Source organism: Diabrotica virgifera, chromosome 1, assembly GCF_917563875.1.
Source record: "Diabrotica virgifera virgifera chromosome 1, PGI_DIABVI_V3a".
In the NCBI taxonomy this organism is placed as follows: Eukaryota; Metazoa; Arthropoda; class Insecta; order Coleoptera; family Chrysomelidae; genus Diabrotica; species Diabrotica virgifera.
This window is the reverse complement of record NC_065443.1, coordinates 25,141,534-25,703,482: the sequence shown is the minus strand read 5'-3', so window position 1 is coordinate 25,703,482 and position 561,949 is coordinate 25,141,534. Positions and strand designations below refer to the sequence as shown.

The window sequence follows — 561,949 nt, the reverse complement described above, 5'->3', positions numbered from 1 at the left end:
GGAAATTCTTGCAGAAAAGCGAAAAATTTCGGACCTAATTATGGGAGTCACTGAAGTTAAAGAAGTAGATTGTAAAGCCAAATACGAGTAATTTCTGTGGATACAGATGTATAATAAAATTTTTAGTGAAAATATCACGAAAACTACGATGACTCATTCATACCTTTTTTGGCAAATAATCTTCAAAATACATTTTTATTCAAAAGTTTATTGCGATCATCAGTTTTAATACGGTTAAAAACGGAAAAAAATCTTTCGAATTTTACATTACAAACGGGTAAATGCAGCATTTTTTGCAAAGTTGCATTGTTTAGATATTTTAGTTTTCCGTCGTTAGCTTTTAATAGCCTCGCCGAATGCCAGAACTCTTCAATATTACCCGAAATACTACTTGCACTGCTGCTTGAAACAAACAAGTTTTGTATGTACACCCAGACTCCAGTTTCATTTCTTTGGATTCATTATCTACGTACTACGTCCTAAATCTTATTTTCGGCAATGACAAAAGTCTGAAAATTAATGTAAAAATGTGGTAAATACTATTAAAAAGCTAATTCCATTTTAGTCATAACAAAATGTTGATATAGGTGTACCAAAAATCTACTAAAAAATAATCCCCCCCTGAATTTAAAACAAAATATCAAAAATCTATCCAAAAAGTAGAAATCTACTGAATGTGGCAACGCAGAGCTGTTACTTGGAGTAGAACACAAAATACCTTCTTTCTTTGTCACGTGGCGATTATGATAGAAAACGTACGTCTCGACACCTCGCTTTCTGGTGGACGCTTCAAGGCGAATAATTTGATGCACGGAATACCAGTCGTATAGAAACGAGCCGATTAATAGATTTCTACACGTCTTGGAATCCCAGTCCAGCTCTCACTTCTAGTTATATTCAAATAACCACTGCTCAAAATTGCTCATTTAACATTAATATAAATAATTGCCCAACCACAAATTAAACATATTTAGGACGCAATTATGAAAATACAGTTATACTGTACCTACTTGTTAGTTTTACTTCTCTAAAAAAGTTTTGTTAGTTAGTTATTTAAATAAATTATTTATTTATTTATTTTTATTTTCATTTCATTTCATTTCAAATATTAAATTATTTGAAAATGAAAAAAAATACTTGTTATTTGACAGAGGTGGAAAAATCATATGTATAACATAGAAGTAAAGTACCTTTTCCCCCCTTGAATGATTACTATTACTGCCCTTCGCTACGCGTCGGGCAGTAAACTTCATTATCGGGAGGAAAATTAGCACTTTGCTCCCTTGTTATACAAATAGTTATCAAACTATCAAACACGCCAAAAACAAAGAGGTTCTGAGAAACATAAATAAAGAAATGGAAGTCTTAAATACAATCAAAACCAGAAAATTGGAATATCTCGGACATTTTACACATGGAGAGAGATACAACTTGCTCCAAATCATTATGCAGGGAAAGATCCAAGGAAAAAGAAGGGAGGCGTAGAATATCATGGCTGCGCAAACTGAGAGAATAGTACGGATGTACAAGTAATTAATTTGATTAATTAATTTTAATTTTATTAATTAATAAAATTAATAAATTTTATTAATTAATAACCATTTTAGTACATCAAATGAAATTTTCAGAGCAGCCGTCTCTAAAATCCGAGTAACTATAATGATTGCCAACTTCCGTCGCGGAGATGGCACTTGAAGAAGAGAAGAAACTATCAAAGATATCTATCAAAAAATGTAATAAAAGAAGCATAAACAGAAGAAGCCAAAGAAAGTGTTTGTCTGCTTCATCAAAATATGATCACAGATGAAAATAAATAAATTTGTATATGGACCAAATACATAAAAGAACTCTTTGATGATACTAGTTTCTTAAAAATTTCGACATAATTTCAAAATTAAAGTCATTGAATTGTCTGCACAAAAAATGGAAGCTCCATTAAAGCTCTTTTCAAATGTGCAAACGGTTTTTGAAAATTTCAATATACAGGATGTTGTTTCAAGGTCACAATGGATTTTGTTTAATCCGGACCTGGATTTTTCTTGTGATTAGTAGTTTGGTGGTTTGGGTTCTAAATATGACATATGTGTACCAAGTATCAAAAAAATATACAAGGTGGTTCTAAAGTTATGTGTCCAGAGAGAAATGGGCAAAATCGATAAAACACCCTGTAACTCGGTTATAAAGTCGGTGGGAGTAATAAATTTAGTATGTCTAGAAACGCCTCATTTACCTCTATTCACCATTCAAGTATTTCCGTTTCCCATTGAAACACCCTGTTTACTACTTCATCTTCATCTTGATTGTGTCCCGCAAGCTGTGGCAATAGCTACTATGTGGCCCAGGAAAGAAAAAGGTTGAGTATCGCTGTACTAGAGTATCATCAGTAGAGTAAGTGGTAGTAATGACCACTTACCAATCACTTCAGATGAAGTGGAAAAATCAATATCACAACTAAAAGATGGCAAATCTCTTGGACCTGACAATGCATATATTATGGTGAACTCATAAAACTATTTAACAATGTCGGTACTCAACGCCTAACAGGAATATTTTTTAATGACATCATAATATTTAAGCGGAGTAATACCATGAACATGCCTGAAGTCGGCGTTTATTGCTTTACCAAAGAAAACAAAATCCGAATACTGCAGTGATTTTCGGGCTTCGGTCCATCTGCTTAATGAGCCATATTTTAAAATTATTTCTAAAATTATTCATCAAAGGATATACCTAATAGACTATGCGAAGCAGTGGCGGATCTAGAAATTTGCCTTGGGAGGGGAAATTTGCCTTAGGGGAGGAACTTCCAATGCAACAACAACCAAAAGACATAAAAAGATAAACCCACACTACATAAAAAAAAAATAATAACTTATATGCATTAAGTTCCTTAATTTTCCTAACTAGCGTGTTTATTGGGTTGAATTTGTCTGTCTCTGGTTTAAGTTTCATGTCTGCTAATACACTTTTATGTTTCAACAATAAATTTTTTTCTTTAATTTTGGATATTGTTAGGGGGAAATTTTCCCTTTTTCCCTCCCTGTAGATCCGCTACTAGTGCGAAGAAAAATCAGCCGTAAATAGTTTGTTTTCCGGAATGCAGGAGGTACGAGAGATCTCTTTATTATAAGTACAAGTGCTATTTCAACGGTGTAGAGACGTAAATTGCGATATTTATGCATGCTTCATTAATAACCATAAAACGTTCGATAAAGTAAAAAAAGCATAACCTGATGGAGATGTTAACCAATATTGGAATAAACACCTGTGATCTCAAAAATTATTTGCAATCTGTACTGTAATTAAACATCATCTATCCGGACAGAGGCAGAAGAATCCGATGATATCAAAATCAAACGTGAGATTGGGACCGTGCAAGTTCGGAAGAGCGACACCTGGTTTCATAGCTCAAACATTGCTCTAACATTTTTAGCACTTTTAATTATATTGGCCAATTATATTAGTCCTGGTTACTGGATAATTGTTAAGGTCATAGCCCAAAAGATAATAAGAAGAAAAAGTAATATTAGGTTTATGTTATTAAAAGGTAAACATTTTACTACAAGCAAAATACCATTAACTAAATTCACTTTAATACTTGCATATCATATCAATATTGTGGAGCAACATATAATTTTTACAATTAATAACACATCATTTGCGAAATCCCATTTTCTTCAATGACAGTAGGTACAAAATATACGTGAATTTGACAATTTCAATTAACAATATGAATTATTTAAGAAATATATGTTAAGAAAGTTGCAAGATTTGTCCGCTATACGTGCACGATTGTTTCTCGTATCCGCTCCAAGTACTTGCACACAGCGAATACTATCACCACTGTTGTTCAATATATATGCTGAGGAAATCTTTCAAGAAGCAGTGGATGATGTTGAAGCCGGATTAAGAATTAACGGAAAATGTATTAATAACATAAGACACGCAAATGATATGGTGGTATTCGCTGATAATTCTAAGCCCTCAAGAAGGAGTAAATGAACAGAATCACAGAAGTAGGTCAGACATATGGACTTTCACTAAAGATTAAGAAAACAAAATGTATGATGATCTCTAAAAAGGAACAGCAATTTGAACAAAGCAATGCGAACGGTCAACAAATAGAAAAAGTAAAGACATACCTTGGTACGAACGTCAATGAAAATTGGGACCATTACCTGGAAATGAAATGCGGGATAGAGAAAGCAAGATCTGCATTTCAAAAAATGACTAAGCTATTGAAATGTTACGATTTATTAATATCCATAAAAATCAGGTTACTACGATGTTATATCTTTCCTATACTCTTGTATGGAGTTGAGTCGTGGACCATCACAGACGCCACCTGCAGGAAAATTGACGCTTTCGAAATTTGGCTGTATCGTCGAATCCTGAAGATATCTTATACCGACCAAATTACTAATCTGAATTTTTTTTGATAATGCACAAAGAGAGCTGCTAATCACAATAAAAACAACCAAAATCGAATAACTCGGTCACATCATGAGGAATAGCGAGAGATATGGACTGTCGCAACTAATCTTAGAGGAAAAAGTAGAAGTAAAACGAGGACCAGGAAGGCGAAGGATTTTCTGGCTGAAAAATCTACGTAGGGACGTGGTTCAACACAATAACCACAAATATTTTCAGATCAGCAGTGTGCAAGGTACAGATTGCCAACAGATGGTCGCCAACATCCGAAACGGATAGGCACTATAAGAAGAAGAAGAAGAAGAAGAAGAAGAAGAAGAAGAAGAAGAAGAAGAAGAAGAAGAAGAATAAAGCCCTTATCTCTTGCCGTACTGCTCCACCACAAGCCGATGAGACACCAGCGTAATTCCAGTCTAAACTGCAGATTAATTTTTAGAATTTTAAACTGCTGTGTTAGCGTTTTTATTTTCATCACTGGGCCAGGGTTCGAACTCACATCCACTAGAGCACTCCAGCACAGAATCGAAGTGAGGTCGATGCTTGTTCCGCTTGGCTATCTGACCAATCACTAATAATAAATTCTGATGGCAAACTTATTACAGATATCAAAGATAAATTTAATGAGAAGAATATGAGGGATTGTGAAATCTCATAGAATTCGTTGACGTGTCCACTTGTAACGAATAAACAATGAAATAATCAAAAAATATCACCGAATGGAGACCATATTGCTATATCTTTTCAGTCCTGCTATATGGAATAGAAGCTTGGACTCTAAGCAAGGCTATGCTTAAACGCTTGGAAGCCTTTGAGATGTGAGTATACAGATGACTACTAAAAATAAGCTGAGTCCACAGAGACCCAGCGGAGAGCAGAGACTAGAAAAGAGGAGGTCCTTAGACGGCTAAACCAAACAACACAACTGGTCAATATAATAAAGAGACGCAATCTTCGTCATACAGACATGTCTTCGTCTACATTGTTTAGAAACATGCCCGAATCTCAGACATCTGTAACATTGTATAACCCTACCAACAAAATGTTCAATAGGAAAATAAACACGATTGAAAGCAACGAAACTGGGTAGAATATTTCCCTCAAAATTAATAACTACAGTTTTCTTGCCTACATATTCTGTTGTACTTTCTTTTTGAATCATACGTTTTGTTCTATATATATATATTTAAAACTTTTGACGTACACTCAATGTTCTCTAAAAGATAATTAACATCAAACTTCGTATCCACGTCCCTAACCAACCCTTTCACTTCTAATAAGTGATTTGGTATTTAAGCTCGTAAATTATGTTCTTTTAGTGACTTATTATTTACTAAGTTGTAAGCATCTAAACGAGAATTTAATAAGACTTTAATTCTATTTTTTCCAACGCTCTGTATTTGCTGTATGTTAGTTAGTTTCAATTTTTTAAATAATATGTTCCCTAAAACCATGGGGTGTAATCTTGATAAATTAGCTAAATCACCAATTTTTTCAATATATACCCAGATATTATTCAAATTGTACTTATCTGACTGCAAATTAAAATGTTTTATATTCATTTTCTTGGGCTGCAAATCATCTTTTTCCTGCGTTGTTTCATCACTAGTTTCCAATACACTATTTTCACTAGCCACATCCATATCAATTTCCTTCGTCAAAGAGGACGTCTTTAGATTTTTATCCCCCATTACGGGGTCTATTTATTTGAAAACACACAATTTATGTATATATTTTTAAACGATCACCAAAACACAAAGAAAAAACTAGCACTAATTAGCAAGCTATTAACCCAAATACGATTACTAGATACGACCGTATCGCTTTAACGTATAATTAAGACTGTACTAAAGTTCTTAAAATTTCTTTTATTTTAACAAAAAGTACATCAAATTAAAATTTTCCCTTGTCAATATTTAGTATATCAAAGGAAAATTGATATTTTTGCTAATTAAAAGCTGTTAAACATCACACGGACTTTTACTACAAGTGTCTTTAAAGAACCTACATTTATATAAAATATAGTAAATAAAATAAATACACTTAAAAAAGTTTTAAATCATTTATTTCTTCTTTAAAGTATTTGATACATTTCCAAAGGACGCCATACAAAGCTGCAAAATTTCCTGTGCCAACTGTGTTGATTTATGAGGTGGGATCGACACCCTGCAAATAAAATGTGAAGCAAATGTAAATGCATTTAATGAAAATATTGCATATTTTTGATATACCATTTAACAGAAGTTTTAGCCACATAGATACTTGTCCGTTACTTAAAAAGGAGCCTTAGGTTATATACAGGGTGTTTCATTGGGAAAGTAACATACGTTAACTGTAGAAAGAGGACACTTAGGCGGTCTCAAAAATACCATACTTAATGGGTCTTACTCCATTAATAACATAGATACTGGGTGTTTTATCTATTTTGCCATTTTCTTAATTGGTTCATAATTTTCTAACCACACTGTATATTTATTTTATATTTGGCACGCAAATATCATTTGCAAATATCATTAAAAAATATTTGAAAAATATTCCGACCCAAAAACAACACCCTGTACATTAAATTTTTTTAAAATCGATTTTTCAGTTGAAAAGAGGATGAAAAACCAAATTTAGTGGTATACTTTGAGTTTTCGGCAAAATGATTTTTCTGGTCAAATTTTGAACTTGAATTCTGAAATTATGTGAATTGCGAGAGCTCTAAGTAGAAAAAAATTGAAATACAGCTTACAACTTGTCAACCGCACTGTAAATTGATTTTATATTTAACACGCGAATATTCTTTTAGGTGCCCAATCAATTAATTTACTTACAATTATAAAAAATCCAGGTCCGTATTAAAAAATATTGTATAAATGTTCCGACCCAAAAAAATACCCTGTATATTAAATTTTTTTAAATGGATTCTGCATTTGAAAAGAGGATGAGAAACTAAATTTAGTGGTATACTTTGAATTTTCGGCAAAATGATTTTTCTGGTAAAATTTTGAATTTGAATTCTGAAATTTTGTCAATTGCGAGAGCTCTAAGCAGAAAAAATTCAAATGCGACTTAATTTTAATTAATACCATTATTGAATCTAAATTGTTAAAATGTTAACATATCAGTGTTTTTTAATTATGTGTGACAAATAGTTTATGTCGAATATTCATCTTTAAATAATGAATAAATAATAAAGGGTCAATAAAGAATACATCAATTTAATCAACAAAGTATCTAAAAATTATAACAAACAGCGAAAATTTGCAGTATAATAACTATTCAAAACTAAAGCACTTATTCAAAATTACCACCATAAAAAATTATTGTTATGTGTGCAAATGTTAATATTTTACCAATTTAGATTAAATAATAGTATTAATTAAAATTGTCATAATTTAATTTATTTTACTTGGAGCTTCGCAATGCACATAATTTCAGAATTCAAATTCAAAATTTTACCAGAAAAATCATTTTGCCGAAAAATCAAAGTATACCACTAAATTTAGTTTTTCATATTCTTTTTTATATTCTTTTCAAATGCAAAATCCATTTAAAAAAAAAATTAATATACAGGGTATTTTTTGGGTCGGAACATTTATCAATATTTTTTAATCCGGACCTGGATTACTTATAATTGTAAATAAGTTAATTGATTGGACACCTAAAAGAATATTCGCGTGTTAAATATAAAATCAATATGCAGTGCGGTTGACAAGTTGTAAGCTGTATTCCATTTTTTTTCTACTTAGAGCTCTCGCAATTCACATAATTTCAGAATTCAAATTCCAAATTTGACCAGAAAAATCATTTTGCCGAAAATTCAAAGTATACCACTAAGTTTAGTTTTTCATCCTCTTTTCAACTGAAAAATCTATTTTAAAAAAATTTAATGTACAGGGTGTTGTTTTTGGGTCGGAACATTTTTCCAATATTTTTTAATCCGGACCTGGATTTTTTACAATTGTAAATAAATTAGTTTATTGTACACCTTAAATGATATTTGCGTGCCAAATATAAAATCAATTTATAGTGTGGTTAAAAAGTTATGAAACAATTAAGAAAATGGCAAAATAGATAAAACACCCGGTATCTTTGTTATTAATGGAGTAAGACCCATTAAGTATGATATTTTTGAGACCGCCTAAGTGTCCTCTTTCTACAGTTAACGTATGTTACTTTCCCAATGAAACACCCTGTATAACTGAATTTTAGCCGCAGTCGCTTAATAATTTTGGTACTTATAAGGGATAAAATCAGTCACTTACTGGTATGTATGCCAAATTGAAGATATGACTACCGCACCTTTATTTATTTAATTCCGTAGTAATATGATCATTTAGTTGCGTGTAATGGGTGTATTTACTCACAACTTCACGTTTGATGTAAAAAACAGAGAATGAGTGTGAAAACTAGGAGATAACGGGGTATGTTGATTCGATTCATAATAGGCGTTATAGACATATCCAAATATAATAAAATAAAAAGGAACGGGAGCACGGAAGAAGCCTCCATGTAAGTGATATTATAAAAACAAAATAAAAATGTACTGTCGCTCCCTGGAAACGTCCTTTGAGCTGCTAAATGTCGACTCTCACTATAGACGTCGCGTTTACTTTACGCTGCCGCTTAATATTGTATGTTCCAGTTTGGTAACATTTTATCCTAAGTTTTGGATAGGAATACGCGTATTTTTTCCGGTTTGATAAAATGTGGACTGAAGAAACTTTAATATTATATTGGATGGAAACAATGATGAAAACTAAAACAATAGTAATCAGTAAAGAACCAAGCAGACATAAAATAGTCATTGATGGCATCAGTACATTGTCCAGCTACGGAAACCTGGACAAAGAATTGAAAAATCAAGTCCAAACAGCAAATGGACTAGCGGGATGCCTTAATAACATTCTATGGTGAAACCGACATATTAACACTGAGATGAAGTCAAGAATTTATAGTCATTGTAAGACCAATAATGACCTATGCATTAGAAACAAGACCTATACAGCCACAACACAAACACTACTAGAAACGATACTACTAGGGATGAGAGTTTGTAACAACTAGCTGATGATTTTCTGTTGGAGTGAATGAAAAGGGAGTGGTAAACTCCAACAGAAGTAGTAAAAAGAAGAAGATCTACTTAATGTAGCCAAAGGACAAAAATGTGTGGCTTCTCCGTTGAAGAAGCTGGAGTAACTAAAATACAACTTTGTAGTAGTATTTGTATGGAAGGATGCCAAGACAAAGAATATCGAATTGATACAGGACTAGAGATGAGAAATCATTAATAGATAGATATAACTTGAATGGCTAGCTAAATATGTATGAGAAGGGCCACTTGACACTCAAGGAAGGATTCGGCCAATTTGCACGGCTATTTTTGGCCAGACAATAGATTAAAGGAAGTGACAATGATGGCTCGAAAAGAAGATATGAAGATAATGTTCAGAAAATAGATAGAGTAAATATAATAATATACTGAAAATAGAATGAATTTTTGGGCGCCAGAAGAAGGATAACTAGGTTAACGCTCTTCCAGGTATTCTACGCTGCTATAGAGTATGTTAAATTTGTAGTACAAGTATGTGAAAAGTTATTAAAGATTATTAAATTATAAAATATACTACTAAAAATAAAGGAGTAATAAGAAAAAAAAAATCACAATAAATGTATATTTATTGAATGTAACTACTAGATCTTTTTAACAACCTCTGAGTTAGGACAAGTAACTAGTGTGTAACTCTAACATGACAGGAAAAAGTGATACTAGTGAAAGTCAATTACAAAATCATCATACAACTATGATCTAAGAATACTCTTTATAAGGTTAGAAAAACTGACTACGGGTACCTCTAATACAGGAAGTACAACTTACAACTAGGTTAGTAGAACCCTCACCAAATAATAATTGTACGTTTATAATACGTACACCTTAATTAAATACTACCTGATACTATATATAACATATAAATACCTCACTGTGAGTGGGACAGGCACAAGCCTTATTGAATAAATAAACCTACGAGTGGATACACAGATCCTTTTCCTAACTCGTGGTTTATAATAGTAATAATAACAAGTGAAACCAAAAACTAATCTGAGGGATTAGAATCCAGAAGTTCATATGAATTTAATAAATTAAAGTTAAAGTTAAATAAAGTTAATAAGTTAAAGTTAAGTAAAGTTAATAAGTTCAAGTTAAATAAAGTTAATAATTACAATTTTGACTAATATGTGAAGTTAATTTTTAAAAATTTAATTAAACATATACTAAAATAATGGAATGAGTTTAAATAATTATACAAAAGTGGAACACAGCCTAAAAATAATCAAGATAAGAGTACCGACTACTATTATCAGGGAAAATATCTGAGCTCAGAAATTTATACCTTTATAGATTGCAGAGTGTTGGGGAACGCTATCAATTAAATATTATGTTGTAAAGAAAAAAAAACCTATAAAAAATATAAAGCAGGAAAAATGTGTGTGCAATTGAACTATAAAAAAAAATGTACTAAATATCACAAAACCAGTCTGTCTTTAATAAGAGCACAGTAAATGTTCCCAAACAAACCACTCTTTCCTAATCTTGAAGTTGATGTAATGAGCACCCAAGGGTGCTAACTCTCGCTAGCAGCTGTCCTGCTGGAGGTACAGGAGAGGAAGACTGGTAGAAAGCAGCTGAAGGTACTCAAAACTGTTGGAAAGCAGCTGGAGGTACTCAAAAAAAAAGAAAATGTGGAAATAATCCAGGCTGGTCGCCTATTGATTGTTTCTCTCTGTGTGGTCTGGCCTTGGTGTTGTTGTAGGGTGGCTTTAAGATTTCATGGTAGGTGCTAAAAAAAACACAGTGTGGTGTTACTACCAATCTACCAATGTCAAAAAAAAGAAGCAAGAGATACGAGGAGGTGTTTTTATTCCTATGGGAATAAGAAGAAATAGGTCATTAAGTCCAAAAACTTGAATGACTAGACAGCTTGACCTTTTATCAGGTTGCTATCAGATGACCTTGGTCAAATAACACAAGTAATTTCCAATTGAAATACAAAATATAATTACTGTGAAAGAATATTTTATTATAATATATACACCGGTATATAGATATATTATACAAGGATGAAATATAGTAAGACTAAGCGATGGATACTTATTTGATCATCGTTCAAAAGATAGGAGTTCTGTAGACTTGAAAGGAATATAAAAAATGGAGTTTAAATTAGCTCTATTTTCCAACTGGAAGCACAAATTAACAACGAATATTGAATTATCTCTAGATGAGTTTGATCCATGAAAATAAAACATAAAAACCATGAAAATAGACTATGTGAAACTTAGTTAGCAAATGTCAAGGACTTCCAAAATGGCTGAATAAAATACTTAATAAAATGTGTATTTACCGGGGTAGAACTCATTGGATATAGTATGCTCTAAAATTCTTCAAATCCACTGCTGCTGGATAACTTCACTATACTTTTATTGTAATATTTAATCAATTTGGAACTGAGAATTAGAGGTGAATAATTGAGTCTAATGACCCCGCACACTACGATTCAGACCGAACACTCGAGAAACAATCGCAATCCAAGGCTCACGTTCACAGCTGAATCCTTCGTACCCCTCTACTAAGCATTGGCTGTCAAAGTGGGGAAACCAATGTTGCCACGTTTTAAATGTGACGTCATCAAGCATTTAAAAATTCTGAGATGGGTTTAAGTTCTATTTGAATAAACATTGAAAGAAAATAATTCTGAAAATAATTAAATAATATTTTGGATAGTTAAATAATATCTTCCCATCAATAATCGATTCTATAAGGGGCGGAACGTCACATTCCCTTTCAACCACCAGAAAAAAAAATTTTATTTAAAAAAAATTTTTTTTTTTTTTTTTCAAAATATTAAACTAGAGTAGTAGTGCTTAGTGTATCATTCCCCGTTGATTCGCAAGATTACAAATAATCACCACTAATAATCAAGGGAAAGTAGGATGGTCACTGCAGCAAATAACGGAAATTGCAAAATATGACCCGAAGTCCTAGTAAAAGTGCTAAAGATGAGACATAATTTATAATGCCAAATAAGTGTCGAATTGGCAGTAAATCCAAAGTTGAACTATCCATGGACATCAGATTTATAAGGAGTATATCCAAGGACGAACAACCAGGCAAAGGTGAGAGCCAATTCATACCATAACGCAAGTACATATACTAAAGTCACCAATGAAATCAATAACTATAATAAGTGAAGAATCAAACACTCAATCCTAAATTGGACTAGCAATGGACACCAGATTCGTAATAGCATATCCAGAGAAGAACAACTAGGAATATTTATAGAATAATTTTCACCAATACCAACTAATATAAATAGTGAACATACCAAAGGAATGCAAACACATTAACCAAAATAAATGTGGAATCAGACACTCAATCCAAAGTCAGACTATCAATGGACAACAGATTCACAAAAGCATATCCAATGAAGAACGACCAGGAAGATTTATGGACCAATTCACATCCATACTAAATCATATAAATAAATTAGGTCTACGTACACCCACATCCGGTAATACGAACCTATACAACCAAATAAACAAAATAAGTGAAGAATCGGACACTTAATCCAAAATCGGACTAGCAATGGACACCAGATTTATAGGAGCATATCCAAAGAAGAACGATCAGGAAGATTTATGGACCAATTCTCACTAATACTAAATAACTAACTAAATTAGCTCTAGATCTACCCTCATCCGGTAATATGAGCCTATCGAAACTAAATAGTAAAAATAAAGGATGAACTTATAAGTTCTATGACTCCATGGTAAATACAAAATATGACGGGAACGAGCTCCCAATCTTTCATAAGACTGTATATTCATGTGAACATACATAGGATTATCCAGGAGATATTCCTGAATCTAAGCAACAATTAATGCCTAAGGAAAGAAGAGGGAATCTACTAAAAAGAAAATCAATAATTTGTCCCAGTGGGTTAATCACTAACATTACGACTCTACGTCTATGGAAAGTCAAGCATCTATATACTATGAACTAAGAGACATAAAATAAGCAAACTAGACTTCCCTATTATCGTGTGAAAATGTGCCTGGAATATTTGGAACAATTGCACAAGAATGGTTAGGAAGTGTTGTACACCATTTCCCAACCAGAAATATTATCATGGATAAACATCTGCCTACTCTGACAAGAAAGACATGGATTACGAAATCGGATAGCAGTGATCAGTTGCTGAACTTCGAACCCACGTATTCACCAACTTTGAGCATTAACAGACTAGTTCATAAGAAGAAATATGAAGGACTCAAGAATTCATTTATAAATCAAAATTCCAAATTCATTCCAGAATCATCCTGTGGAGGAAGTAAGAATCCGAATTAATATAAAGTATTTAAGGTACCTGTGACAAATATCAATAAAGTAACCCAATAACAAATTAACAACCACAACTTCTTTCCAATATGGCAAATCCAATGACATGATATAAAAACAATAAGAAAAAAATAATAGGTATGTAATCAAATATCCAAGATATAACACATAATCTAAGATATGGTAGTGTAACATAGCTCCATCTATATTAAGCAAGAATACTTGTATGAGCCCACACATCCAAATATCTTAATATATAATAATCAACAGCCCTTTTATTCTGAGAGGTTGAGTACAAAACTAAGAGTACAAGTGGAGGTTATTAACTTGGTAATACTACTGGCTGGATTAGTATTTGAGAATATTTGTCGATAATGACTCAAATGCAATCTATAATACAAAAAAATAATAATAAACTCATACAAGCGGTATTACACAAGAATTCGGTACCTAATAACTAATACGTGAGAAATCATCAAGCCATGCCGAAGGATAAAAATTGCTATGGTCAGGCATTATCTGGTGATTAACAATTTAAACTAAAATACTATACCATAATAAAACTAATTAAAGGCAAACACAGGAAGATATTAGCTTAAACAACCCTGTTAAGCTAATCTTCTTCCGATGAAGTTGAAGAATCCACATCGTCCATGGTGTTGTCAGGCAGTAAATCCTTTACATGAAATTGACCAATTCGCTTATTAGTCGAATTGTCCTTTAATTCATAAATCAAAGGAGATATTACCCTTGAGACAGTACATGGGACATATTTCTGGCAAAACTTTGCAGAAATGGCATCACCCTTATTGGATTTGACAAAATTGCGCTTTAAGACTCGATCACCAACAAAGAATCGCAGATCTCGTTTCCTCAAATTATAGTGCTGCTGGTTCCTTAGGTAAGAAGTTTTTAACTTCTTCCTAATGTCTGCGAAAATATGAGGTAACGTCTGGAGATCATCTAAGCGATGAAGTTTCTCAGATATTTGAGGAAGATTTTCGGAATTGTCTGAAATTACACCAAAATAATCACCTGATAAAGCCACATTCCTACCAAAATTCAAATATGCTGGAGAGCACTGGGTAACTTCATGGACAGAAGTCCTTATGGCTTGAGCTATGGAATGAATATATTGATCCCAAGCTCTGTGATCAGGGTAAGTATAGGACCTTAGAGCTGTGACAATACTGCGATTTACTCTCTCAGTATGATTTGCTTGTGGATGGTAGGCAGCATTATAAAAGGTCTTTTGAACCTTATATTTAGCTAGAAGATCTTTAAAGGCCTTCGATACAAACTGAGGACCGTTGTCACATGACACAATTTGAGGAACACCATACACCAAAAAGACTTGTTCCTCCAAATATTTTAAAATTGCTGGAGTTGTGGCCTGGCGAAGGGGACAAACTAAAGGAAATTTAGTGAAATAATCCACAACTACCAGGCAATAGGTATTACCCTTGTAACTCCGAGGATAAGGTCCAATGAGATCCATTGAGATCATCTGCCAAGGAAAATTTATGTTCCTGAAGGAACCCATAAGTCCAGCCTGTGGTAGGTTACTTGGTTTACAAGTAGCACAAACCATGCATTTAGAAATGTACCTTTTTATAGACTTCCGCATACCAGGCCAATAATATAATTCGGCAATACGGTGATAAGTCTTATAAAAACCAAAATGACCCGCCGTAACTTCATCATGAAATATATGCAGAATATTTTCCCTATTTGGCGTAGGTACAACTATTTTCCACTCCGACATATTGGATAAGGACTCTATCGGACTTAAGATGTGTTTGTACAGAATATTATTCTCTACCTTAAAATCAGGATATTTTTGTGGGTCTTGAGTGACCCTATCAATCATATTCTGATACCACATATCAGGACTTAAAGAGGACAGATCTAGGACATTAATATCATGGACACGTGAAAGAGCATCTGCGACCACTACCCCGTTTGCCTTTCTATGGACAATCTTATATGAATAGGCAGCCAGTTTGCATATCCATCGAGAAAGCCTCTGTGAAGGGTTTTTCATACTATGAAGCCATACTAAGGAACTATGATCAGTAATTATAGTGAAATTACGACCTTCCAGATAATAACGAAAAGCTTCTAACCCATGGATGATAGCTAAGAGTTCTTTCTCCGTAGTTGAATAGTTTTTCTGGGCCTTGTTCAACTTCTTACTAGTGTACGCTATGGGGTGTTCGGAGCCATCTTTCAACTGAAATAATACGCCTCCAGAAGCTGTATTAGAGCAATCTGTCATTAGATAAAAATGCTCATCAAAATTAGGTGACATCATAACCGGAGCGCTCGTTAAAGCATCTTTAACGCGCCTAAAAGCTTCGTCAGCCTCAGGAGTCCAAGTAATGGTCTGTCCCTTTTTCCTGTTCTTCAAAAGATCAGTAAGAGGTGACAACAAAGTAGAGTAGGACGGTACAAATCGCCGATAATAGCCACACATTCCCAATATCCTACGGACTTGGGTGGTGGTCTTTGGTATAGGAAAATTTTTGATAGCAACTATTTTCTCAGGATCAGTCCTCAGCCCCTGGTTATCCACAACATAACCCAAGAACTTAAGACTAGGGCGACAAAACTGACATTTATCCAGATTGACCGTTAGATTAGCTTCCTTAAGACGTAAAAATAACTTATCTAAAATTTCCATATGAAGGGAAAAATCAGGAGTGACAACCAAAATATCGTCTAAATAATAGAAAACATAGGGCTCTAACGGTGGACCAATGACTAAATCCATCAGACGACACATTGTCTGAGGAGCAGAAACAAGACCGAAAGGCATGGTGACAAACTGGAATAATCCTTTACCACTGACAGCAAAAGCAGTATACTTCTTGCTCTCTTCACTCAGTGGGATCTGTAGGAAGGCCTTAGACAAATCAATAGAAGAGATGTATTTGGCATTCTGAAGTTTGCTCAAAATCACATCTATTCTGGGGATAGGATAAGCATCCCTGTTAGTTGTGATACTGTTTAGTTTTCGACCGTCAAAGCAGATCCTGAAGGATCCATCCTTCTTCTTCGTTAACCAGAGCGGAGAACAGTAGGACGATGTTGAAGGTTCTATGATATTTAAAGCAAGCATCGAATCTACTTCCTTTTCTAAATCTGCCTGCCAGGCTTGAGGTATGGGGTACTGATATAATCTGAAAGGAGTGGGATTTCCCACTTCGATAGTGTGAGAGATTAACGACGTACGACCTAGTTTGTCTTTTGAAGAAAGAGTAGTAAATTTAGAGATCATACTCTCTAATTGCCTTTGTTCAGAGCTTGATAAACTAGCAAAATCGTGAATAGCACTAAGGGTAGATAAATTAAATTCAGATATGGAAAAAGAAAAATCAGAACAACTTAAGGTACTATTGAAAGCATTGAAAAAGTCCATACCTAAAATTATAGAATTCTGCACGGAAGGAATAACATAAAATGTAATTTCCCTACATAAATCTGCCACTGTGATTTTAATTTGGAGTTTGCCCGTAATGGACTGAACTGTACCATCTGCAGTAGATACTTGCAAAGATGAAATGGGCATAATGGGAATACTAGAATTTTTCAATAAATTTAACGAATGTGCCCCTATCAATGAAATATTAGAGCCACTATCTAACAAAGCTAAACACGATTGTCCTAAAATTTGAATAGGAAGATATGGCCTATTATCATTTTGTTTCCTAACTAATAACGAATTAATATCTAGATCTAAAGTATTTGGTTGTCTACAACCGTTATATGGAACTAACCCAGACGTATCATCATCATTAACAAAACTAGAATCTAATATAGATAATGGAACCACATTACTATCACAATTATTATTGTTACGTTGAACACTACCAATCAAAGAAGCGTTTGTAAATGACCATCTGTGATCATTTGAATCAAGCGAATCTAACGTATTATCTATAGAAATAAATTTCTGGTTTAATTTTGTTTTGTGGTGTGTGCTGCTTTCTTGAACGACACCCCTTTCCCTTTTCGTGAAGATGGGTTTGGGTTGCTGGATGTGCTTGGTCCAGCAGTTTCGTTTGACGATGGGGTTTGATTCCCTGATTGGATGTTGGACGGAGAAACGTTCAGGGGACGGACCTCCGACGTGTCGTTTCCCGAACACTTAGAACAGTTTCTTTTAAGGGTGTTCTCTCGGCCACAACCATGGCAGAAAATACGATTTTGAGGAATCCCACAATTGTAAAATGGGTGACCAGGCTGATCACAATTCCAGCAGACAAGAGAACTAACAACCGAAACATTATGTTCATGACCCTTATTTAGCCAAGAACGTTGCCTAAAGGAAGTTGGCTGAGAAGAAGAGTTAGAAGAGGATCGAGATGTGGATGGAGGTTGAGAAGACCAGGATAACGTTTCCTCCAAACGTTTGCATTTTATAGTAAGGTCATCAATGTTCTGAATGTCCATAAGAGCTAATTGTTGATGATAAAAGGGCAATAGACATTTAAGGATGATTTTAATTTTAGCTAAATCTGACAAAGGAGTGTCTAAACGACTACACATACCTAATATAGTATTAATAAACATAGTAACAGATTCCCCAGGTTTCTGCTTATGATTCTTAATTTGATCTAATAAATCATCCTGGAATGAATACGGAAGAAAATCCGACTTCAACTTTTTAATCAGATCAGACCAACAAGAAAAATTACCCCTGTTATTCATAAACCATGTAAAAGCGGTCCCGGTGAACAACTCAGCAGAAGCAGCAAACAAATCCTCTTCAGAAACACCTCTAGATATTCGAAGACATTCAACCCTTTCTAAAAATGACATCACATCAGTGTGCTGTTTTTCACCTGAAAATGAAATACCCCATTTGTGTACTTGAACAGGTTTGGAGTACGTAAAGCTAGGTACATTGACTGAAGCATTAGGAGTAGAGGTAGCAATGGGGTTAACTCTAGAATCAAGTTCACCCTCTAGTGTTAATATTTTAAGAGAAACAGACCTCTTGAACGGTTCCTGTTCTTCAGAAGGACAGTGTAGCAAGTGTACACGGGCAGAAATATGGCCTAGACGAGATGTTAATCGCGCATACTCTGTATCCTTTACAGTTCCCCTAAACTTTTCGATTTTTTTAGACAAGCTGTCCAATGTTTCAGTGATTCCTTTTTGTTGTTCCTCAAAAGGAAGGGATACAGCTGAAATTTGGAGAAAACTTCTATTGCCAGCTTCTTGTTTCAAAGCACCTCTCAAAAGATTGCGTTTTTTATCGACAGTTGTCGACTCCTCTGGCATTATGTCCCGAATCTTTAATTCATAATCCAATTCATCCACCAGAAGATGTTCAGCTTTAAAAGCACACATGATGAGAGCAAAGTTATTGACAAATAGTCCAAAGAACAGAAATATGAAAAATATGAAAATATGAAAGTTTGCACGCAAAATATATATAATATAAACCGAGAAAATATCAGCAACACACCAACAAAATCAAAATAGCCAGCAAAAAAAAAATATATATATAATGCAGTATATAATCTAATAAATAAGATCAAATAAATATATAAGATCAAATAAATGGATAAATAATCCAATAAATATTGTATACTCAAGTAAACCTACTACCTAAATACTGGAAGTAAATTTTTTTATTTATATGTAACTTACCACCACTCTAGAAAAAATATATATCTATAATAATAATAATAATAATCAACACTTAGTTGTACCTCCAACTATACCACTATTGACTGAAGAAATAAAATTGTTATATGAATTATATTATTAATAGCAATATTAAATATAAGTTCCCAATAAAAATTCAAAATCTAACCCAGAATGTAAGCTGCACAAACATATACTATAATGAGGTCCCAAAATATAAACAAAAATCAAAACAGCGTTTAAGAATACCTGATATGTATCAGAAATTAAAAATAAAATAAATAAGTAACAATATGTGTATAGGATACCAAACGGAAATAACAAAGAGATTTCAGATAAAAGAGAAGAATTGACCTAAATGAATACTGTCTCAGACCAAAAATAAAGCCACCACGTTGGAAAGCCGATGTAACAACTAGCTGATGATTTTCTGTTGGAGTGAATGAAAAGGGAGTGGTAAACTCCAACAGAAGTAGTAAAAAGAAGAAGATCTACTTAATGTAGCCAAAGGACAAAAATGTGTGGCTTCTCCGTTGAAGAAGCTGGAGTAACTAAAATACAACTTTGTAGTAGTATTTGTATGGAAGGATGCCAAGACAAAGAATATCGAATTGATACAGGACTAGAGATGAGAAATCATTAATAGATAGATATAACTTGAATGGCTAGCTAAATATGTATGAGAAGGGCCACTTGACACTCAAGGAAGGATTCGGCCAATTTGCACGGCTATTTTTGGCCAGACAATAGATTAAAGGAAGTGACAATGATGGCTCGAAAAGAAGATATGAAGATAATGTTCAGAAAATAGATAGAGTAAATATAATAATATACTGAAAATAGAATGAATTTTTGGGCGCCAGAAGAAGGATAACTAGGTTAACGCTCTTCCAGGTATTCTACGCTGCTATAGAGTATGTTAAATTTGTAGTACAAGTATGTGAAAAGTTATTAAAGATTATTAAATTATAAAATATACTACTAAAAATAAAGGAGTAATAAGAAAAAAAAAATCACAATAAATGTATATTTATTGAATGTAACTACTAGATCTTTTTAACAACCTCTGAGTTAGGACAAGTAACTAGTGTGTAACTCTAACATGACAGGAAAAAGTGATACTAGTGAAAGTCAATTACAAAATCATCATACAACTATGATCTAAGAATACTCTTTATAAGGTTAGAAAAACTGACTACGGGTACCTCTAATACAGGAAGTACAACTTACAACTAGGTTAGTAGAACCCTCACCAAATAATAATTGTACGTTTATAATACGTACACCTTAATTAAATACTACCTGATACTATATATAACATATAAATACCTCACTGTGAGTGGGACAGGCACAAGCCTTATTGAATAAATAAACCTACGAGTGGATACACAGATCCTTTTCCTAACTCGTGGTTTATAATAGTAATAATAACAAGTGAAACCAAAAACTAATCTGAGGGATTAGAATCCAGAAGTTCATATGAATTTAATAAATTAAAGTTAAAGTTAAATAAAGTTAATAAGTTAAAGTTAAGTAAAGTTAATAAGTTCAAGTTAAATAAAGTTAATAATTACAATTTTGACTAATATGTGAAGTTAATTTTTAAAAATTTAATTAAACATATACTAAAATAATGGAATGAGTTTAAATAATTATACAAAAGTGGAACACAGCCTAAAAATAATCAAGATAAGAGTACCGACTACTATTATCAGGGAAAATATCTGAGCTCAGAAATTTATACCTTTATAGATTGCAGAGTGTTGGGGAACGCTATCAATTAAATATTATGTTGTAAAGAAAAAAAAACCTATAAAAAATATAAAGCAGGAAAAATGTGTGTGCAATTGAACTATAAAAAAAAATGTACTAAATATCACAAAACCAGTCTGTCTTTAATAAGAGCACAGTAAATGTTCCCAAACAAACCACTCTTTCCTAATCTTGAAGTTGATGTAATGAGCACCCAAGGGTGCTAACTCTCGCTAGCAGCTGTCCTGCTGGAGGTACAGGAGAGGAAGACTGGTAGAAAGCAGCTGAAGGTACTCAAAACTGTTGGAAAGCAGCTGGAGGTACTCAAAAAAAAAGAAAATGTGGAAATAATCCAGGCTGGTCGCCTATTGATTGTTTCTCTCTGTGTGGTCTGGCCTTGGTGTTGTTGTAGGGTGGCTTTAAGATTTCATGGTAGGTGCTAAAAAAAACACAGTGTGGTGTTACTACCAATCTACCAATGTCAAAAAAAAGAAGCAAGAGATACGAGGAGGTGTTTTTATTCCTATGGGAATAAGAAGAAATAGGTCATTAAGTCCAAAAACTTGAATGACTAGACAGCTTGACCTTTTATCAGGTTGCTATCAGATGACCTTGGTCAAATAACACAAGTAATTTCCAATTGAAATACAAAATATAATTACTGTGAAAGAATATTTTATTATAATATATACACCGGTATATAGATATATTATACAAGGATGAAATATAGTAAGACTAAGCGATGGATACTTATTTGATCATCGTTCAAAAGATAGGAGTTCTGTAGACTTGAAAGGAATATAAAAAATGGAGTTTAAATTAGCTCTATTTTCCAACTGGAAGCACAAATTAACAACGAATATTGAATTATCTCTAGATGAGTTTGATCCATGAAAATAAAACATAAAAACCATGAAAATAGACTATGTGAAACTTAGTTAGCAAATGTCAAGGACTTCCAAAATGGCTGAATAAAATACTTAATAAAATGTGTATTTACCGGGGTAGAACTCATTGGATATAGTATGCTCTAAAATTCTTCAAATCCACTGCTGCTGGATAACTTCACTATACTTTTATTGTAATATTTAATCAATTTGGAACTGAGAATTAGAGGTGAATAATTGAGTCTAATGACCCCGCACACTACGATTCAGACCGAACACTCGAGAAACAATCGCAATCCAAGGCTCACGTTCACAGCTGAATCCTTCGTACCCCTCTACTAAGCATTGGCTGTCAAAGTGGGGAAACCAATGTTGCCACGTTTTAAATGTGACGTCATCAAGCATTTAAAAATTCTGAGATGGGTTTAAGTTCTATTTGAATAAACATTGAAAGAAAATAATTCTGAAAATAATTAAATAATATTTTGGATAGTTAAATAATATCTTCCCATCAATAATCGATTCTATAAGGGGCGGAACGTCACAAGTTCTGAGAAGAATTGCAGCAAATATACTGAGAGATCGAAAGAGGAGTAAAGAGATTAGAAGAAAATGTAACGTACAATGTATAAACGAATGGACACTAAATAGAAAAAAAAAATAGAACCATAATAGAACAACCACACACCAGGATGGGGAGACACGTGTGGTCAAAATAACAAGAAAGAAATCACTAATCCGTAGAAGTATCGGCCGACCAAGCAAAAGATGGACTGACAATCTAAAGAGAAAGAAGATATTGGATGAAGAAAATATTTTAGTTCCTTACAGTCGGCCAAATTAATGTTGTCTTTAAATGTATTATCACTGTATTTTTTATTTTCAATATTATGTAAGGCATTATTAAAGATTTATAAATACAAATTCTATAAATTTTTTGTCGTTAATATTACATATCTCAACAACTTCGACTAAACCCGAGATATACATAGCGTACCCGAGACGTCCCGAAACAACGTGGTCGATATTGAACGCGAGGCTTCGGGAATGGTAGGTACCTAAACGGAACGGAAAGTGGGCATATACTATATGATTTGTATTTAATAATATTTTATGTAAACGCCATGGCACGGATATGGAAAGTAAACGGAACGTATGATAAGAACCTTAATCCTTCCACCATTTGATCCGAACAAAAAAAACGAGAATCAAGGACTCTTCTCAGAGCTTACATTGACAATGATGATCATTAACATCGAGGGTATCACCTATGATAAACGGTAAATTTTGTCTGAACTGTGTAAAATTCACAAATGTGATATATTGTGCATACACGAGACTCACCGTGACATATCAGCACATATACCTAGCGTTGAGGGAATGCAGCTTATCATTGAACATCCAATTGCGAAACATGAAAGCTTCTTCCTGGTGAGGAGAGATAGGTAATTAAAGAGTTTTTAAGCCCCTTATTTCAGCAACGTTAAACGTTATACGTTATTCTGTTCATGCGCATTAACTGAAAAATAACGTATTACTTTATTAGCGGATAAGGTATCCCCTCATTTAGGTAGAAATAAGGTTCACGTTATTAAGGGATTACGTACTTGTAAGATTGCCAAATGCCATAATATATCTAAATCATAAAAAACGAAAAAATAGAATAAAAAATATAGTAACGATGTATAAAATTGTAATTAAAATTTGTTTTTCTTAAAAACGAACAGGTAATAAACATATTATATAATTGAATATAATCTGCTTGGCAACCCTGGTAGAATAATTCTAAATTACACCATTTCTTGAGAAATCTGACACTTGACTGAATTGTCTTGTTAAACTTAGGATGGATGTTTTGTGTTCCTAAAGTAGTAAATTGTCTTTGGTGAACGTCTTAATACATTTTGTTCCATTATGGCAAATAATTCAATAAGATAAGTTATAGCACACAACTACCATTTTATAGGATAAGTTTGCCAAATGTCAATTAACATTAATCTGTGTGCGTATTTTTAGTCCTGTCGCCAGGGGGGGTACAACGGCCTCCTGTATTCAGATGGACTTACCCAAGTTTTTTTATGTATTTTGACCCGTAGAACACGAATTTTTTGGGTAACAGTTGATCCGGATGTCGATAAGATTGTTATAAACAAAGAAGTTGAGGAATTACATAACACCGATTTCTCGCAAAACAAAACATGTTTTTGTATTTTTTGGGCCATTCTAACCAAAAAATGTTCCTACAAGTTTTTTCGTAGGATGCATAGTTTTCGAGATAAACGCGGTGGAACTTTCAAAAAATCGAAAAATTGCAATTTTTGTACCCGAATAACTTTTGATTAAAAAATAAAATAGCAATTCTGCTTACCGCATTTGAAAGTTCAAGTCAAAGTATATCGGTTTTAGTTATTTGCATTGCTAAAAATTTATTATTTTATTGTTAAACAAAAGTATAAACACTTAGTGCTGGAGTGATGTTTTCAATGATTTCTCATTTAAAATCGAACGAGTAGGTAGAGTAGGTACAAGTGCAAGCGAGGCTATTTCTATGTAGCATGCATGTAAACGCATGTATTAGGCACGGGAAACACTATGTGTTTATAGCTTTTTTTAGCAATAAACACATAAATTTTTAGCAATGTATATATTCGAAACCGATAGAATTTGACTAGAACTTTCAAATGCGGTAAGCAGAATTGCTATTTTATTTTTTAATCAAAAGTTATTCGGGTTCAAAAATTGCAATTTTTCGATTTTTTTAAAGTTCAATCGCGTTTATCTCGAAAACTATGCATCCTACGAAAAAACTTGTAGGAACATTTTTTGGTTAGAATGGCCCAAAAAATACAAAAACATGTTTTGTTTTGCGAGAAATCGCTGTTATGTAATTCCTCAACTTCTTTGTGTATAACAATCTTATCGACATCCGGATCAACTGTTACCCAAAAAATTCGTGTTCTACGGGCCAAAATACATAATAAAAACTTGGGTAAGTCCATCTGAATATAGGAGGCCGTTGTACCCCCCCTGGCGACAGGACTATTTCTGAAAGGATTCAAAAACTATTTTAAGTAAACACGTTATCCCTTATATATTTACCACTCAATGCGCATGACAAGTATAACGTTTTACGTTTAACGTACGTCAAAAAGTAGTAGGGTCTAAAAACTCTTTATTGCTGTAACATCAGCTGAAAAAACATGCTACAATGGCATTGAAATTCTGACCGTCAAAATAGGACACAGCACAGTCACATCTCTATATAAACCACCCTGGATAGATTTTGTTTTCTCCCCTCCAAAAAATTTCGCTTCTCAAAAAGTAAGATTCATTCTCATGGATTTTAATAGCCATAATGTTCATTGGGACTATCCTTCAACGGACGAAAATGGAGATCTTGTGGAATCTTGGGCTAAACAAAACAACCTGGCACTGGCAACTGGAATAATATGGTAAAGATTAATTTAAGATATTACGGCAGAGATAGGGAAGAGATTACAACAGATGCTGATCGCCTCAAGACAAAAACGGTGGAGCGAGACATTAACTAGAATGGATATGGTACAGAGCAGTAATTATAACAGATTAACTGAGTAAATAGAGGAGTTATTTGAGCAGATAGAGATAAGGGGGAAGCCTTGATAGACTTCACATTGGCATACGATATAATAAACCACAGAAGCTTGCTGACTAAGATCTATAATACTGTGCTTGACTATGACCTGGTAAAGATCATTAGATCACTGTTATGTAAAAGACGCCTCTACGTTGTGCTAAATGGAAAGAAGAGCAGATGGAGAACTTAAAAAAATGACCTACCTAAATGAAGCATTCTGGCGTCATCCCTGTTTAACATATACACCAACGACTAGCCAATGCATCCCTAAACCGATAGATTTGTTAACGCTGTCCACCTTGGTATCGTTGTAAAAGGGAAAACTCTCACACAGATAGAGCTGACAATGGAAGAGGCTTTAAACATGATGTCAACTTACTAAAAACAAAATCCATTAAAACCAAACCCTAATAAAACCCAAGTATGTGCTTCCAAGTAGCAGATTATGCTTATAGCCAATATACTCATAGTCATATAAAGACTTCTAGTCACTTTCAGCGGAAGTCAAAATTTAAACACAATTTAAACTATGTATACCCTATTCCAGGAACATACGCCTGTTTTGGATTACTTCGACAACGAATGTTTTACTGTGCAAAATAAGAAGAACGAAAGTAAATTGCAAATTACATTGTTGTTTATTGGAATAATTATTAGCGCCATTTACTTTCGTACTTCTTATGTTGCAAAGTAAAATATTCGTTGTCGAAGTAATCCAAAACAGGCGTATGTTCGTGGAATGGCCCATAGCACAAAATGAATTACTTAATTTGCTAGAGAGTTATGCCCGGATTCAGTGAATAGAGTAGTACTTATAGCTTACCTATGAAATATATCCAACGCTCCACACAATACTTCCACTACTTTATCGGGTTTATTATTGTCTAGAAATTCCAAACCTTTTTGACATTCTTCTTCACACCAATTTAGTAGACGAATATTTTCATCCAAATTAATATTCTCTTTGCATTTTGTACAGCTCGTTAATGAATTTGAAACAGGTAAGGTGAACACATTGGGACAATTTGTTGTAGGACATCTGCAAAAATATTACATTGTATATGTTACGATTTCGTGAGAAAGTAAATTGTACTAATAAGAATGAAAGAAAAGAAAAGAAAAGTAGAGAAAAGAAAAGAAAAGAAAAGAAAAGAAAAGAAAAGAAAAGAAAAGAAAAGAAAAGAAAAGAAAAGAAAAGAAAAGAAAAGAAAAGAAAAGAAAAGAAAAGAAAAGAAAAGAAAAGAAAAGAAAAGAAAAGAAAAGAAAAGAAAAGAAAAGAAAAGAAGAGAAAAGAAAAGAAAAGAAAAGAAAAGAAAAGAAAAGAAAAGAAAAGAAAAGAAAAGAAGAGAAAAGAAAAGAAAAGAAAAGAAAAGAAAAGAAAAGAAAAGAAAAGAAAAGAAAAGAAAAGAAAAGAAAAGAAAAGAAAAGAAAAGAAAAGAAAAGAAAAGAAAAGAAAAGAAAAGAAAAGAAAAGAAAAGAAAAGAAAAGAAAAGAAAAGAAAAGAAAAGAAAAGAAAAGAAAAGAAAAGAAAAGAAAATAATGAGAAAAGTAAGAGGAAAGAAAAAAATAAGAATGAGAGGACCTAGATCTAGATAAAAATCATACTCTACCTTACTCTTTGTTGTATATTTTCCATTTCATCTTTAGTGGGCCAATTATGTATACAGGCTTCGCACTTACACTTAAACCAATATCGTGAAGATAAAATTTTTTGACGATCTTTTAATGGTTTTCTGTGAAATATTGGTCCATAGTTTTCTGCTACTATGTCATTTGTTTGGAGAAGTCTTACAGCTTTGACTACTACATCTTTTCCAACGAAATATCTAAAATAATTATACCAATATGTTGTTAGCTAATCGAAGATAGTAAATACTTAATATAAATGCAGGGCCCTCGTAAGGGTTACTGGCGCCTGTGTGCAAAAAGGATTTTGGCGCCCCTTAAGATATTTTGGGTTATGTTTTTTATTTATTTTTTAAATGTAGGTAGGTGCTTGAAATAAACCAAAAAACTGAACTTTAGAAATCATATTTATAGTCCGTTCACTCAAGGTAAAATATTGTAAAACCTCCGAGTTTTTAAGGACCGGTTGGATTGACATGACATTTGGCATACACATAGCTTAGCTAACGTGTCAAGGAAAAAAGTGATATTTTTTTTATCTTCACCCTTCTCGGATGTGAAAAAAGATACGCCCAAAAAGTCCGGAATTGGATAAAATGACTAATTTTGAACAACTTTTCACTCTTTTTCTACTTATAAAGTTTTTTCACTAAGTCAATAATAATTTTCTACTTATTTGCGAGTATGTTGAAAGTGAAAAAAAAAATGGTGTAAGTACAAAGTAATACAAAAATGGTTTACCTACAGTCGGAAAAATGAAAGAATACCCATGAACGATCACATCAATCACTTATTTTGTATCTGCTGTCTTTTTCTATAACAAGCGTTTGTTATTTATAGAAAAAGACAGCAAATACAAAACAAATTATTGATGTGATCGTTCATGGGTATTCTTTAATTTTTCCGACTGTATATTAATGAAGTCTGCAGACCCAGTAGAAGCAGAGTTAGTTGAAGCTAATGAAAAGGTGGTTCTTATTCGTCAAATTACAAATCGAATATTCCAATGTGAAATAAGTTTTTAAAAGAAGCTATATTTTTGATTTTTTTTAATATCAAAAGTAAGTAAGTTACGCTCAAAATAATGTTGGTCCCTTTTTTGGTAAAAAAATCGCGAAAATTACCACCTAATTAGCATCCAAATGAAATTAATCGTTACCGCTTCGCCACAAGTTACTTTACTTATGTATTGTTTATATGATCTGAAGTTTCATTGATTTAAAAGTGCTTATTTTTGAAAAGGCTGCAGTTAAAAGGGCTTGAACTATTCACTAATCACGAGTGTATGTAAATTTTGAAAAGCCATAATAAATTTTTGTCTTACAGCAAAACAAAATATCCAAAATATTCAGAAAACCAAAATAGTATGATAAAATTGATCCAAATAATGGCATAACCCAGACATCCAAAGTGAAAGTTATCCTCCAACACCAAATTGTTCTATATGGTCCACATAATGTTCAGAAATAAGTCACACCATTTTGAGCGTCGGGTTTGGGGGGGGGGAGAGGGGGAAGAAATCGGTAAATTCGTAGTTTTTAGGTTTTTCGTCAATATTTCTAAAACTATGCCGTTTAGCATGAACCAACTTCTATACAAAAATTTTCTTCATTAAATTTGAAATAAAAAAGGTCCTATGCATAATCCTTCTAAAATGAACGGTTCCAAAGTTACAGTGGTAGTATAATGTAATTGGTCCAAAAAAAAACGCCTAACCCAGGCATCCAAAGTAAAAGTTTTCCTCCAACACCAAATTGTTTTATATGGTCCATATATTGTTCAGTAAAAAGTTACATCATTTTGAGCGTCCGGTTTGGGGGGGCGATGGGAGAGAAGTCGAAAAATCAGTATTTTTTTAACGTTTTTCGTCAATAGTTCTAAAACTATGCTTTAGCGTAAACAATTTTCTATACTAAAATGTTCTACATAAAATTTAAAACAAAAAAGGTTCTATATATAATTGTTATAAAATCAACGGTTCCAAAGTTACGGAGGGTGAAAAATGGAGGTTTTCGATACTTTTTATATTATTTGGACAATTGATGATGATTTTGGGTGGTGAGGTTGACGTTTCTTCAAGGGCTTATCACTAACATACCATGGGCCACTTAAATAGCAAATGTTATTTACAAAAAAATTTCTTTCATCAGTAATAATATCATAAATTGCCCAGAAAATATATAAAGTATCGAAAACCTCCACTTTTCACCCTCCGTAACTCTGGAACCGTTGATTTTATAAGAATTATGTATTGGACCTTTTTTGTTTTAAATGTTATGTAGAAAATTTAAGTATAGAACATAATTTACGCCAAAGCATAGATTTAGAAATATTGACGAAAAATGTTAAACAACTACTAATTTACCGACTTCTCCCCCATCTACACCCAAACCGGACGCTCAAATTGGTGTAACTTTTTACTGAACAATGGGTGCGTTCGGACGACCATAGCGGCTGGCGGTCAGCAGAAATCGGCTGAGTGGTTGTATCCAGCCGTGATAGGGAAAGCTTAGTAAATCTCTCAGCGGCTGGCTTCCAGCGGTGACGTCTGACCGCACCCAATATGAGGACCATATAGAACAATTTTGTGTTGGAGGAAAACTTTTACTTTGGATGTCTGGGTTAGGCCTTTTTTTGGACCAATTATAATATACTATCTCCGTAACTTTGGAACCGTTCATTTTAGAAGGATTATGCATAGGGCCTTTTTTATTTCAAATTTTATGTAGAATATTTTTGTATAGAATGTTGTTCATGCTAAACTACATAGTTTTAGAAATATTGACGAAAAACGTAAAAAACTACAAATTTACCGCTTTCTCTCCCCTCTCCCCCCCCCCCCCAAACCCGACGCTCAAAATGGTGTGACTTTTTTCTGAACATTATGTGGACCATATAGAACAATTTGGTGTTGGAGGGTAACTTTCACTTTGGATGTCTGGGTTTGGGTCTAGTTATACCATACTAAAACCTTACTTTTTAATGCTTGAAAATTTTTACTACTTGAGATTTTTGGTATCGCTAATAATTTTTAAGTTATTTGGAAAAAAAGGAATTTATTCAAGATTAAGATCAAGATTAATAACTCGAAAAGTATTGAATAAGTGAAAATGTCTATAGAAAAAAAGTTGCTTATAATTAGTCAATTTATCCAATTTCGGACTTATTTTGAACGTATGTTTTTTACCCCCGAGAATCAGTGGCGGATCTAGACTTTTGCCTTGGGCGGGGAAATTTTCCTTAGGGGGGAACTTTCAATTAAACACCAATCGAAAGACGTAAAAAATATGTAAACTCAAACTACTAAAAGACATAAATAATAACTTAATGCATTAAGTCCCCTTAATTTTCCTAACTAGCATGTTTATTGGGTTGAATCTGTCTGTCTGTGATTTAACTTTCATGTCGGATAACATATTTTTATGTTTCAATATTTTTTTTAATTTTGGACTTTGTTAGGGGGGGGGGGAATTTCCCCATTTTCCCTCTCCGTATAGCGGTTCTTTAAAATTCATAGCATAAACCGTGAGTAAGCGGACTATTATTTGTAGACTAAAATACTAAAATACAAATATCAAAATGAAATAAGCAGAATTAAATCATAACAAAATAAATTAACTCTAAATAGCTTGACTTCTGATATGTTCTCGCAAATGGGAATCGGTAGTAACTGGTTAATATACTAGATAATAAAATTTCGGGTGTGTTTATCCTTAATCTTATTTAATTTATCCTATTTCCTATTTTATTTTATCCTAATCCTATTTTAAAATTAATTTTTGTTTTTTGTTTGTTTTTTTTTGCAATTTTTGACCCCGGTTTTGGCGCCCCTAAAGGATGGCGCCCGTGTGCATTGCATACTTTGCACGTATGGTAGCGGGGGCCCTCTATAAATGAAACAAATCTCAATAATAAATAGAAAATTTTTATATAAAAACCTCTACAATAGCATGATATAATATTTTATCGACCATTATTGTCGAAATGGGACACAAAATGAAAATACAATTTTTAAACACAAGGACATTCACAGGATAATGTGAAGTTCCCCGGATGTTATATAATGTGTGGATGGATATACATAACATGAAAGTGTTCAAAGCTGCAGTACCTAATGACGAAAAACTTTAAAATAGAAAGTACAACATTGGAAGAAAATTCTGATACAAAATATAGAAACCAAGTATAAGCAAATTGTAAAAGCCATCTCTTTAAAGTTAATAATGACATTGTCAAGTAATGTTTACATATCCATACCAGTGAGAATTTACTACACGTAATTTGCCGTGTAAAGACAGAAAAAGTAGGGATAGCCGTACAATATTTGCGCCTATACTCTTAAGAGGCTACAGTAGCGATCAACAGGTAGCCACAAACGCGTTCCAAGATTGCGGCTCTAATTTTAAATATTTTGTCGAGATATTTGGCACACATATTCGTAATATAATAAAGAATGGCGGTACAGAGCCCAATTTCAGAAGTATGTTAGTACGTGGAAATTACTCTGTAACTAAATAAAATATTGAAAAAAGGAGCCTGTACCGCCATTAAGAAGAAAAAAATAATAAACTTTCTTCAAATAAACTTTTTTATCCCATGCCTAGATTTTGTGTAATCTTGGAACTACTAAAATTTTTTATTTCTAATAAGAAATCGAACATATTATAACAAAATAACTAATTAGGCAACATAGAGAAATTATCACTGTCATTTTGACAAACCTGCGTTAGATTTTCTCTAATCTGTTCTGTCATCTTTAATCTATATCTGTTCAGTGCAGTAGTGTGTTAATTTAAGAATTCGTTATTGTTGTTTCAGAGGAAAGAAGTGTTTATTGATAGTTAATTTATTATTATATTTGTTGTTGTATAAGTTGTTGGCCTCTTTGAAAGAATAGATTGTTGTTAAGTGTGAGTTTTAGTTATATGTAGGTAGGTAAGTATATTTTACGTAAAAATATTTCGAATTCTAATGCGAGTATATAAAGTTTTAGGAGGATTTTTTATTCTTAAAATATTATCAATAGTTTAACAAAATGGAAAAAGTAAATCAAACAAAAAATAAAGTGAAACCTTCCAAGAAAAAGTCCATTAAAAACCGTGCCAAAATTATGCGAAAATCGAAATTTGTTTCGCTTCACAACAAAAAATGATTATTTATTATTGTTTTATTATTAGATATTTCATGCACATACCTTTCTAAATACTTATCTTAACATAAAATTTTCACCCATTTTGGGTTATTTTCATAAATATGTATTTATTAATAATAAAATCGTTTTCTATTACTTCCATTTAGCGCGACTATGATATTATCAAAATATTAATCTTAGAAAATGTCAAAGATTACCACTGTTGCCAAAGTTTATGATACTATATCCCGAAGTTATATTTTGTTGCCACCTGTTGATTGCTACTGTTTACTCTTAAAAGCCATGGTTATAAAAAGCAAACAATTGATGCAACAATAACCAGATAAGAACGTTAACAATATCTTACCTTGTAACGGCGGGGTAACAATCATGGTTAAAAAAAGCTACTGTAGGATAGATACCAATTCCAATATAAGACAATTTAGAACCTTTTATGCTATAATCCTGTACAGTTACTTGTTCAAATATTTCGTGTGCATTGAACTGTAACATTTGCAAACTAAATAATAAAAATTCTCCTATTTTAAATTCGTCTTCTGTTGGTAACTCTAAAACCAAATAAAGTATTATGTAAGAAACATAATTATTATATCTTCAGATTGAATAAGTAGGACATTTCTATTAATATATTTTGACAACTAATAAAAATGAACTGACATAACTATAAATAACATTACATAACAACTACCAGGGCCGGCGATAACGGGCCTGCAAGGGATGCACTGCAGGCGGGCGCCCCTGTTTGGGGGGCGCCAAATTAAGCTTTTTTCTGCTGGTGCTATACAAAATACTAATTTGAAAGAAACCGAAAGGCGCCTATGCTACTTTTGCAGGCGGGCGCCTTGTACCCTAGCGCCGGTACTGACAACTACTATAAATAGAGAAGGATACTATATTCTCCCACGCTATTTTGAACTTAAAAAAATACAAAAGAATTAAAAACCTAAATCTAAAATCTTGACTTGAAAAGTCGAATCCGTTCAGATCTTCTTAACTGTGGAAGATCATTGCTATGTTCTTCAACAACAGGTTCATTAATGGGTACCAGTTCATTATCAGGATGATCAGGTTGTATCATTGGATCTACATTTTCGTTGATAAGATTGGGATGTAAATGGACTGGAGGTTGGATAGATGGCAGGAGATGCAGGGGGATGCTTGATACTGTGACTGATAATGAATTACTTCTGGTTCGTTTACAAAGGTTACATTCTTTTTAGGTACCATGGTTTTACGAATTTGGTCAATGTGCCGTTTTAAACAATAGCCATCATCAAGTTGGACTTGGTAATGTAACAATCCATACTTTTTAACAATTGTTCCAAATTTCCAAAGTTCCTGGTTACCTTGGTAATACCGTACTTGTACTCTCTCCCCCACATTTAATTGTCTTGCGCCATTGGGTTGATTTTCTGATCTGTTAAGTTTTGGTGGACGTAGTGCGTCGAGTTTAATTCTTAAACATCTGTTCAGATACATTTCAGCTGGTGATTTTCCACAGGAAAGTGGTGTCGCTCTATATTTTAAAAGAATTTCTTGTACTTTCTTACTCATGGGTAAACGATCAGTAGACATAGCTTTTAGTCTCATTTTTAGGGTTTGAACGTTTCGTTCAGCTAAGCTGTTTGTAGCAGGATGACCAGGAGCAATAAACTTTTGAAAAATACGATGAGTTTTTGAAAAACTTTTAAATTGATCACTTACAAAAATTGTAGCGTTGTCTGACACCATAACTTGAGGATATTCGTGAGTAGAACATATCTCTAACAGAAGATCGATTGTTTTTTCTGATGTTGGCGCATCCCTAAGAACTTTGATTTCAGCCCATCGTGATTTGTCAACCACAACAAAAAAATAAAAACCTTGGAATGGACCCGCATAATTAATATGGATGCGGTCCCAATTTTCTGTTGGAGTATCCCAGTGGTGTAGTGGAGCTTTTGAAGGTGATTTTCGAATTTCAGCGCAAGGTTGACATGATTTGACCATAATTTCAATGTCTTTGTCTATGTTTTTCCAATATACTTTCTTGCAAGTTGTTTCATCTTTGTTATGCCTATGTGAGTTTTGTGGAGTTCTGATAGGATCAGCCGTTGGAGTTGAGTTGGAATAACAATTATCTGACCTTTAAAAAGGATCTCGTCTTCTAAAGTAAAATCATGTTCATTTTGATTTTGTGATTTTAAATCAGATTAAATTCTTGATCAAATGGAATCTTTGTCTGTGGCATCTTTGATATTTTGATAGGTTAAATCGTATGTTGAAATTTCTTTTATTGACTCATGACAGATAGATTTAATTTCTTCGTTGAGAATTTTTTCTAAAGAAGATGAAAATTTATTGATAGAAGCTCTAGAAAAACAGTCGACGTTAACGTGATCAGAAGATTTTCTGTATTCGACTTCGTAATCAAATCCTGATAAAAATGATGCATATCGAAGTAGTCTAGCAGAAGTCATTAAAGGTAATTTTGAATTTTGATGAAAAATTTTCGTTAGAGGGCTGTTATCAGTGATAAGTTTAAACTTAAGCTCAAAAAGATACATGAAGAAGTGATTTACTGAAAACATAATTGCAAGTGCTTCTCTGTCTAACTGAATATAATTTTGTTCACATTTGGTAAGAGATCTTGAAGCAAATGCGATAGACCTTTCAATTTCATCAATAACATGAGATAGTACCCTGCAACACCGGTTGGACTTGCATCACAAGCTAATACTACGGGCAAACTTGGATCATATGGAATTAAAACTTGATCACTCGCAATTTCCTCTTTTAATTTGTTGAAAGCTGTTTTACATGAATTATTCCAAATAAATTTTGCTCTTTTCTGTAAAAGTTTACGTAGAGGGTACGTTTTAGTTGAAGCATTAGGAATGAATCGGGTACAATACATTACCATACCAAGAAACCTTCGAACTCCATCCACATCTGTGGGTCGTGGCATGTCGAGAATAGCTTGAATCTTTTTTGGAGACTTTAAAATTTCTTTATGCTTGATAACATGACCAAGATATTCTATACTGGTTTCGAAAAAAAGCACACTTTTTGCGATTAAGGTGTAGATTGAACATTTTTAGTCGTTGAAGGCATGCGTCAAGATTTTGTCGACATTCTTGTTTACTGGATCCATGAACAATTATGTCATCAAAGTATGAGTGAGTTTTTGATAGACCAAATAGAATTTGATCAATAATTCGATTGAACTCTGAAGGGGCAGTTTTAATTCCAAAAGACAGTCGATGCATTCGATATGTTCCTCGATGTGCTGATATAGTTTGGATAATCGAATTTCATGGCTCAGAACCTGAGAGAATGGTTTGGATGCACCTCAAAACTTTTTAGAGCTACTGCCTCAAAAATTAAAATAGCTATGATGATTGCCAACCTCCGTAGCGGAGATGGCACCTGAAAAAGAAGAAGAAGAAGAAGAAGAAGAAGAAGAAGTAAAGACAAAAAATTAAGCAGCAGCGATTCCATTAAAATAAATTATCATTTTCTTTCCTACCTCAATCATGTATTTTAAAAAATTCTTAACAATACTGTTTAACTTACCACTATCATTTTGAGCACCAAAATACCCACATTTCTGAAGACATCTGAGTAAAAACGCAGCCATAAGAGTTCTCTGAAAAAAATCTTCGCTATCTCGTTTATCACTATTGGTACATAAATTGAAAATTTTCTCCTCTGATTTATTCTTATAAATTTCCAGGCACTTTTCCAACTTTTGTTGTGTTACCATTCGTAAAGCTGTATGTGCCAAAATACTCATACCTGAACCAATCAGAAGGTCTAAATATTTACATTCGTAGGAATGGTAGGAAGAAAGTGCTGCATCTCTACAGGCTGGCTTGCAAAAGGCCACGTTGGAGCAGTCTGAACAACCGATTGGAGCTTGTAATCTTTAAAAGTAATAAACAATTATAGTATTAATACTAATGATATATTTATTTGAAGTTGGGATTCTTAAATTTATATTGTAGATACACTACCTTGCATTTTCTGTACTTTTAAGTTTTTACAACTGTGCTAAAAAAAACTGTACTGTTCATTTCAGTCTTTCTCAAACACTTTGTTTTTTACTTCTGTCTGAATTTAAATATATAATTTAAATCACATCGAATCCTAGCATCTTAAAGCTACTGATTATGTTGAAAATAAAAGAGCTAAAAGGAAATACAACGTTAACGGGGTTTTATTGTTTCAGATGGTCAATGGGCCTTTAAATATGAAAAAACCGTGGAGTGCTACCATTTAAAGGGGTGCGTTTTTGAGAAAGGGGTGAATTAGTCCCTAGGCACAGGGCGCATTAGGGTGAGTTATATGCACTTTTGGTACAAACACGTCTACAGAAAAATTACTCCAGGTTAAATTTACTATCGAAATATCACCTTTTAAAGTCAAAAATATTTTTTTTTTACAAAAATATATTAAAAAAAACACGAAAGAAAGCAAATTTGTTTTTTGTCCGATAACTTTTTCCACGGTGAAATAAGTAAAGAAATTGCCATCCTTCCTCTTTAAAACGATGTTTGGTAGAAGTCTCTAGGTTTTATAGTTTTCGCAATATGATTTTTCAAAGTTTGCCACTCACAGCGATGTTGGGACATTTTCTTTGTTATGTCGCAAACATTGTTCTGTAACTACGCAGCTTTAGGTATATGCAATGGTCATGGTCATGTAATAAGAAGAAAAGTCAATTGCCTTTAAAATGGTCTACTGTATAACGCTGTACGACCATTTTAAAGCAAGACATGGTTTTTCAAAGTTTTATACTCTTAACAATTTTTATTACTCTTAACAAATTTACGATTATTTTTATACTTCTCTTTATAACTTTTTTTCTTGTACAGTTGTACAGTACAATACAGTTGTACAGTACAATAAAATTAAAGTGGTGTATTGTAAAAAATTTTTAAACAAGATATGCTTTTTCGAAATTTTACATAAATATGTCCCAAAAGTTGAACCATATAGAAAACTTTTTTATTGTTAATTTTAGGAAAAAAAAATATTCTTTACAAAATGTTCTGCATAGTTTAAAACCTAAAATGCAATCATCATATATCAAATGTTATCAATAGTGTACGAGTTATGTTAAAAAATATGAATTTCGCTCAAAAGTAAAGTACCTTTATATTTCACAATATAGAAAAGTGTTATTAAGAAAATTTATTTGGGATTAAAAATTATGTTCTAATATTTAATTATATTCTTCTAATTAAAAAATGTTTCAAAATTTTTCTCAAATTACGTATACCCTTGGATATTTTAAGGATATCTTGTTTAAAAATAATCCAAGAATTTTGTACAATACAACATTTCAAAGTAAATAAAATAAGATTTCTTTTTTATTTGACAATATATATGTTACGGTAAAAGTAGATAATCTGGTAATTGTACACAATTACCGGTAATTGCATACAATTACCAGAGTCGACGGTAAATGTAGGAAATATTCTTTAAAAATCCTTTATTTCCTACTTTTACCGGAAATTGTATACATTTTCCAGAGGACCTTGGTAAAAGTAAGAAATTCAAATTATAACGATCGACACGCAAGCGGAATGCCACAATACATAACTGTAGAAACCATAACGATCTATTTGGATATGTATGAAATTTGCCAGAAAAATCTAAAATTCACAAAAAAGGTTTAGTAGTAAAACCTATACTATCAAAAAGAAATGAATACTAGATGTCAAATAGATTTAAGATTAAACATACTAAACAAAATGTGTAAAATTACGGCCGTTGAAATCTAAACGTGCAGAAGCAGTTGCATTAGTTCTTCTTGACATATTTTGTGCATTGGAGCTCCTAGCATTCTTCAAAGCGACGATGGACGAGAATAGGTACTCCAACATAATTTTAGAAGAACTGTGCTCCATGCGGAAAGATTTGAAGATAGTCCACAGTACGCCAAAGGATTTGTTGAACGTGCGAATAAATACATTGAAAATATACTAAGTCCCTGGTTGGAAAGCAACAAAACAAACAAGTTGTCGGAGGGTCGTCGATATGTAAAATTCGCCAAGGACCGAGCTTACCCTTCTGGCATCGAGTGCAGTTATGTTAAAAAGTAAGCGCGAGTATGTTAAAAAAACGTCTTTGTTGGATGAGCAAGGCTATCAGCGATGTACATACTTGCAAAAGTAAACGTAAAACAGATAAGTGTGACTGTAAAAAATGAAAAGTTGTGTAATTTAAAGTTTCATGAGAGTTTGCAGGAAGCTCTTGAGGAATGCCAAAGCGGCATCAAAGTAAATGGTACCTGGGTCAATAATATACAATATGCGGAAGACCTCCAAAACCTTCTTTAAAATTGGAGAACATAGCGAGAACATGGGACTTAGCATCAGCATAAAAAAGACGAAGTTCCTTATAATCAGCCGTGAATTATGTCAACATCGAAATGCAAGACTAGCATATAGCAATCAAGATGTAGATCGCGTAAGAAAATTTAAGGACCTGGGAACCTGGCTATGTGAAGACTGGATGTCGGATATGGAAATTAAATGTTGGATAGAAAGGGCCAGAAGTGCATTCATGAAATTTGGAAACGACTTTACGAACTCTGACTTTGACCTGAACCTAAGACTAAGATTCACGAAATGCTATATTATATTTTGCTATATTATATGGTCGGTGCTCCTATATGGCATGGAAGTATGGACTTTAAACATAAACACAATGAATAAGCTAGAGGCATTTGAAATGTGGATTTATCGACGAATCCTGAAAATTCTCTGGACCGCACGAATAACAAATGAAGAAATCCTGAGAAGAATCGGTATCTACAGAACGACTACGCACAATTAAACAGAGAAAAACGGCATACCTGGGGCACCTAATTAGAAACGAAAGATACCAGTTTCTGCAAACCTTAATTGAAGAAAAGATCGAAGGAAGAAGGGGAGTGGGCAGGAAGAAAATGTCATGGCTCCGTAATGTCAAACAATGGACAGGGCTAAGAAACATAAGAGACCTAATGCATACTGCAAGGGATAGAGAAAAACGGTCAAACGTGATCGCGAACATCCATTAGTGGATTGTATAAGAAGAAGAAGAAGAAGAAGAAGAAGAAGAAGAAGAATAAGAAGAAGAAGAAGAAGAGAGTTTGCCATGTCACAAGAAATAGTAAGTAAAATAGTAGTATTAATTCAAGCAAAAAAGGTCAAATCCGGTTAAACAAAACGTCTCTTGTTTTTAATACAGTTTTTTTCAGAATTTATTGTTATCATTTCATCATTTTACTTACTTTTACCGCTGGTCCTTGGTACGGTAAAAGTAGATAATTGAAAATAATTTCCTACATTTACCATCGGCTCTGGTAATTGTATACAATTACCGGTAATTGTACACAATTACCAATTATCTACTCTTACCGTAACGTATTGTTAAATGTACAGGAAAAGGTTATAATGAGCTATTTACGAAGTATCCAAAATCGTTAAAAGTATAATAACTCACCTATAATTTTTTACAAAAAAGTTATTATCACCAAAATTGAAGCTAACAAAAAATGAAATAAACTCCTTACTCCTTAAAAACCTTTTAGTGTAAATTAAAAGTGAGTTATAGGTAATTGAATGTAAATTTTTTTCGGCGTGTACCCAAATCTAAGTAGTCAAGCTTAAATATCGAGAAAATGATACATTTTATAACATAAACTTATTAAACATTTGTCAAAGTACTTAGAAATATCTATCAAATGAGCCCCTGAACAAGTTGATAGCATTAAAATTTATGCTCCAAAAATTTTTCAAAATTTATCTTTTAAAAATTTTTGCAAAAAACGGTATTGTTTTTTTAAATAACTCCGTTAATTTTTACGATATCAGATTCAACTTGATAAACGACTTGAAAGCTAATTCTAAGGGCTATTAAACCACGTTGAATTTAATGTCTTAAACCCCTTAACTTTAAAAAAAAAAAGGTTAAATGGCCTCGGTTACATAGTTCTCGCAACAAAATTTAAGCTTTAAACGTTTCTATCTCGGTTATCTTTTACCCTACAGAAATAGTAACACAGGTAAAATATTTGATACAGAAAAAAATAAAATTTGGTTTATATCATTTTTTACTTATATTGAGTAGTTTTGGAGTTATTATCAAAAGAACATGAAAATTAAGATAATTTTAAAAATTGTGAATTTTATAAATTATATCTTTTTTTCAAAAATATTGTGAAATCATTACTTGTGCTTATATAAAGAATTATTGTAAGGATTACTATAAATTTTCATTTTTGTGGAAATGGCGTATGTTTTATTTTTCACATTTTCCTAAAAAATCGAAAGGGTTCTCTTATTTCGTCATAACTTATTGAGTTTTTATGCTATTAACTTCTTCTGGAGCTCATTGGATAGGTATTCCGAATTACTTTGATACGTGTTAGAAGGCATATTTTATAAAATGCATCGTTAGTTAAGCTTGAATACTTAGATTTGAGTACTCATCGAAAAAAATATATATTTATGCCCGGTTGCACCAACAGATCTTAAGCTTAAGTCAAGAATATCATAAGAATTAATATAATATAATTATAATATATTACAATAAGAATACCATAATATAATAAGAGATATAATTGATAATAAGGTAAGAATCTAAAATTATGGTGCAACGTAAGTGATACTCAAGGAGGCCCTATCTATAAGTAGAGCTTAGCTAAGCTGGAGCTTAAGATCTGTTGGTGCAACCAGGCATTAATTACCCATAACTCACTTCGAATTAACATTAGTTTAGTTTTTTAAGTAAGGAGTGTATTCAATTTTTTATTACATATCTTCAATTTTGAAAATAATAACTTTTTTGTAAAAGCTTATAGTTTTTGAATTATACGTGAGCTTTAAAACATGCATTTTTTACGAAAAAATAAAATCTTTGATCTTTAATAACTCAAAAAGTATTGATTTATATTAATAACTTTATATAACAAATTTTACTTAAAATTTGTCCCTCTATCGGTTTGTGGTATTATTTTTTATGCAATAATTTTCACCCCCGAGATGGGGTGGCATCCACCCCCAGAGTAAAAGCGCAAGTTGACATCATGTCACCTTTGTTCCTTGAGGTATCCTCTAACTAATCACCAATTTTCATGAAAATCGATGAAGGTTCAACGAAATCGGAGGTGAAAACCTTCAGTAACTGCTCTATATAGGGTGTCAATTTGAAAAGTTGCCACCCCCTATAATTTGGTCCCTATAGAAAATCTAAAAATATACAAAAACACGTCAAATTTATTTGTAAGGGGGACATTTTGTACACCAGTTATCAATTAAATTACATTAACCCTCTAACGAGGACACAACCCCCAAAATCTTTAATGGAAAGGGGGTTGAGTGATACCTCATTTTAAAGATCATTCGATTACCTTTTCAAAAATATCACATACATTATATTTCTTTTCAGTACTTTTGGAAAAATCAAGTGAAACCGTACCGTACAGATATTATGTATCGAGGTCAGAAGTCCAAAACTTTTTTTGGAGTATTGAACTCCAAATTAAATTTTTTATGGGGTATTGGAGTATGTAGAGTATTTTTTTGAAGTATATTTGGAAAAATCAAGTATAACCATAAAGATATTAAGTATCGAGTTCAGAACTCCAAAATTTTTTAGAGCATTGAGTCCAAGATTTTTCCAAAAGTACTAAAAAGAAATATAAGGTATGTGGTATTTTTGAAAAGGTAATTGAATGAGCTTCAAAATGAGGTATTAGTCAACCCTCCTTTTCATTAAAGATTTTGGGGGTTGTGCCCGCCTCCGCTAGAGGGTTGATGTAATTTCGTTGAAAACTGGTCTACAAAATGTCCCCCTCATAAATAAATTTGACATGTTTTTGCATATTTTTATTTTTTATAGGGACCAAATTGTATGGGGTGGCGACTTTTCAAATTGACACACGTATGTAGTATCGACGGATCTGTGAACATCGCGTTTGGATTAGGTACAACCAAATAAGTGTTTTGTTGTCACTTTTTACTGTTGTCAGCAAGCTTAATTTTTTAAGCAAAGCTTCTATACTGCCGTCATATTACTTTTTCTCTATAGTAAAATGCTGAGGCGAGCATCACGAAAGTAGCACCACGACATGGCTTCACAAAAGTAGCGTCAAGAAATTTATGATAACTTGACATATATGGCAACTTGATTGAATGAGTACTTTCATACAGTGCGGTGGAGTAAGTGTTACCCCCTGTTAACTTGTTTATTTTGAGAATATAAGCAAAACGCTCGGACAGGTCGATTTTTAAACAAACCATAGTATATTATAGCATCAACGTTTCGAACTTTACGCGATCCCTCTTCAGGGGATCGCATAAAAGGATTAAAGTATTATACATTTTTGTAATCAGTATTTCAAAAGCTGTTAAATGAGGTGTCACATGATTTACTTTATCATTTAAAAAAATCAAAGTTATGCCTGTAACCTGAAGAGGGATCGTGTAAAGTTCGAAACGTTGAGGCTATAATATACTATGATTAGTTTAAAAATAAACCTATCCGAGCGTTTTGCTTACATTCTTAAAATAAACAAGTTAACAGGGGGGTAACACTTATTCCACCGCACTGTATATTATTTATATTTTTAGTTTTTTTTTTATCGACAATTGTAAAAAAGTCGTAAAATAAGAAAATAATAAATAAACAATAAAATTACTGAAATCAATTTTAAGAATATTTAACTTTTAAAATCAGAAAACGTAATGTGAAGCTTCGCGCCACTCTATAGTCCTGTCGCCAGGGGGGGTACAACGGCCTCGTTAATTCAGATGGACTTACCCAAATTTTTTTTATGTATTTTGACCCGTAGAACACGAATTTTTTGGGTAACAGTTGATCCGGATGTCGATAAGATTGTTATAGACCAAGAACTTGAGGAATCAAATAACAGCGATTTTTGGCAAAACAAAACAATATTTTGTATTTTTTGGGTCATTTTAAGCAAAAAATATTTCTACAAGTTTTTTAGTAGGATGCACAGTTTTCGAGATAAACGCGGTTGAACTTTCAAAAAATCGAAAAACTGCAATTTTTAAACCCGAATAACTTTTGATTAAAAAATAAAATAGCAATTCTGCTTAGCGCCTTTGAAAGTTCAAGTCAAATTATGTCGGTTTTGATTATTTGCATTGCTAAAAATTTATTGTGTTATTGCTAAACAAAGCTACAAACAACTAGTGCGTGAGTGATGTTTCTATGATTTCTCATTTAAAATCGAACGAGTAGGTAGAATAGGTACTAGTGCAATCAAGACTATTTCTACGTTACATGCGTTAAAACGCATGTAAAAGCACGGGAAACCCTACGTGTTTATAGCTTTGTTAAACAATAAAAAAATAAATTTTTACCAATGCAAATAATCAAAACCGATATAATTTGACTTAAACTTTCAAATGCGGTAAGCAGACTTGCTATTTTATTTTTTAATCAAAAGTTATTCGGGTTCAAAAATTGCAATTTTTCGATTTTTTTAAAGTTCAACCGCGTTTATCTCGAAAACTGTGCATCCTACGAAAAAACTTGTAGAAATATTTTTTACTTAAAATGGCCCAAAAAATACAAAATATTGTTTTGTTTTGCCAAAAATCGCTGTTATTTGATTCCTCAAGTTCTTGGTCTATAACAATCTTATCGACATCCGGATCAACTGTTACCCAAAAAATTCGTGTTCTACGGGTCAAAATACATAAAAAAAACTTGAGTAAGTCCATCTGAATTAACGAGGCCGTTGTACCCCCCCTGGCGACAGGACTACTACATACGTCTACAGTACTGTCTACTATACCACTTGTTTATACATGTTAAATAAGTTTATTTATTAAACTTCTTTATGTTTTTATTTGTCATCTCTCTCTCTCTCTCTCTCTTTCTCTTTCTCTTTCTTTTCCATCTACTCCTGAATGTAGGTCTTTCCCAATTCTTATATTTTTCTCTATCTTGAGACAATCTAATCCACCGTTTGCCTGCCACTCCTATTATGTCATCTACTCACCTCTTTTGAGGTCTTCACATGCTTCTTGTCGTCTTCCTTGGTCTCTATTCTCAGTTTCTCCGTGTCCATCTATTATCATCATATTTGACTGTGTGACTGGCCCTGCGCCATTTCATTTTTGTAATTACTACCACGATATCCCTAATCTTCGTTCTTCTTATATTCGTCTTATCTCGGTGTATCTAATCTTGTCCCTTAATGATATTCCAAGTAAATATATTTACGTTTCGTTGCATTGCTCTTTACGTTGTTTCTAACGTCCGTCTCACCTTGACTTTACAGTATAAGGAACATAGGCAATGCAGTCCTTATGAGAGTTTTTAGCGAGGTGATGGCGATTTTATCAAAAAGAATTTGTAATCGAACATTAGAGATATTAAATTAAAACTGTTTTAGAAAGGCAATCTACAATTTTAGGATTTATATGCGTTTAATGCCCGGTTGCACCAACAGATCTTAGGCTAAGTCGAGAATATCATAAGAATTAATATAATATAATTATAATATATTACAATAAGAATACCATAATATAATAATATATATAATTGATAATAAGGTAAGAATCTAAAATTATGGTGCAACGTAAGTGATACTCAAGGAGGCCCTATCTATAAGTAGAGCTTAGCTAAGCTGGAGCTTAAGATCTGTTGGTGCAACCAGGCATAAGTATATTTGGGTTACTATGGTTATTACTGAGATAAATCCTAAAACTGTACATTTTTTTCTAAAACAGTTTTAATTTAAGATGATACAGTAGCGATCAACAGGTAGCCAAAACGCGTTCCAAGATTGCGGCTGTAATTTTAAATATATTTTCGAGATATTTGGCACACGTATTCGTAATATAATAAAGAATGGCGGTACAGAGCCCAATTTGAAAAATATACTAATATGTGGAAATTACTCTGTATTTAAATACAATATTAAGAAAACGAGCCTGTACCGCCATTAAGAAGAACAAAAAAATACACTTTCTTCAAATAAACTTTTTTATCCGATGCCTAGATTTTGTGTCATTTTGGAACTACTAATGAAATAAAAAATTTTAGTAGTTCCAAAATGACACAAAATCTAGGCATCGGATAAAAAAAAATTATTTGAAGAAAGTGTATTTTTTTGTTCTTCTTAATGGCGGTAGAGGTTCGTTTTTTTAATATTGTATTTAATTACATAGTAATTTCCACATATTAATATATTTTTCAAATTGGGCTCTGTACCGCCATTCCTTATTATATTACGAATACGTGTGCCAAATATCTCGAAAAAATATTCAAAATTACAGCCGCAATCTTGGAACGCGTTTTCGCTACCTGTTGATCGCTACTGTTTCCTCTTATCTCTCTAATGTTCGATTACAAATTCTTTTTAATAAAATCGTCATCACCGTGCTAAAAACTCTCATATGGACTGCATTCCCTGTGTTCCCTATACTGTAAAGTCAAGGTGGGACGAACTAGTATTTAACAGAATTCCTGGTAAAGGCTATCTACACTTTTTTTACAAAACTGTAGCCGTTTGTTTTCTTTTCTTTTTGAAAGAAAAGGTTTGTACACCTCTTTCTTTCAAAAAAATTTAACAGATAACACAAGAATAACAATCGTTTTTAATGACTGTATAATAAGCATGTTTTATGCGTTTTAAGTTTTCGTAAAAGATTAAAAGTTGTGATATTATCAGTGGCGTGCTGGAACTTTTCAAGCGGCCCGGTGATTTTATAGAAAAGCGGCCTCCCATCCTCATTTTACCAGGATGGTTTTACCATCCTCATACATCAGGCTGTTTTATTCGTTATTTAAAAAAAAAAACAAAAAAAAAACAAAAATATAAATTATTTTTAAATCAAATATAAAACTTCGAATTCAGTGATTTTTTAAATTTGCTATATTTTTTCATTTAAGAATAATAATCTTACAAATAATAAATGACATGTATGACAATATTATTGTATGCAGTAACGCAGAAACCATAATTTCCTGAATAAATATAATATGAATTTGATGTAATTAAGATAAAAGTAAAATGAAATTTTAAGAATTTTTCAATTATGTATTAAGCTCAATTTTAGTAAATTAATTATACAAGAGAGTACAAATGCAAGTAGAGTGCAAATACTTTCATTTAAAAATATTTAAAATGTTAATACAACGCAATAATCTAAATATTCTTTTGCGATTATTTTATAAAATAATTACTTAACTCTTGATCAATAATTTCCGCATTAAAGTAGATTGTTAAGCAAATACGTCGATTATTCCATCATTTTTAAACTCATACAAAGCTTCTTTTTCTATAGCCATTAGCATAAAAGTGATCTTTTGTTAAAGTACTTCTTAACCGATTTTTTATGCATTTCAATGTTGAAAAGTTTTTTTTGCAAGATACTGGTGTCACTGAAAGAGTTAATAAATGCTTTATATACTATTTAAATTTGGATAAGCACACAGCACACTGATATAAGTTGTACTTATGCAAAACAGCGTAACAGCAAGATATAAAATCTTTACACTTTTTAGTACCACACAGAGGTGAAGTTTTCACGATATCAATATTGTCATTTGTTACTTCATGTTCATTATCACTTAGATTAATAATATCATATTATCATCCTTCATATTTTCTGTAGACTGAACATATTCACCATTAACTCGATCTTCTATAATCTCAGTATGTATTTTGCAAAATCCTCTTTTTAATACAATCCATTTATCAGAAAAATCCACGAGTTCTTCTCTAATTGCAGTCGCAGAAATAGTAGGATAAAAATTTCTAAATTTTTCAGTATAAAGTCTTGATCAAATCGTTTTTCGATACTTCCAATAATTCGGTCAAAAATGTGCAAGACGTTTTTCCATTTTTATTCTGCAGAGTACATACATGTTTGAAGGAAATTGGAAAACCATAAATATACTTGTATGTATGAAAATAAATAATATTATCTGTAGCAATCTACTTATGTATATAGACTATAGAGTCTTATTCATTTACTCAAGCTGTATTTCACAATTTAAAAAAAAATAAATTTTTTTAAATGTTTTGTTAATATTATTAGCAAAATTAACATCCGATTAGAAATTAAAAAAATATTTTTATTACATCTAAAATTTTCTGTGAAAACCTATTTGACTGGCCTCAAGAGGCCGCGGCCTCTCGGTGATTGCACCGATTCATTTATATGGCCAGCACGCAACTGGATATTATCTCTAATACATAAGTTGCATTTTTATTACCTAAACGTTATTTAAATAAACGTAATTTACCTGTTAAAACAATGATGGCAGTGGGTCCCGAACATGCCTGGTAATAAGCAAGCTGCGTAGGGAGATTCAACAACTAAAGTTTCTCCAGTTTGAATTTCTTTATTTGCAACCACAAACCGTCCTAATTCCTTATCGCTTTTAACGGTGAGTTTATTTGACACACAGTGAGATATAGTATTACTAGAATTATCTAAAAAATAAATATGTAATAGGATATGATTATTCAATTTTTCACATGCAAAAATAATCTTATATTTTTTTCTCTATTAAACCCCTAACTACATGTCTTAATTTTAAATAATTTCTTAATCAAACTCTTATTAATATCCTATTACTTACTCCACCCCCCACTAAACTACAGACATTATGCTTAGACGATTGCAAGATTGCAACGCTCAATTCTCTCTCTTTCACTGTTGACCAGCAAAGGCAGCATACAAGCAAATTTACGTCTCTTGGGTTAGCTTTCGAATGCAACACGTCTACACTGCGAGGCATAAGTTAGGGATATAAAAAATGTATGCTCATTTTCAAACTTGATTTTTTCGTGAACAGATTAACGGATTTCGCCAATTTTTTTTTTTATTTTAGATATTTCTTTGGTATTTAGACAGTTGTGCAAAGATTTACTCAAACTTCATTTTTGTACTTATACCGGGTGAAAGAAAAGAAATATTTTTATTATGTTAAGTTTGAAACACCCTGCAGGGAGAACGAGGTATAAATCTGATTATACATTGGAATCATATTGTAGTCTTATGTTTTGTGAACATTTTGTTTTTTGAATCTCCCCGATATCTTTAGAAACAAAGAAAATAGGTCGTTTTACTCGTTAACATTTGTTTTAACTGAAATAAGACTAAATTAACAATAAAAATAACAGTTAACAAAGCTTTAAAAACAGAAAGGCACATAACGTAAACGTTCTTGTCGACACCTGTAAGAGTTATTTGTCGACCAGGTAAGCGGTATGGACAGCGCAACATAAGAGAGACGAGATTGTTTAATGGAGGCTCTGTGATGTTTTGGGTGGAATTCCCCTGAAAGTAATACGGATTTGGTGTCTACGTGGAGGCTCTTTAAATAGCCAGAGGTACATTACACATATTTTTTTCTTTGAACCCTCTTTTCCTTTCGCACTCTATATAGGAAATAATTTCATCTTAGTGGTATGATAAGACCCTCACGTATCGCAGTCGTCATAACACTAGCATAACACACATTAAAGAGTAAAACCGTCTTGTTTCTTTGTTATTCAAGATATCAGAGAAATTAAACAAATAAAATGTTCACAAAATACAAGACTACATAGTATCGATGCATTACCACCTTTTTACCTTTTCTTTCCTACAGGGTGCTCAAACTTTTGTTTCGGTTAAAACACATGACACATGTTAAAAAGTACAAAAATAATGTTTGAGTAAATCTTTGCACAACTGTGTAAATACTAAGGAAATATCTAAAATAATAAAAAAAATTAGCGGAATCCGTTAATCCTTTCACAAAAAATTCAACTATGAGAATATGCATACATTTTCTATATCCCTAAATTATGCCTCGCAGTATACAGTGCTAGTCAAAAGTCCGTATCCCCCTCGTATCTTCTGAACCACAAACCATACATACTCATAGACGTTTCACGTAAATTGTCAAGGTCAAGACCACAAACCATACATACTCATAGACGTTTCACGACCATGTTAATCTTTCGGATCGAATTAACGCCATCTCTTGATTGGAATGGGAACTAATTGACAAATTTTAGTTACGTGGGAATTTCAAATTATAAATTTTGCGGGATTTTTGATGAAATTTCGCAGGAAATTAAAACAACAGAAAGACAATTCAATATTTTATTCAATGTTTTACTGAAAACTTCAAATATTCCAATTTGTTTTCAAAATGCTACTGCCTACACTACTGCCATGTGTCACGTGAAAGCACTGATGTGTAATATTGAGTTGAAGGAAAATTTTTGAAAGAATCTTGTAGGATGATTGTTTAGATAAATACCTTATAATCTTTTACAAACTTCCAAAAATATATAGGCCCGAAATGTTGATGACACACTTGTCTACTGGAATAAACTGTTTCAGGATCTATTATATTGTTTTTTTAAATGTGGAGAAACACAACACGAGATGATCAATGTAAACTAAAAAACTCTACTCATAAAAACGGAGAGGAGGTTAATACAATTGATTAAAATTGTGATTAAATCTAATTAAACACGTAACACCACTATAATAAAATAATTAAGCCACAAACTGTAAAATAAAAAGTAAATAACAAATTAATTTAATTGTCAACTGTCATTTGTTAAATATGACAAGATAATTGACTGACAACGACATCTCTGGATTGGAATGGTAACTAATTTGCTGTCTTGACCTCGACAATTTACGTGAAACGTCTATGAGTATTTATGGTTTGTGGTCAAGACAGCAAATTAGTTACCATTCCAATCCAGAGATGTCGCTGTCAGTCAATTCTCTTGTCATATTTAACAACTGACAGATGACAATTAAATTAATTTGTTATTTACTTTTTATTTTACAGTTTGTTGCTTAATTATTTTATTATAGTGGTGTTACGTTTTTAATTAGATTTAATCACAATTTTAATCAATTGTAATAACCTTCTCTCCGTTTTTGTGAGTAGAATTTTTAGTTTACATTGACCATCCCGTGTTGTGTTTCTCCACATGTAAAAAAAAACAGTATAATAGATCCTGAAACAGTTTATTCCAATAGACAAGTGTGTCATCAACATTTCGGGCCTATATATTTTTGGAAGTTTGTAAAAGATTATAAGGTATTTATCTAAACAATCATCCTACAAGGTTCTTTCAAAAATTTTCATTCAACTCAATATTACACATCAGTGCTTTCACGTGACACATGGCAGTAGTGTTTAGCATTTTGAAAACAAATTGGAATATTTGAAGTTTTCAGTAAAACATTGAATAAAACATTGAATTGTCTATCTGTTGTTTTAATTTCCTGCGAAATTTCATAAAAAATCCCGCAAAATTTATAATTTGAAATTTCCACGTAACTAAAATTTGTCAATTTAGTTCCCATTCCAATCAAGAGATGGCGTTAATTCGATCCGAAAGATTAACATGGTCGTGAAACGTCTATGAGGTTTGTGGACGTAAGTTTTTTAACAATGCTTTTAACTAGTCATGGCAGGTGACGTAATAGTGACAGATGACGTTACAGAGCCACTGTGACCGATAATTTAAATGGACCTTATGGCAAGTGATACCTGGTTTAAAAGGTATTTAAAATACCTAAATAAATACCTTCAAAATAAATTAAATAAATATAATATTGTAGTTTTGCATTTCACTAATATAAATTCAAATATCCGTTTATGGTTTTTTTAAGTTGACGCTTTTCAATTCTCTAGTAGCGTTTACGTTAACGTCAACCTTTTTGACAAGTAATCATATGCGAAATTTTTAATTTATACAATGATTAAATGCGAAACTACGATTTTATATTTATTTCATTTATTCATCAAAATTAGCTTAAACTCAAACAAAATTAGTATGACTGAATAGGTATTTTCAATACCTTTCAAACGAGGTATAACTTGCCATAAGGTCCCATTTAAAATTATCTGTCACAGTGGCGCTGTAAAGCCATCTGTCACTATTACGTTACCTGTTAAGACTAGTTAAGAAGCTTACGTCCGTTTATTTCCTCCCTCCAAATTTCACTATTATAGGTATAACCGTTCAAAAGTTACGAGGGGGGGTAGGGACTTTTGACTAGCACTGTATATGAGTACGAGAGTCTTTCTCTGGGTTCAACTATCGCTGTACAAACGTTTTTCCGCCTACCTCTACCGAAAGGACCTATACTTTTCCGCACCTGATTGTAGGGAGAAAAGTCGTACTTTTCCTCCCTTGGCAGTAAAAGTAAAAGTGACGTCATGGTATGTCATTGATGAAATAACTTATTGACACCCTATACAATATTCTATTATCTATTACGTAAGTATCTATACATTTTAACATTTATTTATAGAACACCTTGTATTTTGCAGAATGGAAAAAACAGTAAATAAACTATTTAAAAATGACGCGTCGGGAAGTAAACTTCATTCTCGGGAGGAAAAGTAGCACTTTCCTCCCTTGTTATACAAATAGCTATTCCTCTCTATCCAATAGTATAAGACTCTAATCTGATATAGAGTGATGAGCACGCTAATAACCAACAAAATAGCTCAAAAGATGGAAAACATAATACATTGCGAAACAAAAAGAGATGAAACTAGTGGGGTGGAAATTATCGTTACAAACGTATTCATTAACATTACATTACATAGTTTCCTACCTTTAGACGTCTGTGACAGGAGTATTTTATAAAATTCTACTGTCACAGTGACAGTTGTCATACTCCTCTGATACGTCTAAAGGTGGGAAACTATGTTTATAACGATAATTTCCCCCTCGACTAGTTTCATCTCCTTTTGTTTCGCAACGTATTATGTTTTCCATCTTTTGGGCTATTTTGCCGGTTATTAACGCGCTCATCACTGTAGGTAAACCACTAAAAACAATTAACAATTAACTGTAAAACCGGCATATCTGTTTGATCGAGATGCGAATGAACAGGGACCAAACAGTGAGTTGGGTAAAATGTGTTGTAAACTTTTAGTATTGTCTGTATTGTCATATTCCCTCTCTAATCTAGCTTAAACCAGCAATCTAAAAACATACACTCCGCACACTTCTCCTCTTCTTCAGCCTTAAGTAATCCAACTTTAAACATAGTTCTCCCCCAATTTAATCCAGTGTTTTCTATTTTGCGCCACTTGCTTCCAGTTGTTTCCTCCAATCTTCTTAATGTCATCAGCCCATCTCATTTGTGAGTTTCCTCTGCTTCTCCTTCCTAACCATGCTCTCCATTGTTGTATTTCGTGGTTCCATATTTTATCCTTCAGTCGGACATTGTGTTTTGCAAAGCTCCATTTTAATTTGGAGCATGTTCTCCTACGTCTTTTACTTTGGTTTTGCTTCTAATCCATAATCTGTTTGTTTGCTTTTTTGTCTATAAGTCTCACCCCGAGCATTGATCTTTCCATTGCTCTTTGTGCCTTTACTATTTTATCCATATTGGACTTGGTGAGTGTCCACGTCTGTGAACCATACGTGAGTACAGGAAGGATATTACTGATCGTAAACTCTGGTTTTCAAATATTGTTCTATTTTAGCGTTTTTTAAGATCCAACTCAGTTTTCCAAATCCTGCCCATACTAACCTTATTTTTCTGGTAATTGCGGCAGTTTAATTTTCTTTGTTGGCTTTCATTATCTGTCCCAGTATTCGCTTACTGTTTCTAAATTTATGTCGTTCAACGTTATTTTACTAATTTTTGGTGTATTCGTCGTTATTTTGTTTTTCCAAGTTCATCTTAAGACCTACTTTTTCCGAAGCTGTACGAATTGATTGATGTGACGAATCAATACCAAGATAGTTGCGTCATCTTGGTCTGTAATTCTTCGAAACTTGTAGCGAATATTACAATGTCGTCAGCATATCTCAAATGACTCAGTTTTCTTCAATTCATATTTATTCCTTTATCTGCCCAGTAAATGTCTTTGATTGAATACGTCTTCCAGTCCCAGTGTGAATAGCTTTGGTGAAATAACGTCTTCCTGGCGAACTTCTCTGTTGATTGGTATAGTTTTGGTATTCTCATTTAATTCGCATTTTCATTGTAGCTTTCTTGTAAATATTATGTATGAGCATTCTGTATCGGAAATCCATCCTGCAGTTGTTCATAGCTCTCTCTATTGCCCAAAGTTCTATGGAGTCGAACGCCTTTTCATAATCAATGAAGCAAATGTATAAGTTCAAGTGATATTCATTGGCTTTCTCTATTAGCGTTCTGACTGTGAGAAGATGATCCTCTGTACTGTGACCCTTTCGGAATCCTGCCTGCTCTACCGGTTGATAGCTATCAAGCTTGGACGTTAACCTATTAGGTATTACTCTCATAAACAGTTTGTATATTTGGGACAGCAGGGATATTGGCCAATAGTTCTTAAGATCACCCCTGCCTCCTTTTTTGAAGAGAATTATTGTCAAACTTTCTTTCCAACAATCTGCGACTTCTGCTCTGTGAAAGCATTCGTTGAAAAGATTTTTCAATTCTTCGAGAATAATGTCACTCCCCTCCTTCAACATTTCGGCAAACATTTCATCTGGGCCCGGAGCCTTATTGTTCTTTAGTTGTGCCATAGTTTGTTTTATTTCGAAGGATTCTATATTAGGGAGTACTTCTGAAAGAACATAACTTTGGTTTTCCACTGTATAGAGAAGACCATTTCCCACTAATTATAAAATATGTACTTAAAGCTACATATTTTAACAACATAAATGTCATTGTACAATAGAGGCATGAGGAACTGAAATTATTAATACAATTTCAGAGTTGTGTGGAAAGTTACTCAACCATTTTACCGTGATTTATATTCCTCAAACATTATCTTTCTCTTAAGATTTTCTTTTGCAGTGTTATCTGGGTGTCTGGGTCCTTGTTTGAGGAATATAAATCACGGTAAAATGGTTGAGTAACTTTCCACACAACTCTGAAATTGTATTAATAATTTCAGTTCCTCATGCCTCTATTGTACAATGACATTTATGTTGTTAAAATATGTAGCTATAAGTACATATTTTATAATTAGTGGGAAATGGTCTTCTCTATACAGTGGAAAACCAAAGTTATGTTCTTTAATGGAACACCGTATACACATACTACTACTATCGGTTTACAGCGTTCTGCGACGCCTTCCGACTCCTAACCGCCATTCTTCTATGTTTATCCATAGACCTGGAGGGATTTCTCTTTCCCAGTGCTGGTTTATCCACTGGGCGCATGGAGCGGCCGCCCAGGGGCCCGGGCCCCAGAGGGGCCCAAAGGGCCCGTTCCTTTTAATTATAAAATAGTAAAGTCGCTAAATAATCTACATATTTTCCGAAAATAATCTCATACGCAGATACGCCAATGCAGTACAAACGCCTATGTTCTATTGTTACATCTCTTCACGCCTATACACATTGGCGTAGCCTAGCCTCACAGGGGCCCCGTGTCAATGTTTGTGGCGGGGCACTTTTCCAAAAACTCTAGAAAGTTGTCAGAAAGATGTCTCGAATTTTGCATGTGAATCCAGCTTGGAAGTAACTAGTTATTTCAGAACTGTTCAAAGTATCTACACGTTTTTTTTTCGGCTTCTCCTCAAAGTTGGAATTTACTGAGAGAAAGCGGCAAATGTTGTGTAAAAAGATTAATTGAAACTAGATGATCCGCCCGATTTGACGCTGTAAATGCATTATTTAAAAACTACGGATCAATCAAACATATTCCAGTTAAACAATAATAGAGATGAAAAATCAGCAGATAGAAGTGAAGCCAAGGCACTGTACAATAAAATGGATACCTTTGAGACAGCTCTATTGACACCAAGCAAAACGTTAGAAACTGTGGACTTAAACGTGTCAATTGGAGTAGAATTAATGACATCTCTTTTGAGCTTTGTTGGAGACGTAAGAAATAAGTTTAGCGAAATTGAACAAGAAGCGAAAACTTTCTTTTGCGAAGGCGAGGATATCTCAAACATCTACTATACAATTGACCTTCAAAGAATAAAGAAAATGAAAAGATTTTTCAAAGAAGCAGGTGAAAGTCAAATCATTTTAAAGGGGCAAGAGATATTCAGAATTAAAGTATTTAATGTTATATGCGACAATATTACTCAAGATCTTTTAAAGAGAATTGAATGTTACAAGCTACAAGAATGTAACATCAGCTTTTAGAAGATGTTCTTTTACGCTAGATAAAGAAGAAGTTAAGACGTCAATTAATACTTTATGCGAGGAATATAAACAAGATGTTGATGAAACCAAAGAGAACTTGCATAATGAAATTACCCATTTTGTAACGTTATGCCAAAATTTAAATAAACATACATTTTATGAAAAATTTGATGTCATCCAGGATGTAAAGGTAACTTTTCCCAATATTTTAACTGCAAATTTATTTGACGATACTAATATTTCTAATGCGTCAGCGTCAGGCGAGCGTATAATAGAACTCGTTAAATACGGGGTGTTGATTAACTGGAGGTGAGGGTTGGTTTGATAAAACACTACTTGTTAATACTTATTTATTGAACACTACTAAATATATTAGTAACGAGTTGGTGTGCTTACGGTATAACCATCTGATGATGTACTTGCTTTACGAATGATAATTGATAACAGATCGAATTAGAATGAATCGCGCTTCTTTTGCTGGATGTATAAATAAAGTGTAAGGTGCTGTTGTTTTGAATGCTGATACAGCGTGGCCGTGAATTACAATAATATTGACTAGCTGAAAAAGCGTTATTGCTGATTAGTGTACTCTTGTTGAGAAATCTGTGTCACCTACTTAATTGAAAACAAACGTGGTGTTTGTTTTTCTAGAACATTTAAAAATTAAAAGGTCTTGCTCTTATTTTTGGATGTTGACAATCCTTTACAAGCGGTCTTTTTCGGCTTTAAAAAGAATGAAAACATTTTTAAGGTCAAATTTAAGTCTAGAAAACCTTAGACGCATTATCACTATTGTATATAGAGAATGAAGAACTGGAGAAACTGAATTGTGATAATATTATATGGCAGTTTGCGAATGCCAAGTCAAGAAAAAAAAATGATCTAATTTTTGTCTTTATGTATTTTTTAGAATATGTTTTTGTTTGTCATGTGTTGTTTTGTGAAACTTTCTGTTTTCGATTTATGTTTTCAAATGTATTTTTTGGAATATTTTTTATAATAATAGTCTCCCGTTTTATACCGCTGACGCGCCTTTGGGATTATAGCAGGGTAGTCTGCTATATCTAGGGCCTACGGTATACAAGGAGGGTAACAGGGCCAGTGTTACGCTTCAACCTTCTATTAATACCCCTAGTTTTACCCAAGGTACTCATTTTATTCAGGCTGAGTCGACTTGGGGCCTATACGCTGTGAGCTCGTACGTAGAGGGGATATTTACAAATTCGCGAACGCCAGTAGTGACAAGTTTGTAAACGTTTACCGGAAATTTGACATAAATGTCAAAGTGATTAATTTAAAATTAAAATTAAAAACATTAATTATAAACAATATTAGTTGGCCAAAGCTGTGGTATATATTTTTACCTTAAATATACTTACGTTTTAAATACTGAATTTAAGTCTTTTTAATGTTCCGTAATATCTAATTATAAATAATCTATTATAATCTTAGCGCCATCTACACGATTATTGTCAAAGTATCCGAAGTAAGAAATTGATATTTTATCAATAAAACGTCAAAATGATTAGAAAAATCTTAAAAAAATCAATTACAATTTAATTACTTTTTTGCGTTGTAAATATTAAGCGATAACAATTAAATAATAAATTTAAAAATTACCGGTAAAAGTTGAATTAGTAACCGCTAGGAGCGACACCAGCGAAGCTCAGAGCGTATAGACATTTTAAAAATGTCTAGTTGTTCTTGCTGACGCTGGGATTTGAACCCCGGCCTACCAGCACGCGAGTCCAGCATACTACCGCCTGAGCTACGCCGGCCCGGGATTATTTTTTACATTGGCTATCCTTCTTGCTTGTTAAAAAAAATTATTTTATGGATTTTACAATAAACCTTTATAGTTAATGCATGTGTTTTCTTGTTAAAAAACTGACAACGAATAGCAATGAATGGGGCCCCTAAACCTCCAGCGCCCAGGGCCCGAAGTTAGGTTAAACCAGCACTGCTCTTTCCTCTAGTTCTTTTTCAATTCCCTCCCTCCAGCTTCTTCTCGGCCTTCCTCTTTTCCTTCTCCCTTGTGGTGTCCACGCCAAAATCTGTTTAGGGATCCTGTTTTACTCATTTACTCTTATCTATAATTTAAAAGAAAGTGTTCAGAGTTATTTGTTTATTGGCAATTTGTTTTAAGGAAAGTGCCTCCAAAACTTACTAAGGAAGTAAAACTTCACTTGTAGGTAGATGGTATATAAATTTATTAAAATTTTTATCTAAAAAGATCCAAATTGGATTGAAGTGGGTACATCTATAGGACAACAAACACAAACGTTTTCGAACCAATCAGTCCATCATCAGGTTGAAACCTAAAATAAGCAAACCACTGTATAAAAAGGCCAAGTTGAAATTTTGACTGTTAGAAAGTTAGGAAAAATTAAAACATATGGTTACTTACTTTAGATCCAAAGTAGTTGGAACTAGCTACATAGTTAGGTCAAAAGACCTTAGTATTACAATAATTAGGCCATTTCGGCTACAACAATATCGACAATAAGTCGATGTTAAAAGGTCGATATTAACCTAACGATGTTAAGGTTAAAAGTCGATGTTAACCTAACTATGTAGCTAGTTTCAACTACTTTGGATCTAAAGTAAGTAACCATATGTTTTAATTTTTCCTAACTTTCTAACAGTCAAAATTTCAACTTGGCCTTTTTATACAGTGGTTTGCTTATTTTAGGTTTCAACCTGATGATGGACTGATTGGTCCGAAAACGTTTGTGTTTTTTGTACTATAGATGTACCCACTTCAATCCAATTTGGATCTTTTTAGATAAAAATTTTAATAAATTTATATACCATCTACCTACAAGTGAAGTTTTACTTCCTTAGTAAGTTTTTTATTATGGTATACAGCCAATGAGAGGAATCTTTTCCTTTATATGCCTTCAAATTTAAATAAAGATTATTTTTTTACAGAATACTCGGAGTGCTGAAGCTAGAGAGACAAAGACAGACTAGAAAGACAAATATCCTTGGTATGAAATATCCTTTAAATAAGTATTTTGAAGGGGCTTTAGTTTATTTGAGAACATAAATATTTAATAGTTGTTAGAATATGCTGTAGTTTATGAAATTCTAAGAAAAAATGACTCATACCTTTTTTTCTTCCCTTATTACTGCTGCTAAATTCAGTTTCTTTATCTTGTTGCAGCTGTTCTTTTTTCTTTTCGCTGTCCATTAACTTTTCAGCTAATTCAAAAGCCACCTTAGCTTTTTGCCCCTCGTTTAATGCTTTATAACACACAGCCATCTTCCAGTAAGCCTCGGCTTTAAAAACGTTTGGAAGATGTTCCTTTACAGCTTGCTGAATATCATTTAAAGCTAATGAATATTCTTTCATTATCATTAATACTTTAGATCTTCCCCATAGGGCAAGAGATAAGGATAGACCTGAGTCGAAACTGTTACATTGGCCTAAAACAGTAGTATTTTTATCTATCAACAAAAAACAACATAATATAAGCAAGAATATTGAAAATTCAAGTATTCAACATTTATTTCGAAAAGCAAAATGTTGTAAACAAAGATGTAATTAACAATAAGATACAAAAAAATCAACATCATCTTAAAATCCATAATCAAATTGATAAACATTTTAAGTATTGTGGTATATTATGAACCCTCTGTATAAATCATAATTTAAATATGATGTTATTAACCTTTAGGGTATTGAACATACATAAAAACAATAGCTTATAGTTTGTATCACATGTTTATTACGAGTGAACTTGAACTATATTTGTTATGGTTCAGATAGGTATAAAAACACGCTGAGCAATCAGTATGGATATAGATATACAAATAATTATTAGAAGTGAGTATGTAGTAAGGCGAGGCGCTATGAATCATTAATGTTATTGTTTAGATATTGGATACCAGTGAATAAAATATAGTGTATAGTAAGACGTGTTTACTCTTTTTAATTAATTAGAACCAGAAGGCAGTAACAACACACTATTTAATACAGTATCATTGTTCAATAGTTAGGTTCAAATTTAGTGGACTTCAGACCAAGTAGCTTGTCGAAAATCCTGCTTCGATCTCTCCTCAGATTATTCTTCAATACCTCTGACATTTCTTGTTCTTTCCTGTTCAACCTTCGGAATCTTCTAAACAGTTATTCCAGCGTTTTTTTAAGTCGTCCAATGCTTCTTCGGCCTATTGGGGATTTATTTCGAGATTCCTATCATTCTGTTTTGCGCCATTATTCTTCTTTTTTACAAACATGTGTTAAGTAGATCTATGTTGCACTGTCTTCGAATCTGCTCACTTCTTTCTCAATCATATAAAGTTTTGCCAGTATCATTCTTATTACTTTCATCTATGTTGTTTCCATTATTCGTTGTGTTCTACTTATTTTAGGCCCTGTTTCTCTAGTGTATGTCATGATGGAGCGTATTGTTACGGAATAAAACATTTATTTACTCAAAAAAAAATGCAATTATTAAAAGCTCCGACTAAGAAACCTAAAATTTTATTGAGAACTCTTAAATCTCAAAAGAGAGTATTCTCCTAGGGAAATTTCTTCTTCCTTAGGAGGTTCAAAAGATGAGTCCATTCACCAATAAATATTTTATAAGGGTGCAGGTATTCACTTATTACAATGATTGTACCCTGGGAATACCAACAAGGTACTAAAAAAACTAAATAGCAAAACCTAAACAAAAAAAGAATATTTACGGTGTATGGACATTATTGAACAAAAATACGTCCTGGGGTGTACCAAATAAAACATGAAATAAAACAACATACCTTCATAGAAAACGAACAATATATTTATTGAAAAATAAAATTCCTTTTAACTATAAGTATATAAATGCCTGAAGGGAAAACGAAATTTATGAAAGATAATGGGGACATCCATAAATTACGTCGTAAAAATTTTTGAGTTTTTAATACCCTCCCCCCTTCCGTCGTAAAGCGTCGTTTATAGTTGACCCCCCCTCATACCGACGTCGCAATTGCAACTCATGACCCCCCTTTTTAGAGATTTTTTTAAAATTCAATGTTATATCTGGGATTTTTTAAAGTTAGCTCTGCAAGTTTATTTACGAATGTATCCAAATCAGTATTACTATGTAGCTCATTAATATCCGCGTACTTTTTTCTCTCAATTCACTGTACAACTAATAATTAGCTTTATTGGGACAAAAGACAACAGTTTTATCGGAGTTCCTATACTTTCTTAACTGCATCATATAAATCTTATTTATTTTGTTTTGATTTCAATGCCATTTCTTTTATTAAGTATAAATAGATACAATGTACTAACTATTATAGAATAGATAATATAGAATAGATTTCTAATAATTCTTGTAGAATTGTTTCACACAGAGTATTCAGTAAATAAGTGAACAGTTTAATATTTATTGCTTCCAGACGTTGTTCTGAAAAGAAGCGTTTGTTTAAAGACATAGAACAATGTTTTATTGTTTGTTATTCTGTATCAAACTGCTAGCAATATTATTAAGACTGTGAGTGATAAAAACAAAATGAAAAGTATGCGATAAGAAATAATATACCGATTTTTTTAATTCTAAAATAGGATATATTTTTTATATTTGTGAACTTCAAACGACGTCGGATGTGCACTCAGGGCCCCCTCCCCCTGTCGTATACCATCGTAATAAGCAAAGTCCACCCCTCCCCCTTTTCAACGACGTAGTTTATGGATGCTCCCAATTAGATAACGTAATGTGAAATTTACAAAACTAATGGCAAATAATTTAATTCAAAACGTAAAAATCTTTTGATGTATTAACATATTAACAAATATATTAAAAAATATATAACAAATATATTAACAAATGTATTAACAAATATATTAACAGATATATTAACAAATATATTTAATTATATTAATTAAGATAATTAAAAGGTTGTTCGAAAAAATCGACAAAAACTTACCTGGTACCTCGATAAAAAAATTAACTTAACAAAAAATGTACCAATATGCTTAATGCATCTCTGGCCCAGAACAGCTATAAATATGTTGAAAATGACTTGTAATTAAATTAAATCCAAACAGTCCTTAAAATTACCAAACTTAAGAATGTACTTAACTTGGTATTGCCATACTCCAAACATGAAAGGTGGACTCGCGCAACCAATAAAAAAACGGCAAAAAATCATAAAATCCAAAGCCGAACTCCTACCAACTCTCCTCAACCAAACTCGACGAAAAGATCCCGACACGGGAGTACCAAAGAAACTATAAGGACGTACTCGTCAATCCATCCAGAATATTATAGATATAATGCCGGCAATCCTCAAAATATATCTAGAAACTGGATTGGGCTACTTAACGGCCTTAACGAATACAGGGTTCACCCCTAACCTAATTGGCGATTACTCTAAAAGAAAACGAAAGGATAAAAAGTACCTCAATGAAAAAGAACGAAGCTAGAAATAGGTACTTACAATGCCTTCGAGCAGCTCACACAGACTGAAGCAGACTGGAGAACTAAGGGCCGATTTCTCATATCGAGTTCAACTCCAGTTTAACCTGAACTTTTAGGGTCGATTTCTCATACCTGCGTTAATCTATGGTTCAGTTGAACCAGGTTCACCCGTGATCTGTGGTTTTGTTTGAAATGCATTTCTCATTGTGGGTTCATGTCAGCGCTCGTTCTACAGCTTTCGAGAAATGCCAATAGATGGCAAAAGGTAAAAAACTTTCGCCATTTTGAACTACAATTTTTATGCTGTTTTTGAATAAAGTTAAATTTAAGTATTTATAGTCAAATAGTCATTTTAATAATTATAAATAAATATTATAAAAACAAAAATAATGTTATCATTTATCGTTGGGCTTAATATAATAAAATAGGATATATTTATTATATGACAGCGTTTCGTGTTAATACAACGCATGCGTAGTCCATGGAATCATCTGAACTGAGTTCTGAAATCTTTGAACGGCCGAATTCCACCGTTCAAGCATCGTTCAAGTTTAAACTGCAATCGGTTGAACGTGAATTGAGAAAGACGATTTTGACTTTAAACTGACGTTTACTAGAAGTTCAGGTTAAACTGGAGTTGAACTCGATATGAGAAATTGGCCCTTAGTGAACGTCAGTTTAAAGTCAAAATCGTCTTTCTCAATTCACGTTCAACCGATGGCAGTTTAAACTTGAACGATGCTTGAACGGTGGAATTCGGCCGTTCAAAGATTTCTGAACCAAGTTCAGATGATTTCATGGATTACGCATGCGTCGTATTAACACGAAACGCTGTCATAATATAAATATATCCTATTTTATTATATTAAGCCTAATGATAAACGATAACATTATTTTTGTTTTTATAACATTTATTTATAATTATTAAAATTACTATTTGACTATAAATACTTAAATTTAATTTTATTCAAAAACAGCATAAAAACGGTAGTTCAAAATGGCGACAGTTTTTTACCTTTTGCCATCTATTGGCATTTCTCGAAAGCAGTACAACGTGCACTGACATGAACGCGCAATGAGAAATGCATTTCAAACAAAACGGTAGTTCACCAGTGAACCGGGTTTTCACCCGTGATCTGTGGTTTTGTCTGAAATGCATTTCTCATTGCGCGTTCATATCAGCGCTCGTTCTACAGCTTTCGAGAAATGCCAATAGATGGCAAAAGGTAAAAAACTGTCGCCATTTTGAACTACCATTTTTATGCTGTTTTTGAATAAAGTTAAATTTAAGTATTTATAGTCAAATAGTCATTTTAATAATTATAAATAAATATTATAAAAACAAAAATAATGTTATCGTTTATCGTTAGGCTTAATGTAATAAAATAGGATATATTTATATTACGACAGCGTTTCGTGTTAATACAACGCATGCGTAGTCCATGGAATCATCTGAAGTGAGTTCTGAAATCTTTGAACGGCCGAATTCCACCGTTCAAGCATCGTTCAAGTTTAAACTGCCATTGGTTGAACGTGAATTGAGAAAGACGATTTTGACTTTAAACTGACGTTTACTAGAAGTTCAGGTTAAACTGCAGTTGAACTCGATATGAGAAATTGGCCCTAAACCTCCAAATCAAATTGTTTGAAACAATTTAATTTACCTATCAACAGAACCATTTGCGACGAAAATTGGCAGTGCCTACTATGACTCCAACGGGTAAATATAATTTGGAAATATGAGAAATATTTTAAAAACTTTGAAATTAAATGTTAAAGACAAATTAAGCATGTTACATTAATTGTAACAGTATTATCTTGTACAATCTAGTTATTATATCTTCAAGCGATCAAACTTGGTGGAAACCAAACCATCCATGCTATGAAGAAACTTTTTAACGAATGCATCTTCGAACGAAAAACCTCTTCTCGATGGAACAATGCAGTCATTGCTTTATTGCACAAGACAGGAAACATAGCAGAGCTAAAAAAACTACCATAATTAGTTTGTTATTGACCATTTTACCATTTACTATAGTGGCAAAGAACTATAAGCCAGAAGAAAATGGTAAAATCATTGACAGAATATCGAATAGACCATAGCTACACTAATATATTCCAATGTACCTACCGAAATACCACAGTTAGTGTAAGATTATCTGAACAAAAAACAAATAAAATCTGTATGTAGCGAGGACTACGAAACGAAGACACTGTCCCTCAAAGCTATTTATAACACTTTTAGAACATAAGAAGGCAGATTTGAGATTCGCAGATGACGTCGTCGTTATATCCGATGGTACGGAGGATGTAATGTTGAAAAAATTATATCAGGCTTTCTTCTAGACTACTTCCGAACTAAAAATCAACATGAGCTAGTACCAAATTACGACTAGTCTGGTGCTAAATCATAATATTCCTGTTGATGGAAAGTATATTGAGCAGACTGCGTCGTATCAATACCCAGCTAGGGCATCAAATTCAATTGGACAGGGAAAACCAGAAATGGCTTTTACGGCGCATAGGATTAATCTGAGCAGTGGTTGGTAAATGAAACTTTGTATTTAAGATATACCTACCCATATGCCTCAAAAGGAAGATTTTGGACCAGTTTCTCAAAATGATACCCGTGTTGAGCTGCCCCCCCCCCCACTTTCAAAAATTAAAAACCAAATAGCCCTGATTTATGAGCTATTTATGAGCTTTCATATTCCGCAAACTAAAAATTTTGAGCTCGTTCCACTGAGCAGGAATTTAATACTTTAGTGGGGGGCTGAGTCAGCCACCCCCCCACTACTTAAAAATAGGAATATTGAATCAGTTTTTGCGGCAGAATTACGAGCTATTTATGAGCTCTTGAAATTATATAGTTTCGATTTTTGAGCTCATCCCCTTCACCCCCAAACAACAATTTAATTGATTTAACTTAAGAGAAAAATGCTGAGAAAACTTAAAATATATCGTATTGCGGATATAATTCCTATAGCTTATATACTCTAAGAATAAACTATTAAATCACGTGTATTTCGATTATTGAGCTAGAACCCCTTCGCAAGAAAACCACCCTATCTTCCCGGCTTAAGAAAAAGTTGTACTTAAATGCATTAAATTAATTATTTGGCGACTACATATCATTTAATAATTTATAAGCTTCCAAATTACGCGCATTTAGATCAGTAAATTGCAATTTATTTTGTATAGTGCAGTCACTGAAGGTAAAAATCAACGATTACCTTCAATTTCGGTGAACCTTCATCGATTTTCACAAAAATTGGTCAGTGGTTAGAGGATACGTCAAGAAACAAAGGTGACATGGTACCACCTTGCACCTTTACCCTGAGGGTGGATACCGCCCCTTCTCGGAGGTGAAAATTATTTTATAAAAAATAACTGCACAAATCTATAAAAGAACAAATTATAAGCAAAATTTATTATATAAAGTTATTACAATAAGTCAATACTTTTTAAGTTATTAAAGATCAAAAATTTTAATTATTCGTGAAAAAATGCATGTTTTGAAGCGGTTTTTCGTAAATCACTGAAAAACTGTAAGTTTTTACAAAAAACTCTTAAATCACGCGCCTTTCGATTATTGAGGTACAACCCCTTCGCAAGAAAACCATCCCATATTCCCTGCTTAAGAGAGAGTAGTACTTAAAATAATTTAAATTAATTATTTGGCGACTAGATATCGTTTAATAATTTATGAGCTCGCAAAATATACGCATCTCAATTATTGAATTGCCAGTTTCTTTCTATAGTGCAGTCACTGAATCAACTATGACCTTCAATTTCGGTAAATCTCCATTCATTTTAACGAAAATTGGTGAGCGGATTTTGATACTATCAACTTTTTCTGGAGCTCATTTTTGATAGGTATTTCTAAGTACTTTGACAAGTATTTAGTACCTAAGTGTTATAAAATGCATCTCTTTCCCGTTATTTAAGCTTGAATCCTTAGATTTGAACAGTCGCAGAAAAAAATATAGATTTAATTACCAATAACTTACTTTAAATTAAAATTAAAGGGTTTTTCAAGTAAGCAATTTATTATATTTTTTATTAGCTTCAATTGTAGTGATGAAAACTTCTTTGTAAAAACTTACAGTTTTTGAGTTATTTATGAAAAATCGCTTTAAAGCATGCATTTTCTTTCACAAAAATTAAAATATTTGATCTTTAATAACTCAAAAAGTATTGATTTATTAATGACATTATATAACAAATTTTGCTTACAATTTGCCCCTCTCTCGATTTGTGGGGTTATTTTTAATAAAGTAATTTTCACCCCCGAGAAGGGGTGACATATACCCCAGGCTAAAACCGCAAGTTGTTATTGTCAATTCGTGAAAATGAATGGAGATTTACCGAAATCGAAGGTCATAGTTGATTTTTACCTTCAGTGACTGCACTATAGAAAGAAAATGGCAATTCAATAATTGAAATGCGTACTGTTCTTACGATGTCAGTTGGACCAGTATAAAAACAATATTCGACACCGATTGTCGGCACCGTTTGTAAAACATAGGCGGCGCAATAGAAATTAATGAGTAAACTTTTATTTTTAAATTATGGTTCAATATTTGTTAAACAGTAATAATGTTGTTAATTGTTCACATTTCTTTATGAAATTGACACCAAAGATAATTAAAAATACATAATACAAATGAAATTTAACGTGCTTACTAATTTGAGAACTAAAGAAATAAGACTACACTTTGAATATACACATAAAATACATGAAAACGAACAATTCGTCTTCCAGTCGAATTGTCTTAATTCATGACTAATGAAGAGATCACTTTTACTACTGTATAGTATTTTTACTACAAAAGCGATATTACGTAGGTCAAAATTTTTGACGTAAGAGAACTGTCAAAACATTAGAATGTGACTCTTCATTATATCCATGTTTATAATAAACATGGCAATAATGAAAATTCACAATCTAGTGTTTTGACAGTTCTCTTACGTCAAAAATTTTGACCTACGTAATATCGCTTTTGTAGTAAAAATACTATACATGGGACATATTTTTGACAAGTTGAAATATATCACTATCCGTGTGTTCAGAACTTGATTCGACACTTGTTGTGTTTATAACTACCACACCAATATTGGAAAAGAAGTGAAAGGCGCAATTTACACAACAGTTATCAGACCAATAATGACATAAATACGCGGCAGAAACACGACTTGATACAGAAAGGACAGAAAGAATGCAAGAAACAGCAGAGATGAAAATACTTTGAAAAATCGATGGGATATGAGAAGAGCTAGAAGTGCAGATATACGACAGATATGCAAGGTGGACAACATTAATAACTGGGTAAAAAGCAGAAGAGTATAATGGAACAACTACATGAGCCAAATGACAAAAAACAAAGTAGTAAGGACGGCGAGAGACGGTTCCCCAATAGGAAGACGATCAGTTAGGTCTGTATCCCGCGTATGAAAAAAAAGTTGATTAATAGTAAGCTGAAAATTTGTTAATAGCTTAAACGGTGTCTAGTCGGATAAACTGTGATATATGAGAACACTGTAACAGGGGCAGTTTTAATTTTGGAACAGGTTAAAAATTTGGAACGGTCAGACTTAAACTCTCCGAACAGAGATTAAACTCTCATGCAAAAATCAGACTGCTATTTATCACCTGTCATAATTCCTGTCAGTTGACATATTCTACATGTTCCACTCATTAAAACGCCCATTTGGTGATAAATAGTAGGCTGATTTTTGCATGAGAGTTTAATCTCTGTTCGGAGAGTTTAAGTCTGTTCTGTCGGACAAAATACATGTGCCGTTTTCGTGGTCTGGCCGTTCCAAATTTTTAACCTGTTCCACAATTAAAACTTCCCCTATTCCAGTGTTCCCATATATCAAAGTTTCTCCAACTAGACACCCTTAAGCTATTAAAAAATTTTCAGCTTGCTATTAATCAACTTTTTTTTCATACGCGGGATCCAAAACTAAGTGGGAAGACCACGAAAACGATGGAATGACAACTTACTGGAGGCACATTGAAAAACAGACAGTCATGTCTACACAAGAAGAAGAAGAAAGAAAAGAAGAAGAAGACATTAATATTGGTGGCAAAGCAAGATAATATTTTTATTTTACTTGAACATGAGCTACACAGTTTTTCCAAATGTCACTTTTGACTTGTGAGTATATATTATATTGTATTAAAACAGAAAATAGTGAAGAATTACCAAGAATGATGGAAGCACTAGATAGTGAATGGACAAAGATGGGACTGAACATCGCTTACAGTAAAACAAAAGCCATGACCAATCAACAAGGAGAACCAATAATTACAGTGGCACAAACAAGAATAAAGCAAGTAAAAGAGATATTCTAGGACAAATCACTAAATTAAATAAAAAAAAAATCAGACCGAAGAAATAAAAAAAAATAATAAGATTGTCCTGGCATCACTCGGAAAACTGTCTTTTATTCTAAAGAAAAAAAATACCCCCAATACCTAAAATCAAGAGTCTTCAATCAATGTACACTCCCTCTCCTCATATATGGCTCTTAGACATGGACACATACAAAGGAAAATATGGAAAAAATAAAAATATGAAACATGAAAAATTCCATTAATTACATTATCCAATCAGCGGACTGAGCAAATTGACGTCATTAAATCTCGCATAATATATGGGACATCCTGTATAAACAATACAGTTTCAGTATAATACAATACAATAAAATTTAAAATTGATCATTAAAAGTATATAATACTTACAAATGCAATTTAATGTGCTTATTCATTTTTTAAGTACTAAAGAAATGAGACAAAACATGTATTATAAAAATAAAATAATTGTAAGTTATGACGACGACACTGTTTATTTAGTGTTTATATTGCTTGCCGCCTTTGAAACATGAGAAGGTATTTTGACCAGATAACGATATGATTTGAGCCTAAGCACTTCCGAACAATTTGACCAATTACTCTTCAGTATTGCCCAATAAGATACGTTAGAAAGTAATAAGCCACACCCGCGTCCATGTGGACTAATACAAGGAGTGATCAATTTTGAAGCAAGCAAATGTTTATATGGTTTATCTTTATTTCTATGCTCTTCGTAGAATTATTGACCGGACCCCAAAAATGCCTCTGGTCCAACTGACATCGTAAGAACAGTATATTTTGCGAGCTCATAAATTATGAAACGATATGTAGTCGCCAAATAATTAATTTAAATTATTTTAAGTACAACTCTCTCTTAAGCCGGGAATATGGGATGGTTTTCTTGCGAAGGGGTTGTAGCTCTATAGTCGAATGCGCGTGATTTAAGAGTTTATTCTTAGAATATAAGCTATACGAATTAAACTACTGTTAACTTTTTTGTAAAAACTTACAGTTTTTCAGTGATTTACGAAAAACCGCTTCAAAACATGCATTTTTTTCACGAATAATTAAAATGCATTAAAAGAATTGATCTTTAATAACTTAAAGAGTATTGACTTATTTTAATAACTTTATATAATAAATTTTGCTTTTAATTTGTTCTTTTATTGATTTGTGCAGTTATTTTTTATAAAATAATTTTCACCCACGAGAAGGGGCGGTATCCACCCTCAGGGTAAAGGCGCAAGGTGGTACCATGTCACCTTTGTTTCTTGACGTATCCTCTAACCACTGACCAATTTTCGTGAAAATCGATGAAGGTTCACCGAAATTGAAGTTGATTTTTACCTTCAGTGACTGCACTATACAAATAAATTGCAATTTACTGATCTAAATGCGCGTAATTTGGAAGCTTATAAATTATTAAATGATATGTAGTCGCCAAATAATTAATTTAATGCATTTAAGTACAACTTTCTCTTAAGCCGGGAAGATAGGGTGGTTTTCATGCGAAGGGGTTGTAGCTCTATGATCGAAATGCACGTGATTTAATAGTTTATTCTTAGAGTATATAAGCTATAGGAATTATATCCACAATACGATATATTTTAAGTTTTCTCAGCATTTTTCTCTTAAGTTAAATCAATTAAAGGGTTGTTTGGGGGTGAAGGGGATGAGCTCAAAAATCGAAACTATATAATTTCAAGAGCTCATAAATAGCTCGTAATTCTGCCGCAAAAACCGATTCAATATTCCTATTTTTAAGTAGTGGGGGGGCTGAGTCAGCCCCCCCTCCCACTAAAGTATTAAATTCCTGCTCAGTGGAACGAGCTCAAAATTTTTAGTTTGCGGAATATGAAAGCTCATAAATAGCTCATAAATCAGGGCTATTTGTTTTTTGGTTTTTGCAAGTGGGGGGGCCAGCTCAACACGGGTCAAAATGATGACCTCAAAGACCTCAAAATGTTTTACCTTTACTCACTTATGGAGCAGAAACATTAACACTCACAAAATAGGTAGTAAATAAAATTCATGTGACTCATAGGGCTGTGGCGCGCTAGATGTTAGGTGTCTCTCTGACAGACAGAATCCTAAACGAGAAAATACGTCGTAGAACAAAACCACAGAAGCTCTTCTTCTGAAGCTATTTATTTGTGGCATTTTCGTAATTAGCTATTCTAATGGGAAATAAGCCACAAAACAAAAAAATTATTTTATTAACGTTTCGATGTCCAGATCGGATGTCATTGTCAAAATACAAAATATTAAATTTAATATTTTGTATTACATCGAAACGTCAATAAAATCATTTGTTTAAATTAAATTGTGGCTTATTTCCCATTTAGAATAGTTAATTACCACACAAGCTATCGAGAGAATCACGTCAGTAAAATGGAATTGGGTAGAACACGTCGCCTGATTATCTGACAATCGTAGACCCAGTGCCGGATTAACCATTAGGCAAAGTAGGCAGTTGCCTAGGGGCCTCGGTGCCAAAGGGGGCCTCGCAGGGCCCAAAAGAATAACTAGAATTAAATAAAAACTATAAATCATATTATGTTGAAAAATTCAAATATCGCGCAATACCGCAAGTGATGGTGCACGTATAAAACTACATTACAATGCATACTTTTGTTTACATAGAAAGTTATTTTGTGAGAATAAATCGCTAATGAATGCGATTTGGTAGAAAAAACAGTACTACAGAGGTAAATAGTAAAAACAGATTCGAGAGTGGAGCAGGAAACGCAAGAAAAAGCTATAGAGAGAAAAGATCCTTAAGCAAGATCTAAAACAGAATCAAAACGTATAACTTTTAAATATCATGTAATCATACGAAAATTCAGCAAATATGTCAGGCAAATACAATGGTTTTCAGGATCATTTATCTAAGATTAACAAACTTGTATTTTACATTCCTTGTGCCGCACACTCACTTAATTTAGTTGGAGTAAGTGCTGCTTTTTGGTTTGTTCAGTTCGCGTACAATTTTTTTCAGTCTCTACGCACCGTTGGGAAGTTATGACCAAATGCTTAAATGAAACTCCACTAAGCGATCCCATTCAAGCCGATCTAGTCCTTAAAAGCACAAGCAGCACTATATGCAACAAGAGCTAAAGGTAAAGGTAACAACGCTTTCAAATCTGCTCTTCATACTCTTGCTGAAGACACTAATCAGAAAGATGAAACAGTTCATGAGGCTAAGTGTTTGTTGAAAGAAATGTCAAAAAAAGAAACATTCAGAATGTTTTGGCCACAAGTTTGGGGCAACAATTTTAGAACGCATCAACGCTGTCAGTAATTTATCAGGATAGTAAAACTATCCTGATGATATTGAATCTGAAATTGAAGATGAACTAGAGCAGTTCAAATATTTTATATCCCGGCTTCTAGACTTGCAGAGAAAACAATTTATTTCTGCTTTACAGTCATTTCAAGTTATTTCGCAACAGGCGAACGGGCATTCTCAAAAATAAAAATTATTAAAAACGGAGAAAGCGGAGGTTTCTTAAGGAGTCTCATAGCTTGGGTTGCCTAGGGGCCTCAACATTCTTAATCCGGGACTGCGTAGACCCCACGTATTGTCATTTGGAGGCCACGACGGAAGTACGGAGCAGAGGCCGCCCACCAACTAGATGGATTGACAACCTAAACCTAAAGTAACTGGAAGAAAGCCGCACAACAGAAACATGGAAAGAGCTCAGAAAAACCTATATCATGCTCAACAATATGGACTCAACAAAAGCGACGCCGACGGCGACGGTCCGTATACAGAATGAATTTAATCAATGCTTTGAAATAGTCCAAGGTCTACAACAAGGCGATGGGCTGGCTCTAACAGTGTTAAATTAGGCCTTTGAATATGTCATAAGACACCTTAATATCAAAAGAGCCACTCTTTTAATACAAATTAATACAACTTGCCGCATGCTCGATGATCACATTAATCACGTCCGGTAAGGTGGAGGAGGCGACAGACACATTCACAATGGCAGCTACGTACGCCATTGCTCCCGCTTGGCGGCGCTAGTGTAGTTGGGGGTCAACGTTTTGACAGTTCTTTAAGTTTTTATGGTAGTTTTGTTTTAATTATTGCGATTTAATAAATTAGAACAGAAAAATACGGATCTTGAACTGTTTATGAGTTGAAAAACAAATTGAGAAGAAATGCGAGAATTACTGGAAGAAAGTTATTCACATGACAGAGAGGGAAACAATTTAATCCTTTGTAAATTTACTATTGAACTAAAACCTTTAAACTCCAGCGCTACAGATTGGGGTAAGAATTATGAAAAAATAAAAGACTGATGAGTCATCTCCTAAAATTGTTCCTAAAGATAATCCGTGAAAGAATTTCCAAGCTGTGTGAAAGTCAAATTTCAGTTCATAAATGCTGTTGGTACTAGAAATACTTTGTTTTCAATACAATTCTTATTCCAGAGCTGCAAAGACGTCAATTGGGACGTATACGCATGTCTGGTTGATTACGAGAAAGCGTTTGATCGAGTACAGCACGCCGAGATGATGCAAAAATACTAAAAGAAGCAGGAATTAACAACCAAGGTCTGAAAGTAATTAGAAATATTTACTAGAATCAGACTACAAACCTCGGAGTTGACGGTAAACACACCGAATATCTGAAAATCGTGCGTGGAGTGATTTAAGGCTGCATTTTGTCCTCCCTAATTTTCTTCAATCTTTACTCCACTGAAAGAACATTTATCGAAGCTTTGCACGAAACTGAAAAAGGTTTTCTACTAAACGGGTACCGGCTAAATAACATCAGGAATGCAGATCATACCATAGTGTTTGCGGTTAACCTAGAAGACCTACAAGTCCTCATGTACAAATCACGTATTACAGTCAACAATATAGACTCAATATAAACGTAAAGGAGACAAAGCTTATGATCACTAGCAAGAAAAAGATAACAGAAGGTCAACTCTACATCAACCAAACCCCTGTAGAAAGAGTGAGGCACTACAACTACTCCGGCACCATAATAAATGAAAAATGAGACCAAGAACCAAGAGATAAGAGCTCGCGCATCGGAAAAGCTAGATCAATCTTCAACCGTATGGGGGCCTTTTTCAAGAACCACCTTTCTCTTGGTATAAAAGTAAGAATGCTGAGAGGCTACGTCTTCTCTGTCCTTTTTTAGGGTGTTGAATCATGGACCTTCAACTAAGATACGCGCCGAAAATTGGAAGCATTTTAGATGTGGCTATATCGGAGAATTCTTAAAATCCCATGGACTGATCGGATCACAAATGAGGACGTCCTTAGAAGAATGGAGAAGAACCGAGAGGTACTAATCACCACCAAATCTCGAAAGTTGGAATACTTTGGACACATTATGCGAAATTAATCCAGATTTGCCCTCCTACAAGTCATCCTGCAAAGAAAAATATTTGGAAAGTGAGGTCCAGAAAGAAGAAGAACATCCTGGTTAAAGAACCTCAGAACCAGGTTCAACATAACATCTGTGCAGTTTTCCGCGTTGCTGCAGATAAAGTGAAGATTGCCATGATGATCGCCAACATTCGTCACGGATAGGCACATCAAGAAGAAGAAGATAACAAAATAACAGACAAATAAATAGTATTTAATGTTTTTGCAGTCGAATCCAGGGGCAATACCTAATCTGTTTCAACAAAATATTTATTGCAGATACGTGCATTTATTGTCGGCACATATTTATCTCTTCTTATTACTACAATCCACTTTTTTCTCATCAGATTATCTTTGGGAAATCTTTATTCTGATATTCTAAATGAGGACAAAGGTATAGGACAACCCTGAGGCATCTTATTTTCCCAAATTAAATTCACACAGCGAAATAAATGCAATGTTTACTTAGAAATATATAGATTTGGACAGTTGACGTGACCTCCAACTACACAAGCGCAATCTACGTTGAGCTTTTCAGATTAGCTGCCATTGAAAAGAGCGGTCAAGGTGACTGGACTATACTGGACTTAAAATAAACATACAATGGAAAAAATACTAACACAGACAAGAGAAAAGAAAACTGGAAATCAAATTAGAGTAAAGGACTCTGTTGAAGTAGTGAAGAGCTCTACATTTCTATATACAGCTCCCTGAGCGGACCATGGCCGGTGAGAGAAATCCTCGCGTAAAGTTTAGGTGGATGTACGACCGATGACAGCGTTTGTCGCCGACCATGGTTCGTTCCGGGAACTGTATCTACGAATCGAATTAATTCAAACGGAAGAAGAAGAAATTCACAAAATATATAAATTGAAGGGCAACAAAGCCTATCCATCTCGTTCCTTTTCAGTTGCATCGCTTACTTGGCAGCCCCAGTGATGTAATAGATTAATAGATTTTTGAAAATGTTAATGTTATTCACTCGAAAAATAATCGCAAAATTTCTTAAAAACAAACGAAGACAGGAGATTTCTCAGATAATTTTAATACATTTTAACCCAATTCATCTAGTCCGAAAATGCTTCCTAAAGGAGCTATTTGAAGATGACGTCTGGTAATTAGTTTTTCTTAAATATCCCCAGAACGCTTTTATTTAGAAAAACGAAACTTGGTACACATAATTATCTTCCAGAGTTAAATCGATTCCATCCATTGCAAATTTCTAGTACCAGTCATAGGCGTCCGTTTTGGGTAGGGCTACAGTTATATTATCGCATAACTTTTTTATTTTTAATTTCTAAGCATTCTTGAGTCTGGATTATTAAAATGTAAGGTATTATAGTACCAAAAGGTACTCCTACTTTAAGTCGATAGGATACACCGTTTTCTAGAAAAATCGATTTGAAAATTTTTCGTTTTTTGAATATCAAAAGAAAATTTCAAAAAAAAAACTATTTAGAAAAATGAAAACTGGTACGATTATTTATATTCCAGGGATGAATCGATTTCATTAATGGCGAATTTCTAGTACCGGTCATATGCGTCCGTTTTGGGTAGGTCAACGGTTATTTTATCGCATAACTTTTTTGTCTTTAATTGTTAAGAATTTTTGACACTAGATTATTAAATTATGAGGTATTCTAGTACTAAAAGGTACTCTTGCTTTAAGTTGGTAAAATACACCGTTTTATTTTTTTTATTTTTTCATTTTTTTTTTTTCAAATTCAGGAAACGAAAAATTTTCAAATCGATTTTTCTAGAAAACTGTGTGTCCTACCGACTTAAAACAAGAGTACCTTTTAGTACTAGAATACCTCACAATTTAATAATCCAGTATCAAAAATGCTTAAAACTTAAAGACAAAAAGTTATGCGATAAAATAACCGTTGCCCTACTCAAAAAGAACGCCTATGACTGGTACTAGGAATTCACAATGGATGAAATCGATTTATCTCTAGAAGATAAATATGTGTACCAATTTTCGTTTTTCTAACTAGAAGCTTTCTGGAGGTATTTAAGAAAAAACTATTTAAAAGACGCCATCTTCAAAGAGCTCTAGCTCCCTTAGGAAACATTTTCGGACTAGATGAATTTGGTTAAATTGTCTTAAAATTATCTGAGGAATCTCCTATCTTCGTTTGTCGGTAGAGTTTCTGGACACCCTGTATAATATACATACATACTTATAATATTATCGTACTTACTCACCAGTTCTAGGAGCTCTAAGAACACTTTGACTGTACAGCATCAATGATTTACTCATCTCTCCCTTTTCGAGGACGTTTTCTGCTTCTAATCGTTTCAATTGAGAAACTGTAGCATCTTTTTTTCTATAGATTTCTTGAACATTAGATAATATACTAACAACTGCATCTTTAGTCTAAAAATAATGAAATTATTATTATCTAACCATTGTAAGCAGAAACAAAATCAGAACTAGTAATCAAAGAATGTGATATGTCTCTGTTCTCTAGGTTGTGACTCCCTTTTTTTTTAGCATCTTAACCCTTCCGGCAGGGATTTATGAATGGTATCACCCAGACTCGAGATCCTACCTCTTACCATACTAGATACTCATCTATCGGAGAGTAAACAGGTCTTGAAAAATTTGTCTGGACTGGTGTGTGGCTCGAAACATGAATATACGAAATTATTGTATTTATGTAGAAGTGACTCTAACCCGTGCTCCCTTAAGCCATCAAGCCGACCGTTTGTTATATACAAATTTTAGTAGCCTAGGAAGAGACATAACAAAATGTCAACAAGGATCTAGCAAATTAAAACAAAAAATGTCATTGTTCAAGAACAGATGATACAAAGTAATAAATATAGTAGAACATGAGTAGAACGGTCAGATTTATAGGTTTTGTTAGTTCTGCTTTAAGGTATAGTACTGCGGCAGTTTTTTTCTGATAATTAAATATTTAATTAAAATATTTATTTTTTACGCTTGTGCCTATATGCCGTTAAAGCAGGACCTATCGTATGTGCTAAATTTAATTTTGATAATTTTTTTATTTACATTTAAACTTACAGGGACCGGTACTCTTACCACATGCTTGCATTGATAACTAATGTAGAACAGCTTTCGTAAAAACTATTGTTATTGTTAGAATTATTTATACCTACTATATAATAATAATATCGTATGGCATTTTTGCCGGGGAGATCCTTTCGGATAGTTCCGGCGCCATTTACATCTTTAACCCTGTTTTAAGTAACTAGTGTCGATGTACACTAGCCCAGGGGGACCGACGGCTTAACGTACTCTCCGAGGCACGGTGAGACGGCTCGTGTCATTATTGGAAATGAAAATGGTTTGTCTTTGGCAGGGATCGAACCCACGTACACTGGCGTATGAGGCCAGCGATTATGCCGTTACTCCACGGCCGCTCACGCTTTATACCTACTAAAATAACTTTATAAATACATAGTTAAATCTAAAATTAATTTAAGTATACAGTTCATTTTTTTTAATTCAGCAAGAGATGCAGGCATGTCCCCCTCTTTTTTATTTATTTTATAAATAAAAAACCGTAAAATATTTTATCTACTCTATGTCATATTATGTAGGTATAAGTTTTTAATTTGTGAAAACTGTCATTATAGATAGCAGTGCGTGAAGGATTTAAAGTGTGCGTGAAGTAACAATGTATTTTAATAAATTGGATTTACTTTTTCGCACTGTTCTTAACTTTCGAGTTGTCATGGTGACAATCCTTAACTTTCGCGTTGTCATGGTGATGACAATATGAGCAATGAAATACAACAAAAGTTTTGACAGTTTTGTGGTTTGGAAGTAGTTAGAATTTTTAAATGTCAAAGTTCTAAAAATTGTAGAATAGAAATGAATTCCAGTGGCGAAGAGTTACAGCTTTTTTTATTTGTTTATCGTAGATAAAATATTGTATGAAACTGTGCGTGAAGAACTTTTTGCGAACTTGCGCGATTTATAGCACTCTCTCCGTTGTCGCTCGTGCTCTAAAAATCGCGTGCGTTCGCAAAAAGCATACTTCACGAACTGTTTCATAAATAACTATTTTAAAACAAGAGCCTCGTTTTATTATTACACTTGTAATTGGTTGTACACTGTACATTTGTACATTGACACACTTAATTACACTCTAGTAAGGAAATACTCCCAACTAAACGATTCGCACTTCGTAGACTGAATTCAAACCGGTCGGTAAACACGTTCGGCTTTTAAAGGATTTCTATTATATTTTTTACTTACACTATACCTAAATATTAATAAGTAAAAGGTTGTCACTAGAAAGTATATCAGTTAACAATGGTAAAATAATAGGCGTCGAAAAAAAGATTTTGTAACTTATCCTATTTCGAGATTTCTAATAATCTTGTGGTATGATATAAAATGATGCCTTTATGGCATAGTCTTCAAGGTTTTTCGATCTAAGTAAATAATAATGAAACAAATTATTGAAATATGAAATAAATTATTTACCTCATCAGAAGTATATATACTCCTTATTCTTTCAGAGTCGGTTTTAAGCTTGCCAAAGGTGTTTTGAATCCATGTTTTACCGGCCCGATCTTTGACTAATTCCACAAAATCCATAAAAAATCCTTTAACCTCGGTTTGTAGAGTTCTTTCACTACATTTAGTTCTGTAAGCCATGTCTTCGAATTCAGCCATTTTTTCTTATTTTTTTGTGTACGTAATTAAACTTTAAAAACCTCTTTTTAACCTTATTTTATATAATCTTCGCAAAATACTAGTCGCTGGCATCATTTTATTTTTAGATTTCTGAAGCGACTTGTCTGGTAAGAGAGTATTTTTAGCAACCATAACTTAGTATCATAGCACGAGAAAAATATAATGGTATAATATGTATATTTACGTCGATCGTTTCGATTTACATATTGAAAGACAAAAAGACAAGAAACCGAAACGGCAAGGAATTTATAATATATCTTCAACGTAATATTCGACAAAACCAGATGCCATAAAAAACAATAATTTCAGTATATAGCCTGATCAAATAAAATAAAATCAAAATATATCAAAGTTTAGGTGAAAAAAAAATATTTTCAAGAAATTAGGTATATGGTATATGATTTGCCGGTGACCTGAATGGAAGAATAGGAAGAAAAGAAAGCGACAAAACAGTAGGTAGATTTGGAGAAGATGTAATAAATGATAACGTGGAGAGACTGATAAACGAAAAAACTTGAGTATATCTAGGCCACATAATAAGAGGAGAAAAGTACTCTCTCTTAAGACTCATAATCCAAGGAAACATCTCGGGAAAGAGAAATGTGGGACGTAGGAGGATTTCCTGGTTGCGAAATTTAAGGGAGTGGTATGGGTGCAGTTAGCTCAATACAGTTGTTCAGAGCTGCAGCCAACAAAGTTAAGATTGCTGTGATGGTAGCCAACCTCCGATAGGAGACGGTACTGCAAGAAGAAGAAGAAGGAGAGACTGATTGAACTATGCGAAATAAACCACTTAACACAAACGGCTTCTGTAAACATAAAGACATACACAAATACACATAGGTACACATAAACATAAAGACATACTCACAAATACAAGAAACAAGAAAATTGACATCTAGCGGCAAAATAAACAGTACTGAAATGAATATTTAAATGTTTATGGTTATTTATACAGTGCGGTGGAATAAGTGTTACCCCCCCCTGTTAACTTGTTAATTTTAAGAATATAAGCAAAACGCTTGGACAGGTCGATTTTTAAACTAACCATAGTATATTATAACATCAACGTTTCGAACTTTACGCGATCCCTCTTCAGGTGACAGCCATAACTTTGATTTTTTTTTTAAATGGGAAAGTACATCATGTGACACCTCACTTAAAAGCTCTTAAAATACTGATTTCAAAAATGTATAATACTTTAATCCTGTTAGACAGCGTAGGCGCAAAATTTCGGTCGATTTCTTTCTAAATGCAATCATTTTTTCGAATCCTGAAAAAACTAATAAATATTTTTAAAAAATTTAAACGCAGAATGAAATATTACATTATTCTAGATGGTCCAAAGTCCCTGAGAACTCCTATAATGTTTATTTTAATAAGTCACAGTGGTGAAAAAAATAGAAAATTTAGTGGGATTTTTAATTTCAAATATATCATTCAAAAGAAACTTTTTGTTTATTCTAAGGGACTGTCAGCCCTCGGTAATAATCTAATCTTTCATTCTGCATTTCAATTTTTCAAAAATACATATTAGTTTTCTCGGGATTTGAAAAAAATAAATGCGTTTAAAAAGAGTTCGACCGAAATTTTGCGCCTACGCTCTCAAAAGGATTAAAGTATACATTTTTCTAATCAGTATTTCAAATGCTGTTAAATGAGGTGTCACACGCACATGATGTACTTTACCATTTAAAAAAATCAAAGTTATGGCTGTCACCTGAAGAGGGATTGCGTAAAGTTTGAAACGTTGATGGTATAATATACTATGATTAGTTTAAAAATCGACCTGTCCGAGCGTTTTGCTTATATTCTTAAAATAAACAAGTTAACAGGGGGGTAACACTTATTCCAACGCACTGTATATTTAGTATACATGATATAGCCTTACAAACATTATTCACGACGACGCACGTTCCCGATAAAACAGATGTTAAAGATGCCCTCTACCAGTGGCGGATCTAAAGGGAGGGAAATGAGGAAAATTCCCCCCTAACAAGGTCCAAAATTAAAAAAGAAGAAATTGTTCAAACATAAAAATATATTAGCTGACATAAAACCGAAATCACAGGAAGACAAATTCAACTAAATAAACACGCTAGTTAAGAAAATTAAGGGAACTTAATGCCTATAAGTTATTAATTAGGTTTTTTATGTAACCTGAGTTTATATCTTTTTTATGTCTTGGTTGGTTTTCCATTGGAAGTTCCCCCTAAGGTAAATTTCTAGATTAGCCGCTGCCTCTGGCACGAAAAAATCTTTAATTCTAGTCCACAATTCCGAAATGGCAGACGGTGGATCTGTCCGCCTCCTTCAGTATTCCCCATATGTACGCATCTGGTGGCGTTAGTTCTGGTGAGTGGCAACTCCCAAAATGACCGCGCAGTATTTAAAGAGACTCCCTGGCAGTGTGACAGGTTGTTCCGTCCTGCTGAAACCATTGTTGATTTTAAGCTTGGACCGTTTTGGTGACCTTTTCCATATGACCGAAAATAGTGTACTCCACCAGAAAATTTTTTTCTGCAAAACTGAGAACCGTTCTGAAGCACCTAACATCATAAAGCCATTCACATACGTTATAACGACGTTCTGAAACGACCCAATACGTTTCATCGCCTGGCACATACAAATTTGAGGCATACGAATTTCAGTAGTTTATTTTGCCGCATACCGTAGTACCTATCTACAAAATATTTGCAATTTAGTCCACTTTGTATTTTCACTACTTTACTGTAAAAATATCTTTTTTATTGACATTTAAGTTTAAACCTCAAATTCGAAAACGTTCTTTTTTACTTTATCGTACGACATACGTAGTATAATAGATAAAGTTATAGGATCGTGCAAAAAAAAATTTTTCAGATTTCACTTTTTTTCGACGTTTTGAGTCCCCCTGAGTCTAAAAAGCAAATAAAAAAACATGTCGGAAGTATGTACGTACGTATGTACGTATTATATGTACGTATGTACGTATTATATGTACGTACGTACGTATGTCGCCACCGCCCAGCAAAAACTACTGGACCGATTTCGATGAAATTCGGTATGAGTAAGTTTAAGAGAATTTTGTCGAGAAACTAAGCTTTTAAAAAAACCTCTCAAAGGGGGGCCGAAATAGGGGGTTATTTAGGGCCCATTTTTGCAAATTTTGACCGAAACGAATGAAATTTAACTCAAAGTTAGCTCATCGATAGGTAACTAGAAATACGGAATTTGACATTTCCAAATTCAAAATGGCGGCCAAGATGGCCGACCACCCACCCGACACATTTCCCTACCTATCTAAAAACTTGTTTAAGATAAGTTTAATTTGAAAAAGTCGTTATATAGCCTAAAGATGGGGCTATAAGAAGAATATTATCGTTTTTCAGAAAAAGTTATGGGTTGCCTATATTTAAGGGATCAAAATTTGACATAACTTTGAACTAGATTTTCTCAAAAATGGCTTCAAGGAATTTGTTTATTTTTTGATATATTTTAATATCCTATCGGTAATTGAATGACATTAGTCAGATTTCTTAACTCCCCATAGGAGGGGAGTTATGAATTTTTTATAAAAAAATATTCGAGTACCGGTAACTTCCTTTGTAATAGAAACTAAAATTTGAAATTTTGCAAACGTATATGGTACCTTATTATCTATTATTATAATAAATTTTACCCAAAATATGGCTTCCGGTTGAACCGGAAATGAAAAAAAAACTCTTAATTTTTTTAGATACGAACTGTATATTTTTACACATTTTGAAAGAATGCAAAATTACCTTTCCAATGACGTAAAACTCGTTGCTGTAGCTCAAAAACACGAAAAGTTACAGTAAATAGAAATTTTGCTATAATCGTGTGTGTGTCCTCTCTCACGCGATAGTAGAGTAGAGCATTATTATAGGGCAGTCAATGAGGGTATTTGGCTCCGAATTCCATCCTACTACATCAATGTACTTGATATTTTCACAGCAAATAGGGAATAGCTCAAGAAACAAAATCTAATCTATATACTATGGCGCTTTTATCTTGGGGCGGTTCCCACCCCTTCAAGGGGGTGGAAAATTTGTTGGCCGAGTCAAAATAAGCACGGAAGTAGCTAGAGAACCTATTTCTAAGCAAAAAGTGGTCATACTTTTTTTTGAGAACTCAATACTTTTTGAGTTATGCGTAGTTGAAAATTGGCCATTTTCATTAAAAAATGACACCTTTTCGGACGATTTTTTGTGAAAGCCTTAAAAACTATGCATAGAACTAAAAACACTACATATATAAAACATTTTTTAGATTATAAATAACAAAGAGATTCGTTCCTTCGTAAATGTTCTATTTATAATACAAAAAGAGATATGGTAGGTGAAAAGAGTTTGTTTTTTGGTGCATGCTCAAATTGGTGTATTAAACTTGAAATAACAGAGGAACGGTAGGTTTTAGGTGTATAATGCTACTAACGCCTTTTGTAGTGTTTGAAAAGGCCTTTAAAGCGAGCGCCGTTAAATGTCGGTGACATTCAAACTAAGCGAGATATGGTGCAAAAAAATATATGACTAATGTACTTTAAGGAAAAATGAGAAGTACATACATTTAACCCCTCATCCACCACAATTTAAATGAATTATTTTTCTTCTGCAATACCTTTTAATATAGTGTTATTTCTACTTTCAAAAAGTTGAACGGGTTTAAAATGAATGGTTTTTGTAAAAAATGTGATAAAATTATAGAATGCATTTTTAAATTTTCTTAAAAATCTTCCTTTTTCTCCATGTAATTCGAAAATAAAAATGTTCCACCCCCGAGAAGTGGTGGGAACCGACCCCATGATAAAAGCGCCATAGTATATAGGATAGACTTTGAATTAGGAGATTGGGCTACTCCCAAAATTTCATTAAAATCCATGCAGTAGGATAGAATTAGGAGGTAATATCTTGTTCTTAATCTCGCACATTGACTGGCGTAATAGAAATAGAATGAAATGCAAATATTGTAAACTATTAATTTCTCAGGAAAAATGAACTTATTTGAAATGAAAGTAAGACTATAATCTTCTATTGAGTTATGCAATAATCTATATATAGTATTTTTACTACAAAAGCGATATTACGTAGGTCAAAATTTTTGACGTAAGAGAACTGTCAAAACATTAGAATGTGACTTTTCATTATTGCCATGTTTATTATAAACATGGTAGTATAAACGTAGGTCAAAATTTTTGACGTAAGAGTCAAAGGACGTAAGAGGTTTTACGTCAAAAATTTTGCCCTACGTAATATCGCTTTTGTAGTAAAAATACTATATCTATAGTGTGTCCCCGAAATATGGCATCGAACATTTTCTCAAATGCAGGAATTAATGATGCGTAGAACCATAAAATATTTTTAATTATACAAGGTGTTTCTAAAATACCTATCAAAATAACGAGTAACTTTGTTCTTTTTATAGAATGCCAGTATCTTGTACGATAACGATAAAATAGATCGGTACGATAAAGTTCTCGGGCGGCCCTTCCGTCCAGCGTTTTTATCTTTTAACCGTTGATTGATATATACCGAATCGCGAATCGTTTAAAAAAATTTTGTGACAAATTTTAGTAAGACACCATAGAGAAATAAGACACATATATATATATATATATATATATATATATATATATATATATATATTATATAATATATTATGTAGTATGCATGCACATGCACAATTATTTTGAAGTCTTTTTGACTTCGACGATTTTGTTTTAATTATGTAACACCGGGACAGCGCGTACGCAGTCCCGACTACCAAAAATTATACGCCCGAGTTATCCGCATTAGGGATAATCGCAGGATTCAGCCCAATCGTAGTGCAATGAATAGGCCTCGTCCTGGGGGAACCGCCTTAATGATCACGGTAGCCCCTACGCCAGGTAAGTATGCCAAACACAACGTTCCCGAAAAGCACCTGAAACTAAGTTACTACTTTCATAATAGACTGTAACTAGCTCCATCTAGGGGTTATAGTTAAAACTATAAAATTGATGTTTTTTGTTCGGAAATTTTCAAGTATGCGGTGTCCCAAAAAGATTAAATAATTAGATCATGGTTAGAGGAAAGGAACATTTTTACGCCTGTCAAAAATGTCAATGTATTTTAAAAATGTAATCATTTTTTTTCGAATGCCGAGAAAACTAATAAGTATTTTTGAAAAATTTAAACGCAGAATGAAAGATTACTTTATTACCGATGCCGAAAGTCCCTTAGAATGACTAAAAAGTTTCTTTTGAATGGGATATTTGAAATTAAAAATCACACTAAATTTTCTCTTAGTTTTTCACCCCTGTAACTTATTAAAATAGACATAATATAAGTTTCCAGGGACTTTCAGCCCTCGGTAATAACGTAATCTTTCATTCTGCGTTTAAATTTTTCAAAAATAGTTATTAGTTTTCTCAGGATTCGAAAAAAATGAATCCCATTTAAATAGCATTGAAGCCGAAACCCATCCCCTTAAAACGTTGATTGATAAATATACTGATCTTCTTCTTCTTAACTCAGGCGAGACTCGTTAGTCTCTGGCACTTGGTCATAAGACCTTTGTACCAAACCCTGTTCTTCTCCTTAAACTTTAATAAGTCCTGTGGCCTCAACGAAGGCCAACAGTTTTCTTATTGGTAGTTTTAAGATCTCTTCTGGTTCAAACCTCATTTGACCAGTGAAGTTCTGCCTTACATCACCTAGCACACTGCAATAGCATAGTATGTGTATGGCAGTTTCTTCTTCCATTTCGCACTTTCTGCACCATGGTTCATTCACCTTACCTAGTTTGTATAGGTGATTTCTTAAACGACAATGTCCAGTCACCATTTCAGTGACCGTTTTGATCTCTCGTTTATTGAGGTTCATCAAACTGTTCGAGAGTTTTTTATCAATATTCTTGATTATTTTTTTAGTCTGGATTTGCCCTTGAGTGGTTCTCCATTTATTTTGATGATTCTTTATCAGCCATTTCTGAACCTCGTTTTTCATAGCATCTTTAGTGATGCCACAGAAAGGTTCTGGGCCTTCAAAAGTTTTTCTCGAGCCTTGTTTCGCTAACATATCTGCTCGTTCGTTCCCATGCACCCCTTCATGACCCGGCACCCATATTAAAGACACTTTGTTGTCTTTTGCCAGGTTATTGAGGAGATCTTTGCAGTTTCTCACCAGTTTTGATTTGGTGAGAGGGTTCTTTACAGCCAGAATAGCCGATTGGCTATCTGTGTAAATGTTGATTCTCTTAGCTTTAGGGTCCTCATCAATTATTTCATCAATGCAGGCCACCAAAGCAAAAACTTCAGCCTGGAACACCGTTGTATGTTGACCTAGGCTGTAAGATTTATTATAGTTACATGTTTGCCCAAAGACTCCTGATCCAGTACCATGGGCAGTTTTAGATCCATCAGTGAACCATATTAAGTCTCCATTAATGTTTGGGACTTTTTGTTCTCTTAGATGGTATAATTGTGTTAATCTTCTCAGTGAAGATTAGTTCTGGTGTCATCATATCTAAGTTCATCATAAAGATGTATTCCTCAAGTATAGTCCCAGTAATGTTTGTGTGGCTATTCAATACATAATTTGGCCTCCAAGTATTGTTTGCTTTGAGCCTCAGGATGGTCATAAAGGCTACCGCCGAAATATACAATTCCAGCGGAGGGAGACCTGTGATAGCCTCTAATGAAGCCGTTCCTGTACTATTCAAGGCTCCTGTTATATTTAGAAGCGCTTGTCTTTGTAGGTTGGTGAGAGTGGTCACACAAGATTGCAAAGCCGTCTTTCTCCACCAGAGTACTGACCCATAAGTAACTGTCGGTCGTATCACTGATGTGTACAACCAACATATCACCTTTGGTTTCAATCCCCAGGTTTTACCTACAGCTCGCCTGCAGTTCCAGAAGAGTCGCTTAGCCCTATTGGTTATATTGGTAATATGAGTATTCCAATTGAGTTTCGAATCCAGGGTTACCCCTAGATACTTAACCTCATTGGTTCTTTCCAGTACCTCTCCAAATAATTTCAGCTCACTCAGTTCAGTAAGCTTCCTCTTATTTGTAAAGGCTACCAGTTTAGTTTTAGAAGGGTTCACGGAGAGGTTCTCTTTCAGACACCAGTTCTCTATGTAGTGAAGGGCATATCGCATCTGATACGCAACAGTACTGGGAAATTTTCCCCTAGTTACTATCACGATATCATCTGCGAAACCCTGGACCCAGATTCCTTGGGCGCTTAGCCCATGAATCAGATCATCGACAACTATGTTCCATAATGACGGTGACAATACACCGCCTTGAGGGCATCCCTTAGTTGCCCTCAGATTTATGGTATCTTCATGCGTATCTGTGGATATTATTCTGCTCTGAAGCATCTGAATAATCCACTTGCATGTTGTGTTGTTGATTTTCTTCCTCACCAGTGCGCTTTGTATAGACTCGATTGAGGTATTATCAAATGCACCTTCTATATCTAAAAATGCAGCAAGGGCGACTTCTTTCTGATGCAGACTCCTTTCGAGTTCCGACACTAGATTGTGCAGGGCGGCTTCACCTGATTTCCCTGCCTGATAGGCCCATTGCCGTTGGTGCAGTGGATTTTCATTTAAATTGTTTTTCTTGATGTGTTCGTTCAAGATTTTTTCCATGGTTTTTAACATGAATGAGGTCAGACTTATAGGCCTGTAGGATTTTGCTAAGGTGTAATCTGATTTTCCTGGTTTGGGAATAAACGCCACCCTTGCCCTTCTCCAAGCTTTGGGAATGTATCCCAGAGCATGGCTAGCTCTAAATATTGTGATCAGGGGACCCATGATTATTTCCAGACCCTCCTGGAGAAGCTTAGGAAATATACCATCCTGTCCCGCAGTTTTATAAGGTTCAAAAGTTTCAATAGCCCATCTGACCTTGTGAGAACCAAAGATCTCGTCAGAGGTCAGCCAGTCCCTTTTGGTTGGGCTATTGTTTGCTTGATGATTGTTATTAGCAGTCAATTGCGTCGACCCTGGAAAGTGAACACTTAAAAGATGCTCTACAGCCTCCTTCTCTGTGTCCGTATACTTCCCATTGGGCAATTTCATTGACTTGGGTTTGTTAATGTTATCTCTTTTGAGGATTCTGTTAACCCTGGCGCTTTCAGGTACACTTTCAATGATTTCACAGAATTCTCTCCAGGATCTTTCCTTAGCGGATTGGATTTTCTTATTATAGGTTTTCAGTTTAGCCTTATATGCTTCCCAATCACCTGATTTCTTCGCCCTATTGAAGAGCCGTCTTGTTTCTCTTTTGAGATCAGACAGCTCCTTATTCCACCAAGTTACTTGCCTGGGAGGGTGACTTTCTTTTAACGGGCAGTTTTCCTCATATGAGACGACTATTGCATGCTGCAACCAGTCTACTGCCATCTCAACCTTAACATTGTTTTTTGGCCTTTTAGGATAATCTCTTTTAGAATAATTATGTTCCCAATCCCCATAGAGCATAGGCTTAGGTCGAAATATACTGATATATGAATGATTAATATTCATTCATATATCAGTATATTTATCAATCAACGTTTTAACCATATATGATCTAATTATTTAATCTTTTTGGGACACTAGGGGAGTGCATATAGATTTTCACTTCGGAAAAAATCAAACAAGATAGAACTTTTTGTAATTTCATTAAGAACTGTTTAATAAACAACATATCAAAAAGTTCTACTCGAGAAGTGGGTGCTTCATTTTTTTATTAAACAAATGAACTGCGAAATTAGATGTTTTTTTTAAATAACTCCGAAAATATACATTTAGAAACAAACTGACTTGACCATTGAAAAATTCAGAAAATTTTACAAAAAAAACCTCATATATAGATTTTTCTAAAATTAAATCTGTAGCTTCTATAATTTTTTATTTATAACGCTAAAGACACCCTTCTCACAAACATTGGCGCACTGTAAACTAGCGTACGGCGAAGTGCACGGTTGAGTTATTTTAATGTAATTCTTTAACTGATCGATCAAATGAAATTTTAGAAATTGAACATGAAAGAAGAATAATTAAGCTATCTTATGGTTATAATAAAAGGAAATAAAATGTATGGGCATAAGTACGGTGTGGGCTAAAAGTGAGACTTACATGAATTTTGTTTAAAAATGATTTAAAAATGTGTAACTAATACAATTTTTCTTATAAAACTCTCAACTTTGCACAACTTACCTTTCAAACATCTTACTAAACGATGTTTCATTCAAAAAAAAATCTTAAAAATTTAATTCAAATGATACGACGTCTCAAAAAATGTAATTTTTGAAAACTTCATAGTTTTTACAGAATTAACACCACTCTAAGACGGTATTACCACAGATTAACCCAACATAGTTGGGTGGTATTGCTCAAGTTTGAACAGGTCTATTACAGTTTTATAGGTCTTTTTTAAAGCTTAGGATGTAGTCTTTAAAATGCACTAAATTATTTTATTTTCGAAATGAAATACACTATTTCTTTTTGAGAAAATTAAGAAAGATAACAAAAAAGTAATACAAAAACCGAAAATTACCAGCTAAAAAATGTTTATACAGGGTGTTTCATTGGGAAACGGAAATACTTTAATGGTGAATAGAGGTCACCGAGGCCTTTCTAGATGTACTAAATGTTTTGCCCTACCGACTTTTATATGCGAGTTACAGGGTGTTTTATCGATTTTGATCATTTCTTTCCCAAGCCATAACTTTAGAACAACTCTGTATATTTTTTTAATATTTGGTAGAATTAGACGAATTTTTTTTACTTAGCAACAACATTTTTGTTTATTTTAGTAGTATTTTGTATTTTGACAACGAAACCCGATTTGGGCTTCGAAACGTTAATAAAATCTTTTTTTGGTAAAATTGTGCCTTATTTCCCATTATAAATAGTTGATTATGTAATTGTATATTAAAATATAGTTTTTAAAATTTCAAACAAATTTTCATAATAGGATATTTTGATATGCTGGATGGAATATAAAGGTACTTTACTCTTTAAAAAAATTCATATTTTTGACATAACTCGTATACAATTGATAAAATTTCATATCTGATGGTTGAGTTTTAGATTTTTGACTATCCAGAGTATTTCATGAAGAATAACTTTTTTCCGTAAAATTGATAATAAAAAAAGTTTTCCATGTGGTTACTAGCTACGCAGACATACTGTATAAGAGCTTCTGTATAAGAATTTTCAAATTGTAATGCCATATTCGGATTCAGCATAACCAAAAACAAAATAGAAACATATTTGATCAAAGTAAAATGATGAATTCAACGATATTTTTAAAATTATTTATACAAAACAATTGTTATTGTTTAAACAATTAATAAACAATTAGCGGCGCCAAATCTGCGAGTAGAACTTTTTACTTTAACATGTATATAAACTAACAAAAAAAGTTTTATAAAAATATAAGCTTGTTTGAATTATTTCGAAACAATGCATGTTTTCGTTCTAATTGCACTCCCCTACACCGCATACTTGAAAATTTCCGAACAGAAAACATCAATTTTATAGTTTTAACTATAACCCCTAGATGGAGCTAGTTACAGTCTATTATGAAAGTAGTAACTTAGTTTCAGGTGCATTTCGGGAACGTTGTGTTTGGCATACTTACCTGGCGTAGGGGCTACCGTGATCATTAAGGCGGTTCCCCCAGGACGAGGCCTATTCATTGCACTACGATTGGGCTGAATCCTGCGATTATCCCTAATGCGGATAACTCGGGCGTATAATTTTTGGTAGTCGGGACTGCGTACGCGCTGTCCCGGTGTTACATAATCAAAACAAAATCGTCGAAGTCAAAAAGTCTTCAAAGTAATTGTGCTTGTACATGCATACTGCATAATAATATGTGTCGTGTCTTACCAAATACTATTGACTGTCTTGTGTCTTACTAAAATTTGTCACAAAATTTTCTTAAACGATTCGCGATTCGGTATATTTATCAATCAACGGTTAAAAGATAAAAAAGAACGTTTTCGAATTTGAGGTTTAATCTTATGTTAATAAAATAGTTATCTCTAAAAAATTACCAAATCTTAATCAATTAATTTAATTAATATGATTATTTCATTCATAGGAGACTCTGACCAATAGAAAGCTACAGAAATCTAAATTAAATCGATTATTTCATTCTTAGAAGATTCTGACCAATAGAAAGCTACAGACATGCAAATTAAGGTGATAATTTTTGGAGATCTCCCGTCGTTAAGCATATTACGTCAGATGCCCTTCGTTGCTACGAAAAAATACATTCAGTGACATTAATGACAAATGTTTTAAAAATTATAAAAGTGATGACTTTCAACCGTCAAATACATATTTATAACAACTGTGTGTTTAATTTCACTAATTGGTACTTACATTATATAAATTACAATAAAATTTTGGTTTTGAACAGTTTTATTCATGAAATAATCGCAACAAATTGCACTCGAACTCTAAAATTAATATAGAATTTTTGCCCTCGTGACACTTTGACATAATTAAAACTGCCAAAGTGACACTCGGGAAAAATTCAATAATATTAGAGCTCTTGTGCAATTACTACTGATAATTTCCCGTCGTCAAGTATATTACGTCAGATGCCCTTCGTTGCTACGAAAAAATACATTCAGTGACATTAATAACAATTAATGTTTTAAAAATTATAAAAGTGATCACTTTCAACCGTCAAATTAATATTTATAACAACTGTTTGTTTAATTGTACTAATTTGTACTTACATAAATAAATTACAATAAAATTTTGGTTTTGAACAGTTTTATTCATGAAATAATCGCAACAAATTGCACTCGATCTCTAAAATTAATATCGAATTTTTTAAGCTATTGTGCAATTACTACTGAAAATACATACACAAATTAATTCTTTGACAAGGTTGTCAAAACCAAACAATCTGTAGTAATTGCACAAGAGCTCTAAAATTATTGAATTTTTCCCGAGTGACACTTTGACAGTTTTAATTTCACGAGCCAAAGGCGAGTGAAATTATGTCAAAGTGTCACGAGGGCAAAAATTATATATTAATTTTAGAGTTCGAGTGCAATTTGTTGCGATTATTTCATGAATAAAACTGTTCAAAACCAAAATTTTATTGTAATTTATTTATGTAAGTACAAATTAGTACAATTAAACACAAAGTTTTTATAAATATTTGACGATTGAAAGTCATCACTTTTATAATTTTTAAAACATTAATTGTCATTAATGTCACTGAATGTATTTTTTTCGTAGCAACGAAGGTCATCTGACGTAATATACTTAACGACGGGCAATTATCAAAAATTATCGATTTAATTCAGATTTCTGTAGCTTTCTATTGGTCAGAATCTCCTATGAATGAAATAATCAATATAATTAGTTAGCATGTCGACGATCTTGGTTTCCATGACGATGATTCAAAACGACTGGTATTGTCTACCGATTTGACTTTCGAATATTATGTCAAAATAAGTAATTTTATTTCATCGAATTGTCGCGTTAATTTCATTAAAACAATAAACCTAAAGGCCCCGTCTCACCATCAAATAATTTGATCAAACTTGACAGTTATTGACACAAAGTGGCAGTTAGTGACGTCACATCCTGAGTGTTCATTGTGGATAATAATGAAAAATTTTAATTTTAAATAAAGTACAAACAAGTTATTAGACAACTCAATACAAAAAATTTGATCAAACTAGACTGATAATGAGAGCACAGATTTTTAGAATTTCAAAAAAACTGCAATTGTGACGTCACTTTGACGTACTTCCTCAAGTACGTCAAGTTTGCTCAAACTGTTTGATCAAATTATTTGATGGTGAGACGCGGCCTTTATTACACAATAAGATACATTTGAAATAAAATAGTAAATAATATCTTAATATTAGTTTATTGCATGTATTATAATTAGACTTAGACAAATATGCAAATTGCATATTTTGCATATAATGCATAAAAAATGCAAAAATGTAAAATTTTGCATATTTTTTATAAAAGTGAGCATAAAGTGCATATTAATTTGAAAATTTGGTGTTAACTATATATTTTTATATTCAAACTTACAGATAGCATGAAAATGCCAATATTTAATTTTGTTTGAAGGCCGCGTCTCACCATCAAATAATTTGATCAAACAGTTTGAGCAAACTTGACGTACTTAAGGAAGTACGTCAAAGTGACGTCACAATTGCAGTTTTTTTGAAATTCTAAAAATCTGTGCTCTCACTATCAGTCTAGTTTGATCCATAGAGTTAAATATTAGCATAGAGAGAGTGTCATTCAGAGCGAAGTGACGACACCATCTTTTTTATTTGGATTAGTGCTGTTTCACTCTTACGCATAGTAAAGCTGCTACAGTTGTCCTCCTCTTCCGTGCCTATATTCACACTGAATGTCATTATAGATTCTCGATACAATGTGTTAGAAGGAGATGCAGCAAACCAGTCTCTGAGATCTTGTCGTCAGGAAGCGCGGAAGGTAAGCTCCCTCTATGTTAATATCATAGAGGTATATATTAACATAGAGGGAGCCTACCTTCCGCGCTTCCTGACGACAAGATCTCATGGACTGGTTTGCTGCATCTCTTTCTAACACATTGTATCGAAAATCTATGATGACATTCAGTGTGAATATAGGCACGGAAGAGGAGGACAACTGTAGCAGCTTTACTATGCGTAAGAGTGAAATAGCACTAATCCAAATAAAAAAGATGGTGTCGTCACTTCGCTCTGAATGACACTCTCTCTATGCTAATATATAACTCTATGGTTAATATATACCTCTATGGTTTGATCAAATTTTTTGTATTGAGTTGTCTAACATGTTTGTACTTTATTTAAAATTAAAATTTTTCATTATTATCCACAATGAACACTCAGGATGTGACGTCACTAACTGTCACTTTCAGTTTGCTCAAACCAGTTTGATCAAATTATTTGATCGTGGGACGCGGTCTTTATAATCACTTGGTATTCAAATTCTTGTAACTAATAAAAGACAGCGGCTTATAGTTTTGTCCTGGAATTAAGGGTTTGTGTTTGCCAGTTTATGTCTCTAGGTAAAAATTTTTATTTTGACGGTCAGTTTCACTTGGTTTCACTTTTGTTGTAAAATTGGAGGCGTAAACAACGTGTATTTCTAATTGTGAATAATTATTGTGCTTTGAAAATGCCAAAAATAAGCAATGTTTCAACTTGGATAAAACCTTACAAAGAGCTATCTATGGATATGGATAAAGTGTATTGCTCATGTTGTGGCAAAACCGTAAGTACATACGTATTATTTTTTATTTTATTTTAAAAATTTACACAAACAAACAAAGATTTTAAAATTGGAGATTATGTTTAAGAAAAGTACCGACACAAGGCTAGTTCGCAATAAATCGATGTATTTTTCTTTTTTCAAGCATTTTTTAAACTCCTTGTGATAAAAAATAGGATACCTATTTAAAATTCAAATCATTTAACAGTCTACTGAAAGGTCGCTAACATTTTTTTCTCTAACATTAGCTTAGTTTGTTTTAATTTTGCTAAAAACAAAAACATATCATATATTGGACTTAATTAATTAAGTGCTTTTAATTTATGCTCACAGTATTTTTTCTTTAAATGTAAGCAGAAAAGATCAAGTGCCTCTTGTAAATATTTTGGGGTCTTGCACAGTCATTTCTTGACATTTTCAAGATTACTACACCGATTTTTATTTGATTTAATTGAAATATTTTAATTGTTATGCAAAAACGGTTCATTTTTAGTTCATTTCTACAATCTTAGATTTTAAAAATGGGTACAACTATAGAATATTTATATTCTTTTTTAGATTTCATCTGAAAACAAATTTCAAATAGATCAGCATGTCAGAACTGCGAAACATTTAGCTAAAAAAGTAAAAATCACACCCGGTGAAAAATATCAACCTTCAGTGTCCAAGTGCTTTCAGTCAAGTTCCAAAAAACAAACCGAACAAGAAACTTTTAACTGTGTCGTGTATTAGTATCTTCTAATATACCGCTTTCAAAATTATTTAATGAAAACTTTAGTTCTTTTTTAAAAAAATATTGCAAACAAAACATTCCCAGTGAACGAACTCTAAAGAGAAATAATGTCAATTTGTTATACTCCTCAGTTATCCACAACATAAAAGCCGAAATAGGTAATAATTACTTTTACATATGTTTATTTTAATATGCTTCTGAAGGCAGCTCTTTGAAGATGGCGTCTTTGAACTAGTTTTTCTTAAATACCTCCAGAACGCTTCTAGTTAGAAAAACGAAAATTGGTACACATATTTATCTTCCAGAGCTAAATCGATTCCATCTATTGCAAATTTCTAGTACTGGTCATAGGCGTCCGTTTTGGGTAGAGCAACGGGTTTTTTATCGTATAACTTTATTGTCCTTAACTTTTATGCATTTTTGACACCGGATTATTAAATTGTGAGGTATTCTAGTACTAAAAGGTACTCTTGCTTTAAGTCGGTAGGACACACCGTTTTCTAGGAAAATCGATTTGAAAGTTTTTCGTTCTTGGAATTTGAAAAAAAATTGAAAGAACTTTTCAACAAAAAACGAAGTATTTTACCAACATAAAGTAAGAGTAACTTTTAGTACTCGAATACCTCATAATTTCATAATCTAGTGTCAAAAATACTCAAAAATTCAAGACAAAAAAGTTATGCTATAAAATATATAACTGTTGACCTACCCAAAACGGACGCCTATGACCAGTACTAAAAATTCGCAATTAATGAACTCGATTTATCTCTGGAATATAAATAAATGTACCAGTTTTCGTCTTTCTAAACAGTTTTTTTTTTAATTATTTTTTTAATTCAAAAAGCGAAAAATTTTCAAATCGATTTTTCTAGAAAACGGTGTGTCCTACCGATTTAAAACAAGAGTACCTTTTAGTACTAGAATACTTTACAATTTCATAATCCAGTATCAGAAATGCATAAAAGTTAAAGCTAAAAAAGTTATGCGATAAAATAACTGTTGCCCTACCCAAAACGGACGCCTATGACTGGTACTAGAAATTGACACTGGATGGAATCGATTTATCTCTGGAAGGTTAATACGTGTACCAATTTTTGTTTTTCTAACTAGAAGCGTTCTGGAGGTATTTAAGAAAAACTAATTACAAGACGCCATCTTCAAAGCGCTCTAGCTCCCTTAGGAAGCATTTTCGGACTAAGTGAATTAGGTTAAATTATCTGAAGAATCTCCTGTCTTCGTTTGTCGGTAGAGTTTCTGGACACCCTGTATAGTGCGAAAGGAACAAAGTGTTCAAATAAAGAAAATCTGTGCAATGTACCTCTCGCTATTTAAAGAGCCTCCACGTAGTAACCAAATCCGTACTCACTCTCAAAGAAAGTCCACCCCAAAACATCACAGAGCCTCTATTAAACAATCTCGTCTCTCTTATGTTGCGCTGTGAATACCGCTTACTTGGTCGACAAATATATCTTAAGGTTTCGACCAGAATTGTTAACGTTATATGCCTCTCTGTTTTTAAAGGTTTGTTAGCTCTAATTTTTTATTGTTAATTTAGTTTTGTTTCAGCTAAAACATGTCATGCTAAAGAAATAAACCGTCCATTTTTAGTTTCTAAAGATATCAGGGACATTCAAAAAACAAAATGTTCACAAAATAAGACTACAATACGATTTCGATGTATATCAACATTTATACCTTGTCCTCCCTACAGGGTGTCTCAAACTCAACATAAGAAAAACATTTCTTTTCTTCCACCCGGTATAGGTACAAAAAAGAAGTTTGAGTAAATCTTTGCCCAACTGGGTAAATACCAAAGAAAAATCTAAAATAGTAAAAAAACATAACGGAATCCGCTAATCTGTTCACGAAAAAATCAACTATGAAAATGAGCATAATTTTAAGTAATGCATAACTTTTTAAACTATGTATATTTTATTATGTGATATGTGATGATAGGTGATAATATTTATTATTTGTAAGATTGCTAAATTTAAAAAAAATTTCATTGAATTCAAAGTCTTATGTTTGATTTAAAAATAATTTATATTTTTGTATTATAAATAACGAATAAAAAATCCTGATAATAGAAGGTAAGATGAGGATGGGAGGCCGCTTTTCTATAAAATCACCGGGCCGCTCGAAAAGTTCCAGCACGCCACTGGTTGTGGAGTAACAAAAATAGGTAATAACCCCAAAAAACGCACGGCATGGTGGACAAAAGACTTAGAAAAAATAGTACAAGAAAAGAAGCAACTGTGGAAAAAATACTTAACAGACAGAAAGCAAGAAAGCTATGACAAGTACAAAGAAAAAAGAACAGAAGTTAAACAGATAGTTAAAAATAACAGACAGAACGTGGGTAGAATTTGGAAATAAATTAACAGCATTCGGTGAAAACCAGAAATTGTTCTATAGCACATTTAAGAGCATGAGAAAACCAAAACCAAATACATTGAAAAACGTGAAGGATAAGAATGGAACCATACTTACAGAAGAGAATGAGATTATGGAGAGGTGGAGAGAATACTTTGAAGAACTCTTGGAAGTGGAACAAGTAGAAGGAGATAAGATAGAACAAAACAAAAATCAACACACTCCACAAGAGCAACAGGAAGAGATAGGAAATATAACAAAAAAAGAATTAACAAATGTAATCAACAAAATCAAGATGGGAAAAGCACCGGGACATGACGATATAACTACAGAAGTGGTGAAATACATGAATGAAGAAAGACAACAAGAATTACTAAACATCATGAACCAAGCTAAAAATGAAAAGAAAGTACCACTAGACTGGCAGATAGGCATTATAACACCATTGTATAAAAAAAGAGATATCAAAGAATGCTCAAACTATAGAGGAATAACACTTGGAAGCACAGTAGGAAAACTTTATGCTAGTATACTAGAAAACAGGCTAAGAGAAAAACTGGAAAACACCTTTGAGGAGAGCCAGAGGGACGAACGATCAGATTTTCATAATAAGACAAATAATAGAAAAAGCTCTTAAAACAGAAAAAGAAATACATGTATGTTTCATAGATATGGAAAAAGCTTTCGACAGAATTAAAAGAGAAGATATTTGGAAAATACTAGAGAAGAGAAAAATTGAAAAAGATCTAATAGGAGGCATCCAGAGTTTATATGAAAAAACGAAAAGCTATGTAAGGACAAGAAATAAAAATCAAAAGTATTCGACAGCAATATTGGATTAAAACAGGGTTGTGTCCTGAACCCACTACTCTTTAACCTAGTACTAGATGACGTAATAAAAGAATGCAAACACAAATGGAGAAAATATAATGTAGGATATTGGAAGTTGAGAATGATACAAATAACAGAACTATGCTACGCAGACGACCTGGTGATCATTGGGGAGTCAGAAAAACAATTACAAGAAAATATAAACATATTGTATGAAGAGCTTAAAATCAGAAATATGAAAATAAACAAAGAAAAATCAAAAACAATGATAATTGGAAGACAAAAAGGAAAACATGAAATAGATGTAGATGGCAAGCAACTTGAACAGGTAGACAGATATAAGTATTTGGGGGTAATCATAAGCCGGGATGGAAAATTAGAAAGGCTGGTAAGATGTAGAATATTATTACGAGTAACTTTTTAAAAAAGAAAGAAATACCTAAGAATATAAAAACGGAAATAGTAAAAAAGATTGTGAAACCCACTCTAACCTATGCCTGTGAATCTTGGGCATTAACAAAAAGGCAAAAGAATAGCAATAGACTAATAAGCACAGAAATGAGATTTTTGAGAACAATAGAGGGGAAAACAAGGAAAGATAAAATTAGAAATCAAACCTTTAGAGAAAATCTGAAAATACATCCAGTTACAACAACAATCGAACAAGGACAACTTAGATGGCTGGGACATGTACTGAGAAGAGAAAATAGTAAGACAAATATATGAAGCGAGAGATATGGGAAGAAAGAAGAAAGGAAGACCAAGAAATACGTGGACAGAAGAAGTGAGGGAAGCGGCAGACAAAAGAGGAATAAAATGGGAGGAAACAAAATCATTGGCCATGGATAGCAGTAAATGGAAGGAAATGTGGAAGAAAACGACGGAGAACCTAACTCCGTAATAACTCACACCGAAAGTTAGATGAGTTCTGGATTAAGTAAGTAAAAAAATATTTTGCCTCCTTGTCTAAAATTCCTTATTTCTTTTCTTGGTTTCGTTAGAACAGTAAGATCATCAGCGAAGGCCAGACATTGATGTTCATGAAGATCGATCAAGTCATTTTTACGCTGCTGTTTCTGATTATATTGTTTCCAATACCAAATTAAAAAGCACCGTGGATAACGGATCTCCTTGTCTAAGACCTCTGTTCACTTTAAATTCATCCGATGAGAATCCTTTCGATACTACAAGATTTTTTACTTGCACAAAAAAATTAAAACTGTGATTGTGGTTGTATGCAACAGTGGCAGGTAATGGGTTAAATAAAACAGGTTATTTCTATAAATTATATTAATACTTTCAGTGATTATAAGAACAAAGAAGCATTACGCAGATCAACTTATAAAAGTCATTATTAGTGAGAATTAGAAATTAACGCCGGTAGTACAAAAATAAGTGTCATTTTATCCCGATGCAGGTTGGCGTACATCGTCAATTTTCAATATCATTTTAACCAACTGGGTGGCCAACAAAAATTGTTGTCTTTTTGATCTGAGTGATTCGATAACATGTTGTTCTCTCATGTTGAGGTTTCCAGTATTCATACAATCGATACCGAGAGCTGGATCTCCTGTAGCTGCTTGTTTAGCCTGAAATCATAAAAAGCAGAGTTGAAACTACAAAGATAACATTAATATTGGTAATAGGTCTGTTCTAACAAGCCAAACAGTCAAACTAGTCAGAAATCGTCAGCAAACAGTGAGAAAACATTAATAAAGTCATCAGTTCTATCTCCTTTACTCGGGCTGGTTGACTATTCGCTGATAGTTTCTGACTGGATTGGCCGCTTGTTGGAACAAACCTAATAAATATATGTAGTAAGAAAATTAAAAATTTAAATAGTGACTTTGAGGTATTGATATAGTACCAAATTGCTTTATTGTAATATATGGTTGGTACAGTATAAATAACGTTGCACGTCATTATCCACGTCAGAGATCTAAGTTGACATTGTTGCCAAATTACAAAAAAATTCCTGAATTCATTTTAAATTAAATATGTATATCACATAATTACTGCAGTGGAGCATACAACAAAACAAATGAATATTTAATGTAAATAAATAAAAATATTGAAATAAAAAACAAGAATTAAGTAATAATCTTACATTAAATTTAAATAATGAAAACAATAAATATAATAAAACGAATACATATAGCAGGGGTGGCCAAGCTTCTTGATATTCCGAGCCACTTTTCCAAAGTTGAAATTTTTCGCGAGCCGCAATTAAATATCTACGTATTCAAAAATAAAACTTTTTTAACAGAACTACATTTATTGAAAACAGAAATAAAATTACGCAATATTATCTAAAACTTAATTACATTTGTTTTCCTTCTTTGGACAATTTTTTAAAATTTGGTAAAAAAATTGTGGCACCACTTCTCAGTAATTATTTTTGAAGTCGCGTAAAATGACTAAAATGTATAATCCAAATTACAAATTATATCCGTAGCAATAGTTAAGCCGGTCACTCACGATACTGCGGCGTCGTTCAATTTTGTAGAATTCGACTAAATTGACAACAATTTTGATCGTGTGTGACCGTTCATCCAACAAAATTGTTACACTTTTACCACAAAGAGACTGGCCTGTCTGCTGCAGTACTGCAGAATTGATATCATCGATGGTTTTATCGAACGACACCGCAGTACCGTGAGTGGTCGACTTCAAAATCGGTCTTGAGTCGGTTGATTACTGACTTTTATGTCGCGCCATTCTTAATGTTCGTTCGAGAAATTTTCGATGTGTCATATCATTTTTAGCTCGGAAGGAAATGGAATTTGTTATAAAGTAGCATTTAGTCTTTCATATTTGTTGTCAGTAATTTAAAAAACATTTTGAAACACATATGGAACGATAATAATTTTTTTAAATAATAACACAAAATTGAAAAGGAACTCGGGTACATTTATCGAGAGCCATAAGTAATCCTTCAAAGAGCCGCATGTGGCTCGCGAGCCGCAGTTTGGCCACCCCTGACATATAGTAAATGACAAAAACAAATCTTAAGTGTCAACCGCAACAGTCACGTAAGTGTTACCAATGTATGCCAAAATGACACCTTCGTTCAATCACTGTACGGATCAACTGTGATCCGTACAAATGTACTTCATAAAAATGCTATATAATCCATTTTCCACTCGACTCACTCTACTAGAGTGACCGGTCTATATAATCTATTTATACAAATACATAAAATGAAACGATTTATGGTGTATTTCTTTAAGTTTGCATTAATAGAAATCATCAAATATTATTTCTATGCGTATATAATAAAATTTGTCTAGTGGCTGTAATTCCAGTGTACTTGGCTAAACGATTCTAAAAAGGAACAGACCTACGACTTATATTTTGTGTTGGTATCATGTGACGTCACTTGCGAAGACCCGGATGACGTGCAAAGTATTTATACTGTAGGGACCATACATATAAAATAAAACAAAATATTTTATTTTAAACAAAATTCAGAGTATTAATATTCTTGGTCCCCATTTTGAGTATATAATTAATCGAAATTTTGACAGCAAATTCGCATTCAGTGAGTCTCAAGCATGTTTTTCTTTTTCTGTCTAAAGTATTCGCTCTGTGCGTGACCACAGTGGGGTACACTGAAACGATGTCAGCGTGAGTAGCGGCGAAATATGACAATATTGGAGGTATCTTTGCAATGTCATTGTCATCAACAAATTTGATAAAAAATGGCAAATAAATGTTGCGTAAGTATTTAATTCTGCTAATAATAGCCAAAATGGTAAGCGTAGTTAATTCGGTATGAAAAAATAATGAGTTTGCTTTATAAACGTATATCCGCAAATGCTTCGTTTCCGAGATACGGGGTGTTGAAATTTATCTGATGATTTATTTATTGATCTAAAACCGGTTGAGATATGTAACTCAAATTTGGTGGCTTTTAAGAGGTAGTTATTGCACATTTTTTGACATACAATTAAGAATTTTATATTCACCATATAGTGCAGTCACTGAAGGTGGATATGAGCTATTACCTCCGATTTCGTTGAACCTCCATCGATTTGCATGAAAATTGGCGAGTGGTTAGAGGATATCTCAAGGAACAAAGGTGACATGGTGCCAACTTGCGCTTTTACCCTGGGGGTGGATGCCACGCCTTCTCGGGGGAGAAAATTATTTTCTTAAAAATAAACCCATACTTCGATAGAAGGACAAATTCTAAGCAAAATTTGTTATATAAAGTTATTCAAATAAGTCAAAACTTTTTGAGTTATTAAAGATCAAAGTTTTTCGTGAGAAAAATGCATGTTTTTAATGGATTTTTGATAAATAACTCAAAACTATGCGTTTTAACAAAAAAGTTATTGTTGCCAAAATTGAAGCTAATAAAAAAATAAAATAAACACCTTAGTAGAAAAACCTTTTAGTGTTAACTAAAAGTGAGTTATAGATAATTAAATATACCTATATTTTTTCGGCGAGTACCTAAATCTAAGTATTCAAGCTTAAATAATGGGAAAATGATGCATTTTATAACATAAACTTTCATTTGTCAAAGCACTTAGAAATATCTATCAACTGAGCCCCCAAACAAGTTGATTACATTAAAATGTATGCTTTAAAACATGCATTTTTTTACTAAAAAATAAAATCTTTGATCTTCAATAACTCAAAAAGTATCGATTTATATTAATAACTTTATATAACAAATTTTGCTTATGACTTGTCCCTGTATCGATTAGTGGTATTATTTTTAACAAAATAATTTTCACCCCCGAGAAGGGGTGGCACCCACCCCAGGATAAAAGCGCAAGTTGGCACCATGTCACCTTTGTTCCTTAAGGTATCCTCTAACTACTCACCAATTTTTATGAAAATCGGAGGTGAAAACCTTCAGTTGCTGCACTAATAGGCGCCCGTGGTGTAAAATTACATAGGTCATGTTACCCATATGTGCGCCATTGGTGTAAAATTCCTCATCAGACAGATACATCATAATGATCCATTTTTAAGGTTCATTTTTTGGAAAAAATTAGCTTTTACTTATTTTGCAATAATTTCTGTTATATTTTTTTAAAACTTAGTATTCCCATACAGTTTTCCTACGTGTTTTCTAATTCAATAGTATTTTAGGCAACTTGAAATTATTATAACAGTTGTCCATGTGTATGCTGTGTCCATTCATCTTTTCCAGCAACAATGCATTGCTTTTTTCCAACTCTTTCTGAATATACAGTAACTATTCCGTTAGGAATTTCTATTTTTTTATTCACTTGAAAGAAATGTAGCTTATAAACACATACAGATCATCCCAAACCCTTTTTCAGTGCGTCACAGATTAACGAATTCTCTAAACGTACCTCTGTGATTATTATCGGTGCCGCCCAAAATCCCGACAGCCAAAATCCCGTCAGCCAAAATCCCGTCAGCCAAAATCCCGACGGCCAAAACACCGACACGCCAGAATCCCAACAGGCCAAAATCCCGACATGCAACAATCCTAGCATAAGTAAAAATTCCGACCACTACATTTTGAATATTTATTGATTACTTTTCATATGAAATACCAAATCATATTATAGAGTATTGACATTGAAAAATTATTACTTACTAATAAGTAAGGGTACTAATTATTATGTTTTTTTTTAAGAAAAAATTATTTAAACAATTCATTTTATAAAAGCTATACTTACTGAAATGGAAAAATTAGCAAAAAAAATAATTTAATTCATATACCCATGTCAGAAATTTTATTTTGAAAATTAGTTCATATTAAATGGTCAATACTTTTGTTTAGTAACAAAAAATAAAAAACAGATGCCCATAAACAAAAAACAAGAAATAAATGTAATTATGTTAAAAAGAAACTTATCAAACCTGTCGGGATATTGGGGTAGACCCGATTATTATGAACTTAGAAAATTATGTATTCCTTGACGTATATTTGTACAATTGTAATTTCTAGGTTCGTATTTTTCAGCGACGTAAATATAAATATTTTATGTCATTTGTATATCTGGATATTGTATAGTGAAATTTGATTTTATATTTATTTATTTTTGCATTAAAATATTTTAAATATTAATATTCTGGCAAATATTTGTAAAAATATTGATGTTTATATATAAATATTCTGACAACTGTCAGATGTAAGGTCGACTTTACATTACATGATTTATCATGTGATTTGATCATATGATTTGGTCATGGAGTGAAATTTACTTGTTTACACTGTGTGATTTGTCATATGATTTTGTCCTAAGCATTGTGTTTTATCACAAGCGTTGTCATGCGGCTCGTCGTGGGCCAAATCATATGATAAATCATGTAGTGTAAGTCAACGGCTAAAATGTCATGTAATGATTTGCAACCTTCTTAAAATCCTATATGACGTCAAAATGATTGATGCACTGAAAAAAGGGTTTGGGATCAACTGTACATGCACAGAATACGTGAACAGAGGTGTTACGCTTTTGTATATAATTAGTTACAGTATTCGTGATTTTGTAACAAGTAGATACCTCTTCAGCACCTCTAGAGAGTTTGAATGAATTGATCACGCATTTCATGTGTTGAAAATCTACATTTCTTTTAACTGAATATACTATATTGTGTAGAACTTAATGCCGTACTTATAAAGTTTGCTGGATATATTGTCTAAATATGAATCTGCTTATCCACAAAACCATTGACTCACCTAGTCATGTATAGCACTGAAATAGTCTACAGGGTGGGGCATTAGTGTGACAAAGTCCAATTACTCGTTTGTCGTAAGAGATACGAAAAAAGTTATTTAGGTAAAAGTTGGGGCACACCTAGTACCATAATTTAAAAATATTTTCAAATGTACAGAGGCGTGCGTATTGATAGGGTGGCACAAACTTATGTTTTTTTTTTAATTGAACACCCTGTATATTTTTACATTTTTGGATTATCCTCAATGTTTCCTTTCTTAAAATAACTAGTTTTGTAATATTATACGAGGTAGTTTAAAAGTTAATTACGTTTTTTTGTTAATTTCGTAGCAACATTTACACACTGTAGAATTGTAGTGATTTGACATCAAATTTTCTATTTATATTCAAACGATTTTCAATATAGTCTACTACTGTTAATCATTAACAGTATAGCGAAATGTTTAATTTTAGTATACAGAGTAGGTCGAAACTCGGAATGAGTATTTTCTGAGTTTTCTTAAATGGAACACCCTGTATTTTAGTATTGTAATGAAATTATATTTTATTGTACTTTTTTATTTCTTAAGCATTCCCTATACCTAAGTGCTTTAATTTGTAAGTTATTCGTGATTCTTTAAGCCAAACATTAATTGCAACAAAAATTACGTGAAATTTTATTAGGTGGCCGTGAAAATATCCAATCAAAAATAATTTTTCGAAAAAAAAAATACAGAATAATCTAGCCTGATCCTTAATTTATTAATATTGGATGAGATATCCAAATACATTCGTAGTTAAGGTTGTTGGCGCTTAAAATATTAATCAAACATACAAAATTCTCCCTAGTTGGCTATGACACAAAATTTGCTTAAACATTTGACATTATACTATTTATATACATAGTTCCAGTTGATTTGTTACCATTAATAATATTAATTTTTCTAATGAGGAACTGATTAAAATAGCTTTGTGCTAGGAGAGTATAAGAAAAATGAGCTACTTGCAATAAAAATTTATCATCAGCAATTCCCTGATAGAGGACAACCAAAAAGAGAAACTTTTGAAAGTATACTAAAACGGTTTCAACAGACCAGATACTTAGATTGTAAGAACGGTTGTACTAATATGCAGATCCTCAGTGACACTAAAGATTACATTTATTTCCTGTTTGCTTCACTTACAATAGTTTTTGTTCGATCAGATTTATCATAATCTAAGTGTCCAGTCCGTTGAAATCGTTATAGTATATTTTTAAACGTTTTTCTTCTTAGAGTCGTCTATCAGGGAATTTCTGATAAAAAATTCTTATTGCTAGTAGCACATTTTTGTTATACTCTATTAGCACAAAAATCTTATCAGTTCCTCATTAGAAAGATTCATATTAGTAATGGTAACAAAGCAACTGGAACTATAAAAATGGTATAATGTCAAATGTTTAAGGAAATTTAGTGTCATAGCCGACTAGGTAGAATATTTTATGTTCTTATTAATATTTTGCGCACCAACAATCTTAACTACGAATTTATTCGGATATCTCATCCCTTATTAATAAATTAAGGATCAGACTAGATTATGATGTATTTTTCTTCGAAAAATTATTTTTGATTGAATATTTTCACGGCTACCTAATAAAATTTCACGTAATTTTTCTTGCAATTAATGTTTGGCTTAAAGAATCACGAATAACTTACAAATTAAAGCACTTAGGGATAGGAAATGCTTAAGAAATAAAAAAGTACCATAAAATATCATTTCATTACAATACTAAAATACAGGGTGTTCCATTTAAGAAAACTAAGAAAACACTCATTCCAAGTTTCGACCAACCCTGTATACTAAAATTTAACATTTCGCTATACTGTTAATGTTTAACAATAGTAGACTATATTAAAAATAGATTGAACATAAAATAAAAATTTGATGTCAAATCACTACAATTCTACAGGGTGTAAATATTGCTACGAAATTAACAAAAAAACGTAATTATAAACTACCTTGTATAATAGTACAAAACTATATATTTTAAGAATGGAAACTTTGAGGAGAATCAAAAAATGTAAAAATATACAGGGTGTTCCATTAAAAAAAAAACATGTTTGTGTCACCCTGTAAATACGCACGCCCCTGTATATTTGAAAATATTTTTAGATTATGGTCCTATCAGTGCCCAAACTTTTATCTAAATAACTTTTTTTCGTATCTCTTACGACAAACGAGTAATTGGACTTTGTCATACTAATGCCCCACCCTGTATATCAGACCGAATTTTGTTTAGTCTATCTGCAGAACGTTGTTCTTAAAGACAGACGTTGAGAAAAATGAACAGCGCTGGTAGAATTAGTAGAAATCGATTTCTAGCGATGCATTGAAAAATAGCTTGCTGGTGAAAACAAAAGCTGGTAATCTTAAAGCCTACACATTTACCTTGACTTCTCCTAGCGTATGGATCGCAGATAGCCCACTGTTATCAGCCAAAGCAAGTGGTATACTTTCTAAGGCTTCAGCAAATGCACGATAGGCGTACTGTTCCAAGGAAGCTAGTTGATCTGCTTGAGCCGCGACTGCCAAACAGCAGGCAATTTCTGCTGCTCCACCACCATACACTACTCTTGGTTCCTAAAAGAACAACAGTCATATATGATAAAATTATCTGAAACAAAATGTGCACTGTACAATAAATGCACTACAAAATTATCTTTATAAAAGAGCAGTATCAAAAGGGATATCCACCACCATATGCTACCAGATTAAAGCAATGCTGGAAAATGGACTAATTCTATCAGATCTTCAAGGAGATGAAGTTATGATCAAAACAGCTAAGGGGTTCTCACAGAGGGGAGTACTTTCTCCCCTACTGTGGTCACTCCTGGTGGGTGAACTGATCTCACTCCTTGATGCACAGGAAGTAGTAGGATGATCTAGTAATTGTAGTAAGAGGAAAATACGGTAATCCCCATATCCAGTGCTCTTTCCATCACATTTCAAAGAACATTTAATACCCATACTATGTGGTATGATATGGAAAAATTTGTCAATCCTAGCAAAACAGTAAGTCAGTTTCACAATGAAACGGAATCTAGATAACATGTACAGTTGAGTCCCTGAATCTTTACCCATGCGTCATCATTTAAAGCATACGAAATAAGTCGATGATAAGTCGGAAATTGAAATTTACTAAACGCAACAGCAAGTGACAGTTGCTGTTGCGTTTAGTAAATTTCAATTTCCGACTTATCATCGACTTATTTCATATGCTTTAAATGATGACGCACGGGTAAAGATTCAGGGACTCAACTGTAGATGCCCGCTATGTATGGAGAAAACTGTCAAAGAGACGGATGTAAAGTATCTAGGAGTAATATTAGATAAGCAGCTTACATGGAACAATCACTTGTAAAGAATATCCAATAAAACGAAGCTTGGGCATGGAACCCAATGAAACTATGAACCCCCATGAAACTAGTCATGTACTGGCTATATATTATATAACTATAGTGACAACTATGATTACGCTAAGGATAATGCAGTACAAAACCTAAATGATTAACTCAGGTTGGATAAAATGAGTATATTGGTCAAAACCAGGGGTAATAAAAGGGAGACTATTATAATATAAAATCAATTTCTTACTTGAACTAAACTCCTGACAACACATAATGCATCATGGAGACTTCTCTTGGCTTCAGCTACTAACATTTGATTACCTCCTCTGACAAGAATCGTAACTGCCCGTGAATTTGAACATTCTTCAATAACCAACATTCTATCCTTAGTGGTGCCAAATGCAATTTCTCGTACCAAACCAGCATGACCAAGTTTTTCAGGAGTAAGCTCTTCAAAACGGGGAACTATCCTACCCCCAGTAGCTATTGCTATAAGTTCAATTTCTGGACCTCCAACCTATAACAAAATAAAACATAACAGACCTCGTTGGCCCAAGATGGTTGGTTAACACATTCACGGTCATGACTGCATATGAAGTCATTTACTCCATAAGAATACGTGTAAACAATGACAGTGTCTCCGTGAATGTGTTAAGATTCTCGTTTAGAGTTTCACCATGTTCCCCGGGGTTATCTTTTACATCGGCGTTTAGCTTTTTCAATATTACAATACTATAATGTAGATTGAATTATAATCACAACCATTTTTGGTTCTGGGGCTAGTTAGCAAGTATATATCAATTCAATGATGATGGACTGATAGGTCCGAAAACGTTATGAATGAACATATTTTATTCAATCCATTGGGATTTTTTTAAATATATGTAATTATACCTATTACATAGAAGTGGTTTTACTTCATGTTAGAGTTTGTTTAACTCTATGGTATACAGCCAACCGCCAACCCAGGGAACTACCCCATTTTAGTTTAAAATAAAACATGATTGTATTCATTTATGACATAATTAGGTCTTTAAAATTTGCAGTCAAAAGATATAAAATTTGCAGTCAAAAGTTATAAAATTTGCAAAAATACATGTCTGATATTATAGAACTGCATCAGGTACATAGCCTGTAAATTGCTAGTACTCTACAATTTAAAACAAGTTGGTTCTTATTTAATTGGCTGTGTTTGGTCAGTAGATAGACAACAGGGATCCTAGTGTAGTCCGAGGATTTTTTTTAATGTCAAATCGTAAGCCTATTCTCTTCCGCTCTGTGTTTTGTTTTTTTGTTTACATATGTCTGAACTGTCAACTATCTGTTAAGTTAAAATGTCACATTCTATGTCAAATGTCACATGTCAAGCTCTATGCCGAATACCTCATATTGTAACTAGAATACTAAATTTATTAGGCACTAATTTAAGGCCCCTTTAACATGGCGCCATGTTTGATTTTGCTATCATCATATTCTATTCCTTAATTCCTAACCTGAGGTATGTCACATGCCTTTATATGTTAAGCCATTTAGGTCAAATTTTTGGCTTCTCAGAAGTTCATCAGAGCAGTCGATGGCAAGGTCACAAGGCATCAAATAAATTATTATTTATTATTTATTTATACTGCACATTTACAGCAATGATGCCAATTATAAATACACAGTTGGTCAATACAAAGAAATAAGAACATCATACAATTTATACAATACAATAAAATAAATAGACTTTAAAATAATAAATAAGGGTATCACAGTTTATGTAACATAGTACTCTTTTTCGTATTATATAGGTCAAGGTCTTCACTCACGATAAAATCGACTCACGATAAAATCGTTAATTGCCATTAAGCAGTTTGCCATGTGGGAGTTTGCGTATTCTGGAGTTATTTTAAATAAAGTGTGTCTACATATAAGTCTTTGGTCTGGTACATTAAAATTTATAAATGAAAGAATCGTAGGAGAATCTGTGATTTGATAAACTATATTAAATAGGAAAATGATTTGGGCATTTCTACGTCTTTCGCTCAATAACACAGTGTCAAAAAGCATTCTCTGCAAGTTATAGAAAACCTTAAGAGGATAAATCCCAAATTTCTTTGGATATAAAGACCTTAAAATTTTTTTCTGAATCCTCTCATCATATCACTATGTGATATGGTGGAGGGACTCCATATGGTACAACAATATTCGAGTTTTGGCCTCACATATGCATTAAAAAGCTTAATTGTAGTGTCACAATAAAATTCTTTACTGGATCTTAGGATAAAGCCTAACTGTCTATAACAATCATTAGTTAGTTTGAGAATTTGCTCATTAAAGGAGAATGTGCTAGTGAATAACATCCCTAGATCTTTGATTTTTGTTAGCCTTTCCAAGTTTTACTTCGTTAATAAAATAATCTGTCATAATTTTTACAGAATGTGTACAACTTGAATATCTTGTTGAAAATTAATAGTCATGTTCGTTTTTTATTGTAAGAAATAATTTTAAATCGTCTGCAAATAGAAGAAACTTGGCAAATTTTATATAATCGGTGATGTCATTTATGAACATAACAAAAAGTAAAGGCCCAAGGATGAAACCTTGCGGTACACCTGTCCTGGTTATAAAACTGTCTGAGTAGCAGTTCCCAAATTTGACTACATTAGTACGGTTGGTAAGGTAAGATTCAAAGAATTTTATAAGTTTGTCAGAAAGTACATATGACCTCAGTTTTTTTAATAGTACTGAATGATTTACTCTATCAAAGGTTTTTGCTAAGTCAGTAAAGATAACATCAACTTGAGAATTATTTATGGATGAAGCAATATAGTGACTGAGAATGCACAGATTTGTTTGAGTTGATTTTTTGTTTATGAAACCATGTTGTTCTTCAATTATTTTGAAACATGAGTATACAGTCTATTGTACATAATTTTTTCCAAGATTTTTGAAAGAGAAGGCAATACTGTTATAGGTCGATGATTTGATATTAAACTCGTATTTCCAGATTTGTGGATAGGAGTTATCCTACCTGTCTTAAGCGCATCCGGAAACGTGTTTTCCCCAAACATTTATTAAATATCATTTGTATGGGATGTAACAGGACTTCTGAATATGCCTTAAATTATGTAAAAGAGGAAATAAATACATTTCTAGTAAATGCAGACAATCACTATTACAATACAAGAAGTGCTGAATCTTTACGAGTTCCTAAACACAAAACATCCAAATTTCAAAATAGCTTCAATATGGGACTGACCTTATACAACCATTTGCCAAAAACTGTGAAAGAAATACCACTTTCCACTGAATTTAAAAAAATGTTAAAGATTTACTCTTAAGAAAAGCATATTATTCTATAAATGAATATCTCGAGGACAAACTGCAGTAGCTTCATATTTTACTTGTAAAAATGTTATTTTAAATATTTTATGTTTTGTCAATTTTGTTACACTGTGAATATTGTATTATACACATTAATGTTTTTTTTATATACTGAATTCTGTAGTGACATATCCTATACATTTATTTTGAATGTCTTAAGTCTTAAAGGATCAATAAAGATGACTATGACTAAACAGGTAAGAAGGAATTCCATCCACACGTATAGCTGCACTACTTTTTAAAGACTTAATTGCAATATTGATTTCTTCTGAGTTACACAATCAACACATAATTGTTCAAGTCCATATTCCTTGTAGAAGTCTGTTATTATTCTATATATTATATGTCTAATTAAAATACATTACATAATAGATGTTCCTCTTATACCGGAAGGTGTTGAGATATTTAATTAGGTGCTCCGCTATTTTCTTCGAATCAATTAAAATAATAATTTTATTAATAGCAACGCCTTCAACAATATAATTGACTATTCAATAAAATTTACTTGCATTTTCACTAAAATAAAATAACCCCAGACTGTGCACCAGGGTCACTGTTCTATATTCGACTTTTTTTACAAGCAAGCCAAAGGGGTTCAAACAGTCGCGAAGAATCTGGAATCTGGATCACATTGAAGAGAGTAAGAATAAACTGTAGTAGGTGTCACCCTTCAGACGGGGAAAATACCTCCAAATTGCGAATGTAGTGCTTCACAACACAGTTAAACATCTAGTCCGATTTCTTAGTGTACATAGACCAAAGAGTCAATTAAATATATTTGTCAACTGAACTTTTGTTTGTTAAAATTGTAGCGTTTTTATTTTTCTCAGTGTAGATTTTAATTCAGTTTCCACCGCTCCACGGTTTTTACTCAATTCTCTGAAAAACATGTGTGCTATCGATAGTTGCTTTCTCACACATTCGTGGGGAATTTAATAGCTTTTGGGTAAAAGAGGTTGTCATAATTCATTTAAGAATTAGGGTTGCTAAATGGCCAAATAATCTGTTTTTAAATATTTCCCACAGTTTCTCATGATTTTGATTGGTTGATAAACCCACTCAACCCAAACCGACGCTAAATGTCCATAAAAAGGACAAATTCCAAAAAATCGGCGTCATTCTTGTGAGTTGAACTTTGATGCAGTAAGTGAGTTGTTTCAGTCATGTGATGAACTTTAGTTATTTTGAGATCTTAGACCAGCCTGGATTCGTCTGGTAAGTCTTTAAAAAACCATTTTCTTCATAGAACACTCACTGTGAATAATTAATTTTGTTTACAGGGCTCGTCCCAAGTTACTATTATGCGGCCTACCGCTAATATCTGAGTCCACGTTACGCTGTGGTCCAAATCCATTTGTTGTCGCTCCTTTTATTTCGACTTTGTCGCTGGGTATATGACCTGGCCGATAGGTATACCTGTGACACGGGCTACCCCCTTACATCTGTTTAACGTAAGTTACTCATTCCTTAGAGGTATTTAGAGATGTCTTCTCGCGTGTCCGAAGCAAGGACCTTATGTTTGTGTTTCTTTTGTGGAATACATTCATTGACTTAATTTTTTGGTCAGTTTGTGATAGTGACATTTCTGTATATGTAAGTCTCCTGTTTTTTTATTTTTAACTTTAAAATAAAAGACATTTTAATTATGTAATTTTTTGTGAGTCAGTAGACTCGCGATTATCCGAGTCTCGGTTATCCGAGCCCCTCGGTTAACCGAGGCAAAAGTCATAACTGGTGAGTTACAACTTTCAACCTTGGCGCAACATCGCCGCCTCAAAAACAGGTATAAAGCTTACGCAAAAATCAGTCAAATATGTTTTTAAACAGTAATATTGATAAGGTAAATGTTTTTATCTTTTATAGACAGTAAAAGTTATTAGTTTTGTGATTAAAATATCCACAGTTATGGTTATTTACTTGTTTTTCTATCAACATAACCAATCTCAGTGTTAACCGAGTTTTTCCATATCCGAGGAAGTCACGGTCCCAGATAACTCGGATAATCGCGAGTCTACTGTATTAGTAAGTATTAGATTAATAATTTAAACAAAGAGCTCTTTCTTTTTTATTGTTTGTAAGTGAACGTTAAGATTTTTAGATTTTATTTAGAGTATCAACTTTTTATTTTTTTGATTAACTATTCAGTTCATTTTTTTTGAGTTAATAATAATTATAGTCGTTCACTTACATTTCGATTAAGTTCTGATTATTTTTTGATTCGTATTTTTGTCATTGACAGTCTTACACTGCATATATGTATGTATTATGTAAATATTAAGATTTCATTGAGTATTTTAATAAATGTTCTATTAAAGTGTACGATGTCACATTTTATTTAATTATTATTTACAGCTCAAGACTGGAACATTTGTGTTTTGTCGTAGCAGTGTTGCTAATTTTTCTATTGTTGCGTTATGTATCGTTAATTGTTCCTGTGTAAATTTAAATCATTAAAAATGTAATGGCGCCCTTTCTCGTTGTTTTATGTATTCACTATTGACTATAATTATTCTCGTTTTCTTTGAGCCTAAGTGTCAAGCCATCAGTTAATTGTTATCTATCCATCTTTTGTCTATTGTCATTTTAATAGCCTATTTGCATATTATTTATCTATTAATTTAACATCTTCTATTGCAACAGAAGCCCAACCCCAATGAACCAAGCCCACATCTCTTCCGACTGAGCAACGTGGCCTTATGTTTCGTTAATATAAGCGATTGGACCTTTCAATCTTCGGTCATTCCTTATTCCATCCAAGGATAATATCGTTCTGATCCTTCTGGTTCAGCTTCCATGACTTCTTGTCCATCCTATCGTTATAAAATCAATTTTTGTTATTTACTGTTTGTAATGTATTGTTGCCTTTACTTATACAAAAAATCAACTGTGATATAGCTATACACTACATAAATAAATAAATCTATTTTGATCCTTCAATAATCCTTTGTATCAGTTTATTATATATTTTTAATAGTTTATAATTTGGAGAACTTACCCATCTTACAGCTGGTAATTCTTGTTGTAACAATAAGTGATTGGCTTCATCATCGAAGCCCCATTGACAAATTGCTAATGTAGCTCCAGCTTTCTTTACCAAACCAACCTAAACAAATATAACATGTTTTTAATTTAAATTTAATTTAGAATAGGAACTATGCAATTAATATACAGTGATAAGGGCGCTAATAACCGGTAAAATACCGCAAAAGATGGAAAACTAGTGGAGATGGAAATGATCGTTATAAACGTATAAATTAACATTACATTACACAGTTTCACACCTTTAGACGTATCATAGGAGTATGACAACTGTCACTGTGACAGTAGAATTTTATAAAATACTCCTGTCACAGACATCTAACGGTGGGACTGATTTAGACGTTTATAACGATCATTTCCACCTCCACCAGTTTCATCTCTTTTTGTTTCGCAATGTATTATGTTTTCCATCTTTTGCGCTATTTTGCTGGTTATTAGCGTGCTCATCACTGTATACAGCAAGAAAGAAATAATTAAAAATTAAATACGCTAGAATATGGATGGTGGGGAACTAATAGAGAGACTAGAGAGAACTACCTCAAAAACAGCATAAGCTAAGAGATCCTTAGTCCTATTAATAGGCTACATCAGCGCATCATCAATATTTTTTTTTTCGAAAATTCTGCGAACTTTTAACAGTGCGGCAACAATGCGTTGGCAGCACGACAACGACACTGACAGTGACACTATGCTATAAAAAACGAAGGCAAAATATTGTGACAACAATAATTATTATACTCATAGGCGCGAAACGTTGCCTAGTGCCTTGAAATGTCAGTCAAGTTCAATTACTTATTATAGGTTAGTTTACTATTAGATTACTTTACTATATTACGAATACATGTGCCAAATACCTCGACAAAATATTCAAATTAAAGCTGTAATCTTTGAATGCGTTTTCCGCATGCTGATATTGCCTTTTAACTCTTCCAGTAGTCCGGATAATCTTCCAGTAATAGAAATACAGTAGAGCGTCGATAATCCGAACCCTAGTAATCCAAATGTTCGCTAATCCGAATGCAAAAAAAATTATAAAGTTAAAAAATATGATCGTGGAACGAATTTTTGGATGTAATATGACAATATGGGCAAAATATGACCGGGGATTTTTGTTTTGTTTATGCAGAAATACATACAATATATTTGTTTATTATGCAGGTGTTTTATTCCTTGTAACTAAAACGTATGTACATTATGTACTATGTTTATGAGCTTTGTATGTATTTTGAACATATTTTCGATAATCCCAACAATTTGATAATCCGTACTACCCCTGTACCAATTAGTTCAGATTATCGAAGCTCTACTGTATATTCAAATGTTAACCATAAAAAAGAAAAAAGCCTACAATAACTAAGACGGATCAGAAGATCAAAAATGAGAATTGTTTTTAAGAATTGTGAGATCTTTAGTAAAAGGTGAATAATGCTATAATGTTAAAATCAAAATTAAATATCATATGTATTTGATTAACTTACGATTTCTTTGAACTTTTCTTGTTCATACTGTCTTAGTTCCTTATAATCTTCCACACTGCTGACATCCAACTTATGTTTGGTCTTTGGTTTTGGTGGTTCGAACGGGCAGGTGAGAATAGCCAATTTTACATCTTTTAGTTCTTTGGGCATTTGTGGATGGGACATTGTTTTGTCAATAACTACACCTTTAACTAATGTTGTGTCTTCCAATTTTCCACCAACCTAAAGACAATAAATACATTCTTAATTTAATATTTACATAATAAAACAGCAAAAACATAAAACAAAGAGAAATTAATTATATTCTGTATACAGTAACCACCATGCTACTGGGTACATTGAGGTAATAGTCCTGTACCCTGCACTTGCTGCACTGTTTACTTGTATGTCTAGTGACTTCTAGAATGTCAGAATATGTATAGAAACTAATATAAACATAGAAAGTTAACAGTTTATAGAACAGTTGTTGTATTTGAAGTTTACAGTTGTCATTGCGTTAAAGTTGTAAAGGTTACAAAGTATTGTAATATTGTTGGTGTTTGCATCAGTGGCGATGCGTGACTTTTTCTAAAGTGTTAGATGTAAAAAATCTTATTTAAAAAGAATTATTTTGTCCATAATTTTTTGTTTATTTTATTTGCAAAAATGTTAATAACAGAATCGTATAAAGAGGGTTTTGTCATTAATCTATTTAAAAAGGGATTCTCAATGGAAATGAAAGAATTCAATCTTGTAATTGGGTATTTCTTTGGCATGTTTTAATCCACTTCATTGTTGAAAAACGTCTTTCAACAGATGCACTTGTAGCTGGGATTGTTAAAAATAGGTTTATATAGGCCAATTTAAAAGCTTCCTGAAATGGATTATTAAGTCCTGAAGACTTTAATATTGATACAATTCTTGTACATTTTTTTTTAATATAATCTGGATTATTATAGAGAACTGTCAAGTCTATTTTTAACTTTACTGTGTCAAATTTTTGTCCATATAGCTTTACAAAAAATTGATGAAAGGCCCTATCTGGGATTTTTTGGTATAATTTTTAAACTTGTCAATATCATAAGTCATAAGTAGTGCCAAACACTCTAGATGCTTTAAATTATAAAACCTAGTTTTAAGTTGAATAATCATAGTGTCAAAAATTTCAAAAAAAAGATGACACCCATCCATGTTTAATTGCATGGGCACTGTTAGGTATGGTATTACTCGAGTAGTTACCAAAACAAAATACTAATCCACAGCACAACAGCTTGCCCACATCTTCGCCTTTCAAAATTTTCAGACACGAGCAGTCTCAGACCAATAGCCGATGGACCATCATGCTTATGTATCCACAAACGAAAGTGATAACAACATAGTAACCTTGACCTGCAGTATAGTCACATAAACTCCCTAATATTTTCGTGCTTCTAGTTGGCTTTTTACTGAATTACTATTAACACTCATATTTCTATTAAAAAAAAAATAAAATGGAATTATTTCACAGTAGTCATACCTAATATGTTTATTTGCAAGATTTTTAACTGTTAACAATGGTAACAGTGGTTACATGGATGCTTGGCCAGTGGTTTGCATGAAGTTTTTTTTTTCAACAGAGTAACAATAGTATTAATTATTGTATTTTTTGTACGGAAAACTAATACTTCTGAATAGTTTCATAACCGTCACATGACATGACAGATATGAAAGTCACAGGTGAGAACGGGTCAGATTAGCCTACCCCTATAAATATGGTACCCATGTGTCTACTAGCGTGACGCTTACTGTATACTCTGAGTATCAGTAAAAGTAAAAAAGCCATAATAACACAATGCAAAGAAAAATTGATTGTTTTCAGTTAAGGTACTACATAGTACACTTTAGAAGACCAAAAATAATCATTTTTTTCAAGAATTTTTTTCTCAGAACCTTTATTAAAAATGAACATAAAACTTTTTATATATATAATATCGGTTTACAACGTTCTTCGACGTCTTCCGATTTCCAATCTCCATCTCGTTCTGTCATTCCATAGATCATCCTCGAGTTCTCTGTCCATGATTTCTCTATCAACTCCTTCTCTCCAACTTCTTCTAGGCCTTCCTGGTCTGCGCCTTCCTCTTGGTTGCCATTCGAGGATTTGTCTTGGTATTCTATTCTCCGGCATTCTCCTTACGTGTCCGTACCTGCTGAGTTGTTTCGTCCTGATGTCGTCAACAATAGTATGTGTAACTCCCATGATTTCTCGGACTCTCTCATTTGTTATTCTGTCGCGTCTAGATATTCCCGCCGAACGGCGCCAGAAGTCCATTTCTGTTGCTCTAAGCATTTTCTCTGTTCTGTCTTTTAGGGGCCAAACTTCGCATCCATATGTTGTGATGCTTTTTACTATAGTGTTATATATTCTTTTTTTATATTCCTTAGAAATATTTTTATCCCACAGTACGCTGTTCAGTAAGGGTATGCCTTTCCTTCCCTGTATATTTCGTTCCTTAATAGCTACATAGAACTTTTTACATATTATTATCTAACTCTTAGAGAGTGCAAAAAATATATCTTTTTTCATTTATGCACATACACTAATATTGTAGAGGGCGCAAAAGTTGAAGCCTCAAAAAATGATGGCGGACAGTTAATCTCAGGATTGGGATATCTGAAACAAAAAAATCATACTGCATTTGAAAGTGGAAGGTTTCTTACGTGACAATTTACCACAATTTGACCCAAAAATAAAAAATAAATATTTTTTAACCATGAAAAACTGAAGAAAAACGGTCGATTTTTTCACAAAAATTTTTCAAATTTCCGTAAAATCTTTCTTTTGCAGAATTTTTCACTAATGGTGGAAAATTGTCACGTAAGAAACCTTCCATTTTCAAATGCCGTACAATTTTTTTGTTTTAGAGATCCCAATCCTGAGATTAACTGTCCGCCATCAGAACTACTTTTTTTCGAGGCCTCGACTTTGGCAGCCTGTACAATATTAGTGTAAAGTTGACACCATCTATCTATCGTCCATCGGCAAATTCAAACAAAAATATAACTCCAGACCATATTTTACCACCTTTAGTCCAGACAAATTAATATATGTATTTAATATATTTTTACCACCAAAAATGAGATGTTTTAATCAAATATTGCTTCAAATATAATCTGCAGAATAATCTTGAATCACGTTCCGCTAATGAACTTGCTTTTTTGTCCTTAAAAGTAGAAAAAACTTTCAATTCTATTGCTTAATATTTCATCTAAATATAATCATACATTTTCAAGTGTTAAACTGATTGATTTACGATGAGTAACCCCGTTGTAAAAATACTGGCATGTGCCTTATCAAAGGGACATCGGTTTACTCGAATTTCATAACATACAAATGTTATCTGTTTGAATTTGCGGACGGACGAAATATCTATGGACCCGACTTTACATGCATAAATGAAAAAAGATATATTTGTTGTATTCTCTAAGAGTTAGATATTAATATGTAAAAAGTTTTGTATTCATTTTTAATAAAGGTTCTGAGAAAAAAAAATCTCGAAAAAATGCTTATTTTTGGTCTTCTAAAGTGTACTAGTACCTTAAGTCTCCAAGCAGAGTCTGATAGAGTAGTATTTTTTGCCTTCTTTTATCCTGGTTCTGAAACTATTTCTTTATGGTTTTCCAGTATTTGGATAAAGAAACTAGGCTTTAGATTAAAAACATAAATAAACGTCGAGCAGTTATGGAAAGCCAACGAATGTTCAACAGATCTAAAATATACCTAGAACAAATTACTAAATATAGGCAAGAAAGTAGGTGAATTTACTATTTAGATGAAACTTGGTATGATGATTTTAAAAAAATTGATAAAAAATAATAGAAATCAACTGATTTTCATCTCCATTTTGAAATGAACTATTAAATTCAACTAAGCGTTAAATTCAATAGCTTTTTATCGATATTTTTAACGTACTAAAAAACTTAGTCAAAATTGACATTTTTTGAATTTTTTTTACTCATCACTACAGATGATATAAACAACACAAAAAATACAATAATCTTATTCTCAATGACAAATATCAGTTTGCCAAATTTAACATAACGACATAACATATGTCAGATTCTTTCCTTTCATACTGAAGAATCTAGGCAAATATGTGGAAATACTTAACTGTAATCGGGAGTAGTGGGAGTAAAAAATAAAATGTACTTTAAATAGAAAGCACATAAAAATTAATGTTGAGACAACCCATTAAAATGCATCATACATTAATTATTAACTAAAGCACAATCCATTGATATAAATTTCAGGTTTATAAAGCTTGTACATTTTTATTATATACTTACTATATCTCGTTTTTAAAGTAGGAGGAGTAATTTTTTACTGCGCTGTGATGCTTGTTTGTAATTGGTCCAAACTGAGGCAAGTTTATGCCACTAAATTTACAACTGATAAAAACAGTTGTTTAGCAGATAAAAACAAAAGACAGTTGTTTTTAGAACTCTTTAGCGACATATTAGTAATAATATAATATTTATGAATTACTGTAGACTGTAAAAGACCAACATAATAAAAGATGAATCTGGTTATTTTTCTTAGTGACATTATTGGGAGTGAATCTGTCTTTTGAGTTTAATCCTCCTATTTAAAAAATGAACCATAGTAGGTACTAAAAAACTGAAACATACCTTGCCTTCAACTTTAATAAGTTCAAAATTAACATCTTTCTGTTCTAAATCTGCAACAGCTAAGACTGCATTAACAGCTATTTCTGCCATCTGTTTATGACACTTGTTAATGATTTTAGATCCCAGAGTGGTCATTGCAACTTTTATTAATGGTTCAGTGTTTTCTGCTGATACTGGAAATAGTTCTGCAATTTTTTCCAAATGAGCTACAGCTGTTTGACAAGCTAGCTCAAAACCATCAGCAATCCTTATGGGATGAATACCTCTGTCTAATAAAGATCCTGCTTGCTCTAACAGGGCACCAGCCAAAACTACAACACCTGTGGTACCATCACCTAAAATGAATAATTATACATACATCAAATACCTGGATATTTAAATAAATCTATGTATAAACAGAAATAAAAAAAGGTTAAAACCAGAAAATGCAATCAATTATATTAACATATTAACTGCAGGTCTATTCTGCGTATAACATGCATGTATTACAGTAAAACCTCCGTTAACTGAAACCTTTTTAACCGAAACATCGTTTAACCGAAATGGCTGACAGTTTCAATAATTTCGTCAATAAACAGTAAATTTAAAAAAAAGCAATAAAATTAAGAAAAATGAACATGTTTGGAGTGTTTTTTTTAAGAAATCTTCTATTTTCTGTTGTATTTTCCTTTGACAATGATGTTTTGCAGCTATATCTCTTCAATACTATGTAATTTGATACAAGAAGAATACAAAAAACAATGTTATTTTTAACTGAAATTCTTGTTATCTGAAACGGTCTCACCCCCAATTATTTCGGTTAATGGAGGTTTTACTGTATTTACAAATTATTGTTAACCTCAGAAATGGTAGCTAAATTAGAGCCATTTTACATGACCGAGATTTAATTCGAAAATTATTTCAAGAATAATAACGAAAATTTATATGTAGTAAAATTATACCATTTTTCCATCGTTCCTTGTTTTACATCTACAGTTAAACCTTAACGTAATTGTTGTGAAATGCATGCCTAGTGGGTAATGCGACTGACATTAAATATAATTTTTTTATATAAAAGGCCACTGATGAAAGAAAACTAAGTTAGAGGTAACATAAAAAAAGAAGAAATGTGAAATGACATTTTAAGGTTATAAGTTACAACTTTCATTTTTGTTTATTTTTTAGTAATATATTTGAAGAAAGAAGTAAATTTTTGTGCAAAAATAATAAATTTGAACAAAAATACTTCACTGAATAAACAAATAAGCACGTATTGTAATTATAAAGGTGTTCTGCGCAGAAACTTGCGCAGTTTACTCTGAAAGCTTTCTAGAATATAGAACAGGTTCTAAATTTTTATATTGAAAATTATCATGAGAAATTTCAGAGTAAATCTTGTGTTTTACATCTAATATTTTTATTACATAATTTTTCATGGTATACTACATTCGCTCTAGCGAGATTTTTTTTGACACATTCAAGTAGGAAACATACAACACAAAAATTCCTACGTCACACTATTAACTGCTAAAATCAACTCAAATCAACTTAATCTTTCATTAAAAAAAGAAGAATTATTAGAAATAGTGGAGTGTACTAATCTCATAAAATTTTGTGAAGTTTATTTCTACAAAATATTTTTATTTTGTACAATAAATAATTTTCTCATTTGTTATCAATACATTATAATGGTGCAAATAAATAATTATTGATTGGCGTAAGGTTTATGTTATTTTTATGTCTGTTTACTATTAATAATATTGGATATGAGCAGGTGCATTGGTTTTGTAGTAATTTCCAGTCACTTCTGACAACTGAACTTTTCAAAAAAGAAATTACTAACGTCAGTGTCAAAGTGAATCTCGATAGAGCGAATTAAGTATAGTTATCAGCGTCAGTTTCGAAGTAAATCTCAGTCATGTAAAACGGCTCTTAGAAAGATTGGTGTTGTGAAATTTGTCTTTTACAGCTTTTTCTAAATAAATAACTTAATTTAACAATTTTTTAATAAAAAATAATAAGCAATACATTACCAATTTCATCATCTTGGGACTGTGATAGCTGTACTAGCAATTTAGCGACTTCATGTTCAACATCCATCATTTTCAAAATAGTAGCACCATCATTAGTGACTGTTACTTCACCTGGAAAGTAAATATTGTTAAACTAATTGTATCACGAGTATTATGGACATTTCCTACCGTCAGGTGACACCATCATCTTGTCTAAACCTTTGGGACCCAAAGAAGTGCTTATAGTTTGAGCGATTTGTCTCGCTGCCAAAATATGTGACTAAAAGAAATATTTATAATTATTGCAATTATAATAAATGGGTGTCTTTTGAAATATATGATGAATTAGGGAAAAAACTAGAAAATATAAAACAGTTTGCAAAATCAAAACATAACCTACCTTAAGTGCATCTATCCCGGTCAACCTCTTTTGCTTATCTTGGTCTCTAAGAATTATGAAGGGTCGTCCATATTCATCAAATGCAATACTTCCTGGTATAGCACTCATATTGAAAATGTAAGTTTTCTAAAAAATTGGGAGATGTTCCAGATTAATTAAAATTTTATTTTTGTTTCGAACTGGCTACTCCCATGAAAGTGACAGAAAACTGACATTTGATATTTTTGATTTTTGACTGAGTTGACCTTGACTGGAGTTGACGAAAGAAAACCACAGACCATAGAACATAGAATCACAGTTTTGAAATTTGTATGTGCCTAAAGGCGGCGCCAGATATGCGGTATTTGGCAAATACCGAGCAAATGCTTGCTAAATATCAAATATTTGAGTGCTCATGAAAGTGTTCGTTAAACGGCAGGCACTTTGCACCACATATTCGAGATTTTTCGTGTATCGAGCCCCTGTGGGAACAACAAATAAATTCTAAACGAACAAAAGAAGGTACAGAATGGATAGTGATAAAGAGCTGCTTCTTATAAATTCAGTTGCTTTTGTCATTATGTCTGGTGGAAGTTTATTATTAAATAGCAGAAAAAAAAAGCAATTTGCATACCATATTATGGGTTCATTTTCATATGCATCCAAAAATTGTAGAATACTTTCATTGGTCCACTCCATATTTACTATTTTCAATATTTTCTACAGTCTGTGACAATAACTAAACTACTTTAATAAACGTTATAAACTTTAACATAACCTAAAAAACTTGCTTATACTTGCAAGAATATGTGGATGACCATAAAAATATTCAAACGGCGAATATTTGTTTACTTTGAAGTGTTGAAAAGACCAACAACGTACGGGAACACGACATTATTCGACACGCACTAAAATGGGGAACTTGCACATTTTTTTTTATTACATAATAATGTTCAGTTTTGTATAAAAATGAGATTTCCAAAATTTCCCGCTTCAAAAACTCATAATAACTTAGAAATACAAATTTAAAGTCTTCTTTATTTTAAAGTAGTTCAGACGGCCCGTGACGTCACATAGTTTTACCACTTTTACATTAGTTTTTTATATGGTTATATCAGTGATGTGGGAGGGTTATATGCAAGGTTCATAAATAGACAGGTTGCATGGTAACTTTCCACCAATCAGCGTCGAGAATCTAATGGCGGGAGTGACGTCACCCAGAATGCTGCATACAAATTCATTCACTTCACTCATTGAAATGAACTCGGAAAGTAGGAATGTATTGAAAATGTGTATATTTAAAAAAATACGTTTGGATTTTTAATGACTATTTATTTCATATATTCTTTAAAAAATGTGGTAGATACCTGCAGAGTTACAAAAATCATAGAATATAATTGCAATTAAATATATGCAGTAGAATAGCATTACTACTTAATTAAAGCAGAAGGAGATTCTTTCTTGTGTATATATGGGACTAAATCATTCAAATATCCTAGGTATATTAATAATGGGTTCAATACAGTTTACTTTTTTAAATGATTTTGAGTAGGTATATAATAATTTTGAATTGGGGATAATGCATGTAGTACATTATTATAAATTCCTCCTAACATGTAAACCATGGTGAAAAAGAGATTAAACTAAAGATTTATGTATCAAAATTAGTAGTTTTTCCCTTAAGTTTAACATAAGAGCATCTGATTACGTTAGGTACTGGATTATAATATGTATCTAAAACTATTAAAACATTATGATTCCATTCAATAGGTACCTGTGAAGTTTTACATTAACAGTAAATTATAAAAAATACAATTTCAGTGCAATAAAGGCAATTTTCCCCATTTTATATATTCATTTAGTTTATAATTGTTTATTCAAACGATCTTCAGATGGCTGCAATATTGGTTATAATTTTATATGAAACAATTACATATAATAGTTCAATAAGTCTAAGCAGATTGCAACCTACACAGATGATGTAAACTTGATGTGAAGAACCGCAAGAGACATTACAGAACTGTAATGTCTCTATACAAGAATGTTCTTTACTATACAATACAGCAGAAAGAAATAGGTACTTAATACAACCACATTAAAATGTATCTTAACACTTGTAAAAGAGTTTTGGGTTTAAGTTATTATACTAAAAACACTTAATGATATCTATAGATACATTATATCTCAAGATATAAACACAAATTAAAACACTAACGATATTTAATAACAAAATATAGCCTCCAAACCACGTATCCTATTATTACAAACTATTATTACAAACAATTCGTAAAATTGATCGTCTGGGTGACGTCACGATGACAATATTTCATTTGTCAATGTCAAAGTTACCATACAACTATCATACAACCTATGGTATAGGGCTCTCTTTCATTGTCTAAGGTATAGGGACCTTGGGTTATATGTAAGTATATTCTTCTTCTTCTTCTTTAGTTTATTGGCCTCCACCTACTTGGGTATTTGGCCACAGCATCGTCGCGAAATATGGGAAAATATTTATATTGTAATGACATTTTTTTATCGTATGTCATTGTAATAATATAAAAAATATACCAGTTTGTTGGAATTGGAGTTTACAGTTTTTGAAGGAAAAAAGAGAAAGATTAATATGGAAAATAAAGAAAAACTTTATAAGTATTGTTTAGTGCCATTCTGTACAAGTACAAGCATTCAAAACCCCAATAAAATATTTATTAGATTACCAAGGGATAAAAAACGCCGTTTAAAGTGGTTATTTGCATGACGAAAATACAGGGTGCGCCAAACCTCTGGTCTTCTTTGATTACGGCTAAATTATGAGATATACAAAAAAATGTTTATAACAAAACTAATGTGTATCAAAGAGGTCTATAATTTAAAATTATTTTCAATTATACAGGGTGAGTCAGAACGACGGTATGAACCAAAGTTGTATTTTTTTAAATGGAACACCCTGTATATTAAATTATTTTTGAATATATTGTTTAAAAATATGAAAAATTTGTATAAGGTCTTATAGGCCTAAAGTTAATAATTTTCAAAATATTTACATTTTTATTGAGAAAAATTGTAATATTTATAGGGTTGTGGATTATGTTTCCAAGGAAATAAAAATTTAGGTGATAGGTCAAAGTTTTTAAAATATGGTGTTATTTTCAAATAATTTAATATTTTTTACTTTTAGCCATAAAATATACAGTGTATTCACTATTTGCAAATACAAAATTTTCTCATTTTTTTTTAAATGGGACACCCTGTATATTAGTTTTGCGTTTGGTAGTAAATATTACAACCTTTCTTTTGATATAAGGTTGTATGTACCTAGCATGTTTCGTTTTGTAGATATTTAAAAAAAACTATAGATTTTACGTTTTTGCGGATTTTTTATTTAAAAATTTTTTTGCAAAAAAAATAATTATAATCTGGTTTTAGAAACATACAGTAAAATATAAAATATAAAAATAAAAACGTAATTAAAGATTAAAATAAATCGTATGCTAGTACAATTCAATTGAATTTAATAACTTTAAATTATTTTACAAAAAATATTTTACCTTATTAATGAATACATAAATTAGTTACTAAATTAAAAAAACAACCAAATTTTAAATCAATCGTAGTAATTCTTCTACCGCAGCAACTTTCCTGTACCAAATTAATTGTTAGTTATATTGTATTTACGAGTAAGATCAGTTAATAACTTTTTAATGTACCTACATCTTGAGAACGTATAAAGTATGCTTTGAAACAAATGAACGTTATGGAAGTATATTAAGAAGTAAATAGTATCTATGTACCTACTCCGTGTCACAAAAGCTGGTAATAATTTCTAATGGTTTAGCCCAAAACAAATGTCATATCCAAAAAATTTTCGGTTAAAAAATTAAAATTTAAAATATAAAAAATTGTTACAAAAATTTCAACTATAGTATTTTTACTACAAAAACGTTATTACGTAGGTCAAAATTTTTGACGTAAGAGAACTGTCAAAACATTAGAATGTGACTTTTCGTTATTGCTATGTTTATTATAAACACGGCAATAATGAAAAGTCACATTCTAATGTTTTGACAGTTCTCTTACGTCAAAAATTTTGACCTACGTAATAACGTTTTTGTAGTAAAAATACTATACAAAAGTATTACCAGTTTTTGTGACACCAGTAAATACTATTTATATTAATAAATAATTTGGATGATACATTTAACATTCATTTGTTTCAAAGCATACTTTATAATAATTTTTATATTCTCAAGATGTATGTAAGTAAATTTAAAAGGTAAATTAAAAGTTTAACTAAATACAATTTAACTAACAATTAATTTGGTACTTACAGGAAAGTTGCTGTAGTAGAAAAATTACTACGGTTGATTTAAAATTTGGTTGTTTATTTAATTTAGTAACTAATTTATGCATTCATTAATATGGTAAAATATTTTTTGTAAAATAATTTAAAGTTATTAAATTCAATTGAATTGTACTAGCATACGATTTATTTTAATCTTTAATTACGTTTTTATTTTCATATTTTATATTTTAGTGTATGTTTCTAAAACCAGATTATAATTATTTTTTTTGCAAAAAAATTTTTAAATAAAAAATCCGCAAACACGTAAAATCTATAGTTTTTTTTAAAATATCTACAAAACGAAGCAAGCTAGGTACATACAACCTTATACCAAAAGAAAGGTTGTAATATTTACTACAAAACGCAAAACTAATATACAGGATGTCCCATTTAAAAAAAATGAGAAAATTTTGTATTTGCAAATAGTGATCACACTGTATATTTTATGGCTAAAAGTAAAAAATATTAAATTATTTAAAAATAACACTATATTTTAAAAACTTTGACCTATCACCTAAATTTTTATTTCCTTGGAAACATCATCCACAACCCTATAAATATTACAATTTTTCTCAATAAAAATGTAAATATTTTGAAAATTATTAACTTTAGGCCTATAAGACCTTATACAAATTTTTCATATTTTTAAATAATATATTCAAAAATGATTTAATATACAGGGTGTTCCATTTAAAAAAATACAACTTTGGTTCATACCGTCGTTCTGACTCACCCTGTATAATTGAAAATAATTTTAAATTATAGACCTCTTTGATACACATTAGTTTTGTTATTAACATTTTTTTGTATATCTCATAGTTTAGCCGTAATCAAAGAAGACCAGAGGTTTGGCGCACCCTGTATATATTTCAGATAATACACAAGGTCTTCATGTATGTCAAGATCATTTTATCGTAAGTAGTCTGTTGTCTGCTTAATAGTGTTAAATAAAACAAGTATATTTTTTCATATTTCTGGGTTTTATAATATTGCCACTATATACTTAATAGGAAGTGTGTACCTACTAACTTTTATCGTTAAATACTTATGAGAATAATAATCAGAATAAAATCACAGTATAAAATTAGTAGGTATAATGGGAGTATAATATACATAATATATGTACTTATACTTATCTGCTTTAACTCCCCGAACTTCTCCGACGGAAAATTTTTCACTTTTTTGAAAATATGTAGCCACCATACACATATCAACTGTAGGTAAGTTATCAGACTGCCCTTTACAAAAACCCTCTTCGGTCATTTTAAAAAATATATCTTAAAAACACTCAAATATATCAGAAATAGAAATTATCAAATATATTTATAAAACTTAGTGTCAGTGTCAAAACGAATGCCAAACCTATGAGGGAACTTACACATTTTTTTATTACGTAATATTATTCAGTTTTCTTTTAAAAATAATATTTCCAAACTTTCACGCGATAAAACTTCATAATAACTTAGAAGATAATTTAAAATCTATATATTTTTTCTGTTTTCTGGCCTTGGTTTAGAAGAACCCTTAGCCAATGTAAAATAGTTCAAACGATAAAAAACGCTTGTGACGTTACATAACCTGTATTTTCTACTGACGTTTATAATGTCTAATTTAAAATTTATATACAATTTTGTTTACTTTGTTGGTGCAGAATGTACATGCACAACTATATGACGTCACTATGCGTTTTGGACCACCTGTTTCAATTTGAATTTTTAATCGTCTTTAGGGGCCAAACGAAAGACAAACAAAACTTTTTTTATCTTTGATACATGTTTTAAATTATGTTCTGTTGTGATTTATAACATTTTTTTCGAATTTAAAAATTTATGCAAGTTCCCTATTGGTCAATGCCAAATAGCAAGCAACCCCTCCACACTAATAGGCAAATAGCAAGCATTTGTTCGGTATTTGCCAAATACCGCATATCTGGCGCCGCCTTAAGGCTTGTCACACACGGCGAACTATACTAAAGTCGACTTTGATTTCGACTACATGATTTATCACGTGATTTTTATGATTCGGCACATGACGAGCATATGACGAGCCGCATGACAATGCTTATGACAAAATGATATGACAAATCACACAGTGTAAACATGTAAAATTCACTCCATGACCAAATCCTATGACAATTCACATAAATCATGTAATGTAAAGGCTGTATGACACTATGCATTTTCTTGTATCATAGTGACCACGGCACAAGGTGCTCCGGGGGTCGGTTCTGATGGAGTATTCGTGTTCAGCAGCACCCAAACCCCCGTATCCATTTGCATTAATTATTAGTAGCAAAAATCCCTCGAAACTGCAGAAGATGACGTGCTACAGCAGTGACACTGGGCAATAGGGGCTACGGAGGTCGGTTCTGATGGCATATTCGTATTCAGCGACTCCACAAACCTCCAAGTAAACTGATTGCATCAATTTAGGGAGGTTAGCCCTCGAACTTCCAGATGACGTGCTCTAGCAGTGACCCTGGGCACTAGGTGCTCCGGGGGTAGGTTCTGATAGCGTAGTCATGTTCAGCGACCTCAAAAACCACGCGAGTAATAAAACTTGGCCCTTAATATGCTTATTATTAATTGGACATTTCAACCCATTTTTCTATTGTAGACTTTTTCCTGACATCATCCTGAACACAATGCAAAACTAGCAAGTCTCGCTAAGTGATGTATTTAAAAATCGATTTATTCCGGTGTTTTTAGTGCTAAATGCACTGGTTTAAATGAATAGTCGCAGTAAATGCCAATTATTTATACATTTCGTTTGACCGCCTCTGCAAGTATGTAGTTCACAAGACAAATATGTAGTTCACAAGTGCGCGAATAATCGTGATCCCTTTGACTCGGGTCATTTTAAGCCGTCCTCAAATGGCTCGTGTACTTCGCAAGTACAGAATTATTCGCCTACTTGGAAATTATACGAGTTTGCGATTCCAATGACAAACAGGGCACTCACACGACGTGTACAATTTAACAAATACGCGAGCCTAAACATTTGGCTTAACGACCTTGACAAATGAATCAGTGGTGTGATTACTAATAAATAGACCAGGGCATTAATGAAAAAATAAATCAAAGTGTGTAAATAATTTATTTCTTTAGCTAAAGAAGAAAATAATTTAACAGCTAAAGAAATAAATTATTTACACACTTTGACATACTACATTTTCATTTCCCTTATTCATTCAAGTGTGTACAAACTTATCAGTCTTTCAACTAAAAAATAAATCGGTATTTAAATACATCACATAGAAAGTTACAACTTTTTTCATTGTGTTCAGGATGACACCAGTAAAAAAGTGAACAATAGAAAAATGGCTGGAAATGCATAGTTGCATTTTAAAGTGCATGATATGCCAAAAGTGCATAAACGTGTCAAAATAAGTGTATTCGTCGCTGAGGACGAATACGCCATCAGAACTGACATTCGGGGCACCTGGTGTCCAGGTTCACTGCTAAGGCACGTCATATCTAGAGTTTAGAGGGTTTTCGGCACTAAATTTATGCAAACACATTACTCGGGAATTTTTGGGATAGCTAAACAAAAATACGCCATCAAAACCGACCTCCCGTTGCACCGGATGCCCAATAACCCTCCAAACTCCTGAAAATAACATGCCTTAGCATTGTGTACCAGGTGGTCGGGGTAGGTTCTGATGGCGTATTCGTATTCAGCGACCCCAAAAAACCGTCTACTTAATATATTTGCATGCATTCAGTGCCGAAAACCTTAAAAACCCCAGAAGATGACATGCCTTAGAAGTGACCACGGGCACTAAGGTGCTCCGGGGGTCGGTTCTGATGGAATATTCGTGTTCAGCAGCACCCAAACCCCCCGTATAATTAGTTTGCATTAATTTAGTAGCAAAATCCCTCGAAACTCCAGAAGATGACGTGCTACAGCAGTGACACTGGGCAATAGGGGCTACGAACGGGGTAGGTTCTGATGGCATATTCGTATTCAGCGACTCCACAAACCTCCAAGTAAACTGCTTGCATCAATTTAGGGACGTTAGCACTCGAACCTCCAGATGACGTGCCCTAGCAGTGACCTTGGGCACCAGCAGGTGCTTCGGGGGTAGGTTCTGATAGCGTAGTCATGTTCAGCGACCTCAAAAACCCCGCCGGTAACAAAACTTGGCCCTTAATATGCTTATTTTGACATGCTTATGCACTTTTTAATGCATGTTAAGAACTTTAATAAAAATCAATTGTTAATTAGGCATTTCCACCCATTTTTCTATTGTAGACTTTTTCCTGACACCATCCTGAACACAATGCAAAACTAGCAAGTCTCTAGGTGGTGTATTTAAAAATCGATTTATTACGGTGTTTTTAGTGCTAAATGCACTGGTCTAAAAAAAAGTCGCAGTAAATGCCAATTATTTATACATTCGCTGTGTCTAGGTACACGCTAACGTGTACGCAAATAAAAAAGTTAGGTACACGCGAATTAAACTTCATCAAGCCAGTGACGTCATTATTTAGCGTACGCAGTGACTTTATATTTTGGTACACGCTATTTTGATATGTTTATTGTTTGTTTGATAGAAAAATATTTGTTATTAAGGAGAGGGGTAGGGAAGCAGAACTATTCAGATGTTTTAAACTTAATAATGTAATAAATCAATGTGTATATACAATGTGTATTTTAAAAGTATTATATTCACGTTAGCGAAATAGATTTTAGTTTATGAAAAAACAAAAGATGTAGATCTTTGAAACACTCTCAGTGATCAAAAGATCCACAGGTACTGGTTTGGACGACCACTCGTACGAAAACAAACAAATGAAATAGAGAATGGATGTGTGAATTGTTCGTAAGGGGATTTTTCCGCATTCTCTATTTCATTTGTTTGTTAGATTTTAGTTGACATGAAATGTACAAAATATTGTTAAATATTTGTTTACTACGTAAGTTAATTATACCAGTTTATAAACTATAAACCAATGCTGTTGTGTTTATTTCTATTTATACAGGGAATTGAACTTGTTACGATTTTCATAGAAAATATGTTATTAAGTTTGTAAAATACCTTATATAAATAAACCTTTATATTTTTGTGATGGGGAAGTTAAGAACATTTTTCGAACATAAAATAAAATATAGGGTGTTCCATTTAAAAAAAAACATAAGTTTGGTCTGCCACTATATATGTTATCGAACGCCCTGTAACATTTTAACTAATTTTGTAATATGAAGCTCAAAGTTTGCTACAATTTTTGTTATTAACTTTTGTTGCTATCTATTACCATAGCGGGCTTTATCACACTAATCAATCGCCCTGTATCTTTTATCTTAATACTTCTGCTACCGTTAATCATGAATTTTTGTCTCTTATCTTTTTCATACTGTTTTAAAATAATGTAAAACTCATTAAAAGAACTAAATAATTGTCCACATTCCATAGTTAATTAAAAAAAAAACACTAAACAAATAAAAAATAAGAAACTCTCTACTAATCAATATTAAAATGTGAACACAATGCGATTAGACAAATTCCAACACTCTGACACTCGCGATACATTTCACATACATAAATTTTATCAGAAAAGTATAAGTTTCAAACCGCGAGATAGCGCTACCGTCGAAACTCACAGCCAATAGACAAGTATGTACTTCGCAAGTGTGCGAATAATCGTGATCCCTTTGACTCGGGTCATTTTTACCGACAACAGTTGGAAGACGAACGAGTGGCAACGAGTGACAAATAATTGTACGAGTAAAGGCGGCTGCACAATTGACCGGGAACGGGAACGAGAACGGAAACGGGAACGAGAACGGAAACTGAAAGCATCAGCAGATTCACAATTAAATGGTAAACAGCTGTTTTGTGTCACTGTCACTTGTGCTATTAATTATTTTTCTTCTCAAAATAAATTTTGTGGAACGATCTTTTTCTAATCTTATTAAAAGAACATGTCTGTGAACTCTAAAAATATGGATTTATTTGATGACGAGCTTTTATAATATTTTCGTTTTTTATAATCTTGGAACTAATTTACACAATATGTGTGCAATCGCAAAGGTTTGTCAGCATAAAGATAAAAAGCATATCATTCAAATATTTATATTATTATTGTATCTAGTTACCATATAAGTACACGTACTATGATCTACATCAATCATACGGATGAGGACATTTTTCCAATAAAGAAATCAATCGTTGTTTGTCATTTATTTTAATGCAAAATGTATAAAAATTGTCAATAAAACTTGATCACACACTTCTAATAACAAATTTTTATTGGGCATTTGACAGTATTTTTAATACTGCCTTCTGATTGGTTCCGGGAATACAACGGGAACGAGAAAGTTGAAACATGGTCAACTTTCCCGTTCCCGTTACCGGACAGCTTCTCGTTCTCGGTTATTGTGCATCTACAACATTAATTTACATAGAGGTTAACTTTTTTCCCGTTCCCGTTTCCGTTCTCGTTCCCGTTCCCGGGCAATTGTGCAGCCGCCTTAACCCACTCAGACGACATGGCAAGAATGGCTCCGTGGCTCCGTGCGTCTCCCCTCTACCAAAGAATACTCCATCCGTTGGATGGAGTATTCTTTGCCTCTACGTACAGTCACGTGATACGCTGTCAGATTTTGTAAGGACGTTTTTGTTGAGTCTTATGGGATTATTTTGTTAAACTTGAATATTTTATTTTGTAGTGATAATAACCGAATACAATTGTTAGAATTCATTAGTTATTAATTTATACTGTAATTTATAGTGCAACAAAATATTTTCTTTTTCGTTAATAAATATTTATTGCCATAAACTGCGATAGTGAGGTTATGCATACAAAATCAAACTGATAATCAATATTGGAAAGTGAAGAATTTATAGTGCGTTTTTATTTTCTGTTTATATTAATACATAATATCACTAGCGTGACACGACATTTTTTAAATGTCTCAACATACACAAAGCGTCCTTATAAAATTTCAAAAAACCGCCACCATGAGCAGGTCGGTCGATTTTGCTTTGACACTTTGTTAACGCTCGGAGCGAATACGCAAGTGACGATTATTCGCCAAGTACACGAGTCGTTTGAGTCCGGATTTACTGACAACAGTTGGAAAACGAACGAGTGGCAACGAGTGACAAATAATCGTGTATGAGTAACCCACTCACACGATATGGCAAGTGTACGCAAGTGACGATTATTCGCCAAGTACACGAGTCGTTTGAGTCCGGCTTTAGGAAACATAAAATTTTGACATTTCCCTCATTTCCCACATAACTTGTCATTTAAATTGACTTGATGACTTGTGACATTGACATTATTCCGGTGTGGCTTGTGGGTTTAGGACGTCCATTTTGTAGCATTCATCGAAACGTGAAATAAATTTCGAAAATAAATATAATAATCATATTGTGTAATTTTTTAGACAATAAAAGTGTGTACAAATATTGCTGTAGTGAAAATATACGATAAAACGTTATGTAATTGTGCTACTCATTAATTGCATTCGGGAACAATATTGTTTTTAATGTGCTATTTTTTGAAAGTGTTTTGCGCTCTTACTGAAATTATTTTAGTCGGTTTATAATAAAATATCCTTCAAAATGGATTTTGCCCAACCACCACCAAATATGGGGATGCCTCCCCCTAATTTAGCAGTTGGCCCACCTATGGCTCCGATGCAAGGTAATTTTTTTATGTAATGAGATATAGTTTATAGAATATACAAAGAAGTTCCAATTAATAAGTAAATTATTATTTTGTAGGTTACGGTAATAGACCGCCGTTTAGGCCCTTTGTGAATATTCACAAGCCTCTACCAGGTCCGTTAAGTAACATGACTTTGGAAGATTTTGATGGAAAAAGATTACGAAAGTCTGTCATGAGAAAAACTGTAGATTATAATTCATCTATAATAAAAGAGTTAGAAGTAAGTAAATATAATAAACAATTGTTAAATACCTTTTATGATCACAAGCTGCAGTTGTCACTATAATGTCCCTACCATTTCCAACTATGGAATGTGAAAAGTGGTACTTTTTAGGAGAGCAAAAAATTCTTTTTTAGAGCATCCTAAATCAGTGCCTTGACAAATATGGGAAAATGTTTATATTTTTTGTATGTGATGATGGATGAAGGGGAAGGAAGCGAGTGGTGTGTTGTGTGATTAACAAATTCCAATGAAGCTGAAGGGAAAATTCTATAAAACAGCTATTTACGGTGTGCAAGTACTTGAAAGGGAATTGAGAAAAGATCGTGCGCGAATAGCGGAGAAATATTACAATTTTCTTAAATAATTCATATTGTCAATTGAAATTGTCAAATTGACGTGCATTTCATATCTACTGTCATTGAATAAGACAAATTATATGTTGCTCCACAATATTGATATAATATGCAATTATTATATAAAGGTTAATTTAATTAAGTGTATTTTGCTTGCAGTACTGCATTTTAATAACTAATTTTATTTACTACATACAATTAGGGATTCCAATGAACTGTCAGTGGTGGCCGGTTGATGGCTAAACTGACATGGCCATAGACATAGTTAAGGGGGGTGGTCATGGCGTATCTAATGTTTACATTGAATATTGACAAATTTGTAAAGAATATTCTGTTTGGTTTTGTTTTTTTGTTAATTGTGTAGCGAAATTTGTGAAATTGTGATAGCAAATTAAATATGAAGTGGTTTAAACATTGGATACGCCTATGGATGACAGTTTCGCCATCCAGCAGCCATATTATATCACATGATTTGGAATGCCTAATTGTTTACGTTTTAATAACATAACCTAAATCTTATTTTTTCTTCTTATTATTTTTTTGGACTATGGCCTTGACAATTATCCAGTAACCAGGACTAATATAATTGGCCAATATAATTAAAAGTGCGAATAAAGTTGCAGAGCGTAGAAATAGGTGTCGCTTTGCTGAACTTGCACGGTCCCAATAAGACCCGCTATGATGTATGGAACTGAATGTTTAGATGGATGAGTGGAGTGACAAAAAAGGATAAAATTAAAAATGAGTATATTAGGGGAAGTCTAGGTGTGGCACCAATTGATGCCAAAATGAGAGAGTTAAGATGATTTTGTCGGTATACTACGAAAACCAGATAAATGTCGAAATACCGAAATCAAGAAAAAACGTTTTTAAAGTTTAGTGCTTTATTTTGAATTAAGCGTACCAGTTGTGTTTGATATTTGATATGCTAGTGAAAGGTGCATATATCAGAAATAATATTCTATCATTAGTTTGAAATAGTTAAGAGACCTAGCTGATTAAACCTAAATTTAAGGTCGAGGTGCAATCACTTACCTGGTTTTACCTGTAAATCAAAATAAATCACACTGTATTAACCCATTTAGCGCCAAAGGTGCGAAAACGCACCATTCTTTATAGAATTTTTTTTGACAATTCGTTAATTTTTTTTTAAATCTTTGTATTTTTTAAGCAACCACAAGATATAAGTGTAACTAAATTTAATTTTGTTTAATTTCCAAACTCGTTCTTTCATCACAAAAATATTTTCTAAATGTCCGACATTTTCAATCCTTCGATACAACTTTATTTTTACTGTAGTAATTTTATTGGCATAACACTTTTGTGGTCAAATAAATTAAACCATTATTTTTTTAACCTATTTGTATACCAGTTGTTATAAAAACACAAAAAAATAATTTCTGAGTCATCAAATCTCGTGTTTGAAATCCCGGACTGTGCAATTGTGCGCACTCTGCCTCGGCGCTCCAATCTGTGGACAATTTATATGTAAGGGAGCGCATACCGTATCGATTGGAGCAGTTGCAGGGAGCGCGGAGCGCAAGAAGTTCGTGAACATAGTGGATGGTTAACGCTCTCGAACCATGCAACAGCGTGCGCTCCTCAACGGTCCAATAGGTGGCGGTTTATATGTAGAGGAGCGCATGCATGTAGATGGGAGCAGTTGCAGGGAGCGCGGAGCGCAAGAAGTTTGTGAACATAGTGGATGGTTGGCGCTCCCGGACCGTGCAACAGTGCGCGCTCCGCCTCGGCCTTCCAATTGGTGTTGGTTTATATGTAGAGGAGCGCATACCGTATTGATTGGAGCAGTTGCAGGGAGCGCGGAGTGCAAGAGGTTCGTGAACATATTGGATAGTTGGCGCTCCCGGACCGTGCAACAGTGTGCCAACGACCGTGCGGCAGTGCCTCGGTGGTCCAATATTACGAATGTAGTGGATACGTACCTTTAGAAAGACGGGTATTCTGGTATTCACTTTTGTTATAATCTAGGGTGGGGTAGGGAGGTTGTGTAGTGTTGTAGACAATATGTCGATTTGTCGAATTTATGCAACTGGCACAGTGCAAGATACAGGATTGGAAAGTGTAAACTGAAAATATCTAAAATAATTTCTAAAAAGGATAGAGGGCCGTTCGACTTCGTTTTTGAGAAAGAAGGTGTAGGCAATGTTCTAACCATACTTTATTTTTTATTTAGCGTATGGCTTAAGTATATCACAGAATATATTTAGATTTATGCATTATACAATGCATCACAAACAGATGTCCAATTTTTTTATATATTCGATTGACCCTTCGGTTGCCATTACAAAGTCTATAGGGTCGCCTGTGTATGCTCTGCGTGGGCAGTCCTGAACAATGTGACTGATCGTCTGTCTTGCAGCGCCGCAGTCACAAGAAGGCGAGGGGAGTTTACCCCATCTGTGGAGGGAGTCGGCGCATCTTCCACAGTTTGTTCGAATTCGATTAAGGGCTGCCCAAATCTTACGGGGACGTTCAAATTCGCCAGGTTTCCCTATGATGTCCGGTAGACTATGGTAATGCGGATCTGTCCTACTTTCCCAATCTTCTCTCCATCGGGTATTTAAGTCAAAGTTGGATTGCTGCAGCGCTTGAGCAGATTGTAGAGGGGGTAACCTGGATCGGAGACGGTTTCCAAGAATATCGGGGATGTCGTTGTGGACTAGAAGCTGGCGACTGTCCATTATTTTGTTATATTCTTTAACCAATGCATGTTCGCGGCGTAGGTTGGGTGGTGCTATATTACTAAGGGTAGGTAGCCACATTGTAGGGGTGGGCTTAATTGTGCCTGTTATCATACGCATAGTACGGTTTAGTTGGGTGTCGACCAGGTGGGTATGCCTGCTATTTAGCCACACTGGAGCACAGTATTCTGCCACCGGATATATCAGGCCAAGAGCAGAGGATCTTAATGTTGATGCTGTGGACCCCCATGTAGTGCCGCAGAGTTTCTGTATTATATTGTTGCGTGTTTTCAATTTTGCTGCTGTTTTCGTCAGGTGTTCTCTGAATGTGAGCGTTCTGTCTAGAGTAACCCCAAGGTATTTCGGGTATTTATTGTGTTTTAACAGCTTGTTATTAAAATACACTCGCAATTCTCTGTTTGCCAACTTGTTGTTTAGATGAAAAGCTGATACTTCAGTTTTTGTAGTACTTGGCTGTAGTCTCCATTTCTTAAGGTATTCGCTGAGGATGGATAAGTCATTCGTGAGAGTGATTTCTGTAGTTTCTAAAGATTGGTGGCTTGTTGCAAGGGTCCAGTCGTCAGCATATCCAAACTTCCGAGATTCGGTTTCAGGCATGTCAGCAATATAGAGGCTGAAAAGTAAAGGGGCAAGGACAGAACCCTGTGGAAGACCATTGTTAAGTTTCATCTGTCTACTCGTCTCCTTTCCCATTATAACCTGGAAGGCTCTGTTGGTCAGCATGTTGTCAATGAGGTTAATTATCTTTCTGCAGGGGATAATGCGGGCCAGTTTATATATTAATCCCTGTCTCCAAACAGTATCATATGCTGCTGTTAGATCTATAAATACTGTTGCTGTCTTTTGTTTCTTTTGAAAACTAGCTTCTATAAAAGTTGTTAATGACAGCACTTGGTCCGTACAGCTTCGATGAGGGCGGAAGCCAGCTTGTTCAATGGGGACATTTTCTAGTATCCTGTGACTAATTCTGTTGAGGAGAAGCTTTTCTAATAGTTTATATACCATGCTGAGTAGAGCTATGGGGCGGTAGTTTTCTGGCTTATCGTTTGATTTGCCCGGTTTCGGAATTGCAATTATCTTTGTTCGCTTAAGTGAGAAAGGAATGTTACCTGACTGAAGTATATCATTAAAGAACATTGCAAGCCACTGTTTCGTGTATGCACCACTGTGTATCAAGAACTCTGGATGGATACCATCAAAGCCAGGTGCTTTACCTGATTTCATTTCTTTCAGCGCATGTGTGATTTCAGAAATAAGTATTCTTGCTGAATATTCGGAGTTCGTTCTGTTCATTTGTTTTAATGCCCTTAAGTCTCTTTTCACGTTGGTAGTATGTGTTCGATCTCGTGGAGCTCTGGATAGAGATACTATATGGGAGGCAACCTTGTTAGGAGACATTTTAGACTCTCTGGATTCCAGCTGGTTAGCTCCTCCAATTTTCCGCAACAAGGACCATGCCTGCCGGCTTGATTTTTTGAAGTCAAGGTTTTCGACAGTCTTTATCCATTTTTGGCGTCTAGCTGTATCGATGTTGTGTAAAAGCTCATCGGCTATTTCTCGGTCACCACTTTCGAGAAACTTCGTGTATAAGTCTTCGCATGTTTCAGTCCATCCAGGCACATATTCTTTGCGATACCCCCTAGGGATGGTTTTCTTGGCAGTGCTTATTACTGCGCCCACAAACCTCTCATAATGTTTGCTGGTTGGAGGGACCCAGCTCAAGGTTCGGTCTAGTTGTTCAGAGAACTTCTTCCAGTTTGCTTTTCTAAGATTCCACCTGGGTCGAGGATATGATTTAATTATTGGAATTGATATTCCGATGGTGATAAGCACCGGACGATGTTGAGTATGTGGGAAGTCTGCAAGGACACTTCTCGCAGTTGTTAGTGGTCTGTCATTGGTATCTTTTGAGACAAAACATAGGTCTGGGTTATATTCTTTTCTCCATGCAGCTGATTTAAATGTTCCTCTGTCTTTGGCATCAAAAACTAGGTATGTGTTTTGCTCTTCGGACCATTCTACTAGTGCCTCCCCATTTTCATCATTCGTGGTGTACTTCCACATTTCGTGGTGGCTGTTGAAGTCGCCGATGTATATAGTAGGATGTGGATGAGTCTTTAGCACTTCTGGGTTCCATGTAGTGGCTGGAGGTTTGTATATGTTAACTACGGTAATATCTCCAATCTTGGTGACTACTTCATGTATATTATTTTCATTGGAAGCAGAAAGTAGGAAACCATTTTCTATATTGCAGCGAATGTAGGTTGCGACGCCGTAATGTTTATCATAGGTGGCTCCCAGTAAATCGTAGCCAGGTATCTTTCCCCTTAAATCAAGCTGGACTTTGTCTTCAGTATGGGTCTCTTGTATGTCTCTAACCATACTATTTTTGTTTATCAAAACTTCCAGGTCCATTTACACTCTAAATGTTTTGAGACTTTTCACAAAAAAACAAAATTGTCTATTTCAATTTTTATATCTCATTTCCGCCAAAGGTTCGAAAACGAACCATTTTGTTGTTGTGACACCTGTCATTATCAAAGTGTAAAATAATTTTTTTACGACTGTTTAAGTTTATTTTACTCTAGTTAATCAAATATATTACATATTATTGCAGTATTTCTTTGCTTGGCGGTTAATGGGTTAAAGACACTTATCACCTTTTTACCGAATATGGTAGATATACAGCAGTAGAAATATATTGTTGTCCGGCAAATATATATGTGCGCTTAGTTGGTTTTACATGCAAAAGAACTTTGATTTTATGGAAGTAAGTAGCGATATATTGTTTTATTTGAAAATGAAAAGTTGGTTAGGTGTAACTTATTTGTTTATTACACAAATTATCTGCTGAATGGTAAGTCGTATCATTTATTAGGTTTTACCTATACGTAGAGCGTAAAAAGCTGAGAATTTTGGTAAACTTAACTCAATATTTTAAAATTTGTCATTTATCTGGTTTTCGCAGTATACCGACGATTTGGTCATGTTCAACGTTGAGAAATTAATCACCCAATACAAAGAATTGCTGAAGTGCAGATTCCTGGAAGGAGTAGGACAGACCAAAGAAGACCTGGGCGGAGACAATTAGGCAGGACATGTTGGTAAAGGGGATTAATATAGATATGACCCAAGGAGTTGTGTGGAGAAATGTAATTAGGGAAGCCGACCTCGCATAGGGATAAGGCAAAGAGAATGATGATGATGTAATGTTTAATCCTTGTTAGATTGCTAACAAAATTGAACTGCTCATTGTTTTTTCTTTTTAAAAAATCACATTCATCCCTTTGCTTTTTGCATTAATTAACGATTTGTTTTGGCCCAATGTTTCAAAATTGCCAATGTGATATTTTCGACAGTTCATATTGTTATAATTTTAACACATTCATATCCGTAATTGAAAAGGAGGAAAAGTAAAATAATTTTAATGTTCTTAAAACAGTTTATTACAAATCATTTAAGGGGTCATATATGTTTCTCGAGCTTAAAAAGTAGTCTAAATGTAATGATAAATTGTATGAAAACTATTGGGCTAATTGATTTCATTTTTTTTTTAATTTTAAAGGTGGACTCTTAAGGTGATACAGTAGCGATCAACAGGTAGCCAAAACGCGTTCCAAGATTGCGGCTGTAATTTTGAATATTTTTTCGAGATATTTGGCACGTATTCGTAATATAATAAAGAATGGCGGTACAGAGCCCGATTTGAAAAATATATTAATCTGTGGAAATTACTCTGTAATTAAATACAATATTAAAAAACTAGCCTGTACCGCCATTAAGAAGAACAAAAAAATACACTTTCTTCAAATAAACTTTTTTATCCGATGCCTAGATTTTGTGTCATTTTGGAACTACTAAGGAAATAAAAAATTTAGTTTTTTTAGTAAAAATTTTTTTAATATTGTATTTAATTACAGAGTAATTTCTACATACAGTGGAACCCCGATAAGTCGGCCCCCGATAACCCGGAAGTCCGGCTAACCCGGACCGATTTTCATCAGATAAACATTTTGATTTTCAATATTTTGTATTTTTCAATTTAATTGTGGCTTATTTCCAATCAAAATAGTTAATTATCAGACAAACCTTTCAACAATAAAAATGTGTAATATAATATTTGAGAGATAATGTGTACTTATGTGTGTAATTTGAACTATACGATATTAAAAATGACTCATAGCACACGCCGCAGAAACAACAGCCACCTGTCTGTAGTATCTATTCCTTTTTATTTCAAACTGTCAGCATTGTTTAGGAAAGACTATTTAAAAAATTCTTTTATAAACAATGGTCTTTAGTATTGTGTGTCTTGTATTGTTCGCTTCCATTTGCTTACGTTTGGGTTTGGTGTTTTTTTTAGTAATTTTAATGAGTAGGTACTATGTGCATATTTATAAATATATTTCATGTTATTTCAATTCTAACGGAGTTTATCTGTAAGTATACCGTATTTTATTAATTTTTACCATATTCTCCGGCTATCTCGGATTTTCGATAACCCGGATCGGTCGCGGTCCCGATTAATCCGAGTTATCGAGGTTCCACTGTATTAATATATTTTTCAAATTGGTCTCTGTACCGCCATTCTTTATTATATTATGAATACATGTCCCAAATATCTCGAAAAAATATTCAAAATTACAGCCGCAATCTTGGAACGCGTTTTCGCTACCTGTTGATCGCTACTGTTTTCTCTTAAGGAACATAAAACATATGTTAAAAGTTAAAAAATAATTAAAAACATGGCGGCTGTGTCCAGTGGTGTAGAAAGTGTTTTTTTTTTTCAGGTCAAACAGTGGGCATGATTCAGGTCGTAATATTTATCTGAAACAAAAATTGTTTATTTGTTATCATTTTTTAGTCATAGTTCTCGTGTGACGAGAGGAATTTAAGAAAAAAAATTACAGAAATAGTCGAAATTTAAAAAAAAGTCGTAATTTTCACCAAAAAAATTGTCTATTTTTATATTGCTATTCGAAAATGGTTAAGTTTAATCAAAAAAGCTCTCGTCACATGATAGTGAATCTAATTTAGAATATGTATGCCAAAAATTAAGTTAATCGCACGAACGGTTAAGCAGTTATCATGCCCACCGTTATGAAAAATGCTATTGATAAATAAAATAACTCTCCTGTCGATTAGTAAAAAGTTTATTAAACAATTAGCCTGAGAAAACTGAAAATATTAATTAAAACATGTGTAACATTTGTGTAACGGAACTTCCAATAATGAACATAACCATAAAACTTAATTCTTCTTTTTCTTTATATCTTGAATATTACATTAGTTCGGGAGCTTACATTAACACTCCCACTTATTCAAGATTTGACAACAAATGCTAAAACAAAGACCTAACACATTAACAAATACAAAGTTTAAATTGACAAATTTAACTTATTCAATAAATTGTTAAAAACTGTCTTTGACAATGCTTTAGTGAACAAGTCCGCTAACTGATTACTTGTATTGACATAGCTTACACATATGTTCTTGTTTTCACACTCATCTCGAACAAAGTGAACCTTAATATCAATATGCTTTGTTCTGCTATGAAATTGTTGTGCCTGTGTTAGCTTAATGGCAGATTGATTATCAACAAAGATGTTGACAGGTGAGACATCAATTCCAATCTCCTTTAAAAAATTTCTAAGCCATAAAGCTTCTCTAACACCAAAAGCCAAGGACACATATTCGGCCTCTGTCGTTGATTGTGCCACTACGTTCTGTTTTTGACTCTTCCAGGTAATAGGACCATTGCCTAGTATAAATACATATCCACTAGTAGATTTTCTTGTATCCAGACAGCCAGCATAGTCTGCATCAGTGTAGCCTATTACCTTGATTTGTGTAGTTTTTCTGTACACAATTTTATAATGAGCAGTATATTTCAGATATCTAAAAATTCGTTTTACTGCTTTCCAATGTTCATCACTCCAAGCATTAAAGAATCTGCTTACCTGATTAACTGCAAATGTAATATCTGGGCGACTGGTGGTTGCTAGAAATATTAGTGAACCAACAGCCTCACGATATGGCAAAGATTTATTACAATTTAAAATATTTCCTTTAGACAAAGGTACACTAGGCTCTGCAGGAATCTTTAATGGGTTAGCATTAGTCATATTAAATTTAACAAGAAGTTTTTCTATATAATTATGTTGATGAATAGCAATTGTACCTGCACTAAGATCTTGTTCAATCTCAAGTCCAACAAAATGTAATTTATTATTTAAATTTACAGTTATTTTAAATATTTGCTTTAAAGATTCTAGAAGTTCATTAATAGCACTTTCTGATTTTGACATGACAAGTCCATCATCAACATAAATTGCTAAATAAGTTTCAGAATTTGCAAAATTACCAACAAAAACACATTGATCACTTTTTAATTGTCTAAAGTCAAATTTATTAAGAAAAGATACAAACTTCTGGTTCCAGCATCGTGGTGATTGCTTAAGTCCATATAAGCTTTTATTCAATTTACACACTAAGTTGTGTGACTTCTTACTTTCAAAACCAGTTGGCTGCTTCATATACACACACTCTGGTAGATCACCATACAGGAATGCAGTCTGTACATCAAAGTTAGCAAGTCTAAGATCCTTTTCCACTGCTAACGATAACAAAATCCGCACTGAGTCATACCGCACAACCGGCGCGAAAGTGTCTTCATAGTCTATCCCACGTTCTTGCATAAAACCGCGTGCAACCAGACGTGCTTTATAACGAACAGGATTACCATCTGAGTCAGTCTTAACACGATAAACCCACTTATTGTCTATCACTTTTGCACCATCAGGCAATTTTACTAAGTCCCATGTGTTATTAAACTTGAGGGCGTCTATTTCTTCTTCCATTGCTTGTTGCCACTTGCTAGAGTCCTCACACTTTCTTGCACTTTCATAACTTATGGGTTCAAGTATGTCACAGTAGTTTGCTACACCATAATAGTCCGGCTTAGACAGTGTATTTCTGTTACGTAGCTGTCTATCATTTACATGATCATCATTCGCATCATAGAACAGATTACAATCAAAATCCTCATCATCATGATCTGTTGCTTGAGACCTACTACCTTGTGACATGTCTAAACTCTCTTCATTGTCACTTTCTTGAATATCGTACATATCATCATAGTCTCTTTCTTCATTATCATCTAGGAGTTCAAATTTTAATCTAAAGTTTTCCTTCTTATTTTTAATTGTTTCGTTTTCATCAAAATTTACATTGCAGCTCACTTCAATTCTTCTCTTCTCACAATCCCACAGTCTATAATTTGATGAATATCCATCATATCCAACGAACAATAATTTTCTTGATTTTGAATCAAACTTCTTACGAAACTGTGATGGTATCAACATGTAAGCTGTACTGCCAAAAACTCTGATGTGCTTTAGATCTGGTTTTCGCCCAAACCATTTTTCATATGGAGTCATGTTTTGTACTTGACTTGAAGCCGTTCGATTAAGAACATATACAGCAGTATTTACAGCTTCGGTCCACAATTCTTGTGACACATTTTTGTTGATAAGCATAGTCCTCGCACTTTCAACAATTGTCCTTAACTGCCTCTCACTGCGGCCATTTTGTTGAGGTGTATAAGGAGCTGAACATTCATGTAATATACCATTCTTCCTGATAAAATCCTGAAAGTCACTATTGATATATTCTCCTTTACCTTGGTCGCTTCTTAAAACCTTAATCTTATTGCCAGTTTGTTTTTCAATCAGTATTTTAAAATCTTTAAACTTGTTGAGAACATCTGACTTGTGCTTTAGAAAATAAACACTGCAGTAACCGCTACAATCATCTTTAAATAAAACAAAATATTTTGATCCACTTGGAGAAGAAATGTTTACTGGCCCGCATACATCCGTGTGAATAAATTCACCTGGTTTGTCTGATCTGCTTCTTGTAAGACTTTTATGGGATTTTCTTGACTGCTTCCCATACTGGCATGTCTCACAGAAAAATTCTTCTTTGTCGTCAACTCTCATGTTGTCTACCAAATTAGCTGTTTTCTTAATTGTGGTGAAGTTGATATGCCCTAGGCGATCATGCCATAACTTTATTGATGTTTTGCAAGCTAAATTACATTCTGCAATAGGCTTAACTCTAAATTGCATGACCCACAGATTATCTCTACGTACTCCAACACATGAAATGTTTCCATTTGGCTCTAGAAATTGACACCTGTTTTTATGAGAATGATAGGTAAAGTTTTTATCTGTCATAGCTCCCACTGAAAATAAGCTGTGACTAAGTTCAGGAATGTATAGGACATTATTTATAGTACGATCATACCACTCACCTTCTACAAATGCCTGTATCTCAATAACACCCTTACCTTCTGCAGGAATCAGCTTGTCGTTTGCTATTCTAACAAACGTAGGTTCGGATAGAGATTCTAATTTTGAAAACAACAATTTTTCACCAGTCATGTGTAGGCTTGCTCCTGAGTCACATATCCACTCACTTTTATTTGCGCTGGAGGTTGACAAGTACATGGAAGAAATATCGCATATATAAGCTGAACTTTGATTACTTTCTGATGACTTATTTTTATCTTGATTTTTAGAATCATGTATTCTCTTTCTACACTCTCTGACCCAGTGTCCCTTGCGTTTACAATAATTACAGGTGGTATTCTTCTTTAAGTCCTGTATATTTGTTTTCTTTTTACTGGTGACTTCCAGTTTACTTTGTAAAGCCTCTACTTGTAAAGCAAGACGGGATATTTCAGAGTCATCATTATTCATTCTAGTTTCTTCTTTAAGCAATCTTGCTGCTAAATTTTCAAACGTTTGCTGATTACTAGCTACAGAGTCCCAGGCTGTACGAAAGGCATTAAATCTAGGAGGTAAACTATTAATTACTTTGGAACAAACAGCACTATTACTAATAGTTTCTTTAACATCTTTTAACTGTCTAACTAATAGCTCAATTGTTGATATATGCTCTGCAACTTTTGCATTATCATGCATTTTATATTCATAAAATTTTTGCCATAGTAACTCTCTAGATATTTCTGTCTTTTGTTCATGTATTGTGATCAGTCTTGACCACATTTCAGAAGCATTTTCACAATTTATCAAATGTTGTATTTGATCTTGACATATAGTAGATAATAAAATTACCTGTGCCTTTGAATTTTTCTCATCCCATTCTTTCCACTCACTGCTAGTTTGGACTGCTGGTTCTGTAACTGTTCCATTCACAATTGAAAGCAGCTTCTCTGCTTTAAACAAAATGGTTACACTGAATTTCCATAGTTGAAAATTTGAGCCATCAAACTTGGTGATATTACCAGAATCAATTTTCACAGCTGAGGCCATTTTTGCACTTCACTAAATGTTTATTTTGTAATTGTACGACTTGAACGTAGCACAAAATAAACACGGGGGCCACTCACGACTTGAACGCGAAACAACTAATCTTTTTACCGGCGCGAAGAACAGGCTAGTTCTCAAATCTCACAATAACGTGTCTGGGCAGCCATAACCTGATAAATAAAATAACTCTCCTGTCGATTAGTAAAAAGTTTATTAAACAATTAGCCTGAGAAAACTGAAAATATTAATTAAAACATGTGTAACATTTGTGTAACGGAACTTCCAATAATGAACATAACCATAAAACTTAATTCTTCTTTTTCTTTATATCTTGAATATTACATTAGTTCGGGAGCTTACATTAACAGCTATTTCGAGAAAAACGCGTTTAAATTTTTGCAAGTGTTATATATAAGTGTATAAATTATATTTAAAGAAATTGTTAAAGGTGTTTTTTTTTTAGTTGGTATTGCTAGAAAATTAATGTATGCAGCTATAGTCTGTTTTTAAACCAAGAAGAGTAATTCAAATTTCCCGAGCCGTAAAGCTTGTTTGTAATTTGTCCAACTCGGGCAAGTTTACTCCACTGTTATCAAATTTTGACACTAATGACATTTATAAAATTTTGACATTTTTGGCATGTCATAGGTTAATTAGGTTATATCAGCGATTTTTTGTATTTTCTGTGTTATTCCTTTAATCTTTAGATTTTTAGTCTATTTTATTTATTTATTATTTATTTACGGACCGAAGTCCATTAGTACATGATACAATTAAAATTTTTTACAATTAAAATGTCACACAAATTAGAAAAATAAGATCTAGTAGATACAAAATTGGTAAATACATAACAAACAATAATAAAGAATAAACTTACTTGCTCTCATTCAACAATTGAGAGCTAGAACATTTTGAAATTGACAAATACAACTTATCCTAGAACAAAGACAATAACAGTAGTTGACAAATCAGTCTTGAAATTAGAACATTAAGTTAAGTATAAATATAATTGTGTGGAAAACGCAGTAAAGTCGTTCACAAAGAAATCAATTTGCGGAGATAATGTGTTTGCTAATTTAAGAGTTTTAGAGAGATAGGAACTTTAACTATAATTTGTGCGGTTAATGACCTCGTGGAAGGTGGTCACAGAACGGGTGGTTCTTGAAGGTACATGTAGACCAATTTTATTTAAAAGTGGGATACAGAATTTATGACCATGAATTAAGTTATATAAGAAGCAAAGATCTTTATGTTGACGACGACTCTGTAATGAGTCAAGTCGAATAATTTGCAGTAAAGACTCATAACTTTGACCAGTGAGATGCATCTTATAAGCATAATAACGTAAGAATTTACGCTGAACTTGTTCGATTTTATTAATATGACAGTTATATTGAGGTGACCAAACACATGATGCATAATCTAAATGTGGTCTAACCAAAGAACAATAAAGAAATTTTAAAGAACGACCAGTCGTAAAGTCATAGCTGCATCTTTTAACAAAGCCAAGCATCTTTAATGACTTAGAAACCATGCTATTAATGTGTAGGTTGAAATTTAAGTTAGTATCAAGAATAACACCCAGATCTATAACTGAGTCAACTAATTGTAACCTAGTGTCCCGTATAAAGTAAGAATTATTCTCAAAGTGTCTTAGTCGAGTAAAAGTTATAGCATGGCATTTGTTTGCATTTAAGTCCATACCATTAAGTGAGCACCATTCCACAAGACCATTAAGATCTGATTGCAAATTGTAGTGATCCAAATCAGAGGTAATTATGTGAAATAATTTAAGGTCATCAGCAAATAGAAGAAATTGAGCAAAATTGAAGCTTTTATTTATGTCATTTATAAATAAATTAAAAAGGATAGGTCCTAAGTGGGAGCCTTGAGGTACACCCGATGTAACTATAATTTCATTAGAGAAATAATTCTTAATACGAACTATCTGCCTTCTATCTAATAGATAATTTCGAATCCAACTAAGCAGAGGATCAGAGAAACCCAACTGTTCGATCTTATGTAACAATAACGTATGGTTGACTCTATCGAATGCCTTGGAAAAATCTGTATAAATCGCATCTACCTGTTGTTTACTTTCCAATGCTTCATTTAAGAAGGAGGTATAATTTAACAAGTTCATTTCAGTTGATCTCCCCATAACAAAACCATACTGTTGTTCAATGATTACATTTTGTATAGTAGGCTTAATTTTGTCACATATTAAACTCTCGAATAGTTTAGGTATAGTATTAACAGTTGTTTTTAAAACTCTTTTAGTATAATATAATATTTATGGATCAACCAAAAAAAAAGATGTATTTGGTGATATTTCTAGTGACTTTCTTGGGTGTGAATCTGTATTTTTAGTTTACTCCTCTTGGTTTAAAAATAAAGCTTAGAAACATAAAAGTTAAAAATAGTCACAATACAGTAACCACTTAATACACACATTAATTTCTAGGTTACTGTCAAAAAATGATCCATTTTTTTTATTTTATAATTCACTTCCCCATATAAAGTAAAATTAAAGAAATATTTTAAGGGGTGTAGTAAGTGTATTTTTCATGACAGGAGTGTAAAAAATAAATGTTGTTCTGAAGCTATTTTCTTGTGGCATTTTTACAATTTTAACTATTTATAATGAGAAATAAACCACAATATTATTAAAAAATGATTTTTATTAACACCAATAAGTACTCTCATTGTCAAAAAAAAAAACTAAATTTAAATTTAGCTAGTTCTTTAAAGGAGATCACTCACTGGAGTGATACTCTACATGTCAATCTCACATTTGTCAAAGCAAACGCTTATTGCCCTTCCGGCAGATTGCAGAATCCATTAGGGGTTATATATATATATATATATATATATATATATATATATATATAAAAAATAACGTTTCAACGCCCAAATCGGGTGCCGTTGTCAAAATACAAAATACTACTAACATAAACAAAAATGTTGTTGCTTAGTAAAAAAAATTCTTCTAATAATTTATTTAATTTGACTCATTTATATCGGCAATTCAGATACATAATATGATACATTTTAAAGTAGAAGACTTTAAAATGTATCAAATTGCAAATTCCTCGGTGGAATGCAGTAGGATGTGGATACCCATACTGAAAGAGGAAGTCAATAGAAAGAAAATACCACAATTAGTAAGTCAATAGTCAAGTTAGTACATATTTTATATTTTAGTATTACTTATATATCCATGTATTATTGATATTATTTATAATTTAAACAAAATTGTAGTTAAGTCAGAATTTGGTATTAATTTTGAGAGTAAATTAAATGTAAGACCAAATACTTACGATGTCGGGATAGTATCACGAGGTTTTTCCTGGTTTTCCCTCGTGATTTACTATGAGATCTCTAACGCGAGAATTTTAATGTCACCGTTGCATGTGATTGTCTTTTTAAAGACAGATCACATGCTATGATTTTTTTGTGAAGGATATTCTTGAGTTGGGGTTGATTTCATGTAATCGAATGAACTATCTTTCAGTAAAGTCGTCCCAGGAACGCAACTCATAAATATTGGCAATATCATTTTAAAGTCTTCTACTTTAAAATGTATCATATTATGTATCTGAATTGCCGATATAAATGAGTCAAATTAAATAAATTATTAGAAGAATTTTTTTACTAAGCAATAGGCTGGTGCGAAAAAAGTCAAGTTGATAATTCCGTATCGCTATAGTGCGGAAAAGTTGCGATTGGTAATTACAAGAAAAACAAAAAAAGAATTATTCAAATCGGACATTATCTTCCGATCCCGCAACAGGCCTAAAGATTATGAAAAAAATGAAATTTTACCTTTTTTCCAACAATGTTTATTTATCCTTCGTGTACGTTTTATTTATCGCTATAGTAAAATTTATTTACAGTTTGCATGGTAGAGTAATAAAAACAATATATTTACGCATTTAACGAATATCTTCCGATCCCGCAAGGTCAATCAAAATCTATAAAAATTTTAAATTTTTTTATGATTTTGATAAATTAAAAAACATTTTAGTTATCTCATTTTTCTGTTACATTGTGAAGCTCTTCGCTTGTTTAGATATTGTTTGATAATATTTAAACAACCCAGAACTCAAAACGAGGGGGTGGTTGCAGTTCTAGCTCCACACGCACCCCTCTCTCCAACCAACCAATGAGAGTGTGTTTTTTACATTATGTACATATGTTCATTTCTTTTTCATCTGTTTGTGTCCAGCTCTTAAACATTAACTTTGTATTGTGATTTCTTGGTAAAATCTGGCAGCATGGACCTTGATTTAAATGTTTTCCTGATGAAACCATCTGTTGATTGGGGCCCACATACATTAGCATTAGACGATGCTTCCGTGAGCAACCTTAGACACCGCTAGTCAGCTTGCATGTGGCAGGGATAGTTTTGTACATTTCAGTCTGGCATGTCTCCCGATGTAATGCAAGAAGTTGTATCTTCATTTGAAACTCTTCAAAGAACTGGTGGAGAAGAGAGTTTTGTAACATTCCAGTCTATTATTTTAGTGTAGTCCTGTGCTTGAAAATGTAAAATAGGAGGGATGAAATTTCTAATACTCTTGCCCTTGGCTTTAGTCTGTCCGGCTTTTAACACTCTCCTTGGCCCTAGCTCTCTAATGTGTTTCCTTTCTCCCTACTACTTGAAATTTTGATGCACAGGACTAAACTAAAATAATAGACTGGAATGTTGCAAAACTATCTTCTCCACCACTTCCTCTAAGAGTTTTAAATGAAGATATAACTCCTTGTACTACATCGGGCGACATGTCAGACTGGAATGTACAAAACTATCCCTGCCACAAGCCAGCTGATGAGCGGTGTCCAAAGTTGGCCACGGAAACATCGTCTAATGCTAATGTATGTGGGACTCAATCAAGAGATGGATGAATCAGGACAACACTTAAATCAAGGTCCATGCTGCCAGGTTTTACCAAGAAATCAAAATGCAAAGTTGGTGTTTGAGAGCTGGACACAAACAGATGAAAAAGAAATGCACATAATGTAAATAATGTAAAAAAACACACATTCATTGGTTGGTTGGAGAGAAAGGTGCGTGTGGAGCTGGAAGTGCCACCACCCCCTCGTTTTGAGATCTGGGTTGTTTAAATATTGTCATACAATATCTAAACAAGCAATGAGCTTTACAATGTAACAGAAAAATGAGATAACTAAATGTTTTTTAATTTTTCAAAATCATCAAAAATTTCAAATTTTTATAGATTTTGAGTGACCTTCCGGGATCGGAAACTATCCGTTAAATGCGTAAAACAATTTTTTTTAGTACTCAACCATGCAAAGTGTAAATAAATTTTACTATAGCGATAAATAAAACGTACACGAAGGATAAATAAAATTTTTTTTTAAAAGGTAAAATTTCATTTTTTTCATAATCTTTAGGTCCGCTGCGGGATCGGAAGATAAAGTCCGATTTGAATAATTCCTTTTTTGTTTTTCTTGTAATTACCAATCGCAACTTTTCCGCACTATAGCGATACGGAATTATCAACTTGACTTTTTTCGCACCACCCTACTAAGCAACAACATTTTTGTTTATGTTAGTAGTATTTTGTATTTTCACAACGGCACCCGATTTGGGCGTCGAAACGTTAATAAAAATCATTTTTTAATAATATTGTGGCTTATTTCCCATTATAAATAGTTAAAATTAAAAAATAAATATTTTTAATTTAGTCAATTAAAAGTCACAGTAAGTGACCATTTTGGAGTGTAATTTTCAGGGCCAACTCTGAATTGCATGAAAATTTGGATTTAGGTTCACTTACCCTCCACTTCAAAGTTGCATTTGTGCCCTTGGCAGCTTTTACTTGTGGTGGCAGTCACCCCATTTCAGGGGTGAGAGAACCCGTGTTTAAAATAAGTCCAGAAATAGATAAATTGACTAATCTAAGTAACTTGTACTTGTGGTGGCAGTCACCCCATTTCAGGGGTGAGAGAACCCGTGTTTAAAATAAGTCCAGAAATAGATAAATTGACTAATCTAAGTAACTTTCGTTCTATAGAGTTTTTAAAACTTGGAAACAGTCGTGCCGTGAGAAAAAATCTCACATTTTATCCTTTTCCGTGATAACTTGATGAAAAATTTTGCAACATTGCTTTCCACTTGTAAGTGCCTCGAGGGGGATCATAGTAATGTGTGGAAATTTTTTTGTAATTTTTTTTTATTTTATTTTTCTTATTTTTGTTTTTTTATATTTATTTATTTATTCACGGGCAAGCCCTATTCAGCTATAAATGTTACAGTGTTCTAAATTATCATAATACAGTGGAACCCCGATAAGTCGGCCCCCGATAACCCGGAAGTCCGGCTAACCCGGACCGATTTTCATCAGACAAAAATTTAACAAATAAACAATTTAACAATTTTATCAAATAAAAATGTATGTAGGCCAAATAATATTTCAGAGATAATGTGTATTTGTGTAATTTGAACACATAAGTACAATAGTAAAAATGATTCATGCACACGGCGGCAGCCAGAGCGACCGTCTCAGCTTATCGGAAAGAACAGACACCTGTCTGTATTCCTTTTTCTTTATTTATGTCAAACTGTCTTAGCATTGTTTAAAAAAGACGTGACTATTTAAAAATTCTTGTATTGTGTGTAGTACAGCCTATTAATCACTTCCGTTCTGTAATGTAATCGTGCTTCAGATTGTGTTTGCTTTGTCTACGTAATGGTAACAAAACGTAAAAATGTTGCAGTGACAATGGAAAAGAAACTAGAAACATTAGGTAGGATTGATAAAGACGAATCTTTAAAATAAATTTATTGCAGCATCATAATATGATATTATGCTACCATAGGTCTGGATCCCGCGTATGAAAAAAAAGTTGATTAATAGCAAGCTAAAAATTTATTAATAGCTTAAGGGTGTCTAGTCGGATAAACTTTGATATATGAGAACACTGGAACAGGGGCAGTTTTAATTGTGGAACAGGTCAAAAATTTGGAACGGTCAGAACACGAAAATGGCACATTTGTTTTGTCCGACAGAACGGACATAAACTCTCCGAACAGAGATTAAACTCTCATGCAAAAATCAGACTGCTATTTATCACCTGTCATAATTCCTGTCATTTGACATATTCTACATGTTCCACTCATTAAAACGCCAATTTGGTGATAAATAGCAGTCTGATTTTTGCATGAGAGTTTAATCTCTGTTCGGAGAGTTTAAGTCTGTTCTGTCGGAAAAAATACATGTGCCGTTTTCGTGGTCTGACCGTTCCAAATTTTTAACCTGTTCCACAGTTAAAACTTCCCCTGTTCCAGTGTTCCCATATATTAATGTTTGTCCGACTAGACACCCTTAAGCTAATAACAAATTTTCAGCTTGCTATTTATCAATTTTTTTTTGTACGCAGGATCCAGACCTACCATATTATGGTGTCGGTACATCTCTACAGTATGACTGAGTTTTTTACCAAGAAATGAACAAAACTCTACACTCTATACAACTATACGTAATTTAGATGTGTACTGTGCATATGTGTTTCATGTTTTTGTAATTGTAATGGAGGTTATTTATTAATTTTTACTATATTCTCCGGCTAACCCGGATTTTCGATAACCCGGATCGGCCGCGGTCCCGATTAATCCGAGTTATCGAGGTTCCACTGTATGTATAACATAAAGTGGTTTGAGAAAAAATAATTTTATGAGTAGTAAGTTAGAAATAAGAAAAAAAGAAGATAACATATAGGTCAGTACAATTACAAACAAAAGATAACAAATAAATCAATTCAGAAATCTTCCAAGGTACAGTAAAACCTCCCTTAACCGAAACCGTTTTAACCGAAACATCGTTTAACCGAAATGGCTGACAATTTCAATAATCTCGTCAATAAAGAGTCAATTTAAAAAAAGCAATAAAATTAAGGAAAATGAACATGTTTAAGAGTGTTTTTTTAAGAAATCTTCTATTTTCATTTGTGTTTTCCTTTGACAACAATGTTTTGCAGCTATATCTCGCCAATACTATGTCATTTGATAAAAGAAGAATATTAATTAAATGAAGAATAATAAAAAACAATGTTATTTTTAACCGAAATTCTTGTTATCCGAAGCAGTCTCCCCCCAATTGTTTCGGTTAACGGAGGTTTTACTGTATAACGGTTTTGAGTTATCTAATACATACAGGTCATGTAACACTAATCACAATACAAAAGCTCTGGCCTAAAGTATTAAAAAGTTAGGGAAGAAATATGATTTTTAAAGCGGGAAACTGATATATTAAAAATTTCGAGGTTATTTAATGAGTTAGCTAATCAAAGAGTTCTAGGAATAAATGTGTTGTAAGAATAATTGAATCTATGAAAAGAAACATAAAAGGTTTGCACCTGCCTAGTCGAACGACTGGGGACAAATAGAGATATTTAGGAGAGAAGCTCGGGGCAGTTACACAGCCCGTTGATAATTTTAAATAAAATTATTAAGTCTCTTTGTTTTCTGCGTACCTCAAGAGGAGGTAAGTTCAGTATGCGCTCTAATGCAGAATAGTCATACACATGCATCTTAGTGGAAGTATATCTCACAAAATTGTGTTGGACAGCCTCAAGTTTCAGTTTATGAGTAAAGTAATAGGGGGACCAAATTGTGGAACAGTAATCAAAATGAGATCTAACCAGTGAGAAATTAAGGGATTTAATAGCTGAGATGTTAGTAAAGTCTCTGGTAGTTCTCTTTTATAAAGCCAAGCATCTTCATAGACTTCTGTATTACTGTATTGTACTGGAAATGTGTGATTTGTAGCTAAGGGCGGAGTCAAGGATCACACCTAGATCCTTAGTTTCAGAGGCAGAATGTAAGATCAGATTATTTATACTATATTCGAAGATGATTGGATGATGAGTTCGATGAAAACGAAGAATACGGCATTTGGATGCATTCAAGCACATACCATTTTGCATATATTGTCCTTTTCATGATCATTTTTCAGTGCGTAACAAATGATAGGAAAAAGGGTAAGTCCGTGATAATACACATTTATGACATTTATTCTAACATGACATTTTAGTTAAATCTGACGGTTGTCACATTTTATTTTCAATTTGGAATAAAAACAAATCAAATGTGTTTCTTGCATTTATAAAATGGAATTTTCTTTGATTTGTATAGTCTTTTAAATTATACAGATTATATTTGTAATATTATTATCTAATTAAAAAAAAATTCTTTTATTATGGCGCCATGTATCGACAACTAGAATAACTAGAATAAATGTTATAAATGTCACCGACGAAATGTAATCACCGACGTGCCTTTTTTTCTGTCACATACAATTTAATGCGTTAGAAAGAAATCGAAAAACTGTGACGCACTGAAAGATGATCATGAGAAAAAGAATACCAGTTAGATAGGCGATCAATAGGGCTTTTCATCGATTGTCATTTGTTTCGAGCTTCTGTCATGTGTCACATAATATTATTATATCTACGTCATACGTCTTTGGTTTGTATCATTTTTATACCAATAACGTATGACGTAGATATATTAATATTATGTGACACATGACAGAAGCTCGAAACAAATAACTGGGAATGAAAAGCCCTATATCACCTTGTAGACTAAGTGAATCAGCCTCACATGTGATTATTTTAAAACATTTTAAATCATCAGCGAATAACAAAGTTTCACTTACTTGGAAACAGGGTATTAGATTATTGATAAATATCAGGGTTGAAATTTTATACAAAACAAACGTTTTTTTTTTGTTTTAAACGGTTTTTTTTTTGTTTTAAACATGTTTTGTTTTTCGTTTTTAAATTACGTGTTTTAAACAAATAAAACGTAGAAAAAAACATTGTTTAAATCATATTTCTTACAATAAGAAGGATCTGTTTGAGGAATTAGGCAGCACAGATACATATACAGTAGACTCGCGATTATCCGAGGTAACTGGGACCGTGACTACCTCAAATACGGAAAAACTCGGTTAACACTGACATTGGTTATATTGATAGAAAAACACGTGAATAATCATAACTGTGGATATTTTAATGACAAAATTAATACAGTACTGTCTATAAAAGATAAAAACATTTACCTTAATAATGTTACTGTTTAAAAAAGTATTTCATTTTGCATAAGCTTTGCTCCTCTTTTTGATTTTGAGGCGGCGATGTTGCGGCATGGTTGAAACTTGTAACTCACCTGTTCTGACTTTTGCCTCGGTTAACCGAGGGGCTCGGATGACCGAGACTCGGATAATCGCGAGTCTACTGTAATAACTTATGGCTGTTCAGCCCATATTATGAACTTACTTGCCCACGATATAGAAGTGCCAGGAATAAAGAACAGTGTCAAAAAATTGCAAATATTTCAGAAATTTACATTTTGCTAGCGCAAAATTCTGAGAAGCTGGTGATTCTGCTCTTGTATTGCATTAGGATGTTCGTTGGAATACTTTATCGGAATGCTTAGAAAGTTAGTTGAAAAACTGGCCAATATTATTTCACATTTGCTCTAAACAATAGAATAAGTATGTATTAAAAAAATTGGAAAAAAATCCTTTGTAAAAGGTATAAAATTTCTTTTTATTAAAATCCCTTAAAAGGGCTACATCACATGGCAACCAGGATAATGCCCCGAGGTAATGTATTAAAATTTCCCAACACGTGGGATCCAAATTGAGTTGTTTACATTTCAATGACTTAATGGCAACTGAATGCGAAATGAGTGATGTTTCTGAAAAAACCCCTTTTTTACTGGACTTATTATTGGACTGCACTCCGTATTCTAAGTGAAATAAGACGGTTTTGCCTTCGCATTGCAACTGAATAAAAATGGTATACGAGTACATTTTTATTTTTATTTTAAAATAAAATAAACTTATTGCAAATATGTATAATACAAGAAACATCTACCAGCTGACAGAAACAAAGATAAACTAAAGTACATATAGTAGTTACAGTTCAAAGTAACCTAATATATTCATTATAAACCAAAAATCGCCATAAAACGTTTCAAGTAGTTATGATTAAAAATAACATGTTATAAACCAAACACTGGCACAAAATGTTTGAATAGCGCTGTACTACGACAGCCCGTGTGAGACATGGGCATGTCCCAGAGCTGGGTAGTATCCGGATACAATATCCGGATACTTTTTATGTATCCGAAAGCTGTATCCGGATACTTTTTAAATTTTATATCCGGTATCCGTATCCGTGATCAAATTTTAAAGTATCCGGCATCAGGATACTTTTTTTGATATTCGGATACTTTTAAATATTTATCGCCCGCCGATAATGCACCTAACGTAGGCACAACACTGCCATTCCTTCAATCCAGATGTGTCTAATATGTTAAATCCCATTTTTCGTTCTCGTCACCGTTATAATATATTATTATATAGCTAATGGAGCTTTGTTTTTACCTAATCAGTTATAGATCTTCATTAAGTGGTACAATGTCGTAAAAAATCCCAAAAAAACTATAGAAGATATAAAAAAATGCATTATAAGTGTCGCCAAAACAAAAATGGAATTGGAAAGTTGCAATGAATCAGATGAAAGTAGAGATCAAAATTTGGATGACTTTTTTGATTTTAGCAATTTTCGAGACCAGCAAGTGGACAACAGCTGTACTATTAATTATACACAGAATGAACATGGTTCTAGCATCAACAATAAAACTTCAAAAGTACAGTTGGAGTTGCTAAAATATTTGGAGGACAAAACAACCAATTTGAACATCTTAAATGAATACCCAATCTTAAAAAGGGTGTCAATAAAGTACAACACATGCTTACCTTCGTCAGCACCAGTTGAAAGCCTTTTCTCTTTTGCAACTATGATTGATACGCCTAAAAGAAAAGCTTCAAGCGATGAACACTTTGACGTATTGGTACTTACAAAGGCAAATTCAAAGGCACTTGGCTTCTGACTTCGCCAGCAATTGGAATACTTTCTGTATTAGTACGTTTTTATTTTAATTTAATGTTTCCTTATAAGTTTATGTTCTAGTTTTATTATTCATAACCAATAAACAATTTTTTGAGTTCTTTCTGATTTCTTTCTCATCATTTAATGTATTTCTGTTATTATATATAACATTAAAAATACATGCACATCACGTAGTTCTAATACCAGTGGTGTCATGATGCGGGAACGCCGTTCCGGCACTGGTTAAGAAAAAAAAAATAAATAGAGAATTTAGGTTTTGTAAACAAAAATTAGCAGTGCGTTCCGGCACTGCTAATTTTGCCATGACACCACTGTCTAATACTAATAATTTATGTCCTTCTTAAAAAAAGTATCCTTCAAAGTATCCTAGGAAGTATCCGAAAAAAATATCCGGATACTTGTATCCGACTACATTTTTAAATGAAAGTATTCGTACTTTTTTAAAAAGTATCCGGATACATTTTGAGTATCCGTATCCGGTATCCAAATACTTTTTTTCAGTATCCGACCCAACTCTGGCATGTCCCAATCAGACACGGAATAATGCATTAACATATTCACGGACACGCTTCAAATGTAGACACGTCTTCCTATGGAGTAAGTGACTGCATATGCAGTCGTGTCTGTGAATGAGTTAAGTGGTTAATTATAACTTCACGTCATGTATATACCTCAGTCATTACCCTTGATTGTTATGAAATAATGGTAAATTAAAAGTTGTAAACGTTTTGAATTAAAAGTTATCAATATCTTCAGTTGCATCAGGTTTTGGAAGACAATCTCTGGCAGTACTAGATGGTCCAAGTATTAAATTTTGTTCACATAATGACAAGAGGTTTTTTTCCCATCAGTGATTGGGAGCATTTGCTCTTCATCTTTCACTTCATTTTGATTTTACTTACTTTTTGGTTTTATTTTATTTTCTATTGAAAATGTCACTTTTGTTGGTTAAAATCTAAGAAGTTATCATCAAATAGGTGTGTCACTTCAAACAGGTATGGCTTAGTGCGTGTCTTATAAGGGTGTACACATGGGAATTTTTTGACTTCAGGGGAATTCAATTTTTGAATGTACAGAAACGCATTCTGTCTCTGAGTGACCAGATACAAAAAACACATGGTCAATTGTTTTTAAATATGGATCACAATTAACAACATTGACACATGGCAGAAAAACCAAAGTTTTTCTGCTGTCCACCGCAATTATTGGACATAATTTTGACATGTTTAATTTAGGGGTAAGACACAATGTATTTAAATATACATGTTACAATTTCGGTACTACCCCGTTTTCCCTCGGTTTCATCCCATGTGAAACACTGGAAGCTCCCATCTCCTAAATTATAAGTGGTCAAATTTTAAATCGCAAGTTTTTTTATACAGTAGACTCTCTCTATAATGAACATGGACATTACGAGGTTTAGCTTATAACGAGGGACACTAGATGTCCCTTGAAATTCCTATTGAACTATAACACCTCTATAAGAAGGCATATTTGGTTTTAACGAGAAAAAATTAAATCAAAGAATGTGTTTCTTTACCTGTTTTTAGCGCAGTAATAGCTATAAAAAATACCCCAACTCCCTGTATATAGAAATGCCCAACATCTGTGTTATTATCGAGGCCAGTGCTGTAATAAACTCCACCGCCTGTAATAAACTTCCTTTTTATCTATCGACCTATATTGAATATTGTAGGAAATTTACATTTTATGATGGCGAAGTCTCATTGTTAAGGTCGACCATCGACACCTAATAAACTACGTAAGAGGCATTAAAACATTTCAGTGGTGAAGAACCTGATAACGAGATCCGCTTAGGGAGCGTTCAAGTATTACGTAACGCGATTTTTGAAGATTTTTGACCCCCTTCCACCCCCCTACGTAACGCACTCTAAGGGGCGTTTAACTATTGCGTAACGCAATTTTTGAAGATTTTTGACCCCCCCCCCCCCAACCTGCGTTGCGTAATACTTGAACGGTCCCTTATAACGAGGTAATAGTTCGCCATTTCAGTTCTCGTTGTAGAGGGAGTCTACTGTATAAAAAAAGGTATTTTCCTATTCTCCAAAGCCAACTGTTTCTCTTCATCCCTTTTTTCTCACTGCATCTTTTCTTTCAAGGTGTTTGTGATGGGCTTTGCAGTTTAAAACCTTTTCGTCATCTAGAATCTTGACTACAATCATAAGTGACACAAACTTTGTAAAGGTCATTTTTCTGTTTGTGAAATTTAAGTACTAAAGATTTTCGTGTAGGTTTCATAGCATTTTTCTTTTTTCTCTTTAACTATAATTTTTTCTTTATACAATTCATACATAGTTTTTATATTTAATTTCGAGTCTAAATATTAGTCGAGGAAATGAAGCTGAAAAAATGGCAAAACCTCGCAATTTTTTCGTCCAGCATCGATTTGTACAAAAATTTGGGATTAGGCTCATTACACCCTCTAGTTCATTTTCTATATTGAGCCGTTGTACGCTTTTGGTTTTGTAAGGGTGAAAACTACCCCTAGTTGTAAAAAATTATAAAATAACATTTTAAACTTTAATATTGTCAACCTTTGGTTCTTATTAGGTAAATAATGAATGTTTTATGCTTTAAGATATACTATCATAATATTTCAACCCTTAAAACCACCCTTGTTGGAGCTATATATAAAAAATTTACTTATCTTAAAAGAATAACTTCGGCTTGCATCGATTTACACAAAAATTTGGGATTAGGATCATCTCACCCTGTACTTTATATTCTATATCATGCTTAAGGGCGTTGATTATTTTTAGGGGTGTAAACAACCCCTTATTGTCAAAAATTATATAAAAACATTGTATACTTTAATATGGGTAGAATTTGGTTTTGATTGTGTAACAACTAGCTGATGATTTTCTGTTGGAGTGAATGAAAAGGGAGTGGTAAACTCCAACAGAAGTAGTAAAGAAGAAGATCTACTTAATGTAGCCAAAGGACAAAAATGTGTGGCTTCTCCGTTGAAGAAGCTGGAGTAACTAAAATACAACTTTGTAGTAGTATTTGTATGGAAGGATGCCAAGACAAAGAATATCGAATTGATACAGGACTAGAGATGAGAAATCATTAATAGATAGATATAACTTGAATGGCTAGCTAAATATGTATGAGAAGGGCCACTTGACACTCAAGGAAGGATTCGGCCAATTTGCACGGCTATTTTTGGCCAGACAATAGATTAAAGGAAGTGACAATGATGGCTCGAAAAGAAGATATGAAGATAATGTTCAGAAAATAGATAGAGTAAATATAATAATATACTGAAAATAGAATGAATTTTTGGGCGCCAGAAGAAGGATAACTAGGTTAACGCTCTTCCAGGTATTCTACGCTGCTATAGAGTATGTTAAATTTGTAGTACAAGTATGTGAAAAGTTATTAAAGATTATTAAATTATAAAATATACTACTAAAAATAAAGGAGTAATAAGAAAAAAAAATCACAATAAATGTATATTTATTGAATGTAACTACTAGATCTTTTTAACAATCTCTGAGTTAGGACAAGTAACTAGTGTGTAACTCTAACATGACAGGAAAAAGTGATACTAGTGAAAGTCAATTACAAAATCATCATACAACTATGATCTAAGAATACTCTTTATAAGGTTAGAAAAACTGACTACGGGTACCTCTAATACAGGAAGTACAACTTACAACTAGGTTAGTAGAACCCTCACCAAATAATAATTGTACGTTTATAATACGTACACCTTAATTAAATACTACCTGATACTATATATAACATATAAATACCTCACTGTGAGTGGGACAGGCACAAGCCTTATTGAATAAATAAACCTACGAGTGGATACACAGATCCTTTTCCTAACTCGTGGTTTATAATAGTAATAATAACAAGTGAAACCAAAAACTAATCTGAGGGATTAGAATCCAGAAGTTCATATGAATTTAATAAATTAAAGTTAAAGTTAAATAAAGTTAATAAGTTAAAGTTAAGTAAAGTTAATAAGTTCAAGTTAAATAAAGTTAATAATTACAATTTTGACTAATATGTGAAGTTAATTTTTAAAAATTTAATTAAACATATACTAAAATAATGGAATGAGTTTAAATAATTATACAAAAGTGGAACACAGCCTAAAAATAATCAAGATAAGAGTACCGACTACTATTATCAGGGAAAATATCTGAGCTCAGAAATTTATACCTTTATAGATTGCAGAGTGTTGGGGAACGCTATCAATTAAATATTATGTTGTAAAGAAAAAAAAACCTATAAAAAATATAAAGCAGGAAAAATGTGTGTGCAATTGAACTATAAAAAAAAATGTACTAAATATCACAAAACCAGTCTGTCTTTAATAAGAGCACAGTAAATGTTCCCAAACAAACCACTCTTTCCTAATCTTGAAGTTGATGTAATGAGCACCCAAGGGTGCTAACTCTCGCTAGCAGCTGTCCTGCTGGAGGTACAGGAGAGGAAGACTGGTAGAAAGCAGCTGAAGGTACTCAAAACTGTTGGAAAGCAGCTGGAGGTACTCAAAAAAAGAAAATGTGGAAATAATCCAGGCTGGTCGCCTATTGATTGTTTCTCTCTGTGTGGTCTGGCCTTGGTGTTGTTGTAGGGTGGCTTTAAGATTTCATGGTAGGTGCTAAAAAAAACACAGTGTGGTGTTACTACCAATCTACCAATGTCAAAAAAAAGAAGCAAGAGATACGAGGAGGTGTTTTTATTCCTATGGGAATAAGAAGAAATAGGTCATTAAGTCCAAAAACTTGAATGACTAGACAGCTTGACCTTTTATCAGGTTGCTATCAGATGACCTTGGTCAAATAACACAAGTAATTTCCAATTGAAATACAAAATATAATTACTGTGAAAGAATATTTTATTATAATATATACACCGGTATATAGATATATTATACAAGGATGAAATATAGTAAGACTAAGCGATGGATACTTATTTGTTCATCGTTCAAAAGATAGGAGTTCTGTAGACTTGAAAGGAATATAAAAAATGGAGTTTAAATTAGCTCTATTTTCCAACTGGAAGCACAAATTAACAACGAATATTGAATTATCTCTAGATGAGTTTGATCCATGAAAATAAAACATAAAAACCATGAAAATAGACTATGTGAAACTTAGTTAGCAAATGTCAAGGACTTCCAAAATGGCTGAATAAAATACTTAATAAAATGTGTATTTACCGGGGTAGAACTCATTGGATATAGTATGCTCTAAAATTCTTCAAATCCACTGCTGCTGGATAACTTCACTATACTTTTATTGTAATATTTAATCAATTTGGAACTGAGAATTAGAGGTGAATAATTGAGTCTAATGACCCCGCACACTACGATTCAGACCGAACACTCGAGAAACAATGGCAATCCAAGGCTCACGTTCACAGCTGAATCCTTCGTACCCCTCTACTAAGCATTGGCTGTCAAAGTGGGGAAACCAATGTTGCCACGTTTTAAATGTGACGTCATCAAGCATTTAAAAATTCTGAGATGGGTTTAAGTTCTATTTGAATAAACATTGAAAGAAAATAATTCTGAAAATAATTAAATAATATTTTGGATAGTTAAATAATATCTTCCCATCAATAATCGATTCTATAAGGGGCGGAACGTCACATTCCCTTTCAACCACCAGAAAAAAAAATTTTATTTAAAAAAAATTTTTTTTTTTTTTTTTTTTCAAAATATTAAACTAGAGTAGTAGTGCTTAGTGTATCATTCCCCGTTGATTCGCAAGATTACAAATAATCACCACTAATAATCAAGGGAAAGTAGGATGGTCACTGCAGCAAATAACGGAAATTGCAAAATATGACCCGAAGTCCTAGTAAAAGTGCTAAAGATGAGACATAATTTATAATGACAAATAAGTGTCGAATTGGCAGTAAATCCAAAGTTGAACTATCCATGGACATCAGATTTATAAGGAGTATATCCAAGGACGAACAACCAGGCAAAGGTGAGAGCCAATTCATACCATAACGCAAGTACATATACTAAAGTCACCAATGAAATCAATAACTATAATAAGTGAAGAATCAAACACTCAATCCTAAATTGGACTAGCAATGGACACCAGATTCGTAATAGCATATCCAGAGAAGAACAACTAGGAATATTTATAGAATAATTTTCACCAATACCAACTAATATAAATAGTGAACATACCAAAGGAATGCAAACACATTAACCAAAATAAATGTGGAATCAGACACTCAATCCAAAGTCAGACTATCAATGGACAACAGATTCACAAAAGCATATCCAATGAAGAACGACCAGGAAGATTTATGGACCAATTCACATCCATACTAAATCATATAAATAAATTAGGTCTACGTACACCCACATCCGGTAATACGAACCTATACAACCAAATAAACAAAATAAGTGAAGAATCGGACACTTAATCCAAAATCGGACGAGCAATGGACACCAGATTTATAGGAGCATATCCAAAGAAGAACGATCAGGAAGATTTATGGACCAATTCTCACTAATACTAAATAACTAACTAAATTAGCTCTAGATCTACCCTCATCCGGTAATATGAGCCTATCGAAACTAAATAGTAAAAATAAAGGATGAACTTATAAGTTCTATGACTCCATGGTAAATACAAAATATGACGGGAACGAGCTCCCAATCTTTCATAAGACTGTATATTCATGTGAACATACATAGGATTATCCAGGAGATATTCCTGAATCTAAGCAACAATTAATGCCTAAGGAAAGAAGAGGGAATCTACTAAAAAGAAAATCAATAATTTGTCCCAGTGGGTTAATCACTAACATTACGACTCTACGTCTATGGAAAGTCAAGCATCTATATACTATGAACTAAGAGACATAAAATAAGCAAACTAGACTTCCCTATTATCGTGTGAAAATGTGCCTGGAATATTTGGAACAATTGCACAAGAATGGTTAGGAAGTGTTGTACACCATTTCCCAACCAGAAATATTATCATGGATAAACATCTGCCTACTCTGACAAGAAAGACATGGATTACGAAATTGGATAGCAGTGATCAGTTGCTGAACTTCGAACCCACGTATTCACCAACTTTGAGCATTAACAGACTAGTTCATAAGAAGAAATATGAAGGACTCAAGAATTCATTTATAAATCAAAATTCCAAATTCATTCCAGAATCATCCTGTGGAGGAAGTAAGAATCCGAATTAATATAAAGTATTTAAGGTACCTGTGACAAATATCAATAAAGTAACCCAATAACAAATTAACAACCACAACTTCTTTCCAATATGGCAAATCCAATGACATGATATAAAAACAATAAAAAAAAATAATAGGTATGTAATCAAATATCCAAGATATAACACATAATCTAAGATATGGTAGTGTAACATAGCTCCATCTATATTAAGCAAGAATACTTGTATGAGCCCACACATCCAAATATCTTAATATATAATAATCAACAGCCCTTTTATTCTGAGAGGTTGAGTACAAACCTAAGAGTACAAGTGGAGGTTATTAACTTGGTAATACTACTGGCTGGATTAGTATTTGAGAATATTTGTCGATAATGACTCAAATGCAATCTATAATACAAAAAAATAATAATAAACTCATACAAGCGGTATTACACAAGAATTCGGTACCTAATAACTAATACGTGAGAAATCATCAAGCCATGCCGAAGGATAAAAATTGCTATGGTCAGGCATTATCTGGTGATTAACAATTTAAACTAAAATACTATACCATAATAAAACTAATTAAAGGCAAACACAGGAAGATATTAGCTTAAACAACCCTGTTAAGCTAATCTTCTTCCGATGAAGTTGAAGAATCCACATCGTCCATGGTGTTGTCAGGCAGTAAATCCTTTACATGAAATTGACCAATTCGCTTATTAGTCGAATTGTCCTTTAATTCATAAATCAAAGGAGATATTACCCTTGAGACAGTACATGGGACATATTTCTGGCAAAACTTTGCAGAAATGGCATCACCCTTATTGGATTTGACAAAATTGCGCTTTAAGACTCGATCACCAACAAAGAATCGCAGATCTCGTTTCCTCAAATTATAGTGCTGCTGGTTCCTTAGGTAAGAAGTTTTTAACTTCTTCCTAATGTCTGCGAAAATATGAGGTAACGTCTGGAGATCATCTAAGCGATGAAGTTTCTCAGATATTTGAGGAAGATTTTCGGAATTGTCTGAAATTACACCAAAATAATCACCTGATAAAGCCACATTCCTACCAAAATTCAAATATGCTGGAGAGCACTGGGTAACTTCATGGACAGAAGTCCTTATGGCTTGAGCTATGGAATGAATATATTGATCCCAAGCTCTGTGATCAGGGTAAGTATAGGACCTTAGAGCTGTGACAATACTGCGATTTACTCTCTCAGTATGATTTGCTTGTGGATGGTAGGCAGCATTATAAAAGGTCTTTTGAACCTTATATTTAGCTAGAAGATCTTTAAAGGCCTTCGATACAAACTGAGGACCGTTGTCACATGACACAATTTGAGGAACACCATACACCAAAAAGACTTGTTCCTCCAAATATTTTAAAATTGCTGGAGTTGTGGCCTGGCGAAGGGGACAAACTAAAGGAAATTTAGTGAAATAATCCACAACTACCAGGCAATAGGTATTACCCTTGTAACTCCGAGGATAAGGTCCAATGAGATCCATTGAGATCATCTGCCAAGGAAAATTTATGTTCCTGAAGGAACCCATAAGTCCAGCCTGTGGTAGGTTACTTGGTTTACAAGTAGCACAAACCATGCATTTAGAAATGTACCTTTTTATAGACTTCCGCATACCAGGCCAATAATATAATTCGGCAATACGGTGATAAGTCTTATAAAAACCAAAATGACCCGCCGTAACTTCATCATGAAACATATGCAGAATATTTTCCCTATTTGGCGTAGGTACAACTATTTTCCACTCCGACATATTGGATAAGGACTCTATCGGACTTAAGATGTGTTTGTACAGAATATTATTCTCTACCTTAAAATCAGGATATTTTTGTGGGTCTTGAGTGACCCTATCAATCATATTCTGATACCACATATCAGGACTTAAAGAGGACAGATCTAGGACATTAATATCATGGACACGTGAAAGAGCATCTGCGACCACTACCCCGTTTGCCTTTCTATGGACAATCTTATATGAATAGGCAGCCAGTTTGCATATCCATCGAGAAAGCCTCTGTGAAGGGTTTTTCATACTATGAAGCCATACTAAGGAACTATGATCAGTAATTATAGTGAAATTACGACCTTCCAGACAATAACGAAAAGCTTCTAACCCATGGATGATAGCTAAGAGTTCTTTCTCCGTAGTTGAATAGTTTTTCTGGGCCTTGTTCAACTTCTTACTAGTGTACGCTATGGGGTGTTCGGAGCCATCTTTCAACTGAAATAATACGCCTCCAGGAGCTGTATTAGAGCAATCTGTCATTAGATAAAAATGCTCATCAAAATTAGGTGACATCATAACCGGAGCGCTCGTTAAAGCATCTTTAACGCGCCTAAAAGCTTCGTCAGCCTCAGGAGTCCAAGTAATGGTCTGTCCCTTTTTCCTGTTCTTCAAAAGATCAGTAAGAGGTGACAACAAAGTAGAGTAGGACGGTACAAATCGCCGATAATAGCCACACATTCCCAATATCCTACGGACTTGGGTGGTGGTCTTTGGTATAGGAAAATTTTTGATAGCAACTATTTTCTCAGGATCAGTCCTCAGCCCCTGGTTATCCACAACATAACCCAAGAACTTAAGACTAGGGCGACAAAACTGACATTTATCCAGATTGACCGTTAGATTAGCTTCCTTAAGACGTAAAAATAACTTATCTAAAATTTCCATATGAAGGGAAAAATCAGGAGTGACAACCAAAATATCGTCTAAATAATAGAAAACATAGGGCTCTAACGGTGGACCAATGACTAAATCCATCAGACGACACATTGTCTGAGGAGCAGAAACAAGACCGAAAGGCATGGTGACAAACTGGAATAATCCTTTACCACTGACAGCAAAAGCAGTATACTTCTTGCTCTCTTCACTCAGTGGGATCTGTAGGAAGGCCTTAGACAAATCAATAGAAGAGATGTATTTGGCATTCTGAAGTTTGCTCAAAATCACATCTATTCTGGGGATAGGATAAGCATCCCTGTTAGTTGTGATACTGTTTAGTTTTCGACCGTCAAAGCAGATCCTGAAGGATCCATCCTTCTTCTTCGTTAACCAGAGCGGAGAACAGTAGGACGATGTTGAAGGTTCTATGATATTTAAAGCAAGCATCGAATCTACTTCCTTTTCTAAATCTGCCTGCCAGGCTTGAGGTATGGGGTACTGATATAATCTGAAAGGAGTGGGATTTCCCACTTCGATAGTGTGAGAGATTAACGACGTACGACCTAGTTTGTCTTTTGAAGAAAGAGTAGTAAATTTAGAGATCATACTCTCTAATTGCCTTTGTTCAGAGCTTGATAAACTAGCAAAATCGTGAATAGCACTAAGGGTAGATAAATTAAATTCAGATATGGAAAAAGAAAAATCAGAACAACTTAAGGTACTATTGAAAGCATTGAAAAAGTCCATACCTAAAATTATAGAATTCTGCACGGAAGGAATAACATAAAATGTAATTTCCCTACATAAATCTGCCACTGTGATTTTAATTTGGAGTTTGCCCGTAATGGACTGAACTGTACCATCTGCAGTAGATACTTGCAAAGATGAAATGGGCATAATGGGAATACTAGAATTTTTCAATAAATTTAACGAATGTGCCCCTATCAATGAAATATTAGAGCCACTATCTAACAAAGCTAAACACGATTGTCCTAAAATTTGAATAGGAAGATATGGCCTATTATCATTTTGTTTCCTAACTAATAACGAATTAATATCTAGATCTAAAGTATTTGGTTGTCTACAACCGTTATATGGAACTAACCCAGACGTATCATCATCATTAACAAAACTAGAATCTAATATAGATAATGGAACCACATTACTATCACAATTATTATTGTTACGTTGAACACTACCAATTAAAGAAGCGTTTGTAAATGACCATCTGTGATCATTTGAATCAAGCGAATCTAACGTATTATCTATAGAAATAAATTTCTGGTTTAATTTTGTTTTGTGGTGTGTGCTGCTTTCTTGAACGACACCCCTTTCCCTTTTCGTGAAGATGGGTTTGGGTTGCTGGATGTGCTTGGTCCAGCAGTTTCGTTTGACGATGGGGTTTGATTCCCTGATTGGATGTTGGACGGAGAAACGTTCAGGGGACGGACCTCCGACGTGTCGTTTCCCGAACACTTAGAACAGTTTCTTTTAAGGGTGTTCTCTCGGCCACAACCATGGCAGAAAATACGATTTTGAGGAATCCCACAATTGTAAAATGGGTGACCAGGCTGATCACAATTCCAGCAGACAAGAGAACTAACAACCGAAACATTATGTTCATGACCCTTATTTAGCCAAGAACGTTGCCTAAAGGAAGTTGGCTGAGAAGAAGAGTTAGAAGAGGATCGAGATGTGGATGGAGGTTGAGAAGACCAGGATAACGTTTCCTCCAAACGTTTGCATTTTATAGTAAGGTCATCAATGTTCTGAATGTCCATAAGAGCTAATTGTTGATGATAAAAGGGCAATAGACATTTAAGGATGATTTTAATTTTAGCTAAATCTGACAAAGGAGTGTCTAAACGACTACACATACCTAATATAGTATTAATAAACATAGTAACAGATTCCCCAGGTTTCTGCTTATGATTCTTAATTTGATCTAATAAATCATCCTGGAATGAATACGGAAGAAAATCCGACTTCAACTTTTTAATCAGATCAGACCAACAAGAAAAATTACCCCTGTTATTCATAAACCATGTAAAAGCGGTCCCGGTGAACAACTCAGCAGAAGCAGCAAACAAATCCTCTTCAGAAACACCTCTAGATATTCGAAGACATTCAACCCTTTCTAAAAATGACATCACATCAGTGTGCTGTTTTTCACCTGAAAATGAAATACCCCATTTGTGTACTTGAACAGGTTTGGAGTACGTAAAGCTAGGTACATTGACTGAAGCATTAGGAGTAGAGGTAGCAATGGGGTTAACTCTAGAATCAAGTTCACCCTCTAGTGTTAATATTTTAAGAGAAACAGACCTCTTGAACGGTTCCTGTTCTTCAGAAGGACAGTGTAGCAAGTGTACACGGGCAGAAATATGGCCTAGACGAGATGTTAATCGCGCATACTCTGTATCCTTTACAGTTCCCCTAAACTTTTCGATTTTTTTAGACAAGCTGTCCAATGTTTCAGTGATTCCTTTTTGTTGTTCCTCAAAAGGAAGGGATACAGCTGAAATTTGGAGAAAACTTCTATTGCCAGCTTCTTGTTTCAAAGCACCTCTCAAAAGATTGCGTTTTTTATCGACAGTTGTCGACTCCTCTGGCATTATGTCCCGAATCTTTAATTCATAATCCAATTCATCCACCAGAAGATGTTCAGCTTTAAAAGCACACATGATGAGAGCAAAGTTATTGACAAATAGTCCAAAGAACAGAAATATGAAAAATATGAAAATATGAAAGTTTGCACGCAAAATATATATAATATAAACCGAGAAAATATCAGCAACACACCAACAAAATCAAAATAGCCAGCAAAAAAAAAATATATATATAATGCAGTATATAATCTAATAAATAAGATCAAATAAATATATAAGATCAAATAAATGGATAGATAATCCAATAAATATTGTATACTCAAGTAAACCTACTACCTAAATACTGGAAGTAAATTTTTTTATTTATATGTAACTTACCACCACTCTAGAAAAAATATATATCTATAATAATAATAATAATAATCAACACTTAGTTGTACCTCCAACTATACCACTATTGACTGAAGAAATAAAATTGTTATATGAATTATATTATTAATAGCAATATTAAATATAAGTTCCCAATAAAAATTCAAAATCTAACCCAGAATGTAAGCTGCACAAACATATACTATAATGAGGTCCCAAAATATAAACAAAAATCAAAACAGCGTTTAAGAATACCTGATATGTATCAGAAATTAAAAATAAAATAAATAAGTAACAATATGTGTATAGGATACCAAACGGAAATAACAAAGAGATTTCAGATAAAAGAGAAGAATTGACCTAAATGAATACTGTCTCAGACCAAAAATAAAGGCCCCACGTTGGGCGCCAATGTAACAACTAGCTGATGATTTTCTGTTGGAGTGAATGAAAAGGGAGTGGTAAACTCCAACAGAAGTAGTAAAGAAGAAGATCTACTTAATGTAGCCAAAGGACAAAAATGTGTGGCTTCTCCGTTGAAGAAGCTGGAGTAACTAAAATACAACTTTGTAGTAGTATTTGTATGGAAGGATGCCAAGACAAAGAATATCGAATTGATACAGGACTAGAGATGAGAAATCATTAATAGATAGATATAACTTGAATGGCTAGCTAAATATGTATGAGAAGGGCCACTTGACACTCAAGGAAGGATTCGGCCAATTTGCACGGCTATTTTTGGCCAGACAATAGATTAAAGGAAGTGACAATGATGGCTCGAAAAGAAGATATGAAGATAATGTTCAGAAAATAGATAGAGTAAATATAATAATATACTGAAAATAGAATGAATTTTTGGGCGCCAGAAGAAGGATAACTAGGTTAACGCTCTTCCAGGTATTCTACGCTGCTATAGAGTATGTTAAATTTGTAGTACAAGTATGTGAAAAGTTATTAAAGATTATTAAATTATAAAATATACTACTAAAAATAAAGGAGTAATAAGAAAAAAAAATCACAATAAATGTATATTTATTGAATGTAACTACTAGATCTTTTTAACAATCTCTGAGTTAGGACAAGTAACTAGTGTGTAACTCTAACATGACAGGAAAAAGTGATACTAGTGAAAGTCAATTACAAAATCATCATACAACTATGATCTAAGAATACTCTTTATAAGGTTAGAAAAACTGACTACGGGTACCTCTAATACAGGAAGTACAACTTACAACTAGGTTAGTAGAACCCTCACCAAATAATAATTGTACGTTTATAATACGTACACCTTAATTAAATACTACCTGATACTATATATAACATATAAATACCTCACTGTGAGTGGGACAGGCACAAGCCTTATTGAATAAATAAACCTACGAGTGGATACACAGATCCTTTTCCTAACTCGTGGTTTATAATAGTAATAATAACAAGTGAAACCAAAAACTAATCTGAGGGATTAGAATCCAGAAGTTCATATGAATTTAATAAATTAAAGTTAAAGTTAAATAAAGTTAATAAGTTAAAGTTAAGTAAAGTTAATAAGTTCAAGTTAAATAAAGTTAATAATTACAATTTTGACTAATATGTGAAGTTAATTTTTAAAAATTTAATTAAACATATACTAAAATAATGGAATGAGTTTAAATAATTATACAAAAGTGGAACACAGCCTAAAAATAATCAAGATAAGAGTACCGACTACTATTATCAGGGAAAATATCTGAGCTCAGAAATTTATACCTTTATAGATTGCAGAGTGTTGGGGAACGCTATCAATTAAATATTATGTTGTAAAGAAAAAAAAACCTATAAAAAATATAAAGCAGGAAAAATGTGTGTGCAATTGAACTATAAAAAAAAATGTACTAAATATCACAAAACCAGTCTGTCTTTAATAAGAGCACAGTAAATGTTCCCAAACAAACCACTCTTTCCTAATCTTGAAGTTGATGTAATGAGCACCCAAGGGTGCTAACTCTCGCTAGCAGCTGTCCTGCTGGAGGTACAGGAGAGGAAGACTGGTAGAAAGCAGCTGAAGGTACTCAAAACTGTTGGAAAGCAGCTGGAGGTACTCAAAAAAAGAAAATGTGGAAATAATCCAGGCTGGTCGCCTATTGATTGTTTCTCTCTGTGTGGTCTGGCCTTGGTGTTGTTGTAGGGTGGCTTTAAGATTTCATGGTAGGTGCTAAAAAAAACACAGTGTGGTGTTACTACCAATCTACCAATGTCAAAAAAAAGAAGCAAGAGATACGAGGAGGTGTTTTTATTCCTATGGGAATAAGAAGAAATAGGTCATTAAGTCCAAAAACTTGAATGACTAGACAGCTTGACCTTTTATCAGGTTGCTATCAGATGACCTTGGTCAAATAACACAAGTAATTTCCAATTGAAATACAAAATATAATTACTGTGAAAGAATATTTTATTATAATATATACACCGGTATATAGATATATTATACAAGGATGAAATATAGTAAGACTAAGCGATGGATACTTATTTGTTCATCGTTCAAAAGATAGGAGTTCTGTAGACTTGAAAGGAATATAAAAAATGGAGTTTAAATTAGCTCTATTTTCCAACTGGAAGCACAAATTAACAACGAATATTGAATTATCTCTAGATGAGTTTGATCCATGAAAATAAAACATAAAAACCATGAAAATAGACTATGTGAAACTTAGTTAGCAAATGTCAAGGACTTCCAAAATGGCTGAATAAAATACTTAATAAAATGTGTATTTACCGGGGTAGAACTCATTGGATATAGTATGCTCTAAAATTCTTCAAATCCACTGCTGCTGGATAACTTCACTATACTTTTATTGTAATATTTAATCAATTTGGAACTGAGAATTAGAGGTGAATAATTGAGTCTAATGACCCCGCACACTACGATTCAGACCGAACACTCGAGAAACAATGGCAATCCAAGGCTCACGTTCACAGCTGAATCCTTCGTACCCCTCTACTAAGCATTGGCTGTCAAAGTGGGGAAACCAATGTTGCCACGTTTTAAATGTGACGTCATCAAGCATTTAAAAATTCTGAGATGGGTTTAAGTTCTATTTGAATAAACATTGAAAGAAAATAATTCTGAAAATAATTAAATAATATTTTGGATAGTTAAATAATATCTTCCCATCAATAATCGATTCTATAAGGGGCGGAACGTCACAATTGGTTAAATAATGATTGTTTTATACTTTAGGATATATCATAATATTTCAACCCTTAAAACCACCCTTAATAACTTACAGTTTTTATAAGTAGATATTTTAATAGGTCTGTACGGAAAAAAAGTAGAATTAAAGAATTACAAAAACATTTATTTACACAAAAATACGAATTTACAAATATGTACAATGTACAAATACAAATACAAATAGTTTTTTAGTCATCTTCCAGTATACGAACCGGTTCTGTGGTATTATACATACATTGAAAATTATCCATAAGCGGACTATCCGAATTTTTCGAAAAAAAAATTCGTTTTATAAACATAGCTCCTTCATTTTTGGCGGTGAAAAGATTTTTCAAAAATGACTTTGTAGGATTTTTAAAGAGTAATAAGAATGTGTATACTAAATTCCGTAAGATCCCTCAGTTTTTAATTAGGGTGGGTTTATAGGGCTCGAATAAGGGGGTGTTTGCTCGTAAATAGAGGTTTTAAACAGCTATATCTCGCTAACTGTTCACTGTAATGAAAATCTATGCACAAGGGAATTTTAGTTGTTAAAGAAGCTACAATTTGGTAAACTATCATTTTTTTCGTATCTCCAGTATTTTCGGAGATATTTTGAAGTAAAAGGTGAAAAATGGGAAATTCCAAAAAATTAATTTTTCTTTAAACTCCAATTTTTCTAAAATTAGGCCTTTTAAATAGGTCAAACTTCTTGGGTGCATTGATAATACAAACATAAAAGGAATTACAGAAAGGTGAAGACCAATTTTTAATCAGGAGGGGGTTGTTTTCACTGATTTTTTCATAGAGAAAAGCAGGTACCGACCGTTTTTTGATCATAAGTCGCTTACTTTACAGACTAGAAACTTTTTATTATTATTTTTTTTTTTTGAAAGACCTAACTGTATACTTGAAAAAATATTATTTAAGTTTTTCTCTAAAAATGTAAAGTTTTTCCGTTATTTTACTTTGAATATTTCAAATTATGCATTTGACGAAAAAAGCTAACTTTTAACATGCCGTATCTCGGTTTTTATTGGTCTTAGCGATATTACAGAAAAATAATTTGGTTTGTGTTACTAAAAGATACAATTTTGATATCTACAGTTTTTTTATTAAATGCATATTTTTCGAGGTATTCTCAAAAAACCCTCTAAAAAAGTCGATTTTTTCATCGAAAAACTGTTACTTTCAAGCGCGATTAACTCGAAAAATATTAGTTTTACGAAGAAAATGTAAAAAATATTTTTTTCTTATAATCACTTTTTACATCGATTTACATAGTTAAAATGTAATAAAAAATTCCCGCCCCCGAGATGGGGTGGCAACCACCCCCAAGGTTTTAGCGTACAGCCGCATAATATAGAAAATGATCCTTGGACTATTTCCTACCTTCTGTGAAAATTTCAAGTAAATCCATGCTGGACGAAAAAATTGCGAGCCAAAATGCTATCTAAAATCAGATTTTTTTTCAGACAATAATGTGACTCCAAAGCCGTAAATGAAAGGATGTGCTTTTTAACAAAATCATCGTAAACACATGCATTTTGTTCTTCCTAGAAGTCTTTAGTATTTTCGACAGTTTGTAGATTATAACTGTATAAATTACAAAATTGAAACTAGCAAATGTGATACATTCGAAATTTTGCATTGTATACCTTTAGTTATATTTATACAAGACAAAAGTATTAGGTCTGGATCCCGCGTATGAAAAAAAAGTTGATTAATAACAAGCTGAAAATTTGTAATATATTTAGGGTGTCTAGTCGGACAAACTTTAATATATGGGAACACTGGAACAGGGGAAGTTTTAATTGTGGAACAGGTTAAAAATTTGGAACGGTCAGACCACGAAAACGGCACATGTATTTTGTCCGACAGAACAGACTTAAACTCTCCGAACAGAGATTAAACTCCCATGCAAAAATCAGACTGCTATTTATCACCAAATAGGCGTTTTAATGAGTTTAACATGTAGAATATGTCAAATGACAGGAATTATGACAGGTGATAAATAGCAGTCTGATTTTTGCATGAGAGTTTAATCTCTGTTCGGAGAGTTTAAGTCTATTCTGTCGGACAAAATAAATGTGCCGTTTTTGGTGGTCTGACCGTTTCAAATTTTTAACCTGTTCCACAATTAAAACTGCCGCTGTTCCAGTGTTCCCATATATCAAAGTTTATCCGACTAGACACTCTTAAGCTATTAACAAATTTTCAGCTTGCTATTAATCAACTTTTTTTTCATACACGAGATCCAGACCTAGGTATATTGAATATTCCATTTTCCTCAGTTTGCAGTGGTCTTACCACTATGAGATCATTATGAGATTTAGAGCAAAAGGGCGAATAAACAAACATATTCAATATTTGACCGAAAACCAAAATGTTCATATTCGATAGTTTAGATCAGCGGTTTCCAACCTTTTTTAGCTTGAGGCACACTAACTTAAAAACTGGTTCATGCCACATTGTTTGATTTGCTTGTCTAGATAATGTTTAGAAGAAATGCGTTCAATGTGCTTCCCCGTTTAGGATTTTGTCCTCTTCAGGGTTTGAGGTGAATGTATTGTGTTGGCAGCAAAGCAAACAGTCCGAAAACCACACCGGGGCAAGCGCCGTGTCCTGGTGTTCTTGGATCCTGGGTTATGCCAGACGGTGTTGTCCAGAAGGCCAGAAGTCAACAGAGAAGAAAGTTTGATGGATTGTTGTTGGTTCCATAGACATTTACGTGTACTGTCCGTGCTTTGCTTTCGACCAAGCTCCCTAGAAACCATTGTACAACGACAGGCGAACCTGCGTCCCTCGTCGGCGGTCAGGAGGTGGCTTTGAGCGCAGCGTGGACAGTGAGCGTTCGAGTGGAGAAAATAGTTGCGGCTATTTTCTTGGGACGAACAGGTATAATTGTGCAATGAAGTTGGGAAACCGCAAAAAACCAACTTCTCCCTGTTCGGGGTAAGGAAGAGGAAATGTTAGAGGTGGGTACGGAAGGCTAACGGGGTAGCCTCAAGGATGTTTTCGTACTCTACCGGGAGTTCGTCAATGCATGTTTGCATTAGAGCGGACGGTACGTGAATCTTTTTGCGTTTGGGCTTTCGGTAGAGTACGTGGCCGGAAGATGAACAGGAACATTTGAGAGATTCTTGTGTGTCGGAAGGGGGGCCGTTGATTACTTTGATTGTGAAGTTCCTGTTCAGAGAGTTTATTCTCTCGGTGATTTTGGGGATGTTCGAGATGTTATGGATTTCGTTTGAGGGATATCGCCAGTGCTCATAGTTACATCTACGCAAGACTCTGCGCTCCGTCCTCAACAACCTCTCTTGTTTTTGTCTTGAGCAAAGAGAGTAGATACATGATTTGTACTCCATGACGGGTCGAATAAAGGTCTTGTAAGTGTGAATGAGAGTCTTCTTGTGTGTCTTGCCAATTTTTCCCGAGAGAGCGTTGAGAAGTCTGGCCCTGTTCCTTACCCTATCTAAAGTTGCCTTTAGATCTGCGTCCCAGTTGAGAGTCCTGGTAAACAGTACTCCCAAATAGTTCACAGTCGGGCTAACAACAAGCCTTTCTCCCAACAAACTCAGAGGATATTGGTCGTCTTCATTGCGAATGATTCTATTTGACACAGTAGGGGCGCGAAACACAATTGTTGTTGTTTTGTTCGCGTTGAGCGTGACTCTCCACTTACAACACCATTCGCCGACACCGTCCAACAGAGCCTGTGCTCTTCTGAAGAGGAGTCTTGGGTTGTATCGAGAGGTAGTTGAGAGCAGAGTCGTGTCGTCTGCATAGAGAAACAGCCGAGTACCTGGGATATTTTGGTTAGTGATGTCGCTGTTGTAGATGATGTACAACAGCGGCGCTAGGACTGAACCCTGGGGAACTCCAGCTTGTGGAGTGAAGGGGGTGGACTTTTGATCGCATATTTTCACTCTGACAGTACGGTTGTGGAGGTAGGAGTGTACAATTTTGGTAAATTGCAATGGAAGCCCGATGTCCAGAAGTTTCCGAACAAGCCCGTCGTGCCAGACCTGGTCGAAAGCCTTCTGCACATCCAGAAATGTGGCTATGGCGATAGAACCATCGTTGATGGTTTGAGTGACTTTGGTAGTGAAATCTATTAATGCATGTTTGGTAGATTTACCTGACTGGAATCCATATTGGAATTTTGGTATGATATTGTGGTTTTCGAGAAAGTTATTGAGCCTCTCCTTTAGGATTAGCTCAAGAACTTTACCCAGAGTATTGATTAATGAAATTGGTCTGTAGGATTCCACGTCGGTTGGGGGTTTGCCTTTTTTCAAAAGCATGATGGTGTTGGCCACTTTCCAAGGAGTAGGAAAATGGCTGTTTTTGAGACATGCATTGAATATTTTAGTTAGAAGAGGGATGATACTCTCTGGAAGTTTTTTGAGGCACCTTCGGTTGATGCCATCAGGTCCGGGAGCGCTGTTTTTGCCGATTTGGCAAAAGCTCTCCGTTTCCCTGTCTGTGAGGGGGTCCATGATAGGATCATAGACTGGAATGTGGTGGTTGAGAGTAACATTTACAATGTATTCTGTGTTGAATTTAAATATGCGATCAAAGTTCGGGTTATCTGGCGTTTGAAAATTGTTTTGAAGCGAATTTTTGAATGCTTCGGCTTTCCCTTCTGGGGAATTGACTATGTGATTGTTGACCAACAGATGAGATGGTTGAGATAATTTTTGTTTTGTTAGGACTTTGAATTTTTGCCAGAATTTACCTCCGTCTCTGTAGTCCAGTTTTGAGGTAGTCTCTTCCCACCGGCGAGCCGTTAGGACAGATATCTCCCTCTTTATCCTGGCACAGATTCGGTTGTACTCTGTTTTGATTAGTGGGTTTCTGTTGGCCTTGTATTGACGTAGAAGACGTCGTTTTTGTTGAATTTTGGCAATGATGTATTGTGGAAGTGCCGGTGATGTATAAGTTATTTGTTTGAGTGGAATTGCGTGCGTGATCGCCTCAGTGATGAGGTTCTCGATATTGGTTGCACTGGTGTCGATACTATCGTTAGTATCGAGTTCGCCTAACATTGGGAGATTTTGTGTGATGAAGTTTTGGAATTCAGTCCAGTTAGCGTGACGATAGTCTCTTATAGATCTTGGAGGGTTTGGTTGTTTTGGAGTGAGAATGTCGGTGTCGACAAGAAGAGGTACGTGGTCTGACGTTATCGAATCGCCTATGTGGCATCTATCCCCGAACCGATCCAGAATGTTACTAGTAACTAGGATGTGGTCGATAATAGAGGCCCCATTGGCGTTCAAAAACGTGAATTCAGTGTTGGTGATTCTTGAAATGGGAAGGTCTAGTAGATAATCCGTGAGGCGGATGCCTTCTGGGTTTTGATGGTGATCACCAAACTGTGTATGTCTACAATTTAGGTCACCCATCAACACAGCCTTGCCGAGCCTCGAAAAGTACTCTAGCAAATGCCTGTTGAGTGGTTGACCCGGGTGTTTGTAGTAAGAGACTATCGTGAGGGTTTCGTTGTTGGGGATGTGCACGTCAATTGCCAGGAAGTCCACATCAGGTGGACGAAAATTTTGTGGGAATGTGTGTGTGTTGTGCGGTATTCCGTGTTTCACGAGAATACCATTCCCACGTGAAACCTGACAGCGGCTTCGATGGATGATCGAATATCCTGCGAAGTGTGGATCGTTTTTCGACAGAGTATCTGTGAGTGCGAGGATCTGGATGTTATGCTTCGACAGGATATTCTTGATGAGGGGTCTCTTTTTGGAGAGACCCTGACAGTTGACTGTGCCTAGGGTGAAATCCATAAAGGGAGGGTGTTTAGTGGTTGGAGCGGAATGTCACCGTGACATTGCTCCCGTACCCGTGGACCACTGTCGAGTGGTCGTAGACTTGGCTAATCAGATTAGCCGTGATTGCAGCGATATGCTCACGAAGTTCAGGCAACAAGTTAAGCAACAGAGCGGTCTGAATAGACAAGATGTTTTTTGTTTCTGTAGGGAGTTCGAAAGGGGGGAATGATCTTTCGATCGTAAGTGGCTGAATTTCATGTTGGGCGGAGGGGATGGTGTGTCTTTGAGGACACTTGTTGGAATATGCGGGGTGGTCACCGCCGCAATTCGGGCATTTTGGTTCCTGCTGTTTGGTGCAGGCGCTGGATTTATGGTTGCCGCCGCAGTGGGGGCAGACGAATGCTTTTTGTGGGCATTCGTCGATGGAATGTCCGTTGATGCAGCATTTGCTGCAATATTTTGGAGTGGGTATTGTAGGGTCGGAGCCATGAGGGAGTTCGGCATTATAGATCTCGCCATCTAGAGTTATGCCTCGGCTCAGTGCTGACGTGAATTTTTCCAAGGATTTGGTCACCACCTTGATCACTTTGGAGTCCTTGCCTGTTTTATAGGATTTGACTCTCCACAGTCTTTCGACTGGGAATTGCTGTTCTGTGAGCAAGTCGGTGACCTCCTGCTCGGAGTAATCCACGTCGATTCCAGTTATGCAGAGGAGATAGGTGGGCTCTTTTGCGGAAGTGTTTGCATTTCTGCTACGGCTATGGACCGTAACCATGGTTTGGCCAGTTGCTGTGTGGATTGCTTTCTCGATATCCCCTGCATTTATAGGATTAAAAAGTCGAAGATGTGCGATTCCATGTGAGAGGACTTTGCAAGAGTGAATTTTGTTGGACAAAAGAGTGGTGGCATTTATTTGCCGAAAGAAGGTACGTTTGTTACAAAGATCTTTTGGGAGATCTTTGATTAGATATTCGGACAGTGTGGGATCGTTTATGGCGTTGATGACGTTTTGATTTCTGGCTTGGGTTTTGGGGCGTGGATTGGCTGCGGCATTGGCGTAAGACATTTGTCTTATTTGTCTTCTTTGGAAGACGAAATCGTTCGGTTCAGGGTTGTTTTCAGTGCTGATGGTTGCTTGTGGTTGAGAAGAGGGTTGCTGTTGAGAAGATTGTTGTTTCGGTTGTTTGGGTGCTTGCTTAGACGGTTGAGTTGGGACTTTGGGTATGGCACCGTGAATATTCCGAGCGCTCTGTCGCTGAGGACCAGCCTGTGCTGGTGTTCTTAGAGGCGGAAAATCATTAGCATATCGCTGCAGAAGGGGGTTGGAGGCGTCGTCCTGCTCGATGCGAAGGTAGGCCTCGCGATACTTGTTGCGGACGATTTCCATCTCCGCGCTAAGCGTCTCGAGGTCTAGCTCCGCCGTGAGCCGGTTGTAACCTCTGGCTGGGGGTACAGTGCCTTCCTGATGTAAGGAAGAGAACTGGTTGGCAGTAGTGGTGGCTGTAGTGGTGGTGGTGGTGGTGGCAACGCTTGTCGAGGTCGTCGTCCGAGGACGAAGCGACCGGGTGGAGCTGACTGACCTTACAGAAGAAGGCATTACAAATGGGTGAGGATGCAAGTCGAGCGATCGGAGGGCACCTCAGCCTCAAGGTGTTCTGGGGGGTAAACCCCAGGGATAAAGGTGGCTTGTCCACCCCTCCGTGCTTTTCCGGCGTAAGACAGTGACTATAATTACCTGATGGGTGCAGTTTACCCTGCTGCTGGTGGGTCCCTCGTTGAAAGCCTTTATCGCAGTTAGTTTGGCCCCCTTACTCGCACTTGTTCTTGTAACCGTATGTGAACACTAGGTAGAGTTCGGGGCGAGCGAACTCGCTCGAGCCCAGGGCCAGAGTATTCCTCTGAAACCCAGTAATCCGTCTACCTTTTTGGTTTACACGGCCAAGCGTCGTTGGTTTTTCACGCTGGTTCCAAACTAATAGCTTAGGGCTAACCGTGCGCCGCTTCTTCAGCACTTGGTGCTCTCAGGCTTCTCGCTGTTCGTCGGTAAGAGTGGGGTGTGCACGCAGTGACCTTACTCTTCGACGTCCGGGACGAGAATGATGAAACTGGTTCAGCCACGGCATACTTAAGTAAATAATCTCTATAATGATAGTGAATACAGGGTGTCCAGAAACTCTACCGACAAACGAAGACAGGAGATTCCTCAGATAATTTTAAGTCAATTTAACCCAATTTACCTAGTCCGAAAATGCTTCCTAAGGGAGCTAGAGCTCTTTGAATATGGCGTCTTTGAACTAGTTTTTCTTAAATACCTCCAGAACGCTTCTAGTTAGAAAAACGAAAATTGGTGCACATATTTATCTTCCAGAGTTAAATCTATTTCATCTATTGTGAATTTCTAGTACCAGTCATAGGCGTCCGTTTTGGGTGGGGCAACGGTTACTTTATCGCATAACTTTTTTGTCTTTAACTTTTAAGCATTTCTGATACTGGATTATTAAATTGTGAGGTATTCTAGTACTAAAAGGTACTCTTGCTTTAAGTCGGTAGGACACATCATTTTCTAGAAAAATCGATTTGAAAACTTTTTGTTTTGTGAATATCAAAAAAAAAAATTTTAAAAAAAACTATTTAGAAAAACGAAAACTGGTACGTTTATTTATATTCCAGAGATGAATCGATTTCATTAATTGCGAATTTCTAATACCGGTCATATGCGCCCGTTTTGGGTAGGCCAACGGTTATTTTATCGCATAACTTTTTGTCTTTAATATTTAAGAATTTTTGACACTAAATTATTAAATTATGAGGTATTCTAGCTCTCAAAGTTACTCTTGCTTTAAATTGGTAAAATACACCGTTATTTTTGGAAAAGATTTTTCAATTTTTTTATCAAATTCAGGAAACGAAAAATTTCAAATTGATTTTTCTAGAAAACGGTGTGTCCTACCGATTTAAAGCAAGAGTACCTTTTAGTACTAGAATACAACTAAAATATCACAACGGACATGGTGTTCATTTGTTTCGAGTCCTGCAAAACTAATAAATATTTTTGAAAAATTTTAACGCAGAATGAAAGATTACATCATTTACCGAGGATAGAAAGTCCCTTAGAATAAACAAAAAGTTTCTTTTGAATGAGATATTTGAAATTAAAAATTTTCAACCACACTCAATTTTCTCTCCTTTTTCATCATTGTAACTTAATCAAAATGTTGGTTTTCAAGTTCAAATGTTTCAAATATACCTATTTCCGCGGGATTGTTTTATAAGTCAACAACGCAGACTTCTCAACAATTATATTTCTAAACTAAGTCTAAACTATATTTTTAAACCAAGAGGAGTAATTCAAATTTCCCGCGCCGTAAAGCTTGTTTGTAAGTAAATGGTCCAACCTCGGGCAAGTTTACTCCACTGTTATCAAATTTTGACACTAATGACATTATAAAATTTTGACACTATTGGCATTTCATAGGTTAATTAAGTTATATCAGGGATTTTTTCTATTTTGCGTTGTTCCCTTAATTTTTAGATTTTTTGTCTGTTTTTATATAAAAAAACAGTTGTTTTTAGAACTCTTTAGCGACGTATTAGTATAATATAATATTTACGGATTACCGTCAAAGGCCCATATGATCAACCAAAAAAGAAGGGGTTCCATTTCAAATCACTCAATTTTGGATCAAAAAACTTTTGGATCTCCGATTTGTCTGAAAATTGATATATAGCATCTGCAGGATGTAGAAATAAAATATTTAAGGTCAAATTGTCTTTTTTTCTCTCAAAATGTTATTTTAAGCGATTTTACAGTGATTTGGTGAGTATTTAAATAAATTGGCATTTTCTATCGTTGAGTATCAATGTAAAAAATAATATTTTAATAGAAGGGGCTCAAAAATATCATTATATGGCATTATAACAAGTTATTTTGATTCAAAACAAGCTTTTGATCAAATTTTATAGTGTAGAAAACGTTAAAATACCGTTTTTTACATTTTCCTCCATTCCCAAAATACATCATAATCGATTTGGCTGAAAATTTGCCCACAGATAGCCAAAACAGGACTTTAAGTGGTTAGAAGTATTTGAATCATTTTACAATACTAAAAAAGTTACATGCAATCATAGTCAAAATTATAGGCGTCGACTGTAAGTACAATTAACTCTGAAAAATATCGACCTCACGACAAAAATTGTTAAAAAGAAATTGTAATAACTGTAAATACGATGTATTTGGAACAATTTCAGTTCCTACCATTTTTGTCGAAAAGTTCAAAATGGCGGAGATATTGAGTAAAAACGGTTCTCCTTTAAAATCAAGATGGCGGCTAATGTAACGGAGGAATTCATTCGCGGTTTTAAATTTAGGCTACTATTGCTATTGACTCACCTAAAGATTAGAAAAATAAAATTTTGGGCAGCGCGGCATGCAAGGTCAAATGCTATCCCGACTGGACTAATATGATATTATGATTGAGTCTGATATTATTGCATGTAAATTTTTTTGTATTGTAAAATAATTCAAATCCTTCTAACCACTTAAAAGTCCTGTTTTGGCTATCTGTGGGAAAAAATTTCAGCCAAATCGATTATGATTTATTTTGGGAATGGAGGAAAATGTAAAAAACGGTATTTTAACGTGTTCTACACTATAAAATTTGATCAAAAACTTGTTTTTAATCAAAATAATCTGTTATATTGCCATATAATGAAATTTTTTAGTCACTTCTCCATTGATACTTTACGATAGAAAATGCAAATTTGTTTAAATAAACACCAAATCACGCATAACATAACTTTTTGAGAAAAAAAAGAAGAAGACTTTTTGACCTTAAATATCTTATTTTTACGTCCCACAGAAGCTATACACCAAGTTTCAGAAAAATCGGAGATCCAAAAGTTTTTGCCTGAGTGATTTGACATGGAATGTACCGAAGATATATTTGATAATATTTCTAGTAACTTTCTTGGGTGTGAATCACGGTTCTCAGTTCTTAGACATTTACTAGTAAATGTCTAATAAACGTGGGTGTGATTCTGCCTTTTTAGTTTACTCCTCTTGGTTTAAAAACAAAGCTTAGTTACCAATTGAATGGTTTGGTGCAATAACCGGTCAAAGAGCACTTTTGTTGAAATTAAGTTTATGATATGTACATTTAGGCCTTAATAATTATTACAATTTATGAATAATTAACATATGTAATCACTTGTTTGCTTGTTTATTTTATTATTTGTCTGTCATAATAAATATAATATAATGTCAAACCAATCAAATACACTGCTCAAAATGATCAAATCTTACTAAGAGTCGTATCAGTTTTTTTAGGAACCAGCTGTACCTATGATAAATCTGGACCTCGGAGGTAAACTACATTATGTCAACATGGTGTTGTTTTGAATAAGTTCCTTTAATCCACTTATTTTATTAGGTGGATTATACAAATTTGGTTATATATATTATCCATAAATTGTTTTTCAAACAATTATGTGATATAACAGATTTTTATTCAAAGTGCTCTACTGCACAGTTGCCGAAATGACATAGTGTAGTTTACCGGCGAGGTCCAGATATATATAAAATACCTCTGCACAGTTTGGAGCAAAAACCTTACTCGTAGTGTGTAAGAAATTCAATGTAGAACAACGTGGACAGTTATTGCATCAAAACTGTTAATAGCGTAGTCCTTACGATCAATATATGCACATTTTCCTCAAAACAATGTGTATGTGGACGGTTATTGCACCAAGCCCTTCAATTGTATTCGTGTTGATATCCAAATTTTTTTTAGATAAAAATGTGGCATATTTCAAGCCCAATAGTTAATAAGAAGTAATAATTTTGCCAATGCTAATCAGCTTACGGAAAACAAGTCCCTAAGGGAACACTCATCCTCTTCTTACACATATAGTACTATCCGTTGCAAGATAATTCGGATAGTACCTCTACATAAAACTTTTAGAAATATCATCTAGCTAAACTAATAAAAATTATTCTGCCATATTAATTGGTTTTTAAATATGCCACAGCATTCAATCCAACTTATTAAGCGCCGGACTCCACTTGCGATTTGTAGTCGCGCAATTGTTTTGTCGCGAAGATTGAACCCATTGTTTCAAATACAAGCCAATCCATGATTATTTAATCGCAAATGGATTGACTTGTATTTGAAACAATGTGTTCAATCTTCGCGACTACAAATCGCAAGTGGAGTCCGGCGCTTAGTTTCAATTGTTACCAAGTTTTGCAAAATATAAAATATATCACCTATTATTATTTCTTCATTTAAAATGTCAGCATCTTTTAACAATTGATCCACTGGCACAATTGTACATATGTCTTTCTAGAGCCATTATTAATATAATAGTTTTAACAAAAAAATCGCTATCCACTTTAAGTAACAAAAACAGTTTATTTAAGTATATTTATAATTATAAAAATAAATTTTTTCTTTGTTCGCCCGGCCAGATATTATTTTAGATTTTTTGACTCATTGGAAACAAAAAAGATCTTTTGTAATTTTTCTCTTAAGTTGATCGTTTTTGCGTTATAAACAATTTAAAACTAAAAAGAAACACGAAAAATGACGATTTTCAAGGCTCAAAAACATAAGTAAAAAATATCAGTTTTGAAATTATGAAGTATCTAAAATCTAAGACAAATCTTATTCTATCAGTTCTTGATAAGTATTTTGGCCTTATCTCATTTTAAAACATTGTTCTTTAGTTGTTAATGCAGCTCGATCGCCCACCTTCCCATATAATATAATATAATATATTCATCATCATTCTCTTTGCCTTATCCCTATGCGGGGTCGGCTTCCCTAATTGCATTTCTCCACACAATTCTGTCTTGGGTCATATCAATGTTAATCCCCTTTACCAACATGTCCTGCCTTATCGCCTCCCCCCAGGTCTTCTTTGGTCTTCCTCTCCTACTCCTTCCAGGAATCTGCACTTCAGCTATTCTTCGTATTGGGTGATTAACGTCTCGACGTTGAACATGACCGAACCATCTTAACCTATGCTCTCTCATTTTGGCATCAATTGGTGCCACACCTAGACTTCCCCTAATATACTCATTTCTAATTTTATCCTTCTTTAATATAATATAATAAGCAATTAAAAAATATATTTTAGAATAAAACATGACAAAAATTCTTATTAGTATGGTATAACTAGATTTAATCCCAGACATCCAAAGTGAAAGTTATCCTCCAACATCAAATTGTTCTACATGGTCCACATAATGTTCAGAAAAAAGTCACACCATTCTGAGCGTCAGGTTTGGGGGGGAGAGGGGGGAGAAATCGGTAAATTCGTAGTTTTTTAAGTTTTTCGTCAATATTTCTAAAACTATGCGGTTTAGCATGAACAACCTTGTATACAAAAATGTTCTACATTAAATTTGAAACAAAAAAGGCCCTATGCATAATCCTTCTAAAATGAACGGTTCCAAAGTTACGGAGGTAGTATAGTATAATTGGTCCAAAAAAGGCCTAACCCAGACATTAAAAGTAAAAGTTTTCCTCCAACACCAAACTGTTCTATATGGTCCAGATATTATTCAGTAAAAAGTTACACCATTTTGAGCGTCCGGTTTGGGGGGGGGGGGAGATGGGGGAGAAATCGGTAAATTAGTAGTTTTTTTAAGTTTTTCGTCAATATTTCTAAAAATATCCTTTAGCGTATACAATGTTCTATACAAAAATGTTCTACATCAAATTTAAAACAAAAAAGGTCCTATACATAATTGTTAATCCGGTCCGGTGTCCGGTTAATTTTGCACCCCAGTGTATTTGCTGTGGGTGTCCTATGGGGAACTTTCCATACTTACATACCCAGGGATAAAGTGAGCAAACATCAACATATTTGATTTTCTCATCTTTTTGATAATACTCTACCTACGGTATTACCTGTTCGACCACCATACAATGCATCCCTAGGATTCAGGGGTAAAGTCATCATAAGATAATGGTTTTCGGTATATGATTTTATTTCTGGCGTTATCATTTTTCTAAAAGTGCATTCCCACATTTCTACACTTCATACCCTTGAGACTGTAAATATTGGTTTTTAGTATTTGTCTTATCATAACGATTCTCCATACAATCGGCAGGGTCGTGAAGAGGGGACGCTCTTTTTTCGGGGTAGCAGATAGGGTATCCGTGGTAATAACAGCCCTGAAATTCAAAAATGGTCTTATCGTGAAGACCATATATCTTAAGATTTCCTATGATAGCCTCTGATCCCCTTGCAGCGTGTTGTATTTTAATTCCACGCTGCTTCTCTTCCCACAACTGCAAAGCGATTTTGGAATGATTGTCTTTAAAACGATAGCCACCGTTTGGAATAAGACCGATAGTGTCAGGCTGTAAGAAATTACGTCTATATATTGTTGTGATCTTGATTATTGATATGAGATAATATTCTTATTTGTCATTTAATTTAATCAATGCATTAATAATAATTTAATTAATTAACCAGATCACATATCAATATGTTTTCAATCTCAGGGCGAATTATAAAATTAATTACTTACTCTCGTGGCTTCCAAGTATTTCTCAATGGTTCCTAATCGGGATAGGAAAGAAAAGAGTAAAATAATACACACATATGGGTTACAATTATAATCAAAATATTGTTTATTTTATTTAAATGGCAATCACTTCTTAATATTTGCTAGATCTTATTTTTCTTAAACATAACATTTACAAATGGGAATCTTATTTCCTTTTGGTTTCCAATTGAAAGTTTTTATTAACATTTAACTATTAGGATTTATTAGCAACAATTCTATTTAAGTTTGATGAAGCTTTTCTGATATTATTGATTATGTTCTTCAATTTATGATGTGGTATTTAATACGAAAAACCCATACATTCATGTCCAAACAAATGAGACTGACCTTTTTCTGGTGAACTGAGAATGTCTTCACACAAGACCCGTTTCCTGCTATCCTTGGCTGCGATCAAAACCTCGTCCTGGCTTTCAGTAATGTTCTCCTTTGAAAACTAGCTCGTATAGCTCTCGTTCCTGCTTCTGTCGTGATGCTGTATTCTACCTTTTTCGAAACTGCAATCAGCTACCGGGACACTCTTGGCTCAAGGAGGTTCTTTACTCTCAACCTGGCCTACCTCTCGTTCCACGATAGATACTCCACACTGACGGAACTACACCGGCTTTCTCACTCTCCGTACACTACCGTCTACTACTGGACTTCCCTTCTCGACAGCTCAAAACGTTCTGATCTCTATTTTTCATTCATTCCTCTACTTTCTAAATATCCCTTCCAGATTCACAAATCAACCTTCCACCACCAACTCTCATTCGCAGTATTCCTCAAAACCAATTTTTAATCTTTCTAAATATGCTTAATGGATTTCAAAAAAAAAATAGTTAATTCCCATTCTAAAATTACTTTCTACTATTTACAAAATTTAATGACCTATTATCTACTTCAACTGAGTCTTATTTAGCATAGGCTAATGATCGAACCTTCCGCGAACAACGATAATGACCTATTATCGATTTCAACTGAGTCTTATTTAGCATAGGCTAATGATCGAACCTTCCGCGAAAAACGATAATGGTACGCGCCATTCACTTTGTTTATTCTAAGCGCATTGTCCCGAGTTTCGTAAGCTTCTTCTAATCACTTCTTATAATTAAATATAACAATTTGTTGTATACAGGTTGTTCTAAATTTATATGCCCGTGGTTGAGAAAATTGAAAATATTTTATATTAAATTGAATTCTGCTTATAATTATCAAAATTTAATTTTCAGATCAAATAGAAATATAACAATATATACCTTATTGCAAGTCGAGGCTACAGTTGTAGCTTCCAGGAAAGGGCAAACATTTGACGTGTCAAGCAGATGTTTTCTAAAACTTAGACAAGCCTGTGCTAATATTTCAACATCGGATATACAGTACTCTTCGATTTCCTTCCTATAATCAAAGACGTATCCTTCATTAACCATTTTAGCATGCCAACTTATCAATTTTTCTCGTACATCCTCCTTCAAATTATCTGGATCGTAGTACTCTAGAGGAGGAATAACTCCGACATAATTTTGGTTTTCTACCTTATTGAACAGATGGGGAAAGTAGCCTTTCTTTAATTGTGTTAAACCAAAAGCTTTAGGTAAAGCTGACAAAGCCATAGGAAAGTAATTAATACTGTCGAGAAATCTCACATTCCCAACACTCATAGACACCAGCTTTGTACGACGCATAATCAAGTCAGGCATAAGATCAGTCTTTGTTAGAATATAATTTAACGCAAACTGGTGATCGTAGCCCCCACCAAAATGAGCTAACATCACTATTTTCTTGAAGAGCTTACGTTGATTCAATATAAACTCCATTAATCTTTCAATGGGGTTGTTTTTTAAAACTTGTAGACAAACACCACATTTTATACACATGTTGGTATCAGATTCCATACACATATAACAAACTTGTTTAAAAGCACACAGATTAGGTTCTTGAAGAAGTGAACCATCAGGTATTGCCGTCTCCTGAGTTGCCTCCAGATCGTAAAAAATGAAAAGAAAATCTTTTGGTGGATGAGTACGGCGTGGAGGAGAATCGGCCTGCATATAACAAAGATGATCACTTGGACAATTTTTTCCGCAAGTTTTGCAGAATATCTCCCCACACACATGGTTTTTAGTGTAGATCTTGAAACAATCCCCACATCTTTTAATTTTCCCACAGACAGATGCTATGTGAGCATTGAAACACGCTTCTCCGTAAAAGCTTCGCCCACATTTGACAGGGAATTTTCAAAGTATCTTTAGAACAAGCCGATGCACGACGACAAGCGAAGCATGTACCACCACACCTGTGCTCGTTTTTATTGTTATAAGGTTTGTGACACTCCTCACAATAATATCTACATGTAAAAGCAGCAGTTAGAGAAGTTATAACGTTATAATGACCTTCATGAAACAGATGATTCAATTTCGGTCATCGCCAGAACTCTCAAAAACTACATCACGGCCCTTACTAACTTCCATAGCCGTATAGAACGATCTTGTAATTAATAAGGTAAGATTGAAATTGTTGTAGTTCTGGTATGCCAGCGCCGTCAGTAAGAATAACAACACCCGCATCTTTTGTCAATTTTATCGCTTCTATCTCTTGCGATCTGCTTACGAATTTTCGAAAGTTTAGGATTTTTGCCTACGTAGGCTTTAGCTACAATCAAAACTCGAGGAAGGCAAAGGTTATCCTTATTGTTAATAACCAATAAACTTATGTCTTTTTGTACACTCCTCATCAAACGTATTAAACTTGCGTGGTCTTTCCCGACTCTTAGGCATCTTAACGATTGTAATCCCGAGACAAAATGTCTCGGTATTAAGACCTGCAGAATTGGACTGATAAATGGATGATATTTTGTTAAAAACATGATCCACAGTTACATCGACAGCCGGTTTAAATCGCATCCATCCCTGCCCTCTTGAAAAATCTTTGCTACAGAACGCGAAACCAACTTGATCATGCGGTTCAATGTTCTCTGTTCCCTTCATCACAATTTGTTCTATTGCCATTTTGGTTCGTTTAACTGGGTCTGACCCCTCAGGAACACTTTTTATTTTAAATTCCAGAGTTCTCCCCTGAACCCCGAATTTACGAATATTTTTAACTTGGTCTCTAACGATTCAAAAATTTTCCATTTCAAATTTTTTAGAAAATAGCACTCAAAATTAAATTTTTTACCAAACCTTAATCCACGACAATAAAAACTTCCAAATATTACAAAACTCACCAAAGCACGTCCGATCACTAGGAATACCTGAAACGGAATGAAGAAAAATAGTAATTATGCTACATATAAAATATAGTAAATTTTATTCGGACGGAAATCTAAACGGTTTTAAGACCCTAATCTTATAGTTTTATTCTTAAAAAAATACTACTACATCTTTAATGATTTTAATGTTTAAGTTCCCCGAGTCCTTTCCAACCTGTTCATGATTATGAGCACTAAAAAAGAACACCAATAGGAGAAGAACAACATAATCTTATGCAAACGATGCAATACTAATATACGTATACACCAATTTAATATAACTGCCAGAAAATTTAGCATGTTAATTCCCCCCCCCCCTAAAATGCGTATTTAACAAATCCAATAAGATGTAAATTGGGGCGGGGGGTCAGATGAGTAATAAAATATCACACTAGATATGGAAAGCTCGAAACAAAAGTCGAAGTGAATAAAGCGAACAGAGCTGCAAGTTGCCTGAATGACAATATGGAGAAATATCAGAAATGAAAGGAAGAAAACAGTCATCAACTGACATACGCGGCAGAAATACGTAATAGGGGACGAAAATATTGCTAACCCTTCGAAAAATCTATGACGGGGCAGAGCTAGAAGTACAGATATGCAATGGAGATGTAAGTTGGAGAATCGGGTAAAGTAGAATGGAATGACCACATAAGTCGCATGACATCTTACTGGAGGCACATTGAAAAACTGAGTCATGTCAATACAGAAGAAGAAGGAGACAAAGAGGAGTATGAATTATTATTTTCCTTCTTTTCATATAAAATACTGCTGGAAAATATAAAGGAATACCAAAATCGTATAAGCTGGTCAAACGCACTTCGATTTTGAAGTGACCTCAACCTTTTAAATATTCAACATTTACACTGAAAGTCGCACAAAGAAGAATGGAGTAGTTCATGTTAGCAATAACTTTTGTGAGACAAGATAAAAACGAAGATATTATAAGAAGGAATGACAGAACCCAACGCCCTAGAGTCTAGAGAGTACTAAGAATTATGAGGAAGATTTTATCAGATCAGATTTTGTATAAGACAACTCCATATAGCCTATATTAGAATATTTTGAGCTGGTTTGGTCACACGGAATGGAGCAAAAGAGGCTAAACGAAGTAACCAAAATCGGAAGACATGGTTATAAGATACATAAAAAGTCTAACCATCAAAGCGCATGGAAAAAAAGGCTCATCTCGACGCTCTAAAAAGTACTAGGGATTATGAGAAAGAAGATTTTATCACAATAATTTGAAACCGAGGAAGATATAAAAATAGAATCCAGATTTTGTTTAAGACAACTCCATATAGCCTATGTAGAATAGTTTGAGCTGGTTTGGTCAAATGGAATGGAGCAAATGAGGCTAATGAAGAAACCAAAATGGGAAGACATGAGTGTAAGAGATACGAAGAATCTAACCACCAAAGCGCATGGAAGAAATGGCGCATCCCGACGCCCTATAGTCTAACTAGAGAGTACTAAGGATTATGTGAAAGAAGATTTTATCACAATAATTTGAAACAGAAAAAGAGATAAAAATAGAATTCAGATTTTGCATATGACAACTCCATATAAATATATTAGAATATTTTGAGCTGATTTGGTCACATATATAATGTTAAATCACCCTATATAAATTTATATTATCGTGATTCTCGTGTCTCTGACCGCATTCTTTTAAGGTATGTTTCTCAGATGAATGAATCGAGTTGGTCGGAATACATTTTAAAGCTGATGGTCTGAAAGATGCAACGTTGTAATTGAGGGGATTAGATGCTAAAGGGTACAAGTGATAAAGTGGTTTAGTTGAGAAAAACGAAGCCAAAGTTAAATTTGCATAGTAAATTCTACAGCGAATTAATTACTTATAGACTTATTTTGAATTAATTTTATACATTTTATTTATCTAATAATTGTAAAAGCTTTTGTAAAGTTAGTATTTATTTTCATTTAAAATATTTGAAATTTGGAAAAAACGTCCGCACTTGTACCCCTCTGCTTCAAATTTTGCACTTGTTTCTCTTTGCCACTTAACGAATCTGCCATCTTACGAATTTCTTAAGGCTATGGGTACATAATTCGCAAATATGTTACGCGTATCCCTACTTTTTCTGTCTTTACACGGCAAATTACGTGTAGTAAAATTCACACTGGTGTGGATATGTAAACATTACTAGAATGTCATTCTACTTGAAAATGTCATAATTAATTTAAAGAGATGGCTTTTGAATGTTCTTGGATAACTGTTATTTTTATAATTGCAAATTATTAATTCAGTTAATAAATGTGATAATTTTTTCACTAACTATGTTTTCAGTGATTGTAATCATTTATTTGTACAACAAAAACTAATAATCAATCGAGAAAAGAGGAAAAGTGTTAAAGTGATTTTTTAATAATATGTTATTTTGGAACGCTTACAATTTTGAACATCTCTAACAACAAAATACTTGAATCACAGGATATATCTGATGTATTCTCTGCTTGGATCTTCCACAAATAATACACAATAAGTAACTTTTTATTAAGTTCACGTCTTAAATCAGTAATTTATTAAATACACTATACCGGGTGGTGAATTGGAACACGGGCCATAGGAAACTCAATGTAAAATTCTAAACTGTTGAATTCCTGCTTCCCTAATTATTTTACATCAAAAGACATTAGAAACTATTTGTAGAGGATTGAAATCTGTATTGAAAACGACTGTTAATATTGTTCTACAAACAATAATTATTCAAAATTTTGTAAAAATATAATACAATTTTCAGAGAAATACGCCAAAGTTACGCCACACACACTGCAATAATGTGTATAAGATTGCATTCGGTGACAATGAATTTATTATATTAACAATTTGAACTGTCAATTTCTTTATTTATTTTATCATTTATTCTTTAAAACACAATAAAGTTGATCAGATACCCTCAGTTAAGGAGAAAGTATTAATAATAAAGATATTTTCTTTAGTCAATAGTGTGCTCACTGTCAGTTAAATAGTAACGTGTGGCCTAACATGCCCACACATACCTACTGCGGTAATTACATTATATTTTTCAAAATTTTGGAATGTGTTTAAATCGTACAACAATTGTAACTTCTGTTTTTAATACAGATTTCAATCCTCTACAAATAACTTCTCATGACTTTTGATGTAACATAATTAGGGAAGCAGGAATTCAACAGTTTAAAATTCTACATTGAGTTTCCTATGGCCCGTTTTCCGATTCACCACCCTGTACCTATATCAATAATGTTTAATCAATTTCTCAAAATATTCCCGATGCAATGTCAAATATTTAAAATTGTCACTGATTGTCAGTGTATGACTGACAATATATGCTGACAATATTATATTCGGTTGAGTGCGTTGTAAGACAAAGACAGATTTGGAAAATATTACCACGGCATTGTGTTCATTTTTTTCAAATCCTGAAAAAACCAATAAATATTTTTGAAAAATTTAAACGCAGAATGAAAGACTAAATTATTACCGAGGGCCGAAAGTCCCTTAGAATAAATAAAAAGTTTATTTTGAATGAGATATTTGAAATTAAAAATCACACTAAATTTTCTCTTAGTTTTTTCACCCCTGTAACTTATTAAAATAAACATTATAGAAGTTCTCAGGGACTTTCGGCCCTCGCTAATAACGTAATCTTTCATTCTGCGTTTAATTTTTCAAAAATACTTATTATTTTTCTCAGGATTTGAAAAAAATGAATCCCCATTTGAATAGCATTGCAGCCGAAAATACGTACCGATCCTCTTAAAGTAAAATAAAAGAAAAATTACGTAAAAATTAAATGTTTTTCATTATGAAAAATTACTTGGGACATTTTGTGTTATTATTTCACTTATTTTGAATAATTTTTTAAGGGCTTGATTTGCAAAGATGCTAAACGATTCACCAAAAATAATATCCAACACCTTACAGGCAAACGGATACAAGTGTAGTTATACTTGTTTGCTACAAACCCTTTTTAAATATTTCGTAAGTAGTCAAACTAGAATCTGCGATATGTCGCCACCAGTAGTTTAGTTCACTTGTATCTCTTTCCCACTAAATTTTTAATACTATCTAGTATTATTTTGTGCACTTAACTCAGTTTACAATATTTTGTCACTTGTACCCCTTAGCATCTAATCCCCTCAATTCAAATCAATAACATTGATGAATTCATTTATCGCGTTTTTCCTATATGTTCGCTGGAGAAGCTTGCTTGACTATTTTTTAGAGGAATGATCGGAGCAACACATATTAAAATTGCACTAAATTTTTTGCCCGCCAGTCTAGGAAGAACAGAAACAGAAGTTTGAAATTTGGTATTTTTAAAATAACACTTAACAACATAAACAACCAATATAGTCCGTTCGCTAAACTCAGACTCAACTGGCTAGTGATTTAAGCTAGTAATTTTGCCAATTTGATAAAATTGCCAAAAAAATAATTACTAAATAGTTAATAATTACTAAATACTTAGTAATTTTGCAAATTTTGTCAAAATTGGCAAAAAACAAAAAAGTTACGTACTAAAATCTTTAGCCATTTGCGTCTGAGTTTAGCGAACCGACTATAATAATACCCCTGTCTTTAATTTGATGATATGTACTTAAAATCAAATTTACATCATTCTAACATATTTTTTTTATTCCAGAATAGAGTATGGCAAAGAGATTATAGAGATAGAAGAGCCCTACAGCCAGATGCCATGTATTATCCAGACTTAATGCCTCCCCCTAGTTATCCTGATAATCCTATTAATTGTGTTACTACTAGATTTGTAAAAACTGCTACAAATAAAATGAGGTGCCCAATTTTCTGTATGGCCTGGACACCCGAGGGCAGAAGGCTGGTAACTGGTGCTAGTTCAGGAGAATTCACATTATGGAATGGATTAACATTTAATTTCGAAACTATCTTACAGGTAAGCTTATATGCTTTTTAAAGAAATTTTAAAGTTTGTTGATCAAATTTTGTTCCGATTGCTGTAAATGTTGTTAACATTTAAAAAAGACAAAATCTACAGAAATTGTGCAACAGTATGACATGCATCATTAAGATTATTTATGGTTTAATAAATAGCAAGTGTATATCTTTGGTGAATTTTATATCTTTAAAAAATTAATAAAAACTTACCAATCATAAGATAAGTAGAATGTAGTAGATAAGCACTTAAGAAGAACAGTAATTAACGATTTTCATATATTCTTCATGTAAGACGTGGTACCCGCTAGGAGGGTTGACAAGGAGGGGATATGACATGTCGACAGTGCTTCTCGTGGTGGCATAACTGTTGTTATTGCGTGGCAAACATTGTAAGCCGTCCCCCACGGGCGATAAATTCAGTTCTTTTTCTTCACTATATTTTCTTACCTTAGTAATAAAATCCACCTCCTCTTTTCAACCAGATCCTTTGGAAACACAAAGAATCTGCATATCCCTTTTTTACTATTCGCGGTGTGCAAGTACTCGGAAGGGGTACGCGAAACGATCGTGCGCGAATAGCGGAGAAATATTGCAACTTTCTTAAATAATTCATATTGTCAATTGAAATTGTCAAATTGACGTACATTTCATACCTATTGTCATTTAAGAAGAAAAATTATATATTGCTTCACAATATTGATACGATATGCAATTATTATATAAAGGTAAATTTAATTAATTGTATTTTGCTTGCAGTACTGCATTTTAATAACTAATTTTATTTACTACATACAATTATTGTTTACGTTTTAATAACATAACCTAAATCTTATTTTTTCTTATTATTTTTTTTGGACTATGGCCTTGACAATTATCCAGTAATCAGGACCATATGATTGGCCAATATAATTAAAAGTGCGAATAAAAGTGCAGAGCGAAGAAACCAGGTGTCGCTTTTCCGAACTTGCACGATCCCAATAGTGTTTAAAATCCGAGTCAAAGCACATTACCATTTTTATCATACAAAATATAATGGTACACAAAAGGGTATTCTGGCTGACCAATCTTAGGAAGTGGACTGGTCTAACTGGTCTAATTTCGAGCTGCCGTAAATAGAATAAGACGGGTCAATGTGGTCGCCAACATCTCCAGAAGATAGGCACTTTTAGAAGAAGAAGAAAACACAATCGTTCCTAATCTTTGCTTGGAGAATATCACTAAAAAACTATAATACATAGAAATTCAAGACCGAATTATGGTAGTATTATCTTAAAACACTATACTTAAGCAGAAAAAGCAGCAGAGGAAGCAAAATTTTAACTATATAGGAATTAAAAAGGCTTGAGATTGAGCAAATCCTGGCTTCGTTTACAAAGTTTGTAAACTTTTGTTTACAAAGTGCTAACAATATGACAGTCGTGCCGTCACACTTCGGCTGTCCGCCTTAAAATCACTTCGTATTTTTCTATATTTAAACTATATTTATGTATTATATCAGACATTTTCTACCATATAGAGTATTTATCGCAAATTTGTAATAATGTATTGATACATTAACACAAAATAAATAGTAACATTTTAAATAATCTCTTGTTTTTGTAAATCACACATAAAGTATACACACAAGATCGTCCCCCGCGTCGACAGAGTGTACCACGTGACCTATAATCATGGTCAATGCTCCCAACGGATAAACAAAATATACAAAAAGATCAGAAAACATTTTTGGAACTGCTTACGAAGAGATGTTGAACAATTCATGACTATATTTTTTGTTGATTACCAAATCTACAAGCATTAAATAATAACTACTATTACTAGAGCAGTACAAAGTTCATTCCAAACTACTTTCATAAAGCGGGTTGATACGATCCAGTGCACTTAAAATCTTAACTTAAAAAGTGTTAACGTCTGCTTGGACGCTGCGTGCGCAACATTTCGAAGCTACTTTGATCGTGTCACCTATTCGTCCAAGTACACTTGTATCAACAGGTTATATTTAAGTTACTTTCTTGGATCCAAGTAGTGCCGAATTGTAAAATTAAAATGGCGTCGGTTTCGAAAAATGGAAGTAAACACAAAAATAAAATGGTCTTAATGAGAGAGCATTAGAGTCATTGAGTTATATGAAGTTGAGGAAGCATTATGGTCGAGTAATTATGAGTCAAAATTTTCCTTTTTTTATTTTTTATTTCTTTTTCTGGATTTCAAACTCATGTATCAACATATCAGCAACTACTCGAACACCTTCCACAATCACTTACGTCTGGTTATTTGACATCCAAGTCATTTCTTGTAGCAACCAACTTAGTTCAAGTACACTTGTACAAGTGCACGTGGTCCAAGTTGGAACCCAAACATTCTTGGATCGTGACAGGTGCTCCGACTCACTTTACAGATGGTGAGAAAAATACCTTCTCCAAATTGCGTTTGCGGTGCTGCAAGACAAATGGATAAATATTATTCATCCGATTTCTTAGTGGAGACCAAAGAGTCGATTGAATATATTTGCCAACTAAATTTTTGTTTGTAAAAATTATTATGGTTATTTATTGTTTGTAATATATTGTCCTCTTTACTTATACACAAAAACTCAACTGTGATGTTATGCTAAATAAAAATAAATACTTTCTTACATTGAGTACATCTGATAGAAACTGATAAAGAAGAAAACAACAAATATGTGCAATGCAAATTAATCAATAGTGATGTGCAATAAAGAGTAAAGAATAGCCAGCCAGTAGCCCAATGGCGGATCTAAAAATTGGCCTTGGGTGGGCGAGGGTTGGGAACTTTCAACACCAACCAAAAGACAAAAAAGATAAACCCAAACTACATAAAAGATATATATATATATATATATATATATATATATATATATATATATATATATATATATATATATATATATATATATATATATATATATTATAACCCAGAGAGGTTGAAGAGGGCGAAACACATTTCTAAGAACTGGTGTTTGGATCTTTGATTCTATTCGAAAAAATTTTCCCAGCCCGAAATGGTGGATGTGTGAATTGTTCGTAAGGGGATTTTTCCACATTCTCTATTTCATCTATTTTATATATATATACAACTTACACGCCTTAATTTTTCTTAATTTTCGCAAGTGGCTTATTTATTGGGTTGAATTGGTCTGTCTATGGTTTAAGTTTCATGTCAGCTAATATATTTTTCTTTAATTTTGGACCTTTAGGGGTAGGGGAATTTCCCCATATATCCGCCTTTGCAGTAGCCAAAGCATTGGTAGAACAATTTGTACTGAGATATGAAATACCAAAAAGCGTTTATTCACCAAGGTATATAATTCATAAGAAATAAAAAACAACATACACATTGCTGCAAAATGAGCAAATGACCTTGGCAGCCTACCATCATAAAAAAATAATTGGTTCACTAGAAAATAACACAAGCATTTGAACACAGACCTAAGAACATTATATTTTTAAGATATATATAATACATTTCTAAGAACAGGTGTTTGGATCTTTGATTCTATTAAAAAAAATTTTCCCACCCTGAAATGGTGGATGTGTGAATTGTTCGTAAGGGGATTTTTCCACATTCTCTATTTCATTTGTTTGATACAGACCTAAGAATACAACTATTCACTTTTCAACGGATTATGTCGGTAGATTCATCAATCCTTTGATTTCGTATTTCTTAAAACTTATAGATTACCAACAAATTCGGTAATAAAAGAATCAATTTTATCATATTGTTAAAAATCCATCCAAAACTTGTTTCATTAGATATTATTTCTCCTGAATTGCTTATTGTTGTATTTATTTTTTCTGTTATGTTTAGAATTTACTAAAGATTCTCTAGCTTCTTTTGTTGTCAGCTGTATAGGCCTGGATCCCGCTTACCAAAAAAAAAAGTTAATTAATAGCAAACTGAAAATTTGTTAATAGTTTAACGGTGTCTAGTCGGACAAATTTTGATGTACGGAAACACTGGAACAGGAGAAGTTTTAATTGTGGAACAGGTTATAGGTTTCGAACGTCAGACTATGAAAACTTCCCATGTATTTTGTCGGACAGATCTACCAATTGATTTGTTACCCTCTCATTAAACTCTCATGTAAATATCAGACTGCTATTTACCACCAACATAATTCCTGTCATTTTACATGTACTACGTGTCGGACTTATTAAAATGCCCAACATATTTGTCGGACAAACATTTTTTCATATATTATATGTATAAAGTTTGCTATTGAATAAATTTAAAAACAACCTGCTAGTTTTGACAATCATAAACTTGCTAGAATGACACGTTCCACAATTAAAACTTCCCCTGGTCCAGTGTTCCCATACATCAAAGTTTGTCCGACTAGACACTGTTAAGCTATTAACAAATTTTCAGCTTGCTATTAATCAACTTTTTTGATAACAAAAGAGGCTAGTGAATCTTTAGTAAATTCTAAACCTAACAGAAAAAATAAATACAATAATAAGCAATTCAGGAAAAATAATATCTAATGAAACAAGTTTAAAACTAAAGCCTTTTAGGTTCAAATTGTAATTTCTAAATTTATTTTCTTTCCAGGCACATGACAGTCCAGTCAGGACGATGGTATGGAGTCACAATGACAGCTGGATGATAACAGGTGACCATTCTGGTTATGTCAAATATTGGCAGTCGAACATGAACAATGTGAAGATGTTCCAAGCGCACAAAGAAGCACTTCGAGGCATAAGGTATCTACAACTTCTCTCCGTAATTATAAAACTTGTACACTTACTTATATTTTACTTTATCAATAAAAGATCCCTCCTTCTCCCTACATTAGTGCAAAATAAAGAAATCAATTTTAAATAACGCCATCAATATTTTCCAAACAATACATTGCATTTCAAATTGTCTAGTTGGAAACATTGTACTTAACTGACTCTATTAGAGTTTCTGAATAGACCATACAAAACTAATTCCCTTAAAGTAAGATGGTGAATGGACATTGATTCCGAAGGCAACAGTTCCCAAACAAAGACACACACAAAGTGATTTATTTTGATAGCAAATGAGTACGAATAGTACATTGTGATTTTTCAAATATTGGAATTAGTGCATTATATCAACAAGTATACATTTCATACATTTTAAACAAAAATGTGCTATAATGTACATTTGATTACTGCCGTCCAATGAAAATTGCACAAAAAATCATGTAGGTACACATTAAAATATGAAGATGTTAACTTTAGAATAGCTTTTTATATTTCTCAAAACAATCCGTAATGAACAGGATGTCGATTAGAAAAAAACTATATAAAGATATCAAATATCCACGCAATTAAGAAAATACCATCAATTTTAGGCCAATTATTGTTGGGGTCAAGAAAACGTTTGTACAATTCCAAGTTTTATTTCCGGGGGAATAAAACCTCTAATGGCACCAAGTGTCTGGTTGCGCCTATTCATGGTTTGTATTAAATACTTGCAAACCAAACGAATGATGAATGAAAGAAGACAAGGGAAGTTTAAAAGTTGCATCTCACTACCTGTCTATTCATCACGACCAAATTCCAACGAAAACGTAGTTGTGGTACTCAGGAGTAAAACTAATAAAATAATTCGCTATAAAACGAAATTAAGACAGAATTTAAGAGTTGCTTCAAACTGAAGTATAATAAAAGTTACATTGTTTTCCAACTGTATTTTGCAGTGCATTGTATTTTCCGTTCGGTATCATTTAAAAGTCTGTGATAAAAGAAATCTGTTGTGATAATTAATCGTGATGTAATTATTTTTTACATTGAATAAATTAGTTTAAAAAGAATAAAATGAGTCGATTCCAGGAATTTCTTCAAACTGAGTCCTTGTGGCTCGATTTGGGGAGATTTTTGGAATTGCGTTTTTATTTTTAAACCTCTTCAATCATTCGGTCATTGGGGATTATAGTAAATAAAAACGTTTATAAAAGTTTCCTTGTTTTATTTCATCAACAAGAAAGAAGGTGGTAATATTTTTAAAGTATTAATAAACTAATGCATTGGTGAATTTTTATTTTTAGCGATGTATTCCTGCAGCTGGGGTTTGTATCATGTTCAAGGTGTATCAAGGGTGATTAAAATTTTTATTTTAATATAAATTGGTGTGAAGAGACAAGTTTTGTCGTATATTTCATGTAGGAATTTTAAAAATACAATATGTTTTCTTGTTTACATCATCTAGAATTTTTCTGAGATTATGTCTAGATTTTGTTCCAAACAGATAGGTATGTCGGCTCTCATTATATCGATTTCCTTTTACTGTTTTGAAGTTCCATAAGATAACTAAACATACAAACAGTTTTGTCATTTGGTAACCTCCGGACAAGAAATCGACGTTTCCATTTCCATCGGGCAGCTTATCCATGTCCAGCATACAGCACGACCAAATTTACTTTGTATTTGATATTTGGATGCGCACTGTTGTTGATGTTCGATTTTCCACATTTTCTGAATTTTATTTTGGAACCCTGCAGGTATTTTACTTGGCGAGACGTTACCAAAATGCAATTCAAAAAATTTGGAAAAACCGAACGTCAACACCAGTATGCATCCAAATCTCAAATACAAAGTGAATTTGGTCGTGCTGTACAATATTTTTGGTCATCCAACTTATGAAGAACTTAAGGAAGGAGTAACTTGATATCAACAAAAAATATGTACTTGAAAGTTTTGAAATGTGAAAAAGTGTACTATGAAGTTTTGTTTATAATTTTGAAAGAGCATTAACTCCTACCAATATTAGGTTTGTTCCAACACGACGAAGAACCGTCATGTAACGATCACTTTACTAGATAATTAACATTCCATGGGAACGAAATAATACGTTCCATGGTACTGCGCAGGACTGTGATCGTTACATAGACGGTTTCTAGTTGTGTTGGAACAAACCTATATATTGTTTTATAGCCAACTTCAAATCAACATAAATAGGAATACAACTCCTACTTGAACCTACAAAAACTCTTCATTTAAATACACAATGTACCTATAAAAACTACTTTCTTGTATTATTATTTTCTCATTATGTGTTGATTTTATTCTCTTGTTTGGATTGATAGTAGATATTGTAAAACAATAAAGGATAAATAAATAAAAATTTGAAATATTTTTGCTAAAAACACGCGAGTGTTACAAGCTAGTGCCCTAATAACACCAAACATTCCATGTATGTTCCTAGAATGTACACACAGGTCATTGAAAACATTCCTGGAATGTCCTCAAAAGCACAAGAACGTCCAAGAAGGGAGCACACATACTTGTCACATACCATGGAGCATCTACAATATTTCTCAGTATTTTGTTTTGGAATCTTTGTATAATTTTTATATTACTTGGTCTAAAGTAATAACTTATTAGGCATCGACAATGTGGAGTTTCTTCCAACTAGCCAATACACTTTTTACATATACCTTTCTTTTGCCTTTCATAGCCACAAGGCTATACGTTTCCTTCCTGGTTTTTTTGTAGATCACTTTCAGCTGAGTCTAAAAAAAATTAAAATGGATGGTAATTTTTCTATTCTTTACAATTAAACATCAAAAGAAATAGGTACTATTTACAGGCAATAATAATAATATGCATAAATAATTCGTTTCATAAAGAATAAAGAAAATTGAAAACGGATTTTATAATACTTACATAATTTTTTAAACAAAAGAGATCCATCCAGAGCAAAACTAACGTACAGAACAGCAAAAAAGCCACTATATAATTATAATTTAAATTTTCCATCCAATCATAAATTTTTAGGTATTCATGAAATGTGAAAATGTGATGACCACGCGGCACGCGACCCTACTACATAGAACACGCGCGGCAAATTTGAAAATGAACGCAAATTTAATAGTAAATGGCCTCACTTAAAATATAGGACATAGGTAGTATGTTCATAGAATGTCTTGTGGTAACATTCCACCAATAATTTAATCAGATGTTCACCGAATGTTCCTTCAATGTCCAGGACATTCAAACATTAATAGAACTTTGATAGTACATTCCTGGAATGTTTTGTGTTGTTAGGGTGTAGTACTAATAAGAGGGAATAACTTGGAAATCTACAAATTGTAGTATAAAAGTAAATCCTGCTGAATATAAATGATCATAGAAGTGAAAAACAAGATTATTTACAACTTTAAACAACGTGACGTGGTAATCAACAACTATTTTGCAATCTGTATTTCATATTATGTTTTATGTTGTTAGTTGTTTTTTTAATCACGTCATATTTGTTGCAATCCTGCTTGTTAACCATCCAAAACTTCTCAGATAGGTATAGTATGTACTATTTCTTTATAATATGAATTCATCCATGTGATATACAGAAATACGTTTCTAAATGAGTGACATCGAGACGTAAGTTTTCATTTTTTAGCTTGATTTAGTAGTACGAGAGGTTTTCTTTTTAGTTGTGTATATAGCCATAAAAACAAAAAAATATATAGACTTACAGTACTTTATTGCTTTTCAAAATATGTCCCAACAAGATCGATACACTTTTGCATACGTTCAAACCAATTGGTAAAACAGTTATTCCAGTCTTCAGTTGACACCTTCAAAATCGCTGTTTTAAAGGCATCGATGGCTTTTTCTGGCGACTGCAATCGTCGCCCACGCATTGAATTCTTGATCTTTGGGAACGTGAAGCAGTCGGTGGGACTTGACAGTGGATGGTTTAACAATTCGATGTTTTAAAGTTCCAAAAACTCGTATTGTCTTCTGGGCAGTGTGAGCACTTGCATTGTCATGATGTAGGATGATTCGCCGTTGTGTGTTGCTTTGTCTGAGTTTCGCGATAATTTCTGGCAAACAAACGGTTATATACCATTCAGAAATAACCGTTCTTCGATCTTTTAAAGCAATTGTGCCACAGGACCAGATTTTGACACAAAAATTGCGACCGTTTTCTTTGACACACTTCGAGAACGGATCACTTTTATTTGTTTTTCCGTGAAACACTCACGCAGCGGATTGGCGTTTATTTTCCGGTTGGTAGAAGTAAATCCAAGATTTTGGATCGATGTTTTTGAAATGCCCAAATATGCCTATATCTCCGTTATGTTACACGGCGGTCATCCTTAATTAGCTGACGAACCATATCAATGCTTTACGGTGTGACTGATGTTTTGGGTGGACCTGGCCTGGATTCGTCGCTGAGACTGGAGCGACCACGTTGAAATTCGCAATACCATCGGGAAATAGTTGACTGGTGTGATGCTTCATTCCCAAACACAGAAACCATTTCAGCGTGATATTGCTGTTGGGATAATCCTCTCTGAAAATTGTAAAAAATTATTGCTGGAAAAATGTTCTCGGCTAAGATCCATTTTTCGGCCGACTTGCTAATTTCAAAAATTCACTGTATCTACACGACTTGTTGTATCGCAATGAAACTCTCGATTTATCTCAAGAGGTCACGTCAACAAAAAATTGAGGTTATGTTTGTGTCAGAATGTTTTATTGGTGGCGCCCTCTAACCGGCTCTATTCAAAACTAAAATGACAGGTCATGTATACTAAGTTAAACTATTTGTTTTTCTTGTCCGCGTCGAGAATTACATCGTGAAATTTCTAAATTACTCACATCGAAGTGAGTGCTCTGACCCTCACGGTTATCAGATCGACCACATGAAAATGGTCCCTTATTAAAATTTTGAATTTATTATCGATTATTCTCGTGCTTGTATTTTTACTCATATGACTATAATCATGCCAGCCAACAAGCTTACATGTTATCATCTCTTTTCAATTATTTAATCAATTGCCTTTATGTTGGTTTCTTCATCGGTCTTGCTTGAAAAGTGAACAGAATAACGCTAAAGCAGGTGTTTTAGGTCTATACACTATGGTGCAAAGGAATAAATTCGTTATTTCGTAAACCAGCGACGTTTTGGAAAAATCCCGAAACAGGTTGATTTTTATTTTTGAATTATGATTTTTTTGGCATATATAATATTATACTAGTGACGTCATTTATCTGGGAGTGATGGCGTAATAGATGATTTTTTCATGAGATTAGGAATCGTGTGCTAGTTCATTTGAAAGGTTATTCAATTATTTATTCAGTATATAAACATTAAAATAATTATTTGTAGGGTGTCCAGTGGTGTTGAATTAAATTAATTCACACAAGAAAGAAGAATGTATGTAATTTATTTAATTCAAAATACATTTTACTGCTGCCAGAAAACAGAAAAAAATGTTTATTTCACAAATTAACATTGCTTTTCGCTTAAATTCAATGTTCAAGCTGCCAGCCACCTACCTCTTGGCAGTTTGAATATTGAATTGAGACGAAAAGCAATGTTTATTTGTGAAATAAACATTTTTTTCTGTTTTCTGGCCGCAGTAAAATGTATTTGAAAATTAATTAAATTCTAAACAATTTTTTTGGACACCCTGTATAAATAATTATGTTGGTGTTTATATTACTGAATAAAGAATTGAATAACCTTTCAAATGAGCTAGCACACGACCCCTATTCTCATTAAAAAAGCACCTATTACGTCTTCATGCCCAGATGGATGACGTCACTATTATTATATATATGCCAAAAAAAGCATAATTTAAAATTAAAAATCAACCTGTTTCGTGATTTTTCCTTAAAGTCTCTGGCTTACGAAATAACGAATTTATTCCTTTCATTTGCACCATACTTTATATTAACAATTTCTATTCATTATTTGTGACCCTTAGTTTTTGGTCTTCAATTCTGAATTCCTTTTTCTTTAATACCTTCTTCCATTTTTTTTATTATTTGAGCCACTTTCCGTCATCCATCTTTGTTTACCAATATGTTAGCTTTTCTTAACTGCTAATTTTCTAACGATCTTTAAGGTATAAAGGATGTTGAGTAAGCGATTACAACTATAAACATAGAAAAGAAAAATCATTGGCAAAAAACTCCCGATGTGAATGTGAATACGATTTGAAATACGTATATAGTAATAGTATATACATAAATATGTATATAGGTTGCCTTCCACCATTTTATGTATTTTCTTTTGTATTCACATTGTGAGTTTTTTGCCAATGATTTTTCATTTCTATATTTATATTATGCGGTCGGAAAGGTCTCCGCGGTTAATACAATGAAACTTTGAGAAAGAGATCAAATCAATATTATTACAAGAATTAACATTATTATTAAACTCACCATGCTTCCAGGTTGAACCACGTCGACATTCTCTCTAAAGTCATCTTCAGGTCATCTGGGTGGGTTTCAGTCTCTCCTAAGCTCCCATACACTTCACTGGACACTGGAATACTGTTGTTTCCGATGGGGGCCCGTTCATTTATACTGTGGTTCGCTGAAGTGGGAGTTGGCGCGAAGATTTTTGACGGCGGGATTTAGATGGACCGGACGATGTGTTCTTTAGGAGAGGTCTCCATGTCGATGGCAACCGGGAGCCGGCATCTCTTTTGTTTAGACAATTGGGGCGATTTTCGATCTCTATGGCTTCTCAGATAATTCTTGGTTTATAGAAGCGAATGGGGGCTCTGGTTCTGGAGTGTTCAAAGTCAATTTTGTGACCTAGTATGACCGCCTGTATGAAGACGGTGTTGGCCTAGAGCTGAAATTGAATCGGAATTGCGGACAGATATGGGATGTTCAAAATCCACTTTTGAAATATATGATTAGTTTGTCCTATGTAAAATCGGGGGTTTGGGATGTTGTCTTTGACTGATTGGACAAGAGATAAAAGTTTTTGACCCATTTAACCCCCATCAAAAATTTCTCCCGGAGAACAAGGAGACATGCAGCAACCACGATTAAGTCGTCAAATGTAATTCCTCTCATATAGCTATAAACTTTTCTCGTATCATAAAATAAATAATTTGCCTGTACAGGAGTTATTTTGGTCTTCCCTGACTCTAGGACTAGTAAAAATAATACCAGTAAAACTAATCTTTTTGTTGGGCCGCGTAAATTTGCCGTATATATTTCTATTATGATAGTATTAGATCTAAATCAAGTTAACAGTGATGTTCCTCTAAGAAACAAAATTGTACTCATTGATGTATTTTTCCTATTCCGTTATTTTCAAGAGAGGGAGAGAGAGACTCCTGGCTCCTCCCATGTTTATGTTTATCAACCGCTGACGAAACGGGTCTAGTTTCTTGTTCCATTAACCCTTATTTTTATTTATAATAAGCTGAAATAACCGTCTTCTGTTTTGTAACAGTTTTAGTATTACACTTGGCGTTGGAAACTGCAGTTATCATGTTTCGCAACTAGCAGATCTGTTAATGATAAAGGAAAAGCGCAGTAAAAGGAATCATCATCTTTGGCTCGAGAATTCTTTTAGGATCCTGGCCTGCTTCAAGATTCGTCGCTATTCTTCGGATTCTCGTGACCTGTTGCCATCTTCCGATTTTGAGTACCCTTAAATCAGTCTCACCTCCATCTAACCACTTAATTTGCGGTCGGCCTTTGTTCCGTCCTACAGGTGTTCCTGTGGTTAGCTTTTTAGCGATTGTTGTCTAGCATTCGTATTATGTGTCCAGCCCATCTGAGTCGCTGTGTTTTAATGTACGTTACGTCTGGTTCATTAAAGAGTTGATATACTTCGAAGTTATTTATATCTCCTGCGTCACTGCCCTTGGTTGTTTATAGCTCCAAATATTTCGTCTTTCATCCTTCTGCATTCGGGTCCATATTTCTGTCCCATATGTGAGGACTGGCCTCGGCAGTGTTTTGTATATACCAAATTTTAGTTTTTATTCAGATGGTTCTTGAGCAGAATTGTTTTTGGAGTCTATAGTATCCAATATTTCTAAGGCTTATTCGCCTTTTAATTTTTTTACTTTTTTTGTTGGTACTAGTCACCAGCCAGCCATGGTATGTGAAGCTTCAAGAAACAATCTTTTCTCCTGTCTTTCAAAAAGTCAAAGCCTTTTTTTGATTTCCAAAGACTATTTCCCGTTCTTCATTTGCTACAGGATCCTTAGTAACAAACATGTATTTGGTTTTGTCTTCGTTGATTACTAGACCGACCCTGTCGCCGCCATTTCCAAGGCTACGAAATATTGAACATCTCACTTGCTACGCCATTAACAAAAAAAATCGTATGTACTTAAGAATGTAAAGAGAGGCAAGTATTTTCTATTATCCTCGTCACAAGACATAAACTCACATCACATAAACTTACTATAAGCAGATAAGGTCAATATACCTATATAAAGTAATTATTTTCAACGTTTTAACGAATATGTATGATAAAAAAATCTTTTTATACAATATGTTGATTGGAAATACATATTCTTAAGACTTTCATTGCACAAAACAAATTCATTTTTAATGTAAGTATATTAATCATTTCGACACTTAGAACATGGTACAAACGCCAGTTGCGCTTACAATTTGGGAATTAGGTAGTTTTTGGTGTCTTGCACTAATGGTGTTATAGTAAATGAGCTAAGGTGACTTAATTGATTATGTTTCAGGAATATATACACTATTTTCTAAATTCATTTTTTCAGTAGACAACTATTTCGGAAATCTTCCTTTGGTACCATACCTGTTAGGCATACTCCATGCTCCAGAGTTCAACTAGAGCTCTAGTACCATTGATGATGGTTACTATAATATATACATTTAGGGCTGGTTGTTCGAACGCTAATCAAAAATGATCATTATAAAATATTTAATTACTGTCACCAACTGTCAATGTCAACTTTGTTGGGCTGCTGAAAACATAATTATGGATTACAATTATGAAATTAGTTAATCAATTATGTTAATAATTGTTACCTATGTTAATTGATTAACTAATCTCATAATTATAATCAATTATGTTTTCAGCAACCCAATCAAAGTTGACATTGACAGTTGGTGACAGTAATTAAATATTTGATAGTGATCATTGTTGATTAGCGTTCGAACAACCGGCCCTTAATATTCAATATTTTGTTTAATATTAGTTATTTTCCGTGTATGGTATACACCAGACACGGAATCATATCCCATCAATTATAAAATTCATAATATAGTATGCTATTACACCAGAATTATACAACTGACTTGGCACGATCGCTCAAGTAAAATGATCTTCATAAGTACCAGTCACGATTCTCCAGTAGTCAGTCTCAGTACCTAGGTACTCTCAGTCTGTTAAAAAGTTCTTGGTTTGAGATGAGGCACAGTAAGTAATGTAATTATACATCGGGTGCCTAAGCTCTGTTGTCTGCTTCTTCCTTTATGTTCCAACTGCGACTATTCTTACCTGTGGTGATCACAAGCAAGCTAATGTGTACAGAGACCGGACCGGAGTAGGTTTCAAACAGCCAGTAACAATGTTCATTGTATTATTGAGGGCGACGTCAACACCTCACACTAAGCCTTCAATACTGAAGCAACTTCCTTAAAGCAAGTTGCAAATCAAATGTTCTCAATGCTGCGCTCTCCAGCTTGAGCAAGCCGTGTTCTTCAGCTCACAACAATGTTGTTTGAATGAAAGTCCTGTCTAGTTTAACACTAAGTATAGTCCGTCCGCTATAACTTTTCCCATGCGGTACGATTCATTTTCAATCAAATTAAGTCAAAACACAAAGTTAAACGTACGCCGATGTGTGTAGTATATGGTATACAGTATACAAAATGTATATACACATCGACGTTCGTTTCAATTTATGTTTTGACTTAATTTGATTGAAAATGAATCGTACCGCATGGGAAAAGTTATAGCGGACGGACTATATCTAGGATAGTTGCAATGCGCCTAATCTCATTCCACGCTACATTCAGCTATTTCCGAGCTCGATTGTTACGCAGCTGAAGTGTGTTTTATCAGGTTTGGCAGAGTCACCCACCAAGATGCTTAGTGTCATAATACTTGGACAACTGCTCTAGAGGCTGACGCGCTCGAGTAACGCGCAAAATCTCCGCTTGGGCTCCCATAAGAAGAAGACCAGTAGTGTTCCATGACTTTTGGTTTTATTTGGAATTATCGAGTATACTTTATACCTCCTTTTTAGTACCTACTATACTTATTAACACATATTATTTACTAACGTATTTCTATTATGTATTTAAACTTGTTTTCTCCTATCGTCTTAACTTGCCTGTTCTCGGTTTAATAAATTTTCGAAAACCCTTTTACATTCTTCCGTTGTGTTTCTTGGTTCACTAATTAATTCTTCATGTTTTAATAAATATGTGCTTTGTAGCTGTAGCCCTCTTATATTTTGTTTAGTTTTCTTAATTCTTTATACTATTGTTTCTTTATATAATTATGTCCCTTTTAAATTCTGTAACCTCGTTGTCTTTATCGATTACTTATTAAAATTTCTTCGTCAATGTTATTAGTCCCGATGGAAAAATTCTAGGACAAAGAACACAATAAAGAAGAGGAAAAAAGTCACGTGTTATTAAAATCTAAACAAATAATTAAAACAATTTACATTATAATCAAATTTTGAAATTTGTGGATTTTTTTTACAAATATTGGATCAGCTGTTTTACGGGTAAACAGATCTTTATAACAAATCAATGAAAGCTTTTGGGTCTTTCTAATTTTTTATAAAATTTATTATTTATAGGTTACTTATGGGTGATTATTAATTATAGTTATTTATATGTGCATGATTAAAATATTTAAAAAGCGGAAACTGTTTGTTTGTCTAACAACTTTTTAAAGTCGTTAAGAATTATGTCTGTGCTTTTAAATTTAAAAATTCCCAAGGAGTTTCCATTTCTATCGGAGATATCTTGAGGCACTAATTTTGGATTTATTTAATGTTAAAATTATTATTAAATTAATACTTGTTTTTCAGACAAATTTTCTTTTGTGTTCTAGTACGCGGTTTTAAAAGTTTTAAAATTATTATTAAATTAATACTTGTTTTTCAGACAAATTTTCTTTTGTGTTCTAGTACGCGGTTTTAAAAGTTTACCCTGTTTGTCCGATGTAAACGGGTATTTTTTTCTCTTTAAATTGTTGTTGATGTTACTCGTTTCAAATGTTGGCCATATGTCTGGTCGAAATGCCGAAATTATTCGAAGATTTTAAGATACAAAAAAAGTATGGATAAAAATTATGAAAAAGGGATATATGAGCCAACTATAGCAAAGGATGGAATCAGAAATAGAATAAATTTAACAAAATCCAGAAAAGCCACGGAGTATGACAGAATTTAGGAATTCTTTAGGCATATGTATGCTTCTTTATGCTAATTTAAAGATGTATGGAATACTAATTGATCTCTATTTTAATCAGAATGGAAGAAAATAATAGTGAAACAGACAAAGAAGAGTAAATCAAGGTTGCGTACTTTTCTCATTATTATTTAACATGAAGAGAATTATCAATATTTCACAAATGTGGTGTCGAGGTAACAAAGTACAAAAGACTCGAAGAAGTACCACAAAGTTTTTTTATTAAAAAGATCAATAAAATTGGACACGTTTCGGCTCAACAAGAGCCATCATTAAAACTTTTAAACTAGTTGATTCTTCCTCCTTCCTGTTCTGAACATTTTGGCTTTTGAATGTCCCTGATGATATCTTTAGAAACAAAGAAAATATACAGTTGTGTAGTTTAACATGTGTTTTAACCGAAACAAAAGTTTGGGAGACATCCTATAGGAAGGAAAAAGTACAAAGGTGAGTATACATCGATATTATGTTGTAGTCTCATATTTGGCTATCATTTTAATTTTTTAATTTCTCTGATTCTTTAATAACAAAGAAACAACCGGTTTTACTCTTTAATATGTGTTTTAACTGATGACATGCGATAAGTGAGGGGGCAATGTCTTATCATACCACTAAAATGAAATTATTTCTTATATATAGTGCGACAGAAACAGTGTTCAAAGAAAAAAAATCTGTGTAGTGCCTCTTGCTATTTAAAGAGCCTCCACCTAGACACCAAATCCGTACTTACTGTCAAGGAAATTCCATCCCAAAACATCACAGAACCTCCATTAAACAATCTAGTCTCTCTTATATTGCGCTGTGCTTACCGCTTACCTGGTCGACAAATAACTCTTATAGATGTCGAGAAGAACTGTTTACGTTATGTGCCTTTCTGTTTTTAAAGTTTTGTTAACTGTTATTTTTTTATTGTTAATTTAGTTTTGTTTCAGTTGAAACACATGTTAAAGAGTAAAACGACTTATTTTCTTTGTTTCTAAAGATATCAGGGAGATTCAAAAAACAAAATGTTCACAAAACATAAGACTACAATACGATTCCGATGTATACTCACATTTGTACCTCGTCCTCCCTACAGGATGTCTCAAACTTAACATAATAAAAACGTTTCATTTCTTCCACCCGGTATAAGTACAAAAAAGAAGTTTGAGTAAACATTTGCACAACGGCGTAAATACTAAAGAAAAATCTAAAATAATAAAAAAAAATTAGCGGTATCCGTTTTTAGCGTTGTTAAAAAGAAGTGCAGAAATACTGCATCAAACGTTTTCTATTAAAAGATTGAAATAGTATTTTCATTTTTTTTATTTCTCCTTGACTGATAACCTCAATTCCAGTGGAAAGTCTCAAATTCTTTATTTCCGAAGTGGAAATCAAAACGTCAAATAAATTTAATTTCAAACTTAAATTTTAAACTAAAATAGTAAATTGCATAAGATGCCACAAGAACATAGCTTCAGAACGACATTATTAGGACTCATTGGTGAGAACACCAACATTAACGCACAAATTACAATAAACGACACACCCTTAGAAAAAGTTGAGAAAATGTGCTATGTGGGCTGCAATATTAAGAATACCTAGGATTACAGGTACGGAATAAAAGCTCGTATTGAAATAGCCAGAAGCTCTTTTAACGGTTGGGAAGATTCTCTGCAACTTGAGATAGATGATGTTACTTACGTCTTAGTTACTCTCCTCTACCGAGTAGAAAGTTGGGGTCTTACAGAAGATGCTATCAAACGGTTAGAGGCATTTGAAATGTGGTCCTTCCGACCTATGTTAACTTATCATGTATACACTACACAACAAACATAGCTATTCTCCAGAGGCTAAGAAAAGAAAAATAAATTACACTAGTCAACAAATAAACAAAAAAAGTTGCGACTGGTGTTAAAATTGCTGTACCTTAAAATGGGGTGACTTTGACCGATTTTGTACTTTAATCGTATAAAAATCATATTTTAAATTTTGCTACATTTTTGTATATGCAAATATGTTATGGGTTTAGGCGTCTACTTTCAGTAGCTTAGCTTATAATTACAAGAAAATAATCATGACAGAAAAAAAATAAAAAATGCCTTTGGTCAAGTTCATCCCATTTGGGGGGAAGTTGACCGTATAATATGCTTTTTGCCTGTTAAACCTATTTTTCTTTTAGGAGGGGTTAATTTGACCGTTTTTTAAACCATTTTTTCTTAATTGGTTATATCGGTGGATTTAACAACCCTTGGAATATTAATTCTTTTTTTTTTAATTTAAAAATGAATTCTTAGATATTTATAAATTTAAATCGTTAAAAATAATTTTAAAAATTATACAGGGTGGCTGAAGTATATCACAATAGATGTTTTTCTATGTTTTTGGTCAAATTCACCCCAGCGGTCAAAGTAACCCCATTACATAAAGGAAGTTACTTATTTAAAATTATATGCAGCAAGTTCAAACCAAAACACAGCTCGCCTTTTTTTATGTTACTTACAGGAACATTGTCTTCGTCAAGAATATCAGGCCATATAAATTTTCCCAATTTTGAGAATTTTAGGAAATTAACATTAGCTTCATCATTTTTAATCGCTGAAATTTGTCCTACAAAATGTTTAATATTCTTCTTAGTTTGATATTCTATTACAACCAATGAATTTGCTTCTATATTATTAATGTGAAAGTATTCTGTTTCCTCAGCAATATTACTTTTAATGTCTGCAAGTTCATGGCCTTCTTATCCTTATGCTTATACACCCTCGGCATTTTACAAATTTATTGTCGATAAGTATCTTTAAAAATATTTTACGCGTCAGCTCCCGTCCACGTTTCAAACTACGAAACAATAAAGCAGCGTCGATTCAATGTAGGTCCTGCAAGTTTTGACCTGATGGACATCTTCACCCCGGCGGTCAACTTCGGCCCAAATTTAAGCGAAAAGTGCTTAAGTTGACAAATTTAAAGATTGTAACGAAACTTAAAAATTCATTCAAAATTAGTAACTGGTATTTTTATCTACAGTTAATGATTCGTTGAAATATTATCAACAGTTGCCAATAATATTTTTAGTATAATGATTTTTATAACAAAGTTTAAGAATATTGATTTTCTTACAAATTAAGTTAATAATTTCGAGACCGCGTTTTTGGTGTATACAAGAAAAAAACTTATTTTTACATAAAATATGTTCAACATACATTTACAATGAACCGAATTAGCATAAAATTTACTAATATTAACAACCAAAAAAATAAGCATGTTGGAATCATGTTCGAACTTTTCAGTCAAATTCCCCCCAGCGGTCAACTACACCCCATTTTACGGTACCGGGGAGTTAAAAGCGTCCTGAATGCGAATTCAAACACCAAAATGTTCCAGCGCGTGTATACTTTGAGTTATCTTCTTAAAGTGCCGCGCATTTCTGCATAGGCGTCCATCGTACATTGTCTGGTCAAGTGAAATGTTAGATTTGGAGTTATAGAATGCATCAAATATTGCTGTTTATTATAAAAATTCTTATTTACTATATACACGTAAGTTCAGAACTAGAAACAAAAACTATAGTAAGTCTTTGGTACAAAATTTTGTGCATATCCCAATTTTCCCATAACACTATTTGGATTAACACAAACACACATTTTATCCTGCATAGTAAAAAACGAGGATAGCTCCTGGTTACGGTTCGGCTAAATATTATAAGTTGTACTGGCTAGTAAATTCCATATAAAAAATCCATTATTGTAATCTAGAACCTAAGGGTTAATCATGTCCTTTGGACAAGTGAAAGTCTCGAACTAAATTCGGCTTGTTGGATGCAATACGGTGCTTTTTCGTCGCTTTCGGGAAAATAAGAATCATTATTTTCTGATACATCATCAGGTTCACTTTTATCACCATATATTTCCAAATCTTTCTCCCAATTTGCCGAGGTCCTGGAATTGGTAAATCTTTTCCATGAAAAACCGGTTTTATTGCTAAGGTGATATCTGGATATTCAATGTTATGCTTGATCTTCCTTGAAAACCCAGACACTTTTGTCATGCAGGAGTAACAGTCGTTAAAATGGTTTAGAACTAAGTACATAAGTTTAAATGGATTGGTTTACTGATTAAGTACTACCTTTGGTTTATTCTTTATTTACCTAAATGTTAATGTGTTATTCGTAAACATGAGATATCCCAGTGTTACCAAATTATGCACAATTTTAAGGAAAAACGTTAATTTGACTATTTCACTTATCTTAAAATTTTCGCATAATCTGACCAATCACAAACCAAAGACAGCTTGTGTTATCGCGAAAACACCAACTGTCTTTCAATTCTGATTGGTCTATCAGCTTCGTGTTTTCAACGACGTAACCATGGATACCGATCGCAAAGCAAAGTTTGACGTTTGCCAAAAAAATTATTGTAGCTGTATACGTCAAAATGAGTCGTTTCGGTGGTACTTCAAACGAAGTTATAAACCAAAACATTGAAGAAAATATACCGAGTAACACAAGAAAATCTAAATCTTATATATGGAGACAATTTATGATGTTCTGTGTGGATCGCAACTACAAATTAGATGCAGAAAATAACAACGAAAGACTAGCATTCATTCTAAAAGACTGGGCCTTTAACTATTTATTGTTATAGGTAAAAAATAATTACAACAAATTATTTATAGTTATAATAAATATTTCATGATTATGACTAATTGTGAATTATTCAAAAAATGGGTAGATTTGGGTTACCTAGATCAAAGGTAATATTAAATTCCTTCATCTCATTCTACTGAATTTTTGACCTATCACTTTGTTCGTGAAATAGTCTAATAAAATACCACTCGTGATTTAATTTATCTTATAAGTCTGTCTTTTATTTCTAAATTCAACTGAGTTGCTTAAAGAAAACACCACTCGTCCTACGGACTCGTGGTGTTTTCAAGCAACTCAGTTTCGTTTAGAAGTAAATCGACAGACTTATCGCGAAAATTGAATCACTAGTGGTATTACTATTGATAAGATCACGCCCCGAGATATTACAAATTACTGTTTAAAAAAAATGTTAGTAAAATAATCATAACTCAAATATCTTACGTGTTAGGAACTTTTTATTATCAATCATATTCAGAGAGCAAAAATTAACAAAAAATAGCATTTTGCATTCGAGTCTCAAATTGGTTGTAAACTAGTGTTATTAACATACATAAAGACCAAAGAATTGTGTTACTTCGGCCACATTATGCGTGATAATAAATTCCTGATTGATATATTATGTATAGCAGAGTGGGCCAGGCATCGTAAATAAACTATCTCTAGCTTGAGAAGTTCTCGCTTTAATTTCTTGTTCTGTATCAAGCTTGTAGTTAATCCAACAGCTACGGTATTTGTAATGGTTTACTTGTTCTAATATGAGTACCAGTATCTTAGTTTTTTCACGGTATTCAAGGAATTTTGGAAAGCAAAACCGCCAAACAACGGTTACAATAACAGCACACTATTTTAGAATAATCTTTTTTGAAAACGATTTCCGGAGTGGAAATTGAAACCTCAAAAATAATTATAAAATGTAATTTTCATTACAATAAATTGTAGCTGATGCCCGGTTTCATAATCAACTTAAAGTGAACATTAGCTACTAAATTTCACTTTAAAGTTGACATTTACCCATATGAATTGCATTGGTAAAGGTACCAATTTAAAATTTAAAGTCCACTTTAACTGATTATGAAACCGAGCGTTAATCCCATATAAACATAATATTTTCCTTCTACATATTATTATATATGTGCCAAAATGTAAATTCAACATATCTTGCCTTATCGAGATACCTCGAAAATATTAGTGATCTGCATACAAATTTCATTTTCTTTATACATATTGTTTGTTTTAATATATCTATCAATTATTTTATTTTGCGACTTAGCGATGAGCCTCAGTTAGGAAGAAAATGAATGGTAATTTTTTCAATGAACTATTTAAAGGAAACGGAAAGGGAAGTAATAAGGCCATTAAAAATCAACATCCAGTAAATCAAGATAGCCGTATTGGTGTTAATAATATTAAAATACTGCTATAGAATTTATTAAAATACAGAAACGAATCGATAATACAATATTAAAACCAAAAATAACATATGGGGCTGAAGTATGGCAATTATCCAAAAAAGGCAAACTATTAAACTACTTACTGGAATGAACTTGTGGAGGAGAGCCGCAAGAAGATTTCGATTAGAATACAAAAGAAATGACGATATTAAGAGAAAAATGAGAGTACAAACGAATATAATAGAAGACATAGAAAGACAGCAACTTGTATGGTACGGCCACAGACGAATGTAAGAAAGCAGAATCCCCAAAAAAATATTAGACTGGACACCCACAGGGAAGCGAAAACTACCGGCAACGACATGGATGAAGGCCATCGCTAAGATGATGTCTGAAAGAAATCTTATGGAAAAGAAGAATGCCCAAAGAAAGGAGTAGCTATTAGCTAGCCAAATTAATTAAAATATTACGTGTTAAATTATGATCTTGAACTAGAAGAAAAAGCATAATAATATAATAAAAGTCTCACTTTATACCGCTAGCGCGGATTTGGGTTTATATCATTTTCCTAAGGGCAACCCTATATCATTCACCCCCGTAGAAAGAATAACGCACTACAACTACCTTGGCACCATAACAAAATGAAGAATGGACCAACAACCAAGAAATAAGAGCGCGCATTACCTTACGCGCATTAAGAGCCATAACCTTACTCTAGGCATAAAAGTAAGAATGCTGCGATGCTACGTTTTCTCTGTCCTTTTTTATGGTGTTGAATCGTGGACTTTGAACGAAGATATATGTGCAGAAAATTGGAATTTTTGTGTACATTCCAATTAAATTATTATTGTGGTATCATTAGTTAAACTCAATGTTTTTAAGATTTTTTGCCTCTTAGTATTTTTTCGACAAGCCAGTTTTTATCGACATGCGACTTTTTTTTTAGTATGTTTCAAATTATACCTAAAAAATGTAAATTATGAATAAATTTTCATGTTATTACTACTAAGTCTCTATAACCTTACTTTACCATTTACAAATTAGTGGCGGATTTTACAAATGTTCAAAATATCTCGATAAAAACTGGCTTATCGAAAAAGTCTCTCTCTTGTCGTTTTCTCATTACTGAGGATAACATAACATTTTTTTTCAATTGGTCTCTATCTCCAGTTGCTCTAAGAGCTTCGCATAATAAGTTTCCAGCTGAATTCTTAATTTGGTAGAACCATCTAGTTGGTGATCGTCCTTTTGATCTTCTCCCCGGAACGTTTCCAGAAACAATTAATCTTTCCAAACTATCGTCACCTCTGAGAACAGGTCTCGGTGAATTCGTAACTATTTTAAGCCCCCATCCTAATTACAGGCCAACTCGTAACTCTGGCGCGCAGGTATTTCTTCGATAACCCACTAACTACCGGTGAATTAGTAACTTTCATTTTTAAGTAATGTTGATAATTTAATACCGGTATTCCAGGTATGTACCTGTAAAAACTACTTTAAAAAATTACTCTTTGAAGGTGGTGTAAAATGTATTCATCATTTATGTATTGTCTTTTGGAAGAGTTACTAGAGAAAATCCAAATAAATTTTGTGAAAATGACTGAAATTCTTGTAACAGATAACAGATTTCGTAATGAATGCACGTGGGTGTAAGTTATTGATGGTAAATAATTTTAAATTTCAATTAAAAGAAAGTGCTAAAAAGTGGAAAACATTTATGGTACTGTTCTGCATCTGGTTGCAAGGCAACCTGTTATACCGACGGAATCATACGGCCTGCTATCATACGGCCCCTATTCTCATTTACAAAAATCATCGATTGCGTCATCACGCCCAGATGGATGACGTCACTAATATGATATGTGTACCAAAAAATTGGAATTTAAAAATAAAAATCGACCTATTTCGGGATTTATCTCCAGAGACGCCCATTCTCGAGAAAATGAATTTATTCCAACTCAAACGTCCTCACTGTAATTGTTTATAAGCCGAAAAATTGTTTATAACTTTAAAACAGTGCTGAGGCCGCTTAGATAATCCGATTTTAATTCTGTAAAGTGTATTAGATAGGTAGAGAGCCTCTTTATATGTGAAAAAATTAGCAAACTTCTAAATGGTCTACTTTCTGTTCAGAAAGCTTTTAAAAAATTTAAACTTTTTAAAAAAAATTTAGATTGCAAAATGATTGTGCAAAATCTATCAGGTCGATTTTAATGAAATTTGGTGGACGATTTAAGTATGTTATAAGGATTTTCTATGCGAATTACGAAGGTTCTAACTGCAATCAAAGTTGTTGAAAAACACTGAATAAAAAGAGGCCTATTTTGCCCTCTTATTTTGTATTTATTGCTATTTTTCAGAAAGGGTAATAATTTAAGACATTTTTAATCAGTCGTATATCATAAAAAATTCAATTATCTTTATTTTAATTCTATACGACTTTGCTCCAAAATGAATCGTTTTAAAGTTATAAGCAAAGAATATAGAAAAAAATTAATGTTTTTCGAAATTTTTAAATATTTTAATTTTTTTATTAATGTTCCGGGCATATTTGAGAAGAAGCATAAGTCAATTATTATTATTGAAGTTGTCACCTAACTTTATCTACAAAAATCCGAATGCCACCTCGCACATCCACAAATAGACGTTTTTTTACAGATCCGTCCTGGTCTATACATATAATATTGTTTCAATCAAAAGAGATTTCAATTTTTGTTATTTTTTTTTATAGGTACATATAATACACAACATGTTTTTAAGCAAACCAAGAACCATTCGCTTACATAATAATCTATATGCCCCGTGTCCCCGTGTTGGCTTAATCCGTTACTGTTCAAATTTATTTCTTACCTTTTAACCCAGCAACTACCTGGCGTATTAGAATTAAACAATGGTTTCGAATTCACCTGTATAAAGTTGCGAGTTGGTCAGGTAGTTAAAGGTTACGAATTGGCCGGTGTACATTTTGATTTAAAAAAGTTTGTCATTAAGAGTTACGAGTTGGCGCGTGTCCCTGAGAACCACGTGGTTCGCAGAGGATCGAAAAAGAGGCAAAAAAGTTTTAAAAACATTGTGTTTAACTAATTATTTAATTATTTAACACAATAATTTAATTGGAACGTACACAAAAGTTTGGGGTTGGGGTTTAAGGAAACAAAACCCGCAAGTCAAGACACGTTATTTAAAGGGGGAAAAGGGGGCTAGTAGATGTGTTTTGGAATGGGGATCATATGACAGCTAAAGGGCAAACGCCAGTCACATCACTGCTACCACCCAGACGAGCTTTTTCTTAGGTTTTCTTCTCCTCAGCTTCAGTACCAAGCCTGAAACGAAGACAGAAGCTTGGGAAAAAACGATCCCTTTCAGATTTTGGGATTTTTTATTTTTGGAAAACGCGTAGAGGTTAGCTGTGGCTAGATCCTCTCCCATTAATAGGTATCATTGTGCAATGAAGGTAGGAAACCACAGAAAACTATCTTCCCCCGATGGGGTGCACAATGGAAGGAACTAACAAAATGGGTAGATTTAGAGGTAAATTAGGGTAGAACATATACGCAAATTTTAACAGCTCAAATACATGAAAAGGGCATGGCAACTTATGTACAAGCGTATGAAAATAATGATTGTAAAGGATCGTTTAAACACAGCGATAAATCAAACAACTTATCAAGGTCAATCGAGTTGTTGCAACTTATCATTGTGTGTAAACGGTGCATCGCACAACTTATCAAAGTTGGAGTTGGGTTGAAGGTGGTATCGCATTGAATCGCAGCGTCTAAACAGCGTTTCAACTTGTCATCACAACTAGTTGCTGTGACTTGTCGTTGTGTTTAAACGACGCTTAAGATGAAATACTCCTCGTTGAATAACTATATTTACGAAAAAATGAAGTAGCATTTTTTTTGTAGGTAAAATTTTTTTCTAGTAACAAGAAAAAACAAATCTGAATCTTACTGCTTTTTATTAAGAGGAAACAGTAGCGATCAACAGGTAGCGAAAACGCGTTCCAAGATTGCTTCGAGATATTTGGCACACGTATTCGTAATATAATAAAGAATGGCGGTACAGAGCCCAATTTGAAAAATATATTAATATGTGGAAATTACTCTGTAATTAAATACAATATTAAAAAACGAGCCTGTACCGCCATTAAGAAGAACCAAAAAATACACTTTCTTCAAATAAACTTTTTTATCCGATGCCTAGATTTTGTGTCATTTTGGAACTACTAAAATTTTTTATTTCATTGGTAGTTTCAAAATGACACAAAATCTAGGCATCGGATAAAAAAGTTTATTTGAAGAAAGTGTATTTTTTTGTTCTTCTTAATGGCGGTACAAGCTCGTTTTTTTAATATTGTATTTAATTACAGAGTAATTTCCACATATTAATATATTTTTCAAATTGGGCTCTGTACCGCCATTCTTTATTATATTACGAATACGTGTGCCAAATATCTCGAAAAAATATTCAAAATTACAGCCGCAATCTTGGAACGCGTTTTTGCTACCTGTTGATCGCTACTGTATCACCTTAAGTTAGTAGACCAGTAAGGATCTGTTTTTAGGTGGATGTGAGAGGTGGCATTCAGATTTTTGCGGATAAAGTTAGGTGATAACTTCGTTAATAATAATTGATTTATGCTCCTTCTCAAATATGCCCGGAACATTAATAAAAAAAATAAAATATTTAAAAATTTCAAAAAATTTCGTCTTTTATCTACTTTCTTTGCTTATAACTTTAAAACGATTCATTTTGGAACAAAGTCGTATATGAATAAAGCAAAGACAATTAAATTTTCTATCAGATGAGATTGGTTAAAAATGTATTAATTTATCACCCTTGCTGCAAAATAGCAATAAATATAAAATAAGGGGGCAAAACAAGCCTGTCCTTATTCAATAATTTTCCATCACTTAGGTTACACTTGGAACCTTCCTAATTCGCTTAGAAAATTTTTGTAATGTGCTAAAACCGTACACCAAATTTCATTAAAATTGACTTACTAGATTTTGAATAATAATTTTGCAATCTAAACTTTTTTTAAAAAATTAAAATTTTTTAAAATCTTGCACAACAAAAACTAGAACATACAAAGATTTGTCAATTTTTTTACATATAAAGAAGCACTCCACCTATCTAATGCACTTTACAGAATTGAAATCGGATTGTTTAAGCAGCCTCAGCAATGTTTTAAAGTTATAAACAATTTTTTGGCTTATAAACAAATTAGTCCTGTGGCCAGGAGGGGGTGCTACGGGCTCTTTTATTTAGATGGACTTACCCAAGATTTTTATGTATTTTTTGACCCGTAGAACACGATTTTTTTGGGTAACAGTTGATCCGGATGTCGATAAGATTGTTATAAACAAAGAACTTGAGGAATTACATAACATCGATTTTTCGCAAAATAAAACATTTTTTTGTATTTCTTGGGTAATTCTAAGCAAAAAATGTTCTTACAAGTTTTTTCGTAGGATGCATAGTTTTCGAGATAAACGCAGTGGAACTTTCAAAAATTCGAAAAATTGCAATTTTTGAAAGCGAATAACGTTTGATTAAAAATAAAATAGCAATTCTGCTGACAGCATTTGAAAGTTTAAGTCAAATTATACCGGTTTTAATTATTTGCATTGCTAAAAATTAATTTTTTTATTATTAAACTATTTATTTATAAACCAAAAAATTGTTTACAAGTTTAAAACATTGCTGAGGCCCCATAAATAATCCGATTTTAATTCTGTAAAGTGTATTAGATAGGTATTAGGAGCACCTCTTTATATGTAAAAAATTAGACAACTTCTAAATGGTCTACTTTTTGTTCAGAAAGATTTTAAAAAATTTGAACTTTTTTAAAAACATTCAGATTGCAAATTTATTATGCAAAATCTATTAGGTCGATTTTAATGAAATTTGGTACACGGTTTAAGTATATTACAAAGAATTTCCTAAGCGAATTACTAAGGTTCTAAGTGCCACCAAAGTGGTTAAAAACATTGAATAACAAGAGGCGTATTTTGCCCCCTTATTTTGTATTTATTGCTATATTGCAGAAAAGGTAATACGTTAAGACATTTTTGACCAGTCGTATATCATACAAAATTCAATTATCTTTATTTTATTTCTCTACGACTTTGTTCCAAAACGAATCGTTTTAAAATTATAAACAAAGAAAGCAGAAAAAAATCGACGTTTTTCGAAATTTTTAAATATTTTAATTTTTTTATTAATGTTCCGGGCATATTTGAGAAGGAGCATAAGTCAATTATTATTACTGAAGGTGTCACCTAACTTTATCTGCAAAAATCCGAATGCCACCTTTCACATCCAAAAATAGACGTTTTTTCACAGAGCCTTACTGGTCTATAGATAGAAAAAATAAATCTATTAGAAGCGCATCCACCAAATATTTAATTTTTTAAAACTTCGGTGAAAGCGCTACTGAAAATTCATTATTATGCAAATTTAAAACTTCAAGGAACTTAATACCCATACACATATCTTTTGATGGTTTAAATATTGTCTTAATCCCTATACCATATTATTTATGTCGGTTCACTTAGCGTTTTTACTTTAAGAGGATCGGTACGTATTTTCGGCTGCAATGCTATTCAAATGGGGATTCATTTTTTTCGAATCCTGAGAAAACTAATAAGTATTTTTGAAAAATTTAAACGCAGAATGAAAGATTACGTTATTAGCGAGGGCCGAAAGTCCCTGAGAACTTCTATAATGTTTATTTTAATAAGTTACAGGGGTGAAAAACTAAGAGAAAATTTAGTGTGATTTTTAATTTCAAATATCTCATTCAAAATAAACTTTTTATTTATTCTAAGGGACTTTCGGCCCTCGCTAATAATTTAGTCTTTCATTCTGCGTTTAAATTTTTCAAAAATATTTATTGATTTTTTCAGGATTCGAAAAAAATGAACACAATGCCGTGGTAATATTTTCCAAATCTATCTTTGTCTTACAACGCACTCAGCCGAATATAATCTTGTCAGCATATATTGTCAGTCATAGACACTGACAATCAGTGACAACTTTAAATATTTGACATGGCATCGGAAATATTTTGAGTTATTGATTAAATATTATTGATATATAGTGTATTTGATAAATGATTGATTTAAGACGTGAACTTAATAAAAAGTTATGTATTGTGTATTATTTGTGGAAGATCCAAGCAGAGAATACATCAGGATAATATATTCTGTGATCCAAGTAATTTGTTGTTAAAGATGTTCAAAATTGCAATCGTTCCGTAATAATATTATTAAAAAATCACTTTTCCTCTTTTCTCGATTGAGTATTAGTTTTTGTTGTACAAATAAATTATTACAATCACTGAATACATAGTTAGTGAAAAAATTATCACATTTATTAACTGAATTAATAATTTGCAATTATAAAAATAACAGTTATCCAAGAACATTCAAAAGCCATCTCTTTAAATTAATGATGACATTTTCAAGTAGAATGACATTCTAGTAATGTTTACATATCCATGCCAGTGTGAATTTTACTACACGTAATTTGCCGTGTAAAGACAGAAAAAGTAGGGATACACGTAAAATATTTGCGAATTATGTACCCATAGCCTTAATTAAATCAGTTGCTATGTTCCAGAATCATTTACAGCTTTTGTTTTTCCAACATTTTTTTTTATTATGAGTTTCCAGTAATAAAAAATACAAAAGTCTTCAAAACATTTAAAACATAAAATTTATTATAGTTGTTTAGAAAACGAATCACTAAGTACCTAAAGATAAAGCCCTAGGGAACTTCATTTAAAATCACGAAAACTAAATAAATTATCAAGGTGCTGATAATCAACCAACTTCTAGAATTGGGACCGTGCAAGTTCGGCAAAGCGACCCCTATTTCTACGCTCTATACTAAAATTCGCACTTTTAATTATATTGGCCAATTATATTAGTCCTGGTTACTGGATAATTGTCAAGGCCAAAGTCCAAAAAAATAATAAGAAGAAAAAATAAGATTCAGGTTATGTTATGAAAACGTCAACAATTGTATGTAGTAAATAAAATTAGTTATTAAAATGCAGTACTGCAAGCAAAATAAAATTAATTAAATTTACCTTTATATAATAATTGCATATCATATCAATATTGTGGAGCAATATATATTTTTTCTGCTTCATTGACAGAAGGTACAGTCGGAAAAATGAAAGAATACCCATGAACGAACATATAAAACACGCTGTATTTTCCTGTCACCGTGTCACACAAAAAATTGGCCAGCGCAAGTACATGTAACAATAATTATTACATGTACTTGCGCTGGGCAGTTTTTTGTGTGACACGGTGACAGGAAAATAGAGCGTGTTTTATATGTTCGTTCATGAGTATTCTTTCATTTTTCCGACTGTATGAAATATACGTCAATTTGACAATTTCAATTGACAATATGAATTATTTAAGATAGTTGCAATATTTCTCCGCGACTCGCGCACGGTCGTTTCTCGTTTCCCCTTCCAAGTACTTGCACACCGCGAATAGCAGCCAAGGTCAAAATGATAGCAAATGATCAGAATAATTCGAGATACAAGAAAGAACCAGAGTGAAGAACATATTGATTGCAAATTGAACAAGCAACAGCCGCATTCATACAAATGAAAAGACTACTATGTGACCCACAAAAAAAACTTAGGATTCTGATACGACTACTAAGTGGTATGCTTGGCCAACCATTCTATATGGAGCAGAATCATGGACCCTCGTAATTCCAACCAATGAACAAGGTAGAAGCATTTTCGATGTGGACTTATGTGGAGAATATTGAAAATTTCCTGGACTGACCATATAACAAATAGAAGGATTCTCGATCATTCAACCAAAGAAAGTCCACAGCTATTCCACAACATTAAAGTCCACAAAACACCATACCTTGGACACCTATTAAGGTATCAGAAATATTTCCTCCCTCAACTAGTGAGAACAGGCAAAATTGGATCCGAAATATACGACATTGGACAGGTTTAAATTATGAAGAACTAATCGTACAGTTAACTATTCTAAATGGGAAATAAGCCACAATTTAACTAAAAAAATAATTTTATTAACTTTTCGACGCTAAAATCGGATGTCGTTGTCAAAATACAAAATGTTACTGATTATTTGTGGCTTATTTCCCATTTAGATTAGTTGATTGCAAAAATGCCACAAGAAAATAGCTTCAAAACAACAATAATAGAACAGAAGAGAATAGAGAAAAATTTGCCGAAGTAATCACCAACATTGATTAATTGAATAGAGCACCATAAGATGACGAAAGAACGTGACATAGAAAGAGATATAACTACTGTAAATCCGAAAATCTTGTGAGTCATTAATATAAAATATTTATCCTGAATAGATTCTCCCTTAGTGCAAGTCTAAGAAATTCGAGTTGAATGCTATTGTGCTGGATATTTTAGAATTTAATGAATTAGCAAAATAGCGGAGGGATATACACTTGGAGCCCAACGTAATATTTTCACATCGTAATTAGAGCTGTTGTAAGTACCGACAAAAAGTACTGAAGTCTTAAGTACTAGTACTAATTCAAAGTGGAACTAAGTATAAGTACCAGTACCAAGAATAAATAGGTACTTAAGTATTTCGGTTAAGTAGTATTTGAAAACAATAAATTTAAGTACTAAGTATTAAGTAACCGTTTGTGTACTTAAATTTACCTACATTTAAAATATTTGGTGCTTAAATATCGAGTTCAAGTACAAGTACTGACACATTTGCTGTAATGGTTGAAGGTTTTAAGTACTTGTGTAAAAGTGAAGAAACTCATATATAACAGGAACATTTATTGAAATTAAGGCTTAGGGATTAAGGATTAAAACAGGAACATATAAATAAATTACAATAAGTTTGTCAAATGAAAAATAAATGAAGTTACTCAGAGTAATGGGAATATTTGATTATAATAATATTTATTTGTCAGATACGGGAAACCTGGCTGACGAGTTCTAAAGGACGAAACAACAATGTTTTTCAAAATTATTAGAAAATAAAATAAATGAATTATAAAATAGTGTGTAATAATAGTTATTTATGATATAAGTGTTAAAAGTACACGTTTAAGGCACGCATGTGAAAGTTTGCAGAATGAGTGATAGCAAGTTCTGCAATTCACATGAGTGCCTTAAAAATGTACTTTTTAACACGCAACTGCAGTGCCTTAAAAATATTTTAAAGCACTAGTGCCTTAAAGTAGCATTTTTAACACGGTTGTAGAAAAATGACATTTATTCTACAATAAAAATTTTATTATTCTTAATTAACTAGTAAACTTTGCAAATTATATATAGGGCATAAATAATACTACATTTATAATAATAAAAATGAACTTTATTCCAGAGAAACAAGAAATTATAATTTTAAAATTAAAAACCTAATAGAACTAACCGCATTGACTCTTCAAAACCAACTAAAAGATCTTTTCTGTTGTCGGTTGTCGCTTGTCGCTTCCCGTCTGTGCGGAGGATTTCAGGAATAATTCAAGAAAATACTTTTCGAAACATAATTAATAATTACCTTACACCACACTAAATCGAAAACATTGAAGAATATTTGCAGTAATCCTTAATACTTAAGAACTTTTCATGGAGGTTTTAAGTACATAATAATTACTTTTAGAGTACTTAAGTGTTTTTTATTTTTTTAAATTGCAAGTTAAAATATACTTAAAACAAAAAGTACAATTATTTGTCGGAATAAAAGTTCAAATACCAGTACACGTATTTTTTAAAGTAAGGAGTGGTATATCAAAGTTATTTTTTCTTATGGAACACCCTATATCTGATGACTTTTTGAATTTCCTATTACTGTTTGAAAAACAGCTCTTATTCTAGCTTTCATATCTTATGGAGTAGTCGGTAGTATGTTATAAACTATACTTTTTAGATATCGTCAGAGAAAAAGCTCAAATGCGTCAAGCCAGGAGATCTTGGACGCCATTTATGTGGATCACCTCTTCTAAATGTATTACCAAAACACCGGTTTAAATATTAGCGTACCCCAAGTTTAAAATGTGAGGGGGCTCCATCCAACTGCATCCACATTTTCTGCCTAATATTTAGCGGTACAAAATGAAGAAGACCAGATGATTTATCTTGCAAAAATTAAAAAAAAAATTAAGATGACCATCAAAAAAAATAAAGACCTATAACAGCGATCCTATTATTCCTCCCCATACGTGCACGGACCACCTGTACTGATGATCGAGAGTACGAAAGACGTGAGGACTTTGACAAAAAGACACAAAGATCCAAATAAAAAGTTGTGTTCTTAAGCGGAGTCCAGACTATGTAACAAAACATGTCCAGACCATGTAACAAATAACAAAGTTTTATAACTTGTTACAGAATTTTAAATAAAAAAGTTTTGAAACACGTTCATATACTTTTGATAAAATTGGATATCTGATGATTTCATCTTAGGTTTTAGACCATGCAGAACTTTTTATGGAGAATAACATTTTTTCGTAAAATTAATAATAAAAAAGTTTTCCATATGGTTCCAACTTACAGAGATATACTGTACCTATATGCCAAAAAAATCATAATTTAAAAATATAAATCGACCTGTTTCAGGATTTTTCCTTAAAGTCGCCGCCGCCTTCTTACGAAATAACGAATTTATTCCATACATTTGCATCATACTGTATATGTGTTTTGACGATAAGATTAAAGAATTGTGTATAAAATTGCACATTTTAGAGCATTATTTCGTCTGCTATCTTCCAAATTTAAGATTGTTAAAAGCCTACTCCACTTGAGTTTTGATTTGTTTTAAAATCATTTAAGACATATCTGTTTGAACATTTTTTCTGAATAATATTAAAAGATTAGAAAGAAAGAATATAATAACTACCCCCTTGTTTAGATTTAAATAACTACTTTAAATTTACGTTCTTTCTTGATAATACTATTTCTTTAAAAAATGGTTTTTGGTTATCATAATTTGTCTCCTATTTTAAAGGATTTCTTGTAATGAATAATACTGTAGGTATTTTTTGAAATGTTTATACTTACTATACTTATTTATGTTTGTTTCTTCTAGGCTTTCCGGTTTTCAACAATTTTTTATGTTCTGGCCTTTCTTATTTTACCCTCCTTTTTTATAAAGTGATTTGTTCTCGCTTCATTATTTCTAGGTTCTGTGTTTTACTTATTTCTCCCAACCACTTTATCATCGGGTCTATATCATCTGCACCCTATTTACCCAACTTTATTCTTGCTATTTCTTTTTCGATATTTTTAATGTTGATTTCTTCTATGTGTTATCATTCTCTTCTTTTGTTGCAGTATAGAGGTATATTAGGAGTCTCCAACTACTTCCACCTTTCTCTGTCCTGAGCCAATCTCATCAGCCCTTATGTTGTCTACTCATCTCTTTTTAGTTGAATTATCTTTAATTTAATTTTAAAATACACAGTACTGATTATATCCTTATCTTATTCTTTAGTTGTCGTCTCGAATGGAAATTGGCGATAACTTACGCAAATTCATCTTTATCCTATGCTTTTCTTATTAAGGTTTGGAGTTCTAGTCCTGTACCGGGTGTCCCAATAAGAATGGCTTTCACCTATATACCACGAACCGTTTATAGCAGCGGTTCTTAATCTGTGGTACATGTACCACTGGTGGTACATTTCATTTTTTGAGGTGGTACACAAAACGCAAAAACAGCCAAAATCAGCACCACTATTATAGTTAATTAGATCACCTAGTTAGCGCAAAAACAGCCAAAATCAGCACCACTATTATAGTTAATTAGATCACCTAGTTAGATATGTATTTCAGTTAGGTGGTACCAAAAATAATAAAAAGTATTTGGTGGTACATGACACAAAAATATTGAGAACCGCTGGTTTATAGTACAGCTTTGGGAAAAAAATGTATAACAAAAGTTGTCTCGGGAAAAGCCTGGAAATTATTTTCATAATTGTATGTCCACCACTAGAGGGCGTAGTTGAATATCAAAAATTAAAAAATCAAAATTTTACAAAATTTGCTAATGAAAGGGCACTAAAAATCCGAACATCGTATTCTGCATAAAATTCTGCGCATATTTGATTTCACAAGTTTAAGTATACCTTTGCAAGTAAGGGTGAGTGGAAAACTTGTTATGAAAAAATGGCTGTAAATCCGGTTCTGCTAAATCGATTTTTGCAAACTTGGTCTTGTTGAAAACAGCTCCCTTTCGTCAATGTAAGAGTTATAATTTTGAAACAGCCTAATAAGTAATATGCCAGCTAGGAGGCGCTATTTAATTTTTATCAGAAATCTAGTTTTCTTTGAAAAATATTAAATAAAAGTATGCATTTTTAATCCTGTATTACAAAATTAGACCAAATTAGCAACAGAATGGCGAAAACCGCATGTCGATACCTTTATTCTATATCGAGATGTTTTAAGAAACGTTTAAATTTTAAACATAACTGTTACTGTCACCGGTAAACGAAGTTAAGGAAGTCAGAGTGAAAACAAATAGTGTGCTATGGAAAAAAAATAGATCGTGGCACTTGCGGAGTGCCGACAGAAGTGAATACTTCTTATAGATTCGATTATATTCGGTTCGATTCCATTCGATTAGATTTAATCTTATTTAATAGGTATATATTATGAAGATAATTTAATATATAATAATATATTATACCCAATTTTATACATAATATATACTAGTGATTTTACCCGTTAATTCCAGGATTAACAAATTTTCAAAAGAATTTTTTTTCAAATTTTTAAAATAATAAACGTTTTACATCTAAACCAAGTAAATATAAAGTTACATATATTTTTGAATTATTTTCTTAAAATATTTTTTTCAATTTGGCGAAAAATTTAATTACTGATATAGTAAGTAAGTATAGTAAATATTTCGTGTAAATTTGAATCATCAACAATGCATGGAAGAGTCCATTTATGATTAGATACTCCCGTTAAAGAAAATGCCGTTATACAAATACAAAAGTGACCTTTTTAAAATTTCCACGTTTCTTAAGATATCTCGAAATAGAAAAAGAGTATCGACATGCGGTTTTCGCTATTCTGTTAATTTGGTCTAATTTTGTAATACAGGATTAAAAATGCATACTTGTATTTAATATTTTCCAAAGAAAACTAGATTTCTGAAAAACATTAAATAGCGCCTCCTAGCTGGCATATTACTTATTAGGCTGCTTCGAAATTATAACTCTTACATTGACGAAAAAGAGCTGTTTTCAACAAGACCAAGTTTGCAAAAATCCATTTAGCAGAACTTGACTTACAGCCATTTTTTCATAACAAGGTTCCCACTCACCCTCGCCTCTTATTTGCAAAGGTAGACTTAAACTTGTGAAATCAAATATGAGCAGAATTTTATGAAGAATAAGATGATCGGATTTCCAGTGCCCATTCATTAGGCAAGTTTCGTAAAATTTAGATTTAGATTTTGATATTCAACTACGCCCTCTAGCGGTGGACCTACAATTATGAAAATAATTTCCAGGCTTTTCCCGAGGCAACTTTTGTTATACTTTTTTTTCCCAAAGCTGTACTATAAACGGTTCCTGAGATATGGCCGAGAGCCATTCTTATTGGGACACCCGGTAAAATCCTTGATGTTAAGCAGCCAGATCATTTGTCTTCTGCAAGTTATATCCCTCGTATCTGAATATAATATATTCACTTTTACATTGAGATCTCCCAGTATTATTGATATAGTATTTTTACTACAAAAGCGATATTACGTAGGTCAAAATTTTTGACGTAAGAGAACTGTCAAAACATTAGAATGTGACTTTTCATATTGCCATGTTTATTATAAACATTAAAAAATTTTAAATATCCGACGTAGTGGAGTCACTGAAGGTTTTCACCTCCGATTTCGTTGAACCTCCATCGATTTTCATGAAAATTGGTGAGTAGTTAGAGGATACCTCAAGCAACAAAGATGACATGATGCAAACTTGCGCTTTTACCTTGGGGGTGGAAGCCACCGCTTCTCGGGGGCGAAAATTATTTTATCAAAAATAATACCATAAATCGATATAAGGACAAATTCTAAGCAAAATTTGTTATATAAAGTTATTAATATAAATCAATGCTTTTTGAGTTATTGAGGATCAAAGATTTTATTTTTTGTAAAAAAATGCATGCTTTAAAGCTATTTTTCACGTATAACTCAAAAACTATAAGCTTTTACAAAAAAGTTATTATCACCAAAATTGAAGATAATAAAAAGCTAAATACACCCATCACCTAAAGAACTAAACTAATGTTAATTCAAAGTGAGTTATGGGTAATTGAATGTAAATTTTTTTCGACGAGTACTCAAATCTAGGTATTCAAGCTCAAATAACGGGAAAGCGATGCATTTTATAAAATATACCTGTAAGCACTTGTCAAAGCACTTCGAATTGCGTATCTATTGAGCTTCATAAGAAGTTAATAGCATCAAAATTAAGCAAATTATGATGAAAATAAGAGAACCCTTTCGATTTTTTTTAGGAAAAAGTGAAAAATAAAACATACGCCATTTCCACAACAATTAAAATGTATAGTAATCATAACAAGAATTTCTTTATGTTAGCATAAGTAATAATTTTAAAAATGTTGACCGGTTTAGAATGCATATTTAAAAAAAAAGATGTAATTTAAAAAAATCAGAATTTTTAAAATTTTCATTTTTTTTGATAATAGCTCCAAAAGTACCCAATATACGTAAAAAGTGATATATAGCCAAATTTTTGTTTTTTCTGTATCAAATATTTTACCTGTTTTATTATTTCTGTAGGGTAAAAAATACTCGAGATAGAAACGTTTTAAGCTTAAATTTTGCTGCGATAACCATGTAACCGGGGCCATTTAACCTTTTATTTTTAAAAAAGTAAGGGGTTTAAAAGATTAAGTTCAACGTCGTTTAGTTGCCCTTGGAATTAACTTTCAAATGGTTTTTAGGTGCATCTGATATCCTAAAAATTAACGGTGTTATAAAAAAAAACAATAACACTTTTTGGAAAAGATTTTAAAAGATAAATTTTGAAAAAATTTTGGAGCATAAATTTTAATGCTATCAACTTGTTCGAGGACTTATTTGATAGATATTTTTAAGTACTTTGATAAATGTTTAATAAGTTTATGTTATAAAATGCATCATTTTCCCGTTATTTAAGCTTGAATACTTAGATTTGGGTCGCCGAAAAAAATATATATTCAATTACCTATAATTCACTTTCAGTTACCATTAAAAGGTTTTTTTAGTAAGGGGTTTATTTCATTTTTTATTATCTTCAATTTTGGTAATAATAACTCTTTTGTAAAAACTTACAGTTTTTGAGTTATTTATGAAAAATCGGTTAAAAACATGCATCTTTCTCACGAAAAATTAAAATCTTTGATCTTTAATAACTCAAAAAGTTTTGATTTATTTTAAAAAAGAATGTGTGTGTACTTTGTACGCACGTAAGAAGTTATACTTCTATTATATAATTATATGATTATAAACGAAATTATTATACTTTTTATTTATATTTTATTTAAATATTAAACTAATTTATACTTACTACTTCTCAAACATTTTTATTAAAACAGTGGCAAAAATTAAAATAATAAAAGAATAAAACACACACAAACACATTAAAAATGCCACAAATGATTTCTGAACATTAATTGTCGGAAAATTTTTTAACTAAATACGTATTTTCAGAAAATAAAATTATATAATAAATATACTTACAATCATAAAATGTATAAAAAAAAATTAAAAAATAAAACTTTATATTGGGATTCGAACCAACTTACCAGCGCGGCTGGTATTGGCGTTGTATTGTGGTTCACTCACATTAAACGCTTCGCCACGGAGACAGTGTGTCATTATGTGCAAAGATCGACTAACTAAACGGATTAAACTTTTGACATTTTTGAATTATGTAAATCAAATTATTTTGATTTAGAATTGAAAAAAAAAATACAACAAAACATAGAGTAAGAAAACAATATATTAGGTGAATATTGATAGAAATTTTGATGGTAATCAAATTATGTAAATAAAAGTATTACATAGGTACTATGTATTTTGGTAGGTTCAAATAGGTAGGTACCTATGATACATTTACAATTATTACGTACCTGTTGCTTTAAAAACTATTTAAAAATCACTACAATTATAAACTTTTTTGTTTCTGTCCTCACAACAATAAAACTAATATATAATACATTTGTTTATCTTCATATTGAACAATTATTTATTATTGACAGATCATTTCAACACCCAATCAGAGCCCGTATAACGACTAATAAATTTCGCAATCACTTGCATCGTGCAAAGTGGCTATGTTCAAATATCATAACAAAATTTGATCAACTATTTTTAAAACACTTACCAGTGTAAGATTCTTTAGCTTTGAATAAACGAGATCGTAGATCGTCCCGGTTGATTGTTGTTATCCACAGTTCTCTACGCCTTCGAGCTAATAGGTTTTTTATCAGTAATTTTGCGGCACTCATACTAGTCACAGTTTGATGGGCTTTCACATTGGCATGCAACAATCATCTCTTCTATGTTAATAAGTCCAAAAATATAATATCAAAACTATTTAAAAAGGCAGTATAACCGTTAACTAACTTTTTGTTTGTTGTTTCTCTTCCTACAAATTTTAAAACGCAACAACCATACATAACCAAACCACAATCCCACAGCTGCCATATTGGATAATTTTTGTTATGTCATTTGAACATCCAATCATAACAAAGTTGTAATGCGACTGCGCCGGGATCAAAGGTTTTAATCCTATCAAAATTCACCCTCATATCGCGCGTAAAGAAGTATAACTTCAATAATTTTATATAAAAAATTTTGCTTAGAATTTGTCCCTCTATCGAATTATGGGATTATTTTTAATAAAATAATTTTCACCCCCGAGAAGGGCTGGCACCCACCCCCAGGGTAAAAAACGTAAGTTGGCACCATGTCACCTTTGATCCTTAAGATATCCTCTAACCATTCACCAATTTTCATGCAAATCGATTGAGGTTCAACGAAATAGGAGGTAATAGCTCATATCCACCTTCAGTGACTGCACTAACGCCCTGAAGGGCACCAAGGATTATGAGAAAGAAGAAGAAGACTTTTCAAAGGAAGATATTTCTTAATATCTTTAAATTAAATACATGTTTTAGACTCATGCTTTATTTCTTTAATAATATGTTGAATTGTTTATATCACTCTGGTTCTCAATCGAAGTAACTTTATGCTCATATATTATAACATCACAGTACAAATCTATACAGTGTGTCAATTTGAAAAGTTGCCACCCCCTATAATTTGGTCCCTATAGAAAATCTGAAAATATGCTAAACACGTCAAATTTATTTGTGAGGGGGACATTTTGTAGACCAGTTTTCAACTAAATTACATCAACCCTATAGCGGGGGCGGACACAACCCCCAAAATCTTTAATGGAAAGAGGGGTTGAGTGATACCTAATTTTGAAGGTCATTAAATTACATTTTCAAAAATACCACATGCCTTATATTTCTTTTCTGTACTTTTGGAAAAATCTTGGACTCAATACTCTAAAAAATTTTAAAGTTCTGAACTCGATACTTAATATCTTTACGGTTTTACTTTATTTTTCCAAAAATATTTCAAAAAAATACTCCCCCAAAAATACTAAATACTTTAACACCCCAAAAAAAATTCAATTTGGAGTTCAATACTCCAAAAAAAGTTTTGGAGTTCTGAACTCGATATTTAATATCTGTACGGTTTCACTTGATTTTTCCAAAATTACTGAAGAGAAATATAATGTATGTGGTATTTTTGAAAAGGTAATCGAACGATCTTTAAAATGAGGTATCACTCAACCCCCCTTTCCATTAAAGATTTTGGGGGTTGTGTCCGCCCCCGCTAGAGGGTTAGTGTAATTTGGTTGAAAACTGGTCTATAAAATGTCCCCCTCACAAATAAATTTGACGTGTTTTTGTATATTTTTAGATTTTCTATAGGGACCAAATTATAGGGGGGGGGGCAACTTTTCAAATTGACACTCTATATATGTTTTTCTTAATTTGTATTTTCGGATATATACTTAAAATACGATTATTACGTGAATATTGTATTTAGCTTCAGCCCTTCGGACAACAAATTCGTTACGTGTTCAGACGATGGTACTTTGCGGATATGGGACTTTTTCCGGTATCAAGAGGAGAAGGTACTTCGAGGTAAGTACAATATTGTTATTGTTGTTTACATTACAAGAATAAAAAACCTCTAAACGCGGTAAAAATGAATGGCGCACATAATATTCCAGCTATAAAAGAGCTGAAATGAATATTTTTCCATAGCATTTGCTAAATTTGAAGTAAAACGCGCCACAAAAGAGTACCTTTTTTACCGCTTTTAGCGGTTTTTATTCTTTTATCAGGAGTTTTTCAAAGTTTTTTTTATAAAAATGTATGAACTTGAATGTAATGTTTCTTGATTACACATTAAGCGTCGCCTTAGCGCCCAAATGGTCTAGTAGTTACGGTACTAAACTTGTGATAGAGCACCAAGTTCATATCCCAGCCATCCCAATATTTATTTTTCAAATTTTTTTTGTGTCCATCGAATGTACGCTAGAATTTTCTATTCGGAATAGATTGCAAAAAAATATTGGGATGGCCTGCAAATGAACTCGGATTGCGCGATCATGTTTATCGTCGTAATCACTAGACCATTATTATTTACTTTTCGAGCTCCATCATATACTTTTGGAGCTCGATAACTTCTAAACGATTTAAGCGATTTTGATCACTAAACATGAGCGTGAAAGGTATTAACAAGTAGTGACTGATGTACCTAAGGTCAAAATTATTATAATAAAATATATCTCAAGATATTATACGATTTAGTGAGCTTGAAAAATCATTTTTCCCATAGGAAATGGATTTGATATACATACTTATGAGGCCTATAACTTAAAAATTCGAATTTTCCCAGATATAAGGTATATATCGTTAGAGGTGTCTGGACTCCTTCTACAGGGTGTTTCATTGGGAAACGGAAATACTTTAATGGTGAATAGAGGTCACCAAGCCGGTTCTAGATATAGTACATTTTTTGCCCTACCGACTTTTATAACCGAGTTACAGGGTGTTTTATCGATTTTGCCCATTTCTTTCCTAAGCCGTAACTTTATAGAACCACCCTGTATATTTTTTTGATATTTGGTACACATATGTCTCATTCAAAACCCAAACGACCGACATACTAACCATAAGAAAAGTCCAGGTCCGGATTAACAAAAATTATAAAGTAATTGTGACCTTAAAACAACACCCTGTATATTGAAATTTTGAAAATCTGTTTGCATATTTGAAAAGAGCACAAAAAAGTAAGTTTATTGGTTCGCTTCAATTTTTCGGCCAGACAATTTTATGACTTTCATTTTGAAATTATATTGAATTTTTTAAGAACTTTGACATTAAAAAGCAGATGTTATTAACTTTTAGTTATAAATTATTAAAGTTAATGAATAAATACTCATTTTAAAAATAATCAATACTTATTTACCACATTGGAACGACCCAATTACTAATGACAAGAAAAATCCAGGTCCGGATTAAGAAAAAAATATAAGTAATTGTGACCTTGAAACAACACCCTGTATATTGAAATTTTGAAAATTTGTTTATGTATTTTAAAAGAGCATAAAAAACTGCGTTAAAAGGTGCATGTCAAATTTTTGCGCAGATAATTTAATTACGGCAATTTTGAAATCATATTGATTAATTCTGTCAAGGTCACAAGAAGTTACCAGAAAAATGAAGAACAATCCCAATGTACTTAAAAAATCGATTCGAAATATTTTAAAACGAGCAAGGAAATGCATCGAATAAAAAGACGGACATTTTAAACAACTGTTATAGTTCAAATATTTTTAATTTATGTTAAATTGTTGAATTGTAACGAATTTTTGTTTTATTAGATATAGCAGTTTTTTTAATTCTTTACTAAATCATTAAAATATCCCAATTCTCGTAATTCTAATTTTTAATGATGTGCATATAGCTACAAATCTAGAGAATATATGAAGCCAGCGTAGTAAATAAGTATTAAGTATTTTTAAAATAAGTATTGATTCATTAACATTAAATTATTATTAAAAGTTAACAATACCTGGTTTTTAATCTCAGAGTTCTTTAAAATTTCAATATAATTTCAAATTGATGTAATTAAATCAACGGCGAAAAAATTAAAATATGTCTTAATCACAGTTATTTATGCTCTCTTAAAATGCGCAGAGCATTTTTTAAAATTTTAATATACAGGGTGTTGGTTCAAGGTCACAATTACTTTGTATTTTTTTCTTAATCCGGACCTGGATTTTTCTTGTCATTAGTAATTGGGTCGTTCCAATGTGGTAAATAGGTATTGATTATTTTTAAAATGAGTATTTATTCATTAACTTTAATAATTTATAACTAAAAGTTAATAATATCTGCTTTTTAATGTCAAAAGTTCTTAAAAAATTCAATATAATTTCAAAATTAAAGTCATAAAATTGTCTGGCCGAAAAATTGAAGCGAACCATTAAACTTACTTTTTTGTGCTCTTTTCAAATATGCAAACAGATATTCAAAATTTCAATATACAGGGTGTTGTTTTAAGGTCACAATTACTTTATAAGTTTTGTTAATCCGGACCTGGATTTTTCTTATGGTTAGTATGTCGGTCGTTTGGGTTTTGAATGAGACATATGTGTACCAAATATCAAAAAAATATACAGGGTGGTTCTATAAAGTTATGGCTTAGGAAAGAAATGGGCAAAATCGATAAAACACCCTGTAACTCGGTTATAAAAGTCGGTAGGGCAAAAAATGTACTATATCTAGAACCGGCTCGGTGACCTGTATTCACCATTAAAGTATTTCCGTTTCCCAATGAAACACCCTGTATAAACGCTATTCTATTGGACCAATTAATTCGTAGGTGAAAATTTTGACTAATGGACAAAATACCAAAATTTTCCAAGTTCAATTTTTCAGTTTCTTGGCTATTCTGAGCTGTGTGTATGTTCGATCTTGACCACTTCGGCACTATTTGAAAGCTGAACTCAAGCACTATTGGTTAGGTGTATTTGCGTTTTCCTGTCTATTCGAACCAAAAAATATGTCCTTTTGTTCCTACCCAGTCGCATGGGTAGTCAAAAGTCCTATGGCTTATGGGTGGTCAAAAGACCATCGGTTCCGAATCGGCCCCAACCTCCTCTTCAAATATAGAAAAAAATCAGATCGGTCTAACTTTTCCACACACATACAAACATTTTCCTTTTTTTAAATAGAAATTAAGTAAAATTTCTGAGCTCGGTAACTTTTTAATGGTATAACTGATTTCCAAAATTAGACATGCGTTGGAAAGGTAATCATTAATACTATCAGAAGCTACAGAGGTCGGAGTCAGACATACATTTTAGAAATTTTTGGGAGTTTTGGGGACGAGAACGAAAAACAGACCCCAAATGGGGAGGGCCGTAAAACCAAAACCCCTGGACCAAAATGAATGGTTGACATATGGATTGGCGTGTCTTCTGTGTCGAAAATGTTCTGTGATGTAGCCCTTACAGGGATTGTAATAATTTTTTCTACCTTTTTTAAAGGATTTTTCATTATACAGGGTGATTGATTAGTAGGGTAAAGCTCAATAGCTCCGCTGTAGTAATAGATAGCAATAAAAGTTAATAACAAAAATTTTAGCCACCTCTGAGCTACACTTTACAAAATTATTTAGAATGTTACAGGGTGTTCGATAACACAGTGGCAGACCTAACTTATGTTTTTTTTTAATGGAACACCCTATATTTTATTTTATATTCGAAATCCTGTTAACTTCTCCATCACAAAAATATAAAGGTTTGTAATGTTATACAGGGTATTTACAAAATTATAACCAATTTTGTATGAAAATCGTAACAAGTTCAACTCCCTGTATAAATAAAAATAAGCACACCAGCAATGGTTTATTAATGCCATATTTTTTTATTTATTGTCAAAATTTTTAAGGATTATTGATATTGCTAATTTTCTTTATATCAAATACAGGGTGAGTAAAACGCAAGTACATTATTTTCTCAGTAATGTTAAATGGAACACCCTGTATTTTATATCATTATTGAAAAGTAACATTAACGTACTTTAATTTTTATATAACATTCCCTATGCCCAAATTTATTAGTTTTCGGGATATTTTCATTTTTCAGATCAAATTATTTTAGGTGTTTAAATTTATCTAAATTTTAAGTAAGCCATGACTGAATTGACAATTGAAGATTACCTATTATCAATCCGGTAATCAATGTAACACTGTAGCAAATAAAGAAATAAAAATAATTTATTAGTAATACATTTTACAAACAAAAACACAACCACTACATGCAACATTTTTGAAACAATTAAAAACTATCTTTTTATGTAAATGCAACAAATAAACAAAGAAAATTAGTAATAAATTTTACAAAAAAAACACACAAACACAAAATACAATATTTTGGTAAGACAATTAAACACTACTTTTGTATGTAAATGTAACAATGTAACAAATAAAGAACGAAACATAATTTATCAGCAATACATTTTGCAAAAAAACATGTTTGAAAAAATTATAAGCTACTTTTAATAAAATATTTTTAATATTTAATTACATAAGGTGTTCAAAATTATCTCCTAACACATTTATGTACGCCTAAAAACGATAATTGAATGAGGTACTTACTCTACGGAGCATTTGTAAATTAACACATCGAAATACACTTTGTATTCTATTTTTCATCTCATCCCTTGTTGTTGGAGGTATTTTATAAGTCCAGTTTATTAAATTCTGGTAATTTGGGTGGCTACGCTACGGTCCATTGAAAAATGAAAATATCTCGAAAACTAATAAATTTAGACATAGGGAATGTTATCTAAAAATTAAAGTACGGTAATGGTACTTTTCAATAGTGATATAAAATACAGGGTGTTCCATTTAAAATTACTGAGAAAATAATGTACTTGCGTTTTGACTCACCCTGTATTTGATATAAAGAAAATTAGCAATATCGACCATTCTTGAAAATTTTGACAATACGTTTAAAAATATGGCATTAATAAACCATTGTTGTTTTGCTTATTTTTATTTATACTGGGAGTTGAACTTGTTACGATTTTCATATAAAATTGGTTATAACTTTGTAAATACCCTGTATAACATAACAAACCTTTATATTTTTGTGATGGAGAAGTTAACAGGATTTCGAATCTAAAATAAAATATAGGGTGTTCCATTTGAAAAACCATAAGTTTGGTCTGCCACTGTGTTATCGAACACCCTGTAACATTCTAACTAATTTTGTAATGTGAAGCTCAAAGGTGGCTAAAATTTTTGTTAATAACTTTTATTGCTATCTATTACAGCGGAGCTATTGAGCTTTACCCTACTAATCAATCACCCTGTAGTAGGGGATGCAAGGATGATAACTTTGCAATTACTAAAGCGTTATTGGGACCCATTGGGTTGTGAAGATTAGGTCCCCTAAAACCAAAAAAAGTTTAAGTTTTCCATTTTAGTGGGAGTTTTCCATTTTTTAATTTAATTTTCCATTTCCAACAATCGTTTTTTCAAATTATAGCTCAATCTATCCATAATTCGAAAAAATGTTTCGAATGAAAGTTACTTATTTTTACGTCCATCCATCCAATGGCACTACAGCCCAAATCGAGCCTTGGCCTCCTTCAATAAGCTTCCCCAATCATTTCGATTTACCGCTATTATTTTCCATGAACGCGTTCCCAGGAAGTTCCTGGCATCCTCATCGACTTCGTCTTCCCATCTCTTTTTAGGTCTTCCAACAGGTCTTCTTCCCTGCATTCTTGCATTCAGCAATTTTCTGGGGATTCTATTCTTATGCATGCGGACCACGTGCCCTGCCCACCGTAATCTCTGCAGTTTAGTGTGTTGTGCTAGAGTTGGTTCGCTATATTGCTCGTATATTTCTCTATTATACCTAATTCGTCAGTTGTTATTTTCACTTATTGGGCCCAGTATCCTACGTAATACTTTTCTTTCAAACACATCTAATGCATTGGCAGATTTCTGTGTCACCACCCATGTTTCGCAGCCATAACTTACTATGGGCCTGATTATTGTTTTATATACCCGGATGTATATAAATATATACCCTTATTTTACGCAAGGAATCCAAATCTGCAATAAAAAATGGGGGTTTCTATTTAGATTTTAAAGTAGCCCCCACCCCACCTCCGTGGGGGGTCGTGTTTGGTGTCATTCGATAGATTTTTCAAAAATATTGAATACGTTTATTTTTCAGTTTTTCGATCTGATGTTCATTTCGCAAAATATCGCGAGGTTCCTATTTGAAATTTAAAATTTATCCCCCACTCCTCTCCGTGGGGGTCGTGTTTGGGATCACTCGATAGATTTTTGAAATATATTGAACAAGTATTTTTTCAGTTTTCTATCTTACGTTCATTTCGTGAAATATTCGCTTTTTTGTGAAACTTTGTGACTCGCCCATTTCCTTACTCAACTCGTCAGATTTTTTAAATATACACTGTTCCGCATGTACCTACTTAACTTACCTTATCTTAATCTGACGATTTTGAGTTTTTCTAAGGATAGCTTTTTTTTCGGACCCCACTTAACGAATTCCACTTAACGTATTAAGAGTCCATATGTGATAGGGTTACAAGGTTTCTCCCCATGTGATTTTATGACGCGCTCGAGTAGCTGCAAAAATCCCCGCTTGGGCTCCCCTACCATTAGATTTGTTATAATTATTAACACTTGTTTTTCTTATAATTATGTACATACCTATTCTAAGTTACTTACTAAGAAGTATTAATGCGACTTTTTTTTCTGATATTGAGCGTTTTTTTTTATTTTTTTGTATTTCTCATCCTAATAGAAACATACATGGCAGTGGCGGCTCATCAGAGGAGGCAAGGGCGGCTTAGCCTTCCCATAAATTTTTTACACACGCTACACTGTTTTGTTTATCATGAATCGCAAAAACAACAAGCACTCTCACTATTATACAACGTGTAAATTCCATATTATCACTAAATATCCATAAGCACGGAGCATTAGCATTAGAACGCATGGTCGCGTCTCAGTTTTATTATTATTGTAGGCAGGACCCTGGGTTATCCCGAGATGCATGAACGGAGCCGAGAAGCGTAGCAGCCTCCGTAGCTGATGCACCGCGCAGCGCATTTAAGGAGACCCGGTCTCCTAACAGTGGCATCTACGGTGGCATCACCACAGTATATAGAGGTTCCACAGTAAAATCACTCCTCTGTCGGCGCTTTGATCTCAACGGAATGGGACGTTTCATCGCCGCCGGTTCATCGCCAGTCCATTTCATCGCCGGCCGTTTCATCGCCGGCCGTTTAATCGCCAGTTAGTCAGTTGATCTTGTATTATGGGAGATGACACGACACGACGTTAAATTCAGTTCAAAACTTATAACAAATAAATAGATAAAAAATATTATTATATTAATTTACTGTTCTATTTCTACTTCCCCTAAATTTGATACTAAACAGTAATAAATTTGTAGTGTTAAATTATATTTTATATTATAAAAGTTTAAAAGTATATTAAAAGATTAAGTATGGCAACGGGAATGGTCATATCTCGCATTTCCTAGAATTCCTAATTAATACTAAAAATAAATAATAAATGTAACTGTCGAAAATTGGTCGAAAACTCGGAAATATATCAGTTAGCGATTAACTGACTGGCGATGAACCGGCGGCATCGAAACGGCCGGCGATGAACTGGCGGCATCGAAACGGCGGCGATGAACTGGCGGCGATGAAACGTCCTAGACCCGATCTCAAGAAGTAATACCGGCAGTACGCAATTGGTAATTCACCAGTGGTGGATGCGGGTTTTCCCTGTTAAAATTACTACAGACTACAGACTTTACTTCCAATTTTTCGGAGAGTGGTTCTACTGTCCCTCTTTATACTGTGCCATCACACGCTGCAAGGAGATATGCCAAGGGAGGCAAAGTAGCTTCTCGGCTCCGTTGCGTAGTTGCGTGTGTCTCGGGACAACGAATTTTAGGATCCTGACTAAAAATAATGAAAAATCTAGAAGTGCTAATTTTGTTATGAAATTTGGTATGTGGGGCTAGAATAATATTTGGAACAACTTGTTCAAATAACTTTTTCCGACATCTGTAACTCAAAGCAAAATATCGGTAATTTATCGTGTTTTTGAATTCGCAGTAGGCCGCGTTTAGAATTAAAAAAATTCAGTTGAGTATCTTAAAAAATATGAAGCTTCATCCTGTATGGACTGCAAAACTTCAAATCTGTATTTATTTTGATATGCATAGGTATCTATTTACAGAGCTAGAATTGTTAACAAATAAACGACACAAACTTTGGTATTAAACTTTTACAATTAGACTAACTATTTTTAAAATGATATGATATCATGAAATTATGAATTATGATGATATTATGAAATGTAAATAAAAAATGGTCAAAAAATGGGGCCTTAAATTACATTTTTTGGCGCATTTTTTTTGCTAGTGCAAATTTGTCTAGATATTTTACAGTTAGGTATAGCCTCCCCTATTGTAAAAATCACGAGCCGCCACTGATACATAGTATCTAAAATCATTCAAGAATAGAGAGGAAACCACACTACCTTGATTTAAAATAGATTTTGGTATTAAAATATCTTCTTCTCTTATGCTTATATTCTTTCACTCGACATTTCTTTATTCAATTTTTTTCCGAGATTTTAATTATCTATTTAAAATCTTTTTAGCTTATACCCGGTTCCGTGCTTAAAATAGTTATTTTCCTAACTAGTACGGAAAGTGATACTTTCACGCACGAGACTGCCGTTGACCCGAACGACGCGATAGCGGAGTTCGGGCAAGCAGTCGAGTGCGGGGAAGACACTTTCCGCATGAGTTAGGAACAATATTTTTTCTAGGGCCGTACGTTTGGAAAAAAGCCACAATAGAGTTACATATATCAATTTTTATTTAGAAGTGAAAATACACAAATTATTTCTTTGACGAGGTTGTCAAAACCAAACTTTCAATATAATGGGTTACCACGACGACGATATTGGTTTCCATGACGACGATTCAAAACCATTGTAATTTTCTACTGATCTGACTTATAAATACTATGTCAAAATAATTTTATTTCATCGAATTATCGCGCTAATTTCATTAAAACATGAACACAACACAATAAGATAAATTTGAAATAAATTAGTAAATAATATCTAAATATTAGTTTATTGCATGTATTGCAATATATTATAATGCCATATTACAAGGTATTTTACTTTCCGGCACGCCGTGCGGGAAAATTTACTTTCACGCACGCCGTGCGGGAAAGTGCAACTTTCGGAAACAAAATCCGTGCGTGAAAGTGGCTCTTTTAGCACGGCCGTAGAAAAAAATATTGCACTTAATAATATCGGCGATCAATGTCCTTGGATTGGTGACCCAAAAATTGGATTCCCACCTTCAAATGATGTCGTTTTCATTGAAGGTGAAGACTAACCGGCCTGTAAAGGCTAGTTTATGTGTACACCCCCATAAATATCTATGAAGTTATTTTTTTATTTCTAGCATCAAAAGTAAGTATGTTAGGCTGCCTTTTGGTTGGTCCCTTTTTTGGGTAAAAAAAATCGTAAAAATCATCCCCTTATTAGCATTCCAAATGAAATTAATCATTACCGCTTCACAGGTTACTTTAGTTATGTATTGTTTATACGATCTGTAAATTTTATCGGTTCAAATTGTTTTTTTTTAATTTGGTTTTAAAGTAAAAATTTTATTTTAGTTTTGAAAAAAATCCTTTTTCGAAATATATTATATATTATTTTTATAAATTATTAGCGATTCCAAAAATCTCGACGAGTAAACAAATGTAGGTTTTGCTTTTCTAAATATTTTGGATTTTTTTTTGTTTTCCTTTAAGACAAAAATTAGTTAATATACAGTTGAGTCCGCGAGTATTTACCCGTGCGTCATTAATACCTGGCGAGATAAAACACATACTGTTTATCTAGCATCATTCTCTTCCACGCATGAATCTAATGACAAACCAGCTGCCGCATGTTATTAAGTAAAAACACATGTTATTTTTATGAACGATTTAGACTCAGTGCATTGAAAAGAGATAGCTACAAAGAAAGACGGCTGGGATGCTTTCACATATTTTAAGTACAATTTCTGACGTTTTGGTTTGTTGAATTTTGTTGAAGTTTGTTGAACTTTTTGCTGTTATTTTGTCGAATTTTTGCATTTTGAAGTTTTTTTTATAATATACAAACAGTTGTTTTCACAACTAATTTTATATTGGAGTTAGAAATTTTATGATAAATAAGTTTATGTTATTTTACGATAAATTTTGACAACGTACAAGAATTGCTTGTGTTTAATGTTCCGCCAAAGTGAATAAAATAACAAAAAGAAAATGTTATTGAATTTTTTTTATAAATTGTTTATTTATTTATTAATCAATGATAATAAAATAATTTATTAAGCTACTTCGAATGTAGCTGTAATTATGCACCAAAATTTTAAAGCAAAACTTAAATTTGACATTATATTTATTTGATAACGTCAAATTTCATACTATAACCCGTGATCGGAATAATACCTACTTTCTGTCACTTGCTATTGCGTTTAGTAAATTTCAGACTTATTTCGTATGCTTTAAATGATGACGCGCGGGTAAAGACCATAGAGGTATATATTGACATAGAGAGAGTGTCATTCAAAGCGAAGTGACGACACCATCTTTTTTCTTTGGATTAGTGCTGTTTCACTCTTACGCATATTAAGCTGAGACAGTTGTCCTCCTCTTCCGTGCCTATACTCACACCTTAATGTCATCTTAGTTTCTCGGTACGATGTGTTAGAAAGAGATAGCGCAAACCAGTCGAAGAGATCTTGTCGTCAGGACGCGCATAGTGAAGGCTCTCTCTATGCTAATATATAACTCTATGGTAAAGACTCGCGGACTCAACTGTATGGCTTTTCAAAATTTGCATACACTCGTGATTATTAACTCGGTCAAGCCCTTTTAACTACAGCCTTTTCAAAAATAAGCACTTTGAAATGATGAAACTTACAAATTATATAAACAATATATATAATGGTAGGGGAGGAAAGTATGCTAAATTTGCAGTTACTCGAGCGTTATGGGGACCTATTGGGTTTTGTGAAGAGTAGGTCCTAAAACCAAAAAAAAAAGTTAATTTAAGTTTACCATAAAGTGGGATACTTTCCAGTTTTTAATTTAGTTTTCCATTTCCAACAATCGTTTTTTTCGATTATAGCGCCATCTATCCATAATTCGAAAAAATGTCTTAAATAAAAGTTGCTTATTTTTACGCAAAGAATCCAAATCTGCAATAAAAATTGGAGGCTCCTGTTTAAGATTTTAAAGTAGGTAACCCCCCACCTCACGTCCGTGGAGAGTCATGTTTGGTGCCATTCGATAGATTTTTCAAAAATATTGAATACGTTTATTTTGCAGTTTTTCGATTTAATGTTCATTTTGCGAAATATTCGCTATTTTATGAAACTTTGTGACTCGCCCATTTCCTTATGCTCGGCTCAAATCGTCAGATTTTTGAAATATACACTCTTTTGCATGTACTTAACTTACCTTATTTTAATCTGACAATTTCGAGTTTTTCTAAGGATAGATTTTTTTTTCGGACCCCCCTTAACGAACTCTTCTGTATTAAGAGCTAATATATGGTAGAGGTACATTTACAGAGTACAAGGTTTCTCCCCATATGATAATCTGACGCGCTCGAGTAACTGCAAAAATCCCCACTTGGGCTCCCCTACCATAAGTAAAGTAACTTCTAAAGCGGTAACGATTAATTTCATTTGGGATGCTAATTAGTGAGTGATTTTCACGATTTTTTTAAATAAAAGCGACCGACATTTTTTTAGCGTAACTTACTTTTGATCTTAGAAACTTTTTTAAAAAACAAAAATAAAGCTTTTTTAAACACTTTAAAAATGTTTTAATAAATTTTCCCCGAAAAGTGCTTAATTTTTTTGTTACTTCACGTTCAAATATTCAATTTGGTATTTGACGAATAAGAACCTACTTTTCATTAGCTACAACTCTGCTTCCACTGGGTCTGCCGACTTCAGCTATACAGCTAGTCCGTTGAAATCATGTTATAAGCAGCTTTTAAAGCTTGTGGACTCTGCTAGACTTGCATGAATCACCCTGTACATTTAAATTTATGTTTAAAAAGTGCACATTTTTATATAAAAATAGACGGGTCTCAGCGTTTTTTATAGTTTTTTGAAACAAGGACAGAAATAATTTTATTCCATAAGTGCCTTCCACATCAAGCAATCAGCTCAAACAGGCCTTAGAGACCCAAGGTTACAGAGTATACATACATATATTATACTTATTTTTTAGCAACTTGAGAATGGCTGGACAGATTTGGCTAATTTTAATTTTAAAATATTTGTATAAAATAAATTAAAGAAAATTAAAAAAAAAGGTAATAAAATTATATAAAATTAAATACAATATTAAATAAAATTAAGTAAAATTAAATAAAATTACATAAAATTTTGATATCCTAACAGTAGCTACTAAAAAGTAAAATAGTTCGTAGGAAAGGCTAAAATGGGTTGTTTATTAATGTAAAATTTGCTTTTTAGGACATGGTGCTGACGTGAAATGCGTTCATTGGCATCCTCAGAAAAGTCTTATTATATCTGGAAGCAAAGACAATCAGCAACCGTTAAAATTATGGGACCCGAAAAGCGGACAATCGTTAGCCACTTTGTAAGTAATAAAGCATCTGAAGTAATAAAAATTCTTCTTCTTTTCAATTCTGTAAGCCTTCTCAGGTATCATATTATTGAAATTGTCCTTTCTTTTATCCCTGGTTTCTGTGTTTGATTGGCAGCTTAATTATTACTTTATTACTGTTTGCTTTAGGTTTTATTAAAACTTGAGGTTTCGTTCCTTTATGTGTTGGTATCAATTGAATGTGACTTAAGAATATTCACTACGAAAAATATATTTTATAACAAAAAGCTCCACTTAATCGAAAGAAAAGAAGAAAAAATACTAGATTCATTGAATCTAGATTATAGCGAATCTACTGAATATTACTTAGATCCGTTAGATAAGTAGGAAAGGAATGAGATCAGATCACTGCAATTACTACAAATCTAAGCAAGTTTGTATTAAGGGTACTAAATTTGTTTTTTTTTACATTTGTACCCAACCAACATATTAACATCAACGAAAAAGAAATAGAACTGGTGGATACATAATAAAGATATCTAAGTCATGAAATTAGGATTTGCAGAGATTAGAATAGACGAATATGTCTTAGATGGGCTGCATATGGAAAACTACGAGAAACATTTAAAACCGATCTACCCATATTAGGCCTGGGTCCAGCTTACCAAAAAAAGTTGATTAATAGCAAGCTGAAGATTTGTTAATAGCTTAACGGTGTCTAGTCGGACAAACTTTGATGTACGGGACACTGGAACAGGGGAAGTTTTAATTGTGGAACAGTTTAAAAATTTGGAACGTCAGATTACGAAAACGTCCCATGTATTTTGTCAGACAGAACTTCCAATTGATTTGTATAGTCCTGTCGTCAGGGGGTACAACGGCCTCCTTTATTCAGATGGACTTACCCAAGTTTTTTTTATGTATTTTGACCCGTAGAACACGATTTTTTTGGGTAACAGTTGATCCGGATGTCGATAAGATTGTTGTAAACAAAGAACATGAGGAATTACATAACAGCGATTTTTCGCAAAACAAAACATTTTTTTGTATTTTGTGGATCATTCTAAGCAAAAAAAAATGTTCTTACAAGTTTTTTCGTAGGATGCATAGTTTTCGAGATAAACGCGGTTGAACTTTCAAAAAATCGAAAAATTTCAATTTTTGAACCCGAATAACTTTTGATTAAGAAATAAAGTAGCAATTCTGCTTACCGCATTTGATAGTTCAAGTCAAATTCTATCGGTTTTGATTATTTGCATTGCTAAAAATTAATTTTTTTATTGTTAAACAAAGCTACAGACACATAGTGCTTGAGTGATGTTTTCAATGCATTTCTAATTTAAAATCGAACGAGTAGGCGCGCCTACAAACAGGCAATTTCTACGTAGCATACAATAAAACGCATGAATTGGGCACGGTAAACACTTTGTTTATAGCTTTGTTTAACAATAAAAAAAATAATTTTCAGCAATGCAAATAATCGAAACCGGTATAATTTGACTTGAACTTTCAAATGCAGTAATCAGAATTGCTATTTTATTTGTTAATCAAAAGTTATTCGGGTTCAAAAATAGCAATTTTTCGATTTTTTGTAAGTTCAACCACGTTTTTTGCTTAGAATGACCCAAAAATACAAAAAATGTTTTGTTTTGCGAAAAATCGCTGTTATGTAATTCCTCAAGTTCTTTGTTTATAACAATCTTAATCGAAATCCGGATCTGTTATCAAAGAAATTCGTGTTGTTCGGGTCAAAATACTTAAAAAAAAACTTGGGTAAGTCCATCTGAATAAAGAAGGCCGTTGTACCCCCCCCCCCTGGCGACAGGACTAATATGTCTGAAAAGAAAAGTGTATTTTCATTGCATTTTACCAGTACATACTAACAAAAGTAACGGAAACACGCACCCTAACAAAAGCTTCCGTCATTAAAATGAGATTGATACCGATGAAAATGCAGCGATCTATGCTGAGAATAACTCTACCAGACAATTAAAAAATGAGGATATAAGATAAAGAACTAGGGTGACTGACATCATTGAACAAATAGTCAGACTAAATTGGAGATAGACAGGACACATGGCAAGGATGATAGATGATCGATGGACAAAAAGGCTGTATAGCAAATGAATAAAAACTGTATGAGAGCAGCGCAGGATAGATTAGAATGCAAACAAGGGAAGAAGGTGTATATTCAGCAGTGGACGTTCGAGGCTGGATGATCTTGTAGCAAGGTTGTCCAATGATTTTTTTTAATGTGTTGTTTTATATTGTGATTAACCAAATTTTTTTCAGGCATGCCCATAAATCAACTGTGATGGATCTAAAATGGAACGAGAACGGCAACTGGTTGATAACCGCATCCAGAGATCATCTTCTTAAATTGTTCGACTTACGAAATTTGAGCCAAGAAGTGCAAACGTTCCGAGGACATAAGAAAGAAGCATCGAGTGTTGCTTGGCATCCAATCCACGAGGGTCTATTTTGTAGTGGTGGTTCAGATGGTGCTATTATGTTCTGGCATGTGGGGTGAGTCACTTTTTTTAGTTTACTTGTTCAATTTGTTTTTTCAAAAAGGTATAACTCTAAAGTAAAGCAAATGCTACCTATTCTTAAGTTAAATTTGTAACGATTTGTAATTTTGTATGAATCAATTGTTAATAGGGGAGTCAAGATAGAACGAAAACATGCATTATTTCGGAATAATTCAAACAAGCTTATATTTTTCTAAAACTTTTTTTGTTAGTTTATATACATGTTAAAGTAAAAAGTTCTACTCACAGATTTTGCAGCTAATTGTTTATTAATTGTTTAAACAATAACAATTGTTTCGTATAAATAATTTTAAAAATATCGTTGAATTCGTCATTTTATTTTGATCAAATATGTTTTTATTTTGTTTTTGAGTATGCTGAATCCGAATATGGCATTACAATCCGAAAATTCTTATACAGTAACTCTTATACAGTATGTCTGCGTATCTAGGAACCATATTATGGGAAACTTTTTTATTATCAATTCTACGAAAAAAAGTTATTCTCCATAAAATTCTCAGGATAGCCTTAAATCTAAAACTCAACCATCAGATATCAAATTTTATCAATTTTATGCAGGGTATGTCAAAAATATGAAACTTTAAAAGGGTAAACCCTGTAGTTGGCTGTATACCTTCGTTAAAACAACGTGGAATGAAGTAAACACTTCTGTTGTATGTAGGTATATGAATTTATTAAAATTCTTAAAACTTATCCACAAGGGAGTGGAAGTACAAAACGTTTTCGGTCAAACTGACCATCATCAGTGTAAACGTCCAGTGTACAAGTAATTGAAACTAGCCACTTCAATAGGTGTAAAAAACTTCTAAATAACATTATTGCTACATTATATGCTATATAGTAGTCGACATTAAGTCGATGTCTTAAGATTATAAATATCACATGTGGATGTATGTCATCCTTGCTCGGAAATTGCACAAGGTTGTTGTGATCAGGTGAGAGGTTTACAACCATGTCATCCTTGCTCGGAAATTGCAAGTTGGTTGTAAACCTCTCACCTGATCACAACAAGCTTGTGCAATAGGGCTTTTCATCGACTGTCACTTGTTTCGAGCTTCTGTCATGTGTCACATAATATTAATATATCTACGCCATACGTCTTTGGTTTGTATCATTGGTATATATCAATAACGTATGACGTAGATATATTAATATTATGTGACACATGACAGAAGCTCGAAACAAATGACTGTGAATGAAAAGCCCTATTTCCGAGCAAGGATGACATACATCCACATGTGATATTTATAATCTTAAGACATCGACTTAATGTCGACTACTATACAGGGTGAGGCAAATAAAGGGCCTATTAGAAATATCTCGAGAACTAAAGGCAACAGAATCATGAAAATTTGAATTAAGGGGTTTTGAAGAGTCATCTATTTAATGAAAATATTTTCATCTATTTGCTACTTCCGGTTATACCGGAAGTTGCTTATAACTTCGTTTTTTTAAATGGGACACCCTGTATATTTTTACATTTTTGGATTCTCTTCGATGTCTTCTTTTTTAAAATATGAGGTTTTGTAATGTTATACAGGGTATTTTACAAGATAATTACGTTTTTGTATTCATTTCGTAGCAACATTCACACCCTGTAGAAATGTAGTAGTTTGACATATAAAACTCTACTTACGTTCAAAAGATTTTTAATATAGTCTACTATTGCTAAGAATCAGTATAGCTAAATTTTTATTTTTAGTATACAGGGTTGGTCTAAACTCGGAATGAGTATTTTCTGAGTTTTCTTAAATGGAACACCCTCTATTTTAGTATTGTAATGAAATGATATTTTATGGTACTTTTTTATTTCTTAAGCATTCCCTATACCTAACTGCTTTAATTTGTGCTTAATTGTTAATCGCACCAACAATCTTAACTACGTAGGTATTTTGATAGCTAAACCATTATTGGTAAAGTCTGGATTAATATGTATTTATTTCTGAAAAATTATTTGTGATTGAATTTTTTCACGGCCAACCTAATAAAATTTTACGTATTTTTTGTTGCAATGAATGTTTAGCTTGAATCACCAATAACTCACACATTAAAGCAATTAGGTATAGGGAATACTTATAAAATAAAAAAGTACCATGAAATATCATTTCATTACAGTGCTAAAATACAGGGTGTTCCATTTAAGAAAACTCAGAAAATATTCATTCCGAGTTTCGACCAACCCTGTATACTAAAATTTTAAAATTAGCTATACTAATTATTCTTAACAATAGTAGACTATATTAAAAATCACTTGAACGTAAGTAGAGTTTTTAATGTCAACCTGTTACAATTCTACATGGTGTGAATGTTGCTACGAAATTAATAAAAAAACGTAAATATCTTTTAAAATACCCTGTATAATATTACAAAACCTCATATTTTAAGAAAGAAGATATTGAGGAGAATCCAAAAATGTTAAAATATACAGGGTGTCCTATTTAAAAAAACGAAGTTATAAGCAACTTCCGGTATAACCGGAAGTTGCAAAGAGATGAAAATATTCCAATACATTCCAATTTTCATGATTCTGTTGCCTTTAGTTCTCGAGATATTTCTAATAGGCCAGTTATCTGCCTCACCATATATAGCATACGTATAATGTAGCAATAATGTTATTTAGAAATTTTTTACACCTATTGAAGTGGCTAGTTTCAATTACTTGTACACTGGACGTTTACACTGATGATGGTCAGTTTGACCGAAAACGTTTTGTACTTCCACTCCCTTGTGGATAAATTTTAAGAATTTTAATAAATTCATATACCTACATACAACAGAAGTGTTTACTTCATTCCACGTTGTCAAAAATATGAATTTCGTTAAGGAGTAAAGTACCTTTATATTCCAGAATAATAAAAATTGTAATTATGAAAAGTTATTTGGAATAAAAAACTATGTTTTAATATACAATTACATCCTTCTAATTAAGAAAAAAAAAATTCAATTTTGTTCTCAAATTACGCGATACATCATCATTTTATTACATTTATGATAACTATTTTATTATCAATTTTACGAAAAAAAAATTATTCCTCATAAAATGCTCTACCTGGTTTAAAATCTAAGATACAACCATCATATTATATCAATTCTTTCAATTTTATACGAGGTATGTAAAAAAATATGAATTTCGCTTAACAGTTAAATGCCCTTATAGTGCATAATATTTCAATTAGAAGGACGTAATTGAACATAAAAACTTAGTTTTTAATCCCAAACAACTTTTCTTAACAAAAATTTTCAATATTGTGAACTTTAAAGGTGCTTTACTCTTGAGTGAAATTCATATTTTTTGACATACCTCGTATAAAATTAATAAAATTTGATATCTCATGGTTGAATCTCAGATTAAATATGATGTAGAGTATTTTATAAAGAATAAGTTTTTGTAGTAAAACTGATAATAAAATAGTTATCAATAGGTTCTAATTTACGCCGACATACTGTATAACAGCACAAAAAAAATTTTTGTTGAACATTTATTATTGTTGAAGGTTATTATTAAATTTATTTTAGATAAGTTTTACAGAAAAAAGTTTTGATCACTTTGTATAAACATTTTTTTAGCAGGAAATTTTCGGTTTTTTTATAACATTATTTTATCTTTCCTAATTGTCTCAAAAATAAATTGTTTATTTCATTTCTAAAGTAAAATAATTCAGTGCATTTTAAATATTGTATCCTAAGCTTTAAAAAAACACCTACAAAATTGTAATAAATCTGTTCAAACTTGAGTAATATCGTCTTAAAATGTTAGTAGTTCTGTAAAACTACAAAGTTTTCAAAAATTATATTTTTTGAGATGTCGTATCATTTGAGTAAAATTTTTGAGATTTTTTCTGAATAAAACATGGTTTAACAAGATGTTTGAGAGGTATGTTGTGCAAATTGGAGGGTTTTATAAGTAAAATTGTGTTAGTTACACATTTTTAAATCATTTTTAAACAAAATTCATGTAAGTCTCACTTTTCGCCCACACCTTTTCGCCCATACATTTTATTTCTTTTTATTATAACCATAAGATAGCTAATTGTTCTTCTTTCATTTCCAATTTGTAAAATTTCATTTGATCCATTAGTTAAAGAATTATATCGACATATCTCAACCATGTACTTCGCCGAACGCTAGTTTACAGTGCGCCAATGTTTGTGAGAAGGGTGACTTTAGCGTTATAGACTAAAAACAAAATGTGTCATTTTTACCTACAAACATAGACGACAATGTAGCCCCCGATCAATTATTTTAATCTGTTTGTCCGTTGTCTAGTGTGTCTTATTTGCATTATTATTATTTTTAAGTAAATTTCTACGACATTCCGGGATATGCTGGATAGCTTCCTTTTTTGACGAAATGTCCCTGATGAATATCTGAGAGCTAAAGTACTTGGACAAGATTTAATAAATAACTTCTTATCTTATTATATCCTATTATTTTTAATGTAATGAAATTAGACAAAATGTTTAAAACAATTATTTTAAACATAATGCTTACTTTCTAGGGGTAGTATTTTTTCCATCCATTGGTAATCAGAACTGTTTTTATGCACTCTTTTGATGAAAGGAACTCAATAGCTTCAACATTTTTGTCCTGTGTTACTTCACTTTTTCTACTACATCTAACTTTAGGAATAGTTTGTTAAGTCTATGGTCTGTGTATAGATGTAACTTCAAGATTTTCCACTCAATGATCGTATACCGTCTCTGAATGATACAACTTGTCGGATATATATTTGTTATGACATATTTATTTATTTGCGGTAAGCTTTCAACCTCCCAGAAATAATCTACACTTGCAAGCAAAAAAATCGACTCACTCGATGAATTGTAGTTTATGCTTAGAAATTTCATGTTGTCTTCTTTTAATTAAAACAACTAATGCATAAAAATATTGACTATTATAGAGCTTCCAAAAGATAATTGTTTTATGCAAATTTGCAACGTGTTGTAAAAGTTGCCTACTTCTGTATGGCATATGGAATGCAGGAAGCATTGTGACGGGCATATTCTACGCAATTTAGACCTCTATGAATTTATCGGTGGTCGTCTCAGTCGCTTTTCAAACGTTGACGTTTATGTACACTTCGAAGTGCAGTAAGTAAATATTTTATAAATGGATACTTCACCAGTGAAGGCGGCCCAGGTAATTACATAATTACGAGAGCGCTATACTCAGAGGACTGTCGCCCGTCGCCCCCTTATGACGCAGTCTCAAGGGCTTAGCGTCGATACCAGGAGACCGGTAGCTATAGTCGACGACTAAGTTCTAGTCGGCGACGTGTATGCCAGCGAGGGATGATCGATTCATTGTCATGAGTGCCTTGCGGAATCGGGACGCGACAGGAGTTGAGCTTCAACAATCCTTGAGGAATGTTCGAGGTGTCACCGTCACTCAGTGAATAGCTAAGAGAAGACTTAAGGCTGCCAGACTTTGACTCCCAGACAAGCTAATACGGGTCCCAAACTGAACGCACGTCAGAAACAAGCTCGACTTCAGTTTGTCCGATAACACGTCAATTGAGACCTTGGCCACTGGAGTAGAGTTTTATTCTCTGACGAGAGTCGAATGTGCTTGTAAAGCAATAACAGAAGACGACGCGTCTGTCGGAGGCTCGGAGAACCTTTTGCCCAGTGCTGTAGTGTCAAAACAGTGAGCTGTGGAGGTGGTTCTTGTATGTCTTGAGAGATCGTTACATTATGTATTATTGTTTATGATCGTTACATTCTTTACGCCGGCTACATAGGCGACTGCTTCATGCTAATGCATGATAACGGTCGATGTCACACAGTGCGGATTACGAATGATTGCCTGGCCAACACCAATATAACAACAATGGACTGGTCTCCATTGAGTCCGGATATGAATCCCATCGAGCGCCTATGGGATGAGCTCAAACGCAGGATTCGGGTCCGTAATCCATCACCAGCGACAGTGGCGGAGCTAAACACTGCATTAGATGAAGAGCGGGAAGCGATTCTTCAGGAATCAGAAACTTAATAAGGGCCTTAAGATTTCGCATGGAAAGTGTAATTCAACGCAGTGGAGGAAGTACTCAGTATTAATTTGGATTTTTTATGTTAATTTATTTTTATATTCATTACATAATGACTTTCATTCATAACATATTTTCTCACATACACTATTAGAGCTAACATTGTTCCTTAGTTGCGAACTTTACAAATTAATATTGGTATTATTGCAATAAAAATTACTTCTGTTCATAATATTTTACTTGTAAGTAATTATTTCACATAATATGTGGATATACTCTTGCCAAACAGCGTAGTCAAAAAATATAACGTATTTTACTTTTGAGTCGATTTTTTTTCTCGCAAGTGTATTATTATTTCTTCTTCTTCTTCTTCCTCTTTATAAGCAATTCTGCTTGTTCATTGGCGGATTGATACCTCTGTGGAAGTTGTCAGTCCATCTTTTGAATTAAAATTTCTTATAGATTGAAATAGTAGTTTTGGACTAGCTCAACTTATAAACTGCCAAATGTAAACAAATGTTGTGTAATCCCTTATTTTGTGTTTAACAAAGTACTGCATATAATATACTTTTTATAATGCAAAAATATACGTAACACTAATACAAAATATTTTTCAGAGCGGATAAAGAGGTGGGAGCTATAGAACAGGCACATGACAGTATCGTCTGGACCTTAGCGTGGCACCCTTTAGGCCATATCTTGTGCTCGGGCTCCAACGATCATACCAGTAAATTTTGGACAAGAAATCGACCGGGAGATCAGATGAGGGATAAGTATAACTTGAATACCCTACCAGCTGGAATTGCTGGCTTAGAAGACATTGATATGGGAGGTAAGGATTTATTTACATTGAGTATATAGCCATTACATTCAAATCTAAAATGAGTTAATAAATACAAAAGGTATACTTAGCCAGCTTTGCTCCAAACCATACTAACACATGTCCTTTATCTTTTCCTTAAGCATATTTTTTGTTGAAGCTATTAGAAAATAATCTTTTTGATATATGGCCATCTAATTTCTCCATTTCTCATTGGTTTTTAAAAAGAATTCTTGATCACTTGGAGATTATATTTTTGGGAACTTAATATGTACAGAAGATCCTGTTTTTTAACTTCCACTTTAGTAAGCTTTATGAATATTTTTTAAATGTTTGTAAATTAAAAAGTTCAAAGGCTTAAATTTTCTATTCTTGGATATTTTTTTTACTGTTCGCGTTCTAAGCCGTTTAGCAGGTGATGGCAAATATCTAGAATTTCCAGAAATTTTAATGTAAATTTTATATTTCGATTTCTATTCTGGTAAAACTTCTTATACCTTAAAAAATCTATAACTCAATCCTGATTATGCTTTCTTGCTCTAAATTTAATTCAGAGCTTTATGTTTACAAATGTTAATCAACTATTTTCAATGGGAAATAAGCCACAATTTTACCAAAAAGATTATTTTATTAACGTTTCGACGCCCTAGTGGGGTGTCGTTGCCAAATACAAAATAATACTAAATAAACAAAAATGTTGTTGCTTAGTAAAAAATTCTTCTAATAATTTATTTAATCTGACTCATTTATATCGACAATGCAGACATGTATTATACATTTTAAAGTAGAAGACTTTAAAATGATATTGCCAATATTGATGAGTTGCGTTCCTGGGACGACTTTACTAAAAGATAGTTCATTTGATTACATGAAATCAACCCAACTCAAGAATATCCGTCGCAAAAAATCATAGCATGTGATCAGTCTTTAAAAAGACAACCAAATGCAACGGTGGCAGTAAAATTCTCGCGCTAGAGATTCCATAGTAAATCACGAGGGAAAACCAGTAAAAACCTCGTGATACTATCCACTTAGACCCATTTGTAGTACCATCAATTCTCCTTGTAGTGAACTATCTAAATTTTTATTAAATATTATAAAACCATTTGCAAATAATAATGACACATTTATAAAAAATACACAACATTTTTTAAACAAATTATCAAATATTGAATTTAATCCAAATAATATTTTAGTAAGTTTTGACATAAACAGTTTATTTACAAATGTACCATTAGATAAAACTTTAAACATAATCAAAACGAAATTAGAGAATGATAATACATTGACAACTAGGACAAGACTAAATGTATCAGCTGTAATGGAGTTATTGACATTATGTACTAACAATACCTATTTTTAACTAAATAATGAATTCTATAAACAAAATTTTGGTCTAGCAATGGGCTCTTCTTTATCTCCATTATTAGCTAATATATTTATGGAGGATTTCGAAACTAATATCATTTCTAAACAAAATTTAAAACCTACAGTATGGTGGAGATATGTAGATGATGTGTTTTCAATATGGCCTCATAGATCAGAATTGTTGGATACATTCCTAAATATTATAAACGATCAAGAAGAGACAATAAAATTTACAATAGAAAAGGAATATAATAACACTCTGCCTTTCCTCGATGTTTTAGTTTCAAAGAAGGATACTGGATATGAGAATCAAATGTATAGAAAACCAACACACACCAACAGATATCTCAATTACAAATCAAATCACATCAACGTTAAAAAGGGAATCATTAAATCCTTATATGATAGAGCCAAAATTACTTGTTCTAACGAAAATTCATTATTAAAAGAAAAACAATTGTTAACATCTGTTTTATTAAAAAATGATTATCCTTTATCGTTTATAAATAAGGAATTGTCAAGATTGGATCGAATAGAACAGAACAACGTAGAACGGGATCCTATAACATCCACAAGAAATAATACGAGGAAAATATCAATACCATATATAAAAGGACTATCCGAGAAACTTAAAACAATAGGAAATAAATTCAACATTTCAACAACATTCAAAACAACAAACACATTGAGATCTATTCTATCTAAAACTAAACCTAACAATGAACAAGAAAGAACAAAGAATTGTATTTATAAAATACCTTGTGAATGCGAACAATTTTATTTAGTTGAAACATCAAGACCATTAAACGTTAGAATAAGTGAACATCAGTCTTATATTAAAAATAGAGAATTTGATAGATCTCAAATATCGTGGGTATACTGCAAAAACTGACCAAGTCAATTTTTATCGATTTTTAGTTTATGTGACCAAGTCACTCCAAAGAACTAACCGAATACCTGAAAAAATTCCCAAGGCAAAATTATAAGGTTTGATGTCGCAACACACATAACACACAAATGTCTATGTCTAGGTATGCGTATCAACAGACTGGAAGAAATGAACATGTTGACTTAGTCACTTTTGCATGAAATATGATTCATGTTTTATTCATGTCAACATTGAACTGCGACTATTGGATATTATGACTTGGTCACTATTCTATGTTTTAGTTTTATCTATACGTTGTATGTTTATTTGTTGAACGATCACGTGTTGGAAAAATAGATATTAAGTTTATCTTTCATTTTATCATATAAAACAGCAATTTAAATATTGTGCAGCATAATTTTTTAGAATCTGGGCATTCTTACATGGAAGTAGATTACATGCACAGTGCCATAGAAAATGCTAAAAATAATGTTCCAGTATACACTATGCATGATTAGTTACACATTTTTAGACTGGCCGAAACAAAAAAAGTGATGCATATAACGTACAGGAATTAAGGTATAATGCTTTTCTTGATATAAATACTCTAGCTGCTAATGTAGGTACTCTTAAAAATAGAACCATTGATGAAAACTGAAATTGTGTTAATTGGCTAAAAATTATATGTATGTGATATGAAGAAGACAAACCGCAATATATTTTTTAAGTACAACTATAGTGATCCAGACTTTCTTATGTTCAATGTAATCGGGCGTACTAAACGAGTTATAAATCTTATAAAAGAAATTCAACTGCTATTTTACTCCAAAGAAATTCCTATTTCTAAACTTAAAAAGCAGGATCTTCTAAAATTGTGTAGACAGGAACAACACCCTCTGAATTCCATGCTTGGGTATCAGCCAATACCATCAGAGTGGGAAGATGTTGGGATGTTGCTCCAGAGCCATCAGTATTGTCCGATTTGGATTCAGATTAGCTCTACTTCTCCTATTCAGATTCAGATTAATTCTAGTAGAGAAACGTTTACATTTTTGTTATCATTTTCCAATTTAAAAAATAAAGCAAATGTTTTTATTTGAAACTTCAGCCTTACACTGTAAATAAATAAAATTAGAAGTATTTTCTTTGTGATTTATTATTGATAAATAATCATCTTTTTGTGACCATGATTTAAATTTGAGTAAATTTCTACATCAAAAAGTGACCAAGTTATTTTTTTTTAGAAAAACATAAAGGTTAATGCGATTTTTAGAGCTACTTAGAATCACTAACTTCAACCATTTAATACCTGGAAAGAAAAAATACATATCCTTTTAAAATGATTTTAAAAAAAAATTGAAATAAAATTACAGAACATTCAACATCAATTATCTCGAAAGCACGATATTTGACTTGGTCAGTTTTTGCAGTATGCCCACGATATGTCAACACGCATGGGATAATGAACATAGAGTTTAGTGGAGAGATTCAAGTATAGTCCTGAAAGAAACGGATAGTAAAAAGAGAAAAATCAAAGAAGCGGCTCTAATTATCCTAAATGAAACCAATTGTGTCGCAAATTCCTCGGTAGAATGCAGTAGGATGTGGTTACCCATACTAAAAGAGGAAGTCAATAGAAATAAAATACCACGATTAGTAAGTCAGTAACATATCGAGTTAGTACATATTTTATATTTTAATATTATGTATATAATATCTATGTATTATTAATATTATTTATAATTTAAAATAGCATATATATATTAAAGTCGGAATTTGGTATTAGATTTGAGAGTAAACTCAAAGCCGAATACTTACGATGGCGGGATAGTATCACGAGGTTTTTCCTGGTTTTCCCTCGTGATTTACTATGGAATTTCTAGCTCGAGAATTTTACTGCCACCGTTGCATTTGGTTGTCTTTTTAAAGACTGATCACATGCTATGATTTTTTGTGACGGATATTCTTGAGTTGGGTTGATTTCATGTAATCAAATGAACTATCTTTTAGTAAAGTATTCCCAGGAACGCAACTCATCAATATTGGCAATATCATTTTAAAGTTTTTTACTTTAAAATGTATAATACATGTCTGCATTGCCGATATAAATGAGTCAGATTAAATAAATTATTAGAATTTTTTACTAAGCAACAAAATTTTTGTTTATTTAGTATTATTTTGTATTTTGACAACGACACCCGACTTGGGCGTCGAAACGTTAATAAAATCATTTTTTTGGTAAAATTGTGACTTATTTCCCATTGAAAATAGTTGATTATAAAAATGCCACAAGGAAATAGCTTCAAAACAACAAATGTTAATATTGTTTAAAATGCCATATAAGGCAGACATTTAATATCTAACAACTATTCATTAATATAAATATAGTCTAAACGTGATAGGGCCGTAGACTGTAGACCCTATAGTATATTATTCAACGAGCATGTAATGACGGCTATTACTCACGATGATAAAGTTTGCGACACGAGCCAAAGACGAGTGTCGTAATTCATCAGAGTGACTAATAGACATTACATTCGAGTAGAATACTATACTTTTTCTACGACTTTTTTTATTTTAATTAGTAAAAACATGTAATTATCAACTACTCGAGATTAAAATTATAAATTACAAAAATAAATGTTGGGTACCAATAGTACAGGGCTGAATAATTGGTTGATTACTATTAGCAAATTCTGTCTTATGTATTGTAAAAATAAATACAGCAAGAAATAGTTCAAGTTCTATTCGTTTCCGAAAAATTATAAGCACAAATTTGTAGCTGCTGTTAATGTAGGTAATAAATAGGAAATGGCTATTATCGGTGGACGTATTTTATAAAGATATTTATGTACATTTATATTTAACTATATCTATATAATATGTTATAATAGTATATTTAACACAATATAACAATAAAATAAACACAATAAATAAGTTATAAATACCAATTGTTACCACAATATTGTCTAGCAACAATATTGTTACACCGATATTCTTAAATAATAAGGCTATAACATACCTACTAAAATAATCGCTCAAATCGGACAACTGGTTTAGGAGATATGAGACATCACACTTGCCTCATTTTAAAAGTGTTCCTTTAATTTTGCCGGTGTGTGTATTTTAAGGTATCGATTTTATATTTCTTAAACACTATAAAAACAAAATCTAATACCTATTTCATAATTTTATTTTAGAAGAACCAATTTCAATTATTCCTGGAATGGGTCCGGAAGATAAAGTTGAAATAACATCAATTCTTACGGACGAAAATCAAGCCATTCCTGGTTTGGATTTGGACGGAGTAGTCAACGAAGAGAAAGCTAAACCCAAAAAGGTGCCTTTCAGTAAGCCCATACCTCGTAATTTCCAAGCTCAATGGAATGAAACAAACGGTAAGAGACATTTATTTATGCTATTATGTTACTACAAATATTCTTTGCATTTTTCATCTGAATATACACCAGTATTCATATACCTAAACAAAATATAAGTTGAACAATATAATGGTGAGTATATATTTTATCGACCAAATAACCAATTATACACTCACCGGCACAAAATTTCGTCACCCAAAATTTTTAACTAAGTTTGACAATTTATAACTTTATTATTTGTACTCCGATTTTCACGATTATTGCATCAGTTTATAGGTACTTGTTTTAGTGTCGTTTATTATGATTTCGGTACAAAAAATTTTTTGCTTAGATGGCATTATACGGGGGTGAATGGAAGCGTTGTATTTTCTCCTAACTTTAAAAAATTGTGTGAAAAAATTGGAGGGCTAATTTTGTTACATACTCCTTTTGTATTATTCTGAAGATATTCCTAAGATTCTGCTTTTTGAATTATGCGAATATCTCTTTTCTTGTAAGAGCTGTACAATGTTTTGCAAATAAAAACACTGATTGACTTATAAACATAAATATCTTTGAGATAAATATAGAGGTTGGATTGATAAGATTCGAATGGCCCGCATGCAGCCCAGAGCTCAATCCTATTGAACATTTATGTAATGAATTAAAAAGTCTCCTAGGCCTCCAGAAAATTTGGTACAGTTATGGCCCTAGTAAAGGAATATCGGGCTATTCCCCAGGCAAGGATAACACATTTGTATTCAAATAATTGATGGATTCGACCGTTACTTGATGGAAGTTCATTTTATCTAACAATAGAACACTGAAAACGTTTGTTTTCTATACTTCCACAAAATTTATTACAACTATGTGACTACAGCTGTTTCGGCAGAGTGCCTTTCTCAAGTGATTTAGTTTACAATGGTTTGCCTATTTAAAGTCTTTAACTGAAGAGGTTGAGGAGTGGGGAGCTGTTTGTCTCGAGTTGGTCATTCAGAATTATATCTGTATTTTTCAATTTATTAATTTCCATAGATTCTAATAAAGATAGCTTAAGGCCTTTATTCTGAATATGCAGAATTTGAAACTGTTCATTAAAATAATGATTATGATCTAGAAGGTGAAGTGCGTATGTAGAAGTGTCTGTTTTTCTATTGTTGAAAGCCCTTTTGTGTTCTGCTATCCGTTTGTCAAAAGTTCTGCCAGTTTGACCGATGTAAGTTTTCGTACAGTCACCACAAGTTAGTTTGTAAACACCACTCTGTAGTTGTTTTCTCTTTCGGCTCTTATTGTTCTTAATATATTTGCTTAAGTTGTTGTTCGTTCTGAAAGCTGGTGTTATTCCTTTTTTTTTATGTATCTGGCTATTTTTGTTGTTATCTTGCCAATATATGTGATAGAGCAGAAGGTACTGGGTTCTTTCTGTGGTGGTGGATAGACTAATTTCAGGGCTTTCTTATGGAGTTTTTGGTTTAAAATTTTGTTAATTGTTTTTTCGTTATAGCCATTGTTTACGGCTATTTGTTTAATGATGTTCAGTTCTATCTCGAAGTTACTTTTTGACATGGGAATTTCTGTCAGTCTATGGATCATGCCATGGTAGGCTGCTAGTTTGTGTTGTGTAGGATGGGATGATGAATTGTGTATAGTTGTGTCAGTATGGGTAGGTTTATGATATACGGAGAACTCATGTTTGTTGTGTAGTCTGGTAATTGTTACGTCTAGAAAGTTTATGGACTTATTCTGTTCTGTTTCTATTGGGACCGTGCAAGTTCGGCAAAGCGACCTCTATTTCTACGCTCTGTACTTTAATTCGCACTTTTAATTATATTGGCCAATTATATTAGTCCTGGTTGCTGGATAATTGTCAAGACCATAGTCCAAAAAAATAATAAGAAGAAAAAATAAGATGCAGGTTATGTTTAGTAAACGTAAACAATTGTATGTAGTAAATAAAATCAGTTATTAAAATGCAGTAATGCAAGCAAAATACAATTAATTACATTTACCTTTATATAATAATTGCATATCATATCAATATTGTGGAGCAATATATAATTTTTCTTCTTCATTGACAGTAAATATGAAATATACGTCAATTTGACAATTTCAATTGACAATGAATTATTTAAGATAGATGCAATATTTCTCCGCGACTCGCGCACGGTCGTTTCTCGTTTCCCTTTCCAAGTACTTGCACACCGCGAATTGTGAACTCAATGTTACTATGAAGTGAATTAATGTATGATAGAAATTGATCAAGTTGCCTCTTAGTTCCTGTTAGTTCCTTAAAAAAATACACTAGAACTAGTTAATAAAATACAACATTCTCAATTGCCCAACAACTCCAGACTAATTTTATTTGACGTAAAAAATCTTTTTCCTATTGTTCCTCCTACAGAAACTTTTGTTTTAGTTAAAAATCTTTTAGACCATAATAGTACAAATCCGATCATTGCATCTGAAATTTTACACCTACTTGAAATTTGCATAAATCAAGACTATTTTGAATTCAATAATCAAATATACACAAACAACAGTGCAGGACTTATTATGGGTAATCCTCTAAGCCCATTGCTATCAGATATATTTATGAACCAGCTTGAAACAACAATTTCTAAACATCCCGTATTTAAACAGTTCTTATATTGTGGATGATATACTAGTATGCTTTAAGGAACTAACAGGCAACTTGACCAATTTCTATCAAACATTAATTCACTTCATAGTCACATTGAGTTCACAATAGAAACAGAACAGAATAAGTCCATAAACTTTCTAGACGTAACAATTACCAGACTACACAACAATGAGTTCTCCGTATATCATAAACCTACCCATACTGACACAACTATACACAATTCATCATCCCATCCTACACAACACAAACTATCAGCCTACCATAGCATGATACATAGACTGACAGAAATTCCCATGTCAAAAAGTAACTTCGAGATAGAACTGAACATCATTAAACAAATAGCAGTAAACAATGGCTATAACGAAAAAACAATTAACAAAATTTTAAACCAAAAACTCCATAAGAAAGCCCTGAAATTAGTCTATCCACCACCACAGAAAGAACCCAGTACCTTCTGCTCTATCACATATACTGGCAAGATAACAACAAAAATAGCCAGATACATAAAAAAGAAAGGAATAACACCAGCTTTCAGAACTAACAACATCTTAAGCAAATATTGTAAGAACAATAAGAGCCGAAAGAGAAAACAACTACAGAGTGGTGTTTACAAACTAACTTGTGGTGACTGTCCGAAAACTTACATCGGTCAAACTGGCAGAACTTTTGACAAACGGATAGCAGAACACAAAAGGGCTTTCAACAATAGAAAAACAGACACTTCTACATACGCACTTCACCTTCTAGATCATAATCATTCTTTTAATGAACAGTTTAAAATTCTGCATATTCAGAACAAAGGCCTTAAGCTATCTTTATTAGAATCTATGGAAATTAATAAATTGAAAAATACAGATATAATTCTGAATGACCAACTCGAGACAAACAGCTCCCCACTCCTCAACCTCTTCAGTTAAAGACTTTAAATAGGCAAACCATTGTAAACTAAATCACTTGAGAAAGGTACTCTGCCGAAACAGCTGTAGTCACATAGTTGTAATAAATTTTGTGGAAGTATAGAAAACAAACATTTTTATTCGATGCCAAACATATTGAGGGCAGTCGTTGCTGCGAGCGGTGGACATACCAGCAATTAAATTATTTTATTTTGTTGTTAATTTTGTTTTGTTAATTTTAGTGCATTTAATATTTTCAATTAAGTAAACCTTCAAAGCAGTGTTTTTATTTACAGCTTTTAAAAGAAAAGAGATATTCGGATAATTCAAAAAGCAGAATCTTAGGAATATCTTCAGAATAATACAAAAGGAATATGTAACAAAATCAGCTCTCCAATTTTTTCCACAGAATTTTTTAAAGTTATGAGACAATACAACGCTTACATTCACTCTCGTATAATGCCATCTAAGCAAAAAGTTTTTGTTACCGTAATAATAACAAACAACATGAAAACATGTACCTACAAACTGATGTAAGAATCTTGAAAATCGGAGTACAAATAATAAAGTTATAAATTGTCAAACTTAATCAAAAATTTTGGGTGGCAGAATTTTGTGCCGGTGAGTGTATATATCGATACGACTATCGATTACCAATATAGACCATTTGGTCGATTACAAACGGTATTTAAATCAAATTTGCCAAACACTTTAAGAGGATCGGTACGTTTTTTCAGCTGCAATGCTATTCAAATGGGGATTCATTTTTTTCGAATCCTGAGAAAACTAATAAGTATTTTTAAAAAATTTAAACGCAGAATGAAAGATTACGTTATTAGCGAGGGCCGAAAGTCCCTGAGAACTTCTATAATGTTTATTTTAATAAGTTACAGGGGTGAAAAACTAAGAGAAAATTTAGTGTTATTTTTAATTTCAAATATCTCATTCAAAATAAACTTTTTATTTATTCTAAGGGACTTTCGGCCCTCGGTAATAATTTAGTCTTTCATTCTGCGTTTAGATTTTTCAAAAATATTTATTGGTTTTTTCGGGATTCGAAAACAATAAACACAATGTCCGTGGTAATTTTCCAAATCTATCTTTGTCATACAACGCACTTAGGGCCGGTTGTTCGAACGCTAATCAACAATTATCATTATCAAATATTTAATTACTGTCAATGTCAACTTTGTTTGGGTTGCTGAAAACATAATTAATTAAAATTATGAGATTTATTATCAATTATGTTAATAATTATTGTTATATTAATTGATTATAGTCTCAGAATTGTAATCAGTTATGTTTTTAGCAACCCAACCAAAGTTGACATTGACAGTTTTGACAGTAATTAAATATTTGATAGTGATCATTGTTGATTAGCGTTCGAACAACCGGCCTTAGGGCCGGTTGTTCGAAAGCTAATCAACAATGATCATTATCAAATATTTAATTACTGTAACCAACTGTCAATGTCAACTTTGTTTGGGTTGCTGAAAACATAATATGAAATTACTTAATCAATTATGTTAATAATTGTTATGTTAATTGATTAACTAATCTCATAATTTTAATCAATTATGTTTTCAGCAACTAAATAAAAGTTGACATTGACAGTTTTGGTGACAGTAATTAAATATTTGATAGTGATCATTGTTGATTAGCGTTCGAACAACCCGCCCTCGTCTAATAGAATATTGTCAGTCAGACACTGACAATCAGTGACAATTTTAAATAATTATTTGACATGAATCGGGAATATTTTTAGTTGTTGATTAAATAATATTGATATATAGTGTATTTGATAAATAATTGATTTAAGAGGTGAACTTTATACAAAGTTATTTATTGTGTATTATTTATGGAAGATAGAAGCAGAGAATACATCAAGATATATTCTGTGATCCAAGTATTTTGTTGTTAAAGATGTTCAAAATTGTAAGCGTTCGATAGTAACAATATATTATTAAAAAATCACTTTTCTTCTTTTCTCGATTAAGTATTATCTTTTATTGCATAGTATATACATTAGTATAATCACTGAATACATAGCTAGTGAAAAAATTATCACATTTATTAACTGAATTAATAATTTGCAATTATTCAACAAATAACAGTTATCCAAGAACATTCAAAAGCCATCTCTTTAAGCTAGTTATGACATTGTCAAGTAGAATGACATTCTAGTAATATGTACATATCCATACCAGTGTGAATTTTACTACACGTAATTTGCCCTGTAAAGACAGAAAAGGTAGGGATAGCCATAAAATATTTGCGAATTATGTACCCATAGCCTTAAAGGCAAAAACGTTCGATCTGTACTTGTTGCCATTTCTGACATACGGAACTGCGTAATCCACTAACAACAGCGTAATCCACTAACTTCAAGTGACTCAGAAAGATATGTAACGGAGAATGCTCAACATTAAGCTCAGTGATCGTAAGTCCAATGAAGAGATAAGAAGACGATCAAAAGTAACAGATGTGATCCAGAAGGTTGCAATGTTAAAATGGAACTGGGCAGGACACATAGGAAGAATGGAAGACAACCGTTGGACAAAAAGAATTCTCGAGTGGCGACCAACGGCAAGCAAAGGAAGTAGAGGCAGACCTCAAACAAAATGGACAGTTATGAATATAATGGACACACCTAAAGGAAGCTTACATCCGACGATGGATGGAATAGCTGTTGATGATGATGATGATGATATTGTTTTATATATTTGGTACACATTGGCTCCAATTAGTTAGATGTAAATTAGGCAATCTAGCATACAGGGTAGCGAGAAAGTATGGAAACACGATGATTTCTCGGAAACCGCTCAAACGATTTTTATAAATTTTGGTGGGTTGGGGTGTCCTAATGCGGTCGATAATATAGTGGTAATTACATTGTTGTCAAATCTTCCGTTTTTCTGGTAATCTAATGAACTTTCTTATTTTAAATCGAACACCCTGTGTATTTTTTACGTTTTGAAGTCCTTAAGAAATACTGATTATTTTTCATGTTATGTTCCCTTTACCTAAATGCCATAATTTCGGAGTTATTGCTACATTTATTAAAAAAAATTTAACAATTATTTATAAAAATCAATTTTTTCGGCCCAAGTAGACAGTATTTTAGGTTCTTTGGATCATTGGGAACAAAAAAGGTCTTTTGTAATTTTCCTCAGAAGTTATTCGTTTCCGAGTTATAAACAATTTAAAACTGAAAAAAAAATCGACAAATGGCGATTTTCAAGGTTCAAAAACACAAGTAAAAAATCATTTTTAAAATTACGAAGTACGTAAATTCAAGCTCAAACCTTTTTCTGTCAGATCCCTATAAGAATTTTTGGCATATTTTATTCTAAAACATTGTTTTTTTTAACTGTTAATAAAGCTCATATGAGAGGACGGGCTATCGCGCATCATTAACAACTAAAAAATAATGTTTTAGAATGAAGTAAGACCAAATCACTTATCGGCATCTGATAAAATAAGGTTTTAACTTGAATGTAGGCAATTCATAGTTTCAAAAATAATATTTTTTACTCATGTTTTTAAACCCAGAAAATCGTCATTTTTCGATTTTTTTCAGTTTTAAATTGTTTATAACTCGGAAAGAATTAACTTTTGAGGAAAATTACAAAAGACCTTTTTTGTTCCCAATAACTCAAAGAACCTACAATAATATCTACCCGGTTCAAAAAAATAAATTTGTATAATTTGTTAAAGTTTTTTTTTTTTAAATAATTGTAGCAATAACTCCGACATTATGGCATTTAGGTATAGGGAACATAACATAAAAAATAATCAGTATTTCTTAAGGACTTCAAAACGCAAAAAATATACAGGGTGTTCCATTTAAAATAAGAAAGTTCATTAGATTTACAAAAAAAAACGAAAGATTTGACAACAATGTAATTACCATTATTATATCGGCCGTATTAGAATACCCTTACCCACCAAAATTTATAACAATCGTTCAAGCGGTTTCCGAGAAATTACCGTGTTTCCATACTTTCTCGCTACCCTGTATAATAGATTCTATTGCTAAGGTCCGTTGTGCAATTCTATGAAATAACATCAAGTCAAATGACAGTAGTTTATGAAAACTTAAAAAGATAATAAACACAATGTAAAAGTTTAGTTATATCGTTGTACAGGGTGTCCCGAAAAGATTGGTCATAAATTATACCACACATTCTGGGGTCAAAAATAGTTTGATTGAACCTAACTTACCTTAGTACAAATGTGCTCATAAAAAGTTACAGCCCTTTGATGTTACAAAATGAAAATCGATTTTTTTCAATATATCGAAAACTATTAGGGATTTTTTATTGAAAATGGACATGTATCATTCTTATGGCAGGAACATCTTAAAACAAAATTATAGTGAAATTTGTCCACCCCATAAAAAATTTATGGGGATTTTGTTCCCTTAAACCTCCCCAAACTTTTTTGTACGTTCCAATGAATTCATTATTGTGGTACCATTAGTTAAACACAACGTTTTTAAAACTTTTTTGCCTCCTAGTATTTTTTCGATAAGGCAGTTTTTATCGAGATGCGGCTTCTTTTTCAATATATTTACGTAAAAATTTTATGGGGGTTTTGTTTCTTTAAACCCCCCAAATGTTTGTGTACGTTCCAATTAAACTATTATTGTGGTACCATTAGTTAAACATAGTGTTTTTAAAACTTGTACCTCTTTTTTCATAAGTCACCTTTTATCAAGATGTAGCTTCTTTTTGAAAATATGCCTAAAAATGTAAATTATAAATAAATTTTCAGATTATTAACAGGTCTCTATAATCGTACTTAACCATATATACAGCGTGTCTACTTAAGTTGGAAACATATGGGAAACTTTTTTATTATTAATTTTACGAAAAAAGTTATTCTTCATAAAAAGTTCTGCATGCTATAAAACCTAAGATTCAATTATTAGATATCAAATTTTATCAATATTATACGAGGTACGTCAAAAAATATGAATTTCGTTCAAGGGTAAAGTACCTTTATTTCTCTAAATATCGAAAATTCTTATTATGAAAAGTTGTTTGGAATTAAAAACTAAGATCAAATATGCAATTATATGCTTCTAATTGGAAAAAAATATTTTCCAAAATTTTCTCAAATTTATTGATACTAACTTCGTTTTTATTTTTTACACATACGATAACTCTTTTATTATTACTTTTACGAAAAAAAGGTATTCTTTATAAAAAGCTCTGTGTGTCCTAAGCAATAAGATGCAACCATCAGATATCACATTTTTCTAATTTTATACGAGGTATGTCAAAAAATATGAATTTCACTCAGGAGTAAAGTACCTTTATTTTTCACAATATTGAAAATAGTTATTACAAAAAGTTGTTTAGAATTAAAAACAATGTTTCAATATGCAATAATTACATCCTTCTAATTGAAATATTGTGAAATATAAAGGTACATACTATACTCATGAGCGAAATTCACAATTTTTGAGACCTCGTATAAAATTAAAAAAAGTTGATATATCATGGTTGTACCTTAGTTTTTAGACCATGCAGAGCTTTTTATGAAGAATAACTTTTTTTCGTAAAATGAATAATAAAAGAATTATCATATTTGCAATAAATAAAAACGATGTTGGATATTCATAAAGAGAAAAATTTGAAAAATATTTTTTTTTTCAATTAGAAGCATGTAATTGCATATTTGATCTTAGTTTGTAATTCCAAACAACTTTCCATAATAAGAATTTTCGATATTCAGAGAAATAAAGGTACTTTACCCTTGAACGAAATTCATATTTTTTGACATACCTCGTATAATATTGATAAAATTTACTATCTAATGATTGAATCTTAGGTTCTAGAGCATGCAGAACTTTTTATAAGGAATAACTTTTTTGCGTAAAATTAATAATAAAAAAGTTTCCCATATGTTTCCAACTTAAGTAGACACGCTGTATACAAAAATATGTGGTGGATTCGACAAATTATCAAAATATCTCGATAAACACTAGCTTATCGAAAAAGTACTAAGAGGCAAAAAAGTTTTAAAAACATTGTGTTTAACTAATCGTGCCACAATAATAATTTAATTGGAACGTACACAAAAGTTTGGGGGGTTTAAGGGAACAAAACCCCCATAAAATTTTTATGGGGTGCACAAATTTTACTTTAATTTTTTTTAAGATTTTTCTGCCATAAAAATGCCACATGTCCATTTTCAATAAAAAATCTCTGAGAGTTTTCGATATATGAAAAAAAAAATCGATTTTCATTTTGTAACTTCAAAGGGCTGTAACTTTTTTTGTGTGCACTATTGTATATAGGTAAGTGAGGTTCAATCAACCTATTTTTGACCCCAGAATCTGTGGTATAATTTATGACCAATCTTTTCGGGACACCCTGTATAAAAATACTAAAATACATAACAAATTCACTATACTAAAATCACAATAAAGATGCACTAAGCTTTGTTTTTAAACCAAGAGGAGTAAACTAAAAAGACAGATTCACACCCAAGAAAGTCACTAGAGATATCACCAAATACATTTTCTTTTTTGGTTAATCATATCGGCCTTTGACTGTAATCTATAAATATTATATTATACTAATACGTCGCTAAAGAGTTCTAAAAACAACTGTTTTTTTATACAGTACAGTGTGTCTTTTTTTACAGTGTGTGTTTTTTTGTACAGTGTGTCCACGGTTGGGGTGCCCAAAACGAAAAACTTTTTTATTTTCAATTTTAGCGAAAAATGTCATTCTTGATAAAAAGTTTTGCTTGTTCTAAAACCCCATAATACGAAATAAAATTCAAATTTTTCAAATCATGCTTAATTTTGTAGCCAATTTTATGTAAATCCCTATAAATTTTTGCACTAAGTTCGAAATTGTAACAATAATAACTTGGGAGAACAACCCTTTCGCTTCTTTGGATTATGAAACCAAACTTTGTCGTTCTCCCTGAAACATTCAATCACTTAATAATTAAATCATTATTAATCCAATAATTTAACAATAAAATTGATCACAAGATAAATTCTTTTTGAACGCTTAACATTGTCGAAAAAAAAATGACAATTCGAAAATTATTTATCGGAGTTGACAGTTACTAAGCTACAATGTGGCTTGGCAACACTGGATTATTGTTACGATTTCGAACTTAGTGCAAAAATTTATAGGGATTTACATAAAATTGACTACAAAATTAAGCAAAATTTGTAAAACTTGAATTTTATTTCGTTTTATGCGGTTTTAGAACAAGCAAAACTTTTTATCAAGAATGACATTTTTCGCTAAAATTGAAAATAAAAAAGTTTTTCCTCTTGGGCACCCCAATCGTGGACACACTGTATAAAAACAGACTAAAAATTCAAAAATTATAGTAATAACGCAGAATATACAAAAAATCCCCAAAGTGGAGTAAACTTGTCTGAGGTTGGACCAATTGCAAACAAGCTTTACGGCGCGGGAAATTTGAATTACTCCTCTTGGTTTAAGAACAGACTATAGAAGTAAACAAACCAAGACACGTTGAATATTACGAGGAGCACTTCCGAATCATGATTTACAATGTATCAACGTTGCAAATCATGATTTGGGATTGACAATGTATATACATTGTAAATTAGGATTTGGGAGTGCTCCTCGTAACATTCAACGTGTGTTAGTATGTTTATTTCTAGTGCATCTTTATTGTGATGGTAGTATAGTTTAGGCTAGAATTTAACAATCTGTGTCCAATATAACTGTTCCTGACGATATTGTTCGAGGAAAAATAGTACAGCCGCTTACACGTACTAACTTTTTGAAAACGATTTCCGAGGTAGAAATCGAAACTTCAAAATAAATATATTTTAAACTAAAATTGACTAAGACACTGAAGTTTAAACAAATGTGATGTTAGAAAGATCGTCAAAATTCTGTTAGCGACGCACAAGCGCATAAAAAGAAAATAATATAAACTCACTTTTGATATTCGAGTCACGATTTGAAAAGGATTTATTACCTAATAGAAGATTTACCAGATAGAACTAACCAACTACAGCTCTTGGCGCTGCAATACCGTGCAAGTTCGGCAAAGCGAGACCTGGTTTCTACGCTCAGCAACATTATTCGCACTTTTAATTATATTAGCCAATTATATTAGTCCTGGTTACTGGATAATTGTCAAGGCCATAGTCCAAAAAAATAATAAGAAGAAAAAATAAGATTCAGGTTATGTTATTAAAACGTAAACAATTGTATGTAGTAAATAAAATTAGTCATTAAAATGCAGTACTGCAAGCAAAATACAATTAATTAAATTTACCTTTATATAATAATTGCATATCATATCAATATTTTGGAGCAATATATAATTTTTCTTCTTCATTGACAGTAGATATGAAATATACGTCAATTTGACAATTTCAATTGACAGTGAATTATTTAAGAAAGTTACAATATTTCTCCGCTATTCTCGCACGATCGTTTCTCGTATCCCCTCTAAGTACTTGCACACCGCGAATACTGTGGACTTACGAAACAATACAAAATTGTAGTAGTACAAAATTAACAATCCGATTTGTGAAAGAAAGGTATTACCAAAGATATTTTGTATAGATATTTTGCAAGATACCTTCTTCATGTTCTTCCTCTTGATGTATGTTTAGTAAATTGTTGAAATATTCTTGCCATGTTTGGAGCAGTCCTCTTCGTTGATTATTAATTCACCATTTTACTGAGTACAGACACGCATTTTCTTAGACCTGTGATAAGTAAGATACTATAATATATTTTTTTAATGATTCTTTTATTTTAGATGACACTGCTGGAGCTCTTAATGAAGTAATCACCCAACTTGTAGTTGAAAATACTCCAGGAGCGGTTCCATTGAACGATATTGCACCAAATGCTCTTTATATTTATGATAAAGTAATACCAGTAGAACGTAAGTACTTAGTAGAACAATTTTTATCAAAAATAGTATAGTATAGCAAAATTTTTGTCTTTCAAATCTAACATTTGAAAGGGGTAAAGTTAACACTGACAATACACAGTCACTCAAATTAGTCAATAGATGATTACCGTCAAAATGCTTTATTTGACCCACTTTAAAATATAATTATCCAGATTTTGGAATTATATTTGAATATGTTGGTATTGTTGAAGTTTCCTCCAATCGTCATCGATCTTCTGCATGGTTAGTAGATTTTGCGGATTACAATTTCGAGGCAATTTTGACATTTGTGGTAAAAAAACTTTAACTAAGACAATCGGATAGTACAGCCCGGTATGGTATAGATTATTTGCTTGAGTTGCAAGTTGAACGAAAATAAATAAACTAACTTTTGCGTCCAAAAACGAAAGTATGCCTCATGTGGGGTTATAGAAATTACAACGAGGAAAGATTATTGGTCTTGTGGAGAAAGTAATGTTCTCAGATGGACATATGTAGCTGCAGAGCTCGGCGTAATACAGGGCGTTCTGTCCAAAACATATGCTAGGTAACAGGAACTAGGAAAGCTCAAAAATAAAGCAAGGGAAAGTCGCCAAAAGTAATAACGGCTCTCCACGATCGTTTAATTATCCAATCAGCTGGAAGACACCCAACCATTTCTCACCTGCAGCTCCAAAGGCAGCTTTTGAAAGATACAGGTGTAACTGTTTCAGTTGAAACGATAAGAAGAAGAGTTCGTACCAAGAAGTATACAGCAGGAGACAGTTATGGGTTCCTGAGTTATCCATGCAGCACAAAATTGATCGCCTAAATTGGTGTCTTCGCCATCAAAACTGGAACATTGGGAATTGACAAAATGTGCTATTTTCAAAAAAAAAAAAATCAGGATTTGTGTAAAATCAGATGACCCACGAAATCGTGTACTTAGAGGTCGAGGAACACAAGCAAGAACGAAAACTGTCAGATCTGTTCACAGATATACAAGGGGAAGTGTAATGTTCTGGAAAGGAATTGTGATCCGTAAAAAACTCCTTTAATTTTCATCCAATCAACTTTAACTGCTCACAGGTATGTTGATAACCTGTAGTCAGGCTCTGGAGAGGTGCAACAAGAGAAAATTTAATTTTATTGCATGATAATGGACCTCTACATACCCTTAGAGTGACTACAGACATCATTGAAGCAGAAGGTATCCCTTGTTTGGAGAGGCCTACTTGCTCATCCGAGCTTAATCCTATAGAGTATTTGTGGGATATGCTTAAAAGAAAAATTAGAGCTCGCCGGGATAATCCACAAAACACCGCATGGCTAGTACAAGCTGCTCTTAAAGGATGGAGCAACCTACCACAACAAAATGTTGATAATTTGATTAGGAGCGTGCCCACGCAAACTGAAGCTGCCCACGCAAACTGAAGCTTGCATAAGGACTAGAGGTGATAACACTGACTACTACAAAACGCAAAAAAAATAAAAACAATTTGAACATTATTCGTTTTACATTGAAATTTTGTATGCTACTTTAAAACAACTACTTTCAATTTGTTTGTTAAATACTTTATTGTTTTATTTAATTATGTATTTGTTACTTAATTGCTTTAAAATAAATACTATTTGACTTCGTGTGTTCGTTTTCTTAAATTCGCACGAAATAATAAGAAATATCAGATGATTCCACATAAGTTGGGGTGTGTGTATTAGTTTCAGTATATTAAATTTTTGTTTTCTGTACAATTTTATCTTTTCGTTTTATCTTCAGTGTATATGCATTTTATTGAATTATATATTATATATTTTTTATTTTAGCTGGTTCAAAATTACAACAGGCACTAGCCAGCGGTCTAGATGCTCTCAACAAACTTATAGCGTCAGGGGAAGTAGAGGAGTTATATGATGTAATGCCCATTAATGACGATGAAGACGGAGAAGATACCAAAAACCAAGAATTAGGTGATAGCGACATGCGCGATAAAAAAGACGTAGATTTCAGAAACGATAGAAGTTTCAAAGGTTCTCGATTTTCTGATTCCAACGATTTCGATGCGAGACGGTCACTGGGGGATGAAGATTTAAGGCTTAGAGACCGCGACGAAGACTTTAGGTTTCGAAAGGAGGATGATGATTTTCGAAAAGGATCCATGCATGAGGACAAATATAGACGTGATGGTGATTACAGACGTGACGACAATTACAGACGGAATGAAAGACGCGATGACTATAGGCGCGATGAAGACTACAGACGTAACGACGATTATAGGCGCGATGATGATTACTTTGAAGATAGCCCAGGTAAATCAGGTTAGTATACAATTATACATATCGATAATATAGACATAAGAGACATAATAAGATGGCATCCGAACATAATATGGAGTTATGGCACAAAACTTAAAGCTTTCGAGATGTGGCTATACACGCGAATCCTAAGTATATCATGGACGGACAACATAACCAACGAGACCGTACGACGAAGAATGGGGAAAAAAAGAGAAGTTATAAGTTCGTTCCAAGACGACACATTTGTACGATCCCTTGAACCGTCACGAAATCGATTGGACTGTTTTAATGCGCAAAATCGCCCTTGAACGGTTTTCTTTCGATCCCGAACCGATTACCGGTATGTAACCCTCTTGGAACGTATTTGTGTACCATTTCCAGTTGCGCCTGAGCCATTTTCAGTACCACAGTACCACTAGTAGTTTGCTAGATGGTTAAAAAATATCATTTCTAACATGTTCATTTCATTAAACATCACTTCAACTTCAAAATCTTCCTCAGAATCGATATCTGACATAAATCCCTGTCTTCTATGAAAAAAAAAAAATAATAAACTATCCATATTTTTAAGATTAATTTGAAAAAAAAAAGAATTAATAATTATTTAAACGAAAATCAGGATTCACAGGTACTAATAGCGTGGATTGTGGATTATTCTACAGGGTGTAACGAAAATACAGGTCATAAATGAAACCACATATTTTGGGACTAAAAATAGTTCGATTGAACCAACTTACCTTAGTCCAAATATGCACACAAAAAAAGTTATAGCCCTTTGAAGTTACAAAATAAAAATCGATTTTTTTTAATAAATCGAATACTGTTAGAGATTTTTTATTGAAAATGAACATGTAGCATTCTTATGGCAGGAACATCTTAAAGGAAAATTATAGTGTAATTTGTGCACCCCATAAAAATTTTATGGGGGTTTTGTTCCCTTAAACCCCCCCAATTTTTTTTGTACGTTCCAATTCAAATATTGTTGTGGTACCATTAGTTAAACACACTATTTTTAAAAATTTTTTGCCTCTTAGTACTTTTTCAAAAAGAGAGTTTTTATCGAGATATGGCTTCTTTTTTAAAATGCTGCAAAATTTATGTGTACCTAACAAAATGTAAATTATAAAAGATTTTCATATCATTACCACGTCTCTATGATCTTACTTAACTCGATTTTCTTGAATAAACCTTCTGCACCGTTTTAAAATAAATAACCACTAAATTTGTGCACCCAATAAAAAATTTATGGGGGTTTTGTTCCCTTATACCCCCCCAAATTTTTGTGTACGTCCCAAATAATTTATTATTGTGGACCATTAGTTAAACGCAGTGTTTTGAAAACTATTTGCCTCTTAATGATTTTTCAATAAGCCAGTTTTTATCGAGATGTGGCTTCTTCTTTAATATGTTTCAAAATTTCTGAGTAGGTATATACCTAACAAAATGTATTTTCATAAATAAATTAAAATTTAATATACAAATTGTCATATATCACCAGGTATGTACAATCTTAGTTAACCATGTGAATTGTACAAATGTTCAAAATGACCTCCATTTTCTTGAATACACATTCGGCACCGTTTTAAAAAGGAAAATCGAATGTTTTGAAAAATCATGGGCTTCTGTCGAAATCGATTCGCTGCTTCAATGATTCTATGCCTTAGTTGTTGTTCGTTACTGATTGGTACGGAATATACGTCCTCTTTCATAAAACCCCAGAAGCAAAAGTCAAGTGGGTTAATATCTGCACCTCTAGGTGGCCAAGAAATAGGCGCATCAGGGCCCCTTCCAATCCAACGTCCAGGATACTCACCGGAAAGATATTATCTAATTTGATTATGGAAATGCGCTGGGGCGCCATCTTGCAAAAACCACATGTTTCTCCTGACTTCAAGATTGACCTCTTCTAAATAATCCGGTAATACATTTTGTAAAAAGTGTAAATAATTTTCACCATTTAAATTGTTTGGGAGAAATACTGGCCCTATTAGGTTATTATCCACAATTCCAGCCCAAACATTGACTTTAAAAGTTCTTTGGTGACGAAAGACTTTTTTTGCGTGAGGGTTTTCTTCGGCCCAGATGTGCCTGTTGTGATGATTCGTAATGCCATTTCTATTAAAGGTAGCTTCATCGGTAAACAAAACACGATTAATGAAATTGACATTTCGAGTATTTTCCGTTAAGAACCAATCGCAAAATCCCATTCTTCTAGGATAGTCTTTTCATCCAGTAATTCTTGAACGGGAGTTAAATGATAAGGATGAATCAGCTGATTCTTAAATCTTCTCCAAACCATCATGTGAGAAACATCTACTTGAGCCGCCACTACCCTTGTACTGTTTCCAGGGATATCTCCAATTGCTTCCAAAATCGCCTCATCGTTTGTATCCACTTTTGGTCGACCAGCATTACCAACACGTTGCCGTTGCAATGTGCCTGTCTCTCGTAAACGGCGATCAATCGAAAGAAATAATCGTCTGCCTGGTGGATTACGATCAGGATATTTTTCAGCATATCGCCTTGCAGCTGCAGCACTATTCCCTTGACATTCACCTGTAATAATTACCAAATTACCAACAATTATCTAAAACCCTAATTTGGAATGCTCAGACTTACCCAGAATTAAATGCATATCTGCCATTTCTGTAAATGTGTATGCCATTACAATAGAAAATTTAGTTTTTATTTGTAATCCTAAATTCACAATAATTAATTGGAATATCAACAATACGGTCACACAATCGTTTGACATATTGTTGATCCGAAGTTTTATTCAGCCAACTACATAGTTTTTTATACATAAACAAATAAGCCCCATCGCAGTAAATACTGGTTTATCGAAAATGTATTAAGGGGCAAAAAAGTTTTAAAAACGCTGGGTTTAACTAATGGTGCTACAATAATAATTTAATTGGGACGTATATAAAAATTTGGGGGGGTTTAAGGGAACAAAACTCCCGTAACATTTTTATGGGTTGCACAAATTTCATTGTTGTTTATTTTAAAACGGTTCCGAATGTTTATTCAAGAAAATGGAGTTAAATAGAGATATGCCAGTCATAGAGACCTGGTAATAATATGAAAACTTTTGTATAATTTACAGTTTGTTAGGTACTCATAAATTTTGCAGCATTTTTAAAAAGAAGCCATATCTCGATAAAAACTCGCTTTTCGAAAAAGTACTAAGAGTCAAAAAAGTTTTAAAAACAGTGTATTTAACTAATGGTACCACAACAATAGTTGAATTGAAACGTACAAAAAAATGGGGGGGGGGGGGGGTTTAAGGGAACAAAATCCTCATAAATTTTTTATGGGGTGCACAAATTTCACTATTATTATTATTTTAATATGTTCATGCCATTAGAAAGCCACATGTCCATTTTCGATAAAAAATGTCTAACAGTTTTCGATTTATTCAAAAAAATCGATTTTTATTTTGTAACTTCAAAGGGCTATAACTTTTTTTGTGTGCATATTTGGACTAAGGTAAGTTGGTTCAATCGAACTATTTTTAGTCCCAAAATATGTGGTTTCATTTATGACCTGTATTTTCGTTACACCCTGTATTATTGAATCATCAGCTGTCAGCTGATCTCATAGCAGTGACCAGTAAAAATGAAAACAATCCTCACTAACTGCGCAAGTCAGTACAAATAGTTTCTGCTTAAAGGCATGTATCAAAAGGACCGTTCAGTTACCGATTTCGAAACGGTACATGGATCGCTCGGAACAACACAGTGTACGATACGAATCATCGTTCATGTTCGCTTGGAACGCATGTTTTATAATGCGCATGACGAGGCTAGTACGAAGGACGGTTTTCATGTCACTTGGAACGCGCCTTAAGTTTACGATTAAAAGGAGGGGACACATAATGAGAAACAGCACTAATTACAGATTCCTGAAAATAATCCTTGAAGGCAAAGTATTCGGAAAGCGAGGAATAGGAAGAAGAATAATATCATGGTTAAAGAACCCGAGGAAATGGTTCTCCACAACAACTAATATATTTAAATCGTCAGTTAATAAAATAATTATAGCCAGAATGATCGCCAATATTCGGAACGAATAGGCACCAAAAGAAGAAAAAGAAAGATATTGGCTTGGTGAATGTCAGAACAATGTCACAATCGAGTAGAAAGTTTTGATAAAGTAGGTCTAGTAAAAACGGCAAAATGAACAGAATACAAAAATCTGAAATGAAAGTTCCACGAAGAGATGATAAGAAAGATGAAAATAAGCTTAACTGGAATGAAATATTAAACAGAATATTTTTATAAATTTACATTTAGCCGTACTCAACACTCTTTCTAAAATCTTTGAAAATACACACATCGGAAAAGTATAGGGATATTTAAAAAAAATACGTAATTTCTTCTTTGTTTTGCATAAATAATGATCGATATATAGTGTTTAGTAGTATTCAATATGCAACAAAATTTGTTGAAATATCAAAAATAACGAGAATGCCTTTCAGAAATGTCAAAAATATCGAGAAGTACCTACAGTTAAAAAAAATAAAATTTAAATCACTCATGGGAGTGCCGACAGAAATAAAAACTTCTTATAGTATATAAATTACGAGCTCAATGCTTTTCCCATCCAAAAAGAAGTGCTATACCTATATTATATACGCGTTGCGTACGTTTTATGCCATTTATGTATACATACACATAATATTTATTATATACGTACGAAATTTAGTTCGGCAAAGTGATGACAGTCCCAAACTCAATACTTTTTATCTATCTAAAAAGTTCACAACGTCCCTAAAGAAGTTTTCACTTTAAAAATGTATTTCATCAAACAATGACGGTCGCTAATTTAATACTTTTTCTCCATCTAAAAACTGCACAACGTCAATAAAGAAATTTTCACTTAAAAAATTTATTTTGTCGAAGCAATAACGGTCACTAATTCAATACTTCTTCTCCATCCAAAAAGTGCACAACTTCCCTAAGCAAGTTTTCATTTCAAAAATTTATTTCGCCGAAGCGATGACGGTCGCAAATTCGACACTTTTTTCCCATCTAAAAAGTGTATAACTGAGGGTATCTTATCAATTTTATTGTGTTTTAAACAATAAATGATAAAAGAAATAAAAAATTGACAGTTCAAATTGTTAATATAGTATCTTCATTGTCACCAAATGCAACCTTATACACATTATTGCACTGTGTGTGGCATAATTTTAGCGTATTACTCTAAAAATTGTATTATATTTTTACAAAATTTTGAATAATTATTGTTCGTAGAACAATTTTAACAGTTGTTTTCAATACAGATTTCAATCCTCTACAAATAGTTTCTTATGACTTTTGATGTAAAATAAATAGGGAAGCAGGAATTCAGCAGTTTAGAATTTTACATTGAGTTTCCTATGGCCCGTTTTCCAATTCACCATCCGGTACATATATGCATATACATACACATAATAAATATACGTACAAAATTTATTTCGCCGAAGAGATGACGGTCGCGAAATCAATCCATTTTCCCCATCCTAAAATAGGTTTTACATTTATTTTAAATTTAAATACCTCTGCACAATTTATATATACATACACATTATCATAATATATAGCATAAGCGATGACGGTCGTGGTGACGGTCGCGATTACGGTTGCCAATTTAATGCTTTTCCCCTATGCAAAAATCGCACAACGCCCCTAAAGATGACGGTCGCGAATTCAATGCTTTTTCCCTATCCAAAAATCGCACAACGTCCCTAAAGAAGTTTTCACTTAAAAAAAAAATAGGTCATCAGAAAATATGGTCGGATAAGAAAAAAAAAACAAAATTAATACAAAGTATCGCGTTCATCCTGGTTTATTAAAGCTCTACATCTGTCGTTCATAGACAAAATGAGATTGTCGATAGCCTGTTGAGGTACGTTGGCCCATTCCTCTATTAGACGTTCTCGGAAATGAAACGGCTTGTGTTATAACAAGTAAATAACTCCATATATGTGTCTGTAACCCATATATGGAGTAATTCTTCGTTGAAACATCACTCATACATGCTCGATGGGATTCAGGTCGTGGGTTTTAAGCGTTCTACATTTCCAGATCGTTTCCACACTCTTACTCGACGAGAATCTGGATGAAATATAAATCTAGTTTCGTCGGAGAATAAAACTGTTGCCAAATCATTTGCATCCCAGTTTTAATATTTTTGACACCACTCATAATCTTGCAGCGCGATTGCCTCTGGAGATAGCTGGACATCTCAATGGCCTTCGATTGTGGAGATTGGTTTCATGGAGACGATTTCCTACAGTATTACAGCCGATGGTTACCTGGTGTGCCCTCTACAGGTGCTGATTGTTGGTCGTCTTCTAGCCGTGAACACTAAAAATCGGTCTTGAGCTGCAGTTATAGAGCATTAACGTCCTAGATGACGTTAGGCTGGCCTTTCAGTGTCACAAAAATACCGCCACAATTGACTTGGGACACTTTGGGAGACTCCCATGCGCTCAACTACATTAGTTAGTTGAAGAAGGCCTACGGTCCGATTTATCTCATCCAAAGTTAAATGACGTCGTTCCATGTTAAAAAACAATATTTTCAATGCACTAAACACTAAGTAAACAAGAACTTTATAGCATAATAGCCTGATTAAAACCGAAATTAGCAAAATATTTACTATAGTTTAACATCTATAGTTTGTTCCTCTCCTGCAAAAAGCTTTGTCAAATATTCGTTATCACTTTTGATATTATGTTTTACTCGCAAAAATCTACAGGATGAGCCACTGTATAAATTTAATTAAAATTAAATGTGCACGTGAATTTATTTTTATTAATTTTATTATGTTATAAAAATATCCCTAAACTTTTCCAATGTGTGTATTTGTTGATATACAGGGTGATTGATTAGTAGCTTAAAGCTCAATAGCTCCGCTATAGTAATAGATAGCAATAAAAGTTAATAACAAAAATTTTAGCCACCTTTGAGCTTCACATTACAAAATTAGTTAGAATGTTACAGGGTGTTCGATAACACAGTGGCAGACCAAACTTATGTTTTTTAAATGGAACACCCTATATTTTATTTTAAATTCGAAATCCTGTTAACTTCTCCATCACAAAAATATAAAGGTTTGTTATGTTATACAGGGTATTTACAAAGTTATAACCAATTTTATATGGAAATCGTAACAAGTTCAACTCCCTGTATAAATAAAAATAAGCAAAACAACAATGGTTTATTAATGCCATATTTTTTAACGTATTGTCAAAATTTTCAAGAATGGTCGATATTGCTAATTTTCTTTATATCAAATACAGGGTGAGTCAAAACGCAAGTACATTATTTTCTCAGTAATTTTAAATGGAACACCCTGTATTTTATATCACTATTGAAAAGTACCATTACCGTACTTTAATTTTTAGATAACATTCCCTATGTCTAAATTTATTAGTTTTCGAGATATTTTCATTTTTCAATGGACCAGTAGCGTGGCCACCCAAATCACCAGAATTTAATAAACTGGACTGATTTTTTTGGGGTTACGTTAATAATGAAGTTTATAAAATACCTCCAACGACAAGGGATGAGATGAAAAATAGAAAACAAAGTGTATTTCGATGTGTTAATTTACAAATGCTCCGTAGAGTAAGTAGCTCATTCAATGATCGTTTTTAGGCGTACATAAATCTGTTAGGAGATAATTTTGAACACCTTATGTAATTAAATATTAAAAATATTTTATTAAAAGTAGCTTCTAATTTTTTCAAACATGTTTTTTTGCAAAATGTATTACTGATAAATTGTTTCGTTCTTTATTTGTTACATTGTTACATTTACACACAAAAGTAGTGTTTAATTGTCTTCACAAAATATTGTATTTCGTGTTTGTGTATTTTTTTGTAAAATTTATTACTAATTTTCTTTGTTTATTTGTTGCATTTACATAAAAAGATAGTTTTAAATTGTTTCAAAAATGTTGCATGTAGTGTTTGTGTTTTTGTTTGTAAAATGTATTACTAATAAATTATTTTTATTTCTTTATTTGCTACAGTGTTACATTGATTACCGGATTGATAATCGGTAATCTTCAATTGTCAATTCAGTCATGGCTTACTTAAAATTTAGATAAATTTAAACACCTAAAATAATTTGCTCTGAAAAATGAAAATATCTCGAAAACTAATAAATTTGGGCATAGGGAATGTTATATAAAAATTAAAGTACGTTAATGTTACTTTTCAATAATGATATAAAATACAGGGTGTTCCATTTAACATTACTGAGAAAATAATGTACTTGCGTTTTGACTCACCCTGTATTTGATATAAAGAAAATTAGCAATATCAATAATTCTTAAAAATTTTGACAATAAATAAAAAAATATGGCATTAATAAACCATTGCTGTTGTGCTTATTTTTATTTATACAGGGAGTTGAACTGGTTACGATTTTCATACAAAATTGGTTATAACTTTGTAAATACCCTGTATAACATTACAAACCTTTATATTTTTGTGATGGAGAAGTTAACAGGATTTCGAATATAAAATAAAATATAGGGTGTTCCATTTAAAAAAACATAAGTTAGGTCTGCCACTGTGTTATCGAACACCCTGTAACATTGTAACTAATTTTGTAATGTGAAGCTCAAAGGTAGCTAAAATTTTTGTTATTAACTTTTATTGCTATCTATTACTATAGCGGAGCTATTGAGCTTTACCCTACTAATCAATCACTCTGTAGATAGAATATCGAAACGATTAGGTCTGGATCCCGCGTACCAAAAAAAGTTTACTAATAGCAAGCTGAAAATTTGTTAATATATTAACGGTGTCTAGTCGGACAAACTTTTGTGTATGGGAACACTGGAACAGGGGAAGTCTTAATTGTGGAACGTTATTTTAATTGTGGAACTTGTCATCCTGACAAGTTTATGATTGTGAAAACTATCAGGTTGTTTTTAAGTTCATTCAATAGCAATCTTTTAATATATGAAAACATATTTGTCCGAAAAATATGTTGGTCATTTTAATAAGTCCGACAGGTAAAACATGTCAAATGACAGAAATTATGTTGGTGATAAATAGAAGTCTGATTTTTGCATGAGAGTTTAATGAAAGGGTAACAAATCAATTGGAAGTTCTGTCCGACAAAATACATGGGACGTTTTCGTAGTCTGACGTTCGAAACCTGTAACCTGTTCCACAACTAAACGTCCCCTGTTCAGTTTGTCCAACTAGACACCGTTAAGCTATTAACAACTTTTCAGCTTGCTATTAATAAACTTCTTTTGGTACGCGGGATCCATGCCTAGATTATATACATCAATTCTTTTCAATTTTTATTTCTTAATAACTTAAATATCGTTAAATTTTAGGGAACTGGTCACGAAACGGCAAATTTGGAAATAGTTTCAGGGGTAAAAGATCCGACAAACCCCCTTATAATTCTAGCTTTAGCGGAAGAAAGTTTGGACCCTCAGATAGCCCAGAATGGGACGATACAGACCCTTTCGACGTCATAAGCCAAGAAAAATGGGATAATCGCAGCGATGATGACTTTAACGAAGATTGGGATCTCGATGATGAAGATTTGGATAGCGAAGACTTACTTGACGATGAAGACAATTGGTTAGATAGTCCAAGATTTAGTCGAGGCAGAGGTCGGAGGGATGAGAGAGGAAGAGGTCGAGGAGGAAGATCACGAGGTGGGCGAGGTAGAGGTGGTTTCGGGAGAGGAAGAGGTGATCGCGGGGGTCGAAGAGGCAGCAGAGGTGGAAGGAGAGGTGGAAGCAGGGGAAGATATTCTTAGTGAATTAGATTATAGTTTTCATACAACTGAATGTACATATATCTTGCTTTTCGTCTTGAGTTTTTTGTTTTTAAATGAAATTAGAAACATTTTTAAAAACTTGATATGATTTCAAGTTCCAAGGGATATTTAATGATTTTTATTTAATTTACTTTTAAAAACATAGCTGTGAAGTACTTAAACATTTATGAGATTCATATGAAAAGGGTCAAGCTCAGTTTCATAGGTAGCAATTAATAATCTTCATAGTGGAACTTACTTACTTATCCTCTTCGTTACCACTGGAACATAGGGCATCTACTATCACCCTCCATTTTTGCAAATCTTGTTCTTTTTCTTCTTGTGACTTCTTTCCAGGTTAGGCCGATGTTTTCTGCTTCTTTGATAATTGTTTTCTTCCATATGTACATATTTATCGGCCTCCCTTTTTCTTTTTTCCTGGAGGTTGGAATTCCAATGCTTATTTTGTTATATCTGTATCCGGTCTCCGCAGAGTATGGCCCAACTATTTCCATCTTCTCTTTCTTATTTCTTTATGTATTGGTTCTTATTTAGTTTTTTTTTCATAAGTTTGAGTTTGAATTTTTCATAAGCATTTATTAATGGAGGATTGAATCGTTCCAGTATTGTGTTTTGTTATTCTCCAAGTTCGTGATAAAACCTCACACTCCTAAAATATTGTTAAAAAACTTGCAGATTCTGGTTTTTAAAATTTTGAAATTATGAAAAGTATTGTATCATTTAAATATTCTTCAAACAAATTTTAATATTTTTTATATTATAGCTTTTTTAGTCGTCTTTGTCAATGTTTTCCATCTAGATGAACTTGTTTATAAGTATTCTAAACTTCATTCAATGAAAAAGAAATAAAAGAAATAATAGAGAAACTAAAGAAAAACAAGAGCCCAGGTAAGGAGGACGTAACAGCTGAAATGTTTAAATATGGAGGACCAGTACTAATTAAGCATTTGGAAAAGCTGATAAAAGAAATTTGGGAACAAGAAGACTTACCAAAAGAATGGACTGTAGCCACACTGTGTCCAATTCACAAAAAAGGCGACAAAAGTTTATGCCATAATTACAGGGGAATAGCCCTACTAAACGTTGCATATAAAATACTTGCAGTATATATAAAAGACAAGATAACACAAAAGATAGATAATGACATGGGAGAATATCAATGTGGATTCAGAAGAGGACGCAGCACTGTGGATCAAATTTTCCTGCTGCGTGAAATACAAGCGGAAAGCTACGAATACGGGAAATCTACAATGGCCCCATTCATTGACTTTAAACAAGCTTTTGACAGAGTTAAACGGACAGAAATATACAAAGCACTATGCGAAATTGGAATTAGTAAGAAATTAATAAAGATGGTAAAAGTTACACTCAGAGAAACAGAGAACAGGGTTAAAATAAATGGAAAGGAAACAGACAAGTTTAGGGTCGGTGAAGGGGTACGACAAGGAGACCCACTGTCATCACTGTTGTTCAGTATCCTTCTTGAAATGGTCATCAGAGAAGCCGAAATTAACAGGACAGGACTTGTATACCAACGAAAACACCAATGCTTGGCATTCGCTGATGACATAGTAATGATAGCCAGAAGTAAACAAGAATTAAAAGAAATACTAAAAAGACTAGAGGCGATAGGAAGAAAGAAAGGGATGTACATAAACGAAGAAAAGACTAAATTTATGGAATGGACAGAACGAGAATACACACAAGGACAATATCGGACAATAAACAAAGAGGCAAAAATATATGAATTCAAAGAAGTAGAGAGATTCCAATATCTAGGAGCGACATTCACTAGGAGACCAAATATAAAAGAAGAAATCCAAGCGAGAATTATGGCTGGTAATCGTTGTATCTTTGCTCTAAACAACTTATTAAGAAATAAGAACATATCTAGAGGGGCTAAGATAAGAATATACAAGACAGTGATAAGACCTATAGTCTTGTATGCCAGTGAAACATGGACGATGAACAAATCCGAGCAAGTCATGCTTAAAGTGTGGGAAAGAAAAGTCCTAAGAAAAATATTTGGCGGAAAGATATGGAATGGAATGTGGATAAGAAGACCAAATGTAGAATTGGAGAGGATGTATGGTGAACCAAACATAGTAGGGATCATAAAATCACAAAGACTGAGATGGTTGGGACATATCCAAAGGATGCCAAACACGAGACTTCCCAAAAAATACTAACGGGAGGAATAGGAGGAAAGAAGAAGAAAAGTAGACCGAAAACCAGATGGAAGAAAGATGTTGAAAAAGACATAGAAGAACTGAAAATCACAAATTGGAAAAATAAAGCAGCAAATAGGAGAGATTGGAAAGGAATAGTAAACCAAGCCATGGGCCTTCTAGGCCTGGAGAGCTAAGCTATATATATATATACTTTTCATTCGATAATTATCTATTGCAGTAGTATAAATTCGTCGGCTTAGTGACACAGAAATGTAACTACATTTTGTCTCGTTTTGGGATATGTACACTACTGAACTTACCTTAGTGAGTTCTTTTGAGTGACACCTCTTTCTGAACACCTAAAACCCCAGTGAGGAGTTACGAAAACTCCTCACTACGAAACTCACTAAGGTAAGTTCAGTTTCGTAGATTGAACTTCAAAACGTGAAATGTAGTTACATTTGTGTGTCTCTAAGCCGACGAATTGTAATTTGTAAACAACTTTACTATTTTGCTATTCAACACTGTTTTTACTTAATGTCTTCTATCTAGATGACCTTGTTTATAAGTATTATTGTGGTTTATTTTTCATTTTAATTTATGAGTTAAATTAGTCTCTTATCGAATATAATGAAACACAAACAACACATCAAACTTATTCTGAAAGTATTTCTTGTCATGTTATATTTCATTAGCTTTTGGTGTAATAAACCACAACCTATCAAATTCAATATCAAAATTGGAAATGATTGCGTAACTAAATTATTCCTCCCTTCAGCTAATTTTCAACCCCGTTGAAATTAAACGTAGTTTTTTTATCTAAATACCAACCTGCAATTTCCAAGTAACTCTTTACAATCTTTACCATCTACAAAAATTTAAGGTGGATTTTAGCGTGGAAATACAAGATTATATTGTCGAAATACAAGGCAATAATCAAATTTCTAACTTTGTAAGAAAGGTTAATTTATTGTCTGCTATTATCTTTGCTATTTCTATTGTTGACATTCAAATTTATTGCATTTCCATTTTTGTTGACATTAATTTTGATTTCTAAATAAGAAAAGGCTTCCTTGGCTAACCTTGCTATATGCAACCCGTCATTACATTCCGAATCCGAAAATTGTTCGCGGTGAATAAAATCCTGAACATGTCCAGGATTAGTTTACGTTGCGTCTGAGCCTTGGAAACTAATCTCTAACTTACTCTGAATACGTTTGTATTCGCATCACAGTATTATCTGTGAATTTTCGCATATAATACTGTGATGTTATGCTTTTTCTCATGAGGATCTTTCAGTGCGTCACAGTTTTTCGATTTCTTTCTAACGTGTTAAATTGCATGTGACAGAAAAAACGCACGTCGGTGATTACATTTCGTCGGTGACATTTATAACATTTATTCTAGTTGTCAATAGATGGCGCTATAATCGAAATAAAAATTATTTTCGAATTATATAATATATCTACGAATATAATCTGTACAATTTATAAGACTATACAAATCAAAGAAAATACCATTTTATAAATGCAATAAACAGAATTGATTTGTTTTTATGCCAAATTGCAAATAAAATTTGACAACTGTCAGATTTAACTAAAATGTCATGTCACTAAAATGTATATTATCACGGACTTACCTTTTTTTCTATCATTTGTGACGCACTGAAAAATGCTCATAAAAAGAAGCATATACAAAGTACTTGTGTTTCTTCGAATAAAATTTATTGTGATTTGGTATTCTACAGAATATACCGTACATAAGACAACAATCAAAATTTTATTCAAAGAAAAACAGGTGTTTATTACACTACTATACACGAATGTTCAAAGAGTCTATCGGAATTTTAAAACACATCATGATTGGACTGCCTTCTAGTATGGCATTGTTCTTCTAACTCTTTTCCCTGAAACGGCTTTAGTTTTGTCAGTTTCTGTTATATGTGCTGTGTTTCTTAGTCATAAGGATCTTAAATATAGGAGTGTTATAATTTCTTGTATCTGTTAGGATTGATTTACGTGTCTACTTCTTATCGACCATAATTTATAGAAATTTTGTAATGTTACATAGGTACTTGAAAGCATATTCTATATAATATGTTAGGTAGAGTTTACCACTAATGAGATATAATTGCTTTTTCCTTTGTTTTGTATATTAGAAATCATTAAATGTTTGAGTCAGTTACATCATAAAGTAAAATTTCGCATGTATTGTGATAAAGGTTATTAACCATAATTCCACTTATATATGTTAAAAAGTTCTTCTCTTTTTAATTCTGTTCTTTTTCTTTTTAGTCATTATCAACTGAAATATTATAAATTCAAATTTTTTTAATTGTATTTTGTTTTCGTAAATATAATTAAAATATATAAAGTTTTTTTATTAAACTTACATTTTTTTCCGATTATTTAACTATGCAAAAGTAACAGATATATTTGAATTAAGAATTTGATGATCGGAAAGCCAGAAATGAAGTTCCAACACGTTGCTACAACCGTTAGGTTGAGCTTCACTTTCACTTTGGAAATAACCCAGTAAGTCCTTCCAAATGTCTGTTGCATCTGCTATGGTGTAGGTATTTCTCTGGCATTTATCCAAAGCTGTTGCAAGAACTTTCAGCTTTGCGTTACACTGTATACACTGCAACTATCCACTAGAAATTAAAATAGAACCGAAGATACCAATATGAAATTATATTATAATAAAGCAGAACTTAAAGCTTTCGACCTATCCTGAAAAACTGAATAGCGAATGTAATTTACATAATATCACGTGGTATAAGGAAACGAAACAGTTAAACACTCGTTGCATGTGCGCGCAGGTCGCGTCTTCGCGGGAATCCCATAGGTGTGCCAGTTGAGGTTTATGGAAATCCCCGTTAGAAATCCAGTGAAGTACGTAATTATTTTAAAACGTTTTTTTGTTTTAAAACAGTGGTTTTTTTAGATGAAAAAAAAAACTGTTTTAAAACAAAAAACATTGTTTTTAAACAAAAAAAAAACATGTTTTTTGTTTTTTTCTTAAAAAACCAATTTTTGTCCAACCCTGCACGTGTCCAATATAACCGTAGCCTTAGGAGTATCTCTGTGGGAACGAACTGCGGTCGTGCGAAGCAGGACAAAGGTGGAAGATGTAATTGGAAGAATTCATCATCACGTAGCGCTACAACCCTGGGTGGGTCCTGGCTGACTGTACAACTTTCTTCCAATTTGTTCGGTCTTCCATCAATTCTAGGGTCAAATAGGATGTTCATTTTTCGGAGACCTGCTTGGATTTTATCTCTCCATCGCATTCTCGGACGTCCGAGTGGTCTTTTGCCTGTAGGAATCTCCTCCCATACCAGTCTTACAAGTCTCAATTGGAAGAATTGCGAAAATGAAATGGAACTGGGTAGGACACGTGGCACGACAAAACATCGAAAGGTGGACGAGAAACATTGTACATTGGAGACCACGCGAGCATAGTCGTAGTAGAGGAAGACCACATAAACGATGGCTAGACGACATCATTGCAAAAATGGGGAGAAACTGGCACCAAATAGCACAAAACAGAGAAGAATGGAGAACTCAATGGGGAGGGCTTTGTCCAGGAGTGGATGCAAACAGGCTGAAGAAGAAGAGAAAATTACGAATAAGACATTTTTTTTAAAACAAAATGGCGGGAAAAAATTGAAAATATTAATCAAAACGCAATTTTTATGTCAAATTTGGTAGTTTAAGATCGCTGATTACAAATCTAATATTATTTTGTTAAAAAACAAAATGGTGGATCCAATGTGGCCGAAAGAAATTCGGAAATATTATTTTAAATGCTTATTTAAAACAAGATGGTGTATGAGAATAACCCTTTTTTGGAAGCAACAATACAGGCTGGGGAGAACGTGCTTACATGCGCCAACAGAACGGACTGTGACTTGTCTGGAGATGAAACAAAACAACACCAGACGCGTCTGGAGGATGATTCGGAAGCATACTAAGACTTAAAGTCTCAGAAAAGCTTTCTAAAAAGATCAAAATCCCTCCCCGAAGCACCTGAAATGCGCCGATTGAATCCATGGCAAGCTACCGGAAGCATACTAAGACTTAAAGTCTCAGAAAAGCTTTCTAAAAAGATCAAAATCCCTCCCCGAAGCACCTGAAATGCGCCGATTGAATCCATGGCAAGCTACCCTAACACATCTGCCCCTTCAGATAAAATGGCCGCTGGACACAAATTGCCTTATCCGACATGGAGAACGATAAACAGACTAAGAACTGCATCTCACGTTATGCTAGTAACCTAAAAAAATTAGGAAACAGTGACTGTGGTGGTTCAGAGTAGTAACCACTTGCTAAAATGAGATAGACCTGCACAGATAAAGCGTGAGATAGACCTAGCGTAGTCGCCTGAAATTTTTGGCGAACACAATTTGACGTTAAACATATGATACACATGACATATTTGACCTTAATATAATAATTTTATTTACCATTTTCGATAAAATTTATTATACAAACAATAAGTTCGACTAGTTCGATTGTAAAATAAACGTCAAATTAAAAATCGGATATTTGAAAGTTCTCTGAAGAAAATATCAACTTTAAGGGTTTTCTTCACTTTTTCGTTATAGTTTAATTGTCGGTGTTAACATTAATTAAGTGTACATCGAAAGCAATTGTGCAGTGTGAATTATTATTACCAGTGTTGTTCTGAAGCTATTTCCTTGTGGCATTTTTATAATCAACTATTTTTAATGGGAAATAAGCCACAATTTTACCAAAAAAATGATTTTATTAACGTTTCGACGCCCAAGTCGGGTGTCCTTGTCAAAATACAACTTTATAAATAGTATTTTGTATTTTGACAACGACACCTGACTTGGGCGTCGAAACGTTAAGAAAATCATTTTTTTGGTAAAATTGTGGCTTATTTCCCATTAAAAATAGTTGATTATTATTACCAGATTTTAACATTAGCTGGGTCTATTGAACTATTAATTTTGTGGTGTTTGTGTGTGTGGTGTGTAATAGATGACGATAGGAATATACCACCAGATCGGAGAAGGAAAGAAAGTCAGTATGATAATATAAATAATAAAAATCAAAACGGCAATAATAAGGTAAGCGAAATATCTAAAGTTGTCATATTTCGCCGCTACGGGCGCTGGCGTAGGTTCGTGTACCTCCACCATGTTCACACACGGAGCGAATAGAACACATTAAGGTGTTTTTTGGAATATTTTCTTCAAAAGTTGAATAGCTACATCTTAACAATTGCAGATAATCGCAAAAAATCAAGTATACGGTTTGTTTGATCCAGCAGTTTATTAAACTACACAAAGTAAAATAAATTTTTACAAATATTCTGAGAATACAATGTTTTCATTTTGCATGATCAATATATCAAAACTGTTGGCAAAAATGTTTTCGCTAAGATTTAGTAAAAATGCAAAGAATTTATAAATGCGATGGAATACTTTTGTCATTCTACTATTATAACTATATAAAATGAGCGTTTAATGCCCACATTTCCCAATATTTTCTGGACCATAGGTACAACTTAATTGTTTTAAGTTTTGCAGTGAAGTCATTAAAAATGGCGAATTGGGGCTATTTTCTAAGAAAATTTTAAACGGAATCATATTTGAAAGCTCTTTTGTCATTCGCAGAGTGTTCCTCGATTTTTATTTAACGATTCTGTTGCACCGTTTCAAAATGGCAAAAGCAGGTCGATTATTTTTACAGTTTTCCTCATACTAATAGAATTGATGTGTATATTTACTGACGTCAGTAAAAACACATATGAAAAATGAGAAAAAAAAGTATGCCGTCACCAACATTTTTCCTAAATTGCAATATATGGTTGATAACACACTTGAAAGTTGATGTGTTATGCAATATATTCGTAGAAATAAGTTATCCCTTAAAGAGAGGGCCAATTTAATATAATTTTTACAATTGTCACCATTTTGAAACGGCGCTACAGAATTGCACAAAAACTAGTAACATACTAAGTGACATAAGACATTTCAAAATATGTATCTTATGCCATACTATATTGTCCTTTAAACGTTGGTCTTTTTGTCTAGCAGTGTGGGCTGCGAAGCTCCGTTTAAGTTTGGAAACTTTTGTTATTATGTCCTCGACTATTGTTTTTGATCTTACCTAGTCGTTCCTTTTTTATCTGACAGTCGTATACCTAAAATTGCTCTTTCCATTGCTATTTCTGTTGCGGCTAGTTTATTCATATTTACCTTGGTTAGTGTCCAGGTTTGACATCCATATGTCATGATGATAGGAAGGATGCACTGGTTGAACACTTTGCTCCTCAAGTATTGGGGTATTTTGCGGTTCTTAAGAATCCAACTAAGTTTTCCAAATCCTGCCCAGGCTAGTCTTGTTCTCCTAGGAATTTCCGCACTTTGGTTCTCTTTGTGAAGTTTCAGGATTTGGCCTACGTAGATATATTCCTGGACTTTTTCTATCTCACTGCCATTTATAGTTATACGTCTGGGGTCATCTGTGTTTGTCATTATTTTTATTTTTCTCATGTTCATTTTTAGACCGAAGTATTGGGAGCTGCCTGCGATTTCCTCAATCATAATTTGCAGTTCCTCGAATGAGCTCGCTATAATCACAATGTCGTCAGCGAATCTGAGGTGGTTTAGCTCGTTGCCATTAACGTTAATGCCATAGGTTGACCAATTTGTCGTTTTGAAGACGTCTTCTAGGGCTAGGTTGAAAAGCTTTGGCGATATTACGTCTCCTTGTCTCACGCCTCTCTTAATGGGGATGGGATTTGTATTTTCGTCCAGTTGTACTATCATAGTTGCATTTTCATATAAACCTACGTGCATAGAAATCGGCCCACTTAAAAATTTGGTCATTTTTGATGCCTCGTATTTTCTAAACCTGTTGGCCGATTTAAGTGATTTTTTGAACATGTTATAGCCCGATTCTTAAACAATACCACTGTAATAATATTGTTGCTAAACAGGTAAATTGTCATTGTATACCGGGTGCACCAATCAAACTGTGTTTTTTTCTCAAAGTTCGCATCACCCTGTGAAATATTGTAGCATTTATAAAATACTGAAATTAAAATCCAACTATAGCCTCAGGTTTTCTTAACATTCTGTTTTTTGATTCATTCGTTTATGTTGGATAATAAAAAAGTTAGGTACTTTAACAACTAGACCTGTTCTTCATCAATACACGGTGTTTCTAAATAAATGCGACAAACTTTAAGGGGTATGACCGATCATATTACCAGTATGTACGCCAATGGTGAATTTTAAATTCTTAATTTTGTGTAAAAAAATACGCAATAACTATCTCTTAAAACCTACCAAATTTCATTTTCATATCTCAACTGGTTTTAAAGCAATAAATAAATCGTCAGTTTGTAAGAAAAATTCAACATCCCGTATCTCGGAAACGAAACATTTGCGGACATACGTTTATAAAGCCAACTGTCATTATTTTTTCATGCAGAATTACCCCTTAAAGTTTGTCGCACTTATTTAGAAACACCGTGTATTGATGAAGAACATGTCTAGTTGTTAAAGTATCTAACTTTTTTATTATCCAACATAAACGAATGAATCAAAAAACAGAATGTTAAGAAAACCAGATGATATAGTTGGGCTTTAATTTCAGTATTTTATATATACTGTAGAGTATTCCACAGGGTGATGCGAACTTTGAGGAAAAAACACAGTTTGATTGGTACACCCGTTATACAATGAAAATTGTTATACAAACAATCCGTTGAGAAAAAGCAACAATATTACTACGGTGGTATTGTTAAAGAATCGGGCTATAACATGTTCAAGAAATCACTTAAATCGGCCAACAGGTTTAGGAAATATGAGTCATCAAAAATGACCAAATTTTTAAGTGGGCCGATTTCTATGCACGTAAGTTTATACTATGTATTAGTTGCCTATATCTCGAATCTATTTTACAATTATTAATAGTTTGTTCTCTGGTCCACATCTCGATGCTATCAAAAGTCTTTTCATAGTCTACAAAGGCAAGAAATACGGGTAGTTGGTATTCATTTGCCTTCTCCATCAGCGTTCTCATTGTCAGCAGATGGTCTGACGTACTATATCCTTTGCGGAAGCCAGCCTGTTCCACCGGTTGGTAATTGTCCATTTTGTAGGTCAACCGGTTGTTAATAATCCTCATATAGTTTGTATACTTTACTGAGTAACGATATAGGTCTACAATTCTGTAGGTCGAAAGGAGGCTATAATTAGCTAACCTTAGCTTGGTACCATCTTTTTATTTCAGTACTTAAATTACGTCTCAACAGCTACTGAACTAATTTTTCTTCGTTATTGATATTTTATGGACTTAGGTCTTTAAATATTTATTATTCTTGATATAGTAGTCATGTTGTGACTGGCTGATTGACATAAAGTCCATGCCATTAAAAAAATCTGTAGGTCACATTTGTCCCATTTTTTGTGTAAGAGTTAAGACTTTCGTTCCAGTTTTAGGGATCTTGCTATTATGGAGACATTTATTAAATGACTCTGTTTTATTATAGATATCGTAACTGTTTTGCTTGTTTTCAAGAGCTCGGCAATTATACCGTCGTGTCCTGGAGCTTTATTATTTTTTAGTTCTTTTAAAGCTCTTTCTATTTCGAATCCCTTTATATTTGGTAGTGCATACTTCTGATCTCACGTTTCTTATTTTTCTTTTGACGTTCTCCTTTGTTGATTCATTAGGCTAGCTTTGTGAGCTGTACAAGGTTTTGTAGAAGTCTTCGACTATTTTTCTTATTTTATATTTGTTCTTCTCTTCCTTGTTATTTACGTCTTAATTTGATGATTCTTTGAACACCCTGTGCGAGACTTAAGACATTTTAAGCCTTGGTTTTTTTCAATGACTCGCTCTATTGAGTTCTCATTTAATTTTTGTTTTTTCTAATTGTTTTATTAAGTTCTATGTATTCTTGAGTATGGCGTTTGTTTTGCGCTAGTAGTTGTCTTCTTTCCGTCATTAGTTCTTTAGTTTCGTTGCTTATTTTGTCTTCTTTGGTCCTTGTTTTCTTTGCGACCTGTAGTCCGGCTTCGAAAAGGTTCTTATAAGAACCTTCTCGAAAAATATCAATAAAAACTAAAAATTCAGAATACACAAAAAATAAACTGGCAAAAGTGGAAGTCTAATTGTTATGTGTAGCCCACCTGTTTTTCACTGTACCATTGAACACTGAACATGTACTCAACTGAACCATAATTTTGAAGTCACTCCATCTTTTGAGCAGTCGACTGATACTTCTACCGATTGGTGATTTATCTCTTGCCATTTTGACCACACGGGTCTCCCCCATTCTGCTTAGTTGGTTATTCCATTCTTTTTTTTTTCTATTTTTTGTTTAGTGTATTTGTTTATACACTGTAGTTACATTTTCTTTTAATGTCTTCACTCCTCTTGCGATCTCTCAGTGTATTTCCTGTAATTCTTCTCAGTGCTCTTATCTCTGCTGTTTCCAGTAGTCTTTATGTTGTGCCTGTATCGGGTCTTGTTTCTGATGCATACGACATTATTGGTCTTACACTGGCTTAATAAAATCTTAAATTCATCTCAGTGTTAATATGTCCGTTTTGCCATATGGTGTTATTAGGGCATCCTGCCAGTCTATTTGCTTTTTGCATTTGACCTTTCACTTCTTTATCCAGGTCTCCGTAGCTGGACAGTGTAATTCCAAGTTAATTTATTTCCAGTACTAATCACAGTTCAGTATTGATGCCAGGCACCACATTTCAAACACTTCAAGTTTGTTAATGGAGCTGGCCTTTAACGTCCATGCTTCCATTCCGTATAAGAGCACAGGCCAAACCTAACACTTTAGCATCTTGTATCGGAGGTTGAAATCCAACTTGCCATCATTCAGAAATTTTCTCTTTATTTCATTCTCAGAGTCTCGACCTTCGTTCAGAAGTGTTCTTTACTAATTACTATTGTTTTAGTTTTCTGAGATGAAATTGTCATATTGAATTCTTTTGCTCTTATATTAAATCTGTGCACTAATCTTTGCAGACTATCTTCATCTCAAGTTATCAATATTGCGTCGTCTGCGTAACAGAGTATTTTTACTTCGTTGTTTCCCGTTCTGTATCCTCTTCCTTTGTTGACGCGCTTGATGATTTCATCTATGATTAAATTAAAGAGCACAGGGCTCAATGAGTCTCCATGTCATATTCCGCTGTCTATGTTTATATGGTCTGTAAGTTGTCGATATATTCTGACTTTCATTTTATTGTTTTGGTAGATGATTTTAAGATATCTAGGGGAACTTCTATATAATAGAGAAGATGGATTACATCTTTTAGTTTTACTCTGTTAAATGCTTTCTTCAAGTCAATCAGATATAGAAATGCTGGTCCATTATACTCTTAATGATTTCTCAGTAATTTGCTTGATGACGAATATTGCATCTGTACACGATCTTCCAGTAACGAAAACCCTGTTATTCATCTCCTAAACTTATCCTCTGATTCATTAGTTATTGTAAAATTTTAGTTTAAGTTTTAGGGTAGTATTTAACAAGTTGATACATCTGTAGTTTTTGGCTATTCTTATCTCCTTTTTTGAATAGTAGACTTAGTTCGCTCGTTCTCCATTCTTTCCGGATTTTATAATTTTGTTAATTATTCTGTCATAGACCTGGATCCCGCTTACCAAAAAAAGTTGATTAATAGCAAGTTGAAAATTTGTTAATAGCTTAACGGTGTCTAGTCGGTCAAACTTTGATGCATGGGAACACTGGAACAGGGGAAGTTTTACTTGTGGAACAGGTTAAAAATTTGGAACGTCAGACTACCAAAACGTTCCATGTATTTTGTCGGACAGAATTTCCAATTGATTTGTTACCATTTCATTAAACTCTCATGCAAAAATCAGACTGGTGTTTATCACCAACTGGAAATTTTCATGAGTGGAACACGAAGAACATGTCAAATGACAGGAATCATGTTGGTTAGTAATAGCAGTCTGATTTTTGCTAAGAGTTTAATGAAAGGGTAATAAATCAATTGGATGTTCTGTCCGACAAAATACATGGGACGTTTTCGTAATCTGACGTTCCAAATTTTTAAACTGTTCCACAATAATTAAAATTTCCCTGTTCCAGTGTTTCCGTACATCAAAGTTTGTCCGACTAGGCACCGTTAAGCTATTAACAAATTTTCAGCTTGCTTAAAATCAACTTTTTTTTGGTACGCGGGATACAGGCCTATCATTGCTGTTCCACAATATTTCAGTAATTTGTTTGGTATTCTCCACAATATTCACCTGCAGCTTTTCTGTTCTTCAGCTTTTTAAGTGTTTCTCGAACTTCCTGTGTACTTATATTAACTTCTTCATTTGTGGTAATTTCTGGTTCTAACGTCATTTGTTCTTCCTCCGTCTAGAGGTTTTTGGATAGTCAATCCATGTATCTTTTTCTATGTGTTTTGGCTCGACTAGGTCCTTTACCTCCGTTATATGACAGCTTATAAAGCGCTTTATTTCCTTTTGCAGACCACAAAAATCATGTTCTATTTCTTTCGAAGAATGTTACCAGTGATCATTTTTTATTCTTCTTACAAGTGTTTTCTGTCTTATTGTCTTGTAATTATCGTACGTCTAATGTGTCTTGGTTGGCATGTATTTCAGATAAGTATTTTTCTTTTCTTTGCATTTTCCTTCACTTCTGTAGGACCATGTGTAAAACCATGGAAGTTTTTTCGCAAAGAACTTCCTCGGCTGAGGCCAAGATATTAGACTTGTTTGCCCAGCTTTCTTCGAGTCCATCACTTTCTGTGATATTATGTTTCTGCTTCTTTCTGTGATTCTTTTTTGGAATAGGGATCTTGTGAAGTCTTAAAATAAACTTTCGACTTTTATATTGGTGGTGTATTCTGGTGTTTTGTTTATCACATATATATATATATATATATATATATATATATATATATATATATATATATATATATATATATTGATGCACGTTAAGTTGTGACTTCCGGTATACAGAAGAGGCTGTCCGACTTCCACCTTTTCTACTAGGAATTATTTTTTAAAAATTGTGTATTTGGTAAAAGGGGGGCTTATAAAATGGGTCTACCTATTGAGGGGAAAGGATTTACCAAAATAAATTTTGTATATATATACGTATATACCGAAGCGTACAGCATACGTTATGGCTTCCATATATAGGGTAGTTCAAGGCGCGTTGTCACTTCCAGCGGTGTTGTCATATTTTGGAAGTCACAACGACTCGTCTGCTAGATTTACCTCCTATTTTGAGCGTAATGTGTGATCTTTTGAAACTTTTACTGTGAATACAGTTGTCTGTGTTTTAAAGTTGTCTATTTAAATTAAAATATTGATATTCTTTTGATTATACAGGTTTACAAAAAAATACATTTCGGACTATTTGACGAAACCATATGACTAGGGGGGTTTTTGGGGTCGCTGGTTACGAATCCGGGGTTCGCTAACCTCTATCACGTCAGGTAAAGGTTATTTCAAGGACAAATCAAGATAAATCGACAGTCGCTCTGAAAAAGTATATTAGGAGGTTTTTGGGGTCGCTTATAGCGAATCCAGGATCGGCTGACCTCTATCACGTCTAGCTGAAGGTCATTTCGAGGTCAAATCAAGATAAATCAAAACAATCGCTGTGAAAAAGTATATTAGGGTGTTTTTGGAGTCCCTGATCACAAAACTGGGGCCCGTTGAGCTCAACCACGTCAGGTAAAGGCCATTTCAAGGTCAAATAAATTTTGTTAACTCCTCCTGATTTGAACTTGAAATGACCTTTACATGACGTGGTAGAGCTCAACGGACCGCAGTTTTCATGATCAGCGACCCCAAAACTCCCTATACTTTCAGAGCAATTGTGTCAATTTATGTTGAATTGACTTTAAAATGACGTTGAACTAGACGAGATAGAGGTCAGCGGACTCCGGATTTGTCTTCAGCGACCCCAAGAACCCTCTAATAAACTTTTTCAGAGCGACTGTCGATTTATCTTGATTTGACCTTGAAATTACCTTTACCTGACGCGATAGAGGTGAGCAGACCCCGGATTTGTGATCAGCCACTCCAAAAACCCCCTTGTCATATGGTTTCGTCAAATTGTCCGAAATTTAGTTTTTTTTTTTTGTAAACCTGTGTTATTTATGATAATATGATTGATATTTATTTTACAAAAATACTAATATATTATTATTGCTGTAAAATGGATTTATTTTAATTAATTAAAAAAGTGTTAATAGTAAGTCATTTATTTATGAAAATTATATCAAAAATGTTAATAAATAAATTTGAACTTATAGAAAATTTTAATATTTTAGATTTTATTACAGGCACCGTCCTTTTAATTTTTGATGTACCAATAATAATATGTAATCAAAAATTAAATGGCTAAACCCTCCAGGTGGGGATTAGCCGCTAAAAAGCTATCTAGATCCATCTTTTTGGAGCAGATTTTTCCCAATCTGCTACTCGATACTATTGACTATGCTTCTCCATTTCTTTCTATCCTCTTTTGTTTTTCTGCTAGTCTCTAATTCCTGCCCTATATAAATCTTCCTTTAATTCTTGTAACCATTTATTCTAGTTCCTCCGCGTCTCCTTCTAACTCCGGGTCTCCATTGTAAAATTGAGTTTATAGTTGTTGCGCTACCTGCTCTACATATATGCCCCAACAATCCAACTCTGTGCCCAAATCTGAAAATCTGGAATAATATCTACCCGGGTCGAAACATTTTTTTTTAATATATGAAAATAGTTATTTATGAAACGGAGCGAGTGCTATACATCGCGAAGTTCGCAAAAAGTACTTCACGCACAATTTCATACAATATTTTATCTACGATAAACAAATAAAAATACTGTAACTCTTCGTCACTGGAATTCATTTCTATTCTACAATTGTTAGAACTTTGACATATAAAAATTCTAATTTCTTTCAAACCACAAAACTGTCAAATTTTTTTTTGTAATTTATTGCTCATTATGTCATCACCTCTCTTGTGCTCTGCACAAGAGGTCTAAGGTTAGAGCTAAGAATAAGGTTGGCTAGGTGCTACGTTTTCTCGACTCTGTTTTACGGAATGGAAGCTTGGACCTTGAATGCGGCATCAATGAAAAAACTGGAATCATTCGAGATGTGGGTATATAGAAGAATTCTAAAAATATCATGGACAGAACACGTCACAAACAAAGAGGTTCTGAGAAAGGTGAATAAAGAAATGGAAGTCTTAAATACAATTAAAACCAGAAAATTGGAATATCTCGGACATATTACACGTGGAGAGAGATACAACTTTCTCCAACTCATTATGCAGGGAAAGATTCAAGGAAAAAGAAGCATAGGGAGACGCAGAATATCGTGGTTGCGCAACCTGAGAGAATGGTACGGATGTACATCAAACGAACTTTTCAGAGCAGCCGTCTCCAAGGTCCGAATAGCTATGATGATTGCCGACCTCCTTCGCGGAGATGGCACTTGAAGAAAAAGAAGATGTCATCACCATGAAACGCGAAAGTTAAGAAAGAATATTTGATTATATGAAAGTGTGTCAAAAGCAGTGAGAAAAAGTAAATCCCATTTAAAATACATTGTTACTTCATGCTTACTTTAAAGCACTGCTATCTATAATGACAGTTTTCACAAACTAAAAATTTATATATAATATGACATAGAGTAGACAAAAGTCATTTATTAATTATTAATTGATTATAGTCAGAAGAAAATTAGATCATGCACCCCTTGTTCTTTATAATTGTTAACATACTAAATTACATATCCAATAATTATTGTTATCCATTAAATAGATCGATGCAGATCGGCCTTATATCGGATCCTCTTCTATTAGTCCGTTCTCTGACGGTAAAATATTGCAAAACCCGTAAATTTTAAAAAACGACTTAAGATTGACATGAAATTTGGCATACACATAGGTAACATATCAAAGAAGAAAATTGATATTGTGCCGATGTTTTCTTTTGCCATGGGGGTGACTTTCACCTCGTCTAGGGATGAAAAAATATACGTTTAAAATAAGTCCGGAAATGGATTAACTGACTAATTCTAAGGAACTATTGTTCTTTTTTCAACAAAAAAAAACACATTTTAACGGTTTTTTTGCAATTAACTCAAAAAGTAAGTACTTTATCGAAAAAAACATTCTTAAGAAAAATACAGCCCATAAAAAAATGGTGTACTTATGTATGAGATCCCTAGACCCAGTAAAAGAAGAGTTGTAACTAATGACAAATAGGTTCATACACGTCAAATTTCAAATTGAATATTCCAACGTGAAGTGTCAAAAACTAAAGCACTTTTTGGGGAACACTCATTACAACTTTTTTGTAGTGTTTAAAAAAAGGTTAAAAAGTTTTTAGCATTAAATTAAGGAAGTTAGCAAATAAAATTTATCGTCACCACTTCACAAGTTGATTTACTCGTGTATGTATTGTTTATAAATATGATCTGTAAGCTTCATTGGTTCAAAGTGCTTATTTTTGAAGGGTATGTAATTGAAAGGGATTGAACTAGTCACTAACCAACTGTGTATGCCAATTTTGAACAGCCATATCTTAACCAATATTTGTCTCAAAGGAAAAACATAATCCTAAATATTCAGAAAAGCAAAACCTACATTTTTTACACTTTGTAATTTTTGGTAGCACTAATAAATTTTATGTCATTTTGAAAAAAAATCATCTCTTTCAAAATTTAAACAATTTTACTTTAAAACCCAATGTTTTCAAAAATTAGCCCTTTACTTAGCCCGAATTAAGGGGTGATTTTCGGAGTTTTTTAAGAAAAATAGGACCTACTTTATTTTGAAAGTATCTTTCTTAATTTTAACGCTAGAAACTTTTTTAGAAAACATAAAAAAGATTTTTTTAAAACTTTAAAAAGTTGTAATAAGTTTTCTCAGAACAGTGTATCATTTTTTAGTTGCTATCATTTTTTGGTTATTTCACGTGAAATTATTCATTTTTAAATTTGACGAATATGAACCTGTTTCCTGTTTTACATTAGCTACAAAGCTACAACTTTGCTTCTACTGATTCTAAAAAGTTATACGTACATCAATTTTGTTACTTTATAAGCTATATTTTTAATGTTTTTCCCGATAACATACCTACTTACTTTTTGAGTTATTGGCAAAAAACCGTATAAAAGTGTTTTTTGTTGGAAAATTGACATATCGACTAGCCAATAACTCAAAAAGTATTAACTTAGTGAAAAATTCTATATAACAGAAGTTGCTTAGAATTAGTGTGTTCAGGGTCGGCGATAACGGGCCTGCAAGGGATGCACTGCAGGCGGGCGCCCCTGTTTGGGGGGCGCCAAAATGAGCTTGTTTCTGCTGGTGTTATGTAAAATACTAAGATAAAAAAATTCATTTTTTAAATGTGGTTTAAATTCGTCATAATACCCTAATCTGTGTTTGTTAATTTTGATTATCACACAACATGTAAAATATACAAAAATATGCAATGCGGCAAAGAATTCTTTCCGTGTAGTAATATAATTTATTGGTCAAAGATATTATATCTCAACCAAACAACCTTGCTCTTAATGGGAATGCTTTGTTTATTTTCTCCAAATTTCTTGCAAGTTGTAGTTTAGTCAGCAGTTATGAGAGGAAGTGAATCATTTCTAGTAAAATAAACAAGATTGTGATACTGCTTTCTTGCGGCTTGTCTAATTTAAGTATTGTATTTTACCTCTTAATTTAAGTATCGAGCTAAGGATTAATTCCATAAAAACATAATGTTTTGTATTTAAAATAAACATTTTAGTATTGTTTCATGTGATTATAATACAGAATAGTTTGTCAGTTGTATACTCTTCATCTGCAGTTAAAGAATCCAGTGTTGTATTCAATTAATATAAAATTATATTTGTTAAATACTCAGTACTATTATTAAAATATACTTTCACATTACTACAGAAGCATAATCTTGAGGTTTTAAAGTTATTATTTTTATGTAGGTAAATAAAAATGCATTCAAAAGACAAAAGACAATCTCAGTTCTTTTAGCTAATTTCTTAAAAGAGTTAAAGTGAAGTTGTTTTGTCAAATGATGGGTTCAATAAATCTGTACGGAACTTTATTTACCGGGGACATTTGCGGATAGCGGGACACCGACTTAGTCGGTGCCCAGAACACACATTTTTAGGACACAATCCAAAATCAAGCATTAATAGAGATAAAAGCTCTTCTAGCTACCCCTAAAATCAGGTGGTTTAACCATATAAAGTAAACCGAGGTAAACAAGGGCATCCTAGCAAGGGAATGCGAGGGCATCCAACGTAACGATTAGTACAAAGTCTCCTCATTCGTTATATACTGCGAAGGGGGATAGTGGTATAGCTTGGGGGTCAGATAGGTTACAACTCTAGGTTACGCAGTGTGACCGGTTTGATTTTCGTACATGTGGGTCTCACTGTTCCATTAGAACCCACATAACGTCCCCGAGGCTGGGGTTGTACGAGTATCTGTGTGTATGTGGGGGGGGGCGCCTTTGCTAGTTTTGCAGGCGGGCACCTTATACCCTAGCGCCGGCACTGAGTGTGTTTATCCATTTCCGAACTTATTTTGAACGTATATTTTTCACCTCCGATTAGAGGAGAAACTCAACCCCCAGGGCAAAGTTTTCTTTTCACTTTTTTTCTTTTACATGGGTCCTATGTGTAAGCTAAATTTCACGTCAATCCGTTCTTTAAAATTTGGAGCAAAAACCGTTAATGAACTATACTATCTCCGTAAGATCGTAAAAAACAAATCAGAATATTTTTCCTATCGACTAAGATACAACCTGGAATACCTACTTTCAATACACCAATAATAATTATTGCGTTTTTTATAAATGCATAAAAGCATAATATTTTGGTGCTTGGTGCATATTTCAATTCAACTGTTTTTTGCATAATTTAAGGTTTTTTAAGTGCATATTTCCCGATCTCTATTAATTTAATGTATTTCTCCACGAGTTTACAGCAAAAATCTTGATAATTATGTTTGTTTTGACTGTTTTGTTTGTATAATTATTGTTTTATCATAGAGTCAAAGTCTCCCTTCAATCCCAAACATTTTTAAACGAAAATACAATTTTTATTGGATATGTTCAATCAAGCAGACATTCCGTTAACATTTTTAGTCACAACATAATATCAATGTTAAAGTATTATTAGAGCAACGCGTTATGGTGTCACATTTCTTTTAATGACCGACACACAAAATATTTTAATGACGGATCCCACACTAAGAGAACCAGATTTTTATTACCTACTGCTGATAAGGTAAAGAGTTGTCAAATATCACTCGTTGTCATCTCTGTGTTAATTTGAAATAATAAAATATAAATATTTTAGTTTTGTATTCTAAAATATTTGGAAAAAATACCTATGTATTTTTTTTTCATTTAGGTACACATCATTTTAAGGGATTGTCCGGAAGAGTACAGGCTCAACATATCGGCAAATGAATTTTGTTTTAAATACCGTCCGTATAGAGGAGGTGCTCGTTGGGGATAGGCGCAAAATCTTAGTCCAATGCTAATTAAATGCATTAATTTTTTTCGAATTCTGAGAAAACTAATAAGTATTTTTGAAAAATTTAAACGCAGAATGGAAGCTTACATTATTACCGAGGGCAGAAAGTCCCTGAAAACTTATATAATGTTTATTTTAATAACTTATATACCTAATATATGTTTATTTTAATAAAGATAATGGGATGAAAAAACAAGAGAAAAGTTAGTGTGATTTTTAATTTCGAATATTTCATTCAAAAGAAACTTTTTTTTATTCTAAGGGACTTTCGGTCCCCCGTAATAATGTTATCTTTCATTCTGGGTGTATGTTTTAAAAAATATTTATTAGTTTTCTCAGGATTCGAAAAAAATAAATGTATTTAAATATCATTGGACAGAGATTTTGCGCCTACCCCCTTAAGAGAGAGTTTACTGTATTTTATATTATTACTAGAATTTATTACTTTAAACTTTTTATCGCTCTTGATTCATTTTATCGTGTATTTAATTCCATTCAATTGTAATTGTACATTAAATTTTTTTGTAATTTTTACACGTTTTATTACTTTCGAAATAACAATAACTATAAAATCGATTTTTCAGCCTACTTGGGTCAAAAAATACACAATTTTCGGAAATTTCGTTAAATGAGAACATTTACCTACATTTCTTGTATTTAAGCTTTTAATAAAATTTTTAAAAATAATTTAGATTATTTAATAGATACATTCACCGGCACGAAAAACGGGCACCCCAAAAAATGGGTCATTTTTGATGGCTCGTATCTCCTAAACCTATTCTTCGATTTAAGTATTTCTTTAATATGTTATAGCCTTATTCTTTAACTATATCGCTGTAATAATATTGTTTCTAGACAGGTAAATTATCATTGTATACTGGGCGTACCAATCAAACTGTTTTTTTTTCAATTTTCACAACACTCTGTGGAATATTCTAGTCTTTATACAATATTGAAATTAAAACCCAACTATAGCCCCAGGTTTTCTTAATGTTCTGTTTGTTATTCATTCGCTTATGTTGGATAATAAAAAAGTTAGGGACTTTAACAACTAAACATGTTCTTTATCAATACATGGTGTTTCTAAATAAGTGCGACAAACTTTAAGGGGTAATTCTGCATGAAAAAATAATGATCGTTTACTTGATAAAGCTATGTCTGCAAATGCTTGCAAATATAAAATTATTTTGCCAAACGGTCATTATTTTTTCATGCAGAAATTACCCCTTAAAGTTTGTCGCACTTATATTTAGAAACACCTGTATCGATAAAGAACATGGCTAGTTGTTAAAGTCCTTAACTTTCTTATTATCCAGCGTAAGCGAATGAATAAAAAAACAGAATGTTAACAAAACCTGGAGCTATAGTTAGGCTTTAATTTAAATATTTTATAAAGGCTAGAATATTCCACAGGGTGTTGTGAAAATTGAGAAAAAAACCCAGTTTGATTGGTACAACCGGTATACAATGAAAATTTACCTGTCTATCAACAATGTTATCATAGTTATATTGTTAAATAATAAGGCTATAACATATTAAAAAAATTACTTAAATCGGACCAAAGGTTTGGGAGATACGAGACATCAAAAATTACCCATTTTTTGGGGTGCCCGTTTTTCGTGCCGGTGAGTGTAGATTAAATTAGAAGTTCATTGTAAAAAAGGAAGTAAACAAAAACACGAGAAAAATGAATTTATATAAGTAAATAGGTAAGTAAATATTATAGATTAAAATAAGTACAGAAAATATATAATTATAGAGATATATAATCACTTATTGTACCTTCAGTTAAGGCTAACTTTAAAAGTAAAGCAGATCTGCTATTATTCATGTTTAAAAATAAAAGGCACACAAAACACTAAGTACGATTAGGACCGCGAATCTACAACAGATAAATGTCTAGAAACCGTTACACAGGGTTGCCAAAAAACGGAAGTCACACCGAGCGGTGTGGTATACGGAAGACGCTACGCGTTGTGTACATAACCTGTATAGTAGCACGGGAGAGACACTAGCGCTGGTGATATACCGTCGAACTAAAATCTGATCTTATGAGTATGTTAGATACGATATGACTTCCAGCGAAATTTTTAATATAAGCCTTCTGATACCATCTAGTAGCCAAATTCGTAAAAATATAGGCAAAACGTTGTGACTTCCGAAATCGGAAGTCATAACGGTATATATGAAGTAACAACGTATTACGAGAATCTACTTTGGAAGTCACATGGATACATGTATCAATATATATATATATTAGTGATGTAACGAATGCCATTTTTTGAACATTCGCGAATACGAATGCGAATGCGAATATCTGCTACCGACATTCGCGAATGCGGATGCGAATGCGAATGTTCAGTTTTTTTAATTTGTTTCTATTTTTGTAATGTTTCCTAAATTTATAATGAAAAGTTAATTGAGATTTAGTGTAAATCAATCTGAATTTTAAGCTGTATTACATAATACCAAATAATAAAAAAAGTGAAGGCTGATAATGTGATTATACAAGGTTAAGGTCTATCTATCTATTGCCCTTTATTTGTCTAAAGTAGGTCTCCCCCTTATTTTTCTACTTTTCTCGGTTCAGTGCTAATCCTGTCCATCTGGTCCCTGCGTATATTTTTAGGTCATCCGACCATCTCTTCTGTGGTCTTCCCCTTCCTCTTTTGTAGTCCCAAGGTCTCCAGTGAGTTATCGCTTCATTCCATCTTCCGTCTCTTTGTCTGCTGTTGTGTCCTGCATATTTCCATTTGAGAGTATGTAGTTGCATGTTTGAGGTTAAGTTACCTTTTCTTAATAAAAAAGATGAGAAGTGAATAGATTTTGATTTTATTAACCTAATATTATCTTAAAAATTATTTTTTTCTGGTTTTCATATTCGCAAAACATTCGCACAAATTTCGCGAATGCGGATGCGAATGCGAATATACAAAAACATGCGAATATTCGCGAATGCGAATGCGAATACGAATATTCGTTACATCACTAATATATATATATATATATATATATATATATATATATATATATATATATATATATATATATATATATGTTTTTATTCTGATTTTGCACAATACCAATTTATGATCGCTTGCTATTTCTGCTGATGTTAGTGCTCTTACATCAAATATTTGAGACGGGTGTAACTCTTTATATGACAGAATATAGTCTATCATAGATCTTTGTCCTCTAGTGTTTACAAAAGTGTATTTGTATTGTGGAGGAAACGTGTATTATTAATTCATATTTCGTTTATGCTGCAGAGGTCAGAATGTCTCCGTTTTCATTTCTAACGTTTTCAGTATATCGTTGTTTTATTCCCGGAACTGTATCATTACCAACACATGCGTTAAAATGCATACTTATTACTATAAATATGTCTGTTTTAACTGAAAAGGTAAGAAGCTAACAATGAAAAAATCACTGTCTGGTTTTTCAATACTAATTAGCTAAAACTTCCCAAATAATATACATATTGAACTCACTGAGTGGCACATATTGAAATTATAAAACCGTAGTATTCATTGTTTTATTTATAAAATAATTTCCATCAAATAGCATCAAATAATAAGTGTGATACAGCTTTTGCGAAAAGTTTTGTTATTACATTTATTGCGGAGATATCCAAAAGTCAAATCTTTTTGAACAAGTGTAGAAATACATTTTTACAATTTTATTATATTACTAGCACCTTTTTGATTTTCCAACATCTCCCTCAATCCTGCAAAAATGTCAAACATTTAAACACACTTCATTTGCATATTCTTTACACTTAATAAATAAATAAACTCAATCATCATATCTTATAAATCATTATAAAAACATTAATTGTCGGCAATATAAAAAATTACATTGAAACTTACGATCTAAAAATATTACACATTTTGAAATCAACTAAAATCACATCTTTCAAGATTTCTCTCTTTTCTTAAAATTACGTTTACTGGCACATCGGTTGATGATGTCCGTTACATGGACTTTATGCTCAAATATTCTCATGATCGACGTTTTCGCTTCTGTCATACCGTCGTTTATAATTTTGATTCTTTGCAGATTACCCTGAAAACAGTTAAGAAACAACAGTTAAAACATAAGATATTAATATGAATAACAACTAACAATTAATAATGAAGGATTATTAGACCAGGACGGATCTGTGAAAAAACGTCTATTTTTAGATGTGCGAGGTGGCATTCGGATTTTTGCAGATAAAGTTAGGTTACAACTTCAACAATAATAATTGACTTTAAAAAAATTAAAATATTTAAAAATTTCAAAAAATATCGATTTATTTCTACTTTCTTTGCTTATAACTTTAAAGCGATTCATTTTGGAACAAAGTCGTAAGGAAATAAAATAAAGATAATTTAATTTTCTATGATAAACGACTGGTTAAAAATGTCTTAAATTATTACCCTTGCTGCAAAATAGCAATAAATACAAAATAAGGGGGCAAAATAAGCCTGTCTTTTTCAACGTTTTTCTACCACTTTGGTTGCACTTAGCTTACAACATACTTAAATCGTTCACCAAATTTCATTAAAAGTGACCTGATAGATTTTGCAGAATAATTTTGAAATCTAAATTTTTTTTAAAAAAGTTCAAATTTTTTAAGAACTTTCTGAAGAAAAAGTAGACTATTTAGAAATTTGCTAATTTTTTTACATATAAAGAGATTCTCTGCCTATCTAATATACTTTACAGAACTAAAATCGGATTATTTAAGCGACCTCAGCACTGTTTTAAAGTTATAAACAATTTTTTGGCTTATGAACAAATACAGTGAGAACGTTTGAGTTGGCATAAATTCATTTTCTCGCGAATAGGCGTCTCTGGAGATAAATCCCGAAACGGGTCGATTTTTATTTTTAAATTCTAATTTTTTGTTATATATACCATACTAGTGACGTCATCCATCTGGGCGTGATGACGCAATCGATGATTTCTTTAAATGAGAATAGGTGCCGTGTGATAGCTCGATCGAAAGGCTATTCAATTTTGTATTCACTAATATAAACATTAACATAACTACTTATACAGGGTTTGAATTAAAAAAAAAATTGAATTAAATTAATTCCAATATTTAGATTACGTCATCACACCCAGGTGGATGACGTCACTAGTATGATATTTATGCCAAAAAATTATAATTTAAAAATAAAAATCGATCTGTTTCGGGATTTATCTCCAGAGTCTCCCATTCTCAAGAAAATGAATTTATTCCAACTCAAACGTCCTCACTGTATTTGTTTATAAGCCAAAACATTGTTTATAATTTTAAAACAGTGCAGAGGCCGCTTAAATAATCCGATTTGAATTCTGTAAAGTGTATTAGAGAACCTCTTTATATGTAAAAAAGAAAGTTTTTAAAAAATTTGAACTTTTAAAAAAAATTTAGATTGCAAAATTATTATGCAAAATCTATTACGTCGATTTTAAGAGGAAACAGTAGCGATCAACAGGTAGCAAAAACGCGTTCCAAGATTGCGGCTGTAATTTTGAATATTTTTTCGAGATATTTGGCACACGTATTCGTAATATAATAGAGAATGGCGGTACAGAGCCCAATTTGAAAAATATATTAATATGTGGAAATTACTCTGTAATTAAATAAAATATTAAAAAAGCGAGCCTGTACCGCCATTAAGAAGAACAAAAAAATACACATTCTTCAAATAAACTTTTTTATCCGATGCCTAGATTTTGTGTCATTTTGGAACTACTAAAATTTTTTATTTCATTAGTAGTTCCAAAATGACACAAAATCTAGGCATCGGATAAAAAAGTTTATTTGAAGAAAGTGTATTTTTTTGTTCTTCTTAATGGCAGTACAGGCTCGTTTTTTTAATATTGTATTTAGTTACGGAGTAATTTCCACATATTAATATATTTTTCAAATTGGGCTCTGTACCGCTATTGTTTATTATATTACGAATATATGTGCCGAATATCTCGAAAAAATATTCAAAATTACAGCCGCAATCTTGGAACGCGTTTTCGCTACCTGTTGATCGCTACTGTTTCCTCTTAATGGAATTTGGTGGACGGCTTAAGTACTTTGTAAGAATTTTCTAAGCCAAATATGAAGGTTCTAAGTGCAACCAAAGTGGTTGAAAAACATTGAATAAAAACAGTCTTTTTTGCCCCCTTATTTTCTATTTATTGCTATTTTGCAGAAAGGGTAATAATTTAATACATTTTAAACCAGTCGTATATTATACAAAATTCAATTATCTTTATTTTCTTTCGACTTTGTTCCAAAATGAATCGTTTTAAAGTTATAAGCAATGAAAGTAGAAAAGAATCGATATTTTTCGATATTTTTAAATATTTAAATTTTTTATTAATGTTCCGGGCATATTTGAGAAGGAGCATAAGTCAATTATAATTATTGAAGTTGTCACCTAACTTTATCTGCAAAAATCCGAATGTCTTCTTTCACATCCACCTCAAAAGAGATCTGCTCTGGTCTATATCAGCAGAGAAGACCTATTGTCTAATATTTGCAGAGAACATGGTATCGACGTTCTACTGGTTCAAGAAACCCAGAGGTACTGCAAGCCGCAGACCAAGAATTCGGGCTTTGAAGCTTATACTGGAGAGACCACACTACCAATATGGTAGCGCAGTCTTCGTCAGACTAAATATCGACGTAGCTTCCACATCTCTAATAGATCAAAATGACATCGAGATCCTCACAGTGGAGATAAACTCCTGTACAGTAACGTCAATCTACAAACCACCAAACGCTGACTTTGCTTTTGAGGAACCGAATAACTTTCAATCACAGCAAATCAAATTCGTACTGGGTGACCTCAACTGTCACAGTGTCGCGTGGGGTTATAACGAATCAGATTCCAATGGCGAAGAACTAGAAAAATGGGCTGAAAGCATGAACCTAAAACTTATTCACGATCCAAAGCAGCCTGCGTCGTTCAACAGCGGAAGATGGCACAGAGGTTACAACCCAGACAATATATTTCTCAGCGACGGAATTGGAGACCAGGTGACAAAAATTGTTGGAAGCAAGACACAGCACAGACCAATAATTTGTCTTTCCAACGCGGCAATCAGATATGAAATTGTTCCTTTCAAGAGAAGGTTCAACTTTACCAAAGCAAAAAAGAAAAATTCTCTGAAGCATTGGATCAAGAAGTTTCCCAGCTAGAACCTTGCTCTGATTCATACAATAAATTTGTAGAAATCGTAAAGCAAGTATCACGGAAATATATCCCTAGAGGTTGTCGAAGCAGACGTGCCTGGAAGCTGATCCGAAATCTTGGCAACAATCCCGCTGCCCCGGCAGTCAACATGACAGAAGTCATACCCGATCAGATAGCCCATGGTCTTCTAATGAGCGTTAAGACGACATCAAGAAAGAACAAGGTGAGAGCTCAACGGAATATCGACGAAGAAAAAGATGTTCTAGGTACCTCTTTTTGTCTAGAGGAGATGAGATGCGCAATCCACCAAATGAAAGATAATAAAGCGGCTGGCCTGGACGATATACGAACAGAACAAATAAAGAACTTTGGACTAAAAACCGTAGAGTGGCTCGTAAAAATGATGAATTGCTGCATCCGTACATTACAAATCCCCAAAATCTGGAGGAAAGCTCGAGTGGTTGCCCTCTTAAACCCAGGGAAGGATCCGGCGGATACAAATGCTTTTCAAGGCATTTGAAAGAATGATACTGAACCGGATCGCTGAATCTGTGGAGACTAAAATTATTCCAGAACACGCAGGATTCAGACCCGGAAAGTGCTGCTGCAGTCAAATTCTTAATCTCACCCAACATATTGAAGATGGTTTTGAACGGAAAGAAATAACAGGAGTAGCGTTCATAGACCTAACTGCCGCCTATGACACAGTTAATCATCAACGGCTACTCGCAAAACAATACGAAACTACAAAGGATTTCCGACTAACAAGGTTAGTGAAATGTCTCCTCCAGAATAGACGCTTCTACGTAACGCTCCTGTCCAAGAACAGTCGGTGGAGGGACCAAAAAAATGGGCTTCCACAGGGAAGTGTCCTCGCGCCGATTCTATACAACATATACACCAACAAACATGGCAATTTGCTGTGGCATGGCAGCTCAGGGAAGAACCTTCAATGAAGTCGAAGTGAAACTGACAGATGCCCTGGCAGACTTAGCTCTATTCGCGGTGTGCAAGTACTTGGAAGGGATACGCGAAACGATCGTGCGCGAATAGCGGAGAAATATTGCAACTTTCTTAAATAATTCATATTGTCAATTGAAATTGTCAAATTGACGTACATTTCATACTTATGGTCATTTAAGAAGAAAAATTATATATTGCTCCACAGTATTGATATGATATGCAATTATTATATAAAGGTAAATTTAATTAATTGTATTTTGCTTGCAGTACTGCATTTTAATAACTAATTTTATTTACTACATACAATTGTTTACGTTTAAATAACATAACCTAAATCTTATTTTTTCTTATTATTTTTTTTGGACTATGGCCTTGACAATTATCCAGTAACCAGGACCATATGATTGGCCAATATAATCAAAAGTGCGAATAAAAGTGCAGAGCGTAGAAATAGGTGTCGCTTTTCCGAACTTGCACGGTGCCAATACTACGATGAAAACCATCTGAAACCCAATCCCACAAAAACCCAGATATGTGCTTTCCACCTTAGAAACAAGCATGCCCGAAGGCCGCTGGATGTGGAATGGCGTGGTCAGATGCTGGAACATAACGAGACGCCAAAATACCTCGGCGTACGTCTGGATAGAACTCTGTCTTACCGATACCACTGTCAAGATGTCAAGAAGAAAGTAGGTGCAAATACTATTGACTGTAATACATAGAACTCTTGACATTTCTCATTAATTTTGAGGAAGCAAAAAAATAGCGCCATCTAGGCGGTATGAGTAGATAACCAGAGCAATCTAACCTTACATTTATAAAATTGCTTTATTATTGTTTTTGTATAAGTGTTTGAACTATTTTTATTTTAATTTAATTTAGCAAAATTAGCTCGTTATTCAAAAATTTATAAAATTTTACGTTGTCAAAACGTAATTTCACTTCAAGCCGACAGTGGCGCTAGTGGCAACGTGCTTCAAGATTTCTGTGGGAGTTGGATGTATTACAGTCAATAGTATTTGGTAGGTGCCAGAAATAATATCATCCGCAAGCTAACTAATACAAAATGGGGAGCACAGCCACACACTCTCCGCACCTCTGCCTTGGCATTATGATTTTCAGCCGCGGAGTTTGGAGCGCCAGTATGGGCAAACTCTGCTCACGCAACGAACGTCGACGTGGCTCTAAATGTAACACGTGGCTCGTGTAATATCGGGTTGCCTGAAACCGACACCTATCGAAGAGGTATACCCCATAGCTGGGATTGCTCCACCACCTATCAGGAGGAAGGTCACGTCAGAGGTAGAACGAAAAAAGCAGGAGACGGACCGAAGACACCCCTTATATGACCACCAAACTCAGCCAAGTAGACTAAGATCTCGGAAAAGCTTTCTGCAAACATCAATATCCATCCCCGAAGCGCCAGACAGGCGCCGGATACACCTATGGCAAGCGTCAGCTACTGCAACACAATTTCCTCCCTCGGAGGAGATGGCTGCTGGACACAGTTTACCGTATCCGACTTGGAAAGCACTAACAGACTAAGAACCGGCGTTTCACGTTGTGCTAGTAATTTGAAAAAATGGGGATACCAGGAGGACGATACCTGCGACTGTGGCGCATTAGTTATTACCATCGTTACTAAAATATTTATTCCAATAGGAACTAGGTATGCAACCAACTTTACAGACAATTGTATTGAAAGTTGCAGTTGATCGACGACAAAATTGGTAACCTTTGGGGAATTCGGAACCTAGAAGTTGGTTTCTGTGTCGATACGGCTTCCGGCTGACGTAATTGTCATTGCAGAAGGGGCTATTCGTCACTTCAATCTCGGCTGTTGTTGAAAGCAGACCCATCACACCAGTGGCCATTACAAAGAATATAAAATTTTAGTTGAAATGTTTGAATAGCATATAAGTTTACGTGGGAAGAAGTTGTTTTGTTCTTGGTTGTTAAGTGTTTTGAAAAGAAGAGATTTTTTTGTTTTTCAACACCTTTTTGAAGAGTAATGGGTATGTATTAAAAAAATGATGTTTTTTCCTTAAATAAAAAATAACCCTGTTATTCACTTCAAATATCTTACATATATTATCTTTAAATGAATTGTTATTCTTCAATCATCAGATTTGCAATACTTCAATACCATCGCACTTATTTTTTCTACAGAGAAAAGAATTCTTTCTAACTATATACTTCCAGTTCAAAATCAGTTTGGAATCAATGACCATTCTCATTCTCTCATTTATATAACTCCTTAAAGTAATCTTGATTACCAGATTCATATTTACTTGTTCAAATACTTCCTTATATTCCTTTAAAAAGGCTCTTTCCAGTCAAGGATAATCAAGGTCAATGACATTTCAAGCAAGTACATCAAACTTCATTTTTTTCTCTGTCAAGTTCTGATAAGGTGGTACACCTTTTTGCAGAGGCCCTGATTCTTTTGTGGTCAAGGCAATCAGCTGATCAAGTTTTTGTTTTTAGCCACTGGTGGAGATCAAGATTAAGTCAATTTTTTTTTGATATGGAATAGACGATCAGTTTGGGTTCTTTTGGCATTGGATGGATTTTATTTTTTTGTTTTTTTGGAGATAGACAGTTTTCCCGGTGCTAGGAAGTACCTCCTTGTCGCACCACATCGTCGTACCTTCTGGTTGGTGAGAAGTACTCCCCCTAAGGTAGGGGAAACCCGGAAGATACCTTACTTGGCTCTCCCGTACCAACTTAACCGGAGTTTGGAGAAGCCACAGGCCTACTTTTTGTAGAAACGACAGGTTTTATTATTAAAATTTACATTTTCAATTCTTTTACATAACATATTTCAACTTTAACATTTTTAATAACATATATAATCTTACTAATCATATAAATTCATTTTTCTAAAATCAATTAACGTTATCATAATCAATATTTTTCTTTTCAACAACTTTTATATGTCATTTTCATTATTGTATTTGTATTTTATTTTATTTAAAATAGTCCGGAGACCATAACCTATCTGGTAAGATACTGTGCACACTATCTCGGTTATTATCACAATCTATCAGTATTGTCCGGTGTGTCATTCCGATCAGATGCGGGATTGTCAACCAATGTTGTAATACTCCTTAATAATAAGTTTTTGTACATACATATTTAGATCAATTAACTGTCTTGGTATAATAAATTCAATACATTTCCTTCTTATACTGTAATATCTGTGTAATAGACAGGAGCGTACTAGCCTAGTACGTCCGGTGGTTAGCTAGTTTGTATAAAATTGTATATAGGGGTTATAGGTTTTTTTCATTAAATTTGTTGGTTGTACATACTTATATGTTTTATTATCCTACCATTTTAATAGTATTAGTTAGGTACAGCAATATAGGTCACGTGGAGAAGAATATATTCAATTCTTCCCTGGCGCCCTTATACATACTCAGTAATATCTTCTCGGTCAGTAGTTCCTTTTCATTTCTTTCCTTATTTTAATTTAGTTATTAGTCTTATTTTGGGCGTGCAAATACGGCCTGATCCTCCCCTGAGCCCTACTGTTTAGTCTCTTAAATTTCCAGCTAGCCTAGTTTGAGGAAACTTCCATAACTAAGTAACTACCCCTTTAAAGCTATATCTATTCTGCCACATCACACCCTCATTTTGTTGCAACCAGCCGGCACCTACTATTATGCACAGAGATGAGAGAGACCTGCACAGAAGAAGACTTAATTTTAGCAAATGAAAGGGCCATCTATGTGGCCAACCATTGGAAATACACAATTTAAAGTTGGTGTTCCGGACACGGAAAGTAAGTAAGTACAACTAAGTAAACTTCAGCTTCTGGATTGATCTCAATGAAACATATTGACTTAATGTAACATTTACACTAGTTGATTATTCTCTGCTGTAAGCTAGATAGTTCAGTTATTTGGTCAAATAAAAGGGGGTTAAAATCAATAGTATTCGCGTACCAGTGTCACAAAGTATTATACCCCAGGCTGTGGGTGAAAAAACGTGATATAATTCAGGAATTTTTGAAACTTATCAGGTGTTGTAAAGGACGATGCCAGGAATAACTTCTACTAAAATGTGACCAAAAATATTGTGAGCTTTTTTTTTATTGCGATTTTCATTTGTTAAATTTGCAATTTTTAAAGATTTTTAATTTTGCAGCTTAGGATATTGATTCTAGAGAAAAACTTTTTAATAGAAAGTTGTAGTAAATTAAAAAACCTACAATTTGAGGTATGGTAAGTTTAATTTCGTTAATTGGTTATTGCAAAACAACCTGCGAAAGGTCCAAAAGGGCCGTTTTTTACAATTGCATTATTTATTGTACAAATAATTTTTTTATATTTTTTAATGCTTTAAAATGAAGATCTTTCAATTCCAAACATAAAAATAATTGTAAAGCCAGATTAATGAATTTGTTGCTTAGATATTATAAATTGTTTATCCCAAGAGGTCAAATGTCGAAGGCTATAACTTTTTGAAAAAAAAATCGTAGAGAGTTGGTGAAACATCCAATCTCCTTCTAAAGAGTTATGTTTTCATATTCCGATGTAAATAAATGCGTAAAACATTTTTAACCTCTAATTTTTGGGTTTGAAAATAAGGGGGCAAATTTCGTTATAAACATTAGAGCTGAAGCGGCCCTGTACATCCTATGAGTTTTTAACTTACAGATTATTGTTGCTGAAGACGAAATGAAGATTTATAAAAAAAAAATAAAAAATTTCTACGACCAACTGAAGCCGAGCTAAATGTTGGGTTTGAAAATAAGGGGGCAAATTTCGTTATAAACATTTAGAGCTGAAGCGGCCCTGTACATCCTATGAGTTTCTAACTTACAGATTATTGTTGCTGAAGACGAAACGAAGATTTATAAAAAAATAAAAATTTTCTACAACCAACTGAAGCCGAGATATTGTTTCTTTTCTCTTAAATCGTAGTGCCTTTATTTATAACAATTAAGAAATTATTTTACAGTCATTGACTAAAGAAAGACTTATATTATCTTAAAATAAAAATTATTATAAAATATAGTTACATTTAATTATTAAAAATTATTTTTAAAATCGGTTCTTTTGCGAGCGGCCGAATTTTGCAAATCGCTCGGCTCGCTTCAAATCCGCGCGCTCGGAAAATTTTTACGTAACTTGTATTAAATTTTGACCGAAAACAATTTAATAATATTACCCTTATAATATACAGTCTATTTACGACTGTATTTGTTTTTCTTGATAAACTTTTATATGTGAAATCTCATTTCTGAAGAAATAATATTACAAAAATGATACATAGGATGTACAGGACCGCTTCAGCTCTAAATGTTTATAACGAAATTTGCCCCCTTATTTTCAAACCCAACATTTAGCTCGGCTTCAGTTGGTCGTAGAAATTTTTATTTCTTTTATAAATCTTTGTTTCGTCTTCAGCAACAATAATCTGTAAGTTAAAAACTCATAGGATGTACAGGGCCGCTTAAGTTCTAAATGTTTATAACGAAATTTGCCCCCTTATTTTCAAACCCAAAAATTAGAGGTTTAAAAATGTTTTACGCATTTATTTACATCAGAATATGAAAATATAACTCTTTAGAAGGAGATTGGATCTTTCACCAACTCTCTACGATTTTTTTTTTCAAAAAGTTATAGCCTTCGACATTTGACCTCTTGGGATAAACAATTTATAATATCTGAGCGACAAATTCGTTAATCCGGCCTTACAATTTTTTTTATGTTTGGAGTTGAAAGATCTTCATTTTAAAGCTTTAAAAAATAAAAAAAAAATATTTGTACAATAAATAACGCAATTGTAAAAAACGACCATTTTGGACCTTTCGCAGGCTGTTTTGCAATAACCAATAAACGAAATTAACCTGACCATAGCTCAAATTGTAGCTTTTTTAATTCACTACAACTTTCTATTAAAAAGATTTTCTCTAGAATCAATATCCTAAGCTGCAAAATTAAAAATCTTTAAAAATTGCAAATTTAACAAATGAAAATCGCAATAAAAAAAAGCTCACAATATTTTTGGTCACATTTTAGTATAAGTTATTCCTGGCATCGTCCTTTACAACACCTGATAGGTTTCAAAAATTCCTGAATTATATCCTGAAATCGACCTATTTTTCACCCACAGCCTGGAGTATTATTCATCTACTACACCACCACGTGTTTTTCGCATGTCGAAAATTTTGGCGATATAACGATGAACCATTTTCATCTATTTGCAGTAACTACATCACGTACGTTCGAACGAAATATAAATCCAATTCCATTATTGCCAATCCAATGCCTTATTTATATTGTTGTTTTTATCTATGATGTACCTACATCAATACATTTTATTTTCCTGCTTTCACTATTTCTTGATAGTTGTTTCCAGTTTTTTTAGTATGTTGTAATATAAGTCTTTTTTCTTCCATTAATTATTCTAAGTCTAAGGTTTCGTCTGACTTCAAATGTTTGTTCTTCTGGATTTTAAGCGGTGTGCACTGTTTTTCCACTGAATGTATCCAGATTTTTATTCCATTCCATGTTTTATTTGTGACATCTAATATTTTGGAATGGTTGCGCATGATTTACCCTTATATTAGCTATTTTGTATATGTAATGTATTTTTCTCGTTATATTTACATACAGTTCGTCTAATATACTTACCGTTGCACGTCATTATCTATGTCAGGGATCAAGTTGACATAGTTGCCAAAGTATTAAAAAATCCTGAATCCATTTTAAATCAAATATATCACATAATTATTGTGAAGTGGATTATACAACAAAACAAATTAATATTCAATGTAAATAAATAAAAAGATTAGAAATAGAAAACAAGAATTAAGTTATAATCTTACGTTAAAGTAAATAATAAAAACAATAAATATAATAAAGCAAATATTTATAGTAAAGAATAAAAACAAATCTGAAGTGTCAATATCGCAACTGTCAAATAAATGTTACTAATTTATGCCAAAATGTCACCTTCGTTCGATTACAGTTACAGTGTGTTCCGAACAAATGTGCTTCATAATGGTAGGGGAGCCCAAGCGGGGATTTTTGCAGTTACTCGAGTGCGTCAGATTATTACATGGGGAGAATCCTTGTACCCTGAAAATGTACCTCTACCATATATCGGCTCTTAATGCAGGGGAGAAAGAAATCCTTAGAAAAACTCGAAATTGCCAGATTAAGATCAGGTAAGTTAAGTACATGCAAAACAGTGTATATTTCAAAAATCTGACGATTTGAGCGGAACATAAGGAAATGGGTGAGTCCCAAAGTTTCACAAGAAAAAAAAACGAATATTTCACGAAATAAATGACAGATCTAAAAACTAAAAAATACGTGCTCAATATTTTTCAAAAATCTATCGAATGATATCAAACACAACTTCTCACGGAGAGGGGTGGGGGTAAATTTAAAATTTTAAGTACGAATCCCGCGATATTTCGCGAAATGAACATCAGATCGAAAAACTGAAAAATACACTTATTCAATATTTTTGGAAAATCTATCGAATGGCACTAAACACGACCCCCCACTGAGGTGGGGTGGGGGGTTTTTATTGCAGATTTGGATTCCTTACGTAAAAATAAGTAACTTTTATTCGAGACATTTTTTCGAATTATGGATAGATGGCGCTATAATCTAAAAAACGATTGTTGGAAATGGAAAATTAAATTAAAAGTGGAAAGTCCCCACTAAAATGGAAAACTTTAGTTAACTTTTTTTGGTTTTAGGACCTACTCTTCACAACCCAATAGGTTCCCATAACGCTCGAGTGACTGCACATTTAGCATACTTTGCTCCCCTACCATAAAAACAGTAATTATAATCAATTTATACAAATTAAATGAAACATATTATTGTGTATTTCTTTTAAGTTAATATTAATAGAAATCTTCAAATATTACTTCTACGCGTATTAAAATATGTCTAGTGGCTGTAATGCCAGTGTACTCGGCAAAATGATTCTAAAAAAGAACACACCTACCGCCTAAATATTTCGTGTTGGTATCATGTGACTTTGCGGGCTATAACGCGGATGACGTGCAACGGCAAGTATATTAGACGGAGTATAGTGTAGCTTACAACAAATAATAAATTTGGAAAGGAATAAATTTAATAAAAAATCTAAAATTCTCAAAAAACAACATACGACATAATAAAAGACAACGTTAATCTGGGACCATAAAACACAAACTGGAAATTTATCCAAACAAATTATTCTTATTTTAATTTTTGCAGTGATCAAAATAAAAATAGAGTCTGAAGAAAGGATGGTCAAAATCTGTATCATAATGAAGCTCATTATGATACAGATAGTGAAATCATAATTGATATATTAAAGTATGAGAATAGAAAAAAATATTTTATGTAACAAATTTCTACAAACCTTTATCAGTTCATTTATTCGATTAATCTCCTTGTCGAATTGTTTACAGGCTTCTTCAGATTCAGTACATTTCAGTAGTTCATTCAATTGATTGTAAACAGTTTGTTCTTGATTAGCCTTAAAAATAAAACTACATTTACAACAATTTATGAATTGAGTAAGTAGGCCATCCTACTTAGGGGTTACATACTAGGTATCTTATTAAAAAAACGAATAATTTTAATATTCCGTAGGAAAGTATACTATGGTTCTTTTCATGAGGATTTTTCAGTGCGTCACAAATGATAGAAAAAAAGGTAAGTCCGCGATAATGTACATTTATAACATTTATTCTAATATGACATTTTAGTTAAATCTGACAGTTGTCAAATTTTATTTGCAATTGGGCATAAAAACAAATCAATTGTCTTTATTGCATTTATAAAATGATATTTTCTTTGATTTGTACAGTCTTTTAAATTGTACAGATTATATTCGTAGATATATTATATAATTAGTAAATAATTGTTTTTCTATTATAGCGCCATCTATCGACAACTAGAATCATCACCGAACTAGAATAATTACCAAAGTAATCACCGACGTGCCTTTTTTCTGTCATATACAATTTAATGCGTTAGAAAGAAATCGAAAAACTGTGACGCACTGAAAAATGCTCATGAGAAAAAGCATACTTCAAGAGTATTCACACCAAATTTGAAGTAAATTCGAGCAATATTACCGGCCTATAGAGATTTGAATACCGAGTAAAATCAGCAACTTTAAACTAGTTTTTCTCGAAACCAATAATGTATTAAAATGCTAAATTTTTCTATGAACATATTTAAAATGGGATTTACTTTTTCGCACTGTTTTTTGCCACACTTTCAGATAATCAAATATCCTTAACTTTCGCGTTGTCATGGTGATGACATGTGAGCAATAAAGTTTTGACAATTTTGTGGTTTGAAAGAAATTTTAATTTTTAAATGTCAAAGTTCTAAAAATTGTAGAATAAAGATGTATTCCAGTGACGAAGACTGGCAGTTTTTTTATTTGTTTATTGTAGATAAAATATTGTATGAAACTGCGCGTGAAGTACTTTTTGCGCAATTACGCGATGTAAACATCGCGTACGTGCGCAAAAAGCATACTTCACGAACTGTTTCATAAATAACTATTTTAAATTAAAGTCTAAGTTTTTCAACCTAATAAAAATATTTATAAAATATTTTTAAAAGATATTAATGTATATAAAATATATACATAAAATAAAATGTTCTTCATCATCCCCTATTATGTTCGCTATTAATTATCGAAGGAAAGTACGCTCGCGGACGTCCTTTTGGTCCTAAAAATTAGCCGATGTCCAATTAGAGGAAAGGAACTAATTAACTTTTCTCAACGCTTGGGAGAGATACAAATAAAACCCTATAAAACCCAAATAAAAGCTTATTTAAAGAAACCATAAAAAATATATTTTCCATTCGCGTTTCGTATAGTTTGTTTTACAATAAAGTTATCAAAATTATGTGAAAAATAGCTTTGTTTCTTTAATTAATAAATATTGAGATCAAATATTTACCAAATCTTCCATTTGCGTGGAAAGATGATGGATTTTCCACCCATTCACTTTATCCTGTACCCGATGTTGATTTGCCAAATCCATAATAGTGGGCCTTCTTTCATCTTTAGGTTTTACATCAGAATGCCTCAAGTAGTGATTGTGTGTCGCCTTCCAATTTTGCTTATAACTATTGAGAAGACTTGCTGAAGCTGGTTTCCTGACAGTCGTCACCTGACCCGCTTCTGGAGCTCCATCTTTGGGTTCGTCTGATTGATTCATATCAGAGTCGTCCTCTTTTTTGATAGGATGATCGGAAATAAACTGCATATCGTCTTTGTTTTCGTCTAAATCATTGCCCGTTCTGAAACCATAAAACCATAAATTTAAATAAAACATATTTGAATGAACGTATGAAGTGGCTCAAGCGCTTCAAAAAATAAAGAAAGGAAAAGTGGTAGGACCAGATGATATTCCTGGGGAAGTATGGAGAGCATTGGAAGAGACAAGAACAAGGTGGCTAGCAGGTTTATTTAATAGAATTATGGAAGTTGGACAAAAGCCAGACGAATGGAGAAGCAGTATACTAGTACCTGTCTACAAAAACAAGGGAGATATACAACAATGTACAAACTACAGGGCTATAAAACTGCTTAGCCACACCATGAAAATATGGGAAAGAGTAATTGATAGACGGATACGTGAAGAGACCGAAATATCCGAGAATCAATTTGGCTTTATACAGGGCAGATCAACAACAGATGCAATTTTCATTATAAGGCAGTTGATGGAAAAATACAGGAGTAAAGAAACAAACGCTCATATGGTATTCATTGATCTTGAGAAAGCATATGATAGAGTTCCTCGAGAGATTCTGTGGTGGGCACTCAATAAGAAAGGAGTCTCTGGTGAATATGTAAAGATTGTGAGGGATATGTATGAGTGAGTAACGACTAGTGTTAGGACAGGTGTGGGAGAGACTGATAAATTTCATGTGAAAGTAGGATTGCACCAAGGCTCGGTGCTTAGTCCGTATTTATTCTCATTAGTTTTGGACCAGATAACAGCGAAACTACAGGGTAACATTCCATGGTGCTTAATGTATGCTGATGATGTCGTGTTAGTAGGAAATAGTGAAAGGAGACTTAGAACAAAAACTGGAACAGTGGAGATAAGCTCTGGAGGAAAAACGTTTAAAACTTAGTAGGACAAAGACAGAGTATTTGCAATGTTCATTTAAAGATGGAATTACTACAAATAAAATGGTATCTTTAGATGGTGAACTGATTGTAAAAAGCAACAGCTTTAAGTACCTGGGATCGGTATTACAGAGTAATGGAGAAATAGATGGAGATGCATGCATTAGAATTAGGGCTGGATGGATGAAGTGGAAGGAAGCGAGTGGTGTGCTGTGTGAGAGGAAAATTCCAATGAAGTTGAAGGGAAAATTCTATAAAACAGCCATAAGACCGGCTATGATGTACGGAACTGAATGTTGGGCAGTGAAAAAGAAAGAGGAGCAACGAATGCATGTGGCGGAAATGACAATGCTTAGATGGATGAGTGGAGTGACAAAAAAGGATAAAATTAAAAATGAGTATATTAGGGGAAGTCTAGGTGTGGCACCAATTGATGCCAAAATGAGAGAGCATAGGTTGAGATGGTTTGGTCATGTTCAACGTCGAGACGCTAATCACCCAATACGAAGAATTGTTGAAGTGCAGATTCCTGGAAGGAGTAGGAGAGGAAGACCAAAGAAGACCTGGGGGAGACGATTAGGCAGGACATGTTGGTAAAGGGGATTAATATTGATATGACCCAGGATAGAATTGTATGGAGAAATGCAATTAGGGAAGCCGACCCCGCATAGGGATAAGGCAAAGAGAATGATGGATGAGGATATTTGAATGAACGTAATAAATTTTATTAGGTCAAGAACCAATAGCTCCAATATTATACCAAAAAATATCAACACATTTTTTGTAATAATTTATTTATTTTAAATTCCTAGTATTATTAAGATTCTACGATTGCGAGCAAAAAAAATCGACTCACTCAATGAATTGGAGTTTATGCTTAGTAATTTGATGTTGTGTAACTTGGAATTAAAACAATTAATGCAAAAACAACTAATGCAAAAAATATTGTTTATTATAGGACGTCCAAAAAATAATTGTTTTATGCAAACTGGCAACGTGTTGTAAAATTTGCCTACTTCTGTACGGCAAAGGGAAAGCAACACACATTGTGACTGACGTGATATACGCAATGTATACCTTTATAAATTTGCCGGTTGTCGTCTCAGTTGCTTTTAAAACGGTGATGTATGTGTACACTTCGAAGTGGAGTAAGTGAATATTTTACAAATGGATATTTCACCAGTGAATACGGCCCAGGTAATTGCATTATTACGATAGGGCTATAGTCAGACAACAGTCGCCCGTCGCCTACTTATGACGTAGTCTACAAGTCTAAAGGGCTTACCGTCGATACCAGGAGAACGGTAGCTAAAATAGACGACCAGGTTCGGGCCGGCGGGTTGTGATAAACAAACCTGTTAACAAGCTATCCGAGAAAAACATTTATTTATTTTATTTGAATGCGTTCAAAAACGTGAGTTTTATTATTAATATTATCAATTTTACGAAAATGGGACGTTTATGAAAGTGCAAGGGTTGCTGTTATCGTCCTAAGAAAGATCAATGTATTTTTAATAGTGTTTTTGTTCGGCAAAAAACATTACACACAATTAGTAATTAGTGAATAGTGATAAAACTTAGTACTTTTGTGTCAAAACATTCTACCTTTACCTTGTAAGTGTTGGCGGAGATATAAAGGTGGGATTCAACGCTCCAAAGGAACGGTTAGTAAAATTTCAATCATTATTAGAACTTTTTTGTAAGAATACATGAGAAATATAAACAAAAAAAATAGAGAATAGGTAATACAAAAAAAAAAAATAAATAAAAACGTACTGAGAACCGATACGGGTTAATTTTCCGCGGAGATAGTCCAAAATTAACCCTTTTAGCGGTTGTTTGGTAAACTAGTAGTTCTAAAATCTGTATATATTTAAGAAATAGTACGTAATTTAAACTAGGTATATTATATTACATAGGTAAAAAAAATTAATAAAGCTGGAGCTGGAAAGGGACGAGCCTCTGATCGAATATCGCAAGAGAAAAGACAGAGAATCAGTATCTCCCCCAAACCCAACAAAAAAGCTGCAAATCGCAAAGGGAAAAACGGAAGACATGGAGAAAACAATGAATACAGAACAAGAAACAACAAATAACTTACTGAAACAAGTTTTGAATGAAATTAGACAAACGAGGGAAGAAAACAAGGTTTTTAGAGATGAAATACTAGAATTAAAGAAAGAAAACAATAAGGTAAAACTCGAGGAAACAAAGAAAAAGCTAAATATTTTGGAAATTAGGGTAGAACGGTGTGAAAAAGAAATGAAGCAAAACAACCTAGTAATAACGGGTCTCAAAATAGATGCAAATGATGAAGCTGAACTAAAAGAAAAAATGACAAACTTCATCAAACAGCACTTGGAAGAGAACACAAAAATAGAGAAAGCAGTTAAACTGGGAGACAGAACTTGACTATTGAAAATGGAAAGTATAGAAGAAAAAAATAAGGTAATGAAGAAGAAAAGTAAATTGAGACATATCAAAGGGGAGAAGATTTTCATAAGCCAAGATATGACAGTCTTAGAAAGAAATATTCAGAAAGAAATAGGAGCAAAGTGTAAGGAGTTAAGAGACATGGGGAGAAATGTTAAAAGGGACTACAATGGATTAACCGTGGATGGTAATGAAAAATGGAGATGTAGAAAAGACGGTAAAGTAGAAACATTCCCAAAAAACTAGCTGATGAAAATCAAAAGATAGTACCTCTGGAAACAGACTCGGCAATGCAAACGGTTAACGAAAACAAAATAACGCACACAAAAGAAAGAAAGAATCTCAATAAGAAGAAAAGAACGAAACCCATTAGAATGGGATCTTGGAATATTAGAACCATGCTAGCAGTAGGTAAGATGCAAGAAATAGCCCTTGAAATGAAAAAATACGAACTAGAAATCCTAGCCCTACAAGAAATACGATGGAAGAAAGAAGGAAAAATTGAGAAGAAAAACTTTAGCATATACTATGCGGGAGAAAACAAACAGGGAACCAATGGTACGGCATTTATGGTGAACAAAAAAATGAGGGAAAAAGTGATACCATTCAAAGCAGTTAATGGAAGGATATCTTACATAAGAATAGAAAATAAACAAGCCAACATCTCGATAGTCAACTGCTATGCACCCACGGAAGAAGCAAGCCAAGAAGATAAAGCAGAATTCTACGACATCCTGGAAGAAACCTGTGAAAATATTCCGAGGAATGATATATTAGTAATATTGGGTGACTTCAATGCAAAGATCGGAAAGGAGGACTATAATAGTAATGTAGCGGGCAAAGAAACCATTCATGACACTACGAACGACAATGGAGGAAAAATCTGCAACCTAGCAGCAGCAACAAACACATATATAGTTAGTACTAGGCATAAACATAAAAAAGAACACAAAATAACATGGATGATACCAGGAAGAATGGATGGAAACCAAATAGATCATATTCTAATTTCGAAAAAGTGGACACAAATAGTACAAGACGTAAGGTCATATAGAGGGGCAAATGCGGACACTGATCACATATTGTTGATAGCAAAACTTAAGATGAAAATAATCAAAGCAAATAATCATAAGGAAAGAAAAAGGAGGAAATGGAATATAGCCAAACTGAAAACGCAAGAAAAAAATCAACAATATACAGAACAACTGGAACAGAAACTGGGCAGGTACGATAACATAGAAATAGAAGAGGAATGGAAACACATTAAGAACAGCATAATAGAGACAGCAGAACAAATAATAGGATTCCAAAAAAACAAAGAATCGAAAGAATGGTTTGATGACGAATGTCACCAAAAAAATCAATTAAAGCACCTCGCAAGAAACAAATGGCTACAGAGTGCCGAACAGGAACAAGTGGACCAATATAGAAAAGAAAAACAAGAAGCATTGAAACTCTATAGAAGAAAGAAGAACACATGGATCATTGAACAAATGCAAGAATTAGAATCGAATAATAAAGACAACAAGAAATTGTTCGAATACATAAAACAACAATACAACACCAAAAAAACTGTCACAAAAATAAACAAAAAAGATTGGGAAAAACATTTCACGAACCTATACAAAAACAACAACAAGGCAGATTCAGAGGATGAGGATATAAGAGATAACAGAGATGAAAAGGAAGGTGCACCTACTTATCAGGAATTCATGGAGGTACTAAAACAACTAAAAGTAAACAAAACGCCAGGGCCAGATGAAATCAACAACGAACTGATCATCAACGGAGGAGAGGAGCTCACGAAGCGAATGCACAAGTTAATGGTTACAATTTGGAAGGACGAAAGCATGCCAATAGAATGGAAAAATGGGCATATCACACCAATCTTTAAGAAAGGAGATCCAACTAAGTGCTGCAACTACAGAGCAATTGGACGGCGTTATGCATAACTCGACCAAGCGCCAAAACACAGTTTTGAGATAAATGGCTTAAAAGTTTTTAGTTTCTTAAAAATGCATTTATTAACATATTTGCACTAAATTTTAACAGAGGAATGATCACCTATAACTCTTTTTGGTTGCAAAGTTTCAATATAATCGCACCTACCATATTCTAGAAAAAAAATAAAATGTCGCTTGGTCTACTTATGCTTTAAATATATTTTAGGAAGTTTAGCTGTTATACATTACTAGACCAACTACCATTTATGTCATTTGGTCTATTAATGCAAAACAAAATATTGCGATATGCCTCTTGTAATCACTAAATAAATAAACTTGTATTTTTTAATTTATATGTTAAACGTGTATTGCTACGACATAATCAATTCAATTATCATTAAATATATTTTTTGCATTTTATTGCTCTAAATTTATTTTACCATTCAATAGCGTTAATTCCGATGCAGTTAAAATAATATCAATAAAAAATTTGAGTATACAGAGTTTTTTCTGTTCTTGACTGAAACTTGCTCATATTTGAAGATAATTCCTCAATTTAGAAGTCTATATAACGAATAATACACAATAACGAATAACAATACAGTTACTTTTATTTGCATACACAATGCAATAGGTACTTGCTTGCACATTAACCCCTTAATGTACATGCTGTCTCTGACACGAGCGACCATTAAATTTTAATCTTTCAAAATTGTTCAAGCAATCGTAAGGTTGGTATTTGTATATAAGCGTATAAATATCTAAATAGCGGTAAAATCTTTTCTACATTTAATCTTCTTTTAATTTTACATCTATATATATATATATATATAATCAGGAGCCACTTATACCATCTAATGGTGTGTGGCAGTCAGTATACCATTACTGGTATACAAATTTTCGCCATTCTTTTTTGTTTCTTGCCATTCTTCTTGCTTCATTCCAAGTGGTTCCTCTTACAGAGAATCTTACAATTTTACATCTATACCTTTTTTTTATTGTCAAGACTGTGTTGTCATTGTAAAACGTTATTTATTTATCTATTAACTTGCAGTAGAGACCATTGACAATTCATAAATTGAATTTTCTTGAATTGTTAAAAATCTGTCGTTATTCGAAGCGTTAGTGTACTAAACAGCGGTACATAGATACCTTTTTTTATTGCTCAGCCAGTGTTAAGACATTGTAAAATGAGGTTTATTTTTTAATAACTTGCAGTCGGAACCACTGACAATCGATACGAATTAAATTTTGTAGAATTTTCAGTATTTGGTTTTTATACAAAGCGTTAGGGTATTTGAAACAGTCTGAAGTGAATCGTGTTTTTTTATTCTTAGAACTATTTTAAGCATAGAGATTTTATATAGATTATTTGTATTTTTCAATTTAATTTTAAATAAACACAACATTTTCACTTTAAAAAAATTCGATCATTTTTTGACTGAAACTTCAAAATAATGTGTACATTAAGGGATACAAAAATGTTATTTTGGCCAAACGCTTAGTTTAGCATAACCAGACCAATGACGCTCATTCGGCGCTTAGTCTACTATTGCGAAACTAAAAATGGCCGTTATGGATGTAGTCTTGTTATGCAAAACTAAAAACCCTTAATAGACAGAATGTCGCTTGGTTTAATTTTGTTTTTCTTAGTAACCGTTAATGTCACAATAACAGGGATTTTCTCCAAGATAGTTTTAGCTATGTGTCACCAGAATCCGCTGTTATCTCGATTTTAGAGAAATGGCGCTTGGTCGAGTTATGCATAACGCCGTCCAATTATGCTACTAAATACAACGTATAAGATATTGACCACAATTATAAGAAACCGACTAAATCAATACACAGAAAAAATTATAGGACCATACCAACAGGGCTTTAGAAAAGGAAGATCAACAATAGATGCAATACACGTCCTAACACAAACAATTGAAAAAAGCTATGAACATGACATAGAATTACACATACTATTCATCGATTTCCAACAGGCCTTCGACAGCATATACAGACAACAATTATTAAAAGAAATGAAAAAATTGGAGATACCGGCAAAATTAATAAGACTAACTAGAATGACAATGAAAGACTCAACAGCAAAAGTTAAAACAAATGAGGGAGATACAAACGACATCAAAATAGAACTTGGGGTAAGACAAGGAGACAGTCTGTCAACGACACTATTCAATATCGCTCTAGAAGGAGTAATTAGGGACACAGGCCTGAAAAAGACAATTATTCAAAGCTCAACACAGATCATAGGATATGCGGATGACCTGGGACTGATAGCACGAGATAAAAAAAGATTAGAAGAGGCACTTTTAACCCTTGTAAGAGAAGCAAAGACGAGAGGATTAATAATCAATCAGAATAAAACAAAATACCATATAAGCACAAGAGACAATGTAAACAGAATAACAGAAATAAAGATAGGTGAAAATACATTCCAGAGAGTAGATTGCTTCAAATACCTGGGGGTGATGGTGGACGGCAAAAACGGAAGGACTATAGAGGTAAACGAAAGAATTAAAGCAGGTAATAGAGTATATTGGAAATACCACCGACTACTCAAGGACAAAAACCTGAGCAAAAAAACAAAATCAAAAATATATACAGCAGCAATTAGACCAGTGATAGCCTATGGAGCAGAAGTAATGTGCCTTACGAAAAAAGACGAAGAAAAGTTAAGAATAATTGAGAGAAAAAATTTTGAGAAGAATACATGGCCCAGTGATGACAGAAACAGGGGAATATAGAAGGCTGATGAACCATGAAATAATAAATATAACTGAAGGAGAAGATATAGTAAAATTCATTAAAGCACAAAGACTCAGATGGTTTGGACACACACAAAGAAGAGGGGTAGAAGAACTGATCAGGAAGATAGTGAACTGGAGACCAGTAACAAATAGACCAAGAGGAAGACCAAAAATAAGATGGGAAGATCAACTGCTAGACGATATATCAAAGATGGAAATTGCAAACTGGAGAGAAAAGATTCAGGACCGGAGTGAGTGGAAGAAGATAGCAGAGAAGGCTAAAAACATCACAACCTATGAACGATGACCTAAAGGAAATTGCGGACTAATCCACCGCGTGAAATGGATTAAAAGAGCTCATAGTATTTGAGCGACCTATACTCTAACAAGAGTGAACGGTCCATATAGGTTCGGGCCGGCGACGCGTAACGACAGAGGGACGATCATTCATTGTCCTAAATGCCTTGATGAATCGGCACGTGACAGGAATTGAGTTTTAACACACGATGTCCCTCAAGCCGGCTGCATAAAAGACGCCTTCATCGCTGGATGAGATGGAGTCTGGATATGAATCCCTTTGAGCCCGTATAGGATGAGCTCAAACGCAGGGTTTGGGTTCATAATTCAGCACCAGCGACAGTGGCGCAGCTAAAAAATACATTAGATGAAGAGTGGGAAGCGATTCCTCAGGAATCATTCCGAAACTTAATAAGGTTCTGAGTTCTGAAGCATGTTTTCTCACATACAATACATATTTTGTTATCTTTGTTATGTTCTTTAGTTACTAACTTTATAAAATATTGGTGTCATTGCAATAAAAATTACTTCTGTTCACAATATTTTACTTTTTTAATTTTACATATATGCTGATCTACATTTGCCAAACACCGTAAAAAAATATAACTTATTTTACTTTCGAGTAACTTTTTTGCTCGCAAGTGTAGAAGCTACGTTTAAAATTTGTGCTCCAATGCGTTGTTTTAGCTCTTCGATATTATCTGGTCTATTTGTAGACTTTTTTTTAATAATCTTACAACCAAAAGTCTAAGAGGGTTATATCCGGAGTAAGAGGTGGCCCTTCAATAAACCCTTGTTTGCATATCTAAGACATATCAAATTCTTTATGTTTAGTGTAAGAATAATGTTAATTTATCCTTAGGTAATCTTAAAGAATTATCTAAATAAAAATATTCGCATTCACAAGGTATTTTATAAACACAATCCTTTATTCTTTGTTGATTGTTGGATTGATTTTATAATGATCAACATTGTTGCCACTGTACGACAGTAGAATATTGACCTTATTAAGTCTTCTTCACCATTCAATCCTATAATATTGTGACACAATTATGTCACCCGACTGTTTTCAGCTCCTGGCATATTTATTATAATTTAACACACCCTTTTTGTTTGCTGAATTTGATTTATGTTTGTGAATGCATTTAAAAAGGGGGACCTTTTTAACAGGTACACACCTCGACATTTCTTTTTCATTCTAGAAGTTTTATTGATTTATTATGTAAATATTGTTTCTCGATTTTTCTGTACTATTCTTTTACTTGTATTATGTAAACATACAATTTCTTTCCGGAATATTCGCGAAAGATTATGTTTGTATAAAAAGGAAACAAAATTGTATATTTGGTCAGTTGTGAATTTGAAACCGTCGGTGTACTTTGAGATGTAACGGGCGCGGTATAATTTTTGAATTTGTGATTACATAAATTAGTAGATTTGGTGTAATAAATAAATTAGATATCGTAGTTTGTAAAATAAAGGATATACATTCAGTGTTTTTCATTTGTTTAGAAGTAAGTTATTATTAAAAATAAATAAAGTAAACTAAAACTAAACATTAGTGCCTAAAAGATCATAGAAAAGTCAGTTTTGTAACAATATGAATATCCGATGCCAGTTTGCCACACCAATATTTATTGTGTCCTCATCAAATTCATCCTTCGATTCTAGCTAAGTTTTTCGCCTACATATAAGCTTTCTCCTTAATCAGATTGGATGTATCCGAGATGAAAATAATAAAATACTAATTCACGAAAAGGAGGTCAAAAGGAGATGGAGAAAGTACTTTGACAGTTTATTAAATGAAGAATTTGACAGATAGCCTGTAGAGTTAACGGAGACAGTAACAGCAATGGTCACCAAAATAAGAAACGAGGAAGTGGCTCAAGCGCTTCAAAAAATAAAGAAAGGAAAAGCAGTCGGACCAGATGATATTCCTGGGGAAGTATGGAGAGACAGGAACAAGTTGGCTAGAAGGTCTATTTAATAAAATTATGGAAGTTGGACAAATACAACAAAAAAGGGAGACATACAACAATGTACAAACTACACGGCTATAAAACTACTTAGCCACACCATGAAAATATGGGAGAGAGTAATTGATAGACGGATACGTGAAGAAACCGAAATATCCATTAATCAATTTGGCTTTATGCAGGGCAGATCAACAACAGATGCAATTTTCATTGTAAGGCAACTGAGGGAAAATACGGGAATAAAAATACCAACGCTCATATGGTACTTATTGATCTTGAGAATATGATACGAGTTCCTCGAGAGATTCTGTGATGGGCACTCAATAAAAAAGGAGTCCCTGGGGAATATGTAAAGATTGTGAGATATGTATGAGGGAGTAACGACTAGTGTTAGGACAGGTGTGGGAGAGACTGATACATTTCAGGTGAAAGTAGAATTGCACCAAGGCTCGGTGCTTAGTCCTTATTTATTCTCATGTCTTGGACCACATAACGCGAAACTACAGGGTAACATTCCATGGCGCTTAATGTATGCGGATGACGTAGTGTTAATAGGAAATAGTGAAAGAGACTTAGAACAAAAACTGGAACAGTGGAGACAAGCTCTGGAGGAGAAAGGTTTAAAGTAGGACAAAGACAGAGTATTTTGAATGTTCATTTAAAGATGGAGTTACTACAAATAAAATGGTATCTTTGGATGGTGAAATGATTGTGAAAAGCAATAATTTTAAGTACCTGGATCGGTATTACAGAGTAATGGAGAAATAGATGAAGATGCATGCAGTAGAATTAGGGCTGGATGGATGAAGTGGAAAGAAGCGAGTGGTGTGTTGTGTGACAGAAAAATTCCAATGAAGCTGAAGGGAAAATTCTATAAAACAGCCACAAAACCGGCTATGATGTACGGAACTGAATGTTGGGTAGTGAAAAAGAAAGAGGAACAACGAATGCATGTGGCGGAAATGAGAATGCTTAGATGGATGAGTGACAAAAAAGGATAAAATTAGAAATGAGTATATTAGGGGAAGTCTAGGTGTGGCACCAATTGATGCCAAAATGAGAGCATAGGTTAAGATGGTTTGGTCATGTTCAACGTCGAGACGTTAATCACCCCATACAAAGAATAGCCGAAGTGCAGATTCTTGAAAGGAGTAGGAGAGGAAGACCAAAGAAGACCTGGGGGGAGACGATAAGGCAGGACATGTTGGTAAAGGGGATTAACATTGATATGACCCAAGATAGAATTGTGTGGAGAAATGCAACTAGGGAAGCCGACCCCGCATATGGAAAAGGCAAAGAGAATGATGATGAATATGTGAGCTTCCTCCGGAATGTAACATAAAGGCTCGTCTGTGTGGGTTGTTCTGTTGTGATCGTGCAAGATGTCTTTCCCATCTGTCTTCCTATTTTTATGAGAGCTATCACGTCTTTTCCACCTGACATGTGTTTTATTTGTTAGCATATATTCTGTAAGTAAGCAGCACTTGTTCACTAGAATTATCCCCGCTTTATTTCATTTATGCATTGTTGGCATTCTACTATCTACAGGTTTGGAATTTGATAAAATAGATCTCATTGTGACGTTTGTTTTAAATGTTGTTGTTATGTTTAATTAAATATCTAAATATTTAAAGTATTGCTGCTAAGCCTTTTAGTATTGTTCTGAATGAACTATATTCCAATAAAGTCGTCCCAGGAACTCAAAAGTATTGACAATATCAATTTAAAGTCTTTAAAATGAATAATATATGTCTGAATTGTCAATATTAATGAGCCAGATAAAATTAAATTATTAGAAGAATTTTTTACTAAGCAACAAAAACAGAATTTGTTTAATTTATGAGTTTAATGTTTTGTATTTTGAGAACGATTTCTGAAGTCAAAATAAAAACGTCAAAAATAAATTTATTTTAATGGAAAACTGTGGCTTATTTCCAATAAAAATGGTAAAAAGCTTTTTACATATGGAATTATTTTCCTTGCATAATTTATTATAACTAAACGTTTTAGCAGCTTATTTAATGATGTGTAATTCTATTTTTTATACTGTGAAATCGATTGTTATGATGTGTTTTTTAGTATTTTTATGTGATGTCTTTATATAAAAATAGTTGATAACACTAACAGTAATGATGATTTCATAAATATATATACATAATAAATAGAAGCAGGTAACTTACAGTTGTTGTTTTCTTGGCTTTTTTCTAGGGCTCATTTCCATGGGGGGTTTAGTTTCTTCTTCTTCTTTACTATTGATTATTCCATGGTTACTGTCTTCGTTAACTTCTGCTAAACCAGGACTCGATGTTGCCGATATTGTAGTACTACCACCTGGGAATTAATAAAAATGGATTAAAACATTAAAAGTGATCTGCATATTTTGTTTATAATGTCTCCTAAAATTTAAGTGTTAATTTTTTGGACAACAATCTAACTTAATGTGTTCCACAAAATAATGGCATATTGTCAGTCTCTGAAATGTTAAGTAGTAAATGGAAACTCTCCATTTTCGTTCGTAACTGTTTTTTGCGTTATTAGATTTTGAAACCAGTTAATCTTAACTAACGTACAGTGCACATATTCTAAATGTGCCGGTGAGGGATGGCGTGTATGCGCAATATTATAGTCGGTGTATCAGAAAGTATTCGATATAATAAAAAAAAACAAATTTTATATCATTTGTTATTTCATTATTTCGAATAATTTCTCTTTCATAGACAGACTATAATACTGGGCATAGACGCCATCCCCACCGGCACCTTTAGAATCTGTGCACTGACTGTGAGTAGATATTTTATCGGAATATACAAAACCTATGATATTGCGGATATAACTAACGACAACGGAATCACAGCGACTGGCCTCACAAATTATAAAAATATGGTCATGGGAAGCACATATTTGCCCCAAAATAATAATAAAGAGGCGTGAATGTTGCCAACCGGGAGAAAAACAAAGAACAAAACAAATAGATTATGTCTGTATACAGACAAACATGCAAAACATGGCGTGGATGTTTGTAAATGTTCGATAAATGAAAAAACGGCACTAGAAGTATTTGCTACAACATAAAGGTTTTAGAAAAACTAGAAATATTCAGTTGTGTCTAGACTGAAAACACAATAGATGAGAACTTAATAGCAATAAGCAATGTTTGTAAGACCCATGTAATAACCATGAGTAAAACTTCTTTGATAAAAAATGCAAAGATATGTAAAAAAAGAATAATAATGCATATAAACTTATACAGCAAATAACTTGCGATATAGGAAAAGTCAAACAATAAGGAATGCACGCAATTTTCCCCTTGTTGCCATATTCTAAATTTGAAAAAATATATAGGAAATTATCAGATTTTTTTGAGATGCCATTTCTATTACATTCTATTATATGCCATTAATGCTAACTGACGTCTGTCATACTATTGGAGGTTAAAAACAATGTCAAATTATTGTTTTTAAATTATATTTTGTTTATTTAGTTTATATTTTAACGAAAGTTTATTTTTTAAGAGGATCGGTACGTTTTTTCGGTTGCAATGCTATTCAAATGGGGATTCATTTTTTTCGAATCTTGAGAAAACTAATAAGTATTTTTAAAAAATTTAAACGCAGAATGAAAGATTGCGTTATTAGCGAGGGCCGAAAGTCCCTGAGAACTTCTATAATGGTTATTTTAATAAGTTACAGGGGTGAAAACCTAAGAGAAAATTTAGTGTTATTTTTAATTTCAAATATCTCATTCAAAATAAACTTTTTATTTATTCTAAGGGACTTTCGGCCCTCGGTAATAATTTAGTCTTTCATTCTGCGTTTAGATTTTTCAAAAATATTTATTGTTTTTTTCAGGATTCGAAAAAAATGAACACAATGTCCGTGGTAATTTTCCAAATCTATCTTTGTCATACAACGCACTCAGTCGAATAGAATATCGTCAGTCAGACACTGACAATCAGTGACAATTTTAAAAAATTATTTGACATGAATCGGGAATATTTTAAGTTGTTGATTAAATAATATTGAGATAGAGTGTATTTGATAAATAATTGATTTAAAAGGTGAACCCCTCCCCCCCCCAAACCTGACGCTCAAAATGGTGTGACTTTTTTCTGAACATTATGTGGACCATATAGAACAATTTGGTGTTGGAGGATAACTTTCACTTTGGATGTCTGGGTTTTTGGTATAGTTATATCATAAATATTGCCCAAAAAATATAAAAAGTATCAAACACCTCGACCTTTCACCCTCCGTAACTCTGGAACCGTTGATTTTATAACAATTATGTATAGAACATTTTTTGTTTTAAATTTTATGTAGAACATTTTTGTATATAACATTGTTTACGCTAAAGCATAGTTTTAGAAATATTGACGAAAACAAAAAAACTACTATTTTACCGGCTTCTCTCCCATCTTCCTCCCAAACAGGACGCTCAAAATAGTGTAACTTTTTACTGAACAATATGTGGACCATATAGAACATTTTGGTGATGGAGGAAAACTTTTACTTTGGATGTTTGGGTTAGGCCTTTTTTTGGACCAGTTATACTATACTACCTCCGTAACTTTGGAACCATTCAAATTTAATGTAGAACAATTTTGTATAGAGGGTTGTTCATGCTAAACCGCATAGTTTTAGAAATATTGGCGAAAAACTTAAAAAACTACGAATTTACCGATTTATCCCCCCTCTCCCCCCCAAACCCGACGCTCAAAATGGTGTGACTTTTTTCTGGACATTGTGTGGACCATATAGAACAATTTGGTGTTGAAGGATAACTTTCACTTTGGATGTCTGGGTTATGCCATCTTTTGGATCAACTATACTATACTATAACCGTTGATTGATAAATACGGATATACCAGTATATTTATCAGTCAACGCTATAACGACGTATTAGTATAATAGCCCGATCAAAGAACAATCTGACCCCAAAAAAAAATAAAGGAAGGATGAAAATTTGGGAATAGGTAGTTGAAATTTTCTATTATTATATAAGAAAAAGTTTACAATTCTACATCCCCTCCATTTTACAAAAATGGAGTTGAATACCCCCCTCTCGAAGATGAAAAAAATACATTTAAAATAAGACCGGAACTGGCTAAAATGACTAATTCTAAACAACTTTTTTTCTATTCGCGGTGTGCAAGTACTTGGAAGGGAATTGAGAAACGATCGTGCGCGAATAGCGGAGAAATATTGCAACTTTCTTAAATAATTCATATTGTCAATGGAAATTGTCAAATTGACGTACATTTCATATCTACTGTCATTGAAGAAGAAAAATTATATGTTGCTCCACAATATTGATATGATATGCAATTATTATATAAAGGTAAATTTAATTAATTGTATTTTGCTTGCAGTACTGCATTTTAATAACTTTTAATAATTTAATAATTTTAATAATTGTCAAAATCAAACTTTTCAAAATCGTTTAAAATAATTACATTTTTTCTATAAAAATGTGTACCATTTTTATTCGGTTGCGATGCGAAGGCAAACCAATCTTACTTTTTAATTAGAATACGGAGTGCAGTCCAGTTCCTTTAACCGCGATTTTCTGCTCTTATTGGAGCTTCATCAGAAGAAACGTAGGCACTGTTCTCCATAATCCAACTAAATTGCATCGAGAGGTTTTACAACACATCGCAACCAAATGGATGATAATAGGTGGCTAGCGCCATCTGGCAATTGAAAGACGAAGCAAGTTTTCAATCCTAATAGTAAATTAATAATATTGAAAAATATTAAAAATCACTAAAAGATTTTTAAATTGAAAACTTATTGGTACATTTTCATGGTAACACCTCCAAGACTTCTATAATTTGCAAGTCATATGGATGCTACAGTGAAGACGAGAGGGAAGGAATTCTACACTTTGCAATTCACATCCCCCGTCTGCAGCCGGCAAAATTCCAACTGAAAGATGCACCTGGTGAAGCTCCAATAAGAGCAGAAAATCGCGGTTAAAGGAACTGGACTGCACTCCGTATTCTAATTAAAAAGTAAGATTGGTTTGCCTTCGCATCGCAACCGAATAAAAATGGTACACATTTTTATTTTATTTTCGTATTACTCCGTAGAGTAACCAGGTGCCTCTTTCAGTTGGAATTTTGCCGGCTGCAGACGGGGGATGTGATTTGCGAAGTGTAGAATTCCTTCCCTCTCGTCTTCACTGCAGCATCCATATGACTTGCAAATTATAGAAGTCTTGGAGGTGTTACCATGAAAATGTACCAATAAGTTTTCAATTTAAAAATCTTTTAGTGATTTTTAATATTTTTCAATATTATTAATTTACTATTAGGATTAAAAACTTGCTTCGTCTATATTTTTTCTATTTATATCTTATTTATACATATTTTTATACATTCAAAGGGGGTGTAATGCTAGTTCGCGTCCGCAGGTAATACTGCACGTGCACCCTGGGTAAACTAAAGAGCTAGCACAAGAGGCGCCAGACAATCTTTCCTAAAGATCTCCTGGCAGATATCACAGTTATTTTGGAATAATTATTAAGGATGACGATGACACAGTTATTGAATGGAGTTTCCAAAGAAGAATTTACAAAAGAAATTGGAACCAATGTAAGAGTTTGCCAATTAAATATAGAAGGTATAAGTAGAGCCAAATGTCAAATTCTACACAAACTATTAAAAGATAACGATATTGATCTGGTCGCATTACAAGAAACGCATACAGAAAACGAATTTCAATTGAGTTCAAGAGGAAAAATCCCCGGCTATGATCTACTGGGTGCTACCTACGACAGAGCCTACGGTGTAGCAACTTACGTACGTACAGACATAGAAAATGCAGCCTTGATTTCTACTTCTACCAAGAACAACATCCACGAGGTAACTGTGAAATGTGATCTTTATTTTTATACAAAAACTGTGATAGAGCCATACGCTAAATAAATAAATAACTAATTTTATTTACTACATACAATTGTTTGTTTTAATAACATAACCTGAATCTTATTTTTTCTTCTTATTATTTTTTTGGACTATGGCCTTGACAATTATTCAGTAACCAGGACTAATATAATTGGCCAATATAATTAAAAGTGCGAATAAAGTTGCAGAGCGTAGAAATAGGTGTCGCTTTGCCGAACTTGCACGGTCCCAATAGAGTTTTTTCACTAAGTCAATACTTTTCGAGTTATTTGCGAGTGAATATGTTCATGTTTAACAAAATAAAACATGTTTTTGGACGGTTTTTCGGAGATAACTCAAAAAGTAAGTATTCTAGCGAAAAAATATTCTTACCAAAAATATAGCCCATAAAAAAATTGAAAAAAATGGTGTATACTTGAGGTCTGTAGACCCAGTAGAAGAATAATTGCAGCTAATGAAAAGTAGGTTCGTCTTAGTCAAATTCCAAATCGAATATTTCAATGTGAAATAACCCAAAAACGGAGCACTTTTAGGGGAAAATTCATTTTAACTTTTTTAAAGTGTTTAAAAAAAGGTTTATTTTTGTTTAAAAAAAAAATGTAGTATTAAAAGTAAGTGAATTACGCTCAAAATATTGTTGGTCCCTTTTATTTTTTGGTAATAAAAACGGGAAAATCACCCCCAAATTAGCATCACATATAAATTTTAACATTACCACTTCACAAGTTACTTTGTCTATGTATTATTTATATAATCTGTAAGTTTCATAGGTTCAAAGTGCTTCGTTTTGAAAAAGCTGTAGTTAAAATGGCTTGAACGAGTAACTAATCACGAGTTTAGGCAAATTTTGAACAGCCATAACATAACCAATTTTTGTCTAACAAGAAAACAAAAAATCAAAAATATTCAGAAAAGCAAAACGTACATTTTATTATTCTTTGAGATTCTTGGTATTCCTAATTGTTTTTAAGTTAATTCCATAAACAATTACGATTTTTTTCAAAATTAAAAAAAATTTTTTATTTTAAATCCAATTTTTTTCAAAACTGAGCACTTTGAACCAATGAAACTTATAGATAATATAAACAATACAGAAGTAAAGTAACTTGTAAAGCGCTAACGATTAATTTTATTTGAGAAGCTAATTAAGGGGTGATTTTCGCCATTTTTTACCAAAAAATAAAAGGGACCAACAATATTTTGAACGTAACTCACTTACACTTCATGTTAGAAGTTTTTTTAAAAAACAAAAATAAAACTTTTTTTAAACACTTTTTAAACAAAAAGTTGTAATGAATTTTCCCCGAAAAGTGCTCCGTTTTTTGGTTATTTCACATTGAAATATTCGATTTGGAATTTGACGAAGAAGAACCTACATTTCATTAGCTGCAACTCTGCTTCTACTGGGTCTGCAGACCTCACGCATACACCATTTTTTTTCAATTTTTTATAAGCTATATTTTTACTAAGAACATTTTTTTCGCTAAAATACTTACTTTTTGAGTTATCTCCGAAAAACCGTCCAAAAACATTTTTTTTTTGGTTAAAAATGAACACATTCGCTCACAAATAACTCCAAAAGTATTGACTTAGTAAAAAAACTCTATAGAACAAAAGTTACTTAGAATTAGTCATTTTACCCATTTCCGGACTTATTTTGAACGTATATTTTTTCACCCCCGAGAAAAAAATTTTCACCCCGTATTTTCCAATTTTTGTAAAATGGAGGGGATGTAGAATTGTAAACTTTTTCTTATATAATAATAGACAATTTCAACTACCTATTCACTAATTTTTATCCTTTCTTTATTTTTTTGGAGGTTTTCGTAAAATTTTGCGTTCCCTGATATAATATAATATACCCCAGGCTGTGGGTGAAAAATAGGTCGATTTCAGGATATAATTCAGGAATTTTTGAAACCTATCAGGTGTTGTAAAGGACGATGCCAGGAATAACTTCTACTAAAATGTAACCAAAAATATTGTGCGCTTTTTTTTATTGCGATTTTCATTTGTTAAATTTGCAATTTTTAATGATTTTTAATTTTGCAGCTTAGGATATTGATTTTAGAGAAAAACTTTTTAATAGAAAGTTGTAGTAAATTAAAAAACCTACAATTTGAGGTATGGTAAGTTTAATTTCGTTAATTGGTTATTGCAAAACAACCTGCGAAAGGTCCAAAATGGCCGTTTTTTACAATTGCATTATTTATTGTACAAATATTTTTTTATATTTTTTAAAGCTTTAAAATGAAGATCTTTCAATTCCAAACATAAAAAAAAATTGTAAAGCCAGATTAATGAATTTGTTGCTTAGATATTATAAATTGTTTATCCCAAGAGGTCAAATGTCGAAGGCTATAACTTTTTGAAAAAAAATCGTAGAGAGTTGGTGAAACATCCAATCTCCTTCTAAAGAGTTATATTTTCATATTCTGATGTAAATAAATGCGTAAAACATTTTTAAACCTCTAATTTTTGGGTCTGAAAATAAGGGGGCAAATTTCGTTATAAACATTTAGAGCTGAAGCGGCCCTGTATATCCTATGAGTTTCTAACTTACAGATTATTGTTGCTGAAGACAAAACGAAGATTTATAAAAAAATAAAAATTTTCTACAACCAACTGAAGCCGAGATAATTGTTTTTATTTCTTAAATCGTAGGTAGTGCCTTTATTTATAACAATTAAGAAATTATTTTACAGTCATTGACTAAAGAAAGACTTATATTATCTTAAAATAAAAATTATTATAAAATATAATTACATTTAATTATTAAAAATTATTTTTAAAATTGGTGCTTTTGCAAGCGGCCGAATTTTGCAAATCGCCCGGCTCGCTTCAAATCCGCGCGCTCGGAAAATTTTTACGTATTTGTATTAAATTTTGACAGAAAACAATTTAATAATATTACCATTATAATATAGTCTATTTACCACTGTATTTGTTTTTCTTGATAGACTTTTATATGTGAAATTTCATTTCTGAAGAAATAATATTACAAAAATGATACATATATATGAAATATATTATTAATAAATATATTATTGTTATATAAATATAATAATAATAATGTTACTTCTTACTATAATATAAAATATAAAACTTTTTTTTCTTGTAGTGACTATTCGTTTTGGATTTCACATATAAAAGTTTATCAAGAAAAACAAATACAGTGGTAAATAGACTGTATATTATAATGGTAATATTATTAAATTGTTTTCTGTCAAAATTTAATACAAGTTACGTAAAAATTTGAAGCGGATTTGAAGCGAGTCGGACGATTTGCAGAATTCGGCCGCTTGCAAAAGCACCGATTTTAAAAATAATTTTTAATAATTAAATGTAATTATATTTTATAATAATTTTTATTTTAAGATAATATACGTCTTTCTTTAGTCAATGACTAAAATAATTTCTTAATTGTTATAAATAAAGGCACTACGATTTAAGAAAAAAAAACAATTATCTCGGCTTCAGTTGGTTGTAGAAAATTTTTATTTTTTTATAAATCTTCGTTTCGTCTTCAGCATCAATAATCTGTAAGTTAGAAACTCATAGGATGTACAGGGACGCTTCAGCTCTAAACGTTTATAACGAAATTTGCCCCCTTATTTTCAAACCCAAAAATTATCTCGGCTTCAGTTGGTCGTAGAAATTTTTTATTTTTTTATAAATTATTAAAATTACGATAGCTCAAATTGTAGGTTTTTTATTTACTACAACTTTCTATTAAAAAGTTATTCTCTAAAATCAATATCCTAAGCTGCAATCATTAAAAATTGCAAATTTAACAAATGAAAATCGCAATAAAAAAAAGCGCACAATATTTTTGGTTACATAGGTTTCAAAAATTCCTGAATTATATCACGTTTTTTCACCCACAGCCTGGGGTAATAATATAATATTTATGGATTACCATCGAAGGTCGATATCATCAACCAAAAAAGAAGATGTATTTGATGATTTTTCTAGTGACTTTCTTGGGTGTGAATCTGTCTTTTTAGTTTACTCCTCTTGGTTTAAAAACAAACTACGGAGAGGGTGGACAAACACGCAAATCGAAGGAAATCAATTTATGGTCCAACTATTACGGATAGAAAAAAATTACGAAGTTCTGTAAGATCTGAAATAGCATAAGAAAATAATTCAGATCACGATTGAAGCCAGTAAGGTACACTAATAGACAGATGCAATATTAAACAGATAGGTTGAGCACTATAAAGAATTACACTACATCGAAGTGAAAAATAATACACACAACGATTGCTGTCGAATCCAGAGGTGCTGCTGGATTCACATAATTAGTCTTAAAATATTTTAACAAAATGAAGACTTTAGAGGTGCACCATATACAGATTGTTGGATAGTGAGGGTGATTCAAAATAAGTTGATAGTTTCATTAATAAGTCCAATACTCTGTATCCATTAAAGATACACCTTACTCGAAAAACTTGAGTATTCAATAGGGAACTTGCACATTTTTGAAGTTATACTTCTTTACCGGCGATAGAGGGTGATTTTTTTATATGTTAAAACCTATCAGCCCGGCGCATGCGCATTATAACTTTGTTCTGATTGGATGTTCAAATGACGTCAAAAATTATCCGATATGGCAGCTGTGGTTTGGAGGTAAAGGTAAAGGTAAACAAATGTATAATATATTAGTTTTATTGTTGTGAGGACAGAAACAAAAAAGTTTATAATATTGTAGTGACTTTTAAATAGTTTTTAAAAGCAACAGGTACGTAATAATTGTTAATGTATCATGGGTATAAACCTACCTATTTGATCTGCCAAAATACATAGTATGTAATACTTTTATTTATATAATTTGATTACCATCAAAATTTCTATCAATATTCACCTAATATATTGTTTTTTTACTCTATGTTTTGTTGTATTTTTTCAATTCTAAATCATTTCAATTCAAAATTAAAATAATTTGATCAATTTTCAAAATATCAAAATATCACAAGTTTAATCCGTTTAGTTAGTCGATCTTCGTAAATAATGACACATAGTGCCCGTGGCTAAGCGGAGAAGGCGAATGAATTCCAATACCAACCGCTCTTATCAGCGCTGGTTCGAGTCCCAATAGAAACTTTCTTTTTTGTTTTTTTTAATACATTTTATGATTGTAAGTATATTTATTATATAATTGTATTTTCAGAAAATACGTATTTAGTTAAAAAAAATTTCGACAATTAATGTTCAGACATCATTTGTGGCTTGTTTAATGTGTTTGTGTGTGTTTTATTCTTTTATTATTTTAATTTTTGGCACTGTTCTAATAAAAATGTTTGAGAAGTAGTAAGTATAAATTAGTTTAATATTTAAACAAAATATAAATAAAAAGTATATTAATTTCGTTTAAATCATATAATAGAAGTATAACTTCTTACGTGCGTACAAAGTACACACACATTCTTTTTTTTTATTACATAATAATGTTCAGTTTTGTTTAAAAATGAGATTTCCACAATTTCACGCTTCAAAAACTCATAATAACTTAGAAGTACCAATTTAAAATCTTCTGCGTGTTTAAAATAGTTCAAACGACCCGTGACGTCACATAATTGTACTTTATTTATGTTTATGGTTATATTTATATTTTAATGACATTTATTGTATGTCATTGTAATAATACCAGTTTGTTGAGGTTGGAAAATCTATCAAAATATTCTAAAACGAGTGTCAGTGCCAAAACGAACGCCGGACCTATTGAATTAATGCGAGGATATCCAATACTACAATTATATGACGTCACGACCAAGTTTTGGGTTGGCTGGTATAATTTGAATTTTTAATCGTCTTTAGGCGCCAAACGAAAGACAAAAAAAAACTTTTTTTATATATGTTTTAAATCATGTTCTGTTGTGAGTTATAGCATTTTTCGAATTTAAAATTTTATGCAAGTTCCCTATTTATTATTAAAAATATTAACAAAAAAGCTTTACCTGAACTATGTCCATTGCCGCGAGAATCAGGTCGTGATGGTGGCGAGGCAGGCGGCATATTAGGCGGCAAATTATGCGCTTGTGAACCGACTTGAGGTTGCGAAGGTAAACTGGCCAGAATGGGTACCAGATTTTTAGCTGCTTTAAGCGGCGATCCTTCATGGTCTCGCTTTCTCAAGATACTGGGTCTTGGCGAAGACGAAATCTTCGTAGTTGCCACCGGATGCAGTTGTTGCTGGATTTGTTCAGTAATCTGTTGCGGCGGTTGCTGTTGTTCTGTGACTTGAGAATGGATTTGTGAACTGCCACGACTCTGATCTACTACCATGACTGAATTTAAACGCATATGTTGATTCGATACTATGCCTGAAAAAATTTAATATAGTTAATTTCGGGGATTTTGTTCGATGAGTAAAATCATACTCAGCCACATTTAGAGTTACCTACATCTCTGTCAGATACATAGGGGAGTCAATGTAGATCGAAAACTTTCACTGTTTCGGGAAAAATCAAACAAGCTTATATTTTTCTAAAACCTTTTTTGTTGGTTTATAAATATGTTAAAGTAAAAAGTTCTCACAGATTTGGCCGCTAATCATTTATTAATTGGTTAAACAATAAAAACTCTTGTATAAATAATTTTAAAAATATCGTTGAACTCATCATTTTACCTTGACCAAAAATGTTTTTATTTTGTTTTTGATTATGCTGAATCCGAACCTGACATTACAATTGAAAAATAAAAAAAATTTGAGCTCTTATACAGTATGGGGTCAATCCAAGCCAAGTGGTCCAAAGGTGGTTGCTTGACTATTTTCAATATTTTTTATTTTTCTACCTTTTAAACTTCAGTCTATAGAGAGTACACAATTGCATTAATTTTATTTTAAAAAATTTGTTTGCCGATGACGGCCATTTTTGTTAAAGCGTGTCGATCATTTTCACGGAAAACATGGCTTCGCTCTTTAGCCAATATTTTTACTGAGGTTTGTCCTAGAACAATAAATCAAAAACCAAACTTTTTAGAAAAGTATGCTCTAAACAAATTGCCTGTAACATTATTTAATTTTAAACTACCCGTAAGGCCCTAAATGAACCTCAAAGTTGGAAAAGGTAAACTGATAAAATTCCATTTTCAGCATTTTTTAACGGCATAAGGCAAGCCGATAATGGTCTGTAATTTTTTTCTGAAAAAGACATACGTACATACTTTAAATAAAAAAGTTTGAGCTTTGAAACTTGAGTAAATTTTTTCAAAAAAAAATCTCAAAAATGTAATTTTTTGAAAAATCTCAAAGTTTGACCCCTTATATCCCTGATGGGCACGGATGAAAAAATTTGAAATTTGGCTGAATGTTAGCCCCTAGCAAGTAGAATAAGAAGTAATAATTTGGAGTTGCAGACTTACGTCATATAGGAGTAACAGGCGTGAAAAAATGGTCAAAAATCAAAATGGTCATAATTTGAGTGTTTGCGGGCAGGGTAATTAAAATTCAAATAAACTGTCTAATAAAATAAAAATTAATGTATTTTCACCAGATTTCACAATAAATACAAATTTATACCGGGTGGGCCGAAGAAAAGAGTCCACCACGATATTTGGCAATAGTTACCTATTAGATTTTAAGTAAATGCCGAAATAGGTCCATTTTTATTTTTATTATATTGCCACTTTTTGGGATACATTTCATACTACGTGACGTCATTCATCAGAGCGTGATGACGTAATCGATGATTTTTTTAAATAGGAATATCTTGTGACAACTAAAAATACATTGTACTGCTGTCAGAAAATAGAAAAGACGTTTATTTCACAAATAAACATTTCTTTTCTCTTAAATTAAATCACGAACAGTCTCCCACCTACCTCTTGACAGTTTGAACATTTAATTTAAGCGAAAAGCAATGTTTATTTGCCAAATAATAATTTTTTTCTATTTTATGACAGTAATAAAATGTATTTTGAGTTAAATAAATTACATACATTCTTTTTTTGTGTCAATTAATTTAATTCAAAAATTATTTTTTGGCCACCCTGTATAAATAATTATATTATTGTTTATACTACTGAACAGAGAATTGAACACTCTTTCAAATGAGATAACATACGACCCCTATTGCCATTAAAAAAATCATTGATTATGTCATCACGCCCAGATGGATGACGTCATTGACGATGACACGTCATGGAGACGTATGAAATATATATTCGCGGTGTGCAAGTACTTGGAGGCGATACGAGAAACGATCGTGCGAGAATAGCGGAGAAATATTGTAACTTTCTTAAATAATTCATTGTCAATTGAAATTGTCAAATTGACGTATATTTCATATTTACTGTCAATGAAGAAGAAAAATTATATATTGCTCCACAATATTGATATGATATGCAATTATTATATAAAGGTAAATGTAATTAATTGTATTTTGCTTGCATTACTGCATTTTAATAACTAATTTTATTTACTACATACAATTGTTTACGTTTAAATAACATAACCTAAATCTTATTTTTTCTTATTATTTTTTTTGGACTATGGCCTTGACAATTATCCAGTAACCAGGACCATATGATTGGCCAATATAATTCAAAGTGCGAATAAAAGTGCAGAGCGAAGAAACCAGGTGTCGCTTTTCCGAACTTGCACGGTCCCAATACAAAAATTGCAATTTAAAAATAAAAATCGACCTGTTTCGGCATTCCCTTAAAATCTAATAACTGCCAAATATCAAGCTGAACTCTTTTCTTTGGCCCACACTGTATAAATTTGTATTCATTGTGAAATCTGGTGAAAATAGATTAATTTTTATTGAATTAAGTAGATAGTTTATTTGAATTTTAATTACCCTGCCCGCAAACGCTCAAATTTTGACCATTTTTTCAGGCCTGTAATTCCTATATGAGGTAAGTCTGCAACTCTAAATGTTTACACCTTATTCTACTTGCTAGAGGCTAACATTCAGCCAAATTTCAAATTTTTTCATCCGTGCCCATTAGAGATATAAGGGGTCAAACTTTGAGATTTTTCAAAAAATTACATTTTTGAGATTTTTTTTTTGAAAAAATTTACTCGTCTCAAAGCTCAAACTTTTTTAATTTAAAGTATGTACTTTTGTCTTTTGCAGAAAAAAATTACAAACCATTATCGGCTTGCCTTATGCTGTTAAAAAAATGCTGAAAATGGAATTTTATCAGTTTACCTTTTCAAATTTTGAGGTTCATTTAAGAGGCTACAGTAGGGATCAACAGGTAGCAACAAACGCGTTCCAAGATTGCGGCTCTAATTTTTGAGTATTTTGTCGAGATATTTGGCAGACATATTCGTAATATAATAAAGAATGGCGGTACAGAGCCCAATTTCAGAAATATGTTAGTACGTGGAAATTACTATATAACTAAATAAAATATTGAAAAAAGGAGCCTGTACTGCCATTAAGAAGAAAAAAAAATAAACTTTTTTCAAATAAACTTTTTTATCCCATGCCTAGATTTTGTGTAATCTTGGAACTACTAAAATTTTTTATTTCTAACAAGAAATCGCAGTATTCGTTGGACAGTGAACAGGTGTGTATCGATATCGATAGCTGTGCCGGTGTCCTTGACTAGTGTTATTAATAAATTTGTGGGTAATTTATTTAAATATAGAAATAGGCCAGTCTACAAGTATAAGGTAGGATCTAAATATTTACTATTATGAGTGACTCGGGGGGTGGTGCTGAACCACCCCAGAGTAATACATCCTCAATGGATACGGAAGAAAAAACATATATAAATTTAAATCATAGGTATAAACCAAACGATTCAGGCCCTTACTATGTTTTTTGTGAGTCGATAGATAAACAGTTGACTCGTTTAACGGCAGTCCGCGTCGGTCACTATTTATTTAAGAATCAGTTTTTCAAACATGATGTACAAGACATAAAAGCTGTAGGTAGAAATAAGGTGAAGGTAATCTTTAAAACTTATACTTGCGCAAATTCTCTAGTCGATCACGAGCTTATTAAGAGCAATAAACTTGTCGCGTATATTCCATCATTTTTTGTCCAAAAAAAGGGAATAATCAGAGAATGTGATACGTTTTTGGAAGAAAAGTATATTTTGGAAAATATTGTTTCGGATAAAAAAGTTATCGAAGTAAAAAGGTTGAAAAGGAAAATAATCGATTCTGATAACGAAACAATTCTTGTTCCTCGCCAGATGGTAATATTAACTTTTGAAGGAAATAGCATTCCTAAGACTGTTAAATTAGACTTGGTTAGATTTAATGTTGAACAGTATATATACCCAGTTGTTCAGTGCTTTTTTTGCTTTCGGTTCGGCCATACTGCTCGGCAATGCAAATCAACAACAAATCGTTGCAAAAACTGTAGTCAAATACACGATAATAATGAAACATGTACTAACTCACTATTCTGTTTACATTGCAACTCCTCTGAACACAACTCTCTCTCTAAACAGTGTCCTACATTTAAACATCAATACAAAATAAAATCAATCATGGCTTTTGAAAATACTACTTTTAGAGAGGCAGAAGCCATAGCTAATAATCCGTCATACGCCAAGATAACTACAAATAATAGATTCGATATTTTAAATACTATAGAAAATTTTCCCTCCTTAACTCCCAATGTCCATGAAGGCTCAAATCAAAATCAATCATATTTACCTGCTTTTAAAAGATCAGGAAACAAGCGTAAAGCTGTCTCTCCTACTGCGACCGAGAAACCTCCAACTTTTCCAAGATCTCACAAAACTAAAAATACCATATCCCAACCCATAATCCCCAATCCCTACCGGGACGAGTTTATGGCTTACAAAGAAAAAATAGAATGTAAAATAATTAATGAAATCCCAGCTTTGATCGAAAATATTATCAAGAAAATTAACCCTAAAATATTTTTACCTAATTTACAAAAAAATACAAAGGAAGAAATTGAAAAAAATGTTAGGCAACCTAATAAATACTGAAAGTGATGGGGAATAATAGGACGTTTAGCATACTTCAGTGGAACTGTCAATCTATAAATAAACATAAACCTAGTTTACTTAGTTATCTTGAAAACAATGTAGTTGATGTCATTTTACTTAATGAAACATGGCTTTCTCAAAATAAAAATTTTGCTTTAACAGGTTATTACATTGTCAGAACTGATAGACCTGATGGTTTTGGTGGTGTAGCCATCCTCATATCAAAAAATCTTTGTTTTACTGAGGTTAAAGTAACTAAAAACTTTAATAAAGGTATTGAAACGTGTGCAGTTTTTATAGAACAAATAAAACTAGTAGTTGTTTGCATTTATAAACCTCCTAAAGTAATAGTTACTTGTAGAGATTGGGAAAAACTTTTTAGTCAATTTAGCGGTAAGGTTTTTGTTGGTGGGGATTTCAATGGACACCACAGTAGGTGGGGTTCCTTGAAAGATTACGCTCAGGGTAAGTGTATAGTGGACGCGTTAGATAACGGTAATTTAGTTTTGCTAAACGACGGTAGACCGACCAAAGTAACAAGACCCAATGAACTTCTATCAATGGTGGATCTGTCCCTCGTTACATCCAATCTAATTGGATACACTACATGGGATCCTGTCCCTGATACCCTGGGTTCAACTCACTTACCTATACTAATCAATATTGATCTTGAATATCAACCATGCACAATAATTCCTTCCTCTAAATGGAAAGAGTCTTCGGCAAACTGGAATATCTTTAAATATCATATAGAAAAAATATTGGCTGAAAATATATTTGATAATATCACTTCTGAGGATCGTTTTGACTTCCTTTTAAAGACAATTGACGATGCTGCCTCATATTCTATGAATATCAAAAACTCTTTTCAGCCAAAAACTAGAACTCCAGTCTGGTGGGATAATGAATGTAAAGATATGATAAATTCTCGGAAACTTGCATACAAAAATTACAAAAAAGTATCGAATTTTGAAAACTATATTAAATATAAACATATTCAAGCCAAAAGTAAACTTTTGTTTACAAACAAACAAAAAAATTCATGGATTAACTTTGTCAATACTTTAAACAAAAACACTCCCATCAGTAAAATTTGGAATTTTGTTAATAAACTAGTGAATAAAAATTATCACTCAAGAAGATATCCTCTATCAAATGAACTAATAGAACAGTTACTCGACAAATTTGCTCCGCCATATGTTGATCTTCCTATTCAGAATAACAGTCAAACTTATAAATACAATATTTTCGAGAAAAGTTTTGATATGGAAGAATTTGAGGCTGCACTCAAGTCTTCTAATTCCTCAGCTCCGGGGCGCGATCAAATTACTTATAACATTATATATGAATTACCTCTTATAGGTAAACAAAGTCTACTAACAGTTTTCAACGATTGGCTTTTCAATGGAAAATATGTAGATCATATGAAAGAAATAGTTATATGTTTAATTCTCAAACCTAATAAAGATAAAACACTCTCCTCTTCTTATAGACCGATATCATTAATGTCTTGCATATGTAAGACATTCGAAAGACTGATTAAGACTAGGTTAGAATGGCTTATAGAACATTATAGTATTCTCCCAAGTACACAATATGGATTTAGGTCTGGTGTTGGAACACTTGATGCAATATCACATTTAGTCACAGACGTTCAAATGACGTTTTCCAGAAACAACTATCTTGCTTGTTTGTTTTTAGACCTAAAAGGGGCATATGATTCTGTTGATTTAACCATGTTGCATAAAAAACTTTATGATATGGGATTACCTCAAAATATAGCTTCTAATATTGTTCATCTTTATAATAATCGTGTTATATATATTAAAGATCATTTAAACCAACTACATGGTCCTAGAATAGCTCATACAGGTCTACCACAAGGATCAGTTTTAAGTCCGCTATTGTTCAACATATTTTCAGCAAGTATTCATGGCATTTTTGATAATTCAATTAATTGCATTCAATACGCCGATGACATATGCATCTATACAGAGCGTAACTCGTATACTGATTGCCTGGAGGCTCTGGACTTCATCATGCATAAGGTTAATAATTGGGTAACAAATCATGCGCTGACCATTTCCCCTGACAAATCAGCCATAATGATATTCACTAGACATAGGATTCATACGCCTGACAAAATAAAACTGTCTGGATATGATATACCTATTGTCAAAGAATACATATATCTTGGCATTCTTCTTGATCCGAAACTTTTATGGTCAAAACATGTTAAATATATAAAAAGCAGAAGTGAAAAAGGTATTAATATCCTTAAATGTGTCACTAATCGTAGATGGGGTGCTGACCCTAAAGTTGCACTGATGTTTTACAGAGCCTACGTGCGATCTATTGTAGACTATGGTTGCATTCTGTATGGTGCTGCCAGTAAAACACATTTATTGACTGTAGACCGCATTCAGTTCAAATGTCTTAGAATATGCTTGGGCACTATGAAGTCTACTCCTAGCCCTGTTCTACTTGCTGAAAGTAACGAAATGCCTCTTCAAAATCGTCGAGAAATGATGGCAATTAAACATATTTTGAAGTTAAGATTAAACAATAATAATCTACTTAGACAACTGTATGAGTTATCAACTGAAAATCTTTCAAATAATTATTGGCGCATAAAAAATTCTCCCCCACTTGCTGATGCTTTCTTAGAAACCTACGATTATTCTAACATCTATGGTAGGGAAAAAAGATTACCAATATATAGAGGTGATTTTCAGGTAATGTTAAATAAACCAAAAGTCATTATACCAAAGTTCACAGAATCTACAGAAATAAATTCTGTCTTACTTAAATCCATATTGAGTGACTATAATGATCACGTTATAATGTATACTGATGGTTCCAAAAAAGAGGATGGTGCCACAGGCTGTGCAGTTTACATTCCACATAAAAGCGAATCCTTGAAAATTAAACTTCCATCACATTGTTCAATATATACCGCTGAAGCGGTAGCAATAGAAAAAGCGTTAGATTGGTTAAATTCACACAAATTAAATAAAGCAGTTATATTATCAGATTCATTATCGGTCATTAAAGAATTAAACTCAAATATGACACAACATAAAAGAAATAGTATTCTGTGTGCCATCAAAAATAAAATATATAATAAAGATATTACAGTTATTTGGGTAAAAAGTCATACCGGCATCAAGGGAAATGTAATGGTTGACCAGCTTGCTAAGGATGCTACTCATGCTGGATTATATTTACCTATATTCACACTGGATGACTTACAGCTACATTATAATAACACAACTTTATTAAAATGGAAAGAAAAATGGAAAAAAATAGCAGCGAACTCAAATAATCAGTATTATACTATCCACCCTACCTTACCACAAGATATTTCCTATATTTTTAAATACGCAATGTCGAAGAAGACTACAGCGACAATAACTCGTCTGAAAACCAATCACGGCGCATTCCCAGCTCACTTAGCTAAGTTAAATATTATCCCTTCTGGGTTATGCTTATGTGATAATATATCACAATGTGACATCAACCATATTCTTTTCAAGTGCGGTAAACATAAGTCTGAAACAGATCAGCTCTATTTAAAATTAACAGATCTTAAAATTCAGACTCCCATAAACATCACCCATTTACTTTCTTTAGACAGTAGAGAAATATTTGAGCTAATATGTAACTTTCTTTTTAAAGTTGGATATATTATTTAAAAACCAATAACCTTTACTACCATTCTGTGGCTAAAGGACTAGCTTCCAAGCCAACTCTTCAAACACACACACACACACACAACAAGAAATCGAACATATTATAACTAAATAACTAATTAGGCAACATAGAGAAATTATCACTGTCATTTTGACAAACCTGCGTCAGATTTTCTCTAATCTGTTCTGTCATCTTTATCGATATCTGTTCAGTGCAGTAGTGTGTTAATTTAAGAATTCGTTTTTGTTGTTTCATAGGAAAGTAGTGTTTATTGATAGATAATTTATTATATATTTGTTGTTGTTGTATAAGTTGTTCGCCTCTTTGAAAGAATAGATTATTGTTAATTGTGAGTTTTAGTTATATGTAGGTAGGTAAGTATATTTTACGTAAAAATATTTCGAATTCTAATGCGAGTATATAAAGTTTTAGGAGGATTTTTTATTCTAAAAATATTATCAATAGTTTAACAAAATGGAAAAAGTAAATCAAACGAAAAATAAAGTGAAACCTTCCAAGAAAAAGTCCATTAAAAACCGTGCCAAAATTATGCGAAAATCGAAATTTGTTTCGCTTCACAACAAAAAATGATTATTTATTATTGTTTTATTATTAGATATTTCATGCAAATACCTTTCTAAATACCTATCTTAACATAAAATTTTCACCCATTTTGGTTTATTTTTATATCTATTTATTAATCATAAAATCGTTTTCTCTTACTTCCATTTAGCGCGACTATGATATTGTCAAAATATTAATCTTAGATAATGTCAAAGATTACCACTGTTGCCAAAGTTTATGATACTATCTCCCGAATTTATATTTTGTTGCTACCTGTTGATCGCTATCTTAAGGCCTTAAGGGTAGTTTGAAATTAAATAATGCTATAAGCCGTTTTTTTAGAGCAAACTTTTCTAAAAAGTTTGGTTTTTGATTTATTGTTTTAGGACAAACCTCGGTGAAAATATTGGCTAAAGAGCGAAGCCATGTTTTCCGTGAAAATGATCGATACGCTTTAACAAAAATGGCCGTCATCGGCAAACTAAATTTTTAAAAAATAAAATAAATTCAAATCTTTAGTCTCTTAACACTGAAGTTTAAAAGGCAGAAAAATAAAAAAATATTAAAAATAGTCAAGCAAGCAACTTAATTTATATTGGACCACTTGGCATGGTTTGACCCTATGTCTACGTGGGCACCATTGAGTTCACTCCCGTCTTGAGCAGGTAGTTATTTTATTAGTCGAGTTCACTCCTGAGACTATTCGAATTCACTCCTGAGCGATTTTACAATAAAGTATGATTTAAGGATATTATTTTTATGAAATTTAAACATTGTTGCCAAATTAATAGCACTTTTATCGTAAAGCAATTCGAATTTTTCCAGACACTAAACTTAAGGGATGCCTGTTTCACTTGGGTTAAAGTTGGTATAGAAAAATTCAACAGTTGGAACTGTCCCACGAATATCAGTGCAGAAACAGATATAACTAATTATATAACTTATATATTTGGTTTACGATTTCTCAAAGCAGAGGACTTTGGGGATTGCTTTGCCATAGATCTTGTTGCAATTCAACCAGAAGATGAAAGAGTGGTTAAGTTTAGTGACTATTTCGTTGAAACTGTGAGTCTTTTCACTCTCGCTATAATGCTTAATTATACAACACATCCAAATTTTAACCAGTTTATTTATGTTCTTCAAGATTTTCAATAAAATACTTATATCAAACTTCAAAGTATAGATACCGTTGTGAAAGTGTAAGATAGAAAAGTGATATTGAGAAAAAACTTAAAGGTAATAATTTGAAATAACTACAAAATAACGGCCTTACAAATTTTGAATTTATAAAAAATATATCAAATATGTTCTAAAAAAAAGTAAGCGGGGCAGTTATAGCATTTTCATATTTACTCTAATAATGTATGTAATCAATGAAACTTAGCGACCAAATATTAACAAGAACATAACAATGAAACTTTGTTTTCTTGAATTATTACCAAGTTGCATTTTTAAAAAGCATCCCAATTAGATGTAGATGTGCAAGAACGTCTAATAAGAAATATACTTTTAAAAGAATGATTTGTCAACAGTGTCCAGATTTTAAGGCTATGGGTACATAATTCGCAAATATTTTACGTGTATCCCTACTTTTTCTGTCTTTACACGGCAAATTACGTGTAGTAAAATTCACACTGGTATGGATATGTAAACATTACTACAATGTCATTCTACTTGAAAATGTCATCATAAATTTAAAGAGATGGCTTTTGAATGTTCTTGGATAACTGTTATTTTTAAATTTGCAAATTATTAATTCAGTTAATAAATGTGATAATTTTTTCACTAACTATGTATTCAGTGATTGTAATAATTTATTTGTACAACAAAAACTAATACTCAATCGAGAAAAGAGGAAAAGTGTTAAAGTGATTTTTTAATACTATATTGTTCTTATGGAACGCTTACAATTTTGAACATCTTTAATAACAAAATACTTCGATCACAGAATATATTATTATCCTGATGTATTCTCTGCTTGGATCTTCCACAAATAATACACAATAAATAACTTTTTATTAAATTCACGTCTTAAATCAATTATATATCAATAATATTTAATTAATAACTCAAAATATTCCCGATGCAATGTCAAATATTTAAAATTGGCACTGATTGTCAGTGTCTGACTGACACTATATGCTGACAATATTATATTCAGCTGGGTGCGTTGTAAGACAAAGATAGATTTGGATAATATTACCACGGCATTGTACTCATTTTTTTCAAATCCTGAAAAAACCAATAAATATTTTTGAAAAATTTAAACGCAGAATGAAAGACTAAATTATTATCGAGGGCCGAAAGTCCCTTAGAATAAATAAAAAGTTTATTTTGAATGAGATATTTGATATTAAAAATCATACTAAATTTTCTCTTAGTTTTTCACCCCTGTAACTTATTAAAATAAACATTACAGAAGTTCTCAGGGACTTTCGGCCCTCGCCAATAACGTAATCTTTCATTCTGCGTTTAAATTTTTCAAAAATACTTATTAGTTTTCTCAGGATTCGAAAAAAATGAATCCCCATTTGAATAGCATAGCAGCCGAAAATACGTACCGATCCTCTTAAGGTATAATAATTACTTTTATTAATGACGGCATAAAATCGCCTGGGAGTGAATTCAAATATTACCTTTTACGCAGTCAGGTAATATTCGTATTTTGGGAGTGAACTCAACTCGTCCCGTCGACGTAACTTGGAACCATATGGAAAACTTTTTATTATCAATTTTACGAAAAAAAGTTATTCTTCAGAAAATGCTCTACATGGTCTAAAATCTAAGATATAACCATCAGATATCAAATTCTATCCATTTTATACGCGGTATGTAAAAAATATGAATTTCGCTCAAGAGTAAAGTACCTTTTTTTATTGTGAACAGTTGTTTAGAATTCAAAACTATGTTTTAATATGCAACTAAATTCCTCCAATTGAAAATTTTTTAAATTACGGATACCCAACATAATTTTATTACAATTATGATAATTATTTTAATAATTATTTTTAAGAACAAAAGTTATGCTTTATAAAAAGCTCTGCATGGTCTAAAATCTAAGACGCAATCATAACATATAAACGTTTATCAATTTTACACGAGGGATGTTAAAAAAAATGAATTTCACTCAAGAGTAAAATAACTTAATAGTTCACAATATTTCAATTAGAACGGTGTAATTGCATATTCAAACATAGCTTTCAATTTCAAATAACTTTTTACAATATCAATTTTCAATATAAGACAAGACGAAAACGGCGGGTTCGTTGGGAAAAATATTCCCATGAGGTCTTTTTGCATAATCACATTCGTTTGACATCCCAGAATAAGGTTCAAGAAGTCGCCCACGTGAAAAGTGGTCCAAATTTTTTTTAACAATTTTTTTTAATCAAATTGCAAAAATCAATATTTTTGGCCAGGACAATTTTTTTTTAGATTTTTTGGATAATTCTGGACAAAAATGGTCTTTCATAATTTTTCTCTAAAGTTGATCGTTTTCGAGTTATAAGCAATTTAAAATTTGAAAAACGCGAAAATGACCATTTTTAAGACTTAATAACTCAGTTAAAAATTATTATTATGAAAGTCAGAAAGTGACTAAATCAAAACCTAAAGCCCCCCTACATGATCCTGAAGAAATTTGTGTCATTAATTTATTACTAAGCTGTTATTTTTAATTAATAACAATGAGCGGTTAGATCGTATTGACGCGGCTGTAAATGTGAGTGCGAGTAAGATGCACAATTGGACTGCCGGAATGGCATCTCTCTCACACTCAGCATTTACGGCCGCTTAACACTTGCATGGCGCTCATTATTATTACTTAAAAATAACAGCTCAGTAATAAAATAATGACAAAAATGTCTTAAGGATCTTGTAGGGGAGACTTTAAACTTTGATCTAGTCACTTTCTGACCTTCATAATAATAACTTTTAACAGAGTTATTAAGCTTTGAAAATAGCCATTTTTTCGTTTTTTTTTTCAATTTTAAATTGCTTATAACTCGAAAACGATCAACTTTACAGAAAAATTATAAGAGGCCTTTTTTGTCCAGAATGGTCCAAAAAACCTAAAAAAAAATTGTCCGTGCCAAAAATATTGATTTTTGCAATTTGATTAAAAAAAATTGTAAAAAAATTGGACCACTTTTCACGTGGGCGACTTCTTGAACCTTATTCTGGGATGTCTCACGAATGTGATTATGCAAAAAAATCTCATGGGAATATTTTTCCCAACGAACCCGCCGTTTTCGCCTTGTCTATATTGTGGAATATAAAAAAGATATTTTACTCTTGAGCGAAATTCGTATTTTTTACAAACCTGGTACTTATAACTTTGGTAAAATTTGGTATCTGATGCATATACCATGCAGAGCATTTTACGAAGAACAACTTTTTTTCGTAAAATTGACAATAAAAAAGTTTCCAATACGTTCCAAGACACGCAGAAATAGTGTATAAAAGCCCAACAACACTATTATTTTTTAAGCTTGTTATTAAATGTATTTTAGGTAAGTTGTACAGAAAAAGTTTCGATGACTTTGTATATAAACACTTTTTAACTGATATTTTTCGGTTTTTGTATTACATTTTTTTATCTTTCTCAATTCTCTCAGAGTTTGTGTATTTCAGTTTTAAAGTAAAATAATTTAGTGCATTTTAAAGACTACATCTTAAGCTTTAAAAAAACACCCATAAAATTGTAAGATAACTTAAGTAACATACTCTTAAAGTGGTAGTAATTCTGTAAAACTACGAAGTTTTCAAAAATTAAATTTTTTGAAATGTCGTATCATTTGGATTAAATGTTTGAGATTTTTTTAATAAAACATCGTTTAGTACGATGTTTGAAAGTAAGTTGTACAAATTTGACAGTTTTATAGTTAAAATTGTATTGGTAATATACTTTTAAATCATTTTTAAAGAAAATTCATGTAGGTCTCACTTTCCGTCCACACTGTATTATTTGCATAATTTTTGTTTCCCTGTATTATAACTTTTCTTTCAATTCCAATTTGTAGAATTTAATTTAATCGATTAGTTAAAAAATTATACTAAATTAAGTAGCGATCAACAGGTAGCAAAAACGCGTTCCAAAATTGCGGCTGTAATTTTGAATATTTTTTCGAGATATTTGGCACACGTATTCGTAATATAATAAAGAATGGCGGTACAGAGCCCAATTTGAAAAATATATTATTAGGTGGAAATTACTCTGTAATTAAATACAATATTAAAAAAACGAGCCTGTACCGCCATTAAGAAGAACAAAAAAATACACTTTCTTCAAATAAACTTTTTTATCCGATGCCTAGATTTTGTGTCATTTTGGAATTACTAAAATTTTTTATTTCATTAGTAGTTCCAAAATGACACAAAATCTAGGCATCGGATAAAAAAGTTTATTTGAAGAAAGTGTATTTTTTTGTTCTTCTTAATGGCGGTACAGGCTCGTTTTTTTTAATATTGTATTTAATTACAGAGTAATTTCCACCTAATAATATATTTTTCAAATTGGGCTCTGTACCGCCATTCTTTATTATATTACGAATACGTGTGCCAAATATCTCGAAAAAATATTCAAAATTACAGCCGCAATCTTGGAACGCGTTTTTGCTACCTGTTGATCGCTACTGTTTCCTCTTAACTCCACCGCGCGCTCCAACGAACGATGCCATACAGTGCGCCAATTTTTGTGAGAGGGGTGACTTAAGCGTTATAAATAAAAAAATCATAGACGTTATAGATTTAATTTTAGAAAAATATTTATATAATAAAGTTTTTTGTGTAAAATTTTCTGAATTTATCAATGGTCAAATCAATTTTTTAGTAAAAATAACCCACCTGCCACCTCCGGGGGTCGTGTTTGGTAAAATTCAATAGATTTTTGAAAAATATTGAACATGTATTTTTTAATTATTCGATCTGATGTTTAAGTAAAAATTGTAATGTATTTGTAAATGTAAATGTATTTAAGTAAAATTGGCGAATGGATTTAGTGTCCGCAGTCACATAAACCCAAATAAACAACAACAATATTTCAGATTTTAAAGTTACCCTCCACCCCTTCCGTGGGGGTCGTATTCGGTCGTGTTTTCACCAACGTGGCCCAAGTCGATATTTGAACTCTTCGTGAACTTTGCGTCCATTGATATAATATGGTTTCACTAATTTTGAGTCATTTTTGACAAACTTCCGGCCATAAACTTTTAACCGGAGATGACATCAAAACCGATACTAAATTCAAATTTCTCACCTATAATACCATCTTTGGGTTATAAGCTCCCATTCGACACCTAATTTGTCATTCTATATATTTTAATAACGGAGGAGTTATATTTGCGGACAGACAGGCACGAAACCCGAAGTATACGTTTATTCTCGTCTTGCAAAGGCAAGACGTCGAATAATATATCGCTTGTACTATTTCGGCTCCTTTAAAGCAGTACTTCCGGTTGCAACTCTAAAACCGGAAGTGCGAGATCAAAATTCTCACCTTTAATACTATCCTTGGGTTATAACTATAACAATTCATCCGACACCTCATTTGTTCTTCTGTCTGGCCTAATGTCGAATGAGTTGTGTTTACAGACGAATAGACAGACATGGATAATTCAACGTTTTCACATTTTTTTAAACGGGTGAAACCAATATTTTTTTTATTGTGACTATATTACTCGCCCTTAAATGCCATTATGATGCTCGTATTCTATAAGACATTCGCCGCTACGCGGCTCATTCTCGTGTCATAACGACAACATTGAGGGGAGCGGAGCAAAATGTAAAATTTTGACGCATGTCAAAATTTTCAATGTGTTTTAAATGTATTCATTTTTTTCGAACCCTGAAAAAACTAATAAATATTTTTGAAAAATTTAAGCGCAGAATGAAATATTACATTATTACCGAGGGCCGAAAGCTCGCGAAAACTTCTATACTGTTTATTTTAATAAGTTACAGGGGTGAAAATAAAAGAGAAAATTTAGTGTGATTTTTAATTATTGCAAATATTTCATTCAAAAGAAACTTTTTATTTATCCTAAGGGACTTTCGGCCCTCGGTAATAAAGTAGTCTTTCATTCTGCGTTTAAATTTTTCAAAAACACTTATTAGTTTTCTCAGGATTCACATTGAAAATTTTTACATACGTCAAAATTTTGCATTTTGCTCCGTTCCCCTTAAATGCTCGTTGCATAATATGCTATTATTACGTTGAATTGTATTCGAAGTTTCTGAGACAAGAAAGTATCGACATTTAAAATTTTTCCGCTGTGAACAGTTTTATAATTTAATTTTCTGTAATAAAAACTATGCTATCGTGCATTTTCAAATCGAGAATACTACCGTTTAATTATTTTTATAGTTTGCTAAAAAAACATTAAAACGCGAGAATTTTCAAAATAGACTTCTATACCCTATTCCACGAACATACGCCTATTTTGGATTACTTCGACAACGAATATTTTACTGTGCAAGATAAGAAGAACGAAAGTAAATTGCAAATTACATTGTTGTTTATTGGAATAATTATTAGCGCCATTTACTTTCGTACTTCTTATGTTGCACAGTAAAATATTCGTTGTCGAAGTAATCCAAAACAGGCGTATGTTCGTGGAATGGCCCATATTAGATCATACCCAATAAACATCTGATATCAAATTTACATATTCGATTAGAAAATTCGATAGATAAATATAATAAAATGGTTTATATTCAAGTACCTAAAACTATTGGCAAATATTACCACAGCATTATTTTATCATAAAACCTTTTAATGTGGCAAGTTCAATAAAAAATTCATGATAATATATTGCGAAATAATTCAATAGTAATTACTTAACATAATTTTTTACCTTTACGAAAATTCCACATTAATTAAAAGTATTTAAGTATTTTCATAAACATCATAACATCTTGCAATTTACAAAACATATTAATATGGCAGTAGTTTGACGTTATAGTGTTTTCGCAATTGTCACGGAGTAACAAAATTGTAGAAGCAGGCAGTTTCAGGTGTGGGTGCCTATATTTTATCTACAGGGTACATAAAATGGGCATTAAAAATATTTGTTTTGAATATAGTCCGTTCTTTAACGGTAAAATATTGCAAAACCTCTAAATTTTAAAGAACCGCTTGGATTGACATGAAATTTGGCATACACATAGCTAACAAGTCAAAGAAGAAAAGTGATATTGTGCCGATATGTGCTTTTGCCCTGGGGGTTGTTTTCAGCCCCTCTTGGGGGTGAAAAAATATTCGTCCAAAGAAAGTCAGGAAATGGATAAACTGGCTAATTTTAAGTAACTTTTGTTCTATAGAGTTTTTTCACCAAGTCAATACTTTTCGAGTTATTTGGCAGTGAATATGTTCATTTTTTCAACAAAATAACCACGCTTTTAGACGTTTTTTCGCAAATAACTCAAATAGTAAGTATTTTGTCGAAAAAACATTCTTAGAAAAAATATAGCCTGTAAAAATTTAAAAAAAAATGGTGTATACCGTATACATCACGTCTCTACACCTAGTAGAAATAGAGTTATAGCTAATGAAAAATAGGTTCATATTCGTCAAATTCCAAATGGAATACTTTAACGTGAAATAACCAAAAATGAAGCACATTTCGGGGAAAACTCATTACAACTTGTTTAAAGTGTTTAAAAAAAGCTTCATTTTTGTTTTATAAAAAAAATTTCTAGCATCAAAATTAAACAAGTTACGCTCAAAATAAAGTTAGTCCCTTTTGGTTTTGGTAAAAAAATCGAGAAAATCATCCCCTAATTAGTATCTTAAATGAACTTAATCGTTACGACTTCACAAGTTTCTTGACTCATGTATATATTGTTTATATGATCTGTAAGTTTCATCCTCCTAAGGCACTTAGGAGGAGGAGGACAACGCAAGAGACCCTAAGAGGTAGTTTTCTGTCCCGATTAAACCCCGATTAGCTAAACAGGACATAAAATACTGGTCCTAAGGCTCAAAGATAGATAGAAAGTGACTTGTGAAGTGGTTACGCTTGATTTGATTTAAGATGATAATTGGGGGTGATCTTCCCGAGGTTTTTGACAAAAAAAAGGGACCAACTATATTTTGAGCATTTGCTTAGTTTTGATGCTACAAACTAAAAAAAAAACAAAAATAAAAATTTTTAAACACTTTAAAAAAGTTGTAATGAGTTTTCCCCAAAAAAGTGCATCATTTTTTGGTTATTTCACGTTGAAATATTCACTTTGAAATTTGGCGGATATGAAACTATTTTTTATTAGCTACAACTTTGTTTCAACTGGGTCCATAGAGTTCATAATATATAGACCTGGATCCCGCGTACCTAAAAAAAGTTGATTAATAGCAAGCTGAAAATTTGTTAATAGCTTAACGGTGTCTAGTCGGACAAACTTTGATGTATGGTAACACTGGAACAGGGGAAGTTTTATTTGTGGAACAGCTTAAAAATTTGGAACGTCAGACTACGAAAACGTTCCACGTATTTTGTCGGACAGAACTTCCTAGCATTTCATTAAACTTTCATGTAAAAATCAGACTGGTGTTTATCACCAACTGTGTATTTTAATGAGTGGAACACGAAGAACATGTCAAATGACAGTAATCAAGTCTGTTGTTTAGCAGTCTGATGTTCATGAGAGTTTAATGAAAGGGTAATAAATCAATTGGATGGTCTGTCCGACAAAATACCTGGGACGTTTTCGTAACCCCCTGTTACGAAGTTCCCCTGTTCCAGTGTTCCCTCCCGTACATCAAAGTTTGTCCAACTAGACACCGTTAAGCTATTAACAAATTTTCAGCTTGCTAGTAATCAAGTTTTTTTGGTACGCGGGATCCAGGTCTAATACACCATTTTTTTATACTTTTTTAGAAGCTACATATGTTTGCTAATAATGTTTTTTTCGGATAAAATACTTATTTTTTGAGTTATTTGTAAAAGCAACCTAAAAACGTGGTTTTTACTCGCAAATAACTCGAATATTAATTTAGTGAAAAAATCCTATAGAACAAAAGTTGCTTAGAATTGGTCAGTTTATCAATTTTCAGACTTATTTTGAACGTATATTTTTTCACCCCCGAGATGGAATAAAACTCACCCTCAGGGCAAAATCTTACATCGGCACACTATCACTTTTCTTGGTTGACATGTTACCTATCTGTATGCCAAATTTCATGTTAATCCAAGCGATTATTTAAAATTTAGAGCAAAAAGTATGATTCAATGTATATATTTACTACATACTTGTATTTCAAACAATTGCAAATTTCTCTATCAGTTTAAAATAAAAATTTTTGATCAGGTAAAGAATTAATAATTGTCACAAAATTACAAATCACATTATTACAAATATAATCAAATATATATAAAATCATATTACAAATTATATCAAATATAAAATCATATTACAAATAAAATATATATAAGATAAAAATTTGTCTAGTTATACAATGCTATCTATTAATAGTAAGAATTTATCATTTCCAGGTAAATAATTAAACACCCTCATCACTGTAAATACAATACAAGTACGATTGAAGGCGAACAGTACCGATCGATCGGTAACGATCATAAGTTCTATTTAGTACGTGGCAACAACGCCGTCGTTAATAGAATTAAAATTCGTCGTTATTAAAATGTTCGAATATATATACGTGCTGCCATCTACTGAAAGAATTGTTAAACGTTTAGTTCCTATGATCACCAACCATTTTGACTGTGGCGTTTACATACCCCCTTAAATGTTCAAACTGTTAAGATGCAGGTGGGTGGCAGCTTTAATATTGAATTTAAGCGAAAAACAATATTTATTTTTATTAAATAAATATTTTTTCCTCTTTTCGGATAACAGTAAAATGTATTTCGAATTAAATAAATTATATACATTCTTCTTTTTGTCTCAATTAATTTAATTCAAAAAAATTTTTTGGACACCCTGTATAAATAATTGTCAATATTTATATTAGTGAATAGAGAACTGAATAACCTTTCAAATGAGCTATCACACCTATTCTTATTTAAAAAAATCATCGATTGCGTCATCACGCCCAGATGTATGACGTCACTAGTATGATATACATACCAAAAAAATTATAATTTAAAAATAAAAATCGACCTGATTTGTAATTTATCTCCAGATTCGCCCATTCTCAAGAAAATGAATTTATTCCAACTTAACCGTGCTCACTGTACCTATAATTTCAGAGGCTTATATCTTAAAACCATGATTTTTTGGAGCTATGCGCCCATTGAGTATTTTGTTCTACACATCAAGGACTACCAGAACCCAAAGTTTCAGAGCATTTGACAGAGAGCCATTTCCCATAAGGTTTCTGCGGGGTCCTTTTTTCGATTTTAGTGATTGAAAACAGTTTTCAATATGTATTCTATCGACTTAAAGCATGAGTACCTTTTAGCATTTTTAGTTTACTTCCAGGCCGAATTTACGTGCAAAGCGCTACTTTCGTGCATCTTGGAACATGATTCGTGACAAATCCTGCGCTGTCTGTGACCAGTGTTCAGTCTCAGTCATTATGGTTTTATTTTGTGTTTGTTTGTGTGACCAAGTGTGACCATAAAAAGAATATTATTCGGTCGAAATGCCCAATAAAAATTTGTTTATAGTGTGAGTGACCAAGTTTTAGTGACAATTTTTATTCATTTTACATTAAAATGAATGACGAACTATTGATTTCTATATTGGAAAAATGTTCTCATCTGTATGATCGATGCAGATCATGATACATAAATAATAATATAAATATTTGAATGATATGCTTTTTATCTTTATGCTAACAAACCTTCTTGTGTAAATTAAACTTGTGTAAAATGAAACAAACACATTGTGTAAATTAGTTGCAAGATCATAAAAAACGAAATGCACTAGCATCAAAATTAACGCGCCACCTTAAAAATGGGGCATTTTTGATGTGTCGTATTTCCTAAACCTGTTGTCCGATTTGAGTGATTTTTTTAGTATATTATAGCTTTGTTTTTCAAGAATATCGATGTGATAATATTATTGCTAAAGAGGTAAGTGTCATTGTATACCGGGTGTAACAATGATAGTGTGTTTTTTCCTCAAAGTTTGGAACATCGTGGAATATTCTAGCGTATATAAAATATTGAAATTAAAACTTTACTGTAGCCTTAGGCTTTCTTAACATTTTGCTTTTTGATTAATTCGCTTATGTGGGATAATAAAAAAGTTAGGTACTTTAACAACTAGCAATGTTATTTATGAATACAGGGTGTTTCTAATAAGTGCGACAAACTTTAAGGGGTAATGTTGTTCTGAAGCTATTTCCTTGTGACATTTTTATAATTACGTATTTTTTATGGGAAATAAGCCACAATTTTACTAAAAAATGAATTTATTAACGTTTCGAAGCCCAAATCGGGTTTCGTTGTCAAAATACAAAATACTATTAAAATAAAACAAACATGTTGCTAAGTAAAAAAATTCTTCTAATAATTTATTTAATCTGACTCATTTATATTGGCAATTCAGACGTATATTATACATTTTAAAGTAGAAGACTTTAAAATGATATCGCCAATATTTATGAGTTGCGTTCCTGGGACGACTTTACTAAAAGATAGTTCATTCGATTACATGAAATCAATCCCAACTCAAGAATATCCGTCGCAAAAAAATCATAGCATGTGATCTGTCTTTAAAAAGACAACCAAATGCAACGATGACAGTAAAATTCTCGCGTTAGAGATTCCATAGTAAATCACGAGGGAAAACCAGGAAAAAACCTCGTGATACTATCCCGACATCGTAAGCATTTGGCCTTACATTTAATCTACCTTCAAAAAACTAATACCAAATTCTGACTTTAATATGTTTAAATTATAAATAATATTAATATTACATAGATATACAATAAGTAATACTAAAATATAAAATTTGTACTAACTCGATATGTTATTGACTTACTAATCGTGGTATTTTCTTTCTATTGACTTCCTCTTTCAGTATGGGTAACCACATCCTACTGCATTCTACCGATATTTTTTGATATTCTTGATATTCTGGATATTCTTGAGTTGGGATTGATTTCATGTAATCGAATGAACTATCTTTTAGTAAAGTCGTCCCAGGAACGCAACTCATAAATATTGGCGATATCATTTTAAAGTCTTCTACTTTAAAATGTATAATATACGTCTGAATTGCCAATATAAATGAGTCAGATTAAATAAATTATTAGAAGAATTTTTTTACTTAGCAACAACATGTTTGTTTTATTTTAATAGTATTTTGTATTTTGACAACGAAACCCGATTTGGGCTTCGAAACGTTAATAAATTCATTTTTTAGTAAAATTGTGGCTTATTTCCCATAAAAAATACGTAATTTAAGGGGTAATTCTGCATGAAAAAATAATTACCGTTTGCTTTATAAACATAGTACGCAAATGCTTTGTTTGCGAGATACATGATGTTGCATTTTTTCTTACAAACTGATGATTTATTTATTGCTCTAAAACCGGTTGAGGTATGCAAATGAAATTTGGTGGTTTTTAAGAGGCAGTTATTGCGCATTTTTGTCTTACAATTAAGAATTTTATATTCACCATTGGCGTGCATACGGGATGTATTTAAAATGTTTATACCCGTATACACGCCAATGGTGAATATAAAATTCTTAATTGTATGTCAAAAAATGCGCAATAACTACCTCTTAAAACCTACCAAATTTCATTTGCATATCTCAACCAGTTTTAGAGCAATAAATAAATCGTCACTTTGTAAGAAAAAATTCAACATCCCGTATCTCGGAAACAAAGCATTTGCGGACATATGTTTATAAAGCAAACGGTCATTATTTTTTCATGCAGAGTTACCTCTTAAAGTTTGTCGCACATATTTAGAAACACCATGTATTGATGAATAATATTGCTAATTGTTAAAGTACCTAACTTTTTTTATTATCCAACATAAGCGAATGAGTCAAAAAGCAAAATGTTAAGAAAGCCTAAGGCTACAGTTGAGTTTTAATTTCAATATTTTATATACGCTGGAATTTTCCACAGGGTGTTCCAAACTTTGAGGAAAAAACACACTATCATTGTTACACCCGGTATACAATGACACTTACCTCATTAGCAATAATATTATTACATCGATATTCTTGAAAAACAAAGCTATAATATACTAAAAAAATCACTCAAATCGGACAACAGGTTTAGGAAATACGACACATCAAAAATGTCCCATTTTTAAGGTGGTGCGTTAATTTTGATGCTTAGTGTATTAAAAGCTTGTCATCGAATAAATCCATATTTTCAGAGTTACCAGACATATCCTCTTTTAATAAAATTAGAAAAAGATTATTCGATAAAATTTATTTTGAGAAGAAAAATAATTAACAGCACGAGCAGTGACAGTGACACAAAACGTTTAAATATTCGTAGCACAAAACAGTTTGTTTGCCAATTAATTGTGAATCTGCAATCTGCTGATGCTTTCAGTTTCCATTCTCGTTCCCGTTTCCGTTCTCGTTCCCGGTCAATTGCGCAGCCGCCTTAAGTTTACATAGTGTAAGGGCCGGTTGTTCGAACGCTAATCAAAAATGGAATCAACTGATCATTATCAAATATTTAATTACTATCAACTTTAACAGTATTTCAGTTGAAACAGTCAACTGATTGGCGTACGAACAACGGGTGTTGTTATTGGATGGTTGTTAAGGGGACTTGATTATAATTAACATATTGATTAGCGTTCGAACAACCGGCCCTAAGCTTTTTACTGTTCTAATTGTTCTACTTACCATGTACTTGGGTATTCACCGCTGGTCTAATATGCGGTTGAGTAGTTTGATTTAACGATGAAAAGGAAGCTTGCTGTTGACCAAAACTTCTATTCTGCACTGGATAAGCATTTGGTCCATTGTCATAGAAATATGCTCCACTAGCCAGAGAATATGTAGCTACTGTCGTGGTCGGTATGGCACTGCTAGTTTGCGTAATGCAAGAATTTGGGTTTGGACCTAAACGATAATTTAATCAATAAATTGTATTATCTGCATTAAATTAAAACTACAATAACATAGAAATCATCATCATAGGCATTCACTAACTAACGTGTATAAATATCTTTCATGCTATGGTTATTAACAATAGCCAGTTGTGCGTTCTACTAACTTAGGTCATTCTCATTGCCTTAAGACTCAGAAATGAATTATTTGTACGCCATTTTGACAGCATCGTCCGCATACCTAATGTTAATTGGTATTCCATTGATCTTTATTCCAGCTGTTTCTTCCTCGAGAGCGCCTTTCATAATTTCTTCAGAGTATGCGTTGAACAGTAGTGATGGCAATATACATTCCTGTCATAGCCCTCTTTTAATTTCGAACTCTCAAGTGTGTTCATTAACGGGTATATGTGTCCACTACTCATAATATCGATTCGTTATAATTCAAAGGTCATTGTAATTTATTTTGAGGACATCCCTTAGCTGTTTGTGGCGACTTTATCGAAAGCCTTGTTATAATCTATGAAAGAGACGTACCCATTTTAGTTAACCCAAGGATCTCTGGATCCAAGCATCTTTTATTTTATTCATACTTTATTCTTAAATTTCTCATAACCTTTTCCAACGTCAGGTTGAGCAGCGTGCACGACAGCGCATCTCCTTGGCACAGTCCTGTTTATGTTTCCCAACAGGCCATCCAAAAAATGCAAATAAAAGCAATAATTAGAAGTAGAGATAAGATAGTAAGTAGACTTAATTGTATGTCCTAAAGGTTGCAAACATTAAAAATATGTAGGATTCAATACATTTTAAACTTTATATTGGATTGTTTGATATAAAAATTATCTACAAGAGAGGGAAAAGTTCAACTATAAACTTCTCTGAGAACATCCAGAATCCTCAATGTATTGTTTTAGTTATATTGTCTTTTAGTGCAATATAATATTGCAACCCTTTATTATTGCTTTTATAATATCATAATCTAGATTCTGTAACTTACTTGGGGAAGAATGTCTTGTTGACTGTACAGGTGTGTGAATGAACACATTCGTTGGAGCACTCACTGACACAGGATTCTCAGACTGAGGAAAAACTTTGGCTATCGATATGGCTTGAGAGGGTACCAGAGTTGCTTGTCTCTGCTGAGTGACTATAGCTGCTGGTACGCTAACTAAAACCGAATAATAATATAACTTTGTACAGTTTATATGTACAGTTACGATCATTGAATAGTTTACAGGGTTACGTATCTAGGAGCATATTTTTTAAATTTTTACCTTGTTTAAATGTACCTTTTACGTCAAAGTGACGTTATCAGTGGTGTACCTAGAATAAGTTGATTAAAATTAAAAAATCAAAATAATATAAATATATTTTACAACATTTAACAAAATGAAAAGTACAGAAAGAAGTTTTTGAATAAAATGGATTATGGTCTTAATAACGAAAATAAGGAAGTACGGTTTTAAAATATCCATTTTATTCTAAATCTATTTTATTTTAAATAATGATAAACAATGATAAATTATAAACAATAATTAATATTTGGTGGAAGCCCCATTATTGTCAATGCAACTTTGTAGTCTTCTCTTCATAGATAGCACCAATCCCTCATGTTATAGTCAACAAGCTCTTCCTATGCCTGCTCAATTGCTTCCCATAATTCAATTCTATTCCGTGGTCTAAGGTTTCTTTCATTTAGTTTCTTTGTTAACTCTGCCCACACCTTTTCGGCGGGGTTAAAGTCTGCACTCCGGGAAGGCCACGGAGGAACATTAACATGAGGTTCTTCCAGCCGTTCTCGAACAATTATGATACTCGTATGCAACGGGTGATTATCATGTTGATGGGGAATGTATGATCAAGATGAAGTCGTTGTTGGGGAATTTCTGGATCACCGATGACAACATTGTGTTCTCAAGAATATGTTAATAATGTAATTCTGTTAATTTTTCTTCTATGTGATAACAAACGCCTGGGCCTTCAGCACTTATCCATTCCCATACACTGGCCGAGAATCCTCCACTATTTCTTAAATGATGCATAATATTCATTGCAAATTATGCATATTGTTCATGATACCTATGATTTCTCGGCCTATAAACTCTTCCAAAACTTCTCTTCGAGGTTTATAAATTCATTACAAAATGCAACTCATCTCCTCTTGTAAACCTCAGTCAAAAAAGGTTTCCTTGCAGCTGCACAATTTATCAGTTCACTTGCTTTAATTCTTCCACGTGCAGTGCAAATATTGCCCGGAAACGCTGTCTCTTCGCTATCTTTTTGAGCTGTAACGAAGGGAGAAACTACTAACATCTCATCCTGTTGATCTGTGCAGATCTTCTGCCCTCTTGAACCGCCCAACCGTGCTATGGAGTGAAAATTATCCCATCTTTGTTTGATTTTCCATATGCACATATGGCTCACGTTCAAATTTGCAGCAACTTGCTTATGACCGGTTTCACCAACGACAAATAGTAGTTTATTCTATGAATAAAGTTATTCGACCAATAAACTGACATTTCTCCATTTTACTAACGTTAAATAAGACTTATTTTATTTATTTATCAAATACGTATTTACTCTTAGAATTATTTGACAAGTTAATCTCGCTTTAGATATCTATAACAAAGATTATTTCATTCATAGGAGATTCTGACCAATAGAAAGCTACAGACATGCAAATTAAGGTGATAATTTTTGATAATCTCCCGTCGTTAAGCATATTACGTCAGATGCCCTTCGTTGCTACGAAAAAATACATTCAGTGACATTAATGACAAATGTTTTAAAAATTATAAAAGTGATGACTTTCAACCGTCAAATACATATTTATAACAACTGTGTGTTTAATTTCACTAATTGGTACTTACATAATAAAATTTTGGTTTTGAACAGTTTTATTCATGAAATAATCGCAACAAATTGCACTCGAACTCTAAAATTAATATAGAATTTTTGCCCTCGTGACACTTTGACATAATTTCACTCGCCTTCGGCTCGTGAAATTAAAACTGCCAAAGTGACACTCGGGAAAAATTCAATAATTTTAGAGCTCTTGTGCAATTACTACTGAAAATTAGTCAGTTTAACTTTAAATTATCAAAATTTTATTGAAACAAAATAAAAATATAAACGTCTAATAAATTTTATTCGACGAATAACTATTCATTGATTTATTTGTTGTTGGTGAAACAGGACCTTAGTGACCAACCTTATTCGAGTTTGGCAATTGCTAACCATTTTGGAGGAGTTTGATATCGTTTTATTTAATTTTTCAACACTCGCAAAATTTTTGACAAGCATTGACTTTATGAAATTTTTTGACTTTTATCAAATCCGTGCGACACTGCAATTTTACCGTTTTACAATATAAAAATTAAGGTGTAAACTATTCAGGGATCGTAACTGTACATAAGTAACCGCCACGCTACTTGACACATGGGAACATTGAGCTAATACAGTGCTGGGACGCTTCACCTGTTACACTGTTTACTTTTATGTCTAGTGACGTTTAGGACGTCAGAAAATGTATAGAAACCGAGTATTACCATAGAAAGTTGAGAGTTAATAGAACAACTGTATTTGACGTTTATAGTTGTCATTGTGTTAAAGTTATAAAAGTTTTAAAGGTAAGGTTTGTAGTGTAATATTCTTGATGCTTGAGTAAAGTTATTTTAAAGCAGAGTAACAATACTATTAATTAATATATTATTTTTTGTATGGAAAAACAATTATTTTGAATAGTTTCTTGACAGTAACATGACAGACCTGAAAGTTACATGTGAGAACGGACCGGATTAGTTCATAAGCATTCCAATTAGGTAGGGTCCTTTTCGTGAGCATTTTTCAGTGCGTCACAGTTTTTCGATTTCTTTCTATCGCATTAAATTGTATGTGACAGAAAAAAGGCACGTCTGTGATTACAGACATTTATAACATTTATTCTAGTTATTCTAGTTGTCGATAGATGGCTAGATAGTTGTCGATGTGATTACAGACATTTATAACATTTATTCTAGTTATTCTAGTTGTCGATAGATGGCGCTATAATCGAAAAAAATTATTTACGAATTATATAATATATCTACGAATATAATCTGTACAATTTATAAGACTATGCAAATCAAAGAAAATACTATTTTATAAATGCAATAAACACAATTGATTTGTTTTTATGCCAAATTGAAAATAAAATGTGACAACTGTCAGATTTAACTAAAATGTCATGTTAGAATAAATGTCATTAAATGTGTATTATCACGGACTTACCTTTTTTTCTATCATTTGTGAGGCACTGAAAAATGCTCATGAAAAGGACTTTACCTACCCATGTGCCTAGTAACTTTTTGGCTTACCGTATAACAGGGATCGTAATAACTTACTTGTTCTTGTACCAGTTGTAACAATACTGGGTGTTGTTTTTATTTGTGTCGATAATGGTGTCAATTGAACTGAAATATATAAAGACATAAAATAAAAATCAAATTGACTCATAGATATAAAAACCTGCTAAAAATATTGGATACATAATATGATATCATTACCTTGAGCTGGTTGGGTAATAACTTTAGGCCCTTGATTGGGTATGTTCGCTCTTCCTTGTTGACTGTTAGTATTAGCCACAGCTACCAAAGAATGTATATTCAACGTCGATATCTTCGTCTGACCCAAAAAGTTGCCAGTAGAAACGGCACTGGGAGTTGCCGTAGCTACAGACAGTCGTCCGATTGATAAATTTGGTTGAGTAGTCACTATTCTAGTCGTGGTTCCAAGCGTTGATGTTGGCTGAGATGCGCTAACAGCGGATATTCTGGCACCAGAACTGAGTACAGTGGCTTGAGGAGTGACTAATCGCGTGCCAGACTGGGATACATTTACGGGTACAGTCAAGCGAGCTGTTGTTACTTGGTTCTGAAATTTTATTATCACTAATCAGTTATATGATCCTTAAAATCACCTTATCTGATATACAGAGAGGGGCTAAATTACGGAATAAATCCATTTTCCTTAAAATGGACGATTTTTGAGAAAAACTCTGAAACAGGTCGATTTTTATTTTTAAATTACAATTATTTGGCAAATATTTCATACTAGTGATGTCATCCATCTGGCCGTGATGACGTAATCGATAATTTTTTAAAATGGGAATAGGGTTCATGTGATAGCTCATTTGAAAGGGTGTTCAATTCTCTATTCAGTAATATAAACATTAACATAATTATTTATACAGGGTGACCAAAAAAATGATTTTTGAATTAAATTAGTTGACGCAAAAAGAAGAATGTATGTAATTTATTTAACTCAAAATACATTCTATTGCTGTCAGAAAATAGAAAAAAAAATGTTTATTGGGCATTTTAACATTGATTTTAGCTGAAATTAAATGTCAATCAGCCTCCCACCTGTCTCTTGGCATTTTGAACAATTAATTTACACCAAAAGCAACGTTAATTTTGCAAATAAACATTTTTTTTCTATTGTCTGACAGTAGTAAAATGTATTTTGAGTTAAATAAATTGTATACATTCTTTTTTTTTTGCGTCAATTAATTAAATTCAAAAATTATTTTTTTGGCCACCCTGTATGAATAATGATATTAATGGGGTGTAATCTAGCTCCCGTGCGTAAAAGAATTTTACACGTGCACCCTGGGTAATGCTAAATGAGCTAGTGCGATAGTTGGCGACTAGTCTATCTCTTAAAGATCTCCTAGTCATCGATATACATGGAAACAGCTACAAAAACTAGTTCTTCTCAGAACTATATGACAAGAAGCATTGGACCAATCCTCCGAATATGCCAACTAAATATAGAGGCACTTAGTAGATCAAAGTGTGAGGTACTATATAAAATCCTGCTAGAAAATAACATTGACGTGGCTACCATTCAAGAAACTCATGTAGATGATGAAACTGATCTAAAACGTAGGGGCAAAGTACCAGGATATGAAATTCTTGGTGTAACATATCACCATATATACGGCTGTATAACATACATCCGCAGCAACATAGAAAATTCCCATCTAGTGGACACCAGTACCAATGGAAACATTCAAATAATTACAGTAAAAATCGAAGAACTTACAATTGCTAATATATACAAGCCCCCAGAAACCCAGTGGCCTCCAGAAGTATTGCCTCATCTTTACCATCCGGCAGTTTATATGGGAGATTTTAATAGCCATCATACGATGTGGAAATATCACAGCAATGACCAGAACGGCGAAGCACTTGTAGAGTGGGCAGAAGAAAACAACCTTAGACTAATATTTAATGCAAAAGACAGGGGAACATTTAGATAAGCAGCGTGGAGAAAGGAATACAACCCAGACCTCTGTTTCTCAACCCAAAACTCTCAAAATCAACCTGTCAATATAACAAGAAAAGTCCTGAAGAATTTCTCACACAGCCAACATCGTCCAATAATATATGAAGTAGGCATCCAGGTCCCGATAGTCCGATCCACTCCCAGACCAAGATGGAATTTTCAGAAGGCAGACTGGCAAAAATTCTCTACTGAACTTGATAAAACTATAAGATGGGTTCCAGCCACACCGGAAAGCTACGATAGATTTGTAGGTGCAGTGATATCAACTGCAAAAAAGTGTATACCAAGAGGTTACCGCAAAGAGTATATCCCAGGCTGGAATAATGAATGTGAAGAACTCTACAATGACTATAGAGAATGGTGACCCAGATGTAGCTAATGACCTATTGCAAACATTAAATGAAACCCGGAGAGATAAATGGATAAAAACAACGGAGAAAATAGACTTTAAAAGATCGAGCAGACAATCTTGGAGCCTACTTAGAAAGCTAGGGGGAAGTGCCCCGCTCGTTCGAGAACCCCACTTTTTGTCCCCCGACCAAATAGCTAGCAGAATAGTGACCCTATCTAGGGCTCCACGTGATAAAGAACATACAAAATATATAAAAAAAGGAACTCAACAACTTACGTCAAACAGCCGGACATAACCCAAGGTTCTCCCACGAATTCACCAACGAAGAAATAACATCAGCCCTCCGAGACATGAAAACTGGCAAGGCGCCTGGTTTTGATGGGATACATCCTGAGTTCCTACTACAATGCGGTCAAAGGACAAGAAAATGGTTGGCTGCGTTCTATTCACTGATCCTTAGAACTGGAAACATACCAAAAGCTTTTAAAACGAGCAAAATAATTGCTGTATTAAAACCCAATAAACCCCACGATAAAGTTGAAAGCTATCGTCCTATAGCACTTCTCAGTTGCTGCTATAAACTGCTGGAACGACTTATCCTAAACCGAATAGGCCCACAAATTCTTGAAAATATCCCACTCGAACAAGCAGGTTTCATACCTAATCGAAGCTGCGCAGATCAGGTTCTAAGTCTAACTACGCATATGGAAGCAGGCTTCCAAAAGCAACAAAAGACGGCTGTAGTCTTTGTGGATTTGACAGCTGCCTACGACACAGTATGGAAGGAGGGACTCCTCTATAAACTAACCAAACTAATCTCATGCCAAAGAATATTGCAACTAATAAACAACATGCTCTCTGATCGATACTTCCAGGTAATCCACGGTAATGACATAAGCAAACAGGAAATTAAATAATGGACTACCGCAAGGATCAGTCCTTGCTCCGATGCTTTTCAACTTATATATATCGGACCTACCTGACACTGATGGAAGTTTGGCTACGCTGACGACCTAGCAATAGCAGTACAACACAAACAGTTTGAAATTACTCAAAACGTGCTGACAAACGACCTCAACAAACTATATGAATATTTCACAAAATGGCGCCCGATACCCAACTTAAATAAAACTGAGGTAAGCTGTTTTCACCTCAATAACAAACGGGCAAACCAAAAATTAGAGGCCAAAATGAGAAATGTAGCACTACCCTACCAACCTTACCCAAAATATCTGGGGGTTACCTAGGACAGGACTCTCTCGTTTAAAAAACATCTACAAATAACTGCACAAAAAATAAGTAGTAGAAATAACCTTATTCAGAATCTTTGTGGTACCAACTGGGGCGCATCTGCGGACACACTACGAACATCTGTGCTAAGTATGGTCTACTCTGTGGCAGAGTTCTGTGCACCGGTCTGGCTAAATAGTCGTCATGTGAAGATAGTTGATACGCAGCTTAATATAGCAATGAGAATGATTAGTGGCTGCATTAAGACTACTCCACTATATTGGCTTCCCATCCTTAGCCATATACCTCCGCCTATTCTACGAAGACAGAAGGCCTTGATAACGGAGTATTCGAAAGTAAATAGCAACTTGCAACTACCAATCCATGAAGACATCCCGAGTTTAGCAGCAAACCGACTCCCATCCAGAAAACCACCCATAAGAACAGCCCAACAGCTAACAGCAGATGATTTCAATGTTACCTCCAGATGGCGCAGAAGAAGAAGCACTGAAGAAGCCTCACCTAAAGTATCCAACCTTATTGACCCAGTCCAAAAGCCCTATGGCTTCGACCAGCCACGAAACATATGGAAGAGCCTAAACCGAATTAGAACGGGACATGCAGTATGCGCACACAACCTACATAAATGGGGAAAACAGCCTACCTCCAGCTGCGACTGTGGTGCTCCAGATCAAACCATCCAACACATAGTGGAGACATGTGAATTGAGGGCATACCGAGGAGACCCAAAAGACTTTTTCAAAACTACGCCTGCAGGCCTTGAATGGATAGCTCAATTTGACTTAACGATATAACCTTATCTGTTTGTATTATCTTATATTTTATCTGTATTTTGTCTATGTTCGTTTTTATATAAGCTTATGTTTGTATTTTTGAATTATGTACTTACGTTTTTTTTACAATTATTATTGTATTTATTCCATGTATTGAGCCATACGCTAAATAAATAAAATAATGTTTATATTACTGAATAGAGAATTGAACAACCTTTAAAATGAGCTACCACACGACCCCTATTCTCATTTAAAAAAATCATCGATTACGCCATCACGCCCATATGTATGACGTCACTGGTATGAGATATATGCCAAAAATTTGTAATTTAAAAATATAAATCGACCAGTTTCGGGATTTTTCTCCAAAATCGTCCATTTTGGAGAAAATTAATTTATTCCATAATTTAGCCCCTCTCTGTATATTCGCACATACACAGTGCGCCATTAGTGTAAGGAAGTCCAATTACTCGTTTGTCGTAAGATATACGAAAAAAATGGTTTAATAGTAATATCAATAGTAATATTAATATAAATCGACCTCCGGAGATTTCAGGGAGATTCGATGAGTCCTCTGTGGTTCTGTCTAGCTATGAACCCACTATCTCAGCTATTGAACTCCACAGATGCAGGTTTTAGCATCAAAAATAACAACAATGTGGTGGCGAAGCTTAATCATTTATTGTACATGTACATGGATGATTTGAAATTAATGGCTTCCACTCGAATTTAACTCGATGAGATGCTAAAAACTATAGAAACTTTTTCTAATGATATTAGTATGCACTTCGGACTAGACAAGTGCCGTGTTTTAAATATAGTCAGAGGAAAAGTACAGCCCGGAGGATTCGATATGCAAAATGGCCAGAACATCGAGGCCATGGGTGAAAACGATATGTATAAATATCGGAGTAAAGCAAGCGCGGAAAATTGACCATAAGCAAATGAAAACTGAGATAACTATTGAGTTTATACGAAGGATAAAACAGCTGCTTAGTTCACACCTTAACAGTAGAAATTTGTTTAAGGCACTAAACACCTACGCATGTTCCGCGCTTAGCTATTTATTTGGCATTGTTAAGTGGACAAAAACGGACATACAGAATCTTCAGCGAAAAGTAAGAACACACCTCACAAAGGCACAAAAACACCATCCTAAAAGTGCAGTAGAAAGAACAACATTACCACGGAATCTAGGAGGAAGAGGACTTATGGATATAGGTGAGCAATTAGATAAACAAATTGCTAATTTAAGAATTTATTTTCAGATACAAGCTGAAACATCTACTCTACATCGCGCTATTTGCGCAGTAGATGACACAACACCGATCAAACTGAGGGAACCAGAAATGCGCATAAACCACGTTACTAAGACTAGACGAAAAAATGCGCACCTGGATGGGTAAACATCTGCACGGGCGACATCCCAATGAGGTCAGCCAAGACTATGTCGACAATACAGCGTCGAACTATTGGTTGACATCAGAAAAGATGTTCCCTGAAATGGAGGGTTCATTACTGGTCATTAAGTATCAGGTTATACCAACCAAAAATTACCTGAAATATATCATCAAAGACCCTCAGGTCCAAAACGACAAATGCCGATATGGATGTCAAACGGAAGAAACCATCCAACATCTTACAGGGGGCTGCCAGGCATTTACTACAACTGAATACAAGGAACGGCATGACGCAGTGGGAAAAATCCTTCACCAAGAGATAGCTATCAAGCTGGAACTTCTCCCAACGGACCATCTCCCATATTATCAATAAGTCCCTGAGAGTATGCTTGAGGATGGCAACTACAAGCTATACTGGGACCGCACTGTACTCACAGACCAAACTGTGGCACAGAATAGACCTGATCTCTGACTAGTACTAATAAATTAACAAGACAAACAACACTAAATGATGTGGCGATACCTAACAACAATAATCTACATAGTAAATTTACTGAAAAGATCGCCAAGTACAGAGATCTGGAAATTCAAATAAGAAGACAATGGAGAATGCAAATACCCAGACGATACCTATTATTATGTCTACTACTGGAGTCATTCCGAAGAACTTCCTCAAAAGAATAAAAAAGCTGGGTCTAAATGAACATCTTTACAAGACCATGCAGAAAGCTGTACTACTCGCAACGGCCAGATGCGTACGAAAATTTTTGGGAGATACACCTGCATACCAAGTCACCTAGGGCTCGACAACACGGAAAGAGTCCCACCAGAGCTCAATCCTTTTGATACCGTAGGTATCTGTGATGAGTCAATTTTCCCCTTAGAGGGAGTGTGAGCCGTATGGCTAAATCTGGATATTAATATTGATATTACTATTGATAGGGTAGAACTACAAGTATAAGTTAGAAAAAAAAAGTATGAAAATGCTGGACAAGATAACGAATTGCCTGTATATTTCAATTTTTTTTTAGAAAAAATAAAAATTTTTATGTAGTTACAATAAACAAAATCTTAAAGATAATAAGTTGGTTTAGGACAGTAAAAAGATGTAAATATTATAATGCGTTTCATTATCTGTTAACTAAAAACTGAAATTCTATTTTTTTTTTATAAAGTCACACTATTTAGCAATCAATTTTTGTTGGCTGTGGAACAAAGGCTCCTACTGGCTTAGTGAGGTCTTCTCCAGTGATAAGACCACTTTAACTGTTTCTCAAGTCAATCTAATACTTTTTGACTCTTCTATTAGTATGATGTTCGATTAGCGGTTAAAATAGGGGATTGCTGTATGATTCCAGTCCTCCATGGTGCTTCATACTATATTTTTAGTGATCACATACTGCATGAACGGGATTTTTATGTCTTGATAATGCGTTAGGTTTGACACATACCATGGTGCATCAGTTATCCTTCGGAGTATTTTCGATTGGCTTATTTGAACTATGGTTGTATTTGACTTGTTCGCACATCCCCAAAGTTGGATTCCATATGTCCAGATAGGTTTTATGACAGCTTTGTAGTCAAGGATTTTATTTTCTAGGGTCAGTTTCGATTTCCTACCGACCAGCCAATTTAGATCTTTCATTCTTAGGTCAATTTGCTTCTTCAGAATATGTTCTTTTCAACTGAGTTTTGATTCAAGATGTATTCCTAGATATTTGGTGCTAGAGGGTTGAGGAAGTTGGATATTGTTGAGTGAAATTGGGGACACTGGTCTCTTCTCAAGGTAAAAGTCACTCGGACTGATTTTGTTTCATTAACTTTAATTCTCCACTTGTTTAACCACGTCCCGAGTTCATTCAGTTGTTCCTGTAGAAGGTTAGACGCTATAATTGGATTTTCATCGGCTGCAAGGATGACGGCATCATCTGAAAACGTACCAGTGACGGTTTCATTATTAGAAGGTAGATCTGCTGTGTATAGCACATATAATATTGTTCCAAGAATGCTGCTCTGTGAGACACCAGATTTTATAGGAAAATTGTTGGAATTACTTTCATTCCCTCTTGTTTGGAATTCTCTTTCACTTAGATATGATTTTAACAGTTTCAGGTAGGTGATGGGAAGATATTTCTTGATTAAGAAAATCAGGCCTGTTTGCCAAACCTTGTCAAAGGCTTGACTAACATCTAGAAAGGCAGCTGTGCAATACTGTTTTCTTTCCATTGCAGAATTTATGGTGTATACAATTCTACGAACCTACTGTATCGTTGAGCGTTTCTTTCGAAAACCAAATTGGTGGTTGGGTATCCATCCATACCCATCAAAAGATATCCGAATTAAAGTTTTACACTTTCAAATTATTTAAAATTCGTTTCCCTCCCGAGGCGACTGAAATCTTTCTGCCCTACCGACCGCTCCAAACCGATGTATAAATAGGATGTCTCTCTTTAAGTTTTTGACTCAACCTTCGAACTAACGATTAAGATACATCACATTTTTTTTGCTATTTCTCTTTGTCTACATGTGGTATTTTCTAATACAGCAGTAACATAAGAGATTTGCTTGACAGAAAGATCTTCACAATCACTCATATGAAAAAAATCCAATCAAAGATATTCGTCTTCTAGAAATTAACATATTTCTATTATTATCTTAATATAAATTAAACAAATTAAAAACTAACGTTAAGTTAGAACTATATTAATACTCGCCGCTACTAAGAAAATTGGACACCAATAATTAATTTAACTAAAAAACTAAAGTTGAAAACAGTTGAGTCATTGCACACTTATAGCACATTATATTACTATCTGTCAAGTTTTCACAATTCAATAAAAAAATTTCACCATTTTTAACTTAATTATGTAGCACGATTATTAAGTAATTGTTATTTAACCGATTTAGCAGTACTTTGAAGATACCTTTAAGATGCTTCAACGTAAAAAAACTTATGTTTCTAGGGCGAGTCTAATAAATTGAGCAGGGACTGTGAATACAATTTTATCAGTAATATTGTTCTACAGTTGAGTCCATGATTCTTTACCCGTGCGTCATCATTTAAAAAGCATACGAAATAAGTCGGAAATATATTTCACGCAACAACAAGTGACAGAAAGTGACTACTGCTCCGATCACGGATAATATTATAAAATTTGAAGTTATTAAATAAATAGAATGTAAAATGTTACGTTTTGCTTTAAAATTTTGGTGCAGAATTACAGCTACATTTGAAGTAGATTAATAAATTCTTTTAATATCATTAGTGATTAAATATTCGTTATCTATAATATAAATACTTGACAATAAAATATTTTTTCTACAACCGTGTTAAAAATGCAATTTTTAGCACTCCATAGGAGCGTTAAAAATGCTACTTTAAAGCACTAGTGCTTTAAAATTTTTGAGGCACTGCAGTTAAAAGTGAATTGTCAAATTGTAAAACGTCAAAATATTTATATTTCATTTATTAACATTAATAATAGGTTTGTTCTAGCAAACAGTCAAACTAGTCAAAAACCGTCAGCAAACAGTTGGTCAGTGAGAGAACATAATACAGTCACCAGTGCTATTCCCTCTACTCGCGCTGGTCCACTATTGATGGTTTCAAACCGTTTGAAACTGATTTTAGCACAAACCTATTAATAGTACAACTTGCGCAATTTGAAAAAGGTGGTTTAAAAGGTTTTTTAAAATTTAATTTAAACTGTATTATTGCATTTTTAACACGTTTGTAGAAAAAACAAGTTTATGTAACGGTATAATATTTTCGCTAAGAATTTTTAGACATTCCCCTCGAGTGTAGACAACCAGTTCTACCTTTTATGGGTCATAGGTTTCATGGTTGCAGCAATTAACAAAAATATTGTATTTTATAAATTGTATTTTATAACGTTTGTAGAAAAAATATTGTATGATATACGTGTTAAAAAGTACATTTTTAAGACACTCATGTGAATTGCAGAATTCGCTTCGCTCATTCTGCAAACTTTCACATGCGTGCCTTAAAATGTACTTTTAACACTTATATCATAAATAACTATTATTTTTGTTATTTATTCAACTTTTGCGGAAACTTAAACAAAACCATTCCTTAACTGTGAAGAGGTTAACTTTGTATGTAAATTAATGGCAAAATAAAATATACTACCATAAAATTTTAAACTCCAATATAAAATTAGTTGTGAAAACAACTGTTTGTGTAATATTAATAACTTCTAAATGCAAAAACACGATAAAAACGGCAAAAATCCAACAAACTGACAGTGACAAGTAAGTAAATAAATAAGAAACTTCACAAATTGTACCTAAAATCTGAAAACGTCCCGAAGCGTCTTTTTTGTACCTATCTCTTTTCGATGTACAGGGTTATTCACTATATTTTGACCCCCCTGTAAACTGCTTTATTTACAGAATTAGAAAGAAATGTAAAATACAAAAGTTATTCGATTTATAAATTAAGATTTTTTGACATATATATCATACTAGTGACGTCATCCATCTGGGCGTGATGACGTAATCAACTATTTTTTAAATGAGAACAGGGGTCTTGTGCTAGCTCATTTGAAAGGTTATTCAATTCTCTACTCAGTAATATAAACATTAACATAATTATTTATACAGGGTGTCCATAATTTTTTTTAATTAATATTATTCACACAAAAAGAAGAATGTATGTAATTTATTTAATTCAAAATATCTTCTACTGCTGTTAGAATTCAATTAAATTCAATCTTTAAACTGTCAATAGGCAGATCGGTGGCAGCTTGCTCATTTAATTTAAGTGAAAAGTAATGTTTATTTGTCCAATAAATTTATTTCTGTTTTCTCACAGCAGTAGAGAGTATTTTGAATTGAATAAATTACATACATTCTTTTTGTGTCAATTAATTTAATTAAAAACTTTTTTTTTTGACACCCTGCATAAAAATAATCATGTTAATTTGTAGTAAAGTTTCATTATTATTAGATCAAGATCATAATTAATCATGTTAATGTTTATATTACTGAATAGGGAATTGAATAACCTTTCAAATGAGCTAGCACACGGCTCCTATTCTCATATAAAAAAAGTCAATTACGTCATCACGCCCAGATGGATGACGTCACTAGTACGATATATGTCAAAAAATCATAATTTAAAAATCGAATAACTTTTGTATTTAACATTTTTTTCTAATTCTGTAAATAAAGCAGTTTACAGGGGGGTCAAAATATAGTGAATAACCCTGTACTGAGTCTAGAGCGTTCATAAAAATATCATGTCTTTACTTAATAACAGGCGATAGCTGGTTTGTCTTTGGTTTCATGCGTGAAAGACAATGAGGCTAGATAAAAAGTATGTGTTTTATCTCGCCAGTTATTAATGGCACACGGGTAAAGAAGCCTGGACTCAACTGTAAATATGTAAATATTCATGAAATTGTTTTATCTCTGAATTTTTGAATTTTGACCCGTCCTATAAATAGATCACTGGGTTTTAGTGTTATAGTTGCAAGTGTGTATAAATGAGTTACAACCAATTACAGAAGTTAATATTTTTATTGGCATTTAATTTAAAAAAACTTATGATATTGTATAAAACAATTTTCATACAATTTCAAGTATTTGCTTGGATATCGTAGCATAGACGTGTATTTCTCCGTTATCAATAGTGCTACGAAAGTGTGAATCACAAAAACAAAACAAATTAACATATCAGTGAAATAATACAAAGTAGTTAATTGACTAACAGATAAAAATTAATAATTTACCTGCTTTTAATGTGCCAGGAACTATGTACTTATAACCAACCACTGCCAAACACAAACAACGGAATTACTATACAGGCTGTCCCACCTTACAACACCCAACAAATAATATTAAATGAGTGTATTGCAACTCAACCTCTTCTCACGCAGTATGCAGCATCAACTAGCGATGAAGATTTCACAGTATAATAGCAGAAAACTCACAATACATTACAAAATCCTTAGCAGACAACACAGTGATGATAAATTGCGAGACACCAGACACATATAACATAGGTATATGAAAATAATAAAATACATGAGGGACAAAAATGTAGTACACCACACCTACTAACCTAATCAATGAAATAAAAACGGAATTTGACAAAAATGGACATAAGGTCACAAATGCGATGAATTGCATAAGTAGAACGACCAGACAACGTTTAAATATATTCTTCGCCGATTTGGAACCAGCAGATAACAACCAAGATTAAACAAGACAATACTTTAAATACTTTAAGATTTTTTTTATTGTAACTAGAATTTTTTCTTTTTTCTAAAAAAATTAAAACCTACAGGCAAGACGTTATATTGTCCAGCATTTTAATAATTATTTTTTTCTAACTTATACCTGTTACATTTTTTACTTTGTAAGTATTCATGTAAACAAGGCACAAGTTCACTCAGAGGATTGAGCTATATTCGGATTCACTTGTAGATTTCAGCGTTGGCTCTTATGAACAATGTAATAGTCCAGGAACCAAAGCTTTTCACCTCGCAATTTTTACAGAATGGATCAATTTGCTTGAAAATTTGAGAATAAGTAGTGGATAGTCCATGGATTAAAAACTGTATGATGCCGACAGGCGCTTTTACCATGGGAGTGATTGCCACCCCATCTCGGGGGTGGAAATTTTTTATTATATTTTGACCGCAAAAGTTAATAAAAACATTCATTCTAAGCAAAAAATGTTCTATACATTTTTTTGATAAATTTAATAGTTTTTGATTTATTCGCTATCGAAAGTGTTAGTTTTATATCTAAAAAATCAATGTTTTTCGATGGTACATATACTCATTTACGATTCACTCAATTTTTGCCGTAGAACAAATGTTATCAAACCAAGTTCTTGGGAATTAAATTACCTACAATTTCATATTTAAACATTTTTTAGTATCTCTGACGCTAATCTTTCTATTCTGAAGAAAATGGCATTTTTTACCAAATTGCAAACATTCGTTATTCACCAACTTCAGTTTTTTAAAAACTAATCATTCTAAGACAGTCAAACTTCTAGAATCTATTAATAATGCATAAATAAAGAAGAATAAATAAGGCCAATGACTAAAAACACCGCTATTATTATGCTTCCAATTGGATTTCTCCTTTTTTTTTTTCAAAAAAATATATTGATTTTTTAACCGTAACTTTTTTATTTTTTAGCTTAGAAAGTTCGTTAAAAATAATTTTGTAGGTTGTTATAAGATATATAAGGCTATTAATATTAAATCCTTTTAAAATTCTCAGTCATAAAAAGAGGTGGCATTGAAAGGGTTGGTAAAGGTGGTTTTTGCATGATATTACAAGTTTTAATTGTCAATAGCTCACTCAATTTTTTCCGTACAAAATTTTTTGCAAACCAAGTTCTTGGTAAATAAGCTACAATTTCATATTTAAATATTTTTTCGTATCTCTGATGCTAATCTATCTATTCTGAAGAAAAGGGCATTTTTTAACAAAAACTCGTTATTCGCTTTTAACTCAATTTTTTTAAGACTAATCATTCTAAGCCGATCAAACTTCTAGAACCTATTAATAATACATAAATCAAGGAAACCAAATCAGGTCAATGACAAATTTTAATTAGGGTGGTGATTAGGGGGTTGTTTACGATCACTTTTTTTCTGAAAAACATAGGGACTCACATTCTTTTCATTATAAGTCACTTAATCTTTTTAGCTAGAGATTTTTTTATTTCTGGGGATACACATTTTTAAATACTTTAAATTAGTTTGAACAAGTAATCCTCGAAAAATGCATAGATTTCCCGTCCTTTGACTTTGAAACTACAATATTTAGCATTTGACGAAGAAGAGCCAACATATAATAAAGTATATCTCGATTACTGTTGGTCTCAAAGAAAAAAAAAAAAGGTTTTGTTTATTTTTTCAAAAGATACATTTTTGTTAAGTAAAGTTTTTTTGATAAAACGAAAACTTTTTGAGTTATTAGCAGAAAACTGATTAAAAACATTGATTTTTTCGATATAAAACTAACACTTTCGATAGCGAATAAATAGAAAACTATTAATTTTATCAAAAAAATGTATAGAACGTTTTTTGCTTATAATGAATGTTTGTACCAACTCTTGCGGTCAAAATATAAAAAAAAAATTCCACCCCCCGAGATGGGGTGGCAACCACCCCATGGTATGGTTCTTTTCATGAGCATTTTTCAGTGCGTCACAAATGATAGAAAAAAGGTTAGTCCGTGATAAATACACATTTATGACATTTATTCTAACATGACATTTTAGTTAAATCTGACAGTTGTCACATTTTATTTGCAATTTGGTATAAAAAAAAATCAATTTTGTTTATTGCATTTATAAAATGCTATTTTCTTTGATTTGTATAGTCTTATAAATTGTACAGATTAAATTTTTTTTTATATAGAATATAATATTATTTAATATTATATTATTAGCGCCATCTATTGACAACTAGATTAAATGTTATAAATGTCACCGACGAAATGTAATCAGCGACGTGCGTTTTTTTCTGTCACATACAATTTAATGCGTTAGAAAGAAATCGAAAAACTGTGACGCACTGAAAAATGCTCATGAAAAGAACCATAAAAGCGCCTTTCGGCATCATATAGATTTTGATCGTTGGACTATCCACTACTTATTCTCAAATTTTCAAGCAAATCGATCCATTCTGTAAAAATTGCGAGGTTTTGTCCTATTTTAAGCTTCATTACTTGGACTATAAATCAAATGGAAGAAAACGCTGCGCTTCAGATGCGCGTAAAACGATACGGGAGTTTACCTACGATGAGAATATCAATTATCACGAGCCAATTGAGAACACTTATAAAAAAATGAAAAAGAGGAAAGAAAGCAGTAATGATGACATAATAAATGAGAGGCATAAATTTCTCAGAAAAATACAGAATTATCGATCGCGAAGATACAATATTTTCTATTTGGATGACAGTTGGGTAAATATCGGGTATACAGTAAATAAGGTATGGACGGATTCAACCATATAAGGATACATTTTTAGAAGGCTTGACTAGTGTCCGAGATTTGTCTTGTTAGATGTTGGATCTGTTAGAGGTTTTGTACCAAGTTCAGAATGTGTATTTTTAGCAAAAAAAGATTCAGGTGACTACCATGGCGAAATGAACGGCGCGGCGAGTCTTTCGAAGATTGGTTTGAAAATAAGCTAATCACAAACCTCCCGAAGGGAGAAAAAACTGGTAATAATGGATAATGCTCCATATCATTCATACAAATAAAATTTTTCAAGAAGCTTCTGGAACAAACATGAAATCCAAGAATGGTTAGGAGAGAGAAATAATAGATTTTTTGAAAAAGATTATTTAAAGTAAGGACTATTGGATGTAGCAAATAGTTATGCAGATATATACGACAAGTATTACATCGAAAATTTGGTCGAGAAATACTTGCTGTAGAAGTATTATGATTGCCTCGATATCACTGTAAGCTCAATCCGATAGAGATGGTTTGGAGTCAATTTAAACATTACGTTGCTGCCCGAAACACTGACTTTAAAAAAGATCGTGTGCAATATCGTGAATTTGTCAATGTCTCTGCCGAACAGTGGCAAAATTATACAGGGTGTTTCATTGGGAAACGGAAATACTTTAATGGTGAATAGAGGTCACCGAGGCCGTTCCAGGTATACTAATTTTTTTCCCTACCGACTTTTATATCCGACTTACAGGGTGTTTTATCGATTTTGCTCATTTCTTTTTTAAGCCATAACTTTAGAACCACCCTGTATATTTTTTTAGTATTTGGTACACATATGTCTCATTCAAAACCCAAACGACCGACATACTAATCACAAGAAAAATCCAGGTCCTGATTAACAAAAAATTATAAAGTAATTGTGACCTTAAAACAACACCCTGTATATTGAAATTTTGAAAATCTGTTTGCATATTTGAAAAGAGCACAAAAAACTAAGTCTAATGGTGCGCTTCGATTTTTCGGCCAGACAATGTTTTGACTTTAATTTTGAAATTATATTGAATTTTTTAAGAACTCAACATTAAAAAGCAGGTATTATTAACTTTTAATTATAAATTATTAAAGTTATTGAATAAATACTCATTTTAAAATGAATCACGACTTATTTACCACATTGGAAAGACCCAATTATTAATCACAAGGAAAATCCAGGTCCGGATTAACAAAAAAACACAGAGTAATTGTGACCTTGAGACAACACCCTGTATATCGACATTTTTAAAATTTGTTTGCACATTTGAAAAGACCACAAAAATCCGAGTTTGTCGGTTAACTTTGATTTTTTTGCAAAAATTTATTAACTCAATTTTGTAATTAAATATATTCAAATTTTTAAGAACCCTGAAATTACTAAGCAGGTTTTTAAAGCACTTTTAATATTAAATTATTCAAGTTAATAAATAAATACTAATTTTAAAAATAATCAGTTATTATTTACTGCGTTAGAAGGACTCACTTACTAATCATAAGAAAAATCCAGGTCCGTATTAACAACAAAATACAAAGTAATTGTGACCTTGAAAAACACCCTGTATATTGCAATTTTTAAAATACGTTTGTACACCTGAAGAGAATACGAAAAACTAAGTTTAATGTCCTGCTTTAATTTTTTGTGCAGACAATTTAATGACATTACCTTTGAAATTATATCGAAATTTTTATTATGAGTTCCCAGAGTTCTTAAAAATTTCGACATAATTTCAAAATTAAATTCATTAAATTATCTGGCCAAAAAATTTAAGCGAACGATTAAACTTAGTTTTTTGTGCTTTTCAAACGGATTTTGAAAATTTCAATATACAGGGTGTTGTTTCAAGGTTGCAATTACTTGATATTGTTTTGTTCATCCGGACCTGGATTTTTGTTGTGATTTGTAAGTGGGTCGTTCGAATGTCGTAAATAAGTATTGATTATTTTTAAAATGGGTATTTACTTAATAACTTTAATAATTTATTGTTAAAAGTGCTTTTAAAATCTGCTTTTTAATTTCAGTGTTCTTAAAAGTATCAATATATTTAATTTCAAAATTAAAGTAATTAAATTTCCTCCACAAAAAATTAAAGCAAACCGATAAACTCAGATTTTTGAGGTGTTTTCAAATGAGCAAACAAATTTTGAAAATGTCAATATACAGGGTGTTCTTTCAAGGTCACAATTACTTTATGTTTTTTTGTTAATCCGGGCCTAGATTTTTCTTGTGATTAATAATTGGGTCGTTCCAATGTGGTAAATAAGTATTGACCAATTTTAAAATAAGGATTTATTCAATAGCTTTAATAATTTATAATTAAAAGTTAATAATACCTGCTTTTTAATGTTGAGTTCTTAAAAAATTCAATATAATTTCAAAATTAAAGTCATAAAATTGTCTGGCCGAAAAATTGAAGCAAACGGTTAGACTTAGTTTTTTGTGCTCTTTTAAAATATGCAAACAGATTTTCAGAATTTTAATATACAGGGTGTTGTTTTAAGGTCACAATTACTTTATAATTTTTTTGTTAATCCAGACCTGGATTTTTCTTGTGATTAGTATGTCGGTCGTTTGGGTTTTGGATGAGACACATTTGTACCCAATATAAAAAAAAACATACAGGATGGTTCTAAAGTTATGGCTTAGGAAAGAAATTGGCAAAATCGATAAAACACCCTGTAAGTCGGTTATAAAAGTCGGTAGGGCAAAAAATGTAGAACCGCCTCGGTGACCTCTATTCCCAATTAAAGTATTTCCGTTTCCCAATGAAACACCCTGTATACAGCATGTCATCAAAGTTGAAAAAGAAATGTGGATAGCTGACAACTTACAAGAAGATATCTTACCGGCGATTATAACAGACAATACCGACAGTTCCAGTGAGGACGACTTTTCCAAAATCGAGTAGAGATGCTAATTTCGACTTAACACTGTTAGTTTTTGTTTTGAATTTTAAGTCCTATCTTTATTTCATTAGTCTAAGTTGGGACATCCTGTAGGTATATGAATTACTAATTTAAATTTGTAGCCACTGCACAGCTACGTATTTTTGCCGACGGAATTGTTAATATCGCTGACAATTTCCCTAGTAGATTCCGTCTCGTTGTCACACCCTATGTAATTTAGTAAAAAAATTGAAGGCACTCGTGGGAGTGCCGACAGAAGTGAAAACTTCTTATAATAAATAAATTACGAGCTCAATGCTTTTTCTTCATCCAAAAAGATGTGCTATACCTATATCATATACGCGATGCGTATGCCCTATGCTATTTATGTATTACATACACGTAATTTATATAATATGTATGTACAAAATTTATTTCAGCGAAATGATGACGGTCGCAAATTCAATACTTTTTCCCCATCAAAAAAATGCACAACGTCCCTCAAGAAGTTTTCACTTCAAATATTTATTCCGTCAAAGCGATGATGGTCGCGATGACGGTCGCTAATTTAATACTTTTTCCCATCCAAAAAGTGCACGACGTCCCTGAAGAAATTTTCAATTAAAAATTTATTTCGTCGAAGCGATGACGGTCGCTAATTTAATACTTTTTCCCCATCCAAAAAGTGCACAACGTCCCTAAAGAAGTTTTCACTTCAAAAATTTATTTCGTCGAAGCGATGACGGTCGCGAAGACGGTCTCTAATTCAATACTTTTCCCCCATCCAAAAAGTGCACAACATCCCTAAAGAAACTTTCAATTCAAAAATTTATTTCGTCGAAGCGATGACGGTCGCTAATTTAATAATTTTTCCCCATCCAAAAAGTGCACAACGTCCCTCAAGAAGTTTTTACTTCAAATATTATTTATTTCGTCGGAGCGATGACGGTCGCTAATTTAATACTTTTTCCCATCCAAAAATTGCACAACGTCCCTAAAGAAATTTCACTTTAAAAATTTAGTTCGTCGAAGCGATGGCGGTCGCTAATTTATTAATTTTTCCCCATGCAAAAAGTGCACAACGTCCCTCAAGAAGTTTTTAATTCAAAGAAACGTCCCTAAGGAAACTTTCAATTCAAAAATTTATTTCATCGAAGCGATGGTCGCTAATTTAATAATTTTTCCCCATCCAAAAAGTGCACAACGTCCCTCAAGAAGTTTTTACTTCAAATATTTATTTCGTGGTCGCGATGACGCATGACGGTCGCTAATTTAACACTTTTTCCCATCCAAAAATTGCACAACGTCCCTAAAGAAGTTTTCACTTTAAAAATTGATTTCGTCGAAGTGATGGCGGTCGCTAATTTATTAATTTTTCCCCATGCAAAAAGTGCACAACGTCCTCAAGAAGTTTTTACTTCAAAAATCAATTTCATCGGAGCGATGACGGTCGCTAATTTAATCCTTTTTTCCATCCAAATAGTGCACAACGTCTCTAAAGAAGTTTTCACGGTCGCGATGACAGTCGCTAATTCAATACTTTTTCCACACCTAAAAAGTGCACAACGTCCCTAAAGAAGTTTTTACTTCAACAATGTATTTCGTCGAAGTGATGACAGTCGCTAATTTAATAATTTTTCCCCATCCAAAAAGTGCACAACGTCCCCAAAAGATTTTCACTTCAAAAATGTATTTCTTCGAAGCGATGACGGTCGCCATTTTAATACATTTTCCCATCCAAAATGTGCACAACGTCCCTGAAGGAGTTTTCACTTCAATAAATATACGTACAAAATTTATTTAGTCGAAGAGATGACGGTCGCGAAATAAATCCTTTTTCCCCATCCAAAAATAGGTTTTACATTTATATTAAATTTTAATACTTCTATACAATTTATGTATACATACACATAATATAGATACTTACTTATTTCGCCAAAGAGATGACAATCGCGAAATAAGTCCTTTTTCCCCCTCCTAAAATAGGTTTTACATTTATTTTAAATTTAAATACTTTTCTACAATTTATATATATGTACATGACGGTCGCGATGACGGTCGCAATGACGGTCGCGATGACGGTCGCAATGACGGTATCGAATTCAATGCGTTTTCCCCTATCCAAAAATCGCACAACGTTCCTAAAGAAGTTTTCACTTCAAAAATTTCAATGAAAATGTTTTATTAAATTTTGTGTGATTTTGTAAATGTTACATTTACTTCTAATTCATTGGATGGTTTAATGTTATCAGTTATCATACATAAGAGCGGTTCTGTACTTTCTGATCAAGAATATGCCTAGCTTTTAAACGGCAACCTCGCTTGTCATACGGAGTGCACTGTTTACTCGTGAATCCGAGTTTAGTACAAGTTAATATGGTTTGTAAGTTACAATCTGTAAGCGCTGGTAAAAAATCAATACAAACTATTACTTACCAGAGATCTGGGCTGAGTGGGTCTCGGTGTGGAAGTTGTAGTAGCAACAGTTATTCTTGCGGGGGTAAATTGCGGAGTTGAACTAGCACTGTAAACAACAGCTTGAGTACGAGAAGGGATCACTTGTGCTATAGTGACAGCACTGCCCAAAGTCTGTATACCTGCAGCACCAGCTTTGAAAGAATGAATCTGAAATTTATAGACAAAGAAATGTTACTTATTTTTATAGAGGTAAAAATGACAATCTTTAAAAAATCATGAAACATGCTATCACTATTATTAAAAATTAAACAAAACTATACAAAACATTTTACATTAAGGCCGTCGGTACATAATTCGCAAATATTTTACGGCTAGCCCTACTTTTTCTGTCTTTACACGGCAAATTATGTGTAGTAAAATTCACACTGGTATGGATATGTAAAAGTTACTAGAATGTCATTCTACTTAACAATGTCATCATTAACTTAAAGAGATGGCTTTTGAATGTTCTTGGATAACTGTTATTGTATAATTGCAAATTATTAATTCAGTTAATAAATGTGATAATTATTTCACTAACTTATATTCAGTGTTTTTTATATGTACAACAAAAACTAATACTCAATCGAGAAAAGAAGAAAAGTGTTAAAGTGATTTTTTAATAATATATTGTTACTATGGAACGCTTACAATTTTGAACATCTTGGATCACAGAATATATTATCCTGATGTATTCTCTGCTTGGATCTTCCACAAATAATACACAATAAATAACTTTTTATTAAGTTCACGTCTTAAATCAATTATTTATCAAATACACTATAATATATCAATATTATTTAATCAACAACTCAAAATATTCCCGACACCATGTCAAATATTTAAAATTGTCACTGATGTCACTGTCTGACTGACAATATGCTGACAATATTCTATTCGACTGAGTGCATTGTAAGATAAAGATGGATTTGGAAAATATTACCACGGACATTGTGTTCATTTTTTTCGAATCCTGAAAAAACCAATAAATATTTTTGAAAAATTTAAACGCAGAATGAAATACTAAATTATTACCGAGGGCAGGGCAAGTCCCTTAGAATAAATAAAAAGTTTCTTTTGAATGAGATATTTGAAATTAAAAATCACACTATTTTTTTTTAATGTTGTTCTGAAGCTATTTTCTTGTGGCATTTTATAATCAAGTATATTCAAATGGGAAATAAGCCACAATTTTACCTAAAAATGATTTTATTAACGTTTCGACGCCCAAGTCGGGTGTCGTTGTCAAAATACAAAATAATACTAAATAAATAAAATGTTGTTGCTTAGTAAAAAAGTCTTCTAATAATTTATTTAATCTGACTCATTTATATCGGCAATTCAGACATGTATTATACATTTTAAAGTAGACGACTTTAAAATGATATTGCCAATATTGATGAGTTGCGTTCCTGGGACGACTTTACTAAAAGATAGTTCATTCGATTACATGAAATCAATCCCAACTCAAGAATATCCGCCACAAAAAATCATAGCATGTGATCTGTCTTTAAAAAGACAACCAAATGCAATGGTGGCACTGAAATTCTCGCGTTAGAGATTCCATAGTAAATCACGAGGGAAAACCAGGAAAAACCTCGTGATACTATCCCGACATCGTAAGTATTTGGGTTTACATTTAGTTTACTCTCAAAACTAATACCAAATTCTGACTTGATATTTTAAATTTTAAATAATACTAAAATACTAAATATGTACTAACTCGATATGTTACTGATTTACTAATTGTGGTATTTTCTTTCTATTGACTTCCTCCTTTAATATGGGTAACCACATTTTGGTTGGGATTGATTTCATGTAATCGAATGAACTATCTTTTAGTAAAGTCGTCCCAGGAACGCAACTCATCAATATTGTCAATATCATTTTAAAGTCGTCTACTTTAAAATGTATAATACATGTCTGAATTGCCGATATAAATGAGTCAGATTAAATAAATTATTAGAAGAATTTTTTACTAAGCAACAACATTTTATTTATTTAGTATTATTTTGTATTTTGACAACGACACCCGACTTGGGCGTCGAAACGTTAATAAAATCATTTTTAGGTAAAATTGTGGCTTATTTCCCATTTGAATATACTTGATTTTTTTTTTAGTTTTTCACCCCTGTAACTTATTAAAATAAACATTATAGAAGTTCTCAGGGACTTTCGGCCCTCGCTAATAACGTAATCTTTCATTCTGCGTTTAAATTTTTCAAAAATACTTATCAGTTTTCTCAGGATTCGAAAAAAATAAATCCCCATTTGAATAGCATTGCAGCCGAAAATACGTACCCATCCCCTTAATTGAAAAACATTTATTTGTAACATAAATTATCAATTTTAACTATTTATAATGGCAAATAAGCCACAATATTATTAAAAAATGATTTATATTAACGTTTCGACGCCCAAATTACTTGTTCTAACGAAAATTCATTTTTAGAAGAAAAACAATTCTTAACATCTGTTTTATTAAAAAATGATTATCCTTTATCGTTTATAAATAAGAAATTGTCAAGATTGGATCGAATGGAACAGAACAACATAGAACGGGATCCTACAACATTCACAAGAAATAATACGAGGAAAATATCAATACCATACATAAAAGGACTATCCGAGAAACTTAAAACAATAGGAAATAAATTCAACATTTCAACAACATTCAAAACAAACAACACATTGAGATCTATTCTATCTAAGACTAAACCTAACAATGAACAAGAAAGGACAAAGAATTGTATTTATAAAATACCTTGTGAATACGAACAGTTTTATATAGGTGAAACATCAAGACCATTAAACGTTAGAATAAGTGAACATCAATCTTATATTAAAAATAGAGAGTTTGATAGATCTCAAATATGTCAACACGCATGGGATAATGAACATAGAGTTCAGTGGAGAGATTCAAGTATAGTCCTGAAAGAAACAGATAGTAAAAAGAGAAAAATCAAAGAAGCGGCTCTAATTATGCTAAACGAAACCAATTGTGTCGCAAATTCCTCGGTGGAATGCAGTAGGATGTGGATACCCATACTGAAAGAGGAAGTCAATAGAAAGAAAATACCACAATTTATATTTTAGTATTACTTATATATCCATGTATTATTGATATTATTTATAATTTAAACAAAATTATAGTAAAGTCAGAATTTGGTATTAATTTTGAGAGTAATTTAAATGTAAGACCAAATACTTACGATGTCGGGATAGTATCACGAGGTTTTTCCTGGTTTTCCCTCGTGATTTACTATGAGATCTCTAACGCGGGAATTTTAATGTCACCGTTGCATGTGGTTGTCTTTTTAAAGACAGATCACATGCTATGATTTTTTTGTGACGGATATTCTTGAGTTGGGGTTGATTTCATGTAATCGAATGAACTATCTTTCAGTAAAGTCGTCCCAGGAACGCAACTCATAAATATTGGCAATATCATTTTAAAGTCTTCTACTTTAAAATGTATCATATGTATCTGAATTGCCGATATAAATGAGTCAAATTAAATAAATTATTAGAAGAATTTTTTTACTAAGCTACAACATTTTTTGTTTCTGTTAGTAGTATTTTGTATTTTGACAACGGCACCCGATTTGGGCGTCGAAACGTTAATAAAAATCATTTTTTAATAATATTGTGGCTTATTTCCCATTATAAATAGTTAAAATTGTAAAAATGCCACAAGAAAATAGCTTCAGAACAACATAAATTATCAAACTATGCTTTTTATAATTCAAGTTTTCTATCAGATAATCAAAATATATACCAGAGTAATAAACTAGAAATAGACCATGTTCGGGACACTTAAAGATCCAGGTAGCTGACTACTTTTTTAGTTATTGTATACCTATAGGATGAAAACCTACTTGTTTCCTGCCTAGAGTTCGCGTCCGTATTTAATTATTAACAATTTAGTGCAAAAATCGCGATTTTTTATTTTAATTTTTTAGAACATTAAAAAACCTTCAAAATGCCGATTTTTGAAAGTTAAAAAGTTAATTTGTTGCTACGCAAACTTCAAAATAAGTTAAAATCGTTATTTGTTAATAACTTTTACTAAAACTACCTTAGAACTTTAGTGTTTCACCCAAAGTTGGGTATTGGGGTACTTAACCAACCCTCAAAATTTGAGACCGATCCATTAATTAGTTTAAGAGTTATTCTAATTGTTTATCCCAGAGACCTTTATTTTGCATAACATAAGACAGAAAATAATGAAGATAGGGCAATTCTGAGTATGCCAAATGAAAGTAGAAAACTGATACTATATCAAAAATTTGTGAAATTTTGTAGTTTAAAAACATTTAGAATAACTTTAAAAACATTGTCTGTAGAAAAAGCCATTTTACATATTAGAAAAGCTGGTATTTTACACGAATTTTTAAAAATGTAGTTTAACTGGTGACTAGTTGTGGTAAGTGAAGGGGAAGCTGGGAACCGACAAATGCACCAGTTCAAAAACTAAAAAAAGCAGCTTAACACTACTATCATTTTCTATATCTCGGGATCTACTGAATATATTTTGATCGTTCTTTTTTTAATTTGTATGTAATTTTTATGTACATTACAAATATGTAATTTGTCTAGACATTTATTAATTAATAAACAGTCTACTTGGTTTAAACAATTTTTGAAAAAATAATTTTTTTTAATCATAGAAAAAGTTAAGGTATACTTTAATAAATAAATTATCTTCAATAAATAATTATCTAATAAAGATCATTTATTTATTAAAGTGTACTTTAACTTTTTCTGTGATCATTAAGGATACTATGATTAAAAAAATAGATTTTTGTAAAAAATATATTTTTTCAAGAATTGTTTAAACAAATTAGACTGTTTATTAATTAATAAATTTATAAACAAATTGCATATTTGTAATGTACGTAAAAATTACATACCAATTAAAAAAAAAAGATCAAAATCCATTGAGTTGGTCCGGAGATACAGCAAATTATATTCGTTTGAAATTGCTTTTTCGGTATTTTAACTCGCTGGATTTGTAGGGTTCCCCTAGTAATCGTTTGCACTACATTTTTGAAAAATCGTAGAGGGTGCTGTGAAGGTATAATGTTTGTGCAATTTTTTTAAGAAAAAGTACAAATCCCCTTCTTTACAATGACATTAATGAGATTCCTTAATTATTATAAACAAATTAGCTGTGAATTAAAAAAACATATGGCTAACTTTGTGCCAAATGAGCCCAGGCTAAATTTTTTTATTTGAAAATTTGTGTTAAAATACTATCTTTTCGAATATAACAAGATTGTTTCTACAGACAACATTTTTAAAGTTATTGTAAGTGTTTATAAACTACAATATTTTAAAAATTTTGCATTAGGATTTTTGACTGTTAATCATTTTTTTGAAGTTATACTTCTTTACCGGCGATAGAGGGTGATTTTTTTATATGTTAAAACCTATCAGCCCAGCGCATGCGCATTATAACTTTGTTCTGATTGGATGTTCAAATGACATGTCAAAAATTATCCGATATGGCAGCAGTGGTTTGGAGGTAAAGGTAAAGGTAAACAAATGTATAATATATTAGTTTTATTGTTGTGAGGACAGAAACAAAAAAGTTTATAATATTGTAGTGACTTTTAAATAGTTTTTAAAAGCAACAGGTACGTAATAATTGTTAATTTATCATGGGTATAAACCTACCTATTTGATCTGCCAAAATACATAGTATGTAATACTTTTATTTATATAATTTGATTACCATCAAAATTTCTATCAATATTCACCTAATATATTGTTTTTTACTCTATGTTTTGTTGTATTTTTTCAATTCTAAATCATTTTAATTCAAAATTAAAATAATTTGATCAATTTTCAAAATATCAAAATATCACAAGTTTAATCCGTTTAGTTAGTCGATCTTCGTAAATAATGACACATAGTGTCTGTGGCTAAGCGGAGAAGGCGAATGAATTCCAATACCAACCGCTGTTATCAGCGCTGGTTCGAGTCCCAATAGAAACTTTCTTTTTTGTTTTTTTAATACATTTTATGATTGTAAGTATATTTATTATATAATTGTATTTTCAGAAAATACGTATTTAGTTAAAAAAATTTTCGACAATTAATGTTCAGACATCATTTGTGGCTTGTTTAATGTGTTTGTGTGTGTTTTATTCTTTTATTATTTTAATTTTTGGCACTGTTCTAATAAAAATGTTTGAGAAGTAGTAAGTATAAATTAGTTTAATATTTAAACAAAATATAAATAAAAAGTATATTAATTTCGTTTAAATCATATAATAGAAGTATAACTTCTTACGTGCGTACAAAGTACACACACACATTCTTTTTATCTTTTTTTAATACATTTTCATACTATCATTCTTCTACTTTCATTTGGCATACTCAGAATTGTTTAGAATTTATTATTTATATATAGAATTTATATAAATTCAGAATACATCTTCATTATTTTCTGTCTTATCTTATTGCAAAATAAAGGTCTCTGGGATAAACAAATAGAATAACTCTTAAACTAATCAGTCTCAAATTTTAAGGGTTTAAGTACCCCAATATCCAATTTTGGGTGAAACACTAAAGTTCTAAGGTAGTTTTAGTAAAAGTTATTAACAAATAACGATTTTCACTTATTTTGCAGTTTGCGTAGCAACAAATTAACTTTTTAACTTTCAAAAATCGGCATTTTGAAGGTTTTTCAATGTTCTAAAAAACTGAATTTTGTAATTTTATGTCAACTATTTAGTTTTTGAATGGAGTGCAAAAAATCGAAAAAATCGCGATTTTTGCACTAAATTGTTAATAATTAAAAAACGGACGCGAACTCTAGGCAGGAAACAGGTAGATTTTCATAGGTCTACAATAACTAAAAAAGTAGTCAGCTACCTGGATCTTTGAGTGTGCCGAGAAAATCTTTATTACCCTGGACTAATATTGCAATAGTCCAGTAAATGACTGTTTAGGAATGTAAGTTCTGCTCATTCTCCACTTCAAAGTTGGGGATGGACCCCACCCCCTCTAGAAATGAGTTTGTACTGATTTTGTATCAAATTTCCCTATCACTCCAGATGTGACCCCCTAGTATTGAGTTTGCATTGATATTGTATCAAATTTCAATAAAACTCCAGGACACGGGGCTCATCCGGGGGACGAGGTGCCTCGGAGGCTATCTCTGATGTGATATTAGTGTTCAGCGACCCCAAAAACCCCTAGTAATGAGTTTGCATTTCTTTGTATTCAATTTCCATAAAGCTCCAGGAGACGAGAGCCACCCTAAGTACGATGTACAGGGTTATTCACTATATTTTGACCCCCCTGTAAACTGCTTTATTTACAGAACTAGATGTAAAATAACAAAGTTATTCTATTTTTAAAATATGATTTTTTGACATTATATAACATACTAGTGACGTCACCCATCTGGGCTTGATGACGTAATCGACTATTTTTTAAATGAGAATAGGAGTCGTGTGCTAGCTCATTTGAAAGGTAATATAAACATTAAGATAATTATTTATACAGGGTGTCCAAAAAATTTTTTTAATTCAATTAATTCACACAAAAAGAAGAATGTATGTAATTTATTTAATTTAAAATACATTTTACTGCTGTTAGAAAACATAAATAAAAGTTTATTTCACAAAAATAAACATTGATTTTTGTTTAAATTCAATGTTCAAACTGTCATGAGGCAGATGGGTGACAGCTCGAAGTGAAAAGTAATGTTTATTATTTGTTCAATAAACATTTATTTCTGTTTTCTGACAGCAGTAGAATGTATTTTGAATTAAATAAATTACATACATTCTTTTTTTGTGTCAATTAATTTAATTAATTTTTTTTGGACACCCTGTACAATTAATCATGTTAATGTTTATATTACTGAAAAGTGAATTGAATAACCTTTCAAATGAGCTAGCACTCGACCCCTATTTCTATTAAAAAAAATAGTCGATTACGTCATCACGCCCAAATGGATGGATGACGTCACTAGTACGATATAATATATATGTCATAAAATCATAATTTAAAAATCGAATAACTTTTGTATTTTACATTTTTTTCTAATTCTGTAAATAAAGCAGTTTACAGGGGGATCAAAATATAGTGAATAACCCTGTACCTCGGAAACCATTGCCGTCATGATATGTGTGTATAGCGAGCCCAAAAACCCCCGGGTACCAAAATTGAACTTATTTTCGTCAATTATTTCCGAATTACTAATTTATCATTTTTCAACACTACGAAATGGATTTTGAAAAATACATTTATCTTGTTATATAATCAATTTTCATTTAATCTTCAATTTTGTTCACAAAGTCTCCTAAGGTTCTTACAAATCGAATGCCACCCGCCATTCAAGTACTACCAGCAGACGAGTGCTACCCTGAGCATGTTGTACCTTGGGAGACCATAGCCGTCATGATATTCGTGTTCAACGAGCCCAAAATCACCCGGGTAGCAAAATCGAACTTATTTCTGTCAATTATTTCTGAATTACAAATTTATCATTTTCCAACACGATATGGATTTGGGAAAATGCATTTTTCTTGTTCAATAATGCTATTTTCATTTCGTCATCTTCATTTTTGTTCACAAAGTCTTCTAAAGCTATTAGAAATCGAATGCAAAAAGTTTCATTGAGATTCATCTAACTGCAAAAATTTGGTAGGTTTTGGGCTTGCTACCTCATTGACTGGCCTAATATTGGCTTGAACTTGGTTTAAAAAAGAAATATATTTTGCAACCAAGCAGGGCCAACTGCGAAAATTTTGCGTCCGACTTGCAAAATATATACCCATCTCGAAAGGGTTAATTATCTGAATGTTAATTGATTACACTGGGAACAATTTGAAACTCAATTTCTGTTGAGTTAGATTTTTTAGCTGTTGTCTACAGAATTCGGCATGCTGGTTTCAAAACTGTTTTTAGTTTTCTTCTATCACGTCACGTTCGTTTTCTATGTGGGTGAGGGAATGCTGCAACTGGTCTAGACTTGGCTGTTCAGTTACGTCTGTTATACTGTGGTGATGGTGAAACGTTGTATGCCGGTTAGCAGTATTTATTATTTCGTTATTGAAGTGTATAGAATTACTTAGTGTGTTTGAATTGAAATGTTTCCTTACTACCTCTGCTCCTACACGTCGTAAGTGCGAAAACAGCCCTGATTCATTTTGTTATATGTGTGGCAGTTTTACCATTCCCAGTCAAAGGACAAACATCAGTACATTTGTCAGACAAGCATATTTTGCCTATTTTAAAGTGAAAATTGGTGATCAAGATAAAGCATAGGAAGCAGAGTGGGGGACGAGGGTAGTTATAAGGGGTAAAAGACGCGGTTTTTATTATTTTTTTGTGACGCTCATGATAGAGATAATGCACCAAAATTTTGGAGTAAGTATATCATGACGTAACTAAGTAAAATCTTCAGGGACGGAACGCTGCTTGGAGTACAAATGAGTGGTAGGCAGGGGTGAGTATAAAAATATAAGGGGTTTTTTTGCCGTTCGTGATCAAGATAGTGCACCAAAATTTGGAAATAAGTAGATCATGACATTACTAAGTAAAATCTCCAGGGGCAGAACGCTGCGTGGGGGACAAATGTTGTGCTGCGTCAAAAAAAAATAATACAAACTGAGATTTTGACCCCTTAAAAGTACCCTCATCCCCAACACTGGTTTCCGCCCCTGGAGATTTTGCTTAGTTACGTCATGATCTACTTACTCCCAAATTTTGGTTCACTATCTCGATCACGAACGTCACAAAAAATCCCTTATAATTTTTATATTCACCCCTGCCCCCACCCCTTTGTCGGCCACGCAGCGTTCCGCCCCTGTAGATTTTACTTAGTTACGTCATGACCTACTTATTCCCAAGTTTTGGTGCACTATCTCGATCATGAGCATTACAAAAAAAAAATAATAAAAACCGCGACTTTGACCCCTTATAACTACCCCCGCCCCCCACTGGTTTCCGGCTCTGGGGATTTTACTTAGTTACGTCATGGTCTACTTATTCCCAAATTTTGGTGCACTATTTCAATCACGAACGTCGCAAAAAACCCCTGAAGATTTTACTTATTTACGTCATGACCTACTTACTCCCAAATTATGGTGCACTATCTCGATCATGAGCGTCACAAAAAAAATAATAAAAACCGCGACTTTGACCCCTTATAACTACCCTCGTCCCCCACTCTGGTTTCCGGCTCTGGGGATTTTACTTAGTTATGTCATTCCCAAATTTTGGTGCACTATCTCAATCACGAACGTCGCAAAAAAACCCCTTATATTTTTTATATTCACCCCTGCCCCCACCCCTTTGTCGACCACGCAGCGTTCCACACCTGAAGATTTTACTTATTTACGTCATGATTTTGGTTTACGCCAAATTTTGGTGCACTATCTCGATCATGAGCGTCACAAAAAAATAATAAAAACCGCAACTTTGACCCCTTATAACTACCCTCGTCCCCCACTCTGGTTTCCGGCCGTTGAGGAAAGTCATGTACCCAACTAATTCAACATATCCCCGTATAGTTTTTCCATATTACTTATCACGCACAAAATCCGCTTCTATCTCTCCGACTAATACGCCAGTCATTAATAAATAAATGTGAAATATGAACACATTATATAAATGAAATATAAATTACCTGACCAGTTTGTCCAATTGAAATAGCATTTTGTAAAATAGTTCCTGGACGTATTGTAGCCTGTGGCTGGGTTCTGCCAATAACAGCCGGTTTTCCTGTAACTGTAGCACCACGAACAGGTGAACTTAATACGGTAGGGGCACCCTTGATTTGTGATCCTGTAGAACTGTTTGTCAACCATGCTGTTCCGGAAGCAGGACTAGGAGTTCTGGGAGGTCTTACAAAACTGTGAGACTAAACAAACAACACATTATTAAAAACTCATATAATTCAAAATCATACATTAGTAGTTTTAAATTTAAGTACGATAGACATCGAAAAACTATTGTAATTTAGATAGACCATCAAGCATGCCTTCCTTCTTTTGGGTAATTAATTACTCCCACACAAGAAATCCCAAACAAAAATAACTCTATGCAGAGTACAAAATGATGGAAATTTAGATGGGTAAACTGTTGATATGTTAGTGGCGTTTTTGTTTTGTTTAATGTTTATTTTGCAATCTGTTACATCATACATCATACAATAACAATAAGCATACATGTTAATTGATACAATGTCGTGAGAGAGTTTGTCCAATGATCCGCTCTCTGTATGTATGCACTGTTACATTCTTACATTTATGTTAAAAAGAATAAAAAATAACTTTACATTATTACATTGATATTAAAAAAAATTAAACTATCACAATTAAAAATTAATTTCATATGTACAATTGCTGTTAGAATGGTAGATCCAAAGTTGTTCCGATTTTCAGCCTTCGGGTTTCTTCACTGTTGTCAAGCAGATTAATTGCCAGCGTGTTTGGATGTTGCTCTAAGCGTCTTAGGTAGTTAGTGCTAAGCTGTTTAGTCACTGCAGTAACTGTTGGCATCTCTAAATCATTATAAATGTCTCGGTTTGTTAAGAACCAGAGCATCTATTATAGTGCGCAGGGCTTTTGACTGGAATCTCTCATCATAGCAATGTTCGATTTAGATGCTGTTCCCCATAACTGAATTCCATAGGTCCATACTGGTTTGAGAACGGTATTGTATGCTAGTAATTTGTTCCGCAATGATAATTGTGATTTTCTGCCAAGGGGCCAGTACAGCTTTTTCCATTTAGTATCCAGCTGCTTTCTTTTTTTTCCATATGTGGGTACGCCAGGTTAGATGTTTGTCCACGTGTATCCCCAAATATTTTATGCTGTCTCTTTTAGGTATTCGTTCATTGTTAAATGTGATGCTTGGCGTTTCACCATGGCATTTTGTGAATGTTATGCGTGCAGACTTACTTTCATTTATTGTAATTCGCCATTTTCTTGCCCACGTTGCCATATTGTTGAGACTGGTTTGTAGTGTTGTCGCTGCTACTTCAGGATTTCTGTTTACTGCTAATATAGCTGTGTCATCCGCAAACGTAGAGGTGACTGTCTCATCAGTACATGGCAGATCCGCCGTGAAGAGTAGGTTATAAGACTGGGCCTAAGACAATCCCTTGTGGGACTCCTGATTTGATGATGATACTTCATTTTCATATCTAACTCTGAAGTATCGTTCTTCTAAGTAGGATTTTAGAATCAATTATATTGTTGTTGGTAGCTGCTTTTATAATTTGTAAAGGAGTCCCTCATGCCACACCTTGTCAAAGGCTTTGCTCACATCCAAAAACGCTGATTCACAGTAACCTTTATCTTCGAATGCTTTGATGATTGTGTTAACAACACGATGCACTTGTTCAACTGTCGAGTGTTTCTGACAAAACCCAAATTGATAGTCTGGGATTAAGCTTTTTGCTGCAACAGTTTCCATCAGTCTCTTCATCAGTAACATTTCCATTATTTTTGACAAGACTGGTAGTAAACTGATTGGTCGGTAGGAGCTAGGTTCATTTGGCTGTTTTCCCTCTTTATGGATTAATATGCTACCTGCAGGGAAGTAATTCAGTCTTAGAACTGTGTTGAAGAGTTGCGTCAACATAACAACCGCTTTTCTTGGAAGTTCTTTTAATATTCGGCCGGTAACCAGGTCATATCCAGGTGCCTTCTTAAGGTCTAAGTGATTTTTTATAACATCGTAAGTTTCTTGTATTGTAAAGTTTTTAATAGGCTCCATTTGTTGCTCATTTTCCTCAAGGAATGCATATATTTCGTCGTCATTAATTCCGCTTGCAGGTGGAGCAGTTGAAATACTTCCTCCAAATATTTACCGAAAACCTACCTTTTCTCCATCTATTTTGGCCCAGGTACCATCAGATTTTCTAATTGGTGGGATCTGATCTTGTGGCTGTTTTAGGTGTTTTGTGGCTTTCTAGAGACTATAGTTAGTATTGGCTGAGGGTGATAAGTTTTGTAGATATTCTGTAAATGATTTATTTTTAAGTCTTCTAAGTGTTTCTTTTAGCTGCCTTGCAGCTCGATTGTATCTTCGTCTATCATCTGGATGCCTTGTTCTTTGCCATGTGTTTCTTAGTCTTCTCTTTTCGTTAATCATCTCTCTGACATTTAAGGGGCAGTTTACTTGTTTTTGCTTTGGTGTTGTGGTAGGGGTTGCTTCCCATGCAGCCCCTTGGACCAGTGTTGTGAAGTACTCCACCGCATCTTAGAGTTCTTTTGCATTCTTTAAGGATACAGTTGGTTTAGCTTTTCTTCAATTTTATCCCAGAATAGATCCCAGTCAGTTTTGTTATTGCATAAGGTTATTGGTTTTTCTTTTAATACTACCGACGAGTTTATTATAGCAATTACTGGTGTATGATCAGAGGCAATATCAAAATTTGACTGTATGTCTAGGTATCCTCGTGCAAAACCTTTTGTAATGAAGAAATCTAGGCAGTCATGTATTTTTCGATGATCTGTTGGCCAGTAGGTTGGGCGATATGTAGATAGATGGTCTAGTTTTAATTCCTTTTTTACTTGATGGAGTATTTTGCCTCTACAGGGTGCTGTAAGCCGAGATCCCCAGCTGGTATGTTTAGCAGCTTAGTTAGTGAAATAGAAATATTCCTTGGGAATATGCCTTGGGTTTGCAGCTTACCTTAATCGCTATTGACACTCGCTTCATCTTTCCTAGTTAGAGGTGGTTGAAGATAATCATTTTTGTGTGCCATCATTTTATAAAAAAAAAAAATAAAAATTCTACATAAGCTTACCTGACTTCCTTGAGCCGTAACCACCATTGGAGTTCTAACTGTAGTGACATTACTTCTAGGAGCAGCAAGATTCGCTACAACAGCAGGTCCTCTGGGAACATGGTAAGAAGTTCCTATTGTTTGGGGAGCAGTGGAAAGTGTAATCTGTGTTGGTCTTGCCAAATTGCTTGATACTTGGGGTTGTGAAGTATTGGCTGATATTAGATTTGCAATTTGTGGTCTAGAGTCTAAAAATTGAAATGATTGTTTACAATCTAAATTTAAACAATTTGTAGAATTGTGTACAGTGATAATAGATAAAAAAGATACCCATACAAAAAAAAATTAATCTGGTACATCTGTATAGTAACGTATTACATTAGTATCTAGTATGTTATTTTCCATTTTATGGAAATTGTGAATTGTCAAGGACCCTTAAGTTAAAAAATCAGATAATTTCTGACTATTGGTAAGTCAGGCTCTCTTATTGTTAACACCTTGGTGGCGTTATGAGACAAACAGGCCTCGTATTAGATTAACAGTTGGCTGTGTGGACTTTCTCGTAATGCACCATGGCAAATGGGGTATACCATATACCGGTATACCAGACATATATGCCTCGTAAAGCACTCTAAGAAAGTTTATAAACATATCTAAACGCAGCCAAGGTGTTAAAGTTCATACCAAATTCTTCTTTCAGTGCATCATTAATTTTGACGTGACATATGATGTCGACATTAAGAATGTCGAAATCATTGATTGACATTTTAGTTAAATTTGACAGGTGTCAGAATACTTATATCTATGTAAATATCAATATTTATATAAATACTTGCCAAAATAGTAATATTTTAAAAAGTTTTAATAAACATTTTATACCAAGATATAAATCGAAGTTTTTTTACTTCTCTATTAGTTTTTTAACTATGGTATACAGCTAGCTACTGGGATTTTCCTATTGATTTAATAGTTATTTTATAGATTATTAATGTTTAATAGTTATTTATGATATAAGTGTTAAAAGTACAATTTTAAGGCACGCATGTGAAAGTTTGCAGAATGAGCGAATCGAATTCTGCAATTCTGCGTAGAAGCACTACGAAATACAAAAACATGAAGCGACTATCTACAGGCCACCAGCATTGTTGTGGAAGATCAACTAGGCCCACTAACAGTATCAGCTATATACTGTCCACCAAAGCACAATAACAAAACGGAACAGTTTGAAAATTTCTTAAAAACATTAGGAAATAGATTTATAGCAGGAGGAGATTTTAATTCTAAGCATACTACCTGAGGATCCAGAATTATTACCACAAAAGGCAGATAACTTCTTAAAGCTATAAATGCGACCAATGCAAATTACCTCACCACAAGGGAACCAACTTACTGGCCTACCGACAATGCAAAAATACCTGATCTACTCGACTTCTACATTGTTAAAGGAATTAATGTTAAATTGGCAAAACTAGAATCTTGTTACGATCTACCCTCTGACCACTCTAGCCTAATCGCGACATGGTATTCACAAATAACAAACAGTACTAAACAACCATCACTATACAGTAACAAAACAGACTGGAGCATTTTCAAGACTAAACTAGATGAACTAATTGACATAAACATCCCACTGAAAACAGAAATTGACATCTATGCAACAGTAGAAAACCTTCAGAAATCTATACAAGAAGCTGCTTGGTATGCTACCCCTGACTGCTACCAAACAGAATTTAAAGAGAATTGCTCAACTGTAATAAACGAAATGATTGCTAGAAAGAGAAAAATAAAGGAGGAGTGGCGAAGAAAAAGAACACCTGAGAACAAGACGAAATTAAATAAAATCGCCAAGGAAATTAAACTACAATTGCATAATATCAAATATAACAAAATACAAGAATATCTTACAGGTTTATCAGCAAACGCAGATAGTGAATATTCCCTTTGGAAGGCCACGAGAAAAATCAAACACCCGAAACAACAAATACCACCAATACGAAACCAAGAGGGAAACTGGTGTAGAAATAATAAGGAAAAAGCCGAAGCATTTGCAAATCACCTCACTAATGTATTCCAGCCACATCCCATGGAAGATGGTGACACAGAGGAAGAAATAAATGACTTCCTGGAATCGCCCTACCAGATGGACTTACCTATACAAAAAATCACCACTAAAGAAGTTAGAAATATGATCCAGCATGAAATCAGTCCAAAAAAAGCTCCAGGGTATGACCTGATCAACGGGAAAGTACTGCAGCAATTGACATGCAAAGGTCTGAAAATGATAACGCAAGTATTTAATGCAATATTTAGGCTAGGTTACTACCCAGAACAATGGAAAGTTGCTCAAATTATTCTCATACCTAAGCCAGGGAAAAATAAAACTCAGGTGACTTCATACAGACCAATAAGCCTGCTACCTGTTCTATCAAAAATTTTGGAAAAACTTCTCCTTAAACAATTATCCCCAGTTATAGAAGAAAGGAAACTAATTCCCCAACACCAATTTGGGTTCAGAACACAACACGGAACGATAGAACAGGTACATAGTAGGGTGGCCCAAAAATTTCAAAATTGTAGAACATCCCTAGGCACCCTCTCATTTTTTTACTTTGCCTAATAGAAGTAAATCCCTAAAGTTTCAATGTCATAGGTGGAGTGGAAAGCAGTGCTCAAAGTCTTCAAAGTTTTGAAAATTTCGCAATTTCGTCGAATTTTCAAAAATTAATATCTTACATTATTTTTTTGTTTCAGATGCTGAAATTGTGAAAATTGTGCATTTAAAGACTTAAGTAATTGATATATATATAAAAAAACTGATAATATTTGTCTTAAAAGACTATTTTGTTACTAGTAGAAAATACGAGTCAAGGGCAAAAAGTGAACAAAAGTAAGAACTGTGATTTGTGCATGTGCGTAGTCATGGCTTCGCCCTCCACTTCAACGCGTAAAGCAGACAATATTTTTTTAATTGGAATAAGAGAATTAGAACCCATATCTCAGTTGAACCAACTACCTTCTGTAAGGCAAGTTCTTCTCTGATTTCATTTTTTCCTAAACGAGAAAAAATCCATAAGGAATGCTAGCCACTTAACCTTGGAAGAAGTGATGTCAGTATGGCAAAAGGCTGCGATTCCTACCAGATTAAAAAAACATTGTATTGAAAAAGTTGAGAAAATACACAATGAATGGCTTATGCTAAAGAAAAATAAAGGAAGAAACTCCGATGCCCAGAACAAAAGACAAAATCTGTTTGTAGAGCAGCTCGATCAGCTTTTTGATATTGCTCACAGTGAAGCCCTGGTTATGTGTAAAGTAGATGAGGACAGACAGTTTCTAATAGATCAAAGAACTGACAGAAAAATGATCATAACATCAGAAGACAAGGAATATAAAAAAACAGGAGAGAATCCTTGAAAGAAAGTTAAAAGAACAAAAAAGACTTCAAAAAGCTCAAGAGGGAACCGCTTCGCCTCTGGTGACTCCGACTGCTTCCTGCCAAAGTTCAGAGGATGATTCATCAGATGAGTGTACTCCAGTAAAACACAGCTCATCAGAAGAAGAGCTGTATAAACCATCATCATCATCTTCGGCATCCCAAAGAAACAAAAGAGATTCACACACAGACTTGTCATCTCCACCAATCGCAAAGAGAAGTTTGTTTTCCACACATGTTGTTAGTGCATTGGATCGCAACAAAGTTTCTGATAGGGAAGCTTTAAGATTAATGGCTCCTATCGCAGCAGCTCTCGGTCATGATCCCAGTGAATTGCCGCTCTCAAGAAGCACTATTCAACGGGAAAGGAAGGAAGAACGAAAAACTATATTTCAAACTATTAAAGAATCTACCTCTTTTGATAATCCCGTCATTGTACACTGGGATGGAAAAATTCTTCCTGATATTTTGGGAAGTGACAAGGTAGACCGTTTGCCTGTCATAGTATCTTGTCCTGCTGACAATACAGATAAATTGCTTGGTGTACCAAAATTAGTTGGTGGTACTCGTGAAAATTCAGCTAATGCTGTTTACAAAAAGCTTACTGAATGGGGTTTGGGTAAAAAGGTAGTGGGTATGTGTTTTGACACAACATCTGTAAACACAGGGTTGAAAAATGGAGCTTGTGTTCTGATTGAACACCTAGTTGAAGGAGAATTGTTATGGCTAGCATGCAGACACCATGTTTTAGAGATTGTACTCAGTAAAGTATTTACTTTCTGTTTTGGTCCCTCCAGTTCACCTGATATACCTATATTCAAAAGATTCAAAGCAGCATGGCAATATATCAGACAAGATAGTTATCAGTCTTTGGGAAACATTCCTGGCAGTGAAGATTTCAAACAATCTGCAGTTGATGTTCTCCAAGTTGCCTTAAAAGGCAAAAATCAGCCTCGGGATGACTATATGGAGTTGATTAAGTTGGCTTTAATTGCTTTAGGCCACACTCCAGCCAAAATTCATTGGAGAGCTCCTGGTGCGGTACACCACGCCCGTTGGATGGCTAAGTTGTTATATGGCATCAAAATCTATTTGTTTCGTGATGACAGTGGTTTCGTGACAACGCAAAGGGAGAAAGCTCAGCTTGAACGCTTTGTGAAATTTGGAGTTCTTGTCTACGTCAAGTACTGGGTAGAAGCTCCTTTAGCTTCAAATGCTCCATGGTCAGATCTCTCACTGTGGAATGATATGACAAAGTACCATGATATTGATCCTGAAGTAACTGAAATTGTCAAAAAGGCTTTCAAATCTCATCTTTGGTATCTTTCGGATGAGTTGGTTGGTTTGAGTCTGTTCTCAAAAAAAGTATCTGTTGATGATAAGGTGGAAATCGTTGAAAAAATTAAATGTGAGCCTGCTGAACGGAAAGTGAGAGGCAATTCAGCACTCCTAACTGAGAAAGCGCGTTTGGCTGATTTTGCTTCAAAAAGATCACTGCAGTTACTTGAGAAATTGGAAATCAATACCAATTTTTTCACCAAAAACCCAGATGAATGGACCGATGACCAAGAGTATATCAAAGGTCAAAACATCATCAGAAATCTGAAAGTTGTTAATGACTTGGCTGAAAGAGGAGTAAAGCTGTTTGAAGAGTTTAACAAGCTGTTAACAAATGATGAAGATGAAAAGCAGGTGCTTCTCCAGGTCATAGAAGCTAACAGAAAGATGGTGCCTACAAAGACTAAAAAACAAGCGATCGTCGATAGTTTGAAAATATCAACAAAGGATTGATCGCCCACAGCAAATTCTTTTCATGAATATCATTGCATTGTTTTATTGTACCTTTATACTGTAAATAAAATACATTTAGTTTACTTACTTTGAGCTGTTTTTTCTTGATTTTTAATTCCCTCAAATATTCCGATTTTCTAAAATTATGCCCAACATAAAATGTCTTTGAGCACTCCTTTCCAAATGGAATATCATCTTGAAATTTTGCATAAATACTATTAATATTATAAGTAAAAAAGTTAGAGGGTGCCCAGGTGTCTAATATAACTTTGAAAAATTAACATTATAATGTGGGCCACCCTAGTACATAGACTGGTAAAACACATCAGAAGTGATCTAGAAAATAAAAGGTATTGTTCTGCTGCATTCCTGGACATTGGCCAGGCCTTCGACAAGGTATGGCATGCTGGTATGCTCTTTAAACTAAAGAAAAACCTTCCTCATCCTTTTTATCAAATCCTAAAAAGCTATATTTCCAACCGACATTTCCTAGTCAAGCAGGATAATGAATACACAAGCCTAAGAACAATAAAAGCCGGAGTACCACAAGGAAGTGTTTTGGGACCGATATTGTACTTGCTCTACACTGCTGACCTACCCACAAGTAACAAAACGTGTGCAACTTTTGCTGATGACACTGCTGTACTAGCCTCTCACCGTGGTCCAAATACAGCATCCAGAACCCTTCAGAAAGACCTTAATAATATACAAATATGGCTTAAAAAATGGAAGATAAAGGCGAATGAGAGTAAATCCATCCATGTAACCTTCACCATGAGAAGACAAACATGTCCATCTGTAACAATAAATGAAACGCAACTCCCACAAACCGATACTGTCAAGTACCTAGGAATCCATCTTGATAGGAGATTAACTTGGCAAAAACACATTTTTACAAAAAGAAAACAACTAGGAATAAAATTTCGAGAAATGTACTGGATCATCGGTCGTAAATCTCAACTATAACTTGAAAACAAACTGCTGATATATAAAACTATATTAAAACCAGTGTGGACCTATGGTATCCAACTTTGGGGGACAGCCAGTCAAACTAACCTAGAAATATTGCAGAGATTCCAGAACAAAGTCCTTAGAACAATGCTGAATGCCCCTTGGTATGTGCCAAACTATGTGATCGAGCAAGACCTCAATGTGCCATCCATAAAAACTGTAATAACGGAATATTACAAAAAATATTCCAAGAGACTAGAATCTCATCCAAACGAGTTAGCCAGCAACCTCACTGATGACCACAATGATGTACGACGCCTGAAGAGATTCAAAGTAGTGGACCTAGCAAGAAGATTCGAATAATCTGTGATAACTAAACTTATTTTAATTTGTTTTAATTTAATTTATGTAAAGAGGGTGATCACTGGATCTCCCTCTACAGGTCAAATTTTCAATTTTTGTCAAATAATTTACCTATTGTTCTTAGTAGAGGACAGATTGTAAATATTACAACATTAAAAAAAAAAAAAAAAGTTCACGTCTTAAACCAATTATTTATGAAATACATTATATATCAATATTATTTAATCAACAACTCAAATTATTCCCGATGCCATGTCAAATATATTTAAAACTGTCACTGTCTTGTCCTCATATTCTATTTGACTCAGTGCGTTGTATGACAAAGATAGCGAATGTTCTATTTGAAAAATATCACCACGGACATAGTGTCCATTTTTTTCAAATCCTGAAAAAACTAATAGATATTTTTAAAAAATTTAAACGCAGAATGAAATATGTACTAAATTATTATCGAGGGCCGAAAGTCCCTTAGAATAAATAAATAGTTTCTTTTGAATGAGATATTTGAAATTAAAAATCACACTACATTTTCTCTTAGTTTTTCACCCCTGGAACTTATTAAAATAAACATTATAAAAGTAGTCAGGGACTTTCTCTCAGTAATGTAATCTTTCATTCTGCATTTAAATTTTTCAAAAACACTTATTAGTTTTCTCAGGATTAAAAAAAATGAATCCCCATTTAAATAGCATTGTAGCCGAAAATACGTACCTATCCCATTAACAATTATAGACCCATCAGTATACTTAGTTGAATTCCTAAAGTATTATTTGAGAGTATTGTTTGTGACTATTTAGGTGCTACCATTGATTATAAATATTCCACTAGATAGCTCACCTCTTGGTAACCGAAAGACGTATCAACAACTAGATGGCGCTACACGAAAACTGTATCGAGATTTCTCATTCTCTCTCTGACTTGCGAGGAGGTAGGAGTAGTGTCAGGGCCGAACTTACCCTATAGGTGTATTAACTGTGACAAGTGTTGTGGCAAGTTATAGCAAAATTTAAAAAAAGGACTCACATTTTAGATAAAATGGCCTCTGTAACGCATAAGTGTGTTTACGCGGGATGTTTTGAAAGAAACGATGGAACAAATAATAATATATCTTTCTTTAAATTTTCCCTGAAAGACGTAGAGCGCACAAAAATTTGGCAAAAAAACTGCGGAAATATTGATATTATATTGATGGATATCAGTGACCTGAAACAGAGGGTAATTTGCCAGCATCATTATGCAGTGGAACATATTTACCAAAGTGGCCAAAGAAAGTTATTAAGGAAAAATGCTATTCCTCTAAAATTTGCACAGTTAGCAACTGATTTAGGTGAGTACTCAACTTTGGAAATATTTTTATGTTTGCCTAATGCGCTTTGTCAATGAGAATAATACTATTAAAATATATTTTATATAAAATCAGTTGATATTGAGTGATTTATATATTTTTTATACAATTAAATCAAAAGAGATTTTTCTTAAATATGAATGCGTTGTTAGTATCACTCCAGAAATAACGGAGATGCTTGTTTTGCTTTAATTAAAATTACACATACATTTCAATGATTACCTATTTTAGGTGATACCCCACCAGTATTATGCTCTACATACGTTTATTGCGGTACGAAACGTAAAAGATCTACAAGTGGCGATTGTATGGTTAGGTCAACTCCATCGCCTAAGAGATCAAGTAGTAGTCTCAGTGATATTTCCAGTTTTGATATTAATTTGCCCACAAAACTTGAAACTGAATTGAGGGAGAAGGTAAAAAAATTGGAGTATCAAGTAAATGCTTTAAAGAAGAAGTGCCGTCAGAAGAACAGTCAGCGTTGTAGAAGAACAACAAAAAACAGAAAATCGGCAACCAAATTCATGATACAGGTACTGTTAGAAAATAAAAGCATATACGTGCACACTTTTGTTAATATGCAGTTTTCACACAAAACTCGTTCACAATGGAGTCACAATGAAAAGGATTTAGCTCTGGCCATTTATTATAAGTCTCCTAGTTGTTAAAAATTTTTAATTAGATCTCTTAACTTTATATTACCTTCAGTAAAAACAATTCAAACTTGGTTGCGTGTCATAAAATTAAGAACTGGTTTAAACATTTCCTTAATTGACAAGTTGAAGAAAAAAGCAGAGACAATGCATGAGTGGGAAAAAATTTGTGTGTTAATGTTTGATGAAATTTCTTTGAAAAAACAATTGGAGTACAATAAATTAGATGACATTATAGAAGGGTTTCAAGATTTAGGTGCTTTAGGAAGAACAAACAAACTTGCCAATACAGGTCTGGTTTTCATGATGTGCGGCTTGCTACATAAGGCTACGCGGCTTGCTACAGGTGGTCCAATACATAGCGACAACTTAAAAAACATTGTAGTTGAAGTTGTTTCAAAATTACAAAATATTGGGTATATACCAAAAGTGTTGTGTGATCAAGCATCTAATAATAGAGCTTTATTTAAGCTGTTAGGCGCATGTAAGGATCAGCCTGTAATAGAAATAGGAAATCAGAGGATTTTCACTATGTTCGATACACCCCACTTATTAAAAAGTCTAAGAAATAATTTTCTTAACAAAAAGTTGACGTTTTTTGCCGATTCTAAACAAATATCGTGGCAAGATATTGAATACACATACAACATCGATAGAACCAGTGTGAGAGCACGATGCATGGTGAAAATAACAAACGTTCATATAAACCCTAATAATTTTCAAAAAATGCGTGTAAAATTAGCAGCACAAATTTTTTCCAACTCAATTGCCTCAGCAATATCAACAGCAATATCTGTAGGGCAGTTACACACCAAAACGGCTTCTCTTACTGCCGAATTTTTGAAAATTATAAATAATATTTTTGATGGTCTTAACAGCAAATATTGTAGTGATAGTAATCCAAACAGAAAGCCAATGTCAACTTTAAGCAAGTCAACTGAAAACTTAAAAGCAGGTTTAGAATATTTTAAAAAAATTAAATTTTTGAAAATCAGAAAGAGAGAAATAATATTCACTGTCTACAGGGCTTTCAGTGGACCATTTTGTCAGTTTTATGTTTGTGGGAGGAACTTTAAAAATAATATAATGTGTCATATCTTTTAACATCTTTTCTGAACCAAAATCCTCTAGAAAATTTTTTCTCTATTGTGCGCAATAGAGTTAGTCTAGTGCATTCATAAAAAAAACATGTGTTTTTACTTAATAACAGGCGGTAGCTGGTTTGTCTTTAGTTTCATGCGTGGAAGAGAATGATGCTAGATCAAAAGTATGTGTTTTATCTCGTCAGGTATTAATGATGCACGGGTAAATAATCGTGGACTCAACTGAATGTTAAACTAAACTATTAGCTTTAGTTTATATATACAGTAGATATTAACAAATATTTTATAATATCAGGAAAACAATATCAGTATGTCTTAAAACCTTGGAATCATATGGAAACTTTTTTATTCAGTTTAGGGAAAAATGTATTATTGATAAAAACTTGCATGTCCTAAAACTCAAAATGAAAGAATCAGATGTCAAATATTATGAGTCGTATACCAAGTTTGTTAAAAAATATTAATTCTTCTCAAGAGTAATATACCTTCATTTTTAAAGCACTTTCATATAAATATGAACATGGCTTTTAATTGTTCTCGACTTTTAATAATAAAATGTTTCGATATTGTCAATAATGAAAGTACTTCTTGAGAACAAGAAATAATAAATATCTTTTTTTCCTAAAATTTTAATTTTACTATCTTAGTTTGAAAAGAATTAACATTCAAATATACTTATTTACTTTGTTTTGAAATATGATCTAATTAGTGATGTTTTAAACTTTCTAATTATGTCCGTTTATCAGCTTTTACCTATTGTTCCTAGGCAGATGGCCCTCAACTATTTATATGTTGGAAATTCCCTGTCATTTTATCAAGATATATGTATACCAAATTTCATGCCAATCCAATGGATTCTTTAAAATTCGGAGGTTTTGCAATATTTTACCTGGGGTAAATGGGTTAGATCTGGAAAGAAATTCTGTATATCAACTTCAAATAGTTTATTTCGCATTAGTTCTGAAAATATCATTCTTTTACAAATTGCAAAAAATAATTTACATGTGAATTATCACTGCTAATTTTATTATGTATTTTCTATTTTGTTGTTTTTTTGTAGTGTATTAATAATTAAATAATTTTTAAGAAACCTCTTCACTATTTTTATTAATCAATTTTTAGCGTTTTATCTGAAGTAAAATCGGAATTCCAAAATAGAGATTACAATCGTGTTAAAATTATTTGTCAAAATGCTGAATACTACCCTTATATCGTTGTCTATTACGCCAGCCAAGCAACTCAAATTGATTTTTCAATCTTGGCAAAAATTTCAATAAATGTCTCCACCGTCCAGCCAGTTAGTACTTAGACTTGAGGGGCAAAGAGGTGTAAGTGGGCGGAGTTTAACACTGAATTCGGTTTTACCTAAAGGTGAAGTATCTATGTAGTTATTAATCAACGGTGCTACCTAACTGAGCTAAATCTATTGACATTCACTGATTTTATTTAGGAAGGTACTGAAGTTCATGCTGGATATACGGAGTTTTCAAAGGCGTTTGATCGTGTTAACCATAAAGTTTTAATTAATAAGTTACATAGTATGGGTATTCAAGAGCAACTCTTAAAGTGGTTATCTTCTTATCTAACAGAAAGAATACAAATAGTGCATATTAAAGGCTTCCAATCAAATGTGATTGAGGTAACATCTAGTGTACCTCAAGGTTCGCACCTAGGTCCTCTTCTCTTTAATATATATGTGAATATATTCTCGTGTTTTGTCCACCCACACTCTCTTATGCACACTGATGATTTAAAGCTTTATAAAAATATCATGAATATCTATGATCACCACGACCTACAAGCAGATTTGAACCGTTTGAGATACTGGTGTAAAATAAATGGTATGGAACTCAATGTTAAAAAGTGCCAGTTAATGGTCTTTAGTCATAGTAGAAACCCCACCAACCAGATCTATACTATAAAAGGTTGTCCTTTAGAGTCTGTAATCCAAGTTAAAGATTTAGGTGTTGTCCTTGATTTAACTTTATCACTTACACCACATATATATCGCCATATCAGTGACTATTTCAAAGTCACTTCAAATGCTGGGTTTTATCAAACGCTGTGCTAAGAATTTTTTTAACGTCCCTTCCATTAAATTATTATACTGTTCACTAGTATGATACACTAAACACTGCTATGTGCAGGCGCATACCGAGTGTGGCGTCACTTGCAAAGCAGAATTTGAAACTAACTGTAACGAAGATGTTAATAGTGTATCGTGTTCACTAGTGAGTTCTCACTTGAATTACTGTTCATGTGTCTGGGCGCCCCACTACAATGTTCATATTCAAGCTATTGAAAGGGGTTCAACATAAATTCCTAAGATTTATAGCAATACTTATTTTTTATTATTTTTAATTAATTCCATCAACTCACACCTACCGGAATAGATTTATTTCATTTAAGGATCACCAAACAGTTGACGAAATCAATACTCTCAACATTGAAAGTTCTCTCAACATCACAACTTTTCAGGTCAGACACATGCACAAGGATCTAACTATGCTGTACAATCTCCCTTAGTTACAGTCCACAACAGCTTTTGAAAAAATTAACCTCTATATCCCTTCTAGGTAAACCAGGCTTATCAAACCTTTCCAAATTACCCACCATTGAACAAACTATGGATATAATTCTTATCTATCTAGGTCTGCAAATCAGTATACTGTACTGATAGGTTGGATTGCTTTGAAAGGCAGAAGTATTTTTAAAGTGCAACTAATATCTTGCACCTGGCACCTGATTTATTGATGCTACTAGCTGGGTAAGTTTAATCAATTTTAAATTGTGACCTGGTTTTTGTTTTGTTTCTTTTGTCTTTATGTTAGTTGTTAATTATTTGTTAGTAATTGTTAGTAGTTAATTTTTTGATGTGTTTACATTTGTATAACATATAATATTTTTTGACTAGTCAGATAAATTTGTGTAATGTTGTATACATTGTATAAATTTCTAGACGAATAAATTCTATCTATCTGTAATTTTGTTATGTATTAGGATTTTAAATTTTAAAATTTTATAATTTTGTACTGTATTTAAATTGGGCATTTGCTCGTAGACAAATAAATAATAATAATATTCAAAGTTACTAGGCACTCATAAAAGGATATTTACGGAATACTCTATGTATATGGTATTTATAATAAATTTACTTAGAGACTCTAAGGCCCGGTACTTTATGTCTCGATTAAACCACCTCGGTTATTTAACCAGAGTTTAATCGGGACCTCTTTAGGGTCTCTTACGGTCTCTTGAGGTTTAATCAGGACATAAAGTACCAGCCCTAAGCATGTAAACAAAATTAACCAATCAAAGGATGATTTATTTATTTTTTTTATGACATAGACTTGGGTGTCAATTAGCCAGTCACAACTTTTTTGTTTTCTATTCATACATAAAGAAGGCAATGAGGTCTTTAGAGTTCCATAGCAAACTCTTCCACAGCTCTCTACTCAGTTCAAAAGCTGCAGCTGGCTGCTATGGACTATCCAAGTTGCTCACCACATTTGTCCATTATACATCTTCTTCTTCTTCTTTTTTCATATGTACATAATATATCAAATTATCAGGATTAATAAGTTTAGAGGTTACTTTTAGTTTCACAGATAAATTTCATTAAACAATCATATATATTTTTGCTGTTCAGAGACAATAGATAGGATATATTGGAAGGTGGAAAAACATTACATTTTATTAAATCTTCGATTAAATTATAGGTGTATGGAATGTATTTTGTGCACTCAAAGAAAGTGTGATTCAAATCACCCACCTTCTGACATTCAGTACAAAGATTTGAATCAAAAACTTTAATTCTTGCTAGATGTAGAGGGAAACATGCATGTCCAAACTTCATTCTGATTCTGATTAATGTTGTTATATATCTTCGAGGTACTACATAATTTTTAAACCAATATATATTTGGAACAGAAGGTTGAATCAGTGAATACTTAGATTTAGATTGTTTACAAAGATCTCGCCATGATTGACTCCACTGATTGTTAACTTGATGCTTAATAGTGTTAACTAAATCAGATATGCAAAACTTACGATTATGTGAAGTACCATATTATACTCAATAGCTTTTTTAGCCAAACTATCAACATATTCATTATGCGTTAGTCCTATATGAGCCTTAACCCATAAAAAGTTCACTCTTCTTTTATTTTTATGAATTTCAAAAAGGATTTTCTTAATTAGTAGGATATAGATATTTGAATTGTTATTGGGAAAATCTATAGTTTGAATAGCAAGAAGAACAGAGAGTGAATCGGAAATAATTGTTGCAGATATATCTTCTGATTCTATAAAATATTGCAGGGCCTTATGAATTGCTATGGCTTCAGCACTAAAGATAGAAAAAACATGATCTAACTTAAACATTTTTTTTGTTTTAGTAGCAGGTATGTAAAAGGCACATCCAGTGCCAACTAACGTCTTAGATGCATCTGTATATATATTTACAGAGTATGGCCAATTCTCTAAGAATGTTCTTAAGATGTTAGAGCTAATATCACTATTTCCATGGTAACTTGGTTTTGCTAATTTAACTGTATGTAAAAAAGAATGAAAATCTTCAAGTCCAAAGCTATCAATTACAAAAATAAAGGATGATTTATTAATACATAAAATGAACTGGGAATAGACACTCTTTAATATAAATCTCTACTTCTATATTTAAGTCTTAATTATAATAAAGGGGGCTAAGTCACCCTATACAACAATGTACTTTTACCTTGCTTTAGAACTGCCTGTGACACCAAATTTGTTGTAATTATGGTAGGACCACCAAGAGAAGAAGGATTACAGCTAGGAACTCCTTGAGTTAAAACTCTCATGCCCCTTAGAGACTGGTTAGTCATTACAATAGGAGTTTTTCCTTCTAGAGTCCTAACATTGGTAATACTTCGGGCTAAATCCAAAGGAACTGCTTTCGGAGAATCCTTTTCATCTTCAGGATTTGTACTCATTTTTACATTCAAATTATATTTAAACCACACTTAAAATAATTAATATTTATGTGTAATTTTGATATTAGCATCTGTTTTTTTACGAAAATTAAGTATAGCTTTAAATTGTCTATGCACAGGTTTATTTACACTGTCGTAGACGCTTTATAGTCTTTTAAAACCGAGCTACTTTTCCCATTCATCGATAAATATGCCATATTGTATTAATTACGGATTTTTTTCACTGTATTCAATAGAACTTTAAAATTACTAAGTAATGGCGGATGGGATCTGAAGGTTATTTCAATTTGACAACATTGTGCGCAGAAGGACTTTTGTCACCGAAGAGTATGTTCCGCATATTATTTCGGTGTACGTATCATAGAATCGTAAGTGGCTGTAAACAACACGCTGTGTCTAGGTAAACGCTAACGTGTACACAAATAAAAAAGTTAGGTACACGCGAAATAGAAACAGTATATCAGAAACAGAGAAATAGGAATAAGAACATGCTTAGGGAAGGAGGGATTTGTGGTCCTGGACCTTGGAATGTTCGTCCTGATGGCGACCTACATCTCTCCTATTAATCACACTCAGGGAATACAAAAAAGTAGTGGACGACATAGCCAGTCATGCAAGAGGGAAAAAGAGACTGATTATCAAAATGATCACAGAGGAGATATATGGAACGAGACAATACAAGCAATAAACCTATCGGCCCTTAATAACGGCAAACCAACCTTTGTTAGAGGAGAAAGTCAGACTCACATAGATGTCACGCTAGCGACTGCGACGATGAGGTAGTCCTGTTGCCAGTGGGGGTACAACGGCCTCCTAAATTCAGATGGACTTGCCCAAATTCTTTTATGTATTTTGACCCGTAGAACACGAATTTCTTGGGTAACAGTCGATCCGGATGTCGATAAGATTGTTATAAACAAAGAACTTGAGGAATCACATAGCAGCGATTTTTCGCAAAACAAAACATTTTTTTTGTATTTTTTGGGTCATTCTAAGCAAAAAATGTTTTTACAAGTTTTTTCGTAGGATGCATAGTTTTCGACATAAACGCGGTTGAACTTTCAAAAAATCGAAAAATTGCAATTTTTGAACCCGAATAACTTTTGATTGAAAAATAAAATAGCAATTCTGCTTACCACATTTGAAAGTTCAAGTCAAATTCTATCGGTTTTGATTACTTTCATTGCTAAAAATTAATTTTTTTATTGTTAAACAAAGTTATAAACACATAGTGATTGAATGATGTTTTCAATGCATTTCTCATTTGAAATCGAACGAGTAGGCGCGCATACAGCAATTTTTACGTAGTAGCCCAATAAATGACCGTTTTGGAGTGTAATTTCCAGAGGCAACTCCGAATTGCATGAGAATTTGGATTTAGGTTCTACTTACCCTCCACTTCAAAGTTGAATTTGTGCCGTTGGTTGCTTTTACTTGGAGGGTGACATTTACCCCTTCTCGGGGGTGAAAAACGCGTGTTTAAAATAAGGCCGGAAATGGATAAATTGACTTATTTTAAACACCTTTTGTTCTATAAAGTTTTTTACGTAAGTCAATACTTTTCGAGTTATTCGCGATTTAAAATGTTGATTTTTCGACAAAAAAAAAATAGGTTTTCAGACCGTTTCTCCCAAATAACTCAAAAAGTAAATATTTTATCGAAAAAAATATTTTTAGCAAAAGTGTAGCCTATAAAAAAAACGAAAAAAAAATGGTGTACCAGTAAAGTCTACAAATTGAGGAGAAGCAAAGTTGTAGCTCATGCAAAATACATTCTTATTCGTCTAATTCCAAATCGAATAATTCAAAGCGAAATCACCGAAGAAAGAAGCGTTTTTCGGGAAAACCTTATTTATAAAGTATCAAAAAAAACTTATTATTTGTTTTTTACAAAAGTTTACAGCATCAAAAATAATCGAGTTACACTGAAAAAAAAGTTGGCCCATTTTTTTGGTAAAAAAAATCGTGAAAACCTCCCTCTCTTTAGCACCCTAAATGAAATTAATCGTTTGGCTTTACCATCTATTTTAACTCTATGTGTATTGTTTATATGATCTGTAAGTTTGATTGGTTTGAAGTGCTTATTTTTGAAAACATTTGGTTGTATAGTAAAAAAAAATTTTCTAAAAATTTTTGAAAAATTTCATTTTTTCAAAATAACTTAAAAAGTATTAGTGATAAGAAAAATCTTAAAGAGTAAAAAAATGTAGGTTTTGCTATTATAAATATGCTAGTTTCATTTTGTTTCTCCGTAAGACAAAAATTGGTTAAGATATGGCATGGCTGTTCAAAATTTGCATACACTCGTGATTAGTGACCCATTGAAGCTTTCTCAGTTATAACCCTTTCAAAAATAAACACTTTAAACTGGTGAGACTGACAGACCATATAAAAAATAGATAGGTAAGTAAATTATTTGTAAAGCGGTAGCGATTAATTTCATTTGGGGAGCTAAACACGGCGAGATTTTCATGATTTTTTACAAAAAAAAGAGGGCCAACTTTATTTTGAGCCTAACTCGCTTATTTTTAATGCTAAAACTTTTGTTAACAATTAAAACAAAGCTTTTTATAAACACTTTAAAAAGTTTAAATGGGTTTTTCCCGAAAAGTGCCTAATTTTTCGGTAATTTCACCGTGAAATATTCGATTTGGATTTAGACAAATAAGAACGTATTTTTCATGAGCTACAACTTTGTTTTTATTTGATTGATAGACTTTACTGAAACACCATTTTTTGGGTTTTTTGTAAGCTACACTTTTTCTAATATTTTCTTCGATAAAATATTTACTTTTTGAGTTATTTGCGAAAAACCGTCTGAAAACGTAGTTTTTTTGTCGAAAAATCAACATTTTCAATGGCAAATAACTCGAAAAGTATTGACTTACGTAAGAAACACTATAGAACAAAAATTGCTTAAAATCAGTCAATTTATCCATTTCCGGTCTTATCTTGAACGTATGTTTTTTCACCCCCGAGAAGGGGTGACTGTCACCCCCAAGTAAAAGCAACCGACGGCACAATTTCAACTTTGAAGTGGAGGGTAAGTAGAACCTAAATCCAAATTTGCATGCAATTCGGAGTTGCCCCTGAAAATTACACGGTATCGCCGAATTTCCCGTTCATTTACTGGGCTATAGATTACGTACATTAAAACGCATGCATTGAGCATGGGAAACACTATGTGTTTATGGCTTTGTTTAACAAATAAAAACTTAATTTTTAGCAATGCAAATAATCAAAACCGATAGAATTTAACTTGAGTTTTCAAATGCAATGCAGTAAGCAGAATTGCTATTTTATTTTTAAATCAAAAGTTATTCGGGTTCAAAAATTGCACTTTTTCGTTTTTTTGAAAGTTCAACCGCGTTTATCTCGAAAACTATGCATCTAACTACGAAAAAACTTGTACGACCATTTTTTGCTGAGAATCACCCAAAGAATACAAAAAAATGTTTTGTTTTGCGAAAAATCGCTGTGATGTAATTCCTCAAGTTCTTTGTTTATAACAATCATATCTACATCCAGATGAATTGTTACCCAAAAAATTCGTGTTCTGCGGGTCAAAATACATAAAGAAAACTTGGGTAAGTCCATCTGAATTAAGGAGGCCGTTGTACCCCCCCTGGCGACAGGACTAAGGAGGAAAACGGCTGAATGGGATGTACTGGAAGGGGAAATATTTACCCACCATAGACACATCCTAATTAAGATGAGAGAGAACGCAAAGAAAACTAACGATGGCAGAAGAACGAAACACATCGATAAACAGAAGCTAAAAGAAGAAATCAGAGCAATGGAAGAATATCCCAACAATTATGAAGAGGGATACGAAAAAATCAAAGAGCTGGCCAGAAGGTGTTGCCCAGAAGGTGGAAGAATAAGCAGCCGCCCATAGGTTTGTTCCAACACGACCGAGAACCGTCACGAAACGGTAACGCTTCTGCGCAGTAAACAAAATCCGTTCCAACAAAAATATGATCGTCATCGGATCGTCCTTCCCACTGTTCCAACAAGAATTGTGATCTTTCGGTGACGGTTTCGTGATGATCATTTCAGTAATCGGGCAAATGCATAATGTGCTGGTTGGACTGACTTGAGCACTAGGATTTAATTCTTTAAAGTTTTTGAGCCTTTGATCGACTAAAAGCACACAAGCTGTCACCAACAAAAATGACAAACATATGATTACCGTCATGGGACGATAACTGGGCGATACAATTACGAACATGCGCACAACAAACGGTACAAGTAGTTTCGTGACGGTTTCTGGGCCGTCCAAAAGTTCATGTTGGAACAAACCTCATATTGGTGGACAGACAACATAGAGGGAATAAGAAGGGGGTATATCGAACTAAGAAGAACAGTCACTAGAGATAAAAAGAAGAACCAACTGGTGGAGGAAGAGATAGAGCGATTAAAAACTTCAAAGAAAGAACTCTCAAAGGAAATCAACAATGAAAAGAAAAGGTGTTGGAAAGAAATGTGCGATAACGTCGAGAGTGACATCTGGGGTGATGCATACAAGATAGTAACAAAAAATCTCAAAGGAAGTAGTATCCACAAAATCGAAGAAAGCCGGAGAAGAGAGATAGCAGAAGAGCGTGCTCCCCGTGCGTGACAAACTTTACGCTATTTTGCTCAGTATGCCTTGTCTATCCTTAATATATCTATGGACAGAACTTCCTATTCTATGATAGACAATTGACTGTGACTGTATGGCAATGACAATGACAATTGACAATATAGTATAGACATTAGTAGACATTTTGTGGTTGTGGTGCAAATGGCGGTAAGACGTTAACGTGAGGTACGCTTTGAATCATCTTCTAATTCGTAAGAAAGAGTTTCTGCAAAGTGAATTAGTTTAAGGAAAATGGAACTTGAATATTCAGATGTTTCCGCCGAGATCAAAGGATCTTTGACGCCCGGAAAACTAAAACTAACAGAACAAAATATTATCTTCAAAAACAGTAAAAGCGGTAAAGTACAACAAATACCATCTTCTGACTTTGATGTAGTAAACTTTCAAAACTTTGCTGGTACTTGGGGTATTCGTTTATTCCTCAAAAATGGTACTTTACATCGATTTGTAGGTTTCAAAGATTCTGAAAAAGATAAAATTGCAAAGTTTTTTAGTAATGCCTACAAAATAGAAATGTTAGAGAAAGAACTAAGTACAAAAGGTTGGAATTGGGGTACAGCTAAATTTAATGGATCAGTTTTAAGTTTTGACGTTGGTTCCAATAGTTCATTTGAAATACCGCTTAACCATGTTTCACAATGCACAGGAGGAAAAAATGAGATTACTATGGAATTTCACCAGAATGATGATGCTCCAGTGAGCCTCATGGAAATGAGGTTTTTCATTCCTGCTAATGAATTAGCTGGTGATGTAGATCCAGTTGAAGCATTCCAACAACAGGTAATGGATAAAGCCAGTGTTATCAATATATCTGGAGATGCTATTGCTATATTCAGAGAAATCCATTGCCTTACTCCAAGAGGGCGTTATGACATTAAAGTTTTTAATACATTTTTCCAACTTCATGGTAAAACATTTGATTATAAAATTCCAATAACTACAGTGCTCAGATTGTTCCTGTTACCACATAAAGATAGCAGACAGATGTTCTTTGTAGTTAGCTTAGACCCTCCAATTAAACAAGGCCAAACTCGTTACCACTTTTTAGTGTTTCTCTTTAATCAAGATGAAGAAACATCTATTGAGCTTCCATTTACTGAAGAAGAACTAAAGGAAAAATTTGATGGGAGGTTACAAAAGGAACATAGTGGACCCACATTTGAAGTTATGAGTAACATTATGAAAAATATTATCAACAGAAAACTAACAGGACCGGCTGATTTTATAGGTAATCATTTATTTCTTACTGTAATATATTATTTTATATCTTATGGATTACACAATATATTTTAACAAGTGCCATGGCGGTCCCTAGGGATCGCTGCGTATTGACAAAACTGTTATTTGGCTCAGGAGCATTTTTTCAATATTTTTTCTAGCATTTAACTTGTCATAACATCTTTCACTTATTTCCTGTATTCTATCTATTATTTGCTGCAAATATAAATTTGCAGTAACCCAATATAAACTTTGATATGTGACATGAGTGTTTTAAAACCGTCATTTGTCTGGTCTTTTGTGTGCTTTATTATACTGCAAAAAATTATCTTTAATATATGGGAGTAAATATTTAAATTTTATATGAAAGTTTAAGTTACACAGTCAAACCAGCTTATTAGAATCCTGGTTATAGGAATATCCTGCTTTAAGGAATAGAAATTTGATTTCCCAAAATGTTTCTACTAACCACCAATGATCAGTTATCAGAATATCCTGGTTATAGGAATACCTTTGGCATGAAGGCTATTCCAATAAGCGAGTTCAACTGTACATAGAAAAAGCCTTCGCAGAAGCAGTGGTAGACTCTAATAAGGGTATTAAATTTCATATTTATTAACAGCATCAGGTATGCCAATGACACAGCAATAGTAGCATTTAACATTGAGGATCTTCAATGCCTCATCTAACTCTTACAAATGAAGCTCTGGCTTGAAAATAAATATAAGATAAAAACAATGATTATAGGTAGAAATAATTACCCAAACCCAAAGATATAATATGTAGCTGGAGAAGAAATCAAACAAGTCAGGTAGTTTAAATACTTGGGTTGTCTTCTAAATGAGTGTTGGGTCCCTGAGGTTGAAATAAAAAGCAGAGTAGATGTTAGAGTTTATATGTTTAATTTAAGAAAGAACTAGAATTAACTTTTAATAAAAACTTATTTTATTTATTCAACAACCATAAAACACAACAACCTACTTAATTTTTTTTATGTAAACGTTTGTCATTTCTCATTGCTGCCAATTGGTTTTCAAATATTACTATATATTGTCAAAATAAGAACCTTAAGCTCATATGAACAACATTACAAAACATTATCCAATACTCCCACCTTTTGTTAAGTTGTTCAGCCCATAAATAAACCTTTTAAATAAAAAAATATAACAAATTTTCACTAAATAAATTCAAATGCCTCTCACTCTGATTGTCAATATGTAGAGTGGTAGGCAATCTTGCATATTCTTCAAGATCTGATAAAAAGTTTTGAAGCCACACCAATTCTTTTGTTGCTTGTGATGCAGCTACAAGCTCAGATTCGGTTGTTGATAAAGATACCGAGGTCTACAGACAAAATTTGGCAATATGGCCTCGCTTTCTACAGGAAAAACACATACACCCCTTTCTTGACCTTTTTGATCATATTTGCCTTTGTGTGAAATTGTTGCCAGTGCTTGTTCTGTCTCTTCAAATGCAGTTAAGTTCATTTCTTCATCTAAGAGTCTTGCAGTGAGGTTACCTATAGCAGGGGTCACCAATTATATTTCTTGAGGGTCTGTTTCGAAAACCTATGACACTTCCAGGGTCCGGAGTTAACACTACCTGTCTGGTTCTTCCAATTTGGTAAACAAATCAGAAGGGTGCAGTGCGAAATTTTTAGGCAGGAAATTGTTTTTAACAGTTTTTTAATTAATCCAAAACATCACCTTTTTTGCTCCTGGAAATATGTTTTTAGAATTTTTGGGTCATCTTAACACAAAAGATTTTCTGTAATTTTTCTTAAAACTTGATAGATTTCAAGTTTTAAGTGATTTATAAACTGAAAAATATGAAAATAAGCATTTTCGAAGCTTGAAAATTCATGTGTACATTATTATTTTTGCGGTTGTCAAGTGCCTAAATTAAAGTTTAATCATTCAATTTCAAGATTCTGATGAGTTATGGGGGTTTATTTCATTTTCGACCGTTTGTTTTTATTGGCGTATTTAATTAGCACATTGGAAATATCCACAAATTTCTGGTGACATTTTCCTGTAAAAATTAGATTTTCCCAAAAAATAAAAATAGGATTTTGTGATGAATTTCTCAGTCCTGCCATATCCGTAGAATGACAGGATACTATGGATTTTATGAAGAAAATTTTTTGGGCAGGAGGGTTGCAAACGGGCTAATGGAGTATGTATACAAACATGTAAGGAAAATAATGAAATTTTCATGGGTCCTGCCAACTAAATAAATTAAACATATTTATTTCAAAATGATCAAAAAAAATGTTGGCATGACGTCTCCTACTGTTTAAGTATACTTGTCCCTTGGAAAATTATGCGCAAAATTTTTACCCTGATTTCGTGATTTTATGAGTCATGCTTTTAAAAAGTTATAATACTCAAATGCAATCAATACTTTTTCGGTACTCGGCAGGAAGGTTAAACAGTTCTTGTAAGATGGCAGGAGTCCTAGATTTGTAAGAAAATTCGTGAAAAATTCCAGGATGTTCTAAGTCATGCCATTTTGCATATGTTTCAAGAATCTTAATATAAGTTTATTTACAAAGAGGCAGGATGGTTTTATAGTTATTTCGTATACAGGGTGGGGCATTAGTGTGACAAAGTCCAATTACTCGTTTGTCGTAAGAGATACGAAAAAATTTATTCAGGTATAATGTGGGGCACAGAGAGGATCATAATTTAAAAATATTTTCTAATATACAGGGCTACCCGTATTGACAGGGTGACACAAACTTATGTTTTTTTTATGGAACACCCTGTATATAATTTTAAGATTCCCAAGATAATTTTAAGACAATTTAACACAATTCACATAATCCAAAAATGTTTCCTAAAGGAGCTAGAGCTCTTTGAAGACGGCGCCTTGTAATTTAATTTTTTTTTCTCCAGAACGCTTGCATTTCAATAGACAAAAACTGGTCCGCCTTTTTATCTTCCAGAGATAAATCGATTCCATCAATTGCGAATCTCTAGTACCGGTCATAGGAGTCTGTTTTGGGTAGGGCAACATAACTTTATACAACATAATTTTATCGCATAATTTTTTGGCTTTAACTTTTAAGCATTTTTGACACTATATTATTAAATTGTGAGGTATTCTAGTACTAAACGGTACTCTTGCTTTTAGTCGGTAGGATGCACCGTTTTCTAGAAAAATTAATTTCAAAATTTTTCGTATTTTGAATTTAAGAAAAATTTGAAAAAAAAATAAAAAAAAAACGGTGTATTTACCGACTTAAAGCAAGAGTAATTTTAGTACTAGAATACCTCATAATTTAATACTCTACTGTCAAAAATGCTTAACAATTAAAGCAAGTTATGAGATTTCGTTGATCTACCCAAGACGGACGCCTATGACCGATACTAGAAATTGACAATTGATAAAATATTTATCTCTGGAAGAGAAATAAACGTACCAGTTTTCTTTTTTCTAAATAGTTTTTTTTATTTATTTTTTTTTTTCAAATTAAAAAACCGAAAAATTTTTCAAATTGATTTTTCTAGAACACGGAGTATCCTACCGACTTAAAGCAAGAGTACCTTTTAGTACAAGAATACCCCATAGTTTAATAATCCAGTGTCAAAAATATCTGTTTCCCTACCTTAAACGGACGCCTATGACCGGTACTAAGAATTGACAAATGATGGAATCGATTTATTTCTGGAAGATAAATAGCTGTATCAGTTTTCGTTTTTCTAAATCAAAGTGTTCTAGAGCTATTTAAAAAAAATCTAATTAGAATACGCCATCTTTAAAGAGCTCTAGCTTCCTTGGGAAACATTTTCGGACGAGGTGAATTGAGTTAAATTTTCTTAAAATTATCTGAGGAATCTCCGGGCTTCGATTGTTAGAAGAGTTTCTGGACACCCTGTATAATAGGTACAATCCCTGCTGTAACCAATTAATTGTAAAATTATTGATTTTCTTCCTATTACTTTTATTACGTTTACTTACATACAAATATGATCTAATCGCTTAAAATATAGGTTACAGCTTGGTATTAGATTTGAAAGGTGTGTAAAAATCCGAGACTTTACTCAGGAAAATAATATTTAATACTGTACGATTCTTTTAACGATATAAAAATTAATTTTTATGTATTAAGTATCTTTGCAACTATCCTGCCACATTGTAAACGGTTTTAGATTAGTGTTTTTTAAGCATACTTGACATGGCATGACTCAGAAAATTGTGGTGATATGAATATATTTGAATAACAACCTGCAATAATTTTACTGACTTAAAATTTTATTTTTATATACGAAATAACTACACAACCATCCTACATTCTTGAGATATGTCCAAAATGGCATGACTCAGAAAATTGTGTAACTTTCCACGAATTTTCTTACACATTTTTAACTATGTGTAGTAAAAAAGGTGTAACTAAACATCCTGCCATTTTGAATAATGTCTACTTAAATTATTTATTTTATAATGCAATTTATTTTATGACTCAGAAAATCACAGAACCATGGTGAAAATTTTTCACAGAATTTTCCAAGGAGCAAGTGCAGTTAAACATTAGGAGACATCATGCCAACGTTTTTTTCGATCATTTTCAAATAATTATGTTTAATTTATTAAGTTGGCAGGAAAATTATGGAAATTTCATTATTTTCATTACATGTTCGTATATCCATATACACTCTTAGTCCTTTTGCAACCCTCCTGCCCAAAAAATTTTCTTCATAAAATTGATAGTATCCTGTCGTTGTTCTGAAGCTATTTTCTTGTGGTATTTTTATAATCAAGTATCCTGTCATTCTATGGATATGGCAGGACTCAGAAATTCATCGCAACTCACCATTTTTTCCTCATGGAAAATCTAATTTTCACAGGAAAATATCACAGGAAACCCGTGGATTTTTCCATAAATTGTAAGTACCTTTTCTAACCTTCCAGTATTGTAAAGGGCAGGACTTAAAAAATTGTGGTTGAAGTTCTGTTAATATCTCCCGGTTTATATGTGATATCCACGTTGCACCTCTCATTTTAAAAATTAATTACTCAGCGATTTGACAACCGATTTTGAAAAACTTTATATCGCTGGATAGGTGAAGGACCTTTCTTTCGATTTACAAAAAAATATACTGGGTGTTCCATTAAAAAAAAAGTCAACAATGTTTTTTTCAAAAATCCGCCATTTTTCTTTTCGTATTTGAAAGCGATATAAAAAATTCAATCCATTCAGACAAAACTTTTACTAAAATAAAATATTTCAGCGAAAACCGCATATTTCTATCTTGAGCTGTTTAGAAGTTATAGGCAGTTAAAATGGGGGAAAATATAAGTGGACACCCGGTATACTAGTCGGACATTAATAATAACTTATATATGCGTTAAGTTCCCTTAATTTTCCTAACTAGCGGGTTTATTGGGTTGAATTTCTCTGTCTATGGTTTGTTTCATGTTAATATATTTTTATGTTTCAACAATTTGTTTCTTTAATATCAGACTTTGATGAGGGGGATTTCCCCTCGCAGATCCACCACTGTATGCACATCTTAATACAATTTACTATTTTTGTTGGAAATAAGCCACAATTTTACTTTAAAATTAAGTTTACTTGATGTTTCGTTTCCACTTTAAAAATCGTTGTGATTTCCGAAGTAGAAATTGAAACATCAAATAAACTTAATTGCAAAGTAAAATTGCGGCTTATTTCCAACAAAAAATTGCTTTAACATTTTTAGTGCATATTTTGCTAGGATTTTATGTTTGATATACATCTGGTATACATTTGATATTTTGTTCCTACTATATTTATGTGTAACCTCATCAAGTTTTTCTTTTTTGTATTATTTATTATAATAATTTTTGATACTTTTTGTTCAAAGTTCATTTTCAATATGCCTTTTAGTATATCTCTAATATGTCTGACTCATATATTATTTATATTTTTAGGTCATTCTGGAACACCAGCAATTAGTTGTTCCTTTAAAGCTGCAGCTGGTTTGCTATATCCGTTGGAAAGGGGCTTCATCTATGTTCATAAACCACCTATTCATATTAGATTTGAAGAGATTGCTTCTGTCAATTTTGCTAGAGGTGGTGGAAGTACAAGATCTTTTGACTTTGAAATTGAACTAAAGTCAGGCACTGTTCACACTTTTAGCAGTATAGAAAAAGAGGAGTATGGTAAGCTGTTTGACTTTATTACCAAAAAGAAGTTGAACATTAAAAATAGAGGCAAGAATGATAAAGCTTCATATAAAGATGACTTTGGAGACTCAGATGAAGAAGCTGCTCCTGATGCATATCTGGAAAGGGTTAAAGCTGAAGGCCAAGAAAGGGATGATGATGATGATGACGAAGATGAAAGTACAGATGAAGATTTCAATCCAGGTCAAGATGAAAGTGATGTTGCTGAAGAATATGATAGTAATCATAGCAGCTCTTCTGAAGATGAAGATGAAGAAGGTGGAGGTGGTGGAGATAGTGATGAGAAAAAGAAAAAGAAGGAAAAAAAGAAAACAAAGACAATTTCAGAGAAACCAAGAAGGAAACACGAGAAGAAAGAAAAAACAGATGGTAAACCAAAGAGAGCCACTACTGCTTTTATGCTTTGGTTAAATGCTAGCAGAGAAAAAATTAAGGAAGAAAATAAAGGAATCTCAGTAACTGAAATTGCAAAGAAAGGTGGAGAAATGTGGAGAGAATTAAAAGATAAATCAGAGTGGGAAGAAAAAGCCAAGAAGGATAAAGAAAGGTACGAACAAGAAATGAAAGAATTTAAAGCTTCAGGAGGTGACACATCAAAAGAAAGTAAGAAATCACCAGCAAAGAAAGATAAGAAACCTGCTGCTAAAAGGGCCAGTTCACCTAAACCTACTGAAGGAAAGATCAAAAGTAAGGAATATATTGATGATTCAGATTCTAGTAGTGATGATGAAAAGAGTAAGAAAAAAAAAGAGGTGTCTAAACCTAAAAAAGAAAAAAAAGATGAAAGTAGTGAGGATGAGAAAGATAAGAAAGATGCAAGTAGTGAGGATGAGAAGGATAAGAAAGATGCAAGTAGTGAGGATGAGAAGGATAAAAAAGATGCAAGTAGTGAAGATGAAGTCAAAGATGAGCCAGAAAGTGAAGAGGAGAGAGGAAAGAAGCGAAAAAAAGAAAGTGATGATGAAGATAGTAATTAAAGGAATGTTGCGTAAATGTCAGGATATTCGTTTTAGTATTTTTTTTTAATAATTAAAATATTTGAATTAGTTATATCTCTTATTTGAACAGTACTTAGTAAACCCGTTAGTAGTATATGTGGGGTCTGGCAGCATTTTGTACACTAGGATAATTTTTTGTTTGTAAATACTAGTTAAGGCAGAAACTCATTAGAGAGTCGTGGACGCAACTCATTGCATACCAGTTTAACTCAGATTCTTTACGTTGTTTTTAATCTTCATGGACGCATTTGGAAGTAGCGGACGAGGCACAGTCCCGACGAGGACTTGATTCAATCTTTAATGAGAATCTCAAGACGTCTACTGTCTTGTTCGTGATAAGTCACATCCGCGACTCTCTAATGCAATTTCTTCCTTTACTCTCATCATAATCAGTTAACTATTACACCAAAGAAAAAATATCAATCTGATTAAATAATTCTTCTGATTGGTACTCATTAGTATGTATACCACTATTATGAAATGTTAGTTACAAAGGACCCCGCAGAAACCTTATGGGAAATGGCTCTCTGTTAAATGCTCTGAAACTTTGGATTCTGGTAGTCCTTGATGTGTAGAACAAAAGACTCAATGGGCCCCTAGCTCCAAAAATCATGGTTTTAAGATATAAGCCTCTGAAGTTATATGTACAGTGAGAACGTTTGAGTTGGAATAAATTCATTTTCTCGAGAATGGGCGACTCTGGAGATAAATCCCGAATCAGGTCTATTCACTAATGTAAACATAACAATTATTTATACAGGGTGCAAAAAATAATTTTTTTTTGAATTAAATTAATTGAGACGAAAAGAAGAATGTATGTAATTTATTTAACGCAAAATACATTTTACTGCTGTCAGAAAAGAGAAAAAACTTTAATTTGAAAACTAAACATTGCTTTTCGCTTAAATTAAATGTTCAAACTGCTAAGAGGCAGGCGGGTGGCAGCTTTAATGTTGAATTTAAGCGAAAACAATATTTATTTATCAAATAAACATTTTTTCCTGTTTTCAGACAACATTAAATTGTATTTCGAATTCGTTTTTTGGGCCCCCGTATAAATAATTATGTTAATGTTTATATTAGTGAATAGAGAATTAAATAACTTTTCGAATGAGCTATCACACGACCCCTATTCTTATTTTAAAAAATCATCGATTGCCGTCTATTTTATATTTAATAGTTAATCACAACTACACGTCTCATCAGTTCACTTGTGGTCAATGTCACTCCGATAGTGCACATCTGCTAAGGTTATTTAAAATTAACTTAAAACATATTATTCCATACAGATTGTCCTAACTATACTACAAACCTATCTGTTGGTAAAACCAACATGGTCAAATATACTCTGACCTATAGAAAGTACCAGTCTCTTAATTATCGGTCCTTTCCCGATCACTCCTTGAACGATTTCACTATTGATTTTTAGAGTCTCTTGAGGAGTTCCAGAGAGAAGACCAAGAACAGAGACAACTGTTTTTGTACTACTAGAGGCCTCCCACCCTCTCAAATATATCTTACTCCATGACGGCAGTTGCTTCTGATACAAACTTTCTCAATTCATTCTCATCTGCAATACTCTGGTAACACAATTATCCACATAGAACCCAGTCATAAAACTTTCAATTGATATTTTAGAGTGCCTACGTTAATCATTACATTTCATTACCGCATTTGTTAAATTAAATTCTATAGTAGAACCAAATACTATTGACTGTAATACATCCAACTCACACGGAAATCTGGAAGCACGTTGCCACTAGCGCCACTGTCGGCTTGCGGTGAAACTACGTTGTGACAACGTAAAATTTGACTTAAACATTCAAATTTAATTTTATAAATTTTTGAATAACAAGCTAATTTTGCTTCATTAAATTAAAATAAAAATAGTTCAAACACTTATACAAAAACAATAATAAAGCAATTTTATAAATGTAAGGTTAGATTGCTCTGGTTATCACTGTAGACCGCCTAGATGGCGCTATTTTTTTGCTTCCTCAAATGTAATGGGAAATGTCAAGAGTTGTATGTATTACAGTCCATAGTATTTGGTAGAACCCAGAATGAAATGGACTACAGTCTACAGTTGACTCCAAAAATAAAACCCTTGTCCTTGTGTTGAAATTCCTTCGTCGTTTACCCTAGTCTAGGCGCCAGAGGGGTCACCGTGTTCTTTTCAATTCTGATGGACAAACTCAACGGTTTCTTATGGATTTTTGGCTGCTGATTACGAATTTCGAGGGTGGATTTCGATCCGAGTGGTCAACAAATTGTTATAAACAATTTAATTGTTTATAAGGCTCTGGCTCATAAAGAATGTTTCAAATAAAATTTGCTCGTTAATAAAAAACGAAAAAAAAACATTTACCAAACTTAAATCCAACAATTAGAACTCAAGATATTGTAAAATTAGTGCACTATGCAAATTGCAAAATAAGTATTTTTCGAAGTTTTATTGATCGTAACTCGGCTTCTGCACATGCAAATGAGCCCTAGAATGTCTGATTTCAAAGCCTCGTTAATAGGATTCCAAACAAAGTTGGTTAAATTACTTTATCTTCATTTGTTTTAAAGTTATACCCTTTTGAAGTTATAATTTTCTTAAAAAAATGTACATTAATTTGTTTATAAGGGTTTTAAGTAAATTTGAGCTGTAAACATTTATACTTTAATTAACAATAATGATAGAAGAACTCAAAAGGAATATTTTGAGCTTAAGAAAATGTCCGTTAGTTTATTTTTGGTCAAGATATCGATATTTTAATGGCGCGCTATGAGGCGCAATCGGCTCACAGTCAAGTATTTTTCGACGTTTTATCGATCGTAACTCGGCTTCTACGCATGCAAATGAGCCAATATGTGATGTCCATATAAAAATGGATCGAGTTATTTTGCAGCATCATCATTGAAAATAAAACGAGCATTTATGTTGTGGCGACATACACACAATTGACGTGCCTTGATGATGCTGCAAAAGAACTAGAAACCAGATCCAGTTTATATGGATACTATCCACTATCCACTGGATATCTACATGATATAGATTATATCAAATAGATAATTAGACTCTGAAGCCCCAGAAAGTTTTAGTTTTACTGCCTACAACAGGGGTCGGCAACATGCCGCATGCGGCCCTTTGAAACTTTTTGCGCGGCCCGTCAATGCACTAATGTAATTTTAGGAAAAATCAACAAACTTATGAAAAATAATAAATTAAAGACAGAAATAAGACAACAGACGCTTAAGGACAACAGTTGCATGGACCGAAATTCACTAAAATATAAGGAACTTAATAAGGCAATAAAAAAAAGATAAGACAAGACATCAGGGACTAAAATACCGAACAAATCGAAAATATAGGGAAAATCAAGAGTATGAAAGTGTTAAAAACTCTAAATCGGAAAGACCGACAACAAATACACCTGATAAATGGAATCACTATAAATGACAAAAATAGTTTAATAAATATTATTGAATATTACTATTTATACAGAATTATACTCGTTCAACATAGAAAAACCAGAAAACCGCGGTATGGAAATATTAAATGTAAAATCTGAACTACCAAAATTACTAACGAGGACGTTATAAATGCCTTAAAATACATGAAAGATGAATGATGAATATAGATTAAGATCAACACAGAGGTCCATCGAACAAGCTATGTTAGGACTAAGCTGAAAGGACATAAACGAAAATAAGGATGTGTGTGACGCATGACGAAGGTGGAAGATGCAATTGGAAAAATTGCGCAAATAAAATGGAACTGGCCATGGCAAAGCAATGAAATGTGGACGCGAAACATTATACATTGGAGATCACACGAGCCCGGTCATACTAAAGCAAAACCACAAAAACGATGGCTAGACGACGTCAAAGGAAAACTGGGTCAATAAATAGCACAAAACAGAGAGAAGTGAAGAACTCATGGGGAGACGTTTGTCCAGGGATGGATGCAAACAGACTGAAGAAGAAGACTATTTAAGCTACATTTGAATATGCGGCCCCATAACAAACTTTATTTTGAACATGGCCCGCCACCCGAAAAAGGTTGCCGACCCCTGGCCTTCAAGAACAGACTTAGTACCACCACCGAACAACGAACGTTGTTCGGTGGTACCACCATGCAACTGTAAAAATTGCTATAAGAACTTATGCAGATGTAAAAAGCTGAGATTCCCTGTATATCTCGATTGAGATGCATGAAACAAAAAGTTTGTAAAAATAGTATTAATAAATAATATCAACTTACTTTTAAGTTCTATTTCTGAAATATTAGTTTTTAATGTTTTTTTTTCTTATTTAGTACAAAAAATAGAAGACAAAGTAAATAGAATGAAAGGTGATACGAGGTACAGTATGATGATTTAATTATAAGAATTATATGATAAAATTTTATTAGGATCTTCAAAAATGAAGATAACGAATACATAGAAATTATAATTTGCATCGAGAAGTTAGCGCGTGAACCTTTACGCGGTGAGCCGATCTTGCGACTTGGAGCGCACTATTAAAATATCGATATCTTGGCCAAAAATAAACTTACAAACATTTTCGTAAGCTCAAAATGTTCCTTTTGAGTTCTTCTATCGTTACTGTTAATTAAAGTATAAATGTTTATAGCATAGATTTGCTTGAAACCCTTATAAACAAATTAATGTACAATTTTTAAAAAAAAATTATTACTTCAAATGGGTATAACTTTAAAACAAATGAAGATCAAGTAATTTAACAAACTCTGTTTGGAAGCCTATTAATGAAGCTTTAAAACGACACCTACGGCTCATTTGCATGCGTAGAAGCCGAGTTACTATCGATAAAGCTTCGAAAAATACATATTTTGCAATTTGCATTGTACACAAATTTTACAATTTCTTGAGTTCTAATTGTTTGATTTAAGTTTAGTAAACGGTTTTTTCTTCGTTTTTTATTAACAAACAAATTTTATTTGAAACATTATTTTTTATCTCTTTTAGTTTATGAGCCAGAGCCTTATAAACAATTCAATTGTTTATAAAAAATTTTTGACCACTCGGATCGAAATCCACCCTCGAAATTCGTAATCAGGAGCCAAAAATCCATAAGAAACCGTTGAGTTTGTCCATCAGAATTGAAAAGGACACGGTCACCTCTATTTGGCGCCCAGACTACCCATAGTAACCTCAAAAAATCTGTCCTTTGAATGTACAGAAATTTCAAGAAAATCCTTTCGAATATCTGACACAACTACCTACCATCTGTTCTCTGAATCGTAATAACACAGAAGGAATAAGTTCAATTATGCCCTCTAACCCTGGTTCAAACGAAGGCGATCCTGTGTTAATGAGATGATGCATCAAAGACCGGCCTAATTTTTGTGGTCTGCCATAAGTGGTTTTGTGGTTTCCATCTTGTATAAAAGTGTATCCCATAAAACGGTGAAAGTGGACTTTTGTACTGTCTAAAGCCTCATTTACACTTGGCAAGTGGCTAAGTCCTTGCGGCCAGTAAACAACAGGAAAGTGCACTTGCGAACACTTTGTTGCCGCGGTTCAAGTTCCAAGGAACAAATGGAAATGGAATCATACACATGCAACCGCTCCGTCGTCAAACCGGGCGGTTGTAAGTTACTAAGCTTTGTTTTTAAACCAAGAGGAGTAAACTAAAAAGACAGTTTCACACCAAGAAAGTCACTAGGCCTATTCGCACTGTGTACCCAGAGGGGGAATGCCTTCGCAATATTCGCATTGCAAAATTGGACGATCAGTAAGGTCGAATATTTCCCTCCGAAAACGCAATGCGCAGGTGATCTCCCTGCCATAAGGTAGAGTCGTGTTTGGGAAAAGTCGCGCGCCCTAGAAGTATCACCAAATACATCTTCTTTTTTGGTTGATCACATCGGCCTTTGACGGTAAGCCATAAATATTATATTAACACGATACGTCGTTAAAAGGTTTGTTCCAACCATTGGTTTCTCGTTGTGTTGGAACAAACCTTATGAGTTCTAAAAATAATTGTTTTTTATATAAAAACAGACTAAAAATTAAAGAAATAACGCAGAAAATAAAAAAAATCACTGAATATAACAATATTGTCCTTTTCATGAGCATTTTTCAGTGCGTAACAAATGATAGGAAAAAGGGTAAGTCCGTGATAATACACATTTATGACATTTATCATAGTCACCTTTACTTAACAAGCCATGAAGTTGAAACTTGGCAACATCTATTGGTAGACCGATTAATTCTGACAGTTCTCATTTGTTTTTAAATAATTTTCACTGTATTTACAGAGAAACTGAAATATTTTACAATATTTCGTGCTCCAAATTATAAAGAACATTAAAAGGTATGTTATAAGATGATTTTAGTTCAATATAATATTTGCGTGCATATAGAAATCCGTCCACTTAAAAATTTTGTCATTTTTAATGTCTTATATTTCCTAAACGTGTTGGCAGATTTAAGTGATTTTTTTAATATGTTATAGCCTAATTCTTTAACAATACCGCTGTAATAATATTGTTGCCAAGCAGTTAAATTTTTATGGTGTACAGGGCACTTATAAAATACTGAAATTAAAACCCAACTATAGACTCCGGTTTTCTTAACATTCTGTTTTTTGATTAATTCGGTTATGTTTAACAACTAGATTTGTTCTTTATCAATTCAGGGTGTTTCTAAATAAGTGAGACAAACTTTAAGGGGAAAGGAACAAAATGCAAAATTTTGACGCCTGTATTTTAAATGTAATCATTTTTTTCGAATTCTGAGAAAACTAATAAGTATTTTTGAAAAATTTAAACGCAGAATAAAAGATTACTTTATTACCGAGGACCGAAAGTCCCTTAGAATGAATAGAAAGTTTTTTTTAATGACATATTTGAAACTAAAAATCACACTAAATTTTCTTAGTTTTTCACCCCTGTAACTTATTAAAATAAACATAGAAGTTTTCAGGGACTTTGGGCCCTCGGTCCTAACGAAATCTTTCACTCTGCCTTTAAATTTTTGAAAAATACTTATTAGTTTTCTTAGGATTCGAAAAAAATGAATCCCGTTTATATTTTTGTTATTGGTTTTTTTTGTATATTAAACGTTACTTACAAGGAATTACTTTTAATATTATTTTGTACAAACTTCTAATTAATAATATTTTCTTGTTCGACTCAAAAAATACTATAAATTTTACCAGAGTTTGTACTTTAAAATCGTAGTTTCGAAAGCGGTAGTCCGAAAGTCAGACTACCGACGTCATCAATTGCGACGTTGCCTTTTTCTCTTCATGGCTTGTAAAGTAAAGGTGGCTATGCATTAGAGAGTTATCAAGTAACTCATATGAGAATACGGTAACGTTATAAATAACATGTAAAGTATACAGTAAAATAGCGTTACCGTATTCTCTTAGGGTTACTTGATAACTCTCTATTTATTCTAACATGACATTTTAGTCAAATCTGACAGTTGTCACATTTTATTTTCAATTTGGAATAAAAACAAATCAAATGTGTTTCTTGCATTTATAAAATGGTATTTTCTTTATAGTCTTATAAATTATACAGATTATATTTGTAATATTATTATCTAATTAAAAAAAAAATTATTTTTTTTATTATGGCGCCATCTATCGACAACTAGAATAACTAGAATAAATGTTGTAAATGTCTGTAATCACGGACGTGCCTTTTTTCTGTCACATACAATTTAATGCGTTAGAAATAAATCGAAAAACTGTGACGCACTGAAAGATGATCATGAGAAAAAGAATACCTATACACAAATTTTATATCTATGGGCCGCTCTGTGCATCGAGGTGTAACCATTGACATATTAAGCGTAGACTCAGTATACTCACCAAAAAAGCGTAACGCGGAAATAGCATGGAAACAGTCGATCGGTGGTCTATCTATCTCTTTTAACCTAGCGAGCCCGCGCATGTGACAGACAAAGATGGCTAGACCACTCAATCCTATGTCGACGTTACACCTCGATGCATTGAATGGCATATCCAGAGATATGTCAACAATAGATCAGGCTAGGGATATGCTACTCAATGCATCGGGGTGTAACGCCAATATCAAGTACGGTGGTCTAGCTATCTTTGTCTGTCGTGCGAGTGTGAGCGTATCTACCAAGAGGTGGGAGTAATGGAACGACAGTTACACAGAGGCGGAAGCCATCATATGCTGGAGAGAGAAAGCTAAGCGCCGGTAGAGAGAGATAGATAGACCACCGACCCGGGAGTCAATTCTCGAGAATGATCGTTCCCTGAGCGTACACGCTCACAAACGAATGAAATTGAACGTATAGTTCCCGCAATGCTAATTCTCGAGGATATTTTTAACTACTCGCTCCGATGAACGTATTCGCTCATTTTAACAGATCTATAGATTTGGCATCGTGGTAAATATTATTGAAAAGTTTGTGTTCCATGTGATAAAACTGTTTCGGTGTTTATTTAAAACCTGATTTGTTACATTCATTCACCAATATTGAAATATAATATTACATTATGAAAATGGAAAATGATTTCAGTTTAATAATTAGTAAAAGTCAGTAAATTTTCAATTTATTTCTTTAATTGTGAAAATAATTCATAATAATATAACAGTACCAATTAAATCTTATTCTACTAATTCAGGGTCAATTCTCAGGCCATACCTTGTGGTATATTATAAATAAATTCTGACCTAATAGGTAAAATGACCTTGATCTTAAAAAAAGATTTCGTGGCTCATTTTGGTAGTTGTATTGAGTATTGATTCCAAATAAGTTCATCATGTGTAGCGCCTGGATAACGTGTATTTTCATTCATTATCTTATAATTACTACATATATCTAAAAGTAAATTATTTACTGTACCAATCAATTTTTGAAAGAATGTAAAATTACCAGGAATCTAACCTAAATCTATCATAAAAATGTCTTTCGCGGCCGTCTTCCACTAAAATTTCAGCTTCCCTCACAACACTCGATCATATTTTCTAATATCAAATCTTCCACATTCATTTTCCCAAAATGTTATTTACAACAAAAAACAGAGTTGAGGTTAAGAAGAACGCCGTTACTATTATCGAACGTATGATGAAGACCACTCGTTGCCGACTGCCGAACGATCACTTTGAGCGATGATTTCGAACGAATCGTTCAAGATTCATTCCTCCAGAATTAGGCATTCCAAATCACGTGATATAATATGGCTGCTGGATGGCGAAACTGTCATCCATAGGCGTATCCAATGTTTAAACCACTTCATATTTAATTTGCTATCACAATTTCACAAATTTCGCTACACAATTAACAAAAAAACAAAACCAAACAGGATATTCTTTACAAATTTGTCAATATTCAAGGTAAACATTAGATACGCCATGACCACCCCCCTTAACTATGTCTATGGCCATGTCAGTTTAGCCATCCACCGGCCACCACTGACAGTTCATTGGAATCCCTAATTGCATTTTTTAGAAACGTTCGCTCATAGGGCTTTTCATTCACAGTCATTTGTTTCGAGCTTCTGTCATGTGTTACTAAATATTAATATATCTACGTCATACGTTATTAGCATATCCAATGATACAAACCAAAGACGTATGACGTAGATATATTAATATTTAGTGACACATGACAGAAGCTCGAAACAAATGACAATCGATGAAAAGCCCTATTACGTCACGAACGTATACGTTCAGCGAACCATCGTTCTCGAGAATTGACTCCCAGAACTGCTCCGCGTTACTTACGCTACTTTTCGGACCTGGCCTAATCTATGTGTTATATCTATGGGCACATCCCTAGCCAAGTCTATCCTCTTTACATGTCTCTGGGTGTAACGCCGATATCAAGGACGCCAGAGTGGTCTAGCCATCTTTGTCCGTCATATGAGCTGTATCGCTTAGTAAAAAGAGATAGATAGACCACCGATCGACTGCAGCGCGTTACGCTTTTTTGCTCAGTATCCCTTGTCTACGGTTAACATGTCTCTGCGAGAAATGGCCGTAAATACTTTCAGCCAGTAAACTTGCTACTTGCTAAGATAAGTGTAAATAGGGCATTGGATTATTGTCAGCGTAGCGTTCGTAAACGTCATTAGTGTAGAGGTTTGATGAGCTTTCCTAACGTTCGGTTGTGTGACAGTTCAGTGTGGAAGTGATAATTCAAAAAAAACGCAGGCGGCAAAAACAAAATAGGAACTACATAATAGAGGTAACTAACAAATTTCCTATCTGTTGAATTCCTAAATTTCCTGTACTTTCTTTGAATAAAATAAATTATACATTATCTAGTTAGGTAAAAAAGAGACAGCTTTGCATTACAGGGTTAATTATGGGGGACTCTACGGGGGGGGCTAACCCCCCCGGTGATGAGGAGATGTTAGATAATATAGAAAACACTGAAAATAATAGTAGTTTAAATAATACACCATTACTTGATAGCAATGCTAATTCAATCACTAATAATAACAATGAAATAAAAAAAGGAAAAAAACATTTCTATTATCAGTACACTGATACCGGTCCCTTTGAGGTATTTATGGAGTCAAAAGGCGATAACGTCGGTAATTATAGTTTTTTGAAATTAGCAAAATACATAAATGACAAAAAAATCGAGAATGTACTTAAGCTTAGCAAAAAAGGAAAAAACCGAATTAGCGTTGCTTTCAAGAAATGGGAGGATGCTAATAAATTTGTTTTAAATGACGTGGTCAGAAATGATGGATATGAATTGTTTATTCCGGCAAATAACGTAACATGTAGGGGAGTCGTTAATAATGTAGATACTAGTATATCTGATGCAGATCTAATCAAATTTTCGGGATTGGCTTCGGTCAACATTAAAGTACTAGAAATAAGACGATTTAAACGAAGGTCTAAATATGACAAGGAGAAATATATTGACACAGAAACGGTCGCATTTACCTTTTCGGGAAAAGTAATCCCGAAGGAAGTGAATATATATGGGATCCCTTTTAGGGTAAAACCATACATGATACCAGTGGTTCAATGTTATCGGTGTTTTCTTTTTGGACACACAAAAAATCTTTGTAGAGGGGGAGAAAAATGTAAAAACTGCGCGGAAAAAATACATGAAGGGGATTGTTCGATGAAATGTTTACATTGTAATAGCAGCTTTCATATAAGTACCTATGAGGAGTGTCCAGAGTATGTGAGACAGCGGAATATTAAGGCTGTCATGTCTCTGGACAATCTTTCATACTACGAGGCATGCGAGAGATTTCCTTATGTTTCTACTAGAAAATCGCAAGAGAATAATATATTCAGAATGAGCCAGGAGGAATTCCCAACATTACATAAAACTCAAACAAATAATTTAGAGACAATTCCCATCAATATGCGATGGATAGAAAATGTAAAGAGTAACCCTGAACACCTGTTTAGTAGAAAAATTGAGAATAACTCAAACAAAAATAAAAGAAAGGCTAATGAAACAAATAAGACATACAATAAAGAAGTACACAATCAATATTTATTATCTCCAAATGGGAGAAGCGAAGAGAGAGCTCGTGCAGTAAACAATGAGACTCCTGGATGTTCCCGTACAGAGCAACTAGAGAGGGACACAGAAAAAACACTGAATGCGATATTAAAAAAACTAGATTGGAAACATAAGGAACATATAATCAATTACTTGAACCAGCTATTTATACATGAAAGCTCATCGAACCAAAAGTTGCTAGATTTAGATGGATATCAAGAATCCACTTATTATCCAATGGAACATAAAAAGTTTAAGCAGTAACTATAACAGTCTGAAATATTTCATAAGCGAACATAGACCCAAATTAATTCTATTAAATGAAACTTGGCTAAAAAATAATCATCACTTCTATCTAAGAGGATATGAAATACATAGGTTGGATCGAGGGGATGGTTATGGTGGCCTAGCTACTGTGGTTCATAATAGTCTGGATCACAAAATAGTATATAGGTATAATAACAATGTTAGTAAAATTCAAATTTTAGCAACAAAAATAATAGATTGGGACATTACAGTTATTAACATTTATATCCATCCTAGGGCAAAAATAAATTTAAATAGTTGGGTTGGACGCATAAATAAAATCAGGGGAAATAAAATTTTAATGGGGGATATGAATGCACATAATGCACTTTGGGGAAGTCAAGTGTCTGTTAATGTTAATGGAAGAATAATTGCTGAATCCTTAGAGGATTTGGATCTAGTTTGCTGCAATGATGGGAGACCCACGCGGATTACCCTACCTGGACAGAATGCCTCAGCGGTAGACCTAACACTAATTTCCTCGGAAATTGCAAATATATGCCAATGGGATGTGTTAGAGGATTCTGGAGGCAGTGATCATTTTCCAACTTCTTGCAAAATCGCAATTGTAAATGAAAATATAGTAACACAAAAAAGTCATAAAAGAAATACAAAGAATGTCAATTGGGAGAATTATGCTTCAAAAATAGAAGACTTGATGAAGAACGGGTGTGAAGACTATAATTCATTTACACAAATTATGGAAATGGTGAGTGATGAGGAAATACCTCTCTTGAAAACAGAAAAATCTATAAGAAAAAAGAAAAGCCCTCCCTGGTGGGATAAGGAATGCTCTAATTTAATAAAAATAAGAAAAGAAAAAATTAAAAAATATAAGGAAGAAGCAAGCAATGAAAATTATATTGAAATCAAAAAAATATTTGCATACAGTAAAAAAATATTTAAAACAAAAAAAAGAAATAGCTTCAAAAGCTTTTGCAATGGATTGACAAGGGACACACCTCTATCTGAAATATGGCGAACAGTTAAGCTATTCTCCACATATCAAAATGCTGTAATCCCTGCTAAACTTCCCAACAAAAACATAGCTCAGAACATATTAAATAATTTGACAATTGACATAACAGATCCTGAGTTCACGGTTACCCTAACTAACGAGGATGTGGAGGACATTTCAAGGCAGGAAATAATAAGTGTCATAAATAAAAAGGATAAGGCTACTGGCTTAGATCTTGTAACATATAGCATGATAAACAGACTTCCCCTGGTGGCGCTAGATGCATTGTCAAAAATATTTAATCAAATAGTTAAAAGAAACACAGGTTTTCCACAAGAATGGAAAAACACCCTTGTCATTCCCTTTTTAAAACCTAATAGAGACCCTTTATGTGAGGATAATTATAGAAACATAGCTCTAGAGTCATGTGTAGGCAAAATTTTGCAAAATATAATTAAATTAAGAATAGAACAAATAACGGAAAAAAAATCGATACTAAGCCCTAAGCAGTTAGGTTTCAGAAGAAACAAAGGGTGCAACGATAACTTAGCTTTAACAATTAATTATATTAGAACTGGATTTAGTAAAAATTTAAATACAATAGGAATTTTTTTGGATATCAGTAGGGCATATGATACAGTCAATATATATTTGCTATATAAATACTTATTAAAGTATGACATCCCAATAACTTATGCAAACTTGATCTTGCAATTTTTGCTCAACAGAAATATCTACGTTAAAGACAAATCAAATAATATATTAGGCCCAATGCAAGCATCCACTGGATTGCCTCAAGGGTCTCCACTCAGTCCAATATTATTCAATCTCTATACTAGATCCCTACATGATTTAATTAACCATGAGATGGAGTGTTTTCAATATGCAGATGATTTTGTAATTCTGGTGCAAGGATCTGATATATACAAGCTAATTAATTCCTTAAATACCCATATAATAAATTTACAGGAGTGGTTTGAGAAACACAACTTTAAAATTTCAGCACACAAATCAAAAGCAATAATATTTAGAAAAAGAAGTCAGGCTTATAACTTCCCACATTTGATATATCAAAATATGGAAATTCCATGGAAAAATGAAATAAAGTATCTGGGATTTCATTTACAGTGCAATTTGAATATGACAATTCAAATTAACGACATGATAACTAAAGCAAACAAAGGAATAAATGTCATGAGAGCAATTTGTGGTACAAAATGGGGAGCTGACCCGAACATTCTTTTGAGTTTATACAAAGGAATAGTTAGATCTCATTTAGATTACGCAGCCAATCTTTTAAACCCCTGCAGTAAAAGTTTGATGATGAGGTTGGAACAAGTACAGAATGTTGCCTTGAGAATCGTAACGGGTTGTCTACGTTCTACACCCATCTTAATATTGCAAGCAGAGTGTTCAGTAACAACGTTACAAGTTAGAAGGGAGATACTAGCACATAAATATATACTCAAACAAATGCCGGAAAAAAACAATATCATAGTAAAGAGTCTAAATAAGCTAAATGAAGCAATAAATGCAAACAATAGATTCTGGAGGAACAAGGTCATACCAGATTACTCACTAGCATATACAAATATACTCAAAAAAACAAAAAACATAATTAGATATAAAATCAATCCTATATATGAGGTAGAAAGAAAAACTCTTCTATACCCCATTACAATTAAAAGTCTAGAATTTGAAAAATATGAAATTGAATCGAACGAAAAGTTCATAGCTAAATATGGTGGAATATATAATAATCATACCCACGTATATACAGATGGATCAATAGACCCACAAACAAATCAATCGGGATTTGGAATTTACATCCCAAGCATCAATTATAAATATTCGTCACGACTCCATAACTATACACAAATCTGCACAACTGAAATAATAGCGGTATACAAAGCCATGTCGGTATGTATTGAAAAGGAAATCATGAAAGCAGTGATCTTTGTAGATTCAAAAAGTGCCTTATCCAAAATATCTAGTCACAAATGGGACCAAATGGATTATGTAACTATAATGACCAAAAAACTACTGGTAGATGCAAATAATATGGGATTTTCAATAGGATTAGAATGGGTACCGGGACATCAGGGGATTAAAGGCAACGAGGTGGCAGATAGCTTGGCTAATATTGGGAGAGAATTAAGAGTACCATATGATGTAAAAAACATCAGCGCAGATATCTTTTGTGTTACAAAAAAGAACATCTTGACTCAATTTTACAATAACTGGTATTCCCAAATTAAAGGTAAATATCCGGACTATTATGGACTGCAGGGTAGTTTCCCTATAAAACCTTGGTATAACAAATGTGGATATTTGGGTAGGAACAATATTACTAACCTTAATCGTTTACGAAGTGGACATTGCAAAACTCCTTGTTATCTCCACAAAATAGGCAAAACGGAAACACCGATATGCGAATGCGGTACTATGGGAACATTGGTACACATCATCTTTGAGTGCCCCATAAATAAACATAGAGATATGGATTTGTATCTAGAACTAATAAAAGCTGGAATAGACAGTCCAATATCTTTACAGAGCATTTTATATAAACCCTCGAATAAAGTTATTAAGATAATCAATAAATTTATCAAATTTTTTCAAGTAGATCTATAGAATTTTCAAAAAATAATAATAATAACAATAACAATAAATAAATACTTCAGAAAATACAGGGAATCTCCTAAAATGTCAAAAATTATATTTGTATCCTTAAAATCCTTAATCCTAACCGAAGGTAGCCAGCCCTAAACCTATGTGAAAATGTTTGGAAGCTACCCCCAAACGAGAAAAGTCTTAAGTTAACCTTAAATGTTGTAACACTTTTCCCCCTCTATCTACAGAAAAACAAGAAGAAGGACAAGGACCACATAGGACCAAAAAAAAAAAATAGATCTGAAGTTGACAGGACACCTGGTTGTGCATTGCCTTGAGCAAGACGCGCATAACCAATAACATGTACTGGGTAAATGATTAAAAAAAAATCGAAACCCAAAAAAAAAGGAAGAAGAAGAAGAATAGGGCATTAGTAGGCATGCATCCATTTTATCATGCTTTGAAGTTTGAAGAAGATAAGAGATGTCAAAAAGTCAAATCAAAACAGTTAACCTGAAATAAATGAAATCTACAATAAATGATGATTTCAATTTCAAAGCTCTATTTTTACTTAACAGAATGTAAATAAAATAATACAGTATTTTTTAATTGACAAAGTAATTGAAAAAATGACTGAAGAAAAATTAGTTACGGAAGTCCCGAGTAGTCTAAAACAACTGGCTAGACTTGTTGTAAGGGGTTTTTATTCAATTGAAGATGCATTAATTATAGATATGTTAGTAAGAAATCCCTGTATGAAAGAAGATGATATTTGTGAACTTCTCAAATTTGAAAGAAAAATGTTAAGGGCTAGAATAGCTACCCTAAAAAATGATAAATTTATTCAAGTTAGGTTGAGAATGGAAACTGGTTCTGATGGAAAAGCACAAAAAGTGAACTACTATTTTATTAATTATAAGACCTTTGTAAATGTAATAAAATATAAATTAGATTTAATGAGGAAACGACTGGAAACTGAAGAACGAGATGCAACAAGTAGAGCTAGTTTTAAATGCCCAGGTTGCTTAAAAACTTTTACAGGTTAGTTTATGGTTTCAAATATACAATTTTACTTGCTACATTTTTAACGATTTTCTGAATGTTCTATAGATTTTAAATTACAGTCCTACATTTGATATGAACTACAGTAGAACGTCAATAATCCGGATTAATTGGGACCGGACCCCATCCGGATTATCAAATTATCCAGATTATCGAAATTGCCTCAAAAAAAGTCCAGTATACACATTAAAGTACAACAAACGTTTTAAAATTTTATGTTTTCTCTTGTACAGTAAAGTGTCTAGAGGTGAAATTAATCAAAACATTTTTTTATGTTTAAACGCTGTATTGTAATTAATTTATAATAGCAGCATGTGTACAGTAAAAACATCAGACACTATTTGGGCTTTTAAAAAAATGTGTAAAATATTTTTGAACTGCAGTAGAGGTTCGTTTTTCACAGCTAAGTTCTTAATTTATTTTAAAAGAATCAGATATTTTTGCTAGATACAAATCCGGATTATTGACGGTCTGGATTTTTGACGTCCGGATTATCGACGTTCTACTGTAGATGAATTTACTAATGATTCAGTATTTTTACCTATAATTGAATCAGTCATTTGAGAAACCCAACATGTCCACAAAAGCAAAGTTGTGGAAAAGTATGTTTTGTAAGTGTCTGCATATCGATGGCTTAGTGTGAAAACCTCGTATCTCATTTTTTTTCGAAAATGACATTTTGGTGGTTTTAGTTTGAAAACCTTGTATCTCACGATTTACAACTGTTAGAAAAAATCCAAATACACTAGACTCTTTTCTATAGCCGAAAAAAGAAATCACGTATATCAATTGCTCTCTTGATTTAGTGTGAATACCACGTATATTTATAACCAAGAATTTGGTACTTAATTTGGAGTGTTTGTTTGAGAGATTCGACTTGCAGAAATGTTTTTTTGTAAACAACAAAAGGTAGTCCGGCATATAGAAACATTTTATGAACTTTAAATCAAAAGATTTGTATTGTATCGACCTAGTATTTGGAGGTGTGAAATAAGCTATGAAAAATGAAAACCTCGAAAATAATAATAAACACAACCTCATTTGAGATGAAAAACACGTATATCAAGATATACGAGGTTATCTTAGTTACTTGGGCAAAGGCTGCAAGGATATTTACGTGTTTTTCATAGTTAATATTTGTATTTCCAATTTAATAGCAACATTTCACACTTTTAGCTCTGGGCTAATCTCAGATATTTGTCTCAATGTGCTCGAATTAAAAATACGTAACGCAATTGTTGTTTTAAGGTTATATTATGCAGAAAATCAGTTTCTTGCCTCTCCTGTAAAATTGTAATTTAATGAGATATGAGGTTTTCACACTAAGCCATCTATAAGTAGTATAGTCCGTGAATGTGATAATTTATCTTGTAGGGCACAAATAGAGTGCAAATTTAAAAAAAAAGTATGACTATGAAATGAGGCTATCAGAGCAACAGTTGCCTAAGCACAAAAACGAAATTTTGAGGTAAATGCAATCTTTGTATTCGTATTTCCAGTATATTTGGTAAGGCAACATGAAATTATGTAGAACTTCTAGCCAAATATAGAGGTAGGTTGTGTAGGGCCCTGTTAATCTGAAGATTGAAAGTTTCTGCTTTTACACCCCGACCGGAATAGGAATAGATGTGAGCATAATTTCTCTGTCTCCTTTATAGTCAAATTCTTCAACACATATGTTACAAATTTTATGTATAGTGGACACTTGCTAAAAAGAGGCAACTTGTTAAGGCAAAGAAAGTATACTCACGTCTATTCCTACTTCGGTCGGACTGTATTGATATACACTGCGGTGCAAAAAAATCGATCCACTAAAAATTGGTCTTTTTTGATGTTTTGAATTTTCTAAACCTGTTGTCCGATTTAAGTGATTTTTTACCACGTTATAGCCTTATTCATTGACAATATCTCTGTAATAATATTGTTGCTAGACAGTCAAACTATCATTGTACACCGGGTATACAAATCAAACTGTGTTTTTTTCTCAAAGTTCGCATCACCCTGTGGACTATTCTGGCATTTATAAAATACTGAAATTAAAACCCAACTATAGCTTCAGGTTTCTTAACATGTTGTATTTCGATTTATTCGATTATGTTGGATAATAAAAAAGTTAGGTATGGTATGTTTAACAGTAAATGGTCGAGTTCAATTAGTTACCATAAACATCCTGGATTAACAGATAATAGTATAAAAGGCCCGGTTTCAGGTAAAATTTATTTCAAGCTTTATTATGGGAGTACCGTCTTGTCAGTGTTAATTGTCAAATGACCAACTCTGGCTACCTCGGTTGCTTATCGCTCCGGGTGGGTCTTAACAATGGGCCAGGTCAGATAAATTTAATAATATTTACGACCGCACTAATTAAACTCAACCATTTACTGTTGAACAAACCATACTTTAACAACTGGCCATGTTCGTCATCAGTACAGGGTGTTTCTAAAATATTTGCGCAAAACTTTAAGGTACTAGTACACTTTAGAAGACCAAAAATAATCATTTTTTTCAAGAATTTTTTTCTCAGAACCTTTATTAAAGATGAACATAAAACTTTTTACATATTATATCTAACTCTTAGAGAGTACAAAAAAAGATATCTTGTTTCATTTATGCACGTACACTAATATTGTAGAGGGCGCAAAAGTCGAGGCCTCGAAAAATGATGGCGGACAGTTAATCTCAGGATTGGAATATCTGAAACAAAAAAATCGTACTGCATTTGAAAAAGCAAGGTTTCTTACATGACAATTTACCACAATTTGACCAAAAAATAAAAAATAAATATTTTTAAACCATGAAATACTGAAGAAAAACGGGCGATTTTTTCACAAAATTTTTTCAAATTTCCGTAAAATCTTTTTTTCGCGGAATTTTTCACTAACGGTGGTAAATTGTCACGTAAAAAACCTTCCTTTTTCAAATGCCGTACGATTTTTTTGTTTCAGAGATCCCAATCCTGAGATTAACTGTCCGCCATCGGAACTACTTTTTTTCGAGGCCTCGACTTTGGCGCCCTCTACAATATTAGTGTACGTGCATAAATGAAAAAAGATATATTTTTTGTATTCTCTAACAGTTAGATATTAATATAAACTTCGCGTCATAGAAAACGGGCACCCTAAAAAGTGGGTCATTTTTGATCTCGCGTATCTCCTTAACCTGTTGTCCGATTTAAGTGATTTTTTGAATATGTTATAGCCTTATTCTTTGTCAATATCCTTGTAATAATATTTTGCCAAACAGGTAAATTTTCATTATATACCGGGTGTACGAATCAAACTGTGTTTTTTTCTCAAAGTTCGCAACACCCTGTGGAATATTCTAGCCTTTATAAAATACTGAAATGAAATCCCGACTATAGCCTCAGGTTTTCTGAATATTCTGTTTTTTGATTCATTCTCTTATGTTGGATAATACAAAAGTTACATACTTTAACAACTAGTCATGTTCTTCATCAGTATATGTTGTTTGTAAATAAGTGCGACAAACTTTAAGGGGTAGTTCTGCATGAAAAAATAATGACCGTTTGCTTTATAAACTTATGTCCGCAAATGCTTCGTTTACGAGATACGGGATGTTAAATTTTTTTTACAAACTGACGATTTATTTTATTGCCCTAAAACCGGTTGAGATATGCAAATGAAATTTGGTAGGTTTTAAGAGATAGTTATTGCCAATTGTTTGACTTGCAATCAAGAATTTTATATTCACTATTGGCGTGCATATGGGTAATATGACCAATCATATTACCCGTATGCACGCCAATGGTAAATATGAAATTCTTAATTGTATGTTACAAAATGTGCAATAACTACGTCTTAAAACCCACCAAATTTCATTTGCATATCTCAACCGGTTTTAAAGCAATAAATAAATCGTCAGTTTGTAAGAAAAAATTCAACATCCCGTATCTCACAAACGAAGCATTTGCGGACTATAAAGCAAACTGTCATTATTTTTTAATGCAGAATTACCCCTTAAAGTTTGTCGCACTTGTTTAGAAACACCCTGTATTGAAAAAGAGCATGGCTAATTGTTAAAGTACCTAATTTTGTATTATCCAACATAAGCGAATGAATCAAAAAACAAAATGTTGAGAAAACCTGAGGCTATAGTTGAGTTTTAATTTCAGTATTTTATAAATGCTAGGATATTCCACAGGGTGTTGCGAACTTTGAGAAAAAAACACAGTTTGATTCGTACACCCGGCATACAATGAAAATTTACCTGTTTAGCAAAAATATTATTACAGAGATATTGACAAAGAACAAAGCTATAACATACTCAAAAAATCACTTAAATCGGACAACAGGTTTAGGAGATACGCAACCTCAAATATTACCCATTTTTTAGGGTGCCCGTTTTCTATGACGCGCAGTGTATAAAAAGTTTTATGTTCATTTTTAATATAGGTACTGAGAAAAAAATCTTGAAAAAATGCTTATTTTTGGTCTTCTAAAGTGTACTAGTACCTAAAGGGGTTATTGTACTTGAGAAAATAATGACAATTTTCTTTATAATCATATGTCCGCAAACGCTTCGTTTTTGAGATACGGGATGTTCAATTTGTTTTACAAACTGATGATTTACTTATTTCTTTAAAACCAGTTGAGATGTGCAAATAAAATTTGATGGGTTTTAAGACGTAGTTATTGCACATTTTTTGACATATAATTAAGAATTTAATATTCACCAGTGGCGCGCAAACGGGTATTATGACCGATAATATTCCCCGTACGCACGTTAATGGTGAATATAAAGTTCTTAATTGTATGTCAAAAAAAATGTGCAATAACTACGTTTTAAAACCCACCGAATTTGATGTGCATATATCAACTGGTTTTAAAGCAAAAAATAAATCGTCAGTTTGTAAAAAAAATTGAACATCCCGTATCTCGGAAACGAAGCGTTTGCGGACATATGATTATAAAGCAAATTGTCATTATTTTCTCATGTAAAATTACCCCTTAAAGTTTGTCGCACTTATTTAGAAACACCCTGTACTGATGACGAACATGGCCAGTTGTTAAAGTACCTAACTTTTTTATTATTCAACATAAGCGAATGAATCGAAAGACAAAATGTTAAGAAAACCTGAGGCTATAGTTGGGTTTTAATTTCAGTATTTTATAAATGCTAGAATAGTCCACAGGGTGATGCGAACTTTAAGAAAAAACACAGTTTGATTCGTACACAACAGTATTATTACATCGATATTGTCAATGGATAAGGCTATAACGTGGTAAAAAATCACTTAAATCAGACAACAGATTTAGGAAATTCAAAACATCAAAAATGACCAAATTTTTAGTGGATCGATTTTTTTGCACCGCAGTGTATTAATCTAAAAATGCTCAATTTGTGGCCAAGTCCACTGTTACTCTGACGGCCTCAAATAACAGTTAAAGAATACAGTTATAAAACAACATTTGAATTAATTTATTTCTTCATCATCACTTACAAGACAGTCTAATTCGTACCTTTGAATCGATCGCAGGCTATCGTTTACAGAGAGAACCGGATTTATCAATTTTTGTTGAATTATTAAAAACTCGTTAAAAATTTAATACTCGTTAAAAATAACATTTTATAGTCCAGTGAATTTTTAAATAAACAAATTAAATTGGTTCCCCCATTATGGGGGAGCAAAGTTCATTAGGGACGTCCTCTCAGACGAAAGACGTAGTGAGTAATGAAGATAGTGTAATGGAAAATAATAGTTTTCAACCTAGTGCTATTTTGCCGATAGAAAAACAAAAGGATATTAAATATTTCAACTTGGTCTCAGATAAGTACAATTTAGATAATATTTGGGTTTATATTGAAAAAATTGGGAATGAAAGTGGTCTGTCTAGATTGCATCCTATGGCGATAGGTCACCTACTATTTAAGACCCTGAAACTTACACATATTAAAGAGATAAAAAGCATTGGCCGTAATCGTATAAAAGTTTTGCTGTCATCACGTTTAGAAGCTAATAATCTTGTCAAAAATAAATTATTAGACGCTCAAAATTTAAGAGCTTACATTCCAAATCACTTATTGGAAGTTAAAGGGCTTGTAAGGGATGTAGACACCCAATTTGACATTAATTATCTTATGGAAAACGTTGAATCTACTTCCAAAGTTTTAAATATTTATAGGACAAAGGGTAGAATCCAAAACGAGGAAAAAATTGAATACGTAGATAAAAAAACTATAGTTGTCACCTTTGAGGGTAATATTCTACCCAACTATATAGGTTTTAATAGTTTATTTTCCGGTAGAACAATTTATTGGTAGGGTCGTTCAATGCTGTCTATGTTTGAAATTTGGTCATGTGTCAAAGCAATGTAAAAGTTCCCAGGAATGTTGTATTCAATGTGGGCAAACTAAAACTACTAGTCATACTTCTTCGCTTTCAAAAATTAATACAAATTCTGTCTCCACTCAGCTAGGCCCACAGACCAGTATTTTGTCACTTTTCAAGTCTCAATTAAAAAATGTTTAAATTTACCCATTTTTTCCAATTTTTCCAATGATCTGGAAAAAAACGGAAAAAACCTGTTTTTTCCCAATTTTTCCCGTTTTTTTTTCGATATGTTAAATTTCTATTTCAAACAAAAATTTGTACTCGTTTAAACTAAAAATAAATGTTTTGACAAACATTCAAAAACCACTTAATTTATACATCGAGTGAGACCAATTTTTAGACAAAAACCTTTCTTGGAACATTAACCCTTAAGTTACAAAAATGTTTGAATGGAACGAGTAGTCAAATGAGCCATAATTTGGAAAGGTTTTCATTACTGGACTGACACTACCGATTTTTTTAAAATAAATCGATAAATTGCTGGCAATCTCTTTCTAAAATTTTAAAGTTTGTACCCCCTAAAACTCAGCAAAATAAATGTTAAGAGTTAAAAAACCAGTTGATTTTTATATTGAGGTGAACCAATTTTTATTTAAAAATAATTCTTGCAACTTTAACTCTGTGTTGGGGGTTCCTTTCACAAATTTTTAAATGGAACTCAAATTTTCAGTAACTAGTCATGCTTTTAAAGTGGGGAAGTTTCCGGGGGTTGGCTCTATATCACAGTAGTTAAATAACTTTACAATTTGTACTCGTTTAAAACTTCTATTAGTGTAATAATTGGTATATCCACAAGGAAATTAAATTCCTCTAGTTCAGTGATGGGCAAAGTACGGCCTGTGAAAGTATGTAATCCGACCCCATTGGGTCGGATCGACATGGATAGTATACAGTATACATATAGCTTTAACACAAAATTCATAATTCTGGCCCTCCTATAGAATTTCTTGAACATTGCGGCCCCCCAATAAAAAGTTTGCCCACCATTGCTCTAGTTGGATGTATACCATTAATCACAAAAAATTACAAACATACTTTATAAAAGGTACATCTTTTTTATTAAAATCCCTTAAAAGGACTACATCACAGATCGTTTTCGGAATAACAGTTCCACCATCAGTGTTTTTTACAGGTTAAAGATATATTTGAACCACCAAGATATGTGGGTGGAAAACCCTTTAAATTCCAGATAGTTATAATCTCCTCCTCCTCTATTTGTTCTCCTTCGTAAGGATGTAGTGGCGTCATGTAAGTCGTTTGACTATTTCTATCCAATCCTCTCTCTCCTGTGCGTGTTGTTTTGCTTCGGAGAACGAGTAACCAGTCATGTCCCTTATTTGGTCCGACCATCGTAATGGAGATCTTCCTCTGGATCTTCTGGCCTGTACGTTGCCTTCAACTATCATTCGTTCCATGCCTTCCCTTCTTCTAGTTATATGTCCAAAATATCTCAGTATATTTTGGTTGATAGTTGTGCTGAGTCTAGTTTTTATGTTAAGTTCGGCTAATATTGAATTATTTGTGCGATGTGCGGTCCATGGTATGCGCAACATTCTCCGGTAGACCCACATTTCAAATGCCATTATACGTTTTGAATCTGCTTTTTTGATGGTCCAAGTCTCTGAAGCGTAGGTGGCGATAGGAAATATTAACGCTCGAACAAGGCGTAATTTTGTGTTTTTTGTAATGCCAGTATTCTTCCAGTTATAATATGTTTGGGTCATTCCATTTCAAATCACTCAATTTTGGAGCAAAAAAAATTTTGGACCTCCGATTTGTCTGAAAATTGGAATATAGCTTCTGCGTGACGTAAAAATAAGATATTTAAGGTCAAAAAATCTTCTTCTTTTTTTCTCAAAATATGCGATTTTCCAGTGATTTGGTGTTTATTTATACAAATTTGCATTTTCTATCGTAAAGTATCAATGGAAAACATAATATTTTAATAGAAAGGACTCAAAAATGTCATTATATGGCATTATAACAAGTTACTTTGATTAGAAAACGTTAAAATACCGTTTTTTACATTTATCTCCATTCCCAAAATACATCATAATCGATTTGGCTGAAAATTTGCCCACGGATAGACAAAACATAGGACTTTAAGTGGTGAGAAGGATTTGAATTATATTACAATACCAAAAAAGTTACATGCAATATTATCGTCAAAAATATAGGCGTCTACTGTAAGTAAAATTAACTCGAAAATATCGACCTCACGACAAAAATTGTTAAAAAGAAATTGTAATAATTGTAAATACGATTTATTTGGAACAATTTCAGTTCCTACCATTTTTGTCGAAAAGTTAAAAATGGCGGAGATATGGAGCAAAACAGGTTCTCCTTTAAAATCAAGATGGCGGCTAACGTAACGGAGGAATTCATTCGTGATTTTAACTTTAGGCGACTATTGACTCCCCTAAAGATCAGAAAAATAAAATTTTGGGCAGCTAGGCATTCAAGGTCAAATTCTATCCCGACTGGACTAATATATACTTTTGAGTCTGATATTACTGCATGTAACTTTTTTGGTATTGTAATATAATTCAAATCCTTCTAGCCACTTAAAGTCCTATCTTTTGGCTATCTGTGGGCAAATTTTCAGCCAAATCGATGATGATGTATTTTGGGAATGGAGGAAAATGTAAAAAACGGTATTTTAACGTTTTTTACACTATAAAATTTGATCAAAAACTTGTTTTGATTCAAAATAACTTGTTATAATGTCATATAATGACATTTTTGAGTCCTTTCTATTAAAATATTATGTTTTTCATTGATACTTTACGACAGAAAATGCAAATTTGTTTAAATAAACACCAAATCACTGTAAAATCGCATAAAATAACATTTTGAGAAAAAAAGAAGAAGATTTTTTGACCTTAACCGTTATGTCTATACCCAAGTACCTGATACGGAAGTCTATACCCGTGCTAGCCAGGTACCAGGCATTGTTTCGGTACACTTCGCTTGTATGTTCGACGATAATTCGCTTGACGATAATTCGTATCCACTTACTAGATAAATATATACTGGAAAAATACAACTGGACATGAAACTAATCAAGGTGAACGCGTAGTAAAAGATTTGTGTTAGATACAAAAATTCTGGACGAAACATAACAATGGATAATTTTTTCACAACTCTTCCACTAGTCCGTTTAATGTTGTCTTGGAATTTATCATTAGTTGATACTTTGAAAAGAAACAAACCAATATATTCCACAAGAAATGCTGCCTTCGCCAGAGCGTGAGCCTGAATCCTCATTATACGGATTCAGTGAATATCATGTTACCATTTGTTAGTTATGCGCTAAAAAAAGAAAAACGCGTTATTTTGCTGTCAACAATTCATGACAACGATAATTTAGATCGCTCAAAAAATAAGACCTGAAATAATTCAGTACTATAATAAAACTAAAGGAGCGTAGACAACATGGACAAAATGATTTCTTATTATTCCTCTAAACGCAGAACTTTGCGTTGGCCAGTAGCCTCCCTTTACAATATCCTAGACGTAGCTTACCTAGCAACTATGTATAATACAAATCCACAAAGTTCTACTGAAACTAGTAAGCGTAGAATTTTTCTGCAAAACTTAGGGAACCAACTAGTGACACCTGCAATTTCTGATAGATCTAGGGCCGGTTGTTCGAACGCTAATCAACAATGATCATTATTAAATATTTAATTACTGTCACCAAAACTGTCAATGTCAACTTTGTTTGGGTCACTGAAAACATAATTAATTACAATTATGAGATTTATTATTAATTATGTTAATAATTATTGTTATATTAATTGATTATAGTCTCAGAATTGTAATTAATTATGTTTTAACAATTGACATTGACAGTAATTAATTATTTGATAATGATCATTGTTGATTAGCGTTCGAACAACCGGCCCTTAAAGTACCAAATGTATATCGAAATTTTTCATCAAGGTCAGGAATTGAGTGTATGTTAGGAAAACCTCTACCTACAGATTCAAGTAATACAGCAGAGTCATTACCTCTCCGAGATTCCACTGGACGCCTCAAAATTGTTGGAAATTGCTACATTTGCATCTCTTTAGCGAAAAGTCGGCTAAGAAAGACACGAGGATCATGTAATGTTTGTAATCGTCCACTATGTAACGAACACTCAGTAAATATACGTAAGTGCGCACAATATGTTTGAAATGTAACTTTTATTTATGTTTGTATATCACTTTTATTATAAACAAAAAACTATACACAGCTTAATGATTTCCTAACCATTAACATTAACGTTACCCGGGTGTCACGGGTGTGGACGTAATGGTGTAAAAACTTTGACAGGTGTTTTTAATATATTATATGCATTTTTTTCTTTGCATTTTATTATAAATCTCTTCGTTCTGAATAATTTTAGGAATAACTAGAAGCTGGAGTAAAAATATTTATACTATCGCCAATTATTTAGATAAAACAATTACCAATGATACCCAGGTACCTGGGTACAGACACAAAGGTTAAATATCTTATTTTTACGTCCCGCAGAAGCTATACACCAATTTTCAGACAAATCGGAGATCCAAAATTTTTTGCCTGAGTGATTTGACATGGAATGTACCGTTTACATTATTATGTTAAAATTAAAGTGATGTTTAAAATATTCCTGGGACACCACAGGACTCCTCACATTACGGACATTAACTAGCAACTGCATAATGTCCGTAATGTGAGGATCCAACCTCCGGACACAGCAACCCACGTGTCGTGGGATTTTAAACATCATTTTAATTTTAACACAATAATGTAAATTTTTTATAACTATATGCGTTTTAAAGGGTTTTTACCCAGATATCTTGGTGGCTTAAGCATGTCTTTAACCTGTAAAAAGCACTGATGATGGAATTGTTATTCCGAAAATGTTCTGTGATGTAGCCCTTTAAGGGATATTAATTAAATATACCTTTTTAAAGGATTTTTGTATTTTTTTAAATTGGTATTTGTTTAATAAAACATAAAATTAACATCCAAATGGATTACAATTATTCAGAACGAATATTTTCGGACTTATCAGACCATCTTCAATGAAATTAGAAGTACTTGCTAAATAACCTCATTCCTATAAACAGGATATTCTAATAACCATAACCGATCACCGATAGTAAAACATTTTCGGGACCTCAAATTTCTATTCCTTAAACCGGAATATTCCTATAACCGGTATTCTAATAAGAGGGTTCGACTGTACAACATATAAGTAGATCCTAAAGCCTTTTTTAATATTTAATTTTATTGCGATGGTTTGCCTTAAATTGGCAGAATTGTTTGTATTTCCTTCAGAGTTGAGACTTCTGAGCTTCACCGATGAGGCATAAGGATGCTGAAATAGCTATATGGAGATGGTGGTCCAACTCTGAATCAAATATAAACAAAACCTGCCTTGATCTTTTTTATCTTTTTCATTTTTACTCAGTTTGAGTATTTAGAAACTGTCTTTCGGTCCTTTTCCTTGACGAAGGGAAGGTAAATGCGTGGCCTAAGCGTCCTCTATTTGCTTTCTCCTACTTTCGTCATCACTTGTGATTATATATTGTAAAATCCGGAGATATGGGATGCAGCCAGAAAGCAGTTTATTAACGAAAAGTCTTGGATTTAAAATATTGTTTATTATATTTTTATTTCAATTATTCTAATTGTTTAAAAGATAGTAAACTTTGCATCTGGGGCTTTTCGTTGTTTTCCTCGTAATACGAGAGATGTCGCTGAATTGCGTCTCAGAGGTGGGTTCATTGCATTGCGATGGTTTGCCTTAAATTGGCAGAATTGTTTGTATTTCCTTCAGAGTTGAGACTTCTGAGCTTCACCGATGAGGCATAAGGATGCTGAAATAGCTATATGGAGATGGTGGTCCAACTCTGAATAAAATATAAACAAAACCTGCCTTGATCTTTTTTATCTTATTTAATTTTATATAAACATCAATATTTATACAAATATTTGCCAGAATATTAATATTTAAAATAGTTTAATGTAAAATTAAATAAATATAATATCAAATTTCACTACACAATGCCCGAATATACCACTGACGTAAAGTATTTATATTTACGTCGTTGACAAATTTGTAACCTAGAAATTACAATTGTCATTTTACCATATAATATGATCGATTATTTTTGTGTCAAATTATCTTTACTGGCCTCATTGATTGGTTATCTATTTAGAGTATTTTAATCGCCAACCAATTATACATCTATAAGTAGAAATTCTTTGTAATATGCAAATACCCGTCAAGGAATACATAATTTTCTAAGTTCAATGTATAATAATCACAGAGGTACGTTTTTTCTGCCACCTCCAACTGTAATGCGTCAAGCGCTGGTTTCCTCGAAAGTATCACCGAAAAACTGCGACCGTAGCACTACGATGAATTACGTCGGATTACGGTGAAAAATTCAAGGTTCTTCACTGCGGCAATGGAATGTGCAAACTCAGCAAACGGTGGCTTCCAACGCATCCTTGGTAACCATCGCTATTATTTTGCATGGTACAGTTTTTTATTACGTCATTCATCGCAGTGCTACGGTCGCAGTTTGTCGGCACCGCTTTCGAGGAAACCAGCGCTTTAGAGAGAATTCGATAATCTGTGACGCACTGAAAAAAGGGTTTGGGACGGACTATAACAATTACTTGGAACATAATAGGTAAAATTTAGTATAATAGTAGGCAACTCAGGCAATATGATTATTAAAAGTCTAAAAAACAAGAATAAAAATACGAAAAATTTTTTAAAATCACTGAATCTAAAACTTAATTATTTCACCGCACTATGACACTGTACTCTGTTTCTCCAGATGTACTAAAGGTCCAAAGAGTGGTCGTTTTAATCTTCTTTCATGTGAAATGTTGAGCAGGTCCATGGCGAGCGGATTTGGATGGCAAGATAGTCTGGTCTTGTATGTAGAGAGTTTACAGTAGATATTGCTTCGCTTACAGTTGGTAGCTGTAGATCGTGGTTGTAATCTGTGGTTCGTAACATACCAAGGGGCATTGCAGATCTGGCGCAATACTTTTGATTGGAATCGTTGAAGTTTTTGAACGTTGGTGTTACTTGCTGTTCCCCATATTTGTGCTGCATATAGCCATACCGGTTTTAAAATACATTTTGTAGATCAGAAGTTTGTTCTCCAGGCTAAGATTTGATTTTCGACTCATGTACCAATACATTTTCCTGTAGATTAAGCTGAGTTGAAGACGTTTCTTCCAGATGTGGGTGCATCAATTAAGTTTACTATCCAAATGAATTCCCACGTATTTTACGACGTTATTGACAGCTAGTGGATTGTTATTTATAGAAATAAGTGGCGCGACACCTTTTTTTTAAGTAAATGTTATTTGTGTTGATTTTAAACTGTTGACTTGGACTCGCCAGTTTAAGCCAGCTCTCTAGTTTAAGCAGATGATTTTGCAATACCTCGGAAGCTTCCGTTGCTATAGAATTTGAAGCTATGATAACGGTGTCATCCGCATATGTAGCAATTGTTGTATTAGTAATGGTTTGGAGATCTGATGTGTATATTAAGTAAAGTGTTGGTCCTAATATGCTTCCTTGTGGAACTCTAGAACATATTATTGGAAACAGGTTAGTAATTTCCCCACCTCTTTTGACTTGAAAAAATCTATCTGTCAGATAGGATCTTAATACTGAACTTACGGAATGAGAAAATATGGATTTAATTGTGGAGATAAGACCTACATGCCAAACTTTGTCGAATGCCTATAAGACGTCTAGAAATGCAGCTGTACAGTACTTTTTGTGTTTGAGCGAATTTCTGGTAGTTTTTACCTTCCTATGAATTTGCTCGATGGTACCATGTTGTTTCCTAAAACCAAACTGATAATTAGGTAAAACATTGCTGCTATCTAAGATATGCTCTAGTCTTATCAGGAAAAGTCGTTCAAATACTTTGGATATAATAGGCAACAAGCTTATTGGACGTTATGAAGATACTTCCGCGTGGTCCTTATTATGTTTTGGGATTAGAACAATTTGAGCTACTTTCTATTGAAGTGGAAAGTAACCTGTTTTTAACACGTTGACGGACAGAACATCTATAGACGTCTAATTTCGATTGATGTAATGTGACACAACGTCTATACGCTCTGAGCTTCGCTGGTGTCACTCCTAGCGGTTACTAATTCAACTTTTACCGGTAATTTTTAAATTTATTATTTAATTGTTATCGCTTAATATTTACAACGCAAAAAAGTAATTAAATTGTAATCGATTTTTTTAAGATTTTTCTAATCATTTTGATGTTCTATTGATAAAATATCAATTTCTTACTTCGGATACTTTGACAATAATCGTGTAGATGGCGCTAAGATTATAATAGATTATTTATAATTAGATATTACGGAACATTATAAAAACTTAAATTCAGTATTTAAAACGTAAGTATATTTAAGGTAAAAATATATACCACAGCTTTGACTAACTAATATTGTTTATAATTAATGTTTTTCATTTTAATTTTAAATTAATCACTTTGACATTTATGTCAAATTTCCTACTGGCGTTCGCGAATTTGTAAATATTCCCTCTACGTACGAGCTCACAGCGTATAATAGACGTCTATACGCTGTGAGCTCGTACATAGAGGGGATATTTATAAATTCGCGAGCGCCAGTAGTGACAAGTCTGTAAACGTTTACTGGAAATTTGACATAAATGTCAAAGTGATTAATTTAAAATTAAAATTAAAAACATTAATTATAAAAAATATTAGTTGGTCAAAGCTGTGGTATATATTTTTACCTTAAATATACTTACGTTTTAAATACTCAATTTACGTTTTTTTAATGTTCCGTAATATGTAATTATAAATTAATCTTAGCGCCATCTACACGATAATTGTGAAAGTATCCGAAGTAAGAAATTAATATTTCATCAATAGAACGTCAAAATGATTAGCAAAATCTTAAAAAAATCTTTTACAATTTAATTACTTTTTAGCGTTGTAAATATTAAGCGATATCAATTTAATAATAAATTTAAAAATTACCGGTAAAAGTTGAATTATAATCCACTAGGAGCGACACCAGCGAAGCTCAGAGCGTATAATATCATTTTCCCTATTCTACTTTGCAAAATACATATTATAGTGTCACAACACTTGCTTATACATTTGACGCACTGTCCGTCAACGTGTTAATATTGAATTAAATATATAAGTAATTAAACTTACACCTTCGTTGGGTAGATTTTTAGTACCAAACTAGATATTATATCATATCCAGGTGACTTCTTATTTTCCAGATTATCAATTACTTCTTTGATTTCAGATTTCTTAAAAATTTTAATAGGCGGAGTCATTTGATATGGTGCATTTACGACTTCATGAATAACTTCTTCTTTTTCAGCTGAGACTTCCCTCTGATGCGGTTGAAATACCTCGCATAAATGATTTGCAAAAGTATATGCTTTATCTTTGTCAGTTTTAGCCCAAGTACCATTTGGTTTCCTGATTGGCATATTTATTTGTGGCAGTGAATATGTTTAGATTGCATAATAAATACATATTTTCAATGTTTTAAGAATTAACTTCCTGTTAACACTATGGCTCCTACTCGAAACTACATCGGCATCAGGGTTGGTCAGCAGACACCACCAACTAGGTAGGTAAGATAGGAAAGTTTATTCTTGGAACGTCGACAATATGTCGTTTCAATTTATAATTTTAAGCATTTAATATCTAGTCTAAACATATCCACTGCTTGGTGATGAGGTTATGTAGAAAATAGGTACTTCTAATTTCACTGATGATGGTCTGATAAAACTGAAAATATTCGTTCTGAACAATAATTGTAATCCATTTGGATTGTAAATTTTAATTACACTGGAAGTTTTTACTTTATTGTAAATGTTTTTAATAATGAAACTTACAAATTATGAGTCATTTGACCCCTTGTTCTATATAAAAAAATTGATACCCTCGATATAAAAATCGAGCGGTTTTTAGATTTTGAAATGAATGTCGACTCGATTCAAGTTCTCTGTTTAACCCAGATAACCCACAGGTTCTCTGAACCGCATATTGGAATATTTTCCTAGCGGTGCCTTTTGATATTGTCATATCTGGGTTAAACAGAGAACTTGAATCGAGTCGACATGCTCGTTCACTTATTCCCCGTTAGAGGGCGTTCTAACCATGCTACGGTATAAATAGTTTTATTTTTGTACCGAGAACTGAGAACCTCATCACTGAGGCGATCACGCACGCAATTCCACTCAAACAAATAACCTATACATCACCGGCACTTCCACAATACATCATTGCCAAAATCCAACAAAAACGACGTCTTCTACGTCAATACAAGGCCAACAGAAACCCACTAATCAAAACAGAGTACAACCGGATCTGTGCCAGGATAAAGAGGGAGATATCTGTCCTAACGGCTCGCCGGTGGGAAGATACTACCTCAAAACTGGACTACAGAGACGGAGGTAAATTCTGGCAAAAATTCAAAGTCCTAACAAAACAAAAACTATCTCAACCATCCCATCTGTTGGTCAACAATCACATAGTCAATTCCCCAGAAGGGAAAGCCGAAGCATTCAGAAATTCGCTTCAAAACAATTTTCAAACTCCAGATAACCCGAACTTTGATCGCATATTTAAATTCAACACAGAATACATTGTAAATGTTACTCTCAACCACTACATTCCAGTCTATGATCCTATCATGGACCCCCTCACAAACAGGGAAACGGAGAGCTTTTGCCAAATCGGCAAAAACAGCGCTCCCGGACCTGATGGCATCAACCGAAGGTGCCTCAAAAAACTTCCAGAGAGTATCATTCCTCTTCTAACTAAAATATTGAATGCATGTCTCAAAAACAGCCACTTTCCTACTCCTTGGAAGGTGGCCAACACCATCATGCTTTTGAAAAAAGGCAAACCCCCAACCGACGTGGAATCCTATAGACCAATTTCATTAATCAATACTCTGGGTAAAGTTCTTGAGCTAATCCTAAAAGAGAGGCTCAATGACTTTCTCGAAAACCACAATATCATACCAAAATTCCAATACGGATTCCAGTCAGGTAAATCTACTAAACATGCATTAATAGATTTCACTACCAAAGTTACTCAAACCATCAACGATGGTTCATTCGCCATAGCCACATTTCTGGATGTGCAGAAGGCTTTCGACCAGGTCTGGCACGACGGGCTTGTTCGGAAACTTCTGGACATCGGGCTACCATTGCAATTTACCAAAATTGTACACTCCTACCTCCACAACCGTACTGTCAGAGTTAAAATAGGCGATCAAAAGTCCACCCCCTTCACTCCACAAGCTGGAGTTCCCCAGGGTTCAGTCCTAGCACCGCTGTTGTACATCATCTACAACAGCGACATCACTAACCAAAATATCCCAGGTACTCGGCTGTTTCTCTATGCAGACGACACGACTCTGCTCTCAACAACCTCTCGATACAACCCAAGACTCCTCTTCAGAAGAGCGCAGGCTCTGTTGGACGGCGTCGGCGAATGGTGTTGTAAGTGGAGAGTCACGCTGAACGCGAACAAAACATCAACAATTGTGTTTCGCGCCCCTTCTGTGTCAACTAGAATCATAGCCAATGAAGACGACCAATATCCACTGAGACTGTTGGGAGAAAGGCTTGTTGCTAGCCCGACTGCGAACTATTTGGGAGTACTGTTCACCAGGACTCTCAACTGGGACGCAGATCTAAAGGCAACTTTAGATAGGGTAAGGAACAGGGCCAGACTTCTCAACGCTCTCTCGGGAAAAATTGGCAAGACACACAAGAAGACTCTCATTCACACTTACAAGACCTTTATTCGACCCGTCATGGAGTACAAATCATGTATCTACTCTCTTTGTTTAAGACAAAAACAAGAGAGGTTGTTGAGGACAGAACGTAGAATCTTCCGTAGATGCAACTATGAGCACTGGCGATATCCCTCAAACGAAATCCATAACATCTCGAACACCCCCAAAATCACCGAGAGAATAAACTCTCTGAACAGGAACTTCACAATCAAAGTAATCAACGGCCCCCCTTCCGACACACAAGAATCTCTCAAATGTTTCTGTTCATCTTCCGGCCACGTACTCCACCGAAAGCCCAAACGCAAAAAGATTCATGTACCGTCCGCTCTAATGCAAACATGCATTGACGAACTCCCGGTGGAGTACGAAAACATCCTTGAGGCTACCCCGTTAGCCTACCGTACCCACCTCTAACATTTCCTCTTCCCTACCTCGAACAGGGAGAAGTTGGTTTTTTGCGGTTTCCCAACTTCATTGCACAATTATACCTGTTCGTCCCAAGAAAATAGCCGCAACTATTTTCTCCACTCGAACGCACACTGTCCACGCTGCGCTCAAAGCCACCTCCTGACCGCCGACGAGGGACGCAGGTTCGCCTGTCGTTGTGCAATGGTTTCTAGGGAGACTGGTCGAGAGCAAAGCACGGACAGTACCGTAAATGTCTATGGAACCAACAACAATCCATCAAACTTTCTTCTCTGTTGACTTCTTAGCCTTCTGGACACCACCGTCCGGCATAACCCAGGATCCAAGAACACCAGGACACGGCGCTTGCCCCAGTGTGTTTTTCGGACTGTTTGCTTTTGCTGCCAACACTACACATTCACTACAAACCCTGAAGAGGACAAAATTCTAAACGGGGAAGCACATTGAACGCATTTCTTCTTAGCATTTTCTAGACAAGCAAATCAAACAATGTGATGATGATACCGAGAACTACGGACGTTTTGGTGTAAATTTATCTTCTGCAGAGCCTCCTCGACAACAGATAGACTTTTACAGGTAGTTTTGGATTTTGGTCAAAACATTTATTTTGCCGAGCTATAGGTTACAAATTTTCATTGCTGGTACAAACTTTAAACGCGATTCGTCGTTAAATAATAAATGGATTTTAAACAAATAAAAGCGGTTGTATTGGTAATGAAAACCTCTTCCAAATTATAAGTTATTTGACCCCTCTTTTTATTTACAGCTTGTGTGGGGTTGGAACCTACAGCTAGGAGTTAAACTTACAAGAGGTATTTTTGTATAAAAATTGATTTACTTGATATAAAAATCGACCGGTTTTTTGTGTGTTTTAGGGAGTAAAAATTTTCGTTCTGAGCACTGTGAAAATAACAAATATCTAAATTTAGTGGAGTCACTGAAGGTTTTCACCTCCGATTTCGTTGAACCTCCATCGATTTTCATGAAAATTGGTCAGTAATTAGAGGATACCTCAAGGAACAAAGGTGACATAATGCCAACTTGCGCTTTTACCCTGGGGGTGGATGCCACCCCTTCTCGGAGGTGAAAATTATTTTATTAAAAATAAAACCATAAATCGATAGAGGGACAAATTATAAGCAGAATTTGTTATATCAAGTTATTAATATAAATCAACACTTTTTGAGTTATTAAAGACCAAAGATTTTAGTATTTCGTAAAAAAAATGCATGTTTTAAATCGGTTTTTCACGTATAACTCAAAAACTATAAGCTTTTACAAAATAGTTATTATTACTGAAATTGGTGATAATAGAAAACTGAATACATTCCTCACTTAAAAAACTAAACTAATGTTAGTTAAAAGTGAGTTATTGGCAATTGAATGTGTATTTTTTTCGAAGAGTACTCAAATCTAAGTATTCAAGCTTAAATAACGGGAAAACGATGCAATGTATAAAATATACCTGCTAATAATTTGTCAACGTACTTCGAAATACCTATTAAATGAGCTTCAGAACAAGTTAATAGCGTCAAAATTAAGAAAGTTATGATGAAAATAAAAGAACCCTTTCGAATTTTTTAGGAAAAAGTGAAAAATAAAACATACGCCGTCTCCACAAAAATTAAAATTTATAATAATCCTAACAAAAACTTTTTTATATTAGCATAAGTAATGATTTCAATAATTTTGACCGGTTTAGAATGTAGGTTTTTGAAAAAAAGATGTAATTAAAAAAAAATCATAATTTTTAAAATTATTGTAATTTTCATATTCTTTTGATAACAACTCCAAAAATACTCAATATACGTAAAAAATGATAAATACCCAAAATTGAGTTTATTCTGTGCCAAATATTTTATCTGTTTTACTATTTCCATAGGGTAATAAATAACCGAGATAAAAACGTTTGAATCTTAAATTTTGCTGTGAAAACCATACAACCGGGGCCATTTAACCTTTTATTTTTAAAAAAGTGAGGGGTATAGAAGATTACATTCAACGTGATTAAATAGCACTTGGAATCAACTTCCAAACAGTTTTTAGATATACCTGATATCTTAAGAATAAACGGAGTTATTAAAAAAAAACAATAACATTTTTTGGAAAAATAAAAAAAAATAAATTTTGAAAAAGTTTTGGTGCAAAAATTTTAATGCTATGAACATGTTCGTGGGCTCATTTAATAGATATTTTTAAATACTTTGACAAATGTTAAATAAGGTTATGTTATAAAATGCATTATTTTCCCGTTATTTCAGCTTGAATACTTATATTTTTTTACTCGCCGAAAAAATATATATTCAATTACCTATAACTCAGTTTTAGTTAACACTAAAAGGTTTTTCTAATAAAGGATTTATTTCATTTTTTATTAGCTTCAATTTTGGTAATATAAACTTTTTTGCAAAAACTTATAGTTTTTGAGTTATTGATGAAAAATCGGTTAAAAACATGCATTTTTCTCAAGAAATTAAAATCTTTGATCTTCAATAACTCAAAAAGTTTTGATTTATTTTAATAAATTTATATAACAAATTTTGCTTAGAATTTGTGCCTCTATCGAATTATGGGGTTATTTTCAATAAAATAATTTTCACCCTCGAGAAGGGGTGGCATCCACCCCCAGGGTAAAACCGCAAGTTGGCACCATGTCGCCTTTGTTCCTTGAGATATCCTCTAACCACTCACCAATTTTCGTGCAACTCTATGGAGGTTCAACGAAATCGGAGGTAATAGCTCATATCCACCTCCAGTGACTGCACTAATTAAATAATAAATATTTTTAGATTTGGAAGCTGATCAACTATTTGATTTCACAACTGGCGAATTCCATTGTACATATTGTAGAGAAGTTGTTGAAGAAGATTCATCAGCCTTACCCAAAAAAGATTCTAGGTTACTATTAGCAAAATTCAATGAACAATTAGATCCTCTGTATATTCTATTGCGTGAAGTAGAAGGTATTAAATTAGCACCTGAAGTACTAGAACCTGAACCAGTTGATATTAGTACAATCAGAGGTTTGGATAAGAGATCCAATGCCCCTCCACCTGGACAGGAATGGTCCGGAGAAGCGACTAGGAGAGGAGGATTTGCAGTGGAAGAAACTAGAGTTGATATCACTATTGGAGAAGAAAGTAACTCTACTGCTAACCGGAAGGAACAACCAATATGGATGACTGAATCTACTGTTATAACAAATATGGACTCACAAGAGTCTAATAAAGTTAGTGATAGTTTAGGTGATATTGCAGAGGCTACAGGTGAGTTGATTTATCTAAAACGCATAATGTATGTTTTTTTTGTGTCGAATTTGTTCTTTTGTTTCGTCTAATTCGAGATTACTCTCTGTTCAATTATTCTATTACGTTGTTCAAATGAAAAGGTACGAAACGACACTGGGTATAAATGAAGTCTTTATTAAAAGTATTCACCATTGGCATAAGCACAACGACCCCATTAATTAACGAGCCGAAAGATTCCTTATTCCCAGAATTCCTGTGGCCGTGACGAGACCGAGGCCCTCACAGCGTCCTTCAGTTCGTCGTCTGAGTTGAAGCGCTTCCCTTTGAGATGTTTTTTTAGGGGACCAAACACATGGAAATAGTAGGGCGCATGATCAAGCTGCTTCCACACTTGAAATTGGCAATTTCCGCTTGTGTGACTCTGGAGGCGCATTATCGTGGAGCAGAACCATACCCTTCGTGATTTTCTCACTGACTTGTCGGACACACAGTCTTCCCCGTATCCGGTTAGCATCCGACGAAGAATAGCGGCCGGTTAACCCCTTCCGCCGCCGTCTGAAACCTGATAACGTCTCGTTGCTCCTCAATGGTCCAATTTTGCAATTGACCGCCATGATGTCCTCACACGAACTCCCGCGTCAATTGAATGGCGCTCATATAAGAGCCTCTACTCTCTCCTGCGGATGCGGCCACCCGGGCATGCCCCGATCAAAGCCGAAGGCTACATTTGCATCCCTGGATGCCTTACTACGTTATCCCATAGCAGCACAGGCAAATATGTTTGCGGTTACGTTGTTACCACGTTTCGTACCTTTTCATGTGAACAACCAATATATGTAATTTAAGTTTATTTCTTAATTTGATATTTCATTTTAGCTGGTGGTACAAATGCCAAGAATGATGATATTATGTCAGTCCTACTAGCTCACGAAAAGAGACCAACGAACACAACACTTAATGCTGTTAAGGGTTTGAACAATGAATCAGAGTCCAGTTCAGATGAAATGAATGATGTTCATGACGAAATGCAAGATGTAGAAACAATGGATTCAGATGATGACGACAATGATGATGTTCCGACTGTTACTGTTGGCAACAAGACATATCCTATAACTGAAATTAACGATACTATAATTGCAGAAATGAGTCAGTCTGAAAAAGAGATTTATGTGCAGGTTTTTCAGGATTACTACTCTCATATGAATATTTAGATGTATTTTTTATATTTTTTGTAATGCAAACAAATTCAACACTGATTATAAGTTTTAAAAAATGAAACCCTTTTTATTTAGTTTCTTCTTCATTTTTCGATTTGTGGTTGGAGTAATACAGTGAATTTCCACCTAATTTTGTTTCTCCTACGTGGTTAGTGAATATTATAATATACCAAGTTGTATTCGGCCCTTTTTTATAAGAAGCATTTGATATTTGGCTATATCAGAGAATTCTTAAAATCCCGTGGACTGACGGGCCACAATCACAAATGAGGAGATCCTCAAAAGAATGAAGAAGAACCGAGACGTATTCTTCTTCTTGATGTGCCTATCCGTGAAGAATGTTGGCGATCATCATGGCAATCTTCACTTTATCTGCAGAAACGCGGAAAAGGTGCACAGATGTTGTATTGAACCAGGTTCTGAGGTTCTTTAACCAGGATGTTCTTATTCGTGGACCTCGCTTTCCAAATATTTTTTCTTACAGGATGGCTTGTAGGAGGGCATATCTGGATTCATTTCGCATAATGTGTTCAAAGTATTCCAACTTTCGAGATTTGATGGTGGTTGGTACTTCTCGGTTCTTCCCCATTCTTCTAAGGACCCGATCAGTCCATGGCATTTTAGGAATTCTCCGATTAAGCCACATCTCAAATGCTTCCAATTTTCGGCACATATCTTCGTTCAAGGTCCATGATTCAACACCATAAAATAGGACAGAGAAGACCATTGTGAGGTTATAAATTGGGGTGTACTCTTGAGAGTTCGCAGTCTAATTAAAATATTTACCTCGGAGAAGTTCGGACATAGGACATTCGAATTGTACACACACTCTGTTTTTTTGTTTGCTATTTCAATATTATATAAATCATGATATATCGGATCTTAAGATGCGAAAAAACAACGAGGACGGTACAGAAATCCAACAAGATTCAAGAAGATATAGGCCATACATGTATAAGTATGATAAGCAAAAAATCAACAGAAGAGTATGACTTCTTCTACAGTGAAAATACAAAGTTTAATAAAAAATTCTGGAACAAAGAAGAAATGTTAGACGAATTAAGTCCAGCAATATTCTTAAAGTCATTACACCAATATTAAGAGACAATCGGTAAGGTTTCATCAATCAACGATTTACTCAGACTACTTGGAAGCAAGATGATCTACATTCAGTGGATGGTTAGACCCACGATACACTAACACCGGTATGCTCGATAGCCCTTCAAAAATTGGCCAGTTTTGCGCATGACGTCACGTGCGAAGCAATTCGCTTTTATTTACGTTGATTACATAATATATTGTGATGTGATATTTGTGTTAATTCGTTAAATATTTTTATCTGCTCTATATCATATTATGTATAAGTTTTTAGTTTGTGAAAACTGTCATTATAGATAGCAGTGCGTGAAGGGTTTAAAGTGTGCGTGAAGTAACAATGTATTTTAAATGGGATTTACTTTTCGCACTGTTTTTGACACTTTTATATAATCAAATCTCCTTAACTTTCGCGTTGTCATGGTGATGACATAATGAGCAATAAATTACAACAAAAATTTTGACAGTTTTGTGGTTTGTTGAACAAAGTTCTAAAAACTGTAGAATAGAAATGAATTCCAGTGACGGAGGGTTACAGTTTTTTATTTGTTTATCGTAGATAAAATATTGTATGAAACTGTGCGTGAAGTACTTTTTGCGATGTATAGCACTCACTCCGTTGTCGCTAGTGCTCTATATAAACATCCCGTGCGTTCGCAAAAAGTATACTTCACGAACTGTGTCATAAATAACTATTATTTAATGTCATATTGACAGCTTTAGGTGGATATGTGTAGTTTATATATTGTATACAGATTATCTATTTGAGTATATCCTTTTCATGCATTATAGTTTATGTTTTTCTTGGAAATTCATAACATACAGGAAATAGTTAACAAATACAATTTTTACAGATTACACATGAGTTTAAATTCGTATGATTAATTTGTATTTATAATAATTAACATCTACGTTACATTCAGTTTCAAATTCTGCTTCGCAAGTGACGTCACTGCGATGCTCCTGCACATACCGGTGTTAGTGTATCGTGGTTAGACCCAGACCCAAGCCCACGACTGCTTGTAAATACGCTAAGTAAATAAGTAGGTAGCATGATACTATAACATTAACATTAACTTTAATTATAGTATCATGGTAGGTAGTACCTATATAAGAGTTTTATAATTTGAATGTCAATTTAAATTGACATCAAATTATTACTTTTATGTTTTCACGCATCTTGTATATCTTCGTAGATTGGCTCCGTAAATTTGCCTATTTTCAATCCTCTTGAGATTTACCAATACAAGTTTTTTTCACTGAACTTGGAAAATTACTGAGTGAGAGAATACAAAATAATATTTATCATTAAAACAATAAAGCTGTATATCTATCAATAATTTTTATTTACAAACAAATACACATAAGTTATATTACAACGATTGGTACTAAAACTTTATCAGTAATACCACAAGCATTTTGATTTCTAATTAATCTAAAAAATCCTCCCTCTCCCCATGAACTGTCAACCCAGTTTTTAAGAATCCAATAGTCGACATTATTTTCTCTGCCATATCCTACTAAGTTTACGGTCCAAAGGTCAGGATTACTTTTATTACAATCGGCAGACAACCATATTCCTCCTGTATAACTACGAAGATTTGAACCGTTTATCACTACATTGAGAATACCTCTTGTAACTAAAATATACAGAAGCACATTAAACAATATAAGAACAGTAAAATAGTAGAAAAAGTAACAAATATAGGAGGTAAGCAGATCACAGTTTCATAAGAGACACAATTATATGTTAAATATTATGTTTATATAAGGGATTTATTTATTTCATTACAATTGATTGTAATGAAAATTACATTTTATAATATTGTGTCAAGATTCGATTTCCATTACAGAAATCGTTTTCAAAAAAGATTTTTAAAAGGCAAAAGTCCTAGGTTTTCACCCTATGTGACCGGAAGTCGATATTTGAACTCTTTGTGTAAGTTTGCGTCGAATGATCTACGATTTCACTAATTTTGAGTAATTTTTGCCAAACTTCAGGTCATAACTTTTTAACCGGAAATGACATCAAAACCGGATCTACATATTCGAGCTTAACTTTTCAATACGAGTCGAATGATATATCACGTGTACTATTTCTGACTAGGTATAATGTGGCACTTCTGGTTACAATTTTTTAACCGGAAGTGATATAAAAACCTTCTTCTTTTTGTATAGACATAACTCTGTCTGTTTTTTAACGTGCCTCCGCAGTAAGTTGTCGTTCCATCGTTTTCCTGGTCTTCCCACTGATCGTCTTCCTAGCGGGAACTAGACGGCAAAAACAAATTACACATCGATATATCGTATCATATGATACATCGAATTAAGATATCAATATAAATATAAATATATCGGAGAAAATATATCGATATATGCAATACATCGATATATTCTTCTTCTCGCTACCATTTCTTTGGTTTATTTACTTGATTAAATAGCTCCACCATGTTTTTGTTTTCAGTGGGCGTATAAATTGGATGTCTTTCCTGATGTTTTTAAAACTTTGGAGCAAAAATTATAGAGAGATTGTTCTTGATTATAGAGAGATTGATTAATTTTATTAAAATGCAACCAAACATTGCTTTTGGGTGGAGCCATTATTGTTTCTCGTTTTATTATTATTAACTACACACAAATTCAATAATAGGTACCTACTTGGACCAATTCTCGATAGCAGATGTTAAAAACGAAATGTCGGATTCCAACACCAGTAATCTTGACATCTGGACTAAATTTGAAATCGTTTTATTACGGTTTACATAGCGTGTCCTCTTGAAAAACATTGTTAAAAATTAAAAAATATATAACCTGAAATTTTAAGGGTAGGTATACGAGATTCAAATTAAATAATACTGGTCGAAAATCTTGATTATGATATTTCTTTAGTATAGTATTATACTGAGCGTCTCAACAAAGTAAGGATATAATTTATATTATAAGATTTTAAAAATAAAAATGTATACCATTTTTATTCATTCAGTTGCGGTGCGAAACCAAAACTGTCTTAATTTTTACTCAGATCAGAGAGTGCAGCCAGCACTCTTATCGACGATTTCACCTCTTGTTAGAGGTTCATCAGAGACTGCATAGGCTGCATTTCTCTGGCCCAGGTAAAAATCTTCGACATATCCATCTCCCACCGCAACTGACGAGATGGTAGTAGGTGCCTAGCGGCATCTGCTAAATAAAAGACTAAGTTTTTCAACCTAATAAAAATATTTGTAAATTAAATATTTTTAAAAGATTTTTAATTGAAAAACTTTATTGGCTCATTTCCTGGTGACAACCTCCAAGGCTTCTACAATATGCAAGCCAAATGGATGCTGCAGTGAAGACTAAAGGGAAGGAATCGTCGATAAGAGTGCTGGCTGCACTCTCTGATCTGAGTAAAAATTAAGACAGTTTTGGTTTCGCACCGCAACTGAATGAATAAAAATGGTATACATTTTTATTTTTATATTAGTATTACTCCTATAGAGTAACTAGGTCCATTTTCCGTTGGAACTTTACCACGCTGCAGACGGGGGATGTGAATTGTATAGTGTAGAATTCCTTCCCTTTAGTCTTCACTGCAGCATCCATTTGGCTTGCATATTGTAGAAGCCTTGGAGGTTGTCACCAGGAAATGGGCCAATAAAGTTTTTCAATTAAAAATCTTTTAAAAATATTTAATTTACAAATATTTTTATTAGGTTGAAAAACTTAGTCTTTTATAAGATTTTATTTAATTATAATTTTATATCTTGTCCATATGGTATATTAATCCTGTGTGGGCGATACGTTGAATCTCAAATATCGATATATTTTCCGATATATCGATATAAAAATATCGATAAAATTTTAAGATATATCGATATATTTAATGTAGGTATCGATACATCGTTGCCATCCCTAGCGTCACCGTCTCTCGCTGTCCTTACCACTCTAGTTGTTGTCATTCGGCTAATGTGGTCATTTCATTGCTCTGTTTCTTACCGAGTTATTATTGTTCTTCACCTTGCATCTTCGTCGTATATCTGTACTTCTAGATCTGTTTCATAGTGTCTGACCATCGATTTTTGGAAGGGTATTTATCTCCGCTGTTTCGAGCAATCGTTTTATCCTGTCTGTGTCAGGGCGTGTTTCTGCCGCGTATGTCATTATTGGTCTGATAACTGTTTTGTAAATTCTGCCTTTCATTTCTGATATTTTTATTCTTCATATTCTGTCAGATAAAAACCAGAAATCGAATAATATATCGCTTGTACTATTTCGGCGACTTTAAAATAGTACTTCCTTTTGCAACTCTGGAACTGGAAGTCCTAGGTCAAATTTCTAACCTTTAATGCTCTCTTTGGATTATAAGCTATCATTCGACACCTCATCTGTCCATAGGCGAAACCAGGATAATCCTAGGGGGGGGGGTTACAACTACTGGAAGGTCTCCGAGGGGTATGATGTTAAGCGTATAGAGCTCAAAGTACATCGCAATGGGGGGTTATAACCCTCAAAACCCTCCCCTAGTTACGCCTATGCATCTGTTCTTATAACGGAAGAGTTATGTTTACGGACAGACATGGATATTTCAAGGTTTTCACATTTTAATGTTGTAAAATGGGTGACAACAATTAAGGAGTTATTGTTAAAACTATATAATTTGACATAATAACTATTCATCATCACGTAGCGCTACAACCCTGGGTGGGCCCACATAACAATTTCATGTTCTTAGTAGATTCATAGAACATACTTTTCAGAAAAAGTATATGCTGAGAATATGCGTAATTACCATTACGAATGTTCAGAGCAGATGCTGAGTATATACTACATTACAGTACTTAAACGTTCTATGTATATACTTAGAACGTACTACCGCACATCTTTTTAGTTTATACCAGGAACGTACTTTTTAGAATATTCCAAGGAAGTGCTATAAACCATCTATTTATATACTTAGAATATACTACTGCACATATTTTTAGTATGTGGGAAGAATACACTTTTAAGATTATTCCAAGCAAATGCTATATTGCTCAGGAGTATGTTTTCAGCATCATCTAATCTCATCCTAGGTTCTACCAACTATCATATTTACATATCAAATTGCATACGAGAATGTAATTATAATAGTACATTTTACAATATTACTTAAAAAGTAAGTAGGTAGGTACATATAAATTTTAGTTACTTATATAAATATTATCAAATACTATGGACTATCTAATGTATTCGATATTATATAGGTAAGTATATAATACATATATGTACTTACTTAAATTATATTTAGGTATTATGTGCATATCAAAATAAAACATGCTGCATTTATAAATATAATACCTAAATATAAATATTATATAATATTTAGTGAAACTATAAACTATAACCAAAATTTATATATTTTGTACTTACCTACTATTTAAGTAATATTGAGTTACCAAAATGAATTTAATATTTTCAAGCACCACAAACAAAATAAAGATATTATGTATGTTCCTAGTCCTAGTTCCTAATATACTTTGTCGTTCGTCTTCCTCCTAACAGCATCAAGCATAGATTGGTGATTGGATACAAATACAAGTAATGTCTGTGCCCTGTGCCTGTTTAATGTTTGTGTTTTCATTTTCATAAAACCTTTGTTAATTCCTACGCAGGTAGAATGAGAAGGGTCATTTCCATTTGCATTATTCCGATCTTTTACGATCTGGTTATGGTGTATTCTTTCCAAACTTTAAATTCCGACGATGTAAAAATACTCATGGTAAAATCAAAATGAAAACGAATTTTTTTCTTTAATACAAATTAATTTTTAAACTTTTTTGCCATACCTTCAATTAAACCAATTTTGAGAAATGAATTCGTCTGGGATACCTATGTACATACATACATTTTATTAATTATTATAAAAAGATTAAGTTGATAATCTATAAGGCTAACATTATTATTCCTATACATACATATTTTTTTAAGAAATTTTAAAAGTGCATACGTACAAGTATGTGTTAAGCACATACATACTTTTAAAGTATATTCGATGAAGGTATATTCCAAAAACGTACTTTTACGAATATTCTGAGATACTACGTACACGAATGTGCTCAGTATATTCGGTACGAGAATATTCTTTAAAGTATATGCAAAGAACATGAGATTTATAATGTTTTTTATGTTACATGCTACGCTTGTACTATGCATGTACTAAAAAGAATATACTCTATCGAATGTTGGTAGTATATGCTTTGAACATGATGCGAACATCATTGTTATGTGGGGTCCTGGCTGACTGTACAACTTTCTTCCAATTTGTTCGGTCTTCCATCAACCTAGGGTCAAATGGGATGTACATTTTTCAGAGATCTGCTTGTGGCCTGCCCATCTTAGTCGCTGTGATTTAATTTCTTGGACAATATCGGTGTCGTCATTGTAGAGTTCTTTTAATTCGAAGTTGTTTCTGATCCTATACTGGCTTGTGTTAATGTCGTGGTGAGGTCCGAAAATGGTTCTAAGTATTTTTCGTTCAAAACGTCTGAGCTTTTCTTCGTTTGATTTGGTCATGGTCCACGTTTCGCAACTATATGTTAGTACATGTCTGACGATGGATTTATAGATTTTGATCTTGGAACTTCTTGTAAGATTTTTTTGGCACTATTGGTAATAATTATTGTTATAACCAGTGCTGTTTTTGTGACGGTACGCGCCGGTACGCCGTACCGGCACCTCTTGGGACAAAAACTAAAAAAACAACCAAATTATAAACAAATTCCTGAATTTTTTCCTTGCTACCAAATAGCTTTAAAACGCCCTTATTAAGGCTAAATTTAAAAAGTTTTCCCGGAGGCAGACCCCCTTTATGAACCCTCCCCAGACCCCCCGAAACATTGCGTACCGGAACCTCTACTGTTACAAAAACAGCACTGGTTATAACTATATAATTTAACGGATGTCTTACTTGGTGTCAATCTTGTAGGCAAATAGCTATGCTTTTAGTTGAAAGTTCTGAGGTTTGTACCCTCAGCATCATATCAAATTCTGATTATTTTGTGTGTTTATGTATAGTAATAAATGTTTACCTAAAGTCCGTCCGCTATTTTTGCCTACGCTAACTTTTCCCATGCGGTACGATTCATTTTCAATCAAATTAAGTCAAAACAGAAAGTGAAACGTACGCCGATGTGCGTAGTATATAGTAATAATAATAATAGCCTTTATTCCCCAACAGTTTCCCATTTACAGAGAAATACAAAGAATAAGAAGTTATAACAGCACTGCATGCTTAATACAAATAATAGAACTTAAATCTAAGGTTGCGCAACTTAAAGTAGAATAATAAAACAAAAAGAAAAAGAATAAAATATAGGTAAATATTACAGAGATAATAAAACAGAAAATTTATATGCTTATATGTGGTAACTTATTAGAAATTAGAAATAAGTATTGCATTTGTTTTTCAATTCCGAGACACTACAACAAAAAATGTCACAAACAGATGAAAGTTTGTTTGCATTAGCACACATCATATTAATCGGCGCTTTTAACATTAGATTTGTTTGAGCTCTTTTGCACAGAAACGTCTCATTTTGTCTTGATGCAGGCCTCGGAACAAAAAAATCTAATTGATTTAGTAACACTGCACAGTCTATCCCACCGTTTAATAACTTATGTAGAAACAATACTGATGCCTGATTTCTACGTTTTTCTAGAGAAACAAAGTTAAACTTTTCTAATAAATTAAAATAATTGCAACCCCTAGCAGGGTAAACGCCGTCAACTTTAAAACTAAGAAATTTTAAGAATTTCTTTTGCACCCTCTCAACAGCTGTTGTATATTGAGCATAAATAGGATTCCATATTAGAGATCCATATTCCAATTTTGTTCTCACTAAACTAAAAAATAGACACGACAGCGCAGTTACATCAGTAAAATTCCCACAATTTCTAAATATAAATCCATATGTGCGGTAAGCTTGACTGACAATGAGGTTAATATGAGCGTTAAATGTTAAATTAATATCAAAATGAACCCCTAAATCTCTAATTGTTTCAGTTCTCTCCAAAATTGTATTATCAATGACATACGAAAAAAATATTGTATTTGTTTTACGACTAAATGTTAAAACTTTGCATTTAGCTATGTTTAAATAAAGTCTATTGCTCAAACACCACCTTTGCAACAAACCAATTTGTTGTTGTAACATAATGCAATCATTTATATTGGATACCGAATCATAAAGTTTTAGATCGTCAGCAAACATTAATTTATTACAGCTTATGGACTCACATAAATCGTTAATGAATATTAGGAACAATAACGGACCTAAATTGGAACCTTGTGGAACGCCACTAGTTGCAAGGTAAGTGTCTGAACTATATCCATTGTAACAAACATACTGATTACAATTATGTAAGTAAGACTTAAGAAGTTGATAGAATGTCTCAGGAAAACCCATCAAGAAAATCTTTCTAAGAAGTATGACATGGCTAATTTTATCAAAGGCCTTGGAAAAATCGGTATAGACCACATCAACCTGTCCTCTTCTGTCTAATGTTTCGCACAAATACTGGCTGAAAATTGATAAGTTGCTAATTGTTGATCTAGAACTCATGAAGCCATGTTGATGGACAGATATAATATTTTTCGTGCACAGATAAATGCGACTATATAAGATTGTCTCCAAGAGCTTTGCGACATTGCATAATATAGATATGGGTCTATAATTACTAATGTTCGCCCGATCCGATTGTTTATGAATTGGACATACTTTTGCTACTTTCCATTTATCTGGAAAAATTGAGGTTTTCAATATTGGATTAAAAATTACTTTCAAAGGCAAAAGCAAAGATGGTAGACAGTCTTTTAATAAAAAGGACGGTATTTTATCCGGACCACTTGTGAACTTGTTTTTCAGTTTTTTACCCGCTTGTATAATTTCTTCTTCTGATATTGGTTCACAACTAATGTCTAAAGGTATGTTGTGATCGAAATTAATAGCAAAATGCTGATCTTGATTTTCCAGAGGCGAAAATACACTTTGAAAAAAATTTCCAAACGCGTCAACAATAGATTGGGGGTTATCAATTTGTTCATTGTTATAAGACATTCTACCAGGTATTCTTGAAGACTTGTTTTTGTTATGTATAAATGACCAAAAAGATTTAGGTTCATCTCGTAGTGAGTACTGTATCTTTTGTACATAAGATTGGTAAGCATTTTTAATTTCTTGCTTAATATTTGACCTAAATCGACTAAATTGGTGATAATAAATAATATTATTTGTAGATTTGAACTTTTTATGAAGTTTTACTTTTACTTTGATATTTTTAATTATTTCACTAGTATACCAAACCGGATATTTATGCTTAAAGTTTTTAAAAAGCGGTACATTGGCATCTAGAATTTTATAAAATTTGTCATAGAAATATTGAACTGCAGTATTTACGTCCGTACAATTAATTAAAAAGTGCCAATCAGTTGTTATGAAATCGTTGTACAAAGATATGAAATTAGCTTTTTTTATAATTATATGTTTTACTGTTGACATTTGTGTTAATATTATCACATTTTTTACGAAGCCCACTGATTATAATGGATAAAGATGGATGGTAGAGATCTTCGTTTACTAATGGCACGTAATCTCTAGAAACAGTACAATTTGTATTACTAATTACTAAGTCAAGCATCCTATTGTAGTTATTTAAGATGTTGTTACATTGCCTCATATTGTATACAGTATACAAAATGTATACACATCGACGTTCGTTTCAATTTATGTTTTGACTTAATTTGATTGAAAATGAATCGTACCGCATGGGAAAAGTTATAGCGGACGGACTATATATAATATTGTGTGTTTATATTTATAATGTATAATAATTGTAGATGATGTCTCTGATTTTCTATTAATCCACTAATGTTGATATATTGTTATTGTCGACTTCTTTTAGTATTGGCAACCAGAACAAGCTACATTTTGCTGATGGGTTTGGTCCACATTTTTCTTCAATAAGTAAGACATGCTGCTTAAGTAAGCTGCTTCTTTGATTTTTCCCTTTTTCGTGTATATTTGTTACATAATTATTGATGTTTGTTTCTATTTTGTTCTGTGCTCATTATCCCAGGCATGTTTGCATATCTGTGATTTGTCGAAGTCTCTGTTTTTGATGTATGTACTACACTCCCACGTAAAAATTGTTGAATTCGCAGGGTTTTTTATAAATACATCTCTTGTGTGTTGTTAAGTTTGGTTTTGGACAGGATAAATCTCAGTATATTGGTTGTTTTGAATGTTGTTAGATGTTGTAATTTCTTACCCCTTTTAATTTTTCTGATAGTCCTTTACATATATGGTATTGTTGTCATCTTTTAATCCCTTCTTGTGAGCGTTTCTGGATTACTTACGGTGTTTCTTCAATCTTGTGAAATTCCTTGTTTATAAGTGACAATGGGTAATCATTTTTTGTTAAAACCTTTGTTAGCTAGTGTTTGCTTGAGCTGAGCTTTGATAGTTGAGTGCTTCTTGACTAACTTTTGATTTTGTGCTTTTCTTCAGTTCACCTTTGAACAGTACATACTCTATAGGTGTCCATCCCTTTCGTGTATTGGTAGTTCTTGACAGACTATTACAACTGCACTAATTATGTCTACTTTAGGAACTGATGGGTTACAGCATAATGTAGACCTTTTGAGAGCAGAGTCCTCTCTTGCGTCTAACTGTCTTTTGGATGTTGTGCGGTTTATATTGAGCCTTAAGACCGATACACTATTGTGGGTAAATACCAAGATAGTTGAACTAATTATGGCTATGCTCTCCATAGTCTTTATCACACTATAGGCGAAGCAATAAAGCACTAAAATCGGTCTTACCTCAGAAAAAAACGACAAGACGGATTTTAATAATTCTTTTTGGATTCGATTCGTGAATGCGCCAGGAAATTTTGTGCCCCGAGCCATGATATAATATTGAAAAACTGCATACAAAAATGCATTCTTAAAGTGCATCTCAAACAAGACAATAAAAAATTCAGAACTCGTCAATTATCGGCGGAAATGAGTTCAATTTTTTTACTGGGACGTTTTTGGGGTCGCCAATATGACGCCAAAAGTGATCTCCGGAGTACCTGCTACCCAGGGTACCTACTGTTTACCTCGTCTTGTGGAGTTTTCGCCAAATTCATTAAAAAATTAGTCAAAAATCATTGCATGTGCGGTTTTTGGGGTCGCTAACGACGAATATGACATCGGAACTGATTTCCGGAGTACCTGGTGCCCAGAGTACCTACTATTTACCTCGTCTTGTAGAGATTTCGGCAAAAAAAATATTAAAACACTAGTCAAAAATTATTACTTGGGATTTTTGTTTACCTCGTTTTGTGGAGTTTTCGCCAAATTCATTAAAAGATTAGTCAAAAATTATTGCTTGTGGGGTTTTTAGGGTCGCTAACGACGAATATGAAATCGGAAGTGATTTCCGGAGTACCTGGTGCCCAGGGTATCTACTGCTTACCTCGTCTTGTGGAGTTTTCGGCAAAAAATGTATTAAAACATTAGTCAAAAATTATTACTTGAGGGTTTTTTTGTCGCTGACGACGAATATTACATCGGAAGTGATCTACGGAGTACCTGGTACCCAGGGTACCTGTTTACCTCGTTTTCTGGAGTTTGGGTCAAATTCATTAAAAAATTAGTCAAAATTCATTACTCGGAGGATTTTGGGGTCTCTGACGACGAATATGACATCGGAAATGATCTCCGGAGTACCTGGTGCCCAGAGTACCTACTTTTTACCTCGTCTTCTGGAGTTTCGGCAAATTCATTAAAAAATTAGTCAAACATTATTAGTCACGAGATAAACAGTAGGTACTCCGAACACCAGGTACTCCGGAGATCATTTCCGATGTCATATTCGTCGTCAGAGACCCAAAAAACCTCCGAGTAATGAATTTTGACTAATTTTTTAACGAATTTGCCCAAAACTACAGAAAACGAGGTAAATAGTAGGTACCCTGGGCACCAGGTACTCCGGAAATCACTTTCGATGTCATATTCGTTTTCAGCGACCCCAAAAAACTCCCGAGTAACAAATTGAACTCATTTTCCCCGATAATTGACGAGTTCTGAATTTTTTAAGTGTCTGTTTGAGATGCACATTAAGAATATATTTGTTGTATGCAGTTTTTCAATATTATATCATGCCCCAGGGTCACAAAGTTTCCTGGCGGATTCACGAATCGAATGCAAAAAGAATTATTAAGATCCGTCTTGTGGTTTTTTTTTGTCGGAGGTTCAGTGCTTTATTGCTTCGACTACAAGTAGTCCATTTTTTTGCATACTCGTGAGCACAGTTTGTGCACAAGGTACCTGAGCTATAAAGGTTGTTTTATGGAACTACAGAAATTGATTTTGACTTCCGACAGGAGTCCCACTCACTGTTCGTTACAGTTTGTTGATGCTAAGGTCTGCTACAGTCTAATATAGTTGAGTATCAGGATGGTGTCTTCATGCCACATCCATCCCTAAATACTTTAATAGCCTAGACACGATGTGTCACATTTCTGCTATGCTAAGGCTACAATTTCCCGGGGTTCGCACAACTTTCTGGGGCATCGCTTAAGGCAACACGTTTCTCCTATACCATGCATCTCCTAAGCACGATGGTATTACACCTCGGATAAGGAAAGCAGTAGTTGCAGAACACTGACCGTAGGATTAGCTGTGCGTGCTTTACCCACTGACCATGACGTAGAAAAAAAAGTTAGTGTGTTCTATATTACTTGATATTACTTGTTTGTATAGGTTATTTTATAGTCAACAAATCTACAGTAGCTGAGTTCTTTTACAGTGATGAGCGTGTTAATAACCGGCAGAATAGCACAAAAGATGGAAAAAGTATTAAGTTGTGAGATAAAAAGAAATGAAATCGACTGGTTTAGCGATGAAAGAAATGAAATCGACTGCTGGGACATTTAGCGATATTAACCTATTAATTTGCATTCTATTTATTCTTTCCCACCTTTAGACGTATCAGAGGAGTATGTCAACTACAATTGTCACTGTTAGAGTGGCAGTTGCCAAACTCGTCCGATACGTGTAAAGGAGGAAAACAATAAATATAATGTAAACTTAAAGGTTAATATCGCTAAATTTCCCAGCTCGACTAGTTTCATTTCTTTTTATCACACAATTTAATAAGTTTTCCATCTTTTGTGCTATTCTGCCGGTTATTCGCGCAGAATATGGGGAAGTCTATGGGGAAACATGTAACTATAATAAATCTTACAGCCTAGGTCAACGGTGTCTAGGCTGAAATTTTTGCTTTGGTGGCCTGCATTGATGAAGACCCTAAAGCTAAGAGAATCAACATTTACACAGATAGCCAATCGGCTATTCTGGCTGTAAAGAACCCTCTCACCAAATCAAAACTGGTGAGAAACTGAAAAGATCTCCTCAATAACCTGGCAAAAGACAATAAAGTGTCTTTAATATGGGTGCCGGGTCATGAAGGGGTGCATGGGAACGAACGAGCAGATATGTTAGCGAAACAAGGCTCGAGAGAAACTTTTGAAGGCCCAGAACCTTTCTGTGGCATCACTAAAGATGCTTTGAAAAACGAGGTTCAGAAATGGCTAATAAAGAATCATCAAAATAAATGGAGAACCACTCAAGGGCAAATCCAGACTAAAAAAGAATCAAGAATATTGATAAAAAACTCTCGAACAGTTTGATGAACGAGATACCAAAAAACCATGATAAACGAGAGATCAAAACGGTCACTGAAATGGTGACTGGACATTGCCGTTTAAGAAATCACCTATACAACCTAGGTAAGGTGAATGAACCATGGTGCAGAAAGTGCGAAATGGAAGAAGAAACTGCCATACACATACTATGCTATTGCAGTGTGCTGGGTGATGTAAGGCAGGACTTCACTGGTCAAATGAGGTTTGAACCAGAAGAGATCCTAAAACTACCAATAAGAAAACTGTTGGGCTTCGTTGAGACCACAGAACTTATTAAAGTTTAAGGAGAAGAACAGGGTTTGGTACAAAGGTCTTATGACCAAGTGCCAGAGACTAACGAGTCTCGCCTGAGTTAAGAAGAAGAAGAAGAACCTGTTGAAAGTATATTTATTTCGTTGAAATCATATAATAGAAGTATAACTTCTTAGGTGCATACAAAGTACACACACATTTTTTATAGGCTATAGTTTTGCAAAGAGTATTTTTTTCGACAAAATGCTTACGTTTTGAGTTATTTGCGAAAAACCGTCTAAAACTGTAAAAGTCCACGAGGAAAATAAAATTCCTGTAGCTGGCTGTATAACATAAATCATAAAAAATACAGGATCCTTTGTAAAAGAAATATTGTGATGTAACCCTTATTGGGGTCTTTTAAATATACCTTTTAGAAAGGATCCTGTATTTTTTTGTCTAAAAATGCGGTTATTTTGTTGAAAAATGAACATATTCACTTGAAAATAACTCGAAAAGTATTGATTTGTTGAAAAAACTCTATAGAACAAAAGTTGCTTAAAATTAGTCAGTTTATCCATTTCGGGACTTATCTTGGACATATATTTTTTCACCCCTGAGATGGTTTGAAACTGACCCCCAGGACAAAAGCACACATCGGCACCATATCACTTTTTTCTTTGACATGTTAGCTATACGTATGCCAAATTTCATGTCAGTCCAAGCGGTTTTTAAAATTTACAGCAAAAACTGTGAAAGAATGTACTATCAGGAAAGTGTAAGCCAAAAGATAAATACAGTTATAAGCTGGAATTAATTGGAATTTACATAAACAATTAGGTACCTAAAAGTCTTTTAAGTTCCTCCTCGCTAATGTGATTCCATCTTTCAAACTTAATAGGTAAATTCGCCCCTCCGAAACAAGATCCTTGCATTCCATTGAAATATGAGTATTGCGAATTAACCCCTCCATTTCGCTCTAAGCATGCATATGCTCTTTCTATAGATGGACCGTTGTTGCAACCATCAGAAAATGAACAACAATCTAATATATATTGAGGACTGAAAGATTCTAAAGTTCCATTTGTTAAAAAAAGTTGAGTTTCTACTGCGTTTGCCTGAAAAAGTAAATTAATTATAGGTACAATATAAAAAGGGTTAAATGGAAATTATCATGAATATTGAATTATTCAAGGAAATATAGAGGGAAAGCGCGGCCCGGACGCAAAAAACCTCCTGGTTTAGGAACCTCCACCAGTGATATGGAGTGAGCACCACGACACTATTTAGGTCAGCTGTGGACAAAGTAAAGATCTTGCGACTGGATTGCCAATGTTCTGGAAGGACAAAGCACTTAAATAAAAAGAAGAAGAAATGGCATTTAGTAATTGTAAAGGACCAATTTAATTATTGATTAAATTTGATACCAATTATAGGGCAGTGATATGGTACCCGAAAACCAAAAAAGATGAACAGTTGTGGGACAAGAGGATATTTATTAGCCCATTTATCATTATCATCATCGGCTTAACAGACGATTGGGTATTGGATTATTCAATAAATTAATCTCAGCATTCATTCCTATTTCTGGTCGTTTTCCAGTTTTTAGTCTTGAGTTCTTTCAAATCCTTTACTTGGTGCATACTGCATAAATTGAATTTTTGGCCACCCCTTGGGTCGCTTTCAGGTTATTTGTTGCTGAGCTATTATTCTTGCTGGTTCTCCGTCTGCTAAGCTTTGCCTATCAGCTTTACCACATTAGGGGCCGTCCATTAATCACGTGATGCTTTTTTTGGCATTTTTAACCCCCCCCCATCCCCCTATATCACGTGTATTATTTATTATCTACAAAAAATCTATTTTTTTAATATCTATAAAATACACGTAGGTATAGGTAGATAAGTATCATCTATTTTTTTTTATAAAAAATTAAAGACTACAATAATAACGTTTAGAGGTAGACAAAAGGGTTGCAGGTTGTTTTTGTCTGACATAAAAATAACGAAAAAAACGCGAAAAACATTTTTGTACTAAATTAGTAATAAATACTAAATGTATTATACATAAACATTATCTAATGTACGGTATCCTCGGATCAATAATGAGCAAGACTTTCTTCAACACAAATAACTGGATAAGCTTCTAGCAAGTCAGTTGTTGGCACAGTGCTTTGTTGAAGAGCAACATCAGTTTCATCAAGCCACTCAGCGTCATTATTTTCGTGCACTACGCAGAGAATCTCTCTCGATCTACCGTTCGATCGTCGCGTGAGGATGCAGGAAGGACTAACATTGTGCATCTCTCCATCTCTAGAGTGTTATTGCTCACATTCAGTTGCTTGTGACAAGTACATATTCAAATGCGCTTTAGCTTTTTTCTTTGTACAAAAGTCCAGTGCACACCGCTGACATGTCCTTTCCAAAAGTATCTGATGATCCTTCTGCAGGCTAGGGCAATACAGGTCATAAATCAATTTGCCGAAGCCTTCATACGTTGTAGTAATTTCGAGAAACAGACGCAGAAGAAATGGAGCATGATGGATCTTGGCTTTGCAAAATGGGGTAAGGATGTATAACGAAGCGTTTCGAAAGAATGAATCGTATAGAACTCCGCATATTATGTCCACAGCAAGAACTATCATCACACTTCACCACCTAAAGCAAAATTTGACTTTCTCACACATGCTCGCTATACCACTGCTGAGAAGGAGAAGACAGATCTGGAATAAAACTTTCAACAATTTTATCTGGCTTGACATACCCTGCTACGACGCCATGGCCGTGCGCCATATTACTCCATACTTATGAGAGAGCTTCACCAGCCTTCTACAAGTTCTTTTTTTTAAGGTCATGATCTTTTGTTCTCACTTGTTCATCCAAATGGGTTCCATAAGAATCATGCGGAAGTGTAAGTCCAGATAATTCCCGGCTGAAAAGCACCATTCTTCTCTCATCGCGATTGAACGCGCTTCCACCAGGTGCATTTGTAAAGATAAATATTGCGCTAGCTAGATCATGCTTGACACAGTTGTGTAGGGCATGGGCAATACTTTTGAAGTATTGATACATGAGCTAAAATATTGACCCTAATAACACAAAACATTCCATGAATGTTCCTAGAATGTACACACAGGACATTGAAAACATTCCTGGAATGTCCCCAAATGCACACGAATGTCCCTGGAAAGTACCAGGAAAGTGCTGTGTCAGCATTTTAAATATTCTTAGAATGTTCTGTTGGAACATTCCATGAATGTCTACGAATGTTCTTTGGACATTCACAGTCTATTTTTTAGACTGAATGTCTTGTTGGAACATTCCATGAATGTTCTTTGGACATTCACAGTATATTTTTAGACTGAATGTCTTGTTAGAACATTCCATGAATGTCTACGAACGTTCTTTGAACATTCACAGTATATTTTTTAGACATTCACTGAAATATATCGTCAGTAATGTGACAATACCTCCTATATGTTTTTTCATGAGGTTTGCAGGAGACGAAAAACATTTTTTAAGGTCACTTTCTGTTTTCGTACGTATTCTGACTTTTTTTGTAGTAAATAGATAGTTGAATTTACTGCAAAACAAGTCAAAAAATATATGAAAACAGGAGGTGACCGAAACAAGTTTTTAGTCTATCTTACAAATCTCTTGAAAAAAACAGATAGGAGGTATTGTCACATCACTGACGATATGTGGCCATACCAAATAATACATCCTTGATAAATATAAACATTTTTATTGCAAAAAATCTTTACATACATTTTTTAATGTAATTTACTGACATTCCTAAATATTATAAAAAAATGTGTCACATTTGCTTTGTAAACCTTTCTTTTGCTTTTCGTAGCCACATATTCCGTTTCCTTTCTGGTTTTTTGTAGACCACTTCTCTCAGCTGATTCTAAAAGAAAATAAATTAAAAGGTAATTTTTCTATCCTTTACAATTAACAATCAGAAGAAATATTATTTACAGGTAATAATACGCATAAATAATAATAATAAAAAAATTAATATTAAATAATATTTAAATAAATAATAAATAATATTTAATAAATAAAATAATAATAATGAACATTTTGTATTTTGACAACGACATCCGATGTGGAAGTAGAAACCTTAATAAAATTATTTTTTCAAGTAAATTGTGGCTTATTTCCCCATTAGAATAGTTAATTACAAAAAAGCCACAAAGAAATAGATTTTTCACAAACAAATAAGTATTTAGTATTCATTATATTTATTGTTTTTATTATTTACTTTAATGTCCTACTGGTACATTATTTGACAAATAATGACATTTCGAAGTCTGTTAAGTACGATATAACGCCCTTGGGCATTAAATTTAAATAACGACTTAGATACTGTCAAGTTGACAAATATCAACCTAAGTAAAATTATGGTTACCACAATTACGTTACTACTGTTACTGGTAAATGTACTTATTTAAAAACTAATCAATTCAAAATTCATTCAAATTTTTCGCATATAAAGAATAATTTAGTCGGACATTAAACGTTGAAGGCACCACAGGTATTATAATAATAACGCTTTCGGTCAACGTATATCCCTCAGGACGAAGGCCCTTGTTAAAAACACCATTGACCTCAAGCGTTATTATCCTTATAATACCCTTGGTACCTTAATAACTGTAACATAAGATTATACCTTAATTCTTGTTTTCTATTTCTGATGTTTTTATTTATTTACATTGAATATTAATATGTTTTGTTGTATAATCTACTTCACAATAATTATGTGATATATTTGACTTAAAATGAATTCAAAAATTTTTTGTAGTTGGGCAACAATGTCAACTTAGATCTCCGATGTAGATAATGAATTGCAACAGTATCTATATTGTACGGACTATATTATTAATTAGGTTATGCATATACCTGTGTGACATAAGCTATTGGAACAGCACAGTCTCTCAAACGAACAGATGAAAGTGAAGTTCTGTCAATATCTTTTTCTAAAAAGTGTTTTGAACATACTCCTCTATTAACAAATCTGATCTATACTTCATGTCTTCTTCGCAGGATCTTCTGGAAAGCTAAAAATACAAAATATATGCATTACTAAGCATTATTAACAAATTTTAGTTTTAAATAAAAAATATGATTAATGAACTCACAAAATATTATAAAACAGCTTAGAAATTGTTTATTAGTATAGTCGGTTCCCCAAACTCAGACACAACTGGCTAGTGATTTTAGTAGGTAATTTTTTTTGTTTTTGGCCACTTTTGCCAAAATTACAGTAATTATTAACTATTTAGTTATTATTTTTTTTATTTACTAAATTATTTACTAAAATCACTAGCCAGTTGTGTCTGAGACTCGGTAGTACTGAGACTGAGTTTAGCAGATCGACTATAATATTCTGTGTATTCATTAGTTGGTACTGCATATTATAGTGTGTGGTCTACCATCCTATTTATAAACGCATACATTAGCAAAAACGCAAAAAGAATTATTTTAGTTTTACAAATCCTTTTGTTATTATCTCTATTTACTATTTTAGTTAGGAATAAGCGAAGTTTGTGGCTTATTCACAATTATTATTAAAATAATAAATGGATATGACCAATTATTAACTTATAAAATAAAAATTCTTCTGATTTATGTCTTTTATTCACTTTGTTATATCTACGTTACTTAAAAGATTTTTTATGAATAGTATTATTAGGGTATTAATAGTATTAATTTATTTTCTGAAATACAGGGCATGCCTTCGTTTACATATTTGCATACTAACCTTTTAATAGGGCTTTTCATTCACACTAATTCACAGTCATTTGTTTCGAGCTTCTGTCATAATTGAAACGTTATTCCTGCAGATTTTTTTATCTACATCTGTTTCTGCTACTCCAACTGCGTCAAAAACAGGACACCATTTTATGCACTATGTTAATAATACTATTAAAGCTATTATAAAAGTATCCGAATTAAAAAAATATTCTTAAAAAGCACAAATAATACAAACTATCCACGGCAAGGCAAGGCCGGGCAAGGTGGCCAAGATGAAATGAAAATGAAGATGCCAAGATGGCCGAAGCGAGGTCGTTGGTTGGTCGTTTTTAGTCACGTGATGCCCTCTCAAGCGCCATGCACAAAAATATATGCACGGCGAATTTGAAAATGAACGCAAAAGAAATAAATATAAATAATGCCTCTCTTGGGTTTTGCATAAGTTATAAGTATTTTTTTATTAACAAAATCGCATTCCAAATTGAATATTCGCGAACAATAATTTTTATTACATTTGTATGTTTATAATATTGTATTAATTGAACTTGGGAAACTCTTTAAATTTGACACTGTAGGCCTAAAATGTCACTTAGTTTGTCTGGTATGTTATAAGTAATGTTGTATCTGAATCTGTTACACGTATGTATTATTTCGCAACTTAAAATATAGGAACATTGGTAGTATGTTCACAGAATGTCTTATGGTAACATTCCAGGAATAATTTAAACAGATGTTCACCGAATGTTCCCTAAATGTCCAGGACATTCAAATATTGATAGAACTTTGGTAGTACATTCCTGGAATGTTGTGTGTTGTTAGGGGAGTTTATTAATAGAATAGTAATTATAATATTTTGATCACCCTGTACAAAATTTTGTAACAATAAACATTAAATATGTTTGAATATGTGAAATACTCTATTGTTAAATAGAGAGAAAAACACAGAAAAAATGTGTCTCCGATTCTTACATAGATTCGTATATATTCAGTGTCAAATCAACAGAATAACTCCCACCACTCTACCAATTTATCAGATAGTAGGTATAAATACATGTTAAGACTAAAAACCCATATCGAAGACGACAGAGTCCTGACCTTGGTCCTAACCAGTATCTATTCCTAAGTGAAACCATCTGGTGATGCATTCAAAACAAAAGAATTCGCAAGAGTCCTTTCTTATTATCGTAGGCACTTAAAATAATTACCATGTAAAGTATCCCGTGTCGCTAGAGAAATTTGAAAAAGAAACCAAAAGAAAATTAATGTGTTGTTGGGTTATACCGGTTATATAATATTAGAATGAGAAAATATTTTTTTTATCAGTCACACCAATGCCACTTTTGATTTTTGTATGCATTTGACGAAAAAATAAATATGTACATGTAACGCCACTTTTCAGTTGAGTTTCGGGCATTTTCCGAAAAAATAAATACACGTGATATTATTCCTACACCCCCTCCCCTTGTGATGTTTCGTGATTTTTTATGGAACCCTCCCCCCTTTCGAGCCTCACGTGATTAATGGACAGCCCCTTAGGTTCTCCGTAGGCTCGGTACTATTCGAAATTGTATCGTCTTCTCCAAATGCCATTTTCGCATATATCACCGCGCGTATATTACGAGTCGAATGATTTTTCTTTGTCATTATTGGTTTGATCAGAGTTTTATAGATCCAGTATTTAGATTCCCTGGTAAATATATTTAATTTCAGATGTCTTAAAAGTCCATTGTACGCTTGATTTGCTAGATAAATTCTGTGCTGAATCTCTAATTGTATATTTTTCACCCACTGGAGTAATTTGCATAGCTTCACGCCTACCATTTATTGGCATATATTTGGTTTTATCATTTACCTCTAGACCCAAATTGTTGGTGGGTCTTTCTATGCAGGAAAATGACTCCAGCATTTTGCGCTCTTGTTTACTATTGTGTTCCTTATACCCAACAAACCCATAGCTGGTACATTTATATTTTTTTAAATTTTATCTTTCCCATATACTAGACTTTTCCCAAATTTATCTACACGTTGAACATTATAGCTATTAGTAATAATATTGCTTTGGCTTTTATTATTTACATAAAAAAATACACTAAGCATCAAAATTAAGGCACCACCTTAAAAATGGGACATTTTTGATGTCGTATTTCCTAAACCTGTTGTCCGATTTTAGTGATTTTTTTAATATGTTATAGCTTTATTCTTCAAAAATATCGATGAAATAATATTGTTGCTAAATATATAAGTGTCATTGTATACCGGGTGTAACAATGATAATGTGTTTTTTCCTCAAAGTTTTTAACACCCTGTGGAATATTCTAGCGTATATAAAATATTGAAATTAAAACTCAACTGTAGCCTTAGGCTTTCTTAACATTTTGCTTTTCGATTCATTCGCTTATGTTGGATAATAAAAAAGTTAGGTACTTTAACAACTAGCAACGTTCTTCATCAATACAGGGTGTTTCTAAATAAGTGCGACAAACTTTAAGGGGTAATTCTGCATGAAAAAATGATGACCGTTTGCTTTATAAACATATGTCCGCAAATGCTTCGTTTCTGAGATATGGGATGTTGAATTTTTTCTTACAAACTGACGATTTATTTATTGCTCTTAAAACCGGTTGAGACATGTAAATGAAATTTGGAAGGTTTTAAGAGGTTGTCATTGCGCATTTTTTGTCATAAAATTAAGAATATTATATTGACCATTGGCGTGCATACGGGTAATATGACCCGTATGCACGCCAATGGTGAATATAAAATTCTTAGTTGCATGTCAAAAAATGCGCAATAACTACCTCTTAGATACTACCAAATTTCATTTGCATATCTCAACTAGTTTTAGAGCAATAAATAAATCGTCAGTTTGTAAGAAAAAATTCAACATCCCGTATCTCGGAAACAAAGCATTTGCGGACATATGTGTATAAAGCAAACGGTCATTATTTTTTCATGCAGAATTACCTCTTAAAGTTTGTCGCACTTATTTAGAAACACCCTTTATTAATGAAGAACGTTGCTAGTTGTTAAAGTACCTAACTTTTTTATTATCCAACACAAGCGAATGAATCAAAAAGCAAAATGTTAATAAAGCCCAAAACTACAGTTGAGTTTTAATATCAATATTTTATATACGCTACAATATTCCACAGGGTGTTCCAAAATTTGAGGAAAAAACACACTGTTACACCCGTAGATAATGACACTTATCTGTTTAGCCACAATATTATTACATCGATATTCTGGAAGAATAAAGCTATAACATATTAAAAAAATCACTAAAATCGGACAACAGGTTTAGGAAATACGAGACATAAAAAATGTCCCATTTTTAAGGTGGTGCGTTAATTTTGATGTTTAGTGTATATAAAACACTTGATATAATAATCGAATAGTCTTACTTTCTTTACTAAACTATCAATAAATATAACAACTTACGATTGCATATGCCCAATCAGATCTAGCACAAAATATTCCTGGTACTGTTGGAGTACCTAATACAGCTCCTTTATCTCTCCAATCGAACGATGCAGGTAAATCATCTAAAAAATTCCAATATTAAGTTTGTACTGGATAATATCGAATATTTTATTCGATATCAAAATCACTTACCACTATATTTGTTTGCTATACATTTGAATATGCAACAACAGAAGACAGTAATAAGAAACTTCATTTTAATTCTTATAAAATTTATAATAAAATGGTTTCTACGTATATATAAAATAATCCGATTAAAGTAAATAATACGAATCTTAAGATTAAATAGATAACGTTAAAGGTCGTACAATTAATCAAATCGTATAAAAATAATAGGTCTTAGACCTTAGAATAAATAAGATATTTTTTGTTCTTATTTTTGCATATCTGTCTGGACAGATTACAGCAATTTTATTACTGGAAGAATCTTATTATTGTATATATTAATAATATAGGTATGCAAAGTCCGCAGATAGCGTGCTATTTTTCTTATACACAAATTAGCACTCGGAAATCGTGTATTTTTCAATTATTGCTTTACGAACGTTTTAACCTTACACCAAAAGCCCCCAAATAATAATTTCCCGATTTGTTTTGACGAAAATTTTCCACTGAAAATCCGGGTTTTCCCAATTTTTTTTATTTTCAACTAAAATGTTAGGAACGTAATTATTTATCAATAATAATCCAGAAGCCAGTGGAAATTAAACGAATAGTTTAGCAACAATTAAATTGTTAAATAACAATTTACGGTCGCAATAATAACCATATAACAATTATGATACATGAGAATAACTATGATTTTCGTATAAAAAGGCACTGCACCTATCCAGCGCAATTTACAGAATTGAAATTGGACTATTCAAGCAGCATCAGGAATGTTTTAAAGTTATAAACAATTTTTTGGCTTATAAACAAATAAAATATCTCGGCAACTATTAGATTAAATAAAGAAAACGGTATTGGAAACGACGCGGCATGACGCTTCTTTTGAATGAAAAAAGTTTGATGAGTGGTTCCTGAGATACAACCGGTCAAATTTGACCGGCACGTGCGACGAAGTTATAAACAATAGGATGGCAATTTTCCAACATAACCTTTTTATTTCGGTCTTCTTTCTACATACAAATTTTCATATCTTCAAGAGATGCATAACATATATTATAATAATAAAAACGATCGGTATCACGCTTGAAAAATACCAAAATCACAATCAAAAGTTAGGTTGGAGAAAATAGAATCTCAAAGTTCAAAATCGGTATACGCTAAAACAATGTATTTTCTCGGCTTCTCATGGAGCCATTTTCTTCTTTTTTTTTATTCCCAAGTAACTCGGGTAGAGCCACCTCTGCAGACTTTGCATATCCATATTATTAATATACAGGGTGTCCAGAAACTCTACCGACAAACGAAGACAGGAGATTCCACAGATAATTTTAAGACAATTTAACCCAATTCACGTAGTTCGAAAATGCTTCTTAAGGGAGCTAGAGCTCTTTGAAGATATAGTGTCATGAAATTAGTTTTTCTTAAATACCTCCAGAACGCTTCTATTTAGAAAAACGAAAATTGGTATGCATATTTACTTTTCAGAGATAAATCGATTCCATCCATTGCAAATTTCTAGTACCGGTCATAGGCGTCCGTTTTGGGTAAAGCAACGGGTATTTTATGGCATAACTTTTTGTCCTTAACTTTTTTGCATTTTTGACACCGGATTATTAAATTGTGAGGTATTCTAGTACTAAAAGGTACTCTTGCTTTAAGTCGGTAGGACACACCGTTTTCTAGAAAAATCGATTTGAAAGTTTTTCGTTTTTGGAATTTGAAAAAAAATTGAAAGAACTTTTCAACAAAAACGAAGTATTTTACCAACATAAAGTAAGAGTAACTTTTAGTACTCGAATACCTCAAAATTTAATAATCTAGTGTCAAAAATTCAACACAAAAAAGTTATGCTATAAAATAACTGTTGACCAAAACGGACGTTTATGACCAGTACTAGAAATTCGCAATTAATGAAATCGATTTATCTCTGGAATATAAATAAATGTACCAGTTTTCGTCTTTCTAAACAGTTTTTTTTTTAAATTTCTTTTTAATTCAAAAAGCGAAAAATTTTTAAATCGATTTTTCTAGCAAACGGTGTGTCCTACCGATTTAAAACAAGAGTACCTTTTAGTACTTGAATACTTTACAATTTAATAATGCAGTGTCAGAAATGCATAAAAGTTAAAGATAAAAAAGTTATGCGATAAAATAACCGTTGCCCTACCCAAAACGGACGCCTATGATCGGTACTAGAAATTTGCAATGGATGGATTAGATTTAAATCTTGAAAATAAATATGTGTACCAATTTTTGTTTTTCTAAATAAAAGCGTTCTGGAGGTATTTAAGAAAAACTAACTTAACAAAGACCTCTAGCTCCCTTAGGAAGCATTTTCGGACTAAGTGAATTGGGTTAAATTATCTTAAAATTATCTGAAGAATCTCCTGTCTTCGTTTGTCGGTAGAGTTTCTGGACACCCTGTATAAAATCATCATAAGATTCGATTCCAGCAAAAAAATTGCTGGTAAATAACTTTTCCTTATTTTTTTTCTAATTTGCCCAGAGTATAAATAAAATTCACGCCTTCAACAATCTGTAAAAAAAATCATGCTGCTTGATTGGTCAAACTTTTTCTTTTCAAATAATCTACCTATTTGTTTCTATTTGGTAAATTTGCGGCTCTCGTGTTTTTTTTTAACGATCTGTGGTTTTCTTCTACGGATATTGTCATTATTATTTCCATCTTCCTGATTTGTTATCACTAGGTTGTTTTCACTGGCAAACTCTAGAAGACTTTCTCCTCTGTTGTTTCGAATATCCAAGCCAAATGACCCAACAAACCTTTCAAATGTGCTTCATTTTCAGTTTTTTCCCCTTGGCATTAAAGTCTCCAATAATATATACTGGCTCCTTTTGTGGGATTTTGCTTAAAATGTTTTCTATCTTGTACATGTCGGCAATTTGTTTATATGGGGCATATCCCGAAAATAATGGTTATAAATTATACCATAGATTCTTTGGTCAAAAATATGTTGATTGCACCAAACTTACCTTAGTACAAATGTGCACATAAAAAAAGTTATAGCCCTTTAAAGTTACAAAATGAAAATCAATTGTTTCCAATATTTCAAAAACTATTAGAGATTTTTTATTGAAAATAGGCATGTGGCATTCTTATGGCAGGAGCATCTTAACAAAAAATTATAGTAAAATTTGTGCACCCCATAAAAATTTTATGGGGTTTTGTTCCCTTAAACCCCTCCCAATTTTTTGTGTACGTTCCAATTAAATTATTATTGTGGTACCAATCGTTACACAGTGTTTTTTAAACTTTTTTGCCTCCTAGTCTTTTTCGATAAACCAGTTTTTGAAGTTATACTTCTTTACCGGCGATATGAGGGTGAATTTTTATATGTTAAAACCTATGATCCCGGCGCATGCGCATTATAACTTTGTTCTGATTGGATTTTCAAATGACATGTCAAAAATTATTCAATATGGCGGCTGTGGTACAGCTGTAGTTAGATTATTAATGGTTGTTGCGTTTTAAAATTTGTGTGAAAAGAAACAACAAACAAAAGTTAGTTAATAGTTATACTGCCTTTTTAAATAGTTTTCATATACCTATATTTTTGGACTTTTGGACTATTTTGGACAAGGAAAACTCATTCTAATTTGGTAAGTAGTTTTTATTATAATCATATTGTAATTATACATTTGGATTAGGTTGAAATACAGTAGAGCGTCCATTATCCGAACTAATTGGGGGACATAGGTGTTCGGAAAACCGATTTGTTCGGATAATCGAACTACAATATATTGATACATATTTATAGTCATACATATTTATCCACAAGTGAATAAAAGCCATATTTATATACCTACATATTTATTTATATCTTGATAATGACAACTAGCAACTAAACAAAAAAGTGCAGTCTTTACTTACTTATTTCCTGTTACTCCGTAAAGGAGCATAGGGCATCCACGAAGCTTCTCCACTGGACTCTGTCTCTGGCCATAGCTGCTACCTCTCCCCAGCTCTTTCTCATACCTTTGTAGTCAGCTTCAATTGTTCTTCTCCAGGTCGTTGCGGGTCGTCCTTGCTTTCTTCGTCCTGCTACTGTCCATTTTAGAGCTTTCTTTGTTATATCTGAGTTGTCCTTCCTCAGGGTGTGTCCCAGCCAATTCCATCTTTTCCTTTTAATTGCAATTTCAATTGGCTCTTGTTTGGTTTTCTTCCAGAGTTCTTGATTTGTTATGATGTTGGGCCAATATACTTTCAAAATTTTTCGGAGGCACCTGTTTACAAATACTTGGAGTTTTTTGACAGTTCCGTCTGTTATTGCCCAGGTCTCGCATCCATACAGTAATACTGTTTTAACATTACTATTAAACAGTCTTATTTTGGTGTTTTGACTAATTTGTGTTGACCTCCATATGTTTGAGAGTGTTCCAAATACTTGTTGTGCTTTTCTAAGTCGATGTTTAATGTCCGCCTCGATTCCACCATGTACGCCAAGTATACTTCCTAGGTAGCAAAATTCTTGTACCTGTTTTACTTCTTCTTTACTGATATATAATTTTTCCTGTCGGAGTTGGCCTATTCTCATCTCAACTGTCTTATTGACATTTATTCGGAGACCAATTTCTGCCGCCTCTTTCTCCAGTTTACTTAGCATGTTCTGCATATCATCTATTGTATGGGATACCAGGCATATATCATCTGCATATTCCATATCAGCCAGTTTCTTACCATCTAAGTAGTTCCAAGGGATTCCGTTTTTTCTGTCTATGGTTTTTTGTAAAATGTAGTTGAGACATATATTGAAGAGTAAAGGTGAGAGTATACAGCCTTGCTTTACCCCCTTCTCTATTTCTATTTTGTCCGTCATTTGACCCTTATGTAATACCTGGAATGTTGTTCGGTTATACATCATTTGTATTATTCTAATGATCTTAGGTGGAATTTTCGCGTGGCTTAAAATGTTCCAAAGAGCTTTGTGTTTTATACTATCAAACGCTTTGGCAAAGTCTACAAACGTCATTTCAGTGCTGCATTCTTTTCTTTAATTTCTTCTATGATGATACGTGATATAGCAATCTGGTCAATACAGGATCTTCCCCTTCTAAAACCCGCTTGTTCATTGCGAAGATTTTTATCGATTTCGACGTTAATTCTTTGATGTACAATATAGGCTAGTATTTTATTTATAGAACACAATAGTGTTACTCCTCTCCAGTTCTCGCATAGCTGCGCGTCACCTTTTTTTGGGAGATTTATTATGATTCCATTATTCCACTCTGTAGGTACGTGTTCTTCATTCCATATCTCTATCAGCAATGGTGCCAGTAACTCCACTGTTCCCTCAATGTCAGCTTTCTACAATTCGGATGGGATACCGTCAATTCCTGCTGCTTTGTTATTCCTCAGGTGACGGATTGCTTCACCTAATTCTTTCTTCGTTGGGCTCTCTGCATTTATTTTTAAACAGTTTTCAATTGGTCCTGCTGCATGGTCTTCTTGCGCAAACGGTTCGTTTTCTTGCTCTGCTATGAGTTCTTGGTAATACTCTTGCCATCTATGGGTCTGTTCTTCTGTCGTTGTGAGAACTTACCCTCTTTTGTCTTTTAGTGTTTTGTTATTGTTTGTGTTCCTGTTTGCCAAACGCTTGGTGTTTCTATATAATTCTCTTTGGTTATTTGTTGCTGCTGCTTCTTCTGCTGGTCGAGCCATTCCCTCAGCCCATTTTCTCTTGTCTCCTCTAGCACTCTTTTTTACCTGTTTATTTGCAGCTTCATATTCTTGGGCTATTTTAATTTTGTCGTCACTTCTTTGTGCTCTATTTAATGTGGCTTTGAGGTCCTTTCTTTTTCTAATAAGTTGCCAGGTATTTTCACTTATCCACTCTTTCCGTTCTTCTTCTTGATACCCTAAGATTTCCTGAGCATTTTGATGTACGGCACGTTTAATCGATTCCCATTTCTCTTCTACACTTATCTGCATATGGTTTATAGTTTCTGCATTCAGTTTTATTCTATTACTCCATTCATTATGAGTTTCGCTATCATTCAATTGTTGTATGTTGTATTTCTTGCGTCTGTTGAGTTGTTTATTGCTGTTTTTCGCCCTTATTTTTACTTTTATTTCCCCCAATAGTAGGTGGTGGTCACTCCCTACATCTGCTGATCGCTTATTCCTTACATCCAGTAGACTGCTTCTCCATTTGTTACTAATCAGAAGGTGGTCTATTTGATTTTCTGTTTTCTTATCAGATGATACCCAGGTTATCTTGTGACACTTTTTATGTGGAAATATCGTTCCTCCAATTACCATATTGTTTTCTAAACTAAATTCTATGAGTTTTTCTCCATTTTTATTTTTTCCCCCAGCCCGTGCACTCCCATACTTGCTTCTGCTCCATTATTATCCTGACCTACGTTCGCATTCAGATCCCCCATAACTATGATAATATCTCCTTTGTTTATCTTCCTCATAACTTCATTTAATTCTTGATAAAACTTTTCTTTATCCTCTTCTTCACTTACTTCTGTAGGTGCATAGCATTGCACGATGGTTACCTTCCTTATAAACGAGTTGAACTGGGCCACTATTATTCTATCTGACACTGGATACCATTTAATTAGGCCTCTTTTGGCCTCCTTGCTTACAAGTATTCCGACTCCATTTCTTCTATCATTGGTTATGTCATTTCCTGAGAATAGTAGTACACTGCCATTTGATGTTGTCTTCTCTCCTTGTCCAGGCCATCGTATTTCAGATAAGCCCAATATATGTAAATTTAACTCTGTCATTTCTTTTTCTACTTGAGCCAGTCTGGACGCTTCGAGCATTGTCCTGACATTCCAGGCTCCAATTCTACAGCGGTTTTTGGGATGGAAGGTTTTTGTGGTCTTGGTTTGCTTCGTTTCAGTTTCTTTGATTTTAAGATTTAAGGTGAGTGAATTATCAGCTCTCTGCACCCGAGAGTCCGTTTCGTCGTCTTCTTCTTCTGCTTCTTCCACTTCTGTTTCTTGATTTTCTTTATCATTGTTTTCTTTTCGTTGCATTTCGTTCAAGTATATTTTATGCATGTTAACTTTCTGTTCATGTTCCTTCTCATTTGTCCGTTTGCTTTGCTTAGTCGTCATCTTGGTTCCAGTTTCGTGTCCTGCTGTTAGTTTTTTGCATTGCTATCTTTCTCCTTCATTTCTACTAGCTTCTGTTGCATGTGATCCCATTTTAGTTGTCTCCCATTCACATCCATCTACTGATAACCCACTTTCACCACATTTCCTTTTTTCTTCTCTTCTCTAGCAACATCTCTCATATGTTTCTGGATTTTTTGTTCATTCTTTGTAAGGTCTGCCTCTATGAATATGTCTGTCCTCCTTAACTTTGCTTTCTCTTTTAGTATCTTCACTTTGTCCCCCCCATTCAGCCATTTCAACTATGCATCTTTCTTGGCCGATTTTATGGGCATTCTTTATCTTTGTTTTCAGCATCAGTTCTTGTTCTATCATTTTTTCCATAGCTTCCTCAAGTATACTGTCATTTTGAGCATCCATGGTGATTCCAGTTATTAATAAGTTGTTTCGAATTTCTTGTCTTTCTATTTTTTCCATTCTGTCTTCAGCTTCTTTGATTCTGCTATATACTGCTTCTTTTTCTTTATCCCATTCCGCCTTTACTTGGGTGATCTCTTCCACCATAGATCCCATTTCTTCTTTGCTTTTCTGTATCTCTTTTTTCATGTCCTTTATATCCTCTCGAATTTTCTTAATATCATTTTTAATTTCTCGTTTTTTGTCGGCCATATCCTCTTTAAGAGATTTATTAAATTCGCGCAACATTTCCTTTATTTCCTCCATATTAATTTCGGTTTGGTTATGTGTTCTCTCTCTTTGGCGTGATCTAGCAATTATTTTACTCTTTTGAAATACGTGTTGTTCCCCCGGAGATGTATTGTCGTCTGGGCGTCCCCTTGGCGTCTGGGGTTGGCTATTATTCATATGTCCGAACTCTCAGCTCATTTATTTGTATGTAAGCCGGACCTGCGTTTGTTTATTTTGAGAAATTAACTGTTATCGCGGGCGATAAGTTTGCCAGAACCGGTCGTTCCGTCAGATACCTGCGAGGCGAGCTTCTTTTGCACAGTTATCTTAATAAAAAATAAACAAAAAAAATGTATTATACTTACAGTTAGTGATTTTTAAATCTGCACTCACCCTTGCACTTTTTATAGCACTACTTAAATATATCTATTATTATTTATAGTAACAAAAATGCCGTTAATTTTCACTTTCTTCTATTAGGTCTGGATCCCGCGTATGAAAAAAAAGTTGATTAATAGCAAGCTGAAAATTTGTTAATAGCTTAAGGGTGTCTAGTCGGACAAACTTTGATATATGAGAAAACTAGAACAGGGGAAGTTTTAATTGGGGAACAGGTTAAAAATTTGGAACGGTCAGACCACGAAAAAAGCACATGTATTTTGTCCGACAGAACAGACTTAAACTCTCCGAACAGAGATTAAACTCTCATGCAAAAATCAGACTGCTATTTATCACCAAATGGGCGTTTTAATGAGTGGAACATGTAGAATATGTCAAATGACAGGAATTATGACAGGTGATAAATAGCAGTCTGATTTTTGCATGAGAGTTTAATCTCTGTTCGGAGAGTTTAAGTCTATTCTGTCGGACAAAATAAATGTGCCGTTTTCGTGGTCTGACCGTTCCAAATTTTTAACTTGTTCCACAATTAAAACTGCCCCTGTTCCAGTGTTCCCATATATCAAAGTTTATCCGACTAGACACCCTTAAGCTATTCAAAAATTTTCAGCTTGCTATTAATCAACTTTTTTTTCATACGCGGGATCCAGACCTATATGTCATTAAGGTATAATTAGGTTTTAATGGTAAATAATTAATAACAGCACAAGCACAAACAAATTGTTATTACACCCAACCGTCCTCGATCAAGTCTGAACGTCGACTCAAAAGTGCAGTCTTTGCAACAACATAATTATTTTTGGATACAATATTGAAGAAAATTGAAGATATTTTAAGCGTCAATTACTAACGCTTGCTCGGTATTCGAGTGCGGGACGCGGGAGTCGATAGTTCGAATAAGAGGTCGTTCGGTTGATCGACGTTCGGATAATCGACGCTCTACTGTACATTTATTTTCTCAAGAATGGGGATTTTAGAGAGAAATCCCAAATTAGGTCCGATTTTTATTTTTAAATTATGATTTTTTGGCGTAGATTTATTTATCTAGTAGGTATGTAATGCTTTGATTTACATACTTACTTTGATTACCAACAAAAGTTCTACCAATCTTCATCTAATATATTGTTTTCTTACTGTTTTGTTATATTTTAATATTTTCTTCCACAAAATTTAAACTACATGATTTAATTATATTCAAAACAACTGTCAAACAGTAAAACGTTCAGTTACGCTATTTTTCCACATGACAAATAATGTGGAATTGGACGAGTGAGTCTAGGCTTCGATTACGAATCAAAGCGCCACGAAATTCACGGGTTCGATTCCCGATGCAAGTTTTTATTTTTTTTTATGCATTTTATGATTGTAAGTATATTTGTTATATAATTTTTTTTTTCAGAAAATGCGTATTTAAAATTTTTGCCAACAATTATTATCGTTCCGAAATCATTTTTTCTTTGTGGCATTTTTCAATGTGTTTGTGTGCGTTTTATTCTTTTATTTTTTAAAATTTTTGGTATTGTCTTAAAAATCACATAATATGTAGTAGAAGTATAACTTCTTACGTGCGTACAAAGTACACACACATTCTTTTTTTATCGAGATGCGGCTTCTTTTTTATGTTTACATAAAAATTGTATGGGGGTTTCGTTCCTTTAAACCCCCCAAATGTTTGTGTACGTTCCAATTAAACTTTTATTGCGGTACCATTAGTTAAACACAGTGTTTTAAAAACTTTTTTGCCTCTTAGTATATTTTCATATTATAAAAATGTAAATTATAGATTTTTCATATTATTACCAGGTCTCTATAATCGTACTTAACCATATACAAATAGGTTAAGTCTGGATCCCGCGTATGAAAAAAAAGTTGATTAACAGCAAGCTGAAAATTTGTTAATAGCTTAAGGGTGTCTAGTCGGATAAACTTTGATACATGGGATTACTGGAACAGGGGCAGTTTTAATTGTGGAACAGTTTAAAAATTTGGAACGGTCACACCACGAAAACGGCACATTTATTTTGTCCGACAGAACAGACTTAAACTCTTCGAACAGAGATTAAACTCTCATGCAAAAATCAGACTGCTATTTATCACCAAATGGGCGTTATAATGAGTGGAACATGTAGAACATAGATAAAAGTGTTGTGATTGGGTAGAACGCGATCTTACTCTTCAAAAAATATGTCGCGTATTTCAGCGCCATTTCAGCACCTGGTTAATTGGAAGGATACTACAAATCTGGCCTCCACATAAGTGGTCTGTAGCTTCGACATGATAGGTGTGAATGTTGTTCTGAAGCTATTTTCTTGTGGCATTTTTACAATTTTAACTATTTAGAATGGGAAATAAGCCACAATATTATTAAAAAATGATTTTTATTAACGTTTCGACGCCCAAATCGGGTGCCGTTGTCAAAATACAAAATACTATTAATATGAACAAAAATGTTGTTGCTTAGTAAAAAAATTCTTCTAATAATTTATTTAATTTGACTCATTTATATCGGCAATTCAGATACATATGATACATTTTAAAGTAGAAGACTTTAAAATGATATTGCCAATATTTATGAGTTGCGTTCCTGGGACGACTTTACTGAAAGATAGTTCATTCGATTACATGAAATCAACCCCAACTCAAGAATATCCGTCACAAAAAAATCATAGCATGTGATCTGTCTTTAAAAAGACAACCACATGCAACGGTGATATTAAAATTCTCGCGTTAGAGATCTCATAGTAAATCACGAGGGAAAACCAGGAAAAACCTCGTGATACTATCCCGACATCGTAAGTATTTGGTCTTACATTTAATTTACTCTCAAAATTAATACCAAATTCTGACTTTACTATAATTTTGTTTAAATTATAAATAATATCAATAATACATGGGTATATAAGTAATACTAAAATATAAAATATGTACTAACTGGACTATTGACTTACTAATTGTGGTATTTTCTTTCTATTGACTTCCTCTTTCAGTATGGGTATCCACATCCTACTGCATTCCACCGAGGAATTTGCGACACAATTGGTTTCGTTTAGCATAATTAGAGCCGCTTCTTTGATTTTTCTCTTTTTACTATCTGTTTCTTTCAGGACTATACTTGAATCTCTCCACTGAACTCTATGTTCATTATCCCATGCGTGTTGACATATTTGAGATCTATCAAATTCTCTATTTTTAATATAAGATTGATGTTCACTTATTCTAACGTTTAATGGTCTTGATGTTTCACCTATATAAAACTGTTCGCATTCACAAGGTATTTTATAAATACAATTCTTTGTCCTTTCTTGTTCATTGTTAGGTTTAGTTTTAGATAGAATAGATCTCAATGTGTTGGTTGTTTTGAATGTTGTTGAAATGTTGAATTTATTTCCTATTGTTTTAAGGTTCTCGGATAGTCCTTTTATGTATGGTATTGATATTTTCCTCGTATTATTTCTTGTGAATGTTGTAGGATCCCGTTCTATGTTGTTCTGTTCCATTCGATCCAATCTTGACAATTCCTTATTTATAAACGATAAAGGATAATCATTTTTTAATAAAACAGATGTTAAGAATTGTTTTTCTTCTAAAAAGGAATTTTCGTTAGAACAAGTAATTTTGGCTCTATCATATAAGGATTTTATGATTCCCTTTTTAACGTTGATGTTGTGATTTGATTTGTAATTGAGATATCTGTTGGTATGTGTTGGTTTTCTATACACTTGAGTCTCATATCCAGTATCCTTCTTTAAGACTAAAACATCGAGGAAAGGCAGGGTGTTATTATATTCCTTTTTCATTGTAAATTTTATTGTCTCTTCTTGATCGTTTATAATATTCAGGAATGTATCCAACAATTCTGATCTATGAGGCCATATTGAAAACACATCATCTACATATCTCCACCATACAGTGGGTTTTAAATTTTGTTTATAAATGAGTCAAATTAAATAAATTATTAGAAGAATTTTTTTACTAAGCAACAACATTTTTGTTCATATTAATAGTATTTTGTATTTTGACAACGGCACCCGATTTGGGCGTCGAAACGTTAATAAAAATCATTTTTTAATAATATTGTGGCTTATTTCCCATTCTAAATAGTTAAGATAGGTGTGAAATTTTAAACGTTCTTGTTGTTGATTGGATAGGAAGGGTAGCGTAATTTAGCCGCCATGCTAGGTACATCATAGCCTCCATATGGTACTTCCAATATTTAATATTTTATTTAAGTGGACAATAAAGGTAAAACACAAACAACTTTTGTTTCTTAATTATTTATTTATACAATAATGTGACATTTTACATAGAAATATGAGTATTTAATTTGGATTAAATATATGTTTACTTGTTGAATTTTTCCACCGTCTGTACACAACAGCTGATCGGAGCCATTAGACCTAACAACAAAACGCGAAATAAAATGTGTATTTTAAAACTGTTGGATAAACAGTAGGTACCTACAATCAGAAAATCTCTACATTACAATCAGAAAAACTTACCTTTAAAAAGGTTCTCGATTACAAAATAACAAAAATATCAAAAAACACGACTGAATATCTTTTTATGGTGACACAAACAAACTAGAAACACAAAATAATAACCGACCATAATGACTGAACACAGACAGCGCAGCATCTCTGGCGGCGGCACGCGTCCTCTCGGAAAATCCCGTACAAAATCTAGTCAGTGCAAGATTTGTCAAAAGTCATGTTCCACCAATCACGATGCCGACATCAGCGCCTCTATAAAATTGGAAGGAAACTAAATACGATTACATTTTTTTACTAGAGTGCGCGGGACATGATGTAGAATATGTCAAATGACAGGAATTATCACAGGAGATAAATAGCAGTCTGGTTTTTGCATGAGAGTTTAATCTCTGTTCGGAGAGTTTAATACTGTTCTGTCGGACAAAATAAATGTGCCGTTTTCGTGGTGTGACCGTTCCAAATTTTTAACCCGTTCCACAATTAAAACTGCCCCTGTTCCAGTGTTCCCATATATCAAAGTTTATCCGACTAGACACCCTTAAGCTATTAACAAATTTTCAGCTTGCTATTAATCAACTTTTTTTTCATACGCGGGATCCAGATCTATAGTGGATTTGACAAATATTCAAAATATCTCGATAAAAACTGGCTTTTCGAGAAAGTACTAGGAGGCAAAAAAGTTTTAAAAACACTGTGCTTAACTAATAATACTTTAACAATAATTTAATACGAACATACACAAAAGGTTAGGGGGGTTTAAGGGAACAAAACCCCCATAAAATTTTTATGTGGTGCACAAATTTCACTATAATTTTTTGTTAAGATGTTCCTGCCATAAGAATGCCACACGTCTATTTTCAATAAAAAATCTCTAATAGTTTTCGAAATATTGAAAACAATTGATTTTCATTTTGTAACTTCAAAGGGCTATAACTTTTTTTATGTGCACATTTGTACTAAGGTAAGTTAGGTTCAATCAACATATTTTTGACCCCAGAATTTGTGGTATAATTTATGACCGATCTTTTCGGGACACCCTGTATATTTGAATGTCATGGAAATTTTCTTGTTTTGCTTCTGTTATTTTTATGAGTATATTGTTTCATAATGTCTGATATATTTCGATATTCTGAAGTATGGCTACTCCATTATATCCTTATGTATTTTACTAAGTTTTCTAATTTAAAGAAGACCTCTGATGTTCCATGTTTCCTATATTCATTGATCTCCTGCTTTGAAACTTCTGTGTTTCGCGTATTAATAAACTGGAATAGGTACCCTATATCTAATACAGTACCACGGAACCATCATTTGTGTGTAATAAAATAATGTATAGCAACACTCTCACTAATGCAACTTTTTTATTCTTTGGTCTTAATCTTTTTTCCATAATGTCTGCATTTTTCTTCATTATTCTTACCATAGGAACAACAACAATCTTACTATTCTTTTTTGAGTTTATGAATAGAAATATTCATATACGTTTACAAATGTATGTACAAATAGAAAGGTTTCTCACAATATGTAACATCTGTTTTACTTATAAAATATTCATCCACCCACATTTTCGACCGTTTTTATTTATTCATGTTGAGCTGCCCTCCCCCCCACTTCAGAAATTAAAAAACAAATAGCGCTGATTTACGAGCTATTTATGAGTTTTCATATCATAATATGAAATTAAAAATTTTGAGCTCGTTACACTGGGCAGGAATTTATTATTTTAGTAGGGGGGTTTTTTGGGGATATTTTTAATAAAGTAATTTTCACCCTCGAGATGGTGTGGTATCCACCCCCAGGGTAAAAGCGCAATGTGGCACTATGAGATATCCACTAACCACTCACCAATTTTCGTGAAAATCGATGGAGGTTCACCAAAATCGAAGGTAATAGTTGATTTTTACCTTAGGTGGCTGCACTATGCAAAATAAATTACAATTAAATAATCGAAATGCGCGTATTTTGCGAGCTTATCAATTATTAAATGGTATGTAGTCGCAAAATAATTAATTTTATTTATTTCAAGTACAATTCTCTTAAGTTGCGAAGATGGGAAGGTTTTCTTGAGAGAGGGTTGTAGCTCAATAATCGAAGTGTGCGTATTTTAACAGTTTATTCTTAGAATTTATACGCTGTACGAATTATATCCGTAATAGTATTTTTCTCTCGAGTTGAATCAATTAAAGGGATGTTTGGGAGTTAACGGGATTAGCTCAAAAATATAACATATTATGCGGCAGAATTACGAGCTACTACAATAGCTCCTAATTCTTCCGCAAAGATCGATTCAATATCTCTATTTTTATAGCTCGTAAATCAGTGCTACTATTTTTTTTAATTTCTACAAGGGGGGGGCAGCTCAACAGGGGTTTTTATTTTATAGAGTCAGAAAATAGTAAGACTCAAACTAAACCAGGTAAGACAAAACAATCCTGGGTGACAAGATAGGAAATAAAATAAATCTACAGGTAAATCTTGATTTATTAATTACCATTAGAGTAAACAAGTTAAATATTTTTTACATCTATTGAATCTTTTATCTGTTACATCTATAGAAATGCAAAAAAATTGCCAAATCATCATTCCCCTTCATCAAATTTAATATGCTTCGCTCTTTCCTTCTCTGCTTTCTTCAGTAACTTGTCTCTTCCTCTTTGTTTTTTAACATTTTTTGAAAACTTTATGCTTCGGTCATTCTGTATCTTTTCCCAATACATTTGTTCTTCATCTCCTTCCAGCAAGGTCTTTTCACCAGGATATTCTTTATTACAAAATTCTTTAGCACACTCCGAATTTGAAAATCTTACAAACACTTCCTCACATCCAGCAGGTATAGGTATATCAACGTATTTAATATCTGATGAAAATGACTTGATTTCGTTCTAAAAAAAGTATATAATGTAATAGACACTAATATAATCCAATAAACACAATATGATAATGTTTATAATAGTATTGGCATATACTGTCCAATATAATTACCATATACAAATTGACAGTTCCACAACTTTTGTAGATTTTGTACATGCCAATATTTTCCCTAATCAGAGGCTCCAATAATCACCTTTAATATGAGATGTAACACATTTTAGACCACTAAGGGCCCATTTCTCATATCGAGTTCAACTCAAGTTTACCCTGAACTTTTAGTGAACGACAGTTAAAAGTTAAAATCGTCTTTCTCAATTCCCGTTCAAACGATGTTGGTGGTTTAAACTCCGTTCAATCTGAACGCTGCAATTCCAGAGTTCAGAACCGAGTTCAGATGATCTCAGAGATTACGCATGCGTAGTATAATTGCAATTTGACATGAAACGCTGACATACTAGCAAATATAACCTATTATCGTTGATTGATAAATATACAGGTTGGGCTATCATTCAACGCTATTATATTATAGATGTGCTGTGCATATAGACCAGAGACGTGGTTGATCCAAATATTTTTGTGGTCAAGGTCAACTTGGTATGCGTACACAAAAATACCTATTCCTGGTTTTTAAATCAGATTGTTATCATTCGTTAAATAGATATCTAAGCTTAACGATAAATGATAACAATATTTGTATTTTTGTTAGATTTATTTATAATTATTCAAATGACTGTTTGACTATAAATACTTAAATTTAACGTTATTCAGAGATCGCATAAAAAAGTTCATACAAAACGGCGGCTACTCCACGTCAATTGCCATCTATTGGCATTTCTCGAAAGCTACTTAAATCTAGGGATTTTTGCGTTGCCAACGAACTTTAGGCGTAGAACGTGAACCACAACTGAACTGTCAATGAGAATTGCATTTCCAAAATAACCGAAGTTCAAGGATGAACCTCAGTCAATTAAACTATAGATTAACTTAGTTATGAGAAATCGGCCCTAAAAGGAATTTAATGGATTTTACAGTACCTATCTATTTGGGGTTGAATATTTTTGGACTTTATCATAAACTTCATAAAATATAGCTCGAACAGATCTAAGTAATTAATTGTATATCACTACAGACAAATTCCCAGTGGTTTTCTGTATGCTATAATAATAAATAAAAAAGTATAAAAACTTTTTTGAAGTGAATATTTCTTGTTGCTCGGTATGTTTTGCACGGGCCCGAAATCCTATTTAGCGTGATTCGAAAAATCAAGACGCGTGCAGTAACCTTGTAGATCAATCAAGTTAGTAAAAAATAAGCCGTTTTTCGACATAAGGGAAAAGACGAGGTTTGACAGTTGAAATGTGTAGTATGAGATATTACAAAAAGACTACCATCTTGGGATTCATCAATTTTTTAGTGGAACAATTTTTAAATAAACAATCAAAATGTCAAACTTAGTTTTGTGCTCATAACTTAAAAACTTGTTTATTTAGAGATTTGACACAAGTAACTTTTTCAAAAAAAAAAAGATATTTCGAATGAGATACGCTACATGAAAATCGGTTCATAAACAAAAAAGTTATTGCAAAACGGACGACAAAATTGCTGTTTTTGAATATTGTTAATAACAATTTTATTGTTTATTAAAATATGTTTAAGTATACCTAAACTTGAGGGCATTATGGCGTGTGAATGGTGTGCAAAAAATGGTCCAGATGTGTTAAATAGTTTTTGCAAAATTGAATTTGTTTATAAAATTTTTTGAAAAACGAGCTAATTTCTGAGGCTGGTCCAGTTAATTTGGCTGAATGTATCTCAATAATCCGGGGCTCATTTCCTTGGTTAAGATGTATACTAACAGCCTATGAAAAAAAGTAAAAAAAATTACATGTACGTACAGAAAATTATTTGTTAATAAATAGCAGTTTTTAAGCTTATAAACAATTACAATAATTTCGTAGAAATTAGATCAAATTAAATGGCAATAAAAATACGGAAAGTTGATTAAAATACACAACTTCTAAAAAAAATTTTTAGGTCCTACGACCCTTGGGGTCTGAGATGGTCCCCTTTTTTTGAAAAAATCACTGTTACGTTAATTAACAACACTAAGAGCTAAAATTAACCAATCTTTTATAAGAAAAGTCAATGATTTTAACAAAGTTTTTAGCAAGAAAAAATGTTAAAAATTGTTTAAACAGGAGTGTTATAAACAAAGAGTATTTTGCGTTCCGACTAAAGTAAAAAAAATAGTGGGCGTAGCCGAATGAGAAGAAATTACGTTACGCTAGACCGTTGCAGCTCATTTTTAACATTGACAGTATACCGGATTTGAAGCTTAATATATATATTTTGGTAGAAACTTGAATTTTATGAATATTATTCTGTTGCACATTTATTTAGTAGAATTATATTTTAAATAAATGAATTTAAAAAATAACAATAAAAAGGTCACTTCAAAAAAGTTTTATACATCCCATTAGCTGCTTTGTTTTGAATAATTTTGCAATGAAAATAAGATAAATGTTATTATTTTAATGTGCACAAACTTACTAAAAAAAGTTGCTTATAACAAATCCAGGGGTACCAAGAGATACCGCTGTCGAAAAATTGTTTAAACAATTTTTGTCAGATTTCATTAGTTTCATGTTAACTTATAAAATTTGGGTGACAAACTGTTTAGTTTATAATTTTAATCAATGCAACATTAAAACATAGGCCATGAAGAGGTTTTCTGAGAGATACTAACCATGGCATGGTGAATGGCTAATTTTGGTCTTATTTTATGTTTTTGGTGGTGCTGAAAACGAAAATGGAATTATTTTGAATTTTAGATGGGGAAACATTGTCAAAATCGCAATTTTACCCTAAAAATAAAAAAAATAATAAAATCACGTTTTTCTTAAAATTAAAAGTTACACCATTTTTTTTATAAATCATTTTGTTCTTTGCACTCTAGATTTTAACATAAACTTGATTAAACAGCTAAATTTCAAATTTTGTCACTCAACTTGTGTGATTAAACTTTGCAATTCAAGAATCTACACCTTTTACTTCAAACAATTTATAACTTTTTTATAGTAAGACAGAAAGATTGAAGTAGGTGCCATTGTCTTCAGAAAGGTGAGAAATATATACTATAAAAATTTCAGAAAAAAATATTAAAATGGAACTGAGTTGTAACAAGTTAAATGCAAAAAACATGATTTTATTTTTTTTTTATTTTTAGGGTAAAATTGCGATTTTGACAATGTTCCCTCACGCAAAATTCAAAACAACCCTAATTTTCGTTTTCAGCACCATCAAAAATATAAAGTCAAAATTAGCCATTCACCACACGGTGGTCAGTATCTCGAGAAATAATCTTTTTTGGAAAAATTTTTTGGAAAACTTCTTAATGAATAATATTTTATTGCTGTGTTGGTTAAAATTATAAACTAAAACGTTTGTCACTCAACTTTTTAAGTAAACATGAAACTAACGAAATCTGACGACAAAATGTTTAAAAATTAACAACTTCTCTTTTAATGTCTTTAATCATTTTGGACAAATCTCATTGTTATCTAAATGCTTCAAAGATGACACAGTAAAATTTTCAAAAGGAAATATTTACAGCGACCAAAAATACAGCGAGGTAAAATTGAAAAATCATCAAAATTTATTTTTCGCATTTTTGCATAAAATTTGATTTTTGAACATGTTCCATTAATTCTAGAAAAAAATATACTCCATATTCGGATTCAGTGACCTCGAAAACATAAGGAATGACCAAAATTTGTCATTCAACGTAAAGTTGATTTTTGTGGTCAGTATACGTAATTTTAGGGGTTGCTGATTCTCGCCAGCCGTGCCCACGATTCAGTCAGTCGACTACGCCCGCTATTTTTTACTTTAGTCGGAACGCAAAATACTCTTTGTTTATAACACTCCTCTTTAAACAATTTTTAACATTTTTTCTTGCTAAAAACTTTGTTAAAAACATTGACTTTTCTTATAAAAGATTGGTTAATTTCAGCTCTTAGTGTTGTTAATTAACGTAACAGTGATTTTTTCAAAAAAGGGGACCATCTCAGACCCCAAGGGTCGTAGGATCTAAAAATTTTTTTCTAAGTAGTGTATTTTAACCAGCTTTCCGTATTTTTTATTGCCATTTAATTTGATCTAATTTCTACGAAATTATTGTAATTGTTTATAAGTTTAAAAACTGCTATTTATTAACAAATAATTTTGTGTACGTACATGTAATTTTTTTTACTTTTTTTTTCGTAGGCTGTTACAATACATCTTTACGAAGGAAATGAGCCCCGGATTATTGAGATACATTCAGCCAAATTAACTGGACCAGCCTCAGAAATTAACTCGTTTTTCAAAAAATTTTATAAACAAATTCAATTTTGCAAAAACTATTTAACAGATCTGGACCATTTTTTGCACACCATTCACACACCATAATGCCCTCAAGTTTAGGTATATTTAAACATATTTTAATAAACAATAAAATTGTTATTAACAATATTCAAAAACAGCGATTTTGTCGTCCGTTTTGCAATAACTTTTTTGTTTATTAACCGATTTTCATTTAGCGTATCTCATTCGATGTATCTTTTTTTTCTGAAAAAGTTACCTGTGGACGTCAAATCTCTAAATAAACAAGTTTTTAAGTTATGAGCAAAAAAACTAAGTTTGACGTTTTGATTGTTTATTTAAAAACTGTTCCACTAAAAAATTGATGAATCCCAAGATGGCAGTCTTTTTGTAATATTTCGTACTACACATTTCAACTGTCATACCTCGTCTTTTCCGTTATGTCAAGTAAAAACCTAACTTGATTGGCCTATTGCGGTATAAAATAATATACATAATATATACACACTTATAATTTTATATAATATATTTTTTATAACAACTTGAGAACGACTTGATTTATTTGGCTAATTTTGATTTTAAAATATTTTATAAAATAATAAAATACAATAAAATCGAATCGAATATAATTTATAGTAATGACGCGCTATAAGAAGTATTCACTCATAGAGTCAATTACGTTTGCTCCGCGATGTTTGGCCTACGACTGATAGTACAGAACGTCAACACAAGTGCGCATCCAAATCTCAAATACAAAGTGAACATGTCCATACTATGAAACGGTGCCAAGAGCAGGATCGTTAGACCCTTTTATTTTCCTTAATTATATCCGAATTAAAAAAAAAACTTATTTTATTACCACCCCAGTATATCGAAGATCTCAAGCTTGTCTATTCCTGAGAATCTGCCCACAAAGGATTTGTTATTTTTCTGTCGACTGAAATCCGTGCTGTCTGATACGAAGCTCTGGATTGCGTCAAGATGCCCACCTACAATATTGTGGACTCAGCAGTTCTGCGTGTGAACTTGTTGCTATCTGAGAACATTCGACGGTTTTGAGAGAGAGAAAGAGAGAGACGAGAGAGAGAGAAAGAGAGAGAGAGAGAGAGAGAGAGAGAGAGAGAGAGAGAGAGAGAGAGAGAGAGAGAGAGAGAGAGAGAGAGAGGCGTCGTCCGACAACAAGACGGTCTGATGACATAAAACGGATCGACAAAAATTGGATGCGAACAGCACAAAACAGAAATACATGGAAAATACTGAGGGAGACCTATATCCAGCAAGCATGTCCCAAACGTGCTCTATTGGGTTCAGATCTGGCGAACACGCTGGTCAGTTGATTTTATTAATTCCAACTTCCTCTAAATATTGCGTGACACACATTGCAGAGTGGGGTCGCGCATTATCTTGCATTAATAGAAAACCATCGCCGATATATTGAAAAAAGGGTACTACGTGATTCGCTAAAATTTCCTCAATATATCGGTGTGCAGTCAACGAACCCTCAATAAATACCAATTCAGTGTGCGCCTCTCGGGATATTCCTGCCCATACCATCACCGAACCCCCTCCATGGCTAAAGCGGGGGCTGAAAGCGCACTCCGCAAATTCCTCTCCAGTTCATCGCCATACCCGTTCTCTCCCATCTGATGAGTGGAGACAGTACCTCGACTCATCCGTAAAAAGAACATTGCTCCATTTAGGTAAACAAAATGTAAGTGTTAATATTATTTAATGACAACAGTCACCAAAGCCACGTCGTCGTATTACAAAATAACTCCAAAATAATCATAGGTAATTAAAAAAGTCTTAAATTGTGGGTGTCAAATTAATTTGGCTCTAAAAAATGAACCAAGGCATATTTTGTCATGAAACAAAAAATACAATGCTTAGGAGACATGTTTGCAACCGAAAAATAAGGTTTTACGAAAATTTGCAAACGGAATTATTCCGCAGGATGTTTAAAAGTTAGGATAAGAAAACACCTTTCGATTAACCCCGTATAATAAGTGAAATACAAAATTTTATTAAAAAACTCACTATAGCAACTTAAAATTTATACAGTGTGCTAAAAAAATCATCAAAATAGGGCTAAAAATTAAAAAACTGAAATACTTTGAATTTGACCAACATTTTCTCCGTTGCGTTTTTTTGCATCTGAGTGTATTTAAATCGGACTTACCCATATGCCTGAAAAGGAAAATCTTTGACCAGTGTCTAATGCCTGTACTTACTTATGGAGCGGAAACATTAACACTCACAAAAAAGGTAGTGTGCAAGATTCGCAAAACTCAGAGGGCTATGGAGCGCCAGATGTTGGGTGTCTCCCTGAGGGACCGAATCCCAAACGAAGAAATACGTCGTAGAACAAAAACAACTGCCGTCGTCGAAAGAATCGCGTCGCTCAAGTGAAATTGGGCAGGACACGTCGCCAGATTGTCAGACAACCGATGGACAAAACGTATTGTCGAGTGGAGGCCACGAGAAGAAACACTACGGAGCAGAGGACGACCACCAACCAGATGGGCTGACGATCTGAAGCGTATTGTCGGTAACTGGATGCAAGCCGCAGAAAACAGAGAAAGATGGAAAGAGCTGAGGGAGACCTATGTCCAACAGTGGACGAGTACGGGTTGATGATGAATATATATTTTAAATTGTAGTAGAAAAAGGGTTATTCCATGAATTAAATTTATTATTTTTATTTACTATACTTTTGTAACCGACATGTAGTATTTAGTAGTATTTATTTTCATTGTAAAAGGTATTTTCAGCAAGCCCAAGGACCAGCAATCAGCATTTCTACTGTTTGACGAAGGTTAAGAAAACCTAGCCTGCAGTCCAACAATGGGGCAATAAGGATGTTCACTAATTTTTAAATATAGTTAAATTTAATAGATAATAAGGTATATAAAAACGTAGCAATCATAAAACTGTTTAAAAATGTATATTTTTTAAAATAAATGAGTTCATAATGTTGATTTTCTTGGAGGCTAGAAAAACGGCTCCCTGCAGCGAGGCTACGGCATGTGACGCCAGTAGTTGTACTGGCTGTGATCGAGGGCTAGTTCTGTATACTTATTTAAGAAGTGTATTTGAACGTGTGCAGTTCGTTACGTATTTAATTAGTAAAAAATGAAGCCAAATAAGTGGTGTTTTGTTCCTGGGTGTGTAAATACATCGAAAAACAATTCTGACAATATTTTTACTACCGTTCCAACCAATTTAAAACACAAAAAGAAATGGTTTGTTGCAGCTAGAAGGAACATCAAGGAAGTGTCAGTAAAAACCAAGTTTTTCTGTTGTGAAGATCACTTTATTGTAAGTTATGGATCTTTTTCTAAATAAAAAGTTTTTAAATTACTCATTTTTACCCAATTCTATGATATGTTTTAGATTTAAGTTAGCTTGGTTATAAACTAAATTATAAAAATTCTTAATATGTACATTCGCATTTTGAACTTCTCTAAATATCTGTTACCATTTATCTGTTATCATTTCAAAGAAATGGGTTAGCTTAGCATAGCAACAAAACTTTTTACTCGTACAAAAATTAAAAAGTACCTAGTTTATGACCTCTGAATTTGTCGGGACCCTAAAAAGACTGGTGCCCATAACATGTATGTATACACCGTTCTTAGGCGTCAACGCCCTTCGGTAGGGATCTATGGAGGAGTATCACCAAGCCGGAAGCCCTTATCCCTTCCCGTACCGCTCCTCCATAGGCCGATCAGACGCCAGTTTATTCCAGACCAAGCCGTAGACTCTATTGAGTTTTATACTACGGCGTTGGCCTTTTATAAATTTCATGACCTAGCTGAGGCTCGAACCAGCGACCGCAAATCCACTAAACTTGTCGATCGACTGAGCCCCAGCTAACTGGACCGTCAAGACCGACATAACATAGTAATAAAATATTGATTACTTGACAGACCCTATAAACTAGACATCAATTAACTTTGCAGTGAATTGTACATAAACAGTTTTTGGATTCACTGAAAAATATATTACGCGGTAACTATTTTATTACAACGTATTCTTATACCTAAGCGGATAAATTTATTAAGGGGGTAGGCGCAAAATCTTGGTCAAATACTATTTAATTAATTTTTTTCGAATCCTGAGAAAACTAATAAATATTTTTGAAAAATTTAAACGCAGAATGAAAGACTACATTATTACCCAGGGTCGAAAGTCCGTTAAAAAAACCAAAAATAAATATGGTCATATTGTCTTTCAACCAATTATGGCATATATCAAATTTTTATTAACATCCTAAGTACTACCTGCTCTAAACTTTGTAGCAAACACAGGCTAAACACAGTTGCTCAAAATGACAGTATAGTTTACCTCCGAGGTCCAGATTTGGAACCAATAAAACTTCAAACACAATGTTTATATCAGAATGAAATGTTATATTTGAATTGCCTAAAATTTGTTTTAATAAAAAATGTCTTTAATGTATAAAAATGACTTGAATACAACTATATTTCAATGGCAATAAAATCTAATTAAAGGTATAATGATGGATTTTGAATGGATAATTATTATTTAAAAGTAATACTCACTGGCTGGTTTTGGTTCCACTACTCTGTGGTTGATTTATTTTCTTACAGGAGGCCAAGAAATCAGACACCATTGTTACGTCTACAGCCGGTAGATTATGCGAATCGGCTTTTTGAAAACCTTCTTCCATTTTATTTGCTTATTTGTACCACACAAAATATGTCCTTACAAACAGTCTATATACTTGAAACTAAACAAATTCACTATTAAACTCCACTTTAATCCTGATAAAACAACAAGAGAACAAAATATAATGACCTGAACTAACGTCAAACACGTAAACAATAACACTGGGAGGAATGGCGCGCGCTGGGGTATGCGACTAGTGACGTCAAGCCAATAGAGAAGCGTTCTCGAAATTTAAAATAATGCTAGATTTCTAATCCAGATTGTTTATAGACAGACTTTTTTGATTCTTTTGAAATTTTAGACAATTATTCCTATGGTGTTTCTTAATCGTTTTACATGTTTGAAATGACTTTTTAAGTTTTTGTGAACATCCCTATTACTTACTACTGACCATAAATGACACAGGTTTGCTAGTTACAGTTACTTCCATTATATCGGTAGCTAGAAAGAGCTACCGATAATATGGAAGTCAAAAATCAAATTAATATAAAATTTCATACCTTTATTTTTTTGGCATCTACCACTGGTTCTGGTAGTGTCACTTTTACAATGACTCCACTTAAAAATGTTAATTTTACATTCGACTCCTCCTTCTGGTTTTCTGCTTGAGAGCTTTGTTGGTTGTCAATATTCCCCTTCTTGAATTTATCATGTTTTTGACTAAATTTCGGTTTATTTAAATATTGTTTGAATTCCTTCATTTTCTTTTTCTGTAGATCCAAATATCTATTTCTCATTTTTTTCCATTCTGGCCTAGATTAGAATATAATTTTTGTTAGTATTACGTATACACTGTGCCACTACAAAAATTTTGACCCCGCTAAAATTATGCAAAAATAAATGTTTTGAAAACATCTGTTGAGTTTTATATCGAGGGGACCAATTTTTATTCAAAAAAATTTCTTGCAACTTTAATTCTGGGATGAGGGTTGTAATCCCCTACTTCTACAAATTTGTAAATGAGACTTAAACAACAGTTAATTTTGATCTATACAGATTAGAACAACAGACCTATAAGTTACTGACAAATAGTGTTAGTTTCAAAGTTTGTATGTCCTAAAACTCAGTTAAAAAAATAAAAGTAGTTTAAGCCCAAAAGGTTTAAGAATTAATAAAAGGCCTAAAGGTTTAAGCTAACAAATGTATTAGTCGAGATGATCTCCACTATCTTCCTTACAATAATATAATCTCCGTTCAAACCCAAGTCTAACATTTCTCGAGACTCTCTCGAGTTCGGATGGCCCCAGAGGAAAAATCTTGGGTAAAAAAATTTCTTTCAACTCGTGAACTAGTATCATTTTATATGGATGAAATTTGTGTTTTTAAAATTCGATTCTGTTCTATTCTAACACTAGTATGTGAAACACTAAAAGCTTCAGATATCTTTTTAATAGACTGAGTGGGTGACACATTAAGTGCGTTCGCGGGTGCCTGTTGGCGACAAATTAGCAGCAAAACGCATGCGCACTTTAAAATGATATAAATAATATCGTTAATAGATAAATATACAAGGTATATTTTAATAGTATAATTTAATAATTAGTTAATAATATTAATTAAAAGTAAATATACCTTGTATTAACGATTTTATTTATATTAAGTGAGGTTAGAAATTGTCGGCGACAATTTGTCAACCGTACCCGCGAACGCAACTATTATTTAAAATTACATCTTCAATACCTTCGTTTCCTTTACTTCTTATTTTGGATGTTGCTGACTAAACTCGTACTTTGAAACTTGTCAATTAAGTGTTGAATTATTCTCAGTTTACTGATCCCACCCCCAACTTTCTAGGAAATTCAGCAATTATTTTTTTTTGCTACTTTGGTTCAATTTTAACCAACTGGAAGAGACTGAAAGTAAGCAAGAACTCTTGCTCATACCCAATATTAATTATTCAATTAATATTAATAATTAATTTAACTTATAAATAAAATAGTTATTTATGAAACAGTTCGTGAAGTATGCTTTTTGCGAACGCACGCGATATTTAGAGCACGAGCGACAACGGAGCGAGTGCTATACATCGCGTAAGTTCGCAAAAAGTACTTCACGCACAGTTTCATACAATATTTTATCTACGATAAACAAATATAAAAACTGTACCTCTTCGTCACTGGAATTCATTTCTATTCTACAATTTTTAGAACTTTGACATTTAAAAATCCTAACTACTTTCAAACCACAAAACTGTCAAAAATTGTGTTGTAAGTCATTGCTCATATTGTCATCACCATGACAACGCAAAAAAATTAAGGATATCTGATTATATGAAAGTGTGCCAAAAAACCCATTGAAAGTGTGCGAAAAAGTAAATCGCATTTAAAATACATTGTTACTTCACGCACACTTTAAACCCTTCACGCACTGCTATCTATAATGACAGTTTTCACAAACTAAAAACTTATACATAATATGACATCTAATATTATGTGTAAGTTTTTAGTTTGTGAAAACTGTCTTTATAGAGAGCAGTGCGTGAAGGGTTTAAAGTGTGCGTGAAGTAACAATGTATTTTAAGTGGGATTTACTTTTTCACACTGTTTTTTTGGCACAATTTCATATAATCAAATAATATCCTTAACTCTCGCGTTGTCATGGTGATGACATGTGAGCAATAAATTACAACAAAAGTTTTGATAGTTTTGTGATGTGAAAGAAGTTTGAATTTTTAAATGCCAATGTTCTAAAAATTGTAGAATAGAAATAATGTATTCCAGTGACGAAGAGTTGCACTTTTTTTATTTGTTTATCGTAGATAAAATATTGTATGAAACTGTGCGTGAAGTACTTTTTGCGCACTTACGCGATATATAACATTCGCTACGCTCGTGCTCTAAACATCGCGTGCGTGCGCAAAAAGCATACTTTACGAACCGTTTCATAAATAACTATTTTCTACGAGAGTGCAAAAATGTCTACTTTCGCGCACGCATTTTAGTTTAGAAAGTTTCACTTTTCCGCACGCGGTTTTTACTTTTCCGCACGCGTGTTAATTTAGATGTGTTAATATGGCCTTAAAGTAATTATAATACATGCAATAAACTAATATTTAGATATTATTTACTAATTTATTTCAAATATATCTTATTGTGTTCCTGTTTTAATGAAATTAACGCTACAATTCGATGACATAAAATTATTTTGACATAATATTCGAAAGTCAAATCGGTAGACAATAACAGTCGTTTTGAATCATCGTCATGGAAACCAAGATCGTCGTCATGCTAACTAATTATATTGAAAGTTTGGTTTTGTCAACCTTGTCAAAGAATTAATTTGTGTATGTATTTTCATATTAATTAAATTATATGATTAAGATTTGGTAATTTTGTAAAGACTCTTAGAAAAAATATTGTTCCTAACTCTTGCAGAAAGTCTCTTTTCCGCACTCGACTGCTTGCCGAACTCCCGCTTCGCGTCGTTCGGCAAACTGCAGTCGCGTGCGGAAAAGAATGACTTTCTGCACTTGTTAGGAAAATAACTATTACGTGTAGTTTATTAACAAAATAAAATTAAATCAATTAAAACAAAAGTTTAAATTTTCATTTTTGAAATTTTATAATCGTTTATATATCAGTATTTACAAATGGAAAGTTTATAATCGAAATTATAATCAAACCGTTTAAAACTTACTTTGATAAAATTTGTAGTCCTATCTCTTTAATAATACTTTTCTTCTTATCTTTCTTGTGCTTTTTCTTCTTCTTATGTTCAATGTCTTCAAATTCCATATTTTCTTGATGATCTGTTTTTGGGTCAGAGTCATCATTGTCCACTTTCACTTTCTTGTTAGGCTCTCTTAAATCTTCTTCAGTCTTGTTTATATTGTCCGATTCATTGTTTTCTATTTGATCTTTGTTAGTTTCCGGACAATCCAGTTTTCTTTTTTTATTACATTCATTTGAATCTTCCTCATTCTTCCTCTTGGTAGCTTCCTGCATTTCCTCAGGCTTGTATTCTTTTGTATCAGTGGCACATTCTGAATTGGCTAAATCATCTGCATCTAAAAATAGTGAAATTTATAGCCAATCTTAAAAGAATATCAAATAAGCCTCGCACAGGAAATTGTTGCAGTATAATTTGGAAAAAAAGCCTTACACAGATGAACATTTCTGGGAAAAATGCTAAAAACAACTCAGTTGTCACAAAAGTCCTTATGGTATGCAAAAACTTTTCATTAAAAAAATAGTGTTCTTAATTCCACTTATATCCAATCATCATTTAAGAAACAGTGGCTAATTAGCAAAGTCAATCCAACCCTCACAAATATTCAAAAGTCTCTACGAAATATGCATACATTTTTAGTGGAGTCATTGAAGGTGGATATGAGCTATTACCTCCGATTTCGTTGAACCTCCATCGATTTGGATGAAAATTGGTGAGTGGTTAGAGGATATCTCAAGGAACAAAGGTGACATGGTGCCAACTTGCGCTTTTACCCTGGGGGTGGATGCCACCCCTTCTCGGTGGTGAAAATTATTTTATTAAAAATAACTCCATAATTCGATAGAGGGACTAACTCTAAGCAAAATTTGTTATATAAAGATATTGAAATTAATCATAACTTTTTGAGTTAATAAAGATTAAAGATTTGAATTTTTCCTGAGAAAAATGCATGTTTTTAACCGATTTTTTATAAATAATTCAAAACCTATAAGTTTTTACAAAAAAGTTATTATTGACAAAATTGAAGATAATAAAAAATGAAAAAAATTCGTTACTAGAAAAACTTTTTAGTGTTAACTAAAAGTGAGTTATAGGTAATTGAATGTATATTTCTTTCGGCGACTACACAAATCTAAGTATTCAAGCTTAAATAACGGGAAAATTATGCATTTTATAACACAAACTTATTAAACATTTGTCAAAGTATTTAAAAATATCTATCAGATGAGCCCACGAACAAGTTGATAGCATTAAAATTTATGCTCTAAAAATTTTTCAAAAGTTATCTTTTAAAAATTTTTCCAAAAAATGTTATTGTTTTTTTTTTAAATAACTCCGTTAATTTTGAGACATGAGATTCGTCTAAAAACCATTTAAAAGCTAAAACTAAGGGCTTTTAATCCACTTTGAATTTAATTTTTGAGACCCCTTACTTTTTTTAAAATAAAAGGTTAAATTGCCCGATTACATGGTTCTCGCAGGCAAAATTTAAGCTTAAAACGTTTCTATCTCGGTTATTTTGTACCCTACAGAAATAGTAAAACAGGTGAAATATTTGGTTTAGAATAAACTAAAATTTTATTATTTATCATTTTTTTCGTATATTGAGTATTTTTGGAGTTATTATTAAAAGAATATGAAAATTACGATAATCTGAAGAATTCTGATTTTTTTAAATTATATCTTTTTTTCAAAAATATGCATTCTAAACCAGTCAAAATTGTTGAATTCATTACTTATGCTATTATAAAGAAACTCTTGTAAGGATTTCGATAAATTTTAATTTTGGTGGAAATGGCGATGTTTTATTTTCCACTTTTTCCAAAAAAAAAAATCCAAAGGGTTCTCTTATTTTCATCATAACTTGCTTAATTTTGATGCTATTAACGTCTTATGGAGCTCATTTGATAGGTATTCTGAATTACTTTGTCAAATGTTTAATAGGTATATTTTATAAAATGCATCGTTTTCCCGTTATTTAAGCTTGGATACTTAGATTAGCGTACTCGTCGAAAAAAATATACTTTCAATTACCATAACGTACTTTGAATTAACATTATTGTAGTTCTTTAAATAAGAAGTATATTTAACTTTTTATTATCTTTAATTTTGGTTATAATAACTTTTTTGTAAAAGCTTACAGTTTTTGAGTTATACGTGAAAAACAGCTTTAAAACATACATTTTTTTACGAAAAAATAAAATTTTTGATCTTTAATAACTCGAAAAGTATTGATTTATATTAATAACTTTATACAACAAATTTTGCGTAGAATTTGTCCCTCTATCGATTTATGGTATTATTTTTAATGAAATAATTTTCACCCCCGAGAAGGGGTGGCATCCACCCCCAGGGTAAAAGCGTAAGTTGGCATCATGTCACCTTTGTTCTTTGAGGTATCCTCTAACTACTCACCAATTTTCATAAAAATCGATGGAGGTTCAACGAAATCGGAGGTGAAAACCTTCAGTGACTGCACTATTTGACAAACCAAAATATTTAACTTGATGAAACAATTTACAAAGGAAGATAAGGATATAATACATACACACAACCAAACTTATATGGAATCACCATGTATTTCAAAGGAATATTATTTATTTCTTTTGAAAAAACTTGTTATTTTTTTTTTTTTTTTTTTTTTTTATTTAAGAAAGACTAAGTCGCATCCACCCGAAGGTTATTAGCGACATTTCTGTAACATTTGTAACATTATTAAATCAAAAATTGGTAAACATTAATTACAATTTGTAGACAATTAAACCTTTGGAGCAATAATTGGATTCCACGCACTAACACTTTATTTTTGAAATGAACTTTCAGATCGCCAGCGACACTCCGACACTCTCTTTCTGATACATCATTAGTGATAGCGTTACGCGCACTAGTATTCTGCTTGTTCATATTTCCTTCTATGCCTATGTGAGATGGTATCCACAGGAAGATTCTTCTGAAACTTTCTTGAGCTTCCATTAGTTCGGCCTTGATTCTTTTCTCAATGGAGTGTTTGTGGTATATATTTTGCATAGCTTTGACTATGCTAAGAGAGTCGGAAAGGACTAGACAACAAGGGAGGTTTTTAATATTTACACGTTTGATGGCTTTAAACAAACCAAACAGCTCTGCAGTATAGATGCTGGAATTTAGAGAAAGATGTTGGAGCATAGCTAGGCGATGGATAAATCCATCAATATTCTTTTGAAGTAGAAACTTAAATCTTAATGTTGACTTAATTGAGATGTGTCACTTTCCCAGTCCGATGCCTCCTCACTACCAAGGTGTTTATGAATTTGTTTCCTTAAGGACGTGATTTTGCGTTTTATAGATCTTTCCTTTAAATGGTGGTAAACTTCAGTGAGCATATCGATTAAGGCTTCTAGGTCTGTGGTATATTCTTTAATCGTGGCTATATGATCTGTTGATCCCGTGATATTCGTTAGGAGCATGTCAAGTTGATCAAAGTTTAGAGGAAAAGGTAGAGGGTGATTTTCTATGAAGTTTTTGGCAGGGTCAAGTAAAAGAGAAAATGAGCGTTCAGAAGTGCTTGCTGAACTAATTTTAGCTTTTTTAGATTTTGCTTGGACTTTAGGCGGTGGAAAAATGTTACGTTCTTTTGAAGATGGGTCTGCTTCAGGTGAGATAATTTCATCAAAGTTACGTTTTGGTTGATTGATTATGTGACTGTCCTTATTTGATGCATCTACTTTGTTTGGTATCTCCGGGACATTAGAAATAGACATTTGTTCACACTGAGAAGGATTTGTATCATTGGGTGCTTGCGAAGATATATTTGTTGCGCTGGATACCGATTTTTCATTGTTTTGGTTAGTGTTTAGTTGAGCTAGTGGTTCGGAGCACTGGGATGCAATGTGACCTGGCTTCTTGCATCTAAAGCAAACTAAACTGTCTTGAGAAATGAATATTCTATATATCGTGTTGTCAAAAACAAGAGTAAATGTCTCTGGTAGTGTTAGACTGTGAGGACTGATATAGATTTGTCTTCGAAAACTAAGGATGTGATTGTACTCAGGCATAGAAGCACTAATTTTGAGGAATGTCATGGGGGAGACAGGAACTATGCCGATTTTTTGTAACTCATTGATTAGCAAGTCGTGCGGTATTGAAGGACATACGCCGGAGAGCACAAGTCGTTCCGCTGGTGTAACTAACCTTCTCGCTCTGACAATTTCACCTTGTATTTCTATTTGACCATGATTATTCATAAAATCATCCACCATTTGTTTATTGGATAAATACATATATATGCGATTATTAGATAATCTAGAAGAGAAGATTATATTTTTCGGTTGAATTATATTTCCAAGTGGGAGAAGGTAGTCTTGAAGTTTGGTCTTTTCTAAGGCACTAAAGGTAATTCCTTGGGACTTTAAAGGAAATTGCACTCTCGACGCTGCCAAAGAGTATGACTGTGGTGCGTTTATTTGACTTTGATGGTCTTGTATTGTAGAACTATTGTGTGATTCCATGTTTGAATTAATTTCGAAATTTGGATAAACGTTAAGTGAAAAGTAAGTCCGACCCTGTACACCTGCAAAAACAGGTATATGGGTCTTTACTAAAAGCGGTTATTTTACTGGTAAAACTGGATTTGTTTATTGACAACAATAACAAATAATTGCAATTTGCTGACTTTAATGCTAATTTAACTGGATATTATGTAACGAGTTTGTACACTTACAGTTTATTTCCATATATCACTGAGATTCACAATTTATAACTTATATTAAACTTCGTTAATATTAAAAATATTCGGAGCCCACATTGAATACAACATTATTGTTATCGATCAAAACTTGTTATTGTTGCGAATAATAAAGGTTTTTATTGAAAATAAATAAATCGATAAGACAATCAAATAGTACAGCTCCGTACGATATAGGATATTTGCTCGAGTTGCAAATTGAACGAAAATAAATAAACTAACTTTTGCGTCCAAAAACGAAAATACGCCTCATGTGGGGTTATAGAACTTACAACGGGGAAAGATTATTGGTCTTGTAGAGTAAGTAATGTTCTCAGAGGGACATAGTTGTAGAGCTAGGCGCAACACAGGGCGTTCTGTCCAAAACCTATGCTAGGTAACAGGAACAAGGAAAGCTCAAAAATAAAAAAAGGAAAGTCGCCAAAAAGTAATAACGGCTCGCCACGATCGTTTAATTGTCCAATCAGCTGGAAGACACCCAACCATTTCTCACCTGCAGCTCAAAAGGCAGCTTTTGGAAGCTACAGGTGTAACTGTTTCAGTTGAAACGATAAGGAGAAGAGTTCGTGCCAAGAAGTATAGTATACAGCAGGAGACAGTTATGGGTTCCCGAGTTATCCAGGCAGCACAAAATTGATCGCCTAAATTGGTGTCTTCACCACAACCACCAAAACTGGAACATTGGGAATTGACAAAATGTGCTACTTTCTAAAAAAATCAGGATTTGTGTAAAATCCAATGGACTTTTTTATTTTTATTTATTTATTATTTATACATATGACCTGGCCTCTAGTGACTAATCCAGGTCGTTTTTTTCCTGATGGGATTACAGATATTTTTTTTTATATTTTTACATTTTTTACTCAACTATTAAATCTATTTTTACAATAACAATTTGCCATAATCTCTTAATTACGTATAACAAACAAATTTAAATAAACAATTTAAAATATTTTTGGTACTATCAACTCCCTTCTAAGTTATAAAGACAGTCCCTCTATTTTCAGAAGAGAGTTGGTAGTTTTTTTTTTTTTATTTTTATGAATTATGTATTGAATTATTATTTTTATTTATTTATTTTATATTGAATTATTATTATTATAATTGTAAATATCTATTTTTGAATTTATATTTTATTTTATTTATTTTAACTTTATCTTACTCAACTTCATCAGGGTTGGATTATTGGTTGTCTTCTTCTATTATTATAGATTTCTTGTTGTTTTTTAGATATTATTTGTGTGAGATTGTTTAATATTTCAAAATATTCTTCATTTTGTAATATATCTCTTATTTCAATTCTTTCTAATCTTCTTCTCATTTCTCTGTGTTCTTCATTTTCTATAGTATTTTCACAATGTAACACTATATGTTCTGGTGTACCTAGTTCTCCACATTCACAATATGCATCATCTTTTAAGTTAAATCTTTCCAAATATGTTGGGTACGGTCCATGTCCTGTTAAAAAGTGTATTAAACCTTGTTTTGGATTAAAATAATTTGGAATGTTTTCTAATATTGGTATAAAATTGTATAAACGTCTAGATTTTGTTGAATTTTCCCATTCATTTTGTCTTTTTCTATTTATTATTTCTTTTAATTCTCTTTTATTTCTTATATCTAATCCTATTATTTGTATTATTTTTTCATATTTTTCTTTTTTTAGCCAATAATTACATGCTCTTTTTTGTGTTTCTAAATGCATTGGCATTACTCCAGTTAAAACTGTGAGTGCCTGTGTTGCAGTTGTTCCAAATGCTCCCGTCATTCTTACAAGAAATCCTCTCTGAGCTCTATTTAATTTTTCTGCGTTTTTTTTATTTATTAATCTATGTGCCCATACACGTGAACCGTACCCTACAATTGATGCAAGTATTGTACTTAGGTATATTTTCATCTGTCGGAACGAAATTCTATATTCCTTCTGTGCTAGACTAGCAATGCTATGCATGATCTTTGTTGCCTTTTCACAGACACAATTCATGTGTTTTGTAAATAATTTTTGTTCGTCTATTATAATACCTAAATATCTTGTTTCCATTTTTCTTTTTATTGTTTTCCCTCTAATTTTTATAATTGGATCTCTTTCTAAATTTCCTTTTATTAAACTATATGTTGTTTTTGAATCTGATATTGTTAATTTTACTTTATTCATCCAATCATTTACTCTTATTAATACTTCATTTGATTTATTTTCTAATTCTCTTCTTGAGTTTGCATCTATGATCAACAACAAATCATCTGCATATGCTATGCTTCCAAGCACTTCAGGATCTATAGTCAATTGTTCCAACAGTTCCTCTAGCATTACATCCCAGAACATAGGTCCACAAACTGATCCTTGTGGACATCCTTTTGTGATATGTTTTGTCTTTTTTCCTGTTGGACAGCTTAGGCTTGCATATCGGTCTTGACAGTAGTTTCTGAGACTTCCGTACAGATTCTTTGGACATCTCATTCTTCGAAGTCTTTCAAAGAATGACGGCCACCAAAGATTGTCAAAAGCCCCAGACACGTCTATAAAGATCATTAAAACATACTTTTTTATGCTTTCGTTTACTATTTCAAATACTTTATTTATTGCATCTTCTGTTGATCTACCTTTCCTAAAACCATACTGACCAGGATGTAATCCAATTTCTGTTCTTATTTGATTTAATTTTTTACATAGTAATTTTTCTTGTAATTTTCCCATTGTATTCAATAAACATACCGGTCTATATGATTTCGGTAAGGCAGGATCTTTATCTTCCCCTTTATGTATTATTATAACTTCTGCTTGTTTAAAATTATTGGGAAACCTTCTTTGTCTAAGACATTCATTATATAATGATGTTAGTACTGGAATTATTTGTTCCGACAATGCTTGAAGTATTTCAACATGAATATTATCCGGTCCAGGTGCCTTCTTTCTTTTCATTTCTCTCATACTTTCATATACTTCTTCTTCTGTGAATTCCTCTATTTCTCTTTCTTCTTCTATTTGGTATTCTTGTATCATTTCTTCTCTTATATTTCTTTGTTCTACTGTTTCTCCTTCTAATTTATCTGGAGGTAATAATACATTAAGTAATGTTTCGGCCGATTCTTCCCAACTTTGTGTAAATGTTCCATCTTCTTTTTTTAAAGTAGAAAGCATTGTCGGACATCTAATTTTTTTAGAAACTATTTTATATGGTATTCCCCACATATCTAATTCTAAGTGTCTTGATACGAAGGTTTCCCAACTTTTAGCTTTTGTTATTTTTATTTCTTGTTTATATTCTTGTTTTAGTCAATGGACTGTCAACACGGATGGAATGGGCATGAAGTGAATTTAATGCGGCCAGGATGAGAGAGTAATAGCCAGGGAAAGAGGGAAGATAATCGCCATCTTTCGTAAACAAACAAATTGATAGTGATAGTCAGGGTTCCCAGATTGGGGTATTTTCCTACAATTTTGGAGTAATTTAAAAGAAAGCGTCTATGGGATTTTTTCTAAGCAGAAATGGTTGGGGGATTTTTTGAGGGGAGAGTTATGGAAGATTTTAAGGAGTCATGGGAAATTAAATTTGCCAATATACATAGAACTTTATATTATACTCTCATATAATCGAAGAAGATAGGACCTATGCATTATTTCCAGGGCCCTCTGTTGATAAGTAGTATAATTTTGGTTTACTGTCCTCTACATTTGACTATTAATTTATTAACATGCGGAAAACATTTTAATTTGGGGGATTTGAGCTTAATTTGAGGGAATTACAGTTTCTAAGTGGGGGATTTATAAAATCACATCTGGCAACTCTGGTCATTATGATAATATCCAACCAATGAAGAAGTCAAATTTTCCCTGGCAAGCTCTGTCTCTCTCTAGGACCTCTCTCTTGTATGTTGGCCGCAATCTCGCTTCACTATTTGAATGGGACGGGGCCATTCCATCCGTGTTGACAGTTCATTGGTAAAATTAGACGACTCACAAAATCGTGTACTTAGAGGTCGAGGAAGACAAGCAAGAACGAAAACTGTCAAATCTGTTCACAAATATACAAGGGGAAGTGTAATGTTCTGGAGAGGAATTGTGATTCGTAAAAAAACTCCTTTACTTTTCATCCAATCAACTTTAACTGCTCACAGGTATGTTGATAGCCTGTAGTTAGGCTCTGGAGAGGTGCAACAGGAGAAAATTTAATTTTCATGCATGATAATGGATCTCCACATACCATTAGAGTGACTAAAGACATCATTGAAGCAGAAGGTATCCCTTGTTTGGAGTGGCCTGCTTGCTCACCCGAGCTTAACCCTATAGACTATAGAGTATTTGTGATATGCTTAAAAGAAAAATTAGAGCTCGCCGTGATAATTCACAAAACACCGCACGGCTAGTAAAAGCTGCTCTTGAAGGATGGAGCAACCTACCACAACAGAATGTTGATAATTTGATTAGGAGTGCGCCCAAGCAAACCGAAGCTTGCATAAGGACTAGAGGTGATAACACTGACTACCAAAAAAAAAAAAACAAAAAAAAATAAAAACAATTTAAACATTATTCGTTTTACAATGAAATTTTTTATGCTATTGACTTTAAAACAACTAGTTTCAATTTGTTCATTAACCCCTTCGTGCCGGACCGTCATTCGGCAAGTCGGCTCCTATATACGGATTCGACCGTTTACCGAGCGGCTTCGCGCTGTCTGTTAAAATACAGTATCACACTACAACTAATTAAAGTTAATGTAATAATAACACTAAATGAAACTATTTTTATTAAATTTATTATTCTACATAGCATGTGAGTTAAATTAAATGTTATCCATAAAATACCATTTTAAACGAAAATTAGTAAAAAAGATAAACAAGATAATTCGGATGGAATTATTTTGTGCTTGATATCGCCCCAGTCTCCTAATCTGGGAAACTCCATCCGAATTATCTTGCAAGGGATAGTAAGGTAAAATGTAAACAGCAGCACAGTACCTTCACCTCCCACACAATCCCATCAGTCAAACATCCAAACAACCTTATCACCAATCAAATTAACTAAATCTAATCTCCTTCTGGACATCACCCACTTTTGGGCGTGGTTTCCCCACTTTTGGATGTGAATAAGGTAATTCGGATGGAACAAAAATACCTGAAATATGATGAATATGGTGTCACCAGTGATGTCATGGTGCCGGAACGCCGTTCCGGCACTGGTTAAGATAAGAAAAATAAATAAATAGAGAATTTAGGTTTTCTAAATAAAACACGGATTATAGAAAACGTATATACATTTTAAAATATGCAGACATAACTTGTATTAAAAAACATAGAGTAATATTTTACTTGTAAAAAAGTTAAGGAAAGTGCGTTCCGGCACTGCTAATTTTGCCATGACACCACTGGGTGTCACCGCCTTATGGCGAACGAAAACTCATGATGCACCCGTGTGCATCACCGTACTGGCCGGACAGTCAAGCATGATGCACACGGGTGCATCAACCGTAAGGAGTTAAATACTTTATTGTTTTATTAAATTGTTATGTATTTGTTATTAAATTGCTTTAAAATAAATATTGTTTTACTTCGTGTGTTCGTCTTTTTTAATTCGCACGAAATAATAAGAAATATCAAATGATTCCATATAAGTTGGGGTTGATTCCGTATAAGTTTGGTTTTGTGTATATGTACTACATATTTCCAAACTCAACCAAATATTCCAAAAAACTGGATAAGACTCAAAATATTTTCTAAGCTTAAATTCAAGACATTTGTACATATGCCCAGCCTAATCTTAATTGAACATATTAGGGATGTAGATATTAAGGTATATTCTCCTAGGCCCTAGGTTATCAATTTTCCCTTAAGGACTCAATCAAATATTTTGGCATGGTACTTGATAGAAAATTGACACGGAAAATGCATATCAATTACATGTTAGACCGATGTATGAAACATTCAAATTTTTTAAAAATGGTCACTAGAACTTGGCGGGGAGCTAGCGTTGAAACCGCATTACTTTTCTATCGTGCCTATATCAGGTCAATATTGGATTATGGATGTGTCCTGTACAGATCTGCTTGTTCACAAATATTAAACAAAATAGATTTGATGTATTGCAGAATTCAACCCTTCGTGTATGTCTTGGTGCCATGGAAACAACTCCAGTTAATCCTCTTGATGTAGAAGCTATTGAGCCTCATTTGAATCACAGAAGGCAGCTTCTTAGAGACAAACTTCTTTTCAAGATATCAAAAACCAACAGTAGTCTATATTCGACAATAGTAATATTATATGAATATGATCTAACAAATAAATATTGGTCGAAGAAAAGTTCTTCACTACTGTGTATTGCGCTACAATCTAATCAAGATATCCTCAGTGAATTATATTGTCCCAGCCCAACTCTGTCAGACCTTGATAATTACAATTCATTGTTCCTGAATATCAAGATTGTAAAACCCTCATACAGTGATAATTTTTACATTAATATTAACTTATTAAACTCAATACTAGCAAGCTTTGAAGAATCTGTGGCTATACAGGGTGTCCAGAAACTCTACCGACAAACGAAGACAGGAGATTCCTCAGATAATTTTAAAACAATTTAACCCAATTCACCTAGTCCGAAGATGCTTCCTAAAGGAGCTAGAGCTATTTGAAGATGGCGTCATGTAATTAGTTTTTCTTAAATACCTCCAGAACGCTGCTATTTAGAAAAACAAAAATTGGTATGCGTATTCACTTTCCAGAAATGAATCGATTCCATCCATTCCGAATTTCTAGTACCGGTCATAGGCGTCCGTTTTGGGTAGGGCAACGGTTATTTTACCGCATAACTTTTTTGTCTTAAACTTTTAAGCATTTTTCATACTGGATTATTAAATTGTGAGGTATTATAGTAGTAAAAGGTACTCTTACTTTAAGTCGATAGGATACACCGTTTTCTAGAAAAATCGATTTGAAATTTTTTCGTTCTTTGAATTTCAAAAAAAAATATTTAGAAAGATGAAAACTGGTACATTTATTCATATTCCAAAGATTAATTGATTTCATTAATGGCGAATTTCTAATACCGGTCATAGACGTCCGTTTTGGGTTGGTCAACATTTATTTTATAGCATAACTTTATTGTCTTTAATTTTTAAGTATTTTTGACACTAGATTATTTAATTATGAGAAATTCAAGTACTAAAAGTTACTCTTGCTTAAGTTGGTAAAATACATCGTTTTTTTTTAATATTCTTCAATGTTTTTTTCAAATTCCCAAAACTAAAAACTTTCAAATCGATTTTTCTAGAAAACGGTGTGTCCTACCGACTTAAAGTAAGAGAACCTTTTAGTACTAGAATACCTCACAATTTAATAATCCAGTATCAAAAATGCTTAAAAGTTAAAGACAAAAAAGTTATGCGATAAAAAAACCGTTGCTCTACCCAAAACGGACGTCTATGACCGGTACTAGAAAAGCGCAATGGATGGAATCGATTCATTTCTGAAAAGTTATATGTATACAAATTTTTGTTTTTCTAAATAGAAGCGTTCTGGAGGTATTTAAGAAAAACAAATTACATGGCGCCATCTTCAAAGAGCTCTAGCTCCCTTAGGAAGCATTTTCGGACTAGAAGAATTGGGTTAAATTGTCTTAAAATTATCTGAGGAATCTCCTGTCTTTGTTTGTCGGTAGAGTTTCTGGACACCCTGTATATACTGATGCTTCCAAGTCCGAGGATGGTTTGCTGTAAATAAACATTTTGTAAGTTTTTGTGATGCAGTCTCTTATATTAAAATGAAATACCTCACAATTTGGAATGAATGTTGGTCACATCATACTTATGCCAACCCTTCTAGGTACTGTAGTATACAAAAGAAAATACTGAATAGAATGTGGTTCCAGCCATATAATTATTCAAGAAAATACATCACAACTATAACACATCTTCGTTTTGGTCACGCCTGTTATAGTGTTATCCCACATACCTGCATAAAATTTGTGTTCTCGAAAATGACCAATGTCCAAATTGTGATAAAAAAGGTGATTTAGATCATATTTTTTTTTAATGCCAAAAATATAAGAATGAAACAGATCTATTTATTCAGCAGCTACATAAACTTACGATACCAGCTCCGTTTAATATCCTTAGTATCTTAGCTAATGGACAAGAAGTACCTATGTATGTGTGTATGTGTATGTATGTATATGCATATAGAGAAAATGTGGTAAACAACTTGGACAGTCCATAGCAAGGCAGTTTTCGAATTGAGTAGGGAGCCACGGAAGACAATAACAAAGAAAAAACTTGCTATGGAACTTTGAGGACCTCACCGTCTTGTTTATTATTCTTATATTATTTGTTACTGTTGTTAATTTTTTATAGACCGTTTTTGAACACACCTAAGTATGATGTTGAAAGGAAGCTATAATTAGCTTACCTCAGATTAGTACCATCTTTTTAATTTCAGTAATTAAATTACATCTCAACCGAACTAACTTTTCTTCATTATTGATATTTTATGGACTTTACTGTCTTTAAATGTATATTCTTCTTAATATATTAGTCATGTTGTGACTGGCTGATTGACATATAGTCCATGTTATTAAAAAAACACTAAAATTTACATCACTGCTAAAATCAACACCAAAATATTGAAATTTTTGTGTTCTAACAAACATTCCTGAGTGGAGTTTTAAATTGTAATCTATGATAACATTTCCTGTGTGATTTTAATTGGGTCTCAGCCCATTAATAGGTATTTAAAAAAGAAAAATTTTAAAAAGTAGTAGGATATACCTAGTTTCCATACGAGATTTCCATAAGACATATAAACATAGTTTTCTAAAAAAAAAGCAAAAGTGCAACTGCAATTCTAGATCTTTTATACATTATAAAGACTTACCCTTTTCTTGAAATGTCTGAATACTCTTTAAATTCTCCGGGTTTGTTTCTGATGGCATTTTACACCCAATACTCTCAAAGTATGTAAGAGCATTTTTAGCACCAGCTTCATCTTCGAACTCAACAAAAGCAAAACCTTTGTTTGTTTTATTATGTCTGTATTTTGGTATGGAAACATAAACCACATTTCCAAATTCTGAAAATATCTGTGAAACCCACTCATGGTTAGCATCGGCTTTAATATTTTCAACATATATTGTACAATTGTCTACATTTTCATTAATTTTTATAGGCATCTTTCTCTTTATTCTTTCTTTGCATTCTGATAGTTCTATCATATCCGACTTGCTAATTGCTTTTCGTAAATCATCCAGAGTACAGTTTAATTTTCTAATTTTATTGAATTTCAAAAATATATTTATATCTACAACTGATAAGAGCAACATGTGATTTTTGATATAGTCCACAATAACATGGTACAATTGGTCCAAAAAAGGCCTAACCCCGACATCCAAAGTAAAAGTTTTCCTTCACAAAAAATTGGTCCACATATTATTCAGTAAAAAGTTACACCAGGTTTGAGGGGGAGGAGGGGAGAAGTCTGTAAAATAGTAGTTATTTGTGTTTTTCGTCAATATTTCTAAAACTATGGGGTTTAGCATGAACAATGTTCTATACAAAAATATTCTCCATTAAATTTGAAACAAAAAAGGACCTATGCATAGTCCTTCTAAAAAGAAATGTTTCCAAATTTACCGAGTGTGTAGATGTAGACATTATTCTAATTTTTAGATTTTTCAGTAAAATAAATCTGAACAGCAATAACTAATGGATCTTATTAAACATCATAATTACTCATTACGGAACAGCGTCTGTTGTATTTGATGGATACCAGCAAGGAAATACAAAAGATGAAGCACACCTACGCAGAGCACATTCTAGCATTGAAGTAACGCTAACAACAAAATAGGCCTTATTTCACTTCTTACAGTGCACTTGCAAAGATGTGGTTGCACAGTTCATCAAGCATCGGGTGATACTGGCTTATTAATAGTTTTAAGAGCTACTGATGAAGCTAAGAAAGATGTTGAATGTTGTGTTATTGGTAATGACATAGACCTAATAGTTTTGTTGACTGTCCACATACCGTCAGAGATCAAATTGAAAATGGTGGTAAAAAAGAAAGGCAATCAGCAAAAGTCTACACTATTGTTGACATTCAGCAAGGCATTGGGAATATGAAGGATGTACTCCTTGAAATATACGAGTTTACAGGATGTAACAGGGTATTAGCTATCTACATGAAGGGGAAAATTACACAGTAGGGGAAAGTGTAAGCCAACGACACTCTTCTTAAAAACTTTTAAGTAGAGTTCAAGTATTACATAACGCGGTTTTTGAAGATTTTTGACCCCCTCCCTTCCTAGTATTACGTATCGCAATTTTTGAAGATTTTTAACCCCCCCCCCCCCCACCTGCGTTACGTAATACTTGAACGGCCCCTAGTCTTTAACAACCCCAAAGGTGACCCCAGTGCAGTATGTGACATTGGAAAGCATTTCCTTCTTGCAATGTTTGGTGCGAGAATCATGGAAGTTCTAGATTTTTTTCGCTACTAGTCTTACTTGAAGGCTATTGCAAAGCAGCCTATACATTCTTTGTTTCAGTTAGCTGCACTACTCCTCACTTCAGGAGCTTCCATCCAGCATTAGTTCAGAACCTTCCACTAGGTACAGTAGTGGCTGAATGAGAAGAATCCATTCGTGTGAGATTGGAAGAAGATTAAAAAACACCTGACACCAATAAAACAGAATGTGTTGCAGATTCCAAGGAATTACTTTCCCTCATAGTGTGTACTTTCAAAGAAGAATGCATCCATAACTGTGAGTGTAGAAACAGTGATCTAAACTCAACAATAAGCAGCAATAGGGAACTTGCATAAAATTTTAAATTCGAAAAAAAAAATGGTATAAATCACAACATAACATAATTTAGAACCTGTATCAAAGATAAAAAAGTTTTGTTTGTCATTCGTTTGGCCCCTAAAGACGACTAAAAATTCAACTTATACCAGCCACCCCAAAACGCGTTGTGACGTCACGGGGTTATATGTTTACATTCTACACCAATTGTATATATAATTTTAAATTAGACATTATAAACGTCAGTAGAAAATACAGTTATGTGACTTTACAAGTGTTTTTGATCGTTTGAACTATTCATACAAAATTTGTACTTTTACAAAATGGTTTTATTTTCAATAGTAAACCTTCTTTACTTTCCTTCAAAAACTGTATCAAACTCCAATCTCAACAAACCGGTATATATTATTACAATGACATACGATAAATGTCATTAGAATATAAATAATAGGTTTGTTCTAGCAAACAGTCAAACTAGTCAGAAACCATCAGCAAACAGTTGGTCAGTGAGAAAACATAATACAGTCACCACTGCTATCCCCTCTACTCGCGCTGGTCCACTATTCGCTGATGGTTTCAAACCGTTTGAAACTAATGCTAGAACAAACCTATTTTTCCTTTATTCCCCAATGACGAGCTGGCCAAATACCCAAGTAGGTGTAGGCCAATAAATTAAAGAAGAAGAAGAATATACCTAAATGTAACCATAAACGGAACCACACAGTTAAACTCTGTGACGTCACGGGTCATTTGAACTATTTTAAGATACAGAAGACTTTAAATTTGTACTTCTAAGTTATTATGAGTTTTTGAAGCATGAAATTTTGGAAATCTCATTTTTATACAAAACTGAACATTATTTATTTATTTATTACGGGATGTCCCCATTTTTACAAATATCAAAAATAAAGTATCCTAACCATAACACAAATACTAAACTAAGTATTAAATAATTAATATGTAAATATTGTTAAACAAATGATTATAATTTAAGTAAATTAAAATTCCTGAAATTATTAAAATGAAAATCTCTGACAATTAAAATCAAATGAAATGAAGACTCCAAGGTAAAGGTCACTCATCTTCAATTCCTTACATACTCAGTCAGGCAGTGCTTAAATCTTAAAGATCTTGTATCCACCGGATCATAAGATTGACTAAAGTCATTTCCCAATGTCTGAATCCTGTTAATTGGAGAGAATTTGCCATAGTTGGTGTGATAGTGTTTTATAGAAAATATGGGCATGTCTCTAAGAATTCTAGTGCTACATCTAAAGTTGATAAGACTTAATAAATCAGAACAGTCGGTGGTATGGTCAAGTAGTTTATAGAGAAAAACTAAATCACATTTAGCTTTGTAGTCTTCTAAGGAACTGATATTTAGCCTTGACCTTAATTCCACTGAAGACATGTTCTTTAAGTTTAATCTATAAGCACAAATCCGGAGAAACTTATTTTGAATTTTTTCAAGGGTGTAAATATGGTTAAAATAGTGTGGTGACCACACTATAGAAGAATAAGACAGGATGCTATGGACGAAAGTAAGATATAAAATTCTATATGTAGGTACGGAAAGATCTCGAGAGTTTCTTGTGATAAAACCTAGATTAAATTATTTGACAAATTGTTAATGTGTGGGATAAATGACAAGGAACTGTCAAATAACACCCCCAAATCTTTTATTTCAGTCACTCTTGATATAACGCTTGTATTAATGTGATAGGCAAACACATGTGATAGATTATGTAATAAAAAAAAATGTGCAAGTTCCCTATTCTCAGATCTAGGATATGATAATTGAAACACAACATTGGAACACACATCATAGACAAATATGTAAATGGCTCCGTCCCATTCAATTAGTGAAGCGAGATTGCCACCAACATACAAGAGAGAGGTCCTAGATAGAGATAAAAAATGAGCAGGAAAATTTGACAGGCTGTGTAATTTGAGTTGCCTATATAAACTTAAATCAGGGAAATGGACCTCATATTTTTTTAACTTGGTATACTTATATTATTTAACTAGGGCCGATAGGCTAAGTTAAGTCAATAAAGTTAAAACAAGCTGAAAATGCGAGCATTATCATAACGAAAACTTTGTTTATTTGCATATTTTAATTCATAATATGGAAAATTGCTATTATAAAAAGTTGTTTAGAAATAAAAATTATGTTTTAATGTGCAATTCATTCTAATATAAATATTTTGAACTATAAAGGTACTTTACTCTTGATGGAAATTCATATTTCTTATATACCTCATATAAAATTAATAAAATTTGATATAATATGAGGGTTGCATCATAGATCTAGACCATGAAGAGCTTTTTATGAAGAATAACTTTTCTTCATCAAACTAAAAATAAAAGAGTTATAAATGAAAATGTTGATATCCATAATTTGAGAAAAATTTTCAAATATTTTTTTCCATTAGAGGAATGCACATATCAGACCATAATTTTTTATTCCAAACAACATTTCATATAGTCGGTTCGCTAAACACAACTAGCTAGTGATTTTAGTCAGTAATTTTGCCAATTTGGCAAAAAAAAAATAATTACTAAATAATTAGTAATTTTGCCAATTTTTTTCAAAATGGGCAAAAAACTAAAAAATTACCTACTAAAATCACTAGCCAGTTGTGTCTTATTTTAGCGAACCGACTATAATAACACTTTTCATTTAATAACAAATGGAACAGTCCATCATTAGGTACTCCCAAGGGGAGGCTGTATACTCGTATAAACCTTTTTGGAAGCTTTTAATAAATTATTCCTTTCAAAATATACTCAAATTGTATTTTTGAACATCTTATTTATTTTATATAATAATTAAATTCACTATCAAATGTCGTTGATATTTTATTAATATTTCATTTAAAATTTAGTTTGACATTCACGAAGTGTCACACTCAAATGTAAATAACCTATGCTTTGCTTGACAAATTCAGATTAAAAAACTAGCCTACTTACTAGCAACGATTTCAGCTGACAGTTAGTGTGTCGGCAGAAAATAAAATGATTGTTATAGTCGGTTCGCTAAACTCAGACGCAAATGGCTAAAGATTTTAGTACGTAACTTTTTTGTTTTTTGCCAAATTTGACAAAATTTGCAAAATTACTAAATATTTAGTAATTATTAACTATTTAGTAATAATTTTTTTGGCAATTTTATCAAATTGGCAAAATTACTAGCTTAAATCACTAGCCAGTTGAGTCTGAGTTTAGCGAACGGACTATATGTCATATTTTAAACTTTGAGGTCGATTATCTCGAAGATGGTTAGAGATATCGAAATGCCGTTTTCACATTTGGATTCAGAACACAAAACTACATAAGAAACCATCGATAAATCTGCTCTATGTATTGCAGGAGCGGCAACGCAATATCACACAAACTTTGTGAATTTATAAACGAAAAGTTTTCGTTGAAAATATGAGGTCCATTTCCCCGATTTAAGTTGATATAGGCAACTCAAATTACACAGCCTGTCAAATTTTCCTGCCCATTCTCTGCCTCTCTCTCTTGTATCGTGGCCAGGGCCGGCCCTAGGGTTTGCGGCGCCCTAGGCGAAAACAAATTTTGCGCCCTCATTACAGTTGAAAAAGTTCAACTAGCACTTTACCGGGACACGGTATTTCAACTCTGTGTTATGTTAATAATTTAATTTAATTTAATAAACCTTTGATTAATGACTGGGATATATAAATAAAATAACTGCTATTTTACATAACACAAACTTTAATTTCATAAAAAGCAAATGTAATTACATAAGACGTACTTTAACCAAAGGCATATGGGTTTAATGGGTCAAAGTTGAATTCTGTACATATAATTTTCATCATAAAAAACGGAGACTCAAAGTTAGTCTACAAATCTTTTATAACACTGTCTTAAACAATACACTGACTAACATATTGCAATACTGTTTGCTATTGGATTACTGTTCTATTAACTTCGGACTGAAAGTCACTTTTAAATACAGATTAGAAATTAACAGTATTTCTTGGCTAAAAACTAAAGTCCTAAGGGCACTTTTCTTGCTTTCTGCTTAGCAAATTCTTGAATGAGAACTTTTAAGTCTACTTGTCTTGCTCTCTCACTTTCAATAGATATTGTCGCCAGACCTACAAGTCTCTCCTGGCACATTGTACTGCGGAGATAGGTTTTAATTAATTTAAGTTTGGAAAAACTCCGTTCTGCACTAGCTACAGAAAGTGGCATCGTAAGCAAAATACGAAGTGCTACACATATGTTAGGAAATCCATTCTCAAGGTTGTGTTGGTAAATGTAGTTTAGGACTTCTTCAGGGCTTGATATAGAGTCGATGAGATGATGAGAAATTGCTTTCAATTCAGAACACAGTCCTACAGCATCAATATCAGATTCAATTAAACGTCCATCTTTTTGAATTCCTAATGATTTTTCTAAGTTGTTGCACATCGACTTAACCTCAGATGTAGTCTTGTTTTTAAGATCAGTAATGTTGTATAAAAATCCAAAGACACCAGATACTGTATTTAACTGGGAAAATCTTTCTTTTACCGCATTAGCAGCCGTGTCTAAAAGAGCAAAATAAAATTGAATCTTGAAACTTTCTGACGGGTCACTGGCAACATTTGCTGATTCATCTGTTGATTCATAATCAAACATTTTCTTCTTTTTTCTTATTCGGACCTTCTCCCTCTCAAAAATTGGTTCTATTCCAACTTCTTCTGCTACTTCCTTAGCATCAACCAGAACTCTCTGAAACTGTACATCACTTCTGGCTGTAACCAAAAACTCTTCGGTTTTTTTCAGGTGACTAACTGCTTTCTGGAGACTCAAATCCTTTTCTTGTAGTATCTTACTGGTTAGGTTTACCTGAAATAAAATATTGTGCCATGTAACAAGGGCAACAATAAACTTGAAGTCTGAGAGGTGTTTAAGTAATCCAAGTGCTTCTACCTTCGCAATACTGCCACTTGATCCTTTTAGAGAAGTGTCCTCAGAAATCTCCTCCAAAGCATCACACACATGAGACAAGTGGTACCGCAGAGGCGTTAGTGCATCAATTCGACTGGACCATCTTGTATCACTTAAGGGTTTTAATGTCAAAGCTGGAACATGACGGCGCAAAACATCCCATCGTCGAGTTGATGCCGAAAAAAACACATATGTTCGTTGAACCACATCGAAAAAAGTAGTAACCTCTACACAGCACGAAGCTGCATCGTTCACAACAAGGTTCAAAGTGTGTGAGCAGCATGGAACATAAAATGCACGTGGGTTGACATCTAAAATTCTCTTTTGAACTCCACTTTCTTTTCCTCTCATGTTGCTTCCGTTGTCATAACCTTGCCCACGAATATTCTCTACAGGCAAAGAAATCTCTTTTAACTTTTCTAAAACTACTTCCGTCATATACTCACCACTGGTACTTTCAGTGAGAGGCACAAATCCCAAAAAGTGTTCTTTTACAAGTACTTGATGATAACTAGATACTTCTGTTGAGGATGCCAGAGATGACTTTGGTAGTTCAACAAATCGAATAATAATTGTCATTTGCTCTACGTGACTAACATCTGGTGTGCAGTCTAAAATAATAGAAAAATATTTAGCCGTATGTACTGAGGACAATATATCTGCATTTATTGCATTAGCTAAAGTTTGAATCATCTCATTTTGTATATTTTTCCCTAAGTAATGAGTGTGCCTGTTGACATCACTTTTGATTTTTCTTAGATGCTCATTCATTATTGGGTCAAACATGGCCAAATATTCAATAAATTTTAAAAAATTTCCGTTGTCATTAACATCTAATTTTTCTGTCGTGCCGCGAAATGACAAGTTTTGGGACCCAAGAGTTTTGACGAGAGCAAACAGCCGTTCTAGAATTTTCTGCCAGTAAATTTCCTCTTGTTTTATTTTTTGTTCATAAACATTGTCAACAGTTAAATTTTTTTTAAGTGCTTTTTTCAGTGTTTTCCATTTTTCAAAGTTTTGAAGGTGATCATTTGATGTTTCGTGCGTTTCAAGGAGGGCCGACATATTGTGCCAGTCATTACAACCACTTTTGCCTAATGAAGAAGAGACATTTATGCCGCCAAACACCTTACAACAAAAACAGAAAACTTTGTCGGTAGATTTTGAGTATTGAAGATAGTCTCGGTACACATATTCACCATTTGGAAGCCTCCTTCTATAATGAAAGTCAGAAAATTTTCTGTTATTCACACCCTTCGGAAATTTTCCTTTTACTTGGTCAGGTCCATGCTCTACTAAAATGGTTCGTAAAGTTTGGCGATTAATATTTAGAGTGTCCCAAGACGCTGGATCAGCATAATCAAGCGTAACTTTGGGTGAGATTGAATTTTCCGGCAGTAATTCCACTGCATTATCTGTAACGTCAACGTCCATTTCAACGAAATTATTTTGAAATTCTTGCAGTTGACGTTCGTTGTTTTCTGCAGAAGTAGATGGCGGTTCAATAGCTGTTATCCTCCTAGGACATTCTTGAGGTTGGATCTGGATGATTCCCCCAGAAGTAGAAGGTGATTCAGTATCTGTTTTCTCTGTAGCATATTCTTGAGGTAGGAGCTGGTTGGTTTTTCCAGAGGTGGAAGGTGATTCATTATAACTTTCCTCCCTAAGAGTTGTGTCATTTGGTTTAATTAAATATTTTTCAAAAGACCCTTTAGCTTTTTTTGCTGACTCCTCTCTTTCCTGTCTTCTTTTCTTAAACCAAGAGCCCGAGTGTTTTCCTGACATCATATCTGGAAAGAAAACAATGATTGGATTAAGCTAACTTCATTTTGAAAAAATGAAAAAATTTTGAATGTCTTTACTCAAGATATGAAATTAGGATTACACCCCCAAGAAGCAAGGACTTCTCTTAAATAAAATTACATTAATAGCCTATTATTTTAATATTATTTATAAATACATTTAAAGTAGGCCTAATTTTGAAATCAATTTGATAGAAATTAGAAGTTAAAAAATTTTACAAAAAAATCCAATGGTCATTCTTGCTTAAAAAGTCAAGTTATACTGTTTTCAACAAAAAATAATTTGTTTTGATAAATATTTGGAAGCAAAATTAGAAATGTCCAGGTGGATTTCAAAACTAATAATTCATTCAACATTCATATTGTGTAATATTAAATAAATTAAACAACCACTCAGTTCGCCCAAATCCCAGAACAGCAGCCAGCATGACCAGCACTCAGCAGCCAGTTCCTAATCAATCACATCGGCATCGTAGGCGAAACAGAGGCAAGTGTTCACAAGGGGTTTTCTTTAAGTTATGATAATTAAACAATCTCAATTTTGATTTGATTTAGGCCTATATACAACAACAATATGACAATGGCCTATATGATATGATGACTGAAAAAAATTATAAATATGAAGAGTATAAGCTACTTACTTGTTAATTCAAACTTCCTTTTGCAGTTTTGTTATCGTAAATTAACAACTACTACTACTGTCAATCAATGCACAAAGTCAACAACACTGCACTACTACACTAAACTGAAAAGTGAAAATGCATAACACGCAGCGCCCTAATGACAGACTAGTACTCTTATTCTGTTCACGCTATGACTGCTGGCTTGACTGAAGTGAAGAGTGTGGGGTTGCCGCGACCACTGCGCCACTAAGTAGGCTTACGCTCAGCGAGGTTGCCAAAACGAGTAATTAATGTTAACGTTAAGTTATAGTTTTGCGTTTTCTTATTTTATAAGACAACTAAAATAAAATATCCTTCACCTTTCATTACCCAGTGATTTTTCTGTCTCTGCGAGTTACACAACTACTACATGAGAAAGTACTACGTCCCTAATTTTGCGCCCTAGGCGGATTTTGCGCCCTAGGCGGCCGCCTAGTTCGCCTATATGGACGGGCCGGCCCTGATCGTGGCCACATTAATTTTCTTCGTGCCTATTCCATCCGTGTTGACGGTTCATTGAATGTACCACAGGTTTTATAGCCTTGGTCTGTGGAAGCCTCTTTTCCTTTAAAGAGTAGCACCCTTTAAGAAGGTGGTGAGATTGACGTTACTTCAAGGGCTTATCACTAACATACCACCAGCCACTGAAACAGCATATTATTTACAAAACACAATCCTGTTAAAAAAATATTAGTTTCCTCAGTAATATTATAATTTGCCCAAATAATACAAAAAACATGGAAAACCCCACTTTTCCACCCTCCGTAACCATTGATTTTAGAACAATTATGCATAGAACCTTTCTTGTTTTAACGTAAAGCATTATTGTATAGAGTATAGAACCTTCTTCACGCTAAACCACAATTTTTGAAATATTTGTGAACAACCTAAAAAAACTATTATTTTACCGACTTCTCCCCCCACTCACTTAAAACCAAACGCAAGGCTCGAAATAGAGTAACTTTTTACTGAACTTTGTTTTGTGGCCAATATAAAACAATTTTGTATTGGAGGATAACTATTACTTTGGGTGTTAGGATTTGGGTCTAATTCTAATTATACCATACTACAGAATAAATGTAACATGTAACTATACTTACATGGATTTTCACTAATTAATTGTGAAAGAAATCTATCTTTAGCTAGGTTAGAATCACTGAAATAAAATTCCATTAGTTGTAAAATTGAATTATAGAGTAATTTTTTTCGATGTCGCCCCTTTTTCGAAACTTCAATGTGTTCATTTTCATATTCACCTTCGCCCATCTCAAATATTCTCCGGAATTCAAACTTACGACTTTGAGAAAAATATACCAAAAAATAATAGTTGTTATTTTAGGTTACAAGTTACGTTACTTAGTTCTTCTTCTTCTTGTTCTTTTTAAGGTAGGTTCACGCGACTCGTGTACTTGGCAAGTACAAAATTATTCGCCTACTTGGCAGGTATACGAGTTTGCGGAGAGTTCATAAGACGAAACACATCGGGTACTGCTCAGACCTTAGACAAGGAAAAAAGAGAGGACGGGTAACACCCATTTAACACACACGTTCCAAAAGTGAAGCCAGCAGTTTTTGGTTTGTTTGTCACCAGAAACATGGCGGTCACGTCAAAAATAACAATGGGTTGCCAGTGGTGGGTGTTCGTTGAAGGTTAAAATTTCATAAAAAATAAAGTAAATCATCATCTAAAATTCGTAATAAAAACATATGTATGTATTGAAACATATGTACGTAATATGAGCAACTTAATAAAACATTTACCGTACACAAATTCTTCATTTTAAATACATTTCATGTTTTTATTTTAAATACTCAATGCATAACAATACCCCAAAGATACGTCGATGATCAAAATCCCTGGTGTCAGTTTGGCTTCACTTTTGGTCATAGGATTACTCGTCCTCTCTCTTTCCTTGTCTAAGGCTCAGACATGTAAAGAAAATAGACTTGGCTAGAGATATGCCACTCAATGCATCGGGGTCGATCATAGAGGTATATATTAACATAGAGGGAGCCTACCTTCCGCGCTTCCTGACGACAAGATCTCATGGACTGGTTTACTGCATCTCTTTCTAACACATTGTATCGAATATCTATGATGACATTCAGTGTGAATATAGGCACGGAAGAGGAGGACAACTGTAGCAGCTTTACTATGCGTAAGAGTAAAACAGCACTAATCCAAATAAACAAGATGGTGTCGTCACTTCGCTCTGAATGACACTCTCTCTATGATAATACAGGGTGAGTCATGAGGAACTGTACATACTCCTACCTCGTATAGAAGGTAGAGATTTTCTGATTGTAGGTACTGTTTATCCAACAGTTTTAAAATACACACTTTATTTCGCGTTTTGTTGTTAGGTCTAATGGCTCCGTTCAGCTGTTGTGTGTGCAGACGGTGGAAAAGTTCAGCAAGTAAACATTTATTTAATCCAAATTAAATACTCATATTTCTATGTAAAATGTCACATTATTTTATAAATAAATAAGTAAGAAACAAAAGTTGTTTGTGTTTTACCTTTATTGTCCAATTGAATAAAATATTAAATATTGGAAGTACCGTATGGAGGCTATGTACCTAGCATGGAGGCTAGATTATGGCACCCTTCCTATCCAATCAACAACAAGAGCGTTTAAAATTTCACACCTATCATGTCGAAGCTACAGACCACTTATGTGGAGGCCAGATTTGTAGTATCCTTCCATTTAACCAGGTGCTGAGATGGCGCTGAAATACGTGACATGTTTTTTAAAGAGTAAGATCGCATTCTACCAAATCACACAACACTTTTTTCTATGAGTAGAATTTTATAAAATACTCCTGTCACAGACGTCTACAGGTGGAAAACTATGTAATGTAATGTTAATTAATACGTTTATAACGATAATTTCCACCTCCACTAGTTTCATCTCTTTTTGTTTCGCAATGTATTATGTTTTCCATCTTTTGAGCTTTTTTGCCGGTTATTAGCGTGCTCATCACTGTATACCAAAAACCTACTAAAAAATATTGCCTACTAGAATTAAAAAAAAAATATATCAAAAATCTATCCAAAAAGTAGAAATCTGCTGAATGTGGCAACGCTGTTACAAAATAAACACAACAATGAACACAACTGTCCAACTCAAAATTCAATTAGGCATTCCAAATCACGTGATATAATATGGCTGCTGGATGGCGAAACTGTCATCCATAGGCGTATCCAATGTTTAAACCACTTCATATTTAATTTGCTATCACAATTTCACAAATTTCGCTACACAATTAACAAAAAAACAAAACCAAACAGGATATTCTTTACAAATTTGTCAATATTCAATGTAAACATTA

The 561,949-nt window shown here is 33.0% G+C and overlaps 8 protein-coding genes, 2 long non-coding RNA genes and 2 other non-coding genes across 16 annotated transcripts; 4 read left to right on the top strand and 8 right to left on the bottom strand.

Annotated features, from left to right (window-relative positions):
• Window positions 1-6,476: 6,476 nt before the first annotated feature.
• LOC114324160 (SET and MYND domain-containing protein DDB_G0284059-like) lies at window positions 6,477-78,527 on the bottom strand. 3 transcript variants are annotated; one of them, XR_007699162.1, is made up of 10 exons: window positions 78,233-78,526; window positions 75,976-76,147; window positions 58,711-59,028; window positions 47,766-47,955; window positions 36,054-36,403; window positions 32,845-33,046; window positions 27,331-27,546; window positions 26,544-26,759; window positions 25,924-26,098; window positions 6,477-6,594 (listed from the first exon to the last, which is right to left on the bottom strand). XR_007699162.1 is itself a non-coding variant. In XM_050655402.1 (9 exons), exons 1-9 carry the CDS (start codon window positions 78,422-78,424, stop codon window positions 6,492-6,494), a joined length of 1,959 nt encoding a protein of 652 aa, XP_050511359.1. In that variant the 5' UTR covers window positions 78,425-78,526; the 3' UTR covers window positions 6,477-6,491. The 3 variants fall into 3 exon arrangements, 2 of the variants coding, with proteins under 2 accessions (XP_050511359.1, XP_050511368.1); XM_050655402.1 differs by lacking the exon at window positions 25,924-26,098; XM_050655411.1 differs by lacking the exons at window positions 25,924-26,098; window positions 58,711-59,028 and having other exon boundaries at window positions 78,233-78,527.
• On the bottom strand, window positions 10,075-22,636 carry LOC126887722 (uncharacterized). The gene is made up of 2 exons (XR_007699164.1): window positions 22,218-22,636; window positions 10,075-11,252 (listed from the first exon to the last, which is right to left on the bottom strand). It is a non-coding gene; the product is annotated as an uncharacterized LOC126887722 (long non-coding RNA).
• Window positions 78,528-84,177: 5,650 nt separating the features above from the next.
• On the bottom strand, window positions 84,178-84,340 carry LOC114324184 (U1 spliceosomal RNA). Its single transcript, XR_003651500.2, has one exon. It is a non-coding gene; the product is annotated as a U1 spliceosomal RNA (small nuclear RNA).
• A 5,717-nt stretch (window positions 84,341-90,057) lies between these two features.
• LOC114324185 (U1 spliceosomal RNA) lies at window positions 90,058-90,220 on the top strand. The gene has a single exon (XR_003651501.2). It is a non-coding gene; the product is annotated as a U1 spliceosomal RNA (small nuclear RNA).
• Window positions 90,221-98,906: 8,686 nt separating this feature from the next.
• LOC114324166 (T-complex protein 1 subunit epsilon) lies at window positions 98,907-122,832 on the bottom strand. Its single transcript, XM_028271916.2, has 9 exons — window positions 122,589-122,832; window positions 122,378-122,468; window positions 122,210-122,320; window positions 120,198-120,532; window positions 115,551-115,772; window positions 114,029-114,136; window positions 107,915-108,184; window positions 106,709-106,900; window positions 98,907-99,223 (listed from the first exon to the last, which is right to left on the bottom strand). Exons 1-9 carry the CDS (start codon window positions 122,694-122,696, stop codon window positions 99,038-99,040), a joined length of 1,623 nt encoding a protein of 540 aa, XP_028127717.1. The 5' UTR covers window positions 122,697-122,832; the 3' UTR covers window positions 98,907-99,037.
• An 11,358-nt stretch (window positions 122,833-134,190) lies between these two features.
• LOC114324168 (pre-mRNA 3' end processing protein WDR33) lies at window positions 134,191-295,774 on the top strand. Its single transcript, XM_028271920.2, has 12 exons — window positions 134,191-134,567; window positions 134,648-134,811; window positions 197,452-197,721; window positions 202,296-202,447; window positions 239,038-239,135; window positions 251,642-251,768; window positions 254,028-254,261; window positions 260,894-261,108; window positions 266,533-266,730; window positions 279,013-279,141; window positions 280,954-281,445; window positions 290,776-295,774. Exons 1-12 carry the CDS (start codon window positions 134,486-134,488, stop codon window positions 291,207-291,209), a joined length of 2,595 nt encoding a protein of 864 aa, XP_028127721.2. The 5' UTR covers window positions 134,191-134,485; the 3' UTR covers window positions 291,210-295,774.
• Window positions 295,775-315,483: 19,709 nt separating this feature from the next.
• Window positions 315,484-430,789, bottom strand: LOC114324167 (histone deacetylase complex subunit SAP130-A). Of its 2 annotated transcripts, XM_028271919.2 has the most exons (14): window positions 430,278-430,789; window positions 415,925-416,151; window positions 412,793-413,026; window positions 402,121-402,309; window positions 382,254-382,620; window positions 382,092-382,160; window positions 378,707-378,877; window positions 377,501-377,719; window positions 353,488-353,853; window positions 342,804-342,954; window positions 330,041-330,383; window positions 328,477-328,593; window positions 315,832-316,027; window positions 315,484-315,689 (listed from the first exon to the last, which is right to left on the bottom strand). In XM_028271919.2, the coding sequence occupies exons 1-13, from the start codon at window positions 430,510-430,512 to the stop codon at window positions 315,878-315,880; spliced, it is 2,838 nt and encodes a 945-aa protein (XP_028127720.2). In that variant the 5' UTR covers window positions 430,513-430,789; the 3' UTR covers window positions 315,484-315,689; window positions 315,832-315,877. The 2 variants fall into 2 exon arrangements, with proteins under 2 accessions (XP_028127720.2, XP_028127718.2); XM_028271917.2 differs by having other exon boundaries at window positions 315,484-316,027.
• Window positions 430,790-435,267: 4,478 nt separating this feature from the next.
• Window positions 435,268-443,595, top strand: LOC114324169 (FACT complex subunit Ssrp1). Its single transcript, XM_028271921.2, has 2 exons — window positions 435,268-436,385; window positions 442,292-443,595. The coding sequence occupies exons 1-2, from the start codon at window positions 435,389-435,391 to the stop codon at window positions 443,524-443,526; spliced, it is 2,232 nt and encodes a 743-aa protein (XP_028127722.2). The 5' UTR covers window positions 435,268-435,388; the 3' UTR covers window positions 443,527-443,595.
• A 15,794-nt stretch (window positions 443,596-459,389) lies between these two features.
• LOC114324170 (general transcription factor IIE subunit 1) lies at window positions 459,390-483,099 on the top strand. Its single transcript, XM_028271922.2, has 3 exons — window positions 459,390-459,939; window positions 481,363-481,839; window positions 482,698-483,099. The coding sequence occupies exons 1-3, from the start codon at window positions 459,528-459,530 to the stop codon at window positions 483,030-483,032; spliced, it is 1,224 nt and encodes a 407-aa protein (XP_028127723.2). The 5' UTR covers window positions 459,390-459,527; the 3' UTR covers window positions 483,033-483,099.
• Window positions 483,100-485,456: 2,357 nt separating this feature from the next.
• LOC114324171 (uncharacterized) lies at window positions 485,457-507,633 on the bottom strand. The gene is made up of 4 exons (XM_028271923.2): window positions 507,446-507,633; window positions 507,272-507,375; window positions 498,922-499,195; window positions 485,457-485,773 (listed from the first exon to the last, which is right to left on the bottom strand). Exons 1-4 carry the CDS (start codon window positions 507,507-507,509, stop codon window positions 485,502-485,504), a joined length of 714 nt encoding a protein of 237 aa, XP_028127724.1. The 5' UTR covers window positions 507,510-507,633; the 3' UTR covers window positions 485,457-485,501.
• Window positions 501,468-505,958, bottom strand: LOC126887700 (uncharacterized). The gene is made up of 3 exons (XR_007699146.1): window positions 503,841-505,958; window positions 502,979-503,136; window positions 501,468-501,983 (listed from the first exon to the last, which is right to left on the bottom strand). It is a non-coding gene; the product is annotated as an uncharacterized LOC126887700 (long non-coding RNA).
• Window positions 507,634-522,552: 14,919 nt separating the features above from the next.
• LOC114324172 (la-related protein 7) lies at window positions 522,553-560,070 on the bottom strand. Of its 2 annotated transcripts, XM_028271924.2 has the most exons (5): window positions 559,716-560,070; window positions 549,266-549,694; window positions 535,651-536,020; window positions 532,515-532,767; window positions 522,553-522,971 (listed from the first exon to the last, which is right to left on the bottom strand). In XM_028271924.2, the coding sequence occupies exons 1-5, from the start codon at window positions 559,879-559,881 to the stop codon at window positions 522,669-522,671; spliced, it is 1,521 nt and encodes a 506-aa protein (XP_028127725.1). In that variant the 5' UTR covers window positions 559,882-560,070; the 3' UTR covers window positions 522,553-522,668. The 2 variants fall into 2 exon arrangements, with proteins under 2 accessions (XP_028127725.1, XP_050511304.1); XM_050655347.1 differs by lacking the exons at window positions 522,553-522,971; window positions 532,515-532,767; window positions 535,651-536,020; window positions 559,716-560,070 and adding an exon at window positions 541,571-545,519 and having other exon boundaries at window positions 549,266-549,415.
• Window positions 560,071-561,949: the final 1,879 nt, after the last annotated feature.

Excerpts from the sequence above, each read along its gene's own strand:
- LOC114324160 (XM_050655402.1), bottom strand. The coding sequence starts at position 78,424 with ATGGCTGAATTCGAAGACATGGCTTACAGAACTAAATGTAGTGAAAGA. Across the intron at positions 33,047-36,053 it reads TGGTGCTCAAAATGATAGTG|AGTTACCAACAGAAGACGAA; the intron begins GTAAGTTAAACA and ends ATTTGGTTTTAG. Across the intron at positions 26,760-27,330 it reads AATATACAACAAAGAGTAAG|ATGTCCTACAACAAATTGTC; the intron begins GTAGAGTATGAT and ends ATATTTTTGCAG.
- LOC114324166 (XM_028271916.2), bottom strand. The coding sequence starts at position 122,696 with ATGAGTGCTATACCAGGAAGTATTGCATTTGATGAATATGGACGACCC. Across the intron at positions 122,321-122,377 it reads GATGATGGTGTCACCTGACG|GTGAAGTAACAGTCACTAAT; the intron begins GTAGGAAATGTC and ends TTTACTTTCCAG. Across the intron at positions 99,224-106,708 it reads ATACGCTAGGAGAAGTCAAG|GCTAAACAAGCAGCTACAGG; the intron begins GTAAATGTGTAG and ends TTATGATTTCAG.
- LOC114324168 (XM_028271920.2), top strand. The coding sequence starts at position 134,486 with ATGGATTTTGCCCAACCACCACCAAATATGGGGATGCCTCCCCCTAAT. Across the intron at positions 261,109-266,532 it reads AGAAGACATTGATATGGGAG|AAGAACCAATTTCAATTATT; the intron begins GTAAGGATTTAT and ends ATTTTATTTTAG. Across the intron at positions 281,446-290,775 it reads AGATAGCCCAGGTAAATCAG|GGAACTGGTCACGAAACGGC; the intron begins GTTAGTATACAA and ends GTTAAATTTTAG.
- LOC114324167 (XM_028271917.2), bottom strand. The coding sequence starts at position 430,512 with ATGAGTACAAATCCTGAAGATGAAAAGGATTCTCCGAAAGCAGTTCCT. Across the intron at positions 378,878-382,091 it reads TACAACTGGTACAAGAACAA|TTAGCGTACCAGCAGCTATA; the intron begins GTAAGTTATTAC and ends ATTCGGTTTTAG. Across the intron at positions 342,955-353,487 it reads CGGCAATGGACATAGTTCAG|GTGGTAGTACTACAATATCG; the intron begins GTAAAGCTTTTT and ends ATTAATTCCCAG.
- LOC114324169 (XM_028271921.2), top strand. The coding sequence starts at position 435,389 with ATGGAACTTGAATATTCAGATGTTTCCGCCGAGATCAAAGGATCTTTG. Across the intron at positions 436,386-442,291 it reads AGGACCGGCTGATTTTATAG|GTCATTCTGGAACACCAGCA; the intron begins GTAATCATTTAT and ends TTATATTTTTAG.
- LOC114324170 (XM_028271922.2), top strand. The coding sequence starts at position 459,528 with ATGACTGAAGAAAAATTAGTTACGGAAGTCCCGAGTAGTCTAAAACAA. Across the intron at positions 459,940-481,362 it reads TTGCTTAAAAACTTTTACAG|ATTTGGAAGCTGATCAACTA; the intron begins GTTAGTTTATGG and ends AAATATTTTTAG. Across the intron at positions 481,840-482,697 it reads TGATATTGCAGAGGCTACAG|CTGGTGGTACAAATGCCAAG; the intron begins GTGAGTTGATTT and ends ATTTCATTTTAG.
- LOC114324171 (XM_028271923.2), bottom strand. The coding sequence starts at position 507,509 with ATGAAGTTTCTTATTACTGTCTTCTGTTGTTGCATATTCAAATGTATA. Across the intron at positions 507,376-507,445 it reads TATAGCAAACAAATATAGTG|ATGATTTACCTGCATCGTTC; the intron begins GTAAGTGATTTT and ends GGAATTTTTTAG. Across the intron at positions 499,196-507,271 it reads CTGATTGGGCATATGCAATC|GCAAACGCAGTAGAAACTCA; the intron begins GTAAGTTGTTAT and ends TTACTTTTTCAG.
- LOC114324172 (XM_050655347.1), bottom strand. The coding sequence starts at position 543,596 with ATGTGGGGAATACCATATAAAATAGTTTCTAAAAAAATTAGATGTCCG.